Source organism: Rattus norvegicus, chromosome X (genome assembly GCF_036323735.1).
Source record: "Rattus norvegicus strain BN/NHsdMcwi chromosome X, GRCr8, whole genome shotgun sequence".
NCBI classification, from domain to species: Eukaryota; Metazoa; Chordata; class Mammalia; order Rodentia; family Muridae; genus Rattus; species Rattus norvegicus.
The window spans coordinates 31349307-31868316 of NC_086039.1; the positions used below are offsets into that span (position 1 = coordinate 31349307).

At 41.7% G+C, this 519010-nt stretch overlaps 7 protein-coding genes, 1 long non-coding RNA gene and 1 other non-coding gene across 29 annotated transcripts in view; 6 read left to right on the forward strand and 3 right to left on the reverse strand.

Moving 5' to 3' along the window:
• The window catches only part of LOC102551617 (uncharacterized), a 22116-nt gene extending 17896 nt beyond the window's left edge, over positions 1-4220 (reverse strand). The window contains exons 1-2 of the long non-coding RNA XR_362411.5: positions 3977-4220; positions 1-2104 (exon numbers count right to left, since the gene is read on the reverse strand). The exon at positions 1-2104 is cut by the window's left edge and continues 1897 nt beyond it. This is a non-coding gene — a long non-coding RNA (uncharacterized LOC102551617). The remainder of the gene's footprint in view (positions 2105-3976) is intronic.
• A 35353-nt stretch (positions 4221-39573) lies between these two features.
• Positions 39574-39705, forward strand: LOC120099496 (small nucleolar RNA SNORA17). The gene has a single exon (XR_005498665.1). It is a non-coding gene; the product is annotated as a small nucleolar RNA SNORA17 (small nucleolar RNA).
• Positions 39706-166445: 126740 nt separating this feature from the next.
• On the forward strand, positions 166446-224393 carry Egfl6 (EGF-like-domain, multiple 6). Of its 3 annotated transcripts, none has more exons than XM_039099835.2 (11): positions 166446-166756; positions 181276-181388; positions 187232-187324; positions 193657-193776; positions 198047-198166; positions 201562-201696; positions 203838-203960; positions 208819-209139; positions 212231-212311; positions 217069-217173; positions 223491-223621. In XM_039099835.2, exons 1-11 carry the CDS (start codon positions 166689-166691, stop codon positions 223499-223501), a joined length of 1290 nt encoding a protein of 429 aa, XP_038955763.1. In that variant the 5' UTR covers positions 166446-166688; the 3' UTR covers positions 223502-223621. The 3 variants fall into 3 exon arrangements, with proteins under 3 accessions (XP_038955763.1, XP_038955764.1, NP_001101724.1); XM_039099836.2 differs by having other exon boundaries at positions 217072-217173; NM_001108254.1 differs by lacking the exon at positions 217069-217173 and adding an exon at positions 221037-221302 and having other exon boundaries at positions 166483-166756; positions 223491-224393.
• A 13507-nt stretch (positions 224394-237900) lies between these two features.
• Positions 237901-243388, forward strand: Tceanc (transcription elongation factor A N-terminal and central domain containing). 2 transcript variants are annotated; one of them, XM_006256856.5, is made up of 2 exons: positions 237901-238019; positions 239999-243388. In XM_006256856.5, exon 2 carries the CDS (start codon positions 240007-240009, stop codon positions 241081-241083), a length of 1077 nt encoding a protein of 358 aa, XP_006256918.1. In that variant the 5' UTR covers positions 237901-238019; positions 239999-240006; the 3' UTR covers positions 241084-243388. The 2 variants fall into 2 exon arrangements, with proteins under 2 accessions (XP_006256918.1, NP_001102485.1); NM_001109015.1 differs by lacking the exon at positions 237901-238019 and having other exon boundaries at positions 240007-241083.
• Positions 243389-255789: 12401 nt separating this feature from the next.
• On the forward strand, positions 255790-257947 carry Saxol1 (stabilizer of axonemal microtubules like 1). Its single transcript, NM_001014112.2, has one exon. It carries the CDS (start codon positions 256146-256148, stop codon positions 257541-257543), a length of 1398 nt encoding a protein of 465 aa, NP_001014134.2. The 5' UTR covers positions 255790-256145; the 3' UTR covers positions 257544-257947.
• A 2835-nt stretch (positions 257948-260782) lies between these two features.
• On the forward strand, positions 260783-282822 carry Rab9a (RAB9A, member RAS oncogene family). Its single transcript, NM_053458.2, has 3 exons — positions 260783-260910; positions 278002-278029; positions 281706-282822. The coding sequence occupies exon 3, from the start codon at positions 281737-281739 to the stop codon at positions 282340-282342; it is 606 nt and encodes a 201-aa protein (NP_445910.2). The 5' UTR covers positions 260783-260910; positions 278002-278029; positions 281706-281736; the 3' UTR covers positions 282343-282822.
• On the reverse strand, positions 267801-297729 carry Trappc2 (trafficking protein particle complex subunit 2). 4 transcript variants are annotated; one of them, XR_010061223.1, is made up of 7 exons: positions 297594-297729; positions 293545-293615; positions 292023-292134; positions 289368-289516; positions 288774-288855; positions 287262-287419; positions 267801-276579 (listed from the first exon to the last, which is right to left on the reverse strand). XR_010061223.1 is itself a non-coding variant. In XM_063280240.1 (6 exons), the coding sequence occupies exons 3-6, from the start codon at positions 292113-292115 to the stop codon at positions 287321-287323; spliced, it is 423 nt and encodes a 140-aa protein (XP_063136310.1). In that variant the 5' UTR covers positions 292116-292134; positions 293545-293615; positions 297594-297729; the 3' UTR covers positions 286398-287320. The 4 variants fall into 4 exon arrangements, 3 of the variants coding, with proteins under 3 accessions (XP_063136310.1, XP_063136311.1, NP_001020136.1); XM_063280240.1 differs by lacking the exon at positions 267801-276579 and having other exon boundaries at positions 286398-287419; XM_063280241.1 differs by lacking the exon at positions 267801-276579 and having other exon boundaries at positions 286398-287419; positions 297561-297683.
• Ofd1 (Ofd1 centriole and centriolar satellite protein) lies at positions 297694-338462 on the forward strand. 4 transcript variants are annotated; one of them, NM_001106961.1, is made up of 23 exons: positions 297694-298099; positions 298268-298369; positions 304067-304267; positions 306637-306705; positions 306788-306818; positions 309543-309650; positions 312352-312488; positions 312667-312840; positions 314628-314734; positions 317273-317392; positions 318672-318745; positions 320032-320123; positions 321897-322086; positions 323121-323251; positions 323852-323963; positions 326928-327539; positions 327863-328034; positions 329919-330019; positions 332810-332923; positions 336288-336445; positions 337047-337199; positions 337434-337501; positions 338334-338462. In NM_001106961.1, exons 1-23 carry the CDS (start codon positions 298091-298093, stop codon positions 338374-338376), a joined length of 3078 nt encoding a protein of 1025 aa, NP_001100431.1. In that variant the 5' UTR covers positions 297694-298090; the 3' UTR covers positions 338377-338462. The 4 variants fall into 4 exon arrangements, 3 of the variants coding, with proteins under 3 accessions (NP_001100431.1, XP_063136004.1, XP_008771386.3); XM_008773164.4 differs by lacking the exon at positions 297694-298099 and adding an exon at positions 299402-299548 and having other exon boundaries at positions 298278-298369; XM_063279934.1 differs by lacking the exon at positions 304067-304267 and having other exon boundaries at positions 297965-298099.
• A 1716-nt stretch (positions 338463-340178) lies between these two features.
• Gpm6b (glycoprotein m6b) lies at positions 340179-486893 on the reverse strand. Of its 12 annotated transcripts, none has more exons than XM_017601904.3 (8): positions 486322-486893; positions 375128-375247; positions 356846-357032; positions 354050-354206; positions 349347-349518; positions 346604-346677; positions 345119-345184; positions 340179-342203 (listed from the first exon to the last, which is right to left on the reverse strand). In XM_017601904.3, exons 1-8 carry the CDS (start codon positions 486323-486325, stop codon positions 342054-342056), a joined length of 930 nt encoding a protein of 309 aa, XP_017457393.1. In that variant the 5' UTR covers positions 486326-486893; the 3' UTR covers positions 340179-342053. The 12 variants fall into 12 exon arrangements, with proteins under 12 accessions (XP_017457393.1, XP_063135841.1, XP_006256911.1 ...); XM_063279771.1 differs by having other exon boundaries at positions 340179-343732; positions 486322-486521; XM_006256849.4 differs by lacking the exon at positions 486322-486893 and adding an exon at positions 383629-390657.
• Between the last annotated feature and the right edge of the window lie 32117 nt (positions 486894-519010).

The window sequence follows — 519010 nt, forward strand, 5'->3', positions numbered from 1 at the left end:
ATGGTCCTGCGAAAGGTATAATACTGTGATGAGTTGCCCCTAAAGGGAATCTGGTTCTTTCTACAGCCAGTGAACTTGGGAAATAGGTATCCTTTGCTGACAGCGATACTGAAACTTCATATTGGGAGCCTTCCATTTACACGACAAATACCCTCTGCCTGCCTTGCAGGTCATAATGACCTGTAGTAAAAGAATTCCATCTATGATATGAACTATGCTTAAGAGGAAGTATTGAAAGCACGGGCAAAAAGCAAAATCATTCTTGCATTCCTTTTTAAAGTTATCGCAGAACATTATATATTCAACTCCCTGTAAGGGACAGCTGATGCTCACAGGGGCTAGGGGAGTAATGAGAAGGGTATTGTCCATTATCATACTACTTACTATTGTTCAGAGTCTTTCCAGAAAAACTAGCAGAAGACTGACTCGGGCAAAGAAAGATTTCTGGATGTACTATCTAGAAATTTCTCCTAAGCTCTTTATCCCTGTCACTGATATAAACTGTTTTACAACTCAGAGCATTATGTAAGACCAATAACAATCCAAGATATGCTTGTTCATGCAAATACAAATAAATGTGTTCAGGTGGTACTATTGATCTTCCTCTTTAATATCAACCTGCTGTGTATCTATTAATAAATTTGCATCAATATTCTTTGTTGTCTATATATGCCATCTATATGCTTGTGTTCTTTTCCTTCATGTTTGCACATTCTGTAACATCATGCTTATATCCTCCTTAATTAGTGTAATTATTTTATAATTGTTTGGAATTTATGATTTATGTAATACCTAATGCATAATGAAGTAGGATTCATGAGGTTTAGAATCACCGTGGAAACACAGCTCTGGGTAAATCTATGAAAGTGCATCTAGAACAATTTTTGAAAGAAGACCCAGCCTGAATGTGGGCAGAACTACTGGTCTCTTCTACAGCCAGTGCACTTGAGGAAATTAACTAATATTCTTTCTAAATTTAACCTTTAACTGACTCAAACATTTTGCTAAATTGGATATTAGTTTTCAGAAAACCGACAAGTTGTAAATGATTTCTATTGAGTAGAAATAACCCCAAAAGTTAACATATTTATTTCCCTGTAGGACATGAGTCAGGTTTGTTAATTATTTTTCAAAATTATTTTTAAATGTTATTCTAGGGTTTTATTTTGAATGAACATGTATATTCGTCCGCATGCTTGTTAACTTCCTTATCTCTGCACCCTTGAGCCTACTAGTTACTTATTAACTTAGACAATACCTACTAAATATATACATGATAGCATCTTTTGAAATCCAATGTGTGGGCTGATGAGCAATAAAAACATTATTGACCCTAGGATTTCAACCCAGAAACAGTATAATAGTGTTTAAACTTATTCTCAGATAAGTATAACAGACTTAATTAATCAAAGGTCTGAGAGCTGGCTGCACATCTTACGCTGGGAAAATAAGAAAAATTACTCAGGATATTTTAAGGTTGGATGTGGGAAAAGCCTACAAACTGGAGAGGAAAAAGAAAGCTCTCTAAAAGTCTTGAGAGAGATCCCAGAAACACAGCAAGATGCTGACTATGGATAAAGTAGCAGCTGGTGGAGATTCTTTGGTGCCAAGTAGAAAAGAGATGCCGAGGAGCTTTAAGCATGAAGTATATGAATATTTCACTTGAAGTTGTTTGCTATACTGATCTATGCTGTAACTAACATGCACGCGCGCGCGCGCGCGCGCACACACACACACACACACACACACACACACACACACAATCACTGTCCATAGCATTCACTAAAATCTATTAGAGCAAAGGCCTGGATCTGGGAATACTTGGTTGAAAAACCAAATAAGGCCATTCAATCTGGAAATAAGTAATCATGAAATAATGTGTAAGGGTGAAGAGCAAATAAAGGTTAAGGATTTAGCAGAACCATGGTACTTAAAACGGGGGCTACATGGGTGTCAAAGTTAATGTAAGAACTTTCCCTTCAGCCTACTACCAAGTAAACAGAAAGATTAGGGACTTCCCATTGCTGACAATTCTTCATGCAAATAGCACCCTTTCACAATCAGATGTCTCCATGCAAATGAAGAGTTTAATATTTCTGGCCTCCTGTAAGAAAGAAAGAAAAAAACAGTCTTTCCGTCCTTGGTGCTTTGAAAGCATTTTAAACATATTTAACTTTAACATTAATGTGTCCATGTTATAAATACATGTGTTACATATGTTCCCATATGTGTATATATATAATACATGTTTTTAAATAGGTGCTTGTGTGCGTGTACACACATTCCATACCTTTTCCTGGATGAGGATAGAAACTCATTGAGGTAGAAACCATTCTTCATTTATTTATCTTTATCAGTCAAAATATCCCACAGGGCCTGGATCCTCAAGAAATGTCTTTCTATTGACTTAGAAAGCGACCTTTGACTCAATTCATCTTCATTTCACTCTCCCTCATCTCTAAGGACCAGAAACTCTAGTTGCCAAAGGACTAAAGACCTTTCTAGTTAGTCATAGGCAAGAACACATAACTAAAACCTTGTTGGCTGCTCCCTGGCCTATAATGGGGATTCGGCCTCAACTGGTATCATAAGTTTCTGTAGGTTCTTGAGCTTCAGGGACCATCATCTGAAGTGGTCTCTTTGGTTCTCCTCATTCCCTCAGCCTGTCTCTTCCTGTTACCTCACTTTTACCCCTTCCTTCATTAAGTTTCTTTAACACTTTTCTGTTCTTTTTCCACATCACATCTCCTTACCCACTCATATAGCAAGGATTTCTTCAATACTTCTATGCATTATAACCTGACCCTTGTTCTCAGAGAATTTACAATCTCATGAAGGACTCAAACATTAATTATCCGAGTGCTCAAAGCAGTAAATGGTTATAAACCCAACAAGAAGATAGGATGATTAATTTTCATTGGCAGCTTGTTTGGATTAAGTGAGGCCTGAGTAATTAGTAAGGTACACCTTCAGGTGTGTCTGTGAGGGCATCTCCAAAGAGGATTAATTGTGGGAACAAGACTCACCCCGAATGTAGGTAGCACTATTCCATGGTATGGGGTCTCAGACTAAATAAAATGCAGGAGGCAGCTGAGTGCTAGGAATACCATCTCTCTGCTTCCTGGTCTGCCAAAATGTACACACGCAGCCTCATGTTCCTGTTGCCACAGCTGCAAGTCCATCTGGCCACTGCCAAGTCTTCTACACTACAGTAGACCTTCAAACCCTAAGCCAAAATAAATCTTTCGTTCCTTAAGACGTTTCTTACCAGGTATTCAGCCTCAGCAATGACAAAAACCACCAATATGACAAGATATTAAACTTTTTCAATGAAAGCATACAACAGAGTAAGGTAACTTAAGGCAAGGGATTCCAGACATTAGGAAGCCTTTGTACTGGGAGCCCTGTTATATGTAGAACAGCAAGATTAAGAAGCATGTGAACCAGGAGATCAGAGCAACAAGGAACAGGTCAGATGCCATCAGGTTGTCCCATCATGCAGAGGAATTCACGTAAACAAGGAAACACCAGTGTACCACAACTCCCACACTTACAAAGCAGCACTCTACGCTTCAGAAAGAAAAGTCACTAGAGAGTAGAAACTGGTTCTTTGCACCTTCTCTTGTAATTATGACAGAAGTGCTTTTCTTTTTTGTGCGATAGAAGATTCTAGAAAGCTGTTGTCTATTTTGCTGTAAAAATAATCTGTTTAGTGCTAGTGTTTGAGATGCTCAACAGAAAGAAGGGGTAAAACCCACTCCCCACCTCTTTGAGAGTCAAATTGGCCTGAATAGATGGCAGGAGTGATGGCTCTAACAAAACAGAGACTGCATAGTAATTATCAAGGAAGGGAAAGCAAAATAAATGAGTTGTTAACATCGTTGCTAAGACAATTTGTATCTCAGACTGCTTAGGCTGCTATAGCAAAATACCCTTAGACTGGGTCATTTATAAAGAATAGAAATTTACTACTTACAGTTCCAAATGTAGGAAACCCAAGATCAAGTTGCAAGCACCAACAGTATATAGTGACAGTCTGTTCTTCATACATAGACTCTTTCTAGTTGTGCCTTGACAAAACAGAAGAAATGGATAGACTACCTCAGTCATGTTGTATAAGGAATGCTAATCCCATTCATAATGATACAGAATGATGACACATGGAGAGGTGACAGCTATAATGATACAAAGACATGTCAGAGAGGAAAACCTGGCTGGAATATTTGATTGTGCTGAAGAAACTTTTAATTTCCAAACTTCTGCTAACTTGCTTTTGAGTCTGTTTGAGGTCAGAGCAATGCAAATTGCATTTGGAGACCACAAAGTGTCAAACCAATGGTTTCGTAACACTTTTCCACTACCAAGGGCAAGGAAATTCCCCTAAATTGTAGTAACTTCAGAAAATTCTTTTCAGAAAATTCCTAAAATGTATATGAAATATATCTTTAAAACAACTCATTTTGGAGAAGCCCTTTTGTAGTATTTTTTTCTGTTTCATGGAGGGTTTTTTGTTTGTGTTTTGTTTGTTTGTTTGTTTGTTTGTTTGTTTGTTTTGAGACAGGGTCTCATTTAACTCAGGCAAGCCTTGAAATGGCTGTGTAGTTGAGATTGTTCTTGAACTCTTGCTCTTCCCACCTCTTGTCTCCCAAGTGCCAAGACTAATAGCAAGCCCAAATACCTGGAAAAGAGAAGGTTTTGTTTAGGTGGCCAGAAGGAAGGCTATGGAGACATATTTACATTAGCTTAGCATAAGATCGGATGTGTGCCAAGGTCTACACAGCCTGGGCTGCTCCAGGAAGGTCTCATCTTCTGTGATGTTATTTAAACCAACAAAGTTGGACTTTGGGAAACAGTTATGGTTGAGTGTATTTTGCCTGTAGTTACCCATGTATGAAATGACCATACATCATATGATTAAACCAAGTCTACAGATTAGGGAAGAGATCATGTTAGAATAACAATAGTTGATATTCATCCAATAAATAAGTAAAGGAACCCTTCTAAGAATAGAAGGAAAAAGCAACTTCCAGGACTGATATCTTGGGCTGGGGACTGGGATGCCCTTGAGAACAACCTGTCAAGCAGATCTTGACATTCTGGGTCTCAGTGAATTCCAAGAGGGGACATTGCTGGCCATTTTTTTTAAAAATTCCACAAGTTGTTTTTAATGGTCTCATTGACTTTTCTTAGAAATTCATGAATCACACTACAACTTACTTCTAAAATAGAAGTACATGTGTTCTCCTCTGGGTATAGAAAAAAAAAACCCGTGCCTTTTGTAAAGTCATTTGAGCAGGAACAAAGAAATTGCATATGGTTTGTTCATTTTAAAGTGACCTTTCTGATAGTATCAAAGCATGAGGGACATTGCTATGGTGCCAGCATAGACTAGGCCCTGCTTTCTACAAATGTTTACTAGGCTCCATGTGATTGACTCCTGTCTTCTACCTATCATCAGCAAGTCTTCTGACCAAATCACAACTCGTCCCTTCCCATATTAGAGTAAAGATATTTTTCTTGCTCTACACCACACATTGAACTAAATAGTGAAGGATTTTTTTCTAAAGTCTGGTTCTGAATAACTCCAGAGACAATGTATACAATGAAGGACCAGCCCTCCAGCCTTATCGGTTCACACAATCACAATTCCACCCCTAAGTCCTTAGTATTTCTTTTCCTTTCCCTAGACTTCTGATAATTTTTTCCTTAACGTTTCATTCAGCTCTACCTGTGAAATATGTTTTATCTTTAGTATATGTTTTTTATAGGATACTGGTATTGGTGTTTTTTTTTCATTCTCCAAGAAACAAGAAAAAAGTTTGAATCCCTAAGGATAAACAAAAACTATACTGCTAGAATCATTTTATTTGAAGTTTTAAGCAAATTAGCCTCTAACTAGTAAAGCTATAAGTTCTTAGTTAGCAAGACGTTATTACTAAAATATAAATTATATATTTCAAATATAAGTAATTTTTCTGCCTCCAATGAAAACACACTTTGACTAGTCCCCATCTTCCCTGACATATTCATATACCTTACCCTTCTTAGCTAATAAGACTTGCTTGGGATTCACATTGATTTTTCTCTTGCTGCATAGCAAATTATCATCAATGTATCAACTTGAAACTTCATTAATTTGTCTTCTCGTGTCTGTGGGTAAGGAGCACAGCCACAGGTTATGTAGATACTCTCAAAACTGCAGGGAGGCTGCACTGCAGTCTCGCCTAAGAGCCTCAGTTCAATCACACACACACACATACCCACACACTGCAACCCATATAAAAATGGAAGAGAACCAGCTATGTAGAACCAGCTGTCCTCTGACCCTTAATACATACACCATTGCATATGTATGCTTATACACACACACACACACACACACAATTTAAAAATATTTAAATGTGTCATGCTGCATGACCCTTGCCAATTCTCAAATAATCTGCTTTTGTGCTGTGTGCTATCATATGGAGAGGGCTATACATAGAGGAGGTTGACAGGGCTACATGGCAAGTGCTTTTACCTGCTAAACTATGTCGCTGGCCTTCTCCACTCATATCTTACATCTTATGTGACACAGTAGGTTTATCTCTATATTACTTTTCTGTTGTAATGATAAAATACCATGCCCAAGGCAGTTTATCAAATAAAAAGTTTATTTGGACTATGATTCTGTCAAGAGAGTTCAAAGTGTTGGGTGCAGACTGACAGTATAGAGCCAGAGCAGGAAGCTGACAGATGACATCTTCAATGGCAAACATGAAGAGAATGAGCTGAAAGGGGATTGAGGCTATGAACTCTCAAAGCCTACCCTCAGTAATATACTTTATCCAGCAGATTGTGCTGCTTCAGCTCCCTGAACAGGGGATCAGGTGTTCAAATAGCTGAATGGGGTATAGTTTTCAAATAGCTTATGAGTGATGGTTGTGGGTGTGCAATACAAAAAGAGAATGGCTGTGCTTTTTGTTTAGATTAGGAAACAACATTTTCACTAACAGTTAACATACTTTCGTGTGTATACATGTGTGTATGTATGAGTGTGTGCGCACACGTTCTTTGATTTAAAAACTAAAATCTCTAGAAAAGAAGAGCCTTGGCATTACAAGATGAGGGAAAGAGAAGATGGAGAAAGGGTCCAGACTTGTTTGTAAAATGTGAAAAGAGGGGAGGAGGCAGGCCTCTCTTCAGACTAGCTCCTCCTCTCGGAAGATATGCATCCTGCCTTATCTCAGACGTTGCTTACTCCACGTCCAATTCACATTCTCTTCCCAGAAGCTCCTGACTTCCAAGACCTAATGGAATAGTTGATCATGGAGTGATGTAGAGTATGATTTCTCAAATAAGCTTTACTGCCGACTGTTTGGTTCTGCTGCCTGCTCCACCTCTTACCACTTTTGCGGGTTATTTCTACTTTGTGTCAATGCTTCTTGGCTATAACGTAGACTTGTTCAAAGGCCTGCTTTGAAGAGTTAATTGGATGAAATGAGTTGCAACTTACAGGAAGAGCTTATACCAGTTGTAGTTGGCTACATTAAGTGTGCCCTAGTGGGAACTAGACTGCAATTTTTTTTTGAACAAGTGTGGATTGAGTGCCTGTTACATTTCCCTTTAGACCACCTCTTGCACCAACAAAGTTTTTTTAGACTTAATCAAAAATGGTGTCATATATTTCCATATGTGACAATGTTGTAGTGATAACCTTAACACTACCTGGTTGTCTCACATTATTTTTATTAAAAAAAGAAAGCAAGGTGCTGAGGCAAATGTCTTTAATCCCAGCACTTGTGAAGTTGAGACAAGTGGATCTCTATGAGTTCAAAGCCAGCCTGGTCTACACTGGTTCCCCCCCCCCCTTTGATTATTATTATAATTGGTGGTGCCCGTGGTAATTGGTTGTGGGGTGATGGTTGTTGTTGTTGTTGTTGTTTGCCTGTTTGTTTTCTAAAGTGAGAGAGAGAAAAGGAGTGGAGTTTGATGGGATGGGAACTGGGAAGGATCTGGGAGGACTTAGGTCTGGAGCAATGGAATCAGAATATATTGTATGAAAAAATCCAATTAAAAGAATGAAAGGAGGAGGTTAAAAATATGCTTTTTTCATATACAAAGTAGTACACTTTTGCTCAAAGTATGAAGAAATCAAACTCTCTGTCTCACATGCATCATGGGTCAGCCTTCCTTCACCCTTCCCTCCCCTCTACTTCTTCAGGGACTTATTGCATAGGCTTCTTAGTGGGTGAGTGTCTCCCTGGAGACTCAATCCTCACTTGCCCTGGATTGCAGCTTAAAAGTAAACAACTGTATGTAGCAAGTCGTTTTCTCCTGCCTAATGCTATTAGCCAAGAACAGCCAGCAGGGAAGCTAGCAGAGGTCTGCTGTGTTTTAAACCAAATCCATAATACAAATGAGTGCCAATATGTTGGTAGCCAGGTTTGTTTGGCTACCATTCTGTCTGATTGCTTGTTACTTTAAAAAATGGCCATAAACTTGAAGAAGAGTGGAGGGGCATATGGGAGGGTTTGTAGGGAAGGAAGGGAAGGGAGGAATGTTCTAATTATAGTATAATCTCAACAATTAATAATAATAACTAAAACGAAATCACTCCTATTCACAGTGACAAGTAATCGTTGCTGCTTCCTGGCCATACAATTCAATCTCATGTTTACTTCATTGTCTTCTCTCTCTTAGAATTTGAAACTGGAGTCATGATAATGGTCCCAGTGTTTAAAAGCATTTAAACCTCATAACCCGTGGGGCCTAAAAGAAGCTATGAAATCTGATGACTGTTCCTCAGTTTAGGGCCATATATAACTCCTGATATAGCACCCCACTGCTCACTCTGCTTGCTCTCAAGCTCGGTTCACAGATATATTTTTGTCTTTGCACTACAAAATCCCCAGCTACTCCATCTCCAAAAAGATCAGTTCAAAGTTGTGCTTCTCACACTGCCCTACAGAAAACATCCCATTAAGAATCAGAATCCATATCAGGTCTACAGCAGGGCATGAGAATTTGCATTCCTAACCAGCTCTCAGATGCAGTGATATAGGAAAAAGATAAGAAGTGCTTTCTACTTTTTACTCTCAGACACTCTAAAATTTTATGATCCTCGGTGTGTGAGGAAAAGTTCCCCCCCCCCCCGGCATGTGATTCTATGAATGGGTCTCCAGTGGACACTCGGTCAATGCCATCTGCTTCAACTCTGGCATTCTCTACCTAGAGGTGCCATAAAATACTGATGGATAATTAGAAATTAACAGTCTTCCAGGTCATTGATGACGTACGCGCTCACCCATAATGAGCTTCAGGACCCACCCTCTATGAGCTGGTTAATATACTAAAATTAAGGAAGCAACAAGTTTCAGAATTGACCCTCCTAAAGATATAAAATGCCATCTGAAAGCCTAGACAGAAGTATGACAAAATGAAGAAAAATGAAGGAAGCAGCCCTTTGCTGAGACCCACAACAGAAACACTAGTAAGACATGGGGATTTTATAGATGTAGGTTTCCTTTCTGTAATTTACTTTAATCTGCTCTGGTACATGATATTTGCTCAAAAGAATGCCATCTGAGCCTCATCTCTGGCCTTGGGTAGAGATATAACTTTCTGAAGATGATTGTAAGATTATCACCTCGAGAGGGTGGCGCTTTTGAGTGAATAACTAAGATAACCAAGCCCTGCCTCCCTTAAGACTTAGTCCAAATGGACCACTCAATCACATGAACAGGAAAACAGTCTACAGGAAAGCTATCTGTTCTAAAGACTATAGGAAACAGTATAACAACTGCCTATGTAGGTTGCCATGATGATCTCTGTAAGGATGGCTCACTCTCATCCCATGAAAGTTGTTTCCTCTACGATGATCCCTTGGACAGGGAATACCTATTCTGATGTCAACTCTCCCTATTTTTCTGCACTATTCTCAGTGTCTTCACTGACTTCACTCAGCAGTCCCACAAGGATGAGGGGAACCAAGAAGAGGTCCCAGAGTGATTCTCTACTAATTCTGGGTTGGAGGCTCATCTTATAATTCTGCACCACTTTCTACCTGCTAAATACCAGTAAGGGTGGGTCCTGCTTGACAAACCCGTTATAAGTGAGGGCTTCTGAAGGCTTTCACAACCATCTATTCATTTGCTGAAGCAGCTCACAGAACTAAAGGAACCACAAAGATGGACCTTCTTAGGCGCTCCAAGCATCTGAGAGAAGGAAGGCAGTTGGGTTTGTGCAGGTCTGATGAGAAACAGTCCGTTGAATCTTTCTGTTGAATAGGCTGTCTTTTGGTTTTCTTGGTTTTCTTTTTTCATAAATCCTTATCAAAGTGAGAGCAGAAAGCAAGCTGAGCTGTAACTTGTGGACGTGAATCAGCAAGAAACCCCAGTTGCAAAATCCTCAGTTTCTTCTTACAGGAACTAAATTGAAAGTCAGTGTTATAGGCAGGAAGCAAATTATTTTCTTCGCAAGGAAGTGATAATTAATGATGACTTGATGTTCAGAAGTTCAAGCTGGGCTTGAGTAACTGCTCTAGATATAAAAACCATTTGCAAAACAGAAGTTAGAAGGAGGTCTGCAACTCTGCGGCAACAAGAAATCAAAGACATTGTGAAAGGAGAAGCAAACATTTGAATGAACAAACACTGGCAGCTAAGTAATGTGACCAACCTGTGTATCCAACAAGAGAGAAATAAATAGGGGAATGTGGTGTATATACTGACTGGTTTTGTGTGTCAATTTGACACAAACTGGCGTTATCACAGAGAAAGGAGCTTCACTTGAGGAAATGCCTCCACGAGATTCAGTTGTAAAGCTTTTTCTCAATTAGTGATCAACTAGAGAGGGCCCAGCTTGTTGTGAGTGATGCCATCCCTGGGCTGATAGTCCTGGGTTCTATAAGAAAGCAGGCTGAGCAAGCCATGAGGAGCAAGCTAGCAAGCAGCACTCCTCCATGGCCTCTGCATCAGCTCCTGCTTCCAGGTTCCAGCCCTGCTTGAATTCCTATCCTGATTTCCTCCAATGAAGAACTATGATCTGGAAGTGTAAGCCATAGAATAAACCCTTACCTCCTCAACTTGCCCTTTAGGCATGGTGTTTCGTCGTGGCAATAGAAACCCTGACTAAGACAGTGTACATACACAATGAAAACTGGTAACCATAAAGAAGAGTGAAACTGTCTTGTTTACAGAAGAATGGGTATGGCTAGAGATCATCATATTAAGCAAACTAGGTGAACCTCAGAGATAGATCACTCCTAGATTTTACACAGATACATAAAATTATGTATGTATATGTAGAGTGCCCTGATTGCCCTGAGAGCTCAGGAGAGTGCCAACCTTCTCCACCCCCCTCAACAGGGAAGTGATCCCAAGAACACAACTTGGGGAAGCAGAAAATGGGCATCATAGCCACAGAGATCCACTTCAGCTTCATTTCAGCTGAGGAATGACACGTCTTTCTGAGAGCTAATGTAGCCGTCCTGGCCAGAAGGAAGATAGTCTAAAGAGATGTGCATGCCCCTTCCTTTGGCTGTCAGACTACTGAAACAATGAACCCTAAGAAATTGGAATTTCCCCAGGAATCTCACACTGTGAGAAGGAAAAGACCAGGGGCCCTGGTGCCAGACAGACAGGAAGCCTGTCTGCAAGAAGAAAGTTCACACAGTTCTAACAGACTATTTATCAGTCCATCTTGCAGGAAAGGCTGGAGCCCAGACCATGGCATGTAAATGGTGAGTGGGACCACACCTTGACTGACAGCACTTAGTTATGCATACCTCTGGCCTTCTGTGTCAACCTAAGCTTCATGCAGGATTCCAAAGATGGACTTGTGTAGCGGTCACTGAACTGCTTTGTTCCTCCTCCCAATGTGTACACATTGAGTAAAGCTCCTGTGTCGTCTTTTTAACTGTTACTGAGTCTCTCTAATGTGCTTACTGAGAATGAGTGCATGAGTCTAGCTTGTTAGCACTGCCAAGACCCAGGCTCTGACTCCAACAAATCTGGTAACACTGGCAGCAGGGCCCATGTTAAATTTTAGTTTTAGAAGTCTCTGATAAGGGGGCCAGAATGCCTTGGGCTTTGAATGGCAACAGGCTAAACAAGAGCTGAAATATTTCTGTTACTGACAGATAACCAGTAACAGGGTTTGGGATCCACATAAAGGGGTAATATAGTATTAAAAAGAATTGACAAAATTACTTTTATAAGGAAGCTTGAAAAGCAAGAAACCCTACGGAAAAGACTATTAAACTAGGTTAGCCAGCACATGCAAAGCCCTAGGATTGATCCCCAGCACAAGCAAGGAAGGGAAGGAGAAGGTGGAGGAAGGAGAAGAATAGAGTAGAATTAAGGTGAAATGACAGAAGGCCATAGACTGTAGCCTTGTACGGTGAATACAAGAATTCAAGGACAGCAGCAGTAACATAGTAAGTTTTCTAATGACTCAAGATCCTGTCTCAAAACAAAGCAGGACTGGAAAGTGTTTAGTTGATAATATTAGGACTCTAGGAAGTTGCTAAGCTTGTTATATACATGTCAATTCCATGCATTCGTGTATCTTGGCTGAAGTTTATTGGTTGTATATTTTAATCTCCCTTGATTAGCAAAGGGAATGACTCCTAAAACAATTTATGGCCACAGTCTTCCCCCATTCCTCCCACTTCTACTCCTGGTTTCTTGCTCCAGGTTCAATGTACACTTTTGACCCATTCCCCCTCCACAGCAGCATTGACTTATTAGTTCCTTCTCTCACCACTATGATCAAATACCCCAAAATCAGCAGCTCAGGGGAAGAAGGTTTACAGATCATTGTATCAGGAAGACATGGTGGCAGGCATGTAAGGCAGATGGTCATATCAAGTTCACAGGCAGGAAGCAGAGAGATAGCTGCTGACCCTCATCTCAACTTCTCCTTTTCATTCAGTCAAGCACCCCAGCCCATGGAATGGAACCACCCATAGTTAGGGTGAGTCTTCTCACCTCAGGTAACCCAATCTAGACAATCCCTAAAAGCCTAAAAGGCATAATCAGAAAATGTTATCTCCTAGGTGATTCTAGAGGCTGTCAAGTTCACAGTCCATATTAATCACTATGAGCGTAGCAGTTTGTTTCTAAGTGAATGTGAAATGTTTAGAGCCAAGGAGTTCTCAAGTTGTCAACACATGGTGCCATCTTGACCAAAATTTGTATATTTCCTCTCTAAAGAATTGCCTTATCAGGGAAGAAGAAAGGTCCAGCATTGGAAATGGGGCAAAGATTTATTCGGCATAAATAATATGTACTAATAAAAAAGATAAAAGAACAAAACCATCCTAAGCATTGCAAGATATTTTCAAATATTGGCTCCTCAATGTTGCACCTGTGTCTTTTTTGATATTTTAGTGCCTACACATGTGCACAAGTATGTGTTTGTGTGTGTGTTTGTTTCATATTGATAAAAATCATTGTAAAATACAGTTGAACAACATTTTCATACATATAAGTAAAAGATAATTATGATTACAGCCAAGGTTGCCTAGGCCAACAAGATGCCTCAATGGATAAAGGTACTTGCTGCCAACCCTGAGTTTGATCCCTGGGTCCCATATGGTAGAAAAATTGCTGACAAGCTGTCCTCTGACCACCACATGCAATATGGTATATGTGTGCACACACCTAGGCATGAATTAAATGCTTGCAATTTTAATTTTAAGAAAAGTACTAAGACTATAACAAACCATGGGAAAGGGACTTTCCAAGTACGTTCTGTGAATTATGAACAGTTGTGCTAGCAGGATGATGATGAGGACATAGAGAAATCACTAAAAATATGTGACAGCTTTTGCTTCCCATTAGGAAAGGAAGGATAGAACCAGTGTAGTAGATTCTGGTAGAGGAGCCTCAAATGCCAATCAAGATCGCCACTGAATCTGTTCCCTCTGTCATCATTCAGCAATGGATTTTACTATGTGATTTTCATATACAGAAGAGATGTGGTCCCCTCTCTGGTGACAACTGCTGTCCCCAGGAGCACCATTGCCTCTAACTGTCTGGTTCCACAAGATGCCTGTGTGGGTGAGCCTAAATGGAGGAGAAAACTGGATAGGTTCTATCGTGGGTGTGCTTTTGCAAATGTGGTATTTCAGCAGCCTGGAGAATTACCAAGGCAAAGGAGATGACTCTGCAGGCAAGTTTAATTACTTTTAAGCAACAAGCAATCCCAAGTCTCAGATGAGGTTCTTTTTGACTTTCGCAGGGCTTTAATGGGTTACTTTCACTTGGAAATTCTAGCGTAGGGGAAAGAATCAGAACTGATTGGGAATCTCTCAAAGCTTTTGAAAAGAGAGAGGTATGACAGAGTTTTTAAAAAATTTATTTGTAGCAGTGGTTTTGAAATTACCAAGTACAAGCTTTGTGTTGGCTGAACTCACTTTCTGTCTGAATTTCCAGAGGAATTCTGTTCATGTACTGGGGATATATATATATATATATATATATATATATATATATATATATATATATATATGTGTGTGTGTGTGTGTGTGTGTGTGTGTGTGTGTACATATATATATATATATATATATATATATATATATATATATATATATACAGCTATTACAGTGGGTCTCAACTGGGGATGATTTTGCCCACACTGCACCAGGAGACAATTGGTGTTGAACAGAAAGCATGTCCGCTTGAAGAAATGGCTGCTGGTATGGAGTGGGTAGAGGATGTTAACTATCCGGCCATATACAGACAAAAAAGAATCTGCCGTGACACTCACGGCACTGCATGAGCATTCTTCACATAGGAGTACCTGAGCTAGGTATTTTAGCAAACAGTCTAAGGGGGAGAGAAGGTGGCTCATTTGATAAGGCCTTGTAAGGGTGAAGATCAGTTCTCTTATCTAGGTAAGAGATCCCGGATCTGGTGAACCCATGGAAACAGTCAGAAGCTGCAGAACATGCCTGTGTTCCTGCAATGGGTAAAGACAGATTGATCCTGGAAACTTGCTGGACAGCTATATCCTTGGCAACATCCCAGGCTAATGAGAAGCCCATCTCAAGCAAAAGGCGGAAGGCATCTGAGAAATGGCACCCAAGGTTGCCCTCTGAGCTCCACATATACCTGCATACATATGTATATAAGTACCTCCCCACATACAAGTGCGCACACACACACACACACACACACACACACACACACACACAGTCTCTCACTCAAATACCATTGCAAAGTCTAATCACAGATGCTCAAGGAAAATTATATTATTTCTGTTTTTAAGACTTTAAATACCGTTTCAAGCAAACATTTATTTGCAGTTCTCCTAACCCCCTTAGTCAAGGAAAGCCCTTTGGGGTCCAGCAGTATTGTGCCCAACTAGGGGAGATAAAAGAACAATAGATCAGGATCCTGTAGTTCTTTCCATGAGTGATCTCAGGGGTGAAGGCAGAGCTGAGAAACTGATCTCCTGGCTAGGACTAAACAAGACCATTCAGATCACTGTGAGTATATGGAATGCTTTGGAAAATTGAGTTGGCAATCTCAGCCTGTCCGCTAAGGGACATGGTAATTGATTTGTCTGCCCTTTTCCCCTTTTGTGCTTCTTTTTATCTGACATTTGAATAAATCATAGGAAAAGGAAGCTTTTTATATTCTGCATCGTAGGTAACTTACAAGAGTGGATACTTGGGAGCATATCCTACTGTAGAAACTCTAACCCCAATGCTGTCCTATAAGGAAAGATTGTTCCATTCCTTGTTCATGAAGACAAACAAGGTTTACTCTGCTGGTGCACACGTTATACCTGCTGACAATCAGGCAAATCTGCCACCCAACATACTATCACTGGAGGAAAGGTAAGGTTTGACCAGAACCATACATAGGAACTTTATTATCATACAGTTCATGTCACAGGAGCCCTGAGGCCCACATAAGCACCTTCTTCGAGTGACTCCATAAGGAAAGCACTACCCCAAACATAATCCTGCCATTGTTTTAACTTTGTTGGGGAGACTTGAACAAAGGCCCATTCACCCCAGATAAGGCACCAAATATAGACCAAAGCACGAATTCCATCCAAGCCCATTTGATGAACCTGTATGTCTGTTGGGATTACTTATAGGAAAGTATGTAAGGGGCTACTAGTAGAAAGGTTGGAGTCTCCAACAAGCTTGCATCATTGCAAAAGCCCTAACCCACCATGGATGTTGGACTCAGGGAAGCAGCATCATGGAGTTCTGTTTTCAATTACGCTCTGCTTCTTAGCTACTCTAGCAACTTTTAAGATTTCTTACAGCTGGGATGGCAGGAGAGATTGATAAGTACAGCCCCAGCTGGAATTCTGTGACCATTCCCCACCTTCTACTAGGGAGTATCAATAGTCCATCGCCATCACCATAGATCTAGCTGTCATTGTATTAGTCTACTCAGTGTCCATAGCTACTGACCAAGGTTATCTCATCTCCTATATAGTGACAGGAGGATCATATCATGCCCAGAGGAAAAAGATATCCTAAAATACCTGCAAACGTGTGCTGGATTACCAGCTGCATAGGATCCCCTGTAATCAGTAAAACTAGGTGATCTAGTAGTTGGAGATCCAGCTGGTGATAGGATACAGCGTTCTACTCTGGGTATTCTCATAGCATAACTGGTAGAGTTCTATGTGAGGTACTCAACTGCAAAGAATCATATAAATGTTGGATTGCTCAAGCCTATACTCAAAGATCTCGGGAAGCTGAGGTGGGAAGATTGCAACCAGTTCAAATACAGCATGTGTGACACATTGAATTCCAAGTCAGTGTGAGCTACAGTGTGAAACCCTGTCTCAAGAGAAGAAACAACAAATGACAAAAATCACATCAGCACCTAAGAAATTGATGAGAAGATTATATGCATGTGGTTAGGTTTTTGTTTATGTTATTTTGTATTTGTTCTGTCCCTCGCTCCCTAAGACCAACTTAGAAGACTTCAACCTTCTTAGGAAACTACTTGTAGAAAAGTACAGAAAGATAAAATTAAGAAAAGTCTCCCACATACTGTATTCTTGTATATTGTGTAGAATACTGTCAAAACTGTGGAAGAAAGAAGATAAGGTTCGGGCCATCTGTGGGTGTTATAAAATCTCATTATATAGATAACTTGTCTGCTACTGTTTCAAAATATATTAGATCATCAATTAGCATTTTGTTGCCAGTTGATATTTATTAGGAACTTAATGGGAGCCTAGCATTTGAGAACATGCCATGCATATTTATTCCCAGCAAGTAAATATGAAATGAAAATTGTTCCTGTGACCTTTTTCAAATGCCATGATTTGTCACCAGTCATGAAATCTAAATATTCTTTGTCCTGGTTTTAGATTGTCTTCATCACTGAAAGCAGGCATATGGTTGAAGAGAAAAAATTCAGAGCTATGAGGAAGGAAAACAAGCTTAGACTCCAAACCTCACCACCTTGAACTACATATGACAAGGTTACGTTTCCTGAGAGCAAAGACATCCAAATTTCACCTCAAGAGAATATCCTTTATGACTCCATTCTCCAAGCTCTTTTCTTTTTGTACTCAGCATCTAAGGAAATCCAAGGCAAAACAAATGCATCTAAAACACAGTTGGTTTGTGGGAGGATGTATGGCTCAGTTGGTAGACCACTTGCCTAGTGTGTCCAAAGCCCACAGAAATGGGACATAGTAACTCCAACTTGTAATCTCCAGGAGGATGAGACAAGAGGATATGGAGTCCAAGGGCATATAGAGAATTCTAGGCCATCCAGGGCTACCTGAGAAAAACAAAACAAAACCAAACACAATCATTCCCACTGAGCTACCCTGGTCCCAGCCAGTGTTCTTTCTCTGGTTCTATTCAAGTACGAGTCTTATCAGTCTCCCTGATTCTGGCCTGCTTCTCTCCCATGTCTTCTGTATGCAGCAGAGTGATTGTCTTTGGAAGAAAGAAAGACCATCTCACATCTTTGCTCAAAAACTTCCAGTGTCTTGAAATTTTACCCACAGCCAATGATATCTACCACTCACTTCTCAGGACCTTTATTCTGGCCATTCTTACCTGGTAAACTTCCTTCCCTAGATAGCCAAGGTTCACTTATTCATCAAAGAGGCCTAGATCCAGCTACCTTTCCCAAACAACCACTCCCCACTGCGACAACACATGGTATTTGCCTTTCTTTTTCTAAAAGGGTTTTCTTCATAGCATTTATAACCCACCAAAACCATTCCATTTATTGTGTATTGGCTCACTCTTTGCCCACACACAAATGAAAGTCTATGAGATGAGGGGAAAGAATTTGGGACCATTTTACACACTACTATATTGCCAATGCCTAGAACTATACCCAGTACAATACTAAATAAGAAGAAATGCCACCATTCTTCAAAAACTGCTTATTTCATTTCTAAACTAACAAAAGAACTACAAGATAGACCTAATGACAAGGAGTACTAAGTAGGTAAAAGTCTATCCATATTTCTTAATATCCCTTTTGGTTAAAAAAAAGTTGCAGTTCCTTGATTAAGTTAAGTTATGGTTAATCTTAATTGTCAACTTGATAGGATTTGAAATCATACCTCTGAGTGAGTCTCTGGGGGCCTTTTCCAGAGAATATAACCAAGATGGGACTAGCTACCTTGAACATGAGCAGTACCATAGTGGGTTAGGATACCAAATAGAATAAAAAGGGGAAAGCAAACTGAACCCTCACATTCAAATCTCTCTACCTCCTAAGTACAGACTCCATGCGAACAATTCCTCCACACTCGTGCCACCATCCCTTCTCTGGTCTGATAATACCCTTAAACGATGTGCTGCAATAAACACTTCCTCCCTTAAGTCACTTTTGTTGAGTCAGAGCAGGAAGAAAAGTAGTACAGTTGCTAAAGTAGAAAATACTGTTGGCAGTAAGTCCATCTATGCAGCATATACAAACACGTGGTCAGATGTGTCCAAAAAGTGAAGCAAGCTTCAGAGACATCACAATAAATTTCATATTTTCAGACTCAACTTTCCCACCCATCAGTCCATCTTCTCTAAAGCATGAGCCATATCGTGTTGACTTGCTAGAAGGAGGGCCAAGTCTTAGTTCAGAAACAGGTCCCTATTTCAAATGTGGCTACCTGTGTGCAGGATAAAGATAAGAACAGAGCCCAGCATGAAGAGCCACATAAGCTCTATTTTAAGGATTCTAGTAGACCAAGTTAAAAAGCAAAATGAAAGAGGTGAGATTCTCTAATACATGGTGTGTCTGTATGTGCATGTGTCTGTACACGTGTGCCTATGTGAATTCACGAGGCTATAAAGTATCCTTCTCCATTATTCTATCTTATTGCCTTGAAACAGGATGTTCTGGCTAGTTTTACGTGTTAACTTGATACAAGATAGAATCACTGGAGGGGAAGTAGCCTCAAATGAGAAAATTCCTCTATATCATCAGGCTGTAGGCAATCCCACAGGGACATTTTCTTAATTAGTGATTGATGTAGGAAGGTTCAGCTCATTTTGGGTGGGACCACCCCTTGGCTGGTAAGTCTGGATTCTTAAGAAAGCAGGCTGAGCAAGCCACAGGGAGCAAGCCAGTAAGCAGCATCCTTCTGTGGCCTCTATTAGCTCTGCCTCTGCCCTGCATGAGTTCCTGCCCTGACTTCCTTTGATGATAGACTGTGATGTACAAGTATAAGCCAAATAAACTTTTTTTCCTCCCCAAATTGCTTTAGTCATGGTTTTTCATCACAGTTATAATAACCCTAACTAATACATGGGGTATCATACCAAATTGGAAGCTCATCATTTTGGCTACATTGATTGACCAGTGAGCTCTCAGAATCCACCTGTTTCCAATACTCAATACAACCATGCCCAACTTTTTACATGTGTAATGGTGATTCAAATTCAGTTCCTCCCGCTTTCACAGAGGTCACCCTTACCCACTGAGACATCTATTACTTCTGAAATTACATAATTTTAATAATATATTTTATTTAACCTAGTGTAATCAAAGTATTGTCATTCAGATAAGCTAATCAATAGTAGAGTAATTAATGAGGCAATTGATGTCCTTTAAGTATCAAGTCTTCAAAAATTCCATTGTGTGTGTGTGTGTGTGTGTGTGTGTGTGTGTGTGTGTGTGTTTACAGCTCATCTCAATTCGAACACATTTCAAGTGTTCAGTGGCCACACGGGGTTAATATGAAGCTATGATACGGGACATGGACACAGACTTTCCCCTTCAATGTCTCAGTGGCCCACATTATCATGTTACTATTTATTCAGAAAAGCAAATTTTTGACTGTCTCCTATCTTAGAACCCCTTCTAAGAAGGGTCTAGCATATAATTAAATCAGACAAGTTTCCCTTCCTATCCAGAACTTATATCCTAGGCAAAGGATATAAGCCATGGGCAAAGGAAGGCAGGAAATGTCTGTGGCAGAAGACTGAAGGTTGTGCTGTGGAGGGGAGTGGTGAGAATGCCTAGGGTGGGGCCTCACAGAGACAGGGAAATCTAAGCATCAAGAGGAAAAAGAAAGCAGGCTAGAGGCTAACCCCTTGCAGACAGAGCAGTGAGTACAAAGCAATCCTCTGATACATCCAGAGTCTTTCAAGAGGACCATGGTAGCTGAGGTGGGGAGGGCAGCATAGAATAGTGAGAAAATAGAAGAGGTGAGATGAAGGGATTGGTATCAAGGCTTGGTGGGACTTTGGCTTCTCCCTGAATGAGAGCGAGATTTTACTTGGAAGCCTAAAGAGATCTACATTTTACTAGCACCTTCTGGTTGAGCCATATGGCTGTAAACCGCCCCCCCCCCACACACACACACACAGCCTTTCCTCTCTGTGCCCTGCATTCCCTCTGCAGGCTGCACTTAGCTGTGCAGCCCTAGAACACACAGCTAATACCTCTTCCAAGCAGCTAATACCTCTTCTAAGGTGGCCCTTGGCCATCCCCTACTCAACAATTCTTCAGCCACTCAGCTCCTTCAAGAAGGGACAATCCATTCAGCTGTCAGGAAAATCATCACACAAAAGGGAAACAGACATTTCTGAACAATGTCTTCCCCAAGGCAAAAGTCCTGCAGAAATCTCTCATGCCCCTCCCTCATCAGATAATTCATTTGCTTGGCATTTAAAAAGCCTGCTTTTAACCAGTGGAAGGGGAAGCCCTGGGTCCTGCTAAGACTGAACCCCCAGTGAACTAGTCTATGGGGGGAGGGGGGCAATGGGGGGAGGGTTGGGAGGGGAACACCCATAAGGAAGGGGAGGGGGGAGGGGGATGTTTGCCCGGAAACCGGGAAAGGGAATAACATTCGAAATGTATATAAGAAATACTCAAGTTAATAAAAAAAAAAAAGCCTGCTTTTAGGAAAATGAAGACATCATCCTTCGCAGGACTGCGTCTGGGACCCAGAGGACAGGGGACATGCCCTCTACATCCCTGTTGCTCTGAGTGACTGGGAAGCAGTAACCTTGGCAGCAGCACAGGCTGAGAGCATCTGCTTAATGCAGCACCTGGGCCCCAGCCTTCTCTTGCTGAGTGCAACTCAATTGCTTTCAACAAGCTCTCCTGGTAAATAGAGCACTGATTTGAGTTAGAAAGCTCACTCTAGACCTTTCAGCTCAGAAACCTCTCTGAATCGTTCAGATGACTCTCTGAAATGATTTTTTGATGACTTCAAATGGTAGAAAGCATTTCTCATTGTCCATGATTGTGGGAATTGACTGGATTGCACCAGGTGATTTAGCTGCTATCCTTGGGATCACCTTGAGACTGCAGTCTCTTGGAGGGGCAATTGGGCTGGAACTGACAATGTGTCTTATACATCTGTCTGAAAATGCATTGGGATAATTGCACCCCACATTTTTGTCCTTGGAAGGTAGAAGCATCGGGAAACTTGTAAGGTGGCCCTTGACAGAACTAAGAGTTAGCACTCCTGCAGGCTGTCAGCTAGAATAGTTGAGTTTTTCTGGGAATATCCAACCCTTTGGCATGGTGACACAACCTTGTCATGTGCAAAGTTGTATTCAAGAGCCACACCATCAATTTCCAGAATAAATTGCAGCATGTATGGTAGAGCACTTTCTTTGCCAACCAATAGACCAGGGGGCTCCATTCTCAGCACCAGAGATAAATAACAACAATGACAACAGAAACCCTCAAAAACAATCCCATAATCCCCTATAGCAATGTCTATTGCAGCAGTATTCACAATAGCTAAGCCATTGGAACAACTTAGTGTGAGAGTCAAAGTTATAGTTGAAGTCCTAATTACTGTGCCTAAGACATCCATGAAACAAAAATGCCTCTAACCTATAAGCCCCTTGCCCAAGGACAAGTACCTCCTGAAATGCTGGAGACCATTTATGGGAATAACAACCCACATGGTTTCACTCCCCTAAACAAGTTTGTTTGACTCAACTGCACCAATGTGCTTGACCACATGTAGGTGGAAGGTCCATGAGCACTAAATACATAAGGATGTACACTTGCTCCTGATTGGGTGTGAGGGAAGATGGGGGCAGGGTACATAGGCAGAAAGCTTGTCAGGACAAATGCTTGTCTCTGAGGGGAAATAAAGTGGCCATGTGGTTTTGTCTTTTTAAGTAAGTCTCTACAAAGTGCCTTGTGGCCACTTCCTGGGAAACCTGGAGACCTAGCCAATATTTAATGAATACTTGTCTCAACTTTGGCTCAAGGATTGTGGTAGTGGTCTTATTCTCAGCCGGTGGGAATAACATTAGGTGTCCAACAACAAAGCGATGCAAATAAATGGAAGAGTTGCTGTCTACACAATGGAATGTTTTAAAGAATGAGGTTGTATCACATGCAGGACCATGGATGCGCCTGGACATAAAATACATCTCAGAAGGACAAATAGCTGTGTGTTCTCTCATTTGTGATTCCTAGATTTTATATGGATATATCAAATCATGAGTGTGTGTGTGTGTGTGTGTGTGTACCAGAGAGGGGAAAGGAGAGAGAGAGAAAGAGAGAGAGAGAGAGAGAGAGAGAGAGAGAGAGAGAGAGAGAGAAAGAGAGAGAGAGAGAGAGAGAGAGAGAGGTATAAATGTCCATGTAGTGGGACCAAGGAGACTAAAAGAAAACAGGGAAGGTAAAGGTTATATAAGAATATGGTCAACATACATTATAATGAAACAATGAAAAATTATCAAATTGTATCCTTGAAGTATGTACAGTATATCAACTATGCCTTAACTAAGCTATTTTACTATAAAAGAAAACTTGCCCTACCCCCATCTCATGCTTTAATTAAATTTTGTGTTGTGACAGATTCATAGCTATCCTGCGGTATATGCAGGCCCGGTGCTGGTTGTGCATGCCTGATAAACTATGGGATCAGCCTCCTGACAGGATGATGCCCTTGTTCTAAGAGAGAGATTGTTTCTATATCCACCCATCACACAGAGGGGGCCTCTAAAATGAAGGGTCTTTTGGTATAAACAGATGCTAGCCAAAGTTAAAAACACTCAGGCCGGGAAGATGGCTCCATTGATAAAGCTCTTACACAAAATTATACATTGGCTCTAGAGCAATGGGAAGCAGGAAATGGCCCGAGGATAGGAGATTTGTCCACAAAGGAAAGTTCTTGTTGCTACTTCTAAAAGCAGAACATGATGTGGCGTGACCACTAATCTTCACTGTACAGGGGAGAGATGTGGGCTTTCCCTTTTCTTTTTCTTTATTGATTTGGCTTGAAGCTGTCAGTTAAAATAGACTTGTCCTATCTGTTTCCTCCCTCCACTTTCTGGTCTGTCACTTAATTTAGGGCAATGCAGAGTTCCTCTCTTATCATTTCTAAGGGATGAAGTGGCATCATTTTTAAACAAGGAAGGAAATACCCTTATTAAAACCACCTGACAAGGGAACAGGGGCCACAATAAAAGCAAGAGAAACAATACCCACCTGGCAGCTATGCAGCTCAGGCCCAGCCTGGGAATTTGCCCAACAACACTCGGCCACATTTTATTGGTTAAGACAAGTCAAAAAGCCAAACTCAACTCAAGGGGAGTGGACATAGGCTCCACTTCTTCTTGCATCCATCTTGAATCCATCCCAAAAGAAAACAGTGGGACCTACTAAACAATTGCCATGTCACTGCTAGTATCTAACTCCATCAGGTCTAAAATCTGCTATTTTACTGCTACTTATTATTTTTGAAGTAATCATAGTCACAAAACGTTATTGAGATGATACAGAGAGGTCACATACATACATCTCTCCATTTTCCTACAATGCTAGCCCTTACAGAATTTTGGTAAAACATCAAAACCAGGAAATTGACATTGGTTTGATTTGTATGTATAATTTTATATATTTTTTAAATGACCATGTATTTTATTCTCAGAGCTTGGGAGGCAGAGGCAGGAAGATCTCTGTGAGTTTGAGGTCAACCTGGTCTACAAAGTGAGCTCAAGGTCAGCCAGGACTACAGTGGTAAAATCCTTTCTTTTAAAAAAATGTCTCTATAATTAACTTGTTTAATTAATCCTTACAGATATTCTTAATTTCTCTGATAGAAGGCAGTATGCTACCATCAAGTATATCTAATAATTAGAATTATTTTTCTGTGTGATGCCTAAAATAATGGTGCCTCTTGTAATGTCTACAAATTTTAAATGTTTTAGTCAGGGATTGCACTTTGTAGGCAAATGCCCTATCACCGTGCTACAGCCCCAGACCCCTACTTCCTCTGTATTTTGTGTAAGAGTAAATGACATGTTGTATTAACACAATAATCAGATAAAGAGACTGGACTAGATCTAGGCAGAGTGGCATGCCTTTACTCCCAGCATTCAATAGACAGAGGCAGATGAATCTCTGCGAGTTTGAAGCCAGCTTGGCCTGCATAATGACTGCTAGGTCAGTCAAATCTATATGGCGAGACCCTAAAAGAAGGAAAGAAACAAGCAAACAGACAAGCAAACTGGGGTATAGAGTGTTTAAGAAGCCTACCTGAGGTTACACAACTACTGGGAGTTCCTAAAAAGAACTCAGGAAGAGAATACAAACCCACCCACTCTAATCCAAACCTGACTTGCTTAGCCTATACCTTCCCATAAAGTAATTGTAGCCTGCGCCACATTACTTACAAGCTAGGAACCTGCCATTTTTCTCCTGTTGCTATGGCAAAATAGAAAAGCTACTTAAGGAAAGGAGGGTTTGTTTTGGCTCATAGTTTGGGGGTATTGTCGGTATGCAGAGCAGACATAATGGCAGAGTCCGGGGTGGGAGTGTGGTGGGGTCGGCTGTTCACATTGCATTCACAGTCAGAAAATAGACGGAAATGAAGGAAAGTAGCCTGCTCACTTTCTCCTTTGCACCCTGCCAGAGACCCCATTTGAGGGAATGGTGCCACCACAGTGGAGTATATCTTCCTTCCTCAGTTAACGCAATTTAGAAATTCCTTCAGAGGCTTCCCCAGAGGTTTGTCTCCTACATGACTCTATATCCTATCAAGTTGACCACAGGGTCACTTTTCTAATTATAGGGTCCTATGAAATAGAGGGTTTGCTGGAGCAACAAGCTTGAAAACTAATTGCAAGCACTAAACAAGACACAGCCTGTCCTACTTCAGCAGCTGCTCACTGGCACCAGCCTTTCGACTTCTAATGCAAGAAAACTACATTCGGCTCTGCATTTAATCCGCCCTCTGCATAGATGGGAAAATAGAAAACAATGAAATGGCGAAGATGGGAAGGAGGTAACTCAATTGCTTTACATACACAACTAACACAAATTCTGGAGACGGGCTACCAACCAGCTGAAAAGGTACTTTACTTGAAAAGCCACTTCCATTGTTTCTTCTAAACGATCCTCCTTTGCTGCACTATTAAACTTCTTAGAATAAAAGGTAAAATCCAGGAAGAAAGACTAGGGCCGAAGGTGTAGAGCTTGTGTAACATAGGCAAAGACCTGCCTGCTTCTGCCTCCTGCACTGCACAAACAGGCATGATGATGTAAGTCTGTAATCTCAGCACTTGGGAGGTGGAGGCAGGGGAATCACAAGTTCAAAGTCATTTCCTGGTTTGCATGGTGAAGTCAAGGCCTGCCAAGGCTATATGATACCCTGTCTCAGAAAGAAAGAAAAAAGCAACAGTGATCAGAAAGAGAAGCAGGGATAGAAAGAAAGGATGGAAGAGACTGAAAGAGAAGGGAGGAAAGAAATAGTTTATTCATCGGTAGGTTAGAGCCAAATAGGACACTTAATACACAGATCATCATCAGGAATGAATGAATGTGTATAACGAGGGTTAGGGGAGATAAAAAAGGAATTAACCTGTAAATCTAAACTAAGATCCCTTTGGAATTCTGACCTCTAGCTGGGAGCTGACGATCAAAATGTACTTCACATTATTTAAGAGAGTGCTGTGGATGCCGGTTGGTGAGCATTCTAAATTCATGACAAAAGACAGACCTAAGTGGCTTAAAATGTGTGCCCTCTTCCTTTCACCACTCCTCATTTGATTGATGGGGCTGTTTTGTGCTTCAAGAAAAGTATGAAAATGCAGATCATTTTGGGTCTATTCATGAAGTAAAGGGGGTGAGCTAGAGTAAACAGCTGTTTATGGGTCCGGTTCCCACTAAGCCTTTGTACAATATTGCATCTTGTCTAGACTGGAAGGACCCATAAAGCAAGTATGACTTAAAGCAAGTATACTTAAAGCAAGAAGGAATTATATTAACTACTTAGTCAAATGCAAAGGGGCCAAACACACAAGAATTTGTTCAGAATCAAGGCCCAGGTTACAAAATTTAGAATCAACATGGTGGCTGGGGGCAATAGAATAGAAACAGTTAACTTCCACAACACCCACCATTTCATCTTATTGAATTCCTACCATAAGCTACATGGGCAAATAGCACCACATGACAGATGAGGAAGACAGAGGTTACATAATTTATACAGGGCCACTCACATCTAATCAAAGGAACAGGGCTTTCAAAATTTAAAGCGAGGGGCTGGGGATTTAGCTCAGTGGTAGAGCGCTTACCTAGAAAGCGCAAGGCCCTGGGTTCGGTCCCCAGGTCCGAAAAAAAGAACCCCCAAATTTAAAGCATGTGTGATGTCCTGAATATTTATTTCTTTCCCTGTGTATGTATGTTTGTGTACATGTGCAAGTGCACAGGTATCTGTGTATTGTGCACATGTACATGTGGAGGGAGAAAACAACCTCAAAGGTTATTTCTCAAATGCGTCTACCATTTTCTTTGTTTAAGACAGAATCTCTCACAGGCATGGAGTTTGTCAAGTAGGCTAGACCAGGGATCTGCCTGTCTGCCTCTCCAGCACTGACATTATTATAAGCATACATCACCATGCGTGGCCATTTTTACATGGGTTCTGGAGATCCAACTCAACAATTTATTAACTGCACCATCCCCAGAGCCCTATAAACTTCAAAACCTATCTAGCCCAAAGGATTTTGAGTAAGGAATTGGGTGACCTCTATTTTATTAAGATTCCTATCTTAATTTTTAAGGTTTTAGACCATGTAATAATAGAGGTTCATTTTCTGCTGTGGGGTCTGCCATTTTCGCAGAACTTGCCGAGTTGGCATTAACTGTACAAAAGAAGTTCCCACCCACACAAAGCCAAATAATTTTCTATTTTATGAAAGGCAATGCAGTGTCTGTAGTGTCTATTATTAAGTTCCCCAGCAGGCTCTGGCGTAGCATGCTATAATCAACTGCATTAGCTTCTGTGCAGTGAGATACATGGATATTTACTCTAAATGAGAACAGAGACTATAAGAAGCTCCGGGACATCTGAAGTCAAATTTTGCTAGCAAATCACTAATGAGAGAGACTTTGGGCTTTTCAAAATATTTAGGTCATGGAATTGTACATGAGGAATTATGAAAGCATATATTTCGTACTTCTGTGCTTTGCAAAAAATAGGATGCTGAATGATTTCAAACACTGGCAGACAAAGTCTCTTCCTTTTAAACAAGAATGTTTCTCTAACTAGAGTTAAGCTAGGGAAATAGTCCCCTCATAGATAGATAGATAGATAGATAGATAGATAGATAGATAGATAGATAGATAGACAGATAGACAGACAGATAATAGATAGGCAGATGAGTGAAAGGGGGTGTCATACAACTAGGATTCCCTTCTATAATACTCCCTTTCCCTCCCAGTGGATACAGCTTATTGTACTAACCTCTATGAGGTCAGAATAGCTCAAAGTGAATGGACTATAAGCAAGTTACTCTTTTCCTCTATTAAAGCCTAGTTTACCTTTAAACCCTCTGAGGCCAGAGTGGGGGTGTGAGTGTGTGTGTGTGTGTGTGTGTGTGTGTGTGTGTGTGTGTGTGTGTTTTGCCTCTGCACAAGGCCATGTTCAGGTTTCTAATACTATGATGAAAACACCAGGACAAAAAAGCAAGTTGGGAAGGATAGGGTTTATTTGGTTTACACTTCCAGACCATAGCCCATCATTGGAGGAAGTTAAGACATGAATTTCAAGCTAGTAACCTGAAAACAGGAGTTGAGACGGAGGCTCTGGCTTCTGCTTACCGGCTTTCTCTTCATGGCTTGCTCAGCTTGCTTTCTTATAAAACTAAGGACCACCATCCCAGGGATGGTACCACCCGCAATAGGCTGGGCTCTCTTCAATTGATCACTACTTGAAAAAAAGCCTTACAGTTGGCTCTCATGGAGGCATTTTCTCAACTGAGGCTCCTTCCTCTCTGATGACTCTAACTTGTATCAAATTGACAAGCAAACTGAGCCAGCATACCACAGAACCACTCAGGAAAGAAGGACCTATAAAATCCATTGAATCTTTCTGTGATGACAACACCCAAGTTGTCCCAGTGGTTCTTATTACCTGTTATTAACACCTTAGTAGAGTCCTAAGATAGTTCCCTCCACTATTATATCAGCATCAGTTCCCATGATGAAAAGACCACCAAAGAAACTGATATGACCCTTCCAAGAGAAATTGGCTTGTAAGAGATTCCTCCCCTTCAAGCAGCACTATCATAAGAATCCTCATGCCTTCAGGCAGCTCTCCAGATATCCCATATGATGAGGAACCAAGGAACCTGGCATACGAGCAGCCATCTTAGAATTTGACTGTCCAGGGTGAGGCTAGCTCTCAGATGACCGGAACCCCAGATGATATGTTGACTGTAACTTTAGGAGAGAGCCAGAACTATTCCGCTAAAGTGTTCTTCAATTTCCAGTCCACAGAAACTACTGAGCAGTAAATGTGTGTTGTACTAAGCCAGAGTCGGGAGAGTACTTTTGTTATACATTCGCAGATAAGGGATGTATTAGTGATCTTTCCTATTGTTCCAGTAAAAATGCCTGACAAGAGCAATTTAAGGGAGGAAGGGTTTATTTATAGGCTGAGAGTACAATTCATAGAAGCCATGGCAACCAGGAGTACTAGCTGGTCACATTTCGTCCACAGTCGGGAGGTGGGGGAAGCTGAATACTGCTAAGTTGTCTTTCTCCTTTTTCTTCAGTCCAGAACCTCACCCCATGGGACGATCTACCGGAGTTTAGAATGAATCTTCCCACCTTAGTTTCTCCAATCCAGAAACACCCTACCGTGTAAGCCTGGAAGTTTGTCTCATGGACGATTCTAGACCCTGTCAAGTGGACACTCAACAGTAACCATCGCAAGGTGACTGTGTCTTAGAAACATGAGGACCCCTGATGCCCCAGGACTTCAAAGGCGAGCCCAGTTCATTCTGTGTATGTGGAGTGGCAAGGGGTCTGTAAGAATCTTACCATATTGGCAGCAGTATTCTTTTGGTGTTTCCTCATGGAGATGCTTAGAAGGCCCTGGAAAATGTAACTTAGCATAGATACCCTGCTTATAGAAGGAGGGTGTCCATTTACTCACCTTCCCCAAATTACCCTTGTTGTGGATTTATCCAGAGAACTTTGCTGCTCCCAACAATAATGTGATTTTCTGCACCATGTTTATTAAAAAAGGAGATAGTGTGGGATCCCTTCCCTCCCCTGCTGTGGAACAGCATATTCCTAATGGCATCTGTATCTTCTCCGCAGTTTTGCTGCAGCGTTGACTCCAGCCTGGTCTGGGGGGGTTGCACAAGATTGCGTCAAACCCCAGAGCTGCCACTGATCCCCTGCCTCCTTTACATGATGAATGGTTCTGTTCCCTCCTAATGAGGAGTGTCTATTCTCACCAGCTGCAGTTTACACACAGGATGCGTTTCCTGTCTGAAGCCCCCATCTGACTCCTCATATCACCATATGCCACATGATTATGCATTTTAGGTACAGATGGAAACATTACTCATGTAATTCATCACATGGGAAGATCCACAGGCTAGCTGCGTTATTTCAGCTGAAGTATTAACTTCAGCTCCTGGTAGAAAAATCCAAAAATAGGGCCAGGAAAATGGCTCAGTAGGTAAAGCTTCACAAACCAGACAACATGAGTTCAGTTCCTGGATCCCAAACAACTGATTCTCAGAGATGTTCTATGACCTCTATATATGTAGTGTGACACATGGACTCCTATGCATACATATACAGAGAGAGAGAGAGAGAGAGAGAGAGAGAGAGAGAGAGAGAGAGAGAGAGAGAGAGATTGTACAAGGCTTTAATCCCAGCACTCAAGGCAGGTCGATCTCCATGAGTTTGAGGATATAAACTAGTCTACAAGTGAATTCCAGGCCAACCAAGCTATGAAGTAAGACCTTGTCTCAAAATAAAAAGTAAATAAATAAAAATAATAATTTTCAAAATCTTTGAAAAAAATCCAAAACTGTAGATGAGAACTATAGGCAAACTATCTGCATCCTCTTGATCTTTACTGGAGTCTTTGTTTTAATGATAGGATGAGATATAACATAGCTAATACTTAATAAAGTACGTAAACTTAGCATAGTAAATTAATGCAAGAAGGTCTCAATTTTTCACTTGTTGTTAATTGTGTGTGTGGGGGGGGATGTGCACATGAGTACAGTTCCAGTACCCACAGAGGTGAGAAGCAGATATCATATCCCCCAGAGCTGTAGTTTTAGATGGTTACGAGGGCTGGAGTGGTTAAGAGCACTGGCTGATCCCCCAGAGGACCTGAGTTCAATTCCCAGCACTCACATGGAGCTCACAACTGCCTATAACTCCAGTGTCAGGGGAATCTGACACCTTCACATAGATGGTTATGAGTTGCTTGACTTGAGTGCTGAGAATCAAACTGGCATCCTCTGCAAGAACAATGGCTCATAACCACTAAACTTTTTCTTCATCACCCCCTGAAACTTTTTTTAATTGTGCCCATTTCTTGTGCCTGGAATCTAGGATGACCTTTTAAAGTTGTTTGAATATGATGCATCAAAAATGATAATGTGTCAGTTCTAAATATTGACCTCAAAAGAACTTGGAGCTTCCAATCCTTCTGGAGCCTTGCAGCCACTGTGTGAATAAGTGAACAAAACAAACCAATAAGCAGCAGACCGGCAGCCCATCACCAGAGACAAGGATTTTACACAAATTTAATCACAAATGTGAGCCTAGCACAACAACAACCAGAGCTCTGTCTTCTTGTATACTCAAAGGTTATAATTAGTAGGCTTCTAATGCCATTGAGTTTGGGATTGATTCATTATACGGTGACACTGAGGTATTAAACAACTGGTGCACATGTCAGCATGGTTTTCTTCTCATATTATGTTGGTAGTCTCTGGTTCTGATGCAGATTATGGATGTTCAAAGGTTTGTGTAGAAGAGATCTGATCTCCTGAGTGGTGATATCGGAAAGTAGTAGAATCACTGGTAGAATTACGACCAGAATTAACTGGTAGAATCTTGTGGTGCACTATTAGGTCAAATACAGTCATGTCCATGGAATCGCTTATGAGATATCTGCTCGTGTCACATACCTCCCCTAGCTACCTTCCAAGAAGAAACGATGAAACCAGAAGGAAAGGGTGTCACCAGATACTGTATGATACAGTTTGGATTTTCAGCCTCCCAAATGTCTTTTTTTTTCCAATGCCATAGATTTGATATTTCTATCATTATAACTATATTATTTACTGTGCCTTTAACTACTTCTTATAGGGATATTTATCAGAAAAATAAATAGAGACAGACTATTTGCCTACAATCCTCATTGATACCAACAGAGGATCAAGTTTTCAAATACCGGAGTTTATGGAGTGAGGGTGATTTCATTCAAACCACCACAAGCAAGTTAGTGGGTTTCTTTTCTTCAACTTCAACAACATTTTCAATGAGTCACAGGAAAAAATAAGTGCTAAATTAAAGCCAAGGAGCAAGGACCTGCTTGGATGAAACCCCACAAGATTTACAGTTCAACCATTGTAATTATAGCAGAAAGACTCCAAAGTTCACTTATGCTCTAAAACGCTGCTTCTCAACCAGTACGTTGTAACCACTTTAAGGGTCACATATCAGATATTTACATTACGATTCATAACAGTAATGAAATTAATAAAAATATTAGCAACAAAAATCATTTTATGGTTAGGGATCACCACACCATGAGGAACTGTATTAAAGGGTCACAGCACATGGAAGATCACCACTCTAAAACTATCTGTGTGGATTTGAAGGAACTCTTAAATTTCTACAAATTCAGTTTTCATATTATTGTTGCATTGCATGTGGGAACTATTATATGCCTTGTCTTCTTTTCATGAAATATTATGTTTGTTCATGTTTTTCTGAGTTGTTCTTCAAAACTATCCTGGGTACCACACTTACAAACAACCACCCAACAGAAGACCATCAACAGTCATTGATGGTCATTGAAGGCCTGAACTCTTCCCTGACATTCTTCCTCTGTCATTCATGCCCTACATTATTTCTCTTCCCCTGAGTCCGCATCCTCCAATAATCATTTGAAAGTAAAGATAAGAAGAAAAACAATTGGTCCCAGACTGAAATGATCAGATCATTTCTTGAAAATATCTGGCAAGACAAACAATAATCATGTGGGATCCACCATAGAATATTACGATACTGTATATTCTCTGGTGCTCTCCCAGGGTTTTGTTTAGTTAAAGGGAGAGGCAAACCAGGAATTAAACCTGTGTCTTTAATCCTGGCCCTGGGGAGGCAGATGAAAATGGATCTCTGTAAATCAAAGCCATCTAGGTCTTTACATAACTAGTTCCAGGATGCCCGGGCCATCCAATGAGACCCTATCTAAAAAACAACAAAACAGAACCAGGCGACAGCAGCCTGAAGATCCATGTTATAAAGCCTCATGGACTTTGCCCCAACAACTCTATCTCCCATCTTGACTTCATTGCCCTTGACATTTGCAATGTTTTCTTAAGTCAAGAGAAATATTTCCCGGTTCTTTTTCCTCTTTTTCTCTTGGATATTTGTAAATGCTAGCTTCCCTTCTCCATGATTCCAGACTCTAGACTCTCTATTGATTTGTTAGCAGTGTTGACATTTTAATTGTCCCTATAAATCCTGACTCCCATTTCAGAATAGAGTCTACTGCATGATCTATTTAACATTTTTTAGCTTGGTTTCAGATGAATATGGAGCAGTTTGGTCTGGTCCAAAGGAAACTCCACTACCCCAAATTCCTGCAATTTCCAAGTAAGAAAATGAGTCTGAAAGTACAAATGGTTATCTCTAGTGCCTATTGGAATACCAAAGAGCATGTTGGCCTTCAGGCTCTCTCAGTATAGCAACCTGTTACAGAATCCATGCTGGCATCCTGATTCTTCCCCCAACCCCCACTCCACATACCCATACACCCTAAACTCCAGCTCACAGTCTTCCCTCCCCCACCCTCTCATTCCCATATAACCCTGACATTTTGGCCATGAACTCTTGCTTCTCTCTTTCTCTTGGTTCTCTCTCTCTCTCTCTCTCTCTCTCTCTCTCTCTCTCTCTCTCTCTCTCTCTCTCTCTCTCTCTCTCTCTCCATGCCCAGGTCCAATCTGCTGGCCATGGTTTGTCTACTACTTTCTCTGCCTTTGTTCTCCCTCACATCTACAATAAATAAAAACTCTTCCTCCAACCACACCTTGGAGTGATCACTAACTTTATTCAAGAACATTTTTCCAAGATTGAAAATTATTAAAATTTACTCGCTAATTTAACACATAAATTATTCTAGATCGGTATCTTCCAATTATTCTAGATCAACTATTCTAGATCGATATCATGACCTCTTTTGTGGCCACATATTAGATAAATATCCTACACATCAGATATTTACATTAAAATTCATAAAAGTAGCAACATTACAGTTATGAATTAGCTATGAAATAATTTTATGGTTGGGAATGACCATAACGTGAGCATTAAAGGATCACAGCATTAGGAAGGTTGAGAACCATGGTTCTACACAATACCTTAGATTCATTAAGGTGAGGTAGATATATAAAACTGAGAATCCAGGGATTGTAGAAATGTACATGAGCTAAGGCAAGTGGGGGAGGGGGAGATATCTAGGCTCCATTCCAAAGACAAGCCTAAAATATGGCTCAATACTTTCTAATGGCCCACTCAAAGGAGAAAAAACAGCCTGTTTGATTCATTGTCTAAGAAAAAACTTACCAGTAATCCTGGGGTGGCAAGTTTGACCCAGCAGAGAGAGCTAAAATCCCACTCCGGCACAGGTCTTCACACAGAGCACATCTATATTGTTGACAGAATACCCATGACTGCCATGCTGCTGGGTGTTATTACAAACTCTTTGTCGAAGGCTAACAAAGATGGTTATGGATGCACGTCCTACCAAAGGTAGCTTCTTAGAGGATCTTGCAACTATATGATCTAATGTTCACCTCTCCTGTGGTTAGTCAAAATTAAAATGATGAGTATCCAGAGATGATGGCTCATGCTTAAAATAAGTGTTCACTAGTATTTTCTCAGATGAGGACTGGTGGCTCACTTCTTTAGTTCCAGCATTTGGGAGGCTAAGGAAAGTAGAATCACAGTAGGTTTAAGGGCAGCCTAGGCTAGTGAGTTCCAGAACAGCTTGGGATACAGAATGAAACCATATCTTATAAACAAACAGATGAACAAACAAACAGAACAAAACAGCACAAACAAGAAAAACCACCCAATATGAGTCTACAGATAGAGATCAATTGGTAGAGTGTTTGCCTAGCCTGCAGAAGACCCTGAATTCTATTCCTAGAGCCATATAAATTAAGTGTGGTGCTCTATTCCTATGATGCCAGCAATAGGGAGGTTGGAGGCAGAAGGATCAGAAATTCAAAGCTATTCTTTGCTATACAGTAAGTTTGAGGCCAATATGGGATTCATGAAACACCAGCTCAAACATATGTGTGTCTGTGTGTGTGTGTTTATGTGTGTGTGCATGTGTGCATGATCAAGAGTGCATGGGCACATGCACATGTTTGTATCTTTTGGTATACGCATATGCGCCAAAGTATTGTCTTTTCTTTATAATGATTCATACTGGGAATACCAGGTAGATAATTCTAAAAGGAAATTACCTAATTTGCAATGTGAAACTTTCAGGTTTGTGGACAATAATGTTGAGACAGTGAGATATAGCATTTACAACACATTTCTTGTGTGGATTGGGTCTCATAAAACATAGTTGTGTTTTGTGATCTTGCTTTCCTTTTTTTTTTTCTGGAGCTGAGGACTGAACCCAGGGCCTTGTGCTTGCTAGGCAAGCACTCTACCTCTAAACTAAATCCCCAACGTGTTTTGTGATCTTAATTGGATGAAAAAAGCTACCAAAGAATCTTTCCCAACTGGCGGCTGACGATTCATTTCCATTGTGTTGGGTGGAGCCTATATTAGGATAGGTAGGAGAGAAAAAGGGAATATATTAGAAAAATAGCTCCTGGCTAACCCAGAGGTAAATTTTACCTAGGATCTGTCTCAAGTGCCATACATGCAAGGTTCTACTTGCTACTTGTGGATGAAGCTCTGTGGGAACCAGGAATTCCAGAGCTTAAGGGCATAGAACATTCTGAAACAGATTCATCATTGAATCTTGTTTCCATTCCAAGAAGAAGAACCACAAAAGGATCCCTTCCATATAATTTTAAGCCTGAGAGAAGAGCTTAGTCAGTTTCTTTGGAGTTTACACTTAGACATCTTGTGGCCCTTCCCTACAGAAGAGCTGACTCTTAAAACCAGATCTATAACATAACTATTGTGTATGTGACTCCAGAGACTGAAGGACCCAAGCAAATGCAAAAGATGGCTCTGATAAACACGATGAATCATCTGTTAGTGGTGGTGTTTTTTTTTCTAACTTCAACAAAATCAAACTGCAGAGTACACTAACACTTGGACTGGCTAAAACAGCGACCAGATGTCTTCCCATGTCTATTGCCTGGAATTGCTCTTGCCTAAAATCAATGTTCCTGAAAGTAGATATCATATAGTCATAGAAACCTTTCAAATTATTGATGGAATGTGAGAACTGTAGATGTAAGGGATCCAACAAGGTGGGAAACGAGCTATCCAAATCCAGGGAATGTCTCATTGAGAACTCTTGCTATGCACCCCCATGAAAGGGAGATCTTTGAAGTGCACTTAATAATTGTCCTGGGTGAGGCTCTCCAGAAGTAGAGCGGAAATTGGTGGTTTGGGGGCAAGTAATCTTTGTGTTGGACAGGGTAATGTTTGTAGAAGAAATCTGTAAAGGAGTTAGGAAAATGGGATTGGGAGAAAGCACAGAAAGATTTGTAGAGGAATCCCAATGGCTGGCTGGCTCACACTCACCAATTCCCTCTCCATCTTACCTCATTATTTCCCCATATCCCATGGAAACTGTAAAATGGAAACAGTATAGCAGAACCTTACCTGAGCCTTTGGTAAGCTGCACTCAAGAGTCTTTGGCCCCTAGCCACCATATGTGTACATGGGACAGAGGGCATTGAAACTTCTCAGCTAAGACAGCTATGATTGGTCAGGAGCATCCTATAGGAAGCAGGTTTCACAAATGGGCTCTTGGCAGCAAGGTGGGAAGCAGATTGAATGAAGGATCTCGGGTGACAAGACAACAAGGATCCACGAGACAAAACAACAGCCATTAAATGTGCATGTCTTGAATTTGAATGTATACCAAAGTCCTCAGGAATGTTTATTAAACAGATTGTTGCATCCCATCTCCAAAAATCTGATTCACTTAGTCTGGGATAAAACATTGCCATCTCCTAAGTGTTTTGATGATGGTGGGCCCAGGACCTCACTTGGAGAAATACTGCTCTGAAAAGCAACATCATCCTTGGAAAGTTAGGTCATGGGTAGCTCTAGGCTCTGTATACATCGATATACTTACTAAGGTTGAATAAGGTCATGGTTGGCTCTTTGAAAACATGGGTATACTGGTATTATTAGGCCAGTGGCTCCACTAAAGATCATCTTCTCATAGAGCTAGCCAACTCTGACTCCCAAAGATAAAAGCCAGTAAATGAAAGGACTATAACATTTTATTCAAGAGACAATCCCTCAGCAGTTCAGTGACTGGATGGAAAATGCTGAATATGGAGTTAGGAAGCCCAGATTCTCCCATGAATGACATTGTGGTCATTGGAAAGTAGTATCAAAGTGCCATGCTTCAGTCATCAGATATGATAGGAGACTTTAAAGGTCACTTGTAGTCCTGAGATGTTCTACAAGTAGTTCTACATGAGTTTAACCAATGCAAGGCCTATGTAGCAGACTCTAGTGGTCTCCCTCTGCTCCCCCTCCCCGTGTGTGTGTGTGTGTGTGTGTGTGTGTGTGTGTGTGTGTGTGTGTGTGTGTGTTCATCTCCTACTCTCCACCTTATTCCTTTGAGGAAGAAACTTTCAATGAATCTGAAGTTCACCAATTACCAGTGAGTTTTCAGGATGTGCCTCTCTCTACCCCCAAATACCAGGGTTACAGACACATGTGGTCACGACAACTTCCTTTATATGAAATTACTAGAAATTCAAACCCAGGTCATCAAGTTCAGATCACAAGCACTCTTACCCTTCTCCTCATCCTGAGGCTCTAGTTTCTTAATCTGCTGAATATGACATATTCAGGAAGTTCTTGAGTACCTCCATCTGGCCTTCTTTAGTGTTTAACCTGTAACATGCTGATTATCCTCAATTAATTATGTTTCTCCACCACTATTCTTTGATCATGTTTTCCTTTCTCCAATCACCTCCCTACCTACCCAATTTTGTGTCTCTCCCATTTCTGCCTCTCTTCTCTGTCTCTCTATGTCTTTCTCTCTTACACACACACACACACACACACACACACACACACACACACACACACACACACACACGAAGCAAACAAATTAAACCAATAAGACAAAAAAAGATAAACATGTTATAAACTCACATATAAGAGGGTATTAGCTATAAAATAAAAAGTAACCATGCTACAATCCACAGACCAAGAGAGGTTAACTAACCAGGAGGGAGAAAGCAGGGAGTACATGACTCTCTCTGGGAAGGGGAAATAGAATATATATTGCTGGTGGACTGGAAGCAGGTGAGGATGGGAAAGGAAGGGGTCGGGTGGAGAAGGAGGAATAAAGAGAGACAACTGGAATTGGGGGATATTTCCGGGGCAAGGTAAAAACCTAGTGCAACAAATCTGTAAGAATCTACAAGAGTGACCCTAGGGCAGACTCCTAGTAACGGAGGACATAGGGCCTGGGTCAGCTATCTCCTATAACCAGGCAAGACTTCCAGTGGAGAGACTGAGACACTGACCTAGCCACAAAACCTTTGACTTACAACTTGTCCTGCCTAAAAGATGTGCCAGGGTAAAAGTGGTCCAGAAACTATGAGAGTGGCCAACCAATGAATGGTCTAGGTTGAGACCCATGCCATGAGAGGGAGCCCATCCCTGACACTGCCTGGAGGGCCAGGACCCAGGTGCTGGATAGCCCAGAGACCAAGGACAGAACTAACTGGCAAAAAAAAGGTCTCAATGAAATGATCCCTAATGGCATTCTGCTATACTCAAAGACTGAAGCCTAGCCCAGTTGTCATCAGAGAAGCTTCATACAACAACTGAAGGAAACAGATGCAATGACCCACAGCCAGACATTAGGCAGATCTTGAGAATCCTGCAGAAGAGGGAGAAGAAGAGTCATAGGAAACAGAGGGGTCAAGGACACCACGAATAAAACCCCACAGAATCAACTAACCTGGGTTCATAGGAGCTCACATAGACAATCTGAGAGCCCCCATGGGTCTAACCTAGGCTTTCTACATCTATGTTATAGCTGTATAGTTTAGTCTTCTTGTGGGGCTCCTAACAGTGAGAGTAGGTGCTGTCTCTGACTCTTTTGCCTGCTTTTGGAACTCTTTTTATCCTAATGGTTTACCTCTTCCAGGTTGAATATGAGGGGAGTTACCTAGTCTTATTGTAGCTTGACATGCCATGTTTGGTTGATATCCCTGGGATGACTGCCCTTTTCTGAAAGAAAATGGAGGAGGAGTCATTTACTGGGGTGAAATTGGAGGTGGGGGAAAGAGACTGGGGTAAGGGGAAGGGAAACAAGTCAGGATATATGAGAGAATAATAAATAGATAGATAGATAGATAGATAGATAGATAGATAGATAGATAGATAGATAGATAATTTTAGTACCATCCAAAGAGATGACAAAATGCCTGTCCCTAGAGGCATTGTAAGTGTGGTTGCTGTGTCACTTGTGTGTCCATAGGTGGCAGAAAGGGGAGACCTTATGTCTACTCTGAGTGTTCTCACCTGTGAACATCTGAATGATTAGTAGCCTAATCCAGGGACATGTAGGCCTGAGTGGGGCGGACCATGCCTCAGATGACCCCTGCCTGGTACCATAATGCACAAGCAGGGCATAGTACTTCTGAGACCACTCCTGAGACAACCCCCAGATACTCAGAGACCCTGGGTAAGTGGTGGAGAAATGGAAGAGAGGGAGAAACAGAAGGATGTGGGCACAATAAAGAGAGGCAGAACTGGAGAGCTGAGGGCAATGAGCAATAGCTTGATATGAGTGGCCAGTGATGCCGCTCGGGACCACATGATGGGGTCCTGGCCTGTGCTGCCACTGGGGACCACATCTGATTCCATAGCCCTGCAATAGCAGGGAATCTGTTACCATCAAATCCAGGCGGACATCTCTGGTCTGGACTGCTGCTGGGAACATGCTGATGTCTTAGGGCTCTGCAGAACTGGCCTCACCCATTGCCTGGGCATTGAGAAACACTTGGTCCCAGGGGCAAGAGAGCAGGTGAGCTGATCCTGCTCATAGCCAGCTGCAATGCTCAGGAGATCAGGCCACACATTGGAGGAGTTGTGGGTGAGCCGGCTCCAAGGGTATGAGCATGGGAGAGCTGGCCCTGCTACTTGTCTCCTGTGCTGTGGCATAGACAAAATACCCTCCTTGTCCCCTCTCCCTTCACCCCTGGCCACCTGATTCAGGTGAGAGACCTGGCCTGCCCCTCACCAGCTACAGCACTCAGGAGAGGGACCCTGTACCTCTCCTGGGCAGCATAGCAGAGCTAACCCTGGTGGCAGGGGAGCAGACAAGTCGGTTTCAAGGATAGAGTGCAAGAAAGCCACTGCTGCACCTTGTCTACTGTGCAATGAGTGACATGGGCAAGGGAAAGATGCCCCCCTCAGCCCTTGCCACCTATAGCAAATGGGAGAGCTGGCCTTGGGGGTCATGAGAGCAGGAGAGAGACCTGGCCCCAATCCTCACCTCACATGGGAGAGCAGGGCTTGCACCTCTCCTGGGCAGCACAGTAAAACTGGCCCTGGACATAGGGGTTGCAGGTGAACCAGAACCGAGGGAGTGAACACAGGAGTCTGTTGTGCAGTAACACTGACAAAGGAGAAATCTCCTCCCGCCCCCCAGCCCCTCCCGAGCCACCTATAGCAGGTGGGAGAGCTGGCCCTAGGGTCATGAGAGCAGAGAACTGGCTATGTCCCTCACCTGCTGCAACACAGGGGGAGGGTTACTGGTGAGTAGCCCCCAGGGCATGAGAGTAGGGGAGCTGGTGGGCTGACCAGCTGGTGAGATATCTCTCAGGCTTTAAATTGGTCCACCTCAACAGCTACCACTTCGATAAACTGCTGGAATACGTGAAGGGACTGGTCCTGCAGATCCAAAACTACAGGATCTCCATGACACAGGGCACCAACAGGATATCCCAGAGGAATCCCAGTGAGGTTCCAGTACTGGTAGAGTAGAAGAAGTCAGAAACCTCATACCAGATCGAGACATTGCAGTGAACATTTGCAAGTAAAGACTGGTGGACAAAAGGGTGTACTGTGATACACTACAGTTTCCAGGACGAGATTTTTTCCTATGTCAGGAGGGCAAGTTGTAAGGGTGGAAGATGTGTATGAGGGGAAGGGGAGGTGAAAGGGATTCAGGTGCATGATATGAAATTCACAAAGATCCAATACAAAGTGTTTTTTAAAAAACTTGGGAAAATGACAAAATAAAACAAAACAGAAAGCACACACCAAAAAAACAAGTTTGTTTTGTATGGGCCAACTATTCCTGGACATAACACCGGCCCTAAAGTGTGGTTAATGTACCCAGTGCAACTTCACTGAAGAAAACTAATTTTTCTTTACCAAAGAGTATCATTTGCAGGTAGCTGCTTGATTAAGGCTGGGACCCTTTATGTATTGAACCTATGCAGGTCCTGTGTATGTTTCTATAGTCTTTATGATACCAATGTTCATCAGACCTGTTGCGTCAGGAAGACACTGTTTCCGTGGATTCATCCATCACCTGTTTTTTTAAAACCTTTCCACATTCTCTTCTACACAGCCCCCTAATCCCTGAGCAGCAAAGTTTACAGAGGAAATCCCATTTAGAGCAGAATGTTTCAAAGTCTCTCACTCTCAGCACGGGGTCCATTTGTGGGTCTCGGTGTTAACTATTAACTACTACAAGAAGACGTTTCTCTGATGTGAGTTGAGTGAGGCACAGATCTATGGGTATAGCATTATGTGATCAGGAATCATTTTATCGCTGTGTTCCTTTAGCAGAACAATAATGACTTTTCCCACAGGCCCATGACCTTATGTCTCATGTTCTTAGCCACATTAACAGTATCAGATGTGGGTTCCATCTCTCCAGTGGGCCTTAAATCTAATCAAAAAAGTGGTTGTTATTCTCGTAACATTTGTGCCACTATTCCACCAGTATATCCTGCAAGCAGGTCATTGTTGAAAGTTGCAGATTTGGAGCCAGGTGATATTGATGATTAGCTTCCTCCACTGATAGTTCGCAGAGCGCACACCAGCACCATGAACACTACTTACCAGGGTTAAAGCTTTTAGCTGGGTACCAGCTCAGCTTTTCCTATATTTGATGCTTTAAATGTTGTCTTCAGCGATAGGTCCTTAACATCAGGTTGTTGAGAGCAACCAATAGCCTTGACACCAGCCTGGGATGTGTTTGGGGAGGGTTCTTGGAACCACCTTGATCAGTGATTCAACAAGTAGTAACCCGTTCCTCGAACTGAGGCTGTACTTGAGGCCTGATTCTTTCTCTCCATCAAGAACCCCCAGTGACATTGATAAGTGGCTATTAGCCCAAATGCTTGAATTACCCTAGATCCCTAGAACAAACGAAACTCAAGACGGATGATCAAAATGTGAATGCTTCACTCCTTCTTTAAAAGGGGAACAAGAATACCCTTGGCAGGGAAGGGAGAGGCAAGGATTAAAACAGAGACTGAAGGAACACCCATTCAGAGCCTGCCCCACATGTGGCCCATACATATACAGCCACCCAATTAGACAAGATGGATGAAGCAAAGAAGTGCAGACCGACAGGAGCCGGATGTAGATCGCTCCTGAGAGACACAGCCAGAATACAGCAAATACAGAGGCGAATGCCAGCAGCAAACCACTGAACTGAGAATAGGACCCCCGTTGAAGGAATCAGAGAAAGAACTGGAAGAGCTTGAAGGGGCTCGAGACCCCATATGTACAACAATGCCAACCAACCAGAGCTTGCAGGGACTAAGCCACTACCTAAAGACTATACATGGACTGACTCTGGACTCTGACCTCATAGGTAGCAATGAATATCCTAGTAAGAGCACCAGTGGAAGGGGAAGCCCTGGGTCCTGCTAAGACTGAACCCCCAGTGAACTAGACTGTGGGGGGGAGGGCGGCAATGGGGGGAGGGTTGGGAGGGGAACACCCATAAGGAAGGGGAGGGGGGAGGGGGATGTTTGCCCAGAAACCGGGAAAGGGAATAACACTCGAAATGTATATAAGAAATACTCAAATACCAATATTATCCAAACTATTCCACAAAATTGAAACAGATGGAGCCCTACCGAATTCCTTCTATGAAGCCACAATTACTCTTATACCTAAACTACACAAAGACACAACAAAGAAAGAGAACTTCAGACCAATTTCCCTGATGAATATCGACGCAAAAATACTCAATAAAATTCTGGCAAACCGAATTCAAGAGCACATCAAAACAATCATCCACCATGATCAAGTAGGCTTCATCCCAGGCATGCAGGGATGGTTTAATATATGGAAAACCATCAACGTGATCCATTATATAAACAAACTGAAAGAACAGAACCACATGATCATTTCATTAGATGCTGAGAAAGCATTTGACAAAATTCAACACCCCTTCATGATAAAAGTCCTGGAAAGAATAGGAATTCAAGGCCCATACCTAAACATAGTAAAAGCCATATACAGCAAACCAGTTGCTAACATTAAACTAAATGGAGAGAAACTTGAAGCAATCCCACTAAAATCAGGGACTAGACAAGGCTGCCCACTCTCTCCCTACTTATTCAATATAGTTCTTGAAGTTCTAGCCAGAGCAATCAGACAACAAAAGGAGATCAAAGGGATACAGATCGGAAAAGAAGAGGTCAAAATATCACTATTTGCAGATGACATGATAGTATATTTAAGTGATCCCAAAAGTTCCACCAGAGAACTACTAAAGCTGATAAACAACTTCAGCAAAGTGGCTGGGTATAAAATTAACTCAAATAAATCAGTTGCCTTCCTCTATACAAAAGAGAAACAAGCCGAGAAAGAAATTAGGGAAACGACACCCTTCATAATAGACCCAAATAATATGAAGTACCTCGGTGTGACTTTAACCAAGCAAGTAAAAGATCTTACAATAAGAACTTCAAGACACTGAGGAAAGAAATTGAAGAAGACCTCAGAAGATGGAAAGATCTCCCATGCTCATGGATTGGCAGGATTAATATAGTAAAAATGGCCATTTTACCAAAAGCAATCTACAGATTCAATGCAATCCCCATCAAAATACCAATCCAATTCTTCAAAGAGTTAGACAGAACAATTTGCAAATTCATCTGGAATAACAAAAAACCCAGGATAGCTAAAGCTATCCTCAACAATAAAAGGACTTCATGGGGAATCACTATCCTTGAACTCAAGCAGTATTACAGAGCAATAGTGATAAAAACTGCATGGTATTGGTGCAGAGACAGACAGATAGACCAATGGAATAGAATTGAAGACCCAGAAATGAACCCACACACCTATGGTCACTTGATTTTTGACAAAGGAGCCAAAACCATCCAATGGAAAAAAGATAGCATTTTCAGCAAATGGTGCTGGTTCAACTGGAGGGCAACATGTAGAAGAATGCAGATCGATCCATGCTTATCACCCTGTACAAAGCTTAAGTCCAAGTGGATCAAGGACCTCCACATCAAACCAGACACACTCAAACTAATAGAAGAAAAACTAGGGAAGCATCTGGAACACATGGGCACTGGAAAAAATTTCCTGAACAAAACACCAATGGCTTATGCTCTAAGATCAAGAATCGACAAATGGGATCTCATAAAACTGCAAAGCTTCTGTAAGGCAAAGGACACTGTGGTTAGGACAAAACGGCAACCAACAGATTGGGAAAAGATCTTTACCAATCCTACAACAGATAGAGGCCTTATATCCAAAATATACAAAGAACTCAAGAAGTTAGAGCGCAGGGAAACAAATAACCCTATTAAAAAATGGGGCTCAGAGCTAAACAAAGAATTCACAGCTGAGGAATGCCGAATGGCTGAGAAACACCTAAAGAAATGTTCAACATCTTTAGTCATAAGGGAAATGCAAATCAAAACAACCCTGAGATTTCACCTCACACCAGTGAGAATGGCTAAGATCAAAAACTCAGGTGACAGCAGATGCTGGCGAGGATGTGGAGAAAGAGGAACACTCCTCCATTGTTGGTGGGATTGCAGACTGGTAAAACCATTCTGGAAATCAGTCTGGAGGTTCCTCAGAAAATTGGACATTGAACTGCCTGAGGATCCAGCTATACCTCTCTTGGGCATATACCCAAAAGATGCCCCAACATATAAAAAAGACACGTGCTCCACTATGTTCATTGCAGCCTTATTTATAATAGCCAGAAGCTGGAAAGAACCCAGATGCCCTTCAACAGAGGAATGGATACAGAAAATGTGGTACATCTACACAATGGAATATTACTCAGCTATCAAAAACAACGAGTTTATGAAATTCGTAGGCAAATGGTTGGAACTGGAAAATATCATCCTGAGTGAGCTAACCCAATCACAGAAAGACATACATGGTATGCACTCATTGATAAGTGGCTATTAGCCCAAATGCTTGAATTACCCTAGATCCCTAGAACAAACGAAACTCAAGACGGATGATCAAAATGTGAATGCTTCACTCCTTCTTTAAATGAGGAAAAAGAATACCCTTGGCAGGGAAGGGAGAGGCAAAGATTAAAACAGAGACTGAAGGAACACCCATTCAGAGCCTGCCCCACATGTGGCCCATACATATACAGCCACCCAATTAGACAAGATGGATGAAGCAAAGAAGTGCAGACCGACAGGAGCCGGATGTAGATCGCTCCTGAGAGACACAGCCAGAATACAGCAAATACAGAGGCGAATGCCAGCAGCAAACCACTGAACTGAGAATAGGTCCCCCGTTGAAGGAATCAGAGAAAGAACTGGAAGAGCTTGAAGGGGCTCGAGACCCCATATGTACAACAATGTCAAGCAACCAGAGCTTCCAGGGACTAAGCCACTACCTAAAGACTATACATGGACTGACCCTGGACTCTGACCCCATAGGTAGCAATGAATATCCTAGTAAGAGCACCAGTGGAAGGGGAAGCCCTGGGTCCTGCTAAGACTGAACCCCCAGTGAACTAGACTGGTGGGGGGAGGGCGGCAATGGGGGGAGGGTTGGGAAGGGAACACCCATAAGGAAGGGGAGGGGGGAGGGGGATGTTTGCCCGGAAACCGGGAAAGGGAATAACACTCGAAATGTATATAAGAAATACTCAAGTTAATAAAAAAAATTAAAAAAAAAAGAAATACTCAAGTTAATAAAAAAAGAACCCCCAGTGAACGTGATTGTTGGGGGGAGGGCGGCAATGGGGGGAGGATGGGGAGGGGAACACCCATAAAGAAGGGGAGGGGAGGGGTTAGGGGGATGTTGGCCCGTAAACCGGGAAAGGGAATAACTCTCGAAATGTAAATAAGAAATACTCAAGTTAATAAAAAAAAAAGAATAAGCAAGAGGAAAGCAGTGATATCTGAAAGCAGTCACTTGAATTTCCACAATGTTACACAAGGGAAGTAAAAAGAGCCATTGCTCTCTCACGGAACATTCCATCACTTGAATCGATCTCAGTTCCTGGAATCTTATGAATTGGAATCATTAATCACCAAACTGACTCTGAGGGCCTGAGAGATCGCAAAGCTAGGGAGCATTCCCTGTGAGCTTCAAGGTTTGATTTTAATCCTCTGGGATGCCACATGGAAATTTGAAAGAATTTCTTCTAAGGTCATTATGTGAATGCATACTGAGCAATCCCTAATGAGTTAGATTAAGAGCACAATGGACCACATCACATAAATGGAGGCACTTCTGCTAAAAAATTAATAAGCTGGTTAATTCAGAAAGATCACTCCAATGCAGACCTTGCAAGCCCCCAGGAAGCAGAAGTCCCCATGCATCTTGTCTCTTTCATTTTTGATGATGAAAAAAGACACAAGACATATGTGAAAGGCATAATTTATCTTCATTCAGCCACTCCGTTGAAACTCAATCTCCTAGAAAAGTAGGGAGTGCCAAGGACTTGGGCAGTAGCACTGAGGAGCATAGATGAGTTAAGGTGGGAAGGTATTCTCTCATAGATGAAAACATCAAGTAAGACTCTGGATGTGGTGGGCCTTAAGCAGAGTCCTAAGGTCAGTGAGGGGCGAGATTTGCAACTATAAGAATATGATAACACATTTATGAAAATATCTCTTACATGTTAAGAGACTAGAGCTTTTGCCAGACCTATCTAATAATACACCATGAAGTCACTTAAGACTTAAAACTTTTGTCCTACTCTGAACCAGGCCTGTTTTGTGTTTTGTTTACCTGCCTTTAAGAGAACAATGTAACAACCAATCTTCTTGCCTTGCATTTCCCATGCAACCCACTGTTACAACCTAAAGTAATGCACAATTTAATGTAATCTTAAATAAGGTCCTCTACTATGTGCCTGACCCAGAGTACGGAAGTGTGTGAGGTGTGAGCTTGTGTGTGTGTGTGTGTGTGTGTGTGTGTGTGTGTGTGTTTTATGACAGCAAATGTTGAATACAGCAAATACATTGAAAGCAACGTTATACGATAAGTATCCATATGCATTGTAAGTACTAGGGATATGGTGGTGTTTGCAATGAATATTTGCTTTCCTTAGTATTCCAGAACAAAGTGGACTAAATAACTTAATACCTTGTAAAAACTCTGTTAGAGATTTCTGTAAAATATCCCTGATTACTTCCTGATGTGATCCTTTCTGGGATACTCAATAAAAACAGAGCAAAATCCTTTCACTAGGGGCAGACATAGACAAGACAGACAGGATTCAGGCAGGCATAGGAGCACAGACTCAGACTCATACAACACATACATTACAGGGAATCCAGAAAACATAAGGTAAGGAGAGGCAAAAGACAAGGAAAGAGAAGTAGAGAAGTCAAATCTAGACTTGCTCTGGATCAAAGTAGCCCAAGAGAAAGTGCTTTGATTTCTTAATGCCACACTGACCTTATTGGTGACTCTTGAGTTTACCACTAATACATTTAAATCAATGCATTTTGGTGCCTTATGTGCTTAATCTACGTGGAGGTGGGACACTGTTCCAAGCAGAAGAAACAAATATATAGTCAACAGAGTCCTCAAGAAACAGCAGATGGGCTGCTGGGCAGGGGTGGTTCATGCCTTTAATCCCAGCCCTCAAAAGGCAGAGGCAGAGGCAGTGGCAGTAACTCTCTGAGCTGGAGGCTAGAGAGTTTCAGGATGGCCAGAGCTCCACAGAAAACCCCTATCTCAGAAAGGAAGGAAGGAAAGAAGGAAGGGAGGAAGGAAGGGAGGGAGGGAGGAAGGAAGGAAGGAAGGGTAGAGGGAAAGATGGAGGGAGAGAGAGAGGAGGGAGGAAGACAAAAAGAAAAGGGAGAAGAGAAGAGAGAAAAGAGAAACAACAAATGACCTTGGGCTGAAGCAGAGTGACAAGGGTATATCAGCACAGCAGGCAAGAAAGGAGGGTGAAACACAATGGGTCTTCACTCCAAGTAAGGTGAGAGTCCCTGAAACTGTTAAATACACACGTGGCATGGCCTGGGGTCCCCTCTGAAAGAATTCTCCTTGCTTTTTGTGACTAACACACTGTTGAGGGAAATAGGACATGATGATAAATTTGAGATGTCAACTTGACTGGACCTGGAATCAACTAAAAGATAAGCGTCTGAGCACACCTGAAATGGATTTTTGTGGCTCAGGCTATTTGAAATAGAATGTGATGCCTTCCTGTGGCAACCCAGATAAAAGGCAGGCTGATGGGGAAAGCTTTGCTTCACGACTCATTGCCTTCACATATTGCTGGCAAGTTCTTCTCTATTGGTGAGTTCATGTGTGCTGCTGCCACTGCCGCTGCTGCTTCTGATGCTGCTGCTTCTGATGCTGCTGCTTCTGATGCTGCTGCTGCTTCATTCCTTCCCTAACATCAGAGAATCCATTGGACTTCCGTGTTGTACTGGAAACCCATGGCTCTGTGGGAATAGTCCAGGCTTTCAGGACTAGGTTGGAATTGCTGAGGCATCCAGCCTGGTGGACCAAGAAGCTACTGAGTTCTCAGCCTCTCCAGTGTGGAGGGAGCCATTATCAAACTATCCAGCCTATGTCACGTAAACCACTGTAATAAATGCCCTTTGTAATAGATATTTGCTTGATCCATTCTAGTCCTCTAGAGAAGCGCGACCAGTGGGGTGGAGTAGGAGACAGGAGACCAATAAGGAGGTAAAAATGTGGGCTAATAAGATATGTGATGTGTTTTTTAACTGGCTGACGGTTATGAAAATCATGGATTTCAAGATATTCATATATTGCTGGTTACTGAGCAGACTGTGCTGATGATGTGGGTGCAGAATCAGAAGGAAAGAAAAGAATCAAGGATGAATTCTATAGGTTTGGTCTTAGGGACTGAAAGAGTGAGGCTGCCTAAGGCACACAGCAACACAAAGAGCCATTAGAAAGCAAAGTTTTAGTCAGAGTTCTAAATTTGGGAGGTCTCTTTACACTCCCCTAGAGAAATGTTATGTAGGCAGGTGGACATATGAGTCCAAAGTCATGAAGTCAGGTATAAGCTGCAGATGCAATAGTGGATGGCAGTAACTACACACCCCCTTCTTTCTAAACCACACACACTCTCAGCTCCATTGGCAAATGACATTATAAGACAAAAAGATGTAGATTTATAGCAACAGACGTTTCTCTTTTTTGTTAAAAGAATGCCATACAGTATGTTCTGATCATGATTTCCGTTCCTCCAACTCATTCCTGATCATCCCCACCCACCCAGCTCCACCCCACTTCTTTCTTACTCTAAAAATAAAAAAAAAACAAGCAAGCAAACAAATGTTTTTCTTTCCTTTCTTTTTTTTTATGACATATGTGTCATATGACACAGAGTCTTATGTATCCAAGACTAGCCTCAAACTCACTATGTGCTCCAAGATGACCTTGAACTTCTGGTCCTTTTTCCTCCATAGCCCCAGTGCCACCATGCCTGGCACACATGGTACTAAAAATGCAACCCAGGGCTTTGTACATGTTAGACAAGCACTCGGCCAGCTGAGTAACTTCATCCTCAGTAGTTAAAAGTTTTAACATCACAACAATTTGTAAGCAAGCCTAATATTAAAGTATGCTGGTTTGAAATAAATTGGTCTTCGAGTGAAACCTAAGGGTGCAACTTGACCACCAGGACCAAAGTAGCCTAATAATATTTGAAAGATGGAGTTGAAGTTTTAGTGAGCTTTACCCAGAAATAACTAGCCTTCCTCCCTCTCTACCTCCAAGTCTACATATCAGACAAGAGCTCTGTAACCAGATGTCATCAACATAAAAACATATTGATCAGCTGGACTTGGAGGTACAGCCCTGGAATCTAGGTACTCAGAGGTTAAAGCAGGAGCCTTTGAAGTTCAAGACATTGCTAAGAAGACATTTATTAAGACACTTAGGTAGCCAAGAGTTACAACATGAAATAACATGTTTGCAAAACATACATTTGACAAGGGTTTAGTACCCAGAATTTTTAGGAACCTTTACAACTCAATAACAAAGTGGTCAAGTGAATAGAATAGACTTCTATCTGGAACTAGCACTTCAGAAAAATGTTCAAAATCATTTGCCACAAGGGAAATGCTAATCACAATCATAATAAGACATACTCAAACACACAAGGATGGCTATAATCAAAGGATAAAAAGAATAAGAGCTGATGAGGATGAGGACACTTTATGTATCACTGCTAAGAACAAAATATGGGGTTAAGAGACTCAGTGGGTAGTAACACTCACTGCTGGGGCACCAGGCACACACAGACATACATGCATGCAGGTAAAAACACCCATACAATAAAATAATAAAATAAAAATTTTAATTAAAGAAAGTAAAATGGTGGCTGGATAGGTGGATCAAGGTTAAGAGCACTTGCTCTTCGGAGGAGACCACCAACACTGCCCACCCCTGCCCACATCCCTGGCCCAAGAGGCAACTGTATAAGGCCTCTGGGTTCCCGTAGGGGAGGGCCCGGGAGCGGCAGGACCCCTGCGCCTGAGACACTGCCGGAACCTGAAGGAAACAGACCGGATAAACAGTTCTCTGCACCCAAATCCCGTGGGAGGGAGAGCTGAACCTTCAGAGAGGCGGACACGCCTGGGAAACCAGAAGAGACTGCACTCTGTGCACATCCAGGCGCCAGAGGAAAACACCAAACGCCATCTGGAACCCTGGTGCACGGAGGCTCCCGGAAGGAGCGGCACAGATTTTCCCGGTCGCTGCCACAGCGGAGAGGACTTAGCCAGTACCCCACGAGCAAACTTGAGCCTTGGAACCACAGGTAGGACCAATTTTTCCCCTGCAAGAGACCTGCCTGGTGAACTCAAGACACAGGCCCACAGGAACAGCTGAAGACCTGTAGAGAGGAAAAACTACACGCCCGAAAGCAGAACACTCTGTCCCCATAACTGGCTGAAAGAAAACAGGAAAACAGGTCTACAGCACTCCTGACACACAGGCTTATAGGACAGTCTAGCCACTGTCAGAAATAGCAGAACAAAGTAACACTAGAGATAATCTGATGGCGAGAGGCAAGCACAGGAACCCAAGCAACAGAAACCAAGACTACATGGCATCATCGGAGCCCAATTCTCCCACCAAAGCACACACGAATATCCAAACACACCAGAAAAGCAAGACCTAGTTTCAAAATCATATTTGATCATGATGCTGGAGGACTTCAAGAAAGACATAAAGAACTCCCTTAGAGAACAAGTAGAAGCCTACAGAGAGGAATCGCAAAAATCCCTGAAAGAATTCCAGGAAAACACAATCAAACAGTTGAAGGAATTAAAAATGGAAATAGAAGCAATCAAGAAAGAACACATGGAAACAACCCTGGACATAGAAAATCAAAAGAAAAGACAAGGAGCTGTAGATACAAGCTTCACCAACAGAATTCAAGAGATGGAAGAGAGAATCTCGGGAGCAGAAGATTCCATAGAAATCATTGACTCAACTGTCAAAGATAATGTAAAGCGGAAAAAGCCACTGGTCCAAAACATACAGGAAATCCAGGACTCAATGAGAAGATCAAACCTAAGGATAATAGGTATAGAAGAGAGTGAAGACTCCCAGCTCAAAGGACCAGTAAATATCTTCAACAAAATCATAGAAGAAAACTTCCCTAACCTAAAAAAAGAGATACCCATAGGTATACAAGAAGCCTACAGAACTCCAAATAGATTGGACCAGAAAAGAAACACCTCCCATCACATAATTGTCAAAACACCAAACGCACAAAATAAAGAAAGAATATTAAAAGCAGTAAGGGAAAAAGGTCAAGTAACATATAAAGGCAGACCTATCAGAATCACACCAGACTTTTCGCCAGAAACTATGAAGGCCAGAAGATCCTGGACAGATGTCATACAGACCCTAAGAGAACACAAATGCCAGCCCAGGTTACTGTATCCTGCAAAACTCTCAATTAACATAGATGGAGAAACCAAGATATTCCATGACAAAACCAAATTTACACAATATCTTTCTACAAGTCCAGCACTACAAAGGATAATAAAGGGTAAAGCCCAACATAAGGAGGCAAGCTATACCCTAGAAGCAAGAAACTAATCATCTTGGCAAAAAAACAAAGAGAATGAAAGCACACAAACATAACCTCACTTCCAAATATGAATATAACGGGAAGCAATAATCACTATTCCTTAATATCTCTCAATATCAATGGCCTCAACTCCCCAATAAAAAGACATAGATTAACAAGCTGGATACGCAACGAGGACCCTGCATTCTGCTGCCTACAGGAAACACACCTCAGAGACAAAGACAGACATTACCTCAGAGTGAAAGGCTGGAAAACAATTTTCCAAGCAAATGGTCAGAAGAAGCAAGCTGGAGTAGCCATTCTAATATCAAATAAAATCAATTTTCAACTAAAAGTCATCAAAAAAGATAAGGAAGGACACTTCATATTCATCAAAGGAAAAATCCACCAAGATGAACTCTCAATCCTAAATATCTATGCCCCAAATACAAGGGCACCTACATATGTAAAAGAAACCTTACTAAAGCTCAAAACACACATTGCACCTCACACAATAATAGTGGGAGATTTCAACACCCCACTCTCATCAATGGACAGATCATGGAAACAGAAATTGAACAGAGATGTAGACAGACTAAGAGAAGTCATGAGCCAAATGGACTTAACGGATATTTATAGAACATTCTATCCTAAAGCAAAAGGATATACCTTCTTCTCAGCTCCTCATGGTACTTTCTCCAAAATTGACCATATAATTGGTCAAAAAACGGACCTCAACAGGTACAGAAAGATAGAAATAATCCCATGCGTGCTATCGGACCACCACGGCCTAAAACTGGTCTTCAATAACAATAAGGGAAGAATGCCCACATATACGTGGAAATTGAACAATGCTCTACTCAATGATAACCTGGTCAAGGAAGAAATAAAGAAAGAAATTAAAAACTTTTTAGAATTTAATGAAAATGAAGGTACAACATACCCAAACTTATGGGACACAATGAAAGCTGTGCTAAGAGGAAAACTCATAGCGCTGAGTGCCTGCAGAAAGAAACAGGAAAGAGCATATGTCAGCAGCTTGACAGCACACCTAAAAGCTCTAGAACAAAAAGAAGCAAATACACCCAGGAGGAGTAGAAGGCAGGAAATAATCAAACTCAGAGCTGAAATCAACCAAGTAGAAACAAAAAGGACCATAGAAAGAATCAACAGAACCAAAAGTTGGTTCTTTGAGAAAACAACAAGATAGATAAACCCTTAGCCAGACTAACGAGAGGACACAGAGAGTGCGTCCAAATTAACAAAATCAAAAATGAAAAGGGAGACATAACTACAGATTCAGAGGAAATTCAAAAAATCATCAGATCTTACTATAAAAACCTATATTCAACAAAACTTGAAAATCTTCAGGAAATGGACAATTTCCTAGACAGATACCAGGTATCGAAGTTAAATCAGGAACAGATAAACCAGTTAAACAACCCCATAACTCCTAAGGAAATAGAAGCAGTCATTAAAGGTCTCCCAACCAAAAAGAGCCCAGGTCCAGACGGGTTTAGTGCAGAATTCTATCAAACCTTCATAGAAGACCTTATACCAATATTATCCAAACTATTCCACAAAATTGAAACAGATGGAGCCCTACCGAATTCCTTCTATGAAGCCACAATTACTCTTATACCTAAACCACACAAAGACCCAACAAAGAAAGAGAACTTCAGACCAATTTCCCTTATGAATATCGACGCAAAAATACTCAATAAAATTCTGGCAAACCGAATTCAAGAGCACATCAAAACAATCATCCACCATGATCAAGTAGGCTTCATCCCAGGCATGCAGGGATGGTTTAATATACGGAAAACCGTCAACGTGATCTATTATATAAACAAACTGAAAGAACAAAACCACATGATCATTTCATTAGACGCTGAGAAAGCATTTGACAAAATTCAACACCCCTTCATGATAAAAGTCCTGGAAAGAATAGGTATTCAAGGCCCATACCTAAACATAGTAAAAGCCATATACAGCAAACCAGTTGCTAACATTAAACTAAATGGAGAGAAACTTGAAGCAATCCCACTAAAATCAGGGACTAGACAAGGCTGCCCACTCTCTCCCTACTTATTCAATATAGTTCTTGAAGTTCTAGCCAGAGCAATCAGACAACAAAAGGAGATCAAGGGGATACAGATCGGAAAAGAAGAGGTCAAAATATCACTATTTGCAGACGACATGATAGTATATTTAAGTGATCCCAAAAGTTCCACCAGAGAACTACTAAAGCTGATAAACAACTTCAGCAAAGTGGCTGGGTATAAAATTAACTCAAATAAATCAGTTGCCTTCCTCTATACAAAAGAGAAACAAGCCGAGAAAGAAATTAGGGAAACGACACCCTTCATAATAGACCCAAATAATATAAAGTACCTCGGTGTGACTTTAACAAAGCAAGTAAAAGATCTGTACAATAAGAACTTCAAGACACTGAGGAAAGAAATTGAAGAAGACCTCAGAAGATGGAAAGATCTCCCATGCTCATGGATTGGCAGGATTAATATAGTAAAAATGGCCATTTTACCAAAAGCAATCTACAGATTCAATGCAATCCCCATCAAAATACCAATCCAATTCTTCAAAGAGTTAGACAGAACAATTTGCAAATTCATCTGGAATAACAAAAAACCCAGGATAGCTAAAGCTATCCTCAACAATAAAAGGACTTCAGGGGGAATCACTATCCCTGAACTCAAGCAGTATTACAGAGCAATAGTGATAAAAACTGCATGGTATTGGTACAGAGACAGACAGATAGACCAATGGAATAGAATTGAAGACCCAGAAATGAACCCACACACCTATGGTCACTTGATTTTTGACAAAGGAGCCAAAACCATCCAATGGAAAAAAGATAGCATTTTCAGCAAATGGTGCTGGTTCAACTGGAGGGCAACATGTAGAAGAATGCAGATCGATCCATGCTTATCACCCTGTACAAAGCTTAAGTCCAAGTGGATCAAGGACCTCCACATCAAAGCAGACACACTCAAACTAATAGAAGAAAAACTAGGGAAGCATCTGGAACACATGGGCACTGGAAAAAATTTCCTGAACAAAACACCAATGGCTTATGCTCTAAGATCAAGAATCGACAAATGGGATCTCATAAAACTGCAAAGCTTCTGTAAGGCAAAGGACACTGTGGTTAGGACAAAACGGCAACCAACAGATTGGGAAAAGATCTTTACCAATCCTATAACAGATAGAGGCCTTATATCCAAAATATACAAAGAACTCAAGAAGTTAGACCGCAGGGAAACAAATAACCCTATTAAAAAATGGGGTTCAGAGCTAAACAAAGAATTCACAGCTGAGGAATGCCGAATGGCTGAGAAACACCTAAAGAAATGTTCAACATCTTTAGTCATAAGGGAAATGCAAATCAAAACAACCCTGAGATTTCACCTCACACCAGTGAGAATGGCTAAGATCAAAAACTCAGGTGACAGCAGATGCTGGCGAGGATGTGGAGAAAGAGGAACACTCCTCCATTGTTGGTGGGATTGCAGACTGGTAAAACCATTCTGGAAATCAGTCTGGAGGTTCCTCAGAAAATTGGACATTGAACTGCCTGAGGATCCAGCCATACCTCTCTTGGGCATATACCCAAAAGATGCCTCAACATATAAAAGAGACACGTGCTCCACTTTGTTCATCGCAGCCTTATTTATAATAGCCAGAAACTGGAAAGAACCCAGATGCCCTTCAACAGAGGAATGGATACAGAAAATGTGGTACATCTACACAATGGAATATTACTCAGCTATCAAAAACAACGAGTTTATGAAATTCGTAGGCAAATGGTTGGAACTGGAAAATATCATCCTGAGTGAGCTAACCCACTCACAGAAAGACATACATGGTATGCACTCATTGATAAGTGGCTATTAGCCCAAATGCTTGAATTACCCTAGATCCCTAGAACAAAGGAAACTCAAGACGGATGATCAAAATGTGAATGCTTCACTCCTTCTTTAAATGAGGAAAAAGAATACCCTTGGCAGGGAAGGGAGAGGCAAAGATTAAAACAGAGACTGAAGGAACACCCATTCAGAGCCTGCCCCACAGGTGGCCCATACATATACAGCCACCCAATTAGCAAGATGGATGAAGCAAAGAAGTGCAGACCGACAGGAGCCGGATGTAGATCGCTCCTGAGAGACACAGCCAGAATACAGCAAATACAGAGGCGAATGCCAGCAGCAAACCACTGAACTGAGAATAGGTCCCCCGTTGAAGGAATCAGAGAAAGAACTGGAAGAGCTTGAAGGTGCTCGAGACCCCAAAAGTACAACAATGTCAAGCAACCAGAGCTTCCAGGGACTAAGCCACTACCTAAAGACTATACATGGACTGACCCTGGACTCTGTCCCCATAGGTAGCAATGAATATCCTAGTAAGAGCACCAGTGGAAGGGGAAGCCCTGGGTCCTGCTAAGACTGAACCCCCAGTGAACTAGACTATGCGGGGAGGGTGGCAATGGGGGGAGGTTTGGGAGGGGAACACCCATAAGGAAGGGGAGGGGGGAGGGTGATGTTTGTCCGGAAACCGGGAAAGGGAATAACACTTGAAATGTATATAAGAAATACTCAAGTTAATAATAAAAAAAAAAAAAGAGCACTTGCTCTTAAACATGCGGACCAGAATTCAGACCCCAACACACACATATCAAGCCTTACACATCTCTGTAACCCAACCACTTAGAGACACAGGTAGGGGAATCTCTGGAGTTCACTAGGTACACACCTAGCCAAAGGAAAATGTGAACGACATGTTCACAGAGGGACACTGAATCTAATTACTAAGGCATAGAATGATTTTATTTTTAAAAAGACACCCAGATCCCAGCCCACAGCTCTCTGCTCCCAAACCTGTGGGAGAGACAGCTCATCGCCCAGACAGGTGGGCACTCCTGAGATTGCAGGGCAGGAGAGACCGGCAGTACTGCCCACCCTTGCTCACATCCGAGGACCAAGAGGAAACTGTAGAGGGCCTCTGGGAACAGGAAGATAGGGGCACTCGAGCTGCAGGAGTGCTCCAGTCCAGACCTCGCCCGGATCTGAAGGGACCCAGTCAAACAGCTCCCTGCACTCAAATCCCGTGGGAGGGAGAGCTAGACCTTCAGAGGGGCAGACACGCCTAGGAAGCCAAGGAGACTACTCTCTGCCCACATTTCTGACTCTAGAAGAAAATACCTAGCTCCATCTGGGCCTCTTGTGCACAAGGACCCCGGAGAAGGTGGCGCAGGACATTCTGGTTGCTGCCCTCACAGAGAACTGAAATGCAGCCCCCGAGGAGCGACTTCAGACCTGAGACCAGAGGTAAGACCAACTTTTCTGCTCCAAGTAACCTTCCTTGTGGACTCAGGACACACACCCACAGGAACAGCTGAAGACCAGTAGACAGGAACAACTACATGCCTGAAAGCAGAACACTCTGTCCCCATAACTGGCTGAAAGAAAACAGGAAAATAGGTCTACAGCACTCCTGACACACAGGCCTATAGGACGGTCTAGCCACTGTCAGAAACAAGGTAACACCAGAGACAACCTGATGGGGAGAGGCAAGCACAGGAACCCAAGCAACAAAAACCAAGACTACATGGCATCATCAGAGCCCAATTCTCCCACCAAAGCAAACGCTGAATATCCAAACACACCAGAAAAGCAATATCTAGACTTAAAAATCACAATTGATCATGATGTTGGAGGACTTCAAGAAAGACATAAAGAACTCCCTTAGAGAAATGCAGGAAAACACAAATAAACAAGCAGAAGCCTATAGAGAGGAAACACAAAAATCCCTGAAAGAATTGCAGGAAAACACAAACAGGTAAAGGAATTAAAAATGGAAATAGAAACAATAAAGAAAGCACAAAGGGAGAGAACCCTGGATATAGAAAACCAAAGGAAGAGACAAGGAGCTGGAGATACAAGCATCACCAACAGAATACAGGAGATAGAAGAGAGAATCTCAGGAGCAGAAGATTCCATAGAAATCATCGACACAACTGTCAAAGATAATGTAAAATGGAAAAAGCTACTGGTCCAAAACATACAGGAAATCCAGGACTCAATGAGAAGATCAAACGTAAGGATAATAGGTATAGAAGAGAGTGAAGACTCCCAGTTCAAAGGAACAGTAAATATCTTCAAGAAAATCATAGAAGAAAATTCTTTCCCTAACCTAAAGAAAGAGATGCCCATTAACATCCAAGAAGCCTACTGAACTCCAAATAGATTGGACCAGAAAAGAAACTCCTCCCGTCACATAGTAGTCAAAACACCAAATGCACAAAACAAAGAAAGAATGTTAAAAGCAGTAAGGGAAAAAGGTCAAGTAACATATAAAGGCAGACCTATCAAAATTACACCAGACTTCTCACCAGAGACTATGAAAGCAAGAAGATCCTGGACAGATGTCATACAGACCCTAAGAGAACACAAATGCCAGCCCACGTTACTGTATCCAGCAAAACTCTCAATTAACATAGATGGAGAAACCAAGATATTCCATGACAAAACCAAATTTACACATTATCTTTCTACAAATCCAGCGCTACAAAGGATAATAAATGGTAAAGCCCAACACAAGGAGGCAAGCTACACCCTAGAAAAAGGAAGAAACTAATCGTTTTGCAACAAAACAAATAGAAGACAAGCACACAAACATAATCTCACATCTAAAGACAAATATAACAGGAAGCAACAATCACTATTCCTTAATATCTCTCAATATCAATGGACTCAATTTCTCAATAAAAAGACACGGATTAACAAACTGGATATGCAATGAGGAAGCAGCATTTTGCTGCCTACAGGAAACATACTGCAGTGACACACGGACACTATTTCAGAGTAAAAGCCTGGAAAAAAATTTTCCAAGCAAATTGTCTGAAGAAGCAAGTTGGAGAGCCATTCTAATATCAAATAAAATCTATTTTCAACCAAAAGTCATCAAAAAAGGTAAGGAAGGACACTTCATATTCATCAAAGGAAAAATCCACCAAGATGAACTCTCAATCCTAAATATCTGTGCTCCAAATACAAGGGCAACTACATACATTAAAGAAACCTTACTAAAGCTCAAAGCACACATTGCACCTCACACAATAATAGTAGGGGATTTCAACACCTCACTCTCATCAATGGACAGATCATGGAAACAGAAATTAAACAGAGACATAGACAGACTAACAGAAGTTATGAACCAAATGGACTTAACATATTTATAGAACATTCTATCCTAAAACAAAAGGTTATACCTTCTTCTCACCACCTCATGGTACTTTCTCCAAAATTGACCATATAATTGGTCAAAAAACAGGCCTCAACAAATACAGAATGATAGAAATAATCCCATGCATCCTATCAGACCACCACAGGCTAAAGCTGGTCTTCAATAACAATAAGGGAAGAACGCCCTCATATACATGGAAGATGAACAATGCTCTACTCAATGATAAACTGGTCAAGGAAGAAATAAAGAAAGAAATTAAAGACTTCTTAGAATTTAATGAAAATGAAGGTACAACATACCCAAACTTATGGGACACAATGAAAGCTGTGCTAAGAGGAAAACTCAGACCTCAGAGTGCCTGCAGAAAGAAACAGGAGAGAGCATATATATCAGCAGCTTAACAGCACACCTAAAAGCTCTAGAAAAAAGAAGTAAATACACCCAGGAGGAGTAGAAGGCAGGAAATAACCAAACTCAGAGCTGAAATCAACCAAGTAGAAACAAAAAGGACTATACAAAGAATCAACAGAACCAAAAGCTGGTTCTTTGAGAAAATCAACAAGATAGATAAACCCTTAGCCAGACTAACAAGAGGACACAGAGAGTGTGTCCAAATTAACAAAATCAGAAGTGAAAAGGGAGACATAATTACAGAATCCGAGGAAATTCAAAAAAAATCATCAGATCCTACTACAAAAGCCTATATTCAACAAAATTTGAAAATCTGCAGGAAATGGACAATTTCCTAGACAGATACCAGGTACCAAAGTTAAATCAGGAACAGATAAACCATTTAATCAACCCCATAGCTCCTAATGAAATAGAAACAGTCATTAAAAGTCTCCCAACCAAAAAGAGCCCAGGTCCAGATGGGCTCAGTGCAGAATTCTATCAGACCTTCATAGAAGACCTCGTACCAATACTATCCAAACTATTCCACAAAATTGAAACAGACGGAGCACTACCGAATTCCTTCTATGAAGCCACGATTACTCTTATACCTAAACCACACAAACACCCAACAAAGAAAGAGAACTTCAGACCAATTTCCCTGATGAATATCGACGCAAAAATACTCAATAAAATTCTGGCAAACCGAATCCAAGAGCACATCAAAACACTCATCCATCATGATCAAGTAGGCTTCATTCCATGGATGCAGGGATGTTTTAATATCTGGAAAAACATCAATGTAATCCACTATATAAACAAACTGAAAGAACAAAACCACATGTTCATTTCATTAGATGCTGAGAAAGAATTTGACAAAATACAACACCCCTTCGTGATAAAAGTCCTGGAAAGAACAGGAATTCAAGGCCCATACCTAAACATAGTAAAAGCCATATACAGCAAACCAGTAGTTAACAATAAACTAAATAGAGAGAAAGTTGAAACAATCCCACTAAAATCAGGGACTAGACAAGGCTGCCCACTCTCTCCCTAATTATTCAATATAGTTCTCGAAGTCCTAGCCAGAGCAATCAGACAACAAAAAGAGATCAAAGGGATACAGATTGGAAAGGAAGAAGTGAAAATATCACTATTTGCAGATGATATGATTGTATATTTAAGTGATCCCAAAAGGTCCACCAGAGAACTACTAAACCTGATAAACACCTTCAGCAAAGTGACTTGGTATAAAATTAACTCAAATAAATCTTCCTCTACACAAAAAAGAAACAAGCCAAGAAAGAAATTAGGGAAACGACACCCTTCCTAATAGTCCCAAATAATATAAAATACCTCGGTGTGACTTTAACCAAGCAAGTGAAAGATCTGTATGATAAGAACTTCAAGCCTCTGAAGAAAGAAATTGAAGATCTCAGAAGATGGAAAGATCTCCCATGCTCATGGACTGGAAGGATTAATATAGTAAAAATGGCCATTTTACCAAAAGCAATCTACAGATTCAATGCAATTTCCATCAAAATTCCAATCCAATTCTTCATAGAGTTAGACAGAACAATTTGCAAATTAATCTGGAATAACAAAAAACTCAGGATAGCTAAAGCTATCCTCAAGAATAAAAGGTCTTCCGGGGGAATCACTATCCCTGAACTCAAGCAGTATTACAGAGCAACAGTGATAAAAACTGTATGGTACTGGTACAGAGACAGAAAGTTAGACCAGTGAAATAGAATTGAAGACCCAGAAGCGAACCCACACACCTATGGGCACTTGATTTTTGACAAAGGAGCCAAAACCATCCAATGGAAAAAAGATAGCATTTTCAGCAAATGGTACTGGTTCAACTGGAGGTCAGCATGTAGAAGAATGCAGATCGATCCATTCTAATCACCTTGTACAAAGCTTAAGTCCAAGTGAATCAAGGACCTCCACATCAAACCAGATACACTCAAACTAATAGAAGAAAAAGTGGGGAAGAATCTTGAACACATGGGCACTGGAAAAAATTTCCTGAACAAAACACCAATGGCTTATGCTCTAAGATCAAGAATCAACAAATGGGATCTCATAAAACTGCAAAGCTTCTGTAAGGCAAAGGACACTGTGGTTAGGACAAAATGGCAACCAACAGATTGGGAAAAGATCTTTACCAATCCTACAACTGATAGAGGGCTAACTCACGAAGTTAAGCTGCAGGGAGACAAATAACCCTATTAAAAGATGGGGTTCAGAGCTAAACAAATAATTCACAGCTGAGAAATGCTGAATGACTGAGAAACACCTAAAGAAATGTTCAACATCTTTAGTCATAAGGGAAATGCAAATCAAAACAACCCTGAGATTCTACCTCATACCAGTCAGAATGGTTAAGATCAAAAACTCCTGCGACAGCAGATGCTGGTTAGGATGTGGAGAAAGAGGAACACTCCACCATTGTTGGTGGGATTGCAGACTAGTACAACCATTCTGGAAATCAGTCTGGAGGTTCCTCAGAAAATTGGACATTGAACTACCTGAGGATCCAGCTATACTTCTCTTGGCCATATACCCAAAAGATGCCCCAACATATAACAAAGACACATGCTCCACTATGCTCATTATAGCCTTATATATAATAGCCAGAAGCTGGAAAGAACCCAGATGCCCTTCAACAGAGGCATGGATACAGAAAATGTGGTACATCTACACAATGGAATATTATTCAGCTATCAAAAACAATGACTTTATGAAATTCACAGACAAATGGATGGAACTGGAAAATATCCTGAGTGAGGTAACCCAATCACAGAAAAACACACGTGGGATGTATTCATTGATAAGTGGCTATTAGCCCAAATGTTAGAATTACCCTAAATGCACAGAACACATGAAACTCAAGGATGACCAAATGCGAATGCTTCACTCCTTCTTTAAAAGGGGAACAAGAATACCCTTGGCAGGGAATAGGGAGGCAAAGTTTAGAACAGAGACAGAATGAACACCCATTCAGAGCCTGCCCCACATGTGGCCCATACATATATAGCCACCAAACTAGATAAGATGGATGAAGCAAAGAAGTGCAGGCTGACAGGAAACGGATGTAGATCGCTCCTGAGAGACACAGCCAGAATACAGCAAATACAGAGGCGAATGCCAGCAGCAAACCACTGAACTGAGAACGGGACCCCCGTTGAAGGAATCAGAGAAAGGATTGGAAGAGCTTGAAGGGGCTCAAGACCCCATATGAACAACAATGCCAACCAACCAGAGCTTCCAGGGACTAAGCCACTACCCAAAGACTATACATGGACTGACCCTGGGCTCCAACCTCATAGGTAGCAATGAATAGCCTAGTAAGAGCACCAGTGGAAGGGGAAGCCCTTGGTCCTGCCAAGACTGAACCCCCAGTGAACTAGATTGTTGGGGGGAGGTCGGCAATGGGGGGAGGATGGGGAGGGGAACATCCATAAAGAAGGGGAGGGGGAGGGATTAGGGGGATGTTTGCCTGGAAACCGGGAAAGGGAATAACACTCGAAATGTAAATAAGAAATACTCAAGTTAATTAAAAAAAAAAGAAGGGGAGGGGGAGGGGTTAGGGGGATTTTGGCCTGGAAACCAGGAAAGGGAATAACAATTGTCATGTAAATAAGAAATAACCAATTTAATAAAGATGGAGGAAAAAAAGACACCCAGTAATCTCCTTTAGCCTCTGAGCATACACATGAGCATGTACATCCATATAACCACACTCAGACACATAAACAATGTTCCCCCATTGGATCACGTATTTGAATTCTTAGTCCCCAGTTTGTGGTGCTATTTGGGGAAGCTTAGGAAGTATGGCATTATTAGAGGAAGTATGTCACTGGGCAGGCTTTAAGAGTTTCAAAACACACCATCCCCAATTGCTTTCTCTGCTTTCTATTTACAGTTCAAGATATAAGCAATCTACAGCCATCATATCTGCTGCCTGTTTCTATGCCTCCTTACCATGATGTATTCTTATTCTCCAAGAAACACAAACCTAATAAAGCCTTCTATAAGTTACCTTGGTCATATTTTTATCACAGCAACAGAAGAATTAGATACAATACAACCAATCCTACGTATCTGTTGTGGTTTGAGTAGGAAATGTCCTCCAAGGCTCATGTGTTTAAACACTTGGTCCCCAGCTAGTGTTGCTGTTTGGGAAGGTGGAGCTTTGATAGATGAAGTGGGTCAGTGGGAATAGGTTTTGAAATTTCATAGCCTGGTCCCACTACCTGTTCTCTCCCTCTCTGCTTCTAATGTGTGTGGATGAAATGTGATTGCTGCAATTCCTGACTGCTGGGTCAGCCTCACCCTCCTGCCGTTATGCCTTCACCATCACAGTGGACTGTATCCTTCGGAACTATAAGCAATTTCTTTCCTAAGTTGCTTTTGTGAGGATATTTTATCACAGCCACAGAAAACAAATGAACACAGTATGTACCCAAGAGAAAGGAAAACAAAGCTCATTTTACACCATTGTTTATGTCAAAGGTCTTTACAATGTACACACTGAAAACAATCCAAATGCCCACTGACAGATGAATAGATGAACATGTGGTTTATACACACACACCAGAATAGCACTTAGCTATCTTAAAGAACAAAATAATAATACGAGCTACAGCATGATGAATCTTGAAATTTCTTATGCATAGTAAATGAAACCAGGCCAAAGGCATCACATGTGATTCTTTTATGCAAAATACCTAGGTAACAAGGGAAAATTTTCGGAGGCAAAAATGAGAATGATTGCTCAGGGAAGGAGATGGGAAGGGGAAATGGATTGACTTTTTAAATAAACATGGGAGTTGTGTTGGGGTAATGAACATGTTTTACAACTAGAGTTGTTAATTAGTGATTTTGTAACATTATGGTCACAATAAATGCCAGTCAATTGGTCACTTTTTTTTATTTTTAATTTTTTTTTATTATTAACTTGAGTATTTCTTATATACATTTCGAGTGTTATTCCCTTTCCCAGTTTCCGGGCAAACATCCCCCTCCCCCCTCCCCTTTCTTATCGGTGTTCCCCTTCCCACCCTCCCCCCATTGTCCCCCTCCCCCCAACAGTCTAGTTCACTGGGGGTTCAGTCTTAGCAGGACCCAGGGCTTCCCCTTCCACTGGTGCTCTTACTAGGATATTCATTGCTACCTATGAGGTCAGAGTCCAGGGTCAGTCCATGTATACTCTTTAGGTAGTGGCTTAGTCCCTGGAAGCTCTGGTTGCTTGGCATTGTTGTACATATGGGGTCTCGAGCCCCTTCAAGCTCTTCCAGTTCTTTCTCTGATTCCTTCAACGGGGGTCCTATTCTCAGTTCAGTGGTTTGCTGCTGGTATTCGCCTCTGTATTTGCTGTATTCTGGCTGTGTCTCTCAGGAGCGATCTACATCCGGCTCCTGTCGGTCTGCACTTATTTGCTTCATCCATCTTGCTAATTGGATGGCTGTATATGCATGGGCCACATGTGGGGCAGACTCTGAATGGGTGTTCCTTCAGTCTCTGTTTTAATCTTTGCCTCTGTCTTCCCTGCCAAGGGTATTCTTGTTCCCCTTTTAAAGAAGGAGTGAACCATTCACATTTTGATCATCTGTCTTGAGTTTCATTTGTTCTAGGCATTGGGTAATTCAAGCATTTGGGCTAATAGCCACTTATCAGTGAGTGCATACCATGTATGTCTTTCTGTGTTTGGGTTAGCTCACTCAGGATGATATTTTCCAGTTCCAGCCATTTGCCTACGAATTTCATAAAGTCGTTGTTTTTGATAGCTGAGTAATATTCCATTGTGTAGATGTACCACATTTTCTGTATCCATTCCTCTGTTGAAGGGCATCTGGGTTCTTTCCAGCTTCTGGCTATTATAAATAAGGCTGCAATGAACATAGTGGGGCACGTGTCTTTTTTATATGTTGGGGCATCTTTTGGGTATATGCCCAAGAGAGGTATAGCTGGATCCTCAGGCAGTTCAATGTCCAATTTTCTGAGGAACCTCCAGACTGATTTCCAGAATGGTTGTACCAGTTTGCAATCCCACCAACAATGGAGGAGTGTTCCTCTTTCTCCACATCCTCGCCAGCATCTGTTGTCCCCTGAGTTTTTGATCTTAGCCATTCTCACTGGTGTGAGGTGAAATCTCAGGGTTGTTTTGATTTGCATTTCCCTTATGACTAAAGATGTTGAACATTTCTTTAGGTGTTTCTCAGCCATTCGGCATTCCTCAGCTGTGCATTCTTTGTTTAGCTCTGAGCCCCATTTTTTAATAGGGTTATTTGTTTCCCTGTGGTCTAACTTCTTGAGTTCTTTGTATATTTTGGATATAAGGCCTCTATCTGTTGTAGGATTGGTAAAGATCTTTTCCCAATCTGTTGGTTGCCGTTTTGTCCTAACCACAGTGTCCTTTGCCTTACAGAAGCTTTGCAGTTTTATGAGATCCCATTTGTCAATTCTTGATCTTAGAGCGTAAGCCATTGGTGTTTTGTTCAGGAAATTTTTTCCAGTGCCCATGTGTTCCAGATGCTTCCCTAGTTTTTCTTCTATTAGTTTGAGTGTGTCTGCTTTGATGTGGAGGTCCTTGATCCACTTGGACTTAAGCTTTGTACAGGGTGATAAGCATGGATCGATCTGCATTCTTCTACATGTTGCCCTCCAGTTGAACCAGCACCATTTGCTGAAAATGCTATCTTTTTTCCATTGGATGGTTTTGGCTCCTTTGTCAAAAATCAAGTGACCATATGTGTGTGGGTTCATTTCTGGGTCTTCAATTCTGTTCCATTGGTCTACCTGTCTGTCTCTGTACCAATAACATGCAGTTTTTATCACTATTGCTCTGTAATACTGCTTGAGTTCAGGGATAGTGATTCCCCCTGAAGTCCTTTCATTGTTGAGGATAGCTTTAGCTATCCTGGGTTTTTTGTTATTCCAGATGAATTTGCAAATTGTTCTGTCTAACTCTTTGAAGAATTGGATTGGTATTTTGATGGGGATTGCATTGAATCTGTAGATTGCTTTTGGTAAAATGGCCATTTTTACTATATTAATCCTGCCAATCCATGAGCATGGGAGATCTTTCCACCTTCTGAGGTCTTCTTCAATTTCCTTCTTCAGTGTCTTGAAGTTCTTATTGTACAGATCTTTTACTTGCTTTGTTAAAGTCACTCCGAGGTACTTTATATTATTTGGGTCTATTATGAAGGGTGTCGTTTCCCTAATTTCTTTCTCGGCTTGTTTCTCTTTTGTATAGAGGAAGGCAACTGATTTATTTGAGTTAATTTTATACCCAGCCACTATGCTGAAGTTGTTTATCAGCTTTAGTAGTTCTCTGGTGGAACTTTTGGGATCACTTAAATATACTATCATATCATCTGCAAATAGTGATATTTTGACTTCTTCTTTTCCGATCTGTATCCCCTTGACATCCTTTTGTTGTCTGATTGCTCTGGCTAGAACTTCAAGAACTATATTGAATAAGTAGGGAGAGAGTGGGCAGCCTTGTCTAGTCCCTGATTTTAGTGGGATTGCTTCAAGTTTCTCTCCATTTAGTTTAATGTTAGCAACTGGTTTGCTGTATATGGCTTTTACCATATTCAGGTATGGGCCTTGAATTCCTATTCTTTCCAGGACTTTTATCATGAAGGGGTGTTGAATTTTGTCAAATGCTTTCTCAGCATCTAATGAAATGATCATGTGGTTCTGTTCTTTCAGTTTGTTTATATAATGGATCACGTTGATGGTTTTCCTTATATTAAACCATCCCTGCATGCCTGGGATGAAGCCTACTTGATCATGGTGGATGATTGTTTTGATGTGCTCTTGGATTCGGTTTGCCAGAATTTTGTTGAGTATTTTTGCGTCGATATTCATAAGGGAAATTGGTCTGAAGTTCTCTTTCTTTGTTGTGTCTTTGTGTGGTTTAGGTATAAGAGTAATTGTGGCTTCGTAGAAGGTATTCGGTAGTGATCCATCTGTTTCAATTTTGTGGAATAGTTTGGATAATATTGGTATGAGGTCTTCTATGAAGGTTTGATAGAATTCTGCACTAAACCCGTCTGGACCTGGGCTCTTTTTGGTTGGGAGACCTTTAATGACTGCTTCTATTTCCTTAGGAGTTATGGGGTTGTTTAACTGGTTTATCTGTTCCTGATTTAACTTCGGTATCTGGTATCTATCTAGGAAATTGTCCATTTCCTGAAGATTTTCAAGTTTTGTTGAATATAGGTTTTTGTAGTAAGATCTGATGATTTTTTGAATTTCCTCTGAATCTGTTGTTATGTCTCCCTTTTCATTTCTGATTTTGTTAATTTGGACGCACTCTCTGTGTCCTCTCGTTAGTCTGGCTAAGGGTTTATCTATCTTGTTGATTTTCTCAAAGAACCAACTTTTGGTTCTGTTGATTCTTTCTATGGTCCTTTTTGTTTCTACTTGGTTGATTTCAGCTCTGAGTTTGATTATTTCCTGCCTTCTACTCCTCCTGGGTGTATTTGCTTCTTTTTGTTCTAGAGCTTTTAGGTGTGCTGTCAAGCTGCTGACATATGCTCTTTCCTGTTTCTTTCTGCAGGCACTCAGCGCTATGAGTTTTCCTCTTAGCACAGCTTTCATTGTGTCCCATAAGTTTGGGTATGTTGTACCTTCATTTTCATTAAATTCTAAAAAGTTTTTAATTTCTTTCTTTATTTCTTCCTTGACCAGGTTATCATTGAGTAGAGCATTGTTCAATTTCCAAGTATATGTGGACATTCTTCCTTGATTGTTATTGAAGACCAGTTTTAGGCCGTGGTGGTCCGATAGCACGCATGGGAATATTTCTATCTTTCTGTACCTGTTGAGGCCCGTTTTTTGACCAATTATATGGTCAATTTTGGAGAAAGTACCATGAGGAGCTGAGAAGAAGGTATATCCTTTTGCTTTAGGATAGAATGTTCTATAAATATCCGTTAAGTCCATTTGGCTCATGACTTCTCTTAGTCTGTCTACATCTCTGTTTAATTTCTGTTTCCATGATCTGTCCATTGATGAGAGTGGGGTGTTGAAATCTCCCACTATTATTGTGTGAGGTCCAATGTGTGTTTTGAGCTTTAGTAAGGTTTCTTTTACATATGTAGGTGCCCTTGTATTTGGGGCATAGATATTTAGGATTGAGAGTTCATCTTGGTGGATTTTTCCTTTGATGAATATGAAGTGTCCTTCCTTATCTTTTTTGATGACTTTTAGTTGTAAATTGATTTTATTTGATATTAGAATGGCTACTCCAGCTTGCTTCTTCTGACCATTTGCTTGGAAAGTTGTTTTCCAGCCTTTCACTCTGAGGTAGTGTCTGTCTTTGTCTCTGAGGTGTGTTTCCTGTAGGCAGCAGAATGCAGGGTCCTCGTTGCGTATCCAGCTTGTTAATCTATTTCTTTTTATTGGGGAGTTGAGGCCATTGATGTTGAGAGATATTAAGGAATAGTGGTTATTGCTTCCCGTTATATTCATATTTGGATGTGAGGTTATGTTTGTGTGCTTTCATTCTCTTTGTTTTGTTGCCAAGACGATTAGTTTCTTGCTTCTTCTAGGGTATAGCTTGCCTCCTTATGTTGGGCTTTACCATTTATTATCCTTTGTAGTGCTGGATTTGTAGAAAGATATTGTGTAAATTTGGTTTTGTCATGGAATATCTTGGTTTCTCCATCTATGTTAATTGAGAGTTTTGCAGGATACAGTAACCTGGGCTGGCATTTGTGTTCTCTTAGGGTCTGTATGACATCAGTCCAGGATCTTCTGGCCTTCATAGTTTCTGGCGAGAAGTCTGGTGTGATTCTGATAGGTCTGCCTTTATATGTTACTTGACCTTTTTCCCTTACTGCTTTTAATATTCTTTCTTTATTTTGTGCATTTGGTGTTTTGACTATTATGTGACGGGAGGTGTTTCTTTTCTGGTCCAATCTATTTGGAGTTCTGTAGGCATCTTGTATGTCTATGGGTATCTCTTTTTTTAGGTTAGGGAAGTTTTCTTCTATGATTTTGTTGAAGATATTTACTGGTCCTTTGAGCTGGGAGTCTTCACTCTCTTCTATACCTATTATCCTTAGGTTTGATCTTCTCATTGAGTCCTGGATTTCCTGTATGTTTTGGACCAGTAGCTTTTTCCGCTTTACATTATCTTTGACAGTTGAGTCAATGATTTCTATGGAATCTTCTGCTCCTGAGATTCTCTCTTCCATCTCTTGAATTCTGTTGGTGAGGCTTGTATCTACAGCTACTTGTCTCTTCTTTTGGTTTTCTATATCCAGGGTTGTTTCCATGTGTTCTTTCTTGATTGCTTCTATTTCCATTTTTAATTCCTTCAACTGTTTGATTGTGTTTTACTGGAATTCTTTCAGGGATTTTTGCGATTCCTCTCTGTAGGCTTCTACTTGTTTATTAATGTTTTCCTGTGTTTCCCTAAGTGTGTTCATGTCTTTCTTGAAGTCCTCCAGCATCATGATCAAATATGATTTTGAAACTAGATCTTGCTTTTCTGGTGTGTTTGGATATTCCATGTTTGTTTTGGTGGGAGAATTGGGCTCCGATGATGCCATGTAGTCTTGGTTTCTGTTGCTTGGGTTCCTGTGCTTGCCTCTCGCCATCAGATTATCTCTAGTGTTACTTTGTTCCGCTATTTCTGACAGTGGCTAGACTGTCCTATAAGCCTGTGTGTCAGGAGTGCTGTAGACCTGTTTTCCTCTCTTTCAGTCAGTTATGGGGACAGAGTGTTCTGCTTTCGGGCGTGTAGTTTTTCCTCTCTACAGGTCTTCAGCTGTTCCTGTGGGCCTGTGTCTTGAGTTCACCAGGCATCTTTCTTGCAGCAGACAAGTTGGTCTTACCTGTGGCCCCGAGGCTCAAGTTTGCTCGCGGGGTGCTGCCCAAGGGCTCTGCGGCGGCAGCAACCAGGAAGACCTGTGCCGCCCCTTCCGGGAGCTTCAGTGCACCAGGGTTCCAGATGGCCCTTGGTGTTTTCCTCTGGCGTCCGAGATGTATGTACAGAGAGCAGTCTCTTCTGGTTTCCCAGGCTTGTCTGCCTCTCCGACGGTTCAGCTCTCCCTCCCACGGGATTTGGGTGCAGAGAGAGCAATTGGTCACTTTTAAATTGTTAGTTTTATATTATATACATTTTATTGCATTGTTTTAAAAAGCTAAAATGTAGAAAGAAGCTTAAAAAGCATAGTCTAAGAAAGAATCTGCCACAGCAAGCAGGAGCCATTTTGAGACTGGAACATCTCTGCTGCAGACACCACCAAATCAACAAAACCATTTCCTTCATGCTGGGAGAGTCTATGCTTTTGGAAAAAGCAATTGTTGATAAAGCTGCTCCTTTCCCTGATTTGCATCTATTGGAGAGGTATATAGTTATATTTTCCCCATTGTTTATCTTGGTAAGCTTTGAAAATAGCTTGTAAGCAAGAGAAAAACCAAACTGAAGGCAAATGAAAGGCGGAACTGAGCAAACTGTACCTTTGAAAGCACAGACTGTACAGGGAGGGATGGGGCTACTATTTACAGACTTGTGTGGGTGTGAGGATAACAGGCCTCTGGAAACAGCTGTTTAACAACAGAATGTGGGAAGTCTCTAGAGACACAGGCCCACCCTCCACAGTGAACCAAGGGCAAGTTCAGGAGTTAGAAAAAAATTCTCAAATGGGGATTCAACCTCAAGGCTTGAATGAGTTGCACTACTTAGCAAGAATATACTTATTCTGTTCTAAAGAACAACTCTAGAACTGGAATAGCCAAGTCGCAGGCAGACATAGTGTACTGTTTTGAGAATACCCTCCAAGCCCCTCTGCACCAACCACTTCCAGAAGAAAGTAAACCCAAGTGAGACGCTGTTGACCCTGAGTAGACTTTTACTTCAGGACATTAGCGTTAGATGCAAAGTCTTTATGATTCGGAAGGAAAGAAGGTTGTCCAAACATTGGAGTTGCTCTCCTTTTTGTTCCAAGGAACCATTGTGTCCTTTTTCCGCAAGCTTTTCCCGTCACGACTTTTGAAAAGCAAAACCAAGTGATTTCCATGCAGCCACAGAGAATGCACTAGAAATAGAGTGCAAATACTAGCCCATTAAAAACTAGCTGACAGGCGCCGCAGACACCGCCTATCAAAAACAATGACTTTATGAAATTCATAGGCAAATGGAGGGAACTGGAAAATATCATCCTGAGTGAGGTAACCCAATCACAGAAAAACACACATGGTATGCACTCACTGATAAGTGGCTATTAGCCCAAATGCTTGAATTACCCTAGATGCACAGAACACATGAAACTCAAGAAGGATGACCAAAATGTGAATGCTTCACTCCTTCTTTAAAAGGGGAACAAGAATACCCTTGGCAGGGAATAGGGAGGCAAAGTTTAGAACAGAGGCAGAAGGAACACCCATTCAGAGCCTGCCCCACATGTGGCCCACACATATACAGCCACCCAATTAGACAAGATGGATGAAGCAAAGAAGTGCAGGCTGACAGGAACCGGATGTAGATCTCTCCTGAGAGACACAGCCAGAATACGGCAAATACGTAGGCGAATGCCAGCAGCAAACCACTGAACTGAGAACAGGACCCCCGTTGAAGGAATCAGAGAAAGGACTAAAAGAGCTTGAATGGGCTCGAGACCCCATATGAACAACAATGCCAACCAACCAGAGCTCTAGGTACTAAGCCACTACCCAAAGACTATACATAAACTGACCCTGGACTCCAACCTCATAGGTAGCAATGAATAGCCTAGTAAGGGCACCAGTGGAAGGGGAAGCCCTTGGTCCTGCTAAGACTGAACCCCCAGTGAACATGATTGTTAAGGGGGGGGTGGTAATGGGGGGAGGATGGGGAGGGGAACTCCCATATAGAAGGGGAGGGAGAGGGGTTAGGGGGATGTTGGCCCAGAAACCGGGAAAGGGAATAACATTCGAAATGTAAATAAGAAATACTCAAGTAAAAAAGAAAAAAAAACTAGCTGACAAGCTCTACCATATCTTCTCTACAAAACTATGTATCTAAAGAATAATGAGAATGAGAGTGAGAAAGAAAGCTTCAAATTTGTACTGGCTAGTGTTTTGTCAACTTGACACAAGCCAGAGTCCTTTGGGAAGAGGAAACCTCAATTGAGTAAATGTCCCAGCTAGATTGGCTTGTGGGCAACCTGTGGGGCATATTTTTGACTAATGATTGACAGGGGTGGGTCCAGCTCACAGAGAGTTGTGCTACCCTTACCCTTATCCTGGGTGATAAGAAAACCTGTTAAGTAAGCCACTGGAAACAAAGCAGTAAACAGTACGTCTCTATAGCTTCTGCCTAAGGTCCCTGCTCTGCTTGTGTCCCTGACCTGATTTCCTTGGATGATGGACTGTGATGTGGAAATATAGGCTAAAATCAACCTTCTCCTCCCCAAGTTGCTTTTCTCTCATGACGTTTTATCACAACCGTGGGAACCCTAACTGAGACAGAAATCGAGGCTATTTATTTAACTATATTCTAGTCAACACTTTCAGGATCTATACATTCTAACAGTAACTCAACAAATCTATATTTACCACTTGGCACGTGACTGGCATAAGACCCCTTGGTGGAATGCCTCGTTGCTGAGCAAAGCAGACCACTCAACTTTGGAGAACAAATGACAAACAGAAGAATATAGACAACTATTGACCCAGCCAAGTCAATAGTCAATTAGAGAGGGACATTTTCCAACATTCACTCTCAAGGTCTCCTTTCCCAATCCTTATTTTCTGTTCTAAAGTCAAACTCTATTCATGATTACACACAGCAAAACTAATCTCCAGAAACATGAGCCTGATGTCATCACAAGTATTTTAAGTGTATGTTTTCTACACGCAATGTTATATAATGGTGATGGTTTGAACTGAAAAAGAATATCCCCAGGGTCTCCACTTTGCATCTTCTAGGAACAGCTTCTAAAATAGGATCTCACACACATCTAAATGAGAAACAACCTATAGTTAAACGAACTGAGAAAAGTAGCAGCTTGTCCCCCAGAAACCTGTGAAGTCTACAGAGACCTAACACAGCGGAAAGAAGTACCCAAATGATACAGCTAAAATACATACTTGGATAGTCAGATGGAGAAAATCCAGGGATTTCTCAGAAAGCCTAGTTTCCAAATCCTTCCTCAGTAACTATGTGACTTGTGTCCACAGAGCTAAAAGATGGTGAGAGCAGGCAAGTGTGTGTGTGTGTGTGTGTGTGTGTGTGTGTGTCTGTGGGGGGGCATGCACACATGCACACACTCTTATTTGCTTGCGATGCATGTAGGCATGCATGAAGGTATGCATGAGGAGGCCAAAGGAAATCCGCAAGTATCATCTACCTTTTTTGAGACAGGGTCTCTCTCAGGCTTGGAACTGACCATATAGGCTAGGTAGGCTGGGCTGGCCAGTGAATCCCAGGGAACAGCCTGTCTCTATCTCTCCAGTGCTGGGACAGCAAGCCAATGCCACTCTACTCTACTTCTTTTAAATGGGTTCTGGAAATCAAGCTCAGGTCCTTGAGCTTCCTAGGCAAGCACTCTACTGACTGAACTATCTCCCTGGCCCCCCACCCATTAACTTTTTTACAATGGGTCTCATGTAGCACAGGATGAGCCCAAATGACATTTAGCTGAAAATGGTCTTGAATGTCTGATGTTCCTTCATCTACCTCCTTGGTGCTTGGATTAGAGTTGTACACCACTAAACTGGGTTTTATGCAGAGCTGGACAGTTAACCCAGGGCTCCCTGCATTCTAGGCAAGTACTTTCCCAATGTAACTACATTTTCATCCCCAACCCCAACATTCAGCTTTGTATTTTCTCATCAAGGTTCCCAGTAGGAGCAATTGAGACATTGTCCTACCCAGGACAGTCTTGTTACATTGCTTTACGAACTGCATCAGTAAAAAGAGCTGACTTGGGGAACCAGCTTTGAAAAAGCAGGGACCACAAAAAATCCCGATAGGCAAAACCCAGGCATCAACCATATACAGAAACCATCTAACATCCAATTCCTGGTCCTCTGTGTCAGGTGGGACAAGTCAACCTCAAAGTGACTTGGGAAGCAGTCATTAAGCAACCACAGAATTTGAGGCCCAAATTGACAGTAAATTCCATATGAAATAATAATATAATGAAAAGACAGCATCTTTGGGGAAATAAAAAACAATATTTCCACTCTCACTTTACCATGTCTCCTATTCAATTCCTTTAAACATCATAGTGGTGCCTCTCCTACTGTGTTCTCCGATTTATCAATCTGAAGGCATATTCCATCTCTTCAACAGCTGAGAAATGTTCCCTTGTCGTAGCATTGAATTATTGAGTATTTGGGGTGGAAACACTGCAGATGCAGCCTTAAGGTTCCATGGTCTAAAGCCAATTGAGGAGCAATGGAGTAGTTAGTTGATCGTGGTAAGCAACTGACCTGAAATGTAGAGGATGGAATGATGGTGGGAGAAAAGGGCTCCAACTAAAAATATTCTGTATAGAAGAAAGTCAACAAGAGAGAATTTAAAAATAGTCTTAATTTGTGACTTTCACTCAATGTAGAGCATTTAGGCTTTAGAATTTAGCTACAGTAAAATGTGATTGCTGGTTGCTTTTGATGTTGGACACCAAACCACAAATGCACATATACCTTCTTTATAACGAATGTAGACTATGACTTTGTGTAGTGTCATCTTGCTGTCTTCATCAACTTCCTTCATATCCCCTTCATTCATTGTCCACTGATGCTACTTAGGCATAGGTCCTAAGAAAGACTTGAATTTGTTGCATTTGTACTTTGCAACAAGCACTCCATTTTCTGCTGTGGGGTACTTGTAGGGCCCTAAGGAGTCTCCTGAGTAGAAATCACTCCAAGGATACCAGGCAGTTTGCAATGCTGACGCTCATTATTGAAGATTTCTAGCAAGATAAGAATGACGACTGGCCTATATAAGCTTTAGGATTATATAGAAAAGGAATTAGAGTTGGAGGAGACTCGCACAATGCAGTCCTAATCAAGGTGGAGTCTGGTTGATCACTGTCTCAATTCAAGTTCTGCAATGCATGCTGGCTGGGTCAGCAGTGTAAATTTATTCACAGTTGTCAAGAACCCCAGAGAAGGTCATATCCATCCAGTTTATCCTAAGTAACTGTTCAGATCACCCAGACAAGACATCTTGACTTCTCCTTGTCTGGAAACATGGGGAAGATCAAACATGGAATGGCTATATGTGTGACCTTCATTTGGTATCCAATGGGATGATCCTGATGATCATGATCAGGTCTCAAAGAGACATGGACTGCCTTTGACAGATCCAAATTTGATACATGCACATCAAATATTTAGGGGTAAGTCTACTCCAACAACATTAAGGCTCATATTGTGAAACAAAAAAAATAAGTAAAATGTCAGATGTGTAGCAGCAGCATCCTGAAATTATCAGGAAGCATACCCTGTGTTTATAATTCTTCTTCAAGCCTGCTACTGGCAAGAGTCGTTCAGTAAGGCAATTAACAGTTTCATGTTCCTATTCCCTCACCAACACTAGAATCACACCACCTACTTATCCCAACGGACTCATATTAGCTTGAGCCCATAAACGAATCATTTTAAAACTATTCATTTATACTAATAGACTTCATAAGATCTGTACTGGGAAAATTCAGGGCTGTTTATATAACCAGAGTCCAGAGTTTTTAAGACAAAAGTCTGGGCTCTAGCAGCTCTCCAAAATGTAGGCTCGGCCACCTGTCCCCATCACACCAATTAAAGAGATGAGTAACTGTGGAGAGCAGAGAGAGGGGGAGATTCAATGTGACCACAGTAGGAAGAAAAATTAATAAAAGGTCTCTGTCATGCCCTGTCCATCTCCATGATATTGACATGAGCTTTAGGCTTATATATAAAGTAATTAGAGTTAAAGGAGACCTACATAATGCAGTTCTGATCAAGGTGGGATCTGGTTGATCATTGTTTCAATTCTAGTTCTGCAATATTGTCCAAAGGCCTCAGAACTGTCATTGCTTGAAGAGACCCATCTGGTTCTCACTTCTATTCCTGAGCCATGGATTATCATGCCCATCTGGGCAGATGTCTGTGCTATGAGCCTTTATACTTCCTGAAATCAAAGTTGACTCCAGGTATGAACAGTGACTTATTTTTGTACCTTCAATTAAAACGAAGGGAATAGATGGACTCAAAATGAAGGCCGAGATGTCAGGCCATCCTGCAGACCCAAATGAAGGATCAAAGCATTTTCGCAAAAGCAATTTCTAAGCACCTGAAGTATTTAATTGTTCAAATAGGAAACTTCATTCTCCTTTATGATTTCTCAGACCTTTAATAAACTTATGAAATTCCCTGACCTACTAACTGCTTTATTTTGACTTAAGTCCAGTATAATGTTCTTAACAAACCTGAGTCAAAGATCTTTTTTTCATAAATTAAAATAAATGCATTAAGGTTTACTGAGTCCAGCCAATTAATGTCAGGACTAGGATTCAAGACCCAAAGGCTACCACCACCACCATTTTAATAGAAAGGGGTCTACTATCCTTTCTTCCATGGACAAAGGCTCTTCACTACCTGTTTCTACTCATAAATGCAGGCAGGACAGGAAATAGTTGCATAAATTCTGCTCCACAGATACCAAACTTAGACTATTGTGCAAAACCTGATGGAATAATTACATTTCTTCAAGGTTGTTGTTGTGGCTCATGTATTTCGACACTCCGTCCTCAGCTGGTGCTGCTCTTTGGGGAGTTGTGGAACTTTGGAGAGTGGGAACTGTCTAGATCAAGTGGGTCCCTAGAGGATAGGTCCACTTCTGAATGAGCACTCTGCTTCCTGCTTTGTGAAATGTAAGCAAGGCTTGTTGCACTTTCCTGCTGCCCCTTCATTATCATGACCCAGCTCATCACCACACAGCATCGTGCCTGTTGTTCTGCATATCTTTTCTGTTGTCACTTCTTCAACATCCTGAGGGTAAACTGGAGCTGACCCAGTAAATCTAGTGTGGGCATGGCCCTGTGTGGGCCTCTATGCCCAGGGCTCTGGCAGCTTCTTGGGTCCATCTATGAGTAAAAATACTGCTTCCTGAGGGAAAATGGTGGAAAAGGAGGTAATTTTAGCTTTGGTAGGGAACAAGGGAGAACTCCTAGGCTATGGCAAGCAAGAACCAAGCCCCCAAAACTTTTTTCTTGCTCACCTTGTTGTCTCAAAAGAAGTCTCTTCTTTGGAAATTTTGCTAAGTGTAACTAACGATCTGAAAAGAGAATGGGAGAAAGTACAAGAAGTACCAGACTCTGTAACCTCCTTGGGTACCTGGTGTAGAATAAACGACCTGAGTAGGGGCTGGGGATTTAGCTCAGCGGTAGAGCGCTTGACTAGCAAGCGCAAGGCCCTGGGTTCGGTCCCCAGCTCTGAAAAAAAAAAAAAAAGAAAAAAAAAGACCTGAGTAATTGCTCAATTTAGTGATGTCCCAGACCCTAGGTGCCATGGAGTACACTTAAGCAGCACTTAAATAGTACCAGGGCAGAGCTTTCCCCGGGAGATACCATTTAAACATCTCCATGATTTATAAGGAGGATTCTACTCGGGCTGGGGATTTAGCTCAGTGGTAGAGCGCTTACCTAGGAAGCGCAAAGCCCTGGGTTCGATCCCCAGCTCAAAAAAAAAAAAAAAAAAAAAGAGGATTCTACTCGAAGGGCCAGTCAAAAGCTATGGGAACTGAGGCATAGAGATCTCACAGCTTATTAAGTGACAGGGTTTGGATTTGAACTACATCTGGTTCCCAGGTAGATGCTTTAATCACTGCATTCTGACTGCCATCCATTCTTCTACTTGCCACGGTTACTCTGATCTAACTATCATTACTTAAAATAGACACCAAGGGACAAAGCGTTCAAGAGACCTGCTCAAAGTCAGCAGTTAAGGCATGCTACAGACAGAACTGAACCCCAATTATCCATGCCTTTGGCACTCTGATACTTCTAGATCCTCTTGAGACAAACCACAGAAACCATCTGCTGTTTAAGGAGAAGCTGTCTGCAATGATGGGCACACTGAGACCTGGAGCTTGGGCTCGGATATCTCTTCAGCAGCCCATCCTGCTATCAAATACCTACTGCTGTTGGCTCCAACATTGCCTCTCTATAATAGACATTGTCCACAATGATCACAGAGAAACCAGGACATGGGCCTGGTGGATAAAACTCACATCATTCCTGGCTTGGCTGTAGAAACATGTTATGGTCCCAACGTCTTCAAAATTCCATGGTGTGGTGATACACATCTATAATTCCAGCACTCTGGGAGAGGGAGAGAGGGAGAGAGAGGGAGAGAGGGAGAGAGGGAGGGGAGGGAGAAAAGGAGAGGGAGAGAGGAGGAGAGGGGGAGAGGGAGAGAGCAAAAGAGATAGGGGGAGGGAGGGATAGGAAATTCAAGGTCATAATCAAATTACACAGTGAGTTTGAGGTGAGTCTGGGATATTTGATACCGCATCTCAAAGAAAAAAAGGAAAGAAAAGAAAAGAAAAAGAAAAATGGTTAACTGGAAACAGAATGTGGATCCTAATGCAGTTGGAGAGATAAAGAAAACATAAATGCACAAGCCATTGGTTCTGTTACAGACTGTTTGCATCAGGATCCTGTCAATTGCAGATGACAGCTTAAAAGGGAGTCACCAGAGACTTTGTGGCGTGGTGCTTATTAAAAACAGAAAGTCTTATTTCATGTGTTATAATAGAGGCACAGCATTGATAGCACTGTGCAAAGTCTCCAATGAACCATCATCGCCTGATGAAATAGTTCATATGCTGATGTTTAGGAAGTGACCCTCTAGTCAAGACATAAGAAAGGAATGCTGCCCACAGAAACTAAATCCAGTCCATCGTTGTAAATCAAGTTGAAATGGGAGCCTGCCATACTGCTTTCTTTCTGCACTGTCGTCTCTTGTTTTCTTTCTGTACTATCTGCCCCTGAGTTTGTGCTGCCATCCCCAGGTTCAGTACTTGGAACAGATTGCATGCCTGTGAAAGACTAAAAAACAATATATTTTTCTGGTCCTTAACGAAGAAAGTGTGCCACTGACCTCAATGAAAGAGCATTCTGGAACATATCAGAAAGCTCTTGGAGGCCCTAAAAAATGAAAACTATTCATCAAATAGTAGAACTGTGAAGCAAGAGTGAGAAGAAGTAGAGAAATGTGTGAGGAATACTATAGTTCTCCATTTTCTAGTCTGAGCTGATTGTCTCTGTCCCTGGAGTAAGCCAGCGTCTAACAGGTTTAGCTTATCAACGAGGCCCCTGCCAATGTGTTGCTGGGCTGCTATTTTTGAAACCGTCTCACAAGAGTGACTAAGAACTCCATTTCTATGAACAAGAATAAAGAGAGGAGCAGCTTTCCCAGGCAAGGACAGACTGTCTGGACTTCCGGAGACAGAGCTCACCGAGGCTGATTCAGGCATTCCTGTTGACATTCAATCTCCCCAAGTATGATCCATCAGAAGGGGGGCCTGAGATTGCAGAACTTTGCTTTGGCTCTGTTCCTTCTTATTATTAATTGCTTTCTGTTTATTTGACCTTGCTTTCCATGTACTTTTCATTCGTGTCCTATGAACTTCCATGGTCTTCAAGCTTGCTTCCTCAGAGTTGCAGAGAAGTTCTCTGAGATGTCTGCCCTCCTGCCAACACACACACACACACACACACACACACACACACACACACACACACACACACACACACAAAGAGCGAAATAAATAGAAGGCTTGGTTAGACTTGGTCTCTGGCACTTTGCAAGAAAGTGAGTTACTGTAACTGAAGCAAGGCGGCCTTTAAGAGAAGGGCTTGACTAGATGTGCTGAAGAGAGTAGTGGGGTTGATTACAACCTGCAACTGATGCTTCTCGGCAATTATACAAAGTACTGAAACTGCACGCTGGTTCAGATAAGGTACTGGAACTGCCTAATTCTCCTTGCCCTGTTAGGGAGCTTTAATGTCATGTTTCTCATACTCTATCCCTGCTTTCCAAGCTCAGAAACCATACTATTCTTATTTCCCCCAGAGGAGCATCATTCCCTTCTATGGTTTTCACAGCATTAAGGATTGGTTGGCTGGGATAATTACTTTTGCATATCTTTCTTTTGGGTCACTCCTCCTAGTACAGGGCACCATCACCCTCGCCTTGGCCTCACTGTTCAGAGTCACTAAGGACACAGAGATAGGAGTCTTCCTTCATCCGTGGGAATCATGGGAAGCTGGGCTCTTTCCCCACCTGATCTACCCTTTCCCACACTGACATGGATTATATGTGCACCCCTACCTCACTGAAGGATTAAAAATGGCAACTCTGAGTAGTTTCAACTGGGGGGGGGGGCTACAGCAGATTGTTCTAATACTGTGAGAAAGGCATTAAGACAAAGAAACTACTTTACTCATAGTGTCGTCAGATATGTGAAAAATGGTCAACTTAGTAGTTATGCGTAATTGCTCTGGCTCTAGGAATGGCCGAATCTGAACTGAAATGGTAGTACCAGTCCAGTACTCCGTTGAGCAAATTGACCTTCTGTGCCTTAATTTACCCATTTACAATCAGGGGCAATAACGGTACATTCTTAATAGGGTAATTGCCAAGTACAAATGAGGACAGAATATGGTATCCAGGCTTTAGCATATAGAACACCCTTCATAAATGTTACAACTGAGAGCCAAGATCTGTGTCCTGTCCCTTAAGATAGAGCCCAGAAGACAAAATATCCCATGTGTTCTCATTTCAGGATCTATATTTAAGTATATATACATATACTTCTGTGCATGAAGGAGGATGACTTGAGAGGAGGGACATTTCCATCAAGGAGAGGAGAGATTGGGAAAGACAATGTGTGTGGGCGCAGTGACTGCTGGGTAAGATCAAGGTACTAGCATATGCATTTACAAACAGGTCTACCAAACTTTTAAAATTAAGACGTTACAATCTAAGCTACCCTGAAAATCCTTATGAGCCCACTGCTGCAAATAAAAAGGCTTGGAAACATACATCTGCATATACTTGAATGCACACACACACACACACACACACACACACACACACACACACACATCTTAGAGGTAAACAAAGACTCCCAGAAAGAGAAGTCTCAGTTCACCAGGGGACAACTGCCTCTGCCTTGGTTCTCCCACCCACAGGGGAAAGGCACCACAGACTAGCTCTCTAGTCTCATCCATTTGCTGACAGTGGTAGAAGATGGCCAGAGCCACATCTCATAGAAACAAAAAATGCAAAGCCCTAACATAGCACTGCAATCAGATGCCTTTCTTACCTTGGACTAGAAAAGCCTTTTAGGCAAGACTCTCTAGTGTCTGTAAATGAAAGAAAAAAGTAAAGATAGATTGTTTTCTTCCTTTGTCTGGATCAAAAGGGAAGCGGTGGTTATTTCCATGCTATCCGTTCAGCACGTGATAGCTGGACACCTATAGTATGTAAATTCTGGTTACTAAGTAGAAATCAAAGAAATGTAAGTCTGCTCTTCTATTGACGATTGTGGATACAGACATGGAGGGAAGTGCTGAAAGGAACAAAGATTAAAATGCAGCTCTAGCTGGCAGTGGTGGGTGGAGGGCTGGCTCGGCAGTTAAGATAGAGCATCGGCTGCTCTTAATGGAGGACCCAAGTTAGATTCCCCGCAGCATGCACGATGATTCGCATTTGTATCTCAAGTCCTGGAGAACGCAATGCCTTCTTCTGGCCTCTGTGGGCATTGCATGAACATGTTGCAGGCAAAACACCCAGTCACGTAATAATATTTTTTTTAATTACAACCTTGAAGGGAGTTAAAAAAAGACGTGGGAGATGACTGCGTTGTTAAGGCACTTGCCTCACAAGCATAACAACCTGAATTCAGATCCCGAGACGTCTTGTAAGATGCTGGGCGTGGTGCACATAAGCACATGTGCACTTGCATCCTCATGGAAGAGGTGAAGACATTTGAGTTAAGCCTCACGCCTGTGAGCAATCTATTCGGGGTGCGATGTTCATCTTAGCGATGGTTTTCAAAGCCCACTTAGCATGTCGTGGCACAGCCTTTTCCTGACCTGCTTCTTCGGTGTGCAGGTAGCTGGTTAGATCTATACAGCACACACATATATCCTCAATACAGCAACCATTCTGCTGCACAACTGCTCCTAAGAGCTCCAGCTCACCAGCTACCAGCCAGAATCAGGACAAGTCTGTGGCAAGAGCTTTGAGGGAAGTACACTTTTTTAAGGTTAGAGACCAAAAAGGATGGTCCTTTCACAGGATGTGGCCACCACCCTGGCATATTGTGTCCTCACTAACAAATGACATCACTAAAAAAAAAAAAGTAGAGACTGGTAGGCAGTTCACGGGAAGAAAATGGTGACAGATGACAGTTCCCATATGCTGTCTCTCCAAATCAAAGGAAGAGTTTAAGATGATTGATGGTAAATGTATGCCCTGCTCTGGCTGACAGCCCTTACCACTAACCCTGTAGGCTGAAAGACATAAAAGCCGAAATTCACCCTCTGCTCACTTCCAGGGTGTGAGCCACCCACAGCCTTCCTCACGTTTCCCTGGGCAGAAAGCAGGAGACTTTCCAAACAAGGCTAGGGTTTTGCCGTTTCCTTGGCTCCCTTCACACATAGCCCAGCCATGACCACATGCAGTGACAGGCAGGAACCCGTTGCCTTATTTGGGAATGCTACAGCCTTCCTTGTAGGAGGAACAGAGAAGAATGAATAGTCCACATCCAAACCACAATAGCTGACAAAAATAAAGGGAACTCGATAAAGGAAAAGGACATTTTATCTAGAACAAATATAGAAAAATGACTGATCCTTGAATTAGATATTTCCAGCCCAATGCTTTTTATAGGCCTCTGATGGAAATATCCAGAATCTTCCATTTTCCTTCAATGATGTCTCCCCCCTTGCCTTCTAGCGGTACTGCTGGCTGTCTGCAGTTAGTACTGCTAGGACAGCTGTTTTTACAGAGGATATAATGTGGGTTTTATTGGCCCATAATCCTCTGGACTGATTCTTCTCAAGCATGGCTCATTCTGCCCCAGCATGGGCTGTGTGACATTCATTATGTACTGCTGACAGCAAAGACCCTGTCAGTCCCACACCTACCCCCAACAAAAAAGTAGTGGTGCAGTGAGAAAAGAGAGTAAGCTTGTCTGGGCAAGACAGTTTTCTGTTAGAAGGAGAGCAGAACTGAAGCAGAGCCCTGCTGATCTCCACCGTGCAGGTGAGGCCTCCACAAAGAGGTCGGGCTTCTAACCCTAGATAAAATGCCTAAAGCTGTAGAGAAACAACCCCAGGATCTTGTACCCAGGTGTCCCTACAGAGCTCAAGGTGGCTCCCAGCAACCCTTTATTTTTTACTCTGGTTTTTCTCTAAATCTAAGGTGGCCCAGTGCTAACAAAGAGAAGCAAAGTAAAGCCAGGAGGCTCTGGAAGTCTTGGGTGTGTCATCTCAGGCTGGAATGTGTGTCCATTGTCAGCTCCAGGATCCCGGAAAAACAAAACAAAACAAAATCTCTCCTCAGATTGACGAGCCTGGTAATTCACTGGTAGAGGAAAGAGCGCCCTCTGCTGTCGTTTGAGATTTTCTCGTTTTGATTTCAAAGATACCCGGCACACTTAGGAAATATTGTCTGCACTAAATAGGAAAGACACCCTGGGTATAGACTGTTTAAACCAGGTTGTGTTCTGTATCGCGTGAGAGAGTCCTGAGGGATGACTTGGCCATTTCATGTGGTTGCTCAGAGAACCATGGGAGAAGTCCTGCAAAGACCCTGTCAGTCCCACACCCACCCCATGTCCAACACAGTTCCTAGAGATTGAATCGTTGTTGAGAAAGGATGCTTTCTTTCAGTGGGACTGTGGTCTGGCCAGAATCTCCAATAAACTTTCCTGTATCTTCCTCAATAAGGCAATATGAGCTTATTATTAAATAACTCAATTTGTTTCTTCAGGAAAGAAAATATACTTTCAGCATTTGGGGACTGAAAAACCAAATGGCTTAGCTTAGAAATGTTTTGTGAAGATAATAATTAAAGATAAACACATGTGACCCACTCTTATGAAAGATTTGTTATGTAACTCAATTCGTTATGTCCCTCATGCTACCTTAGGGACATGTGTGAGTTTACTGCAGTATAAAACAACTGACCCGGACATTCATTTGCCTTAGGAGCTAATTCCAAATGTAATTTGCAAGGCAAACTTAAATCACAGTTATAATTAATGATTGGGTGATGGAAATGGCCACAAATGAAAGGCCATAAATGACATAGTTTTAATAGCTTGGTGTTGGGAGTTGGTCTGGTGCTGCTATATATTCAAATGCTCAATTCTCTACCCAAGGTTACCCCAAGACAAAGTTCAATGAACATCTTTTTTTGGTGTACAAACCTTGCTCCCCAATTTAAAACTATTGGTTAAAAAATGTCTTACAACTAATTACTGGGGAGAATAGAGAGACACGGTGGGCTGGGGATCACAGGTAGGGACCACGAAAAGAAGGAAAGAGAGCAGGGAAGGAGAGAGAGAGAGAGAGAGAGAGAGAGAGAGAGAGAGAGAGAGAGAGAGAGAGAGAGAGAGAAGGCTGCAGAGGAAAAGAAGACAGGAAGAACAGGAGGTTTTCATTAGTCATTCTGGAAGAGCAGCATGCGTCCAAGTGAAATGCACCCTCCACACACCAGACTGCTGAGGCAGAAATAACCCAAGAAGATTCAAACAGCAAGTATTTGGGGTACACAGCTGGGGAAGTGACCACTCCAATCATTAGAAAAGTAGATCAGGGATAACCCCTGGTAATTGTTGAAGCCAAATAAATAAGCCATGGTCTGAGTCTCATTCATTTGTTAGCTAGACAGGCATGAACAGAAAGCAATTATTTTAGACCTTGGTCATTGCTCTTTCCCTAACTTTTATATCCAAAGGTGAGTTCCCCTGGATTAGAAGTCATCCAAAAATCATATGCCACCATACAAGTTTCTTTCACTTGTCCGAGGATATGCAACTATTTGAGGTTTCACAAAAGGCCTTGAAGAGATGAGTAGAAAGATGCACCCAAGTAGGAGATACTCTCATCACCCTCATTGCCTGCCAATGTCACACGGTGCATGTTCTATGGTACTTGCCATGTAGTGGTCTCTTTTTAGCTAAACTCGTGTATCTAACCAAGTTGTGTAGCAGTAGAAGTGTCTGCAGCCTTCTGATCATAAGCATCTACATCACTTGAACCCTTTGAAGTCAACTTGACCAAAGGACTCAATCTGCTCAGGTTAATGAACCTTGAAGCTAGAGTTGCAACCCAGATCTTAGAGAAAACAGAAACCCATAGCCAAAGTTTTATCACAGCTAAGGCCATCTTAGCTAACTAGTTTCCCAGATTACCTTTGACCTTGCCAGTGCAGGTTCTCCTGGTTCTTCACAAATACAAACAGAAAAGGCAGTCATCTAGAGTTAAAACGGCTGTTCCACCATTCTTCCCGAAGGCTGCTTTGCAAGTGACTCCAGGAGTAGTGGGCTGCACTGGGATTTGATTTGCAATCAAATCAAAATAAATAGCTTTCATATAGCTCAAAGCTTCACCACCGGCACTCTACTGATATTTGGGGTCTGATTGAGGAGCCTGTCCTGTGCACTGTAAGATGTTTAATAATCTTGCTAGAATCCAGTCACAAGGTGCCAATAGCATCTCGGTCCCCTATTTGAGACAACCAGAATGTCTCTAGACAGTGTTAAGCGCCCTCAGGAGCAAAAGTTAATCTTAGTTGAGAACCACTAATATAGATTCACTCGGTGTTAATAAAACAAACTGAAGTTCTGAAATAGTCAAGAAGGATTTCCTCTGAAATTCCCCTCCAGCTGTCTGTTTCCCTCTCTTCCCTTTATGTTCCCATCATAACTAACGTGCACATGTATGTGACCATTGCTCTGGTGTAGTAGTTCAGAGCATGAGGCAATTTTGCTCTGCAGAGGACCATGTCTGTGGTGTCTAACATCTCTGAGGGAAATGGGCACAAGTATCTATTCATCTCAGAGCACCAGTGACAGACCAAGGGAACAGTTCCATCTCAGAATCTATCATGGCAAACCAACATGTTGATTAGGGCTCATTACAAGTACAGGGATGACTCAAAGACAAATGTGTCATCAAAAATCACATTCCAGTATAGACAATGAATCAAGAAAGCTACGTCCCTGGAGTCCCGTGCAGACAGCTGTATCAAACCCTACCCCAGAAACTGCCCCCAGCTTTTATAACTTTGGAGAATGGTCTTGTGAATTTTCTAACTTTCCAAGCTTGGTAAGTTTTATGAGCTTCCTGAGACTTGTAAATTTCCTTAGTTTCCCCAGTCTCGGGAGCCTCCTTCACCCACCTGGGAGTGAAGGTTTCAATTTGACTATATTGCTATCTGTAAACATTTTTGTGTTTGTGTCAGGACCCAAATGTCAAATAAGTACTGTGAATGAGAACCCTTGATCAAGCCAGCCATATCTACGAAGTGGAAAGGGAAGAACCATTTTTGGAGAACCTTTCATAAAACATATCGGGAATTCTCAATTGGAGGTGATTTTCGTCCTTCAAGCAATAAATGGAGATGATATCCCTTGTCCCAATTCACGAAACAAATTGCTGCTGGCATTTAATAGTTGCAGCCTAAGGATGATACTAAGCATCTGACAATATACTAGTAGGTCCTAAATAGTAACAGTCCCAAGATGGAGAAATCCTGTCCCAAGATCACTTGTATTGAAGCCATAGGAGTGCCCATTGGTGTTTTCACACTCTCCTTTAACTCTTTACTTTGGATCCTGTATTTCAGAACTGCCTTTGTGTTTCCAAGCTAGTTTTGAATGTCTAGACGTTACACAGCTTTGACACAGTGAGAAGGGTCTGAGAAGGAAGACTGACACAAAACCCAACCCTAAAGCAGAGCCACACTGGAGATCAGACCAGTTCACATGCAAGGTCGAGCCAGGATAGGGAGTAAGGACCAAGACAAATCATAGTCACAAATGAGAGTCAGCACAAATGGCCCTGCCAAAGACATTCTGTCTTGCCAAGCACAGGGACAAGGTGGCTGAGAATGTGGGGCAGTAAAGACTTTTACTGTAAAATCAGACTGTTTCTGTAAAGTCATATGATGGGATGGGCAGACTGAGTAAGCAAGCTGAGGTATAGAGAAAAAGCTAGTTCCTGGAGTGGGGCCCATGACAAGGGAAAGCTGGGACACTGGCTGGAACTCACCTCACCTTTAAAACCATATATTACATTGGCACTCAGTGAGATATGTGGAACCGTGGCATTTAGGCAAAGTCAAGAACTGTGAAGCATCTGAGAGCTGACCCTCCTCACAAACTCAAGGCTTTCTCTGAAACAGGGTCATGGGTAGGTGTGTGAGATCGCTAGACCAAAGGTTTCATTCTTCCTTTTGAAATTCTCTCACGTTCATTTATTGAGGAGGGAGTACAATGTTGGAACATGAGCATGGGAGTCAGGGGCCAGTTTTCAGGAGTCAGTTCTCTTCTTCTACCATGTCCGAGGGCTAAAACTCAGTTCACCAGGCTTGGCGGCAAGCGCCATTATTCCCTGAGCCATCTTCCCAGCCAGTTTCATTATTCTTGGGTCACAGCAGTGTGAGTTTCATGTTCACATCAGATGCCGTTTGCGTCTAAAAGTCCATAGATGCAACCCAAAATGGCCCAGATAGATGATGCATAAGTGATACAGTTGTAGCATGACTGAGAAATTTTCCATTTGGTAGAAACCTTGATCTTTTATAACTGAGCGAGCAGTAAGCAAATTTGCCTGCTCTCAGACTCAGTGGGAAATGTTGTCTTTATTATACGGGCCATCTGGTGATGAATGCTGTCTCAGTCTTTCAAAGAATACCATGAACATCTCCTATTTTTTAAAAAATAAGTCTGGAGCTGGAGAGATAGCAATTAAGAGCACTGGCTACTCTACCAAGGAACAGGGATAAAGTCCTAGCACACAGGCACACACACACACACACACACACACACACACACACACACACACACACACGGCAGTTCACAACCACATGAAACCCTAGTCCTAGGGGATCTGACACCTTCTTCTGGCCACTGAGAGCACCAGACATGTGCATGGTACACAGGTATACATGCAAGTGAAACACAAAGAAAAGACTAAAACTACTTTTTAAGTCTAGAAGAAAGGCCTCCAGCCCTTAAATTGACAAACACTAGGGTGATTCATGGTGAACCATCTTGTTTAACTTGCTCGAGCAGTAAAAAGTAAGTATGCCTCTCCAAAACCAGAAGAGAGTAAACACTAAATGACTGGCTATTTTACTTGATTTCAGCTTTGTATGTTCACCTTACAAAGATAAGTATTTTCTCTTAATTGATGAGCATGGCACTGAAGGTCCCTAAAGCTGATTGTTCTGAGTTCTGCATAGACTGAGGATTTCAGGTCACTCTAAACCTTCTGCTGGTTTTGACACTTCAGCTCTTCCGCCTTCCCATCCAGGGAGAGCAGAGCAGGTCAAATCTGTAAATGTGAAGCAGGAAGGTAATCAGTCTTGCTAGAGATGGAGGTGGGCATGGATTTAGAAACGGAAGCTGTGATGGGCCAGATGGGTGGGAACTAGGAAAGCAAATCTTTCAAATCCCCTCATCGGAGAGCTGAGGAGATAGGTCAGTAAATGAAGTGCTTACTGCACAAGCATGAGGAACAGAGTTCCAATCCCAACAACTCATGCAATAGCTGGGAGGGCATCATGGTGACCCTGGAATCCCACACCCTGGAGGTAGAGACACGGGATTGCTGGAGCAAATAGCTACTAGAACAACTACATCATTGAGCTCTGGGTTCAAAAGCAAGGCTCTACTTCAATATTTAAGGTGGAGAGCAACTAAGGAAGCCCAAACACCAATTTCTGAATTCCACTGGCACACACACACACACACACTCACACTCACACTCACATATGTGAACACAGGCACACACCCCACACATACACATGCACCAAAGACAGCCTTATCTGAGTGTTCGAGGAGTAGAAGCAGCACCAGAAAACAATGGAATATAGTGCCACATAACTATGACAATGCAGCAAGTCATTTCTGTCACCCAAAATGTTTGATGCCACCAGATGTCATGAGAACCAACTGACAGTAAAAGAGATCTTACAGGAAAACACACTCGATGCCTGACTGTAAACAAAGGAAAACAAACGAGGCCTCGATATTGACAACAGAAAGGCAGCAGCCTATCTTTCTTCAAAATAAACATTGCGCAAACGCACAGGCATTTACCATGCACAGTTGCTGATGAAAGTGCCAAGGACACATGGCGGGGGGTGGGGACTGAAGATGACAAGCAGAAATATGCATCTGTCAAGAAATCAGCTCTCACCTCTTTCCCCTGGGTAGCTCATTTCCAAATGGACCCGTCTTCCAGCTTCTACTGACACCAGGACCTACATCCAGGAAAGGATTTTGAGCTGTTACTAGAGTCCTAGGCCACAGAAAGACTGATTTCAGGAACAAACTAGGTCCAGACCACTTAAGCCCCATATTGGAAGGGAAGTAATGGTAAAAGGCAGATGTATTAGTTGTTTTCTGTTCTTAAGACCAAGAAGCAAGAAGGCAGGAATTTATTTTACTGGGTCATTTGAGGATACAGTCCACAGTGGCACAGAAACCGTGGTGGCAGGAGCACGAGATAGCTTGGCCACATCATTTACATGTTTAGGAAGGAGAGATAAAGCCTGGTGCTCAGCTGCCTTTCTCTGTTTCGTTCAAGCTGAGACACCAGCGCACAAAGTAGTACCACCCACAGTCCAGGGTGGATTTTCTCAAGCTTTTCTGGAAATATCCTCATAGACACAGCTGGAGGTATGTTTTGGTGGTAATTCTAAACCAAAGCAAATTGTCAGTAAAGATTAACCACCATGTTAGGAAAGGAACTTAATGAATACAACCAGGTTGGCAAGACAAAAAAGATGAAGCATTTCGGATGTCCTTGGCAATTCTGACATGAACTCCATGTCCATGGAGAAGGGAGGCAGTAGATAATGCACAGGCAGATAAAGTCTTGGTCAAACTGTAGTCTGGTTGACCATTGTTATTATTTAGATACAAAATGCCCCTCCTACAGGATCATGTGTTTTAAGTATTTTGGTCCCTTGTTAATGGTACTGTTTGAGCGAGGAGAGGGGTGGGGTGAGGAACCTTTGGGAGGTGGAGCCTACCTGAAAGAAGTGGGCCTTTGGACTGTAGGCCTTGAGATTTATCATCTGATCCTGTCCACTCTCATTTCCCTGCTTCCTGATCTATCCAAGTATGAACAAGCAGCCTCATGCCCAAGCCACCACAGTCAAAAGTCATTCACATTCATGCCTCCTGCACCATGATGGGCTATACCTTCAAACTGGAAGCCAAAACAAATCCTTCCTCCCTTAAGTTGTTTTGGTTGGGCATTTCATCACAACAATGAAAAAAAGGAACTGAAACACTGGCTCAGCTCTGGTAACACAAGGTCTTATCTGCATCAGAGAAGTTGTCCTTCTCAGTTGACCACAGATATTGCCACTGTTCCCAGAACAATCTCTGTAAGAGATCTGTATTGACCCAGGATCCCCAAAACCAAGTTCTCAGCACAAAGAAATTGTATTTGCCTCAGAGGGACAGAAGGCAGGAAATAAGACACAAGGACAAGACATAGAGGGCAAAGGAGAAGGGGAAGGGAACAAGGGGGAGAGGAAAAGGGTATTGGTCCCAGAGGACAAAGAACTGCCTCTGGATAGAGAGGAGATGTGGCCGATCAGAAAACGGTCCGTTATAAAGGTAAAAAGATAAAACTTGAGTTAGGACGAGGTGTTTAACTTTAATTGGGTATGTTAATTAGATGAGCCAAAGGGGACTTTTGATTGGTGGACTTCCATACTTTGATAGGTGGACCTTGGCAGTCAGCCTCAAGAGGAGGAAGTGGGCAAATAAGTAAACAGACCTTGGTGGCTAGCCTAATCTAATCTAGTGTAATCTAATGGGTTTTTTGTTTGTTTGTTTGTTTGTTTGTTTGTTTGTTTTTGCAAGGAAAAAAGAATGGGAGAGAAAGGCAAGGCCTGCCTGACCCATGCTTGTCACCTTGATATAGGTGGCTAGAGTCCCTTCAATCTCCATTTGATTCACAGGATACACATCAGACCCATGATCTTACAAGAAGTCGCATGTCACTATTGCTTCTAGTTGGAAGGAGAGAGTATCATTATAGGACAATGTGTCTCCAAGCCTCCACTGCTCCATTGTCCCTGGAAGTTAGAGAACAATGACTTAAGATTTTAGGTGTCACTCCAAGAGTTTGCAAGAAGATGCTGTTAGAACTGGCAGTTGGCAAGCTATGAAAATACCATACTGTTTTGATATCTTTAGCCTTGAATACGGAAGTGTACCCACTTTAGGTGTATATCCCTTAAATTATTAACATTGCCTCCAGGAAGTGTTGAACCGAGTTGTGAGCCTAAATGTAAGTATAAGAAGCCAGATACAAAAATGAAGGAAGAGATGTGAAACTTTGAAAGGACTATGAGCACAGACCCACATTCCAGAGCTGTGGACAGAAGTCCTTGAATTGAAACACATACTAAAAGCTTCATACTGAACTTGAGAGCTAGTGACTGGCATGGAGTAAGCACCGTTGGAGCTCACTCTGCCACCCCCCACTATGAGGAAAAGGATAGCTTCTTCCATATTGCTGCTTTCTCTTTCCTCATTCAATGGCCATGAAAAATCTGATGGTCCGATGAAGCTTATGGATGAGAAGAGACCAGGAATGTGATCAGATAGTGTCCTCCTCTAGGACATGATATCTAAAAGATCTTTGGGTAGCCTGTCTCCCCTAATTTCTACCCACCTCTGCCTCATCATCAAGACTTTACCAAGGAGGAGATGAGAAATATGAGAAGTACCTGGGTGATCCCTGAGGTGTAACTCAGAACCCCTCTAATTTGTAGTTCACATTTTTGAGACAGAGTCTGTTGTATCCCCTGGCTGGCCTGGAACTCCCTATACATACAAGGAGGACCCTGTATTTCTCATTCTCCCGTCTCCATTTCGCAGATGCTGGCATTCCACCTGTGTACCACCATGCCTGCTTTTGGTGGCACTGGGGTTCTACTCAGGGCTTCACACATGTTAGCCAGGCACTCTGCCAAGTCTACCACATATAGCCCAGAATCTATAGGTCGTTTTCCTCTCAGAGCCTCTCCCCTGAGAGTGAAGCATGACACTAGGGTCATTTGTAGGCCACAGAGTCATTACATTGTCCACTCCATACTCTCCCTTCAGAGACTGACTCTTTCTAAAGCCTTGTCTCCCAGAACCTCCGTTCCTGAATCGCAACCTTACAGTTTTATGAGGCCTCAAACTCAGATGTCCGTTGCACTCGGTTAGATGCCATGCACCTCCCTCTTGAAATTCTTCATTTGTGCCAAGCAGACTTCCATAGTTTCCCTTCAGCCCTCTCTTGCAAATGACGCCTCTGAAGAAACCAAATGATGGCCTGACACCCTTGCCCAAGCCTGCCTAGTGGCTCCACAAAAACAAGGAGAACACATTTTGAAGATCAATAGCAATAATAAAAACAAGGAGAACATAATCTTTAAAAGGGGAGGGAGTGTACTTTCTAGCGCTTTCCAAAATAAAGCAGTCTGCATTTGGTCCAGTAGATGTCACTCTCGCTGCATTGCAGAAGGGACATCTTAAGCAGGGCTGCACGGGATTTTGAGAAGGTTCGGAATGTAAGTATTTTTATTTATATAACGTATCTGTGCTCTAAGGCCATCACAATGAAACTACCACCAAGTAGATCTAGGTAAAAGAAGAGGAGACACCAGCTGTAACATGATATAAATTCAGATAAAAAAAAACCTACAACATCTAAGTAAGTGCCACTTATTAAAATAAATTGACACATCATTTTACATTTTTATGTTTATATTATTTACTCGGGTGGCCTTGCAGGTGCCATAGATGGCCTGTGAAGGCCAAAGAGACCTTGCAGGAATCAATTCTCACTTTCCACCTTATCTGAGGGATCAAACTCAGGTTGTTGAGCTTAGCAGCTCTACCCATTTGGCCATCCCACCCAGTTGCTACATCATTTTAATTCTGTCCTGAAGTAGTGGTTATCACAGGGTGGAGTAAAAGTTAATCTATTTCATAATGGAAGGAATTGAATTGTTGCTGAACGAAGTGGTTAAGTTCAGAAATCAAACGTAGTCTGTCTTTCATACCAAGACTTCTGGAAAAGGCAAAACAGGTCTGTGGCATCCTCAGATGTGTTTCATAATCTTCTGGAACTCCCTGATTGGACATATTGTCCCTGCCCTGTTCATATCACCCCTGTGAGAACAGTCTGTGATGAAGCAAAGATGAGTAGCTTGCTAAGAAGCCTGTCACTTGCTGAGATCAAACTCCATTCCCAGATAATAGGACCTGTCTTTCCAATATGAAAGCGTCACCAGTACTAAAGGAACAATTTAGGTTAGGAAGACATTCAAGTGGCCTTTGGGGTCTTTCCTTAGTGAGTTACTTTACATGGTGAAGGATGAGAAAGCATTCTTTCAACTTAGACGTGAATTGATTAGTCTGACAGTGTCAGATCAGCAAAATTGCAGGGCATTAAGTCAATCCATCAGAAAGCAGTAGTGCATTTAAAAACAATGCTAACACCTGGAGTTCATTACAGAAAGTGGTCTTGATGAATCCATCATGGTCCAACTATCCCAAGCCAAGAGTCTGAGACCTATCTAACATTAGACAAGATACACAAGCTATATGCGAAACGGGCACTTAATTTATCCTGTTGTTTTGTTAAGACCAAGCTCATTAATTATACTTCCAAGAGGATGCTGACTACATAACTGTCTTGCCTCAATTAAAGATGGATGCAAATGAAGGAAGAAAAAAACTTATAGACTGTAGGCATCCATTTGTATTCTCAAAGAGTTTGGGGAATCCTTTAAAAGCCTCACCAATGCCTTTCCCGTGGGATCTGGGCACCCAACCACACTCTAGATCTGGCCTACCTTATCATTGTATTACCCAGATGGTCATATCTCATGTTCACATCTCAGTGTATCCCAGCCCCTATCCTTGCCTTATTATTAGAGCACATCTACTGCGTGCTTATGGAGAACCTTTCGTTTTCCTGCAGCCTAGCAAGCCATGCTTGATTCCTCTACCAAGTATGATTTACATGGCTCAATATATTGCAACTCTCTTGCACCACTGCCCTACCAAATGTGTCCTATGAAGTCCCAAATCCAGATCCATGATCTGCCTGTGTACTTTGTACCCACTGAAGGTAATTCCACCAACTGCATTTGGAGTGAGTTGGCATGACAAACTGAAAAGTGATAGAATCAGACTTGCATCCCGGTCCTAGCATTAGACTCGGTTCTAATCCTAACTGCTTTCTTCTCTGGGGTCTTTCAGGTTTGTCTGTTTTCATCTGCTTTTTTTTCTTTTTCTTTTTTTTTCTCCCAACTGTCATGCCAGATGATCTATAAGCTGCAGCCCACCACCACCTCTTCCCAGCTCCCTTATAAGAATCCTTTATACTTCATCTTGCTCCCTCCTCATTCCCCCTTAATCATCCCACTAAAGCTGATCTTATGAAATCACCAGCCTATTATAGAATAGACAGAACAATTGTAGGTTCATTTCTTAGTGGCTTGTTATGTGAATATACACTACCATTGGCCTGTTCTCCTTATTAACACTCTAGATTCATCACACACACACACACACACACACACACACACACACACATGCTCACACATGCACGCAGGTGTGCACACACACACACATGTCTCTTGCTTGCCTTCTCCCTTACCCACTAGGTACCTTTTGTATACTGCCATATGTCTACTCTGAAGAGTTGGGGGAAAGCAATGTCATCCATGATTCATGATCCAGTCTTAGGACCTTGACTGCCCCATCTATGTGATGACTGTGTCCCCAGCTATAACACTTTTTTCAGATTGATATATTGCTTTCCTAGAAGGTTCTGGTTGAAATCCCCTGGCCTGCTCAAGCCCAGCATAGCTGAAATGGAGTTCCTTGACTTCCTCCTGCAATTGTTCTTCTAAGCCTCAATCAGGACATCATGATCCACTGATCCTGAATCTTGAGGATAATGTCTGACTTTCTTCTCCCTGTCAGGCAACACGGCCTACAGATTTTGTTTCCTTGCTGTTGTCTATCTCAGTAATAGCTTACTGATCATGCATTCTGGACATTGGTAGTCTTAGTGTCTAGGATCCCCATTTAAAGAGTGAGACTTAAAGCATCTGTGTGCTTTTCAAAATCTTATAGGGACTGAGTGATAAAGGTTGAGCCAGTATTAAATCTCCAGACTGTGTAACCTAAAACCTGTCCGCTTCTTTTTCATCAAATCGCTCTTTACAAATAAGAGTTTTATCCTGAGCTGAAGATATAGCGCAATTGGTAGTGTGCTTGCCTCATGCATGAAATCCTGAGTTCTACTCCTAACCTCCCTAGAACTGCATAAACCTGGGCATATTGGTGCATGTCTGTAATTTTGGAACTCTGGAGCTTTGGGCAAGAGAATCAGAAGTTCAAATTCATTCTTACGTACATATTAAGTGCAAGGCCAGCTTGGGTTACATGAAATTCTGTCTCAAACACCCTCACACACACTCTCTCTCTCTCTCTCTCTCTCTCTCTCTCTCTCTCTCTCTCTCTCTCTCTCTCTCTTCTTTAAAAACAATGGGTCTGGGAGATTGTGCAGTGGTTAAGAATCATGCACTAACTAAACCTCTACTTTTTATAAATTTCCCAGTCCATGGCACTTGGTTATAGCAAAAGAAAACAGACTAATACATACACCCATTCTACCCCTGCTCTATCCTTAAAGATTTCTGTCATCCCTTTCGGTGAGAAAAGCATGTTGTCCTTTTGTGAGCTTCTACAGCACAGGCATACCCACTGCTTTGTACATTACCTACCCTGCCTTTAAAATTAGCTTAGTGCAGGGGTACTAAGAGCTTGTTGGTAACAGAGAACCACACACAAATCTCATTCGATTCACAAGTATTTACTGAGCCCCTACTAAGTTGCAACTGCTGTAAAACACTGTGCTACCAAGAAAAAGAAAAAAGAAAAAGGAGTAAGGAAAGTCGTGTGTGCTCCTGCCTGCTTATGATCCCTCACTTAAGGGATGGGCAGAAGGATAAGGCAATGCTTAGCTATCTAGTAAGCTCAAGTTCCGCCTGAACCACATCCTGATCTACAACACATAAAAAGAACTTTGTTTTGTCTTTGTGTGTGTGCGGGTGTGTGTGTGTGTGTGTGTGTGTGTGTGTGTGTGTGTGTACAGAGATGAGAAAACAGCAGAACAAGATAAGCTGAAAAATATTATCTAAGGAAAAGACAGACAGAGGCAGAAAGTGGGCTGGAGAGATGGCTCAGTGGTGACAATCACTGGCTGCTCTTCCAGAGGTCCTGAGTTGAATTCCCAGCAACCACACAGTGGCTCATGATCATCTATGAAGGGATCTTCTGGCATAACTCCTACACTTAAAATATAAACATACACACACACACACACACACACATACACACACACACACACACACACATTTAAAAGAGAAAAGAAAACACAGAAGGCAGGTGACCCAAGGAAAGAGCAGAAATATGGATAGACACACAGGGAAGTCAGGGCAGAGAACTGAAAAGCAGCCACTGGGACTGGCAGTGAGGAAGACACTTGGCATGGTAGATTCTGTCAAGATGGAATTCTGGTCCTATTTCTAGCATGCGCAGACTACAATTCCCAACCTTCCCTGCAGCTAGTTGAATCATGTGATCAGTAGATGACTAATGGGATAGGGAAGAGAATGTTTGTCTAGTCATAAAACTTTCTATACCATCCTTTCCCGCCTCTCCAAGCTTGGTCGCTGACTGAATACAAAGGATCTAAGACAGAGCTTTAGAAGGAAACTGCACCATGTCACTCCAGTGCAATGCTGCAGAACACCACCCTCAACCTTCATTGGTCTGTAACAGATGCAAGAAATATTAGCCTATTAGATTAGACCAGTAAAACTGAGCAGCTCTTTGTTCCTGGTAGTGTTAGTTTCTCTAACACAGTGGTGTAACAGAAAAGATTTTTAAAGGAATGGAGGGAAGCAAACTATTCACACAGTCTTAGAAATAAAAGGAAGGATGGGGTGCTGGAAACAGTGGGATTGGGAATTGGTCTCTTGGGAGAAAAACCAAGAGTAGAGAGATACGATAATACCTTGAGAGGGAGGCATCAGTATCTTTTCCAGAAGAAAGAGACATAAATATCTGCATCTCTTTACCAAGTGTAGTATATTGAAGATTTTGTGACTGCTGAATCAATGAACCAATGTGTGAATGAATGAATGAATGAATGAATGAATGAATGAATGAGTTCTATGTTATACCTTGCCACTGCTGAGATAAATCTCAGGACTACTGCACAGAGGAGGAGGAAAAACTTCTCAGGACTACTACATAGGAGAGAGAGAGGAAAACTTTAAATTTTCATTTAAAGAATCCCTGAGCAGCTCTCCTCCTCCTCCTCCTCTTCTTCCTCCTCCTCCCCCTTCTCCTCCTCCTCCTCTTCTCCCTCCTCCTCCCCCTTCTCCTCCTCCTCCTCTTCTTCCTCCTCCTCCTCCTTCCCTCCCTGCCTCCCTTTCTCCCTCCCTGTTCCTCTCTCTTTTTCTCTGAATCTATCTGTATCTCTATTTCTCTTTTTTTGGGGGGGGGGGAGCATTGTGCATGCATGTGTGCTCAGGTGCACATGCACGTATGCACACGTGTGTAGAGACCATTGGGTGTCTCCTCATTTTATGAGACAGTTTTCTTTCACTGTACCTGAGGTTCACTAATCCGGCTAGACTGGCTGGCTACTCCACAAAGCCCAGAGATGCTCCTGTCCATCCCCATCCCCATCCCCATCCCCATCCCCATGCCCCAGCACTGGACTTGCAGGTGTATCTGACTCCATGCCTAATGTTTCACTTGGGTGCTAGAATCTGGACTCTAGCCCTCATGTTTGCACAGCACATGATTAATGAACAGAGGGTATCTCCCTAGGTTAGATGTAAGGAATGAAATTTGGTAGCCAAGTAGGAGGCACCTCTGGCCTGCAGGATTATTTCTTTCTCAGCAGAAGGGAATAAACACGAAATCTGGGAACTGATGAGTTTCCTCAAGGAGAGACGAGCAGTGGTTACATCAATCCTAATGCTGTGACCCTTTAATGCAGTACCTCATGTTGTGGTGACCCCTAACCAGAAAATTATTTTTGTTCCTACATCATAACTGTAATTTTGCTACTGTTATGAATTGTAATATAGATATCTGTATTTTCTAATGGTCTTAGGTGAGCCCTGTGTAAGGGTCTTTCAACAACCCTCAAAAGAGTCTCAACCCACAGATTGAGAACCACTGGACTACAGGCATGGCAGACTCCAACAAGAAACCTTCATCTGTCCTACAGCAGCTCTTTTTGGAATGAGTTACTTTGAGAGTCTTGTTTTTCTCATCTTTTCAGAATGGCAAGCTATTTTGCATCATCATCATCCATCATCATCATCCATCATCATCATGATCTTCCTCCTCCTCCTCCACCTCCTCCTCCACCTCTTTTTCTTTTTCTTCTTCTTCTGAGAGCTACTTTTCAAAGTAGAACGTTCCTTTCAAAAGAATAAGGGACTTACTAGACCCCCACCCCACCTCAGGTTCTACAGGCAGTTAATGGTTGCTAGGGGAAAGGGAGATATTCTCTCTAGTTGTGGAGCTACTGGTGATGCCCATGCTCCAGTAAATAATCCCTCACCCATGCAATCCTAATGAAACTCATTGGGTCACTAACAAAAAGGACATGAAACTAGAAAGGGAGGAGGGCTAATTGGAAAGAGGAAGGGAATCATAAAGAGTGGAAGGGGAAAAATCATAATGGAGGATGGATACGTTCAAAATACATTATGTACGTGCATAGAAATGTCACGCTGAATGAAACACATTATTATATTGATTAATTTATTCTATTTTTTTAAAGAATAAGGAAAGAATACTGGCATTTTGGTGTGCATGTGCGCTCCTTAGGGGCTATTAAAGCATGAAGGAAGGCAAGATTGTGACAGGTTCTCACCTCTTTAAGAACCAACATACATAGTGGTGTTGGCATCTAACCATCCCGCCAGGCTGCATCTGAGAGCACCATATTTGTATGCAGGGACTCCATTGGCAGGAACCCTAAAAACCACCATTTCTGGCAGGGCAAAGAAATGGAACCTAGGTGGAAAGAGTATTTGAGCACAGTGCAGTCACAACAAAAATTCACATGATCCCAGGAGCCTTCTGGACCCTTGTGAGCCCTGATGAGTTGTTCTATATGCAGTTAGAAGCCTGCATTGATAAGTCATTAGGAGAGGGCTGCTTCTGAAAGAAAGTGGTTTTACTCAGGTAAGAATAATTTCTACAGGAAAACTGAACTAGTAATTGCCAACATCTCCAACAGCTGAAAGAGTCAGTTCTTCAGTTCTGGGGAAGTGGGGGTAGGGCAATAACTTGAAATTCTTACCCTTTCAATTCCTCATAAAGGAGCATCCTCATTCTTTAGCTCAAGGCACGGCATAGCATTCTATAAAGTATAATGGGTTCATAATTGGTTAGTTATTATTCAATATTTTCATGTCTTAACTACCTATCTAAGGCTATAAAATAGAACTTGAATTTGCCAGTTTCACATGTATAGTCTGTAGATTTCCTAGAAGTGGCATTTCTGGGGCAAAGCACATACAGCAGTGAGGATCTTCGCAGCAAAACATAAGAGGGGGCGGTCAGGCAGAGACTTAAGTCCCTGTTGTCCACACCCTGTGTTTCAGATCTGGAGGGAATGGAGGGAAATATTCTCATTTATTTTTTCCCAGTGAGTACATTTAGTCAAATTGTATAATGCAAAGGAGCATACCTATAACTTTGAATATTTATTTTTGTGCTGAAAATAAAATTAGCGATTTTTAAGAATGCAATATTTGAACCTGGAAATGTATGCAGTAATTGAGTACCTGCCTGGCATTCAGGAAGCCCTGGGTTTTATCCCCAACACTGCATAAACTGGGAGTGGTAGGGCATATCTAAGAACCCAACACTTATGAGATAGAAGCAGAAAGATCATAAGTTCAAGATCATCCTCAGTGCTGCCTCAACACGGGGGGTGGGGTGGGGGTGGGGGGGTGTCAGTGAGAAAGACAAACAACAAAAATGGAAATAACTTAACTCTTACTGAGAAGTCTGACTAGCAATCTTTACACAGATAAAGACAACCTTTATCTTGAGCTTTTTTGAGCTTAATTGAGCTTTTTTTATAAAATAAAGCAATTTTCTTGAGACTATCTGAACTTCCAGAACGTTCATGTTCACCACTGCAAATTGTTTTGGATAGGCCCTGCCAAGAGGGACAAGCCCTAGCAGTGAGTACTTTTGTCTGACGTTTGCTTGCCACCGGTGGGCTGTTAGTAACTAAGGAACTCAGCCACCACGCAGACCCCCAGGTCATCCACGCCTGAATCTAGACTACTACTGTATCTGTCTACTACTCAGTCCTGAGTTCTCCATGTTCTCCGAGAAGTAGCCTAGTGGAGAGGTGACAGTAGTCTCTTACCAGTGATTTTTCTGGAATCCCAACAGATGTTTTTAAAACCCTAATTCCTAGCCCGGCATGGTACCACTGGCCTTTAATCCCAGCACTTCGAAGGCAAGGGTTTCCAGGCCAACCAGGCCAACCTGGTATAAAGAGCAAGTTCTAGAACAGCCAGGGCTACACAGAGAAACTGTCTCAAACAAACAAACAGCAACTTAATTTCCATCAGTGTGTCTCTTTGACTTGGAGCCTGCCTAATATTTAATTGAGACCCGAAGAGGAGAACCTGAAGAATTCTTTGCTGGGGGGAGGAGTAGGGCGCTGTGTAGGATGTGCTTTTTCATTTCTGTCTCCATTGCTTGGTTTTATTTTAGAAAACATATTTTTTTAAACCCCAGACACATCTGCTGGCCACACAAAAGCAAAACCCAAATCAACATGAATTAGAATAAATTTTCTGTATATCTTGAGGAATCATCATTGAAATACAGGCAAAGTGGAAAAATGCTTTCCCCTCCTTGGTCACTAGAAATAGATATTAATGGGGGGGCTCGTAAATAAGCATCAAGGCTGGTGCTGGGGGCTTGTGTGTGTGTGTGTGTGTGTGTGTGTGTGTGTGTGTGTGTGTGTGTGTGTGTGTGTGTTCATCCACTCTTCCCGGCATTCAACTTCCTGTGGTAAATGCAGGGTTCAAATCCCTCAAAGTGCAAAATAATCTCACATGTGTTAAGAAACTACGGCTTTGATTTTTTTTTTTAAGCGCTCTCGGGTGGAGGACCACCCAAGCCTTTGAGAACTAGTGAGATGCAGCTTTCAGGATGGAGCAAAGTTCGCATTCATTTGCTCCTAATTTCGTGTGATCTGATGGCTATGACTCTGTGCTGTCGTGGGCAGGCGAGGTCCAGGCCTGGTTCAGGTGATGCCATCATGTTTTAAAAGGCATATGATGTAGGGAATGGCGGGTTGACTAAGGACTATACCGATTCCTTTTTCAGGCTTTAGGTCTGCAAAAGGTAGAATTGACTTGCTTTCTCCAGTCACAGAGCTAACTGAAATGTCAGTAAACCTTTCTGAGGAAGGTGAATCTGCAACCAGCCAGTTGCTTCAAGATTTGCTTCAAATCTTTACAAGCCCAGAAGGCTAAGCAGGTAATAAATCAGCCACTTTGAAGATTTTGCAAACAAACAAACCAACAGCAACAAGAACAAAAACAAACAAACAAACAAAAAAACAAAAAAACATTGACTACTCACTCAGGACCTTGGGGTATATAAAACAAGAGAAAAGCCTTGTGTCTCTGACCTCATGTTGTCTCTGGACTTTGGCTGAAGGCAGAGAGATAAGTTATAATCCATTGCTTTTTCTCTTACATTTTCACCTTCAATTCAGGGAAGAACAAAAATTCAGGGAAGGACAAACTTCCTCTCCTGTGAAGACAGCTATCCATGAGGGTAAGACCACACCCTTAGGGATCCACAACCTAACTTACTGTGTACGCTGTACACTAGATCAGAGCTGACACAATGATGGGCTAATTACGCCCTGAATAGGACTGTTTTGCCATGCATACCTATTTTTTTGGTCTTCTATTTAAACCTGAACTTCCTGTCAGGATACCAAAGACAAACTTAAGACAAACACTAGACCTCTTCATTTGTTCCTCTTCCCAGTGCAGCCATACTGAAAATAATAGTAATGAAATCTCAATTCTTTGTGTCTCACTATTGCTCAACTCTAACTGGAATACTGAGGCACATGACTAAGCCTCGTCTATTGGGGCTGTCAGAGCCATTTTTGCCTTCAAAACTAGGAAAAGTAGGACCATGATAATGAGTGAGCCTTGAGATGCAAGGCCAATTCTCAGAGTTTCGAGCAATGGAAAATACCTTGACTTTTCTATCAACGAGGACTAGCAATTAGTGGGGTCCCAGGAGCTTAAGCGCCTCTGACACAATGGAGGAAAATTTTTTTTTTTAGGATTTAATATTCAGAAGAGAAGAGAAGGCAGCAAACATCGTTGAGGATAAGAAAATTAAATACTGAATTATGAATAACCGAAGTGTTCAGAATTCCAGAAGAACCTGAATATTTCCTTCTTAGAGTCTCTGTCTCTGGATATGAGTATGGTCAAGGAAACAGTGTGTCACCTGGAGGTTCTTTTTGCTATAAAATGGTGGCTCATTTGGCTCCAACCTCTGGCCTCACCCTTTGGTTTCAAGCCACCTTTGTTGAAACTTTGCTTCGCCTATGAAACCTCCTCTCCTACTGATACCCCACCCCAGTTGATTTCGCCCTTGGCTAAGCTCCTAGGCAGAACTGGGGTGAACCTTAAAGAAAGGATATAATTTTTAAAAAAGAAATGATTAAAAAGAAAGAAAGAAAGCAAATCACTAAATAAATTATTTAAGTGATGGAGCAGGAGGTCGAGTGGCTCACATTTGGTGCTGGCCTTCTTGCAAACAGACTCACAGAACGACACATGGTAAGAAACGTGGAATGTAGCTATGTGTCCGTGTGTCTCCATTGGTCTCTCCTTAATGTTCCCAGGATTGAACCGTGGGCCTCTACCTAGTGACTATGCAACCTCCTTAAAGGTCCCACCACTAAAGACCAGGATGAGATTAAAAGTGGCCCCATGTGCCCACTGTGATGGTGTATGCACCTGTAAACAGAGCAACTGAGAGGTGGAAGGAGGGGATCAGGAGTTGAAGACTACACAGTAAATTCAAGGCCAGTCTGGAAAACATGAGATTCTGTTTCATGAGGGAAAAAAATCAAAGGAGACTCATAGATTCCATCGCTTCACATTTCATTCAGGTAGTAAGATTCATATTTGGTTTCCTGGAGAAGGGAACTTGAAGTGGATAGAGGGGGAAAATGTCATTTTTTTTCTTTTTGAAATGGGGCCAAAGCTGGCCTCAAAGTCACTAGGTAGCCATGGATGACTTTGAATTCTGGTCCTCCAGATTCTACCTCCCAAGTGCTGAAATTACAGGCTTGTGTCATCATGCTCTGTTTATACAGCTTGGGATGCTCCAGACAAGCACTCTTCAAACATCTTCAGGCTGAGAACAGTCTTACTTGTATCCGTGTGCTGAAGCCAATCCTTTTCAGATGATGAGCAATAGAGAAAAATAAGGAAAAACGGGAGACTAAGAATGAATTGTAGCACGTACAATTTCCTAACAAAATGGAAGCCTGCTGGTGGACAGAAACAGGAAGCAGGGAGGAGACATACTATCAGACCTGTGGGACTGATCATTTATAACCCATCCTTAATTTCAGCTAGGAAGGGTGGGATTATTTAGATCAGCAATTCTCAGCCTGTGGGTTGCGACTCCTTCAGGGGTCTCATATCAGATATCCTGCATATCAAATACTTACATTATGATTCATAACAGTAGCAAAATTACAGTTGTGAAGTCCCAGTGAAGTAATTTTATGTTTGGAGATCACCACAACATAAAGAACTGTATTAAAGAGTCACAGTACTCGGCAGGCAAGTTGAGAATCACGGATTTAGACTATTGTGAATAATAAGGGACACATTTTTACACCAGACAAAAAGGGGAAGTTCATTATGACTCTAAATTTATTCTCAAAATTTATGAGTGTATTTGATCATGGAGTCTAAATATTTTTCTTATGGATAGATGATGTGAATGGCTGTTGATATGTTGAAATAAATTGTATTATAGTTCTCTTTGATTTTGTTCCTTTCTATTCACTCACTGTACCAATTTGGGGAAAGAATTAGATAAAAAGAGGCTATACTGGGTCTGAATTTTATGTGAGAGCAGGAATGTTGGAGGCCTAGTCAGTAAAACTCTTGGCATGCAAGCCCAGGACTGAGTCCAATCCCTACTATGCATGGAAATGGGTAGTTCAGTGTGGTTTACGTGTAATCTAAGCACTGTGGAACTATAGAAAGACAGATCACTGGGTCTTGGTGGTCCTATTTGGTAAGTCCCAGACCAGTGAGAGAGATTGAGTTTTTAAAAAAGTGGACAATGCCTGAGAAACAAACACAAGGTTGACCTCTACCCTCCAAACACATATGCACATACATGCACCTGCGCACACACAAACACACATACATACAAAAAAAAAGGATGGAAAAGTGGGTGCTATAAACCATTTGTCATAAAGCAAGGCAATTGAGCAATAGATATGCATGGGGGCATTGTGGAGTTTTGCTGAGCTCCAAGGTTGCAGAGCAGAGGTGGAAGCCACTCTGAACCTCTTGCCTTCCATTGCACAGATGAGGAAACTGAGGTCCAAGGAAGTTATGGGATGCAGCACAAAACCATCTAGGATGACGTGTGGTCACACCACACTCTTTGAATGAACAGAAAGTTCTAAAAGTAAATGTTGTACCATCATACTGTTTTTAAACAATTTACTATGTGGCTTCATGTTCACAAATCCCTGAAGAACGAAGAGAGTGATAATGTGTTAAACATGTTTCCCCAAGAATCCTGCATTCCCTTGACCTAAATTTATACTACCTCAAAACAGAAAGTTGCATTATCCCCTTTAGAGATCACATGCTATTTAAGCAAGAGTTGGCCAAAGAATCAGAAAACATATAATGAAAACAAACCAACCAGCCATGTCCTGAAGGAGATAGCACCTTCCACATAACCATAAACCTATTACTAACTTCACCGGCCAGACTTCACTGAAATGAACTCTAATTCTTTTGAACAATCAAGCCAATCCCTAAGAAATCAAGGATTGCCATTCCAGTGCCATTTCAAAAGACTCAGGGGCCTAGCCTGTCCCCTAACTAGTTAGGTGACATTACCGGGTCCCATTTCTGTTTTCTCCACCTGTGAAAGAGGCACGGAAAGGCAATTCCCCTTTTCTCTGAGTTGTTATGAAGGGGAAATAATGCATAGTGTATGTAAAGCTCTTGTATGGCTTTAAAAGCTTCACAGATGTGGGAGGCTGTGGCTATTACATGTGTACATAGGATTTCCAAGCTTAAAGGGATGGAACGATTTCAGGAGATGTCTGTCTGTGCTGGGGCCCACATGGACTTGCAGATTAGTGTAAAGTAGTCTGCTTCCTCCCTCTGGGTATAACCAGCAGGGAAGCCAGAGGTTTCTGGAACTTACGTACAGATGTTTTCAGAATGCTTTCCATTTTATACTGAACCACAGTGGAATTTCTCCATTTCCCCAAAGAGTCACAAAATAGAAATGCTTCTATGTAAAACAATGAAAACTCTTAGTCACAGAAAATATTCTCGATGACTTAGAGAAGTTTCTGGATTCTTGGGATGTTCCTTCCCAGAGAGATGGGGACTCTTAGTCCCTGCTTTCTTTTTCATTCTTTCATTTCCATTTCATCCTTTAAAAAAAAAAACTTGTTAAAGATTCTCCAACTCAGGGCTACCAGGAACACATCCATAGCCATATACGTTGGGTTGAGAATTTTTTTTTGCCACCTAGGAGACTGTACAACATGAGAAACACTTGAATATCTCATCCAAAAGGTTTCTAGAAAGGAATCATGGTCAGGCAAGATAGCTCAGTTGGTAAAATACTGGTCTTGAAAACATGAGAATCTGACTTTGATTCCCAAAACTCACATTAAAAGCTGGACACGGAGGTCTGGAGAGATGGCTCGGTGGTCAAGAGCACTAGCTGCTCTTGCAGAGGACCTAGGTTTCATTCCCAGCATCCAAATGGCAGCTCACAACCCCTTGAACCTCCACTTCCAGGAGATCCAATGCCCTCTTCTGGCCTCCATAGGCACTACACATTCAGGTAGAACACCCATAAACATAAAATTAAAATAAATATTTAAATTTTTAAAAAAGCTTGGCACAGAAGCATTTGCCTATGGGTTCAGCACTGAGGTGGTGGAAACAATGGAATCCCTGGTTCTTGTGGCCAGACTTTCTAACTTAATCAACAAGCTCCTGGCCAGTGAGAGGTCCTATGTGACTGATTCTCTATTGGCTAGCTCCTGAGGAACAATGCCTAAGGCTGACCTCTAGTTTCCCTGTGCAAATTCCACACACATATGCACACACACAAACAAACACACAGTCCCACACTCACACACAAGGAGGGGGAGGAATTGTTTTTAGAATGCAGGTTTATGATAAGTGATGATTTGGAGGAAGAATTAAAGAAAGTGGGGATTTGCTTTAGAAGAGATGCAGTTAAGAAATAAGGGTAATTCCATTACTGGGCATCTTCAGTAGTGTTTATAAGATTGCATTCAGATTGAAGCTATTATTGATAGGAGAACCAGTCACTCTCAGTAGCTATAACAAGTGTATTTGTTCATTTTGTTACCTTGTAATAGCCAAGTTTTCTTATACATGCCAACAGAGCAGATTTGTATCTGACTTTACCCATCCTGGTCACAGAAGGTTTTGTCTGGCATTTGGAAAATCTGTAAAATATTTATGTTCAGCAAAAGAACTCCAAGCTCAGCTGTAAGTCCCAGATAAGTTTCATGGAGCAACACTAAGAACAAGTCTCGCACCAGGTTGGCAGGGCTTCTCTTTACTCTTTTAGTTTTGATTCTGCAAAAAATTACAGATAACCAAGGTATTTCAGTAAATTGGCAGAAGATACACACTCCAGGAGCCCCCATATCAATCTAGAAGCAGAACATTACCAGTCATTCTGGAAGCTTCTGTCTCAGAATCAGCCCACAAAGCAGTCATGATGTTGACTTCTCTAGACATTGGATTCATGCTGATTTGTAAACACTTGGCAAGTCTTTTAAATGTCTTAAATCCATAGGATTTTTTGGTCCGGCCCTTTCTTTTCTTATAGTTGATCTGTTGAAAATCAAAGCTATTTGGATTTGTAAGTTTTCCCAGTGTTTGGATTCTATTTCCTGTTCATGTTCAGTTCAATCCTGACCTTTGTCCTTTTTCTCTTTCCCAGTGACATCTGGATCCAGGGACCTAAATGGACTCAAGTTCAATGGCTTTGAGTCTTTATAGGGGGATTTTTGTTCCTTTCTCAAGAGGCATATTATGCTTCATTGTTCCTTGAGCTATTTTTTGTAAGAAAAGAATACACATTGCCTATTTTCAGGTGAAATATGAACTTTAGCATCACATCCACAACCCCTGAGGAGAGCAGCTGTGATTAGGTAACCCTGTCCAAGGAAAGCCAGAAAACAGGGTTGAAGAAGCCCTCTTGGAGCACAAAAACTAGAATGTGAACTTGAGACTTTTCTAATGGTCTCTTTTTCTGAAAGTTCTGTAAATAGTTCCCCTTCTCTGATATATGAGGTAGGGAATGCCTATCCTCATAAAGAAAAAAAAAACTTTAGAGTGTTTCGACATCTGGTACAGATCAAATCTTTGTGATATGATGAAAAAACACATGGCCTATTATAATGTAAGAATTATACACTGGAACTACTCTGAATAGACCATAGGCTTCTGTGCTGACATCCCACTATCTGCACAGTCTTCAATAGCCAATGAAATAAGCAGGAAACATACAATTCTTGTGATTGAAATGACACTGCACTATTAATAATGGAGCCATTCCCTTCAAAACTAATATTTCATAGCATCTATCTTATAAGATAAAGAGGTCATCTAGCAAATGAGCATTAATGTTTTCCCCAAGGGAACAACTACTATGACTTTTTGTTCATATCTAACATCACATCCCTGAAATAGTTACTTTTCTTTTTCTTGTTGTTCAAATGTCTGACAGGAAGCATCCTAAAATGATAGGCATGGTGGTGTGTGTCTTTAAGCCCCAAACTCAAGACCAGATTGGTTTACATAGCAAGTTCCAAGACCAACTAGCGCTTCATAGTAAGCCCCCCCCCCAAAAAAAGCATCTTAAGGAAGGAAGAGTTTATTTTTGGCTCACCGTTTGAGGGGACACAATTCATTACAGTAGTGAAGGCATGGCCACAGGAACACGAGGTAGCTGGTCACATGGTCACAGAAAGCAGAAATGCTTGATAGCATTCCTCTCTTTTCTTGAGTTGAAGAAAAGGTTGTGAAATAGAGCCACCCATATTCAGGGTGGTCTTCCCTCCGCAGTCAAACCTTTCTGGAAACACACTCATAGACATCCAGGGATATGTTTCCATGGTGATTTAAAGTCCAGTCAAGTTGACAATGAAAATGAACCATCACCCTTCCTGTCTCAGCCGAATCCCATCCAAAAAAAACAGAAACCCTTACCAGTTATTTTAGGAGAGATGATTTAGTATGAAGAATATGTTGCATTTGCATCAGTAGACTGAACACATCAGTTAAAGTGAACCCTAAATCATATCAGAGATTGTAACTATAGGAAGCAGCCCCTCCACTTAGGGTTTGATCGGGACCCGAGGAAGAAGTTGCGGTTATCGGAGTCTAGGATACTGAAGAAGGATACCCATGGGGCTTCTACGCAGACCTCTGAGGGAGACAAATCACCAGAAGGGTGTGTATAGTTGAGTGGATGCATGAAGATGTTCTGACGACGTGAAGTAGAGGAAAGCAATCCCCCGAATTGTTTCTGCGTAGACACTAACAGAAATTTCAATTACTAGAAAGAAACCCATTCCCTTCTTTTCCCCAATCTCGTCACAATCCTGGAGTGCCTGTTTTTTTTATGGCAAAGATTACCGGGAAGCAATTGGCAAGGCAGGAAGGCAGAAGGGCAGCTGAGGGCTGAAAGGCAATAGTTTAACACTCAGCATCCTTTGTTCTTCTGAACAGACAACGCCAATCTCCCTTATTCTCAACGAATGTACCAATGCAATCTTTGGGAATTTGCTTATGAATTCAAATGGGAAGGTCTGATAGATTTATTGGGAAAACGAACTCTGTAATGTGATATCTGGATATGACAGGTGCTATGCAGGAAACAAAAGCAGAAGGAGTAGCAAGTGATGTGGGGAGAATTTTAGTGACTGGCCAGCTGAGCAAGTACACAGTGAACATGGTGGTTTGTCTAGTGTATGTCTGCAATCTTTAAGGCACTGAACATATTGCTAGCTTTTGGTCCAGATTTTCTTTCCAGCCACATTTGTTTATTTCTTGGAAGTTACAGATGTGTTTCTCTGGGGGCAGGCTCCTAATAAAATAACGTCTCCTCCCTTGGAGCAAAGGTTGAGCCATGTATTTATTATTTTTCTGGTTGCTATGACAAAAGAAGCTTAAGGAAGTTAACTTTTCCTCACGGTTTGAGAGTGCAGTCCATTGTGGTGTGAAAAGCATGGTAGCACAAGCTTGAGACAGTTTGTCACATTGCACCCATGATCAGGAAACACACAAAGAGATGAGTACTAGTGTTCAGCTCCCCTTCTTCTTTGTATTTATCACTATTCCACTTCAATTAACCCAATCAAAAAATGCCCTCATATACCAAAGGTTTGTCTTCTAGGTGATTCTAGACCCTGTCAAGTTGACAATAAGTACTATCACAGGCAGATTTACTTGAAGTTGTGTGAAATTCTAAGCTCTGCTTTCCTCAGATTTGACACAGTTTGACACAGTATGACAGAGGATGATGTCGCCTATGTATATAGCATCTACATAGGCCTACATCTATGTCATCCTATGGGATGTGGAAACAAAAAGAACTAATATCAACGGTCTTAATCCATGTTCTATTGCTGTGAAAAGACACCATGACCAAAGCAATTCTTATAAAGGAAAGTAGTTAATTGGGTCTGGCTTATTGTTTCAGAGATTTAGTTCATTGTCATCCTGACAGGAAGGATGGTGGTACATAGACACACATCCCACTTACTAAAGAAGTAGCTAAGGGTTCTACATCCAGATTCACAGGCATTAGGAAGAAAGAGTCACTGGGCCTGGCTGGAGCATTTGAAATCCAAAAGCCCACCCCAAGTGACACACTTCCTCCAACAAGGCCACACCTATTCCAACAAGGCCACACTACCTAATCTTTCTCATGGAGTAACACTCTGATGACTAACCATTCAAATATCAGAGACTATTGCGGTTATTCTTAATTAAAACACCACACTAACTAGCATTCCCCTTAGAAAAACTAACAGGCTTGTTGTGGGTATGTAAATGAGAGTCCCCCCAAACCATATACAGTTTCAAAAGTTGAGATGATCCCACTGAAATATATCTTTGATTATCAAAGATGAAGATTTTTAGCAAGTACTGGATACTTCTTTCTTAAGATGGAAATGTTTGAATTCTAGGACAACTCAGTAAAAGAAAAATCCTTGCATCTATTCTTAAATAAGCATTCCAGGTCACCAAGTAAAGTTCAGAATATTTCTGAAATACCTATTGGGTTAAATCAAAGTATGTTAAGATTTCCAAGTGCTGTCTTATCAACACTCTTGTTCAGATATGGCTTTCTGACACATCTTCTGCACTGCTGGGAAAGACATTCTAAGTTTTCATCTAAGTTTTCTTTCTATGTGTTGTAAAATTATGAGCGAAGGTAGAAAGATGGATTATCATTCAAATCCCTGGACAAATCTTGGCAGAGTGCAGATGAACAAACTGGTTTGTGGTGTGATTGTGCTTCATCTCCAAGTGACAGTGACACATGATTTTTTAACAACAGTTGGAGTTGTTATGTAGTGAGATTTTTACATCTAAATTTCTCACATGTCTTTCCAAATTCAAAATTAACTCAGTTGCACAAAAATGACAAACCTCCCTTCTAGTTGCTGCCCTCAAAGAGAGCTGAAACCCACCTCTGAGGAACGACTTCAGACCCAAAACCAGAGGTAAGACCAACTTTTCTGCTCTAAGTGAACTGCCTGGTGGACTCAGGATATACACCTACAGGAACACCTAGAGAGCAGTAGACAGGAAAGACTACACGCCCAAAAGCAGAACACTCTGTTCCCATAACTGGCTGAAAGAAAACAGGAAAATAGGTCTACAGCACTCCTGACACACAGGCCTATAGGACAGTCTAGCCACTGTCAGAAATAGCAGAACAAGGTAACACCAGAGACAACGTGATGATGAGAGGCAAGTGCAGGAACCCAAGCAACAGAAAGCAAGACTACATGGCATCATTGGAGTCCAATTCTCCCACCGAAGCAAACACTGAATATCCAAACACACCAGAAAAGCAAGATCCAGATTTAAAATCACATTTGATCATGATGATGGAGGACTTCAAGAAAGACATAAAGAACTCCCTTAGAGAAATGCAGGAAAACACAAATAAACAAGCAGAAGCCTATAGAGAGGAAACACAAAAGTCCCTGAAAGAATTCCAGGAAAACACAATCAAACAGGTGAAGGAATTAAAAATGCAAATAGAAGCAATAAAGAAAGCACAAAGGGAGACAACCATAGATATAGAAAACTAAAGGAAGAGACAAGGAGGCGTAGATACAAGCATCACCAACAGAATACAAAAGATAGAAGAAAGAATCTCAGGAGCAGAAGATTCCATAGAAATCATTGACACAACTGTCAAAGATAATGTAAAACTAAAATAACTACTGGCCCAAAACATACATGAAATCCAGGACATAATGAGAAGATCAAACCTAAAAATAATAGTTATAGAAGTGAGTGAAGACTCCCAACTCAAAGGACCAGTAAATATCTTCAACAAAATCATAGAAGAAAACTTCCCTAACCTAAAGAAAAAGATGCCCATAAACATACAAGAAGCCTACTGAACTCCAAATATATTGGAACAGAAGAGAAATTCCTCCCGTCACATAATAGTCAAAACACCAAATGCACAAAACAAAGAAAGAATATTAAAAGCAGTAAGGGATAAAGGTCAAGCAACATATAAAGGCAGAGCTATAAGAATTGCACCAGATTTCTCACCAGAGACTATGAAAGCCAGAAGATTCTGGACAGATGTCATACAGAACCTAAGAGAACACAAATGCCAGCCCAGGTTACTGTATCCAGCAAAACTCTCAACAGAGATGGAGAAACCAAGATATTCCATGACAAAACCAAATTTACACAATATCTTCCTACAAATCCAGCCCTACAAAGGATAATAAAGAGTAAAGCCCAACAAAAGGAGGCAAGCAACACCCAAGAAAAAGCAAGAAACTAATTGTTTTGCAAGAAAACAAAGAGAAGACAAGCACACAAACATACTCTCACATCCAAATACGAAGATAACAGGAAGCAACGATCACTGTTCCTTAATATCTCTCAATATCAATGGACTCAATTTCTCAATAAAAAGACACAGATTAACAAACTGGATATGCAATGAGGACCCACAATTTTGCTGCCTAGAGGAAACACACCTCATAGACAAAGACAGACACTACCTCAGAGTGAAAGGCTGTAAAACAACTTTCCAAGCAAATGGTCTGAAGAAGCAAGCTGGAGTAGCCATTCTAATATCGAATAAAATCGATTTTCAACCAAAAGTCATCAAAAAAAGATTAGCAAGGACACTTCATATTCATCAAAGGAAAAATCCAACAAGATGAACTCTCAATCCTAAATATCTATGCTCCAAATACAAGGGCACCTACATACATAAAAGAAACCTTACTACACCTCAAAGCACACATTGCAACTCACACAATAATAGTACGAGATTTCAACACCCCACTCTCATCAATGGACAGATTATGAAAACAGAAATTCAACAGAGACATAGACAGACCTAGAGAAGTCATGAACCAAATGGATTTAACAGATAATTATAGAACATTTTATCCTAAAACAAAAGGATATACCTTCTTCTCACCACCTCATGGTACTGTCTCCAAAATTGACCATATAATTGGTCATAAAACAGACCTCAACAGACACAGAAAGATAGAAATAATCCCATGCATCCTATCAGACGACCACAGGCTAAAGCTGGTCTTCAATAACAATAAAGAAAGAATGCCCACATATACATGGAAGTTGAACAATGCTCTACTCAATGATAACCTGGCCAAGGAAGAAATAAAGAAAGAAATTAAAGACTTCTTAGAATTTAATGAAAATGAAGATACAACATACCCTAACTTATGGGAAACAAGGAAAGCTGTGGTAAGAGGAAAACTCATACCTCAGAGTGCCTGCAGAAAGAAACAGGAGAGAGCATATATCAGCAGCTTGACAGCGCACCTAAAAGCTCTAGAACAAAAAGAAGCAAACACACACAGGAGGAGTAGAAGGCAGGAAATAATCAAACTCAGAGCTGAAATCAACCAAGTAGAAACGAAAAGGACTATACAAAGAATCAACAGAGCCAAAAGCTGGTTCATTGAGAAAATCAACAAGATAGATAATCCATTAGCCAGACTAACCAGAGGGCACAGAGAGTGTGTGCAAATTAACAAACCAAGAAATGAAATGGAAGACATAACAACAGAATCAGAGGAAATTCAAAAAATCATCAGATCCTACTACAAGAGCCTATATTAAACAAAACTTTGAAAATCTGCAGGAAATGAAAAATTTCCTAGACAGATACCAGGTACCAAAGTTAAATCAGCAACAGATAAACCATTTAAACAACCCCATAACTCTTTTTTTTTAGATTTATTTATTTATTTTATGTACATGAGTACACCGTAACTGTCTTCAGACACACCAGAAGACAGCATTGGATTTCATGACAAATGGTTTTGAGCCACCATGTGGTTGCTGGGAATCGAACTCAGGACCTCTGGAAGAGCAGTTAGTGCTCTTAACCGCTGAGCCATCTCTCCAGCCCCCGCATAACCCTTAAAGAAATAGAAAGAGTCATTAAAAGTCTCCCAACTAAAAAGAGCCCAGGTCCAGATGGGTTCAGTGCAGAATTCTTTCAGACCTTTATAGAAGACCTCATACCAATACTATCCAAACTATTCCACAAAATTGAAACAGATGGAGCACTACCGAATTCCTTCTATGAAGCCACAATTACTCTTATACCTAAACCACACAAACACCCAACAAAGAAAGAGAACTTCAGACCAATTTCCCTTATGAATATCGACGCAAAGATACTCAATAAAATTCTTGCAAACCGAATTCAAGAGCACATCAAAACAATCATCCATCATGATCAAGTAGGCTTCATTCCAGGGATGCAGGGATGGTTTAATATATGGAAAACCATCAACATAATCCACTATATAAACAAACTGAAAGAACAGAACCACATGATCATTTCATTAGATGCTGAGAAAGCATTTGACAAAATTCAAAACCCCTTCATGATAAAAGTCCTGGAAAGAACAGGAATTCAAGGTCCATACCTCAACAATAAAAGGACTTCTGGGGGAATCACTATTTCTGAACTCAAGCAGTAATACAGAGCAATTGCCATAAAAACTGTATAGTACTGGTACAGAGACAGAAAGTTAGACCAGTGGAATAGAATTGAAGACCCAGAAATGAACCCACACACCTATGGTCACTTGATTTTTGACAAAGGAGCCAAAACCATCCAATGGAAAAAAGATAGCATTTTCAGCAAATGGTGCTGGTTCAACTGGAGATCAGCATGTAGAGGAATGCAGATTGATCCATTCTCATCACCCTGTACAAAGCTTAAGTCCAAGTGAATCAAGGACCTCCACATTAAACCAGATACACTCAAACTAATAGAAGAAAAAGTGGGGAAGAATCTCAAACACATGGGCACTGGAGGCAATTCCCTGAACAAAACACCAATGGCTTATGCTCTAAGATCAAGAATTGATAAATGGGATCTCATAAAACTACAAAGCTTCTGTAAGGCAAAGGACACTGTTGTTAGGACAAAACGGCAACCAACAGATTGGGAAAAGATCTTTACCAATCCTACAACTGATAGAGGGCTCATATCCAAAATATACAAAGAATTCATGAAGTTAGACTGCAGGGAGACAAATAACCCTATTAAAAATGGGGTTCAGAGCTAAACAAAGAATTCACAGCTGAGGAATGCCGAATGGCTGAGAAACACCTAAAGAAATGTTCAACATCTTTAGTCATAAGGGAAATGCAAATCAAAACAACCCTGAAATTCCACCTCACACCAGTGAGAATGGCTAAGATCAAAAACTCAGGTGACAGCAGATGCTGGTGAGGATGTGGAGAAAGAGGAACACTCCTCCATTGTTGGTGGGCTTGCAGACTGGTACAACCATTCTGGAAATCAGTCTGGAGGTTCCTCAGAAAATTGGACATTGAACTGCCTGAGGATCCAGCTATACCTCTCTTTGGCATATACCCAAAAGATTCCCCAACATATAACAAAGACACATGCTCCACTATGTTCATAGCAGCCTTATTTATAATAGCCAGAAGCTGGAAAGAACCCAGATGCCCTTCAACAGAGGAATGGATACAGAAAATGTGGTACATCTACACAATGGAATACTACTCAACTATTAAAATCAATGGCTTTATGAAATTCATAGTCAAATGGAGGGAACTGGAAAATATCATCCTGAGTGAGGTAACCCAATCACAGAAACACACACATGGTATGCACTCATTGATAAGTGGATATTAGCCCAAATGCTCGAATTACCCAATGCACAAAACACATGAAACTCAAGAAGGATGACCAAAATGCAGATGCTTTACTCCTTCTTTAAAGGGGAAAAAGGATACCCTTGGGAGGGTATAGGGAGGCAAAGTTTAGAACAGAGACTGAAGGGGCACCCATTCAGAGCCTGCCCCACATGCGACCCTTACATATACAGCCACCAAACTACATAAGATGAAGTAAAGAAGTGCAGGCCGACAGGAACTGGATGTAGATCTCTCCTGAGTGACACAGCCAGAATACAGCAAATACATAGGCGAATGCCAGCAGCAAACCACTGAACTGAGAACGGGACCCCCATTGAAGGATTCAGAGAAAGGACTGAAAGAGCTTGAAGGGGCTTGAGACCCCATATGAACAACAATGCCAACCAACCAGAGCTTCCAGGGACTAAACCACTACCCAAAGACTATACATGGACTGACCCTGGACTCTGACCTCATAGGTAGCAATGGATAGCCTAGTAAGAGCACCAGTGGAAAGGGAAGCCCTTGCTCCTGAACCCCCAGTAAATGGGATTGTTGCGGGGAGGGCAGTAATGGGGGAGGATTGGGAGGGGAACACCAATATAGAAGGGGACAGGGAGGGGTTAGGGGATGTTGCCCTGGAAACCGGGAAAGGGAAAAACAATTGAAATGTAAATAAGAAATATCCAATTTAATAAAATGGAGGGAAAAAAATGTAAAAAGAAACTGACAAACCTCCAGAAGGAACTCGAAGAGTTAAAGAATACCCAGCCTCTTAACATTTTTTTTTTTAGGCAAGCAACCTGGTTTCTCTCTGAGGATACTTGCCATTTTACAACAGGATTTGGCTCACAATCCATCCTCACGTTGAGAAGGGATAAGTGTGTGTAGACAATAGTCTCATCAACTGAGAATTCAAGACTCAACAAGTATCAAACTGGTTCACATTGTACAGAAAAAAATGCTCTATTTTGGGTATCTTGGTCCATTTTGTGCTGTGATAAGGGAATACAGAAACTGGATTATTTGTAAAGAATAGAAGTTTGTTTCTCACAGTTACAGATACTGGAAAGTCCAAGAACAAATTGCCAGCATCTGGTGAGGGCCTTCTATAGTGTGTCATCACATGGAGGGGAGAAGAAGGGCACGAAAGAGGACCAATGTTGTGCCTTCTCATGAAAGAAGAGAAGAAAGCACCCCAATTTCTTTGAACCCCTTCTATAGTAACACTAATCCATTTACAAAACTGTGGCCTTCAGAATTTAAATATCTCCCATTGGGCTTCATTTCCCAGTGGTGCTCTTACATTGAGCATTAAGTTTCTAACATTCAAATTTAAGTAGATACATCCAGAAGCCCATAGCATCTCCCTTCTAGAAGGTCATGCTGTAAACTATATTAGCTGGTATAGAAGAAGTCTTCCACACACTCCTCTTCCTCAAAGGCCAAATCAGCCAGCATTCACTCTGTCTATTTTACTAATCAAAGGTAAAAGATGTGTAGCTAAAAGGCTGAGGTGAGCAGCTTCTATGGTAGCAAACATGAAAGTATCTGTCATGTTCCTGATGAAGCAGTGGGGTCTGGCTAAGCTTTACTGAAGCAAAATTTAATAAGAGTCTCCAATTCAAGTATATGTGTTAGGAGAAAGAGATGTATTTAGAGAAAGAATAAGACATATCCAAGTGTGGGTGTAAGCTTTTCAAGAGAGAGTTGATTGTCTTTACCATAGCCAATATGTGACTTTGGTGGGTTCTGAGGTTACATGTTCAAGTGGTTGCTAAGGATTGGGGAAGTTAGATGTTTGTACAGCGCTTTCTGTGCAAGCCCAGGACTTCTACTCCTAGACCCTATAGAAAGGAGAAAAAGCTGTGCCTCATGGCCCATGCTTTTAATTCCCAGCAGATGGTTCCCCCAGCCTCAATGGACAGTGCTTGCTAATCCACAAGACTCAGGAGATTGACAGACCCTGCCTTCCAAAAGAAAATGTAGGGTACCCAAGCAAGCATATTTGAAGTTAACTCTGGTTTTCACAATATTCTCTCTCTCTCTCTCTCTCTCTCTCTCTCTCATAAGGAATAGTAAACCAGTAATGAGATGACTGGGTAGTTCCTCGTGTGTGTTGGATAGAATTACAGCTGTTTAAAAGATTCCCAGAAAACTGCAGGTTTATAGCTGGGAAAAGAGTGAGGGAGGTCACACTCTAAGGTCATATAGGCTTCAACTTTAAGCAGGTTCTTTGCTACGTTCTCAGACTTATTCAGAAGATCGCTGTTTAAAAGGAATATTGTTTTCATGTGAGCAACCTTCCCATGCTGGAATCTTGACTCTCCCATGCAACAGGCTTCACCCATACTTCAGATAGAGGGGCTCATTTTCCTTTCCTGTTCTGCTCACTTCCCATTGATTTTTTTCCCTGTCTTTCTAGCCTCTGTCATCTGAGCTAAGGTTAAAGCCATACCCAGGCTTCTCAGAGGTAATAATACTTCTCTTTAAAGACCAGTGGTGTTTGATTTTACTCTAGGTCTCTGGGCTTTCTAGTCTGTGGTTCTTGGTTGCCCAAGCAGTGTCAGGTATGGGTTCCATCTCGTGAAGTGGGACTTAAGTCAAATCAGACATTGATTGGCATCACATACATGTCATAGAATTCCAGTGTGGAAGGTTCTAAAACACTAACAACCATTGGCCAAGAAAGTTCTATATCTGAGACCATGTGCCAACAAAAAAGACCTCAGATCAGCTGCCAAGGCTTGCTCCTTTGCTTTGTAGACATTGGGATGGGGGGGGGGTTATCCAGGAGAATAAGGGAGTGTCATCTGCTCTCTATGATCATTCTATACACAATGTATTCACACACAGGGAGTCAGTACTTATTAGAGCACATATTAGAGTTCTAACTACAAAGTACTACACGTTTTTGTTTATTTGTTGCCTGATTCTTTGGTTTGGTTTTTGAGACAGGGTCTTACTCTACAGCCTCAGCTGGCCTAGAACACACTGTACACCAGGCTGGCTGAGAACCTAAGGTAATCCTCCTGCCTCTGCTTCCTAAGTGCTGACATGCTAGAGCAAGTGCCACCATTCACCATTCCTGGCTCTCTCTCTCTCTCTCTCTCTCTCTCTCTCTCTCTCTCTCTCTCTCTCTCTCTCTCTCGGTACTGTGGGGCTGTGGGGCTCTGTACATCTGTGTGGCTGTGGCTCTATGCGTCTGTGTGTCTGAGTGAGTACAAGTACATATGGAGGTCAGAGGTCAACCTCAGGCACCATCCTTCAGGTTCCATCACTCTGTTCTTTGCTTATTTGTTTGCTTTTTGAGTTTTGTTGTCACTGTTGTTTTTGAGACAGCAGTCTTTGACTTAGAACCTAAGGCCCAATGATTCAGGTAGGCTGGCTGGTCAGTGAGGCACAGGAATCTACCTGTCTTTCCAGTGCTTGGACTCAAAAGCTGTGCCACCACAAGTGGCCTTTGTTATGTGGGTTCTAGGAGTCAAACTAAGGTCCTCGTGCTTGCACGGCAAGTACTTTGCTGGCTGAGCTGTTTTCTCAATCCTAGTACACTATCTTAAAGCGACATGTTCAACAGATAATGCTGGACAAACCTTTTAACAGTGGCCGTCTTTGCAGCAAGAAAATTGAGACCCATGGGCTCTTCTGGCTCTCTGTTTTCAGCATCTCTTTATGTCTCTGAGTCATTACAAGAAGCACATTTCACATACGGAGAGTTAGGCTATACCACATGGCTGATCTTTCATTTACCAAGCTCCTCCACTTCTATACCATTAGGCAAATCCCAAAGCACAAAGCTTCCTTGTTCACTTGATAAGTATCTCCTCTACTTTCAAGTCCAGTTTTCAGGCCACCTCCTCCAGGAAGCTTCTCTGGGAGAAGCCCAAGGCTAACTATGAACACTATAACTTCAATATCCTATGCACTCTCTGATGAGTTTTGCCACAATCTATTGTTGTATTTGAGTTTTCCCTATAATTTCTTTCATAGGACTTCCAGTGAGCAACTCTGAGGTCTAGCTCCAAAGTCAGGAAAGGAAGAAGTTCTCAGGAGGCCAAGAAGTTGAAGATGCATGGAACCACAGACAGATATGACATATGTTATTCAACCTGGGGAAAGCCTACTAGACAAGCAGCCATTGGCAGGCACCCAGACATATGCCAACACAAACAGGCTGCACACGGGTCAATACAGGCACACACAGACTGTTCATAGGATGCATGGAGGTAGACACACACACACACAAACACACACGCACACGCACACACACACACACACACACACACACACACACACACACACACAGAGGCTGGAAAAAATGAGAGCTCAAGGAAAGGTGAAGATCCCTAACCCCTAACCTCGGGGCCATATTTCGAGAGAATCACAAAAAAGCAGCCATCTGCCAAAAATAGATATATTGCAGATTACACCATTGCTTGCTTCGGAGTTCCTCAGACATCTAATGTCAGTCATTTTGAGCTAACTCACAGCCCTACATTCATTGTTGGCGATATTTTAAATGACTCCTATTGGATAGTCATACCAGTACAATGTTGTTTAGGCCTTCTGTTCACAACCATACTTAAAGCAGAATATTATTTTGTCCCTTCTTGAATCTGTGACTTCCAGCTTGGAATACATTACATAGTGAGTAACCTCTCAATTCATGCGTTCAGTGAATTTTTTTAACTTAATGTTTTATTGATATTTGGAAATTTCAAATAATGAAACCCGATCCCATTCACTTCCCAGTCCTTCCCGCTAATCACCCTCCCAACCTTTATGACTATCCCCAAAACCAGAAAAAAAAATAAGTTTAATTTATGTTGCCCATATATTCCCTGGAGCATCGTCAAACTCCCAGTGGCCAGCCTCTTAAAGAAAACGGAGTCCTTCTCATACCCAACACCAACACCTGCCAGAAGCCATCAACTCTGAAGAGCTACACTTCAGCATCCTTATCACAATTTTTAAGAGTTCTCTCCAGTGACTTCTCGACTAGTCTGTTTCCTTTCTGAGAGGCTCAGGGAGGGAGGCTGTCACAGAGACCTTTTATGTCTCTCATTCTCAACTGAGAGTCTGTGGTTATCCATACCACAGCAAAAGAAGCCTCCTTGCCCTTTTTTTATACTCAGCAGGAGCACAAACATGGACTTCCACATGGTTTCTGGCTATAGCGTGGACCACGGTGTTTTCATCTGTAGTTTCACCATTCTCTGCATATCGAGTTCTGTCCTGCCATCATTCTGCATGAGTTCACTTTTTAAAAGCATCTTCCCGTGGACCTGCCCTTCTCTAGTTTTTCTGGAAACACTGAGGGCTCAGCAGACTTCTCTCCTGTTGCCTTGTCTCCTCTCAGAGCCTCCATGGGTCTCTCAGGTTTCTTGGAGCTACTGCAAGGTGACAGAAGCTACAAACACATCCATCCTTCAGATTTCCATCCTCGATGGTGATGGCTTGTTTCTGGATCTGGTTCTACAACACTGGTTCCTCCATCTGCCCTAGAAGCTCAGAGATGAGTAGTGGGCCAGCTCAAGATATAGGATCTGGGCCTGGATGGCAACTGAGTTGCTCATTCTGTGTAGCTCAAAAAAAGTTGTTGAGGGTTCAAAGTCACTCTACAGCCATGAACCTTGAACACCCGATCTCCTGTATCACCTCCAAGTGCAAGGATTATAGTCATGTGTCATCAAGCCCAATTTATGGGGTGCTAGAGATGAAAACAGGCTCATCATACAATGCTAGACAAACACTCTACCAACCGAGCTACATCTCCATCCTTTATTGAATCCCTTTTACTGCATAGATAACATACATGTGCTTTCTCAAACATGATAGGTCTGGATTTCAGCTGCTACCATCTGATTTTGTGATGTGCAGGCCACAATGTAACCCAAATCAGGGCTGCAAAATGTGGTCACAATGGTTTACCACAGCTTCTATTCTAGGCCAAGTTCCTAATTGGACTTAAGAGCACTCAAGTTACTACTTGCAAGGCACTACAATGAATTACTGAACAAACCAAAGCTGAAGTTCCTGTTTCTGTATTTGATTTTCAATGGCCTCACATCCCTGGTCAGATCTAAGAGGAGCTGCCTTCAAGCTCACACTGAAGCCTAGACTTCCATTTCCTGCTGATCTAGATTCTCTGGCTGCCAGGTCATTGAAAATCACCTGGTGATTCAGAGAGCCTAGCTCAGTCCTTTTTTTTTTTTTTTTTTTTTTTTTTGGTTCTTTTTTTCGGAGCTGGGGACCGAACCCAGGGCCTTGAGCTTCCTAGGCAAGCGCTCTACCACTGAGCTAAATCCCCAACCCCCCTAGCTCAGTCTTGTTAATGCAGACAGCTCCCCATCCCCCACCAATAAGCCCGCCATCACCGTCTCTGCAGCAGAGCTCAAACGCAGCAATGCCTCCCTGGGGGGAAAGGATGGTGGGGAGCGCTGGCAGGCAGCCCTGTTGCCTGGTTCTCTGTGCAAGAAAGCTGGGATGAAAAAACACACTGCTCTGCTGAGGAAGGACAGACAGCAAAGTGGTGAGACGGACAGGTCAGAGCACAGGTACACTCAGTTTTCAAAGTCTACAGATCCCCAGAGACCATAGCCTAACTGTGTGGAAAATAGCTAAGAGTACACGTCCAAAAGCCTGCCTAGCTTCTCGGACCCAAAGCAGACTCTGTTAACCTCATAAAATCTCAAGGCACCAGCCACTATGCTCACGTGACAACGAAGTAAAATGACATATTCAGTTCTTCCATGACACTAGCTGTATGGAAAGGCTCCATAGTCACACATGATTAGTGGCTCCCACACTGGACAACACAGACAGAGAACTTTTTTTTTTTGCCCTGGCAGAAAATTCTGCTGGATAACACTAGTCTACAAGTCCAGGAACAAGTGGCATTCTGTGTTCTTTGTCCTTCACTCAGTATGTCCTGAGAACCTTCTTTGTTTTGTTTCTCAAACACCTCTAGCAGAAGTGGGGAGGGGAGGGGTTTGCCCACGAAGGCCAGGGCTCTGCATGGAGTGAAAGGAGATTCACATTAGCTAAATTCGGTGAATTCACCATCTTCCAGTGTTCTTTCCAGCAGAATGCCTTTTCTGCCTTGGCCTCCAATCCCTGGGGCTCGGCAGCCCCTAACCAGCTTCACATGGCCTGTTGCCATGGGGACATATTCCACACAAATGAAAGCAAGATTTCTGGGGTGAAAGAAAAGCATGCACTTCTGACATGAGTTTTTAACAGTCTTTCCATATGGGAGGCCTGGAACACTCCTCTGGATCTCCGATGCTGTGGTTTCTGACATTTTGAAAGCAGCTTTGGATGTATAAAGCAGAAGTATAAAATACTTCTAGATAGTTTATAGGCTGAAGAAATTGGGGCCTCATTTTATAGCATACCATAAAGAATCTCACCATAGTGCAGAAAAAATAAGGCCAGATCAAAGGCAGATATTCCTAGAATGGCTATTGCCTAATTCTTTTTTTGAAAGTATAACATAAAACTTTTAAAATAAAATACATACAGCACCTTCACCATAGTCAGGATCAAGGAAGGCCATAAAAGAATGTTTCTTAAATTACAGCTCATGTGCATGTGAGTGTGTGTGTGTGTGTGTGTGTGTGTGTGTGTGTGTGTGTAGCCATGAGTATACGAAAACTGGAAGTTTTTGTTTTCAGAATCTCCATTAATGTCAAGAAGATGACAGAAATAATCATAAGCCCATCCCCAAGAGCCCTGAATCTCAAAAAGGATCATCAATTTGGATACAGCTTAAATTTAAGAAGCACCAAGCTGCTCCTGTGGATAGCACAGAAGTATACAGACAGCAAAAACTGGTGTCCACAGACATATATGTGTGTGTGTGCATGTGTGTGTATATGTATATAATATATGTTTTAGTTCCCAGTAATCCTTTTTCAGTGACCCTAAATATAAACTGTGAAGAAATGCCATTGCCTCAAATAAACACATACTACATCCTACATACTATCAGCCATATTCTTTTTATTTTTTAATTTAATTAGTTTATGTATTTAATGTGTCTGTGTATTTCGTTTGCATATATGTCTGTGCACCACGATTGTGCCTGATGCCCCTGGAGGCTAGAAGCTGGTATTAGATCCTGTGAGACTGGAGTTAACTGTTTGTGAACTACCATGCAGGTCCTGGGAATTAAACCAGGATCCTCTGAAAGAGTAGCCAGTGCTTTTTAACCCACGAACCATCTCTCAAGCCCTATATTCTTTTAAACTTAACAATATTTCATCTGTCCTTTTAGAAAATAACAATGTCTATCATTTTGTTTATAGCAGATTATCTTTCACTAATGAATGTAAGACAAATGCAAATTGTATTTTTAAACTTATCAGTAGCTCTAAATATGTCATTACAAATAAAGCTATCAGGTACTTCTTCTTACATATTTTATGAAAGTGGATCAATCATTGCAAAGGGGATTTTTGTTTTGTTTGTTTGGTTTTGTTTGTTTGGTTTTGTTTTGGGTTTTTTTTTGAGACAGGGTTACTCTGTATAGCCCTGGCTATCCTGAAATTTGCTCTATAGATCAGACTGGCCTCAAACTCACAGAGATCCACCTGCCTCTGCCTCCAAAGTGCTTGAATTAAAAGCTTGTGTGCATCTCTACCACCAGGCTCAAAGATTCTTTTTAATATATTGCCTGGAAGAATATTTCAACATACAAAATTACAGTAAGAATAAGTTCTCTCTCTCTCTCTCTCTCTCTCTCTCTCTCTCTCTCTCTCTCTCTCTCCCCCACCCCATTCCCTTTCTATCCTGACCATGGACACAATGTGACCAGCTACCTCATACTTCTGATGCCACACCTAGAGCCATCTCTGCCATGGCAGACTGTGTTTCTTTAAACTGTGAGCCAAAACAAACCCTTCCTTTCTTAAAAAGAAGAGAAAGAAGGAAGGAAGAAGGAAGGAAGGAAAGAAAAAGAGGAACTGGGGGGAACTGGGCAAAGAAAACTAAAAGCAACCACTAGTGAACTGCTTGGTATTCATACTGTGTCCACAAATTTGGTTTTGGGCTTTCAAGCAGCCAATCCAAGACAGGAACACAAGTGATTAGATGAGTCAGTGTCCATAAGAAAAAAACCAATTCTTAAGAACTCCTATTCTCTCCAAGTCCTAGCAAAAAGCACAGTGCAAAAGTGGCAAAGGGCCTCACTGATAACGAGAATAATAGAGAAGTTTGCTGTTTGGTCTTCTAATAAGGTCAGTGGAAATGCCCAACTTCTGAAGGTTTCAAGTCACAATTCACAGCAAGGGGCTTGAGGATCTATTTATCTTTGTGCAGTTAGATGCTTTTTATGGACTGTTTAGTCTGAGGATAAATTGCCAAGCCGTGGTTCAGATGCAGGGAGGACTACGTGAGAGCCTATTTCAACCAACTGGAGAGATGTTTCAAATGAAAGAAGCACATTTCTTCTCCACTGCCACTCCTCCCCCTGAGATTGGACTTTTGTCCCCATATATTTAAACAGAAACCTGGAGTTGAAAAGATAGCTCAGGGTTGAGCGTTTTTACTGCTCTTGCAGGTGACCTCAATTTAGTCTCCAACACCCACACTGAACACTTTACAACAACCTACAACTCCAGCTCTGGAAGTTAGTGCCTTCGGTCTTCACAGACAACTGAAGTCATATGTGCATACCTGAGATAGACAGACAGACAGACAGAATTAAATAATAAATTTTTTTTAAAAAGTAAAGAAAATGTAGCTCTGGAGAGATGGCTAAATAGTTAAAATCACCATGTTTCTCTTCTAGAGTTCAGTTTCCAGCATGTCAGGTATTGCACATCTCCTTTAACTCCAACTCCAGAGGATCAGTGCCCTCTTTTGGCCTCTATAGGTACTCATACACACTCATCCAGACACATCCATGAAAATAAAAATACATCTCAACAGTAAGCCTGTAGTAGAGCCTCAACATGAGTTAGGGTCAAACCTCATGAAGAATAGATGCTTTGGTGAGAAGGTGCAGGCATAATGGAACATCTAGGCAGTTTCCTCCAAGGTCACCTCGATCTCACTGTCAACTAAATATGCAGTGAGTCTTGCCTAGGGTCATGGCATACAACTCTTACCTCCCTCACAGGAGTCTGAAGCAGAAGTCCTTTAGAAAACGCTACAGTCCTAGAGCAGTGAATGGGCCAAATGCTGTTTGGGCATGCTTTCCTAAATACTCTTCTCCAAAGAGTTGTTCAGAAAGAATACATTCCAATTATGCTTCCAGCCAGCGAGTACAGCTGGAGCACTACTCTGTCTTTCCACTTAGCCTCATGATATGACAAGTTAGTTGACTTCAACACGACCGAGAAGACTGCTGATCAAAGCAGGGACAACAACAAAAGGCCATTCATAATGTACAGCCTCCTCTCCTCTGCCTCCCCATGTGTCTTGGAACACAGCTTAAAATATGAGCTTGGTCAGAATCCAGGTCCCATCTGTTTCTTTAAGTACTAACCCTCAGAGACACCCTGTGGATGGAGAACTTGTGTCTATACCTCTAAGACACAAGGCTTGAAATGCCATTTGGTGGAAATATGATACAACTGCTGTTGTGGATTCAGTGCCTAAAAATCCTGCCTTGGTGCTTACTGGATTGATTTGGACAAAATTTGTATGTGATAATAATAATATGATAATAGGAATAATATATTATATGTGTTAATAATATATAATGTATACAAGTATATTATATAATAGATTTCTTATCCAACCACACATATAGAGAAAAAGTCATCTGCTGGTTAAAGCCTGTTCTAAGTTCTCATTGACTGAGGATATGGGATCAGTAGGGCAGAGTAGGGATACACTAAGAGGCATGAAGATAAATGTATGAAAGAAACCCACAGGACAGCTCTCTGCTCCCAAACCCCGTGGGAGAGAGACCTCACCGCCTGGTCAGGTGGGCACTCCTGAGGCTGCAGAGCGGAGGAGACCACCAACACTGCCCACCCCTGCCCACATCCCTGGCCCAAGAGGCAACTGTATAAGGCCTCTGGGTTCCCGTAGGGGAGGGCCTAGGAGCAGCAGGACCCCTGCGCCTGAGACACCGCCGGAACCTGAAGGAAACAGACCGGATAAACAGTTCTCTGCACCCAAATCCCGTGGGAGGGAGAGCTGAACCTTCAGAGAGGCGGGCGCGCCTGGGAGGCCAGAAGAGACTGCACTCTGTGCACATCCAGACGCCAGAGGAAAACACCAAACGCCATCTGGAACCCTGGTGCACGGAGGCTCCTGGAAAGAGCGGCGCAGATCTTCCCGGTTGCTGCCGCCGCGGAGAGGACTTAGGCAGTACCCCACGAGCAAACTTGAGCCTTGGAACCACAGGTAGGACCAACTTTTCCCCTGCAAGAAACCTGCCTGGTGAACTCAAGACACAGGCCCACAGGAACAGCTGAAGACCTGTAGAGAGGAAAAACTACACGCCCGAAAGCAGAACACTCTGTCCCCATAACTGGCTGAAAGAAAACAGGAAAACAGGTCTACAGCACTCCTGACACACAGGCTTATAGGACAGTCTAGCCACTGTCAGAAATAGCAGAACAAAGTAACACTAGAGATAATCTGATGGCGAGAGGCAAGCGCAGGAACCCAAGCAAGAGAAACCAAGACTACATGGCATCATCGGAGCCCAATTCTCCCACCAAAATAAACATGGAATATCCAAATACACCAGAAAAGCAAGATCTAGTTTCAAAATCGTATTTGATCATGATGCTGGAGGACTTCAAGAAAGACGTGGAGAACTCCCTTAGAGAACAAGTAGAAGCCTACAGAGAGGAATCGCAAAAATGCCTGAAAGAATTCCAGGAAAACATAAATAAACAAGTAGAAACCCATAGAGAGGAGACACAAAAATCCCTGAAAGAATTCCAGGAAAACATAATCAAACAGTTGAAGGAATTAAAAATGGAAATAGAAGCAATCAAGAAAGAACACATGGAAACAACCCTGGACATAGAAAATCAAAAGAAAAGACAAGGAGCTGTAGATACAAGCTTCACCAACAGAATACAAGAGATGGAAGAGAGAATCTCGGGAGCAGAAGATTCCATAGAAATCATTGACTCAACTGTCAAAGATAATGTAAAGCAGAAAAAGCTACTGGTCCAAAACATACAGGAAATCCAGGACTCAATGAGAAGATCAAACCTAAGGATAATAGGTATAGAAGAGAGTGAAGACTCCCAGCTCAAAGGACCAGTAAATATCTTCAACAAAATCATAGAAGAAAACTTCCCTAACCTAAAAAAAGAGATACCCATAGGCATACAAGAAGCCTACAGAACTCCAAATAGATTGGACCAGAAAAGAAACACCTCCCGTCACATAATAGTCAAAACACCAAACGCACAAAATAAAGAAAGAATATTAAAAGCAGTAAGGGAAAAAGGTCAAGTAACATATAAAGGCAGACCTATCAGAATCACACCAGACTTTTCGCCAGAAACTATGAAGGCCAGAAGATCCTGGACAGATGTCATACAGACCCTAAGAGAACACAAATGCCAGCCCAGGTTACTGTATCCTGCAAAACTCTCAATTAACATAGATGGAGAAACCAAGATATTCCATGACAAAACCAAATTTAAACAATATCTTTCTACAAATCCAGCACTACAAAGGATAATAAAGGGTAAAGCCCAACATAAGGAGGCAAGCCATACCATAGAAGAAGCAAGAAACTAATCGTCTTGGCAACAAAACAAAGAGAAGAAAAGCACACAAACATAACCTCACATCCAAATATGAATATAACAGGAAGCAATAATCACTATTCCTTAATATCTCTCAACATCAATGGCCTCAACTCCCCAATAAAAAGACATAGATTAACAAACTGGATACGCAACGAGGACCCTGCATTCTGCTGCCTAGAGGAAACACACCTCATAGACAAAGACAGACACTACCTCAGAGTGAAAGGCTGGAAAACAACTTTCCAAGCAAAGGGTCAGAAGAAGCAAGCTGGAGTAGCCATTCTAATATCAAACAAAATCAATTTTCAATTAAAAGTCATCAAAAAAGATAAGGAAGGACACTTCATATTCATCAAAGGAAAAATCCATCAAGATGAATTATCAATCCTCATCTTCGGTTGGTTTATATACAAGTGTGCAATTTCTAGGCTTGAAAGTAAAATAATGCTATCTGGTGCTGGATAAAGGAGCCTTATTTTTTATTATGGCAGCTTGCTATTTTTGTAACATGGTGATTTGGTTGAACACAATAAAGTACAGTAGTAACTGATCTCCCCTTCTTCCTGGATGAGTGAGGAGATGATTAAATGTTGATGTCAGCATCCTTGAGCATATTCAGATGAGCTTCTGCTTCTGTTGAAAAGGATGCTGTGTTTGATTGTGGTCCGAAGCTTTGAAGCACTACTTGGCATCTCCTTCCTTGGAGGTCTCACTGTTTAAACATAACAGATTTGATAGCTTGTTGGTAAGGTGAGGTCCAGCTTGTCTCCACTAGGTCATCTTCATGTGAATCTGGTTGTTATACGGTTTTGTTTTAGGGATATTTCATTTTTTTAATAACGGTTTTAGCTGACATTCATGGAGAGAATGAATCCTTAGAACTGTGCCACTAGTGAAAGGAAATCCTGTCTAGAGTATATTTCTTTACAAAGCTGTGTCACACCATCCTTTGGGCCCTCTGCTGGAAAAGTAGAATCAAGTCTCAAATAATGCCTTTTAAATTGTATCCTCTAGTATTATAGATGTAGGACAGTACTGTATCATACCTCTGTGGATGTAAAATAGCTTGTACCTGCTTTATGATACGTAGTAGTGACCGTGCTTTATCAGAGCTGTTTTTAATGATGTTGCTCAGAATGTTTTCCTTCCAGATGATGATTGAGAAGCTAATTTAAAAAAAAATGGTGCCAGGTACCACAAGAGTAACAGAACTGTGCTGTTTTCTCGGGTTTTGTTTTTTTACTTTTTTTTTTTAATGGAGTGTGCTGGATGTCTCTACAGTTTTGTTCAGATGACTGCAGAACCTGGAAAAGCTGTTGCTGCTGTTGATGCATAACACACTGCTATTATTGGTCTTTTTATATAAATATAAATATATATATATACAGATATATAATTTGAATTTTTGGAAACTTTAGCTGTGCTGTCAACTTTGGAAAAAAGTATCCCCGTTTACTGTGTTGAGTTGGCACTGTACAGAAATTAACAGCCATATTGGTCTAGAAATGTTGAACTTAAGTTTTTTCCATTTGTACAGGGGTAACGCACTGTATTAAATATGTAAGGTCTTATCTACGTGGGTTTGATTACAAAAACTAATAAAGTATTCTCTAAATTAAAAAAAAAAAGAAAAATAATGCCAACCAACCAGAGCTTCCAGGGACTAAACCACTACTGAAAGACTATACATGGACTGACCCATGGCTCCAACTGCATATGTAACAGAGAATAGCCTTGTTGGGGCACCAGTGTAAGGGGAAGCCCTTGGTCCTGCCAAAGGTGGACCCCCAGTGCAGGGAGATATGGGGGGGCAGTAAGGTATGGATGTATGGGGGAATAACCGTATGGGGGAGAGGGAGGGGAAGGGATGGGGAAGGGGAATAACATTTTAAATGTAAGTAAAGAAATATATCTAATAAAAAAAATTTTAAAAAGAAAAAAAAAAGAAACCCACAGGACACTGGAAACCCTCCAACTGTGAGCTTATCTCTGCCAAAACAGAGCGTTACAAAAACAAAGCATAGCACATAAACGACTCAACAGAAAAAGTCTCAGAGCTCAACCTCTTTCTATACCTGAGCCTGGCTGCAGCTCAATAAATGGTTTCTTTTCTGGTCACTACCCACGTGTCTCTTACCTACTTGTCTCTGTATTGTCATTGTTTGGAAACACAGCAGCCTGGGAATATCAGCTGAGCTAAACTTATTCTTACAACTTATATCAGGCAGAAGTCCCAGAACCTAGGAGGAGAAAAGTATTTGAGCCCAATTTGAACAATGGGTACAAAAAGAGTTGACTTCATTTTTGAGGCAAGCAATGGAGATTCAATGTGACTGGCACTGTCCCAGTCTTGTCAATGTCATGAGGAAAGGCAGCTCTTTGTAATAAGCTAGCACTGTCTCACAGAAGGGTGTGCCATTTCTGACCTCCGTATTGCACAAGCTGGAGTACAGTTCCACCTTGGCACTCTAGAGAGAAGGGAGGGGACTTTCTACTGCATACCCACTTGCATTTCTTATTGTTTTGTTCTTACCTAAACATAACTTTAAACACTAAACAGCCCCAAGTCTATTTGAAATGACTAAGCAGAGAATCACAAATTCCTGAAAGCTTTTCTCTAGTTGCAATTTTAAATTCTTCCACCAGTGGCTTTACACATAGAAAGATAACGGCTATGTGTGTTGAAGTTCTGAGGGCTAAGAAGCTGGTGGCATTTTGTAAGTGGTTCCTGAGTGTCACTGTTACAGACAGCAGGAAAGCTGTGTGGGGACAAGCCTGACAGTCCATGTGCGAGCAACAGTTCCATCTCTCCCGGGGTTCATTTCACAGGTGGACATTGCCATCCACTCCCTTGAATGCACTTGACTTTCCTAATCCACTTCTCATACAAATTAGAACAAAGCACGAAATAGTAGACAAGCTCTAGGCCAAACGTATGCAAATGTAGCAGTCTCATTCAGAAAAACTAGGCCAGATTTTGTGGGAGCAGCACAGCTCTGCCCCAGTTCTCAAGCCTTGAATAGGCTCCCAGAGACACTGAACAGAGTTGGGGGATTTCCCTCCCCGCTGGGTCTGCTATTTTCCCAATACACATTTGCAGCCTTGGACAGGAATACAGGCTCAGCGGTCCATCATTCAGTATCACCATGTTTGTTTGGTTGGTTGTTGGGTTTTTTGTTTGTTTGTTTTGTTTTGTTTTTTGTTTTGTTTTGTTTTGGCCCTGGCCTTTTGCCATACGTAAGCTGTATTTATACACCCAAATTTCAAAGGTGACTATGAAAGAGTGCTGGCTAAGAGTTCCAGGTTTTTGTATCTCAGAACAAGAATTTGGACCAGAGACAAGAAAAAGGGGAGTGGCCAGGTGGTAGTGGCACTCAGGAAGAAGAGACGGGTAGATCTCTAAGTTGGAGGCTAGCCTGGTCTACAGATCAAGTTCTAGGACAGCCACGGCTACACAGAAATCCTGTATCAATTTTTTTAAAGGAAAGAAAGGAGAAGAGAAGAAATGAAAAATGGGAGTTAATAGAGTCTGGAGAGACAGTTCCGTGGGTAAAGTGCTTGTGCAAGCATGAGCGTTGTTTGAACTCACTGAGAAACTGGCTCAAGAAATGAGATAGCTACTCACCTCCCCTTTCAGACACAAGCTCCTTTGTCCCCAAGTTCATCCAAGGTCTAGGGCTGGGTGTTCCTCCTAAGTCTGTGATAGGGAAAGAATGATACAGAAACAGTAAAGACCCGTTTAGGGAAAAACTAACTCCCTTTGCTCAAGAAAATGAAATCTCTAGCCTAAGTGGGAATCTAACATCTCAAGCTACCCAAATAGAAACAAGTTAATCCAGTGAGGCCAATACATCACCTGATTACGGAAACAATGCTCAGGAAGACAGGCTCCTTGAGCCATGGGGAAGAGGCAATAATTATGGCTTTAATGAGACAATGAACTTTTCCTTCCAAGAATTTCCACCCCCAACACAGTCCCTATGATCTATCTTGATGTTCTGCTGGATCTGTAACTCTCCCTCCCCTCCTCTCTTCCTTCCCCCTCCCTCCCTCCCTCTCTCTCTCTCTCTCCAGTCTGTCCAGAGCCTAAGTCTTCTTTTTCTCCAAAGCTTCCCTCCCTGCTGGTCCACCCTGAGGCTGACCTCCACACAGGCCTAACACAAAATGCCTGGTACTTTCCCTTCTCCTCTTTGTTCTCCTCCTCCAAGCAGCTGCTGAGATTTTACAGCTTCCCTGCCCTGGGTTTTTGTCGTTGTTGTTGTTGTTGTTGTTATTGTTGTGTTGTTTTGTTTTTTTAACTCTACTAGAATTGTCCTCTCTGAATTTGGGTTTGCTTCCCTTGCAAACTTTTGCTGCCTCTTAGTTCTTTAAGTATCAGAGAAGATGGACCTGCTCTGAATCCCTAAATGGTTTCTGGAAGAGAACAGCAGAACAGCCCGAGAGTAAAACATGGTGTCCTTGAGAACAGCTAAAAAGCAAATTGTGTCCAACGGCATTCCTGTTGCTTATCTCAGTACAAACATGCCTGCAGTGGAAAGTAAAACCTTGAAGTTCATCCATGGAGCAAAAGCTCCTTCAGGAACATCAGCTGACTGCCTCGAATTCTCCAGTTGAGTTCTGCTCCCTGCAGTGAGTGCCCCATTTGATGGCGTTATCTCAGTCTCTTGCCCTGGACTCTCTCAGCGGAAAACTCCAGCTGCCCATTTCCTGCATCCGTTTCTGCTGGATATTGTGAATACCCAATTGAATGATGTTTTGCACTCTGTGTCTTCATCCCTCTGTCTCTCTGTCTCTCTGTCTCTGCCTGTGTCTCTCTCCTTCCCTCTCTCCCTTCCTTTTTCTCTCCCCTGCAAAACTATGACTGTCATAGGTCATTCTCTGGGCCGTAAAATACATCCACCTTATTTTTTGAGACAGGACCTGTCCCTGAACCTGCAGTTCACCAATGCAGGGAGGCAGGCTGACCAGAAGATGCTAGGAAACATCATTCATTCTCCTGAGTGCTGGTATTACAGCCATGCCCAGCTTTTCATATGGGTGCTGGGGATCCAAAATCCAGTCCTCATGCTTGAGTAGCAACTATTTGACCTATGAAGCCATCTCCTCAGTCTTGACAAAGAATGGTTTGTACATCAATTCTGAGTTTGATCTCAAATGGAAATGGGTGAATCTTAAACAGAAAGGCATAAGAAAAATGTTGGTTCTAACCTATGACCCTCATCTAGATATATCTTAAGACACCTCTAACTATGAAAACATTGTAACCCAGGAGCCTGGTGGCTATCTCTGGAATCTATCACAGTGTGTGCACCCAAGTCACCTTTCCTGCTGCTGATTGAGTTGGGTCATGATTTAAGAGACCCATTGCTAAGAGAAATGACGTTTCTTCTGATGGTGGACTCTGGCACCAAGATACTCAGGCCACCCTGACATCCCTTCTTGGTGGTATTTTAGGATGCTTCAAGCGACCTTCCTCCCTTCTGTCCTTCACACACTCTGGCATTGCCTAGCATTGTCTACATTTTCTCTCACAGGCATTCTCCTTAATATAATCTTTGTTCCTTTTGTGACTTTGTAGCAGACCAAGCTTAACCCACACCCCCTCTTGATCTTGCTTCTGTTTGCTGGCCCAGTTGTAAATTTTCTCCCATGCTGTTTTGCATTTGCCAAGGACCAGCCTCGGCTTGGAGAAGGATTCTGAGAGATGGGGTAGTTGAGAGCAGAGTAAGAAATAATTCAAAGCCAAATCATGGGTTACTAGCTGGCGGCCTATGCTTTGTTTGAGCCAGCTTCCCTGATTTCTTTCTCTCTGTTCTGCTTTCTCGGAGACCTCCAGACAGCTCTCTCTCTCTCTATTTTCTTCTCAAGACATTTCTCCAAGTAGTTCGTTCTTGTTATTCTGAAATATTCTCTGGATAGCTCATCTAGTGTAGATCATAAACCCAATATTTTATTTTATATATAAATCTGGTCATTTACTGCAGGTTACCTTTTGATTATTCTATAAATAAGCACCCAATGACGTTAGCCCTTGATTCTTTTTTTAACAACAAAGTACTTTATTTGTGATCACAAATTCAACTTTACATAATCTGATACTCTCTTAAAACATCAACTTGGAGCTGCTATACTTCCCTACAACAAAGGGGCTGGTATAAATTATTTACAGGAATGAGGTACCATTTCACAGAACTGGTTTCTTTTATTTGTTTTCAAGTTTTAGAGAACTGAATTTGCATTTGTTAAAATCAAAAAGTAGGAAAGATGCTTCAGCCCTTGATTCTTAGAAGACAGCAAGCACACATTTTTTTAACATTGCAAAAGAATTCAGAGATCTGCCTGCCTCTGTTAAGCACAGATGATAAACTAGTTGGGTCGAACCCCACCCTGAAATTATCATTTCTACCATGCCTGGCACTTGGCCTAAATTCCCTCTGTCTCGGGCTGTCTTTGAACTCAGAAATCTGTCTGCCTTTGTAAGCATACACAAAAAACGTAGCTTGGTGGGAACTCCTGTAATCACTCACCATTCCCAAAGCAAATCTATTTCCTTCCTTAGAATCTTTCTGTCAAGTTCTTTCACAGTGCAGCTGCTTTTGTTCCTTTAGATTCATAAATCCCCTCATATATTTCATATTACATCCTTATAGTTTGCATAGTTGAGAAATTGTATACTTTTGGATTCATGAATTTAGAGCTCTTTTCCACTGCCTTTAGGGCTGTTCTGAAGGTCCCAGAGTTCACCATTTAGCTGAGACATTAGCCATACTCTCACCTCTCTCTCTCTCTGCTGTCTTTGATTATCATGGACTCATTAACATTATCAGGGAGGATGTTCCTTGAAGGAGGAATGAGAAAATATGCACATTATTATATAAGCAAACCTTACACCCAGAGCAGGCATCTACACTCTTGGAGGCCGTGCCCTGTTGGCCCTGTTCCAGGGGCTGGTACCATATCATTCTACCCTGACCAAGGCTATGCTGAACTCAGCAGCACTTCATGTCAGCCTTATGGGGACAATAAGTTTCTTTCATCCAAATTCTCTGTCCTGATTACTAACAAACTTTAGTCTTTTTCCTCAGTTATTTCTGTTTCTGGAATTTCCTGTGATGATTCTTTGTTGTTTTTTTTATTTTTTTTTATTTTTATTTTTTTTCGGAGCTGGGGATCGAACCCAGGGCCTTGCGCTTGCTAGGCAAGCGCTCTACCACTGAGCTAAATCCCCAACCCCACCTGTGATGATTCTTGTGCTGCCTAGTTTTGTATCAGTTTGCTACAAACTAGAGTTATGAGATAGGAAGGAACATCAGTTGAGAAAATGCCTCCATAAGATTGACGTGGAGGCAAGCCTATAGGACATTTTCTTAATTGTTGATCCACGGGGGAGATCTCAGCCCAATGTGGCTGGTGCCACCCTGGATTGGTGGTCCTGGGTTCTGTAAGAAAGCAGGCTGAGCAAGCCATGAGGAGCAAGCCAGTAAGCAGCGCCCCTCCATGGCCTCTGCATCTGTTTCATCTGCTTCATCACACGACAGTAACCCTAACTAGGATTTTGTTGTTTGGGTTTTTTTTTTTATGATTTAGATTCTGCCAGATATGGTGGTAGTACATACCTGTAATTCCAGAACTCCAGAGGCTGAGGTAGGAAGATAGCTGTGAATTTGAGGTCCTTCTCGGTTATATAGCAAGTACCAGTCAGTCAGAGCTAGACATTGAAAAGAATTGAAAAGATGGGAGACGAGTGTGAATCTGATCAAAAATCCTTGTAGGAAATTCTCAGTGAGACTAATAAAAGATTTTTTAAGATGTAGGTTCTAAATTCCCTAATTATTATAGCAGGTTTAATAAATTCTAGAAAATTCCATATTTCACTCTTTGGTACAGTCTAGAAAATGCTGATGACTTTCTCTATTCCCTATTAAGCATGTCTTTTTGACTTTCTTAACTAGGGGGCATTCTAGGACTTGCCTTTCTGAGATGGACTGGAGTCATCAGAGACAGTTGTACTTGCAGGATTTAGAAGAATTAAAGCCACGAGCATATTGGAAGTAAGTCATAACAGGTTTTCCCTTTGGCACAGGAGTCTCTGACTCACTGATTATTCAGATGTCTCCCACTGAACTATACTGACTGTCCATCTCACCACTGACCTTCTTTTGATGATTTATTTACTTATTTTATGCATATATGCGCATTGTGTATATATGTTTCGGTGTGTGCAGGTTTGTGTGTTCACACACATGTGGAGGACATAGAACAATCTTGGGTGTCATCCTCAAAAGGCTCTGTTCTTTCTTTGCGACAGGATCTTTCATTGGCTGGAAAGTCAGGAACTAGGCTAGTTTGGCTGGCCAGCAAGCCCCAGCGCTCCTCTTGTCTCCACTTCTCCAGCACAGGGATTGCAAGCATGAAACACTATCCCCAGCATTTCCTCAGCGGGTTTGGGGATCAAATACAGCTCGTCATACCTTCACTGCAAGCATTTTAATGGGCTAAGCAATTTCCTCAGGGCAGCACTCCACACATCTTTCCTCTTTATACCCACAAATGCAATAAGTCATGTATCACTTCCACTCGCTGAAGATTTATTTTGTAGGATAGACTTTTGTCCCACCACATATTGAGTCGGGTTAGTGAAAAATGATTTGAATGCAAGGTCCAGGTTTACTTTTGGAAATGAATCATCTGTAGATATGGAAGCAGTAACAAAATGTCTAACAGGGAACAGCGGGTGCCTAAGGAATATTAATAAAGGAAGACTGGCTTTAAAGGATTTGAACTTGATATTCAGGATATCTTTTCAAGTTTTTAAGCAGTAAAAATTGAATCAACTCAAGCAATCAATGAAAATATGATTGTTGGGGCCAAGGGAGATGACTCAGAGGTTAACAGCACTTGCTGCTCTTGCAGAGAACCCAGGGTCAGTTCCCAGCACCCACACATCATGCCTTAAAACCATCTAATGCCCACTTTTGATCTCCATGGGGACCATACGCACATCTGGTGCACAAGCTCACATGCAGGCAAAGCATTCATGCTCACAAAATAAATAAATAAATAAATAAATAAATAAATAAATAAATAAATAAATGCAAAAAATTAAAGAAAATACGATTATCCTTGGGATTATTTAGACATCTGGATTTAGCTAGTTGATCTAATTAGTGGCCTGCTGCGGTTAAAGCTGCTGGAGAATGCAACTCAGTGGTAGAGCTCTTGCCTGGTATGTGTGAGGCCCAGTACTGACAAAAACATCTGGACAGTAACAATCTTGATTCTGTCTGCCACTATCTTGACCCACTGTCTACTATTTCTTTCCAGCCAAGTAGACGCAAATAAAATCTAGTTCATACTTTTCTGCTTCCACTTAGCTGCTAGGAAACCTTTTTAAATGAACAATTTTTGTCTCCGATGATTGACAGCCCTCAGTTAAAGATGGTCTCTTTGAAGAACTCACATCTTCTATAGGCACAGAAATCCCTCGAAGAAAGCAACTATCATTTTGCAACACTACAACATTTTTTCATTTAACGAGTCAAAAAAAAGAAAAAAAGTCAAATATCCCCAAATGCCTTTCAGATCTGATGGCTTTTTAAGGAGAGAAAGGGGAGAGGTAGAATATTTCTAAGGCAACAGATGGAAAGTATTATGAACCACGGAGTGAAGTAGTACTGAATTACATCCAGGAGATCACCCTGGTTATAATTATGAAAACTTATGACATGAAGAACTACTAATGTATAAATGCAGCAACATGAAGCCTCCCGCTCTGGCCAGAGGCACGCAGTTCTGACACACCATTCTAAAGCCAATGATTTATACGGGTAATGTTTCCAAGATGAAACTACCATTTCCATCCCACTTTTTCCAGAAAATGATAAATGCTCCATTTCCTGATGGAGGAGAAGTCTTCTTGGCACTTTGTGTAAAACAAAGCACAAAAGAGGAAAAATGTCACTCAGTAAAATATATGGTTTTCTTTCTTTCTCTCTTTCCCTCTTTCTTTCTTTCTTCCTTTCTTTTTTTTTTTTTTTGATTGAGTGTCTCATGACTGAATGCCTAAGGTGGACCTCATTTCTAGGCCCCAGAGGAAAGGCTCAGAAGCTCTCAGGGAGGAGCCACTGAGCTACATTGTTTTACATGTGGCAGGGGAAGCTCTACGGTGGAAAGAATGGAGGTTGCCTGGAATGATAATTTTAGATCTTGGAGCAGCACAAGTTAGGGAGCGCCTATGCCATTACCAATAAATGGTTGTGCGGGACGGTCTGGCCCTGACTGCTGCTGTCCAGACCCAAGGATTAAGAAGAGTAGGCTAGAATTCCCTTGTTGTTCCAAACTGAAATTTTAATAGATCTTAGAAAAGGAGAGAGGTGTAGGGGGCCAGGGGAGGGGACTGGGAGGAAAGGACAAAACAGAAATTGCAGTTGAGAAGCAATATATGAAAGAAGAATTAATAAAAAAGAAAAATAATCATTTTCATCTTTTTTTAAAATCGTGGTCGTCCTTGTATGTATGATATTAGCCATAATTCTGTTTCTCTTTCAAATTGCCATTCTTTTCTATAATTCTCTAGTCTCCCTGAAAATTAGTAGACTATCCCATAATTCTCCTAATTTGTAGATCAGCTCTACATAATTTTCCACAATTCTTACAGTCCTCCATTGCCTGTCACAACCTCCTTTCATTCCCACAAGTCTCTATACCTCCCCAACTCCTCTTCTTTCCCAAGATTCCATCTTGCTTCCACAGTCTTCATTTCTCTCCCACAGTTCCATGCCCTTGCTGGAAATCTCTTTCAAACAATCATCACAGTTTCCTCTGTGTCCTACAATCTCCGATGTTCTCTATATTTCCCATTCTTTCCTAGGCTCCTCCATTGCTTCATGTAATTTTATGTTTTCCTTATATCTCTTATATCCTCACAGACATTACTAAATTCCTTTATTTTCCCACACTTCCATGTGTCTCTCACAATTATCTCTTTTCTTCCCATAATTCCCCTTCTCTCCCACAATTCTCTATTATATCCCAAATCCCTCTTTACTCACAGAATAATCCATGAGGGCCCCAATCCTCCATTCCCTCCCATAATTTTCACTCGTTCTCACAAATCCCCTTTCTTCACACATTTCTAAATGACCGAAACAATTTTGCACTATCTCCCATAATTCAATACCTTCCTATGTTCATTCTCAAAATTCTGTCTCCCATAATGCCCTACTTTCTCCTACAATCCCATCCTTTCCTTTTAATTCTCCCTTGACATTCTTTCCACCATGATGCTCCCAGAAACCATCTATTTTGTCCTGTAACCCTATCCTTTTCCCATAATTCTCATTCTCTACCACAAGTCCTTAACTATCCAGCAATGCTTTGCTCCCCCTACTGCATGGTTTCCTATTATAGCACTTGATGGAAAGTTTTAGAACTGTCTTTAAATGTGCATTTCTGTGACTCACTATGTATTTTTCAAGGTAAGAAAATCTCATTACACTATCTTCTTTTTGTTTATTTATTTGTTTGTTTATTTATTTTTGATTTTTCAAGACAGGGTCAGTCTGTGTATCCCTGGCTGTCCTGGAACTCTCTGTAGACCAGGCTTGGCTCAAACTCCCAGAGATCTGCCTGCTTCTGCCTCTCATGTGCTGGGATTTAAGATGTGCATCACCACTCCTGGCCTTTCTTTGTAAGTGTGTGTGTGTGTGTGTGTGTGTGTGTGTGTGTGTGTGTGTTTTAATTACGACAGTTCTCCCTTCTCTCCCCCCTCCACACCCTTTCTGTCTTCCATATTGCTATTATTCACAATACAATTTAGTTGCGAGTATTAGTTCGCACATCATTATCAGTGTCTGAAGAGATGAGGAGCCTGTGTCAGAAGGAAGTTGTTGGTCCCTTCAATCAAAAAAATCTTCCTATGAAAAGAGACTCATTCTAATTCAGTGTCATGTTTAGTGCCAAGATTTGCATGCTAGTCCAAGTTTCTTATCTCAGTTTGGAGAAATAAATAGCAATTCCTAGACCAGAACTTGAGTCATGCAACCCTGGTATTATACTGTAGTTCCTGTTGAATAAAGCAGCAATCACAAAAGCAGTCTGTAAGCAGGGACTGAAGGGAATGAATCAACAAATATTGAATAAGAACAATCACTAAAGAATATTTGTGAATCCAGATATTATAGCAAGTGCTGGAAATACAGAAGCGAGCAAACCGGTAGACCCTCTTCTTTTATGGAATTATATTCTCATAAGCCAGATCAACCAAGCGATGTTACAATATGATTTTCATGTCACTTAACAAATGAATTCTGTTCTGTGAAATGCTTCATTGGGCCATTCTGTCATTGTGTGACCATTACAAGAGTGCACTTGGACAAATCTAGATGGTATAAATCAATCACTTGGTGTGGTCTCTCGATGCAGTCCAGAGACAATTTAATCAAAAGATGCATGAGCCTGCAGCTAGAGTAACACAAGATGCTGTTTTACAGTATACACATTCTTATATAAGTAGAAATCAAATAATGATTTAAAAGTATAGGGTAAAAAAATAAAAGTATAGTGTAATAGTCATATTCATTTACTAGTACATCCTGTGCATAACTGTGTCCAGTATGCTTTTATATTTGGGGAAGTGCAGAAATTAGTACTTATTTACATCAGTATCCCTATGAACACACAAGTAATGTGTTGTTCTTTATGGTTACCATGGCTACAATATCATCAAGTGACACTAAAGGAATACGACCATATTATATATTCTAACACTGACCAAAGCATCATCATGTGGTACATATCTGTAATTTCAAGTTATGAGGAACATCATGAAGAAAATGAAAATAATATTATGACTGGGATTAAGAAAAGATGGTGCTATTTGGTGGTAAGTGTGGAACACTGAATCCATAACACCTGTGAGCCTATTAGAAATGCAATCTCAGAAAGCCAAGCATGGCAGTGTATGTTGTAATCCCAGCACTTGAGAGGGAGCCACAAGCAGATTCATGGGTCTCAGTGGCCAGTCAGCCTGGCCTGCTTTGCAAACTTCAGGCCAGTGGCAAAACCTGTCTCAAAAACCAAAAAAAAAATGTAGATAGTGCCTGTGGTGGTTTGAATGAGAATGGCTCCAATAGGCTCATATATTTAAGTATTTAGTACATAGTTGGTAGACTGCTTAGGAAAGATTAGGAGGTATGGCCCTATTGGAGAAGGAATGTCTTCAGGGGTGGGCTTTAACACTTCAAAAGTCAACACCAGGCCCAGTCTCTCTCATTCTCACTCTTCCTCTCTTCCTCTCTCCTCTCTCTCCTTTCCCTTCTCTGCTTCCTACTTCTGGATTTGCCTGCTGTTATGCTCTCTACTGTTAACAACTATGGACGAACCCTCTGAAACTCTAGGCAAGCCTCCAATTAAATGCTTTTCGCAACGATAGAACTGTAACTTGAAGAATTACCACAGGATGATCTCTGGACTCCACATGCATGTATGTGCACATGTGTATGGACACATATATGACCATGCACAAATACACACACACACACACACACACACACACACACACACATACAGGCAATCTCAGTGATTATATTAAGTAGATTCAAATCAATATCAGATATTTTCCTTGACTTGTGTTACCTAGATTTTTATGGAGACATAAAATCATATATGTGCATATCATATAAAGGTGTTAGTAGAATTGTCTAAAGAAACAAAAGAAACTAACAGGAGATGTGAGAACAATAAAAGGGAGAATTGTAAGTATGAGGAGAAGTGTATTCAGCATTTAATATAGAGTTGTGTGAAAATATCTCACATAATACAAATACCATGCATCATGAATATAGACCAAGGAAAAAATTTAAATGTGCAATCTCAGACTCCACCCCTAGGACCACTACTGAATTCGAGTCTGAAAAGTGACATAATCCCTCATGTAATGAGCATACACAGTACAATTTGAAAGACTGTATACAACACCAGATATGGTAGCGAGGAAACACATCTTTGGAAGTGACATTTCAGCAGAGATCTGAGTGATAAAAGGGCCTTAGCCATTTAAAGATTAGGGCAAAGAGTAAAGCAAACAAGGCAACAGCAAAGGAATCCTTCTGTGGGTTACATGGATGGCTCAGCAGGTAACAGCACTTGCTCTACAAGCACAAGGATCAGAGTTCAAATTGCTCATACAAAGTCAGGTATGACAGTAAACCCTCCTGCAACTCCAGTTTTGTGTGGGGTGAAAACAGAAGGCAGTCTGGCGCTTGATAGCTGCCAGTCCTGCTCCAAGTTCGGTGAGAGACCCCATCTTAAAGGAATAAAGCAAACAGCACTAGATCAGGACACTCAGTATCGTCCTCTGACCTCTGCATTCACATGTACACATGCACCCAGACATTTGTGTTTGCAACCACCTCATGCACAGACCCATAGGCACATGCACACACCTGCTCGCACACAAAAATACATTATGAGCTCAAAACAAAGGGGAAGGAATAGAGGGTCCGGAATGTGGAGAGGGAGGGCAAGTGACAGAAAGTGATATCAGGAAGGGATCGCATATAGATCATCAGAAGTTTGTGGTTTGTTTTTGTTATTTGTTTGCTTGTCTCTTAGTGAAATGTGAAGCTTTAGGCAAATTTGCACAGAGTTATTTTTTCCTGACAAGCAAGAGAACTCATTTTGCTGAACTCCATTCTCTCCACCCTCCATTAGGTTCAGAGACTCCTTGGTTCCTTGCCATCACTGCCCATGCAGTCACAGCCTGGAGGAGTGGAAAGTTATTCCTAAGACATAGCCTGGGAATCCCTTGAAAACCTGGTCATTGGGCTGGAAAGATGGCTCAGTGGTTAGGAGCATTGACTGGTCTTCCCAAGGTCCTGAGTTCAAATCCCAGCAACCACATGGCGGCTCACAACTATCTGTAATGAGATCTGATGCCCTCTTCTGGTGTGTCTGAACAGCTACAGTGTACTTATATATAATAAATAAATAAATCTTAAAAAATAAAAGAAAGAAAGAAAGTGGTCATGCATAAGTTCTGCCAATCTGCCCTGTCTTCTTTCACAGGCCTTTGTGTTTGCATCAGGAACTAAAGGTGCCCCTTTCTCTTCGAAATAAATGCCATTTTCTTCAATGTGATTTCGTCTTCAGTCACAGATAGCCAAAGTTTATCATTTTGTTTCATATTTCCAAAACCATTATGGCAACTTCAGACAATGTTAGGCTGACGCAGGCCTTGATCTTTCTACTTCTAAATCATAATCCTGAGTCTCTTCGCCTAGACTTCACTGTTAGAAACATCTGTGATTTTCGCTTGCTTGCTTATACAGTTGAACCCAGTAACTTGTGTATGCAAAGAGCTCCCTTTGAGCCCCAACTACTATGAATGCCCCTCTCACACAACAGCTGCCTCCTATGTGTCTGTCCCTGTTCCTCACCCAAACCCCAGCTCCATGCCTCCACACGCACACAGGGTGATGCTCTCCATTTCCCTAATGTCAAGGTGAACCTGTTTGTTTAAACTTATTCCATTTAACCAGCCCACATGCTGCTCTTTCAATCACTTGCTCTCTACCAGTGGGAGGCCACCAAATGAAACTTTAGAATTGCCTCTGACAGCTTCTGCTTGATCTTGGCATCAGTATCAATTTTATTGTCAAATCTCACAGTTGTTTTCTTTTCCCCCTTTGACTCTGCCTCCTCACTCTCTCCTGCCAGGACTTGAAGGTGCACAATGACCCCAGGCTCTTTATACCTAGGTAGTACAATCCCTCAACTCTAGTTCCAGGAAGGTAGAGCAAACCCCTTAAGTCTTCCTGGGATCCTTCTTGTCTCTTGTCTCTGTTCCTTAACTGCACAACACGAAATTCAAAATACCTTACAGCATATAAAATATGGGCTGCTGTCAAAAGCAATGCTTCATTCAAAACAGCAGCCCCGTCTCAGTCAGTGCCAAACTCCCCCAAAGACCTCTTAAACTCCCTGAAGTCTAGAAATACAATTTTGCCACTATATTTCTCTGCAGGCATATATTCTTTCAGGAAGCTTAAACCCTGGTAGCTCCACTGAGCTCCTTCCAACTGTTTAAACAATTGATTTTGAACATCAGCATTTGTAATAATGGAGAATATTGGGCTGTGTTGGTACATACTTGTTGTACTTCCCAGCACTTGGGAGGCTAAAGTAGGATTGTTAGGGGTTTGAGGTCAACCCATATAGGCTACATAGAGTTCAAGACCAACCTAAGCTACGTAGCAAGATCTGTCGATGATGATGATGGTGGTGGTGGTGGTGGTGGTGGTGGTGGTGGTGGTGGTGGAAGAGGAGGAGGAGAAACTAAGAAAACAAAATTGATAGTTGTTAAACCTGCATCTGTATTTTGACGTTTTATTTATAGTTAAAATGGCTTCCCTCTTCTACATGTGAAATGTATGACTGACATTTTTTTTAAAAAAAGATCCTGTATCTTTGCTACATAAGAAAAAGAAAACAAATTGTAAAATGACTCAGTGCTACAACACAGAATTGTATATGGCCCTGAAGTCCTAAAACCCAAAATGTTTAATATTCAACTAAATAAAATAATAGTCAATAAAATGTTCACTTCACCTATCTTCTATCACTTTCCACAGATAAATGCTAAATGGTTTTAATATTCTCTGAACTTTTTTTCCAAAATACATTCTGGCCATCCAAGTAGGATTCAATTTCTATGGTATTTTTCTCCAGTCAAGTTCAAAGTAAACATGGACATTTAAGACATCATTGTTATATAGTTTCAGAACTATGTTTCTTCTGCTTTCAATTTTTTAATTTAAAATTCTACCAGATAGTAGCCAGTTTGGTCTTTCAATCTAAGCTTCAAGGAGAGATTTGCTCTGTCTCATCTCGTCTCCAAGAAAGAGAGAAGCATCAAAATTGAGTATGAAATGGCCACTTAGGCAGCATATCAAGACTGGCCTGCTCAGATGTGGGAATGTGTATTACACAGAGCACAGATTTCAGGAATGGGTGAGAAAACACTGCTCTTCTTTGTAACAGGGATCAGCAAAATATGGTCCATGGACCAACTCCTACATGAATTCTATTTTCATTCCATCTGGAAGTTAGGAGTGGATTTTTTTAACACTTAAAACATTATTTATATGAACATTATATACATGAACATTTGTGATGGCTATTCTTGCTTGTTAACTGGACTATATCGGAAATTACTTAAAACCCAAACAACTGGGTGAGCCTGTAAGGAATTATTTTCTTAATGAAATCATTTGAAGTGGGAAGGTGCACTTTCATTCTGAATCTTTTGTGGTAGGAAGATCCACCTTTAGTCTGGGCCACCCCTTCTAAAGACAGCCTATATAAAGGACATGGAAAAAGGAAGCTTGCTCTCTCTGTCTGCTGGCCCTTGCTCTCACTGGCAAGTCCATTCCTTCAGTGTCATTAGAGCCTTCTGGGTCAGGATTCTAACATATACTCAAAGAGCAGCTGAGACATCTAGCCTCATGAACTGAATAACTACTAGATTGTTGAACCTTTTGTTGGTAGATAGCCATTGTTGAACTAGCTGTATCACAGCCTGTAAATCATTCTAATAAATCTCCTATAAATACTTACATATTTATTCTCTAAGTTTGGTTCCTCTAGAGAACCTTGACTAATACAGTTTGTCTGCATGTATGTACGTGCATCATGTGTGTACCTGGTACATCATCAGGATCCTCTGGAACTGTAGTTACACTTGATTGTGAACCACCATATGAATGCTGGGGATTGCACCAAGGTCTGCTGGAAAAACACCCAGTGCTCTTAACAGCTGAGCTATCACTACAACTCTATGACAATTAATCTTGATTTTTCAACTGGGTTGGGTTTAGAAACCACATAAGAGACCAACCTCTGTGTCTGTCTGTGAAAGTGTTTTCAGAGAGTTTTAACCAAGATTAGAAGACCCAGTTTGAATGTAAGTAGTATCATTCCATGGGCTGGGGTCCTGGACTAAAGAAAAGTAAAAGCAAGTTGAGTACCAACATTCCTTTCTGTTTCCTGACTAGAGATAGAATGTGACCAGCCGCTCCATGTCCCTGTTGTTATGATGTGCTCACCATGATACTACCCTCAAACTGATAGCCAAAACAACCTTTCTTCCCTTAAGTTGCCTTTTTTGATATTTTTAATCACAATAACAACCAAAAAAAGTATAGTTCTTAAGTCATGACTGGGTTAATGTTTGACTTTTCTCTGCAGCCATTTACAGATTCGTATTTCAGAGTTTTATGTGTTTTGGGGTTCAGGATCTTGGTTTTGATTGGCGAGATGGTCTGTCATTTAGGGGTTTTGTTGTTGTTTGTTTGTTTCTGAGGGTCTTGTGTAGCTCCTGATGCCCTGGAACTTGCTATGAAGCTGAGGATCACTTTGTTTGAATTTCTGGTCCTTCTATTTCCACCTCTTGGATTACAGGCATGCAAAACCACCTCAGATTGTTTTTATGGTCTACTTTTTTGCTGTGTGTGTATGTGTATAACAAAGTGTATGTAGTAGTGTTCACATCTATGTGTGTACTTTAGGCCTAAGGAGGAGGTCGGGAGTCCTGTTCTATTGCTGTGCTCCATTTGGTCTCTCACTGAATCTGGAGCTAAGCTATCGGCCAACAAGCATCAGAAATCCTCTTGTCTGTAACCATCCTTACTACTTCAGTTATATTCATGTGCTTATCCAAGCCCAGGATTTTTATGTAGGTGCTGGAGATTTGAATTCAAGTTCCCATGCTTACACAGGAAACACTGTTACCATTAACATTTTCCTAGCCCCATGTGTTCAAACTTCTTCAGGGGAAGCAAGACAACTTTATACATGCTGCAATATAAAACCAGCCCTTTATAAGCTGTAAGGTCCCTGTCTTTATCAGTGTCTTATTGAGGTGAAGAGACATCAGGACCATGGCAACTCTTATAAAGGAAAACATTTAACTGGTGCTGGCTTACAGTTTCAGAGGTTTAGTCCATTATCATGGTGGGGAGTGCAGTAGCATACAGGCAGACAGCGCTGGAGAAGCAACAGAATTCTATATCCAGATCTGTAGCTATTCTTTTGGTACTTTGTAGGTTGTTTTTTCTTCCACCCTTATTCCACCCTTTCAACCTCCTAACACTATGTAGGGGAGAAAGGGATCCCTGAATCTAATTTCTTTATCTTCTTTCTTCAACCATGACTACTATCAATCTGCAGCTAACCCTTCCAAATGACCAACAACGACCAACTCATCATGCCTCTTGGGGCCCTAGAATTTATGTACTCTCTGAAGAGTTCCCAGAAATCCAAATATCACACAACAGAAACTGCCTGCACCTAGCGAAATCACACCCAGCTAGAGCACGAGACAAATCATAGTCAGCTGCTTCAAACAATCTGAAGCAGCCCCAAGTCCCAAACCTGGGATTAAAATAAAAACATTCCCATAATTCTGTGAGTTTTAAGAAACAAAAATTCTCACTACACTGATCACTGATCAGCAGGCAGCAGAAAGGGACACCAGACCTGGCTTTAGCATTTAAAAGTCCACCCTCAGTGATATACTTCCTCCCAAAATGTCACACCTACTCCAACAAGGCCACACCTCCTATTCCCTGTCAAGTAGTGCCACTTCCTACTGACCAAGAAGTCAAATATATAAGCCTATAATGGCCATTCTTATTCAAACCACCATAATCCCCATCCATGAATTCAATGAACTGTGAATGAAAAATATTCAAAAATGTGTGTATGTCCTGAAGTTATTGTTGCTGGTACTATTATAATATAATATAATTATAATATAATAATATTATATATTATACAATCTGCAACTTATATAAAGTTTATACAACGTATTATACGAAGGCTAGAGATGGTTTAAAGAGGTAGTATGTAGGTTTTATGCTAATATACACCATTTTCTATAAGGAACTTGAGGACCTGAGGATTTTGATATCGATGGGCTATCTTAGAACTAATCCGACAAATGTCAAGGGACCAACGTACTTCCTGCTGCCTCGTAACAGGGAACATAAAGTTCTATTTGTCCCACATTCACTAGTATCCAGGTTGAGATGCAGGTTCCAGTGTTATCAGCCTTTTCCCTCCACCATGAAACCCTCATGGATTGCTCCACAGTAATCTCAGCATCTACTGATACCTACTGTCTAGATCCATTCCATCTCCAGATGTCACCAAAACACAGCCATGGAAATGCATGTATGAATTCTGCATTTCTCAGTTGCAGCCTGCCTATCTATGAACATGTTTGCAATGACCATTTGGCAATGCTGCAACACACTTTGTACAGGAAACACATGTATAGATTAAAAGAAACCTAAAACGCATAGCAGCTAAAAGAAATATGTGGATCTTACTGAGAGCCAACCACAAAAATAAGACAGTTTTGAAACAACCGGGGAAGACTAAATATAGATTGATAGATGATATTAAAAGTGTGTATTAATTTTGTTGGCTCTGTCACTTGATTTATTTATTACTTTAAAGCCTTTATCTGCTAGAAGATGCATGCTGGAGTATTCAGGGATAAAATCTGTGAGTCTTAGATTTGCTTTGAAATGCTGCAGCAAAGAATAACCATAATGCAGAGACTAAAATGACTTAATAGTTGATCCAGATAACAGTTACATACTAGATGTAAGCTGTAAGGATCCTGAGGCTTCAGTATCCATGCAAATGTTTTAAATTTTCAAAAATATCAATTAAATATGTATCTGTTCTTGTCTTGCACTATTATGCTTTCAGGAACACAGTGTTCCTCTTTCCAAGCACTCCAATATGTCCCTCATATCACATTGTCTATTTGTTGTGCCTTGGCACAAATGCAAACATATCAGAGACCTGGTACCAGCCAGCTATTGCAAGGCCTTCATGAAGGAGAACAATCTTGAAGTTTCCCCTGAGTCTGCCACAAGGGCTATATGATTTGGATAATATCACAAGGAGTGATCCAAAGCAATCAATCATTTTAGAAAAAGTTCACACTGCCATAAAACCTCCAGTCACTAACCTTTTGTTTTCATTGCATTGTTGTCTTGGTCAGAGTTTCTATTGCTGTGATGAAACACCATGGCCAAAAAGCAAGTTAGGGAGGAGAGGGTTTAATCCAGCTTACACTTCCACAGCACTGTTCATCATTGAAGAAAGTCAGGACAAGAACTCAAATAGGGCTAGAACATGAAGGTAGGAGCTGATTTACAGAGATGGAGGGGTGCTGTTGACTGGCTTGCTCAACCTAATTTCGTATAAAACCCAGGACCACCAGCCTAGAGATGGCACCACCAACAATGGGCTGGGCTGTCCCCCCTTGATCACTAATTGAGAAAATGCTCTTATAGGCTTGCCTGTAGACCAGTCTTATGAAGGCATTTTTTCAATTAATGTTCCCTCCTCTCTAATGACTTTAGCTTGTGCCAAGTTGATGTAAGACTAGTCAGCTCAGTTGGGATTTTTTGTTTTGTTTTGTTTTGTTAAGACAAGGTCTCATATATCTGAGACTGGCTTACATCTAGTATGTAACTGTATATATCCTTGAACTTCTGATCCAACTTTGTAGATGGATCACAGGCATGTGCCAAAATAGCTGGTTTACGTGGTGCTGGGATCAAAGCAAAGGTTTTCTGCACTTTTGGAAAGCACTGTACTAACTGAGCTACAGGCCTAACCCAGAAGCCATTTTCTTATGCCTCCTTAATCTCCTTGGTCATAATTGCTTTAACCTCCACTTTGAGGAGGACACAAACAAACATCTATTTATTTCAGAAAGGGAATCAATGACAGATCTGAAGAAACAATTATTTTGATTGGAGTTGCCAACAGAAGCATGAACAATTTACTAGAAGCAATACCATCAAAGAAGTTTCTCTTCTCTAGCAACCATTAACTGCTTATAAATGCTTAGAGATAGGTCAGCTCTTGTGAGTGCTAATTCCTGTGCCCTCCCTACATTCCATTAGTATTAACCAATTTAACAGACCCAATCTGTGAGGATCTTCTGTGGCTTATCACAGATGCTCAGAGTCCAAGGGGACAATGTTCATACAACAGCTGGAAGAGTGTATTTCATAGTAGCCATTTTCTTTTATTATTTTTTACATTCTCTCTTCCTTGTTCTTTCCAACTCAGTCTCTCTCACTTCTCTTTTCCCTTCTCGTCTTCCTTGAAGGGCTCTTTCTGTGAAAAGTATTCCTATGTTCTGAACTATGAACCATTTTTGGTTTTCTGAGACAGGGTTTCTCTGTGTATCCATGGCTGACTCTTCTTTTTCAGCAGGTCTTTGGAATATATTTCTAACTGCCTGATAAACCTTGAGAGATCAGTCCAATTTGACAGAGCTTCAGTCTCTAAAGCAGAACCCTGCTCTGATGTTCATTAGCAATGACATCCTAGGCTAGTCACTTCACTCCTCTGTAGAGTCTATAGAGTTAAGTAACAGTAGCTCACTTCTTAGAATGGCTATGAGCCCAGGAAAACCCTTGGACCAGTAGGCAAGCTACATTCCTCAGAGTGTGTGCTGTTGCTCTTGTTTGGTTGATAAGTGATTATTATCTATATTCTTGCTGCTAGGCAACCCACCAGACTCCAGCACGTCCAGCATGATTTGTTCAGCCAGTAGGAATGGAGAAAGGAAAATGTCTTTCTGAACCATTGTATAAAACATGAATATATCTGGAGCCCATGAAACAATTTCCAAAACTGCCTTGATAAAAAGCTTATAAGATGCAGGGCCCAGACAAAGATCTTTGGAAATTTAGCATATCATATTCAATGCCATTAGCCTTTTTGGTAACTCAAACCTGGGGGCAACCAACCATGGCAGTTTGCCTCAGATTGAGATGCAAATAAAAGGACAGGAGACTTTTGGGGATAAATCCAACGGCTCCAAAAACTTGGAGGAGATTTTCATCATATAGAATCAAAACCTACCCTTTCCTACCAACCTCCAGAAATAAATAACTTCAGTCTCAGTTATCTACAGAGTTGTCTTGATTTTCGTCACATAGACATCAAACAGCACTAGGACAATAGGCCATATAATGCTAGTCATATTTAACTTCTTTGAAGATAAATTGACCTACCCCTCTCATTGTCATTTGACTTTTAATAGCCTTCGCTTGTCAGCACTGGGTTGCCCTAGTATTTTCATTTTCATACAGGAATTCATTATTTCTATCTGAATAAAAAATAGGTGAAGGAGATATTTTGTTTTGACCAAACATTGAAACCCTAACACAAATAAGTAGAAATAAATTGTGGTGGTTAAAGTGGTTTGGCTATAATCCCAGCACTCGGGAGACTGAGGAGGGATGATCACTGTGAATTGGAGCTATTTCAGTCAGCTCAGAGGAGAAACTAAATAGACACATTAGGTTGATGAGGAATACGGAAATGAATGTACAAGTTAGAGATCTATCTGGCTTCTCCCACAGTGAGAGACAGGTCATTTGAACGTCCACAGGACAGAATATGCATTGCTACTAGTCTCCTATACTTTGCAAAGTTATAAAATCATTCAAAGATAACAAAAGAGTAGGAACAAAATGAACCCAAGATGGGAAGTATTTAAACAACACATTGCTTTTCATAAAAGTATAAATGTTTCCCTATGCAACTCGTGCTGTTCAACATTTGTTGGACTAACTTTTCCCACTAGCATCGCTTTGTTTCAGATCTTGCATAGCTGTGGAATGAAGCCTCAGAGGAATTATAGAAAACAGGAGGCTCAATCGAACATGCCATTTTTATATGCTTTTGTTTGGAATGTAAGAAAGCATTAACAGAATTCTTTCAATAAACACTTGTTTTATATGTATTACTGTGCAGAATATTGGGCTCTCCAAAATGCATACTTCATTAGTAACTTAAGCAACAGTTAACTGAAGGATTAACTACTAATTGGGAGCATGCTTCATTCTAAAACCAATATTAGCTTTGATGGCATGTCAAGGTGTAGTGTTGTAGAAATAGCACACTGACAAAGTTCTGATTGTCATTTTGATTCTTCCACTCACATAAAAGTACTTCCATACCTACTGACATCTAACATGGTGGATGTTACCTTATACCAGTTACCATATTAAGGGTCAGGAAGATATTGTCTCACTTCAGAGGACCTTAGCATCTCCCAATGTCTTGGTTGAAGGTGAGAAACTGAAAATTAACTCACCATACAGCTAATAAGAGACTAGGTTTGAATCTCAGTTACACCTTTATTAAAATGACCCAAATTATTACCTATAAGAAGGAGCGTGTTTCACTCACTTCTCCCCTTCCCAAAAAGAAGAATTGATCTGAGAGACAGACATTTTTAACAGAAATGTCTTTAGTACAATGAAACATGCACTCCAAAGGAAGAATGGAATTGGCTATCCTCAAATGGAGTAGCAGAATGTTGGGTTCTGTATTGTGAATTTTTAAAAGTTTTTAATGCATATTTATGAGCTTGATAGCATATTCACAGGGGTAAAATGATCCTTTCCCCCTTGCTAATCATAATGGACCAGATCTCTTTTTGGGGATATTGCTTTCCATGATCCAAACCACAATAAAAATGATAGGGTAGTAAATTTGGGTCTTTTGAGGATACAGGTCCTTCGTTGGTGTGCCCATGTAGGAGTTGGGAAGGGGCCTGCTTTTCTCGCATAGAGGAAAGCTTCAAAGGTGTTTACAGAGGGCATCCTGATTTATAGGAGACTAATTGACAGCTAACTGCTGCAATTTTCTTGGTTACCTTAGGCCTAACTTCTTTCTTACCTACTTTATCTCATAGTTACACGGTCTCATTTAGCTATGCAAGACCTTGTCAAAAAAAAAAAAGCCAAACAGAGGTGAAAATACCAGATAAAGTGGTGTCTTCTTTCTCTATGGTTTGTTTTCCAAAACTTATAGTGCAGCATCTCTCAATTCTGTAACCTCTGTGATTAAGGACAGGAAACAGAACTCACTTGACCTTGACTAACTGAATTGGACCAAATGGGAATTATTGTCTAATACTAAGAATGGCAGACTTTGATCCAACCTCCTTTAAAGGTGGTGTCGAGAATCTATACCTGCTTACACTCAAGTGAAAATAGACTCTAAATACTTTACACATGAAAAATGTTTTCACTGACTTTCGGAGACTCATGAAGAAAGGTATCATCAAATGATTAACCTCTACCAAGAATTCATAGCAGTTTTAGATAAATCACTTGGCTTTTGAGTCTTAAAAGGTCACCCATATTTGTTCTCATAAATGTGCGCTCAGGATTCTCATCTCAGAAAAATAGATTGTGGGAAATTTAAAGTGATTATGTGGACTGCACAACGATTGTGTTGCTGAAATCTTCATGACACTTACTAGCAGGGTTGGGCCACGTGTCTGGTTCAATTCATGAAGAATGATGGGGAATAGAAGTCTCTAACTGGCTCCTTAGTTTCATTAGAAATAACACTAATGACGCCGCTGTTATAAAAAAATCTTCCATGCCAGGTGTGGTGTCCCTTACCTTTAAGACCTGAGATAAAGGCAGGTGGATCTCTGGGAGGTCCAAGCCATCTACATAGCGAGTTCTAGGCCAGCTGGAGCTACATAATAAGACTCTGACTCCAAAGAAGAAATACTTTTCCTCCCTTCAAGAATAAGATATCTTGGGCTGGAGAGATGCTCAGAAGTTAAGAGCACTGACTGCTCTTCCAGAGGTCCTGAGTTCAAATCCCAGCAACCACATGGTGACTCACAACCACCTGTAATGAGATCTGATGCCCTCTTCTGGTGTGTACGACAGTGTACTTATACATAATAAATAAATAAATCTTTAAAAGAAAGATATCTTCTGCTGAAGGTTTATGCCTGTGTTTTTTCCCCACACTTTCTAACTTAGAAAAAGCCCTTCTCTTCCAGACTTGGTAACCTTAGACTTTAGACAGCTATTTTTGCACGAGCTCCCAAGTCATACTTGCAAGACACACATATGGTAATTAATACCTCTCCCTATGGAGCCAAAAGAGACCAAATGAATATTTCACTACTAAAATATTCTTTGTACAATGTTGCTTTGAAAGATGCTTTAGAAAGCAGATGTAGTTTAAATACATGATTTATGATGCCAGACATGGAACAACAACTTCACTAAAATTTCCATATTTTTTGTAACGACAAAGTCAAATTAGAGGAAAGATCTATGTCTATAACACTATCTCTGACTTACTTTCTAATGGTTATGTGTTATAGGAGTCTAGAGAGATTGCTAAGTGGTTAACAATATATAATACTCTTCCTGAAAACCTGAATTTGGTTTCCAATACCCCGATCATGTGGCTTACAACTCTCTATAACTCCAGCTCCAGAAGCATCTGACATCTCTGGTTTCTATGGGAACCTGCACACATCCACACACAGATACACATAGACACACAGACACACACATGTGTACACAGAGTTAAAATAATAAGAAGAAATCATCAAAAGAATGCAAGCTCTATTAAATATATATTAGCTTACTTGCTTACTGTCTGCTTTCTGTTGTGCCTTGCTCTCTCCTCAAGTGGCCACTATAAGAAATAAAAATGTATTAGTTCAAAGAGCAAACAAAATCAAACTTTAAATTTAAATCAAAGTCATATATTTCCATTAGGCCTATGTGGTGTTTAGTTATAGTATCGAAGCTGGCAAGTTCTCTCCCACTAAGTTACATCCAGTCTTCTTTTCCCTTTTTCCTTTTGATAGAATGAAATTATGCTCGGGCTCACCTCATTGAACTCAGTCTATACCCCAGACACAACTTGAACTTTTAAATCTCTTGCCTTTGTCTCCTGAATAGCTAGACCTGTAGCAAAAAGCCAAGATTTATGATGTTTTATGGATTTCCAAGAATAAGCAGCCATCTAAAATGTTTTCATGATGTTAATGGAACATATTATAAATATGGGGTATTTAATTTTCATAAGCCAACCAAAGACTTTAACATGAGCAAAATGCTCTTAATTTTTTTTCTGTTTGGAAAAGGTGGCATGATTATTATCACATTGTGTTTCTAACAGCAACTCCAAGTTACATAAATTCTTTCCAACACATTTGACAAAGGAAGCAATATTGGAATTTACATACATCATAAATCTGTCCTGTGGTGAATTTATGATGTACTTTGTTAAAGTAAGAACAGAACGTAAAAGATATATGTTTTTCTGCTCTCACATCATACCACCAACACCCCAGGTCTACAAGTTCAGTAAAATAAAAATGTGCACCCAGACAATGAGAGGTGAAAAGGGATGCATTCCTTTTCCATTCCCTTGGCTACTCAGTGTAGGATAGATAAATGGATGTGCCTGAATGAAATAGCTAATGATTCCTCTAAGAAAGAACAAGGTCTTCTTGCCTACAAGGAACTTAACTCACATAACCAGTAAGATTTATGCTAAATGGACTTTAAAAGGAATTCCCTTTCAGATCCTACTATAAGATGTAGCTCAGTGTTTGGATGGAAATGCTTTTACTAGTATACATAAGTGTCTTGGTTTTGTTTTTGTTTTTGTTTTTGTTTTTGTTTTTGTTTTTGTTTTTGCATGGCCAGGGTTTCCCAAAGGCAAGACAGTCTCTGGAGGGTGATCTTAGGAAAGAAGATCAGTATGAAGACTGGGTGAGTTCTCAGACTCTTTCAGGTGAAACCTGGGAGTCAGTCCCACTGAGGAACTCAGGTTATCAGGGCTTTCAATACTATAGTGCACTTGGTTTTGCTGATTAATATAAACTGGGATGATCAGGCATAGATGATGTTGTGATTACAGCAATAGCAATATGCACATCAAAATATGGATGGAGTAGTGGTGATAAAGGAATGTGGACATAATTGCAGAGCTACAAATAATTATGCATATAGTCATATAGATATATCTTGAAGGGTAGTTTTATAGAGCTATAGGTAGCAAAGGATCTTGTGGCAGATAAAGAAGTGACATGGGGACATGATTACACGTGTAGATATAATGGCATAGAAATATTGGCATTGATATAAACAGATGTGCTAGTTATGTAGATAGAAGTACAATCATAGATGTAGATTTTTCTTTATGTATAGCTATGGCTGGAGCTAGATTCATTCACATACATGTGGATGTGTAGGTAGAGAGGCAGATATTGATATATCCCCAGCCACACAGTCTCCACGCATTCACACCTTGCTTATACACTGGCTTTGCTCTTGCTGATTCCTCATCAAGTTCCCTGCCCTGACTGTTTATGCCTTGGACTTCTCCCATCACAGCTTCTTCCCACGACTGAATGACTATTGTCCTTAAGTGGGTCCATTCCACATTCCTGGAGATGAACAATGTGACCAGTATGTCCACTTTAGTCTAATCACTGGAGAGCAGCTACCGGTGTATACGGTGTATAGTGGTTTATGTACTTTGCTACAGTAAGAACAGAACGTAAAAGATATGTGTTTTTCTGCTCTCACATCATACCACCAACACCCCAGGTCTACAAGTTCAGTAAAATAAAAATGTGCACCCAGACAATGAGAGGTGAAAAGGGGTACATTCCTTTTCCAATAAACCACTATTTTGGTAGGGCAGTGCTGGGAGTTAGAGGGTCTCACTCTGTAACCCTGGCTGTTTAGAAGTTGCTGTATAGACCAGGCTGGCTTCCAACTTATGGCAATATGGAGAAGTGGGATTACAAGTATGTGCCACTATGCCTAGCTACAAACTACTATTGAAGACACTACTTCAGTGGGATTAGAGAGGCTAATGAACATGGAGGTTCATTTATTCATTCATTCATTCATTCATTCATTCACTAAATAAACATTACTACTTTGCTGAAACCAGCCTGGTTTTATAATTTAAAATACAATTGGGGGAACATAATTGATCTTTTCCTTCCATTTTTGGCTGAAGAAAAAGAGTTACAGAATTTTGGGAGGATCTGTTTATTGATCCAGAATTCTTAGGAAATATGCATATCGTGTGTGTGTGTGTGTGTGTGTGTGTGAGAGAGAGAGAGAGAGAGAGAGAGAGAGAGAGAGAGAGAGAGAGAGAGATGGGGGGAGACAGGGTGTAATGAACTGGCTTGTCCAAGTCAAGGAAGTTGGCAGAGTCTTTGACTAAATCCTGATTCCCCTAATTGTCTGTTGTGCACAAGAGCAGCACAAGTGCTATGTGTCAGGACATGTTTGCCACAAGTTACCTGAGAGAAGGCAATTTTCAGGTATTCCTATTTTTCTCCTTTTTAAATGAAGTCATGCTAGAAAACAATTTATGAAAGAGAAGGATAAAATGAGGACAAACACTTAAATGTATGAAACACAAAAGATTGAGCCTCTTCCTTCCTTGTTTCCAAGGCACCCTGAAGTACTTCTGTTAACACTTATGCCATGAATTCTAATAATGTGTTTGCATTTCTCTAACCCAGGGCAAGGGATTATATCTTATTCATCTTTATATCCCACCCAAACAGTGTCCAGCACAGGATTAGGGAGGAGGAAATTAATGTCAACTAAAGGAATGAGTATGCCTATGTGTTATGTATGAGAATTTTGGAAAATAGAAATATATTTTTAAAAATACTTTTATTTTTGGTAAATTTTGATATTTTCAATGTTTTCAAAAGGTCATGATGTCGATCCAATTTGCACAGTGCACAGAGCATTTCTCAAGTAAATGTTTCCAAACTGAGTTGAAGTGACTAGAGGTTAAGAGTCTTTACTAAGACTTGTTAGAACTGGGTTGCCTGACTCTAGCTGTCATCGATCATCATGTAGGATTTCCACAGGAAAACACAGACAGACAAGCCTTGCAGCAGGAGTCCAAGTTCCTATACTCAATTATGAGCAGGAAAATAGCAAGGTATACTTCTGCACAATAAGGATTGACATAATTATACAGAACAAACTAAGTCTGTAACCCACCAAATCACATCCCCCAGGACAAAGGCCAAGCATTACCCCTGGAGGGCCTTCAGTTGGGAACTTACATATTCAGTCCAAAAGCAAGAGAACTAACAGCCAGGCAGTAAGAGTTCATTCACAAACAAGAAAAAATGTCTATTTAATAGTGAAAAAAGAAAAGGTTGACACCAGGCAATGAGAGTCCATGCCTTTGATCTCAGTACTTGGGAGGCAAAGACAGGTGGATCTCTGAGTTCGAGGCCAGCCTAGTCTACACAGTAAGTTCTAGAACAAGCAGGGCTACACAGAGAAACCGTGTCTTGGGAAGGTGGCTCAGAGAAGAGCTTACCCATACTCACATTTAAAAAATGTGCACAGTAGCATACAAAAATCCCATCTCTGGAAAGGTAGAGACAGGGCATCCCTAGGGCTTGCTGGAGTCCTTAAGCTCTGTGTTCAGTGAGAGAACTTGTCAAAAAATATGCTTTGTCCAGTCTCAACACGAAGGCTTTTGCCTTGTCTTTTGGTTTCTTGTTTTGTCCTGTTTGGGTGTCTTCTCTTGGAGACCTGCCTTTGCTGAAGAGGAAATGGAGGGGGAGTGGATCTGGGGGAGCTGGGAGAAGAGAGGTAGGAGGAGTGGAGGGAGTGGAAACTGTAGTTGGGATTATATTGTATGTAAAAATTAAAATAAATACAAATATATAAAAATGAATAAAGAGTGGAGAGTAATTGAGAAAGAGACCCAGTGTTCACACACACACACACACACACACACAAATGTGTAGTTACACATGCATAATAGCCACATGCACACAACATTGCAAAATAATTTTAATGTTTTAAATAATTTCATGACTTTTTATTGGACTCCATTCTTAGCTCTCATCATCTGCTTGAAGCCTAAGGGCCATGGGTTGGATAAACCCAAAGAATCATGGACTCCCTAAAAGTACCATATTGTCTCTTACTAGAACATACTCTTCTCTACATAAAATATTATCCCGCTCTTTTTTTAACAGCCCATGAGAACAAATATCTATTGTTTCTGACAGAAACAGGAGCTTTTCTGTGAGTTTGAGTTCAGCCTGGGCTACAAAAGGAATTCAAGGTAGTACTTGGCTACACATTGAGATTCCATCTCCCAAAAAGAGTGAAATTAGGTTACAAGATTAAGCTTCAGTGAGGTCTGAGTTCAAAACTCAAACCTCTTTCGTTTTTTTAAATATTTATTTTATTTTAAGCATGTGAATATTTTGCCTGCATGTACATAAACACACCAAATATATGTCTCTTGCCCACAGAGGCCAGAAGAGAGTTCTATACCTATGGAAGCGGAGTTACTGATGGCTGTAAGCAGTCATGTGGGGGCTGGGACCTAAACCCAGGTGCTCTGCAAGAGCAGTCAGTGCTCTTAAGAACTGAGTTCCAAAACTCATGTCTTTATAATGTTCCATTGCTTGGTCATCTTAAGTAAAAATATTAAGATGCCTCAAACTTCATTTCTCACCTGTAAACTAGCATGGCAATACCTGCCTTCTGTAGATGTTGTCAACACTAAATCATTACTCTTAATAAAATATCCATCCTGTAGCAATCACTGCACAAGCATTAGTCACCTCTTCCTCAGGTACCAAGTGGAGCATTCTGAGAGCTAGCAGAATTTGATAGGAAAATTGATTCAAGTGTCATTCTTTTAGTTTTCTGTCTTGCTTTAGATTTTCTTCCGATCCAAAAGGTAATAATCATTGCTTTAAAAAAGTACAGGCTAAGTCGTCCAGTTCATTTCCATTGTGGACATGAAGAAACAGCGATTATCCAGTGGACATTTCCACTAAGTGTTCTTCTCTGCCTATCACACAGTCTAACACTTAATAGGAACCCAAAAAGACATTTGAACAAGCAAAGTATGAAAGATGAGAAAGAGGGGGAAAGAGAGAAGGGAAGAAAGGAAGGGGAAGAATGTGAAGTGATTGGTAGCCGTTTTCCACCACAGACACGAGAAGGAAACCTATCCAATGCATGAGCAGGCTCCCGTTGGCATAAACCTCTTCATTGACTCCTCTATTCAACAAGAAGAGATGAAAAGCTGGGCGGTGGTGGTGCATGCCTTTAATCCCAGCATTCCAGAGGCAGAGGGAGGCAGTTCTGAGTTGAAGTCTAGTCTAGACTACAGAGTGAGTTCTAGGACAGCCAGGGCTATACAAAGAAACCCTGTCTTGAAAAACCAAAGAGAAAGCTTTTAAGGTTTCTTCAAGGTGAAAAGTGATTTAAAAAGCATCATGAATAGTTCGGGAATGGTGACCTATCTCTAATTCCAGCACTTAGAAGGCAGAGGTAGGAGGTCTCTGCAAGTTCGAGGCCAACCTGGTTTACATAAGTGAGTTCCAGGGAAACACACACACACACACACACACACACACACACACACACACACACACTGAGACTGTGAAGATGTCTTAGTGAGTAAAACACTTGCTGCCCAAACAAGGGGACCTGGGTTCAAGTCCCCAGAATTCACATAAATCTAGGTACAATAATACACACCTATAATCTCAGGGCTCCTATAGTAAGATGAGAAGTAGAGATAAGAGATTATCTGCACGCTCCCAGGCCAGCTAGCATGGCATACACATCAGTAAACAAACAAAATGACTGTCCTCTAACTTCTACACTCATGCTATATCTGTAGATACAAATGTGAACACACACATCTCAGGCACACACAGAGAGAAGGTGGTTGAAGGAAAGAAAACATCATGATGTATGAGGGGAAAGACTATGTGCTAGAGAGACAAGAGCATTAACTTTGTTTCACCTATACAATGTGGCCACTAGTTCATATCAATGGCACTCAACGGTTGGTGATTCACTAGACTCATCCAGGGATTTTCTAAGTGGTTCTATACCCAATCCATAGTCCAGGCATTAGAATCTCTGGAGGTGTGCCTCAGGCATCTGTGGTGGCAAAGCAAATATGATCCTCTAGTAAATAACCTGAGTGTCTCTTAGAAGAGTTTTTATAAAAACTTTTGGACCGGGGGTTGGGGATTTTAGCTCAGTGGTAGAGCGCTTGCCTAGGAAGCGCAAGGCCCTGGGTTCGTCCCCAGCTCCGGGAAAAAAAAAAAAAAAAAAAAAAAAAAACTTTTGGACCATACCTGGTCCTCAAAGGGGAGATAAATGAGAACTTATTAAAAGATACATTCTTATACAAGGCACGTGTGATTTTATGGTACTCTGATCAAAGATCATTTTCCCTTTGTAGAATGGAGTCGAGCCTCCTAAAGATGAGTTGCCAACTTCCTCTTCAAAGTCAGCAGTGCCAGTGAGGTTATTCAGAATATTTGCCTCCAGGTGACAACTTCTATCTGGTTTCTCACCTACCAATAGTTTGTCCCCAAGTGCCTTCTCTTTTCTTCATATAGCCTCATAGCTCCTTTACCCAAGTTTCCCCAGGGAAAAAATAGTAATAGATGAATTGGCTGAAAAGTATTCTGTTTCCCTGGGAGCTATCTGCTCAAATGTAGACCTATACCCACCCCTGCCTGACCTGTGGAAGACAACTTCACTCTGAAAGAGAAAACAAAGGAAGGAAGGGAGGAAGGAAAGAATTGAAAGTAAGGAAGGATCGTCTAATTGCCAGTGACTAGAAACAGTTAAATATTAATGCAAGATGCTTCTTTAACCTTTATACTACACAGTGTAAAAGGACAGATGTGCCCTGCATATTAGGCTACTCGTGGAATTAGACTTTCAGAAGAGCTGTGTCTCTGAAGAAGTGGATGCTGAGTGGGGAATCAGTATCTGAGTATTTGGGAGCAAATACTCAGAAATTTCAGTTCAATTGAATTTCTAGGTTAGGTAACAGGTAATGTGGCATCTTATCTGTGCCCCCCACCCCAGACTTTCCTTTTCCAATCAGACCGTCAGTAGCTAATATCTACAGTCCTCTGACTAAGTCACCCCCTGGCATTCTGATCTCCGCACAGAAAGCAGAACTTCTCAGATCAGTCCACTGGTAGATACTGTCAGGCCATAGTTGAATGGAGATGGGGTGTAAGTACCCCAGCTCCTTCACTTTAGTATAAGACCCAGGAGAAAGCTCCAGGGATGTGCATGATGCATACCTCACAGTGTTTTCTTCAGTGCTACCAGAACAAACCATTTCCATTCAAATCCTTGTCCCAATGTCTACCTGTGGCAAAACCCACACCAAGATAAAATGCGTGCCCTATTTTCTTTAAGGTATTTTCATTCATAACCTGATATGTAGCTATATTTCCTCTCAGTTGAACCATTCACTCCTGAACAGAGGAAAGAAACTGGTGAAACAAAATTTATTGGCTTTGCAAGTTCAGAAGGTTATAAGATTGACAAATCCCCCAGGGTGAGAAGAGAAGAGAAGAGAAGAGAAGAGAAGGGAAGGGAAGGGAAGGGAAGGGAAGGGAAGGGAAGGGAAGGGAAGGGAAGGGAAGGGAAGGGAAGGGAAGGGAAGGGAAGGGCAGGGCAGGGAAGGGCAGGGCAGGGCAGGGCAGGGCAGGGCAGGGCAGGGCAGGGCAGAGCAGAGCAGAGCAGAGCAGAGCAGAGCAGAGCAGAGCAGAGCAGAGCAGAGCAGAGCAGAGAAGAGAAGAGAAGAGAAGAGAAGAGAAGAGAAGAGAAGAGAAGAGAAGAGAAGAGAAGAGAAGAGTCTGATGTAGTGGTGTTCACCTTTAATCTCTGTACTTAAGCATAGGCAGCTAAGATCTCTGAGCTTGGGGACAGTCTAGTCTACATAGTTCCAGGCCAACCAGGATTGCATAGTGAGAGCCTGTCTCAAAACCAAACAAAACAGGTAAACAGTTGCTAGGAAGAAGAGGCTCTCTTGGTGAAGCCTCCCACAAGTTGAACTGGAACCCTCAGAGCTGCAGCTTCTGCGAGTTGTCACCCACACTAGAGTGGACTTTTTAGTGATTGCTTGACTCCCCCATTCTTCCGTGAGTAAACTCAGTAAACTCAAAGGTTCACCAAGTTAGACTTAGGTGGAAGGCGGAATTCATTGTTCACTCTCCACTCATCCTCTGGAAGAGCAGCAACTGCTCTTAACCACTGAGCCATCTCTCCAGCCCCATCAATAAAATATTTTAAAACCAAGAAAAGAATATATTCGGCCAAGTCTTGGTAGCTTGTCGGCATGGCTGACCTTAGTTCAAAGTCTTCTTGGCTCCATTAGCAACTCTTCTTTGAGTTGGAAGTCTACTGTTGGGCCACATAGGTAGCTGTGTTTGGCCTGTTCCTCTTCCTCCTCAGGCCACCAAGTTAACTGGCATGGTCTTCTCACGTCCCAAATAAAGGCACAAGTGGGTGGTGTTAGAATGGGTTTGGAATTGGCACAGTGAGTTTCTGCCCAAACACCATCAGCCAAAGCAATCACTGGACCAAGTCCAATGTCAAGGTGTGGGTTCATGGGCTCTGCCTTCATGAAGTCAAAGGGTATGAATGTGGGGATGAGAAGAACCAGTATTCTTTCTGCTACAAGTCAGAATAGTTAACTCATCATTCACTACCTGGAGGAACTCTTGGAACATGTCTTTTGTTTGTGCTTTTCTGTCTTAGCTTGCTTTCTGTTGTTGTGATAAAACACCATGACCAAAAGCAACTGAGGGAGGAAAAAGTGTTTGGCTTACTTATCCTGACCCATCCAGAAAGAAAGTCAAGGGAAGAACTCGAGGCAGGAAGCTGGAGGTAGAGGCAATCCAGATACACTATTTAATGGTGTTCAGGTACCTTTCTCATACCTTCCAGGACCACCTGCATAAGTGTGGCACCATTCATAGTGGGCTGGACTTTCCCACATCAACTATTAATCAAGAAAATATCCCCCAAGACGTGCTTATTTGATGGAGGCATTTTCTCAATTAAGGTTTCTTCTTCCAGATGACTAGTTTGTGTCAAGTTGCCAGTGGCTACTGCACTACAATGTCATTTGGAGTCACATTTGAACTGTTGTGAATGACTAAAAGAACACACTTGCCAAATGATGGGATTTGTTCAAAACTTGAAATCCTATGATTTGCCTGTGTGGAAAAAAACTCTAGCCGAGCATGAAACTTCCATTGAAATGAGATTGCCCTGTGATTTCGGGCTTGCATCTGTGGTTCTGCTTTGACTTCTCAATTCTCAATTCCTGGAGTTCAGAGTGCACACCGTTTGTCCCAAGCCTGAAACACACACAATTGGAGGTGCTCCTGAACACCCTGTAGTGAATTGAAGCTGAGGGATTGGGGGGGGGGGTGGAGGAGTTAAGGGTGAGAGAAGAGCGTGGAGGCCTCGTGGGTCGTCCTGGAGGCGGGTCCCAGCCAGATGTGCTCAGCCGCCACGCCCTCGCTGGTGCACCCGAGCGATTCACCCAGCAGAGTACCTCGCCAGGGCGCCCCCAGCCACTCACAGCTCCAAACGTTCCCCAGCTCTCCAACCCCGCTGTCCCCTCTGCGCCCGCTGCCACAGAGCCTGCCAGCTGCGCGCAAAACCAAGGTCCTGACCAGCGAAGCAGAGACGAGGCGGTGGCTCCTCTGTGTCCCACGTCCTGAGGGGCTCAGGACAAGAAAGGAGCCCACCCCCAGCCAGTATGCAGCCGCCCTGGGGCCTGGCGCTCCCTCTGCTGCTCCCCTGGGTGGCAGGTGGAGTAGGGACCAGGTGAGTGTTTGCACTGACCCTGGTTTCCGGAGCCTGAACTCTCCTTTTGAAGTCCTTTGTCGTTGACCCGCATATGTAAGGGGTACCTAGGTGCGGGGGTTGAGGTATCTGTGCGCCTTGGGATGCATTTCACCAGGACACCGGACCCGAGTGCCCACCGGCTTTCTTCCCTGAGTCCCCTCGGAAAGGCTTGGTCTCCGGTGGTCGGTGAACCCGTTCCCCATTCGGAGGAGTTTGTCTGGCGGATGTGGGGAGGGGGGAGCTGGGCGCACCAACCGTGGGTGTATTTGGGATTTGGTGCTCTGCAGCCAACTGCTGTGGAGGCAGATGTGTGAGTACCTAGCATGGTGTGAGCTTAGTGTCTTCCCCTGTCCCTGAAGGACGCCCACTGATTACCAGTCATTGGCTTTGCTAGGGAGGGAATGAAGAAAAACAGGAGGATACAGAGCTCCGCATTTTCGAATTTCTTGTTGAGCACTGAAGCAACTCCTTGCTGGGCTCCTGTTCAAGCTGCCTTTGGATTCGGGGTGATGAACTGGAAAATTAGTGTTGGTAAAAAGATAGCTGAACCCATTCTTGTTTCTGCCCCTTCTTTCTATTCATGAGCTTTGCTGAGCCCTGAAACATTTCCCTGTGAGAGCTACGAAGCCACATAGTAAAAGGACATAGGCATAATGTGTCTTGTCAGTCAGTTAACCCACCAGAAGTCCCTAGTCCCTGTGTATTCAAGGTATTATCATCGTTGCTATTCCTGTATTGAATGGGTGAAAAATTAAGCCGAGTAACTTGCCCACAGAGACAAAGCCAGTTCAGTGAGAGAGCAGGAACAACCCTAGCCAGTGTGGTTCAGCATCCTCCACACTGCAGTAGGGCAACCTTTTCGGAAAGACTCCCTAGAAAACACACACGCGCGCGCGCACACACGCGCACACACATGCATGCACACACGCACACACGCTCTAGTGTGTGCCTTGCGTCTTCCTTGCATGTCTGCACAGGGTCTCTGCTGCAGAACTAAGGACCTTTGGGATGAGTTAATCATTTGTTGGCGTGGAAGGCTCTTCCGTGTTCTGTGGGACGTATAACAGCATCTCTGGCTGCTACAAGATGCCAGTATCAACATGGACACTGCCACCTACCCAAGTTGGGACAGCTTATGAAAAGAAAAATCTCCAGATATTTCTCAAACTTACCTGAGGAATAGGCTCCTTCTCAACTGAGTGAGGTTTTTCAGTGTTGACTCTAGGGAGAGGAGGAAGGGGCAGAGGAGAAATCCTTGGTTTGGCTCCAGCTCCTTAGAGGTGACTTTGTTTAACATACAGGAAAAAGACTTTCATCAGGGTCTGCCACAGTATTAAGGGATTTTGAAGTTCAAACAGAACAACCCTCAAACCAGGTTCTTAGAATGTATGGCTGCAAGTTTCAATTTCCTTTCCATGATAAAAATGTAAGCAGACGCAATTTGCTAAAATCGCATTTCCGCTCCAATCGCATTTCCCTTGAACACTGGAGAGAGTCACGTTTTTGTTAGAAAGCCCACTTAAGAAAGACCAAGTGTTATGTGGAGATGAGATTAACAGTTCTTTAGCAGCAGGCAAATGGACCTCCCGAAGATCCATTTTCAAAGTGCCACCAAATTCAATTAAAAGCTGAAGAGACCCCCCTTTAAAGCCCCCCAAAATTTAACCTGAAGAACCTGTGTGAAGATTTCTGCAGCACTGAGCTTTTCAAGATGTGAGGTGCGATTGCTTTACAGTGTCAGGCTCGTTGGCTGCTGTGGTGATGATCTGCACCACATGCTTGGAAATGCCAAGTGGTCCGCACTTTGGGAACTTCTGCGGGTCCGTGTTTAATTAGCTCCAGACTCCACCTTCACGGGGCTCCTTTACAGAAAAAGGAAGGCACACATTGAAAAAGGTGTGCCTACAGGCTAGTCATTTCGTAATGTTTCATAGGTGTGTGTGTGTGTGTGTGTGTGTGTGTGTGTGTGTGTGTGTGTGTGTGTGTGTGAATAAAACCTATAGTTGGTACACACAGATTTTTCTAAGAAAAAGCAAAGAAAAAAAAGGGCTAGGTGGTGGTGGTGCAGACCTTTAATCCCAGCACTTGGGAGACAGAGACTGGTGGGATCTCTGTGGCTTTGAGCCCAACCTGGTCAGGACTCTTACACAGAGAAAACTTGTCTCAAAAAAACCAACCAAACAAACAATAAACAAAAGAAGAGGAGGAGAAAGGGGGAGGTGGATGAGAGAGATGGGGGGAAGAGCACAAAGAGGGAGGTGAGGATTTAGGTAGGTCAGTCAGGGTAGTGCCTGCTAAGCCTGCATAAAGTTCTGGGTTCGATCCCCAGCATGGAATAAACCAGGCGTGATAGTGCATGACTACAATCCCAGTGCTGGAGCAGAGGGTAGATGCAGGAAAATCAAGCCTCAGTAGTCATTCTCAGCTATACAATGAGTTTTTGAGAACCTATCTCAAAAAAATAGTAAGAAAGTACCCATTCTTTTTCATTGGAACACTGTTATTATGATTGTGTGACCTGAAAAACTATATGCCTCTCAAATGATGCTTAACCTATAGGTGACAGTGACCACTGGCCTAATAAATAATTCATTGTCTGTTTATTAACCTTCTTCCGTGCATGAGAATTTGGCTTGCCTTGCACATTTTTATGCCCTTTGGGTATTGGAACTCTTTAGGTGCCCTGGACTCATCGTGCCCATAACAGCAGATGTGATGATGACTGTGGGCCTGAAATGTAGCCAGTCCAAGGTGAGAAGTGGTATAAATGAAAACGAGTTCTTGGAATCTGGTGGCTTAGTATGAAGGAAAAATAATAGAAACTAGCTTGCTAATAAATTTTAATTGACTACATGCTGAGATGATAACCCAGAGCACTGGATAAAATCTGCTACTGAAATTAGTTTCACTCATTTATTTCTTATTTTAAAAACTACCAGAAAATCAGACATACCCCCATTTGGCTATCATATTTCCAGTAGGCAATACTGGTCAAGAAGATTTGCTTAGAACTCTACTTCCAACACCCCAGTCCTGACACACAGATCTTGTCCTTTGGACATGGAAGAGAAAAATATTATTAACTTTGCTATTCTTGGAAGTAAATTTGAAGCAAATTTCTACTTGGAATATATTTCCGTTACACATCTTTTCTCTATTTAGTTCAAGTAAAAAAGTAATGCATGAGAGATGAAGGGACATCTGGGTTCACACCAAGGGGGCTGCTTCCTGCTAACCACAGGCTACATGAAGAGTTGAAACTACTCCACAAACTTCAGTATTTCAAACAGCCTAGATGTATTGTTTTACAGTTCTGGACGTCAGAGGTCCACAAGGCGTCTTATGGGGCTGCAATTGAGGTACTAGTAGTGCTTTTGGAACCTTTGGAGGCTTCGAAGTAGAATCTGCCCATGGTCTTTGAGCTTGTAGAGGTTACCAGCCAGTCTTGGCTGGTGGAAATAACTCCCATCTCTTCCCCCCATATCACTTTGCCTTCGCTCTTCTGTCTGTCCCCCCATTATGAAAAACTCTTGCGATTATAGGAAGCCCATGTGGATTATCCAGAAAAATCTCAAAATGCTTTATAAAGTGCCCTGCATCATGATCTGGGGACTTGTAGAGGACAGGTGTTTCATCCCTCTACTATTATCACCCTCATCTCTCAAAAATCGATCTCAGTGCAGAGAGATTATGAGATGTCCCTTGGATACGCTGGAAGGAAAAGTATAATAGAAAAGTATACAACAGGAAGGGGAAGGACAGTGACAAAAATATGTGACCATTATTACTTTATCCTGTGTAGGAACAAGTGTACATGGGCCTCAAAGCTGTACTTCCAAAGGCAAGTGAGCAATGGTTATACTCGAGTCAAACAAACGAGAGACTTGGAGTAGAAGATTCCTGTACTTTCATTATCCCATGTCCAAAGGAAAAACTGGCTCCTGCCAACAGAAAAAAGTTCTTTCATGTCAAGAAATGAAGCTAGAGACCACCGAGATAGCTCAGTGGGTAAAGGCACTTGCTGTGCAAGCCTGGAGACCTGAGTTCAATCCCCAAAGCCCATATAAATCTGTCAGACAAGAAAGAATTCCAGAGCTGTCTGATCTCCACACCTATACCACGGTACACACGCCCTGCCCCACCCATCAGACATACATACATGCAATAAAAATACATTTAAAATTCAGAAAAAGAGCTCACGGTATGCCAGTTTGTCCCTGGGCTGGTGAGACAGGAAAGCCCTCAAGATCATGTTCCTCTGATACCAAGTTCTAATACATAAACCCTTCTGGAGACAGCAGAAGCAGTGCAGACAGGTGTTCTAAGGTGATGTGGGTTTTATGGTAAACTGAATTTAAAAGGATCTGTAATTCACTTGTTCAGAATATCACAGTAAACATGTGGTAGCTTCCTAAATACATGGTGTCTCGCACGAATACTTAAATCTTTCTGTCTACCATATGCAGGACTTTTTCCCAAAAGATCACTAGTATTCTTTAGTTCTGTCAGATAACTTATCAAATCCCAGTGTACTAGTTTCAATAACTAAAATATTTTAGGGCTGGGGACGTGACTTTAGGGCTGGTGTGATGGTAAAGTGCTTACTGAACAAACATTAGGACCCAAGTTCCCTCCTCAGCCTCCATATAGAAGCTGGATACAGTTATGCATGTTTGCTCTCCCAGCTCTGGAAAAGCGGAGACAGAAGGATCTGTGGGACTTGCTATCCAGTCAGCCTTTCAGAATCAGTGAGTTCCGGATTTAGTGAGAGAGACTGTCTCTTTTAAAATTGTTATCAGTGGCGTGTGATTCAAGACTACATCCACCATTGATGTCTGGCCTCCACACATGTAAAACATGTGTACACATATATGCCACACAGAGAGAGTAACTTTTTAAATGCCTAGATTTTAATTATGAAGACAAATTCTAGAAGGAGTTAAAATTAATTCAGTCCAATTCAACAGCATTAACTGAACACTGGCATGCTCAAACATTCTCCGGAATGCCAGAGATACATATCTATCTACTGCCCCCACTAAAGCGCTTAGTAGAGCCAGAAAAAAAGTTTTTCTTTGTCAGCTGAGGAAACCAAAGAAATCTGAAAAGTAAAAAATAAGTAAATAAAAATTTAAAACATTTTTTAAAAGTCCATGGAATGGAAAAGAGATCAAAAGGCAAAAATTTTACATGTGCCTAAACAATAAATAGATGGTTTCAGGGGTTGGGGATTTGGCTCAGTGGTAGAGCACTTGCCTAGGAAGCACAAAGTCCTGGGTTCGATCCCCAGCCCTGGAAAAAAGGAAAAAAAAAAGAATCCATAGATGGTTTCAGAGGAACAGATATGGACATACCATACCACTTATTCATATTGTATATATGCAACACAAGACTTGGATGTGTATATATACATAAGTGTAAGAACAATTAATGAAAAGAGAAGGCATAAATTTGAAAGAGAGCAAATAGAGGAAAGAAGAGGAAAGGAGAAATGATGTAATTAGATCATAAACTCAAAAATTAAAAGGAATTAAAAAATAAATTCAGGGGTTGAGGATATAGCTTAATTGGCAGAGTGCTTACCTAGAATGCACAAAACCCTGGGTTGGAGCCCCAGCACATGAACTGGGTGTGGCATTGCAAGCCTGTACTCCTAGCACTCAGAAGATGAAGGCAGGATGATCAGAAGTTCACGGTCATCCTCGGTTGCATAGCAAGTTCAAAGCCAGCCTGCGAGACATGAGACCCTGTGTTTGAGAGGAGGAAGATGGAGGCAAGGGAGGGAGGAAGAAGAGGAGAGGAGAGGAGAGGACTAATAGAATGTAGGTGAGAGAAAATTGAAAGGGTCAAGGAAACCTGAAGACAGGGCATGACATTTGAAGTGTCCTTATGAAACAATGTGAGTCCGTCAGCTATAAAACGTGCTTCATTGATAGATGCTTTGCATAGGATTAAGGCAATAAATGGGTAGACATGTATCTCTAAAAAAGATAATGTAGAAGACAGCCCCAGGTACAGAGGGCAGACTGGTCATCAAGAACCCGAAGTACTTGCCCAGAAGCAAAAAAGAGGCTGGGATGCTAAGCTACAGAGATCAGACTTCATTCCAAGAGTTAACAGAGAGTAAAGCAGGCCATCACAGGCTCGGCCATCTTTAAATCCAGCCTGGTCATGACTAATTCATGTACAAGACCATGACAAAGTTGCTCAGGGTTGTATTATGGTAAGGAGCCATAGTTCAAATATTTTTCTTTTCCTAATTTATGCAACTACAGTGTACTCATATCCTTGGTATCTTGGGTTTGATGAATGCATGATTAGAACTCAATATACCAAAAGGAGCCAACTTCTGTGCAAATACTATCAACTTGCTCTTTAGTGTTCATTTTTGCTTGGTTGCCGGCCATATTTCCTTGCTATCTGTTCCTGAACTACAGAATGCTTCAAAACTTCTTATCAAAGCACTGTTTCTTGTCTCTCACAATTTCTGGAGATGGGGAAATCTAAGCAGCTTAGTTGCCTGGGGATTGGGGCTGTTGTGTTTTTATGGACTTTATTTTAAGAGAGCAATTTTCGGTTCACCATAGAAAAGCAGGCTTGTCACAAGTTTGTAGTCAAGTTTTAGCCAATGCCACTGTCATCTGCAAGCCTGTCACTGGCTAGAGAATCTGCTTCCAAGAGGCAAACTATCAAAGTTGTCAGCAGGAAGTCTCATATCTTTTTCTTATGAACATTCCTCCATTAAGATGGCTTGATTATCTGCACAGTGTGTCAGCTGACCCACACACCCCAGAGTTTCTGATACAATGGAAGGAAAGAAAGAAGCCATGGTGCCTTTGGATCCCTCACCTAGGGAGTTAGTGTCTATCCCTTCCACAGCACACTTCTCATTAGAAGCCAGCCATGGCAGCCTGGAAAGGCAAACTTCGTCTTTTTTGGCACTGAGGAGTATTAAAGACTTCAGACACTGTTAATAACCTCCTCCCAGCACATTCTGATCGGTCTTTCCCATCGGCCTTCTTTGCCAGCCTCCCTCCTATGAGAAGCAAAGTTCTGGATCTCCTGATCTATACTGTCCCTAGATGATTGTTCCATTTCTGGTGGTTTCAATTTATGTGTACCTGACTTCGAAGTGTGAACAAGGCCAGCAAGATAGTTCAAAGGTAACTGGCGCCAAGACTGACCACCAGAGTCCAATCTCCAAGACCTCCATGGTGGGCTCTTGCTCTTAAACCTCTATGTATCTGGGGAGTAGGATGGTTTGGGTTAACCTGGACTTTTACTCTGTCTGTTAAGGGTGGGTGGGAACTCAGGACGAGGGAGATGGCTGAGTGGGTAAACTGCTTGCCTTGCTGAAGGCATGAACACCTGTGATTAATCTCCAGAAGCCACATTTTAAAAGGTGGACTTACTGGTGCATCCTTGTAATCCAGCACAGGGAAGACAGACTCCAGGGCCTCACCAGCCAGCCCGTTAGTAATTGGAAAACTCCAGGCCAATGGGATACCCTGTCTCAAACAAATAAAGTAGAGAGATTCTAAAGAATGACACCTAAGATTTCCCTCTAGCCTCCACATGCACATACGCACATGTTCACTTGTGAATGTACACACATAAACACAAAAATGGTGAGAACATGAAATTAATTTAACTAATTAAATACAATAAATGACCTTGCTATACGAGATGAATAATTTTGTTTTAAAAAAAACTTACTAAAAAAAATACACTTGTGTGGACTAGGTAGATGACCCAGCAGTTAAGAACATGTACTGCTGTTACAGAAAACCCCAGTTCGAATCCTAGAACCCACATTGTATAGGTCACAACTGCCTGTAACTCCAGCTCCAGGGGATCCAATACCCTCTTCTGGCTTCTGCAGATACTACATTTATGCGTACATGTACATACAAACACATACACATCATTAACAATAAAATATATCTCAAACAAAATAATTGTTTGCCCTCTCCATGCCTCTTCAGAAAAACTTTTATTGATAGGACAATATTTAAATGTATTTAAACAACAACGAAAGAAATTTCGCTTCACAATTTGTCTTGGAAGGGTTTTGTGAAGTTTTCTGATCATGAGCAAGCATACTAAAGATTCTGGCACCTTCTATTTTTGTAGAAAATAAGGAATCCTGTGCAGAAATACTATACTACTTACACAAGCCTTGGAATGTTTCTAAATTGACTTCAGCTGTGGAGACAGCGATTTTCTGATTAATTTGATCAACGTAGACAGCAAGCTGTATAATGTATTAAAGGAATTCTGGGCAATTCAACATTTAGCTCAAAGCTCTCTCTGCTTGGGGTCTGTTATCCACCAAGACTTGGCATTCCACTGCCTCAAGACTGGATTCCCTGGGTCCCCTGGGTCTCCCATCTGCTAAACACTGTTTAGGAAAAGAGAGAAATAGAGAGGTACAGAAAGGGAGAAGGAGAGGGGTGGAGGGACAGAGGTTAGGGGGACAGCATGCCCATCCAGGTGTCCCATGGTAGAAACATCTGAAGTCACAGATAGTTGGGCATTTTAATTGCACAGAAGCAGCAATTTTCTGGGTAACATGTTTTATGTACAAGTACAAGGGACTGAATTCAGATCTCATGGGAGCAAGAGTTCAGACACCTGGCACCCACATACAAACAGCTGGTCATAGTGGCACACACCAACCCCAGTGTCGTGAACAAGGTGGGAAAAATAGGTGGATCCCTGGGGATCACTGGCCAGGCAGTTTGACCAAATTGGGGAACACTGGGTTCAGTAAAAGACCCTGTCTCAAAAACTAAGACAGAAAAACAAGTGAGGAAGACATCTCAGTGTCAAACTCTCCCTTCAACAGGTACCTGCACACAAAAGCACACACACACACACACACACACACACACACACAGAGAGAGAGAGAGAGAGAGAGAGAGAGAGAGAGAGAGAGAGAGAGAGAGATTTGGTTTTCAAATAGGAGAATTATTGAATCAGTGATGGATATGTTGGTTGGAGTGGTCATGGATTTAAAGCAAAGGGCAAGGAAGAGAGGATGCTGGGAAAATAGTTCAAGTCCCCCAGTAACATTAACTCGGAATATCACTGGACACCAGGAAGAAGTAAGTTAAATTTTTTTCTTCTGAGCACTCTGTATTTCATTTTCCTAAGCTATGCACTGCACTGTCATCAAGTATGCCTTGTTCATTTGTCCTGGATTCCTTCTTCCCCAGACCATATTGTTTCCACTTAAATATAAAGAGTTAAATAATGAATTTTCTTTTTTTCTGTACTTTTAAATAGCTTCACGTGCACATTTTCAAAACTGGCAACACAAAACTGGATTCTTGGTGTAATAAATCAATTTCCTCTGGCATCTCTAAATCAGCAAGTTAATTATTAGCAATTCTATCTACTAATGTTTTTCACTCTTAAGTGATTTTCTTCCCATTTTCATGGCCAAATGTAGACTCTAATGATTACACCAGTAAAATCCTGCTTGCAGCTGGCCCTTTGAAGCATAGTCTCCAAACTCAGTGACTGCCTGGACCTCACACTTACTAATTACAAGGCATGTTGCTTGTTTATTGACTCGAGTTCCTCAGATGGTTTTTCCTAGAGTCCTCATTCAAGACATCAGGTCTCCTTTAGGACACGAGCAGAGGACATATTGCTATTCATGGGGCAGCCACAGGCCAAAGTGTTGTGCTTTGATTTGTGTTATCATCTGAATATCAGGGTCTACTATGTAGTTCTCAATCCTGAATTAATTCCTAAACTGTCATTTGCAAAATTTGCATTTAGATGTATGTAATGTGCATGCATGTGTGTATACACGGTTGCATGTGGCAGGGGTGGGGCACATGGCTGGGTATGAGTGTGGGTTCATCTATTAAAGCAGGGTTTCTTACTGAACTTCCAAACTAGAGCCTGCCAAGTTTAACTAGTCTGGCTAGTGAGCTTGTCCTGGAAATGCCCTCTCTTTGTCTTAAGTGCTAGGATTCCAGGAAGTCATCATACCTGGCTTAAGCGCTACTTAATTTCTAGTTAAGCTCTAGGGATCCAAACTTCTGATTCTTAAATATCTACTGAGCCATATCCCCACCCCCTTGTCTTTTTTTTTTAATAAATGAAGGTAAAGCTAGATTCTTTTTAAGATTTTTTATGTTTTTGTCTGAATGTATGTGTGCATGTATGTATGCAGTTAACTGTACCTGCAGTTAATCAGAAAAGGGCATGAGATCCTCTGGAACCGCAATTACAGTTGGTGTGCTAGGCCATGTGGTGCCTGAGAACTGAACCTGGCTCCTCTGCAAAAGTAGCAAGTAATCTTAACCACTGAGTCATCTCTCCGGCTCTAAATTTCTTTTGTCTGTCTTTAAGACAATGTCTCCTTGCCTAGTCCAAGCCATCCTGGAACTCACTATATAGCCCAAGCTGTCTTCAAACTCATGCTTGTCCTGCTTTAGCTTCCAAAGGTTTTACTGTGCCTAAATCTATGGTTACAATCTTCCAACAGAGCTGGACTACTAAGCTGTGTTTGTGATGGAGAAGGTATCTTTTGTAGTGGGAAAGGAATCTTGATTTGTTCACATGACTTTGATGGCCCAAGTGTTACCCATTAGCACTTTGAAGCATCTCATGAGTGAGATTAATCATCAAAATAATGATATAGGACAAATTAATATACCTCAGATTTCTTGGGGTTCCCGCTGTACCTGAAGTCAGACATGTGAAAGCAATAAAGTTTAAGAAACTGTATTTTGTTTTTTGCTTTTGTTTTTGTTTTTCTTTTTAACTCTGGAGAGCTTTAAAAATGTGCAAACAGCATGCGAATTCCATCTTCTGGTAACTTTTTCTACTCATTAACCCCAGGCAGTATTATTTATAATCCAAACTAATTGACTTTGACATACAGATTGAAGATAGGCTTGGCCACTTGCACCAGAGACCCTGTACTGGTTTCTAATTAGGTGTTTAAAATATAAGATCCTTAAACAAAGTTCTATCTGCTTTTGTTTTACTTCATATCTAACCATTGCAGAAATGGCTGGGGATGACTGAAATGTAATAAGAGACAGAAAGGGAGCAGATCTGGAGGGGAGAGGAAGGGAGGGGAGAGGAAGGGAGGGGAGAGGAAGGGAGGGGAGAGGAAGGGAGGGGAGAGGAAGGGAGGGGAAGGAGGAGAAGCAGGGAGGAGTAGAGGGAGGGAAAACTATAATCAGGATATATTGTATGAGAAAAGATTCTATTTTCCAAAAAAGGAAAAGATGAGGGTGGGGAGAATTACCAAAAATTCAATTAGGCCAATTGAATTTAGCTTAATTTAGCCTAATCGTTTTGATTTATTGAACCAAGGCTCTATCAACATACAAAACCTAGAGATGTTCAAAGAATTATCTGCACACGTGGGAAGACTCTATTCATAGCTGTAGTGATTATCGGTCCAGGTTTTGCCTTAGTTGAGGCCTGCAGGAGGAAGCAGGTTTGGTCAAGGGTAGGTAGTCAGCTGCCTGAAGTTCTACTTCTCTGAATGGTTTGGACGCAACTAGCTGCGGGAATAAATGCAATGTGGGTAAAAGTTTGTTTTTCCACTGGTGGTACAGTTGTCTGTGTAAAACTTCAGGGACATGAACAGTTTTCTGTTTGTGACAGAGTTGGAGAAATGTGAGGAGAGAAAGCCTGGCTGGTGGGGAAATGCGAAAAGAGGTTTGCCTGGAATTTTGAATTGCTACACAAAAAAGTTGTTGGTGGCTACAGTTATTTACTCTTTCTTTCTTCTTTGGCTGTAGTCACAAGCTTCTATTCAGTTCTGATCCTTGGTTGACTTACAACAAATAGAATTCTTCTGCAGTCTTCCCATCCAGTTGTTGACTCCTGTCTTCTAAGTTCCAAAGTTTCTTTGGAAACAGGATGACCTGGGAGGTGTAACTTACCGGAGGAAGTGTACCACTGTGTGTCTGTGTGTGTGTGTGTGTGTGTGTGTGTGTGTGTGTGTGTGTGTGTGTGTGTGTGTTGGGGATGTGATCATTCACATTCCTGATCCATTGGGGTTATGGACTCACACATTACAACTGTAAGCCCAACTAAGCTTCCTTTCCTTACAGAGAAAAACAATCAAAGTTCTTTTTTAGGACTTGGGATGTAGTTCAGTAGTGGAGCAATAGCTTAGCACGCTCTAACTAGACATTTGTTCAATACCAAGCAATGAAAACATCCCTTTCTCAAAACATTTTAATGGTATTCTAGACTATAGTACATCTGCTTGTCATAGACTATGAACTAAAATGCAAAGGAAGGCTGTTTCTCATCTCTGCCTCATCCACATACCCAAGTAAGATCTTGGAACACAGAAAAAGCTCAAGAAATATTTTATTTTAAAGTAATCGTACTTAAAGTCAGTTTTGTCTTGTGGGGGATATTTGGCAAATGATGCTTTTGTTTTTAGGACAATGTCTTGCTACATAACCCTAGCCAGCTTGGAACTTGCTCTATATACCTATTGGCCTAAAACAATGATCCTCCTGTCTCTCACTCCAGAGTGCTAGGATTATAATTGTGCACTACCACATTCAGCAAACCTGAAAAGTTTTTTGATTATCACAAATTGAAGGATACATGCTATTGACAAACATGGGTGCTACTAAACATCTTAGATGCCCAAGATAACCCCCATTTACAAAAAGCAAAGAATCATACAGCCTAAAATATCAGTCATATAGGGGCTGAGAAACCTGTTCCAAGTAGTTGAATTAATAGTTTATGAAAGGATAGTGGAGAGATGGCTTAGCAGTTAAGAGCATTGGCTGCTCTTCCAGAGGACCCAGGTTCAGTTCCCAGCACCCACATGGCACAACTGTCCACAACTCCAGTTCTGGGAGATTTAACACCCTCACATACCTAGATATACATGCAGGCAAAACACCAATGCACATAAAATAGAAAATAACTTCTTTAAAACTGAAAAGTTTTCTCTTCCAGAAGTTTATATTTTCCTCTCATTCTATGTTCTTGGTGAATAAAATGTCCTAAACTCCACTCGTTTATCTGAGAAATTGTAGGAAAGGCAGATCATGAAAGAAACAAACAAGGTTTTTTAACTGTCTGGCTTGGACTAAGATACTAGCATATATTCATTCCTGTACCTGACAAAAATGTCTATGTCTTATCTATTAAAGAACTCAGGAAATCATCTAAGGCTATATTTCATGAGCATTAGGAATCAAATGCAGTCCTCCATAAAACCTGTCTTTTCTTTTGGTCTGGTAGCAGTTCTGTTTAACCCCAAAATATCAAGCAGGTAAACAGGCAGGGAGCTCTCCACTTGGAAGGCAGGGGCTCACTCTTCAGATCAGCAAGCTCCAACCCACAGACCAAGGTGGCCCCATTTTTTATACAACATATGAGCCAAAGCCAGTTTTAACATTTCAAATGCTTGATGACGGAATAAAAGAGTAATATCTTCAAGGGTGTGGGCGTGGTCCCATTGAAAGAGTGCTCACTTGACACCCAGGAAGTCCAGAGTTTGACCCTCAGCAACACATAAATCAGAAGTAGTAAGAAGAAAAAAAAGCAGGAAATTGAGAGGTCCCAGGCCATCCTGGGTGACCTGACAAGTTCAAGGGCAGCCTGGGATATATGAGACACTTTGCTGACTGAGCTGGCTTCCCAGATCCAGAAATAAAGTGCTATTGGAAGAATCACACCCATCTGTTTTCTATTCCCTACGGCTGCTTTCGCACATAGACAAAAACCTATGGCCTGCCTGCAAAGCCCGAAATATTTCCACCTTAGTCCCTTTGAGAACATGATTGTTGATCTAGTCAAGAGTTTAGCAAATTGTGTCTGTGTTTTGAAACACAGCAAGTTTAAATCCCCGACACCTGGCTCTGCTTGGGGACGTAGGCTTGGGGATGTACCTTCACTTGCATTGGAGTTTCCTCCTCTGTAACCTGAGATGACTTGGCAGAATAGTCTCCCACTCATAACTGGCCAGAGTGTATGGTGATTCTAGGCTTTCCAGTGACTCCCAGATGGCCATGAAATAAAAGTGCAGAACTCTTGTTGGAGCCAAAACCACTTAGCCAATGGGTCACAGACACAAAGCCAAAACTGGAAAGCCACTTTACCTACTCAGGACAGATTGGAGAAGTGGTGCTTGACCAGTCTCAAAAATACTCTTTTTTTGTCATTCTTCACTATCTAACTTTAGGTAAAAAGGAAATGGACAAAACTAGAGCAAATTTGGCAAAGGATGAAAGGCAGAGGCTGCCAACCCCCAACTTCAGGAGTTTGGGTTTGGGTTTGGTTTTTATTTGTTTTGTTCTGTCTCTTTTTTTTTTTTTTTTTTTTGGTTTGTTGTTGTGGTTGTAGTGCTATGGAATCTAGAACTTTCCTCGGGTCTGTGGAAATCACTCAGATACTTAACATCTTTCCTGTTGCTCCCATGCAAAGGAAAGTCTCCATGACCTTCTCTGTCTTCTCAATACTAATCCACAGTTCTTTATCCACAGCCCACGGGATTATTGGTTGCCAGCACTGGCACACCAGCCTGGGGTCTGTCACTACGGAACTAAGACGGCCTGCTGCTATGGCTGGAAAAGGAACAGCAAAGGAGTATGTGAAGGTAATTTTGTAAAAGTTTAGACCACCCTGCTGTTGGATCAGGATGGCTAGTTGTCAATCTATGATACCATTGTCAATGGATTTTCTCGACTGAGGACATGGATAACAACCAATATTCCACAGAGTTTTGGTCCTGGTGCAGTGTCCAGAGTGGTTGACACTGTCACATTAGATGGGAGTTATTTTCAGAGACTTTCTTGTTCATTCTTATTTCTGTTACTATTTGAAGAAGTATAACTGGAGTTGATCTGGTTTGAGTTTGATTTAATCTGTAGAAACCGAGGTGAACAAAACCAGGCCAAATAACTCCTGCTAATTATAGTTTTATCTGATGTCTACTGAAATACACATTTTAATTATTAGTCATAGTCTCTGTCTACAAAGTAGAATAGGTATCTTTATACCTCATAGATGTGCCACTTCCACTTTGAAATTCCTTAAGAGTAGTTTCTAATGGCAAGAAATACATACATGTAATTGAAAGGTGTTTTTCATTATTTTCTGCAGATTACAGACGAAGAAAACAGTTTTCCTTGGACACTTTCTCAGATTCTGTGTTAGGGGCTTACTGGGAGACCTCTTACAATTTCCAGAGGATTTGGGGGAGCTAAGATGTATTGTATTAATCCCTATGTGGTTTTCCAGTGACCCATATTCATGATAGAGAGCCATGAAACCTGGATTTCTCCAAGGCAGCTGGTGATTTTGTCCTGAATAGAGTTCATTACCTTGGAGTAGAAATCTGCTCTTACTGTCCCCAGCAGGTATCAAAGGCCTAATCCTGATCCTAAGTTCCTTGTCTGTTAAGCAGAGTAATGACATGCCCAAATGTTCCAGAAATTCATTAACATGCTATTTTAGAAGTTATTACCTCTTCATAGGCCTATCCCTGACCTAACCCTGCCCGTTCTAGCCAACCCCCAAATAGCTAGATTAATAGCTGCTTGTGTGGTGGAAGTCATTATTTTTCAGTAAGGTAGACATTGGTAATTTTCCCATGCCCCAGTTAGTATCCCCATAACTACCTACATCTAGGCAAACACCTTAGTTAAACTCACTGGGTCTGTCTTAGTCACTGTTCTATTCCTGTGAAGAGACACCATGACCCTGGCAACTCTTATTAAAAAGAAAGCATTTAATTGGGGCCGGCTTACGGTTTAAAAGGTTTAGTCCATTATCATCACAGTAGAGATCATGGCAACAAGCTCCACAGACAGATATAGTGCTGGAGAAGTAATTGAGAGATCTGCATCCAGGTCCGCAGGCAGTGGGAAGAGAGAGACACTGGACCAAGTTCGGGGTTTTGAAATCTCACAGCCTAACCTCAGTGACACACTTCCTCCAATATGGCCACACCTCCCAATTCTCAAGCAGTGCCACTCCTTAATTACTAAGAATCCTAATATATGAGCCTATGGGAGCCAGGCTTATTCAGATCACCACAGAATCTAAAAAGACAAACAATGTGAAAATAGAAGGAGGGCTTGTTGGGAAGAAAAGGGGTTTCAGATGGCCTGGGAGGGAGATAAGAGAAGGTATAGTGGGAGCTGAAAATGATCAAAATACATTGTACACATGCATAAATTTGTCAAAAAATACAAGCTTTTAAAAGATTTAGATTGACTGTATGCAGAGGAGGACAAAACTTGATGTCTGCAGTCCATGAAAAGACAGAAGACATGGATAGTGTTTCCACACATTCCCTGTTATCCAAAGCTTCCAACCATCAGAGTTTCCTCATAATAATATGACAAGAATGCTGAAAGATTTAAAAAATGACCATCATTGTCCATCCAGTTGCAGGAAGATAGAGCACCACTCTGAGACCTGTGCCAATTAAAAGGGCACCTACATGTACCTCAGTTGGTAGAATGCTTGCTAATCATGCAGCTGTCCTCCTAATTGGATGCCTTATGATCAAAGACATCAGATGCTAGAATGATGTGGGCGACCTTGGAGAAGGTGCGATGTTCACTAAGGCTCTTTTCTGGAATGTGGAAAGGGTGCTAACCCTCAGAAGGTACAGAGTGGAGGCACTCAAGCATTTCGTACTGCCTCGTGCGCGCGCGCGCACACACACACACACACACACACACACACACACACACACACACACACGCTTCATAAATTACCATTGATTCAGAAAGGACCAATGACTCTTGTCCCATTTCTGTCCTTCAAAGCTCCGGGTGATGAGAGCAATAAGTGTAGCTTTGTTCTTTACCTAGACACAGCATAAAACATTCTTCTTTGGAGGCAGTCAAGTGGAAAGGGGTAAAAGTCACTGGAGACACGTGACTTATAATTTCTTACAGTCTCACGAGCATCAACACTTGCCATAAAACTTGGTCAGACCTGACACGCCACTAGGGAGTAAATGGGGGTGAGCTTTGGCTTTTCTGCAACGGCTGTTCTTCAACTAGATGGGAGTGGTTTGGCCACAGTCTGTACATCCAATCGCAGTCTCAGGGATTTCTCAGAGTATATATCAGAGGCATGAAGGAATGTAAAGCAAAAGGTTAAAAGACCCAGTGGGAGACTGTAATAAAATGTTCAATATGCACATGCTGCGAGCTAAAGGTGTTTAGCAACCCTGTTGCTTTTGTTGAATATTTGGGTTTTAATTTGCAATATTTGCACATAGCTTTTAGATCTAAAAAATACATATCATAATTGATTGACGCTGTTTTTCCCCAGCGTTTCATGCAGCCCAGACTGGCCTTAACCTCTCTACATAACTGAAAACAATCCTGAACTCCTGATCCTTCTGCTGCTTAAATGCCACTGGCCACCATGCCCAGTTTATGTAGTCCTAGGGACCAAACCCAAGGCTTTGTGCATTCTAGGCAAGCACTCTCCTTACAAAGCTACATCCCTAGCCCTTGCATGTTCCTTCTTGTCAGTAAGGTCATAGGTTCCTAGAAGCACAAAATAACAAGAATAGCCAGTCCCCTCCTACTGGCTTTCTTCGTCCTAAACCAGAGTTCAGCCTGTACAGTAAGAAAAACACACCTCAACCTGCCCCAACAAGCAATACTAAACCCTGGCAGGGAGGTCCCAGTCCACACATGGCCTTCTCTTTCAACTACTATTCAGTTTTTGTTTCTCTCAGCGACCTGAACTCATGCCCACTGGACCCCTGCCCCCTAGCCTTTGCCCCTGCCCCTGTCTTAATCTTTTCTCAGCAGTGAAGTCTGATCAAGTCTGTATCATTAACCTCAAAATATATGCCACTCTGGTGACAAGGAATGAAGTGCTGTCTGGGGACAAATCCCTAATGAAAAACTGCACACAGTGGAAACTGGGGGCATGGGGGAGGGGGGAAATATGTGAGTTTAACTTGGAGCAAAGTATGCCTCAGCCTCTGGCTCTTTTAGACACAAACTAAATTTCCCTTTGCTGGATTGGCTGCTCTGGTCACAGATCCAAAGTCACTGTAAATTGAAAACATCTTTCTGAAGCTTCGACCTTAGAGCGAGGATATTACTCACTATTTCTCCCGTGTGCTATCTGGCATTCTTCTTGGCCTTTCCTATTTGGATCACACTGGAAATGAGCTTCCAGGGAGCAACCACAGGTCTCTAGGATTTAAAAAAAAATATCGAATATTTATTTTTCCAATGTCTGAACTTAAGGCTGCATCACCGGGCCCATGTTCATAAAAAAGGAGGCCGTGAACATTAAATTCCTTCTCTTTAGTTTTGAAAGTGGAAAATTTTTTTACTGGCAAAGCTTTTTTCCCCTCTCCTTACCTTCTTTGTTAGGACTTGTTCAGAACCAAAATGTTTCCCCCATTATAATTCCTATGTCTATTACTTTGCTTACTGTTGAAAAAAATATATATGTTCCAGACATGGTGGCACACACCTCTAATCCCAGCATTACAGAAGCAGGAGTAAGAAGACCATGAGCTCAAGATTAGCCGGGGCTACACAGAGAGAGCCTGTCCTAAAACTGAAACAAAACCAAGGGCTAGGAATGTGGCTCAGTACTAGACCATTTGACTAACATTCACAAGGTCCTGGGCTCCACACCTAGCACTGCAGTATATTTGCACACATAGCATGCATTTGTGTGTAGCACATACTTGCATGTGATGCATCTATTTTCTCATCGGTGGCATATTTATAACACTATACATAATGATTCAGGAGAAAAAATAAATTCTGAGGGATTGTCTGACGACACACACGTACACACACACACACACACACACACACACACACACACACACACACAAAACAAAACAAAACAAAACACTGTAATAGACAGGAGCTATCTCACTTGATTTGCTCATCTCCTTCCCATGAATCTGCATCAAACCTGCTATGATCTTCCAGCATTTTGTCCTTGCCCCCTATTCAGGTGCAACATGCTAGCTCCCTTGCTTTAGCCTACCATTTTGTTCACAGAAGAAAGATTTATTGAATGCCTACTTCATGCCATGCCTCAGGATACAAAAGTCAATAACAGAAGAACAAACCCCATATGGTATGCTTCTTTGATCACTGTCATCATGCTTCGAGTGCCCATCAGAGTGAGCTCTTCAAATTTAATGGAAGCAAACAACACTAACATGATCTTGATTTCAAAGAAATATAGTGCTTGGGGTGACAGCTCAGTTAGCAAAGTGCTTGCCACAAGGGCATGAAAAGCTAAATTTGATCCACAGAAACCATGTCAATAAATAAATAAATGAATAAATAAATAAATAAATAAATAAATAAATAAATAAATAAATAAATAAATAAATAAAAGTGAGCGAGCAAGCCAGGTATGCTTGTAACATGTAGTATGTTTGTAATCCTGGCCCCGAAGAGTCAGTCAGGTTGAATCCTTGAGACTCACTGACCAACCAGCCTAACTTTATCTATTATCTTTAAAGACCAGTGAGATATTCTGGGTCAGAAAACAAGATTGGGTGGGGGGCAGCAAGATAACTCATTGGGTAAAGGCCCTTGCAGTCAAGTCGGATGAACTGAGTTTGTTCCCCAGGACCCACAGAGTAGAAGAAGAGAACCAAATGCTGCAAGCTGTCTTCTGACCTCACATGTACGTCATGGCACATGCATTCCTTGACCCTGAATACAAATAAATACATTTTTTTAAACAAATTGGGGCTGGAGAGATGGCTCAGCGGTTAAGAGCACCGACTGTTCTTCCAGAGGTCCTGAGTTCAAATCCCAGCAACCACATGGTGGCTCACAACCATCTGTAATGAGATCTGATGCCCTCTTCTGGTGTGTCTGAAGGCAGCTACAGTGTACTCATATATAATAAATAAATTTAAAAAAAAAACAAATTGATGCCACCTGAAGAATGACACAAAAGGTTGTCCCCTGGCTTTCATATTAAAGTGCACACATGTAAATTCACACCCATACACATATAAACACTCACATATATACACCAAAAAGAAAGAAAAATAGAGAAATCCTTAAGAGATAAGAGAAGGCAAGTGACAGAAAGAAATGGAGGGACCTTGGAACTTGACAATGTTACACTGATAAGTCTTCCTCTTAAACGTTCTTCTTTAGTAATGCTTTGGGTTGACATGCAGAAGTAGTTGGCTGTGTAGTCCAAGGAGCTTTATGACACTGGAGGCATGATCATGCTAAGCAAATGAGTCCAATGCACTATCATTCATTGCTTTGTGGGTGAAAGAGCTGGTTTTGTTCACAAGGCAATCCATGCCCAGTTTTGGAAAAGATGAACACAGAGTAAAGAGGATATGTGGATTCTCGGTCCATTTCCAAAGAGTTCTCTGCCATATAGAAGGGCAATCAGCCTGTGCACCTTGTCAATATGTCAACTACACCATTAGGATCTCTTTTCCTTTTACAGCTGTGTGTGAGCCCAGATGCAAGTTTGGTGAGTGTGTGGGACCGAATAAATGTAGATGCTTTCCAGGATACACCGGGAAGACCTGCAGTCAAGGTCAGTACAACACCACCAGAACTCTGGGATTAACTCCATTTCAATGAGGTCAGGGAGAAAAGACAGTGCTGAGGGTTTCTTAGAAGTTGGTAGACAGATCTTGAACATGATTTCAGGATGAGAGTTTTCAGCCAATCCCTTCTTGTTAAATGGGAAACTTCTGCCATTTTTTTCAAATTACACAATCAAAGGACTTGCTTAAAATAACTATTGTTTTAGATTATCTAAATAATTTATACTATTTTTTGAAACGCAATGAATGAGAATATAAAAGTTAAAAAGGATGGACTAGTGATGTAAGTCACTTGGTAGAGTGTTTGTCCAGCATGCACAAAGCTGTGGCATGATAACACACACATGTAGCCCCAGCACTTGAGAGGTGGAGACAGGAGGATCAAAAAGTTCAAGGTCATCCTTGGCTACATGCTAATTTGTATACTAGCCTGGGATACAAGAAACCCAGTCTCAAATGGGGGAAGGGTCTCAAGGAGAGGCTCTGCCCTTAACTCTTATCAGAACCATAGTTAACAATTTGCTGTAGATCAGTGAGTGGTTCTCAACCTGTGAGCAGAGACCCCTTTGGGATGTTGAATAACCCTTTCATGGGTTACATAATGATTCACAACAATGGCAAAATTACAGTTATGAAGTAGAAACAAAATTTTATAATTGGACATCACCATAACATGAGGAACTAGATTAAGGGTTGCAGCATTAGGAAGGTTGAGAACCACTGATCTAGATTTCAGAGCCCGTTTCAATGAACCTACAAGCATCAGTATTTCTCATGGGTATCCTTACCTGTCAGTATGCACAGAGCTCATACTCCTTAAGGCCATATTGTGAAGATATTTATCTTTTGAAACTGATGTTATTCTACCATCACCATTCCTATTGTCTCCAATCCCTTGCCACTGCAAACAATGCTAAATCAAATATCCTTGTCATAACCACTCAACAACCATTTCTTCTGGAGAGATTTGGGCTGAGATAAATATCTAAAAATGGAATCATTGAATAATGCGCAGTCTTTTTACTTTCCATATACATTTCTGGAAGGATTTAACTTTGTTTTTGGTCTTACTGTGGGGTGTAGCTGTCCTAGATGTCACTCTGTAAAACAGGATGGCCTTGAACTCACAGATATCTGCCTGCTTCTGCCTCCTGGGTGCTGGTATTCAATGTTTGTGACACCACAGTGGTCTGTTTTGTTTTGAAACAATCTCATATGCCCTGGATTTGCTATGTAGTCCAAGATGAACCTTGGAATTCTAATCTTCCTGCCACCACCCTTTGATTATATGTATTGGCTACCACACCCAATGTGTATGGTGTTACAGGTGGAATCCAGGACTCTGAACATGCCAGGAAAGCACTTTACCAACTGAGCTACGTCTCCAGTCCAACAACAGATATACTTCAAAGGACAATTTACGGTGTTTGTCATTGGCTAGTTATCTGATGACAATTAAGGATTTAGTTAACATCTAGAACACTGGCTAGAGATGGTGGCACAAGAATATATTCCCAGCACATGGGAGGTAGAGGCAAAAAGATCAAGATTTGAGGCCAATCTTTATTATGTGCTAAAGTACAGCCTGGGTTATCTGAGACTCTTTCTCGAACAAAACTCTGTTCTCAGGGAGAGAGTTGTCAGCTAAACTCTAACATCCATTTATATTTACCTTTCAGTTAAGTGATAAATGTATAGCCTATTTATATAGTAATACTGTATGGGATGTGTACATGCTAAAACATACTAGTTACATTCCTAAAATTCAACCTGAACTAGGAATCTCTTACTTTTAGTTGCCAGACTTGGGAGCCATCCCCATGAGTCATCGGGCACTATAGAAAGACATTTGGAGGAAGTGATGATGACATCTACTGGCTAAATACCTGCCTTGGGCTTTCTACTGTAGTGAAGAAACACCAGAGAAACTCTTATAAAGGAAAATACTTTTTTGATGACTTTTAGTTGAAAATCGATTTTATTCGATATTAGAATGGCTACTCCAGCTTGCTTCTTCTGACCATTTGCTTGGAAAGTTGTTTTCCAGCCTTTCACTATGAGGTAGTGTCTGTCTTTGTCTCTGAGGTGTGTTTCCTGTAGGCAGCAGAAGGCAGGGTCCTCATTTTAAGTGATGCTGGCTTATAGTCCATTATCATCAAGGTGGGAAACATGCCGGCATGCAGGCAGACACAGTGCTGGTGAGGTAGCTGAGAGTTCTACATCCATCTCGGCAGGCAGCAGGGAGAGAGAGAGAGAGTCACTGGGCCTAGTTTGAGCATTTGAAACTCCAAAGCTCACCCCCAGGGACACACTTCCTCCAACAAGGCCACAACTTCTCCAACAAAGACACACCTCCTAATAGTGCCACTTCCTAATGACCAAGCATTCAAATATATGAGCCTATGGGGGCCATTCTTATTTAAACTACTATAACACCTTACAGTGCCCAGAAGTGCCCTGTACCAACAAAAATAGCTCAATCCAAGTGGCAATATATGTTGGTGCAGAGAGACTGTGGAAATTATAGTAAACAAAAAATACCTCAAATGCTGGAACTGGAGATCAGTTGAGTATTTGCCTAGCATGCACAACACCCTGGGTTTGATCCCTAATATGAAATAAACAGGACATGCTGTCAAATTCCTGCACTCCTAAGTCTTGGACAGTAGAAGGAGTATTGAGGATTCATCCTTGACTTCATAGCACATTCCTGGGACACAAGAAATCCTGTCTCAAAACTAACAAACACACAAACACTTTGGGAGGGAAAGGGCCACCTTTATCTTGACTAGATGTTTGAAGTAGGGTGATTTTGTCATTTGTGGGATGTCTGGCAGTGTCTAGACCCAGTTTGAGTTGTCACAGTTAAGGGAGAGGTGGCTACTGGCATCTATTAAACAAATCCCATCCCTTCTCCTAAACATTCCACAATCCAGACCAACCCTTACACGGAGGAATGATGTGGACTCAAATGTCAAGAGAGGTTGAGCAACCCTCTCATGAAGAAAGCCACACTAATTAAGAAAGTGCCCTTAGGAAGCCCTGGGTCCTGCTAAGACTGAACCCCCAGTGAACTAGACTGTTGGGGGGAGGGCGGCCATGGGGGGAGGGTTGGGAGGGGAACACCCATAAGGAAGGGGAGGGGGGAGGGGGATGTTTGCCCGGAAACCGGGAAAGGGAATAACACTCGAAATGTATATAAGAAATACTCAAGTTAATAAAAAAAAAAAAGAAAAAAAAGAAATTCAATTAAATATATTAAAATAAAAAAAAAAGAAAGAAAGTGCCCTTAGATCTACAATAAGGTTGAGCACTACCAACCAATCACGTTTAACTTCTCTCATGAGAAATTTCCAGGGACACAGAGTGATGACTCAGCAGTTAAAAGGTTTGATCCTAGCACCCATACACAAAACGATGTGGGCATGGTGATAAAGAACTGTGATGAGGAACTCACTGGCTACCAAGTCTAGCCTCATAACTGAGCCCTCTCTTCCTGTCTCCAAAAACCTAGGGAAGATACCTGGCCTCCTTATTCATACTCATGCGCACAGGCCCATACAAACATGCACTCCAAGCAAACACTGAGAACCACAGGTTCATCAGTGAGATTTCTCGTTAGAACTTTCAGGCCAGTGCTTCCTTTTCTGCAGATCCTTTCTGGGGCCCTTTGAACTAGGGGGCCTAGTTCTCAAATTCCAGGAAGACATTAATATTAAGAGAGTTGGCTCAAGTTTGGAGGTTGTCTCTCTTCCCCCTGCAGCCTGCCTGCCCCATGGCAGCCTGATCAAAGACGAATTATGGCAATGGGCCTGAGGTAATGTGTTTCCCAAAAATCCTCTTAAGACATGACTGAGTCACCTCTGGCTTAAAACCCTGGGTTTTCCATTATGTCCAGTCACCATATTTCAGTTCCCCCCTTTAAAAAAGCATGGGAGTCAGGGTCAGTGAGATGGTATATGTGAGGCGCACGAGCGCACACACACACACACACACACACACACACACACACACACACACGTTCCTGCAAAATAATAAATTAGTACATGTTTAAAAAAATAAGGTGGTTGAAGTGTGTGAGAGAGAGATGAGAGGGTTGAAGGAACAGACAACAGAGAAGGAAGCTTGAGGTATTAAAAACAATGTGCATATACACAGAACCTTTCAAACGCAGGAACAGCTACTGTTTTACTTTGGGGGGGCACACTCTGCTGCTGCTATTCAGAATGTCTTCTCTTCTGTGGAATTTGGTGCCTTCCTCCTTTCTATATCTTCCTTGGGAGAACTTAAACCATGAGTCCTCCTCCACAATCATATTTACAAACACAATTCAGTCTTTTTTTTTTTAAGATTTTATTTTATTGTATATGAGTACACTGTAGCTGCCTTCAGACACACCAGAAGAGGGCATCAGATCTTATTACAGATGGTTGTGAGCCACCATGTGGTTGCTGGGATTTGAACTCAGGACCTCAGGAAGAGCAGTCCGTGCTCTTAACCACTGAGCCACCTCTCCAGCCCCACAATTCAGTCTTTTTATCTCACTATCTTTTAACATTTTTTTCTCCTGTATCTCTTTTCTGTTTTGAAACAGGGTCTCATGTATCTCAGGCTAAGGATGACCTTAATTTCCTTATTTACCCCTGCATCCACCTCCTGAGTGCTAAGATTACAGCCTTGCACCATCATGCCTGGGTTTTGTGGCACGAGGTATTGATCTCAGGGCTTTATGCATACTAAGTAAGCACACGTCCAGTTGATCCATACCCTGCAGACCACAACCTTTATCATTTTCTAATTTAAAAAAAATTATTTATTCTTACTCTTTAATTTTTTACCGAAATATACTACGAAGCACAGAACGAAAGAAGAAAAACACCCTTGAACATGCCAATTAACCACAACCATGGCTAGCACTGAGAACTTTTCAGCCTAGGTTTTTATTCCTTACACATTTCTGTTCTGTTGCTTGTTGATTTAGGATTGATCAGTACACATAGCCTTGTAATCACCGCGTGAACACCTGCACATGGAATTAAATATGCTGCAACCAGCTGCCTGTTGAGCTTTTCTCTAGAGTGGTATGAGCTAGGATAATGGGCGTCGGCCTGGGGCCACCCCAAATCACAACAGTACTACTGCCATGAGCTGTTTGGGAAGTAGTAAAGGCAGGAATACCCAAACTGTATGTTTCTAACTCTTTATTAAAGTAGCATCACATATAAATGTATGCGTATTTAAAATGTGTAACTTGGGCCAGTGAGATGGCTCAGCAGACAAAAGTACTTACTGCACAAGCCTACCAGTCTGAGTTTGAGCCCTGGGATGCACATTGAAAAAATACTTGAAAGTTGTCCTCCACACAAACCATTGCACCTATACTCTTCCACATATCACACACACGCACACTACTCACTAAAAGTAGTAATGCAATATTTTAATAATTATACAACTGGATAAATTGCCACAAAGCTTTTCTAATCAGAGCCCAGATGAGAAAAGGAGAATCTCAACAGTCCCTGCCTCCCACCTATTTAAGCATTTCTTCCCTCAGCTAGGAAAGCATTGCCATGAATGGTGGGTGGCATATGCCTGTGCTCCTTAGAGAGAATAAAGCATAAGGGCTGCCTCAAGTTCAGAGCCACCATGGGCTGCCATGTGAGGATGGATGGATGGATGGATGGATGGATGGATGGATGGATGGATGGATGGATGGATAGGAGAGAAAAGCATATCTTGACTTCATCTATCACAGTATGTGTGCAATGGATATATTCATCTTATTCTACTCAGTACCTATTTGTGAGAATCATCCTTTGTTGCCTATAGTTGTCATTTTTTCTATTTAACTGCTGTACAATAATATACTCATCACTTACCTACCCATCCTGCTGTGGTGTGTTTGAATCACTCCAACTAATATATGTACTATTATGATCCCTTTAGTATACAGGGTGGTTGCGTGAGTGTGTGTGTGTGTGTGTGTGTGTGTGTGTGTGTGTGTGTGTGTGCCTGTGTGTGTGTGCCTCTTTGTGAGTGTGTGCCTGTGTGTGTGTGCCTCTTTGTGAGTGTGTGCCTGTGTGTGTGTGCCTCTTTGTGTGTGTATGTACGCACACACACACGAAAAGTACCTGTAGTAATACCAATGGTCCTATTTGCTCCACATCCTTGACAATCTTTCCAAGTGGAAAGATCAAAAGAAAGGAAGTGGTTCAACAAAGGTGACTCTGTGTCCTTCCCCACATTGGCATCTAGTCTCTCCCCCATGGGTATTTTTGGACTCAGTTAACATTTCTCTCTTTTCTTCCTGGATCTGCAGACGTGAATGAGTGTGCATTCAAACCCCGGCCATGCCAGCACAGATGTGTGAATACACACGGTAGCTACAAATGCTTTTGCCTCAGCGGCCACATGCTTCTACCAGACGCCACATGTTCAAGTAAGTTTCAGCAGTTACTCAATGCTGAAGGCTTGCCTTTTGGTATTTGATGCATGGGGAAAGACTTACTTGAGTAACTTTTAAAAACATAGCAAGCTGAGCAATGATGGTGCGTGCCTTTCATCCCAGTACTCAGGAAGCAGAGGCAGGACGGGCTCTGTGAGTTCAAAGCTAGTCTGGTCTACAAGGCTAGTTCCAGGACAAGTAGGGATACAAAAAGAAATTCTGTTTCAAAAAACAAACAAACAAACAATATAAAGAATAAAAATAAAAATTTAAAAACATATATTGTATTATCCTGTTGTGGTGATGCATGCCTTTAATCCTAGCATTCCGGTGGTAGAAGCAAGTGGAGCTCTGTGAGTTTGAGGCCAGTCTCATCTCCATATTGAGTTCTAGGCCAGACAGAACTACATAGTGAAATCATTTCTCAAACAAACAAATGAACAAAAAACCCATATCTAAGTATAACAGTGAATAGTCCGCTTTGAGTTCCCTCTCTGCTTCTAGGCACCTGCCAGAGTTCTCCGGACTCATGAAAGAAAGACACACACAGACATCAGCTTAATTTTTAATATGCCTAACTAGTTTAATGATAGGGCACTACTTAAGCTCCCTGCGCTAACACACACTCCCCTCTAGTATTTCTGAGTTAACATTTTCTTTTTTTTTATTTATTTTTTTTTATTTATTTATTATATATAAGTACACTGTAGCTGTCTTCAGACACACCAGAATAGGGCATCGGATCTCATTATAGATGGTTGTGAACCACCATATGGTTGCTGGGATTTGAACTCAGGACCTCTGGAAGAGCAGACAGTGCTCTTAACCACTGAGCCATCTCTCCAGCCCCTGAGTTAACATTTTCTAAATCTATTTTTTTAATCTTTGCTTCCCTAGACCCAAGCTGGGAAGTGACCCCTGAGGCCACTTCCTGGGATTCTTAATTCAGCGGGCAGCGGGCGGGCCTTTGATTCTGATCTCTCTGCTCTCCCCACCCTCACCCCACAGCCAGTCATGGTGATTCTCCTCTCTCTCTTCCCCTGGGTCCCTTGCCCACTCAACTCAAAATTCCTGCCTCTGTCTCCCTGCCCAGCCATTGGCTGTACATCAATTCTTTATTCCCAATCAAAGTCACCTGGGGTCAGGGACCCTCAGCGTTTGGAAGCTTGGCTTTTGGGAGTCAAATTAAGACAAAGCATTAGAACCAATTCCCCACATCTAGGGTTAAGGATTTGGCTCAGTTGGTAGACTGCTTGCCTAGCATAAAAAAATTTGCTGGGTTTGAGCTCCAGAACAACACATAAGCACGGCATGGTAATACATGCCGTAATGCCAGCATTCAGGGGGATAAGAAGTGATTTCAAAGTCAAACTGAGTTATAAATCAAGTTGGAATTCAACATGGGGATAAATGAGACTCTGCCTCAAAAAAAAATTAACATCACCATAAGTTAAAACATCTTTGGGCACTTTTTAAAATTATGGTAAGATGTACATAACATAAAATTTACCATTTTAGCCACTTTAAAGTGAGCAAACCTGTTACCTTCACAGCATTCAACAACCACCGCCATCAAACGTGATGGCCTGAGATTGATGCCTGGAACCCACAAGATTCCTGGCTCCCATTTGTAATTTCCAGCACTCTTACTTCAAGGTGGGAGGTAGAGCCAAGTGAAAGTTGTCCTCTGATCTCCACGTGTGTGCTGTGGCACCCATGTAACCATACATTCACACACATGTGTTCATATGCTCTCCTTCCCCTTCTCATTCACTACACACACACACACACACACACACACACACACACACAATTTAAAACATACTAAAAAGAAAAAACAACTTAAGCAGTAACAGCAACTCCCTGTTTCCCTCAATAGGTACAAATCTGCTTTTCTGCCTGCCTCTATGGATTTGTTTTTTCTAGACATTCACTTCATAAATGGGGAGACCGGAACTCCCTGGGGAGAATCCATTACATATCTCTACTTATATATGTGGAGACGAGTTGAATTTTCTCATGAAACTAGGCATGGCGATTAAAGGAGGTGATAAATTTCTACACCATCCCGGGGACATCAATCCTTCCTACTAGCTACCTTTCTCACGCCCCCTTGCCCCAGTCCCAGAGATTAGTGTGTCTTGTTGGAAATGCATTCTGACTCACATTCCTGAAAAGAAAAGCCCTTCTGTGATAATGAACCCCATGTCCTGAGGGAGAATGAGAATCTCCATCCATTCATTTCTTGAGAGAAGAGGCTTTTTAAGTTTTATATTTCAGCTTAAAGGCAAACCCACCTTCTCTGCCTGCCTTCCCCTCCCCTCCTCTCTTGCCATCTCATCTTCTGCCCCCCAGCCCCCAGAAAGCACTATTGTGCAGACCCCCAGCCCACCCCAGGTTTTGGAAAGTAATGTGTAGTATCCCCTACCCAGTTCCTCTTTGTCCTAGGCCTAAAGCACCATTTACTCAGATCTGCCCTTAGCAAAAAAAAAAAGGAAAAAAAACCACCCTAAGAGATAACACACACACATTTGCAGTGTCTTTCTTCAAATATCCTTTCATATAAATTAAGGAGAAGCCCACACAAAACAATCCGATGGCTTATTGAGTTCTTGTACAGCACCCTTGCGATTAGCAGCAACTAGCGCTTGGCCAGGACTTCCTTATCTTGTGCATCCCCAATGAGGTGTTTTCCAGTGATCTCTTCACACTTTTTAAAAACATAGATGCTGATGGATGATTCTGAAAACATTACAGGAGAGCTCATTCCATGCCAAAAGAGATAATGTTCCCCAAGTGGCAAGATACTTCATCTTCATGATTAAGTTTCCAAGAAGATGGCTACAGAGAAAAGAAGTGACTAGTATAACCATCAGTAGGTGTTTGTTTCCTTGCCTTAGGTCTCCATCCCTGCATGCTCCTCCTTTACCTCTGGGGATTATCTGTGCCTCCACATTTAAAGCTTTCCTGGGTACTGATCTGTTTTCCTCCTAGCCCATTTCATTGTCTTTGGTCCCTCTGGGTGACTAGCATTTTACTGAGGAGGGTAAATAGAGTTATTTACCAAAATCGTGCCTTTGATCACTCATCTTGGAATATAAGCGGTATTAAGAGGGCTAGGAGATGAATCAGTAGGTAAAAAAACATTTGTCCTGTCAGTATGAGGACCTGAGTTCCAATCTCCAGAACCCTTGTAAAAAACAAAACACATAGCACAAGGGTCTGGAATCCCAACAACGCTTTAGGAAGACGTGGAGCAGAAGTAGAAGAGTCCCTGTTTCCAGGCCAGCTAGGCTGAAGGACACCGTGGAAGTAGAGACCTGTAGTGTGGCACTAGGGGTTGAACCCTATGCCTCATGCATGCCAGGCAAGCTAGGCACTCGAACATGTGACCTCCATCCACAGTCCCTCTTGTAGACTTATCTTTATTTTTCCCTTTAGCCACACAGAGACATGTAGCCAGTCTTTGCTGCAAGGGAAGCCAGACAAATATCTGGATTGTCAGATACACATTTTCACAATGGTGAATATGGGGGCCAGAAGAGCTCTTGCAGAACCCAGGACCTACCTGTAGTGATGTGGTAAATACAGGTTGGTCCTGGATTCTGCAAGAGCTTTTCTGGCCCTCATTTTCACCAAGTTTTGTGACTTGAATGATGATCAATGAGTCTCCACAAGATCTCTAGAGTTCTTTTACGCTAACCGTTCACATTGATAATCTACATCAGCAGTTACTTTCCATCCTCTAGACACTGGCCAAGTGACATATTAATCCGAGTGCATATAAAAGGTGAGAGAAGGGCTGAGGATGGAGGTCAGTTGGTTTCATGCTCACCTAGCTTATACAGACCCTGGGTTCGAGCCTCGGTGTTGTGTAAACCAGGTGTGGTGTCACATGACTGTGCCTCTCAGAATTTTGGAAATGAAGAATCAGAAGTTTCAAGGCCATATAGTAAATTCAAGGCCAAGCTGAGATACATGAAACAATGTCTCAATTTAAAAGATTGGGTTGGGGGGATGGGGTTCAGTCAGAGCTGTATGTTTTGCCTAGAGATAGTCAAATGCAGTGTGTTGGCCAACAAAACAGACCATGCGTGAGTGAGGTGATTCCCAGAGGCCAGCAGGACAATGCTCCTGCCAGATTCCTTGTGGCTTTCCATTTGGGACTCAGACCATGAAGCCTGACCTGAGACGTATTGCATTTCACACCAGAGAATTGGGAGAATTTCTTAGTTAATCTTTGACTGTTTTTCTATTTTTGCAGACTCCAGGACATGTGCCAGAATAAACTGCCAGTACAGTTGTGAAGACACAGCAGAAGGGCCACGATGTGTGTGTCCATCCTCTGGCCTCCGCCTGGGTCCAAATGGAAGAGTGTGCCTAGGTAAAACAGACAGTGTCACCTCCATTCCTCTCCATCCCTCTCCCATTCACCCTTTGTTCCCCTCTCTCCTTTCTCCACTGAACTCCACGTTCATTCATCACTAGGCTTGTGTTGACTAGATACAGTGAACGCTTCAAAGTACTGGTCTCTGTCTGTGACGTATCTTCAGTCATTTGTGCTCTCTAAATACTTTGGGATATAAAGGAAAACCAGTCTTCTAGTAGTCTATACTGCTGAGTGCCAGAATGAATACAGCATAAAGGTTCTTTTTATTTACTGTATTGCCACTGCATATCTGACTTCAATTACCATTCTACTGACACTACACCATTTATTTAATCTTACGAGCCATTGGGATTTGTTTCAAGTCCTTGCTATCATTTTCCTGGAAAACATGTGTTTACTTTTTGTTCTCAGTATTAATTTAGTGAAAATAGTATATGCTTCCTGTGAAGTTTAGGCAGTGTTTAAAATGCTTTTTCGTATTCTCTTTAAAAACCTGCTCTAGAGGATGGGACTAGAGCTTAGTGAGAGAGTGTTTGCCTAGAATTCACAAACCCTTGAGCTCAATCCCCACCACTGAACAAACCAGGTATGGTAGAGTATACCTGTAACCATGGTATTCAGCAGATGAAAGCAGAGAGACCAGAGGTTATCAGGGAGGTCAGAGGTCATCCTCAGCAAGTTCAAGACTAGTCTGGATTACCTTAGACTCTGTCTCAAAAAAAAAAAGTCTTTATAAAAACTATCCAGCACACAGTAGGCAGGGTCAAGCAGACTTCTGTGAGTTCAAGGCCAGCTTGGTCTACATAGTGAGTTCCAAGTCAGCCAGAAATACACGACGACATAGTGTCTCAGAAAAGTAAAAAATATAATTTCATTGTTATTTCTGGCTAGACTAAATGGACAGATTAAATCAGTATCAATTAAATATATAAACCATTCATTTATAGCTGTAAATTTAGTAAAAGTTGTGGCCTAAAGCTTTAATTTCCTTGCTTTCCCTTGTTTTATTGGACATCTTACCTTGTGAGTTCACAGAAATGGAGCACATAGTTGGTTCAATAAATGATCCCAGGAAACACTGGTTGAGCACTTAGGAAATATCTCAGGGAAAGGCAAGTACCAGCACTGAGTGAATTCAGTGAGCAGATTCAGTGCGCTCAGTCCCTCTGGGAGACCAACTGTATTTGTTACTTTTCTCATTGTTTTGACCCAGATACTTGACAAGAAGGACATTAAGGGAGGAAGGTTATATTTTGACTTATAATTTGAGAGGATATGGAGAATACCGTAGTGGAAGATTCGTTGTAGCAGGAGTGGGAGGTGAGGCAGCACCCACATTTAGAAAGCAGAGAAATAGACTTCAAGTCCTGTCCCCAGTCACTCCCTTCTTTCCCTTAGGCCCCCTCTCCTAAAAGCCCCACGGTCTTTCCAAATGTCACCAGAGACCAAGTATTCCAATGCATGAGCCTACAGAGAACACTTCACATTCAAACCAGAACTCTGGGAAGAGCTGCCTCTTGGATTTCCCTCTCAGGCAAGGATTTTGGCTTACCTCTCCACCAAATCCTGCTGATCCCTTATGAGATGCTGTTCGAGGGTGAGTCCTCACAGTAGGACGCTGGAATGTGTCTAGCAGACAGCCATGGGCAGCTATGGAACCTTTGGGGGCCGAGCAGCACAGCTCCCTTGGTGGCTGACCCCCATTCCATCCATTTTTGCATTTTGGTTACTTTTATGAGTTTGAACTATGTTCAGTCATCTAACTGTATATATTCCTAACAAGCATATTGCACCAAATACATGTAACATTTAAATCAAGTGAATGCATAGTCTCAATAAGGGAGAGCCAATGAGACCGGAATCTTGAAAACAGCTCATTTTCTTTGATTTAAAAACATAAGCATGATGTAACAATACCTCTTCAATGTACTAGAAATATTTTTCCGTCAGGATGCTGCATGTTCATTTATCTTAAATGGATATAGCTTGATGAATTTTTTATGTAAAGTAAGCTCGGCTGTATAGGCCAAGGAAGTACTTTTTAAAAAATACACATGTATATTCAACTCTGTTTTCTTTTGTTGTTTTTTTGTTTGTTTTGTCTTGTTTTGCTTTGTTGTTGTTGTTGTTTGGTTTTCAAGACAGGGTTTCTCTGTGTAACAGCCCTGGCTGTCTGTCCTGGAACTCTCTCTATAAACCAGGCTGGCCTGGAACTCGCCTATATCTGCCTGGCTCTGCCTCCTGAATGCTGGATTAATTGTGCTCAATTCAATACTTACTTGGTATTTTAAGAGTGCAGCAGGAAAGTTCAGTCAGTGAAGTACTCACCATACATACATGTGTCCCCAATGTGTCCCCAGATTGATCCCTAGCATTCACTCGTGGGGTGGGGGAGGGGAGAGGAGGGGGTTGTGAAATGAAAATAATAAGCCAGCATCAACTTGCATGCTTAACCAAAGGTCCAACATACTTGATACCTGGAAGTTAGAGCAAATTGCTCAGCCTAGCTGTCAGCTGCCCCACCCCCACCCCGTGTGACATCACTCACTCGGGAGAAAAGTAACATGCCTATATAATTGGTTTAAGCTTCATTGTTACACAATTATACTTACCAGTCAATCTTACCGGAAGGAGCTGTTTAATGCTTTTACAAAATGCAAATCTTAAATGTTCGTGTCTTTGGGTTGCTCGGAATATGGCTGACCTCACTTTCAAAAATTGTATGTTATACAATATAATTAGTTACTTGGGAAAATAGTCACTATCACATACGTAAAGCATAGGTACCACATGCTAGACACACACTCGGCCCTTGAAGAGCTGGGGCCTGACACACGAGCAGATATAGACTAGAGATATAATTCAGTTGACAGAGCGCATACCTAGCAAACATGCAACCCTGTGTTCCATCCCCAGCACCACATAAACAAGGCACGGTGGTCTGTAATCCCAGCACTAGGAACATGGAGGCAGGAGGATGAGGAGTGAAAGGTCATCGTTGGCTACATAGTGAGTCTGAGGCCAACCTAGGATATGTGTGTGTGTGTGTGTGTGTGTGTGTGTGTGTGTGAGAGAGAGAGAGAGAGAGAGAGAGAGAGAGAGAGAGAGAGAGAACACAAATAATGTCATTATAGTAGCCAAGTAACATCTCCAAAAGCTGGACATAGTTTGTATGAACCTATAAGCTAAAGAGCTGGGCATGTGCCTGGTGAAGATCTAAAATACTTCTTGAAGTCTTGACTTTGACAGCAGACACTTGGTTTCCTAGGCAAAAAGACTGAGCATTGCTTGAGCATTGTGTGCTGGGGGTTGAGGTGGGTACCTGTGCATGTACATGTGTTGGAGTCCTCTTCCTGCAACCTCTGAGAGCTTCTACGCCTCTATTCCAGATATCGATGAATGTGCTTCTAGCAAAGCAGTCTGTCCTTCCAATAGAAGATGTGTGAACACATTTGGAAGCTACTACTGCAAATGTCACATTGGTTTTGAACTGAAATATATCAGTCGCCGATATGATTGTGTAGGTAAGATCCAGTGGTTTTTCCTCCCTTGCGTCCAAGCCTGCAGGCTTTCTCTACAGCCATTTTTATATTCATTCAATCTACTATACTGACCAGCTGGACAACACACACACACACACACACACACACACACATATACACACATAAAGAAAAACAAACAAAATACCCACTGATATGTGTCTGGCATTTAGGTATCTCCAGTGAGATTAATTTTGAAGCCAGGTCTATAGTAATGGAACAAATGAATATAATGCTATCATGGCGGCAAATATCTTGAGCAATTTCTATGAGGGTTTTTAACAATGTGTTAAGTTTTTATTTAGTTTATATGACTTGTTCTATCTCCAACTAAACACCTATGAATGGAAGCAATAAAGAAGTATTTACATTTGCTACAAGATTAAGAAGATCTCAGTGGTCTGTTCCTAACGTCTTTCATTGGATTGGCTTTATTAAAATGTGTGAAGGAGACTGGAGAGGTGGTTCAGTACTTACAATCACAAGGACCTAAATTTGGATCTAAGCACCCAAATACCAAGCAAAGTATCCCAGAAAACACCAGAAGCTCCAGCTCTAGAGAGGAGGAACAGGTGGATCACTGGGGATCTGCTAGCTTCTGGCATACCTAGGAACACAGGAGCCCCCGGGAGAGAGACTTTGCCTCAAAATGAATAGGCAGAGACTCATAAAAGAGGATACTTTTCTTGCCTCTGCTGTAGACATAGGCACACACATCTGTGTGCACGTGTATTCAAATGCACACACATGTGCAGGCATACAACAATTTTTTAAAGGAAAATTATATGAAGGGGCTCATGTTCTTTCTTCTTTTAGCCATTTTGTAGTTCAAGCATTAAATAACATCACTCTGTGCTAACACTGTTATTACTCAGCTATTAGTCTCATATTAAAACATTTTCATCTCTTAGTGAAGAGATTCCAGACCTCAAAGAGCTTGTGAAGTCAGATATACATGTCCATTGCCCTTGATATACTGCCCTACAGTGAAGAGAAATTTGGGCTGCCTCTAGCTCTCTATTCACTCATATAACTTTGGTGGTAAAGGAATTCACATGACACGGAAAGCTAACTGTTGGAGAAAATATCATTCTCTCAATTCTGTACTTGGGCTTCTTAGGACATGTCTTGTATCACCGTGCTGGTTTGTGAACCATCTTGGGAGACCACCACAGCTAGTCCCTCAAATCTTCTTAGAAATGAAAACTACCCTAAGCAGGCAAGTAAAATCCATGTTTGGCATAAGCTTAGAGCCCATCCTAGCCTGTCAATTCAGCCAGCTATGCAATCCATGACAGCAGTGCAATGTTGCCCAATTCCTTGACACTACAAGGATGCTACCCTCCACAACACATTGGGAATGCACACAGCTTCCCAAGAAGCAAATATCTGATGTACTAACAGCAGTTAATATTAGCATCAGAGCGCCTTTTGTGACTGAGTTCAAAACAATACACTGGTTTCTGTGCTTGTATCTACAAAAGCATAGACAGGGCAGAGGGTGGAGAGTAGAGCACTTGAAGCTCCCTCCTGAGTGGAATCTGGCCAATTTTCCACCTCTAAATCCAGCTAGACGAGCTCAAACCAGCCTGACCCTTTTCTCTGACAGGTTCTGAACAAAAATGCCCATGCCTATGAATTCAGACAATGGCAGAGGTTCCTGACTGATCCTGTCTTTTGTTTGTGAGGAATTTCAAGCCAAAATTAGAATTTATTTTCTAATATTGTTCCTTAGTTTCAGATGACATGGGTAAAAATCAAACCAAAACAAAATTTAGCATTTATTTTCTGATACTGTTACTTAGTTCCTGATTGTGTGGATGAGAGGAGAAGGGAGAAACGCCAGACATCTTGGCTGATTTCTCTCGCATTAATAATGAGCAAGCAGTGAAGTTGCTCTGGGGGAGGTGAGTTGCAGGCACCCTCCTTACATACCAGGCAGGCGCCAGGCAAAGCCAGGGCTCTTGGCCAAAAGGCCTCTGGTTCTGAACATCTCTCCGCTCTCAGGCAGCACTTAGTCTGCTGAAGTGTTGAGTGGTTGACCTTGAAGTTGCTCAGGTGAAAAGGCTACTCCTTCCGCAAGCTGTTTTATCAAAGCTGTTCACTGGAATGTTCCCCCTTTTCAGATATAAATGAGTGCACTCTGAATACCCGTACGTGCAGCCCCCATGCCAATTGCCTCAATACCCAAGGATCCTTCAAGTGCAAATGCAAGCAGGGATACAGGGGGAATGGACTGCAGTGTTCTGGTAAGTAGCATTGGGTCATTGACAGTTTTGCTATCTGCCCCTCCACAAAGCACTCTTTCCAGACAGCGTCCCTCTGTGTGTGTGTGTGTGTGTGTGTGTGTGTGTGTGTGTGTGTGTGTGTGTCAGCCTTATATCTTTTCCTAGTTGTGCTGTATTTCTGGCACTCACAAAAGTCCTAGGCAGGGACAAAACTGAAAGATCGAGGGCTAGGATGCTAATTCAGTTAATAGAGTGCCTAATATATTTAAAGCCTGCACTGCAGTACCAAATAAACTAGGTATGGTAATCCCAGAACTTGGAAGAGATGGAAACAGGAAGCTCAAACATTCAAGGTCATCCTCCAATACATAGTGACTTTGAGCCCAGCATGAGACCCTGTCTCAAAAACAAACAAGCAAAAAACACCTAGGGTGGGGAAAACAAACACACAAGGGCATATTTCTTATTTTTCTGGTCCCAACACTTTCATCAGGACTTTTTCCGGAACAGCAACCAAGACAAAGTAGGATGTGCTAGACATCACTTCTTATCATCCTAAAGTCCACATTCTCTCTGTGTGTCTCTGTCTCTGTGTGTCTCTGTCTCTCTCTGTGTCTCTGTCTCTCTTTCTCTGTGTCTGTCTGTCTGTCTGTCTGTCTGTGTGTTTATGTGTGTGTGTATGTGTGTGTGAGTGTGTGTGTGAGAGTGTGTGTGAGAGTGTGTGTCTGAGTGTGTGTGTGTGTGTGTGTGTGTGTGTGTGTGTGTGTGTATTGGACTCTTCCATCTTTAATGGTAGTGATTTTAGACAATGAATGCATAAGTCAGACCTACAACTAGAGAATCTACTTCTGTAAAACTAGAACAACAGGAAAAATGATTTCCCATGAGCACCATGTCTGAGGTAATGTTTTCTTACTTGGGAGGGGACTCAAGCTGACAGAGGCTCCACCATCTTATGGTACTAAGTTCTTCATCCAAGCCCTTGGGATTTTTCACACCCTGGAAAGAAACGTGTACAATTAGAACAATTAGATAGCAGCTCTTATCACTTCTGTTTGGGAGTGGCAGATTTCAAGGACCAAAATAATAATGATGGTGGTAGTAAGGTAGTAGAAGTAATGGTGGTGTTTGATGGTGGTGGTTGGTGGTGGTCGTGGTATAAATGAACACTGGAAAACTTAGAGAGTTCCTGGAATTCCTGCCAGGTCAAGCTATCTATGCTTACAGTGCTGGCCGTATCCTGGTAAACAGAGTCCTATAGTGTTTAAAGTCAAGCAGTCAACATAGTGAACTGTATTTGTGCGCCCAACACATTGAGAGTTAGGAGGATAAGGACTTCAAGGGCATCTTAGGCTACATAGTGAGTTCAACCCGCACTACTTGAGACACTGTCTCGTGTCTCAAAAGACCAAGAACAATAGTAATAATGCTAATGATAGCTAGGTTTATTCTTCTTTGAATCCTGGCTCCCCGTGATTAGACTTGTCTTTGTTGTGCTATGTTCTGTTTTCATTTGGTTTGTTTGTTTTGATTTTTATTATTATTATTTTGTGTGTAGTGGGTGTTGTGGATATGCATGACATTTATGGGAGCATGCATAACATACCACAGTGTGCATGTGGAGGTCAGAGAAAACTTTTTGGAGTCAGTACCAGGTTTATGTATCAAGCACTTCTAATGAGTTGAGTAACCTCCCAGTCCTATTTGTTTGTTTGTTTGTTTGTTTGTTTGTTTGTTTGTTTGTTTGCAATGTAGCTGTGGCTTCCTAATACTCACTCTGTAGCCCAGGATAGCCACGAGCTGACTACTATCCTGTCTCAGCTTTCTGAGTGCTGGGATCACAGGGATGTGCCGCCCTACCTGCTCTAGAATTGTTTACTGTCCCGTCTCAAATAGTCTCTATGCCCTTTGGCACAAGTCTCATAAGTATGACTGTAAATCATAGGCTGACTTGCCTCACATCCTATGACCTCATCCAGCCAAGGCTCCTGATGACACACAGACTATCTCCTAGCGTTTACAAAACTAAACAATATTGTTTATTATTAAGTGAAACAATCCTTGCAGAATAAACCGATATCCACATACAGGGTTTACTACTTGCCCAGAATATACTAAAAATATGTTTGCTCCTCATGATACTTTTGAAGGACTTTTGTTTATTTCATTTTGGAACAGGATCTCATGGATCCCCAGTTGGCCTTGAACTTCCTGTGTAGCTGAGGATCATAGTGAACTTCTGAACCTCCTGCTTATGTCCTAATTTCTTACATTACAGGCATGTGCCCCAATTTAGTCAGTGTTGGGGATCAAACACAAGGCTCTGTACACCCTCTGCAAGCATGTTACTAAGGGAGCTATGCTCCCAAGCCTGGTTTCCAAAATTAGTATTTTTAATTTTTAAATTTACATTTTTATTTTATTTAATTTATATTTGTTGCTTGTATGTACATGGAATGTGGTGGGCTGTGCCCATGCCATGGTGCAAGTGTAGCAGTCAGAAAATACTTTGTGGAGTCAGTTCTCTCCATTTGCCAAGCTTGTGAGGCAAGAGCCTTTATCCATTGAACCAACTCAATGGCACTGATATGCTTTTTTAAATCACTTATGGGCTCTTATGGGTAAAGTGCTTGCCATACAAGCATAAGGACCTAAATTTGAATCCCCAGAACTCTCACTAAAGCTGGAAATGGTAACACATACCAGTACAATGGTGAGATAGGAAATGGGGACAAGAGAATCCCCAGAAACTCTGAGGCCAGCTAGCTTTGCATGTGCAGTGGCAAACAGGAGACCCTGTCTCAAACAGGGTGGAAAGAGATGACCAATGCCTGAGATTCTACTTGGACCTCCACACACATTATGGCGTGCTTGTCCCAACACTCACCTGTGAACATGCACACACACAGAGAGAGAGAGAGAGAGAGAGAGAGAGAGAGAGAGAGAGAGAGAGAGAGAGAGAGAGAGGTGTTTTTAAAACCCCAAAAATAGTAAAACAGTAATAACTTATTTTTTTAACATCAGTTGGATTTCCTTGTAAAACAGTAACATGTGTCCTTGAATCACAGCTCTCAAGGAATTTGAGTCAGTCTGGAGAAAAGTACTGTTAACCTTAAAGCAGAAATAAGTCCATTGCAGAAATGGTAGAAAATAGAAGGTATTCCTGTAAGTGGCTTTCAAGTCCTCACTCTGCTACTAGCTAGCTAAGTGACCTTAAGCAAATTCTTTTACACTAGCATTTCCCTACAACCAAAATGTAACTTTGGCCTTCCCTTTGCTCTCTGGTCCTTATAATTTCCATTGAAATATTCAGGTAAGATATACAGAGTGCAGTAAAGAAGACAGCTGATGTTTATCTCAGAATAACAGGAAGCACTATCAGGGACTTAAGTGGGGCAGTGACCAAAAGGGTAGCGGAAGAGGGAAATGCTCTCACAGGGTCAGAGTGGATAATGTGCAAAAGGACCAAGTAGGTTGGCCAGTATGTCAAGGTCAGGGATATGCTTTTTACAAAAGTCTCTGGGACAGTATAAAAATGCCAAAATGAAAATCCACTATTGTGTATGTTCACCTAAAAAGGAATAACCAAGTCTCTGGAATAGACTGCTTTTTTGAGGTGTGGTCCCCCCATCCCCCACAACTGACTGAGAGGCCGGCTTTTTGAGATAAGGTTTATCTGTGTATCCCTGGCTATGGTGGAACTCTGTAGACTAGCCTCAAACTCAGTGAAATGCCCGCCTCTGCCTCCCAGAGTGCTCAGACGGAAGGCACTCAGACTAAAGGCGCCACCGGCGCCCAGCTGAATTAACTCTTGAAAAGGGACGGGAGTGTTTATCTTTGTTCTTTATCAGAAAGCCTCCTGGTAGGTGAGAAGCTTGGAATCTTTCTGACGAGTTAGAAAGTCGTGGCTCCGCCCAGAACCAGTCAGACCCCATTCTTGTAGCCAAAAATCAAGCAACAGACTAACAAGGGGAGTGACTTTAATATTCTCTCTCTTTCACATGATGTTCCAGATTTAAACACCAGCAATTCTGATACTTTCTCCCTTCTTTTATCCATCGCTGTTCTTCACTTGCAACAATATGTGGCCAGGGACACAGGAAGAAGAGCAAGAAGTGGCCCAGCCCATGAAGAGTATCCAGCCTGCCTGATAATTTTTACATTTATTTTCTTTATTATTTAACAATTTCATACACGTATCTAATTATTTTGGTCATTTTCACACACACACACACACACACACACACACACACACACACACACATATTAGCCTCTCATCCCACTCCTGCTGAATCCCTTTTTCTAAAGTCTTCCTGCTAGTTTCATGTCTTGGTGGTTGATTCTGTGTTTTTCTTAGGGGTGGGGAGGACAGTAACCTCCTGGATTTAATTAGAGTTGTTTACCTGAGCACGGGGCGGGGGTTCTCTAGTGAAGCTGGGCAGTTTCCTAATATCTACACCATTGAAGAAAATGACTCCCCCTCCCCCAGTAACCATCAACTGCCAACAGCTCCTCTGAGAGGTGGACCCTCATAAACCCTTCCTCCATAAAGAAATGTTGGTAGGCTCCATCTTGTGCAGGTTACCATAGCTACTGTCAGTTTGTATGTGTGATATGCCCAGGGCCCATCCAGAGAACAGTGCTCTAAAGCACAGTTCCTCATCCTCTCTGGCCCTCACATTTTTCCACACTGTCTTTGATGACATTGCCTGAGACTTGAAGGGAGTGTTCTAGAGGTCTTTCTTTGGGGCTGATTCTGGAAGCATTGACTTCCTGCACTTGAACACCTGCACTTGAACAAGAGAACAAAATGGTCTCTTGTTCATAAATGACCTCAACAAAATGAGAATGAATTCTCCTGTGTTGTTTTTTGGCTCAGTGATTCCTGAACATTCTGTGAAGGAAATACTCACAGCACCTGGGACCATCAAAGACCGAATCAAGAAGTTACTGGCTCACAAGCACACCATGAAGAAAAAGGTGAAGCTTAAAAACGTCACCCCAAGACCCACCAGTACACGAGCCCCTAAGGTCAACTTGCCTTACAGCTCTGAGGAGGGTGTTTCCAGAGGCAGAAACTCTGGTGGGGAACAGAAAAGGAAGGAAGAGAGAAAGAGAAAGAGGCTTGAAGAAGAGAAAAGTGAGAAAGCCCTGAGGAATGAGGTGGAACAGGAGCGACCCCTCCGAGGGGATGTGTTCTGTAAGTATTGCCTTTGTTACTCTTGCATTTTATAAAAAGGGAATGTGATTCCTCATGGCAAATCAACAAACAAGACTAGACAGTTCCTGCCCTAAGGAACATAGCTTAGGAACTGGAGAGATGGCTCAGTGGTTAAGAGCACTGACTGCTCCTCCAGAGGTCCTGAGTTCAAATCCCAGCAACCACATGGTGGTTCACAAACATCTGTAATGGGATCCGATGCCCTCTTCTGGTGTATCTAAAGATAGTGGCAATGTATTCACATACATGAAGGAAGGAAGGAAGGAAGGAAGGAAGGAAGGAAGGAAGGAAGGAAGGAAGGAAGGAAGGAAGGGAGGGAGGGAGGGAAGGTAGGAAGAAGGGAGGGAGGGAAGGAAGGAAGGAGGGAGGGAGGGAAGGAAGGAAGGAAGGAAGGAAGGAAGGAAGGAAGGAAGGAAGGAAGGAAGGAAGCTTAGCTCCCTTTCTGTATACCATGAGTCTGAAATGTACAGACTTTTTCACAAGGGAATAAAACATTTTAATACAACCACTTTTTAAATCACAAATAAAAACATCACACAGCAAATCTAAGGATGCCACTCAAAGAGTCATGCAGTCCCAAAGTCTATACATCTCAGAGAGCTTCCCTACAGTTATCCCAGCCATTCTGAATCTGTGGCGCTTCCCTTTGGGCTTCCCATTTTCATTACCCATTATATTTTTATGCGCCTATCCACTACGAAAAAAGAAAAAAAGAAAAAAAGTGACAGAACTGAAACTTGGAAAAATAGCATTATATCCTCTTTTGTGACTCATGTGTCCTCTTGCCTGTATCCTGTCCTTCCTTCCTCAGCACCTGTGTTCTGGTTTTTCTCATCACCTGTCCTTTGGCCTGTACTGTCCTTTCTTATCACCTAAGATCACTATCTCTCGCTCTTCCTTCTCAATGCTGTACTCTACTCACACTCAGACCTTTACCTATTAGGGGCTAGGGTTAGCATATGAAGCACATGAGGTAAAATTGGTTTTAAAGTGAGAAAAAAGAAACAGGGCTTGGCATTCAGGTCCTCAGAAATTAAGTTGCTTCTATAAGGTCTAGAGAATATCTTCCAGAGGTGCTAAATGGGATTTACCACTCTGGGAAGCCCAAGGGTAAATCCTGTCCTGTTCACTTACCTGGATGCTTCCTGGTTAGCACAGCCCCTCCCTATCAATACCCAGTATGCACAGTTGTGTGGCTACCAGATTTTCTGAGCAGCACACCTGCCAAATCAAAGACCCTCATCATCAGGTCTCCCAAGCACTCCCTTTTTTGTCCCTTTTTTAAAAGTTTTTTTTTTTTCTTTGAGACAGGGTAGTCCTGGCTGGCCTGGAATTCACTATGTAGCCTAGGTTGGACTTAAACTCAGAGATCTGCCTGCCTATGCTTTTCAAGTACTGGGATTAAAGAAGTGTACCACCACATCCAGCATTTTTAAAAGGCTTCATGATGCTGGGTGGTAGTGGCTATCCTGGAACTTACTCTGTAGACCAGAACTCAAAACTCTACCTGGCTCTTCCTCCCGAGTCCTGTGATTAAAGGCCTGTGCCCCCACCACTAGGCTACCATCAGTCTCCTTTCTACTTTCATGTGTTTTTATTCTTATAACCTGTTTTCATGGGCATTCCTTCCCTGGGGAGACATAATAAGCAATTCCCTTATAAGGCCCAAAAATAGCACTGAGGATGATTTTACCAGAGTTTAGCTTGGGTAACCATTGAATTTATTAAGCTTGCTTACTATGCATGAGTGATAGATTGTTTACAGAAGTGTGGGTGACCCCAAAGCAACCACACCATCATTAAGTCTCATCTCCACATGAATGACAACTTTCCCATAGTGCATAGGTAGAGTCCCTCTTCAGTTCACTAACCACACTTTATATACTCTATTACCTCCCAAGACCATGAGACATGCAGTTAGGGCAGAATTATATACAAATATCTGCGAGGTAGAGGAGGGAGGAGCCAGAAACTCAAGTGAGGGTCCAATACCCAGCCCACCTAATTCTTCTATGGGAGAACATCAGCAGTCCCCAGAGGAGTGGTTAGGGTATTATTTACCGTCTCCCTCTCTCAGTGACTATGGACTGCCACTCAGGAAATGGTGAGACCTTATGAGACTCTCGTCTCTCTTGTTCTTTATGGAAGGCACTTTTTCAGGACTCACTCTGTGAAATGAGAATATCATGGTTGTATGTTGATGATTATAATAAGCCAAAAATAGCTAGACCTCCTTGATCCCAGCATAGAGGTTAGCATATCTGTCTGCATTTGAAGCCACCCTGGTCTGCAAAGCAAATTCCAGGCCAGCAAGGGCTACGTAGTGAGACTCTGTATCAAAAGATTTTAAGTCCAAATAGAAGATGACAGAAGCAAAACACTACAGAAGAGCTTAAGTTTTCTGCATGAACCACGTGACTGCTATATCCTTCTTTACAAAGATTGGGGTACAGAACTCACCATAAATCTCAGCCCCAGGGTTGGGGATTTAGCTCAGTGGTTAGAGCGCTTGCCTAGGGAGCGCAAGGCCCTGGGTTCGGTCCCCAGCTCCGAAAAAAAAAAAAAAAGAACCAAAAAAAAAAAATCTCAGCCCCTCCAAGACAATTTGTATATTAACCCTGAGTCCTCATCTTGAGACCCCATTTCCTCCTTTCCAGGTACTCTGTTTTATATCTTACTCTTGCCTATATGACTTGGACAGTATGTTAATGAATACCAGGGGGAATTTACCAAGGGATAAGTAGACATAGGTTCATCCAGGTCAGAAACAGTACAGTAGTCACATAATCAACCTTCCTAATGAAAATGTCAAGGAAATGGTTTTCCAATACCTGGTGAGAAGGGGTGTGTCCAGAGTGTGGATACTCAGGTCACGTGAGGGAACCTTGAAAACACTTCTTCTGGGTGAGAGAACTGGGGAGAAAATGGGAGGAAGATGGTATTCTAATGTGGGCTGCCCTTAGACTGCATGGCAAACCTATGTTCTGACACTAAATGTATTCCTTGATGCACGTGGGGGGGTTTGTTTTGTTTTGTTTTTTTTCCCTAACTGTTCGAGGTTCTTTATCAGCCCCTAAGGTAAATGAAGCAGAGGATTTGGATCTGGTCTACATCCAAAGAAAAGAGCTAAATTCCAAACAGGAGCACAAAGGTAATGATATAAAAATTTAAGGGGGAAAACAAACAAACAAACAACACCTCTCATCCCAAAAAGAATAAATGGAGTGACCATGTCCTAGGAAGGCAGATTTTAGGTACCTCAAACATCATGTTTCAATGTGGAAGCAGTTTCCTAAATTTTATGGCAAAGAACAAAGAGGGTCATGAATGAAATCATTTTTCAAATGCAGTGATTGAAATACCAGGTTGATAGGTTCCAGCAAAGTGTGGGAACCTCTGCTTTAGCCCCCAGATGCTACCTGATGGCACTTGGAGCTTGTGGAAGCTGGGACTCTGTTAAGTTAAATACACCCCAGAAAGATTTACCCCATAGTCACGAAGATTTCAGGTCAGACATGGAGGTAGGCAATGAATGGCTATTAATAAAATTAGCTCAAAATAATTTGGCTCTTGATCCGCAACATCCCAACCCCTTTTGCAATCACTGAAGTTCAAGTAGCCTTTGTAGAATGTTCTGTGCAGGTCTGGCTCCTTTTCTGGAAACTCCACATTCCTGTAACTGCTGCTTTTTTTCTAAGGATTTTATAATTTAAAACAGTATTGAGCTCATGGGAAGGAGCTGAAGTGAGATCACCCTTCAGGAAGACCTTTTATAGGAGATGAGGCTCCCAAAGGTGAAAGAGATGGTTCAACTCAGGAGAGAAATCACATCATGGCCATCAGGAGCCCTAACAGGACCTTGAAGGAAGAAAGAGAGCCTTCTCTCGAAACCTGGAGAAGAAAAGGGATTTCTGACTTTTATAGGTTTGGGACATCAGGGAGTTAAGCTTCATACCATGTGAGTTAGCTTGGGCTGGTCTACATGCCAGCATTGAGACAGGCACTAGATAGTACTATATAAACTTACCTTGTAGCTGTGGGGAGGGACTTCAAGAAGCAGAGCAAACTGCCTTATCAATCCCTGGGAGAGAAAGGAAAACACCAGGAGAGTCTGTGCTCACTCACTCTCTCCTGCACTATCTTCCATTTGTTGAAAGAGAAAACCCACTATGTCGTGGCACACAGAACCAGTGCTGTGTTCCTTTACCCAGGGAGACATAAATAAACAAACATTTCTTCACTCTAGATGTGGTACTAATGACAGACAAGAGTATCCATTCTACACAAGTTGGTGGAACAATGGGTGTATTGGGCTTACTTTAAGGAAGTATGAGCAAATGAAAAATAACTGGATCACTGAGAGGTCCCATTTCATCAGTGATGATGCTTTTAAAAAGCCATATAATGAAGTCCTGCCTGTTTTTCAGGGCCTGTCTACTCTAATGTCTCCCAAGGGAAGGGCTCAAGAGGGAGCAGATGTCTAGAAGCCTAGATGAGAGTTCTGTGGCCTCCCACTACTAAGGACTATTAATGACTCTGGTACACTACTGTAGACCTGGCCATCACTGTCTTGTTTTATTTGTTTTGTTACCTTGACAACAGGACCAAATACTCTGTAGGTTACCTCAGCATCCTCTCCTCTGTGATAAAACACACATTAGTCCAGGATGCAATCCCTTTTACTCCTAACCGCCACTGTTTAAATAGTAGGTCATTTTAAAACATTTTACTAGCAGTTATTAATTGTACATAATAATGAGTGTCATGATGACATCTTTATACATGCACACACACCACACACACACACACACACACACACACACACACACACACACACACACACACACACACACACACACACATATATAGGTATAAAATTTTCATTCCTATTACCCTTCCTTGTGAACCTCCCATTTGCACTGGTCCCATTTCTCTTCCCAACTAGTTCCCATTCGACTTGTCACTGGTCAGGCACAGTAGGAGTCACAGTAGGAGGCCAGATTTATCAACCACACACCCCTGTAGTTCTTCTTCTGAGACAGTGAAAAGGCCTTGCTGTGCCTATTAGCCTCTAATGTGTAGTCTTACCCAGGACCTGACTCTTTCACTCTTCCATGTTTTGTTTTCTCTGTGTAGCCCTGTCCGTCCTGGAACATGCTCTGTAGACCAAACTGGCTTCAAACTTAAAAGATCTGCATGCTTCTGCCTCCTGAGTGCTAGATTAAAAGTTTGTGTCACCACTACCTGGCTGCCATGTTCTCTGTCACGTTCTACCCTTTAGGAGTTTTTCTAAAGTCCTTTTCTCTTCTGAACCTTCTACCCTCATGCTCCCACGTCAGCTGTGTCTCTTTCCCACTAGGCCAACTCTTAAAGCTACCTCTCTTAATGAAGCTCCTCTCCAAGTTTTAAACGAAAGCCTCTTTCCCTTTAAGATCGCCATCATATTGCCTCAGATATGATATTCTGTCCCCTTTTAGTGCTGTCTGATCTCAAAGCCAAACTCAACCTGTGCAAAATGAACAGTCATAGGTCTCAGTTTGATTTGGGATTCAGGTTCAGTTCTAGCACTCAGTATCTGGGGAGCCTGGATAAGTCACTTAGGAGTCTTAGATTCATTGAAGGTCCAATGACAGATATTTTTGATAATAAAATTAAATGACGTGACGTTTGTGGAGAAAAGAAATTTGGCAAATTGGGATGAGGCAAAACAAACAAACAAACAAACAAAAAAGGAATGTATGGCCCAGCAAGATGACTCAGAAGGTAAAATCTCCTGTCACCAAGCCAGATGACCTGATTTTGATGCCCAGGAAACACATGGGGAAGGACAGAGCTGACTTCCACAGACTGTCCTATGACCTCACCATGCATAGTTAAAATGTAATTTTAAAATTTTTTAAGAAGCTGGGCGGTGGTGGTACACACCTTTAATCTCAGCACTCGGGAGGCAGAGGCAAGCAGATATCTATGAGTTTGAGTTCAGCCTGGTCTACAGAGTGAGTTCCAGGACAGCCAAGGCTACACAGAATAACCTTGTCTCCAAAAACAAACAAACAAACAAACAAACAAAAACAAAACTAAACTAAGAAAAGGATGGCCTACCATGATAATACAAACCTTTAATCCCAGCATTCTGGAGGCAGTGGCAAGTGGAGTTCTGTAAGCTGGCAACTATGCTATCAATGTGGTGAGTTTCAGCCATTTGGGGATATACCTCTAAACCCCGGAGAGAAAGGGGGGCTGCTTATCCTCTTTCTGTTCATTGATCCTTTGGTGTGAACAGCTGAATCCCCCAAATCGAAGTAAGAGGCCAGCCTTAGTTTTAATTCACAAGCCCCTTGGCTTTTGTCCTCTTTCACAGTGCTTTCTTGCCCTTCTCTCACCTCATGAGTCAGCACACTCTTCTGTGGGAATGGCTAAAGAGCAAATACGTGAGGCTTTGGGAGCCATCTGGTCTCTGTAGCTCCAGGGTCCCTTTGTCCTTATAGCTTAAGGGAATAAGATAGCACAGAAGTAAATGGAAAGGTATGCTACCATACGACTTTACAAAACCACACAGTAGGCCAAGGTGCGAGCATGCAGACCTCTGCTGGCTCAAGTCCTGCACTGGCTGAGTCCACTCATATTCCTCGGATACATCTGAACTACACAGCCATCCTGCCATAATGAATAACAAGAACAACAAACTGAAGAATGTTGGAAACCATCAGTAGGTCAGCCTATTCGATCCAGTATTCCCTACGCACATTTCTAACAAGAGTGCTGCTTGGAATCATGAAATGTCCATCAGATTTTCACTAGTGGAGGTGCCTAGGTGACAACATGAGGTCAATGCCATTGAAACAGTGATTTATTATGTACACTCCCAAGAGAAGGGGGACACACTGAGCAAGAGGAGGACCTAGTGGAAAACTAGTCTTCAAGGCTTCTGTAGGAATAAAGTCAAGGGGGTGGGCCAGGAGAGAACGTATATGACTGGATCATTTTAATTGTTTCCGAAGGCCTTAAGGCAGTAGTTCTCAACCTTTCACAGGGTTACATGTTAGATATCTTGCATATCAGCTATGCACATTACCATTCATAACAGTAGCAAGTGTATAGTATGAAGTAGCAATAAAATGATTTTATGGTTTGGGGGGGGGGGGCATGTCCAGACACCCTAAGGAACTAACTGTATTAAAGGGTTGCAGCATTAGGAAGGTTGCTGCTTAAGGGCACAGGGGCTATCTATTTGGTTTGGAGGTGCTGTAGATCAAGGGAAATATTGGTTTGATGTGGGGGGGAGTCTGTTTTCTGTCACTTTTGTGGAATACCTGAGCCGTGTAGGGAGGTGTGACTTAGATGTCCTATGTATGGCCTTGTTTTCAGTGTCTGGCTTGAGTTTTGTCATCAGCTTGTTTCCTTCCCTGCTTTGCTTCACTACTGAGGGAAACTGTGCTCTTAACCACAGAGCCATCTTTCTAGCCCCTTCGGTTTTATTTTCAAAGATTACAACAGAATTTGTTGAGAATGCCTTTATAGATGTAACTAAAAAGAGAGGGTAGGAGGAAAGATGGCTCCGTGGGTTAAGTACAAGTATGCTGCTCTTGCAGAGGATCCAGCTTCTGTTCCCATCCACATGGTGACTCATCTGTGACTCCAGTGCCAGGAGATATAATGCCCTCTACTTACCTCCATGGCCACCAGGCACACACATGGTACACAAATTTACCTGCAGGCAAAACACGCATACATGTAAAATTTAAAATAGTGTGCCTAGTTTAATCTACCCCTACAAGCATGCCTGTTAACTCGATCTATATTCTACTCTCCTAAACCCATTCCTTAATCTTCCTGTGCTCCAAATTAGCTACTTTCGTAATGCTCTTAATGGTTCTGAATGTGTTTGTTTTGTTTTGTTTTTTAAAGCAGACTTAAACATTTCAGTTGACTGCAGCTTTGATCTTGGGGTCTGTGATTGGAAACAGGATAGAGAAGATGATTTTGACTGGAATCCTGCGGATCGAGACAATGGTATTTAAATTTCACTACGGATTGTTCTGGGAGTAGAAAAGGCTGTCACTACTGGATGCTAATTCCCATCCCGGCTTAGGTCACAGTTGTTTACCGTCTTTGGGGACCTTCGACCTTCCAGGGTGGCCTCCGATGGATAAGTAACTTGGTGTAACATTGACTTGCCCCTCATCCTTCTCTCTCACACACAACCCAGGAAATGTGTCCCAGCATGTGTCTTTCATATTTACCCTCTTCCTTCTGAAAAGGGGAGATGGGGAGGAGTAAAAAGGGGGTCTCCGAGATCTCCCTCTTTGCCAGCCACAGTTCTCTGTAAGTCTTCATTTTGCATTTTGATAGAAAATAAATCTTTTAAAGGTAATAGGACCTGTCTACACTTAGATCCGATGAAGATCCAAACCACTATGAGTATCAAGTTAATGACCTAAACTCAAACTTGGCTTTCCTTGCTGTTACCTAAGGAATTCATTCTGACCACCTGGCCTTGGATTGTTCTCAACATTACTTCTGAGCCATAAACTTCCTGGCTTTTGTGGTGTCTGCTTCAATTCTGTTGATAGACCTTCCCCCCAAACCCCTTGGGTGGAGTACATGGCTTGCAGAAACTATTTGGAACACATATTGAATTCTGCTCTCCTGAAGGCTGGCCATGTAACTGGAACAATTGCTAATATATCTCCAGACTCCAGTTCCTCACCAGTAGAATTGTATTTCTTTTGGGATGTACAGGCTCAGCTTTGAGTTAAAACATCCTTCCTTAGGACAGATTCCTTCCCACGATATTTCCTTGCACCTGCAGTCAGAAAGCTTTGATTTAAAGATTCAAGGGCAGTGGACATGTTTAACAAGTCGGAATACATCTTTGAAGAAACTGTCTTGAAAACTAAGACAAGTTTCTCCTTTTTTTCCATCATGAAATGTAGCTATTGATATTACCAGAGCTATAGCACTTGAAGTCCCTAGATTGGCATCTCACCTGGTCAGCATTGTCTTATATTGAATTGCCCACCAATGAGAATTCTTCTATTTGCAAACATCTGATTTGCAAATGACCCCTAGGTTCTCAGCTTCTGAGGCACTCACATCATAACTTCTCCTTTCCAACAGCTCCACCAGGTCTCAACATGGTCCCCTCTTCCCCTATAAAGCTAAATGTAGATGAAAAACATGGAATACATTTATATTGTTGGACGGATGAACACTCAAGGAAAGCTGAATAAAGTACAGGGTGCCTTCATTTGGGATAAAAAGACTTAGTATGAACTAAACATGTTGCTTATTTGACATTCAAACTTCACCAAGTATCCTGGAGCTTTGCATGATGAATGCTCATGTTCATCTCCCCCTCTCTTTTTTATCCAGTCCTGGACCCCAGCCCAAGGAATGGTGCTGCCCCCATTGTGAGTGGATTTTCCCACCCAGTTGAAACATAGATAATCCCACAGACATTCCAAAGGCTAATCTACCCTAGACAATCTCTTACAGGTACGCCCAGAGGCTTGTCTTATAGGTGATTCTAAACTGACAATCAATATTAACCATCACAGGTATGATGGTTTCAAACTTTGGTGGTGCTGTTATAGAATAATATACCACCCCACTGAGAAATTAACTCCTCACACTTAGAGATTAATAAGGGATAAGGCTCTTTAATAATAGCACATGTCTGACTCTGGCCAAGGAGTAGCTGGCCTTGAATCGAATATTTTGCTAATTTATACACCCCTTAGGTTTAGCATTCCACAAGTGCTGCCATCCTTAAATCTCCTTCAGGTCCCAGCCTCAGATTACACTTTAAACAATATAAACGGAGAAACGGAGACAAGTGAGTGCAAATCTGGACACTTAGGCACATGGCAGACTTACACAGCAAAGATATTGCATATGGCCAGAGTGATTTTAAGTATATCAGTGTTGTTCTTTTTCAAATGGTTATTACTGAGGATCATCTTGCCCAGCTAGCAGAATTATGTTTTTGCTGGGGGAAGAGGACCCAGCAGTGTCTGCATCCAGTGAAGACTAAGTTAGCGTCAGCCAGGCTCACACACCAATCTCTGGGAATTGTAGCAGGAGAACACTACACACTATCCCCAGTGTTTTTTTTTCCCCAGTGTTTTCCTCCCAGCTTCTATGGGGATACTTTGCTGTGAACTTCTTTAGACCATGTTGTGTAAGAATTGTTTAAGTTAGGGTTAGAAAAATAGATCAGTGGTTAACAGCAATGGGTGTTCTTCCAGAAGATGTGGGTTCAATTTCCAGCACCTACATGGCATCCAAAAACCATCTATAAGTCTAGTTCCAGGTGATCCAATGTCCTCTTCTTCTGGTCCCTAAGGGCACCAGGTATGCCTGTGTAATGTTATATATATATATATATATATATATATATATATATATATAGTGTTAGCATTTTGTCTAAGCTCCACCCCCACAGTTACCTGGCAACAGCCAAGTATGCCTGACACTATAAAAGTGGCTGCTTGCCCCCTCCTCACTCTTTTGCTCTCTTACCCTCTTCCCCCTTTGTCCCTTCTCTCCCCATTGCCCTCCCCCATCTCTCTCTACATGCTCATGGCCGGCCTCTTCTCTTCTCTTCTCTTCTCTTCTCTTCTCTTCTCTTCTCTTCTCTTCTCTTCTCTTCTCTTCTCTCTCTCTCTCTCTCTCTCTCTCTCTCTCTCTCTCTCTGCCTTTTTCTGCCCCTACTACCCTCTTAACTCCCCTCCCCTCTACCATCTGTGGCTGGTCCCTCAGGGGGAAGGGATGCATCAGCATGGGCATGCAGAGGCACCCCCTTCCCCCACACCTGCATAAAACATACCCCCTTTATCTTTTTGTAAACATCAGATAAAGCATCCATACATATAAAATAATAATTTGAAAGAGTTGCTTAAATTCACCAAAGCCACAATGAAAAGAATAGAGATAGACAAAAAGCCCACTTCCCCAGGTTATGAGATACTTAGGTTTGCAAGCATAGAAGGAAATATAACTCTAGTCATCCTACGTCAGAACTCAAGAATGATATGCTAACACATGATGGTTGAGCCTCAAGAAATCATTATGACAAGATGAGTAAAGGGTATTTCAATGAGACATTTCTATCTGGATCCACCAAAGTAGATGGCCATCATACCTGTGGTGGCTAATATTGTCAACTTACTAAGATCTGGAACCACCTGACATACCTGTGAAAGATTGTCTAGGGTGGATTAGCCTCAGGAATGTCAATGTCGAATTATTTAGCTTTACATTGACATGGAAAGATCCACTGAGAATGAGGTCAACACCATTCCTTGGGCCGGGGTCCAAGACTGGATACAAAGGAGAAAGGGAGCTGAGCAAGAGCATCCATCATTGCTTCCTAGTAAACGCAATGGAATTGGCAGCCTCAAGTGCCTGCTGCCACACCTTCCTCCATCACCATGGGCCATACAGATCCTTGAACCTGTGAGCCAAACTAAACCCTCCCTTAAGTGACTTTGACTAGGGCGTCTTGTCTCAGCAAGAGCGCAAGTCAATTATACAATCCATATATACATTCTAAGAGTCAACTAATCAAGGTGGAAATGTTCTAGAACTCATTAGCTGCAAATCACCTTCAGTGCTTAGTGACTGACTATTAAATTATATTCCTGTTTCTTATGGATGTGGAAAATTCCTCAGCTTTCTGACCCTTAGATCTCTATATAGGAAATGATTTCAACTCTCCAATCCTCCTGGCCCATGTTTGCACGACAGTTCTATTGAGATGTAAAAAGACCTCAGCACTTCCTATGGGAGACCGCTGTTCACTTTTCTAGCTAGTTGACGTAGTATAGTCAGCTCCTTTATCCCAGCTTTTTGTTGTTGATGTTCTCTTAAAGATGTGGGTTACTATATGGCAGTCCCTGCACTGGCAGGGCACAAGAAGAATATTGGCCGATTGAAACTTCTCCTTCCCAACTTGACACCCCAAAGCAACTTCTGTTTGCTCTTTGATTACCGGCTTGCTGGGGACAAAGTAGGAAAACTTCGAGTGTTCGTGAAAAATAGCAACAACGCCCTGGCATGGGAGGAGACTAAAACTGAGGATGGAAAGTGGAAGACAGGAAAAGTCCCTTTGTACCAAGGAATCGACACTACCAAAAGTGTAAGTGGGGAGAGGAATTCCATACTTACGCTTCGCTTTTTCAGTGACTTACTGATGCCTATAGGTCTCAGGAGTACAAAGACAGCAAGACTTGTCTAGTCAGCATGACTAACCAGGGTATTTGTCTGGTTCTACGGAAGTGGCCCGTTGGTGTATCTGGCTAACTTAGAGTTAGAGTTACTAACTTCCATGAAAACCTGGCTGTGCGTTCTTTAATATGTTGCAAAAACAAAGAAACCAGAGGAAAGTTTTCTCATCCATTCTGTATGGAACTTAGCTCAACAAATGGCAGCCAGAATGTGATTATTTTAAGGTCATGTGAACTGTTTTTGAGAATTCTCAAAACCACTTTGGGGAGCGTGTGTGTGTGTGTGTGTGTGTGTGTGTGTGTGTGTGTGTGTGGTGGGTGATCCTTTAGAAGGCCTCATAGAACTGATAAAAAATGTTACATTTACAGTTGTTATTTATATACATTTATATGTTAAATCAACAAAGAGAAAATGGGATATAAGCACAGAGACCAGGAAGGACCAGACAAAAGCTTATATAGTTTTCCTTGCCCAGTAGACCCCTGAGCAGATCTTAATTTTCCCAGCAACCACATATGACAAGACTCATAAAGTACACCAGGGAAGCTTACCCAGACCTTAGTATCCAAAGGTGTGTGTGTGTGTGTGTGTGTGTGTGTGTGTGTGTGTGTGTGTGTGTGTGATATGTATTATGTGTCTGTTTGTTAATGTGAAGGCCGTAATATAGCCACCTCAGGTACTGTTCTTCAGGCCTGTCCACTTTATTTCTTCAGACAGGCCTTGAGCTTGCCAAATATGGCAGACCAGCTGACAAGCAAGCCTGGGGGATCCATCTGCCTGTTTCCTCAGCACTGGCATTACAAGTGTGCATAACTATGCAGGGCTTTTTGACAGGCATCCTAGGGATTGAACTCAGGTTCATCTGCTTACAAAGTAAGCATTTTATCACTGAGCTATCTCTCCAAGCCCTCAAAGCTATTCATAGGGGTCCGTCTGCCCACATGATTACCAGCATAGCTGACCTTAGTTATTCAGCCTCCAGCATTCCCAGAGGCTATACTGAAATTTCGTAACTCAAGGACCCTACCATAAATAACATTCTGAAAAGAAACCATATGGCTTGACTAAAAGTTACAGGTAAACAAAAACATTCTTGATTAAGTACTTTTTTTTCTTTTTTCCCCCCATTTTTATTAAATTGGGTATTTCTTATTTACATTTCAAATGTTAGTCACTTTCCCGGGTTCCTGTCCATCAGCCCCCTAACCCCTCCACCTCCCCTTCTATATGGGTGTTCCCCTCCCCATCCCAAGGGCTTGGAGGCTGACTCTGAGTAAGCAGTCAAGGGTAAAATCTTCTTTCAAATGTTGAGATTTTGGACAACTCAGACCTGCCAAGTTAATCTTTCACTGTAGAAGTGAGTTTGAAAGGAAAGGAAACCCTTTTAAGAGGAAGTTTGTTAATGAACTTGATAAAGAACAAATAGGATACAATGATGAAGAGTTTGCTGAGTTTCGAGGGCCTTGACAAGAGCTGCTTCTTGAAAGAGAAAGATCAATAATCACACAATAGAAGAACAAAGAGGGGGGTCTGGTTTGCTCTGTTAGTAGAGTGATTGGCTCACGTGCACAAAACCCTGGGTTCAGTCCCCAGCACTACGTAAACCATGTGAGGCAGACCAGTAGTCACAGTATTCAGAGATGGACAGGCAGGTCAAGAACATACTTGGACACATAATGGACATGTGATCTCACATGCACACACTCGGGCACACACACAGACACACACACATGCACAAACAGACACACACACACATGCTTGCACTTAAAAATAAATTTTAAAGTAAACAATAAAAGATCTTTCATTGTTTTTACTTCATTTCTTTACATGTCAAGTCCAAAAGTTCCCTACTCAGAATTACAGAGCTTTTGAGAATCCTTCAGAGTTTGCTGCGAGCCTGTCTTCACCGAACAGAATCCTCGCTGTGAGCACTTGGCATGTAGGAAATACATTGTGTACAATCAAGACATTGCTGCGGGGTTGATATGAAAGGCAATTGCTATACGGTAGAGAGACAAGTTTAGTCCTTGCTAACAGCCATTCAATAGTTTGCTAACATTGTTTTGAAGTAACCTCCTATTCTCTCTCTGTGTTCTTAGGTCATTTTTGAAGCAGAGCGTGGCAAAGGCAAAACTGGAGAAATTGCAGTGGATGGTGTCTTACTGGTGTCAGGCTTGTGTCCAGATGACTTTTTATCTGAGGAGGGTTGAATGTCACTGTCCTTCTTTATAGCTTCATATGTGGCTTTTTAAATGTCATTTCTCTGTGGTATCTTTGTATATCATATCCTAGGACTCTTCCATTTTATAGATACAAGCTGACAATGTGTAATGTTCCAACAGAAATACTATCATAAGATGCCTTTTTTTTATCAAATGCACTAAGACTTGCCTTATATATAGTACCACTGTGCCTTCTCATTTGTTTCTGAATTTCCCACATTATATCACAAAATGGGGAAATGCCAGTCCATCTCCTCCTGCCCAGTATGTCTGCTCTTCCTACACGAGTTGGTGAACTTTTCTATATAACATTTGTAGAATAACAGCAACAGAAAAAGATAAGTACAGATAAATGGTTAATTGTTGGGGCTGGGGCAATGGCCTAGCGGTTAAGTGTTCATTTCTCCAGGATCAATTTCCAGCATCCACATGGTGGGTTGCAACCACCTGGAACTCCAATTCCAGAGAATTCAATGCCCTTCTGGCTTCTGTGGACATTTTCATATGTGTGATATACATGCATAAACTACATACACACACACACACCAATGAAGTAAATCATTTTTTTAGATTGCTTAACTTGTAAGGTGCTTCTTGGAAACAATGATATTAAACATAGATTTGCGCCTATGTGGCTCAGCCTGCTCCTTCACAGTCAAGCTTGCACATTTAATTTTTTATAATCATATCCAATAAACCACCTTGTGTCATAGTACAATAAAAGGGTATCTTTACTGACTCTGTTTACTTCTGTATATAATTCTGCATATTTTATTCTTCTCACTATTGAAATACTTTGTAATCTTAAAAATTCTTAAAAATTGACTAAATGGCCATGTGGTGTGACGCTTGCTTGGCATGCATGAAATCCTGGGTCATGAACTCATAAATTGGGAATGATGGTGCCAGCATGTAATCCCAGCAGATTTGAAGTTTAAGATCATCCTTGGGTACACAGTATGTTTGAGTCTAATCTGAGCTACATGAGACTTTGTCCAAGTAGAGAGGGAGAGGGGGGCCTCATATCTCTTCCAGAAGGAAGATAATATGTATATTCACCAAGACTGTTCACTATACACATGTTCCTGAAAAAATAATACAGGTGAATCTTGTCAATGCATTTGTGCAAAGAGCACAGGGCGCTCATCCAGATTCACCACCTACCATCAGACTCCTGGCTCTCTGAAATCTAATAGATGAGTATGATAGCCAGAAAGGCCAGCTAGGAACACTAGCTTCTTAACAGTCCACAGCGAACGATAATTTCACCCTTGATACAGGGCTCACGTTCTCTGAGTGAAGATGACTTGTCCTTCCTGGAATTCATTTTTTTCCAGGACTGCTGTTTAAATTCTGTTGCATTCAGACTGGAAGACAGGCACTACTTAGGTGACTAAATTCTTCAAAATAAGCACATGGAGTAAAGGCATCTCACGTTTTGAGGGAGAACTGTCAATTCGGGAACATGTTATAATTTGTTACTCTGCTTCAAAAGTGGGTTTTGTTTTGGTTGGTTGGTTTTGTCTGAGTAAAGCTGGCTCTGTTCTGTCAAAGATCACCATACAGATGACCATCGAGCTGACTTGAATCCTAACTATTTAGCATCATTTTATAATTCTGCCCCAACACAGATAGTGAATAGCGAGAACTATTTCTGTTTTTAAAAACTGGCTTTTATTGAACCTTCATAAATTCCTCTCAATTCATTGGTTGAAGGTTGAGGAGTATTATTTGTTTGTTTGTTGTCATTCTGGGGATTGAACCTAGGGCCTTGTATCTGCTAGACAAGCATTCTACCACTGGGCTGTGTCCTGAGCCCTGGTGTAAAGGTTTCACAAGAAATTAAGTCCTTCGACAAATCTGAGGCTCTCTCGAGCTTAGACTATATAATCTCTAAAAACTGCCAGCAGAGGCTGGAGATGGGGCTCAGTTGGTAGAGTTCTTCCTAGCATGCATTATGTTCTTGGTTCACCCACCAGCAGTGCTGCGCGGACCTATAATCCCAGTACTTGGGAAGTAGAGACAGGAAGATCAAGAAATTCAAGGGCATCATGTTTGAAGCGAGTAGTCAGGTGGCAAAGGCAGGTGAATCTCTGGGTACCAGGCCAGCCAGGTATAATACATAACTTGTTCTAGGCTAGCCAAGGCTACATAATAAGGCCCTGACTCAAAAAAAAAAGAGAAAAGAAAGAAAATATGCACTATGTGCTATGTGATGTCTAAGGGTCAAAATCAAAAAACTACGTCAATAGAAGAAGACTCAGGGTGTGTTTATCCTTGTGGGAAGGTGCTAGAAGGGAGCCCAAGGGGAAACATGTAGAAAATCAATAATTCTGATGTTTGAGAGGTGTGTGGGGTGTGTCAGTAGTCAGTATGTCTGGTAACAAACAACAGGAACAGACCTCAAGTCACTTACAGCAAGGACAATAGTATGCACGTAGACAGGAGCCTAAGAAGTGAGCTGCAGCATTAGAAGCAGAACAAGGAGCCATTGTAGGAATGGCCTACTAAGGATGTCGTCTCCCCTGCATGATCTCTCACAGTAGTGTAGCTTCAATAGTACTCTACTCCAAAGTCGAATGCCAGGGGCTAGGGAAGGCTGGCGCTCAATCATGGAATCCATACCAGCATACAAGAAGCTCTTTGTTCAAGCCCCAGCCCCAAATAAACTGGACATAGCAGTGCATGGGGCGTAGAGTAAAGAGAATAAGAAATTCAAGATCACCCTGGCTGTATATGGAGTCCAAGACCAGTCTGGCCTACATGAGTTCCTGTTTCAAAAGGAAAAAGAAAAGTCACAGAGGGAGCTTAAGTCAGGAACCTCTCCTTGCCTAGGGCAAACAGGCACCTAATTACCCATTTAGGAACTGAGTAAAGCTGGCTCTGTTCTGTCAAAGACCACCATACAGATGACCATCATGCAAAAGCTGGAATTGAGGGCTTATCCACTCCAGCCAGTACACCAGTCTCTTCACAACAAAAGATGACCCCTTCCATTCTCTTCAGCAACCAGAAACCAGGTGGCCTTTGAGTCTAGTTTCAAGTGAAGAGCAACTTCCACAAATACTATCTCAGAAGCCAAACGGTGTGGCTACTGTGTATTGGTTTACTGTGAGGAAAATGAGGGGAGATGAGAAGTGCCTTCCTTAGACACCACAAATCAGAACAGTAACCCTTCTGGCCCAATGTGTCCCTACAAAAGACTGTACAGGACACAACCATTCTTTAAAAATGTTTTCTGGCTCCAGGCATGCAAAGTAGGCTACGGATGAAGCATGCCCTATCATCTAGGAGAAAGTGCCATGAAGCTATGGGATTTTTTTTTTTAAGGAGAAAGATGACAGATAAGGAAGCACAGCCCCATGCCCTGTGGGTCAACGCTCATGACTCACTGTTCGAATGAACTGTTACAAAACAAGCTCCCTTTAAAAGGAGAGCCCAAAGACCAAAGTGGAGCGAGCATTTCATGAAGCAGACCACACGTCGGGATCGCTGGCCACCGCCTGTCTGTAGTCCTGGAAACCAGCCACAATGACTGAATCAAATCCCAGATGCTAGGCCTCAGCTCAGATTTCTAAACGGCAACAGGACAGACAACGGAACAGACAAGAGGAGGTATTTAAGTGAAATAGCATCCCCCTGCCTCGTTTCTTCTTGTATGTTTTCCTGTGTCTTTCTAATTAGGTCAAATTTTGATTAATTTTCTTGACAATTTCGGGGACTTTGAATAATGTCTACCAACAAAATCGTTATATATATATATATATATATATATATATATATATATATGTTTTTGAATTTTCATCTTGCGATTGTGATTGAAGCCAGACTTCTGGGTCTTTTGTTATTCAGTTCCCATCAATCTATGGAAGCTTGAGTATGCGGTTTTCCCAAATAAGGTCACACACACACAGGTTCCGTGTTAGGAAGGAGACACAGCTATGTTTGGGAGGCGGCACTCTCATTTCACCACACACACTAATCAAATAAGAACGTTCCCCCACCCCATACCCCTCCTCCTCTACGCCATTACTGCTACTGAAGAGAACAAAAGAAAAGTAGTAGAGGGCTGGGGTAAGATGAGGCAGTAAGAAACTAACTTACCCATCTTTCTCTTTACTGGTAGATGAAAGGTCTGATCTTTGAAGTAAATGAGTGATTTAAGTACTAATGTTAGATGGGACTGTACATGCTTTTAGAATGTATATATTATATGTGTGTGTGTGCTTATGTGTGAGTAGTGGTGGTACACATCTGTAATCCCAGTACTTAGGAGGTAGAGGAAGAAGGGTCAGAAATTCAAGGACACCCTCAGCTACGCATGAACTTCAAGGCTAGCCTGGGCTACATAAAATCTCATTTCAGAGAGAAAAATCACGAAGTATGCTGGGGTCAGGAAGTGGCCTTGCCTGGGGCTAAACAGCCATTTACAAGGTAAGCTGAAAGCTGGTTCTGATTTCATTGGCTTGAGGTTCAGCCTGACCTCCAGTAATTCTCCAAGTTTATCTGTTATTTTTCTGTTGCTGTGATAAAAAAAAACAAAAACAAACAAACAAACAAACAACTACAAGCCACCTCGACTACAATCATTCATTTGGGCTTTTGATTGCAGAGAGGTAGCTGTCCAGACTGACCTGGAAGGCATGGTGGCAGGAGCAGGAAGCTAGGGGATCACATCTAGACCACTTGGAGGAAGGACAAAGTGACAACAGGAAGTAGAATGGGGCTACAAAGTCTCAAAACCCTCTCCCCAGAGGAACACAGGAAGTGAGATACTTCCTCTGGCAAGGTTTACATTCTGTGAGTTCCGACCTCCCCAAACAGCATCCCCTAACTAGGGACGCAGTACTGAATTATAAGAGCCCATGACAGGCATTTCTCATGCAAAACCACAACATCAAGGAATCCCAAAGTGGGGTTAAGGACCACTCACCTAAGTAGATCATCCTAGAAATCTCTAAAATTACAAGAATTGATAATCTAAGTGTTGGCAAGGATATGAGAACTCCCACACCTTGCTGATAGAAGTGTCAATTATAACAAGTAATTTGGAAAAATATTTGGCAGTGTTGTCTAAAACAAATGCTTGCCCTATTTCCTAACAATTACACTGAGTATATTCTCAAGAATAGGGCATATATTCACCAAAAGAAATGGATGAAAATACACACAGTAGTTTATCTCATGATTGTCCAGAACCCAAAACAAGGCCCATGCCTTTAATACCAGTACTTGGGAGGCAGACAGATCTCTGTGAGCTTCAAGGCCAGTCACCAATACACAGTTCCAGGATGATCAGGGCTATGAAGAGAGACCCTGATTCAAAAGCAAAACGAAAACAACTCAAATGACCACCAATATAAAAATGCATATATTATGTTAGCTGTAAGCAAACCAAGACCACACAGAATGAAAGCCTGCCAGAGCCTGCCAGAGGCAAATTCTACAGACATAAAATTGAGTGAAACAAATCTACATAAACCAGCACTATGAGTTTGTCGTGTGTGTGTGTGTGTGTGTGTGTGTGTGTGTGTGTGTGTGTGTGTGTTGGAATTATAGACAGTTGGGAACCACCATGTGGGTGCTGAGAACTAAACTTTGGTTCTATGAAAATACAAGCATTCTTCGTCACTAAACCATCAATTCCCCAGCCCCTCCATCTTACTTTTCGAGACAAGTTCTCTCCTGGATCCTGGAGCTCACTGATTCAGCTAGGCTGTCTCGCTGCCTCCAGCATGGGGTTTACAGATGTAGACAACACTATGCCTAGCTTTTCTATAGGTGCTGGGGACTGGAAATAAGGTCTTCACACTTAAAGTCCTTCACATGAGAAGGACTTTATCTACTGACTCATCTTCCAGCCCAGTGAGTCTGCTTTTAATAAGACTCAGGCAGATAACACTAAGCTCTGGAGATGGAAGTCAGATAGAACTTACCCAGGGGTAGTAGGATGGACAAACAGGAAGCACTTGAGAGCAAATCTTCATTCAGAAGACATTTTTTTAACCAACATATAGCTTTAAGTGGTATTCACTTTAGTGTGCTCATTTGCCAATAAAAGACAACAAAAATCACAATTCTATGATAATTAAATGTCAAAGACTATTCCAAACCAGGACTGCTGGTGCACGCCTAAAACTACAGCACTCAGCAGCTTGAGATAGGGGTTTCTCTGTGTGTTCAAGGCCAGTCTGGGTTATACAGGAAGATCTTGTCTCCACAATAAGGGGCTTACAACAATGAAGTTAGCACTTAACACAATGTTTGAAAGTGAAAAGCTTTAGCCAGGTGTGTTGGCCTCTACCTTCAATCCAGCACTCAGGAGTCAGAAGCAGGCAGATCTCTGAATTCCAGGCCAGCCTGGTTTAGAGGGAGTTCCAGGACAGCCAGGGCTACACAGATAAATCCTGTCTCAAAAATCCTATCTCAAAAAAAGTGAAAAATCTTTAACCTGTGCTATATAAACACACATTCTCTCTGTCTGTCTGTCTGTCTGTCTGTCTCTGTCTCTGTCTCTCTGTGTGTCTCTGTCTCTGTCTCTCTGTCTCTCTGTCTGTGTGTGTGTGTGTGTGTGTGTGTGTGTGTGTGTGTGTGTGTGTTGACAGTAGTAGTAGTTGACAGTAGTTGAAGGTGTTTACCACCAACCCTGACAATCAGAGTTTGAGCCTGGAACCCACATGGTAGAAAAAAAAAGAACTGAATCTCACAATTTGTCCTCTGATTACCACCCCCACTTCTGAGCTTGGAGAGAGGCTCGACCTTCCCACTCCCAGGTCTTCCCACTCCCTCTTTTCTGTCCCTGGCCCACCAGCCAGCCATGGTCTGATCTGTGCAGATAGTAACTTTCCTGGTGAGGGTCCTTTCCCTGGAAGATTCACTGTTTCTGTCTCCTTTTACCTGTGCATGTCTGAGGTATCTGTTGCAGAAGCCAAACTTACCGTGCTTCTACAATCTTTGTGTTTTTATAATGTGTCCTGCCATTCTGTAACTCTTGAAACTTGAACTTTAAAAAAAAAATCTCATCCATTACGTTCTCTGAGCTTTTTGAACAACCCCTAGCTCAGCCCAAAGTCTGGTCCATGTGTTTAACAGGAAATGAATGTCAGTCAGCACCTTAGAACCCCAAAAGAGATATGATTGCTCCGACTTCATTCCATGGACAACATCTGCAGCTTTTTCCTAAGTAAGCCTCTGGAGAGGCCCTCAGAAGGATTTTTGCCTCCGTTCCTTGGGAATTTACAGGAAAGGACTGTCTATCTGAGCTCAGGAAATCCATGTTGCCACTCAGAGACAACTAATTAGGATTGAAATGTAGTTTCCACCGCACTGAATGAAATTGATCCAAGAGCGTCTCTGAGTACAGAAACAGCTGAAAGGTGCTTTTTAAAGCAAAGACCCCAGGGCCGGAGAGATAGCCCACTGCTTCAGATCACTTGCTGCTCTTACATGGGATCCACTTTCATTTCCCAGTCATCTGTAACTCCAGTTTCAGAGCATTTGATGCTCTCTGTGGGTACCAGGTACTCAAGTGATTTACAGATGAACAGTCGACTGATATTCAAATAAGAGCACCAAAGTCCCAAAGCCTATGTTTAACTGATCCTAGAACTGAGTAATGGACAGTCAACTTAAAATTGCCCCAAACAATAAAATTCTCAGCAGTTTTCTTGGTGTCTATTTCCAGCTCTATTATGGAGTCATTCCAGATGAGCTGAGCCAGAACCATTCCACAGAACTTTCTGCAGTGATGGACATGTAGTCTAACTGTGCCATATAATACACTGCCCATTATCCACAGTGGCTGAGAACTTGGCGTTGAGGCAGTGTAACTGAGGAACTGGCTTCTAAGTCTTATCTAAACATGAGCAGTGCATGCCGATTGCAGTGGTCAAGGCCACTACAGGATAACTATAGCTTGCCTCTCAGGTGATATATTGTGTTTTAGAGTTTTGGGATTTTTTTTCCTTCACACCTTCTGGTATCTGGGTCATATCTGGTTTTCTTTTTTTAGAATTTTGACTATTGTTTTTGGGTTTTTTTTTTTACTCCTCCATACAGCAGGGTCATTTAAAAAAAAAAAAAACTGGTTATAATGTCCCTGAAGGCTCTACTGGGAGCTTTTGAAATAACTTTTAGTATTTAGACTAACTCATTCACAGAAAGTTTTAGTAGTTTTGGTTGGACTTTTTGGCTTGGGGATTTAATGTGCTGCTGGGGATAGAACCTAGGGCTTATTTATTTCATGCTCGCACAACCACTCTAGAGCTCAGCTACACCTTCATTCTGGTACAGTTATTCGCCTGCATGTATGCAGGTATGTGTACCATGTACATGCCTAGTACCAACAGAGGACAGAAGGAGACAACAATCCCTGAGTTTCACACAGTTGTGAGCCGTCATGTGGGTGCTGACAATCAAGCCCAAATCCTCTGATTAACCACTGAGCAACCTCCCCAATCTCTTGCTACAATCCTTGCAAAAAATTATATATTTCAAGAACTATACATTACAAATTGCACCAGAGATTTAGTCCTGCTAGGTTACCGCTTAAGGACAATGATGTTCCAAAGCCCTTCATTTATCCCCCACCATGATGCCCCACACTCCCAGTGATCAGAACTGAACTCAAAGCCTAGCATACCCTAACTGAGCACTCTTCACCTAGCTGAGCGCATGTTCCTGAAGGTGGCCAGAGTAACTCAGAAAATGAACCTAAAAGTATCAGAAAGGACAGAAAGGAAGAAAGAAAGAAAGAAAGAAAGAAAGAAAGAAAGAAAGAAAGAAAGAAAGACAGACAGACCAATAAGGCATATGACATTTAAGTTGCACAGTGAACTGCAGCCTATTCTCAGATGTAAAGAAAGTACAACTTGGGCTGGAGAGATGGCTCAGTGGTTAAGAGCACTGACTGCTCGTCCAGAGGTCATGAGTTCAATTCCCAGCAACCACATAGTGGCTCACAACCATCTGTAATGAGATCTGGTGCCCTCTTCTGGCCTGCAGTCACATATGCAGGCAGAATGCTGTACATAAAATAAATAAATAAATCTTTAAATAAAAAAAGGAAAGAAAGTGCAACTCTACTGGGCAAGTATAATAGCTAAGCCTCAGCCAATTGCAGTATTCCACGTGAGCAGACTGTATATCCAGAGTCCCATCTGGAGCAGCATCAAGCTAAGCCATTTCTTCTTTTGTGCTTCTTTTCCACGTGACCAATATTACCCTGTGAATGCTCTGGATTTTGCTTCTCTAGTTCTGGGCAGCACTGCCTAATTCATGAATATCATTCTTCGCTCAAATAAATTCTACTCAAATTAAGCTATCAAAAATTGTTTTTTGTAACAAGCAAAAAAAAAAAAAAAAAAAAAAAGACAAAGATTCTTTGCAAGCCAAACACAAGCCAGGCTCTTGAAACATCTTTTAGGCCTTATGTGTGCACATTTTTATAGCCCAGCTTTAGCAGAGTCCTGATATTTTCTCAGAGCTTCTCATCCTCACTTTCCAATCACCCTCAGTATCTGCTCTAGTCCTTCATTCCACACCACCCCCCTTCTGCCTACAATCCCATCCTCTAAAATCTTCAGCAAAAATCCTATTGGGTTATATCCTAGTTTGGTTTCTGTTGCTGGGAAATACAATGGCCAAATACAACTTAGTGAGGAAAGGATTTATTTCATTTTACAGGTTACTGCCCATAATTGAAGGAAGTTAGGGCAGGAACTTGAAGCAGGAACCATGGAGGAATGCTGTTACTGGCTTGCTCCCAAGTACATATCAGCTACCTTTTGTATATAGGCTAGGCCTTAGGATAGTACTGCCTTCACACAAGGGCTGAGCCCTCCTACATCAATTAGAAATAGAGAAAATGCTGCTTAGATGTGTCCAATTCTTCAATTGAGGCTCCTTCTTCCCAGATGTGTCAAGTTGACAATCAAGACCTTGCGGTTTTGTAAAACGTAATTTCAGAGAACTTCAATATCAAATGGGGCTACTTTCTGTGAGTGATAAACCATGACAAAACAATACTCCTAGACAGGGCCTAGTGATACATACCCATAATATCAGCACTTGGAGAACAGGAAGATTATCCTGGTTTGAGGACAGGCTGGGCTACATAGTTGTAGGTCAGGCTGCAATGTGAGAATCTGTGTTTAAACCAAACCAAACCCAAACCAAGATTGCTTTGTAATCATACCCTGATACTAACTGTCCAAAACATAATCAGACATCCCTTATCCTGATCACTGTGAGCTCCTTGTCCTCCCTCTTCTGAGGTAAACTCTTACATTCATGACAGGATCACTCCGTTTTCTCCATGCTGTGATCATATCCAGTACACAACACTAGAGTTTGTTTCCTTAAATCTTTTCCTGAATTGTTTTGGCATTGGAGGTCAAAGGACACTGCCACATTTTCTAGTTCAATTATCACTGTGGTTTTAATCCTTGAAGGCAAACAATGTGTATAAGTGCGTTCAGACTAATTAATGAATGTTTACTACTTTCTTTCATTCTTGTGATGCATGTTACATGCTTGTTGGACTACTTACTATTAAGCATATGGATAATTATGGCTTGTCTTTTTGTTGCCTGGTTAGTTAGTTGAGATAGTCTTACTATGTAACCCTAGCTGGCCCGGAACTTATGGAGAGTCTCCCATCTCTGCCTCTGGAGCGCTAGTATTGCATGCCACCAAGTTCCACCATTTTTATATTGATCAAAAAAAAAAACAAAAACAAAAACAAAAACAAAAACCAACCATTACAGGCCACCAAGGTCAGCCATTCATATTTTATTTTATTGTTCTGATGGAGGTTTTTATTTATTTAGGAAGGCAAGGATCAGGTCCAGCCTTTTAAAAGGTTTGACCCAGCCTCGAATTCAAGATCCTCCTGTCTTGTTCTTTAGTCTTCAGCATTTGCCTACTTAGGTCCATCACCACGGCCGGCCTGTTTTTATTTTGTTAATCTATTTTACTGTTTGGACCGAAAATAAAAAGAGTAAGCAAATCAACAATCTAAACCGGGTTAGTTTCACTTCAGGCCCTAGCTCCTCCCTCAGGGGACTGCTACTACTAGGCGACCCCCGCCCCCACGCGCTACGGATCGCTCAGAGCAGGCGCCATTTCCAGAGCACGTCAGCGTCAAATCCCACGCCCACGTCGGCTCGCCGGAACGTTAGGACTGATACAGGCTATGTCATCCGGCCCTGAGAACCGGAAGTTCCCTCAGAAGGGGGTCGCGCTTCCGGGCGGGCGGTCGGTCCTGTGGCCGCTGGGGCGGTAACCGGGCGTCTTGGAAGGCGGCGTTCCGCCATTTCCGTTAGCTCGTCCCCCGCTGAAGGGCCAACTCCCGTTTCCAGTGGAAGTCCATCCTGGCTCGCAGGGGTGCCCTGACGCTCCCTGTACCCGGGCGGCTCTAAGGTTGAATTCCCCCCTCCCCTTTAGCTGAGGTTGTTTGGGCGGGCCGGAAGTCGCGCCGCCATTGCTTGTACTTCGGGCCGTTACACCCCCCCGCCCCCCAACCCTGGGTGGATTTCTTCAGGCTTTGTTTAGTATTCAACCCCACCCACCGGAATCTCTCTGGGCGGGCTACGTGGCGGCTCAAAAACAGCAACGCCCCTGCTGGCGTTTCGTTTCGTCTCCCCGCCTCCGCCCCCCACCCCCACCCCGTCCTTTCCCTTCTGAGCCAGGGCCTTGAAGCCCGACCGTTAAGTAAGGCCGGAGCTAGAAAATTCCTTTTTTCCCCTCGATGTTGAGAGATAGATAGTTAAAGACGTAAGCAGATGGGTTACTGCTGGTCTGTGCCCTAAGCTTCTGAAAAATTTCACAGAGAACATTTTTGTCCTTTCTCTAAACGTTTAGGCGATTTTAGTGCAGATGTGGGTATGCCCTTCCCATAATTCCATATTTCCAGGCATCTTCGTGCATTCAGGCAATACATTGTAAGGCTTACTCTTGCTATCACCGTAAAAGGTTTTATATGTCCACATACTGTGTATGTGTGTGTGTGTGTGTACACACGCACTGGTAATTGGTAAAACATATATGCATTATCTTAGTTATATGAAGTACAACTACCAAGAAATGTGTCTGATCTAAATTAGAGTGTGTTATAAATGTAAAGCACAGCAGACTTCTGAGAATTAACACAATAAGGAATTAACCTGTTTATCAGGTTTGCATAAGATCCTGGGTATGTTCTGTACCACCGCATTTTTAAAGGGGAAAAATATTGTGGCTGACTAAAATTAGAGTAAAATCCATCAACTTTCAACATACTATCACACATTTAAAAATATTTTTGTGGCTTGAAATCTTTATGTGAGATGGAATTGCTCTACAAAAGGCGCTTACAAACAATATCCTGTGGCCAAACACAGACTGCCCACTTTCTAGTTTGAAATAAGATCTCTAATAGTCCTGGCTGGCCTCTTATCTGACCACAGTGGCTTTATGAGGTCTTTGTGGAGGGGAGTGGGGAGGTAAAGTGATGCAAACTCAGTGCCCCATGCATGCTAGGTAAATATTCCACAAACTGAGCCTCATCATCAGACCCCCCCAACACAAACACACACACACACACACACACACACACACACACACACACACACACACTCACTTTAAAATAATAATTTGTGCGAATCAACGTAGATGTTTTCCTTAATTCCTATCCTTCCCTTTTGTTTTAGAGACAGGCTCTGTCACTGAACTTGAAGCTCAACGGTTCAGCTCGACTGCCTGGCCAGTGAACTCCAAAGATTGACCGTCTCTCCCTTCCTCGTTCCTGGAATTACAGGTGTGCAACATAAGCCTGGCATTTTATGTGGATACTGGGGATCCAGACCCAGGTCCTCACTGCACAGCAGGCAGTTTACCGACTGAGCCGTCTCCCCAGCCCCAGCCTGCCTTCTTATGTTTTACTGTATATAGATGTGTGGGCATTTGCGTGTGAATGCCAGTCCCATTGGAGGCTAAAGGCATCAGATTTTCCTAAACCTGGGTTATAAGCACTTGGGAGTCACTCAGTGGGAACTGAACCTGGCTGTCTGCAGTATTAGTACACAACGGCTTAACCATTGCTCCAGCCCATTCAGTTATGCTGTCTGTTGTCCCTGCTGCAAAAGTAGCAGAGTTGAATAGTCCCTGCACCAGAAGTCTAAAGTATTTCCTATCTGTCCTTTTACAGAAAGTATTTGCTGACCTCCTGTCCTGGAACAACAGCGGGTATGGTAGATGTTAAATCCTTTTCAATGTTTTTTCAAAGTGTCACTGTAAAGCTCATGTATGGAATTGACAACCAGCCTATCTTATCCTCCTAAGTGCTAGGATGTGTGTCAGTATACCTGGCAAAATTTACTCATTTTTAACTTACAGTTAATGTATGAATGCACATGTAGAAGTCAGAGGACAACTTGTCAGTTCTGTTCCTCTGTTATATTCTAGGAATTGAGCTCAGGGTGTCAGGCTTGATGGCAAGAACCTTTACCCACTGAGCCATTTTGCCAGCCCCTGGCAATTTCTTTTAACTTTCTATTGTAGATTTGTCAGTCACTTTATAAAGACTAAGTGATCCATTAGAACTATCTTATTTGTTTCATATATTAATCCAGGATGGCACAGTCAGCCATTTTGAAGATGAGGAAGTAGAGACACAAGATGATCAGTAAACGTAGCCAACTTGTCTAGTACCTCCGCCCTCCTAGGGACTATAGTTTCTTGAGTATCTATATTCCAAAGACTGCTCAGACCTACTTGATTAGCTCACAGTGGACACCACGGGGTTTTTTGATCTAGGATATTAAAATGTTTTTGTTAGCATACAGAGTACTAAGGGTTTCTGTTTGGTTGGTTTGGTTATTTTTGGGATTGGTTTTTTGAGACAAGGTTTTTTTTTTCTGTAGCCCTGGCTGTCATAGAACTCAATCTGTAGACCAGGCTCGAATTCACATAGATCCACCTATCTCTGCCTTCCAAGTGCAGTCCACTGCTTCACCTTGGGCTCATCCCTACCCAGCTCAGAATAGTAGATTTCGTTATTGCATTTTATTTGTAGATATCATTATGTTTTATTCTATTTTATCTCCCTTATCCACTGTCCTCTCCATGCTTCCCTACCCCTTTGACAGATTCCTGTCCCTGTCCCAGATAATGCTCCCGTCTGCTTTCACGTCACATGCATTCCGTTAGCCTCTTTCCCCACACTCTTCTCATCATCATTGTTCTATCTAATAGTAGAAGAGTTGTGAATGACTAAAAAAACTAGAATTGAGGTGGCCTTTGTTTTCCAGGACTTTCCAGGATACAATCAGTGACTACAAGCAAGAAAAGAAACTCACAAGCTGAAAGGAGAGAAAGCATCTTGGACATTTTGTAACAGAAGAGAATATCTCCTGAGGTGCTTGTCAGGTGTGTTCAAGGGAATAAAAGAAGTATTACTCTTTTGTGGGAAATGTAGACAAAGATGATTTTAAATATGGTAAACATGAAAACATTGTAGTGTTTTTGATGTTTTCCCCATATTTTCTCAGTTGTTAGATGAAATTTATATCCCAGGCTTATTATGCAACTTGAGGTAACCTTAGCATAAATAGTACCATATACTTGCTCAGTAAACGTTCATTGCCTCCCACTGTTAAGAGATAAGTATTACTGACTATAGAAATTGTATACATCACAACATTTACTACATTACAATCACAGTTGTAATGTAGAGGTTCTCATTTGAATTGTATACAGCAGTATTTTTAATAGTTTCTTATGTAATAGGATTTATCTATCAGAGTCTAAAGTTAGTGAGGTTCTGTGTATTTAGTCCAAGAGCAGGACTGTAGCTCTTTTTGGTACTAATGACAACCTATTGGTTGGGGGTTTGGCTTAAATCAGAATTGGCTGGAGAACTGAACAAATGTCCAAGACCTACCTTCAAAGACTCCAGTTCACTCTACCTGGGATGAGGCCCTAGCATTGCTTGATTTAGTTTTTGTTGACTTCCCTGGATGGTTCTGCTACACAGCCAGAAGTAAAAACTACCTGTGGTGATAACATGAAGCTATGTTTAGGGAGCTGTTGGAGCAAAGGCATACCTGTGAAATGGGGCCATGCCTGTGTGTGGTTGAGAGTGGTCAAGGCAGAGAGCCAGCCTGAGGTGTTATTCATCACTTCCACTCAGAGGCTCCATCCCATGGGTGGAGGGGATGGTCTCGGTCTGTCTGTCTCTTCTCTTCTCTTCTCTCTCTCTCTCTCTCTCTCTCTCTCTCTCTCTCTCTCTCTCTCTCTCTCACACACACACACACACACACACACAAGTTAATGAAGCCAAACTCTGCAAGGAAAACCATCTGTAACTCCAGTTCTAGGGGGCTCTGATACTTTCTTCTGGCTTCCACAGGTACTAGGTGGTACACATACATATAGACAGACAGGGAAAACATCCATACACATAAAATTACAAAAAAAAGAAAAGAATTTCCTTCAAAATTAATAAAGAAGACCCTATAATAGGAGAATTTCAAAAAAATACATATATATGGCATATGAATTTGTATAAAGGGAATGCTGGCATTATTTTTCACAACTTTTCTGTAAATCTAAAAGTATTTCCAAATAAAGAATAAGCAGGGCATCTGTATGTGACTCTGTTTTTCCAACAGCTCAAATGTCAGCACATTGAATCCTGTTGGATTTCAGGGTTCACTAGACCTGCTTCCCAACCTTTAATGCCCGTTTCTTTACATTGGTTCAGCCATTAACATCCCTCTTTTTTGTTTTGTTTCCTTTTTATACTAAAAAAGTACCACTACAAAGATTATAAAGCCATTAAGTATCTTAGTTCCTAGCTGATTATGAGAAGAAAATAGCTGAGTATTTGCTCAGCTTTGTCTTATGGAGGGATGCTCATGTGAACATGATTTTATACCCAAGATGATCATCACATTCTACCCAAGATTAGGCAGGGTCTCATGCATTCCAGACTAGCCTCAACTTTTCTGTGTGTGTCTAAAGATGGCAGTATATCCCTATTCCTGCTGACTCTACCCCACAAGTGCTAAGATTGCAAGCATATACCACCATGATAGCTTCCTGAATATTCTTAATCTAGATAGATACTGATTTGTACAGTTGGAGGTAGGAAAGTTATAGCTGATATTCTACAAAGTCTTTGAATGTTCTGCTTAAACTTTGCTGCGCCATTTTCCTTCTGTTGTTGAGAATAAAAGTCTTGAGAGTTGAGTAGTTCACATTACTGCGGTATCTACTTAGAGTACTCCTTCAGAAAACATCACATGAACAGCTGGCAGAAGTTCTAGTTTACTATTCAGCAGCTGCCGCTGGTAAAGGCAAGCTTAGAAAGATTGAACCATCTTTTTCTTTTTTTTTCTTTGCAGCTGTGAAAATGTCTGACAAGAACCAGATCATTGCCAGGGCTTCCTTGATTGAGCAACTGGTGTCTAAAAGGTATTTTGAGGATATTGGTAAACAGCTTACTGAGCTAGAAATGATTTATGTGTCTAAGGAGCATCTGCAGGAGACAGATGTGGTCAGAGCTGTTTACAGAGTCCTCAAAAACTGCCCATCAGTGACTTTAAAAAAGAAGGCCAAGTGTCTGCTGGCAAAGTGGAGAGGTTTCTATAAGAATACACACTTCAAAACAAGGGAAAGCCTTAAAGTACTCCATACAGATGTTAATAAGGAAGTAAGTGTTGCAGTTTCTCAGGATGAAAGCCAAGATGAGACACCAGGCTCTAGCCACAATGAGATATTGGGTCTCTGTAGTTCTCTCTCTAGGCTGTCACCCCAAGATGCTGCAAAGGCTGCTGCAGCATTTGGGTCTGAAAGTAGTGCTGCTCAAATGGAAATTAATGAAGGCTATTTGGAGGATGACTCTGAATCTCCGAGCAAGAGCTCAGGTGTGCTAGATAATCCCTTAGTGTCTGTGAGATCTAAGTGCATAGAACTTCTCTATAAAGCCTTAGCTAGTTCTTGCACAGATCACACAAAAGTTCACTTTTGGCAAAACTTAGCAAGACAAATTGAAGAGCACATTTTTACTCTTCATTCAAACGATATCAAAAAATATAAAAATAATATTCGAAGCAAAGTTGCCAATTTGAACAACCCCAGAAATTCTCATTTACAACAAAATTTGCTCTCTGGAACCATATCTGCAAGGGAATTTGCTGAAATGACTGTACTGGACATGGCAAACCAGGAGCTGAAGCAGTTGAGAGCTTCCTATATAGAATCCAGTATTCAGGAACATCACCTTCCCCAAATAGTTGATGGCACACACACAAATAAAATTAAGTGTAGGCGCTGTGATAAATACAACTGCACAGTCACTGTAATTGCCAGAGGAACACTTTTCCTTCCAAGTTGGGTGCAGAATTCAAACCCAGATGAACAAATGACCTATGTCATTTGTAATGAATGTGGGGAGCAGTGGTACCATAACGACTGGGTGTGCTTGTGATTTGTTAATAATCTTTTCAAGGACATATGTTTTAAATATAAAACATAACCTTCTGTGCTCGTTTTTCAACAAAATCTGAATCTTATTTTTGCCTTCGGGAGTTTGGTTTGTGAAAGACGTCAGTATATAGCCCAAGCTGGTCCATTCTCAGGAGTGCTTGCTTTACACCACACCTGCTTAATGCACTGTTCTTACTACAGTACTAAACCAAGGAGGGAGAGTTGTTTGCCAATGTGTAGGCCATAGAAGGCTATCACATTGTACTTTGTGGCCACTTAAGACTTGACTCAGAGTGGCACTGTGGCTCAACACAGCCTGAGAGCATGTTAGAGATGAAGACTCTTGCCTGGTGCTCCTTGAATCCTGATCTGTATTTTGGCAGAGTCTCCAAGTGATCCTCTGGGATACTTTGAGAATCACTGTGGTTCTCAGGAGTGACTATATATTAGAATTTTCTGAGAAGCATTGAAATGTACTGGTGCCAAGAGCCAAGCCCAGTGCAATTCAGTATGAACCTATGGCACCGGACCCAGTAGTCAGCATTGCTCTTTGGTCATTTCTTGGTTTAAGTTGCAGTTCGAGTTAGGAACTACCTGTAAATAGTCTCTCATTTGAGCCTTTCTATAGTTCTGAAGAAATTAATGTTATTTTGGAGACTTTACAGATGAGGAAAGAGGCCTACACTCCCAGGTTATACAACTATTTGGAGTCTGCCTCACACTGATCCCAGATTTTCCACTTTACTTCTGAAGCAGGTGTGATGGCACATGCCTGTAATCCAAATGCTAGGGAGAATGAGGCAGGAGGATTTATGTGAGTTCAGAGCCAGTTTGACTTGCAAAGTCTCTGTCTCAAAACTGTTAAAAGGGCTTTATGTTTCAAGCCTGTAATCCTAGCATTGGGAATTCTAAGGCATAATCCCATGGTTTATAGAGAAACACTGCCAAATCCAAAAAGATTTAATTAGAGAACGACTTAATATTGATTTTGTAAGAAGTATACTCTTGGAAGTTGGTGCTAAGCAAATAGTATTCAGGACCTCTAAGCTTATGTGAGTAGAGTTTTATTCTTTTGTCCTTAATTTTTTCATTTTTCAAGTCTCTTGACTGGTGAAAAGTTGCACTATAAGTCAGAATTTGGCTCATACCCTGATTCCTTAGTTGAATGACCTTTGTGGTTTTTTTAGCACTCCATAAACTATGATATATAGTTTCTTGATGCTAGAAATCTATATGTCTTCAAAGGCATGTGTGTCGGGTTTGAAATTCAAAATCTGCTCATGTGAAAATGACACTAGTTGTTAGAGGAAGTTCATTCCTTCAATCTAAATATATATATATATATATATATATATATATATATATATATATACTAACTGAAGAGGAAATCCCTTCTCAAGCCTTTGCAAACAATGTTTACTGATTTGTATGCTTATACACAAGCCTTTTTTTTATGTAAGTATGACTCATTTTTTCCTTTAAAGTGATACCTAGTTTGTCATTCAAGGTATTTGATATTTTTTAATATGTAAAACAATTTTATACGCAATCAACACAAAACCTTGCATATATGTACTCCTTTTCCAGTTTAATTCCGGGTGATTAGATAGACATTTTCTCTTTTGTTGTTTGACAGATACGTGAAGAGTTTCTATTTTTATGAAACTAGCTTCACTCTGTAGCTTAAGCTGGCCTCAGACTCACACCGGCTAGCCTTAGCCACCAAAGTGCTATGATTTTCAGTGTAAGCCACCATTCATTGATTTTATCATATCAAAGACTTCCTTTCTTAGTTCCATATAAACTCACATTTTCACTAGTTATTATCGCCTAACTCCCCAGTGTTCCTTCAATGGGATATGTAAGCTTTTCTTTATATATATATTTTACCTCAATATGACAGTTCCCCAATGGGTGCATAAAACTAGCAAACATTTCTGTTTTAGGGTTTTTTTTTTTTGAAGAAATCAGCTTGAAACTGTCAAGTCTGAATTATATTTTGTCGTATTTTCTCCATATGGCATTCCAGGGCTGTTCACCATGATGAAATGTTTTAGTCCTTTAAAGAGTAACTTACAAAGTCATCAAAAACTCAAAAGTTGCACAAAATGTGGTTTCATGTGACTTGGAATGATCATAAAATCTAGACAGTGATTGTGCAAGAGCACACACAGCATATACAAACCTTGTTTCATTTGTTCAAGTCAGTTTGGTGCTTCGATTTTTTATATATCTCTGTATGGTTCTTTGTACTGAGATTTTGTAAGCTACATTTATCAAAAATAAAAGCATTTAAAATGGAAAAATCTCTTACTCTCCAAGGTTCTTTTTTAAATGTATGAGGTCTTCCTCATTTCCCATAAGCTCTGTCAGTTAGTTTTGCAACAAGGAAATGGTGATGTGGGTTTTATTCTTTTGGTCAGTGAGACACTTACATTTTCTAAATATAGACAATTATTTTACACTGTGTCTTATCCCCTAAAAGGAGAGAGAAAGAGTTTCTTCCCCCTCTCTTTTTCTTTCTTTCTTTTATCCCCCAAAAGACAAAGGAGTTTCTTCTTTCTTTTCTTTTCTTTCTTTCGTTTTGGTTGTTGGTGGTGTTTCAGGGTTTCTCTATGAAGTCCTGGCTTCCTGGAACTCACTCTGTAAACCAGGCAGGCTAGCCTTAAACTACCTGCCTCTGCCTCCCAAGTGCTAGGATTAAAGGTGTGTGCCACCACTGCCAGCCAAAAGAGTTTCTTTGCAGTTGCTGGTGGGGTAGATTCTAATTTAAAATTGCCCTCATCGGAACAAAGAGCAGTTCTGAGGGCTCCAGGATGGGACGGTGCCTGCTTATCAGGAACAGCTGATGTGAGTGAGAGACAATGGAAAAGACTCCAGAGTTCCTAGGGTTCATTGTAGGTCATGATATCAATAAGGACTTGGGGGCTTTGGAGTGTGTAGTGTGATTTGTCTTTAAAAAAAATCATTGAAGCAAGGCAACTTGTAGTCATGGGATTTGAGTGCCTTTTAGGAAGGCCATTGTAGCTGCTTTGTTAAGTCATGAGAGAAACAAGGATGACTGTAGGAACACCAAATAAGTGACCATTAACAGTGGTCAAATGAAAGTATAGAAAGAATACAATTTCGCATCCTGATAGTTAATGAACCCCTTTGCAATTTTGACAATGATTGTTTCATAGAATATGCCCAATCCAAAATTTCCTCACTGTGGCCAGTAATCAAATAACAGTGTCAGCACTAAACACATAGCGCCTTTACCCAAGTCTCCATGGTGACTGCATAGGGTGGAAAATCCATTTTAATACCTGGATGTGGGAAGGTTTGCTCCTTTGTTCATATGGCTTTTTACAATGAAGGACTGAGTACAATCGTGGCTCTGTCTCTTCCCTGGTCATTTCCTGTGATGAGAGGCTTCTTTCATTCCCGACACCATTTCTAAGTGCCAGGCAGGAAGCTTGTGGCTGGCACTACTCCATTGCCTTTGCTGGAGCTGGCCCTTCCTCTTTTAGGTCAGATTGCTTTGTCGTTGTTGTTGTTTTATAACATTTTTTTCTCTTTTACATGTATATATTTTTCGCGTGTATTTATTTTGTGCATGGTAGGGTACAGATGTTAGACTTCAGATTCCATTACAGATGGTTGCGAGCCACCATGTGGTTGCTGGGAACTGAACTCAGGACCTCTGGAGGAGCAGTCTGTGCTCTTAACCACTGAGCCATCTCTCCAGCCCGAGTTGTTCTTTTTATAACACCCAATAAATGCCAAATATTTTGCCAAAGTATATTTATCTCAGAGGTAGTTATTGTAAGCACCTGGATTGTAAAAAGTCACTTCTTAGTTTCAGAAGAGTGTCACAATCAGATGTGCGAACCAGTGACAACCTCATGGAATCCTATTCATATTTAAAGTGAGGTTGACAAAAATGTTATTACATGCTGTCACAAATTTTCTATTGGGAGGATTACACATTTTGCTTTGCCAGGTGCTAACTTTTTGGATACACAGGAGCCTTCTTAGATCCTTTATAACGGATAGTCATCTGATATTTAGAAAAGAGGATGATTTTAAAATACATATAATTAAAAATTTACATGTGAACACATACATACCAAGGTAGCTGGGGCTGGCCTCGAAGTTCTGATATGAATTTTTTGTATGGATGTATATTCTTGCTTTCTTTAAAATTCAAAATGAGCTGAGCTAGGAAATGGTGGCACATGCCTTTAATCCCAGCACTTGGAACAGAAGCAGGCAGATCTCTTGAGTTGGAGGCTAGCTTGGTCAACAGAGCAGGTTTTAGGACAGCCAGGGCTACACAGAGCAACCCTATCTTGGGAAAAAATGAAACTAAAACATGAATATGAAAATCGGTTCCAGGTAGTTATCAGTCGTCATGATCATCATTATTTTGGATAGCATCTCATGTAGATCAGGCTGGGTTTGAGCTCACCACTCACTATGTAGCCATAACTCAAGATGTCCTTGAACTCCTAATCCTCCTGTTTCTACCTCCCCAGTGCCAGGGTTATAGGCATGCACCATCATGCTTGATTTTATGGGGTGCTAGAGATTGAACCCAGGGTTTTAATGCGTTCTGGGCAAATGCTCTACTGACTGAACCACATTCCTGGCCCTAGTCATTTATGACACATGTCCAAAGAAATGTTATAGAACAAGAAGCCAATTAAAATACTATCATTTAGAAACCAGTTTTTCGGAATATAATAACTTCTGAAATGACGTAAACACAGTTGCAGCTGCTTATAAAAGATGCCAAATACTATCATAATTCACCAAATTTACCCTTGTAGATTGAAAAAAAATTAGAAATTTACAAGAGTACCTATGAGGTCCTGAGTCATCTGACGACTCTACCGACTGTACCTCTCCTTAACCAGGTTTTCAAACTTCCTAATGCTGTGACCCTTTAATACAGTTCCTCATTTTCTGGTGCCCCCCACCATAAAATTATTTTCATTGCTACTTCATAACTGTAAATTTGTTACTGTTATGAATCATAAATGTGCTTTCTGGTGGTCTTAGGCCGCCCCTGTGAAAGGGTTGTTCTATCACAGGTTGAGAACCACTCCCTTAAATGCTAGAAGACCCAAAGCTACAAAAAGTTTCAATTTTCCTTCCTTGGCCACAATATGAGTACAACATGGCACTTAGTCAGTTTGCATTGTACATAACCTATCTGACAGCTGAACTCATGCATACAGAGTTCAGGGGAAGAAAGCTGGAGTGACCGTCATCCATGTCGAACAGCAAAGGGCCCCACAATTCAAGTGGACTCTGTCTTGGTATTTATGGGGCCAGTGGGCTGGTGTCTTCTCTTAGCTTTAGTGTCTTTTCTCGCAGGTTTCTATTTCTACAGTTTTATTTCCATGTCAGTAGATGGGCTTTCTCATCACAGCATTGTGAAATCTCACAAACAGTTGAGCAGAAAGTTTCTGTATAACTTTACTGAACAGGTTTTAAAATGAGGTAGTTAAAGGACACCAGGCTTTTCAGAAGTGATAAAACCGCTATGGCCTGGTGCTCATATGCCTTTAATCCCAGCACTCAGGCCAGCCTAGTTTATATAGTAAGTTGCAGGATAGCCAGGGCTACGTAGAGAAACAACAACAACAAAACCCCACAAAAACAGAATATATAAATGCCCTAAAATTGTTGGTCAGTGGGTAGTGAATTGTAGACAGTAGAAAGAAATCTGGTTTCATATATTGGCTGGTGGGTAACTACAGATAGCAACTGTGCACTGTGCATCTTAGATCACAGTAGGCAGTCACACATAGACATTTAATTCCAGCAGAGGCAAATGGATCTCTGTGAATTCAAGACCAGCCTGGTCTACAAAGCAAGTTCCAGGCAAGCCAGAGTTGTTGCACAGAGAAACCCCGCCTTGAAAAAAAATGAAAACAAACAAAGTCACAAGAAGGCTGGGGGTGTAGTTCTGTTGTTAGTATGTTTATTAGCATTCAGGAGACCTTGGGTTCAATCAATCCTCTGTGCCACATGAACCTGGTGTAGTGCCATCCACCTGTGATCCCATCATTTAGAAGGTGGAAAAATAGGGATTCAAGTAGTTCAAGGTGATTCTCAGCCACATAGCAAATTCAAGCCACAATTTCTTTCTCAAAAAAAAAATTATGTCTGAGGACGCATCTGAGTGATAGAGCTGTTATCATGAGTGACATCCTAGGTTCGATCCTCAATATCAGAAGAAAAAAAACGTTCAACAGCTATCAAGTTGCTGTGTTGGCAGTATGTTCAATGCCAGTGAAATGCCTCCGCAGGTAAAAGTGCTTGATGCCAAGCCCATTGACACGGGTTCGATCCCTGAAGCCCATAGACAAAGAACCAAAACAGCAAGCTATCCTGTGGATCCCATGCATGCACACAACAAATACATTAACAAACTTCTTCAAACTTCCAGTTACAAGACAGGACTCAGAATGCTTTTGCTTACAAAAAATAATGTTTAATACATACTTTTAAGCTGAGTGCATCATGTAATACACGTATGGAAACATCCCATGGTATACCATGAATTTATACAGTTTTGTGGTTTTAGGTATTAGTGATTTGCATGTACATGATTCAATCCTCAGTACTAAAGATGAATACATGTAATGGGCTCAAAAACTGAGCTGGAGAGATTTCTCAGAGGTTCTCTGCTCTTCAGAGGTCCTAAGTTCAAGTCCCAGCAACCACATGGTGGCTCACAGCCATCTGTAATGAGATCTGATGCCCTCTTCTGGTGTGTCTGAAGACAGCTACGATGTACTCATATAGAATAAAATAAATAAATTAATTAATTAATTAATCTTTAAAAAAATTAGCTCAAAACTGAAAAACCAAAATAGACTGTGGCTATGGAATCACTTGTATGAATGGGGTTAGTCACCATTGACTTGTAGACTTTAAATGAGTAAACTGTATTTCGGTAAAACTGTTAACAAAAAAATCTGGTTAACTGAGAGGAAACTGGAGGGAATTGGGAATTTGGTATCTGAGCCTTTAGTCCCGCAGTTATCCATACATACAGTGGAGAAATAATTGCAGTCCTCCTCCAAGGGGGCTTTGAGGAGCCACCATGGCTAGACCCCTGCCAGGTAAACAGCACATTTCCCAGCACCTCTGAAGCTACCAGAGCAGTTCCCTGGGTCCTGGCGTTTAGTTTCTGTACAGAAGACTTTTCTTGCTTGCATAGAGTTTCACAGGGGGTGAAATACATCCACCACATTGTTTGAGACAGGGTATCCCTATTACATAGCTCTAGCTGTCTTAGAACTCACTAGGCTGGCCTTGAACTCACAGAGATCCACTTGCCTCTGTCCCCTCTCCAAATGCTGGGATTAGAGGCATGCACCACCATGATCTTCACTTTCCCTGCTTTTCAAGCTGCAGATGAAGCACATCAGTGATAAACACCTGGAAGTTCCTTTAGAATCAACCAAATCCATTGGCATGCTATGTTCCTGGTTAGATCTATATTTTGCGAAGAACCTTGATACCTAACACTGAAGATATGTAGCCAGCCACAATGAGGCCCTCAGAGTGGGGACCCTGGAGTCACCTGGAAAGAATTACAGAGACCCAGGCTCCATCCCAGATCTACTGAGGGCTCAGCCGTGCCTGTATGTATTCACTTGCTGGGAGGCTGCCTGTTCACAGTAACAGACGAGGAAGTCTTCTACCCTCCTGCATGGGGTTCTTAGTTGAAAACATTCTTTCCACATGTCTAAGTCACCAACACCCTTCACCCTCCATAACCTTATATTCAAGGGATACTTCTTAGCCTTAAAACTAATCAGCAGCATTTGAGATTTTGCATGTGGGTATATGAGGGGTGTGTGGTGGTGTGTGTGTGTGTGTGTGTGTGTGTGTGTGTGTGTGTGTGTGTGTGTGTGTGTGTGTGTGTGAGAGAGAGAGAGAGAGAGAGAGAGAGAGAGAGAGAGGAGGGGGGGATGAATCAGATTCAGCAGCCCAGGCTGACCTGAAACTTCCTGTGTAGCCTCAAACTTACGTGAATGCCCCTGCCTCAGCCTCCTGAGTGGAGAGATGCAGGTATCCCCACTTTTCACTGGCTTTCGTGGAACAGGTTTTCTCATGGCTGGAGCAAGTTGCACTTGGCCTGTTCCTCCCTTTCAGGAGTCACTCTATCTCAGCCAATACTTCTTTGTTTGCCTGACTTTTTAAGAGTGAAATGGCCCACATTTCATGCCTCTGATTTCTCCTGTGTCTGTACATCCTTTGGTGATCTTATCTAATCCCATGGCTTCTAGCACTTAGGACTTTTCCCCGCTCCCTTTCCCTGCTCCCTTTCCCCGCTCTGAATCCCAGGCCCGTAACTTTAAAGGCCTACTTGATGTCTCTGCAGTGCTATGTACTAACCATCTTACCATGATTAAAATCCAGCTTCTAGGGGTTGGGGATCTAGCTCAGTGGTAGAGCGCTTGCCTAGGAAGCGCAAGGCCCTGGGTTCGGTCCCCAGCTCCGAAAAAAAGAACAACAACAACAAAAAAAAAAATCCAGCTTCTAGTCTTCTCTCAACACTGGATTCTCCCCTTGCTGCTTTATAGTACTTGAACTGAAAACCCCAGTAAGGAATCCAGATTGCCTCCTTGCTTTCTTTCAAGTTAGTTTGCTAATCAGTAAGCAAATTCTATTTATTGGTTATATTCCAATTATATATCACGAAGCCCAAGAGATGTGTTAGCCTGAAGCCAGGTGCAGTGGTGCATGCCTTTAATCTCAGCAGGTGGGTCTCTGTGAGTTTGAGGCCACCTTCACCCTTGGGGTACAGCATGAGTTCTAGGACAGCCAAAGCTACACAGAGAGCCTGTCTCAAATAAAACAACGACGACAACGATGATGACAACAACAACAAGAAACCCACTTCCTGCTCTTCTACAAGACCCAAGTTTGGTTGGCTTGCCACGATCTATACCTCTAGCTCGAGTGCACGCGCTCGTGTGCGTGCACATGCACACACACATACACACACACGCACGCACACACACACACACACACACACACACACACACACACACACATGGAGGCCACTATATAAAATTTAAAATAATACAAATAAGGGCTGGGGAAGTGCCTCAGAGGTTAAGAGCACTGACTGCCCTACCAGAGGTCCTGAGTTCAATTCCCAGTAACCACATGGTGGCTCACACCCATCTGTAATGAGATTTTATGCCCTCTTCTGGTGTGTCTGAAGACAGCTACAGTATATTTATGTGTAATAAATAAATAAATCTTTAAAAAATACAAATAAATCTTGGATTTGTTGTTTTGTTTTAAAGGAGCTTGATGTGGTGGCAGGTGCCCAGAATCTCAGCACTTTGGAGGGAGGGGCAAGAGGTCATCCTTGGTTACATAGTGAGTTTGAGGCTAGGCTAGGCTACATGAGATGCTGTTTCAAACTAACAAAGACACACACACACACACACACACACACACACAAACACACATATATATGTGTGTGTGATCCAGTACATGTTTAATATCCACCAGACCCTTGATTCCCAACACCAAAAATATCTAGACTCTGATTGTATATCTTCCCCACCACCATCCTGGTTCTAAGCCAGCACTATCCTTATATAGGTGATTAATTGTCACCTAGATGACTAGTCATCATATACAAGTGACCTGCTAAGAGACTGTCAGACTCATACTCTGTTGTCCCTTAAGTATGTTTCAAACACAACTGTTGTGGGGTATCTACCAGAGCAGACTGCTTGAACATGGGTTTAAGCCAATAGAATGTCTTTATTAGCAAACTGGCAGCTACACTGGATGTTCAGGATCACAGCTGTAGCCTGAGCCTTCCTCAAGGTAAGCTTTCAAGCACAAAGTCTATGTCCTGGGTTGACCTACTTGAGTTAGTAAGTGGAACTACAGAAGCCAGAAAGAAAACGGTGAGAGCATTTTGCGACTTTGCCAGAATCATGAGCTTTGATGGACTAGGTCTCTGTTCTCCTTGTTGGCAGGCGGTGCTGTGTATACACTGCTTTACAGCCTCAATGGCACCTCCATCACAGAGTCAGCTGTGCTCAGGTCTGGGACCCTGTTCTAACAACAGCCAAAATGGTCATGGGACATATGCAAATAAGATCATGTCTCTCCCCTGCTCAAATTTGATGTTGACGCCTGTCTCCAAGAGACAGTCAAAATTCTTACAGTGGCCTTCAAAGCTTCACTAATCTGTCCCTGACCCATTCATTACCTCCCTTAGCTCCTTGCTAATTCTATTAGCACTAGCACCCGCATATATATACCTTGCAGAGGACTAGAACCAGTCAAACTGGCTTCCTTGCTTTTCTTTGACTGTGCTAGGCACACTCCTACCTCTAGCTATGGCTTTGTCTAGGAATGCTCTTACCCCACCCCCGCCCACAAGCCCTAATGACTTGACTTATTCTCACAAGCCCTGATTCAACTGTCACCTTTTGCCTTTCCTGGCCATGTCCTATGTCACCTACTACCCTTTCTGATTTGTTTCAAAGAGCTTATTCGCCATTTAAATGTAACTAACACCTTCATCCATTTGTACTGATGATTCCCTGTCTTTTTCACTAAATTGGAATTTGTTTGTTTGGCTCCCCAATTTATTCCCAGATCTTAGGTGAGTTCCTCATATACAGAAAACCATGGAGAAGTAGGGTTTGAACATACCCAAGAGAACATGAAGTAACAGGAGCATATTGGTACATACATGAATTTATGTAAGGGATTAAAAGCACATTAGGGGGAGTAATTGTACTCTAGGCAGGTAAAACGATGTGAAAGAATGGAGAACTGGAAAACAGAGAACGCTTTGCTTTGCTTTTCCATATAGAAGCTTTGAGTAAGCACCCATATTATAGCCTTGGGCCACATATGTCTAGATAGCCTTGGGCCACATATGTCTAGAGCAATATCAAACTAAATTGCAATTGTTTTATAATCTTTCCCTTTGTAATACGGTTAGTAACCTTCTAAGTATTCAATAGCTCTGTTGCAGAAATAAATGCAAAACAGCAAAAACTAAAATTCCAGAGCCTGACGTGGTTGTGCAGACATGTGATACCAGCTTTTAGCAGGTGGAGGATCAGAAGTTAATGGCCGCCTCATTGACATAGCAAATTCAAGGCCTGCTTGGGATACTGTGAGTTTGAGGCCAGCCTGGCCTGCAAAGTGAGTTCTAGGGACAGTCAGGGTTGCACAGAGAAACCCTGTCTCAACAAACAAACAAGCAAACAAATGAACAAACAAAAACAAAACCCTGAAAAATCAAAACCAATCCAAAAAAAAATCCATTTGTTCATTTGTTTTGCTTGCCAAAAGCCCCTGCAAAATATTTAATGAGGAATGTTGTTGAAAGAAGTTATCAGACACAAATTGGTGATTTTTTTTTTAGTGTGTGGGAGAGCCTTGTGACTTAGTTATCAATTACTACTCATGACAGACTTTACTTGGCTCTAAGTTAACAAATTTAGAATGCACATGGAGCTTGGGTTCTATCCTCAACACCACACAAAGCAGGCGCAACATTACAAGCCTGCCATCCCAGCACTCAGATTAGAAATGGCAGGACGATCAGAAGTTCCAGGTCATCTTGGCTACCTAGTGGATTAAAGACTAACCTGGGCAACACAAGACAGTGGCTCAGAAAACTAAAAAGAAAAAGGACAACTAGTGTTTATAGATGTGATTTAGGAAGAAATATTTTTCAAAGAACTGCTTCTAAATTTGTTGACTCATAGTCAAATAAAGTCTGTCATGAAACGAGTCCCCAAAGCAGGCAGAATAGTCAGATGCATGCCCCCTCCAGCCCCATTTCACTGTAGTGGTCCCGCAAGAACACAACGCTACACCACCATAACAAATATGCAGAGGAGCTTGGTCAGATCCATACTGGCTCCCTGATTGTTAGTTCCGTCTCTGTGAGCCCCTATGAGCCCTAGTTAGTTGATTCTGTGGGCTCTTTTCTTGTGTCCTTGACCTCTCTGGCTCCTACGATCCTTCTTTCCCATCTTCAACAGGATTTCCTGGGTTCTGCCTAATGTTTGTCTGTGTGTCTCGCATCTGCCTTCATCAATTGCGGGATGAATCTTCTCTGACGATTATTACGCAGGCACCTGTCAGTGACTATAGCAGAGTATAATTAGGACTCTTGTTTGGTTCTTTCCAAGGTCTCTGGGCTATCCAGACCTTGTTTCCTGACCTCCAGGCATTAGGTCTTATGATTTTATAATCACATCATTGGAGCTGGAATCTTTCCAAATTTTTACATTTTTCTGGGTTTGTTATTTGTACATGTGAAATGAAGTTTTCCTAACTATTCTATACCTAGCCATCTTGTTAAACTATTTTTGAGTTTTTTATAGATTTGTTTATTTCATGTGTATGGGTGTTTTGCCCCCATGTGTGTCTGTGCATCACATGTGTGCATGGTACCCTTGGGGGGGGTGGTCAGAAGAGGATATCAGATTCCCTGGAATTGGAGTTAAGGATGGTTTTCAAGTACCGTAAGGGTGCTTCAAATTAAAGCCAGGTCTTTTGGAAGAGCAGTAAGCAAATGTTCTCAACTGCCACAGTATCTCTCCAGCCCCTTGAATGGGCATTGATTTTTTTTTATTGAATGCATATTTCTGTTAACTGGTATAGCATGTGTGTGAGTGTTGCTGGCGACTGAACCCAGAGCTTCAACCATGCTGCACACATGCTCTTCCTCTGAGCTCTACTGAAGACTCTTCTATTTCACTGTCTATTGACTTAGCTATAGATTGCCCTTTCCTTTCTCCTCTTCTTCCTCCTTTCTGTTTTATTTTTGAGGATGGGGGGGGGGTTGTTCTTTGTATAGCCTTGGTTGTTCTGAAACTTGCTTTGTAGCTCAAGCTGGCCTCAAACTCACAGAGATCCACCTGCCTCTACCTCCTGAGTGCGGGGATCAAGGGTGGAAGCTACCGCTGCCCGGCTCCAATATCCTTTTGTTGTAACTGTAACCACAAAATTTAGGCAGCAAGCTTCTTTTTATTTCCTAAGATTAAGTTCAGTTTATGACTAATGCTTTGAATAGATCAGCAATGGGATAAAGGTAGTAATTTCATTTATGAATTTCCATGCTTATTCCATTCTGCTAGTTGGGGAAAGTAGTAGTAGGTATTGGACTGAGAGCTTTGTGTTTGCTGGGCAATCATTCTCCTACCTGAACTATAACGCCAGCCTTTAAAAAAGACAGTTATTTCAAGTGTATGAGCGTGTTCACAGGGGCCCAAGGAAGCCAGAGAAGGTTTTGGATTCCCTTGAGCTAGAATTGCTGGCAGTTTTGAGTCACCAGACATTGCTGCTGGGAATTGAACTCAGTTCTTTTAGGAAAGCAGCAATTGCTCGTAACCTCTGAGCTGTCATCACTTCAGCCCAATTCTGCCATCATCATTTAATTCATTTAACCCTTAAGCTATGTTTAGAGTGTGGCAGGCAAAGTGCAGCCCTATTTAACACACACACACACACATACTCACACACACACTCACACACACACTCACACACACACCACACACACACTCACACACACCCACACACTCACACATTCACACACACACTCACACACACCCACACACTCACACATTCACACACACACTCACACACTCACATACACACTCACACACACTCACACACTCATACACACTCACACACACACACACACATACTCACACACGCCGGGTGGGGAATCACTGTGTACAGTTTTAGTCCTCCTGAAAGAAGGATGGTACTGGGCACACGTGCCACCTCCAGTTTCTTATGTGTCCCTTTATTGCGCTATTCTCAGCTAAGCACCTAGCATAATGGGTGCTTTATGGAATAAATGTTAATGTGTATTGACTCTTCACTTCCCGTGAATCTTAAAATCACCCATAGGAAGGAGAGTAAGAGTATGTCTATACTGTAGGTCCTAGAAGGATTTGTGCTGGCCTGGGGCTTACTCAAATATTTGGGAGGTGCAAGTTGTGTTATCCCCCTAGCTACAGGCTCCCTGTTTGACAGTGGGTAAGCTGACAGAGAATGCATGTAGGTGACTTTTGACTCCCTAGTTGCCAACCAATATCAACCATTGTATAGAATTGGGGGAAATCCATGCAAGAATGGTTGAGGATCCGAATTTTCATGTAATCATATCATTTCCTGAGTAGAAATTCTAAAATTTGCTCCTTGGTGAAATGTAGATTGGGAATAATACTTAGAAAGAATTGAAAGAATTGCAGCAGACACTTGAAGCCAAAGGGATTGCAATCTGTATTCAAAGCAAGGTTATGGAAATCAAGGAGTGAGTTCTCATAAGATGGTGGAACCATGGAGGGGGGAGGGAGAGGAGAGAGGGGGAGGGGAGGGGAGGGGGAGGGGAGGGGGAGGGGGGAGGGACAAGGGAAGGGAGGGAGGGAGGGGACGGAGAGAGGGAGGAGAGAGAGAGAGAGCCACCGGTGGGCTAGCAGCGTAATTTTTACATGTGACCATACATTCATTTATTTACTTGAGAATCCAGGAGCTCTCCGAATTCAGCCATCCAGTCTTTTCATCTTTCTTCCAAGGCCTAATGGGGAAACCCCTATCATGGGCCTGCCAGTGAGGCAGGGGAAATTTCCTGACCTCACAGAAGTCCTTGTGACAGCATTGCCACCCCCTTTAGGGCCTGGAGACGTCACAGAGGGCCCCCAGTCTGGGCCCCGTGGCTTCCGGAGGCTTTAGGGGAGCCGGCCAGCTGCTCTAGATACTTGGTCCCGGCTGCGCAGCCAGCCAAGGCTGCGCTGCTCCGGCTGGGAAGCAGAGGTGGGCCCGCCCCTAGGGTTCGGGTTGGGTGATTCTTGCTGGTGCAAGGCAAGTTTCTGGAAGGAAACAGGGCAAGCGAATTGTACAAGCAAGCCACTTAAGTTTTCTTTCACGAAGAGACCTGCATCTTGCCGAGCCTCTTGAGGCTTGGTGGTTCTCCCACCAGACAGGTGTGGGGGGTCCATGAAGAAGCTCATGCTCAGAAGTATTACCTGAGGTGATGTGAGGAGAATGGCTCTCATGAATAGGAAGTGCATTTGTGACCTTTGCTCTTGTGGCAAGCATCACTGCCCACATCTCCCTACCAAGATTTATGAGAAGACAGAGAAACCATGTTTCTTCTCCGAATACACCGAGAAGTATCCTACCTATCTTTCTTATGTGCCCCGAGAGTCCTTCAAACCCAAGTTGGAGTACCAGAAAGTAAATATACCAATGGAAGGCCTGTCCACAACGAAGAGAGACTTTGGAACCTTCAACATAGTACCAGTGAAACACCATCTTCCTGAGAAGGCCACTCCAATCCAAGACGAAATGGATTTCCTCACAACGTATAATCAACACTACAACTACTGCCCTGCCAATCGAGTGAACCCCATCAAACCTCGAGACAACAAACATCAATGTAATGACAAAATGGAGTGTGTGCCTACGTACAAAGCTGATTATTTGCCCTGGAACCAACAAAAGAGATCTTCGATTCGTCCACCACAATCATACCGTCCTGCGTCCTGTAGGTTTGATCATAGAACCACACACCAGGACGATTATCCCATAAAAAATCCTGTGGATACTGTGAGTTACAAACCTCCACATGGGCCCAAGCTGTGCAACATCCCCTTGGAGAGTATGACAAGTTACAAATCGAGCTATGTGGCCCATCCCATGGAGAAGCGGTGTGTGTATGAGGGAGAGAAGTATAAACCAAGTGAAGTCCCTTTTGATAGCCTTACCACCCACAAAGATTCCTACAGGGGTTTGATCGGGGAGCCTGCCAAGACCTGGAAACCTGCCCCAAATCACCCTGGGCTGGATATACCTTTTCCATCCAACACTGAATTCCGAGAAAAATTCCAACCTTGGCCAACACCCAAGATTGTCCCCAAAGAGTCCATTGCCTACATCCCTCCTGAAGGGAAGATGGATCTTCTAACAACTGTGCAAGCAGACTACAAGTGCCCCAATGGTGTTCCTGCTCAGTCCTGCCGGCCAGTCATCCATTTGAAGAAGAGTGACCGATTTGAAAGCTCTACGACCAACAGAGAGGATTTTAAACACTGGGCCAACATCCGAAGAGAGCCAGTCAAACCTAATCACCAGCTGAAATTCTCTGATGAACCTATGGAATACATGACCACCAATCGTGCCCACTATGTGCCTCATGCACCAGCCAATACCAAAAGCTGCAAGCCAACCTGGTCTGGCCCTCGTGTAAACATCCCTTTAGAAGGCCAGACCACCTACTCTACCAGTTTTACTCCTAAGGAAATTCAAAGGTGCCCAGCTTCATACCCTGAACCCCCTGGCTACATCTTTGATGAGGTGGATGCTGTAGGGCACAGGCTGTACAGGCCGGCTTCCGGAGCAACTTCTCAAGAGAGCAACCATCTTGGCTTTGGTGATGCATAAAGAATTGGCAGTTCCAGCTTGTCATAGAAAAATGGTTGCTATATAGAAATGAGATTGCACAACACATTAAAAGCAAACAATTGAAGATTATTAAATGAACAAAAAGGATTCCCCAAAATGAAAACAACATGAACCAAACAACAAACTTCATCATCAACTTCAGGACATTTGAATGGAATAAGAATCACCTAAAGAAAATGATGTGGAACCACCAGCAGATCGACTCCTTTTAACCCTTCCTCAACTGTACCTCCCCAACCCCATCAACATTCCTTGCTTTGTGCTCATGAAATCAAAGCTGGTTGCAAGAAAATATTTTTCTGATCTAGGTGCATTTTATTAACTTGATCATTTGCCAAGCTTGAAGTGTCAATAATAAAATTTATATTGGGGAAAACGTAAAATTGCGTGATCGTTTATTTTTGTTTTTTAATTTTCCTTTAAGAAGTTGTGTAGGTAGCTGGGCAATGGTGGTGCATGCCTTTAATCCCAGCACTTGGGAGGCAGAGAGAGGCAAGTGGATCTTTGAGTTCAGTGCCAGCCTGGTCTACAGAGAGAGTCCCAGGACAGCTAAGGCTACACAGGCAAATCCTGTCTTGCAAAACCAAACACTTTTTGGAGTGTTGTGGATTAAAACTCTTTTTTTAAAAGATTTATTTATTTATTATATATAAGTACACTGCAGCTGTCTTCAGACACATCAGAAGAGGGCATCGGATCCCATTACAGATGGTTGTGAGCCACCATGTGGTTGCTGGGAATTGAACTCAGGACCTCTGGAAGAGCAGTCAGTGCTCTTAACCGCTGAGCCATCTCTCCAGCCCCAGATTAAAACTCTTATACATGCTAAGCCAGTACTTGACTACTAAGCTACTACACCCCTAACCCCTTCAATTCCTTTTTATGCTAAACAGATTACTATTACTTATATATTGAAATTGTCCAATGTAAAATTTATTCTGGGTATCAAAACCTGTTTTACTGTAAGAAACACGCTCACCTTAGTTTCTAGGCAAACTGCACACTTACTACATTGGTTTGGAATACAGAAAAATGTATTCATATACTTGTACTGAAAAAAAGCCTAAACCATAAAATATGGACAAAAGTAACCCCAAGCCTATTAGCCCATTAGATTTAGTTTAAGTAATTTAGCAAAAATAGATAATTATATAGATATAATATGACGTGAAAAGATTACTAAGTTGTATGTGGCCAAATTTTTAAATTTAATTCATATTTTCTTTCTCTGTGTCTCTGTGTCTCTGTCTCTTTACTCTATAGGTTCTTGTGTGCATATTCTGGCTTCTAGCTTTGTGTTTTTATGGGATTCCTGAGTATGCAAACAAGTGGGTCTCTGCATCTATATCTCTTTCTTGTGCCTTTTCTTGGGCTATTTCCTTTAGTTTGTTTTACCCTATTCCAATGTATTGCTTTTTATTTTATCTTTTATTTTATTATCCATTAGAAGCCTATTTGTTTCCTATTGAGAAACAGAAAGGGGATGCATATGGATGGAGTAATGTAGGGTGTAGATGGAGGGGAACCATAATCAGTATACGCTATGCAAGAAAAAATGTTTTCAATAAAAGAAAAAAATCTGATTTCGGTGAGGATTGTTTTGGCTTTTTTTTTTCTGTATAATAGCCCCTGGCTGTCCTGGAACTCACTTTGAGATCGGGCTGACCTTGAACTCACAGAGATCTGCCTGCCTCTGCCTCCTGAGTGCTGGGATTAAAGGTTTGTATCACCATACCTGGCTTGAGGAATCATTTTTTAATACATAACTTTTCAACATATCATGAAATATTTAATAACATATTTACCAATAGATTACACACTTATAAAATATGTACAATATTGACATCTCACATTGATAATGGATTAGAGAAAATATCAACATCTTGATTACTTAAATGTTTATGGTTAAATTGTATACTATTGAATTCTGTTTTTCCTTCTATGTGAAAAGTAGTCATATTTTTCCTTAGAGATGGTCTCGTATATCCTATGTACCAATTCACTCCGTACCATGATGATCTTGAGCTCCTGTCTCCACTTCTAGAATGCTAGTAGGTTGATGTGGTGTTGGGTTGGAACCCATGGTTTCCTGTATGGTAGACGAGCACTGTAATTTGAGCTGCATTCCCAGCTCACTTCTCCATATTCAACAGATTTGTATATCATTAAATCTTTATTCAGATTTCCTCTGGGGAGATATTCTGCACATATAAAAATAGATTTCTTTTTATAAGAAAAAAACATTAAAATTCAAACTGGAACTCAATATTTATTATGTGCCTTATTTTCATAATTATTCTAAAATCATACTTGTGAGAAACTTTGCTAACTATAATCTTCTGGTGCTTGATGAAAGGTTATTACCTGAAAATGACTCTACAAAGAGGCAGACATTATGTAAATTGTTGTGGATCATAAAAATAAATGTCTTTTCTTAGAAAATAAACATAATCTATGTTTATGGAGGGCTAAGAATCTTTCTTCCAATGACTATTTTTTACCATTCTATATACTCAATTCCCCTTATAAAGCAAAGAAATGCAAACGCCTCTGAGGCTACGTTTTGCCATTATTGATTTACAATTAGAGCTGAGGAGGCAGTACTTTAACAAGGAAAAACACTTAAAAACTTAAAAAGGTCTTTATTAGTCTACAGTTCGCAAACATATTCCTTATTCCTTTGCCATTTGCCTGTTCTTTGCTCATTTGCACATTTGTTTTTTAAAGGTTCAATACTGTTGTTATAGTACTTTTATGATCTTTTTCTACTTTAAACTTCAAGAATAACTTATTACTTCGTGACCACAGTTAGAAGGAACACAGGTGGGAAGGCCAGAGCAGCAGCTAGCACAAAGGAAAACTGCAATTTTGCAAAGCAGTCTGTGGGGAGAGCAGATTCCAGACTTCCTGGCTCTGCCTTCCTTGGGCCTAATTCCTGCGATCCATACTAGGGTCTTTGCCTTAGGGTTTGGGATCGCTGCCGCAAGCCACGCCCACAGTCCAGACCCCGCCCTACAGCTCTTGGCCTGGTGCTACCACCGCAGGCCCCGCCCCGTAGCTCCTGGTCCCGCCCTATGAATTTAGGCCCCGCCCTCGACCTGGGCCCTGCTTTACCACTCTAGGCCCTGCCCCACTGACTCAGGCCCCGTCCCGTCGCCCCACTGTCAAGGCCCCGCCCCTCTGCCTTGGCCCCGCCCCGCCTGACCGCCATATTGGTCCTTCTGCCCAAGTCGCTCCCTGCTGGAAGTGCTCTCGACATTCCCGACTCTCTGGCCCTCTTTCTGCCCTGGTTGTACCCAGGTGTGTTGGCGAATAGCTCCCAGGACGTCCTGTGTGTGTCTGCAAGGTGAGTGGGGGTCATCATCCGATTTGAGATCCGGCCAGAGCTGGTTAAGAGCGCGTGCAGCCGGAGCTGAGCAGCCGGAGCTGAGGCCGCCAGGGCGAGGGTTGAGCCAAATTGGCGCGGGTCTATAGACGGCTGGGCAACGGGGGCAGCTTGTCCCCTACTCTCCAGATGACCCACATTCAATCACATGGGAAGAGGAGCACACACCCAATCACTCGGGACATATACGCGCGCGCGTACACACACACACACACACACACACACACACAGAGAGACAGAGAGACAGAGACAGAGAGACAGAGAGAGAGAGACAGAGAGACAGAGACAGAGAGACAGACAGATCAGATCCTTAAAACATCTCAGGAAAGAGATGTTTTCCAAACAGTTGGGAATAGGATGGTGGAACGATGCTCTCAGGGACAATGCAAATACCTGGGTATAAGCATATACACCAATCTTTCCCCTAACCACACGGGGACACTCACGCGCTCGAGACCAAACCTTGCCCCTGTGTGACTAATGCTGGGGAAGGCAAGCTTGTGTTATTTGAGTTTGGCGACCTCTGACATGTTACCCTTTGACCCACTCAGGTGAGGGAGCTAGGAAGTTAAAGCCAGGGCAAAGAACGTGTAGGCGGTTGGGTTGGGAACATTGTCAGATTCAGATCTTGCCTGAGGTTTCAGAATCGCGTTTCTTCCATCCCTCCGTCTTAGTGAAAAGACTAGACGAGACTTTTAAATGCTGACTAAATGATTGGTGAACGTATTATGGTTGTGTTTTGTTTCTTAAGTGATGACACATCCCATGATCATACTTCTTTTGAGGAATAACTTTTCTGCAAGTTTCCGAATTGGCACGTGACCAGGCTTTTCACAGCGTCCTCATAAAATCAACAGACTGAATTTGGTTTTTGTTTTGTTTTGTTGGTACAAGTTTTCCCTTTTTCCTCGCTAGCTCTACTGCAATGGAAAATCCCTGCACTGCCTGAAATCTCAACTAGAATTGAAGGAAACCCGGGACTATCTACGAACTATTTCCCTTTTCTTTTCTTTTTCTTCCATTGCTGGAGACCAAACCTAGGGCCTTGTGCTTGCTAAGAAAGAGCTGTACCCCTGTGCGAAATTCGCAACTCCTCCCTCAGCTAAGGGACTTAAGTGCCCTGCTTTTACTTTGTCTTTTATAATCTTAGTTAGAAGTTACCACTTCTTGTGTAGCGCTCCAAGTAACAACATATACCAGCTTTGTATTTAAGTGGCCGTGTCTTCTTGCTTTGGGGATTCTTCATGTGCATTGTAGTGTTTCGCTGTACTGAAAGATTTATGGTTTTGGAGGCTTACTTACTTAGAACATTGGAGGAATTGAAGGATATTTATGTTTTATTTTCTGGAAGGTTAAAGTAGACAAGCAAAAACCAGACCGTCCATTGTTGGAGAGCAGGAAAAGACATTGGCGGTCGTCTCTTTTCCAGCCTCATCCTTTTACATGTTCCCCATTCAACTACTTCCATTTTATATTCTAGTACTCTGGAGGCCTCAAGTTCTCTTAGTTCTAGCAATTTCTAACCTCCCTCATTCTTTTATTTTTTAACCATTTATTGGGAAGACCTACTCCGGCTCACATGAGCTGGTTCTGTTTGAGTCAGTACGCTCAGTGCATCCTTTGCATTTTCCTGGTGTTTCCAAAGCAATGCGTCTGTTACAGTTGAGAAATTTGCTGGTACCCGGGAAGGTTAGATTTCGTTGCCAAGGTCACCTAGGGAGTGAGGGAACAATGTTGAAATTCAAATATGTTTGTGGGTTTTTTGAAGTAGTAGTTCTGCACTGTGGGAGGCAATTTTATCCTCTCAGGGGATATTTGAAAAAAAAATGGAGAAAAGCATTTTTTTGGTTCATATTCCAGGCCATTCTATAGTTCTTTAAGCACAGTGTCTTACTGTTTAAGATAGCATTTTTATTATTTTAAAAGCTTGCTGGGGAATACAGCAAATACAGAGGCGAATGCCAGCAGCAAACCACTGAACTGAGAATAGGACCCCCGTTGAAGGAATCAGAGAAAGAACTGGAAGAGCTTGAAGGGGCTCGAGACCCCATATGTACAACAATGCCAAGCAACCAGAGCTTCCAGGGACTAAGCCACTACCTAAAGACTATACATGGACTGACCCTGGACTCTGACCTCATAGGTAGCAATGCATATCCTAGTAAGAGCACCAGTGGAAGGGGAAGCCCTGGGTCCTGCTAAGACTGAACCCCCAGTGAACTAGTCTATGGGGGGGAGGGCGGCAATGGGGGGAGGGTGTGGAGGGGAACACCCATAAAGAAGGGGAGGGGGAGGGATTAGGGGGATGTTGGCCCGGAAACCGGGAAAGGGAATAACATTCGAAATGTAAATAAGAAATACTCAAGTTAATAAAAAAAAAAAAGCGTGCTGGGGCTAAATTCTATAAGGTTTATGAATACCTGGTAATGGAATCTCTTTTTTAAAGCTGGCCTCAGTATTGCTGTTATGTACTGGCCCGCATTGAATTCCTGATTCTACTGCCTCAACTTCTTAAGTTCTGGGATTACAGGAATGTGCACCTACACACAGTTTCAGAATTTTTAGACAAAAATGACAAAACCTTTTGAGCTACTAGGCACCTCTGCAGTTGACTTAGGAAATGTGTTTTTCCCTTATTATCATCCACAGGTTTTATCCTGGGGGGCATGGTACAAAGGTGCTGCGCAGAAGGAAGCATAGCGGCAGAGCTTCTACCTTTCTGAAGCTGGACTCGAGTCACAATTATGAGCCCAGGTTCTTACATGGTCCTAGAACAGTTTATTGTTTGGACTACTTGGCAATAGAGGTCAGGTGTTCATTAAGGAAAGAACTCAGCACAGAAGTACATGTGTCATGGCATTTTTTCTGGACACACTTAGATGGAGTGAAGAACAGCTTCGTTAAAGCTTTGTATGTAGTATGGTTGAATTAGGCATGTGTGCCTTTTTATTAATCTGTATCTATTTCTTTATTTTGGTTTTTCTGAGACAGGGTTTTTCTGTGTGGCCCTGACAGTTCTGGAATTCACTCTGTAGACCAGGCTGACCTCAAACTCACTGAGCTCTTCCTGCTTCTGCCTCCTGAGTGCTGGGATTAAAGGCTTATGTCACCACTGTCTGGTCAAAAATTTTTAAATATACTATATTAATCAAATAGGATCTCACTGGTTTCAGCTGGCTGTAGACCAGGAGGCTGGCCTGCAACTCCGAATGCAACTCAGCCCTTTGTCAGTGCTCTTAACTGCTGAGCCATTTCTCCAGCCTACATTAAATTTCCTTTTGGTGTTTTTCAGCCTGTTTTTTACTATGCTTATCTGAGACCAGGTCTTTCAAAATACAAATTCCATTCTGTTGGTGTCAACCTTTGGCATGGGGGATGGGTGTGTTGAATCTCTTGAAGATTTCCTGGGAAAACATTCACATAATAGGTTTGTTTGAGGGTGTGAGTATATGTGTATGGTATATATGCACATGTGTATTTGGAGGCCAAAGGAGGGTGTGGAGTGTCCACTTTTATACTCCACCTATACTGCCTTACGACAGATTTTCACTGAACCTGGAGCCAGGCTGCTGGTCAATAAGCGGTAGCAGTCCTATCTCCATCCTCTACTAAATTGCTGGAGTGACCGGTGTCCATGGGACTATATCTGGCTTTTTCTGTCAGTTCTGGGGATTCAAACTTAGGGCCTTTGGCCTGTAAAGCCAGCTTTCTTATCCATGGAACCATCTCCCTGGCTCTGTTTCTTTGGATTTTTGACCCTGCCACTGCACTGTGTTTTTCTTTGCTAATGAATATAGATTTCTCTACCTCTTACCAGATGTTCTGTTTTATGGTGTGAGTGTGGTGGTGGGGACACTGGAATGCTGAATTTCATATTATACCAGATGCAGTCTAACAAAGGTATGTGGCTTTTTTTGTTTTTTTTGTGACCCCCCCCCTCCGAAGGTCAAGAGGACTTGGTGCCAGGGAGTCTCGCTCAGTCATCACTTGTGTTGCTGCTCTAGTATAGTTAGGTCACCACATTTCTTTCTTTGTAGAAAGATACACTACTTCTTAATGTCTGCAAGAATATATGTATCAGGTAGAGACAGCAAATCATTAACTGCCACGGAATTCTGCTCTGGGCAGTTTGTTGGATAAGCAGCAGGAGGAGGAAATAAGCCAATTGGAAGTGGTGCCCAATGAGGCTAAGTTGAAAGCTATGTAGATAATAAAAGCTAGTTAGTATAAGAAAATAAGGTTTGTGACTACCAGGCCATCCACAGAGGCCATTTATTAAAGGGTTGATGGGAGAGCAGGAACTGAAGTCAGAAAATGCCTCAGGAAGTTTGGTGGGAAAGCTGTAAGCAAATGAAAGGTCAGGATTCCTGAGGCAGGACACCTGGAGCCTACTAGGTATGTATGTGGGTGTGGTTGGGTGGCGGGCAGGCCTGTGGTAATCCTAAACCTGCTTTGCCTCAGGGTACCTGGGCCGGTTAGATAACTTAGAGGGAAAATCTGTTTCCCAATGTGACTCTTGGTACTGTGCATACTGTGATGTGCTCTGGGTATTTCCACATTCTGGATTTTTCCATTACATTTTGTTAATTTTTGACCCTGAATGATTTCAAGCCGTAGAAGTCAGTTGTGTTATAAACACAGACAGGACATGGAGATGTAGTCGGTGGTTGTTAAGTAAGGTCTTTTTTTTTTTTTCCACCACCCCCCTCCCCCGTTAAGTAAGGTCTTTATGAGGTAGAGGGGGTGAGTTTCAGAAAAAGTGTAGAAGTGAAGCAGGCAGGCCTGGCTTCGTACTCCATGGACACAGATTTCACTTTTGTCTGAGGCTAAAAGCATTATGTTTGCCATTGTATTGACAGGAACTGGGGACAGTATGGAAAGACTCCATCCTGGTACGCATTCATTCCATGACCAATTTTTTTTTTAAATCTAAGAGTGAAGGGTAGCAAAACAGTATATAAGGGCTCTGAGCTATTTTAATCCCAGGGTTTGGTGATTCGGATTAGGTGTCTAGTACGAGGTTAATTTAAGATAGCTTCTAGGAGGCTATCTCTCAGAAGCAGCTGTGTTAACAGAGTTAGCAAAATGTGCAAAGGCTTCACACTTATTTCAACATCTCACTGAGTAGAATTCTAAAGATAGGAGTGTTGAATGATTGTAACAGGTCCAAAAAGGCCAGGCATGGTAGTACATGCCTGTAACCCCTGCATTTAGGAGGCAGAGATGGGGACCTGACTTCAAGGGCATTGTTGGCAATATAGGAAGTTCCAGGCCAGCCTGGGCAACATGAGACCCTGTGTCCAAAATAACAACATACAAACAAGTAGAAGTCCCTGGGTTGCTGAAGGGCTTACTGGGTGGCTATAGTCGTGGTCATATGTTTGATCTGGTAAACTTAGCTGGAGTACATTCATGGTGGAGCAGGAAGTCAAAACTTCTGGAGGAGGGGGTCACACATTAGTGAAAGCAGGCCATTCTGAAATGAACTCTTAATAGTCTTAAATACAATTTGAAAAAAATAGTTGTTTTGGAGCTGCAGACAACTGTCATCCTTAAAATCTGCATTTAGTTTTTCCTCTGTGATCTTGGGCAAAGGCAACTTTACAAAGTTAAGTCACCAGAAGGAATGTGTGCAACAAAGTGTTGAAATTGTGAACTCCTTTGAGCATGGTACCATACAGATGCCAGCATCTCTGTTTTCCTTTAAACATTTTAAGTAGCCTGCCCTCCTCCTGTGAAGCTACATAGTTTCTGAACCATAGGATTGGAAGTTGGTGTTTTCCGTTAGAGTTTATAAGTGAAGGGTTTCGTGGTAAGGAAAGAAGGCATTAAAGTTGGTTTCCGCTCCCCACTACTCCCTTTCAGTAAATCTGTAATCTTTCCCCTGGGCTTGCAGTTTGGGTTTGCTGACTCTTAGTTGCTGAGCCTGGAGTAGGGGCTGCACAGATTGTCTCTTCCTTCCCTACTTTGCTACATCTTTTCTCCTCATTTCTTACTATTTGCACTTCAGGAAGTAAGTGTGTTGCTGTGGTAGGAGGGTAGCTGTTCTTTTCCAGAGTGGTTCAACTTTTAGCCTTTATCTGCTTGGTGGTTGGAAAAGTGCTGGAGAGCTAGGCGGGGCTTTTTCAGTTTGTGGCCAAGTTTCCTTGTTAGTCATTTCTTGAGTTTCACAGTGCCACAACTATAGCATTAGCTTTATATTTTCTAATTTGTTGTTGTTGTTTTTTTTAAAGATTTATTTATTTATTATATATAAGTACACCGTCCGTAGCTGTCTTCAGACACACCAGAAGAGGGCATCAGATCCCATTAGAGATGGTTGTGAGCCACCATGTGGTCGCTGGGATTTGAACTCAGGACCTCTGGCAGAGCAGTCAGTGCTCTTAACCACTGAGCCATCTTTCCAGCCCTGTTGTTTTTGAGACAGTGTTTCTCTGTGTAACAGAGCTCTGGCTGCCCTGGACTTTCTTTGTAGACCAGGATGTTTTTGAACTCACATCACAGAGATTGCTAGGAATGGAGGTGTGCCCGACCATTATTGGTAAGTTTTGGTGAAGATTTGCATCTAAAATAGTTTTTTCTTGGTGTCTTTTCTGGCTTTGTACTTTTTTTTTAAGTTTTTTTTTTTCTGTTACTTGGTGGGAGTGAGGATACCATGTTTGACCTACCGTGTTTAGTTAGGCCTGGGGATGGTATTTAATCTATGTTAGCTTTCATGTGTTGAGCTCTGCAGCATGGGGGATAGTGTCTGATCTGTGCGTGGGTTTAAGGGGCTCTGTGCCTTAGATATTGTAATGGTTAGTGTTGTCAAGTTGACAGAATGTAGACTCATTTAAGAAATGGGCCTTTGGGGGCTGGGGATTTAGCTCAGTGGTAGAGCGCTTGTCTAGGAAGCGCAAGGCCCTGGGTTCGGTCCCCAGCTCCAAAAAAAAAAAAAAAAAGAAATGGGCCTTTGAACTTTTCTGCTTAACTAAGGTGGGAGGAACAACCCCCCCTAGCTCTATTTTTTCTTTTTCTGGTTGGTCTCCTGAACTGAATAACTGGAGAAAGGGAATCTTTTGCTCCTGACTAAGATGCACTATGAGCAGCCTCTTCAGGTTTTTGTTGCCTTGACTCCCCCACTATGGTGGTGAACTGTATCCTTTGTATGTTCCTGTCAACTGTACGTTGGAAAGTCTTTTTCCCTTAAGTTCATTTGTCAGCGTGTTTATCACAGAAACAGGAAAAGAAATTCTGGCAGATACTTAGTAGATGTTAAGCAGCAGCTGTTAAGACAGACTTTAAGCACTTCATATTTGACTCAGTAAGGCAGTGGCAATGGGTTGGGAAGGAAATAATTCTTTGTACGATCAAATCAGGTATAAGAAGGGTACATATTCTTTGACATACTGAATTTGAATATCGTCATTTTAAAAGGGTTGAAAATTCTTGTGTGGTTCTGAAGTGTGAGAGGGTGAAGGTGGACTTTAAGGAATTGCTGGTATTTATAGTCAGTGAGAAGAGGTGTGGACTTCAACCTCAGGATATGACCTTTGAGGGATTGTTAGGAAAGGGAGCTACCTGGCTAAAGAAAGGTGAGAATGTGTGAGAGAAAGCAGAGCCTGCTGTCAGTCTTATGAACTATATTAGGGGGAATTTTCAAGAGGGAGAGTGGTTATTGTCCTGTAATATAGGCCTCATTGCTGTAATAATGGACAGTGGCCTGTCATGACTAAGATTTGAAGGACCTTGTCTCTTGGCAAATGTGTGGTACTATAGAGATACTTTGGTAAGAGGATCTCCATTTTCTTAGTTGTTTTAGATAATATATGATTCCCTTTTTGCAATTCTGTGGCATTACATCTTCAAGGAATTTACTATTATCATGGCCACATGTGGAGGGACTGGTCAGATTTTAAAAAGCTACAGAAAAGCAAACCCTTCATTCTTACTGTTCACTTTAGAGCCCTGTGTTCCTGAAGGCTCTCATGTGAGCAGTGAGAAGACATTGGTTTGGCTAGTGGTCATTTTGATGTTTCAGGGAATGGAGGTGTGCAACTCTATAGAGAGTAAACTCGTGTGGAGGCTGATGGGGAATTGGCAGTGAAGGGTAGAGTATGTTCAGGCATTCCTGTGAGAAGAATGCAATCCAGCATCTCAGTAGAACTAAACTGGGGTGCTGCTCATGGGCAGGTGTCACTTACATCCAGTACACAGAACTTTGGAAGAGCAACTTTCAGTGTCTGCCATTGTACTGGTGACAACCTCTCTGTATGTAGGATGGACTTTCCAAGCCTCTAATCTAGTTGAGTCTTAAAACAACTGCTGTCTGTCTGTCTGTCTGTAATTAGTCAGCAACCAAGAGTGGGCTCATGCCTCTAAGTCTCTTGGTATCAAGCTCAGAGGTACAGTGTTTTAAAAGGCAAAATCAAAGTCCATAACTCAAAGTTAAGTGAGGGTCAGAGTCCCCTTGAAACATTTGTTCCTAGCAGAGCATAGTGCTTATTTCACACACAACATGACAATTTTTTGACTTACACCTTCTTCAGTTAGTTTGGTTTACATTAATTCTTTTATTTAATTCCAACACTTGGGAGGCAGAGGTAGGCAAATCTCTTGAGTTTGAGGTCAGCTTGGTCTACACAGGCCAGGCCAACCAAGGCTACATAGTGACACCCTGCCTTAAAAAGAAAGTATTGCAAATTAAAAAAAAATATATTAAGTGCCCTTTAATAGGTAGATTTATGCTTGCACCTCACAAAGAACAAAACTTTATATCCTCACTTCTGGGTTTCCGCAGTTTCTCATGAGTGAAGGTGTTCACTGAACTATCACAGTTTATGGCCAAACTTTAATACACAAAAGACTCCCATGAGTGATGGGAGGAGGAAATAGTGGTACTGAATAAAGATGAAAAGTCTGAAAGGTTAGTTAGGAGACACATAAAGTGATCACATGTGATGTAGAAATGACACAGGCATTGATTTATTTTTAAATTTTTAAAAAATTAAAGCTGAGTCTCAGCTATGAAGCCTGGGCTGTCCTGGAATTCTCTGTGTAGACCAGGCTAGCCTCAAACTCAAGTCTGTCTCGCCTCTGCCTCCCGATATGTATATTACCATATCCAGCTTTGTTGATCATTTTTGAGGGACTTAGACTGATGACAAACCTTTAATCCCAGCACTCAGGAGGCACAGTCAGGCAGATCTCTGAGTTTAAGGCCCAGCTTGTTCACAGGTCAAGTTCCAGGACAACCAGGGCTACACAGGGAAACTGTGTCTTGAGAAAAAGCAAGCAAACAAAAAAAGACTGATGACAGCAGTTGGTCTTGCGCATGACAGGCGTAGGACCGAGTCCATCAACATTCCATCTTGGATGGGGAAGGAACTCAGAAGGACACCCCCCGACACAAGGCTGAAGAGTTTACGTAGTTAATGGTTGCTGGAGGAATGAGACTCATATTTTACTGGTAAGTTGCCTCTTCTTATCTGAGGTCATGCAGGCAACACTGATTAAAGTGTAGGCCTCAAAAAGAAAGAAAAGAAAGGAAGAGGAGGCAGAGAGGGCATCAGGTGTGTGTGGGGTATGATCAAAATGATATATGTGTGTGAAAATAAGGATTAAAAGGAACCTAATGCAACCCGAGCTTTGCTTACCTTACAAGCTTGAGGACTTGAGTTGGATTCTCAAACCTAGTCAGAAATGCCAGGCATTTGTAATCCCAGCACTAGCTAGGTAGGGGAAGGAGGATCCCTGGGGCTCTCTGGCTAGCCAGACTGGTTGTCTTGAGGCCAGGGAGAAGACCCTGTCTCACACGATGAGGTGCATGTCACCCAAGATTGTTCTGTGCCTTTCACATGCACTCCTTGCACACATGTGTGCATACATACATATGCACCAGACCACAAATATGGTGGAAGTGCTTCTAATCTTTCTAGTGTGAAGCTCACACATACAGATTCTTGTTAAACTATTCCACTCATCTGAGCCTACTTGGGATTCTAGGGGTTTACCAGCCTCGTATTCACTCACCGTGTTGTGGACCTCCATTGTCTGATACAGTAGTCCTTAGTGTTATGAAGTGCTCTAACTAAAATGAAGCTAAAATAAAAATTCAGTTAAGCAGACTAACCACATTTCAGATGTCCATTGGCCACATGTGGGTCACTGAGCATTTCTAGCTCTGAATTATCTACTGTTTAGTTGCTTAATTGATTCTTTTGTCTTTCTACCTTACCTAACTACAAAAATGTTCTTTTTCATTAAAAACTATTTTTTAAATCAAATTAGATGCTTCATTTTTCCAGAAAGAGTACTTGAAGTGGGTTCCTTAAATAGACTATGTGCTTTGTCAGTGATAGTTGTGGCTTGATTTCCACAGCTTTTTTTTTTTTTTTGTTCTTTTTTTCGGAGCTGGGGACCGAACCCAGGGCCTTCCGCTTCCTAGGTAAGCGCTCTACCACTGAGCTAAATCCCCAGCCGATTTCCACAGCTTTTTGTTGTTTTATTTTACCTATCCTATCTGTGAGGCAGTACTTAGTGCTAGATAATCTAATTCACCTGATCAAATCTTGAGTCTCCAAATTGGCCTGTTGTGGTGGTATTTTCCTTAGTTCTGGTTTTTGGTTGTTTTGTTACCTTTGTGCTATAGGGCTAGGACCCATTAGACTCCCATTCATTTCTTCCTCTCCCCTTCCCTCTCCCTTCCCTTCTCCCCTCTTCTCCCCTCTCCCCTCTCTTTCCCTTCTTTTATTCTTTCTCTACCCTCCCCACTCCTCCCTCCCCCTCCCCTCTCCTTTTTCTCCCGTCTCCTCCCATTTCTCTCCCCTCTCCCTCCCCTCCTCTCCTCCTGTCCCCTCCCTCTCCCCTCCCCTCCACCTCCTCTAACCTTCCCTGTTCCTCTTCCCTCCCTTCCCTTCCCACACCCCCTCCACTCTTCATTAGACCCGACTATTGTAGTCCATGCTGGCCCTGAACTTGTGATCTACCTGTCTTTACCCCCCTGAGTACAGGGTTCTATAGGCATGTGCCACCCCCTGTCCTGCGTAAAGCTCAGTTTCTTAAGCTATGAAATTAATTGAAATGGTAGCTATGCCTCTAATTAGGACATTCGGGGTGAATGAATGCAAAAGGAACTTGTGAATTTGGGGAGAGAAAAGAACCTTCATAAATTTAAATCAGGAGTGATAAGTTCAATTAAAAATTTCAGGAGTGCAAAGTTGCAAAAGAGACTGGAGTGTGTGTTGCTGAAGTTTTGAGGAAGTGGCTTACCAAAGGGAGCCTGCTCTCCCTCTAGTATCTATCTTACTAAAGGAATGTACTAGTTTTTCAGCATGTACATGTTCACTCCTTGTTAATTTCAGTCAATACTACTAATTCTCATTAGAATTACAATAATCATTTTTTCCAACATATTATAATGGATATCCAAAATAGGAGGAAGAATTTACATGCTGAGTATAGATAGAAATAGAATAATAGAATAACAAAAATAATGGAGAATGCTTTATTTTAGCATTTGTTTGCATTTCACCATGTGCAGAGTATTTTATTCAATGTGGCAGTCAAAAATAGGACATGAATTGTCATCTTGGGGTTTCTATTGCTGTGATAAAATACCATGACCATAACCAACTTGGGTTGAAAACTTCCTCTACCCATCACTGCCAGTTTCGCCATCTTCCTCCATCCCAGATTAACTCTCTGAGGAGTCACTTCAGTCTACAAGTCTCATGTTACACTCCATGGCTGAGGGGAGTCCGGGCAGGAACTGATGCACCTCAAGCTTGCACCTCATGTCTTGCTCAGTCTACTTTCTTACTTGGGACCAACAGCACAAGGGTGGCACAGCCCAAGGTGAGCTGTGTTTTGGCACATCAATCATCAATCAAGAAAATGCACCACATGCTTGCCCACAAGGCCAATCTTGAGGGGTCATTTTGTCAATTTTCCCTCCTTGAAAATGACTCTAGCTTATGTCAGGTTGACATAAAATTAGCCACCACGTGACTGGATGACATCGGTGTTGTGTTCCTCCCAGGGAGTTGACATTGTAATAGGGAAACAGGCACGTGCAACTTGGAGCATGTGAGCAGGTGGAAATGAGTGAAAGCCAGAATGATAGTACAAAGGAAAGAGAGGGAGCTGTGACACCTCCTGTAGAAGGTGGATCTGAGCTGGGGCTCTGATGGGTGCCTTGTACCATTGTGGTGGGGCCGAGCCTCCCGGACCAAGGTTACATTCCATGCAGAGATGGGGGATCCGCTGAGGACACAGATAGATAGCTTTGGGTGGGAGTGAGTTCTGCAGACATTGGGATAGCAGTATGTGCTCTTATCAGCTGAACTCTCTCTCCAGCCTTCCTAATTAGGTAAGTAATTTCCACTTGCTCAGCTAAACTTTCTCTTTTTAAATTTTGCAGGGCAGTGGTGGCACATGCCTTTAGCCCAGCACTCAGGAGGCAGAGGCAGGCAGATCTCTGTGAGTTTGAGGCCAGCCTGATCCACAGAGTTCAGGACAGCCAAGGCTACAGAAGGCTAAACCCTGTCTTTAAAGAATCATTTTTCTTCTTTTTGGGGGAGAAGTTGGTTTTAGATTTTTTTTTTGTCTCAAGTTGACAATCAAGAAGAAAATATGGGGTATTATAATAGTGTGTACTACAGGATTGGGAATAGTGGATGTTTTTCACTAGCATTTTTATTAGAAGGCATTGTAGACATGTTCACTACTGAGGCCTGGATTGCAAATGTTAGAGGAGTGTGGCTTAGGAGGGTTAGTTAGAATTGGAAGTATTGGAGAGGGGTGAGGTCTAGTGGGTTTAAGAGTTAGCCAGATACCAATCAAAGGGGTGGGGAAGGGATGGGGACGGAAGCAAGTGACAAAAAGCTGGAAGGCTAATGGTGAACATCTTATTGGAGAATCAAGCAAGACACAACCACCTCACTTTTGGTACCTAAGAGCAGCTGACACCATTGGCAGTGTGACAGAGATGGTAAGGTATTCGTTCTAGCTCTACCTGAATCTTCTTCAACGCATTGTTTCTGTGGCAGCCAGTTACTTTTCTGGGCTCTTATCTCATCGAGGCTTCTACTGCTGAAGGTATCTCAGTGGCTTTCTTCAATCCTACAGTGTAGGCAAAAATCCTTCCAGTGGCTTCTGAAGACCCTGACTGCATAGGATTCCCTACTTCAGTTCCTTCTTCCTACTAAACTTATTTCTGCACCTGCCTCAGGGTCTCCCAGTTTATGCTGGTATCGGGGTTCCTTGGCAGAGCCTTGGAATGTGTTAGTTCATTGCACCTTTCTTTTCTCTGTCCCCTGTCTTAACCTGCTTTCCTGAATTCAGGTAACCCCCTGCCTTGGAGCCAGATATTGGTTAAGGCTGCCTCCTAAGGACAGCATATCACTAAAATTGAGATGTGGTTGGAACAGACCACAACTGGAAATGGACACAGGGCAACACAACCTAGTTTCCCTCCGGTACTGGAAGGTACTTTTTACCTTACTTTACCTTAGCAGTTTAGTAGTTGGCTTGAGTTTGTGAAAACATGTATGTAAAGGCCTGATGGTGGCTGGTATCATACACTACTCTTAGATACTGGCGGGCAAGGCCTAGGCCCAACTAAGGGAACCTCACATTTGTACATTGTACCCCTGACTTACTAGGGGAATGGTGGATAGGGTGCTGTGTTAATATTTCAAGTGGTTTTTCAACTGAGTATGAGTGGTTGCACTCTGTTCTTGTGCCTCTCATTTTGTAGGACCTGAGAGTTGTGGCTTCATGTAGTATTACCCTCAGGAAAGAGCTTTGTAGTTTGCATTGTTAATGTGTGGCACATAGTAGGTGATATCTAAATATTAGTTGGAAAGCTGCTTTTGCCTATTTTGTGAAACTGGAGGCTTCTATGGAGATTCTGAGAGCTGTTGACATTTGACTCATGTTTCATTTAAAACCTACTTTTAAAATACAACACATTTGGTTGGGGATGTGGTAGAGCCTTTCCTAGCATGCAGGAAGCACTGGATTTGATTCCCAGCACCTTATAAAACTGGGCATGGGGGGGATGCATACCTATAATCTTGACATTCAGGAGGTAAAAGACAAGAGACTTAGTTTGAAGTTCATCTTTAGCTCAGTACTGAGTTTGATGCCACCTGTTCAGTATGAGACACTGTCTTACAAAAACCAACAGCAACAAAACCCAGAGCATCCTCACACATACTTTTGTTATGTATTGCCAGATTAGTCTATTTCTGTTGAATTAACTTGTTCTTTTGCAGATCTTGGAACAAAGGGAACAAACGAAAAGCTTACTGTTTCTACTAGCTTATTTCCTTTATAATTGCAGTAACAACAGCAAACTCAAAAAACAAAACCAAAAACAAACAAAAACCAGCAGTTGTATTTGAAGTAGCCCAGTAGTTGGTGTATTTTTCCATATTAATAGCTTAAATATTTTACTAGCTGTGAGATCTTGCTACATATGTAACCTCTTTCAATCCTCTTGGCCTTAATAGTAAAAGTTATGTCTTTTTTTTTTTTTGGTTCTTTTTTTCGGAGCTGGGGACCAAACCCAGGGCCTTGCGCTTGCTAGGCAAGCGCTCTACCACTGAGCTAAATCCCCAACCCCAAAAGTTATGTCTTAAATACTTTTTTAATGCTGTGAAGAGACACTGTGACTAAGACAACTTATAAAAGAAAGTACTAATTTGGGGGCTTGCTTACAGTTTCAGAAGGTGAGTCCATGACCATAACGGTGGGGAACACGATAGCAGGCAGGCAGGCAGGCAGGCAGGCAGGCAGGCAGGCAGGCAGGCAGGCATGGCATGGCACTGGAGCAGTAACTGAGAGCTTATATCTGAGTCATAAGCAGAGACAGAGAGTGAGACTAACTGAAGTGACTCAGCTTTTGAAACCTCAGAATCTGCCTTCAGTAATATACCTCCTCCCACAAGGCCACACTTCCCAGATTTAACAAACAGTTTTACCTACTAGAACTAAGCAATCAAACATGTGAGTCTGTGGGGACCACTCTCATTCAAATTACCACAAATAAGGACCATGAAGAGAGAATGTTGGTCACAGGACTCTCATTGTTAGCTGCTGCTGTTTATTCTTAATCCTAAGGGTAATATTAAAAAAAAAAACTTACGTTTTAATTGATTGAATGTGTAAATTAAGGACTTCTACATGTAAGTTTCACACAAATGCCCTTTTAAAAAAACAGGGTGATAGGGGGCTGTTGCTGGAGAGATGAGTCATTATATAAGAGCCCTGTTGCTCTTTTAGAGGAACTGAGTTCAATTCCTAGCCCCTGTGTCAGGTGCCTCATAACTGGCTATGAATCTGCCCTGGGCCTGGTAGAGTTGGTGGGATCTAGTTTCCCTTTCTGGCCTCTGCCATCACACCCCCCCCCAGCATGCACTCAAAACACACACACACACACACACACACACACACACAGAGTAAAACAATTTTTTTAAAGATTTATTTTATTCATATAAGTACAGTGTAGCTGTCTTCAGACACACCAGAAGAGGGCATCAGATCTCATTACAGATGGTTGTGAGCCACCATGTGGTTGCTGGGAATTGAACTCATGACCTCTGGAAGAGCAGGCAGTGCTCTTAACCGCTGAGCCATCTCTCCAGCCTGTAAAACAATTTTAAAAGAAGGAGGAGGTGGTGGTGGTGGTGGTGGTGGTGGTGGTGGTGGTGGTGGTGGTGGTGGTGGTGGTGGTGGTGGTGGTGGTGGTGGTGGTGTGTGTGTGTGTGTGAGTGTGTGTGTGTGTGTGTGTAGAGAGGAAGGGAGGGAGGGAGGGAGGAAGGGAGGGAGAGAGAGAGAGAGAGAGAGAGAGAGAGATATGAATTGTCTCTTTAATGAATGGGTGTGCATATAATTTGTTCTGTTTCTAGTAGTTTCTGAAATTTGAGTATTAAAAAAAATGGCTGTTAAGGAACCTGTCTGTAATATTGCCCCTTTCCGAGTTCATGTTCTCACACAGAAAGTTCCTGCACTCCTTTGAGCCTGGTACTGGTGAAGTACCTGTATGCAGTCATCGGAGTAAATGTTGTATGGGATAAATGTTGTAACAATCTCTTGGATGGAGATACTGCTGTCCGTCCTGTTCCCCATGTAGTTTCAGGATATTAAGTTCATCCACTCTTGGGCTGTGCCTCTGGCTTAGTTGGTACTAGGAACATACTTTTCCTGCTGACACTGTTTTCATTCACGCATAGAAGACTTTGCAGGGAGAGCCTTAGGCCTGAGCAACTGGGGAGCCAAGGCAGAAAGGCAAAGTCTTTATGCATGAATGAGAGCAGTGTCAGCAGGGAGCACATGTTCCTAGGATCATTAATGTCCCTGTCTCCTTTGGCTCCTCTGGTTTCCCTGTGTTATCCTTATTTTATTGTCTGGGGTATGGTTATTCTCAGCCACCCAAAATTTGGGCAAGTATAATTCCCAGTATAATTGTATAGCTGTGCCTGTATGTGAACATTAGAAAAGAGAATGGGCAGGTAAACAATTTGCCAAAGGAAAAACAATGATCAAAATACAGAACTTGATATAGGACTGTTTTTAGGCTGAGATAGATCATAGAAAGCACTTAGATTTTTTTTTCCCCCTTCGGAGCTGGGGACCGAACCAAGGGCCTTGTGCTTCCTAGGCAAGCGCTCTACCACTGAGCTAAATCCCCAACCCCTAGAGTTTTTAAAATTAAAAATAAAGATGTAGTTACATGCTTTTTCTTTTAACATTTAATTCTTTTTACACTTAAAATGATGAAAACAGGCACAGGCCTACAATCCTAGATACTCTGGAGATTGAGGTAGGAGAAATGAAAATTCAGAGCCTAGCCTGGACTTCAAAGCGGGTTCAAGGCCAGCTTGGGCAAATTAGTAAGTTCCCATCTCAAAATTAGAATTAATAAAAGGTCTGGGGTTACATAATTCATTGGTAGAGCTTAACTAGCATACACAAGGCATTAGGTTCAACTAGTAATATCACAGAAGGAAAAAAAATCATCAAAACAAATGCCTATCACTAACGTAAGCATTTTGATTTCCTTTGCAGATAATGATGTTTGAACTGAACTACTAAGGTAAGGTTCATGACCTGTGTATTATGCTTTTTAAAATTCAGATGTTTTTATTTGTAGAATTTAGCTGTATTGAATGTTAAAATTGATGAAGATTATTGGTTTTATACAATCACAACTGTGGAATGTCAAAGTTCATATATTTTTTAGCTGAATTTTAAAAGTTAACATGGTAGAATTTATTTCTTTAGCTTTTGCTAAAGATATCTCAAAGGTTGAACTGCCTTTAGAAAAGAATAGCGGGCTCAGTGGTTAAGAGTGTCCGTACTCTAGCAGTTTGGTTCCCAGCACACCCATGTTATTAGTAGCTCAGAACTGCCTATAACTCCAGCTCCAGGGACTATAAATGCTTTCTTCAGGCCTCTGTGGGCATACACACATATGTCACATACACACATCTACATAAAGAAAGAAATAGAATGGGAAACATTTTTATGTCTATAAGCATGCTGTGATTATGTTAATGAGTTGACTGAATGAAGCAGGCTTCTCTTAAATGTTGATTAGGAACCACGATGGTTTATATAATTATTTGTAACACCATGTGTGTTTGTATACAACTCTAAGGTTAGAATCAAAGAGGTGATCATGTTTAGTAATAATATTAGCAAAAGGCCATATGTTCCCAAGTAGGAATGTCTTTTTCTGAGAGGCCTCAGCCAGTAAATGTGCATGTCAGTAATATTACCTGGTGTGTGGAATTCACAAATGTCAGATTTCTTTTAAAATGTCATGAAGTAGAAAATCTCACATAATTAGGACCAAAAAAATCAAAATACCATGATAAGATGATGTATCTCACAGTTTCTAAAACAGTTTGGTAGATATGTGGGGCATGATTTAGTTTATAATCTGATTTAACATCTTTGAAATTCAGTGATATATAGTGAAGCTTTGTGTCTGTTCAGGTATATATTAGTTGACTTAAAATGATAAATCTGATAGGCTACAATTATGTACATCTGTTTTCCTCTCAGACAGATCATAGAACTTTGGTGTTTCTGTCAGTTAAAAACTGACAAGAACCACAATGATGGGGGTTAATAGGGGTTGATGGGAAAGGGTTCCCAGTAGAGGCTATGACCAAGCTGAAGAGGTCTTAAGGGCATAGCATTGACTTTGGTTTGGGAGTAAAGGCTGCACCAGCTGAGGGAGCAACATGTTAAATATATAGAAGAACATGTTTTCATACGCGCACGCGCACGCACACGCAGAAATGACTGAAAGACAGGTGTACTTCAAAGTGCCTCCATGACAGCTTGTGAAAGTTGGAAAGGCTGGAGCTCACTGCACAGCCTACAGGCAAATCTACAGGTTGGGGAGTGTCTATTTCTGGTGACTTTAAGCCTGGTGTACTTAAGCCTTTTCTAGGCAGCTCACCCACTCTTTGTTTCTTTTAAGCCAGTGGTTCTCAACCTTCCTAATGTTGCAACCCCTTAATACAGTTCCTCATATTGTGGTGACCCCCAAACATACAATTATTTAGTTGCTACTTTATTACTGTAATTTTGCTACTGTTCTGAATCATGATGTAAATATCTGATATGCAGGTGGACTCAGGTGACCCTTGTGAAAGAGTAGTTTCACTGCAGAAAGGATTATGACCCTCAACTTGAGAACCATTGGTCTCTTCTTCCAGGCAGCTGGGATAGTCTGAGAATCTTATTTGCCTCTTGGCTTGTAGGAGAGTAACTCTTAGCCATCTTTACTAATTATATACTCTTGAGGAGGGAGGGGCACAATGAATCTGGTCAGCTTCAGGGACTTCCTAAGCTAGTTTGAGTTGTTTAGTTCTTGTCTTGGAGTGTTTCACCTCCTTGTAAATACTCCACCTTAAGATTCCCTCCAAAATGGTAGGTTTAAATCTGAAAGGAAACTGTTACATAGCATTTGTGATGGGATGCAAAGTTGAGTTTTGTTCTTCAAGCTTGGAGAATAAACCATTGAATAATTTTATTAGTTTTGGGTGAGTTTCAGATGCTTTGCCTATGTTGAAATACAGCACATAGGGGACACATTCTGAGAAATGTATTATATGATTTCAGTATAGTGTGAACATCCTTGAGGGTGCTTACATAAACCTAGGTGGGGTTGGTCATGTACAACCACACCCAGTTTGATCATTTGTTTATCCTGTTTTCCTACTAACTTGATTTCTCATTATCTAAGCTGCTATGGGTTCTTACAAGAACATACAGGTAGAAATGCAGAATTCTTGTATGGTACAGAAATTTTCAATAATACTGGATACCTTCACATTATATAAGGAGACAAACAAATAATGTCAACTGCATTGGTTATAGAAGTTAGTCCTAATAGATAAAGCAGTTCTTCATTTCTTTACTGTATTTCCATTGTGGAAGTCAACAATATCCACTTTGATGATAAAGCTAATGAATATTTTTACTTAGAACTCTGTTGTCCAGTATAGTTAGTGGCTTTTTAAATATGGTCGTTTAAATTAGCTGAAATGAAATTAATGGGGCCGGAAATGTAGTTCAGTAGAGAATGGCTTAATGCTTCGTATACACAATGCCCACTCCCCAGCACCCAAATTCAATTTAGTTTCTCACTGAGTACTCAGCAGCCACATATACTAGTGAGTACCATGTTGGACATTTCCATCATTATGTAAAAATCTCTCAGACAGCTGCTGACATAACAAACTTTGTCTTTCATAAATTCTAATAAATGTAAAATCAAAGCGTGTTTTAAATATTGACATATTTTAGATAATTTAGAAACATAGAAAGGTGAATAGGAGTTATAGAGCAAACAAGATTTAGCTTAGATTGCTAATTGGTTAAAGATGAGGTTAGGTTTTCCACCTGGAAGTTTTGTGTATGTTTGGAAGTTTTTATAATGAAAATTAAAGTGTCAAGTAGGTACAGTGCTCACATTAGCACTCAGAAGTAACTAGCCATCAGTCATAGGTGTCAGAAGTATCACCTCTTCAGACTGGCTCCTATAGTGTAGAAGTTTTTAAATCCGGCCCCTGAACTTCTTTAAAGGGTATGCATAATATATTAGTATATTTTTACTTAAGATTCATTTCATTCTACTTCAAATATACAGGTGGGGGTGGGGGAGATTGCTGAAGTGCTTGCTCTGCAAGCATGAAAACCTAAGATGGGATTCCCAGTACCTGTGTGAAATGCTGGCTATGGAAATGTACCCATAATGCCAGCACTGGTGAGGAGGATGTCTGGTTTGCTATTCATCCAGTCTAGCAAAATCAGTGGAGCTTCAGGTGAGAGACCTTGTCTCAAACTCCTACCTCCCTGCCCAATAATAAAAAGGTGGAAGACATTTGACACAGGTACATATATGCGCCCACATACACAGAGGGTGTGTGGGGAGGACGAGGGAGAGGGAGGTGGGAGAGGGCGGGGAGAGGTGGGGAGAGGGAACACGCATGAGTACATATTTAGTTAAATCAGTGAGCTTCTGGATGCCTCTGACTTTCCCATCCATCAGTGCCAGTATCTGAAGTAAGAAAAGTGAGGTGGAGATTGAGAGGCTGTTTGAAGTTGTTAAATCTCATGATTTAGGTAGTCCCTTTGCAAAGTGGAATCAGAGCTCTATGTTTTCATTTTACTTAAATGCTGACTTTATTAGAATTGTGTGGATTGGACTGGTATAAAGGCATATAATGGTACCTTCTTATTTTTATTTACAGGATTCTGAAATCAAAACTTACACTATTAATCATGGCAGGAAAATCGTCTCTTTTTAAAATAATTCTCCTTGGAGATGGTGGAGTTGGCAAGAGTTCTCTTATGAACAGATATGTAACCAATAAATTTGATTCCCAGCTCTTCCACACAATAGGTGTGGAATTTTTAAATAAAGATTTGGAGGTGGATGGACATTTTGTTACCATGCAGATTTGGGACACAGCTGGTCAAGAACGATTCCGAAGCCTGAGGACACCATTTTACCGAGGTTCTGACTGTTGCCTGCTTACATTTAGTGTCGATGATTCACAAAGCTTCCAGAATCTGAGCAACTGGAAGAAAGAGTTCATATATTATGCAGATGTGAAAGAGCCTGAAAGCTTTCCTTTTGTGATTTTGGGCAACAAGACTGACATAAAAGAACGGCAGGTATCTACAGAAGAAGCCCAAGCCTGGTGCAAGGACAACGGCGACTATCCTTACTTCGAAACAAGTGCAAAAGATTCCACCAATGTTGCTGCTGCCTTTGAGGAGGCAGTTCGAAGAATTCTGGCTACAGAAGATAGGTCAGATCACCTGATTCAAACAGACACAGTCAATCTGCACCGAAAGCCCAAGCCAAACTCTTCTTGCTGTTGATGGCATTAAAGGGATAGCTGGTGCATTTTAACCAACCAACACACACACACACACACACACACACACACACACACACACACACAGACACACGAATGAGAGTGGAGAACAAAATTAGTATGCAGAAGAGTTCATCTACTAATAAAATTCAATTAACGCATATTGTTGCCTCATTAGTCCATGGGAGAAGGGACACACTCACTCTGAAGGAATCTATTTACTCAGTAATGGCACATTACATTTATAAACTGTAATGGTTGTCTATTGTTTCTTAAAATTAAAACATTAGTGCTAATAAGATGACCAAGAATTGACTTAATTGTAATTCAGACATAAATCTTGACTATTCTTAGATTGTTTTGCCCCACAAGAAAATGGAGAATTACTTTTATATGTGTATATTTTTATGTAATGAGCATTCTATTCTTGGTCCAGGAAAGTAAATTCCTACAGCAATACTATTAAAGATTAAAATCTAATGCATTTCTTTATGTTGCAATGCTTTTTGATTTGACTTTTGTTCTCTTTAAGATGATTTAACTTTTCTTACTCATCCTACATATTAGAATCTACCTCAGTTGTGTGGCACATATATTTCCCCTTTCCAACAAAGGAGCAAGCTAAATGGATTTTTATTTTCTTTCCTTAAAAAGAAAAGACTGAATCTCGTATATTCCAGGTTGACTTAGAGGTCTTCCTTCCCCATCTCCCAAGTAAGGGATTACAAGCATGAGCCTGTGCCGCCATGTCTAATGTATGGTGAGCGAGCTGCATCTTCAGCCCAGCATTGTACTTTCTGAAAGGGTAATAGACACCTGTATTCACACAGCTATTTCTATAGTATGTTCTCTATCACTAGTCAGTGATTTGTTCTCAAAATTTTTTATTCTAAAAAGCCAACTTTCAGAATGATTGTTGTTTTAGGGTTTCTGTTGCTGTGATGGAACACACGGTGATCAAAAAGCACCTTGGGGAGGAAATGGTTTATTTGGTTCATACTTCAACATCACTGTTTATCTTCAAAGGTAGTCAGGACAGGAACTCTTAAGGAAGCAACCCAAGACAAGAGCTGATGTAGAAGCCATGGAGGAGTGCTGTTTACTGGCTTGTCCAACCTGTTTTGGTATAGAACCCAGGACCACCAGCCTAGAGGTTACCACCTACAATGGGCTGAGCCCTACCACACCCTATAGGCCTGCCTGATCATAATGAGGCATTCTTTCATATTGTCTCATGAGTTGATTTGTATGTGGTGTAACAACAGATATGTCCTGTGGAAGAAAACTCAAAGCCAAGACTGACTGCCAGGACATACTGGAGTAGGAGAGTGAATTGCTAGGCTGGGAATTAGAGTGGATAGAATATGGAAAACTAGTGTCTCTCCTGACCATACCCATTGGAACTGGGAGGAAACATTATTGCAGTAAGCTAAAACTCAGATATATTGAGAATATCTCTCATCCAATCACGAGGAAATAAAACCATTTATACATTAAGAAAGACTTACTAGGGAAGAAGCCCCAGGGCTGCAGAAGTTGTAGAGTAGGGGGAAGAGTACAAAGGAGCCATAGGTATTGAGCCTAGAGGCAAGCATCCACTTTGATATGCTAATAGGAAGCATAGCCATTCTTTGGGACCTGACATTAGTGTTCAGCTTGCTTTTTCTACTCAACATAGAACAGAATCTCTTGCCTAGGGAATGGGTCTCACCTTAACATATTCCTTGAGAGTCCTCATGTGATTTTAGATTATGTCAAGTTGGTAACACAAGTTTTGGAGGTTAAGGTTTCAACAAGAATTTTAGGGGGACTTAGTTTATAGGTATAAGCCTTTACTACACATACATATATGTGTTACATATATGTGTGTATACTAGAGCAACTTGACCAGTAGCTTTCTCCATACTCCTAAGGAAAGAGATCCTCAGGGAGGGGTAGGGCCCTGTGAGCCCCTTTATAATGGAAAGTCAACAGATTTAGTCTTGTGCAGATAATAAGAGCAGCTGAGTACACCAGTGCAGTAACCATGCTGTAATTTTTATTTGTAGATTAAATGTCTTAGCATCTTCGCTTTTTTTTTTTTAAATAAGATAGGGTCTCTTGTAACTGAGGCTGGCATTAGAGTCCTGACCTTCCTAGGTGCAGGATTCCAAGTGTGCTCAACCCCACCTACCTTTAACATTTTAATCTTAACTTTTAGTTTACTATTGAAGGATTAGACTAGTTGGCTTTTTTAAAGTTGGTTTCCAAAGGTTAGAGCTAGGCAGTCAGAAGTGATTAAAAGGTTTTTTTTTGTCTGTGGGAAAGGAATACCTAGCTTCACAAGAGGTAAAAGGAGTACAGTGAATACTGACTAACCAATCACACATGCTACTAACTGAATCATGAGGAAGAAGAAGAACAAAACCTTAGGGATAGCCTTGGCCATTAAACTAGCTACTAGGACTTTCTTATATTTGAGGAAAGTCAGGGGTGCTGGTATTACCTAGACAAAGATGGACAATACAGAAAAACAAGAAATAGGAAGTTAAGCAGGTGGTGTGTCAATGCAACCAGTGGCATGCAGCTGTCTAGGAAGAAAGCGGATGGATGGGAGGAACTGTTTTATGCTTCACTGCTCCTAAGGAGGGAGCCTCTGTTGGTAGAGTCACCATATGGTGTCTTTTGTTACAGTAGTTATATCTAGCTAAGCTTAAACTGTGTACTAATACAGAGACTTCTGAGTTCCATTTTAAGAGGCACATTACTGAACTTGGAAACAGATATAGGTGCATTTGGCCACTCAATATAAATATTTCTGTTCTATCCTGATAAACTTCCTAGTTGAAATTAAAACATCCCACATGCTCCTTTTAAAAGTATTTTTATTACAATTGTATATTAACTTCATATTTATGTAATGATGCCATTATGGCAAGTTCTCTCCAATGGCAATAAAGCAGAAAAAAATGGACCAACAGAAGTTCCTAGTGAAATGGTGGTTTCTGGGATGCTATGGGCTGTCAACTAGGAAGTATGGGTGTCTTAAAATATTAAAATGGGCTGGAGAGATGGCTCAGCGGTTAAGAGCACTGTCTGCTTTTTCAGAGGTCCCAAGTTCAATTCCCAGCAACCACATGGTGGCTTACAACCATTTATAATGTGATCTATTGCCCTCTTCTGGCATGCAGGTGTACATGCAGATACAGCATGCATAGTATAAAATAAATCTTAAAAGAATCTTCTATCTGGATCACCTTTAGATTATAGGTGTATATTGTAAATTTAGTGCCAACATGAAATTGTACCTGTATAGGACATTACCTATGTGCTCCAAAACTTTGTCAGATGACCTTGCTTAATGCTTTTGCCCTCACCCAGCTTCTGGCCCCATGCCTTTATTCCTGGAATGCAGCTTTCCTGTTTGAACACTCTGAGGTCTCAGTCATTGCTGGACTTCCTGAAGGTCACACACGAAAATTAGTTCTTAATTGTTGCAATATGCTTACAAAGTGAATGCTCCTAGTTCCTATATTGCCCTCATAAGCCTGAAGGAAGGCTATTTGCAAGGTACCTCTTATTCTCCAGGGCTAGAACCCAAGTTTTACAGGACTTCATGCTGTAATGATGCTGCTACTGGTTGAGAATTACAGCATCTCCCTGGGTGTGAGTTACTTGCTCACTGAGGGGCAGACAAGTTGTATATGATAAAGATATATTTGGGTCTCACCTGTTAGCATTGTTCAAAGTATTAGATTTTTTAAAAAAGATTTATCGTTTTTAATAGTATGTGTGTTGGTATGTGCCTGTACGTGCAGGTGCTCAAGGAGGTCAGAGGCATTGGATCCCTTAGGTGCTGTGAAGCCAACTTGGGTCATCTGCAAGAACAAAAACATATTTGTAGGGTAACATCTCTCTAGCTTCAAGTCCTAAAATTTTACCTGAGTGCCTTAGTGAGCTAGTAAGAGGTGATCTGTGATCAAGATGTACATATTAGCTTTCAGACTTCAGTAGTGAATGGGATTAAAAAAGTATTGGTGTTGGTCTGCATTTAAAAGTAGGCATCAAATTACCACATTCTTGGATATAAATCTTTATTTAAGAAATAAAAAAAAGTGATAGTAACAATGTCACCAAAGAATACAAGAAAGTTTAGAAGTGCTTACTCAAATGTTAGAATGAAATTTTTCCAGTGTACACATGAAAATCTGGTTTGCTTTTTCATGCATATCTACTACTGTAACACCACCATATCTAAGACAAGAGGCCACATCTGCCACCTCGCATCCTGTATATAGATAGCAAAAAGGTTAGTTAAGTGCAAGTGTCAGTATAACCCAAGCTTTTATTAGCAATACCCAATCAGTATTATAACATTTTTTCAAATACAGATATTAACAAGTTTAAATAAAGTAAACCTTTAGTTTACTAAGAGAAAGGAAACACTAGAATATAAGGTGACAGAGGCAACATACTTTGCCATGGCCTGGAACTGGTCCAGCATATATAGGTCTAGGGGTTTAGAGTTACAGCCGGGTGATTATTCACAGCCTCTGGTGGAGGGAGGCAAGCGGGTAGCACTGGCATGGGCTTTCTGCTTCAGCTTCTTGGTACTGCAGTGTACTATGCATTTTAAAAGAACATCTCTAAATGTGTAAATAACTCAATTTCATTCATCTCCAGAACTTTTCAGTCTTAAATCATTCTAACAAATATTAACTATGACATAATATGCTTTTGAATTAATAAATTAATATCAAATTATCTTAGGAAAGGCAAGAGTCTTCTCAAGCTTTTAAATAAATAAAAGTGTTCAAAATTACTGGTACAGAACTGTTTGTAAATAACATTGTCCACAAGCAAATATCAATGCTAATGACAGTCAATATGAAAACAATGTACAATTTTAAGGGAACGTTTTCCAGGCAATTTCAAATTACTTACAGAACACACACTCCTGAGCACACCCCACGATGATACAGCTTATTGCAGAGTTTCTCCATTTAGCTTAAAAGGTGTTTCTTCCCAAGAAACTGAACTTTTCTGTCAAATGCACTTGATCGAATAGGAGAATTGGGTTCATAAAATGGATTCATTGCAAACTAGGAAAGAAAAAGGTTATTAGTGAGCCAATTAAAAGGAAAGTGGCTGATAAATCACAGGTTGCTAATGGAAATTTACATCTTAAAATTTAGCAAAGACAGGAGTCCCATTTTTAATTTTTATTGAAAGCGCTCCATTGCTCTTTTTTTTAAAATGAAGCAGAACTGGATTTTTAAAAGGAATTTATAGAGTGTAATCATGAGAGATAAAAAGAGACACCAAGAAAGTAAGGAATATCTAGGACATCTATGTGGGCTTCTCAAAGAAGGATGCCTATTGTTACACTGTAGTAACACCTTAGGTGTGGTTGTATACCCTTGAAGTTTCTGCACTTGGGACTGCAGGAGGATCAGGAATTCAAGCCTAGCTTTCCCTGCACAGTGAGTTCAAGACCAGGCTGGACTACATGAGACTAGCTCAGAAAATTAACAGGTCTAATGCCTAAAGCCAACTTGACAAGCAGACTTCCATCTCCAGGGCCCACATAGTAGGAGAGAACTGATTCCTACAGGCTGTCCTAACCTCGCTCCATTAAGTACACTATGACTATATTACCTCTCCCCAGCCTGCCACCTCCACAAAAAAAACAAAAAACAAAAAACAAACAAAAAAAACCAACAAGACAAATAGACAAATAAAAAACGAAACAAGAATCTTTAAAAAAAAATAAACAGAAACATCTTAATTTTTTTTTCTGGGGGCAGATTCTCATTCTATTGGCTAGCTTGGCCTTGAACTCTGTAATCTAACTAGCTTTAAACTCAGTGTAATCCATCCAGTCTCCCAAGTCTTAGAATTCAGGTATAAGCTACCACACCTGTTTATCTGTCTTGTGAAGTCCAAAGCAGCCTCAAACTCACCATTTATCTGAGACTGGCTTTGCACTCCTGAATTTCCTATTCTACCTCCCAAGTGCTGAGATCATAGGCATGCATCACCTTACCTGGCTCCTCTTCAGGAATTCTGTGGTCCAGTATTTTAGTTTTGAGAGGTACCTGCTGCTAACCTCACAATAGTCTGACTCATATGGCCTACATACATTAACATGGATCTTGAACTTACTTTGTATTCATTACAAGTGGATTAATCTATATGACCCTTTGGATTATGTAAACAAATGGTAAATGTTTCATATGTTTTTAAAAGAGTTATGCCACGCTGCTGCTGTCATTTCCACCCTCCAACCTCCCAAAATTCTTGTGTAGCTCATATAAGTGCTTCATAACATATGTGGGGAACACTAAAATGAAATTACTAATGATAAGAGAAACTGGTTTTTATACTTTAATTTGGGCTGTCTCTAGCCTTATCCTTTTTAAAAATCAAATATTTTAATTTTGGGGTATACCGTACCTTTATATACAAATCATAGACATCAGTAAAGAAGTTCTTTATTCCATCTTCTTGCCTCACATCATGAAGCATAATAAATCTCATATGTGAAAAAAATTAAGGCATAATTTTACTAGAAATGAAGCATTTAAAGCAGTCATCTGGTAAAATATTCTTCACATTTGTCGCATGAACTGTATTTTGTGATGGCAAAGCTGGATGCATAAACTGGCTTAAAGTCAACTTAGCTTTCTCTTAAGGAGAATGTAATAGTTTAAAGTTAGGAAACAGACTTAAAGTAAAATAGCGTTTGGTATGGTTCAGATACCCACCCATCCACCCCCACCAAAAAAAAAAAAAACCCATTGAAAAAACCATGAAAAAATGTTGTGTTAGCCTGACTTTTTGAAGTTGTAGGAGGGCCAAGTCCATAGGCAGGTGGGCCCAGTATACAAGACTCCTCTATGGTTTCTACTTCAGTTTAAGCTTGAGCTCCTGCCCCAACTTCCCTCAATAATGAACTTGGTAAGTGTAAGCTAACTCTTTCGTCCTGGAAGTTGGCTTTGGTCACAGTGTTTATAACAGCAACAGAAAGCTAGCTACCATAAAGTAAGGATATGCCCTGCAGTGACAAATGCTGACACAAACCACTCATTAAATTTGTCCACAGTTTTTAAGTACATGTTGTTAGAAAGCCACATATTTTCATCCACAAGGTCAAGAGCAGCATGAGCTATAAACTGGTTCAGATGACGGTGATCATCCTAAATAACGAAATGAAAAAAGATGAACATTTCCATATGGCATTAGGACCACCAACAATTCATTCTGAAATCCTGTCGATTTGTGTGTATTGTGTTTTCTCTTATTTTAGATATGGCCTTACTATGTATCCTAGAATGGTCTGGAGCTCCTGACCCTGCCTCAGCCTCCCAGGTACTAGGACTACAGGTGAGCACCAGCATGCCTGGTTTTCATTCTGTAAATCCCATACATGTTGTTCTTACGGGAGAACTCTCTGATTTTACTTCATGTATTATCATCATAAGACATAAAAGATTATGTTTTTTATAGTATTGATATCTATCACTCACAAATAGGAATACCAATTAATAAATGTCTTCAAGAAACTATTAAACATATTTTCAGTGCTGGGGAGAGGACAATTACTAACTTTCTACAAATATATCACCGTATGAAGAAAGACTACTGCTTTTAATGGAGGAAATAAGGCAGATCCTACTTTCCAGAAGCCCCTATCTTAGTAGAAGAGAAACACACAAAGTCTGTAAGCAGATGTGGATCAAAGAGAGCACTTTCCCTAGGTGGAGACCAAAGTAGAAATCAAGGACAGAAACAAAGGGATACTATGCATATAGGGTCTCAAAGGTTGGAGATTAAAGAAGAGCCAGGCTTCCTGAGCAGAAGCTGCAGAGACAGTAGAGATGACACTTGTAAGGCCTATGATAGGCCTCTTGCGAACAGAGCTTACATGGCTTTGGGACCTGGGATGGAGAGGGAGGTCATGCTCAACCCAGCTGTGAGTTGCCATCTCTATTAACAGCAGAAACAATCGGGTCAGAACCATGAGTGTTCTCTTCATGGGCAAGATGGCCTAACTGGAAAGAAGGCAGGAATGACTCACTACAATATAGAGAGCAAATTCATGACCCGGATGAAGTCTTACTCCTGTGGAATTCTCTTTTATAATGAATGTGTTTTTCAAAAACTACCTGTTATGGAAGAGATTCTAGATGGTATATAGTTCTCAAACTATGGATGGCAACCCCTATGGAGGCTGAAAAACCCTTTCACAGGGGGTCACCTAAGACCACCTGCATATCAAATATTTACATTACAATTCATAATAGCAAAGTTATAGTTACAAAGTAGCAATGAAATAAGTCTATGGTTGGGGGGGTTACTACAACATGAGGAACTATATTAAAGCGTTGCAGCATGAGGAAGGTTGAGAACCACTGGTATATAGAGTCCTTCTCAAAACTCGTGGTCCTCAGAATGTGGCCTTAGAAATAGGGTCACTGAAGTTCTGGTTAGTTAAGATGAGGTCATTCTGGAGTAGAGTGAGCCTCTAATCCAGTGTACTTGCTGTCTTTAGGAAAAAGGTTTGCTGTGGTGTGTGGTGGCTCATACCTGTAATCTTGGCACTAAGGAGTTTGAGGAAAGAGTATATCCATGAAGTAGAGGCCATCCTGGGCCACGTAGTGAATTCTAGGACAGTCAAGGCTACAAAGTGAAACTCTCACATTGCCTCCACAAGGAAAAAATTAAATGGGAATTTGAACACATGTACGCAAGGAGAATGCTACCAGAATACAGGCACTAAGTTGCTGGAAGCCAAAAGAACTACCTTCCATAGGAGTGTGGCCTTGCCAAGGCATCAATTTCAGATGTTTGTTCCTAAAACTGCTACAGTACATTTCTGTTCTAAGCCACTCAAGTTATGGTACTATGCTATGACAGCCACAGGAAACTAGCATATAGCATACCCTTCTTACTGGGGAGGTTGTTCTCAGAATAAGGCTGGTGGAAGGTCACCAGTTGCCCAGGAACCCTGAAAAAATATGTTTGCATCCTTAATGCTGCCATGCCAAAGAAACCCGAATCCTTAGAGAAATGGTTATTTGCTGTGTCTGTCTCAGCAGTGTTTTTCCTTCCTATACACTGACGATCACTCTTGAAGGATTGGGCACATACTGTGGAAATGCTTTAAGGTGAGAAGTAGCCAGAGAAAGAACTAAGACTAAGACAAGTTAGATAATAAGAAAGCATTACCTCTGCTGTTGCTTTTAGAATTTCCTGATGTGGCCTGGCTATCAGTAAGATGGAGACAATTTAAGCAGTGCTGGAAAAGCCTCAGAAATGAAGTGCTATAGTCCTGATGACAGCAGGACAACATGGGAGTAAGGCTCTGTTTAATCCTCAGGTGTAAACTGATCTATCTCTGTTCTGATGAAAAATGTGATTTGCTGAAGCACAATGGACTACTGTGGCATTTTGAGGCAACAAAAATTGTCCCAGGCCCATGACAGGCAGGCTACATTTCTGTATGCTTATGAAGCCTTTCATAGTGGGTGACATTCCTTCCCTGTTTTTTATCAGTCTATGAGACTCCAGAGAAAAATCTAATTTAACTGTTGCTATATCTCAGTTGTTTTATTTATCCTAATCTATTTCAGTTCTAAAACAGTATTATGACATACCATTACAAACCCAAAAAGTCTTATTAATTTAAGGTTGCATACATACTTTGGATTCTGCTTTCCCAGGTGGCAAAAATTCCATTTCAAAAACTGGATTATCATGGTGGCCAACAATTACAAAGTAGAAGCTTCCAGACATTGTCTTCAATATGTAGCTCCTAATCAAATTAAATGAAACACACACACACACACACACACACACACACACACACACACACACACACACACACACACACATATTTAGTCCTCAATACTGAGACCCAAAATGATTAACATTTTAGTTTTCCTATTTAAATGGTCTGCTTTCTGGTATACTATCATAGGCATGGGACTTTTGGACTATATACATTAAATATCTGCGATATGTCCCTTAGAACCCAATGTACTATATCTTCTGAAGGAAACTGGTAAACCTGTAGTATATCATAAAGACTTACTTTCATGATTGAAAATCTGAAACATTTAGCTCAAGGATTCCTGTACCTGATGGGAGTACTTGGGCTTAATTAAGTTGGACTATACTACTTATGTCCACTTTAACATCTGGAAAGACTATTAGAGGTTGTTGGTTAAAAAGCAGAAAAGGCAAAGGAAGTAATTAGCTTGTTTCAGAAATTTTCAGATGACAAGCACTTCCACTGAAAAGCTAAAAGCCAGCTATACTACCACAAACCATTTTTATACAAAAGAGACAATTTTGTAACATCTGTCCACAGATTATACAGTGTATCATTTTCTATCAGAAGGATGTTTGCTACAAATTTGTGTCTCTGAAAATACAAGGGCTTATGATATATCTCTTCATGTACTAATTTATTTAAAAAGAAAGTTTGCCAGGCATAATAGACAAGCCTTTAATCCCAGCTTTTGAAAAGCGGAGGCAGGTGGATTTCTATTACTTCCAGGCCAAGGCAGCTATAGCTACGTAATGGAGATTGTCTCAAAATAAAAACAACAAGAGAAATTGGGTAAGGTGGGCAGAAACCAAGTATTCCACGGATTTACATTAAAAGAAACATTTATTGTATGTATGGTGGGTGGGTGGGTATGTACACATGCACCATGAAGATCAGTTATCTCTTTCTCCACGTGAGTCCCAGGGATCAAACTGCAGTTGTCAGGCTTGGTGGCAAGTTCTCTGACTGCACCAGCCCTATTCTATGGGTTTCAACAGAAATTATAAGAAAGCTGATTAGTAGATAGGCTGGATTTTAGTATGCGTGTACAAGGGCTTTGGATTTAGACAAAGTCAGGTTGTGAGTCTTACTTGGAATGTGAGTATAGGTACCAGTTACTCACCTTGTGTGTTTCCTCATCTATACAACAATGGTAGGTAGCACTGAAGCGAATTTACTGGTGTGTAGGAGGGGTACTATGTAACCTAACATATGAAAGCATAGAAATCTAACAAAGAGTGTCTGCCTAACAGTGACTACTTGATAAGTGTTATCTAGAATAGCATGGAAGAATGCATGACACAACTAGTAACTCCTCAACACGGGGCGGGAATCTAGGCAACTGGAGTGTTAGCCTCCTGCACATCTGAGGTGTGAGAGACCGCAACTCACCAAGCCCCTCTAGGTCTTCTGCTGATTCACAGGAAAATCAATGACATCCAAAGAAATCTGGAATGTGTTTCCTAATGAAGAAAAGCAAGGCAAAGTTAGCACATTCAGTTGAAAATGGAAGTCTATAATTGTGGAAGACAAACATGAGAATCTTTTGGCACAATGAAGTATTTAGAACATTATATGGGGCTGGAGTCCACACCTACATATGGCAGGCCAAACTGCTTTCATCCTTCAATGTAAGAGCTGAGCATTGACTACCTAACATAGAGCCCCAAAACATTTACCATTTAGTCCTTTCCAGAAAAAGCTGTTAGTTTTAGGAGAAAGGAAGAAAAGGATCCAATACTAAAAGTAGATAACAGAGACGAGCAGGAATGACAGAAAACTATGCAATGTTTGGGAGCCTTCGAAGTAGTCCCAGAAAAAAGGAAAGGAAAGAGAACGTGAAGTTTGAAGCAACTAAACAATGATATCATGAATTCCTGCTAGAATAGGCTACAGGGCTGCAGTATGCCAAAGGAAGGATTTACTTTGTTCAGCACATATAGTTTTAAGCAACAACAGCATAGAAGGGAGCAAGCCCCCAGACAGCAGAAGGAAATGCATGCATAGAAAAATAACCCACATCATGCTCCACAGTTCCTTATTGGGATGTGCAAATGGTAAAGAAGTGTTATGTCTAGGATGGCATGGAATAGAATGGGAAGTGAAAGACAGACATAGAAGGGTTCTCTTACAAACTGTACAAACAATGGCTTTCCCAGGCCATCTTCATCCACACAGAATCCACTTCATACAGTCACTGAGACCCACTTTAGTCATCCCCATTTCCTTACCGCCCTCTTCTTCCTGCCCTCTTCTTCCTGCCTCCTTACAGATATCCTCTCTCAAACAGTCCCCACTTCTTTTATTTGCAAATGTTTTTCAACCTAGATCTCATATGTAAGAGAAAGTATGCAGCATTTAGACTTAGCTACTATTTTTAAGCTTATCTCCTGCTGGGCATTGGGCATTGGACATACACTTTTGTTGTCCACGCTAATGAACTTTCTGCCAAGATAGAAATACTCTATAACCATACTATCTAATATAGAAGCCATTAAGTACCTGAAATTGGCTAGGATAACTGCAGAACTGAAAATTTAATTTAGTAGTTTGAATAAAAGTATTTATGTGGGGCTAGCACTTCCAATACAGAACCACTCAACTTGAGATCTATTCTAAATTCTATATAAAACCTCTGCACCTTTTCTAGCCATAAAATAAGTGCTACTATTTAGAATTCCAACGTATAAAACAACACAAGCTGTCTTGTGTCTGCTTTACTAGCACTTGGGAGGCTGGGGCAGGAGGGTCACTATAGCTCTGAGGCCACTTTAGAATACATAGTGAGTTCCAGAACAGCCCGAACTAGAGTGAGACCCTGTCTCAAAATGAATACTCACAGACAAGTGAACACAAGTAATAAGTAACTGCTGTGGTCAAAAGTAAGTATTGGAGCTGGAGAGATGGCTCAGTGGTTAAGAGCACTGACTGCTCTTCCAGAGGTCCTGAGTTCAATTCCTAGCAACCACATGGTGGCTCACAACCATCTGTAAAGAGATCCGATGTCCTCTTCTGGTGTATCTGAAGACAGCTACAGTGTGCTTATATATATAATAAATGAATAAATCTTTAAAAAAAAAGTAAGTATTGACCAATGTATATGTCTGCTCGTTTCCTTTAAAGCATCTCTACAGGGCTAGTTTGATGAAGTGGACACACACAATTTGGGAGTAGATTATACTGGGCTGTGGGGGAAAAAGGATAATCCAGGATGGTTTCAAAATGCCTAGCTCAGATAAACCTGATTAACAGCCCTCCCTTTCTGGAGAAGTCCATATCTTAATCTCTACAACTTAATATGTTACAGTCCCTATGGATAGAATAGGTGTTTTTTAGCTGACCCCCAAATACAGAGATTAAAACAGACATGCAATTCTAGCACTGAGGAAGCTAAGGCAGGCAGATCCTAAGCTCAAAGCCAGCTAGGTTCCATGAAAAGAGCAAAATTAAATGAGAACTTAAGTGTACAAAATATGTAAGAAAAGCAAATGCCTCTGTAGGTTGTTACCATTGGGAACGAAGGGTTTCCAGCACTGGATATACACCAAAATAACAAAAGATGCAAATCTGCTTAATCCCCCCCCCCCATCACATACAAATCCTAACTTCTCAGCGCCGAGCCGGGCGGGGCAGGATGCAAATTAAAGACCGCATATTGGATATTAGAAAAATGCCTAGGCATTTCAATTCAAAAAAAGTCTTCAGGTCCTCAGAAATTATATAGCTTGGACCAACAACTCTACATCTATTGTTAAGTGACATTAAAGAAATCACAGTCACAGAAAGGTCCTACATGCTAAGAGGTAGGAGGTAATGGTACTCTTATTTTCAGAAACAGATAAAAGGATATCTTCTCGGGTATATTCATGAGACTAAACACCAACTTAAGTAGGTGTTACCTGGCTAGTTTTGGTCAGATACCATGTTGGGACCTTTTTCTGTACAGTAGCTTATTCAGTTTAAGTTAACAAAACCACTGTTACCACCACATCCAGGTTATTATTCACTTGTATTCTCTACTTACACTAAGAGCAGACCACATCAAATTTAACTTTTCTGCCCTGCAAAGGAAATGTAAACGGTATATTCTCGAGCACACTTGAGACCTATAGCCTGGGTGACAGAAAGAAGTCCTCAAAGAGAACAGACACACACTGTTCTTGTTCTTTATGGTATCCCCAGGGTCTAGCAGTGCTAGCGATCTAGGCAACACTCATTATTTGTTGAATTAAGGGGTGACCTATAGCTGACTTAAAATTAATACCCAGAAACATCTGAGTGTTCTATGCCAATTTATGGTCCAATGTTTGCACGGAGGTTTCCATCAGCTTGTGGATCAATACTTTTTTTTTTCTGGAGTGTTCTGTGGTGGATAAGTGTTCAGCATATTATTGAAGTACCATGTCTAGTAGAAAAGGGATTTATTTGACTGGGGATACCATAGTGTTTCTTGTGAGAAAAATCTACTTAGCTGGTATGGCTGCCAAAAAGAGATGGTGCTGAGAAACAGTGTAGTCAGCAATGAAAGGCTGTGATCTATTATTCATGTCCGGTATGGTTGCCAGGAGTTGGTGCTGAGAAACAGTGTGGTCAGCAGGGAATGGCTGTGATCAATTATTCATGTCTGGTTTGGGTTTGGGAAAGTGTAGTACATACACAAGGCCAAGTACTTTTTTAACTCCGAAACTTGATAGATTTACACTAAACTGCTCTAGAGGCCAAGCCCAGGGCTGTTATCTGAAGTTACCAGGAAGCTAAAATTCATATGGTGCGATGATGGTGGAAGACTACCAGTGCAAGAGTGGGAGGGCGAACTTAAAAATCCTTTGCAAGTTAAACATTTTAGGTTACAGGCAAACACAAGATAATACGCAAGCACCGCAGTTCAAAGCCATCCATTTTTATAGCAAATCTCTCTGCAGAAGAACCTTTAGAAACTGCCCTGTGCTCCTGACAGCTGTAATTCCATTTGTCACACAGATCAGCAAACACACAATGGGGGTTCTCTATAAAATTAAGTTCTGTGTTTCTCAACGAGATGAGCTTTTTGCATCTTTGAGAGAGCATCAGTCAAAGTCTGGAGACAAGTGAGTGCGGGGGTAGGATACTACTGACATTTAACGGAAACAGACCAAGGATGCGGTCAACCTATGATGCCCAGGACTGCTTTCTACAACAAACCTGTAAAGGGCAATGGCACTGCAGTGAAGATACACTGGGTTAACTGACTGACCCGGAGAACGCCAAGCCACCGAGCGCACTCTATCAACCAGGAGAACGGTGATTAGTCTGGCTCTGGTGTTCGGTCAGGGCGGGATAAGGGTCTAAGACCAATGTCCGCATCACGTGAGGCCTGCAATTCCCAGCGGACCCAGAGCCTCCGCCCCCTACTTCCCTCCAGATCTTACCTGTAGGGAGGAGCTGATAGTAGAATCACTCACCTCGCGAACCTGCGCTCCGGAGCTTCTGCTTGGAAACCCGGAGTCACTCCCCCGAGATCTGAGGCTCTGCTCTCGCGAGATGTGGATGGGACTTCCGGCCTAAGCTCGCGCATGCGTCGCAGCGCGCCAACCCTTGGCGTGTGCGGTTGGTCAGAGAGACGTTCGGCCAGCTGAGCGGGGCGGGGATCGGTGTAGGAACGAGCTGTGGAGCAGTGAAAACTGCTTACGGAGTGGCCGCTTCTGGTCCTTCGTTTCTCGTTTCCGTCTTTATTCCATCCAGAGTCCCTCCTGGGTCACGGCCCCACCCGCCCTTTCAAACTGGGAGGAAGTGCGCGTGTTTGACGAAATAATGGGCTGAATGATCAGCTCTCTTGTTCTTCCAGGTCCCTAGAGACAGAGGCTGGGCTCGGAGTTCAAGGGCTCCCTCTCCTCCTAAGACCTGTCCCGGGCAAGGAGTCCGACCGAGGAGGGGCGAGCTTGGGAGCAAGCAGATAACGATGGCTCAGGTAGTTTCACCTGCCTTTTGACAGGTGTTTTCAGAAAGGAACCGCTCTTTGTTTATGTTCGTTAAAGCTTCGTTAAGCATCTTAGTGCTTCCGGTGAGGTCACTGGTCTGATTTCTGAAAATCACGTCCCCCTTTGCCACTAGGTAACTCATCATTTTCTCTTTTCAGTCCACCATGCCCCACAAGTGTGATGATGTGTTGAGTCAAGATGAACTGCGCAAAAAGCTATACCAGACGTTTAAGGATCGGGGTATACTGGACACACTTAAGGTATCAAATTTAGGCATGATTGTGTGGTTACTTCCACAAGTGTAACCTTGAACAGCAGGCTTTTCCACATTTAAATTCATCCAGAGCTTAGCTTTCTTTTTCTTTTAATAAAAGATTTATTTTATTCATTATAAGTATATCGTGGCTGTCTTCAGAGGGCATCAGATCCCATTATGGTTGTGAGCCACCATGTGGTTGCTGGGAATTGAACTCAGGACCTCGGAAGAGCAGTTCAGTGCTCTTAACCACTGAGCCATCTCTCCAGCCCAGCTTTCTAAATACTGAACAATAGCTTAGTGAGTTACATTCTGAACATGTTGAGTTTCAGTTGTCCTTTTCAAAGAGCATATAATTGATTGATTGAACTGACATTAAGGTAGCACACAATGTGTTTATACATTATGAACACATTACCATAAAACTAAGCAGCTGTTAGAAAACTTGTTCAGTCTAGATTTGACCATGCTATGTATATGTAATGAGAGCAGGAGGGGGACTACTGTGGGGAAAGGACCGGACTGGAGAGGGTAATGGGAAGGTGCATGTGTGCAGAGTACAGCCACATACATGTCTGGAAACGTCAAAATGGTGCCCATTTGCTAACTAAACCATAACCCCATTAACATAGGTTTGCAGTTTTCAGAATTAATATGTGCTTTTAGAGTCTGTGTGATGACACTACATAGAAAATATGAAGGTACTCCTTAACCATGTAACAGTTTGAGAAGTGAAATTTGTTTTTAACCACAGTGGAATGTACCAGGTATATTGGCACAGGTCTTTAATCTCAGCACTTGAGAAACAGAGCCAGGCACATTTCTTGTGAGTTAGAAGGCAGCTGGGCCAAATAGCCAGTGCTAGGTCTGCTGAGACTTCGTAGTGATGCCCTGTCTCAGGAAAAGTAAATACAAATATTTTAGAGTGTGAATATTTAAAATGAATAGCAATTATGTATTAGCACATCTTAAGTTTGGGTAACAGCAAGAGATGGAGTTAGTTAATTCAATGTGTTTACTTACTTGTACCTTTTAGAATTGGAAATTAAGGAAAGGTGATCCTGATATCTCCCACTCTTAATTGTTTTATTAACTTCATAAAAATATTTATAAGACTTGTCTGGAAAATACAGAAAAGCAGAAGAAAGGAAATCATGTATTTTATAACTACAAACTGCTATAGGTGTGTATATCATTTTAAATTTTGTATGAGGAGCCTTTCCCTATTTCTTCAAGTTGCTTGCAATCCTTATTTTCAGTGGCCACAGATTCATCCTGGTCAGTCAGGTCATTTAGGTTGCTGTCTCCTAGTGAATGTGTAGCTTCTACTCAGGTCTCCATATCTTCTGTTTGTTGCACCTACCATTTCCTGCCTAGTCTAGAGAACTCCCCTTTCTGAATCCAAAGGCATGAGCATGCTTTGACCAGTTTGCAGTGTTCTTCTGCTTCCTTCCTGAGTACTGGGGTGTCAGGCCAGGGCCATTGTGCCTTTGGGTAAGAGCATTTTTAGCAGTGTGTCCATATGGCTATGGAGGGATTGTCCTTGTCTATTTCCCAAGCAGTTAGGGAATACTCGTTTCATTGTTGCCCTTTTAGCAGGGTAACACTGGAAAAGATATTACTGCTACATTTTCTGCGTCATTACTTTGATTATTGTACCTTTCTGTCTCTCTATACTTTTTCCATGAGAATGGTTACAGTGGTTGTGTTTTAAGTGTTCTTTCTATAAAATGATTGATCTTCTTTTCAATTTTTGTTGCAGCACTTCACCCTCTTTATTCTGCTTTAATCTGGCTGTACAAGTATTGATATCTAATATTAGATCAAGCCAAACTTTATAAATTCTCATGTCATTGAATGTACTCACTTTTGTGTGATTGTGCACATGTGTGTTCTGGCTCCTGTGTGTGCAGATGCATATGCATGTGTGTGTTGCTGTGTAGGGCAGAGGTCTACCTTAGGTATCTGTGAGCATCTATCTGCCTTGTGTTTTGAGACAGGGTTTCTGTCTCACTGTCCTAAGCTCACTGATTTGGCTAGGCTTGCTGGCTGTTGAGCTCCAGGTATCCTCCTGCCTCCACCGCCCGCCACCAGCCCCCACCTCAGCCCCAGTGCTGGAATTACAAGCACTATCATGCCTAGCTTTTTATGTGTATGGTAGGGATTGAACTCAGGATCTCATGTTTGCACAGAAAGTATTTTATCACCTGAGCCATCTCCTCAGCTTTCACATTTGAAATGTTAGAAAGGCTTGATCGTTTATGTTGGACTCTAACCCATTTATGATTCTGGATTTAACCACCTGGATTGACTATACTTTATTAATCTTTAATATCGACTATAGTTTATTAATCTTTAATATTGAACAATCTTTGCATTCTGGGCATGTCACACTCTAGATTAGACTTGATAGTCCTTCACATCTCAGTTTTATTTGGTCTTGACCAATGCATATCTTTATCTGTACCCTTTTGTGCAAGTCTTGTTCACAGCTTCAGCATGGCTGGTTATTCAGAACATTAGCCCAACGAATGAAAAGCAGAGCACAGTTTTATTTACTCAAATTTAGCTAATTTTACTTTCTTAGTTCAGTGACTGATATAGGTAATCAGTCTGATTTATGGATCTAGTGCTTAAATTTATATTCTTTATTATTTGAAATGAATTTGTATTTATAGTCAACTACAAAGACGTTTATGTATATAGTGCTTTTGTTTGCTTTGTGGTTTTTGCCATAATTTCTGTTGTTTTTGAAACAATGACTTACTATAGTGTCTTAAATTTAGGTGATCCTCCTGCCTCAACCTTCCTCGTGATAGGATTTTAGGCATCTTCTCCTACATTGAATTTAGGTATATATTAAATGAAACTTGTCAAATCATTTGTTTCTTTATTTTTGATCTACTTAAGACCATTTCTGAGATGTACTGGTTAAGATTGACAAATTTTTGTCTCCCACTAAGTTTGTGATAAATGTCCTTTTATGCTATATTTTTAAGGATTTTATTTATGTCTGCCCGAGTGTGTACACATGTGTAGTGTGTGTGCATATAGGTACATGGGGACCTGAACAAGCTGTCTGATCCCTCATGTTGGCAGCTGGCTTATTGCACAGGTACTAGGATGTAAACCCTAATCCTCACGATTATGTAGCATATACTCTTAACCACTTTTTTTGAGACAGGGTTTTTGTAGCCTGGACTGACGAACTGTGTATAGAGCCAAGGACTACCTTAGATTTCCCAGTTTATTTGAATCACTTGTTTAGTTGGTGCTGGAGATCACACCTGAGTCTTATTCATGAAAGGAAAAATACTCTACGAACTGAGATATATCTCTAGCCCTCAAGCTATTTAGGAACATCATATATCTGGGTAAGGGGCGCAGTTGCTCTAATATATGGTATGGGGCCAGATGTTGATGTCAGGTGTCTTCCTCAGTTGCATTTTACCTTACTGTTTTGAGACAGGGTTCCTCATTGAACCTGAAGCTCTCTAATTCAAGTGGACTAGCTGGACTGTCAGCCCCAGGGATCTTCTTGTCTTTACCTTCTCAGCCTGGGATAACAGTTGTTCTCCATTATGCCTGGCTTTTTATGTGGGTCTTGGGGATCAAATTCACATCTTTATGTTTGTAAGGCAAAGTACTTTACTGACTGAGCTATATCTTTAGCCTGCAAAATTTAATTTTGAACAGATTTCCCTGGTGCATTGGCTGCTGGGAAGCTCCAAGGTAATTTTATGACTCCTACTAGCAAGTACCTTTTGCTTTTTGTGGTTGCCAAGATGGCAATTCATTTATAATTGCCATTTCAGTTTGTCTTGCTCTTATTTCCCTTTCAGCACACAACACCACTCATTTTTTCTTTTAGAAGATATCCTAAATTCTTCTGTTAATTAAGCTGGGACCGAACAGCTCATTTTCTCAGTATATTATGAATGTAATTAAGGTACTTCTAAATTTGGTTGGTGAAAGATGCGGCATCCTCCCTTTTTCTTCTTTCCTTTTTGCTTTACCATGTTAGGCTGTGAATGATTGATAATGGCAAGTGTGTGTATTCTGTTCAGTGTAAATGCCTTTTTAAGTAGAGGATTTTAGATGTATCACATGTTCTGTCATGGTACTTATATATACACCATTATTGTGTAGGACTATTTTCTGAGCCAAACTCCTACCATCTTCAGGAACTGAGCTGGATCATCAAAGCTAGGCTGACATCCTTCCATGGGACCTTCTCTTGAATATCCAGTCACTTCTCTCTAGTAGTTGTTTGCAGTTCTACTCTGATTGTACATGGCCCCATTCTCAGGCAGGGGCTAGAGTATATAGATTGGGAAAAGAATCGTCATAATGGGTGGAGAATTCATTTGCTGTGACTGCTTATATACTCCTACATATAATACACCTCACTCATTTCTCTGTAAGCAGACCTAATAAACTCAGTTGCTCCCCAGAGTGAACTTTAATACATCATTTGTCCTTGGGACTGTAGAGAGAGGGGTAGATGCCATTTTTGTCTCCTAGGAACGTGATTTTAGCAGCAGTCATTCTACCATAGTCAAGGATAGAAGAAAGAGCTAAAGACCCCTTTTGAGGCTTCATTGTATTAAATAATGATATTTCGTTTCATACAGAACCTCAAGAATCTAGGCAGCTTGCTGCTAAGTTAAGCACAGCTGTACATTTGAAAGCTATGTGCAAAAAACTACTTGAAATTTAGTAGTCTCATTAATTTAGGAGATTTTCTTATAATTCAAATGAATAAGCAAGCCAGTGTTGTAACATGAAGAAAATTATCTACTGTGACCCTCTATTTTCTCATTTATCAGTGGTGAGAAATTTATTTTCCAGTGGCTTGACATATGAATGAATACCCTATATGATAGTGCATTTGTTTTCTTTTTGTAAAAGAATGCCTGTGTATATGCATGGCTGCACACATTTCCATATGTGACAGTCAGAGGCAACTTTTTCAGAGTCCGTTCTTTTCCTCCATCTCAGATACCAGTATCAGATGATTCAGATCATCTGGCTTACATGTCAAGTGCCTTTGTTCTTGGAGAAATCTTGCCAGTAGTTTTTTGTTTTTTGTTTTTGTTTGTTTTTTGTTTTGTTTTATTTTTTGATAAGCTTTCCTGGGGCTTACTAGATTTCTGCCTGTATGTTACTTCTTATGTTAGTTTAAGCTGAGTGTGGTGGCTCAGGCCTTTATTCCCAGCACTTGGGAGGTAGAAGCAGGTAGATCTCTGAGTTCGAAGCCAGACAGATCCATCTACAGAGTGAGTTTCAGCACAGCCAGGGAACCCTGTCCTGGGAAACAAACAAACAAAAAACAACTAAGTTTTATTTTGATTAATACTATACCAGTACTTTCATGGACTGCCACAGTCCACAGTTGGGATGAAGTGGCAGAACTTTCCCTTTGGCTGGATTTCCTGATAACAAACAGTTGAAATTGCTTTTAGAGAGGTCAAGTTATGATTGGTGGACAGTGATGGAGGAAGCTGAGGAAAGAAAGCTTTTGCCCAAGTCCACTGAGGGTAAGAGAAATTGTGAAAGAAGTGGTTCCTACCTTCTGCCTATAGATCCAGAGTCGTTTTGAAAATTAGAAAGAGTTCAGTGAATGGGACAGATCTGTGTATATGTTTATTCTGGTGAAATGTAATTTAATTTGCCGTTTTTTCCCCTGTTTTTACACTAGACACAACTCCGAAACCAGTTAGTTCATGAATTGATGCATCCTGTACTGAGTGGAGAAGTGAAGCCCCCTTCCATTTCAGTGGAAGGGAGTTCCCTACTAATAGGCGCTTCTAACTCGCTGGTGGCAGATCACTTACAAAGATGTGGCTATGAGTATTCACTTTCTGTTTTCTTTCCAGAAAGTGGTTTGGCAAAAGAAAAGGTAAAGTCTGGTGGTTTTGAATTTCCCTTTGACAGTTTTTCCCTCTAGTAACTGTGAAGTGCTGCATAATTACCCTGCTTGTCCCTTGACTGGCTGGCTTCATTTCTTGTTCATCGTTGATGCCATTCCTGCATAAAACATACTCTCTTAGATAACAAATGGGTACCAAATGTGGCTGTTGTTAATGCTTTGGTGTTTCAGTCTTTTGTAAAATAGTGATGTGTGGAATCACTAAATATTTTGGAGCTAAAAATAATGTTACGTTCCACGTGGCTTAATAAACTGGTAACTGCCATTTCTGTAATATTGACTGGGAAACTGATAGTGTACTAAGTGCACTGCTGGCAGCACGTGTGTTTCAGATGAAGATCCAGACTGTAGACGGGTAAAGCGATTTTGATTTACACACAGTGAGTAGCTTCTAAATAGCATTATAAGACAGAACATTTTGATTTCTAACGTGTTCCTTTTAGATTACTGCAGATATTCCTCTGCTTTGTAGTTACAGAAGAGACATACAAAATGAGTAATTTAAGAAAATCTATAAAGTTCCCAACTATAAAAGCACATGTCTTATGGTTTAGTCACTGATGATTTTAATTAGTTCTCACCGTCACTGAACATAATAATCCAATTTATTAATTACTTTAAAGTCACATTTAACAAACATTCTCAGTACTTGTATATTATCTAAAATAGAATTTTGTTTTTGGAATGATTTTAGGTTTGCAGTACAATTGATTGTGGTTTTCATAATACTCTCCTCACCCCACTGTCCCACACTGTCAATATCCCTCATCTACGGTTAGGTTGGCAGCAGTCACCTATCCCAAATTGACACTTATTTGTCTGTCAATCAAGTCTATCTTTTACAATAGGGTTCATTTCTGGTGGGGTTTTTTTTGTGTGTGTGTGTGTGGATGTGTTGTTTGTAATCATCCAAAAGTTTTAAGAAATATGAACAATCTTGATATTCTAAAGAATGATTGACTTTGAATATGCTGTACTTTATTAACAACTGTATTCACCTTGACAGCATAAATAATTTATGTTTTAAAGTAGGCATGGGGGCACACATGTGTAATCTCAAATTTTAGGTAATCTTGGTGAGACTTATGCCAACCTGATATACATAATATGACACTGGCTTAAAACAAGAATTCATTTTTAGCTCATTGTCTAGTAGTGTTTTATAGTTTACTGTGTAATAGTTATATAATTATAGTAATAGTTAAGCCAGTTCATATCATTAGTAGTTTCTAATACATAAATGCCAACCAGAACTTTTTCTTTAAAGGGAAACTACTTGAAAATACATTGTATCTGTGTTCTAGTACATGATACATACTGTACAGAAATATGTATGTTAAGAATAATTGTGTGATTAAAAATGTTTTAGGCACACAATAGTCATTATCATAAGAATAGTAAAACCTTGAGTTTATTTACATTTTTAAATACCTGTAAGGATCCTGAAATTTATTCATATAGCCACTGGTTAACTAGATAATTGAGTGTTATCTGTAAAGCATTAATCATTTCTTGCATTCCTGTTAGTATTGGGAGGTTATTTCATTTAAGATATTTTATCTGGGCAGGCAAGATCACTTAGTAGATATAGGTACTTGTTATAAAGGTTTGATGACCTGTGGTAGAGTCCCAGGACCCACATGGTAGAGGGATTAAACTAATTTCCTACAAATTGTTCTCTGATTTTCACATGTTTACCATAGGATGTTCATGTCCTCCTAATACACACATATACACTAAATAAATGTAATTTAAAAAGTAACAAACTATTTGATCTTTTGACCTTAATATATTTATTGTAACTTGTTAACATAAAAGCCTTCCTTTTATATTATTGGGTTAACTGTAATATTATTTTAAATCTGAAATTAGTCTTAAATTTATATTCGGTAACATCTTCATCATTTAAACTTGTCCACAAGGGCACCTGTCTTAGTTAGGGTTTCATTGCTGTGAAGAGACTCCATGACCAAGGCTACTCTTACAAAGGGCAGCATTTCATTGGGGCTGCTCACAGTTTCAGAGGTTCAGTCCATTATCATCATGGCCAGGAGCATGGCAGCATCCAGACAGGCATCGTTCAGGAGCAGGAGTTGAGTGAGAGTCCTATATCTTGATCTGAAGGCAGCCAGGAGGGGACTTTCTTCAGCAGGAAGCGCTTTTCTTGGGAAGAGCTTAAGCATAGGACCTGAAAGCCTACCCCCACAATAAGAAACTTCCTCCAGCAAGACCATGCCTACTCTAACAAGGCCACAACTCCTATTAGTGTCGCTTCCCATGGGCCAAGCATATTCAAACCACCATAGCTACTTAATCTTTTTTTCTTTTTTCTCTTTAAGATATTTACTATGCAGGATTTACTACAACTCATTCGGATTAACCCTTCATCCAGTCTCTATAAATCATTGGTAAGATTGTTTTTATGATCTACTTTGATTTGCTACTTTTATAAATGAGCAATTAATAAAGGTAAATATTTTCTTTTAACAGATTTCAGGATTTGATAAAGACAACCAAAAAGGTAGGAGCTGTCATCTTTGTGGGGAATAGCAAGATCTTTAAATGTGCTGCTGTTTATAAAAATGCGAAGCTTGTGGTTATCAGGGAGAAGAATAGGAAATTTAATTAGAATGAAAATAATAAGCAACCATTCACATACTATGCTGGTAAAAATGGGTTATTTCTCTCACATTTCTCTCTATTTAATAAGTCTTAGATATTCAAGGAAGGACACTGCAGACAGTAGTCGAGTGTAGCGTGAAGGTGCTGTTTACAGAATACCCGCTGTTTAGAATATTTAACAAAACAATAAACATGCAGTAACTCCCTCCCCTGAAAAAAACTAGTATGTGAGTTGACTATCTTCATATATTAGCTATCCCCCTCAAATGAAATTTATGAAGTCTTAAATGTATTAGTAGTTTCTTTCAGATATCTATGGGTTTTTTTTGTAAATTGTTTATACTTTCTTGATAAGTTGCCTCACCCCTGACCTTGATACTGGCCTTTCATATAGTATACTGTTACTATGGTTGCTGGCCTGTATTTCACACTTGGTGATGGGCTTTGTGTCTTAAACATAACCTGGCAACTTGACTGCCAGTGACAGTTCATCATTTGCTCTTTTTAAGTAGTCTGTGACATGTTGCTCTGGGCCTTTTGTGTTAGGACGTTTGCCTAGCCATCCCAGCTAGGATGTTCATAAGTTGGAACTTAAGAAGCAAACATTTGCATGTCTACTTTCAACCAGCTATTAGTCTTTGACTTAATTGCCAAGTTTCTTAGAAGTAATGTTCGCAACAGGTGAGTAAATTGGCTTACAAGATGTTCTAGGCTTCCTGCAACGGTGGTCATCCCTATTGAATTTCATTATGGCAACTGACCCTACGTCCCACAGTGAATTAGCTTCCAAAGGCTAAAGCTGGATTAGTTTGTACAAATGTGTTGGGCAGTCTAAATTCAAGTGAATTATTATTCAAAATAAAAAGATGACTATCTTTTATCCCATTCTGCTAAGTAAATGAATAGATAAGACCCTACATTCCGAACTTTAAGGCAGTATGCTATTTAGTATACCTCTGCTTTTAATGGGAATGCCTATCTCTGCTGTCTCATGTGGTGGCCACTAAGGTCATGTGATACTTGAAATAGGGCTACTTACTCTGACTGAACAGTGTACTTGATTTTAGCTGAATTTAAGTTCAGTTACATGGCTGCCATACTAGAAAGCACTCCTTAGACTATGTCACTAATAGCTGTTGACATAATATTGAGAAGGAAATTTCGAGCTTGAAACAATATTTAGGAATAATCCACTTTACTATAGATGTTTATATTATTTTTAAAAGATTATTGCCCATGTTTCCATAGTCTACTTAAGTGCTTCTGATTCTGCAAACATCTGACTAATATCTGCTACCAGCTTACTATGATAAAAATCTCTGGAACACAGAGAAACTGAGTAGCAATTCTGTTATGCATCCAAGTACCAAAGGGTAGAGCTCTCTTTGGCTAACCATTAACCTTTTGTTAATTTTGGCAAAAATCAGTACAAGGAGAACTTCAATTCAAATTTAGGAGATTAAGTGATCGCTGGATGGAATATAGACTGTGGCCAAACAGCGTTACTGTAATGTTCTCACTTGGACTCAGAGAATGCTGAGCTTCTTAACTTTGAAAATTAGTGGAGCCTAACAGTTGAATTAGACTGTATTGTGTGTGATAGTTATTTGCATAGGACTTAGTAATAATTGTGAAATTTCAGTCACGTCTACAGGTAGTAGAGAATAAGAGCCAACATTCTCATTGTTAAGAATGGGAATTTGGGCCATTGAGATGGGTCAGCACATAAAGGTACCTGTTGTCAATCCTGACTATGTGAGTTCGGTTTCCAGGATCCACATGGTGGAAGAAGAGAACTGACTCCCATTATGAATGAGAGTATAGGTAGTTAGTGTGTGATTTTTATATAATGGAGTATTGTGTTGGTAAATGGAAGTTAAAGGAAGCTACAGCTGTGGGAGTAGAGTTTTAAAATCTTTAGTAGAAAGGGATAAAAGATTGTATTTTGGCTGATGAAGGAGTTCTTTTAACTTTAGATCATTTTTAAAGAACATATTTAAATCTTTATTAAAGGAGACTCAGTTGTTGCTTGCTTTTTGCTGTAAGAAACAGTAAGTGTGTATCATATATACTTTGTGCCCTTACTTAAAGGCAGTGTCAATTGAAAATGCCTAGGTTAAAATATGGGGACACTAACAAATTGCTCTCCTAGATTCCCATGTCAGCATTGACATTATCAGTGATTTTATGCCAGGGCTACAATGTTATGCAGAAAATGTCTCTCTCTTATGTTATTAATTTGCATTTACTTATGGGTTTTGTGTATTTGTTTAACATTTAAAAGGTATTCATGTTTTTTCAATTTAAATTTTTTTCCTGTGAACTTTGTCCATGTCTTTTCTATTTTTTTGTTTTACTGATTTGTAAGAGTTCTTTGACATTACAATGAGACATCCGTCTTTCCCTATATATCATTTGTCTTTTGAGTTTATTTTATGCCATTTGTAAATTTATATTTTTTTTTGTGGTTATAGCGATCTCTATTTCTTTTAAGATTTATATCATGCTTGGAAAGACCTTTCCTTGGTAATCAAATGATAATGCTATAACTCGACTCATAAACAGCAATAAAGCAATAGTCGAATGATGTTCTGAAACAAAACTATATATGTTATACGTTTAGGTTTTCTTATGAGTTTCTTAAAGGAGTTGGCAGAATATCATCAAACTAAAGAGAGCTGTGATGTGGAAACTCAGACAAGCACCACATTTCCTAGCCAAGTGTCCCTAGGTAATTATACCTTCTTTCTTCAATTCTGCTAGCTATCTTGTTATTATTTTTGTTTTTGCTTGATTATTTTACAAACAGGATCTCACTATTTAGCCCTGGCTGGATTTGAATTCACTTTGTAAATGGATCTGGCCTCAAGCTGTTGATTGTCTTGCCTCTGCATCCTCTGAGTGCCAGTATTTACAGATGCATAACACCTTACTTAGCCTTGTTTTTTTTTTTTAAAATATCATAATATATGTTTTTTTCTTTGATCTGGAAAAATGCTGCCTATACGTAGGTGACAAAGAAATTCATTTTTCTGGAATTGTGATGCTGGAGGGAGTAGGAATTTCTTTCCACTCTCATAATCTGTTCTTCTGAATTCTAGGGCTACACTGACTGTCCACTCTTATAGGGATGCCAAGATCCAGGTTCTTCCTTACTTGTGGAGTTTAACCTGTCTTAACTGTGAAACTCAGGTGTTCTCTGACTCTATTTTTAGCCATTAAATTGGTATATGTTTTGGTCAGTGTTCTGCTGCTGTGAAGAAATGTGTTTTAGTTGGGGCCTGCTTGCAGTTTCAGAGGTTTAGTCCATTGTCATCATGGTGGGGAGCATGGCAGCACACAGGCAGATATGGAGCTGGAGAAGTAGTTGAGAGTTCTACATTAAGATCTGCAGGCTGTAGGAAGAAAGAGCTCCTGAGCCTGGCTTGGGTTTTTGAACCCTCAAAGTCCAGCCTCAGTGACAGTGACTTCCTCTAACAAGGCCATACCTTCTAATCCTTTCAAATAGTGTTACTCCTTGGTTACTAAGCATTCAAATATATGAACCCATGGTAGGGGGGTGGAGTATTTTTATTCAGACCACCACAATATGTTATAAACTGTTTGCAAAGAGTTAGAGAAGTCTTTGTCCCATCATTTCATTGTATAGTTGAAACTGAGGTCCTCAGTGAGGAGCTCGACTTGGAAACCTCCATTTGGATAGAGTCCAATATCTTTGGTCCAAGGCCTAGAGATTTTGTACTCAATACCTTTTTCTAGTGTCTTCTACCTGTGTTATCTAGTTTTTATTGTCAACTTGACACAAGCTAGAGTTGGCTTAGAAGAAGATCCTCCACTGAACAATTGCCTCCATCAGATTGGGCTATGGGTATGTCTGTGGGAAATTGTTTTGTACAATGTGGGAGGGCCTGGCCCACTGTGTGCAGCACCATTTCTAGGTTGGGGTCCTGTTCTCGCTAGAAAATTTAGTATAAGCCAAGGAACAAGGTAGTAAGCATTTCTCTGTGTTTCTGCTGGACTGTGACCTGGAGTATAAGCTGCAAATATAAGCCATTTTATTCCCTAGTTGCTTTTGGTCATGGTGCTTGTCACAGCAACCAAGCAAAGGAGAACTACCTTTTGGTTTTATGTCAAAAGAGATGGAAAGCAGTTATCTATACTGATGTGCTTAATCATCTTTTTGGCTCATCGTTAGTAGTGCCTTTTAACTTAGAGGAAGATAAGGTATCCATCATTTACAAAGCGATATTCTCCAGCTAGGCCCTTAAGTATAGTTTTAATACCATTAGCAAAATATGTTATCATTGTAAATGAGAGCTTTCCAGTAACACAAAACACTAGAAAAATTTAAATTTCCTAATGGCTACATTTAAAAAATGGAAACAGGTGAAATTTATCTTAATTATTTAACCCAAAGCATTCAAGATATTTCCTCAAGCAAATAGTATAAAAACATTAGTGAAATATTTCACATTCATTTTTTAAGGCAATTCTTGGAGATCTACTGTGTTATTTTTACTATACTCGGATTGATGTCATTTCAAATACTCAGTGATACCATGTGACTAGAAAGTCTTGTCTTATTCTGTGTGGTTAAGGCTTATTTGGAAAATAAGTGGCTGGAAAAACATGGCCACAATTGTGCCTGTCAAAAACACTCAGTATTGGGATTGGGGATTTAGCTCAGTGGTAGAGTGCTTGCCTAGCAAGCACAAGGCCCTGGGTTCGGTCCCCAGCTCCAGAAAAAGAAAAAAGAAAAAGAGCCCGGGACACTATACAGAAAAAACACTCAGTATTTTAATCTACTCTTGCTATCCTTTTCTTTCCATGTGTGCTCTGAAGGTGATTTTTGTGTGTGTGTGCATGGGATTGTACTCCATGTTCAGGTTTATTCTCTGCCTCATATTGGGTTTGGCTCTCTGGTTAGTTTAAGGGCCAAGGGCCTCCTAGAAAAAGATCCGGTGTGAGAAAGTCAGCAGGCCTCAACTTGAGCCTGGTTGTGCTATAGTTGCTTAACCCTCCTTATCTGTAAAAGACAAGAAGAATTAAAGTACATAGTTTTTATACTTCTAAAGTCCTTGTTTTGAATGTGTGTCAACCTTAATTCAACTCTAATTCAAGCTTTGTGCACTTAAAAACTGAGAAGAGATTGATTTATACTTGTCCCCCCAATTTATTATCAATCTTTCCAAACATGCAGAACAGTTGAAACAATGTTATGGTGTCTATTTGCCTACACAGTGCTACTGTGATACTTGCATTCTACTTGTTTATCACTTAGCTCTCTGCTTGGTTCGGTCTTTGAATCTATTTCAAAGTAGGTAGCAGACATCTCTGCACTCCCCTTTTAGTACAGTCTGCTTTGGGCCTCTTGTATAGCGTACTGAGTTGATTTTATATTTCCTAATTGGCTGTGTTATTTTTTTTAATAGCCGAGAAGTTTCAGCTTATCGATGATCAATTTGCAGAAGCTTTTCCACATCGTCCCAAGCTAGAATCTTTAGAGACCAAGTTAAATGAGTATAAGAAAGAAATACAGCAGCAGCTTCAGGTAGAAATGTGTCAGAAGGTAAGCTGTAGTCCTCGCTGCTGTTGATGAGAGCCAGGCCCACTTACCTTCTCTACTGCTTTAACGTTGGCTACGTGGGGGGAAATCTAGACCCTTTTTATTAAGGGATGGAGTGAATGAGGGGTGTATTTGTACTCTTTTTAAGGAACTATTTTTAGTCTTTCTGCTCGATTCATAGCTGAAGTATTTTAGAGAAGCTGAAATAACTAAAGTTAGGATGGAAGAGAAAAGAAAATATGAAAAGGAATTGGCTGAGTTCCGGAATGAATTTGAAAGAACTTGTCAAGCAAAAAATGAAGCCCTCATTTCTCAGGAAAAGAACACTCTGGAAAGAATCAAAAAGCACCAAGAGGTAATATGTAGTAATACTTTACTGGGTGTCTCTGTCCTGCTGTTAGTAGCTTTGTAGAATGATCTAGAAAGGGCTTCGGATGGAGCAAGGCTCTCGAGGGGCAGGTGGGACTCCTGTTAGGAATACAGAGAAGGCTGAGCACTGGCAAGCTCAGGGAAACTTTGCTCAGCAGTGGTCAAAAAGAAAGAACTGGGGTGAATGTTTACACTGATTAGGAGACACTCTCAGTCTTGCCAGGCAAATTGAAGAGGGCTTTAAGGAGAGGCTTGGAGGTAGTTTCTGTGGATGAGTGGGAGTAGTTCTTTAAAACACAGAGGATGTTACCATTGCAGCACCCAGCCAAGGCAGGAGCCAGAAAGTGGCAGAGCAAACCATATGCTTAGACAAGAGGCTTCTGTTCTGGCTCTGAGGAGGGTTTATCATGTATGAGCACCTGCTCGCCCCTTTCTGTGACGGTGGGAAGGTAGAAGTGATTGAGAAATGGTGTTTTGCTAAACTTAATTTGACCTGAGAAAGGCAGCCTCAAGACTTAAAAACCTTGGTGCTCTGCTAAGGGGATGAAGAGATCAAAGAGAAGCAGGTAAGAACGTGGGTGGCCCCATCCTGAAGGAAATGAAGGGATACTTGGCAGTCACAGGAGTAGGCTGTGTTCAGAGTTGCCTAGTCACATTTCAGGCAGATCTCCTTCAGGAAAACCCCTTTGTTTGCTAAGAGAATGTCTTCAGTCAAACAGGACCCGCACCACTGTTTTCAGTGTTTATCTAGAGCAGTTATTAGAAAATGTTCAAAATAGGAGTGCTTCCCCCTAGAGTTCACCCTTGCTGGCTCTTTTCAATAAGGCCTGTTATCCAGCATGATATAGGTAGGACCTCTGAAGTATGTATCTAGATTATCTAGGAAATGAACTATTTTCATCTATGAAAATAGGCATAGATGTTTAAGATACTGGGCTATGTTTAGACTAACAACTTTACTTTCAGCTTGGTGACTGCCTAGATCCTCATTTAGTTAGTAGTACCAGAAAGTATTAAAGATTATCATCCTCTTTGGCTACACCATGCCTTTCGATGCTTGTCCACCTCTCTCCCTATTAAGGCTGTATTGTTCTACTTCAAAGACCTACCTTGATGTCACCTCAGTGGCTTCTTCCCCAGCTCACTGAATGGCTCATACATGTGTTATTTCTGCATGTGGTCATTGTATACTTAAGTTATGAAATCATTACATCCTTGAGTGATTATTTTTCTCTCTCTCAACCAAATTGTGAGCTCTGTTAAGATGAGGAACTTTTCTGCTCCTGGTGGGGTTGGTTCACTGATGGGATGGCTCATTCACTTGGGAGTTCACCTGAGCCTATAACTGGAATCAGAATGATCTCTAAACAAACATTTAGGTACCATCATCAATCACCAAGGGGATTATCTTCTTTGGGAATTTCATTACTAAATATGCATATTTAAAGTTTTTCTGGCTGTACTTACTAAATTTTTGAGTAAGGGAATATGGGGGATGCTAAAGCGCTATACTAGGGTGTTAGGAATCTATATTCCTAACAATGGCAGTGTAGTTTACCATTCACTGAGGGGCTAATTGTTTTGTGTACAAGAATACATTTTTGTGCAACTACAAAATAACTTTAAAACCAAATGTTCATTGAAGTCTCTTTGAGGAGAAATTGTTACCCTAAGTATCTGTAGCTTTCATTGTGTTCTAGAATAAGGGTGTCTGAGTTGCAGTGTTTTATTTAACTTTGCTTGCTTGCTAAAAGTAAATGCTTTCCTATGCAGATGGAAACAAAAGAAATTTATGCTCAGAGACAGCTTCTACTAAATGATATAGATTTGCTTAGAGGTAGAGAAGCAGAGCTGAAGGAACGAATCGAAGCTTTTGAATTGTAAGTAATACGTGTTCTTTTTGGATATGAAAAGGTTATACTAAGTATTATGTCTAAATTTCCTAGCCTTTTCTAAAAGATCGTGTGTGTGTGTGTGTGTGTGTGTGTGTGTGTGTGTGTGTGTGTGTGTGTGTGTGTTGCCTGTAAGGGTACATGTAGGTGCACTTACCCATGTATGTCTCTGAAGGTCAGAGGTCAATGTGAGGTAGTTTCTATGATCTTTCATCATCATATTTTTTTCTGGGTCTTTCATTGGTTGGCCTGAAGCTCAGTGATTGACTACAGTAGCTGGACAGCAAGCTTTGGGCATCAGAGTGTCTCTGTCATTTCCCACACCATGCCTGTGGGTATTTGGGATCTGAATACAGGTCCTCATGCATTCACAGCACTCACTTTATTTACTGAGTTTTCTCCCCAGCTAAATAAAAGCCTAGTGTGGTAGTATATGTCTGTAATCCCAGTACTTTGGAAGGATGAGACAGAATGATTTCCATGAGTTTGAGACCAATTTCAGCTCCATGGTGAGTTCTAGACCAGCCTGCATATTTGAATCAGGTATTCAGACCTGCTACTGTACTGAAAAAAATGAAATAGAATAGTCCAACTTAACTTGTCAATGGATGGAGCTATTTCTCATGGTGTTAATACCCTGTCTAAAAACGAACAAAACAAAATTGCCTGGGAGAGTTCCTGGCTCTGAAGGTGATATCAACTGGTTTAGAAGATATAACTTGGGGTTTTTCTTCTAAAGTATTAGATTGTTAGTTGGAAACCATGGAGAAATATTTCTGTCAGACTCCCTTGAAGCTGGACAACCTGGATGCTCTCCTAATGTTTCTATAAATTCTGTGCTTTGCAGCTACCTTTAATTATCAGCTCTGATAGTCTCTTGTATGTAGCTAAGTTCCAGGCATCCTGGCCTGCTCCATTTACCTACTTTGTACTCCACTAAGGAACTCTGTTCTAACTTGGCTCATCTGGTATGGAACCATGTCCTATGATGGGGTAGGGGTGCCACTGAATGTTTTCTAAGTGCGCAGGTTGCTTCATCTTTCAGTTCTTCCTGGGACTGCTAGCAAGCTCACAACCTATAGTGTGCATGTAATTTTTCCCCAGTTAGACCTTGCTATTAGCATTCATATATGTTCTTCAGAAGTCTTAGTACATTAAAAAAATTGTCACTATCTGTATTGGTATTGTTTTCTCACTTTTGTAGGCTCAGTTCATTTGATTTCTTCTCTCCTTAACTTTTTATATCCACTTCTGTTCTCCCCTCCTTCTAAGCATTCAAGTACATTAAGTGTATTTTTCTGCTCCCTGACTTTCCGGGTTAGCCAGCAGAGGGTGCTGGTGCCTACACCTGCAGCTTTTGCTTAGTGCTTGAACCAGTGAGCTTTGGGTTGTGGTTCTTAGAACGGCTTGTTCTCTGCAGCACCTGGGAAGTAGAGAGCTGCTAGTACCACTCATTTAGTCTTACTAGGAGGACCTTGTGGGGTTAGTGTATAGTAAGAATATGACTTCTTCCTCCCCCCATCTCTTCTTCTCTTAATTCCCTTCTGTCATTCCCTTTTTTCAGTATTTAATCAATAGATTATGAAATATTGAAAGCAGGTCTTAAGCCTTTAGTATCTATGGGCTAGTGAATTAGATCCAGCAGTTGTAAACAGTATTACAGAACAGTTATATGTGTAAACTAACTTTTGCTTGTGCTTTTGTAATATTCTTCTAAATTGATTATGACCACTTACCATCTATAGCCAGGTTTTTGTTTTGTTTTAGTTTGTTGTTTTGGTTTTGGGGTTTTTTGAGCTATGTTTTCATTTTGTTTTTAACCCTGGCTTACCTGAAACTCACTATGTACACCAGGCTGGCCTTGGACTTGCAATGATCCTTCTGTTTCTGTCTGTCTGGTGTTAGAATTATGAGCATGGGCTCACGATGTAACCAGTATGTATGTGTGTGTAGGGGGCGGGTAGAGAGATGGCTCAGAGGTTAAAAAGAGCACTGACTGCTCCTCCAGAGGTCCTGAGTTCAATTCCCAGCAACCACATGGTAGTTCACAGCCATCTGTAATGATATCTGATGCCCTCTTCTGGTCTGTCTGAAGACAGCTACAGTACACTCATAAATAAATCTTTTAAAAAATTTAAAAAAAACAAACTAACTTATTGGTGTGTGACTAGATTCAGGCATGCCACAGCAGTGCACACGTGGAGGTTAAAGGACAACTTGGTGAGAGTCAGTTCTTTCCTTCTATCATGAGGATGTAGGTCTTGGGGATCAAACTCAGGCTTGGCAACAAGTGGCCCTCCTAGCCAGTTTCTAAATGTTAGTTATCTCCTTTAAGAAACTACTTTGGCATTGACTCCTTTCTACTTCTTTAAGCCAGCTACCCCTGTTCTATTCCCTCCCTAGTCTGATATACAGTAACTAGGTCAGTTTGTAAAATATAGGGAGACTTTTTTGTTTGTTTCCTGTTAGGACAGTCATATAAATTTCAGTCTGCTTTCCTACAAACTTTTTTGGGATTAATTTCAGGACCCAGAAGCTCCAAGAAGAAAAAAATAAAAATGAGGCTGAGGCACTTCGGAGACGGGAACAGAATCTAAAGAATATTGAAGAGGCCTATGAACAGAAACTCAAAACTGAACTTCTAAAGTAATTGTTGGGTTTTTTTTTTTAAAGAGTAACATGTTTGAATTAAGTTGGTGAAAAGTAACCAAAATTGATGGCCTAATAGGACTAATATTTACATGGTAAAATTCAGTGTTTGAACAAAACTATTTTCTTTAACAAATCAAACCTTTTCGATGAATATTTAAGATAGTTTTTAAAGCATACAGTGTAGAGAATTTCATCAGATACTCTTATTTATAACTCCTTTGGCTGTGAGGGCTTGTGATTTACTTTTTCATGCTGCCACTGAGATGAATGCCAATAACAATTACAAGGTTTTTAAGGTAGAATTTGATTATGAACTTGGGCTTTGTTCTCTCAAGACTCTGTAAAGCCAGAATCAAAAGAAAGGAGCTAAAGTAAACTTTATGAAGCAAATGGTGATAAAGGGAAATGAAAATGTGTCAGATACAGTTAATTTGGCCTACCTTCTCTCCTCTCTCCTGCTTCTTGCTATGTAGCCCAGGTTGACCCAAAGTTCTTGATTCCCTTGCTGTAGGCTCCCAAGTTCAGTGATAGCAAATGTGTGCTATCATACCCAGGTATTCTAGTCTGAATTTTATGGGCCAGTGAATAGAATCCAGGAGCAAGGATAATTGAATGGTAACTCTTCTCAGTGGCAGGTGTACGCGTCCCATCTAATAACCTTTAATATTTGTCTTTGGTTTCAGCAAAGGTAAGGGTGAGGGATGTTTATTACAGGAGGGTCTGTCTTTCTTTTGCCTGTCCCTGACTAGTGATAACTCAAGAAAAATAAGTAAAACTCTATGGTAACATCCCTTTTGCTATTGCTGATATAGATATAATACTAGTAGGCTTTTAATTGTACATAAACCCTAGGAACAAAAGTTCTTATCCTGGTTTGGATTTGGGAGATTACATAGGCAGATTACAAATGACTGAATGCCTTGCCAATCTCTGGGGACACAGAATCTGTTGTGTGCTAGGTAAGCTTTTCTTTGTTTCCTTTTATGCTCTCTGTACGAATTGAGGCCAGTGGGAAAGTAGTTGTTTTCAGTAACCCCATGATAACATCCTTCATTTTGTGTGATTGAATTTTGGAACTCTATTTATTGGATGGAGGTTTTATTGGACCTTTGATGTTTAAAATTTAGTTGCCTAGCCTTAGAACTGAGACTTTGAAGTTTCCCCTAAGCTGTGTTGGCACTTTAGGTATGCTGGGCTATAGATAAGCTCCTCAGGATTAGTGGACTCTCCAGGTAGATGGCAAGGACCTCATTTTAGTCATTCTCATTCTCAGGTACCAACTGGAACTAAAGGATGATTATATCACCAGAACAAATAAACTCCTGGAAGAGGAAAGGAAGAATAAAGGTGATGGCTGGCTTATTTCAGTTCTGATGTAGTTATTAGCCTCCTAAGTTGCATCTGTTTAGTCTTCTTGTTTGTTTCTTGTTTTGATTTTTCAAGACAGTGTTCCTCTGTGTAGCCGTGGCTGTCCTGGAACTCACTCTATAGACCAGGCTGGGCTCTAACTCAGAGATTACCTGCCTCTGCCTCCCATGTGCTGGGATTAAAGGTGTGTGTTACCAGTGTGTGGCATCTGTTGTATGTGTATTCTTAAATTTGTCTTTCCCTTTTTACAAAACATTTATTTGCATATTTATTTGTTAGGAGGAGGGGGTGTATGTGTTAAACAGGGTACATATACAGGTCACAGAATTTAATGGGACCTGGTTTTTGTCCTTCTACCACTGGGTCCCTAGCATTGACATTGGGTTGTCAGGCCGAGCAGCAGGTGCTTTTACTCACGACTCCATCTCACTGGTTCTTCATTTCTTATTTAAAGATGTGTGTATTTTGACTTTATGTGTGTGGGTGTTTTGCCTGCACCATGTGCACACAGTGCCCATGGAGGCCAGTAACGCATATTGGATGCCCTGGAGCTTGAGTTACAGATTGTGAGCTACCAAGTGGGGGCTGGGAATTAAGCCCAGGTCCTCTGAAAGAGCAGCCAGTGCCCTTAACCCCTGAGCCATCTCTGCAGCTCCATTATAGAAAATTTCACTTTTTCTGTCTTGTGACTAGGTTTCCTTGTCCCTTTTTCCTTACATATCTTTATACTTCCTAAGTTCTCAGGTTTACATTGACCTGAGTCTATGAAAGTTGAATACATTTTTAATATTCATGTTTTATTTTTCAGTATGTTTGTAGGAAAGTGCGAAAAGCACATGAACTTTGGAAATTTGAAACATTTTTGAAGTAAACTAGAGCTGCTTACTTACTGTTGACTAGATACCAGCTGTGTGGTCCCTTTTGCTCCTGTCGCATAGAAGCAGATACATCTTACAGTTTAGTGCTATTGTGTATTTAGAGTTAGTAAATTTTCTCTTGATAGAATCTGCATAGAGTTGTGTTGCAGGAAGGAAAAACTACAGAAGGAAAACAGATCTTTGCCTTTTAGGAAGGTAGGCACTCTTAACATTAAGGTCCCATGCCCTGCACAAAGGGTGTAACTGCTTAGTATGTCGTAGGAATTTTACCACATATATGGCAGTTGTAATTTGGCACCAGTCATTGGGTAATGGGACCTATTTCTTATAATGTCTTTTATGTTCAGTAGGAAATCACTATTTAATTGGTTCTTCTTTATTCCTCAGAAAAAACTTTTCATTTGCAAGAGGAGCTCACAGTTATTAATTCAAAAAAGGAAGAACTCAGTAAATCTGTACAGCGTATGAAAGAAGTTGAGGTACTCGTTGAACCTATTTCTTAACTTTCCTTAATGGCATGGTAGGGTTAATGCTTTATTATTATTTATAGAGAATATAGGGATGTTTTTAGATTTATTTATTTTTATTTTGTGTTCGGCAGTTTTGTCTGTATATATGTCTGTGCACCACATGTGTACAGTGCCTGTGGACAGCAGGAGATCCCCCTGGAATGGGAGTTATGCAGGATTCTTAGCTGTCATGTGGGAATCCCCATGGGGAATCTAAACCTGGTTCTTTGGAAGAACAGTAAATGCTCTTGACATTGAACTATGTCTGTACCCCCTATGCCATCTTTTACATCTTCTTGGACTGATTATTTTATGACTAAGAAGGTGATAGCTGAAGTTAATACAGTGGGTTCTAATTTCACGCAAAAGCATGTAGAAAAAGAGCTTGGAGCTAAGAATCCTGCTGCTCAAATTCTTTCTCCCTCCTTAACTGCTTATGTGTCTTCAGGCAAGTTCTGTGACTGTAATCTTAGAGATATTTCTTTTTTAAAAAATTGGATATTTTATTTATTTACATTTCAAATGTTATTCCCTTTCTCAGTTTCCCCTCTGCAAACCCCCTATCCTATCCCCTTTTACCCTTCTATGAGGGTGCTCCCCCACCCATCCACCCATTCCTAGCATTCCTCTACATTGGGGCATCAAGCCTTCACAGGACCAAGGGCCTCCCCTCCCATTGATGCCTTTTCAGCTCCTTCAAGTCCTTCCCCTAACTCCTCCAGTGGAGTCCCTGTGATCAGTCTGATGTTTGGCTTCAAGCATCTGTATCTGTATTGGTCAGGATCTGGCAGAGCCTCTCAGGAGACAGCTATATCAGTCTCCTGTCAGCAAGCACTTCTTGGCATCAGCATTAGTGTCTGGGTTTGGTGTCTGCATGTGGGATGGATTCCCAAGTGAGGCAGTCTCTGGGTGGCATTTCCTTCAGTCTCTGCTCCAATTTTTTGTCCCTGTATTTCCTTTAGACAGGAGCAATTCTGGGTTAAAATTTTGGAGATGGGTGAGTGACCCTATCCCTCAACTGGTGGGGGAAGGGCATGCCTAACCGCTGGATATGGTTTCTACAGGTTCTCCCTCCCCTTTATGGGGTATTTCAGCTAATGTAATCTCTGTAGGGGTCCTGGGAGGCTCTTGCTTTCTTGGCATCTGGAACTTTCTGGTTGCTATCCCCAGTTCCCCATCCCCCATTGCTACACAGCTTTCTTCAATTTCCTGACCCTCTGTACATAACAAAGCATGATCATTGGGGGAGTTAAGTACCCATAGCAGGTGGCCAGTAGATATTAGCTTCTCTCTTACCAGCCAGGGATAAATAAGTAAGACATTGTCTAAAACAAACTGAAGTGGATTCTGTAGGTGAGGTTTACTTTTGCATCCTTAGGACACAATAGACTAAGAAAATGAAAGTGCCTCACAGCGGAGAGACTGTATCTACCTTTCATCTGTTTATGTTTTTAAAATGTCTGGTTATCTTGTGTAGTTGTATTGGTGGCATTTGGGGAATTGACTCCAAATTGCATTCACCATACACCCTTCCCTCACTTCACAGATGTCTGTGAAGCTTCCAGGCTCTGAGCTTCTACTGGCCCTATCCGCAGTGCGGAAGGGATGTCGTTGCAGAGGGCCTGACCTCTGTCTCATAGTCACTGTCATTCGTTTGTGATGCTCAGATTCAGGCTTTCCAGCCTTTACTTTTGCAGTGCTGTGAAAGTTATTCAGGTATAAGTTTTCCTTTTTCAATTTTAGCTGGAGCTGGAGTCTGTCAAAGCTCAATTTTTTGCAATGTCAAAACAAAACCACTCGCTGAATGAAAAACTGAAAGAGATGAGTGATTACTCACAACTGAAAGAAGAGAAAGTGGAACTTCAGGCACAAAATAAATTACTTAAACAGCAACTGGAAGAGAATAGGAATGAAAACTTACGTCTCCTAGACCGTATGTCTTTTTTGTGTGTGTGATCTGCATGTTTCTGTAATTTCCATTAGGTCAGGATTATAGAACTACTTACTACCTGTCTGTAAGGGAGGCTTACATTGGAAGGATTTTTTAAGATCCTAACATTGAACTTGCTTACATTTTGTTTGCTATTGCACAATTAGGAGTTTCCTTTAAGTAATATTTGTTAAGTAACTGCCTCTGCAGGTGGCTTCGGGGTTCATGCCCTCTGACTGTTGCCTCAGGTGAGCCAGTAAGCACTTGGAGCAAGGCAGGGAGAAGAGGTTGTAATCATTCTGCCTGCCTACTATGATTCTCAACCAAGAGAGCTCATAGTCCCTTCTTGACACCTCCCACCAGTGCTCTGTGCCTTTTCTTACTCAGTGTACTTCTGGAAGTTTCTCTCTCTCCTAAGACCCCAGTTCTAAGAGAATCCTAACATCGTGGCCCAGTTTCTAGTACATTATCCTTTATTTTTTTTTCTTTTTTTTCGGAGCTGGGGACCGAACCCAGGGCCTTGTGCTTGTTAGGCAAGCGCTCTACCACTGAGCAAAATCCCCAACCCCTACATTATCCTTTATGACTACCCTACATAAGACACACTAAAGGGGCCTTTCTGTGACCCAAATGGAGGGTGCCATCAACCTTATTTCTGAAGCCTGACTGCCGTGGGCTACTTTTCATAATTCATGAAACCAAGGACAGGCACTGACAGAATACTTTCTGCATGTGGTAAGGGAAAGAGATAGGCTATCGGGTTAATTTAAGAATTTGAAAGAATTCTTTATCTTAGAGAGCTTCCAGAGGAATTCAATTATATTAACATGCATTAAATTATTTTATCGTGAAATTTGTGAATCAAGATTGTTCTTAGGCCACTTAATAGAATTAGTAGAATATTAATTGCATGAGTACAAAGAAAGGAAACTATTATAAACTTCTCTAGATGCTTTCTCTTTTTAGTGAAATAGGCAAATTTAAGATAATAATGATGAGGAATATTTTTCTCTCTTTTTTTTCTTAAACCTTTTTAGGTATAACTCAGCCACCCCCTGAGCTTTTAGTTTTTCAGAAAGAATTACAGAAAACAGAAAAGGCTATGGCACTGGAGCATAAAGGCTTTGAAACTCATAGGCAAGCTCTGCAGAAACAGCTGCAGAGTGAAGTGAGTATTGTTCTTTATTCTTAGAGAATTGTGCTAGTCTGCTTTGTAGTTATAGAAAGCTTACACATGTCAAACCATTGAAATCAGATTATTTGAGTACAAAGAATTCCTTCCCCTAACATTGCAAAAGAGCCTTCCTCATGTGAGAACATTTTCTGGTGACTCTGACTTCATATTCCTAATGATAATAGCAAGGAAGAGAAAGCAAACTCATGTAGACCAAAACTTCTCAGAGGCCCTGGTAATTCCCATTGTCTCTTGATACCTGCTTTGTGGCTTACACACATCTACTGTAACATCTGTCTGTGAGGAATAGAATAGCTGTTTTTAGACAGGTGGTGCACGCCTTTAATTCCAGCACTCAGGAGGCAGAGGTAGGTGGATCTCCATGAGCTCTATCATAGCCAAGGCTTCATAGAGAGACCCCTTCTAAAAAAGCAAAACTTGTTTGGTGAAACACTTGTTTGGGTGTTATTTTAATAGAGGCCATCCTATTGATTGCTGGAGTAAAAGATTCTTAGAATTTGCAAAATAAATAAATAAGCAGAATAAAAGATATTTTCTTTTTAGAATAAGCTGTAATTGTATTTTTTTTTTCAGATTGAAAATTCTACACAGCTAAGGACCCAGATATCAGAATATGATGCTTCTGTTAAAAGGTTAACTGTTCAGGTTGCTGATTTAAAGTCACAACTAAAGCAAACTCAGACAGGTTGGAGACTTTTTAAAAATAAATTGTTTATTAATTATGTGTAAAAGAGAGAAACAGATACATAGAGCACTGTGGCACTCTGGTGGAGGTTACAGGACTTTTCAAGAATGAGTTCTCTGCTTCTCCCTTAGTGAGACAGTGAGTCTCCTGTCTTAGTGTCTGTACTGCCTACTCCAGGCCAGCTAACCTGTGCACTACCTGCCCATTGTCCTCCTGGTTCTACTTTGCCATGGGAGTGCTGAGGTGTGCTCCTACATGGAGTTTTTTTCTTTAATTCTTGGACTGTTCCACTGATTTATAAAGTAATCTTGATCATATCCACACTTCCCTCTTTCTAGCTTCTGCCTCCCATCATTATAGCTTCCTTTCAGCTTCAATCCTTTTTATTCCCCATGTAACCCACTGTGCTTGGTTATGAGGTCATTCCCTGCGGTATAGGTAGCCTGTCAATGACACCACCCCAAAACAACTGCTAATCTCTCCTCACCTATGCTAATCTCTCTTCACCATTAAAGGCATGAACCAACATACCTCGCCCCACCCACAGCCCCCAGTGCTGAGAATTTTAACTGTCTTATACAGATAACCATAGTTACTCTGAGTTCACATGTGCAACAGCTATGTCATGTCCAGAAGACAGCATTTTGCAGCACTGGTTCTCATCTGCCAGGGCTTATATTTTTTTCATACCCTCTTCCCTGCTGTTCCCTGAGCTGGGAGGTGTTGATCGAGATGTCCCACCTATGGGTCAGCATTCGCAGTTGCTTATTCTTGGCACTTTGGACATTTATGAGTCACTGCATTAACCATTACCCACTGCAATAAGAAACTTCTCTAACCAAGGTTGTGCGAAGACCAACTTTATGATCATATTTAGATTGCAGTTTGACAGCATAACCATTTAGCCAAATCATAAGCAACATCAAATGATTTCCTCTTGGACCTAGGATTTCTCTACCCATCTTTTTTTTTAAATAGGGCTTTTCTACATAGCCCTGGCTATCCTGAAACTTACTGTGTAGACTAGGATGGCCTCAGACTCACAGAGATCCATGTGCCTCTGCCTCCCTAGTTCTGGCATTAAAGGCATGAACCTCGCTATGCATTTTTTTGATGTTTGGTTTTTTAAAGATTTATTACTTTTTAATTTTTTATAATTAATTTATGTATAGGGTCATTTTACCTATATATGTATGTACACTCTGTGCATACCTGGTGCTTATGTAGGCCATCCTAGAATTAGTTATAAATTAATTTTAGTGGGTGCTCAGAACTGAACTTGGGTCCTCTGAAAGAGCAGCCAGTGTTTGTAACTGCTGAGCTATTTCTCCAACTCTCTACCCATGGGTTTTAACCATGTTTATAGTAGCAGTAACAGTTACAGCTCTGTCCAGTGGAGAAGTCCTCAAATACAAATACCAGAACAGTTGGTTCCTCCCATTTATAACCTTGTCACTGCTGCAGCAGTAGACATCCAGGTCTTTTTTTATGTGGGTTTCAGGGATCCAACTCAGGTAGTCAGGCTTGTATAGCAATCACTTTTACCACTGAGCCATCTCCCTCCCTCCTGAATATCTCATTGCTTCCCTCCCCCATCTCAATGGTTTTCTTTCTTGTGTGTGTGTGTGTGTGTGTGTGTGTGTGTGTCTGTGTGTCTGTGTCTGTGTGTGTGTCTGTCTGTCTGTCTGTGTCTGTGCCTGTGTTTCTATGTCTATGTGTCTGTGTGATGTGTCTGTGTGTCTGTGTCCATGTGTCCATGTGTGACTCTGTTAAGGCTAACAGGCTTTTCCATATATCTATATATTCCTTAACCAGACCCGTGTATAAATACTCAAGAGAAGCAGGATTGCTTTCAGAGTTGAAGACCTGCTTTGTTTTGGCCTTCAGTTGAAGTTGTTTGATCTTGGGCATGACATGTTTAGAACTTCTTCAATCCCCCATTTATAATGGAGGTAATGATGGCTACTGGGCCACAGTGGGCAAAGATAGAATAGATATAAGGCATGACCTGGTATACGGAAGGCACTCAGGCACTAGTTATTGTCTTTGCTGTGAATGTCTCTTCCCCCCCGATTCATGGGAATACTTTCTCCTTCAGTTGCTTTTGGGCTAAGTGTGTACTTCCTACAGTTTAGCTTGTTTTTCATCCTTCCTTTTTTTGTTTTCCTCAGTTCCTGCTTGGACTCTTATCAGTCACTTGTTCCTTCCACCTTTACTAGTTTATTTCTAGGTCTTTACTCATTTTAACTCGTTTCCAATTCCTTATTTTTCTGCTAGCAGTTGTTTGCCAGACCGTCTGCCACTGAAGTTATAATAATAGTCTTGTAATGTGAAAATAGTTCAGTGAATCTGGGCCCTCCTGAAGCCCTCCACACACATGGCCTACGTCTAGCCCATTGTACACTTGGTTTTGTAGCGTCATAAGGAGCTCTTCCAGGGAAAGAGGCAGCATAGGTGTTAGATTTTTGCTAGGAAATCTCAGCAGCCCTAGGAATTGCTGACCATGTGGCCCCCATGTCAGGAAGACCCCATCCCCTCTCCCAGCAGAGAGCAGTGGAAGTTTCTGGCCAGGTTATCTGACACTTGTGCCTGGCGAGAGACTAATTATATTATAATTCAAATGTGTGATTATTCTCATGCTCGTTGGAATAAACAAAGATTTATTAAATATGTTTGCTATAGTTCAGATCTGTCTAGACTTTACCCAATAAATTATATATTTTTCATTTCTCAGACATACTTATTGCAGACTCATGTGTAACAGATTGTGAAATTTATCGTATTTATAAAGGCTTGGTACATGAAGTTAGCTTTCAGTAAATGTTAATGAGCATGACTATGGATTCAGAAACTGTTTAATATGTAGGCTTGTTTTTACTACTTTAAAAATATTCTTAAGTATAATTTAATTTTATTCTTAGCTTTTTCTCCTCATTTCTCAAATTTTCTTTTTGTGACCTGCAGCCCTAGAGAACGAAGTGTTCCGAAATCCAAAGCGTTCTCTGACCCTTCATTCCCTGACTGGCCTATTGAGTGGCAAGATGGCACCCCACAATGAAGATACAAGTGGGGATTTCTTGAATGTACCCCTTGAACAGAACAAGGTTATGGCAGGTGCAGTTGTGTCAAGGGTCACACCTTATGTAAATACAGCAACAGAGGCTAGTTCCCCAGACTCTGATCTCGAGTTTGTAGCCAGTAGTACAAAAGCCAAAGTAAAAGAACTAGAGCAAGAGGCTGAGCGCTTGGAAAAGGCCTTCAGAACTTACTATCAAAGAGTTACTCAGAATCCTTCTATGAGCCCTCAGCCGGCAAAGAGTCCTTCATCAGTATACTCTGTAGGAGCTCTCAGAAGCATAGCTTCCAGTTCCAGGGACAGACATGTTCCTGCAGAGGACAGAGTTGTCTCTGAACAGCCTCTTGCAGACATACTAAAGGAAGAAAAGAGTGATGTGTCCAAAGCGTTCGTGGGCAGCATGGTTTCACGGCCACGCAGGACCTCTTCCTCCACACGCCTCTCCTCTACACCGCATCCAAAATCGAGAAGAAGTCTTGATAATGAAATGTATCTGGAAGGTAAGCCACTGTCCAGAGGGTTGTGATGCAGATGTTTTAATGCTCAATAGGCAGCACAAAGGCTGTTAAGAGTATCCTTAGCACACAGAAGTGTCGAGGGAGCACATGGCCTTTGTCTTGCTGCTGATTAGTTCTATATGCTCCATGTTAATTCTATGGTTTGACTTTGGTGCTTGAACCTTTTTGGTTCTCACATGGCAAGCTTGGCTATTTGCAAGGATGGTGTAGGATTTATTTTCAAAATAACAGAGCTTTTAAAAATATTTTGATATCTTCTCCATGCAGTTTGTAATATTTTTGCCCTGATTCATTCTTCCTCACAGGTCTCAGGAGATTACACATTACTTCCTCCAGCCCTTGTCTTGACAGACCATCTGAGTCACCTGCTGCTTCCCCTACTCCTTGTCCTGAGAGAACACCCCAGCCATCATCGGTTCCATCTAGGCACAGCTTCTCTGGTCCATCTTTCTCCAGCCCTCCAGAGCAAAATGCCTCGTAAGTTATTTTCTCATCATCTTCTGTTGAACCATGCTACTTATCTGCTCTTTTGACCTTTACTCCTTTGACCTTTTTAAAGTAATATTAAAGATCATGTAGCAGTCTGAAATTTACAGTTAGATTGTAAAATCATTTGTGGTCTTTGAAAGTCATTTGAATTATGAGGGAGAGTGTGCGATAATTGTGTGAATAATCTTCCTGGGTCTGTGAATGGATTTGGTTCATAAAGATAGATAGTTGTTTATAAAGTTTGTCACAGCAAATCAATTGGGGTCATTTTGAGAGCTAGAGAAATTTCACACAGCAAAATGTTATTTAAAAATACGTTTTGAGGGGTTTGGGGATTTAGCTCAGTGGTAGAGCACTTGCCTAGCAAGCGCAAGGCCCTGGGTTCGGTCCTCAGCTCCGGAAAAAAAATATGTTTTAAGGGTCAGGAGTAGTGGCACACACCTTTAGTCCCATGAGGCAGAGGTAGATGGATCTCTGAGTTCAAGGTCAGCCTGGTCTACAGAGTGAATACCAGGACTGCCAGGACTATATAGACAAACCCTGTTTCAAAGACAAACATAAGCAAGGTTTCAGTTTGTGTATCATTGAAACAAATTCTGAAGTAATGGTGGACAGTAGGGTATGACTGTCAAGGTAGGAGGAAGGGGATTAGGCTAGCAGGTCACCTGAGCTGTAATTCACAGGCAGGAAGGACCACAACAGGAGATTCCGAATCCCTACTTGTGGCCTCCAGTTGGGTATCTGATGTTTATGAATGCTGCCTGTTTGTACTTGAAAACTGCTATGTGTGTCCACCATGGTCCTAGGCCATTTATATTCTTTAATATCTTTTAGATTGTAGTTGTTTTATTTTGTTTTGTTTTCAGACAGACTCATTTGCTATATTGCCCAGGCTGGCTTCAAACTTGTAGTGATCCTCCTGCCTACCTGCCTCTTGAACTCTGAGTCAACAGGCATGAGTCCCCATGCCCAGCTTGTACCGACTTTTCTTATTAGCAAGCCAAAAAGAGCATCGAGACCATAGTATGTAAAGTCAGCACACTTTGATACATGGTTTGGCTTGTGCACTTCAGCTGCTTTGTGCTGATGGCATATGGAATTTGTCTTTAGAGAAGAATGTTTTGTGGTTACTGGAAAACTATCCTAGGAATAGTATTGAGAGTAAGCTATTCTTTGTTAACTGGAGCCATGTCTACTTCAGGGATAGGGTGGTAACAAGGGACATTACTGAGTAAATAGACTAGTTGCCAAGAACAATGCCTAGTAGCAGGCTCTGTCCTCTGAAGCCGTTCTCTCTCCCACCACACATCACACACCCTTTTTTCTTTTCATTTTCTTCTCTTTTGAACTATATTGTAATAGAAACTAGGATCTCATACATGCTGGGCAAGCATTTTCTTTAATGTTGTATGGGTGATTTGCTTCCATGTATACCTAGGTAGCACATGCCTTCCTGGTGTCTACAGAGGCCAGAAGAAGGTGTCAGATCCCCTAGCACTGAAGTTACAGGCTGTTGAGAGAAGCCATGTGGGCATTTGGAATTGAACCAAGGTCTTCTAGCAGAGCGGCCAGTGCTCTTAACAATTGAGTAGAGCCATTCCTTATAAGCCAATGAAAAACTGAGTGTTAGAGCCAAGCATCCTTGCTCCTGCGTGTAGTCCCCATATTTGGGAGTCTGAGATAGAATTGCCAGGAGTTTGAGGTCAATTTGGCCTACATAGTTCTAGACCACCAAAGAGAACCTATCTTAAAAAAAGAGCAAAACATTCTGTAAGTTATTTTTAACAACCAGACAACTTGTGTACCCTATTCTCTTGGCCTTTTATGTTGTTACTAACACTTCATATTCCTGTATTTATTCTTCCAATCTAGTTTATATCAGAGACAAACTGAAATGCAAGATAAAAGTGAGTTTTCAAATGTGGACAAGCAATCTTTGAAAGATAAGGAGAAATTTGAACCATCTTTCAGATGTAAGTTTTGAATATTAGGTTTTGCATGTGTGTGTGTATATATATACATTTACATATGTACCATGGCACCTGTCTAGAGGTCAGAGGACAACTTCAGATGGCATATTTCATCTACCACCAGGGTCTCATCATTCCATTGTATACCAGTATTTATATATGTCCTGTGAGTTAACTAATGGAGATTCTCCTGTCTTAGCCTTCCATCATGTTTTAGTCATGGGATTATAGATAGCCACTGTCATGACCCTTTTTTATGTGGGTTCTGGGGAATCTTTTTTCCTTTTTTAAAAAATTTATTCATTTATTATGTATACAGCATTCTGCCTGCATGTATGTCTACTGGCCAGAAGAGGGCATCAGATCTCTTTACAGATGGTTGTGAGCCACCATGTGGTTGCTGGGAATTGAACTCAGGACCTCTGGAAGAGCAGTCAGTGCTTTTAACTTCTGAGCCATCTCTTCAACTCCTGGTTCTGGGGATTCTAACTGAGGCGCTTCCTCCCCTTGCAAAGCAAGCACTGTACTCATAGAGTCAATCTCCCAAGCATTTAAAAACATTTACTTTTATGTGTTAGAGGTGTTTTGCTTGCTTGTATGTCTGTGTCTTGTGCCCATAGGGGCCAGAAGAGGGTGTCAGATTCCCTGGGGCTGGAAGTACAGATGATTGTTAACTGTTAGGAGAGTGCTGGGTGCCAGGAATTAAACTTGGGTCCTCCTTAAAAGCATCATTTTACTGACCCAACCCTAACACATACCTTTCAGTTTTTCTAAGTAGAAATATAGGAAAACTTTCTTTTAGCAAAACAGTTGTATGTTGGGACATGTTTATTTTGTGATATGGTGCATTGCTTTATTTTTCTCGTTAAACACTTTTATTGCACTCTTATTGTGTGTATGCAACATGTATGTGTGTCTCTAGCACAGCACACATGTGGAGATGAGAGAACAACTTGCATGTGTCAGTTCTTTTGGTTCACTCTGTCTGTCCCAGGCCCTGAACTCAGTAGTCACACTTAGTGGGGAGCATCTTTACTGCTGAGCCATCTTGACAGCCTTGCTTCATCTTTCTGTGACAGAATTATAGGGTGCACTTGAATTTCCTTTGAAAATAATTGGTGTAACTCATAGATTCCAAGTAAAAACTAACACCATAAAGTGAATCTTTAATATTTCAAGGCTGGGGTTACCTCAATAAGTAAGTTTTTTATTGTTCACTCTTTTTCCTTTCTGTGAAATATGAAAGTATTTTCTTTAACTTATATTGATCCTGTTGATTCTTCAGACTTAAGCAAACCTTCTCTTCACTGATAAAATGGAGGTGAAGGAATATTCAAATGAGGGGCTGGGACAGTGGCTCAGTCTGTAAAGCACACCCACATAAAAAAGGCGGGGTGAGCGGCCCATTCTGAAAGTCGAGGCAGGAGGATGCCCTGGGGGTTCGCTAGCCAGCCAGTCTAGCCAAATCTGTGAACTTTTAGGTTCAGTGATAAACTCTGTCACAAAATATAAGGTGGAGAGTGACTGAGAAAGACACTGAACATGACCTGACCTCCACATAGATATACAAAAATTAAGATGAGAGTCAAGAAAATGGTGGCCTGGCTATATAGCCTTGCCTCCAACTCTGTTGTCCTACTTTATAAGTAGAATAAGGATATAGGGTCCATCACCTCCAAGACTCTTTCTAGCCTGAGAATTCTTTACATTTCTATATAATCTATCATTTGGGCTTATAAATCTCCTTGTCAGAGCTGAAAGAATCATTCTGCATACTTAAATGAAAAGACTGAATTTTGTCACTTTTTTAAACTCAACAGTCAATATGACTGTGTTAAATCATTAATTTTTCATTCTTTGAGAATCTTATACATGTATACAATGTATTTTGGTCATAGCCACTGCCTGTTCTCCCTGAACTCCTTCCTGACTCCCCATGCCCTGTCTCCCTCCAACCCACTGAGTCTAGTCAGAGCTGTCTGTATGTCTGTATGTCTGTATGTACAGGTGTAGGATCATATCTAGGAGAGCAAGGGTTACCCAGCAGGAGCCTCTTTCCTTAAACAAATAGAGAAACTGACTCTCCTTATAGCTTTCAGCTACCAAAGCTTTCCCATCTGTACTGGGGTGTTTACTGACTTTCCATCATTGATATTTAAATTGACTCAAAGGATTTTATCAGCAAACCAAATGAATTCTCTATTACTGCATTGGATTTTTGCAAACACATGTAATTCTTTTTTTTTTTTCACACTCTTTCAACATTTTTTTTTATTAACTTGAGTATTTCTTATATACATTTCGAATGTTATTCCCTTTCCCGGTTTCCGGGCAAACATCCCCCTCCCCCCTCCCCTTCCTTATGGGTGTTCCCCTCCCAACCCTCCCCCCATTGCCGCCCTCCCCCCATAGACTAGTTCACTGGGGGTTCAGTCTTAGCAGGACCCAGGGCTTCCCCTTCCACTGGTGCTCTTACTAGGATATTCATTGCTACATATGGGGTCAGAGTCCAGGGTCAGTCCATGTATAGTCTTTAGGTAGTGGCTTAGTCCCTGGAAGCTCTGGAACACATGTAATTCTTTAAAATGTAAAGAAACTTGAGAGTTGAGCACTTTGTAAGTGGTTAGATTTAGAACTCTGTAGGAAAGGGCAGTTTTGGTGTTCTGTGATCTATCCCCACCACTCCCTAAAAGTCCCAAGCACCTCCCACTCCTGCACTGCATAGTACTCTCTTCACTTGTTACTGTTACTAAGGACTTATGGCACAATTAACTGTATCTCATGTGGATGCAGGGAACAAGCCAGAACAGTTTGAAGCAGAAGGACTCCACCCTGCTGGTGACATGCCTGGCATAGATGTTGCTGCAGCTACTCTGTCTTCTAGACCCATTTCATACAACCACCCAAGTAAGTGGTTCTTTTCTTAAACTAACCTGTAAACAATAGCTACATATTGCATGCTGACTTATTTCCTACATCACTTCTCTTATTACATTTATTTATTAAATTAAGTATATTGGTGTATATGTGCATGAGTGTGCAGGTACCTGGGGAAGCCAGAAGACGACCTTGTATTCTTTGGAGTTAGAGCTATAAGCAGTTGTGAGCTGCCTGATGCTAGGTTCTGGGAATCAAATGCTGGTTCTCTAGAAGAGTAGCAAACACTTTTAACCCCTGAGCCATCTCTCTAGGCCCAACATTGTTTATTTGTTTTGTTTTGTTTGTTTGTATTTGTGCGTTTGTCTGTGGAGGTCAAAGGATAGCTTGGGGCAATCAGTTCTTATGGATCAAACTGGGGTTTGTAGCAAGTGTCTTTATCTGCTGAATCATCCCTAGTCTTGTAGGCCTTTCATAAATATAGATTGTTCAGAGGCTTGGGCTTGTGGCAATATCATTCTTCAGGGACTTTCGCTGTGTGAACATGTGCAAACTGCTAAGGAAAGCCTCTAAGAGAAGACTTCTTTATTCTTTTTAAATGTTTACTTGATTGGATTGGACGGAGCACTTACACTTTTTGCTTCTCTTCTGCAAAAACTGTTCCACAAGGAACCTTATTATCTTTAGAAATTGTGTTAAAAACCTGAAGTAATGGTCAAGCCCATTGTATAGCTTTACTATTGCAATGCTTTAGTATCTATTGTCTTATTTGCTTTATTTATTTCATAAATTAGGATAGAAAAACATTTCAGTCTTCAGAAAAGTTGATATTGTTACATTGTCACTGGAGGAAGGTGGTCATCAGACTTCTGCCTGGCCCATGCTTTTTTCTCTTCTTCAGTTTATTTATTTCTCCCTCAGGTGATAGAGGGAGCAGAGAGCAGAATTGAGAGGAAGTTTGTGCTTTGTTCGAGCCTAGTTCACAGCTAGGTCGTTTCTTCTTCTCAGCCTCAAACTTGAAAGGAAATGTCTTACTTAAAGTTGCGACTCAGTGCTGCCCAAACAGGAACACAATTAACACCCCCACACAACATATGCAAAGCCTCTCCATAGTACTTCCACAGTACTCTGAGGACTCTGGAAGCCATAGTACTCAGGAAGATGAGGAACTACTGAAAAGGAGCAAGAGATGAAGACAATTCATTTAACCAGACCCAAGCAAGCACCTTCTCTCCAGGCAGTTGCCTAGGGGCTAGGTATAATCAGTGAGCCAAATAAGCCCCTGCCATCATGGAGAGTCTGGGATAAAAGGGTGGGGCAATGAAGGAGTCCACCAGGCCATCATGGGCAGAATAACATGGCAGCCATGTTCACAGACTTGAAGGAAGTAGCGAAAATACTAGCTGAGGGAAATCAGTGAGTAGCTAGATGTTCTGCCTTGAGGTTGCATAGGAGACTACATTCATGACTCTTGAGATAATTACTAAATAGCATTGGTTATGTTTTGGCTATTTGAGAAATTCTCATATATTCATCTCTGCCTGTTGTCTAGGCACAACGAGGACAACAACAACAACAACAACAACAAAAAATGTAATAATGTGTCCTTGAGGTTCATAAACATATGCTTCTTGTCTTGGCTTTTATGTCCAAAAACATTTCTATCTAATTCTGCCACTTCCTCTCTCTTTCTTCTTGCTACTTTTTTCATCCTGCTCTGCTTCTTCTTTTTATCTTAACAACAGTCTCATTTTGTCATTGTTATTCCCTGTGTGAAAGTAGAACCATTTGAAGTAACCTCTCCTCCACTGGAAAGGAGGGACAGGGTAATTGTGTCTGTGGAAGTAAGTGTGAGCTTTTGATATTTTATTTTATGACAAACATATTACATAGCTAGCTGGCTGACTGGATGCATAGATAGATAGGTGGGTGGATGGATAGATAGATAGATGATAGATAGATCGATCGATCGATCGATCGATCGATCTGTGTGGCCATTCTCTTTCAGTAAAGCTAGCTCTTATTCCTGCTAAGCATCTGGGACAAGGCACAACACAAGGGTCTGAAATCCTTTGGTGAACCTGTGGCATTGTTGCTGATTAGCATTTTTTGAGTGAAAAAGTGTAGCTCATGGGATAGAGCCGAAAGGATGGCCAGCACCATCATCTGTAAAGCCGAGACTTATTTAAACCTTTGAAGGGCAGGGACCTGTGCCAAGAAAGGAAACAACAGACAAGTAATTAAAAATGAGCCTTGATTTTTTTCTCTATTTTTTTTAAAGACGGTATAACGGATTAGCAAGTAATGTGCTGCCCTATTTATTATATCACTTAGAGGGTAAGGAGGACCTCATAGAGGAACTGTCTCTAGCAGCAAGATGAGTTGGATAAGCACACAAGCACTGACGGCTCAGTGGATATGTGATAAACTTTGTTGCTGGGCTGCCCTTGAACTTGTGGGCTCAGCCTCTTGAGTTGCTAGTGCTATAGTTGTATATGTCCATGGCCTACCTAGACAGAGACGAAAGAACCACTGTAACTTTGGGAGGAGGCTAGCATTTTGGGATTTCTCCATTTTGTGACAGAAATCCCACTAAAAACATGGTTGTTAGGCTGGGGAAAATGGTCAGGAATGAAGAAAGACATGGAAGTGATTTGAGGTTAGAGATGGGTCAGTGGCTAAGAGCACTAACTGCTCTTCTAGAAGACTCAGGTGGCACCCATATGGCAGCTCATTACTGTCTGCAACTCTAGTCCTAGGTTATCTGATGCTCTCTTTTGGCCTTCTCAGGCATTGCATGCACACGGTGCACAGATACACATGAAAGCAAAACACCTGTACACATTGAATAAATATGGAGAAAAACAGCTTAATCCCTAGAAAGGACCAGGATCAGTACAGCTCGAACTGAGTAAAGATGGTAGTGCCGGAGGATAAAGGGGAGGACGGAGTTCTGTTTGGGGGGTAGGAATGACTTGAACATCTTTTTTTAGGAGTAGGGAGAAAGGGTTTTTAAATTGCTGTCGTTTTGAAACCCCTGTTGATGGGCTGATAGTTCTAAAGATGGGGGATGGATTATACTGAAACGTGAAGGCAGACTGTAGGATTTGCTACTGAGAGGCTGAAGTAGGGAGAGAAGAGATGAATGAAGAGAATATGGTGTGAATGGACGAGTGTTGGGATTATTCATTGCGTGTGGTGGCTTATATCCATCTCAGGAAAGTAAACGTCTAGAAGCATTGCTAGGGCTCAGTCTGAGGTTGACAACCATGGAAATAGACCAGCAGCTTAGAGCAGGTCATCAGAATTAGTAGAAAACCAAGCAGGCCTATAGAAGACTTGATTTGAAAAAGCTGATGCTGGGAGCTACCCACTTTGTTTTCTGTCTTTTTAGGTGGTGCTGTTCAGAGCCAAACTGGAGAACAAAAAGAACAGCAGATATGGGAACTCCACATGAAAGAACGCAGACAGAGAGAAGAACAAAGGCAGAATGAACGGCAAGAAGCTCTAGAGAGGGAAAGAAGAGAGCTAGAAAAACTAGAGCAGGAGCGGGTAATGTGTCACTCAAATCTCGGTATATGTTTCTTTAGTGGACACCTTCAGCAGGTACCTTGAGCTAAGGCTGTGAGCCAGTAACGGTGTGAGGTCAGAGAAGCAGCAGGTGACCTCAAAGCATTCTTTCCCCCTTCCTGTTGTGCTCCTTCTGAGCAACTTGGTTTTGAAAAGACAGTCACATGTATTGTCATCTGTTGTGTAACTTCCCTCTGTATATGCATTCCAGGAGAGCAGGCCAGCCAGCTGGAAGAGCTAGGGCAAGGAGGGCGCGTCTAGTCAGTCCACAGTGGTGTCTAGGCACACACATTTTGTCTGCCGCTCTCCTTGCCTTCTTGTTCTGATTTTAGTGCTAGGCAGAAGGATTACTCTTGGCTACTTAACATGCCTTAAAATTGTTTCTTGGCTTCCTGGTTAATCCCTTCCTTCCTTGAAATGACATGTTTGTTTGTCTGATGCAATAACTTCATTTTAAACACACATTTCTCTGGTATGCAAGTTGTGCTTCCAGGATAAGGATCTTCTTATTTTGATTTTTAAGACTGAGAAGCTTTTAAAATGTGTTCATGTATTTCCTCTCTTGGCACTGGTCTGTTTCTAGAGGATGATTGAAGAGTCACTGAAGAGTGAGATAGAAGAAGAATTAGAAAAGAGTGTTCAAGAACAGAAAGACAAATCAGCTCATGGAGAGAATCCGTTAGAAAAGTACATGAAAATCATCCAGCAGAGACAGGAACAATCAAGCGCAGATAAGGTGCCTGTGTTACGGATAGCAACCAGATGGCAGAGGGGGAGGGAGGCACTGGGGTGGCTTATTCCAACACCTTGGGGCATATGTTCTCTGCTGAAGACAGGGAGAGAGAGGCCTTCTATTAGACTCTCTTATAGGTTTTCAAAATAATTATTAGAGAAGTCAAAGTGTACTAATTCTTGGCCTTTTTCTGAAGTTAACTTGTTTCAAAATTCTTCTTTCTCCATCCTGTGTCAGAGCTCCAAAAAATCGGGCAAAGAATGCTCACTAGTGGACATGATGATACCTAGTGACAAGGATGACAGGTATGGCTTCCTTCAAACATTATGTCCCTCAGGCAAATCACTATTGCTCCTGTTGTCAGCAAAAATAATCAGATAGTTGGGTTTGCCTTAAAGAAATCATTGAATCAGTAAAAATTTACTGACTTTCGAAAGTTGGGTATCGTAGTATATTCTGGGAATTCCAGCACTTGGGAGCCTGAGGCAGGAAGAGCAAGATTTTGAAGCTAGCTTGGGCTGTATAGTAAGATTCTCGAAAGTTATGAATTTCAAAGGGATGGAGATTTACTTCAGTTAGTAGAGTGTTTAACTAGATGGTAGAAACCCCTGGGTTCAATCCCAGGCACCATGGTGCCACATGCCTATAACTCCATTACTCAGGTAGAAGCATGAGGATTACAATTTTAAGGTCAGTTTTGGTTACATAGTTTGGGGCCAGCCTGAGACACAGGAAATCTTGCATTAAGAAAACAAAACAGAACAAAAAGAAACCCCCACTGGCTTCAAAAAGTCAACTGTGATTTGGCTTGTGAAATTGACCCTGATAATAATTGTAAGTGAGGGCAAAAACACTACAAGAAAGGGTTAGGACCACTCTGAAGATCTAGAGCAGTGCTTCTCAGCCTTCTCAATGGTCCAACCCTTTAACACAGTGCCTCATGTTGTGCTTACCCCCAAGCAGAAAGTTCTTTCCATTGCTACTTCATAACTGTAATTTTGCTACTGTTATGAATTGTGAATATGTGCTTTCCCATGGTCTTAGGTGACTTCTGTGAAAGGGTTGTGACCTACAGGTTGAGAACCACTGATCTAGATGTTGGCATGAATTTTTTAAATATCTAATTTTTCTCTCTAGTTCTCCAGGCTTTTCCCATGAAGAGCCAGATGACATCTGGTAATCACAGTAGCTGTCTAGCTTCTCACATACAAGAAGTCACATAATATGTGTTCTTGTTTTTCTGTAATTAAAATTGTCAATGAAAAACTTTGTGTATAGTGTTTATTTAACGTTTTAATTTGGTACTATAATATATGAGACAACAGTAACAGAGTCAATTGAACCCTTCCTCCACCCCTTTTATTTTTTGAGACAGGATCTCTCTGAAGCCATGGCTGGCCTTGAACTCACAGAATCACCTGCCTCTGCCTTACTTTTAAGACATTCATTGCCACATTTGGCATATGTAATCCTCTCTTTAGCCATGGACTTTATTCATTATACTAAAATGATGTTCCCCTCCCTGGTTTTGTCTTAAGTTATACCTGTTTGGAAACTTATCTTGTCAGGTGCCGGGCTTACATTTGCTAAGTTTAAACTGTGTACCTCCTACTCCACACTTGGGCTGTAATGTGTAAACAGGAAGTCATCTTCCTAGCACAGTTTTCTCCCTGCACACGAACACAGATTTTTCCATTGTAATGTCTATAAACAATATTTTGCCATCTGCTGTGGTTAAGGGTGTAGCTCCCCCAGTATTCATATGTTGGAACCCTAGTGTGATGGTATTAGGAGGTGGCCTCTGGGGGTGATGATGTGAAAGCAGACCCTGCTAAATAGCATGAGTGAGAGAGCAGTCATCCCTTCCAGTACCAAGAACTTGACCCTGTACAAGCCAAGGCCTGACCCTCACCAGTCACTGAACTTGCGAGCACTTTGATACAAAGATTCTTAGTCTCTAGAACTGTAAAAATAAAACAAAAAAGCCCAAACTTCTATTCTTAATAAGACTACCTTGTCTAAGATTTTTTTTTTTTTTGTAGCAGGAGTAAGCCAGCATCTTTACTGGAGAGTCCTTGATCCTTGTTCATAATGAATGGACTTGTTGATTTTTAAGTATGTAGCTTTTCCTTATAACTTTGACTTCTTTATTTCGTTTGTTTGTTGTAATCTTCCACTTAAGGTTACTTGTGGTTTTCTTAAACAACTCTAGTGTTTATTTAGGAGGCTTATCCAATGACACAGAATGACAAAATGTAACCTAAGCAGATGGTGTTGAGACAAATTTTGTTACAGTGGGCTCCTGCTCATTCACCTGCAGTATGTGAGTGAAGGGGAGCAATCAGGAGGCAATGCCTCATTTAGAGTGGTGTGCCCATAATGCCAAAGGCAGGGCCTTACTAAGAAATGTCAGGTGGAGACCATTCAAATGCACAATTATCTCGGCAGTGCTATCAAGTTAGAGAAAGAAATCTCAAGACAAATTTAGTGCTGCTGCTTAGAGAATTAACAGTTAGATTTCATTATATCGCCAAATATACCTTTCCCCCTAGACCTCAACTTTTAAAATGAGTTTATAGATCCTTATTAAAGTTCTCTCTCTCTCTTGTTTTTTTTTTTTGTTTTGTTTTTTGTTTTTGTTTTTTTTAACTTTGGCCAAGATTAAGCTATATGTTAATCCTGTAGGTAGATGGCTTTTTATTGGAGAAACCAGTTGTGAAAATTCCAGTGCTTTTCACAGACTCTTAAGTGCTAGTAGCATTTTATACAAAATACAGCCCAGTGGGTTACAAAATTTTCTCAATTTGCTCTTGCTAAAAACATTTTGTGTGAATGCATGTGCAAAATGAAACTAGTAGCATTCTCCCATGACTATATTTCTCTACCTATGTAAAATCTTGATGATGTATATTATTAAAAAAAATGACACCATACCGCGAACAGAGAAAGATAGGATTTATGTATGGTAAAAAGGCAAGCGAATGAAGCTATAATTTTATTTCATTATTCTTTAGTACATCCACAACTATTTCCACCTAAATAGATCTTTAAAATAAGCATACACAAGTATCGACTATTATCTACAAATATTTATTGTAACACTTGAATAGAACTACAGGAAGCCCTTGGCACTGATAGAAAATATTGATTCACTGTTAGGTTACAAAAATTTATACATAGCAAAATTTAATGCTCTTTACATAAAAAATATTAGACTACTTCAACAAAACTTTCAAAAATTCCTGGCAATAGCTACCAGAATTAGAAAAGTAAAATTAGGCTTTAGACACTGGCTCTTCTAGAACACTGGACTCTAACAGCACCTCCACTGCTGGAAAAAATAGTGAATTCTGTCATGCAACAGGAAAACGAAACACTAAGCTATCTTGGAACAGCTGTTCTACACAGAAGAGAGCGCCTCCCAATTCAAAGGAACCCAAATAGGTGTTTTCCGCATTCACCAAAAGAAAAAAATCCAAATGAAATATTATAGTTGCTGTTCAATTTTAATAGCATCTTCATAAAGGTATGCTTCCTTTCATTTGAATACATTTCTGCACATGTATATGTTTTAAAATCCAGGAAACAGCCAAACCACAAGTTAACTCTTAACATGAATATACATAGTTAACCCTATAGTATGCAGCCCCTTTGAAAAGCACTGATGCACCCCACAGTTATATGGATCATTCCAGAAAGAACAACACAAAACTTACCATCACTAATACCCAGTACCTATTAGTCACTTAATGTTCTGGAACACAATGAGTTAGAAGGCAAGTTTCTTTTGAAAATGGCTTAAACTCAAGCAGTTTTCTTGCTGAATATCAAACATTATTATTCCAGGAAATTAAGATTTAGATAAGAAAACAATGAAATAAATATCAACCCTAATTTACTTATGTATTAAAGTCTATAAAAGTAGGAGGTCAGAGGTCTGTGGTCAATTTGCAGTTAGGTTTTAGATAGTTGATAGGAAACTGTAAACTCACTGTCCAGACCACTTAAAAATGGTTTAGAATGGTGGTCATTTTAACAAGGTAACACTTCTTAAGAAAAAGTATTCATGAAACAAAAATCTATGAAGGATTTTTGGGTTTCTGGTTACAATATAAATTATTAGAAATTGAAAGCAAATATTAAGGCAGAGCTGATATTTGTTTCCAAACAACAATGGTGATCACCAAATCCTCCCATTTTGTTACAATGTGATCGACTATAAAACTGATTTTGCAGAGCTCGAGTCAGAATCCAGCTTCTGCACTGATAAATTTAGCATAATTACAGCTCATTTTAGCATCACTAAAACATAGGTTTCTGAGTGGCTTGGGAAATGAATATGACACCGTGGGGGTGCTGATTTTTAAGTTTGGAAGAATCACATTATCTTTGATGAGCCAAAGGTTAATAAAGGTCAGCTATCAAAACGAACTTCACATTGATTCTATTTTGATAACACTGGAGGACACAGGTGGCAAATGTAAATCTACAGTCACGTCCTTTGATACTGGCATGCCATAGGTCCCCATTAAGGGACATGATGTGATTCCATGCCCTGTGTTAGAACTGCTCTAGCAGTTACCTGCACATGCCACGACCTTCTAAAGGATGAATGGTCATTCTGCCAAAGTGTTGCCTTTTAAAATGGTTAACATGAAACCTCCGATATTTGTCCTAAAGAAAATTATTTACCCACTGGAAGGTTTTCCTAGAGATCCACCCCAGCAGCTTGAGACAGACAGTGAAATGTTGGTACGTCTACATTAGTTTGGTGGGATACACATCTGTACTGCAGAGCAGCTGTCTGATGATGTCAGAGCTGTAAATCTGTTGGCTGACACACTCTGGCAAACACTTTTAAGTATAAGAATTGAGTTGTTCTTTTGACCGAGACTGGATATCTTGCAGTTCCTGTTCCTCCTTTGCTTTGATATCCTGGTAAGCCTGCATTTTGCTTGCATCCTTTAAGTAAGCCCAGTTAGAAGACAGTATCATGAGGAAGTGGATCTGGAAAAGAAGGGTGAGCATGATGGCTAGTGAGCATGTGAGAAGGCAAAGCGAGCTGCTAGTCAGATTAGACGGATCAGCTGGGGAGGGCGGGGTTATTCGCTATTAATACTCTTCTGCTAGCAGAGCTGTCGGACACAGAGCATGCTCTACTAGTTCGCTTCATATTACGAGGCTGAAGAAACGTTAGTATGCAAATATAGTGAACTTGGGAATAAAATGACCAAAGTTATTGTTAAGAAGAAATAAAAATGAAATATATGCCAGTGCTTTTTACCATTTTGAGAGTAATTTTGAAAGACAAATGCAGAAGTTCTGAAACACGTTGCTGTTTATCTTTAAAAATGTAGAGCAAAGACTTATCTGTTGGTAAAAAAAAATCCCCAAAAGGCCTACAAAGTGTGAAAAAATGTTTATTTTGCGTAAATGATTATAGAAGTATATATTTAACATGGAGAAATTAAATGAATGTCAAAACCAAAATTAAAAATATGCAGTCTGTAAACAATTTTTAGCAACTATTTTCTTCCTTTTATAACTGCCAATATTTCATTTCCTCTAAGTTCACTTCACATGAAAATCCTTATCATTCTTTACAGTTTCTGTGGCACATGCATCCTTCCCATGTATTTTCCCCTTGCCCAAAACAAATCTGCACAACTCAGTTTCCTTAAAGGCCAGACTCCTTTCTCATGCCATACTTCCTTCTCAACATAGATGAGACCCTCAGATCTGGGCCCAACTTCTCTTCATGAAAATCTTCCATGTAATTTAAGAACCTAGTTGTAAGGGAACAGTTGCTATGTAGCAAGGTGATTGAAAGTTATCAGGTTTGTGGGTTCTAAAGACCTTAATGGTGTTGTATCAAAAATATGTAATCATTTTTCAGAAAAATCAAATGGGTGATGGCCTTCAAATTTTTATCTTGTCTAACTTGGCATTTATTTGGTAGTGAGCCAACCATGTGATATAAAGACCTTTTCAACTTAATTTTAACTCTACTTGCAAAATCTTTTCTAGAAAGGAATGACAAAATGAAAGCTAGGTTCAACCTTTCCGCCTTCAGCACTTGTTCTCTTGGCCATCGCTAAGGCTGGTTATCAAGCAAGCAAACAAAATGGAAAAACAAACGGTGTGTCAAGGTGTTAATATTTCACTTAGAGATACTTATGCTCAGAGTTTAAGAAAATTATTTTTCAAAGGATGCTCACCAGTGTCAGTAAATAACAATCCCTTTCAAACTGGGAATAGTCAGACCCCATTCTTTTGTAATTCACGTACAGTAAGTCCTATTTAGTCTACCATGCAAAGTGAGTTAACTGAAGCTATTTACAAATTACTGTAGCGAACTGCAGAAACCTAGGCTCCGCTTTAGTCTGAAGTGTCAGTGAGGTTCACGCTACAGAGCTGAGCTCTCTAAATATAGCTCCTTATTGGCCTTATGCAATTTAGAACTTAGTGCAGCAGTCTTCCCGACTCTTAAACTTCAAAACCGCATAGTTATATGTAGTAGCCATCATGTAGATCAGCTGGTGGAAGAGAACAAAACAGGGCAGTAAGATACAGGCAGTGAGGGCTGATGGTGTGACCCCTCTAAACCAGGGCAGGGATAAATGCCAGCTCACAGTCGGAGGGGTTTCTCCCCACCTTCTAATCAGAGCAGATGATTTCTCTCATCTAGCACATGCCTCTTTTCTGATCACACATACATAATGGAAGCCCTTGGCTCTGCCCTCAGTAAGCTTATTAAAAAGCCTTGGATGTATTTCAAGAATAACAAGATAGGAGCTGGGTCAGCAGTATGAGAGATGAAGCTCAGTGCCCTACTTCTTCTCATCTTTCCCAGACTGCCTGCTCAGCAGCAATTAGTCTCCTTCCTGCCTGTTGCCCAGCCAAGAGAACAGGTCACGACCATGGTGATTTCATGGGAAGGAATGACTTCATGGTTAGGAAAACTGTGAATGGGTCATCCTCAACCAGCTGAAATCTCTTTGCTTTCCCAATCTCAAACTAGTTTACTCCAAATCATAAACCAAGCAAACCAAACCTGCATGCAAGCCTCTTTGATTGTAAGTTGATTCTCATTATGTGCAGATTCCAAGGTTGGCTGCTGGCTAAAATATGTAATCCCCGAAACAATATTTTCTCACCCATGACTAGGCATGTGCTGAACACTTAGGATTTGAGTCCCCTTAGGTGCACAGTCCCAGCTGAGATCTACAGTCTTGGCTGCATTTGTTTTGCACCCACGGTAAACAAGCATCCAGTGCCACATTTGCCCAAATAGTGCCCAAGAAAGGTGTGCGAGTGCCTTCCAGAGCTAATGTGCAAGAGAGACATTTTCTCTAAGTAGGCATGGGTGATAGTGATGTTGGCCAAGAACTTACTAGTAATGCAACAACAGTATATGTCTTACACTGAAATCTACATGGGATGACATGACCAAGAGGTTACTGTGTATTTCCTTCAGCAGGCTATGTTCAATTTATACAATTTAGCCTTTGAATTGACTTTATAGAAGATTATTTCTGCACATAAGGAGATCAACTATATATTATCTTTCTATTTGGAAGTCAAGATTTCTTTGCGAAGAAATAGGCAATGCCTCACATGAGTCTCTGTCCCTGAATGAAGTCATGGAACTAATTACTAAATGCAATAAGGCAGCATGCTATGCCTAGTCAGCAGGGGTCGGTACCCTCTCTTCTTTCCAGTGTCCAAATTGCATCAGTCGGTGACAAGGCAGCCACTAGTACTTCCTGCAAACTAGACATTCAGTAAGTTTACAGAGGGAACAGTTAACCACACCAGAATACGCAGATCCTTTGCTTCATCTGCTGGTAAAAGCTAAAAGGAAACCTAGGGTTCAGAGGCAGGGGAGGAATGCTACACTAGGGTGGTTCTGGGATACTCACCAGGGCAATGACGGTGGCACCAGCTCCAGCACAAGCCACAATGAACAGATGATAGGACATGTAGAACTAGGAAAGAATAGGGCACCATTAGCATCCTGTGGGGGTGCGAAGGGTCTTACATGCGTTCTGCAATGATGCTTCACTCCCCTTCACAGATGTTGGCTGCCAGCCTGAGCACAGGCTCACATGCCTTTGAGCCCTGCATGCATGTTACAATCACTGTGGGAACTTCAAGCCTTTTCTGATGCTTAATCTGTACCCCAGACCAATCACATCAGATTACTAAAAGTCTTGGCCTCAACCATGGTTATAGTGTAGTCCCTTTAGGACTGCAATGTGCAGCCAAGGTTCGGAGGCTCTGCTCTGAGCCAACAGTTCATGTTATGGCTATACAAACTGACAGGCAAGATAGGGTAGAGGCAGATTGTTTCTATAACTTGGTGCTTTCCAAAAACAAATCAATGTTGTCTTAAATATACACACTTCCACCAGTGCTTTGAAGACTTTTGTTTCATAAACAGTTGTAAGCCCACAGCTGATGAATACTTTAGCATTAAGAAAGTTTGACTTCAATGTCCTTGCCAAATAAGGATGAAAAAGAAAAAAAAAATCCCTTATCACAAATTGTTTTGAAAATATGAATTATTAGCTTTGGCCTCTTCCTAAAATTCTGACATATGCACAAATTTAGGATACCTTTTTACCCTATTATTGTTTTTAATTATATTTGTGAGTATGAATGTTTTATATGCATATAAAATATATGAGTACTACATATGTGCCTGGTGTCCTTGGGGGCAGAAGAACATTTTGTGTTTCCTAGAACTAGAGTTAACAGATGGTTGTGAGTTGCTCTATGCTGCTCTATGGGTGCTGTGAATTGAACCTGGGTCTTCCTGAACAGCACCAAGTGTTCTTAACTGCTAAGCCATCTCTCTTCTTTCCAGCCCCAGACCTTTGTTTTGTTTCTTTATTTTTCAAGACAGGGTTTCTCTGTGTAGCCACAGTTGTCCTGAACTTGCTTTGTAGACCATGCTGCCCTTGAACTCACACAGATCCACCTGCCTCTGTCCTGAGAGTGCTGGGATGAAAGGCAAACACCACCATAACTGGCCAGCCCCAGACTTAAGAAACAAACAAAGAAAACCCAAAACCAAAAACCATGGAATTAACATTCATTTGCCTGTGACACGTGTTCTTTGTGAAAACATTCCCAAAAATCATGTCTCGGATTTTTAGGTTTGAGAATCACAACCTATTGCAGAGAAGAACACATTGCCTTAAGGATGCTTCCTGAATGGGCAAGACCATCTGAAATGGATGTTGTTATTGTAGGCGGGAGATGAAGAGTGGTGGTTGCACAGTGTTCGACAGTTTACATGGAAGCCCTTCCCTTCAGAGCACTTTGGCCATGTAGAGCCCCATTTCTCAGTGTAGGTTATAAGTCACCAAGTGTGTGAGTCCTCAGCCCTGTGGCATGTTTACCTCATTGGTGTTGCAGATGTTCTCCAGGGCAGAGCCACAGATTTTGCCTGGGAAAGCGTTCCAAGGAATGATACCTGTAAAGTGAACCCCAACAGAATATGAGTTCAGGCCGGAGTGCCCAGGGGCTTGGCTTCAATTTAGGTTGTTTGTGTTTCATGGCACCGGTGCTGGTGGTCCTTCCCATCCCCAATACTAGGGCTTTGGCACATGCTAAATACACACTCAGCCATGTTGCTACAATCCCAGCCCATCCCATGCTCTTAGCAGACCTTTCCAATCTAGATTACAATTACAATTGTTAGCTCTGTTCTTTTTCAATCAAGATCCTGGTGTCTGCAGCTCAGGCAAGGCAGGACAAAGAATAAAAAAGAGCAAAGTCCCTCCAGTCCATGTGAGATTTCAACAGTTGGGCATCTCTTTTCTCCCCTGTAGACTGTACGTTGTTCAGTGGAGTTCGGTATTTGCGCATGTCAGATCTTATTTTATGTTTTTTTTTTTTTTTAGATAAGGTTTCACTATAGAGCTCCAGTTAGGGACTAGCTAGCTATTTAGCCAGTCTGAACTTGAAGAGATCTGCCTGCCTTTGTGCCTCCTGAATGCTGGGATTGAACGTGTGCATTGCAGTGCCTGGCTCACACTTTCAAGGCTAGTTGTTGTTGTTGTTGTTGTTGTTGTTGTTGTTGTTGTTGTTGTCCTGCAGCGAGTTTATTAACTTGCAGGGGAATATCCTCATGAAGCATGCCAGGGGTGCTTAGGTCACAGGACACTGGGACCTGTGTTGTCTGTGTCCTAGCCAGAGAAGCACAGCTTGTCTTTTCCTGGCTGTAACTCTTTTTTTTTTTCCTATTATTCTTTTTTTTCAACTTCATTAAATTGGGTATTTCTTATTTACATTTCAAATGTTATTCCCCTTCCCAGTTTCCATGCCAACATCCCCTCTAACCCCTACCCCTCCCATTCTATTTGGGTGTTCCCCTCCCCATCCTCCCCCCAAGAATCCCGTTCACTTGGCAGGACCAAGGGCTTCCCCTTCCACTGGTGCTCTTACTAGGCTATTCATTGCTACCTATGAGGTCAGAGTCCAGGGTCAGTCCATGTATAGTCTTTAGGTAGTGGCTTAGTCCCTGGAAGCTCTGGTTGCTTGGCATTGTTGTACTTTTGGGGTCTTGAGCCCCTTCAAGCTCTTCCAGTTCTTTCTCTGATTCCTTCAACGGGGGACCTATTCTCAGTTCAGTGGTTTGCTGCTGGCATTCGCCTATGTATTTGCTGTATTCTGGCTGTGTCTCTCATGAAATATCTACATCCGGTTCCTGTCAGCCTGCACTTCTTTGCTTCATCCATCTTACCTAGTTTGGTGGCTGTATACGTATGGGCCACATGTGGGGCAGGCTCTGACTCTTTAAGTTCTCTCTACAGTGACAACTGTCCACTGGGCCCCCAAGCTTTCTCCTCTGTAATGCATGGCAATGTGCTTAAATATAAAGGACAGCTCAATTTATGCTTCTCCCAGGAAGGGAGGGAGGGAGTGATGGAGGGCATTTTCAGTCCGTATTTCTTATCTCTAATGTCAACTCAAACACATAATCTCAAAAAAGAACCAGCTGGGCAGAGACAGGATTTTTAAAAAATTATTACCATGGCAACAATAATTATTTGTAAGGAACCCAGAGATTATTTGCACATATTCTTTCATGGAAACTTTTTGTTTTGAGGTCCAGTCTGACTCTGGGGCCCAGGCAGGCAGGGAAGTGGCAGTGCTGCTGTCTCAGGTTCTTGACTGCCATGACTACAGACAGATCCCACCACAGCCAGTTTTGTCAGAACTTTAAAAACTAACCCAGGGCACTTTCCATGTGCTTTAAGGTCAAGCCTTTGTGAGAAGACATGTACTATGGGCAGTTGTAGGCCGCCTTTATACCATGTTATAGGATAACACACAGGGAATAAGCCGCCTAAGAAAATCTATGCAGAAATGAAAGAGCTGTCTTTGCTCAGGAGAAGGGAAAAGAGCTGTTTTCTGGCATCCTTCTATGTTTTGAGCATGCCATTTGTGAGAAGAGAACATCTGAGCCAGTTTCCGACTGTGGGGACCGCTAGAGTCCATTGTGATGGTTTTTGAAATCCATCTGCTGTTTCTGTCGAGTTTTTCAGTACAGAGACGTTGAAGCAATTGGTCATTTTGAGCCGACCCCTTCAAAGGGGCAGGCATGCAGATGTATTAAGTGAAGAGTCCCTGTGGAACTGAGAGGAGCTGGGCGTGGGGTCGCATGGCAGAAGCTCAGCAGCACTCAAGAGGCTGAAGTGGGGCTAGGAGGTCACGGCCAGCCGGCCAGCCTGGACAGCATGGTGAGATAAAAATACAAATGAAGAGAAAGAGGGCAAAAGGGAAAACTGAAAAAAAGTTAAATATATGAATTCTTACCATAGCTATCTAGAAATTTTATTTTTTAAATTGAACTGCATTATAAAGTAGTTTTGCATTATAAAAGACTTATTTTTTTAACAATATGCCTAACTTGATAAACATTTTTACAAATCCCAAATAACATGGTCTAGCAAGTACCTTTTAAAGGCCCAGAGATGCTTACCTCCAGAAAATAAAGAGCATGAACTGTTCTTGAAGAAGGTAGGAAATGTGTTGACTAAATGTGATGACTAAAGAGAGGTCTATATGTTAATCTCAACTCAAACCCAGGCAGAAGACAATAAAAAAAGTAATAGGGACAGGATTGAAAGGAGGTACCGTATTGCCGGACATCCACACAGATCTGCTCCACACCCGAGGTCCCATTGCTTTGTGGGGACTTGATGACTTCACAGGTTGACCAGATATTGTAGAACATAAACACTGGCACTGCAGAAAAGCCGAACACACCCAGCCAGGCCACTCCCAGCACATAGGTGAGGAACACGAACTAGGCAGACAATGAGAGGAGGGGAAAAAGAAGCTCACTGAAATAGCAGGTTGATATCAGAGGAAGGGCTGCACTTCTCTGCCCAGTATGATGGACCTGTAGGATGCAGGATTCATTCCAGGAACCTGGTCTGCCTATACAAGTGAGGAGGAAACACCTGCTCAGAAACTTTCTCGGGCGGGCTGTCTGTCTGTCTGTCTGTCTGTCTGTCTGTCTGTCTGTCTATCTAATCTATCTATCTATCTATCTATCTATCTATCTATCTATCTATCTATTGTGTGTCTTTGTATGTGCAGGTGCGTGTGTGTGTGTGTATGTGTGTGTGTGTATGTGTGTGTGTGTGTGTGTGTGTGTGTGTGTGTGTGAATTGTGGAGGCCAGAAGACAACCTGACTGTTTCTATGTTTCTATGGTACTTTCCACTTCGTTGTGTTGTTGTTGTTGCTGCTGGTGGTGGTGTAGTATGTCTCCGTGTCCTGAAACAGACCAAGTAGGCTAGACTAGCTGGCTATTGAACCCAAGAGCTCCACTTTTCTCTGCCTCCCCCGTGGTGGAATTCTAAACTGGGTCATCATGCCTGTCTGTCTTTTTCATGTTGAGTTCTAAGGATCAAACTCAAGACCTCCCAGATGAGCCCTCTCTCCTACCCTTGGGGTTCCTCTTTTAGCCCCCCAACACCTCTAACTAATTAGTCACAGGGCCTGAATGGTGGTTCATTTTTGTTATTGTTGTTTATTTTGTTCTGTGGTTTGTACTGGGGATCAGATCTAGGGCCTTCCGCGTGCTAGGCAAATGTTCTGTCACTGAGCTAAACACCTGGTTCCCCCTTTCTGTTTTCATTTGGAAAAATGTTTCCACTAAGTTGCTTAAATTTCTGATTTTCCAACTCTGACCTTGCATAAAGCTGGGATCACAGGCCAGCACACTTGATGCAGCCTAAGAGTTCTTCCTTCTAAACATCTGTTCAGAAGACTCCTACGAAACGTGGGATGGGTCCCAGATGTCTCTACAGGTCACTGAATGATAACATCATGCTGACATTTCTCAGCACTTCCCTTTGTTTTACTTTTCATGTGGGCATGGAAAAATAGCAACCTCCACAGGAAGCCTTCTCTCAAAAGGAACCAACCTTGCCAGTTTCCTCATCCCGGGAACTCACTGGAAGCATTAAATGCTTGAACTTTGACCAAAACTTTCAGTCACGAGCACAAGGACTCTGTCAAGATTCTCATTCTCTTCTTATATGTCATCGTCACATAATGTTATGCTGTAGGAAATGTCTGTCTAGAGGGAGGCTGACCTGGACATCAGGTTCGTATAGCTGCTCCTTACTGGTCATCTTGGGTAACTGCAGATTCCAGATTACTGTCCTGTTCTTCCGAAGAACCTACACAATTCCTGAAGTACTTGCACTGATAAAATTATTCAAAGGAACACACTTCAGGAGTCTCACCTCTTCTTCCTCCCCAAGGCTTCCAAGATGGTTGTTCCAGAACAGGTTTTCTTATTCTTTCCCTATCCACAGAAAACTGATGCCCCTACTGGGCATTCTAATAACACCACAGGGACTTGAGAAGGGGCTGGTGATTCTTGGCCCTGGTGAGCCTTCACTTCTTATGGCCGATCTGGGTCACAGAGGTCAGGCCTGGGCTGGGTAGCATACACCGTCTGGAGGCTGATCCCTACAACACTACAAATCAGATGTTCGGGGACTTCCTCAGTAGGCTCTCCCCCGACCCCAGGCAAGTAGGTGTTTAGTTCCCATAGGGCCTCCCTGAACAAAGCTCTGTTCTCATCTCTTCCCCCACTCTTCTTCCCCCACTCTTCTTCCCCCACTCTTCTTCCCCCACTCTTCTTCCCCGACTCTAGCATGCTGCTGCAGTACTATAGACCCTGCGCTTTTGATTTTTTTTTCTTTTTCTTTTTTTTCTATTTTTCGGCGCTGGGGACTGAACCCAGGGCCTTGCGTTTGCTAGGCAAGCGCTCTACCACTGAGCTAAATCCCCAACCCACTGCACTTTTGATTTTTAACCTTGTCAATGAAACCTTTAAGAACTAAAGTGGGGGCCAGTGAGATGGCTCTTGCTACCAAGCCTGAGGAGGGCCTATTCAATCCCGAGAATGCATGAAATAGGGCAGAGCTGACTCCTGTAACTTGTCCTCTCACCTCTATCCGAACATCGTGTGGTGTGCTATTATGGTCCTTACCCCACTAAATAAATAAGAAGATTTAAAGTCAAAGCGGGGGCTGGAGACATGGTTCAGTTGGTAAAGTGCTACAAGTAAGAGGGTCCGGGATAGCCGCATGAAAAGCAGACAGTGCTGGTATGGTACATACCTGTAATCCAAGTGCTGAGCAGGCAGACACAGGCACATCCCTGGAGCTCACTACCTACCCAGTGTGGTCTAATTAGCAAGTCCCAAGCCCCAGACCTGCCAGAAGGGACTGGTGCTGTGAAGTGACAGGCATGTGGTCCCTAACAGGGATGGTGGCCACAGTGGGTATTTTCTTTTACTAAGATTGTTTATGGCATTGTCCTTATGCTGAGGGAAGTGAGGCCTGGCCAGTTCCTATGGGAGACAAGAGACAGCAGGAGCCTGAGGCACAGCCATTGAACTGTGGTGCCACTTGGACAGAACTAGCAGAGTGTGAGCAGGGGAGTAGCAGGGCAAGGTTATATAGGTTGCCCAGGCATCTTCAGGTACCATGGGTCATAGCCTTCAGGATGTGGGTTCCTATAATGGCAAGGAGGCCACTGATAGGAGGAATGACATACAGACTAGGCCTGATACATCAAATGACCTGGATCCTTTGCAGGAATTTGTCTCTTGGTGGCTTCTAAATTTACCAGATTCCTCCACAGACTTTGATGGAAACTTGCTCATAATTACCACTGTTAGCAGGTAACTGCCAGCCATCTCAGCCTAGAGCATTCTCAGGAAATCCAGCCCCAAGCGTGCATATGACACACTGGTTAACTGTGCATGGCCCTCCAAGGCTGGATCAAGCCCTTGTGGTTCAAACTGAATCCACCCGAATTCTCCACACCCTAATAGGACCAGCTCCTCAGCACAATACTGGAGCTGGCTTGTCACTCATTGCCTCCTCTCACTGTCCCACCCATGATCATCACTGCAGCCCCTCCTTGACCCCACTGTCTGGGCCAAGGTCACATCTCTAGTCTGCCTCACTTGAGTATTTAAGATGGCTTCTTACAGCCCTACTTTCCCAAATTCATTCTCGATATCACTAGGTGACTGGGCAAACTTTATGATTATGGAGTTACTCTGGTCACTGCCCCCTTTGTCCTTGCCTACCAATGGCATTCCTAGCCTTACATCCAGGCTCACCTTGATTGGGTCCCTACCCCTTCTCTAAGCACTCTTCTTTCCCACTACTTCCGTCCTTCCTGTTTATTCTAGCCACACAACTGGACTTTTCTGGGCCTCCCCTGCTCACACTAGTTCCTCTTTCCTGGTCTCATGTGAAGCGAGTTCCTCTCTTTCCATCTGGCATAAAGCCTTCCTTGATTCTGCACACTTCAGTACCCCTATCCCTTGGCCTGCTGGGCCTGCTGGCACTTGTGCCCATCACCATCACAACTCTCCCGCCCTCCGCGTTTGTCTGTTCAGCCAAGGACACAGAAACTCGGGGCCAGGCAGAACAGCAGCTGGTGCAGTCAAAGGCCCCATGATTTTCCCAGGCCTTTCCCAGGATCATCGCGCTTCTGCCCATGGCAGGATCATATTTATCTTAATCATTTTAAAGATTTCAATTACTGTGTAAGTATTGCATATATACAGGAGCATAGGGCCAAGTCACCACAGACACAAAGAATTCTATCCCAATCAGCATACCTCTTTCATGAAAACCGTTGTAAGCAGTGGTCTCTCCTGGTGCTGGATCCCAGACCCACACCCCTCATTTCTGGTATTATCATTCCCCTCTTTGACAGTGGGGGTGCAGTTACTGCTATACACTAGGAAGCCAGAGCTCTGGCCTGAGAATGCCTGCCTTCGGGGAGTGCCCATACCATGCCTTGCGTGTCTTCCTCAGCATTTCTACTTTTCTCAGACTTCCAAATATTTTTCTCTACACCTGACTGTTCTTGCAATGAACAGCAATCTGCCCAGCTGTCTGTACAACGTCTTGATAGGGATCTATCATGTACAAAGCCTGTACAAGGCCTGCGATGAAGCCTAGCATACTGAAGGCCCTGGGTTTGATTGCCAATGCTACGTGCACATGTACAACATGTCATGGTTTTCCTTTGTGATTGAGCAGATTTAACCCTGTCTCTTAAAAATTTATCTCCCTCCAGAACAGAACTGAGAAGGGAGGCATTCGATTTAATACTTACTATCAGTCACAAATTTTATCAGCAACACAATGATTTTCACATCCTTAAGGCTATGTTGGTTTAAGCAGTGTTTGGGCCAATGGACTCTCCATGATAGTTCCTAGCTTTGCCAGGTAGGAAGAAACACAGCCGTGCATGCCTTGGCTGCACGCCCTTGAGGACAGTACTCACCATTCCACTGATGCATCGTCCACAGGCAGTTGTTTTAAACTCACCGTGCAGCTCTTTCACTGCACTTGTGGTGTAGAAGCCTTCTGCCAGCAGAATGATACCGTACAGGAAGAAAAAGGACGCGATTCCATAGATGACATACTGCATCAGTTGGATCCTGTGAAAAGAAGACAGCTCTGCAAATGTGAGAGGCGCTGTGGACTGGGGGCGTGATTTAACCTTCCTGTGCCATCCATTTCTTGTGGCCTCGGCAGGTTCATCGGACAGCCTAAGGGGCTATCTCTGTCCATCCCAACAGCCCAAAGTAGGCCGAGGTAGACAACCTTCTCAAGCAACAGGAAAGAGCTTCCTTTAATCATGGGCAGGGCCCATTTGTGGTGCATTGCTACTTACCCAGATCTTGTGCAGTGAAGGTCTGTAATCTCCATTTTGCATGTAGCATGGCCATTGAGGAGTTAAGCTACCTATTCAAAGCTACGTAGTGTAAGAATAGGCGTTTGAACCCTGATTCAATAGACAGCATGCCTTTTCCAACACATCAAAATGCTTCCCAAACAGGCTTGCTGGTTGATGCTCTTCTGAGAAAACACCCAAGTCAGCCCTCAGGGTATCTTCAAGGAGAGATTTGTGCAGATCCTTATTATACAAGTGATGGGACATCAACTTTCATGTAAGTCATAGAAAGCTCGTTCACAACTAAGTTTGTCCTTTGGAAGCAGATCCTCAGGCTTTGGTTGCCCAGTGAAATCATCTAGGTTGTTTTAGAAAATACTGATACTTAGATAACACGTCCAAGAGATTGTTAACTGGCCTGCAGTAAGGCTTGGACATACTTTAATGTTTCTCAGAAGTCTGAGAACCATGGATTAAGATCATTAGCTAATTAAGTTAATACACTTTCTATGGTATTTCTTCCCTGCACATTTCTGTGTCTTTTTTTTTATAAGACAAGAGTGTCATGTATCCTAAATTGCCTTTGAACTTGCAAGGCCTATTAACTAGTTAGAACTTAATGACTTTGGACAGGTCCAGAGTCTAATTTCAGTTCACCTTGGACTATTTTTAACCCCCTAAATAGCTCTTCTTGCCCACCTCTGTGTCTAACAGAAAAAAAAAATCTTCAGAGTATATTAGTAGACCACTTGCATCCATCAACCAAATGCTTTGAGTGTTAGCAGAGCTCTGAGGCCATCAACAAAGGTTTCCTCCTTTGCCCTACCCTGTCTCTCGGACCTTTCCATCAATGTATTTGAAGAACATCATGATTTGTGGCTTTATTGTTACTATAAAAACATTAAACAGCTTCCATGGTGGGACATGGAATTTCAGGTGACCTAAATCTGTGTTCCTGGGCCATGATCACTCTCATCTGACTCCGACACATATTTTTGCATCAACACTGAGGTTGACTTCAAACTTCTGGTCCTCCAGTCTCTACCTGCTTGAGTTTGGGGGCTACAGGGTATGAGCCAATATACTCAATTTGTGCAGTGCTGTGCGTCCAGCCCAGAGCTTCATACAGATTAGGCGAGCACACTGCTGATCAGGCTGTGCACATACATTTCTTCTGCATATACATACTGACTGCATCCCCCACTAAAGCCTTCTCATCCTTACTCAATTCTTTAGATGTCATTTGTGAACACATTTTAAAATGTGATATTTTCCCCCCTCAGGCATACTAACTGACACCTGTAATTCTAAGCACTCGGGAGGCAGAAGCAGGAGAACCACTTAAAATTCCAGGGCAGCCAGGGCCACAGCAAGACCCTCATCAACTCAGCAAAAAACAAACTCATCATAATTCCACATTTATGTATACCTTTTCCACTCCAGTGGTGACATTTCTTCACAATTACAACCCACCAGCACTGAAGCTTCTAAACTAAACCCAAAATGCTCAAGGAATGGAGCAAGAGGAAGTTACTTAAAGGAAGTACATATGGCAGCAGGGCTTGCAGTTAGGAGATCAGCTTGAGGACTGTTGAGCTTCTGCTGAGAATCATTGCAGACTAGGAAGATGGAGAGCTGTGTTTCTAGAGCTTCCTCTTCAGGGCATCAGGATGCCCCGGGCTTATTAGTTCTTCTGCCAGAAGAATTAATGTGGGGATACCGTTCCTGTCAACTTACACTTGAGTGAGTTGTCCAGAGCGGATCCATTCCAGGGGGTAATCTAGAGGATCCTTGTTGCTTAGGAATAATGAGAGCTGTCTAGTGAGGCGCTCTACGGCATCAAGCTGTCGCCACAGATGTCTACCACCACTGCGAGGAGTGTGTACACCTCATCCCGCAGAAATGAGATTCCACCCTGGGCCTCAAGCGCCTTCCATTTTCTTAGCATTTCCTTTCGTGTTGTATCCTAGACTTCTCCTCACCCCCTTTTCCTTTCTTTCTCACGAAACGAAGTCTCATATCCCAGACTGGCCTCAAGCTTGTTATGATTTTGACCTTTTAATATTTCGTTTAAAAATTATTCTTTGAGAACTTCCTGTGTGTAGATAATTAAATATGGCCATGCCTATAAACATCTGACCCCTCTGATTTTATCTCCAGAGTGCTGAGAATACAAGCATACCCAGTTTATGCAGTGCTGAGGATAGACTCAGGATTTTGTACATGGGAGGCAAGCACTTTACCAACTCTGCTACCTTCTCATCCCTCATAGACCTTTTGTATCTGAATATAGCTTTAATCAAAGGACTTGATTTTCTGCCACAAAGGGACAAGACAATCAAAAAAAACCATTCTGAGGTAGTTGCATCTTCCATATATTTGTAAAAGGAAACAGATACTCACACTTCGCTCAGCAAGGCATGGTCACTGGTGTTGGTGGAGAAGTGTTGCTCAAGAATTGCCACGGTGCCTGCAAGAGCCACATGTCCACAGCCACAGAACAAGGCGACTCCCGAGAAACATAGGATGGTGGCCACTAGGGAGGCATAGGGAACTCCTCCCAGACACTTGATGCAGCATTCGAAGCAACCTAGATCAAAGGAGGAAAAGGCAGCCATGATGGGCAAGAATGCCTCTGGTTTTCATGAACACCACCATTAGCACATATATTTCTACTGTGTCACCCTTCTTAGCTCTATGGCTTATATGTCATGTGACTAAAATCCCCAAAACCACAGGGGTAGTTTCTAGGGTCTTAGATTCTGTGAGTGAGGACCCAGGCACTTCAAAGGGGAGTGTAGCTGACTTTGTTTAGATTCTCCAAAGGTAGTGAGAGACAGACATCAACTGTCACTTATAAGATGTAACATAATTTGAGAGCTTCCTGACTTTGAGGCAAAGGAGCAGCAACCCAAGTGGCAATGACTGATGAAGGCAAAGGAGAGGACCTCACAGCCATTGTAGCTCCATGAAGAAAGCTACAGTCAGGTTTCCTTCAAACCCAGCCTTATGAGGTTTTCAAATACGTCTACTGCTGTAGTACCCGTTGGCTCTCCCCAAGCCCTTGATGCTATGAGAGACTGGGAGAATCCAATGTGGTAATTAGACTGCTGTCAGGTTTGGAAAAATATCGATCGGATCATTTTGAAAAGGGCCTCTAAGGTACTGAAGTACCAAATCACCAAGATCTACCCAAGTGGGCCCACACAAGTTTGCTTCAAAATGATAACAGAAATTACCCCAGCTGTTTAATAAAAATTATCCCTCCCCAACATGGGCAGCAGCAGCAATTCATTCATAGTCCTCCTCCTCCTCCTCCTCCTCCTCCTCCTCCTCCTCCTCCTCCTCCTCCTCCTCCCCAGCTTCTGTCTTAAATCACATGCTACATGCTCAGAGTCAGAACCCAAACCCAGTAGGTGATATTTAAGTAGTTGAAGGGAAAAGAAACAAGGCGAGGAGAAAAGGGACAAAATGAGACTCCATGAAGTGAAATGAAGGGGACAGAGCCAGACTTCACACCTGCTCTTGAGAAGATGAGACATTTATCTACTTGTTAAAAACATTTATTTTTTTATTTTATGTGTGTGTGTTTTCCTTCATGGGCTCACATCTGTGACCACGTGCATGCTTCATGCCCGAGGAGGTGGTGAGCCTCTTTGTGGGTGCTGGGAATTGAACCCAGAGCACAAGAAGTGCTCTGAATCACTGAGACAACTATCCATCCCTTTATCTACTTTTAAAAGAAACTTTTCCTTGAAATGGCCATAGAGGTCTACCTGACCTCCACAGCCAAGTGACATTTCCAGCTTAGAGACATTTCTCTTCTACTTATCACAGTGCTGGCCCTGGGGATAATGTCTTTAGCTTTCCTGACCACCCAGCCATGCCTATATCATCCCGACCCTTCAGTAAATGGCCTGCAGGGAAAATCCAACTTTAAATGCATTAACATGTTTAATAGCTATCAAGGGCAATTCATTAGCTCAGGGTAAACACACTAAGCCAGTTAAAAGTCTTTCGCTCAAATGGTTTTCATAGGAGTTAGGAATTGGAAGCCTAGCAGAACAAACCGGTGATGAAATTTCCTCAAATGAGCATCCCACGTGAAGTCAAACATTCATTTTAGTCTACTGCAGAAAGTAACCGGATTCTCTGCTTCCTGCAATTGCTCTTTAGCTCACTGGAAAATGCAAAGTATCAGGGTTTCCCAAGGAGCCTGTGTATCTTTCTAATTCACAAAGATGACCAGCAGTATTTGGGTAAGTCTAAGTCATTGAAACAGATGTGCAAATCCTCGTAAAATAGACCCAGTGCATAATATGGTTCCAAGTTCATTAGCAAGTTAGTCCCTTAAAGAGCTCTGGACAGTTGAGATTTGTAAGCGTGGACGGTGGAGCTCAGCTTTATTTTTGCCACTTGGCTTTCTGTGGACTAAAGTCCACATTCTCTCCAGGCTCGCATTCTAAGGGAGAGCAACATCCTTGGTCTTCATCTGTCCCATCAGGTAAAGAAAAGACGTATGTGTGTACCATTTGTGACCTCCTCCTCCCAGTCTCAGTGTCTGTAATAATATGAGGACCAGGAAGGATGTTTGCTGTTGCATTTGATCTTTATGAAGCAGCTGTATGGCTCCAAGACTGTGCTATCTCATCCAGTAGTCACTAGCACACGTGGCTGTTGGAATTTAAGTTATTTAAGATGACGTAGAAAGCATAGTTCATTTCTTCAGTATCACTGTCCACATACCCTGGGTAACCACAGGAGCTCGTGGCTGCCATGATGGATGTTGTATACAAACAATACCCCATGATCACAAAACTCAGACTTACCATTTATTTGCTTGTCTGTAATGTGAACTGGGTTCCAAGTGAACCCAAGGAAATCACCTTGGTTATCATTCACGAGGGACTTTTGAGGACCTACTGGGTGACTGTCAAGCACTGTGCTTAGCACCAGGGACACATATCTGAAACAAGATACTTTCACCTTCAAGATCAGTCTGAGGCTACGTCAAAGATTAGGCTTCGCTCAGGCACAGCCACCCTTTTAACACTGCAACACAACACTGTCATTTACAAAGCTCGCACTCAAGAATGACACAATTGAATCATTGCAAACTAAATCACAAACTAAATGTAAAAAAAAACCCTCATGTTTTAAGAAACTTTATTATTTTGTGCTGAACCCACATTCATAGCTATGCATGTGGTCTGCAGACTACAGGTTAGGAATACCTAGTACCATGATGAAGGTCAGGATCCAGACCATCAGAGGACCAGTAGAGGACATCAGAGAACAAGGAGAGGGAGTGCCAGAAGGGAATGCAATTCAGGCTGAAGATGGGGCAGGAAGGCTTTGTGCAGAATGGCATAGCCTGCTGCGATGACCATGCTACCTAACCTGATAAAGTGCTCCTTCATTTCAGGATATTTTGGGTGCATATGTATTTTTAACAACCCATATCTTTTCTTGTCGTTTGGAGTTAGGGTTAAGTGTTACAGTATAGCACATTCATTCATCCTCTAACAATGGAACACATCCTTCCAAACCCACAGTGGCTGCTTTGAAAGGCTCTTTTATCCAGAGGGTTAGAGTACTCTGCTTCTTTTCAAAGGAACTATCACAGCTGCTCCCAGGCTCAAAAACACAAGTAGGGGTTAAAAGAACAATGGCACACAGTTCCAAGTTCAACAGTTGATCAAGGCTAATGTTTCTCTCCAATTTCTCGTTCTTACAGACACCGTATACTGAGTGCTGTGGATCTAGTGTGGAAACAGCAGGGGAAAAACAGGGATTCAGGAACTTGGGGAAATCACAACCACATCAGTGAATGTCAGTCTTGACCAACATACATTTTCAGCAGACGGCTTCATTTGTGGCTGGGAACCACAACCCCTCCAAAACTGAAACCACACAGTGGTCATCTTTGTTAAGTGTGCATGAATGCATACACACACACACACACACACACACACACACACACACACACACACAGTTCTTACAGACCCCACAACAATATGACTAGAAGCTTGTGATATGTAATATAGAAAAAAAAAACTGATTAGGAAATACTACTACAGGGTGGACCTAGAGCTTATTGTAGCTTTGTTAGCCAGTTATGTAAAGAGGTAAAATTCTATGTATGGTGACTATTCAGATACCTACAAATGGACAGCTCTCTTCCACATCTATGTCACTGTAGATACCCCTAACACTCATGTAAGCTCTACTTTGAGATCAACTGCCCTGATACAAGTTTCTTACTCATCCAGTTCCAACCACTTTCTTCTACGACAAGTCACATTCTGGTAGAATGAAATCTCTGCAAAATAGTTTTTACTTTCGCCTAGGATGGGGGAGGAGCAAAGACCAAATTTAACTTCCTGCCCTTAACAAAGAAACAAAAACTGGACAGCTTTCATGAAACAATATGCATATAAAGATAATACCAGTTATGAGGAACTATCCTTGGCTAATGATAAAATTACTAAATCATAGTGAAAAAGCGGTCATGAGAGCACACGTCTTCCCGAAGGTATGGCTTGGACTTTACTCAAGCTAAAAATGCCATTTCCCTTAACCATTGTTACATGTGTGGGGGTCTCTTGGAAGATAGTCTTATTTATTGGAGCTGCTGTGAGGCAGGATTATGGGCCAAGGCAAGGAGGGCCAGACATTCTATTCCTTTCAAAAAGTAGCCAGTGTGTACTGAGAGCCTTTTGTGTCCTGTGCTAGGTACCCGGGGCCCAATGGTGAGCTAAGATATGTATGATCTATAACACTGTTGATGTTTGCAGTTTATGGAGGGTGAGGGGAGATATTAAACTAGTTTAAACTCAAAAGTGGGGAGAGAATAAACAGCGGGGTTTCAAGAGGTGACTGGGGAAGACTCAGGTTTCAGGAGGTGACTGGGGAAGACATTCTAAGCTTAAATCCAAGACTGAAGGAGTTAGGCAAAGGGAGTAAAGGAAGGGGAAGAAGAGTGACCTAGGCAGTGAGAAAAACGTGACTAGAAACCCTGTGGTGGGAGAGAACAAGGTACATTCAGAGACCACCTGAAGCACGAAAGAAGCCAGGAACTGTTCAATATGAGGGTGGTGTGATGAACAGGTCTGTAGGTGTTTGATCATGTCATGTAGGGCTCATCGGGCCACTTTATCAATTCTGGACTATGTTACAGATTCTGGTTGGCTGTGGCGGTGCATGCCTTTGATTGGAAGGCAGAAGCAGGTGGATCTCGGTGAGTTCAAGGCCAGCCTTGTCTTTAAAGTGAGTTCTAGTCAGAGATTACACACTAAGATCTTGCCTCAGCCCCGCCCGCTCTCCACCCCAACAAGAAAAAGATTCTACTGATAGATTGACTGATTAGAATTTTCCTGATTGTGGAGGTAAGGAATGTTTCGGTCCTGAGTCAAATCTTGCTCTATCTTTTACTGTCTTAACATAAAGACAATCATTGCCTACCTGTGTGTTTGACAGAACACCCATCTTTATGACTTACTAGGTAGATCCTTTCAGAATATACAAGTCGACTCTAGCTTTTACCAGTCAAAAGGACTAAGAATGACACCAGATAGTTTCTCAGGTCTGCAGCATGGGTTTCCTTGCTTTCTGCAACCTATGCATCTGAGTTTCTCACCTACATATGCATTGAGAAGTAGGGAGTTGGGGAAATGTACAGCTGTGTAGACTCTTGGGCATAGTCTCTACCAGTCAGCTGGGTGTGTACCTGCATCATAGCAAGCACCATCTTCCCAGAGTGATGTGCACAGGTTGGGGAAGCCACTAGCTAGCAGTCCCATCGTCCCAGGCTCAGGTGTGGCATCCTGAGTCCATGGGCAATGCCTGCTTTCATACGGTACTTGGCATTTTTACCTCCCTTAAAAAATGGAGGTCCTCTAGGATTCAGCTACAACATTCTAGCTACTCGCAAACCAAACTGCTAGTTTTTGGGCTATAAGGAAGAAAATAGAAGAACCAAACCAAAAAATTCTAAATCGTTCTGCTGTCTCGAAAGGCTGCAACTATAGTGCTTTCTCCGAGACAAGGAAGCACTGAGACCTCAATACTTCTCACAGTTAAGCTACCATTTGCCCCCATAATGAATGGGGGCTGAGAAAACAGATATGGGGGTCACTGAAGAAAGTTGGTTTATATGCGCTCCTCATCTTCCCAAGGTGCTAGGAGTGTCTGAAATGGCAAAGGAAGTGAGTCTCACATTCAGGCTAGCTCTCGTGTAGGGAGTCCCAGGCAAGTGATGTTTTTAAGTATGGGCTGATGCTTCATATCAGCAGAGCATGGAGTTGCTAAAAGCCAATGCTTGTTAAGGGAACAGTAATGCTTTGCTTCAATGCACTTGCAAACTCACAGACTTGAGTTTTCCCAAGCTTCAAGCCAGCCATCATACTATTGGTTACTACAAACCAAAGGAACAAGGAAAGTACTTTCCCCCTGCCCTTCCCACCCCCTTGTTCTTATTACTGTGATCTTAAATCAAAATGGGGAAAAAAATCGATGCCAGGGTTTCAAACATATTTTTACTAGTCTTTCTCAGTCTCTCTCACCAAACTCCCAAACCTCTTTTGAGCTAATATCTTAAGCCTTCATTTAGCTCGTCTCTGTGTAAAGATGGCTTTAGGTTTGACTCACACAAAAGCTCCAGTGTGTATTAGCCTAAGACAGTTTAAATATAAACCACATAGTAGGGAGAAAAAAAGTACACATCAATGCCTAAAACTGTCAATGGCCATTTTGTCTCCAGCATCCCTAGAACCTTTTGTGCAGAACAACAGAATAAAACACCTTTTGTCCTCAGGCCTGGGGATGGCCGTTGCCATGGCTGTGAGTTCATAATGGCCAAGTGATTTGCCCAAGTCATCCATGATCTTGGCTGCAGATTTAGTGCTGGCTCAGAAGGAGGGCCAGCGGGAACAAGGGCTCAGATTCTTCCCCAGGGAATAAATGTCACACGAATGCATACACTATAGTCCCCTCTACCCAGGGCATGCCTTACCCCTTTACCAAGCTGCAAAATTGAAAAGGAAAGGAGTTTTTGCAATGTTCAGACTACTGACTACAGGGAAATGGGAGCAGCTAGACTCCTACTTAAGAGAGGCCAAAGTAAACAACAGTACACAGAAGCCTCCCGGAGATGCTAAGTAGCATTCTCAAGAAGGAATGATTGTGCCCCATGGTGACCTCTGGCAAAGTTTATTGGTATTTTTGGTTGTCACAGCTGGGGTAAGGGATGCAACTGGCATCTAGTGAGTACAGACCAGGGATGTTGTAAATATCCTACAGTGTTCATGACCGCTTCTTACAACAAAGATTTACTAGGCCCCAAATGTCAATGTAGTCCAAAAGTTGAATTTCTGAGATGCATAATCAAAAACTCATGTATTGTTTAGATTAGGTGCTCTCAATCAGGTGCCACATGGCTCCTCAGGAGACACTGGGCAATGTCTGGAGATAGTTTAGGGTCAATGATGTTTGGGGAATGGTGCTTACCTTTGATGCTAAGGAACCCTGCCGTGAGGTCACAGTGTTCAACCTTGGTCTTAGAATTTGGCTTTGTCACCAGGTAAATTTTTAAAAAAGGATTATATCTGTGTGTGTCTCTGTATGGATGTGTGCATGCGAGAGCAGGTAACCCTGGAGACTAGAGGCATCTGATTCACAGAGTTGACATTGTACGTGCTTATCGGTTGCCTGACGTTTGTGCTTAGGAACTAGACCAGGATCCTTGGTAAGATTAGTGTATGTTCTTAATTGTAGAGCTCTCTCTTGAGCCTCTTGATTCTAAATGTTCTAAAAGGAAATGCTTACGATAACACCTACTTTAAAAGTGTGCTAGAACAGGACTTTATCACATAAGAAATGTCTGAAAATTCTGATATCAAAGCTCCACTGACCCAGATCAATTTGATTGGAATATTCCATCGATAAGTGGTAGATTCAGAAACTAGAGTTTGTTGTTTACACCTGTAAACTTTCCTGGTGAATTCAACGGAGGCTCAAGTTGGAAAACCAAGGATACAGAATACAGATCAACACACTGGTCCCTGGAGGCAAATCTGGCTTGCTCTCCATATAGCTATGAACAGAGTGGTTTTTTTTTTTTTTACAAGTTCAATGCCAGCTTGGGCTCTTCCTTTATTCTGTGTTCATCCCACCCTGAAAGTGAAGCCAATCTTGTCTAAATGGGTCAGGTGGAGGGAGGCTTGAAGACTACTTTGTGACATATGGAAAGTATGTGAAATTCAAACTTGTGTATCTGTAAATAAAGCTTTATTAGCACATGGCCACCCACATTCATTTCCATATCACCTATGGCTATAGTCAGGTTCCTAAGGCAGAGCTGAGTAGGTGGCCACAGAAAATTACATCAGACCCTTTACAGGAAAAGCCTTCAGAGCTCCACTGGAGAAGACCAGCGTTTCATATACTTTACCACACAGAACTCTGTTTAGGGGCTAGAGAGCTCAGTCAGGAAAGTGCTTGCTGCTCACCCATGAGAACTAGAGCTCGAGTTTTAGAACCCATGTACAATTATGAGGTGGGATTTTTGTAATTTCAGTGCTATGGAGTTAGAGATAGATCCCTGGGGCTTGCTGGCCAGCCAGTATAGCCTACTAGGAGAGTTCCAGGCTGAATAAAGAACCTGTTTTCAAATAACAAGATAGATGGCACCTGAGGAATGATAGCTGAGATTATCCTCTGGCCTCTACAAGTGTGTGTATGTGTGTGTACATGTGTGTGTGTGTATGTATATGTGCACGTGTATGCATGCATACACACACGCACACCCCTCAGTCTGTTTAAGTTCATGAAGAGGAACAAGCCGCTGCTTTTCTTACCAGCTTCCCAGAAGATTGTATGGTACAAGTCTGCCAGGCCCACTCTAAGCCAGGGAGGTAGAATGGAGGGTTTTTGAAAGGATATTGGTTTAGCCCCAGGAGACTGCAAGGCCCCTTTAGGAGGCCTGTGAGGGCCAAACTGTCACTCTAACAGCACTAAGGCGTTATTTACTTTTGCTACTGAAGTGACATTTGCACAGTAAAAGTGCCGATGCTGTAGCACAAAGGAACCGGTGGCTCTAACGTGCAGTGAGCACATTCTTCAGCACTAAGCATTGCCGCAAGAGAAAGAAAGCTGCAGAGCTGGTCAAGACATCCTCAGTACAAAGGAGACATCCATCCATCTGCAATGCCACATGTATTAATATATGGGACTTCTATTAAATCACAACCCTGAGACTGTGTCTTTTAATGTTCCACGTAATGAGAGCAAAGGAAGCGCAGAACACGCGACTACTCATCAACAGATGGCCATAACCTTTAGGGAAGTTCTGCTTCAGTTGTGTGACAAGCCCACCTAGCACCTTTTCTCACAGAACACTACTTGTTTTTTTTTTTCTAGAAAGCATCTCTGACAGGCTGTAGTTACCCAGACATAGCCATTTAGAAGAAATGTTCTCAGGCATGAACTAAGTGAACAGCTTGTCATTTCAAAGAAAACAACTGATGCTATCTGTTGCCAGTGAACTTGGGGAAACTTGTACCTGCCACAGTGAGACTGACAGCTTCTTCAGCTCTCATGACTTCTTGCTGAAGTCCTAGTAGTGGTATAAAGACATGGGACTTTATGTGGGTTAATAAAATGTGTCAGTATTGGGAATTCAGACCCAGTGGGATACCACCCACTGCTAGTGTTTTCCAAATAATCCGTGTGTAACTTCACAAAAATATTTCTGAAACATAAGAGCCAATCAACATTCAGGTCACAGCAACAGATTTTCATAGCCCAGAGTACCAGAGGATCATCAGTTGGTTTCAGAGTCTCCATTCTTTAAGAGACCTCTACTTGGGGTAGCTTGCTTGGTAAAATGCCTGCTGCTAAGCTGGAAGACCTGAGGTCATCCCTGGTATCCACAGGGTGGAAGGACAGAAACGACTTCTGCAAGTTGTCCTGTGACTCCCACTCCCAAAGTATAATAGAATATCTTTTCAAAAATGAAACTACTACTTGCCGAATCTTGCCATTAGCAGAAAAGAAATTCTTATTCTACAATTATTTTTAAAGGCCACTAAAAATCTCCTCCAATCTCACTCATACCTTTGAGAGATGGAGTTTTCTTCATATATCTCAACTAAAGTAGGACAAGCCAAGATACCCCTGAGTGAATACAGAGGGAGAGGCAGAATCCACATGATAATAACCCCATTTTATAAAGATTTTAAAAAGTAGAAAATAGTATGTACTCTTCTCACTAACTGTATTATTTTGATTTGGAAAGTATTTATCTTTTTGAAGATGCTATTTAGGATAATATAGGATGGGTTTATCATTGTTTTAATATGCAAGTTGAACTGAGGATATAGTTAAGTGGTCGAGCAATGGCCTAACATATGCAAGGCAGTCTCTTGGGTTTCATTCTGCCCAAACCAAAAGTTTAGTATTAATTATAATTTCTTATAGGCAATATTTATATATAACCAATATTGTTGGAAGGGGCATCTAATTTTAAGAGTATAAAGAGGCCTAACATCCCGATGTCTGAAAATCACCAGTTCAGAGCACTATATGGCATTATGAAGTCAATTTATGGCAGGGTGGCTTCCCTTAAAGAGCTATGCACAGACACATGGTAACTCGTCCTCTAGTCCTTTTGACTCTCTTAGAGACCCAGAGATGAATGTTCACCCATGTAATGATAGGAATGCTGAGACTATTTTTAATATCATATAAGGAGTCATTTCTCAGTAGACCCTTTAAAAGCTTGTCCTAAAACCTGTTTAACACAGAGATTCCAGTCATGTGGCATACCACGAAAATCTTAAAATAGATTAACTGCCAACATTTGTCAAATAATATGTGAGCAATAAAAGCTAGGTGACCATATAAAAGTTAAGACACTTACACGGCCGGGAATAAACAAATTCAAATAGACATTTGTCAGCCCTGTAGGACTAACTGCCTTTGGATTTCCTAAAGATCATACTTAACACTTTGCCTAGTCAAATAGGGGAACAAGGGATTGCTGAAACTGACCCTGAGTGGGGAAAACTAGCTCTAAGTTCAAATAATACTGATTTTCAGAGCAGGGAGATGTTTGGGAAGTGTGTCTGGGGTCTACCAACATTTAGCATCCTTGACCATTTGGGGGTCAGTATCTTTGCTTTCCTGGATCTATTTATTGACTCTCTTGATTTGATGCTATGTGTGAGACATTGTGCTAGGGCTTTCAGGTGTTTCCTTCCCAACACTGACCCTTGTAGGTGGTGGTGAGGGAGCAGCACACAAGAAAAGAAACAATGTAGTGACATGGGAGTGAGGTAGGACAGATGCCCTTGGTTAGTGTGAGAAAGTGACAAAAAGGTCTATGGATGGACTGAGTGTAGATAGGCCTTGGATAGCACACATGTCCCCATGACAGGCATTGGAGAAAGAATGCTGAATCAGTGTGGTGTGGGGGCCAAGGTTTAGCTGAGTTTCTCAAGGACACCAGGGTAGAGTTAGAAGAAATTGGAAAAGAAAAGCAGGTGGGCCCTCCTCCAACCGTAGGAGGCAGTCAAGCCATCTTGAGCCTCTGTGCTTCATTTGCAAGCAGGAGAGGGGGCAGGTTTATGTGCAGGAGAGTGACATGATTGGGATGTGCTTGTGAGATTCATCTGGCACTGGTGTGTAGGCTGGACCCGAGTGGGTGCAAGCTACAGTCTTTAGCTGTGGGCGGAGGCAGAACCAGTGTTTCTGAATTTTATTCAAAGGGGACAGGGCGTCTTCAAGGGAAGCAGGAAGGATAAAAATCAGACAAAGCCACGGGGCTATTAATCAGTGTTACATGCCAGTTTTAAGAAATGGATAAATGAGAAAGGGCAAGAGAACTTATGTGAAGCCATCTTCATAAGGCCATTCTAGAAAAAGCATGGAAATGCAGAGAGAAGGCAAAGCCAAGGTTGTTTTGGGAAGGAAACAACAAAGAAAGGATTAAAGAGGGTGTGGTGATCCCTGAGCTTGACAAATACATCATCATACTTGGTACAGAATGAAGCCAAGACTTAAACCTTTGAAATCAATGCAGGATGAGGGCTAATCCTGACAGTCAACTTGAAAAAATCTAAAATATCCTAGGAGGCAAACCTCTGGGCATGTCTGTGAGGCAGTTTCTAGATTGGGCTCGGGTGTGGGTGGCATCATCCCATGTGCTAAGGTTCTGAATTGAATATAAAAGAGGAAGTGTGCAATATCTGTTTTAAACTATCTGATCCTCAACTGTGGATTCAATGTGACCAGCTGCTTCATAACTGTAATTTTGCTAGTTATGAGTCATAAATATCCATGTTTGCCAATGGTCTTAAGTAACCCTTATGCATGACCCTCCAAAGGATTGCAACACCCAGGTTGAGAACCAATGGTTACACCTGTAATGCTTATGGCACTATGACTTCTTCACCATGATGGTCTACACCAGTGGTTCTTAACCATCCTAATTCTGTGACACTTAATATATACAGTTCCTTATGTTGTGCTGATCCACCAACCATAAAATTATTTTCATTGTACCTCACAACTTTAATTTTGCTGCTGTTATGAGTCATGATGTAAATACTGGTGTTTTCCGATGGTCTTAAGTGACCACTGTGAAAGGGTCATTCTACCCCCAAAAGGTAGACCCACAGGTAGAGAATCACTGGTCCATACCTTCAAACCATGAGCCCAAATAAACCTTTCCTTTCTTAAGCTGCTTTTATCAGGTATTTTGTTGCCTCAATATTACTTCCACCTCAAAACAAGGTATTTATTTATTTATTTGGTTTACAGGAAAGTAACCATAGGTCATCTGTAGGTGAATGGGTGTGACTGGTTTGCATAAAATTGTGTTAAAACACAATGGGTGGTATCACAAACACTCATAGGAATTTCCACTAATTACCTGCAGGAAAGAACCACAATGCACAGAACACAAGAGAGTTTCAGTCCTTGTTTCTCCTTCTGGGAGACATTTCATCACTGGCTCTATTCTCCTTAGGGCAAAAGCACTGTCTGTGCAAGTTTATAGATAAAATCTAAGCATAACTTCAGAGAAAGGCTCAAGCTACCTAAGTGACTTTTTGTGACCAGAGCATTCCATTTAGTATCAGCTTGTCACAGACACAGAAATTGGCTATGTATATGGCTTGTTTGGAAGTGAACTGGGATGACCAAAAGGACACAACCTGAAGAGGTGGGACCATATAAGCTGCCAATATCTCTTCCATGCCATCCCAAGGTATGTCCACTTACCTCTAAGAGGGCCAAAAGATGCCAAGGCAAAATTAAATAGTCATCACTGAAAATAATGCAAAGAAGCGATCAGACATCACAATTAGATCTCACCAATTGCAAAAGACTGAGAATTACTCATTCTGGAATAATGCAAGCTTTGTTCCTAAAAGCTGTTATTACTAGCAAACAGCTCCTGATCAGCATTCAGGGCTGATAGATTCTCTCCTCCTCTCCTCCTGTCCTCTTTCTTTGCTTGCCTGCTATGAGCTAAGGAACATAGCCAAGAGTAAGAGGCCAGGTAAGCTGATACAGTGGGTAGTCAACTGGGCCACTTAGACACAAAGCTACACTACGCACTACCAGAAGAGTGGCTTCAAATTGGAATGCTTGTAAACAAACCAGGACTGTTTCCTGGATATATAAGATAGCTGACTATCATTTTTGCTAAGTAAGCTGTGAAATAGTTACTCTACAGTAGACTACATTTTATAAAAAATAAAAACGGAAAGAACCCAGGAATACTGAGACTTAACAGTATCAATCTGAACTATGGTATGTTCACCGTGTATTTAGCTCCAGGAAACCAGAAAATCCCAAGTGACTGGAAGCATATTGTAGACTAAGAGCTTCCCCAACTTGGGCTCTACATACTCCGAAAGCTGCTGCTGAATGTAGGCTCTAGGAATCAGAGTGGCAAGGGCCATCAGAACCTATACGACATGACTACCCCTCTAATGATGAAGGAAAGCCCACCACAGACAGGCACCATGTTCCTGGTACATGTTCAAATTGTAAGGAGGGGATTTCTCTCTTGAGATACATTTCAAGTGTTTGAAGATATGACCCTAAAACATAGTGGCCACACATCCTGAAAGAGCGACCCTAAGGAATAATAGCACTTGGGAAGCAGAAGAAGGTGGAGCTCTAAGAATTTCAGGTCAGTCTGGTCTCTATAGTAAGTTCTAGGACACCTAAGACTACATGGGAAGACCCTGTCTCAAAAGAATGTAAAACAAAACAAAAGAAAACTGCAACAGCTCTTGGAAGGAAGAAACAGGTGGATCAGGAGTTCACGTTCATCCTCATCTACATAGAAAGTTCAGGTTCAGCATGGGCTATGTGAGACCCTGGCTGGGGGCTGAGGGTGAGCAATGGGAATCAAGGAAAAAAGACAGTGGCTCGACCTTGACATTTCTGGTGGAGGACAGTGAAGTTGGGGTAAGGTGGTCTCTGATACATGGTGAGAGAGGCATTTTTCTTTGGCAAAGACTTCCTGGTCAGCCAGTATCAACACCTCCTGGGCCACCATAGAAAGAAACTGAGAATTATATCGGGAGAGAGGCGGGGAGACATACAAGCCATATGGAATTCTCTATTTTTTCCCACCACGCCATCTGGTTTAGAATCTAAGTACAGGATGGCAACTGTGTCGATTTTAGAGTGGGAAAAAAAAACCCCTGGGGAGACAATGACATGGTCTCCCTCTGGGACCGAATCCACCATCTTTTACACTGTCCGGTGGGCTGTGTAACATTGTTCCAGATACAAATGGGATTTCAGACATACATTTGGTGCCAGAGAGACCAAGGATTGAGGTGAATTCATACAAAAGTTCAAACAATATGTCCATATAAGCCCTTTCAGAATCTCAGAAGTTCATTCTTTAAAATTTGAAGTTCAAATCAAGATCAAGGACCTTCTTTCCCCAAGGCAAGAACCTGATAGCTCCCAGAATTCTTTCCTTGTAACATCACCAGCAACTCAGATACTGTAGACAGCCTGGACCTTTCATTATACCTAGAATTTCAAAACCTCTGAAAACATAAGTTTTAAATTGGGGCAGGGAGGGGAGAATGGAGTCACATTCTTTGGTGCTGAACCTTGAGCTGAATGGCCAATGGAATGAGGTTTCCCAGAACAGAGCTGGGCTCCTAAGGTGAGTGCATGTGATGTTGGCCAGACCTTACTGGTAGGATGGTACGCCCTGCACAAGCTGTATCCCTTTCAAAAACTTATGTTCCTCAGGGGTCCCAATCAAACTGATTTCAGGAAAATCTTTGAAGTATTACTGTTTTTGTTTGTATTTCTGTTTTCGTTTTCTTCTCAGCCACAAACGCAACTTCAATGTTCCCCATTCTGAGGTTTGACTGTCAGGTGAAAAGCACCCACATCTTTCTCCAATGCTTTTCCATGAAACTGATTAATGCCAGAACTCCCCTGGAGCCACAGACAGACTTCTTCGAGGAAGATGACAGTGTTAATACACGGTTTAGTGCCTGAGGACTCAAAGCTCTTTCTAGTTTTCTAACTGCACTGGTATCATTACACACACACACACACACACACACACACACACACACACACACACACACACACACACACCATGGTTGGAGGACAATCTCCTTCCACCATGTGGGTCCTAGGTATTGAACTTAGGTTATTATGTTTGGAAGTGAATGCATTTACCCACTGAGCAATCTTGCTAACCCCAACATTTATTAATACAAACAGTATCCTGTCTCAAAAGTGGTAGTTTCTGAGTCCTAGCCAGTAGCAATACTCCCTTCTTTCTGCCTTGGATTACATATATTTAATGGGACAGTGTATATGTGGTAAAACAGACAAACAACCAAAAATAGCTTTCAGATATAACTTATAAACCATCTTTTAAAGGTAGGTTCTTACTATGTTTCACTAGCTCAAGTCATCCTCCAATTTGTGGTAATCATCCTGCTTCTGTCTCCCAAATACTGGGGTAATGGGTGTGAATCTCACTGTGCCAGGCTCTCATCTATTCTAAATGTTACAATCCGACAGATTTGAATTAATCTAGAATTGTGTAATCATCCTCAGAATCCAATTTTGGAACGGTTTTACCTCCCCCCCAAGAGGTCCTTGGTTCTCATCTGTAGTCAATGTCTGCTCCGTGCTTCCTTTAGCCTCTGGTAACCAACTCTCTAAGGACTGTCTCCAAGGAGTCACCAGTTCTGGAAACTCAATACAAATGGGCTCTTACAGCACATGTGCTCCTATGTCTGGCTTCTTTGTGTATCTATGCCACAGTATGTAGTGGTACCTCATTCCGTTTCATTGATGAACAGGGATCCATTGTGTGGTTGTATCACAGTGAATGGCAACAGCAATTTTTAAACCAAGATCCCACCCTTCACCACCATATTCTTTGTAGGAACTTTGCTAAAGAACGCTCAATCCATTCTTGCTCACCTTATTGGCATAAGCAGAACAAAGCACCTATGGGCCAGGGAGGTAGCTGTGTTGGTAGGAGCTTGCCTAGCATACTTGAGGTTCTGGGTTATCCCCAGTACCACAGTAACTGGATATGGTGATATACACCTGCAATTTCAGCATAAGGTTATCTTTCAGATGTTCACAGATAACCTAGGATACATGACTTTGTCAGGAAGAGTTGAGAACCACCGCCACCACCACCTCCACCACCACCACCACCACCACCACCACCACCACCACCACCACCACCACCACCACCACCACCACCACCAAGTGAAAGGGCTCTAGCAGGTCCCAGCCTAGCAAACATGGTGCTAGCAAGCCTTGGCCTTTCCCTTATTCCTTCCATGTAAACCATAGATCATACCCCTAAAGCTAGCCATCAAGGTCCTTATTTGAACATTTTCTTATGCCAAACTTGTTTCTGAGGATGGCTACCAAAGTATAACAATCAAAAATCCCCATTTAGGTCACCTAACAATATGCCCAATCAAAATCCACCACCGCATCCTAGCCCATTCTAACACAGACCTCTCCTTTTTCTCTTCTTAAAAATTACACCTGCAAGGTCATTGGCTGCTGTTTTTCTGCCTGAGTCAGAAAGCAGCCACTTTAACATTTTTCCCGTTTAACAAAGGACTCCTCTGTGAAAACAGGTGTCTAGGCATGGTTCGTGCCTTATCTGGAGTCTAGGAGTTAGGCCAGAGCGTGAAGGGCTTTCTTCATTATCAGCCCCATGTGGAAGCATAAAATTATTATTATTATTATTATTATTATTATTATTATTATTATTATTATTTTGAGTACATGACTCAAGACAGAGAAATAATCCAAGACAGATTTCATGATAATTAACCTCATGGTTCAATTTTAGGTCTTAAAGGGAAAAGAACAGATCTGCTATTCAACAGGATATTTTGTACTGCCCCTCAAGACTTCTACATCTAGTGTCATTCACCATACTGATATTTCTTTATTCTTTTTAGGGGTTTGTGTGTGCATGCATGTATATATGGAGATTAAAGGTTAATGCTGGTTATCTTCCTCTATTGATTTTTCCCTTATTTTTTTTTTAAGACAGGGCCTTTCACTTAACCTAGACCTCATCAATTGGCTATGAGCTCCAGTGATCCACCTGTTTCTATGCCCCCTATGCTAGGACTACAGATAAACACTGCCATCTGTTTCTCCATGGCTGCTAAGGGTTTGAACGCTAGTCTTCACGCTCATGCAACAAGTACCTTTTCCACTGAGACACCGCCCCACCCTCTACTACTGCCATTTCTGGTTGATCCCTGAACAACTAACTATGCAACTCAGTTGGGAGAAATGGCATCTCAGATTGAGACAGTGATAGCAATCTTTTAAGCTTCCTGCTGAGTTTATCGGACCTATTGCTGGTTCTTTGGATCACATTCTATAGGACTTAAGCTACCACCTTACACTGAGCGAAGTGAGCAGAACGTTAAGACACATCCAGGATTTGGGGCTGAGGAATGGGAAGATACATACTGCTTAGCATCTTCTCTCTCACAAATCTGCTAAATGACTCACACATATAATTTGCTTGGACTTAGCCCCTTAATGGTCATGGAGATGAGTGTCCGTCGCAAGCCAGGAAAATGGAAACTGAACTCAAAGACCTACCTCCCCAATGCATAGCTATCTGATTTTAATTTCACAGGCTTTGCTTTCTCGAAGGTATAGGTTGATACAAGTGGAGGGTGGTACAAAGCTGTACCATTGAAGAGATATGTAGACACACTCAACACTTTCAGAGGCGAGGCTCCTTGAAATCTCTGACCCAGTTCTGGGCTTTGTGGTAGATATGCACGTACCCCCTCCCCCATTACTGTTTTAGACATCTGAAAGTCTGTGGTTAACCCAAGGGCATAGTTCACTGCACACTGTTCCCTTTGATACAAAGAAGTGGGTTGAGAAAAGAGAGGGAAGGTGGGAAGAAAGTGGAGAAAGATGGGGTGGAATGGAAAGGGAGAAGAAAAAATGAAAATGATTAAAAATTATTAAAGGGCCATTTCTGCCCACACCCATGTCAACAAATGAATGCATCAAGCAAAACATAAAATATGATGAAACTGAAAGAGTCATTATAAATCCCAGTCAAGATAACAGTCGAGTTGCTTGTGGAATTCACCCCAAGGCTGTATTTACCTGGACTGCTCAAGGGGCCAGCCCTGTCCCCCAGGGTTGGCACAGGACGGTACTGATGGTTCTTTGAGCCTGGGTACATCCAGTGGTACCTGCCAATTTCCATTTCAGCTCTGCTGTTCACTGCCAATTTCAGTGGCAAAGAGTCAGTGTCTATCTCAGCAAAGAGTCTATAATCAGCATTTCTATTTATTCTCTTACCGTGTAGTAAAGGAGAACGGGGAGTTAGACAATATGCTATCAAAATGCAACCTTTCAGTACCAATCTACCAATTCAACACGATAAATTTCAGAATCAGTCGGACTCTTGTCCTCCATTTTTAATTTAAGTTTATACAAATTACCAACATACTTCTTTGTTTCTATTTTCTGTATTTTCTTATACTCTAAAATGTTCATTTGGGGATGGTACTACTCATGGTTAAAATGTGGCCTCTCATAATGTATTTCTTTTGGTTTGTTTCCTTTTTCAGACAGACACCTGCACAAGCAAAGGTGAGCAGAGTGGCTTACTTTCTGTCATGGTGCCCGGTTTCCATTCTAGAACTCTGGCAAATCATTCTGTGACCTGTTGAGTTCAGAATGATATTCCCATCTTCCCATGGACACCTCAAATAGTCTTGGTCACTTCATCCTCAAATGAGGACATTAAATGGTGTTGAATATTCTGAATTGAATCCTATTTCAATAATCTTTCTGTGTGTCATAGAGAAGGAACTGATTACTCAAATGGCCTTCCAGGGACTCAGTTCACTATCTGGTAATACATTTCCCACTTCTTAGGGGATTGAAGAAGCAACAATACTTCTCAATTTGTCTGGCATAGAATATAGGTTTCCAGTCACACTTAATAGAATTCCAATCCTGAGGTTCTTAAGAAGTTAAAAAAATGTTACTATGGGCCATCCATGCCTATAAATTCCACAAAATGAAGGAAGCGGTGATGTACTATACTACAAAAACTTAAGCATTAAAAAAATCGTTGGCATTGATGTGGGTAATTATTCCATCAGAATATGAGGCTCTAATTTTCCATGTGGTACCTCAAGTCATTGAGGACCAGATAAATAGCCACACTGTGGAGCTGGTGAATGCCCATCCTCACCAGGTACACCAAGAACCTTAACCTGCCTTTAAAATACCCCCGTTCCACTTGCCAGTCTCTGAAAGCCCTCGTGAGATTTGAGACTGGGACACACTGGGTATTAGTGTTTTAGAGAAGACCCTTTCTGGCTTCAGGGTCAGATAAAATGTCTTAATTCAAAGGAAAAAGAAGAGCTGGGTCTCTGTGCTACAGGGATAGAGTAACTTTGAAGCATGTGTAAGACAAGGTTAAGTTTCTAACTCCCAAAAAATTAAGTAAATAAGGGTGAATAAAGGCTCTCAAGTGAAAACAGAAGTATACCATGAAGCGATTTTTGCTGCTTCTATTTGGGTTGTCAATAAGGATGATAACTATAATTTAGGGAGTGCTTACAGTGTGCTAGCCTTAGTGTTATGCACACGATGCCTGCTGTTTCCTCTAGTATAGCCACTCTAGAAAATTATTCAATCTTGACGACAGAAGAACAGAATTCAAGAAGAGAGCCATCACTCGCCCATCCTGGAGGTGAAGTATTGGCTATGCAGCTGGAAAATCAGCCTCCAGAGGGCACACTTTCAAAAGCCTAGCATCATCTTTACTGGGGCCTAGAGAAGTACCACCTTTTCTCTTTTCTCAAGTTGGTACAGTCAGTGAGAGCTGTTCTAAGGTGCCTGTGGAAGTGAGCAGTACTTCTGAGGTTCCCAAAGAAATGGTCCTGGTCCTCTGTTAATTCAGGCTTCATAACCCATAATTCTACCTCCCTTGGAATGAGACGTTTGCCTCCTGGTTTTCAGGGCAAAGGTTATATAGCTCAATACTACAGGACTTGCCTATCATGTGTGGGTCTCTGGATTTGATCCTTGGTACCACCCAAACCAAACCAAACCAAACCAAATAAACAAAATTTTCATTACATTAAAAAACCTCCACATTCTCTTAGACAAAGGTTACATTCTCTGACAGAAAGAAACCCAGGCAGACTGGTGCAAAGAACCAAACTGTCAAGTCACCTCACAGTCTCCTTTCGGCAAAACTGACTGTGACGCCTTCATGTTCATCTCTCAAGTAACAAGATTTTAAACAGTTTAATCTTTTCTGATATGATTTCTTTCTTTTCTTTCCTTTTTGAGAGTATAGGGGAGGGTGTTAGAGATGGAACCTCATGCATACTAGGTATGTGCTATACCACTGATGTACTGCCACAACCTTTATCTTGTTCTAATGTGTTTATTGCTACATGTTCAACACATAATAGGTGCTCAATAAATTTCCGGATCGAGTATTTTGTTGAAAGCAAAGGATCACAGGGCCTTATGGACCCCTACCACATTGCTTTTCCTTTTAGTAAAGTCTGACTGGAACACTGCCACTTCCACACATAATACACTTGTGCACATAATATGTATGGCTGCAGTTCAGAAGGTCCTCATCTCCTCACATGGATGGGAATGTCTGCAGATAGCTGAGTAGTCAGGCAGTGGCCACTGACTGAAGACAATGGGAATGCATAGATTATCCAAGTGTGATATTTTAAAAAAATATTCCTCTCAGTCTCTGTCTCTGTCTGTGTCTGTGTCTCTGTCTCTCTGTCTCTCTGTCTCTGTCTCTGTCTGTGTGTGTGTGTGTGTGTGTGTGTGTGTGTGTGTGTGTGTGTGTGCCTGAATGTATGTTTGTGCACCACATGCAAGTTAGAGCCCACAGATATCAGAAGCAGCTACCATGTGGGTGCTGGGAACCAAACCTTGGTCTTCTGCAAAACAGCAAGTGCTCATAAGCACTGTGCCACCTTTCTGGGCCTCCAACTGTGACACTGTCTCAGAGTAAAATATGGCATCTATGCCTTCTCATAATGCTTCCCAGAATATGAAAATCTGATGAAGGCAGCAGATCTGGAGATGAGATCAGACAACGACATATACCTTCTCCAGTCCTTTGGGATAATACTTCTGGAGAGGCTTTTTTCCAACAGTAAATCTTTAGGTATGAGAAAAAAAAGAAAAAAAGAGAATCCCTTCTATACTGTACTTTTGAGCCAAACTTAAACAGAGACATTAAACACAGACTTATCTACAGCATGTATGACATCAGACTACACACACTTTAATCCGAAGGACAGGATCCAGACACCTAAAAGGAATTAAACACCTTGCTGATTCTAGGCATGGATAAGAATGAGGAACTGGTCTATTTCCTACACAAGCCGACCACAACATGCTGTCCCTCTGAGATGACAGAAGAAAAGTGGCTGTGCTGGCTCGTGGAGACACATGCAACTGTGAGTGGTCATCACCCAAAAGGGGCATGACCTAAATAATGGGAAATTGGGAGGAAAAGGGAAACCAATGCCTTGGCTTTCTTCCACGCCCCCGTTTCCTTTGATAATATGATGTGGGGACAAGTGACAACTAGGCTAGAATGCTCTTCAGCATTTAATAATTATTACTCGGAACAACCAAGTAATAAATATGGCTGGCGAAAAGACCACATTCACGGAACAAAGTCTTTCAAAGCTGTGTTTGACATAGTCTGTCAGTATCCATTAGCTAAAATGTTAAGGGAAAAACTTAAGGTTCCAACAGAGTACAGGACAGGCCTGCAAACCTTCTTCATTTGGTAAATCAAATCTGACTAGAACATTGTCACATGCCCTTGTGCACATATGTCTGTGGCTGTTCTTCATGCTAGGATGGTAGATGTGTGTAGGAACAGCAGAGATCAGTGGCCTGGAAGGGTAAAATATGTGCCACCTGGCCTTTTATAGGAAAAGTGCACTGTGCCCTGGTATCAAATGGTAGGTAGGGCTTTGTATACAAAGTGGTTAATGAAATTAATAAAATCGGCCTGTAAAACAAGGCATTCTTTTATTTTCTCTCATCCACTCTCTGAAGAAAAGTATCATGGAGCTGGCTGAGACTCAAAAGTCTCTGTCCCTGCTATTGGTTATTTGCCACCCACCAGCACAATCATGTTAAAACCCATACGATCTTACTTCTAATGATGGCCGAATGGCATCCCTCCTCCAGCGGGAGGAAAGGGGAAGGGCGGCATTTCAAAGGAGCATATTATTAAATGAAGAAATGACTGACAAATGGCGAGTAACAAAGCACACTTGTAAAACTAGGAGTAAAGCCTCCCTATCTCAAAAGCCAGTGTGTGTCCCATTCTTCTGACATCCTGTGGCCACCCCCTTCTCTTAGCCAATTAGCTCATGTGTCTGTGTATTTGGTCTAAACGGGGCAAAAAAAGAAAGGGTGTCTTAGGAATCCCACCCGTCAGCAGTCCTGGTGAAAGGGAGTGGACATCATGCAGACACTGGATGGGTTGCATGTCTGTGGATGCAGCAGGACTAAGAAATGCTGTCACTAAGGAAGATCTCTCACCCTCAACTGACCTGCATTTCCAAGGACCAGAAAAACACAAGCTTCCAATTTACTGCCACAATGGAGGTTTACGCCCAATTTCAAGGAAAACAAATCTAATTTTTCAGAAAAGAGTTCCTCCTTTTTTTGTTTTTTGGTTTTTTGTTTTTGTTTTAATAACATGCCCAGGTTGTGAAAAGTGTGTTCATGGAACTGATAACAGAAAAGGAACGGCTAGACCAACTCGCTCGGATTGTTCTCCACATTTAAATTTTCTTAAAAAAAAAAAAACCAACAATCCCTTCCCCTCCCCCAAACCATCACAGGATGCCATGTCATACCTACCACATATGTCCCCCGCCATCTGGCCAGCCACTTTCTGCTACAGCCTATTCCCCAGGCACTGTCACTTCAGATGCTCACCTTGGCAAACTCTTCCAAAGAATAACTGCATCTAAAACTTTCCCTGTATCACCTTCATATAAACAAGTTAATAAATATCAGTAAGAATGCCAGGGATCCTTCAGAATAATGTAACATGTTAAATGTTTCAGAGAAGTGCTTTTGTTCCCCTCCTAAACAAGCACTGATTCAAATTCATCTTGCATTCCGACTCTGTCCTCCAATTTATTTTCAGTCAACATTATTTCCAATTTACCACATTTCTCTCTTCCAACGTGGCTAGAAACTTAATTTGATACTTGGATTCCGGAATGGATTTCAGCAATGATTTACAGGAAGTGAACTAGCCTGCTTATGATTATTCTAGTAATTCCAATTTCCTACATGTCATAAAAATAATTTTCATCACAGACTCTATTGCTCCCCCCCATGACAGAGCTTTCGAGTTATTGGGGGCTCGATTGTCATCTAACCCACGCTGACACGCTGCCAGCAATTCCAGACGCATCTGTTTTCACAAATGACACTAAGTGATACTCCACAGAAACAAACGGAGTCCCAGCTTTCCATCTTTTCATCAGCAGAGCCATCATCCACTTCCTTTAATTGCCTTATTCATTTTCTCTGTTAATTCCATCTTTACTGAATCTGTTTATTCAGTTCTGCCACTTTAATTCTATGCTCCCATTTAAAAAAAACTGTCACTTGTAATAATTTTGCATTTGCTATACTCATCGGAGAAAACCAACTGGCTTTAAAAAAACAAAAAACAAACAAACAAACAAACAAAAAAACAACCCACCACCACCACCACCACCTAAACACCCAAATCCTGTGTATCCCTGAACACTTGGTGTGAATTTGGTTGCTTAGCAGCGTGCTGGGATAACACTATGAGAGCACTGCAAAGCCACAACCCCTTTCCCTTTTGTTAAGATTTGGATCATTTTTGTCTGAAATAAGAACAAAGCAATTCTGATTGCATTTCTAAAGAAACAGACCTCTTGGTGGCAGTTAGTGAATTGCAATAGCTCACTTGTGCTGCCCTATGTAAACTCTCTCTGGGAACGAACACTACCCAGAAAAGCTGGGGTCAATTTATAAATCTCAGTTTAATTTACATTCTTCATAGACACTGTAATAACTATTCAAAGCTATTCACTCACAAGCTGTTGGGTGCTAGCCACTGAGCATCAATACCCCTAATTAACAGACAGGCATTGCCTCTGCCATCCACAACTGAAAACCAGTGGGAATATATGCAACGAACCTCTGTGAAGTAACAAAAATGTAGGGGATTACATTTAGGAATTAAGAAGTCTTGAAAGAAGAGGAGGAGAAGGGGGTGGAGGGGGAGGAGGAAGATGAAGAGGAGATTCTCTAAGTTCCAAAATCACACAATTCATTTTATAAATAATAATGCTAAATTTGTAAATGTTAATGTCGAGGAACTAAGCATAGGTTCTATACACTTAACATTAATTACATCTGAAGGAATACAGAAGTGATGGGTGGACAGGACCATTCATGGGTACTGTTTGGGGGCAATGGGTCAGGAAACTAGGGAATGACAATGATACTTGTGGAGTTTGGACTTGTACAGGTAGAATATGGACTTGGTCATCCAAATCAAGATACATACATACATTAAGTCGCCTTCCAGAATGCTTTGGGTGGATGGGTGGGTGGGTGTCCCCACAGCGATCCCAATCCTTGCTGCAGATTGAGAATAAATTTTCTGGCCCAGATTCTTATCAAAGCCTGTATTCTACATGTGACCTTAGCTTGGTAGCTTGTCATTTTTAATTCCTTAATAACTAGTGTTTATGAATCCTGGTCATCTTGAAAGTTTCTCTAAAAATTGTATTTGCTTCTAATTTTGCCTCTGTAATAATAGCTTACTACTTTTCATATACTGGAGACAGAGTCGTAACCTGTAGACCAGCCATTAAATGTGTAAAAACGCAAAATAAGAGTAAATGTGAATAAGCTACACGCTTCTGTAGTAAAAATTGTATGCCTTTGGTTTCTTGAGAGAAAACCAAAAGGTACATTTCTCCAGACCTAGATAGTCTGCAGAAGTCACAGTGGTCTTATCTGCCACAGGCAAACACAGCATTAATAAAAAGCATATATAAAGCAATAACCACCCATTTTAGAAGAAAAATGCTATGAACTGGGGTAAGTTTCTTCCAGAATACTACTATATTATCAGACATGCAGTCAACTTAGTATTAATTGTGACGGAAATGAAACTCGATAAATATTCCCAAGAGTTTCTCTTATTGCTGTTTGACCATTCACACAGATTCCGAAAAAAGAGATGAGAAAAAAAAAATCACATGCACGAAAAGACAGAGTGCCTTTTGTTAGGGGAGAGGTAGACTTTGTGTGAGGATTGAACTAAAGGACCAACTTTCGAATGAAATTGCTTTGTACTTGTTGCCCCTGAAGTGTCTGTTTAAAAGAGGTTAAACGGCAAATCTGTGGATAGTATCATGCTTCTATAAAAACAAATTTAAAAAATGAAATTGGTCTGTTTAGGATGGAATGTTAGTATAGGCAGAAAAAAATTCTATATGAAGATACACAGTCTTCACCCGAATGTGCTGTGAGGTTGAACTACATGTAGATGTATTTTTCATATTTAAAATGTTTGACGGCAGCAATTTCGTATGGCTCAACCCATATATTAATAAAGAAACTGTGGCTGGAGAATTACTATTATTTAGGGACTGCTGTTCTCTGTAAAAGTCATGAGAAAGAACCTAAGCATGACTTTTTTTTTTTTAAACTGAGCTAGTGCAGTTATAAAACATGTTGGTGCATTTTATGATGGTTTCTATCTTGGAGTGAAGAGATCAGTTACAGTGCAGCTAGATGCCGTTAACCTAACACTGGCTGAGCTGTTTCTATGGGGCATCCAACTTGACCTTAGAGGCATAGCGTCTCTTTTCTGCCATTTTCTTGGTGCAATAACGACAATTTCTCCAAAACCTAAATATCAAAATTGTGACATCGTCTAAGACTTCCTTTAAAGATGGAGCCCTTGGACAGTTTTTCCTTCCCCAAATCATTTAAGTTTAATTAGCAAAAGATCTCTTCCTTTCTATAGGTGCTGGGGGACAAAGCTGACGTCCCCTTTCAAGCCCCCACTATAAATGATTATTACATGTCATAGTCTGATACATGGAAAGAACAATCATGTTAGAATAAAAAATTAGAGCATGTCTAAGTCACTCGCGTATTATTGGAATCAAAGCATATTTAGCATGCATGTTCCTCTAGTTCTTTAGCATTAATACAGAATAACACATCTCCTATTCCGTGAGCATAGCATGCAGAACATAGGACTTAAATCATGATTAATTATTTTAGTAAAAAAAAGAGAGACTGTTTTTCCCATCCAGTAGCCCAAGGTGACAAACTACAAACACCCTTTATGAAATACCACGTTACATAGAAATCCTTGCGACAGAAATAGAAATAACACTATTTAACATTAGTCCCCAGGATAAAGAAAAAACCCACCCAATACAAGACCACACCACCAGGGATTGTTTTAGAGCCGTTTTTAGAAGAGACAAAACCTGGCTAACCCCTTTCAAGAACCCTCAGTCAAAATCTTTAAAACAGGCTATTGTCAGAGCGCTGGGTACCTTTTCTCTCTTGGCTTTGTTCAGTATTTTCCTCGGCTGCAGTTTCCATGGCTGGCTTCATACCATCCACCAAAAATGCTTTTCCCTGCTTCCCCACAACACACACTTTTCCCCCTCCTCTTCCTTTTCTTTTGGACTCCCCTCTGTCTCTCTTATTTCCACCCGCCTGATTGAGAGGCTCTGTTCTTCACTACAGTAGATTACAGTGCCTTCCAAGACGCGAAAGTCTTGTCAGCGTCAATTTCGCTCTGCCTACTGGTCCATAAAGACAGCTGCCAAGGAGCAGGCGACCATACGTCACCGAGGATCCCGGTTATAAAACAGCCACTCTGTGCCCCCACTCTCAGTGCACCCCAGGAAGCTCCTGCTCCCCCACCAAGCTCTTCCTCCCCCTCTCTCTGTCTCTGTCTCTCCCTCTCTCTGTCTCTCTGTCTGTCTCTCTGCCCTCCCTTTTTTCTTCTTGCCAACTGCAACCCAATGAATACTAATTAATTCTCCCAGGAAATAATAGACTTGTGACATCAGAGGAAGGGATGTGGAGGAGAAAGAAAAGAGCCCCCTCCCACCACGTGACTTGGTCAGACCACAGTATATGTTATCTCTCAGGAGAATGCCTATTTTCCTATGCGTCCCCTTTCTGGGGCATCAGTTTTGTTTATTCTATTTATTCCCAGCCCTGGAAAAGTCTCTTCAAAAGATGTACTCTTGCTCTATTAAAAAAAAATAAAAAAACAAAAACCAGAAAAACTTCTGTTTCACAAATCTCTGGACAAGTTTACTTAAAAAATACTAACAACAAAAGAGAAGAGATATTCAGGAGGGAAGAAACTTCCAATAGATTTAACAATGCTGACAGCAATTTAGCATTAGATTCTACTTCTTTGTATTAATATATGAGGAATTTTAGCTCAAACACAATTTGTAAAAGGGGCTCGTGCTTATTCTACAATCGGTATATTGAAAGTATATCTACTTGATATTTTGGTGGTTTCTAATACAAAAATCAAGGTTTTTTGATAGGATGGGATTCCATCTGCACAGAATATTATTAATTAGAAGTCCTCCGTTAAACCTCAAGAGGGTACTTTTTAACAGCACTCTAAACATCTGGCTTCAAGGCTATTGTGCCCACAGGGATTCCAATGATTCTGATGGCTGATCCTGATTCACAAGCCCTTTTGCACAATTAAGACCAATGTTCTTAACTCAAATTAAGCATTTAAATCTTTTCTTTGATTATGAGCCTGAGTTTTCAAGCATCACCAATTTCATATTCATTTAATAATTGCATCTGACTCACTCACCTTCATTGTCCTCACTGAAAAAATTCTGTAAACTGAAGTCACATACAACGATAACTATCAATAACCATGGGATATGGGATTCCAGGAGCCGGCATAGTCTACTTGACACCCATGTTGGGAGTAAACATTAAAGACATGTTGGAGGGCCAGTGACACGGCTCAGTAAAATTTCCTGCTGCCAAATCTAACCACTAGAGCGCCATTCCTGGGCTCCACATGGTAGAAGGAGACAATATATTACTGTGCGTGCACACACACACACACACACACACACACACACACACACACACACACATTTTTTTAAAAGTGGAAATCATCTCTCCTAAAAGCATTCTCCAAAGTTTTATGGGATTTTTATACAATACCTCAAAACAATGTGGGAAGATCCCAAATCAAAATCTTTTAGCAGCCTGATCTTTTAATGCTTTGGTTTTAGATAATCTCTCACGCCCATTTATATTCAACATTTCTGCTGTGTTAAACAAGAAAAGACGTTGAAAACCAGTTTGGCCTGCTTCGACACTTTCTTTTAATTTTCCGTCTCCCTTTCCACTTTCCTCATTGTCCCTGAAGACCACGCCCACAGCCAGCTTTGCCCTGAAATATGGTTTCAGCCTATTTTATTGTCTCTTGGTGAAGGGATTGGGAAGGCACCACCTAAAGCTTCAGCCTCTGGAGAGAGAGAGAGAGAGAGAGAGAGAGAGAGAGAGAGAGAGAGAGAGAGAGAGAGAGAGAGTGATATAACTATCTCCATGGGAAAACTCATAGTGTGCCTTAATTGAACAGTTTTTTAAAAGCTGCGTCAGAACAGTTTAGGTTCATTCAGGCACAAAGGTCTAAAATTTTACTTCCACATTGGTAAGATGGCTCTTGTTATCAAGTATGGTCTGAGCTTCATCCTTAGGGCTCACACGAAAGGAGAGAACCGACTTCCACTGCTAGTCTCTGACCTTTATATATGTAAACGTTATTTCACTGACAGTGAAAGAAATGAATGTAATGTAAATTATAAAAAATATAATTGTGATTAACTATGCTAGTGGGATTTTTTATAAAGTGTCTAACAAAGTCATTTAATTCTAGAAATATCAGAGGAGCCTAATTTTGTTGGATCTCCTATTTGACAAATTAGTTTGCTTACGTAAGAGATAGGGTCTGTATGGTGAGGTACTTACCACGGAACTTAGGAACATTATTTTAATACTAACAAAATGAAAGGCAAAATATGAAAGGCATTCTAAATTTTCTTAAACTGCTGTTGTCTATAACATAGTGGCAAATCAAAGCAACTGGACAAAATGCCCTTTTAGTTTTACTCGGAAAATCTACAGGTAAATGCGCTATTCATTATTTTTAACCTTATTCGTAGCTTTACTTCTGCTAGGACTATGATTTATGATACCACTTCTGGAAATTACCATTGTACCAGTTCATAAGCAGCTTCAAAATCCCACGGATGTTTATGATCAACCATATGATTAGGAAAGAGAAGAAAGAAGCAATAGAGAACCCGTCAAGAGGAAGAAAAAGCAAATACATGTTTAAAATACTTTTGGGCATGCCTCCATTTTTTGCGCATATATATGTATTTTGCATATATATGTATATATATATATACATATATCTCAAACAGGAAAAGAAATGAGTCTTTGAGCTGAAGCTGTTTCTTTGAGCTTCATGCTGTAAGACAGTAAAGACACATGTGAAAGCTGATGCAGGAGTAAGAGATGTTGACAGAAAATGGATGTATTACATTAAAACCTATGAAATGGCTGCTACTGCCTTAAAAGAGTACAGTGTCATCCACATGCAGCGGTTATTTTGTCCACCATGTTCATCTATCTGCTAGAGTGCCACAGTGAGCTCAGGAAGCATGCACATGCTTGGAAGAGTTTTCCAAGTGCTAATGTCTACCAGTGTGGCCATCGGTAAGCCATGGTGTTTTCTCTAGGTAGCCCCCAGGCTAATGGGTCATAGAAAACTTGCTTAACCAGAGTGCTCCTTCCTGCCAGCAATATCACAAGATGAACATAGGAAAACTCACCAAGTTGCAAAGTCACCTCCCTATACTTAGCCTAACGATATAGTCACAAAACAATTTTGCCCACTGCCTCCCCTCCACAGCTTTTCTGGAATTATATTTTAGGGGTTTTGCTTGTTTGAGGAGCAGGGCTCAAAATGACTGAAGTCAAAAGAAAAATGAAAATGCCAGGAATAGATTTTTTTTTAAAAGTCATTCTAACTGCAAATTTCTCCCAAGCCATCTTGGCTCATAGAACATTTATGTCACACGAATTACACTTGGCCATAATCCTTCCTCCATGTCTGATATGGAAAATGCTGTCTAATAAGAAATACAAACTAGAAAAACACAGGATAGTGCTAGGAATTCAGAATATGATTGTTAAGAATTGTTTTTTATCTATAACTAAACTGTATTAAAACTTTTTTTATCAGTTTGGGAAAGCCTTTTTCTTGCATGATAATTAAATTTCTAATTTTTGTCTTTTTTTCCCATAAGGATTTCTAAGAGCTTGGGCCAGCCTGTCCTATATAGTGAGCTCTTGGCCAGCCTCAGCTACCAGTATGACACTACACCCCGCCCATGCCCCACATAAACAAATAAGAAGAGGGCTGACACACTAGTCCAGTGGATAACAGTACTTGCTGCCAACCAGAACAATCTGAGTTAGATCCCTGGGACCCACATGATGAGAGAAAATTGTCCTCTGACCTCTACATGTGTGCTATGGAACATGCGAGCTTACAAACACAAAAGAAGTAACAATGTCATAAAAGATAAATAAAAATAATAGAATTTCTAACTTTTCATGAAATGTGAGCTTTGGGCTCATCACAGAGGCACTATGCCATGAAGTGGCATGTTAATTTTCCTAAGTAGGGTGGTCCACACGTATCTCAAAGTCAATGTGAGTATTGTGGCTTCCTTCCTCTCTCTCTCGTATCATGGTTGCACAATGTCAGCATACGCCACACTCGGCATGGGGTCATTCTTCACTGGTTGGACATGTGGGTGTTTGAGAATGTTCCTGGCCTCCACTCACTAGATGCATGAGGGAGGAAACTCATTCCCAGCTGAGAAACATTGCCTTCAATCTAGTTTTCTGTGGTTGCTAGAACATACTCTTTTAATGGCTCTAAAGCCTGGCTGTGCCGTGGACTCAGCTGGGATGATTTAACCGTACATCCAACCTCCTACATATTGTGACCAGTTAGTAGTCAGCTTGTGTGGTGTGAAATCTTTAAAATCTCCCTCCACCCCAGGTTGTTTGAACAAGTAGCAAGAATGTAGGCAGTTGGGACACAATACTTTTGGAAGGGTACAAAGAGAGAAATTTGGTGGACCTATAGAAGAGTCAGGGAAGTCATATCCTATGATGGAGGCTGTATACACAGCAGAAAGGGCCAACTGAGAATCAAGACAAGAGATGGGGGAGGTAGTGCTGATGTCCACAGGGAGCATACTAAGAACAGGGGATAGACTGATTTCCTAGGGCCAGTGTGACAAAGGAGCATAAACTTGATAGCTTTAAATAATACAAATTATTCTCTCACAGTTCTGGAAGCTGAAAGTCCAAAGCCACGGTGAGGAAAGGGATGCATTTTCTCTGAAGGAACCATGAGGCAGATTCAGTTTTGCCTCTGCCTGCTTCCAGCAGCCATCACTGGTCCTTAATGTTCAGTCCTTGTCTTGGCACTGTGCTCTAACCTCCACCCATGTCACCATATGGTGTTCTCTCTGGGTGTTTCCTAAGGACACCAATAGATCGAGTTGGACTTAGGCCTACCTTAATAAACCAAGGCCTCATCCCCACTTCTATATATCTACAGAGACTACTTCCAAGTAATGGAACTTTCACAGGTACTAGAAGTTAAGATTTTATAATATTGGCACCTTGCGGGGGCAATATATGACTCAACTCCCACCAGGTGAGGGAGACTGAGAAAGACGATCGTGTTTGGAAGCCATATGAGCTATGCTTATAAAATTCCTCAGTCTAGGCAGGATTTCTAAGTGAAGAATTGGGTGCTAGCAGCAAGGAGGAACAAATTTGAGTGGGGGTGGGTGTGATCCCAGAGCAGAAGGCACAGAGGAGAACACCATGCATGTACCACCTAAACTCTGGGGGCCTTTGTAGAAGTCCTCTCAAAGGAGGCCAAGAATATTGGAGAAGATCCAGGGGCCCGTCACAGTGGAGAGAATTTTGAGAAGCTGGGGAGGTGACATAGTGAAAGCAGTCAGATAGGGAGGATGTAGTAAAGACCACTGAAAGAGAAAATTTCAATTCCCTGGCCAGTGGCATCACAGAGACTAGAATGGAATCCCATTTTTAGAATGATCACAGGAGGACTGGTAAAGTGAGGAAGAGGAAGGAAGGATGGGTCACGTACTACAGAAGTGTATCGAGATAAGGCAAGGGAAATGCGTAGCAGATAAAGGAGAAAACCACAGCCAAGAGCAAGTCCACAAAATATTGGATCCTGCAAAGGCAACTGGGATTGAAAGAGATTGAGATGTACGTGGAGGTGGAGGAGTGGCATGGAGTCAAGAGGCCAGGAGAGTAGGCACCAGCTCCACAGGGCAGGCTGAGACAGCTCTGCTTTTATGGGAGTAAGGACAGAGGAACTAAAGGAAAACAGATGTCTATCCAACTCAAAGACTCAAAACACTCAAAAGACATGGTGGTGACTGGCAGGTTACTGGTACAGCCTGCCGTGCATGGAAAGGGTACACAATCTATTACCTGATGCATCCATGTTACAATCTTAGGAGGCATAACCACTCCCAGTAGGTGACAGAGTAGAAGGGTGATGGTCTTGACCTTATTAAGGCAGACAGCTTGCCCCAAGTCTGGGTTGCTTGAAGATATTAGTGGACCTTACATTTTTAGAGTATCAGAGGCCCCAGAGGGTGGAGGAGAGGAAGGGGGAGGCAGAAAGAAGGAGGGAGAGGGAGGTAGGGAGAGAGGGAGGGAGAGAGAGCTTTTATTACACACTGTTACACTGGGGAATGGATTCTGGCACAACAGTCACACCTAAAAGATAAAAAAAAAAATCAGGAGTCAGATGATTTGTCTTTTGTTATAGTTTTTTTTTTTTTTTGAGGTAGGATTTCTTATACCCAAAGCTGCCCTTAAACTTGCTGTACAGTCAAGGATAACCTTGAACTCCTGATACTACTTCCACCTCCTGAGTATCCGGATCTTAGGTGTACAGTCCCACACCCAGGTTCCTTAAAACATGGGGTTTTGTGTATAGCCAGGCCAACACTCTACCAACTGAGATACATTTCTTGTCCTCATTTTTTATTTCTTTAACTTTTTTATTTAAAAAAGGTATGCATATGAGTGTTTTGCATATAAGTGTTTTGCATATGAGATTTTTGCATATGAGTGTTCTGTCTATGTATATGTACATGTGCCACATGCTTGCCTATAGAAAGTCAAAAGCGGATCCAAGGCCCTGGAACTGGAGTTAGAAATGACTGTGAGCCACCATATGAGATCTGGGAACTGAATCCAGGTCCTCTACAAGAGCAGTAAGTGCTGTTAACTGCTGAGCCATCTCTCCAGCCCCTCTTTCTAATGATTTTGATAAAAGAAAATGTCTGGTTCTGTGTACACAAGGCATATATCAGGAGACAGACAGCTGATCTACTGAGACGATGCTTCTTAGTTCATTATCACGTTCCACAGGGATTTTGGATTCCCTCATTAAGAGTCACACACCATCAACAGGCTCTTCCGGACCACCCCCGCAAGGGGCAGACCTTCAGAGTCTCTTTGTTATGCCTTCACTGCAGCTCTTAGAATTCCAGTCATTACTTTGTTGTGGCTCCTTCTTATGTCACCAGAAATCCTAGGGCGTAGAGCCTAAGAGTGAGCCACTCAACATTATAGCTGGGAGAACCTGGGGTGCTCTGGTAAGAAAGTGCCTCAGGCCATTTGTCAAAACCCCACCCCAGCGCCAGCCTTCTCAGCTCTGGCTCTGTTCCAAGAGGGCACAGCCCCCAAGCCCCTTTCCTTTAGGTAGCTTCCTGGGTGATCTCCCTGTCTACATTTTCAGCAGTCATTTTAACCCTTCTTCAATCTCTCTCACTGATAAGCGCCCATTTTCTCCACTAGCAGACAGCCATGCACATTTACCGGCTTTCCATAGACTTGGCAATGATCACTTGGAGCAATCCCAACTTTCAGTAGGTTGTGCCCAAGGAGGGCAACCCAGAGCAGATATGTCTCTGTATCTTTGGCCAGTTTTGCCAAACACAGATAATTTGAAGTTAAATCACAAGACATTTGGATGGTAAAGTATCTCACAAGTTGAAGATGTGAGTCTTTTAATATTCCTTCTGAGAACTCAGGTGCACCAAGAAATCCATTTTTTTTTTTTTACCTAGCAGTTACTTCACCCCTCAAACACATATTTTCCCCAGAATCGAGTCAATGTAAGGATTAATGAGTTTCTGTCTAGGGAAAGGTGCTTTCTCAGACAGGCACATGGACTCCCCCCACATTCCTCTTGGATTGGCAGACCCACACAGGCCCACTCACAACACTGCTCATTTCATACTCATATGGGAGAAGAGAAAGCATCAAACAGTTATAGTTGGCTGACTTTATATATGCACCCGAGATACTTGGCCAGATGAGGGTTCTGTTTATATGTGGAGTGCAGTGACTGGGCTCAACCCTGTCTCTATTGAACCATAGCTTCCCACCTGTGAAAAGTGTGACACAGTCCCTCACTCAAGGACAAGGACTGCAGGCATCCTCTATACCAGCACTGACAAGGGAGTTGACCCATGTTCATTCTATTGGCTTCAGGACAATATTGAAATCAGGTCTTGCCATCTTTCTTGGACAGAGACACCAAGCAGAGGGAACCAAAGGGGCTTGAGGGACTTGGGCTATGGCCCAACTTTGAGCAGAGCCTTGGCTATCAGATGCGAATGCTGGGAGTTCAGGAATCAGGTAGTTAGAATGGAAAGGCACAAAGCTAAACAAGGGCTCCTGCAAAAAAGGCTTTTAACACCATCAACTACATAACTTCAAGAGTTCAGGTCAGCACCTGTGAGTTTTTTCAAAACAGCTCACTAGGACTGGAAATGTAGCTCACTTAATAGAGTACTTAGTACAGATGAAGCCCTAAATTCAACCCCTTGTACCTCATAAAGTAGCTATGGCATGCACCCCTGTAATCCTAGCACTGGGAAGGTGGAGGCAGAAAAAGCAGAAGTTCAAGGTAATCCCTAGCTACAGACTGGAATACTTGAGACTGTCTCGAAGAAAGAGAGACAAAGAAAAAGAGAAAGAGAGCTCTTAAATACTTTCTCTCCTAAACATAGTAATCCAGACAACTCTGCCTGCCCCTACTCTCTGTAGAACGCAAAGCTGTTCACCTCCCTGACAAAGATTCTCATAGCCACATCCTCGTCCACCATCTGTTCTAGCCATCTCTCCAGTGACCAGCATGCTGACGTCACCTGACCTCACATGAACCTTGACTTCATTAGCTAAGGGAAGAACTCATGCTGGAGCATCCTCCACTGGGCTATTGTTAACATATCAAGATGCTGCAAAGCCTCAACATGCCTCCTACTTTGTACTGACAAAATGCTATTTCTAGTTTGGAAGCTTGTCATGCTCCCACTACTGCCATACAGTCCCATGAAGAGTGAAGCCAAGAAAGGACTAGTGGGTGATTGCATATCCTATTAAGTTTTTCCCTGTCCTTGAGCGCCCCCACATACTTTCAATTTAGGTTTTTAATTCTGAGACAGACTATCACTCTATAGTCTGAGATGACCTGGAACTCATAGCAATCATCTTGCTTCTGCTTTTTGAGTGTTGAGGCTACAGGCAGGAGCCATTATGCCTGACTTCACTTCTATGTCCTTGTCTAGCTTGATTAGATTTTTAGGGCACTTCTGTCCTCAATCTCTATTTGCCCTAGACCTCTCTATGACCTTGTCCTAACTCCTCCACAACCATTTCCAAGGACATCCCCAAAGAGGATGCCCAAGAATATAACACCTTGTAAATAAACAGAGGTGATATGAATAAAGCCTCAAGATTACAAGAAGGTATGTCTCTAAGGATATTTACTCTTAAAGAGATGGATGGAATTATTTCTGGACGTTGATGGAGGATGGGGGTGATTGTTAACACATGAGTATCTGAGATAAAATTAGCTTTGCTTCTAGTTTCAATTTTTTTGAAACACAATTGAATTTCTTCACGTCAGAGACCACACAAACCTAGCTACCTTCATGGGCATGCAACAAGTATCCTTATCTCAAAAGAGCCTTTGATATAAAGGTCTTGAACTCCTTTCTTTAGAGACATGGTCTTATGTATCCCACCATGGTATGCTGTGATTATAGGTATACACCACCACACATAATTTATGCAATGCTAGGGATAGAACCTATGGCTTTGTACAATGCCAGGCAAGCAGTCTACCAACTGAGCTGCCATTTCCAGCACGTTGAGACAAACAGACCACATTTTCAGCTTGCATTGAGCTCTGAACATTCTATAGCTAGCCCTACCTGTGAGGTCTGACCTAGTAAATTATCAACCTTCAAATTTATAACTATGGGATTATGAGATCAGGAAGATGCTAACATCTGTGTTGACTTGAAAGCATTTGGCAAAATCCCATCACATGTTTGGGGGAGGGTTGCTTGATGCTGGCAGTATCACTCAGTTATACATTCTAGTGTAATTAGAATGGGCGACTGTGTATTCAAAGTGGCTAGTAGGTGGTAGCCGTCAACCCAGAGAGGAAGGTGTCTAGTTCTCCACCACATACCTCTGCACTTGGTCTATGCCATGGACATGGGAAAGCTACTCGAAGCCTCCAGAAGGCAGGCCATCTATAAGCCTTTATTTTACCACCTACTCATGTGAAAAAAAGATACAGGAATCAATCTAGAACTTCTTCATAGAAAGCTAGAAGAATTTTGTTCAAGTCTTCTGACCTTCTTTTAAACAAATATGATGTACAACGAATTCCAAAACAGGAAAGAAAAGTTAAGAGTGTTTAGTTGCTTCTCTCCTTTATCAGGCCGTATTCAGGACCAGACAGGACTGGAGCACTCAATTCTTTTGACCCCAGCCCAAATGCACTGGTTTTTATCTGATGCATAGTTTGCACATATTCTCTTATAATAAGGCATAAGTACCAAATCTAGAATGTTTGTGCCAGTAAAGATAATTCTTCCGATAATATACATCTTTGCACAAAACAGGTTTTGTGTATTTCTACAAAAAACTTCTCAAAAATAAGACCCTGTTGGGCTAAAGTAGAGCATAGTAGAAAAGACAACATATATCTTTGGAAATCAATACCCGATAATGTTAACTTTGTTTTGTTGTTTTCAAGACAGGGTCTCGCCTGGCTGTACTGGAACTCATTATGTTTACCAGGCTGGCTTCAGACTCACAGAGATCCACCTTCCTTTGCCTCCTGAGTGATGGGATTAAAGGCATGTGCCATTCTATCTGGCCAATTTATCTTTTCAATAAACTCCTCTGGTAAACCACGTCATAAGAGTGAGTGAACAAACGTGCACCACAGATTATCAAGTAGAACTAGGAAGCCGCTATGAGAAGCAGTTGCTGTGATGAATACGTGGGACCAGAGCTGGGTGTGAAATGCTTTTTAACAGCAATCCGCACTTGTCAACCTGCCTCCACCAAAGCATAATGGGTGGAGGATGGTTACCTGCTCCACCTACTCTCAGAGGACAACCTTGGATTATGGACAAATCTCAGTTCCCAAGCTGAGAGCCTGTTTCTTTCTGCCCACACAGGAAAACCAAAGCCAAGTGCAAGTGGAGTATGAACAGAAACAGTGGACTGTGAGCAGAATGAAAGCATAAGTTTGAGAAGAGGGTCAGAATGCACCTCTGCGTGCCCTTCTGTATAACAAATGATTAGAAAGTCTAATAGCTTTACTGACGCACACAGGGGTTAACATGCTCATAGCTGACAATGGCGGCTTTAGGAGAATATGAAGTACTCCTAAGCACTTAAAAATGATAAAGTGCTCGAAGATTCTAAGCTGCTGTAATTATACAGCCCAAGAAGAGGCACTCACTGATATTTGGGCTAATAGAACAGAAGGCAAATTCTTTTTTGTTTTTTTTTATTAACTTGAGTATTTCTTATTTACATTTCAAGTGTTATTCCCTTTCCCGGTTTCCGGGCAAACATCCCCCTCCCCCTCCCTTTCCTTATGGGTGTTCCCCTCCCAACCCTCCCCCCATTGCCGCCCTCCCCCCATAGACTAGTTCACTGGGGGTTCAGTCTTAGCAGGACCCAGGGCTTCCCCTTCCACTGGTGCTCTTACTAGGATATTCATTGCTACCTATGGGGTCAGAGTCCAGGGTCAGTCCATGTATAGTCCAGAAGGCAAATTCTTGATTTGGGCTATTCTTCAAATCCTCAAAGAAGAGTTTGAAGCCTTTTTGCCTTTTTTTTTTTTTTGGTTCTTGGTTTTAAGCACCTGATCCTAAGTATCAACAGACAAAGGAATAATTAAACACAACATTGTGCTGGAAAAGGAACCTCAACTGTATTTTGTGAATTTAAAGGGTTTTCTTTCTTCTTTGTTTTCGGTTTTATGAGACAGCCCACGCTGGTCTTCAGTTTTGCAACAATCCCCTCTCAGCTTCGTAAAACACCTTTAACAATTTTACCTCTAAGTAGACATATCAGGTACTCTGTGTTGAACAAGAATGGTAGTTAGAGGACTTGCTGTGTACCCTCTTGGCCAGTTTCACAGATGGAAACTCTGTATAATTCATATTCACATCTAAGGGCAGATCAGTCAACACGTTGAATTATATATTTATTATTAGTTATGAAAATGTAACTTCTTTTCCACTAATTTTTGCTAGTGCTAGTGAAAATATCAAAAAGTAATTAGATGACTTTCAAACATGTTATTCCCATAGTTAATATATCTCATAGGAGAAAAGTCAGAAAACTCCACAGAAATAAATGCTTGTAATTTCATTGCATTTATTTATTTATTTATTTTTAATTTTGTTGACAAAGGGTCTGCCTCCATACATAACCCTGGCTAAGCTGGAATGTGTCATATGTTAAGTTTGACCTTGTGTTTGAGGGGATCTCTCCTACCTCTGCCTTCTGAGCACAGGGATTTACACCCTTGTGCTATCACGCTTGGCTACTGAGATCTGAACAGAGCAGTGGCATGGGGTCATGCCAATGCTGACTCAGAAACAAATGCAAGATGCTACTTAGATTAATATGGCTCTTAAACTTGGCCCTCATGCCACCTCCCTCTCTCTCTCTCTCTCTCTCTCTCTCTCTCTCTCTCTCTCTCTACACACACACACACACACACACACACACACACACACACACACGTGGCTGGTGTGCTTTGTATCTATAACTTGCTTTTTTTCACCTTGCTTTTCTTGACCTTCTATGATTTCAATCATTTAAGAAAAATGATTGCTGTTCACAGGCTGTCATTCTAAATGCTAAAATACATTTACCATGCCAGTAAACAGACCACCAAACAGATGACTCCAGCCTTAATTTAAGGAAAAAACCCATAGTCTCAACCAATTAACACCTGCATGCAAGTGCTCGTTTGTACTGTGAAAGGGCGTGGAGTGAACAAACTCTGATCCTTATATGTACTTAGGAAATTTTGTGGACATAAATGCAGCTGTGTGCTGATCAAAGAAGGGCTATATTCTGAGAAACACATGGCTAAGCAATTCCTTTGTTGGGAGAACAAGTGTACTTATAAAAACTAAGATAACTAAACAGTATGCAATGTAATCTTGTGGAACCAATGTCATCCATGTGGCCCATTAACCAAAAATTGCAACTTTCCATTTCTACAGGGCACAAAGTTATCTTGCTTTTAGATCTTTAGAATGTATAACCCAAACAAAAGGTGCAGTCAAAAAGTAATTATGTTTAAGAATGTGTATATGTGTGCTGTGGGGTGCTGTGTCTGAGCGCAAGTACCCATGGAGCCCAGAAGAGGGCATCATATTCCCTGGAGTTACAATGTTTATGACCCACCCAACATGGATGCTAGGAACCAAACTTGGGACCTCCGGAAGAACAGTGCATCCTCTTAGTAGCTGAGCCATCTCTCCAGCATTCATTTTTAAAAGAACAATATTAACAGCTACTGCAATAAAGACTATAAGCCTCTATTTTCGTTTCATAAGCAAAGCATAGTGCCATCAATATTTACCAAAACAAACCTAGAATTCAGCTAACATTTGTGACCTACATTGAATATGCCACAAGTACACATAACAAATATACAAACTGCCTCCAATGAATCATGTGAAATTCCAATTTAGAAGCACTTTTGCCTATTTTAATGGCTGCTTGCCTAATGAATGCATTATTCTTCAGTTATATAAAAAAAATCCACACATTTAAAAAGCAGCCCAGCTAAAATGTGCCCAGAAGGAATTAAATTAATACACTTTCACGCGTAAAAATTGGCCACTCTGAGCAGGAAGGAAAACATGCCTGTTTTCTATTGAGGAGGATGGATCTCCACATCTAATCCTGTTGTCTTACTTTGCAGAATCCTGATAAAATCTACCTTATAAAAATCAAAGCCAGATGTGATGGGACATACCTGTAATTGTTACTACTGGTGAAGCCGAGGCAGGAGGATTGCCCAGGAATTTGAGGTTATCTTGATGTACATAGTGAGTCCCATGCCAGCTGGGGTGCATAGCCAGACTGTCTCAAAATAAATAAAAGAATAAAAGTGAAAGTGTAGACTATAAAATTTGATCTATGTGTGTATGCATACATCTGTCTGTCTCTCTGTCTACCTACCTTTCTATCTGCCTGCCTGCCTGCCTGCCTGCCTGCCTGTCTGTCTGTCTGTCTGTCTGTCTATCATCTCTCTATCTATCATCTACTATCTATCTATCTATCTATCTATCTATCTATCTATCTATCTATCTATTGTTATCTGGTGAGGAAACTGCATAAATTGACAATGGAACTAAATATAACTCACCCTATTCAATCATGACAAACTGAGGCTTTGAAGGTCTAAGTTGCCATAGTATCATTAGGTCTGTGGTGCCATTTTAAAACACTGATTCTTTCTTTCTTCCTTCCTTCCCTTTGGCGATGCCTTGTCTAAGACATGGAGGCTCAACACTGGTCTCTCTCCCATCCCCCACATCCTGGCTTGTTTATTCATCTGAAGCACACAGTCTGTCTTGAAGGAAGTTGGACAGTCCCCTAGAGGATGATGCCATGGAGCAAAGATAACAAGAGGCAGCCATCTGGGGAGGGAGAGCCAAACATAGTCATGAGAGCCCACCGGGTGCTGGGTAGCCTACAGACCTGAGGGGTTTCATGGGTGACTGGAGCTGCCACCCAATTCGATTCGTCTCCTTTCTCCGGGTACAATAAGGGGCATCCAAACCCTGGGAATGCTGCCCTCTCGTCTCTATCATCATTCATATCTCAGCTATGACAGGACTAAAAAAGACTCTGATGGGAAATGTGCTACCAATTAGCATATCTCCCCACCCCTACCCCCGCCCCCGCATACAAAAGAGGCTTTTAAGCTTCTGCTTTTTTAAAAACCAAGGGCTGGGGGGTTGGGGGGAGGGGAACCACCAGGCAGCTCTTAGCAACAGTATCTGAAATTCAATGATCTGTGCTCCCTCAAAGCTGTTTGTATGGTTTTCAATTTTGTTCAGGCGAGCCTCCTCTCAGATGGCTTAGGAACTTATTAGATAGTATGTATTCGGCTACTAGGTAATGAATGGCCTCCCTCTTGTTATTAAACCTCAATTCAATTCTTTGATTAAAAAATAGTAATTATAAACCTGCAGCCCTTCCTCCACAGAGCATGGTATCCTCTGCCCAGAAGAATCGACAGAAAGAAGGAATCTACTAATTGGAAATAAAGGGAACTGCTCTGAGGGGACACCCCTGTCACATTTATTTACTTTGTTCCCATCTTCATGAATAATGAGGGGAAAAGATAACAGAAAGCAACATGGCAGTGTTAGCCTGGGGTTCGCCTGAGGGATGCCAGCAATCATTTCATGCTTGCTGTGAGTCTCCCAAAACACAACAGGCCTAACCCATTTGAAAGGTCATAAAAATGTCAGTTGAGGAGCTGGAGAGGACCCGCAGTGAGCCAGAGTGCTTGCTGCTCAAGCATGAGGACCTGAGTTCAGAATATAGAACCCTTGCAAAAAAGCCAGGGAGGGCTGTCCCACCAGTGCCGTGGTGGGATTCAGGGTCAGTGAGAGGCCTTGATTCAAAGGAATATGACAAAGAGTGATAGACTTGATTTCTTCCTCTAGCTTCTGCACTTTGGTATGAACAACCCTCACAGGTATGCATTTAGACACCCCTCTCCCAACACATACACACAATCAAGTAAATTTCTAGGGTCTAGCAAAAGAAATGATTCATGGACCATGCCATGAAATATTAATTCTCTTAAATATGGATCCTCAATTTGAGAAGGGAAAATGGAGATGTATCTGGCTCAGAATGAATTCTTTCAAGGGCTTGAGCCTTTAATGGGAGCTCAAAACAACTAGGGAGTCATTAAAAGGGCAGCTTCCTTTACACAGGCTTCAGGTGCTCAAAGTTCAGTTCCACCATAGTTCAGCTTGGGGACCTAGGAGTGGGATGAATGAATAGCTGAGCCATATGGGAGCGCTATGTTTAGCCATTTGTGAATCTGCCAGGCTGTTTTTCAAAGTGGCTAGCCTACAGGTTTTCCATTCCCAGCAGCCGTGTGAGAGCTCTGAATTTCCCACACCCTTATCAACACTTCTTTTCTGTCTGTTTGATTCTGGCAGGTGTGATAGAGTATCTCTCTCCTTGTGGTTTTCCTTTGTGCGTCCCAAAAGACATGTTTTCGTGCATTTTTCTGGCTATTTTTTTATTTTTTATTTTATTTGTTAAATCTCTTACTTTCATTCTTCGTTGTACGTTGTGAGTGACCTCATTTTATATGTTCTGGATGTAAGTCTCTTCTATTCTAGTCTACTGAGATGAGGTCTCACAAAGTAGACCAGGGTTGCCTAGACCTCACAGCGACCTGCCTGCCTCTTCTTCCTGAGTGTTGGCATTAAACGTCAAGTCCTACACTCTTAAATATTTTCCTTCAGTCTGTTGGTTGCATTTTTGTTTTTCTGATGCTACCTTTTGCAATACAAACGTTTTAAATTCTGATTAAAAACATCAATTTAACCCATTTTCCTCTTTGTTCCTTATATTTCTGGCATTATACCTAAGAAACATGGTGTGTGTGTGTGTGTGTGTGTGTGTGTGTGTGTGTGTGTGTGTGTGTGTGCATAGATGCACTGGTACATGCGCAGGAGTCACTTCTCCCCCCCCCCATATGGACTCCAGGGGTGGAAATCAGATTGTTGGACATATAGATAAGTACCGTTACCCACTAAACCATCTCACCGTTCTATTTGTTTTTTTTTTTTTCCCATTGGTTTTTACATGAAGTGAAGCCAAGAAAGCTGGGGTTTAGCCTCCATTTGCTCAAGTGTCTCCTACTATTTGCCAGGATAGTTTCTTTTCTTTTCTTTCTCCTTCCTTCCTTCCTTCCTTCTTTCTTTCTTTCTTTCTTTCTTTCTTTCTTTCTTTCTTTCTTTCTTTCTTTCTTTCTTTTTTGTAGTAGAAATTTGAGCTTCCGGAAAGCTTCCAACTGGAACTATTTATTTAGGAAAAATTGCCAAGTTCCATCTCACAGAATTTTTGTTCATTGGAAAGAAATAGCCTTCCACTTCACCTCTTCCAACAGTCCAAACGCTTCCAATACATACAGAAGGTAGAGTTTATTTTTCCCTGCAAAGGTTGAGAGTGAAGATCTGATATTTTTTTTTTTGCATGAATGTTTAGATCACAGGTTCCTAATGGTTACAAACATTTTATTTAAGTCATTAGCATTCTACCACTTGTTTCGAGACAGTGTCTTAAGTGCTCCTTGCCCCATCAAAAGAAACTTTTATAAGGGCAGAGGATGGAGTTTGGTGGTTGAGTTTTTGCCTCTCTCGTGCATAAGGGCTTGGGTTCAATCTGCAATCATGCTAAAAATGAGGGGAAAAATAAAGAGAAGGTATTTTTTTCAAAACTTAATGATCACCAACAATACATTAAATTACTAGAATTAAAATTTAAGAACTCGGGGTTGGGGATTTAGCTCAGTGGTAGAGCGCTTGCCTAGCAAGCGCAAGGCCCTGGGTTCGGTCCCCAGCTCCAAAAAAAAAAAAAAAAAAAAAAAAAAAAAAAAAAAAAAGAAAAAGAAAAAGAAAAAAAATTAAAGAACTCACTTTGCAGTATTCACCATTGACTTTGTCCTCTCAAAATCTTCTTTTAATAAATAAGAATCACTGGTCCTTATGGATTCCAGCATATTATTCCTCAAAGAAATGTATAAGTACCCTGATCTAAATTCTGTTAGTACTAACCCCGTTTACATTGCATTTCACATAGACTGAATATAGGAATTACAGTTCTATTCGGCTCCCTCCTCAGCGTTACTCAGCCCTTCCCCACAGTCAGCACCTTTACAGGAAACATGTTTGCTAATCCATTGGCCACTCAGTTGCAAGGAGATTAATGGTTACTGCATTAGAAAATGGCCCCCATAGATCATGCGAAATGAGTAATTCGCAATATGGGACTTTGTAGTAAAGCCAAAATGATGGCTTTAACACTCATTGTTTATCAAAGTTCCTTTTCAAGTAACTGTACTAAAATAGTGTTTTAAGGATTGATTAAAATTCTCTATCACACTGTTTTTAAATGGTGCTGGGGATGGAACCCAGGGCCTTATACATGATATGCAAGCATACCACCCCTGAGCCACACCCCAGCCTTTGCTGTCACTCCTGAAGTGCCTTTGTTTCAAGATATCAAAGGTGAAATAGAAAAGAAACACCTACGTTTTCTTTCTATCTCCAAGTCTAGAACTACATGAATATTCAGTGGCCATTACAAAGATATTAAGGAAGCTGCCAAAAAAAATTTCAAGAACTTTAAACACATTTTCTGTACTCCCAACTTCTGTTACACATCACAAATATCCCTCATCCAGTTCCTGGACACCCCAAACACTGTCACATAATTTTACTTTGGGATCTCATCTTTCCAGGTGTGGAGGCTAACATGAACGGAGAGGGATTTAGAAAACACAGTCTTATGATTACTATTTAAACAGGCTTCGCAAAGGACACTCACTCGGTATGGAAGTGCTTTGTAAAAGAAGGTCAAGACTACAGAGCCCTTACATAAAGGTTCAAAGGTGCAAGGGAGCTGGCTTATTTGGTAAAGCTTATAATGGAATCATGAGGCCCCAAGGTCAGACTCCAGTACCTATGTAAAACGTTTGGCCTAGCAGGCATTGGCCTGCGATCTTAGTGCTGTGGATGCAGAATCAGGAGGCTCCCTGGGGGCTGGTTGCTGAGTGAATCTGGCCAAACTGAGAAGCTCCTTATTCAGTAAGAAACCCTGTCTCAAAAAATAATAATAAGGTTGGGGTCTAGTGGCATGGCTCAGTGGGTAAAAGGGTTTGCTGTGCAGTAACGGTACCTCAGTTCAACACTGGAGCCTTTATTTAAAAGCCAGATGTACCAACCAAAGAGTACACAGAGAGCGACCCTTGGCTCCAGCCGCATAGGTAGCAGAGGATGGCCTTGCTGGGCATCAGTGGGGGGAGAAGCCCTTAGTCCTGCCAAGGCTGGACCGCCCAGTGTAGGGGAATATCAGGGCGGGGAGTGGGTGGGTGTGTGGGGGAACACCCTCATGGAGGCAGGGGTGGGATGATGGGATAGGGGGCTTCTGGAGGGGGAACCGGGAAAGGAATAACATTTGAAATGCAAATAAAGAAACTATACGATAAAAGAAAAGAAAAAAGAAAAAGACGCCAGATATAGTGGCAGAAAGCTGTAATTCCAGCACTTCTAAGACTAGACCACAGGCACAGACAAGAGGGTCAGCTGGAAGCTCACAATCCTGATAGTCTAGAGTACATGACAAGGCAGAAACAAGAAAGAGCCTGCCTTGAAAACCAAAGCAAAGCAAGGTAGGAGGAGAGAATCCACTCCTCTAAGCTCCAATGGCCAAAACAATAAACAAGAATTTTAAAACATGGTGGAGGCTGATTGAAAAAGGTATCCATCATTGACTTCTGGAGCATCCACATGCATGTCCCGCCTCTCAAAATTAAAAAGTGACAAGAAAGGTTGAAAGTAAGAAGAATATAAACAGAAGGACTCTGGGCATGGTGGTTCATGCCTGGAGTCCTAGCATAAGGGAGGCAGAGGCAAACACACACACACACACACACACACACACACACACACACACACACACACAGAGAGAGAGAGAGAGAGAGAGAGAGAGACAGAGACAGAGAGAGACAGAGAGAGACAGAGAGAGACAGAGAGAGACAGAGAGAGATAGAGAGAGACAGAGAAAGACAGAGACAGAGAGACAGAGAGGCAGAGAGACAGAGAGACAGAGAGACAGAGAGACAGAGAGAGAGACACACAAGCATGGCAATGTACAGCTATAATTTCAGCAGGAAGCTTGCTAAGAGTTTGGGGTCAGTCTGGACTATGTAACAAGCATGAGGACATCCAGAGTTGTATAACCGCTCCCGATCTCAAATCCAAAGTAAGTAGACGTAGAAGAAACAGGTAAAGAGCTAGTGTAGTGATGAGGTGATCAACTCTTGAAACCTGTTGGATCACGCCTAGAGAAGAGAGGACTGATGACAAAGATGGTAAGGGACAAGCTTTCTGAATCTCCAGTCCTTCCCATAAAACATCAAGCACTCTGTGAACTCTTGTAGCACCACCTATCTCCTGTCCGTTGGATACGATCATGGACTGCTGTGCACGCTCGGTTGTTTGGGGCACACAATCATTGTCTGGAGCCCCATGTATACATAGGTGTGCTATAAATACAAACAAACGTATGATGAATCAATTGAGTATAATCAGCCTAAGGCCAAATTCAATCAATTAGTCTGGATTCTCCTAATAGTCATCCCAATACTAAGACAATAAAGCTAGCGATACCCCTTGTATAAAAACTGTAAAAGTCTGTCAGGCAGTGGTGGTACATACATGCCTTTAATCCTAGCACTTTAAAGATAGAAGCAGATCTTTGAGTTTGAAGCCAGCCAGGTCTACAGATGAGTTCTACGATAGCCAAGGCTACACAGAGAAACCCTGTCTTGAAAACAATAAAGCTGTAAAATTCATCAATACCATGATTCTTCTGGGTTGAATTTAAAATGCCTTTCCCTGCAGGTCCCTGGGATTGAACACTTGGTCCCCAGCTGGTAGGTGCTTTGGGAGGTTGTAGAACCTGTAGGAGGTGGAACCTAACTGAAGGAAGTAGTCCCAGAAGGGTGGCTCTTGAGGGTTTTAGTCCAGCTCCACTTCCCACTTAAATGCTCCCCAACACACACAGACACACACAGACACACAGACACACAGACACACACACACACACACGCGCGCGCGCGCGCGCGCGCGCACGACTGAAAAATAATGGGCCTATAAGATGGCTCAGTGGGTAAAGACAACCTGTTATCAATTGTGATGACCTGAATTCAATCCTCAGGGCTCACATGATAGGAAGAATGAACCAACTCTCACAAGCTGTCCTCTGGACTTCGTGTGCATGCAGTGCCTCATGTGTCTACACATATATAGAAATAATAAAAAGTGTAATGAAATGATCTTAAAATTAAAATAAGAAACCTTCAAAATATAATCTTATATCTAATAATGGATCACATAGATTTCTTATTTTTAAAAAAAAGGCAAAAAAAAAAACCCAGATAGTAAATATTTTAAATTTTGCTGTCCTGATGACTTTGGTTATAATTTCTCATTTCTACCATTAATTATAGTACAAAAAGTAGCCATGAACAATGTGTAAAGAGTGGTCATGGCTAAATTTCAGTGAGACTTTATAAAAACAGGTGACTGAGGGGTTGGGGATTTAGCTCAGTGGTAGAGCGCTTGCCTAGGAAGCGCAAGGCCCTGGGTTCGATCCCCAGCTCCGAAAAAAAGAACCAAAAAAAAAAAAAAACCCAAAAAACAGGTGACTGAATCATGGGCTGTAATTGGTACAAGCAAAGGTAACAACTGGGAGAATGTACACCTCTTTTTCTTTTTGAGACAGAGTCTATTATGTATCTCTGCTTGTCCTGAAACTCATTATGTAGACCAGACTGGCCTTGAACTCACAAAAAATAACTTGCCTCTAGCTCCCAAGTGCTGGTATTATACCCCCATGCCTGGTGAATGTACACTTCTTATCTCCAAGAATTATAGTTTGATGTCAATACAGTCATCCACATTTAAACCTTCTCATCTATTCTTTGGAATACACCTGTAATGGTAGCACTGTGACGTTGAGGCAGGAGGATAGCACAGCTATATAGTGAGACCCTGTCTCAGAAAGAATGAAAAGTTATTTGCATACACAAATTAGATACTAGATTAATTACTTGGGATCTTTATTCGATTTGGTTTTGCTTTTTTACTGCTTGCTTGGGTTTTCGTTTTGTTTTCTGAAATAAGTCTCACTATGTAGCCTCAAACTGGCAGGAAGCATCTTGCGTCAGTCTAGGCCTCCTTAGTCCAGGGATTCTGGGTGGGTACCACCATGCCTTGCTGCATATCTTGCTTTTTATTGTTTTGTCCCCTACCCCACTGCAGCTGTACTTCAAAATTCTAATGATATCAGAATACAGATAACAGGGCACACAGAATTCTGGTGTTTTTTTTATAGTTTGGGGATGAGGACTGCAAGTGCAACTTTTATGTGTATCACATGGTACAGGGATGGTTACAGAATAAATCTAGAAATGGTGTTCCTGGATCAAGATTCAAGATTCAATGGACTTATGACTTTGATCGAAAGGGATCTTCCATACCTTCTTGTAGACCCTTTTTTGTTGTTGTTTTTGTTTTGTTTTTGTTTTTGTTTTTGTTTGTTCTTGTTGGTTTTTTTTTTTTTTTGAAGCTGAGGACCGAACCCAGGGCCTTGCGCTTGCTAGGCAAGTGCTCTACCACTGAGCTAAATCCCCAACCCCTTGTTGTAGACCCTTTAGCAGTATACCTGAGTACCTTCTGACCACATTTGTACTAGGAGAAAGAAAGGCCAAAACCCCATATTCTTGTCCCCAAGAACACCCTACGTTCAAACATTCCATAGGAGGTCTCACAGGACTCAGCGTCTTGAATTTCCAGGCAGCTTTTATTACAGCAGAAGCATAAGGGCCTAAAACAGGTCCTAAGGGGGAATGATGGCGCAGAGCCTAGGAGAATCCACATGCAGACTTCCTTCTGCTCTTCCCCTCCCAGGAGAGGCTGACACCTGGCACACTCGGCCAAGCAATGAAAGCTTGTCTCCTGTGTAAACATTCTTCCCAGGAAAGCCCATTTAAGAGGCAAGCTGGACCCACAGGTATCCTCTGCCTGCCAGCAAAGTTCCAGAGTCTAGGAAGGAAAGCCGGTGCCCAGCATCAACCATGTCCACACAATCAGGCAACCTGAAGTAGCTTGATGAGGGGGTTGGGGGAGGATGTCATAGTCACTGGAGAATAGCTCATCACCTAAATTCTCTTATATAAGAGAATTTAGACAGGCAGTCTCTCTCTCTCTCTCTCTCTCTCTCTCTCTCTCTCTCTCTCTCTCTCTCTCAGCGATGGCTTCACCATGCCAATTCTTCTCTACACTGTCTAGCAAGATGAAGTCTTTTCAGATTAGTCAGACAGCTAGTTTGAATGCACACCACCAAAGGCAGGAAGTGGATGTGGTTTTGGGCAAACCGTAGCTCCATGGGATTGGCTTTGATTGGCCGGCTGCTTGCCTTGAATCACTTCACACCATTTGAACTGAACTGTAGCTCTCGCCAGGCTGCCGCAGGGAAATGTGCCTGGCATGACAAAACTGTCTCCTAACAAAATTACTATTTATCACGAGCTGCTGCTTTTGGAAAAAAAAATGACCCCATTCTTTCATTCTTCTGGACTACAAAGGGCCAAAAGGGAACAGGGCTGATACTGGCTTCACGGATTTTCATCAAAGACTGTACCAGTTCAGTGAGAAAGCAGGCTACAGAATAGATGGCATTTGGTTGGAAATAGGGGTTTAAATACACAAATTCCTTAACCGGCGTTTTCTTCTCTGGAGCAAGTATTTTTTCTAGCGATTCTGTATTGGTACAGCTATTTTGAATGCATAGTTCTTCCAAATCACCAAGGTCTAATAGACTACACAGAGAGAAAATGCTAGGGTTACAGGCAAAGAGAACAAATGCTTGGTAGATTATATTTGTGCTGCGGATTCAAACTCAGATCGCCATGCTTGCCCCGGATCTCTCCTCCATGAGCCATTTCCCTAGCTCCTCATCCCTGACTTGCAATGCCACTAATAAGCCTACTCAGTTTTGACTTTTCTAGAAATGGAGTCCTATGGAATACTCTCTTGAGATATTTTTCTGCCTTAATGCATGTTCTAGTAGTTTACTTGCTCTCGGGGCTGCATAGACATCTGTGACAGGAATAAACCATGGCTTATTTAGCCAGAGCACTTCAAAAGGCATTTAGATTGTTTTGTATTTGCTGTTAGAAGGAAGAGTTCAATGCACTCCTTTTCCAAAATGCTAGAAAGAAATTTCAAAATAGCTAAATGGCAGGCACACGATCAAGTACACCAATTCTTAGGATTCAACTTGATGAGTTTGGCATCCAACCCATCAGTATAAACCATGTGACCAAAGTCAAGAGGAGGCCACTTTTCAGGGGACAATTTCTATTTTAAATCACTTCAAAGTCAGGAGCAACCCCCAGGTCTTTGTACATAGAGCACAGCTTCCAACTGTGGTGGTGCACTGCCCAGGGTTAAGCCCCATTTCTAGGCCATCCTGTCGGTGTTTGGTGACCTCCTGGGGGTCAAAGACTTTGCTTTCAAAATCTATCAAATGAGAGGATGCGACAAGGTGGACAACAGGGCCCTTTACAGTTCTTGCCAGTCAAAGAAACCCACAGGCAGTGTTCACTTCCTAAACTGGAATCCTTCTTGTGCCAATCTCTAGTTGGCTCCAAATTAAAAAAAAAAAAGCAGTTAACGACCATTTTCCTACTTGCTACCTGTCCAGTTTCTTACATATCCCTATTATTCATCCTTCAGCCATCTCTACTTATGGTTGAATAATTGCAGCTTTTGTTCGTTTTCCCCAAACTGGCTCTCCTCCAAGTCTTTGTAACTTCTCTGGAAACGTCTTCTAATTCTCTACATGCTTCTAGAAAGGAGCCCCAAAGAGATCTAATATTTTAGTCAAGTTGATCAAAGGCGATTAAGGAGAGAGAAGCCAGCCAAAGATGAGTTCATCCATATCTTTCCTATTTAAAGTCTGACAGGGTCAGCAGAAGCCTGCCTGGGCAGCAGCATCAGGACCACTTTGCATCTTGCTCCTCCACTGTTCCCCATCCCTGGAATCCTACTCATCAACAACATTCTGAGGTGAAGTGTATGAATACAAGGATATTCATGTCTTGGGAAGACATACGTCGACAGATTCCTTCATCCTCTCCTCCTTCCTAAGGAATCACGTGACAATTCATCCAACTAGATGCTTAGTCACATTCCAGCAAACTCTAGAAAAAACTCTTGTCAGTTAGGAGAGTCACAGGTTCTGAGGAGTATGACCAGGGTATCTACAGGATTTGCATATTGAGACAAAATCAAGGTAATAATTAATAGCTAACATGTCTTTTGGTTATTTATTTTGAGAAAAGATCTCACTATATAGCCCCCAGTATCCTAAAATTCATTCTGTAAACCAGGCTGGCCTCAAACTCACGGATATCTGCCCGCTTTGACCTTCCAAGTCCTGAGACTAGAGGCATAAGCTACCATGTCCAGTCAAAAGTCTTAATTTATGATTTTCTTGATTTGTTACTATGAAAATTTCATGACATGTTACCACAGTGGAACATAGAAGTTGAATTGATGTCCCTGGGCCATGGTTGTTCATATGTGGCTCTAGAAAAAACTAGCTCTTACCTTGTTTAAGGTGAGAACTGTGTTTCAATGATGACACTATCAGCTAATATAGTGTCTTTTTCTAGCTTTTTAGGAAAGGCTTAACTTTATTTTATAAAGCGGATCTGATAAGGGCATGCCATCTACAAAGAAAATTGCCTAAACTCATTGTTTGAGTAAACATTTCTTGAGTACCTACCAGACAGTGGTAGGGTGTAAGAATCCCGGGAGATTCGTAATGCCAGGCTCTTCTGGAGTCTGTCCCTTAAAGAGACAGACAGCACACAGCTAAAGTGTTTTCTTCTCTTCTATGTGTGTGTATGTGCATGCATGTGCTGCAAGTGCACACAGTATGGGCAACATCCTAAGAAATAGTTTATGAATTGGGGCCGGGGACATAGCTTAGTTGGCACAATGTTTGCCTAATATGCAAGGGGCCCTATGTTCAATTCCCAGGACCACATAAGGCAATATCAGTGCTACATGTCTTTAATCCCAAGATGGTAAAGGCAAGAGTATCAGAAAGTTCTAGGTCATCTTCAGCCACATAGCTACTTTGAGGCCAGCCTTGGCTACGTAAGAGCCTATCTCACAGAACGATAATCCAAACAAGTGAACATTCAACTGAAACTAAGTAGGTACTATAAACAAAAACTTAAAAGCTGTGTCTGCAGAAACTGAGGGATTAGAACTATAGTACTGTGGAGAGACTGGGGCATTATGGGACCAGAGGCTATTACCTTATCTTGGGTTAGTTCCTATCCTCCAATGTAGTCATTCCTTGCCCACATCTGTGATGGAATTAATATCTTGAGACTAATAGACAGAAACCTATTAGCTTAGCAGAAAACTAGATTCCAGCAATAAGAATGGCATCAGTTAGCATCTTGGGCCTTAAAGAAAAGCTCCCCCTTTCTTGCTGTATGTGCCCTTCTGATGTGCCCACCACTGTATTTTAAATTTGCCTTGATTCATGACATTTTTGTTCTTTAAAACTACAAAAAAAAAAATTCATGAAACGACTCCCATATTGGAACACAGAATTTGGGGAAACCTGCATCTCTATTCTCAGGACATGGTCAGTTAAAATGGCTTCGGAATAAATCATCTCTTACTCCCTTTAAAATGGGAGCTGTGGTTTGTGTGTCAACATTATGAAAATGCCTTGAGGAAACCTGATAATTTATAAACTATTTTCTTAAAGTATATACTGAATGAATAAATAAATAAATAAACAAAGAAATGATTTTATTCATTCAGTGACCACGCTCATTCTAGAAGCTGGAAGAATATTAAAAGGTCTAAAGAAAGGATTTAGTTTGACCTGTGGGACACTGACAATTCAAAAGCTTCATATATCTCAAAAGAAGTCAGTAAGAGAGGGAGGACGGTTTACTGAAGGTCTGAAAACCTGTTTGTGTGAGATGCTCATCATAGACATTGCTTCGGTTCTTGGGAGCACTACACAAAACCACTCCACTCTTTCCTACTTTAGCCTGAGAACATTGTGCCTTTTCATTTTCCCATGAGTATCTCTGTGTAGTGTCCATGATCGTTCTGTTTCCTTTCTTCTCTGAAATTCAGAGCTACTTAGGATTACAATCCCCTTTCTAACTTTCCTTGTTGGACCTAATACATCTATCCCTACCCCTCACCCATACCCCTGGTGAGGAACAACACACCTTAAATTCTCACGGGATTTCATGATAGCTTTTGTGTAACTTCCCTGTAATCTCTGAAAGGATACAGATTATCCCAAGTCCCCTCCTTTGTACCTTTGACAGTACGCAGGTGCTTGGAGAGGTCTCAATAACATCTGTATCAATTCCCCCTTGAAATGATCCTAATAGAGTTGGAGAAATAGCTCAGCTGTCAAGTGTGCCTACTACTCTTATGAAGGACCCATGTTTGGTTCCTAGTACCCACATCAGGTATCTCCTAATGGCCTGTAACTCCAGCTTCAGGGGACTGAACACTCTCCTCTGGTCTCCAAAGGCACCAGAATTAAAATGCACAGACACGCATGCGCGCGCGTGCACACACACACACACATACACACACACGGACACACACACACACACACACGGACACACACACACACACGGACACACACACACACACATACTTAAAAACAAATCATTCTTTAAAAATGTAAACAGTCTAAAAAACCTGTTCTAAGAGTTTTCATTCACCTTTTCCAAAATGCATGAAAGTCTAATGCTGAGCAGTTTTATAATTTGCAGCAACTTCTAGCTTTGGGGTATAATTTCCATACATTAAATTTCACCTCTTTTTAAGTGTATAATTTTACGAAATTTAGTACTTATATGCAGTTGTATAATTACAATAATCAAGATACAAAACAGCTCCCTCCATTCATGGTACTTCAGGACCTTTCTGCAACTCATCTCCTTGCCCAGACCCCTGACTTTTTTCTTTTCGTTGATCAGTAACATTCCATAGTCTATGCACGCCGTGGTGACAGCTATACCTTTTGAGTCACATTTGAGTTGTTTCAGGTTTGGAGCAGTAAGAATTATGCCGCTGTGAGGATTAATGTATAAGTCTCAGTGTAGAGAGTGTTTTTATCTTCTGTGCCAGTCAGTGAGTTCTTTTATACAGTAAAGCCCAATTAGAAATGCTTTTTATTCCGTGTAACATCAAGCCTCAGGAAGTATTTCAGCTTACCTAAAACAGTGAAGCTGCACAACTTTATACAGTGACGAAGTGGAGGAGTCGGGATTTGAACTCTGCTAATCCATATGGTTGTCATGGGGATCAAATGAGTTAATACATAGAATGTGCTTAGAATAGCAGGCGCTCAATAAATGTCAGCTATTATAACTAAGTTCTTTCCCCACACACGATCCTACCACCCACAGGGTACTCAACAGTACTTGAAATAACACTGCACAGCTACTGGAATAAATGAATAATGCCTCGTCCTTCCCTTTTTCTCTCTTTTACCCCTGTCCTTCACTTGGGTCCCAGGTTAAAAAAGTAATCTGTGTCTCCTCACCACAACCGATACCACAACAATAGTGACAAAAGTCATCATTCCATGCTAACACATAAAACAAAACTATTTCACAGCGAGGTGGAAGAAGAGCCTACTAGTTGGGCTGGGTGGATTTGGAATCTTGAATTTGACAAGAAAAATGAGAGAATCTTTATTAGCATTTTCTCACCTCCATCAGGAACCATTTTTCATTGCTTGGATCATTTGAGTCCTGTGGATTAGAAGAATGCTTTTCAAAAATATTAGAGAACCCTTGCTGGGAAGAATAGATGACTTCTCTTTGAAAGAGAAAAGAATCTGGGGGTCCAGGCTTCATGTCTGTGTTTGGGTGCAAATAGACATATGTGTTGATAAGGACACACAGAGGACTTAGAGTAATCTCTGGGATGGCATATAGAAATCTGGTAACACAACACTCCTATAAATCCCCCAAGAAGACTTTGTTTAGTCAGAGGGTTGTTTTTGTTTTGTTTTGTTTCTGAGACAGAGTCTCAAATATACAGCCTTGGCTGGCTTGACATAAACTATATGGGCCAGGTCAACATTGAACTTGAAGAGATTGACCTGCTTCTGGCTTCTGCTGGGATTAAAGGCATGCACCACCACGTCTGCCTTAGTTTTTCATTTCTAAAGAGAGCCACTGAAGAGAAACCTCCATGAGAACCCTAGGGAAAGGATCTTAAGTATTTTTTCCTAGTGTGCTAATTAGTCACTTTTGCCCTTTTCATCTTAACAGGTAAGCAATGTTGGCAACTGTTACGTTTTTTCCTAACCGGATATGAAACCAATAAAATGGCCTGTACCTCAACATATTGATAAGTCTCTAAGTAAAGCGGAGCTTTTGTTTTATCAGGTCACAGTGAGTACCTTAGTCTCAGCTACTGGGGTGGCTAAGAGAAGAGCATGAAACTTCAACATTGACCTAAGCATCAGAGTGACTCCTTATCTTAAATAAACAAATATGTGTTTGTTTTATATTCTTATATTCTTGATTGTGAGCCTAGCCTTCAACAGCCGAGCCATCTCTCCAGCCCTTGTTTACATATATATATATATGTATATGTATATATATGTGTGTGTGTATACATATATATATACACATACATATATATATACAAACATACATATATATGTATGCATACAAACACTCATGCTCATAAAATAACAAATTTTAAATATTTAACTGATGAATATCTATTATTTTGGCTCCCAACACTGGCTTTGGCAACCATGCTGATAAATATTACAGTACTTTAAAGGTCAATTATAAATATTGTGCTTCTAAACTCACCCTCAGGACTCAATATTATATTTCACCAAGTAAGACAAATCTATTTTTAGCCTCATGACATTCTAATTATCTTGTTAATGAAAAATAACCTGAACAGATTTAATTAACTAAAGCAATATATGCAAATAGTGTCAAAGTCAAAACAGAAAAATGGGTATTAATGCAAAAAAAGTCCCTCTGGATAGGTTTCATGGCTACAAATCCCTAAAAAACAAAACAAAACAAAAAACAAAAACAAAAAACCCCAAAACAAAAAAAAACAAAAAAATCCCAAAAACAACAACAACAACAACAACAACAACAACAACAACAAAAACGTATAGCCAAACTCTGCTTACATTTGTGCTAATACTCTTCAAGAGAAGAGTAATTAATAGATCCTTGAGGAGTCAATGACTCAGACCTGGTGACAATCATCTGTCAAGTGGTAGATAATGATAGGGTTTTCAGGTTATGCTCACAAGTCAGTAGATGAAGCAAAATGATACATGGCCCACAACATAGTGTCTACTAGGATTTCGAAGTTAAAAAGCCACAGAAGGAGACTGGGGCTGTAGCTCAATTGGCACAGGACTCGCTTCGCCTGCATCAAGCCCTGGGTTCTATAATTCCAGTGCTTCTGATGTAGAGTCTTTAAAGCTTAAGACTATTTTCATAGCCTTAAATCATAAGAGTAGCCTGATAGGTAATATAAATATTGCGAAGCACTAGCAATAAATACAAATACAGCCAGTCCCCTGTATTCATGTATAGATCCCACAAGCAGTGATTGAGAATATTTTTTAAAAAATTCCACCTCTACTGAATGTGAACAAGATTTTTCTTCTAGAGCTTAGGGTATAGGTCAGTTGGTAGAGCGGTTTCCTAGCGTGCAAAGGATGATAGGTTTCTTCCCCATCACCACATCACATAAGTAAGTGTGAAAGCTTGTAGTCCTATGGGAAGGTATTAAATGTACATATCCTTTCTTTCATGCTATGATGTGAACCCAGGACTATGCATGGCATAGTACTGTGTTATAGAATAATATGCTTTCCCATGGGAGAAATCAGTCCTCACACTTAGAGATTAGTAGAAGAAAAAGTGAGTGGTCATCCATGGCTACCGTCCAAGGAGGAGCTGGCTTTGAATAGGAGATTTAAGATTTTCTTAAAATACACATTTATTTAAAAACAAAAACTTACGTGTAACCATCAAATAACTAGACATCTCTTGCCACCAAAGTAACCTCCGGTGCCAGAAATGAGCTACATGTGACTGAGTTGTTGACTAAAGGGGCTGGTAGAACCCCCCAAGGCAACTCCGGTTACTGCCAAGGCTATTGGCTATTCTCCACAGACTGATAAGTCCCTATTTCCAAAGACAACACTTACATACCTCATTGAACATGAAGATGTCTAACTAGAACCTCCACACCAACTTACTTCATGATCCTGAAAGGTATTCTGCATGAGAACTATGATGGTGTTTGTGGCCCATGATGTGGCAAAGAGCCATGTTGTTCATGAAGATTTTACTAACATATACATCTTAGGCATTCCGAATAAACTATTAGCCTTAAATCTGTTTTGGGTCCTGACCCCAGGCTACTTTGAACAATTTAATCAGAAAGGAGATAATTCAAGTCTGGGTGCATGGACAGATGAGAGATTCAAGAGGCGAAGAGAGTGCCAGAATTATGTCATTAGTCCACTGGTGTTGTCCTTTTCAGATACGTGCTACCTGGATTCATCTTGCCCACCTGGCAGAATTATGCTTTTCCTGCTAAAAGGGAACTGCATGACAGAGTAGGCAGGACTCGATGGCATTTGTAACCCTGCGCTGCCCCCTTGAGCTGACTGTCAAAGGGATGTTCTTTGGGGATTGGCCTAATGGCTGGTCAATCCTAGGGAATCATCATTGACATCCTAGCCCAGTAAAGTTCCCTTATCTCATTCCCTTAGCTAAGTTCTACTCAACACCAATTCTATTGCTTTGAGTTTTGTCTACATCACTTGAACTGAATCCCAACCTTTTATACTACAGATGTGAATGTGCTGTTAATATAAGGGGATATGGACATCCACGGCTTTTGGTATCGAGGAGGATACCGAGACCAATACCCTGCAGATCACCAAGGGCTGACTGAGCACTATAGAGCTGCTGGAAGCTATCCAAAGAAAAAATTATGAATATCTCTTTCAAGACCTATCTTACTTTTGATTTATTAGCAGAAACACACTTTAGGAATTGGCATAATCATGAAAAGCCACTGGGCCATAATGTAATCACTCTCCCCGACCCTTCACCTCCCCAGTACTGGATCTTGCTTTGGCAGACAGCAGCAATGGTCTCTGCTCTGACTAATGATCAAGGAGCATGCGCATTTCCCCCCATTACCTAATTAATTTCACCAAAACATCCTCTAGGGGTAATCATTGAAAAAGGAGCCACAAAAAGTAGATAGTTTCCCATCGACAAAGTTAATCTCACTTTTAGATTTAAGAGGAATGCTCTCTCCATGTGCTATAACCATTTGAAATCAAAATGTACCAAGCTCCATTTCAGTTGCTCAGCCCATGACAATCTCCATCTCTCATAAAAAAGAAAAAAAAAGTAGATCACGGTGCTAAAATGCAGAGTTTGCTCACAGACTACAAAGATTCAGTCCCAGAGTGGGGGGGGGGGGAACCGAGGAGCCCTGATGCCACATGCAAAAGCAAGCTATTTGTGTGTATTCTGATGCCAACCAAGCTGGCCATTGTGTGCCCTTTTTCCATGCTGGCTGCTGCCCAGTGCTCATTACGACAAAGGTTGTTCTTTCTCCTTTCTCAATGAATGCAGCTTTTGAGCACACTTTCTAGTTCTATTTGCTCCCAGCTCCGATAGGTTATTTTAACCATGATCTCCTAATGGGAAATCCACTCACTTTCTTCCCAGAGAATGAGCTGCCTTGTGACAATTATAGCAGTTTTCAAAACTCCAGGATATGTGGTGTTTTTGAAAGGAAAGGGATGGAGTCCTTGGCAAAACAACAAAGAGATAATTTCCCTTTGGTCTATCCTTGTCTGTTTTAGAGCTTGTGGTGAAATGGTAAAAGACACGGGAAGTGCTTGGGTTGCAGTTTGTAGGTGATACTCATATTTTTACTAAAATGGCATTTTCCCCCTTTGTGTGTGTGTGTGTGTGTGTGTGTGTGTGTGTGTGTGTGTAGGGGTTTGCATGTGTACACACACACATGGTACACAAGCGCCATGTTTTGTGTGTGTGTGTGTGTGTATGTGTGTGTGTGTAGATTAAAGGACAATACCTAGCGTCATTCTTTGCTATCTACCTTGTTTGAGTCAGGGTTTGTTGCTCAAAGCCACATACACCTGGCTAGCTACCCTAGGAGCCTCTGGGGATTTCCTGACTCCACCTCCCATCTCACAGCAGTGTGCTGGGATTACAGATCCTGGTTACTGTGTTCAGCTTTACCTAGGTTCTGGGTGTCTGAAATCAGGTCCTCACAGTGGTGCAGCAACTGCTTTAGCCATCAAGCTATCTCCCCAGCTCCCAAGGCAATTAGTTGTGGTAACTTGCTATTTTCCAGGAAACCTGTGGACTAGGGTCAATTCCTTTCTTGAAAGCAATGCAAGGTTAATAAAAGAGTAAAAACATTAAATGGAACCAGTGAGGTGGTACTAAAGAGGTTGTCTATCTCTTGGTTTCCCACTTTATGACACAAGGGACTGACCTTAGGAAATCAGTAAGAGACTTGACAAAAGCTAGAAAAATAGATGCTGACCCTTACCCTTCAGCCCATCTCCCCAAGGGCATGGATAGTAAAGTCAATAAACCAGTGAACTAGGTCTGTGGAGGGTCTCATTCAGCAAAAAGGCAGAGTGGCAGATATAGTCCTCACTCAGTTCCTTCTGCTAGAGGGCACACAAACGGGCTACTACTTTAGAACAAATATTGCCTTGGGTATTTGGGAAGAAACAGGCATTTCTCATGCTAGGTGATATTGGAAAAATTATTCTGATGGGAATAATTTTGACTTTACGATCTTCCAAAGGTTCTTTTAAAAAGCAAATTTGCTTCCTGGATGGAGGTCCCACCCCATATATGTTTATACCTATGAATAGAGGATGACAGTTGATGGATTTTTTTTTAAAAAAATCATTATATTCCCATCCTTATCATTTTTTCATTTATTTGAGACAGGGTCTCACTTTGTATCCCTGGCTAGCCTGGAACTTGCTCTATAGATCAGGCTGGCCTGGAACTCATAGAGATCCACCTGCCTCTGTCTGTTGAGTGCTGGTATTAAAGGCAGGCACCATAATACACAGCCACCCTAATTTTTGACATAAACTTTCTCACCAAACCTAGAGATCAGCAATTATGCTAAATTGGCTGGCTAGACCAAGGAATCTTCCTGTCTCTGCCCACCTCGGGCTTGGATTACAGGTATATGCTACCCTGAGTAACCTTTTACATGGGTGCTAGGGATCTAAAGTCAGGCTTCCATGCTTGCAAGGCAAGCAGCTGACCCACTTAGCCATCTTCCTGGTCCCCCTGGGATCAATCTCTTTAATTTTCTTTTAACCTTTCCCTTTTCTCCTGTTCTTTACTCAGGTCCCAGGTTAAAATAAATCCCCACGTCTCTTCCCCCTGATGACTGATATCCCAATAATAGTCAGTGTTTACACATACGACAAGGTGATTTCCTAGTAAGGTAGAAGAGGAGCCTGTTTTGTAACTGGAATTTGTACCTGAAATGTATTTCTTTATTTAGAGAAGAGAGACTGTGTGCTTGCGTATTGGTACACTTATGATGTACTTATGGAGCTCAGAGAACAAACCAGGGTAATTAGCTCTGTCCTTCTACCATGTGGGTCCCAGGGATGGATGGAACTGGGCTAGTCAAGCATGTCAGCAGGTGGCTTTACTTGCTGGGCCATCTGTCTGGCCCAGGATCAATTTCTTAAAGGACAGCTGCTTTAGAGAACTGGGATTATCTCAGAAGGGATGCTCTGGAGATCTTACCATCAAAGAGCCCTGCAGAAAAGGAAATGGGAAGGGTAGAGTTGGAGTGGCTTATGGGAATGACCCTTCCCACACTATGTTTCTGTGAGTGGCAGCGATGAAAGGTCAAACAAGAATTTTAGGGAATAAAGTCGAAAAAAGTGAGCTTCAGAAATCTTTGCCAGTAAAGTATAGTGGCAAAGGATATGTGGTAAAAATGTCAGCAGGCATTGGACTTTGTCACAAAAAGGCCTCCCGACTTAGAAGAGCCCCCTCAAGCCCCTATGTCATTAGGTAGTAGTTCAATTTTGCTTCCTTACTATTAACTTGCAGGCCACGAAAAACCAGTGAGTCCCAGGGTGATTATAATGGTCATAGGCATGTGAGAGATTCTTGGAAATTGTAAAGCAGCTCAGGACTTTATGAATTAAAAGAACAAACAGGCCAGTAATATAGTTTCGAGGCTGAAGATGTGTGCTGTGAAACCTGGTGTCCTGAGTTCAATCCCAGGGGCTTTAATAATGGAAAGAGGAAACCAATGCTTACAAATTGTCCTCTGACCTATATGTGCCATTGTGGCAATCCCCTAATAAACAAACAAACAAGTGTAAAGCAAGGACCAGGGATATAGCTCAATTGGTAGACTACTTGCCTAGCACGCTGAAACCCTGGGCTCTATCCCCAACACTGTGTAAACTGGATATCAGTGGTGGTAGATGCCTGTAAAACCAGTGCTTACTGGGATGAGTCAGGAGATTCAGAACTTCAAGGCGAAGCTTAAGGCTACCCTGGGTTCTATAAGGCCCATCTCACAAAATAAGATAAGACAAAACAAAGGAAGAAACAAACAACAAAAGCATTGTCTTCACTTGCTTTCAAGGTGAATTTTATGAATTGAGCTATCTCCTTACCCTTCCTGGGCACATCTTCAACCCTTCAAGATTAAGCATCACAAGGGATTTGCAAAGCTTCAAGCTCCCTTGCTCAAAAGGGAATGTAGAAGAAAAGTTCTTCAGTGGGACTGGTTCTTGAAAGAGCTCAAACCTTTGTCTAGCAAGTGGTAAAGTATGAAGTGGCTGAGTGGGATGTAGGCATTTTTCCATGCTTATTACCTCAGTTGTTGTCTTATATAAAGCCCTGACAAAAGCAACTTAAACATACAAAGAGTTTAGTCTAGCTCACAGTTCTAGTTGGTTACATACCATCACAGCAGGGAAGACACAGCAGTGGGTAGCAGAGTCATGGCGGCAGGACCAAGAGGCTAGCATTACATCTGTACTCAGGAGATGGAAAGTGAACAGGAGGTGGCGCTGGACTCAATGCTCATCAATGCTCATCTCCAGGGACAAACTTCCTCTAGCAAGGCTCCATCCTTCTAAAGGTTCAAGGACCTACCAAAAGCAGGGCCACTAGCTGGGGACCAGGTGCTCAAATATATGGACATTTCACCTCCAAACCACAACACTCATATCAATGTCTAAAATTACATTATTGATATTTTCTTAACTGTGTAAGTGATTTGAAGCCAAGAATGAAGGCCAACCCATCCCATGACAAAATTAATCATGTATCTAAAGGAACCGGGAAAGCCAAAAATAAAAAAAGAAATGGGGAGACTAGAAAGACTGAATATCATAAGGACAAATATTTGGGTCTTTGGAACTAAACGCATGATTTCAAGATGAGAGAAAAGAAGGTGTGGTGGTTTGAATGAGTTAGTCTCATTCAATACTTGATCCTCAGTTGGTTACATGATTTAGGGAGACTTAGGTGATGTAGCTTTCCTGGAGAAAGTATGTCGCCGATGGTGCTTTCAGAGTTTAAAGACTTGCAGCAATTCAAGTTTACTATCTCTGCTTTGTGTGCGTCCTGCTTGTGATTGAAGGCATGAGTGCTCGGCTTGCTGCATCAGCCACCATACTTGCTTGCTGCCCCCATCCCCACCAAGACAGATGCTTTCTCCCTTTGAAACCACAAGCCAAACGAAGCTTTCCTTCTGTGAGTTGCCTTGATCGTGGTGTTTTTATCACAGCGATAGAAAAGTAACTAATACAGAAGATTTGGGGCAGACTCAACAGCAACAGACAACAATTGAATGGGCTGACTTTGCGTAAACCTCCCTGTTAAGTTCAAATGGTGTAGTCAGTCAAAAAGACCAATCAAAGCTTACATTGAAACCCAAATAGGAACTCTGATTTCTGTGTGCCATTCTGGATGTGTATTGTCTGTAGCAAAGAGTCTAGTAATGATACAAGAAGAGCTGGTGGGAGGATTAGATGTAGCTAGCACACTTCACCTCCCAAACTCCACATTCTGTAAAAATGCCTCCATTTTGTTCGCAAGTGAAACATCAGCACTGAGGAAAATTCAAGCAGAATGACAGATTTTCCAGGAAGTGAGTTATTCATGGAAATTTAAATCACTTTCAAGTTTTATGTTTTAAAGTACTATTGGAACAAGTCATCAAGATGATGGGAAGTGCTTTGTGGTACAAATCACTTTTAGACAATAGCTGAAAATTCTTGATTTTTCAAATAAAAGCCCAATATTTAAATGGAGTTAAGTTTATAGGGTTTATTCTGGTTTTGACTTCAGAAGGTTGTCTTCACAACTGAACGGAACTATGGAACTTTTAACTCAGGTCTAAAGCAAGTCTAGGCTTTCCCCCCATCTATTTCATTTATTTCTGTTAACAGAACATGAATTAGATATGCAAATAAGCCTTGCTAAAGCTAAAATACAGGCTCTTAGTCATCTCTCCTCAGATAAAATTGTCTGGTGTTGATTATTAACCAGCCCACAAGTAAAAGATTAACTTTTAAAATATGATGGTTGCATAAGAGTTTTCCTTACCCCTTGGGTCAAACGAGGGGAAATTCCATGACCTAGAAAGCAATGTATGCTGTTTCCACAGAAAACATTCTGTTTCCACAAAGTTTGGCAATAAGCATTTTTGGACAACTAATATCTTTCCATTCTCACACTTATTCAATAAAGCAATTCACTGCATAATTCCCCAAAGTGATTATTAATTTACACATAAAATAAGACACCCAACCCCCCATTTCTGCAACCCCAGGGAAACATTTGTTACTTTAATTCTAAAGACATTCCAATGCGGTTAATCATGTGTATAAGTAAACAGTACTGGGTAGGATGCTTGGAAATGGGGAAAATGGAAAGATGCTTGATTTCCAACATTCCATCCTCAGAAGCAACAGATAAGTGTCCTCTCAAGGACAGCAGATGGCTCTCCAGAAGGAGTTGATCAAAAGTCATGGTGGTCATGGTTCCAAAGACATTAGGTATTCATCTCATGATCAGGGGATAAACTAAACATGGTACATACATACCCAACATGATGCAATACTACACCACAGAAAGGAATGAAACAGAGGCTACGATGTAGATAAATCTCAAAAAACATTGTGCCAAGTGAAGGAAGCCAGACACAAAAGATCACATATGATATCATTTAAAATAAACATTCAGAATAAGAAAACCTATAGAAACAGAAATAAAGGCGGTAGTTGCTTAGAGCTGTTTAGAAGCAGGGAGAAGACATGTTGCATGCCAGTGAATGTGGTTAGTTTTTCTTTTATGAGGCGCTGGGGATAAAACCCAGGGCCTCAAGAATACCAGGCAAGTGCTCTATCACTGAGCCATACTACCAATCCTTTCAGAGAAAAAAATGTTCTAAAATTAGCCTGTGGTGGGGCTAGATAGATGAGCTTAGTGGTTAAGAGTACATAGCACCTGAGTTTGATTCCCAGCACCCACATCAGTCAGCTCACAACGCTCCAGAACCTCAGCCCCAGGAGAATTTGACAGCTCTGAGCATCATGAGTACATCATTCATGTGTGCATACGCACACACACACACACACACACACACACATACACTCACACACACATACACACACATACACACACATATATACACACACAGACACACACCCCCACACACACATACACTCACACACAGAGAGACATACATACACACACATACACACACACATACACTCACACACAGAGAGACATACATACACACACATACACACACACACATACACTCACACACACAACTAAATGATAAATCTTAAGAAAGCAAAATTAAACCATGGTGAGAGTGACACAGCCTTGTGAAAATCATCAAACATGGGGAATTGTATGCCTTAAATGGGTGAATTATGTGGTATATACACTCTATTTTAATTGTTTAAAGAATGGAGTTGTGACAAAATATGGGACCTTCAGTTTGTAATTTCTAGTTATATGATTTAATTTTCATGTTGAAACAATTGTTCTTTTTTCCCCCCTCCCAGGACATAATAACCTTCCTTTTAAAAAAAAACTTTTGTTTTGAGGTAACTTTAGCCATTCAGAAGGGATGCCAACATGTGATAGAGTCAAGCATCTGGGAGGAAGAGGGATTACAAATTCAAGGCCAAACTGGGCTACAAAGTTAAGACCTTGTCTCAAGGAAGTGCTAAATGTCATTATAGTTCTGATAAATGCTTTAGCAATAGTCATTCTTACATTGTTGTTCAATAGTCCTCACAACTGGACAGTCAAACTTGGTACAGTGTTATTAACCCGCATGATGTGCATGTGTCAGTTGGCGGCTGAGGAAGATTATGATGATGCACTTGCTGGGATCTCAGGGGAGGACACAGGATGTCCTCCTGCTCTATCACCTCCTTAGGAGACAGAGAGATTGCACTACTACTTTCCATGTATTCCCTCAAGACAGGGCCTCTCACGGAATCTGAAGCTAGGCTGATGTCAGCAAGTCCCATCAATCCTCTTGTCTCTACCACCTCTTACCGCTGGGGCTATAGGCATGCAACATGACCTTGCTCAAACTTTTTCCATGGGCTTTGGGGTTTTGAACTCAGATCCTCATATTTGTACAGCAAATGCTTTCACCAACTAAGCTACCTGCCTAGTTCCATATGTCATTAAAAAATGAAACAAAGATTTATTTTCATTTTATGTGTACTGGTGCTTTGTCTGCATCTAGTGCCCAAGTAGGTCAGAAGAGGGCATCATAATCTGGGAACTGGGATTACAGACGGTTATGTACTACTGTGTGAGCACTGGCAGCTAAACCTAGGTCCTATGTAAGAACAGCGAGTGTTCTTAACTGCTGAGCCATTTCTCTAGCTTACTACATGTCAATTTTGAGAGTTACAGGGATATCTTCAATTATGATTCCAAAGAAATAGGAATAAATTTGGGTTTTCCAGGCTAACCAGAATACATGGCCACATAGGCTGAGGGTGAGAGAGAAAACAGTGCTAGAATTTTGGGTGTGGAAGCCATTAACACAAAAATGAGGGAATGCAGAATGTACGGGAAGATCCCAGGGTGGGAGGTAAGGACCTGTAGAGAAAGGAAACAGGAAGGTAAGCATAGATTGTCCACATTTAGGGTGCTAGTAGAGCCGGAGGGATGCCATAGAGGGCTGGAATAAGGGAGAAGCAGAACAAAGGCTCAGAAGTAAAAAAGGATGCTAAAATTCACAGAGATGTGACCTTGAGGAGAAGTTCAGGATAAAGCTAATACCGGGTAAGGCAAGAAAGTGCTCTCAACTTATTCAACTCAATGTACATACTCCTTTAGGACTCTCTTCCACACTGACTTGGCCCCAGCCAGGGTAAAGGTACTGAAACCTTCAGAAGTATGCATGGTGAAGTCATAATGGAGACAAACCATCCGAAACTGGAGAAACACCATCCCATATGACATTTGCAGAACGAGGATCTGGGGAAGCAGGGAGAAACAGGTTTGCCTCATTTCCCCCAGGAAATAGAATAAGAAATTTTGTGTTACCCTGAGGTGTTGGCAACCACACGATATGTTCCCAGCTTCTTATTGAAGCAAAGTACTTTTCTGTCCCTATCTGAGATGTAAAGGAGGAGCTTAGATTTGAGTGTGATGATTTTTAATTGTAAAAAATGTTATGTGATTATGGGCGTTTTGCCTACATGCAGGTGTGTGGACCACAAGCATGCCTGCTACCCTCGAAGGCCAGAAGAGGGCATCTGATGCCCTCGCACTAGAGTTACATACTTCTATGTGCCGGGTGGTGGGAATCAAAGCCTGGATCCTCTAGAAGAGCAGATAGTGAGTGCTCTTAACCACTGAGCCATGTCTCTAGGGCAAGCCTGATGTTTTTAAAGTGATACAGGGTGGCTCAGGTTCCCACATGGACTCCATCACTCAGGCATAGAAGTCAATTGACTGATCTACGCCATGTGTTTCCTCAGCCTTAAGACTCCTGATAGTGTTTCTTTTGTGGTGATGAAAATGTCTTGGAACTTAGGTAGTACAAGACTGACAAAGTGCTACTAAGCACAACTTAACTCTATACTTCAAAATGATCCACTTTCTGTTATATAATCTCGATTTTTCATTCTTTATATATTTATTTATTTATTTATTTATTTATTTATTTATTTATATCATGTTGCATGTTTTACGTGCATGTATGTCTGTTTACCACTTGTGTGCCTGGTCTCTGTGGAGGTCAGAATTAGGCATCAGATCCCCTGGAACATGAGTTACAGGAAGCTGTGAGCTACCATGTGGGTGCTAGGAATAGAACCCTGGTCCTCCTCAGAAGCATCCAGTGCTTTTAACTACTGAGCCACTCTACGGACCCCTCGTCTTTTTTCAAAAAGGTGTAATGGTATCCACTTCATAAGGCAATCTGAGGATTAAATGGACCAATTAGAATAATGCATGCCATGTGCTAAGACCACGACTGACATGGATTTAAAGGGGATGCTTCATTTCATGTAAGAGCCATGAAAATATGCTCAAGAGATCCATAAGCTTTCATGGCAGCAATTGTTGCCTAATAAATGCTTAAAGACCAAACATACTTTTAAAACGTAGTTCTTAAGCTAAGCACGGTGATGAGTGCTTGTAATCTTAGCAATTGGGAAGTAGAGGCAAGAAGGATGGAGAGGGAGTCTGAGGCCAGCCTGGGTAGTGAGATCCTGTTTCAGAAACACAAAATAAAATAATAGTAATAAATGCAGTTGTTGAAATAACATCTCTGCTGTATCCTATCCTTGACAGTTTCCCACGTTAAAATTGCAAGTTCTTCTTTCATTAAGCTGATCTTTGTCTTTAAAAATTAAACACAACATTTAAAAGACTGGGCTGCTTTAAATAACAAAGCCCACCATGTCATCTTTTCTTACCCTGAGCAACAACACAGGAAACTATTCAATAGCTCACATTGTGCAAGAAGACACATCTCAACTTAAGCTGTCAGCAACTTACAACAGATATATTAATGCTATTCTTATTCAAAAAGTGAGATTAAGAAAGATAATGTGAGAGAGTCAAAATCTTTGTTTTCATGGCTTGTAAACAGATATAAAGAATAAGGTTCCTGTCTAAGAATAAAATGAAACTTTTTCATAAAGAAAAGGCTTACACTTTTCCAGGGTATAAGGAGAACAACTTAAGAATCTATATTGGGGAAAATAAAGACTATGAATGCTATATTCCTTGGTTAATTAGATTCGACAAAGACTTACAGAACATTAACTATATGCTGAATATATGCAACGTGTTCTGAAGGTTCAAAGGGGCGGGTACAACTTTTGAATTTGGGAGCTTGAGCTACAACCCCAGCCCCCATAAACTATTTTTGCAATTTCCAGTTGTTACTAGAATAGCCCAACAATAGAAAGACAAAAATAGTAAGAAGCGCCTGGGAGTGCAGAGAACTGATATCCATTCCTGTCCTTGAGAAGCTGAATGCAGACAGGAAAGCAAACATCACCCAAACCCAAAGGCTGACTCAATGGAGATGTGAGAAGGCACGTGTGGACTCCATCGGGTAAGAGCGAGCTGAGCAAGTAGCCTTTACAGAACTACTAGAGAAAGCACCAAAAGATTCAAGAGACAGTCAAGCTCCAACAAGAGTTTCAAAGAGGACAGACCTGACATTGCAGAGGGCAACTGGCATGAGTGAAAGGCCTTGAGCAGTTAGTACTTCAGTATGTTTAACATACTATTATTGTATGGCACAACCGGTCCACTTCTAGTCAGACATCCCAAAGGACTGAAGACAGGTACCCCAAGAAGAACTGAGATGTGCATGCTCATGGCAGCATTCTTTACAGCAGTCAAAAGACAACAAGTGCCCTGATAGCTACCATCTGAGGAGTAAACAAACAGATCGAGGTCTATCATGCAATGGATTAGCAGGCAGCCATGAAAGCAAATTATGGACAGATCATAGATGGGCCTTGAAACACAATGCTGAGTGAAAGAGCCATATGGATTTGTTTATGAATCTATTCGTGTGAAATATCTAGAAAAGGCAAACTCATAGAAACAAAGAAATTTAATGATCACCAAGACTGGGAGGGAAGAGAGGAAGACAAGAATAAATGAGTATCAGTTTTCCTTTGGTTTAAAAAATGTCTAAGAACTAGATTAGATGGTAGTGATATTTACACAATAGTATTAATGCACTAAATGCTATTTCACATAGTTCCAATGGAACTATGTGAAATATATATATATATATATTTGTGAAAAAAATATATATTTACTGCTCTTGCAGAGGACCTGGGTTTAGTTCCCAGTAACCACATGGTAGCTTGTAAACATCTAAATCCAGTTCCAGGAGATCTGATTCTTCTTCTGGCCTCTATGGCCACCTATATGTACCTACGGTACACATATACACAATAAAATAAAAATAAAACATTTAAAAAGTTAAAAATAAATAAGCACAAAAGGGAAAATTCCACAAGAACAACATCATAGTAACTACACTAGTTGCTTTTCCCTTTGCTGTGACAGAAAACCTGACAAAAACAACTTAAAGGAGGGAGGATTACTTTGGCTCATGGTTTGAGGGTATATAGTCCGTCATGGCAGAGAAGATACAACAGTAGGCATCTCCATGGTAGTAGAAATGTGTAGCGAGGACTCCTCACCTCATTACGTCTTGAGATGGTTCAGTCAGTAAAATACTTGTAAGGCAAGCATGAGAACTCAGAACTCACGAAAAGAAAAAAAAAAAAAAGGCAAGTGCATGCTTGTAATCTCAGGACCGGAAAAGGGGAGACAGGAGGATCTATGGTGTTTACTAGCAAACCAACTTAGCTTACTCAGTGAGTACCAGGCCAGCGAGACTTCTTGTCTCAAAAAATTAGGTAGACAGCATCTGAGGAACACTACCCACAGTTGTCCTCTGTCTTCTTCATGCACGCATGTGAGTACAGGCAGGCATGCATACACACAGGCACACAGAGAAATAAAAAAAAACAGTTGACTAGAGATGCATCCAAAATGATGTTCTGGGGTAATCTGAAACAATCTATTGTTTGTCAGGGTGGCCTGTGGGCTGATTCTAAAGGCAGCAGGCATCTTCTGCCAGTTTCTGCAAGCTCAAGTCACAAAATATCCACCTAAAACTACAGGTGACAGTGGACAAGAGAAGAGTTGTTCCCAAGGCAATTAAGTGGCCATGATAGATATATAACACTGAGTGTGGCCATTGTCTTGCAGCATTGGAAGTGACATCATGTACATGCCACGATGTTGTTTCATCTCTTTGGAGTAATGGACAAGCCTCTGGGCTAATTTCAGAACACTATCTTTACTCCCAATTTGGAGAACTGGTTGGAGTTCATGTGTATGAATAGGCAAGACCATTCTTTGGATCTCAAAGTTCCAGCTGTGCATTTCAGGGTCATTGAAAGGTCTGGGCCACAGGGCAGGAGAGGACACTTCCTCCATCATATTTTTTCCTAAAGAACTCCACCCCCAAGTCTCCAGGAAGCTAAAGGAAACACCCACCAATCCAGAACTGCTTTTGACTAGCTTTCTGTTCTCTTGGCATGCTGTTGTCCTAGAAGGAAGCCCCCTTTTGCTCTGCAACAGTCTTTATTATTTTGTAGGTGCTTTTTCTTCCCACCCTTTATTCCCCCATAACTCTATTTTATCTCCTACACTAGAGAGGAGAAAGAGAGAGAGAGAGAGAGAGAGAGAGAGAGAGAGAGAGAGAGAGAGAGAGAGAGAGAGAGAGAGAGGGGAGAGGGAGGGGGAGAGAAAAAGGAGAGGGAGGGGGAGAGAGAGAGAGTGAGAGAGAAAGAGAGAGATCGCTGAATCTAATTTCTTTCCCTTTGTTTCTTGAGCGTGACTGCTAGCAAAACACAACCAACTGCTCTCCCACCCCAAACTACCAACAACCACCAACTAACCCACCTATTGGGGCTCTAGCATTTATATATCCTCTGAAAAGTTCCCAGAATTCCAAACATCACACAATTGCAGAAACTATCTGCAGCTGGCAAAACTCTAGAGCATGAGGCAAATCATAGTCAGCTGCTGTTGATAGCCCTAAGTAGCCCCATAGTTCCACATCTGGGATTAAAATCATATTCCCATAATATTTCTGTACTTCCAAAGAAACCACAACCCCAAAATTGTCACCACAGAGCTCAAGAGTGGCTGGAACGAAAGACGGGATTCTTTAGTATTCCTTAGCTACATAGTGAGTTCAAAGCCAGCCTGGAATACAAAAGACCTTGTCTCAAAACTAAAATTTAAAAAATCTTCTTTAGCACAATGATTTTTTTCCAGCCGTGCAAATTTTGTATTTCTGATCCTCATTTTTCCCAAATGCTGGGATTACAGGCACTTCCAACTATGCCCAGCTTATTATGCAAGTTCTTGGGATATGAACTCTGGTCCTTCATGCTTATATCACAAGCACTTTACTCCACATGCCATTTCTCTAGCCACAGATTCCTCTTGATGCTGAATGTCAAGTAAATTCACCATGCTTTCTTTAATTTGTCGAAAGTACAGAACTAAAAAAACCAAAAACTAATGTTCTATTTTTCATCCGTGTCAAGCATAGAATACCAAGTTGCCTAAATAGAATTCTGCACTGTTCTGAAATACAGGGAACTATTTTTAGGGGTCTACCAAGTGGCACTGAAAACTTCTAAAGCTAAAGAGTCTGTAGATTTTTATCTTGTCTTTATTCACTGCCATTAAAATATTTGGGAACTGGGGTTGAAGAGATAACTCAGTCACTAAAATGTCTGTCATGCAGGCACAAGGACCTACCTTTGATCCCTAGAACCAATATAAAAGGCTGGGTGCCTGTAATCTGAGCGCTGGGCAAGTGGAGACATGCTGGAAGCCAGTGTAGCAAGGTAGGTTCAGCGAGAGACACTGTCTCAGAAAATAAGGTGAAAATTGACTGAAAAAGATATTGGTTGTCAGTCTCTAGGTACATGGAGGTATATATATGTACATGTGGGGGGGGGAGAGAGAGAGACAGAGAGACAGAGAGAGAGAGACAGAGAGAGACAGAGAGAGACAGAGAGAGAGAGAGAGAGAGAGAGAGAGGAGAAAGGAGAAGGAGAAGGAGGAGGAGGAGAAGGAGGAGAAGGAGGAGAAAGGAGAAGGAGAAAGAGAAGGAGAAGGAGAAGGAGAGGAAGAGGCAGAGGAAGAAGAAGAAGAAGAAGAAGAAGAAGAAGAAGAAGAAGAAGAAGAAGAAGAAGAAGAAGAAGAAGAAGAAGAAGAAGAAGAAGAAAAATAATCTGGGAAAGGACTGAAAGAGCTTGAAGGGGCTCGAGACCCCATACAGACAACAATGCCAACCACCCAGAGCTTCCAGGGACCTTAGTCCCACTACCCAAAGACTATACATGGACTGACCCTGGACTCTAACCGCATAGGTAGCAATGAATAGCCTAGTAAGAGCACCAGTCGAAGGGGAAGCCCTTGGTCCTGCCTAGGCTGGACCCCCAGTGAACGGGATTCTTGGGGGGATCCGGCAATGGGGGGAGGATGGGGAGGGGAACACCCATATAGAAGGGGAGGGGTTAGGGAAAGTTGGCACGGAAACCAGTGCAGAGAATAACATTTGAAATGTAAATAAAAAATACCAATTTAATAAAGATGGAAAAAAAAAGAAATAGTATTTTTATATTATCACATTTTTTTCTCCTCAGAGCTATCAACTTTAATACACCATATCATGTATTAGTTTGCTCCATAGATGTTAGATAACTGAGGCTAAACTCTTAACCAAATCTCTAAACCAGAAAGAAAGATGTACAATCAGTGACAGAAGGAAATACACACTGTTAAACCTGCATATCGTTCAGAACGTGAAAGGATACAAGTTGGAGAAAGGCTTACTTGACATGATCCAGGAAAATATTTGGTCTGCCCTAAAATTTTATTAGAGAAGGAAATGGAGAAAAGCAGGGGGTTGTGGTGAGCAACATCTGAAGAAAATGTACACATATTTTGTATCATCTCACATAAGGAGACATTGAGTAATTTGTTTGCAAAGGAGTCTAGTTCGCCAGCTTTGAGTTCCCAGGAGAGGGTATTTACAAACCTATTTGTACCACTTAAAAAGACTTAAAAATGATGTGTGTATGTGCATGTGGGAGTGGGGGCTTTGTGCACATGAATGCAGTCAGTGCATATGAATGCAGTGCCTGGGGAGGCCAGAAGAGTGTATCAGATCCCCTGCAGCTTGAGATACAGACAGTTATAACCCACCTGGTCTGGATCATGAGAATCAAATAGGCCTCATTTTTTAAAAAAAAGCTTTATATATATATATTTATTTTATGTATATGTATAGGTGAATTATGTATGTATACCACATGTGTACAGGTACCCAAGGAATCCAGAAGAGAGTGTTGGACACTCCCTTCTGGGGCTAGAATTACAGATGGCTGTGAGTCATACACATAGGTGCTAGGGGACCAAACATAGGCCCTCTACAAAGCAGCAAGTATTCTTCTCCTGTACCATTTTCCTTATAAATTTTCAAAGCATGCATAACTAAACTATCACCATCATATACTGAAGATGACCTTATCAAAATATATGGCATCATTAAAATATGAAATTTCACTGAATTTCATTCCAAACTAACATATTAGTTATCTCAAGTGCCAAAGAGTCTCCTGTTTGCTACCTTAGGAAAAGGAATGCTTGGGAGAGAGGCATAGCTCAATGGCAGAGCACTTACTTAGAAATAAGAACTCTTTAATATTCAAATAGATGTCCAGGCCTACATTGCATGTAGAGAGGCCTTGAGTTCAGGCAACATCACTGGGAAGAAACAGGACAAAAAACAATCAAGCCGAAGAAAACACATAGATATCTAGAAGTTTGGGCCAGTTCTAGTTTGCTTTCTATTACTTTGACAAACACCATCAACAAAAGTAACTTGGTAGGAAAGGGGTTTGCACCATTTTACATTTTATAGTCCATAGTCAAGGGGAAGCCAGTGCAGGAGTGTGAGGTGGGGGCTTGAAGCAGGAACTGAAGCAGAATCATGGAAGAATACTGCTTACTGGTTTGCTCTTCATGGCTTGCTCAGCTAGTTTTCGTATACAGCCCAGGATTACTGGCCTGAGGAAGGTACCACTCATAGTAGGCACTCTCACATAATTATTAATCAAGAAAATGCCCCTAAAAGATATGTATATGGGTCAGTCTGATGGAAGCAATTCCTCCTTTGAGAGTCCCTCATTCCTGGGTGACTCTAGTTTGTATCAGAATGACAAAAACCTGTAGAAACCCCAGTAGAACAAATATACTTAATGCTTTCTTAGAAGTTTCAAAATAGCTAGATGGGAGAATTTTGAATGTTTGTAACACAAAAACATAAAACTGTCTGTGAGATGACAGAGATGCTAACCTTGATTAGATCACTATAAACTATGAATTTCTATCAAGATAGCACTCCAATCATAAATATATGTAACTATGAGTCCAAAAAAACCTTCTACAATACAATCTATCAGTATACAATAAATCAGTAGAGAAGAGGTTAACTTTAACACTGGAAAATTGAACATGATTTTTTTATTTGAGTTTTTGAGTTGGGAGTGGTTTTAATTCTCACCCCCACTTCTTTCAAATATGACAACTGAAGTTTGTGAGCTAAGCCACAAACTATTCCTATATACCCAGCACTCAGGAGGAAGAAGCAAGAGGATTAGGAATTCCAGACTAGCATGGGCTGTAAATCAAATTCTAAGCCAGCCTGGGCTTCAGGAGACCTTGTTCCAAAAGAAAAACAAACGCAAGACCCTAATCATACAAACATTTAAGTTCTCTGTAAACTAAAACTGATCAGAAAATGAGTACAAAACAAAAGAATTTAACGTATGTGTATCTGTACTATATTTGTAATGTCTTAAAGCAGCAATAGAAGTGAAATTTTAATCTTGCTTTCTACCCTGGTCTCCTGATTTTCTGACTCATAAGCATAAAATGCTTCTTGATTTCTGGGTTATGAGCTGCAAAGATGGATGAATTAGTATCCAACATATGCAAGGAGACAAATTTATTCAAATTTCAGTTAATGAATTAGCAAGGCAAAGCTCACCCTGAAGTTCCACATTTAATCAATGATTAATTTAACCCGATGCCTTTAGGAGCTCAATTGATCTCTTTGTAGGCCGCAACATTTTTCTCTAGAGAAATGTGCAAACATTGCCCATGACTAGCACATTCCTTCATCTTTATGTTTACAGTGGAGTATGTATCAAGATGTAGCTGCATTGCCAGGGCATGTGAAAAATGCTTGCAAACATAGGCACTATTTATAAGTTCCCAGCACTGTTGACATTACAGGGCCAGGAATGGATGGCTTTCCTATATAATCCTGTCATCCCAGGCCTCTGCCCTGGAATCTTACATTTCCTGTTTTGGCCTACATGAAAAGGCACCAGGCCAGTCTCAGCAGTTACTTTCTTGGTGATGTCACTGCCATCACCAAGCTCTCCACATGGATCCTGGCTCCCTCTCTCTCTACCTTTCAGGCACTACTCAAGCCATTATCATTGAAGAAAATGATATCAAAATAGAGATATTTTCACTCTCATTGTTTAAGGTGTGGAGTTGGGCTCTGACCTACTAGTGTCCTCAGAAATGGTGTGCTTTGTCTCTTAGATACATTAGTGTGGTTTCATCCATGCCTGTCACTGATGAATGCTTTTGCGTTCTCACAGAATCTAATGACATGTGCACAGGGGAAAGAGTTCAGTCCTTGGGGCTTCTCTTTCCAGGGGATTTCGGGGCTACCCTAAGGGAAGACAGAAGTGAAGCTGCTAGAAGGCACAGCACAGAATTTTCTCATTTTCTATATCACACCTTTCTCCCGGTGGTGGCTGTGAAGACAGCAGGGGTTGAGTGGAATATCAGAATGCTAGTAGGCACGCTCTATCACTAGCCTTCACTTCATAGCTTTATTTGCCCAGTTACTGAAGATGGAGGGAAAGAAGGGCAGTGTGGTTTAAGGGAGTCTCAATACTGGTTGTATTGGAATCACTTGGGGAGTAGTCTGCTGCTGCTGCTACTGCTGTTGTTGTTGCTGCTACTGCTGTTGCTGCTGCTGCTGCTGCTACTGCTACTGCTGTTGCTGCTGCTGCTGCTGCTGCTGCTGCTGCTGCTGCTGCTGCTGTAATATCCCTAGATCCAATCAATCAGAGCCCATAGAAGTAGAGCCAGAAAGGAGTTGGGGATTTAGCTCAGTGGTAGAGTGCTTCCCTAGCAAGTGCAAAGCCCTGGGTTCGGTCCCCAGCTCCAAAAAAAAAAAAAAAAAAAAAAAAAAAAAAAAAAAAAAAAAAAAGAAGTGGAGCCAGGAGCGGCAGGATCCCTGCGCCTGAGACACCGTCGGAACCTGAAGGAAACAGACCGGATAAACAGTTCTCTGCACCCAAATCCCGTGGGAGGGAGAGCTAAACCTTCAGAGAGGCGGACACGCCTGGGAAACCAGAAGAGACTGCACTCTGTGCACATCCAGACGCCAGAGGAAAACACCAGGTGCCATCTGGAGCCCTGGTGCGCGGAGGCTCCTGGGGGGGGCTGCGCGGATCTTCCCGGTTGCTGCCGCCGCGGAGAAGACTTGGGCAGTGCCCCGCGAGCAAACTTGAGCCTTGGAACCACAGGTAGGACCAACTTTTCCCCTGCAAGAAACCTGCCTGGTGAACTCAAGACACAGGCCCACAGGAACAGCTGAAGACCTGTAGAGAGGAAAAACTACACACCCGAAAGCAGAACATTCTGTCCCCATAACTGGCTGAAAGAAAACAGGAAAACAGGTCTACAGCACTCCTGACACACAGGCTTATAGGACAGTCTAGCCACGGTCAGAAATAGCAGAACAAAGTAACACTAGAGATAATCTGATGGCGAGAGGCAAGCGCAGGAACCCAAGCAACAGAAACCAAGACTACATGGCATCATCGGAGCCCAATTCTCCCACCAAAGCAAACACGGAATATCCAAACACACCAGAAAAGCAAGATCTAGTTTCAAAATCATATTTGATCATGATGCTGGAGGACTTCAAGAAAGACATAAAGAACTCCCTTAGAGAACAAGTAGAAGCCTACAGAGAGGAATCGCAAAAATCCCTGAAAGAATTCCAGGAAAACACAATCAAACAGTTGAAGGAATTAAAAATGGAAATAGAAGCGATCAAGAAAGAACACATGGAAACAACCCTGGACATAGAAAATCAAAAGAAAAGACAAGGAGCTGTAGATACAAGCTTCACCAACAGAATACAAGAGATGGAAGAGAGAATCTCGGGAGCAGAAGATTCCATAGAAATCATTGACACAACGGTCAAAGATAATGTAAAACAGAAAAAGCTACTGGTCCAAAACATACAGGAAATCCAGGACTCAATGAGAAGATCAAACCTAAGGATAATAGGTATAGAAGAGAGTGAAGACTCCCAGCTCAAAGGGCCAGTAAATATCTTCAACAAAATCATAGAAGAAAACTTCCCTAACCTAAAAAAAGAGATACCCATAGGCATACAAGAAGCCTACAGAACTCCAAATAGATTGGACCAGAAAAGAAACACCTCCCGTCACATAATTGTCAAAACACCAAACGCACAAAATAAAGAAAGAATATTAAAAGCAGTAAGGGAAAAAGGTCAAGTAACATATAAAGGCAGACCTATCAGAATCACACCAGACTTTTCACCAGAAACTATGAAGGCCAGAAGATCCTGGACAGATGTCATACAGACCCTAAGAGAACACAAATGCCAGCCCAGGTTACTGTATCCTGCAAAACTCTCAATTAACATAGATGGAGAAACCAAGATATTCCATGACAAAACCAAATTTGCACAATATCTTTCTACAAATCCAGCACTACAAAGGATAATAAAGGGTAAAGCCCAACATAAGGAGGCAAGCTATACCCTAGAAGAAGCAAGAAACTAATCGTCTTGGCAACAAAACAAAGAGAATGAAAGCACACAAACATAACCTCACATCCAAATATGAATATAACAGGAAGCAATAATCACTATTCCTTAATATCTCTCAACATCAATGGCCTCAACTCCCCAATAAAAAGACATAGATTAACAAACTGGATACGCAATGAGGACCCTGCATTCTGCTGCCTACAGGAAACACACCTCAGAGACAAAGACAGACACTACCTCAGAGTGAAAGGCTGGAAAACAACTTTCCAAGCAAATGGTCAGAAGAAGCAAGCTGGAGTAGCCATTCTAATATCAAATAAAATCAATTTTCATTAAAAGTCATCAAAAAAGATAAGGAAGGACACTTCATATTCATCAAAGGAAAAATCCACCAAGATGAACTCTCAATCCTCATCTTCGATTGGTTTATATACAAGTGTGTAATTTCTAGGCTTGAAAGTAAAATGATGCTATCTGGTGCTGGATAGAGGAGCCTTATTTTTTATTATGGCAGCTTGCTATTTTTGTAACATGGTGATTTGGTTGAACACAATAAAGTACAGTAGTAACTGATCTCCCTCTCTTCCTGGATGAGTGAGGAGATGATTAAATGTTGATGTCAGCATCCTTGAGCATATTCAGATGAGCTTCTGCTTCTGTTGAAAAGGATGCTGTGTTTGATTGTGGTCCGAAGCTTTGAAGCACTACTTGGCATCTCCTTCCTTGGAGGTCTCACTGTTTAAACATAACAGATTTGATAGCTTGTTGGTAAGGTGAGGTCCAGCTTGTCTCCACTAGGTCATCTTCATGTGAATCCGGTGGTTATATGGTTTTGTTCTAGGGATATTTCATTTTTTTAATAACGGTTTTAGCTGACATTCATGGAGAGAATGAATCCTTAGAACTGTGCCACTAGTGAAAGGAAATCCTGTCTAGAGTATGTTTCTTTACAAAGCTGTGTCACACCATCCTTTGGGCCCTCTGCTGGAAAAGTAGAATCAAGTCTCAAATAATGCCTTTTAAATTGTATCCTCTAGTATTATAGATGTAGGACAGTACTGTATCATACCTCTGTGGATGTAAAATAGCTTGTACCTGCTTTATGATACGTAGTAGTGACCGTGCTTTATCAGAGCTGTTTTTAATGATGTTGCTCAGAATGTTTTCTTTCCAGATGATGATTGAGAAGCTAATTTAAAAAAAAATTGGTGCCAGGTACCACAAGAGTAACAGAACTGTGCTGTTTTCTCAGGTTTTGTTTTTTTACTTTTTTTTTTTTAATGGAGTATGCTGGATGTCTCTACAGTTTTGTTCAGATGACTGCAGAACCTGGAAAAGCTGTTGCTGCTGTTGATGCATAACACTGCTATTATTGGTCTTTTTATATAAATATAAATATATATATACAGATATATAATTTGAATTTTTTGAAACTTTACCTGTGCTGTCAACTTTGGAAAAAAGTATCCCCGTTTACTGTGTTGAGTTGGCACTGTACAGAAATTAACAGCCATATTGGTCTAGAAATGTTGAACTTAAGTTTTTTCCATTTGTACAGGGGTAACACACTGTATTAAATATGTAAGGTCTTATATATGTGGGTTTGATTACAAAAACTAATAAAGTATTCTCTAAATTTAAAAAAAAAAAAAAAGAAGTGGAGGCAGAGGACAGGCAGCTGACCTCATTGATAGTATCGTTCAAGAGCCAGTAGTTGGACTACAGTGTTTCTGCTTCAAAGTTACCCCTTCTCGAGCCACCCTGTGATTCTCCAATGGCCCACCTAGCCTGAAGACCCAAATTTGGAAACTGATGTTAGTTGCAGACTTTCCATTTCACATGTATGATTGGGAGAGAAAAACAGATGAAGTGGTACTGAATTAGAGGACGCCTTTCAGCATTCAGGGCTCATTTTTCTTCTGTGGCTGTAATAACATCTCCTGATGGGAATCAACATTAAGGAGAAGTGGTGAATTATGCTCATATAATTCCCCCCTGCCCCTGTGGGTATAACCGTGGATGGTGTATGTGGAGACCTGGTGTCAACTTCAGTGTCATTTCGTAGGAGCAATTCGCCTTGTTTATTGAGATAGGGTCTTCTACTGGGACTCTGGGTTTGGCAATTAGCTCTACCGCCTAGCTAGCCAAGGGAAGCCCAGTGATCCATCTGTCTTCACCACACCAGCATTGAGACTACAAGCTCACAGCACTGTGCTCAGCTTTTTGTGTGGTTGCTAAGGATTGGTATTCAAGTCCTTATGCTTGTGCAGCAAGTACTTTTAACATCTGAGTCATCTCTCCAGCCCTGGAGTCTTCAAATATTTCCTTAAGCAGCCAGGGATTACTATAAAGCCGGCTTTCTGTAAGAAAGCCATTGATTACAAGGTTGGACAAGAAAAACATCCTCAGTCCTTCTTCTAACGTACAGGTAGAAACTCTTCGTGGATAAAATGAATTACCTTCCATTTTCTTTCATGGGAACCCACAAAGGATGGAAACATGGGCACATCTCCCTTTCACCCTGCTAAATGAAATCAAGATCTCCATTTGTCACATGGTCTCTAACTGAGCCAATATTTGGCAGTTCCAACTCAGGCCTCTGAGCTATTTCTTGACATTCTTTGTTCAGGAGCTGTGCACACACTGAAGCCTTATGTTTAGGCCTCTGGTAAAGGCAAACAGGAAATACATTCTATTCCCTAGGGAAAAAAGATGCAACTTTTTGCCTCTTTTTTTTTTATATAGGCTAAGGTTATTATGTTTCATCTATTTGAGTTCTTTTCTCTCCCTTCCCCTCCCCTCCCTTCCCTTCTCTTCTCCTGTTCTGCTTCATGGTGGTGTTATAGGCAGGCTGAGACTACAAATGATAATAAGGTAAAAAATATTTAAATTGTCTTCAAAGTCAATTAGTTAGAATAGATTCACGGCTGCTTCAAGATGGCAACGATACCTCTTTCTCTGCGGACTATTTTTAATTTTGCATTGCAGGCATCTGTGGCCTCCAGAAATACACACCATTTTCCTTCGTGGTACAGCCAACCACTCTCCAGCTCGCAGGACCAACTGAAACAGTGTCCACAGAGACACCAAAGGAAGCAGGAGGTCTCTCTGATGAAACAAGCAAACAAGTCACCTCAGGCTGTTTGTTGAGCAGTTTCTGACTGTTGGACTCAAGTGTTTCAAAGAAGCCCTGAGGTGTTCCTGATGCCCCGGTCTTGAGACCTCACTCTGGAGGAGGAACCTAGATGATAGGTCGAAACCCTGGTGTGTGTTGAGTTCCTTTATAAAGGCTGGAGAGTTGGCGGGCCTTCAGGTCAATGGAATGAGACTCTGGGGCCTGTGGCTTGGGCTTTCGTGGGCGTAAACTGCTCCAGGTGATTCTAATCTATGCTAATCTCCAGAGAATAACATCATCAAACCTGTACTGAACCACAAGTTGTCCATCTCACAACTCCTCCTGCAGCCAGAGGGCTAGACGACAGAAGATATTAAATATGAATGCATGGGTAAGTGAGTGACTCTCCCCAGGGAGGAGGCTAACAGATGTACTACTAGATTCAACCAGCCAGCAAATGTTTGTGAGGCAGTTGCTAAATCCCAGGAATGCTCCTGGGTACCAGGGATCCTGTGACAAACAAAGCAGTCTTGGAACTTAATGTCATAAAGTGAAAATCTGGTGAGGAACAGTACCACTCAGTAACACAAAGCCATGTGATTTCAAGTCATAAGTGCTAGGAAGCAAAGACACTGAGTGTAGTGAGAGGGTAGGACAACCTGATGCTTTCAAATTAGTACCAGGAAAACATATGGTTTATGGCCCAACCAGCGAAATCACAGAATCTCCCCACTCCTTCATTCCAAGGTATTGTAGTTAAACTGCCTTTAAAATTGCTATACAGCCAAGGATGACCTTGAACTTTTGGATTCCCACTACTTGGGTTGACAGATGCTCACCATCACATCCTGTTTCTGCTGGGAACTGAACATGGAGCAAGTTATCTAGCTCCACCCCTCGACCCAACCCAAAACACTTCTAAACCATCTTCTGCTCAGGGTATGCGCAAAAGCAAAGGTTCTCAACCTGTGGGTCGTGATCCCTTTGGGGTGGCATAGCAGATAGCCTGCGTAGCAGATGTTTACACCATGATTCATAACAATGGCAAAACTACAGTTATGAAGTATCACCGAAGCCCATTTCATGGTTGAGAGTCACCACAGCTTGAGGAACAGTATTAAAGAGTCACAGCATTAGGAATGTTGACAACCACTCTCTACAGATTTAGGTAATGCAGAATTCCTAAGGGTGGGGTTCTTCTTTATCCTTTAAAAAATTACGTGTGTGTGTGTGTGTGTGTGTGTGTGTGTGTGTGTGTGTGTGTGTGTGCATGTGTGTGCTTTTAGGCATATGTGTGGAGGTCAGAAGACAACTTTAAGAGAGCAGTTGGGTTCCTGGAATGAAACGCAGGCTTTTCAACAAGTACCTTTCCCTACAGTTCCTTCTGGGATAGCCAGCTTGTTGTCCCAGTAGTTCTTAGAGGTCCCCAGGTGATCCCACCTATTACCAAGGTCAAGACCCATTAAGACGGAGCCCAAGGTACACAAGTACACCGATCCTTCTAGAGCAGCCTCCCGTCAGACCTGGAAAGCAGTTAGAAACAGCAAAGTGCTCAGCACCAAACCCTAGCTGACTCAATTGCCTGTAACTATTGCAGAAATGACAGTTCTAGAATTCATGAGAAGAATATGACAGGCATGCTAATCTTGCTTTCCAGGTACAGAAAAACAACTCAGATCAAAACAACAGCAATTGGTAACCGTTGGAAGGGCAGCTTCTTAATTTCCTTGGGAGCGCAGGAGGCCACTCTTTGGCTGGTAGAAACTCCTGATGGTGAAACATGCTGTTTACCATTTGTCTGAGCTTGCGGCCCCCCATAGGGGGCCCAATACACTGCTATGAGATCCGTGGGTGCTTAATAAATATTTGCTGGCTGCCTAGCTCACGCAGATGTGAGAACAAAGTGTGTTTTCTTTGCAGCTGGAGAAAATATAGCTACCTAACCACTGCGTATGACCTCGTGAAGGCAGGTAGCAGTCAGCTTGTGGCCAGGTTTTAGAAAGCAGCAGGGTGGGAGGTGCTGGAGGGGAGAGGTAAGAGGCCATGCAGGAAGCTTCAGCTCTGTACCCATGGCATGAAATAAACAGAAGAAAACTATGCCAATCACTGCATAATGAATTTGCTTCTGGCTGCCAAAGTAGGGGGCCTCTGAACAATGAACAATTTGAACGGCTTCTGTTTCCACAATGCAGCCTTGTGAATGTCCACAGGCAAGAATTTCTGCCTACCAAGCAGTGTGCATTTTTCCTGTCAGGGGCTGTGCTCTAGACCTGGGCAGCAAATTGTGGAGCAAAGAAACATTTCCTGTCAGGGGCGGGAAAAAGGAACGGTTGAGCCTGCCGTCTGGTGTGGCTCTCAAGTATGATAGACACACTTTCTTTTTCTCGAAGCCATTTTCCTGAAGCAAAGGCAAATGTTCCAAATAGCTGCAGTGGCCTGGCTGCAGGCAGATCGCACACCAAAAGGGTTTCAAGAATGTCCTTGCTGTCACAACTATCCTCTCGCTTCAGCATCATTGGAGGATACGGTGAGTTATACATCAAGTCATGCCGGGATCCTTTGTAACTAAGCCCTCACAAGAACTAGAGACCACACTCAACACACTCTCCTGGCATGCCAGCTCTCCTACAAAGAGTGTCCCCAGTCCGAATGTTTTTTTTTTTGAAACAGTTGAAAATAATCACGGCTTCTGACTACATCTGAAGCCTAAGTGGATAATGTTTACCTAGCATGTATAAAATAAAGTTTCCCTTACGTCCTGTTCTCTGAAAGTCCTTCTGTGCAATAAAATCTATAGTCCCAGACTCACAGGCTTGTGTTACTGGTGCCTGTGCCCATAGTGAGGACAAGCTCAATACAAATATGGCTGTTTAAACAGAATGGTTTTTATCCTCCAATAGCAAAGGCACGTGACACTCTGGGTGCACCTTGCCCACTATGATCCAGAGGAATGAAAAATTACCAAGAAGAATGCCAAGGGTTGGCCAAGATACGTGTAGTATCCATCCCTGAAGACAGAGGGCATCAAGAAATGTTCCCCAAGCCAGACCCATGGTAGCACATGCCTTTAATCCTAACACTTGGGAAGGTGAAGCAGGAGAATTGAGAATTATGGACCACCCTGGGCTATATAAGGAGACCCTGTCTTAATAATAATTAATATTATTTTCTGGGAAAAGAGATACTTTTTTTTTAAAAAAAATCACATTTTGGGCTTTAATGTATGACAGAGACATCAGGATCTGTAAGGGACAACATTTACCTTCCAGAAGTTCTCAGGATGCCTAGAAGAATGGAATAATCATGTAATTCCTCAAGTTTAAGGCTGGACATATTAAATTCCCAAAGAGAAAAAGCAAAACAAACCCTTCTTGCCAAATACTAGTTCCTACCTTTTCTTTGATCTCAGAATTGGAGGGAAGAGGTGATAGTTCAACTTTGTGTGTGTGTGTGTGTGTGTGTGTGTGTGTGTGTGTGTGTGTGTGTATAACAAGAGGAGACAAATTTTAAACAAAGTTGTGGTAAGTGTATAGGTGAGAAGGGCCTGGGTATTTAGTATTAAGTGAATAATTAGAGGCTGGGGATAGAGCTCAGTCACTAAAGTGCTTGCCTTGCAAGCATGAGAAACCCGGGGCAATCTTAACTGAGTTCAATTCCCAGGAAAAGAAGCGGGGCATGGCCACCTATGGGTGCAACCCCAGTGTTGTGCTTGACAGGCACAAAGTGATCACTGGGACTTGCTGGCCACCAGGCTAACTTTATTTCAGTGACAGATACAGTCTCAAAGGAATAGGAGATAGAGCAGAACACCTGATGTCCTTGTACAGACTCTATACTCATGCAGGTACATGAGCCTACACACACCTACATACACACCATGCATTCATACACAAACATACACAGTACATAAGTTTATTTTCTTAATCTACGATGTACAGCTTCTGAGGAGCGGCACTGGAGGTAGACCTCTAGCTTTCTTAATGTGCACACATACATATGCATTTATACTTGCTAAGACACACTCCTGCACGCACATGGGTACACACAATGGAATAACTCAAGGGTGAAGTTGTAGTCATGTCTTTGTGTGGCTTTGTTCAGAGTGAGCTTTTATATTTCCTCACAGGGAACCATCAGTTGTCCACAAGAACTGTTAACTTGTGATTGCCTTTAGAGAAATCTAACAAAACACAAAGCAATAACAATCTGGATCAACTAACTCAAGGACCAAGAAACTGTTTCAGGAGAGGGCCACATAGTAATGATGCTTGGGTTGTGTGGTCACATGTGGTCTGTATTACAAAGAGTCAACTTTCTCATTTTGACAAAACCACAGCTAAAGATAGATAACTCAGATAAATGGACCTGGTCAGGTATGCTGAATGTGTGGCTCCAAGTACCTACAAGACTGAAGCAGTATGATCACTTCAGTTCATGAGTTCAAGGCGAGACCAGGCAATATAGGGTGATCCCAAAAATTCCATAAGAATAAAAAGGCCCGAATTGGTTTAAAAAAAAAAAAGACTTGCATTGTTGGAATAAAACTTTATTATGGGCACTAGGTTTTGAATTTTTTAAAACTCATGCTTCATAAATATTTTTTAGTTTTCTTTTGAAAATGTTTATTACTTCATTACTTTATTTATTTATTGTGTATTGTACAAGGGGTGAAGACATGTCACAGTGTGCTTATGGAGGCTGGAGTATGACTTTTAGGAGTTGTTTTTGTCCTTCTATGATGTGGGTCCTATGAATAGACTTGGTAGCAAGATCCTTTCCCTAAAGCCCCTTTATGTTTTTCAGTCATTTAAAAGGTAAAAGTCATTTTTAGTTTATGAGCCATTCAAAAATGATGATGGCCCAGATCATGTGTCCATAGGTTATAGCTTACCAAATTCTGATATGAGATGATCATTTTATAATAAGACTTTGCTCCTAAACTGTACACCTGGATTGGTGGGATGTTCATTAAAACTTACACAGACTTAAACGGTCCTCTGACTTTCACACTTTTGCTATGACGTGCACTCATCCAAACATACCATACACAGGAACATATATCATTAATAAATATATGTACTTATGTTTTCTTTTAAAAACAATACAGTAGATCCAGGAGGTAGCCGCAAAGAAGGCTGGGCCCGTAGCTACAGAAACACCCCCACTTTTATATTTGGCATCTAGAACAAAAGGGTCTGCTGCTTCGAATCCATCTGCAGGAGAAAACAGAAATTTGCTCAAATATTGAGGGGTTTGTATATGCAGAGAACCAAAGGGGGTATCCCTCCATCTCCCTTCTCCTCTCAGCCCTAAGAAATAGAGATGACAAATAATAAGTCACATTCACTATTTTCCTGGAACTGTCCCTTCCTTTTGCTGAGAATGAGCTTGTCATTTGTTGCCATGCAAGTATTTTCATTTGGGGTTTTCTTTTCACCATGGTCAAGATCTTCATTTGAGAGTGCCTATCAGGACCACTTGGCTGGTGCTTTGCCTTCTTTTGGGCTTCTGAATTTATCCACATAATCAAAACACCCAGGGGGCCACCATTAGCTCTTCAGCACCCCTGGCTATGATCCTGCCTCTCAGTGTCATACTGACAAAAGCCACCGGAAAAATGAATGAGTCCAATGTTTCCCCAGAGCAAAACGCTGTGGTACTTGTTTTTTTCTTCATTTAGAGTTGATTTAAGGAGTTCTGAGCTTGTGTTGAAACAGGCAGCTTCCATTTCCCCAGAGAGGGATAATATTCTTTTAGCAAAATTCCTGGGTCAACTCCATGTGTACTTTGGAATGGACCAAAAACTGAGGGGGAAAAACACAACCCAACAGATTATCATTCTGGGAGAAAAAAAATCATAGCCAATTACTAACAACTCCTTCTGGAAAGTGACTAGGAACAAAAAGGATTTTCCAGACCTCAAAAACCCCGTTTCTCCAAACGAAATAGCTGCTAATGTCATGCAATGTGTGGCTAATGGGACAGAAATACAATAAGGTTTTAAAAAATATGAAAATCAGAAATTAAAAAGTAACCTTAAACTGGGAATGCAGGCTTATGCCTATAATCAATACTTAGGAACCTGAGGCAGAGAGAGAACCATGAATTCAAGGAACCTGGGTACATAGTGAACTCCAGGCGACCTGGCTTAAAGAAGGACACCCTATTTCAAACAGAACAAAAAGAGACAAAAAACCATTTAAAATGTTGCTTATGGAAAAAAAATTAAATAGCCAGAAACTATAAATTAAATTAATTTATCTTAAAAATTGAAGAGAAGTGCCATCTCTGTATAGCTGGAAGACAATGGGAAAAGCCACCCTTCCTGAAATCTTGGAGTGAGAAAGGAGCCCTTTTCTATAAGGGAAAAGGACACAGTAACTCTGTACTGTAGGCATGAAGATGACAGTAGACCAAGGAAGCTGTTCAGAAAGCAGCCATTTCACCCCATTCTCATGAAGGCTCAGTGGCTCATAGGAAATCTTAACGTAGTCTCCTAGGTAGAGAATGGCTGTACACTGTTAGTTTGATATGGTTTACTCTAACAGAAATTAGGAATGGGTAAGTACAAGTTAGGGTGATGCAGAGTTTTTAATATTAAATAAGGACAACTGTGATAGTTCAGCTAATTGACTTTACTTGTGGGAACAAAAAAAGAAATAAGAAACATTTATTGCACATGATAAAATCAATGGTTAGGAGATTTTTAAAAAAAAATAATGGAACATAGCACACTTGGCCCAAATCTTAAGTGTTCTATTTTTTAAAAAATTAATAAAAAAATTACAACTCAATAGAATCTGTTCTCTCCTTCTTTTACCTGGATGCCAGGGACTGAGCTCAAGTTGTTAAGAGATATCTTGCCAGTCCAAGAGATGCATTCTTTATTTGTAGGAAAAGGTTAGATTTTCTTAAGGCTTCATACATTTTTGCCTTGTCTCTAAAATTGTACTGGCCTTAAGAGATGTTGGAATTGTGCATTGTAATTTATTTTTTAAAGTTTTATTTGCATTAGTTATTCTTCATGTTGGTGTATTTAAGGTGTGTGTGTGTGTGTGTGTGTGTGTGTGTGTGTGTGTGTGTGTGTGTGTGTGTGTGTACATTTTCCTATGGACGTCAGATGCTGACTTCAGGATGCCCTCGTCTCCACCTTATTTTTTTAGCAGGGTCTTTCACAGAACTGGAGCTGACGATTTTGGCGAGGCTGGCTGGCCAATGAACCTCCAGATTGGCTTGTCTATGCCCTTCCAGGGCTAAGATTACAGGTATGCACTGCTTATCTCAGCTTTTCTATGGTTACTGGAAAGAATTAGTCTTTTAAATTTAATTGTTTGAGATCCTCATACATGAGTACTGTATTTCCATTATTTCCATCACTCCTCCTCCCTACCATTCCTCTCCACTCAAATCCATGACCTCCTCTTTAACTATTACTATAGTTATTAGATATAAATTATTTAATTATTGTTTCATACACACACCTCCTGCTGTGTCCATTTACTGTTGCTCATATGTTTTTGCATTTTGTGCTGACCTCTTGGGATTAGATAACCTATTGGAATGGCCTGTCCCTGGAGAAAAATATGTCTCCCTCTTTATCAATATAAAAATTAAGCTTGTAGTTCTCTCTTTTGCTCTTCATCTAGGGGTGAAGCCTTGATCGCCTTGATCCACGTTGGTATGTCAACTGGCATCAGCATCTTATGGGTCTTATTTAGGTGACTATAGTTTTGAGATATCATAGGTGCAGCTTTCCTGCCATTATGTGAGAGACACTCTCTCACAACAGATTATCTCTGCCCTCTGCCTCTTACGATCTTTTTGCCCCCTCTTCTGTGATGGTCCCTGAGCCTTGAGTGTAAGGCTTGGGTCTAGATATATCCACTGGGGCTGGGCATCTCATGGTCACTTGTTTGCTGCATTTTGACCAACTGTGGATTTCGGTAATGATCTTCCTCTACTGTAAAAGGAAGATGAGGGATGAGAACTACACTCATCTGCAGTTATGAACAAGCACTGTCTGGCTGCTAGAAATTATACTGGTTTAGGAAAGTGGCAGAGGCAGGGTCTCTTCTAGGGCTCATGGCCTCATCAGCCATGGAGAATCACAGTCAACAAGTCTTAAAGACATCTTGAATGATCCAACAGTTCTTTTCTCCTTTCCACAAATGGATCTGCACTTTGTTATACCGTCCTCTAGTGTCTCTACTGTAGTTAGCTTTCCAAGGTATTTCAGGAGCAAGTTAGAGAATATTAAATTTCTTTTGTTGTTGTGGAATTTTGTTTTGGTCTGAGACATGGTCTTATGTAGTTTAGGCCACCCTTGAATTTGTTGTAAAGCTGAGGATAACTTTGAACTTCTGATACTCTATGCAGCTTCCTTCCAAGTACCAGGATTACAGGTGTGTGCCACAATGCCTAGCTTTTCACAATGCTGGGGTTTCGATCCCGGCTTTTGTGCATACTATGAAAACTGCACCCACTGAGCTACAACCGAAGGCCCTTATGTTTCTCCTAGCACCTACTAAAAATGACAGTTAACAGAAGAAATCTTCCAAGCAACTCATTCATAGATAAGCTACTCCAATATCTTGTTTGCTGCTGTTGTTTTAAATAATCCAGCTACAAACTAATTATATGACTGCATGGAGAAATCCAGATGCTGTCATATGTATGTCCTAGGGAACAAGAGTGGGTTTGTTAGCAAGCATATGAACTTCTGTATATCAGTCTGTATTTGTTGTCCCCTAGAAGGGAAAGCTCTTCTACGGAGGATTCTGGAGCACGTCTATCATTGCAGAGAATCTGAGGTCTGCAGATCATAATACTGCACGACTTTGTTACCCAGCTGCAAGTCATACTCAAGAAAGAGTCCAAGGAATGTCCTAAACTTGTTCCAAAACTGTCCAGCTGGACTCACTCACATACCACTCCAGTAACTGCACTGACAGACATGCAGAGTTCGGTCGGCTCACCACATGGAGAGTCTGTAAGGCAGATGCATCCACCTTTCCCAAAGACATCCAAAGGGTCCCTGCAGTATACATAGGTCTCTCTGTAGATCTCATGTTGCCCCAATTGGTTTCCTTTTAACTTAATTAGCTGTGTTTATTTAGATTGTAGTTAACAAATCCTCTCACTTTAAATCATTTGAAGATATCTATTCACAGCAACTGCCAAATTCCACCACTATAAACTTTGTGGCACCAACAGGCTAGGTCAAGATCACTCTGACCCAAGACAGGACATTTATGCTGAGTTACTGAGAATAAGTTTGTGAACTTTTCAAAAGAGAGTCTCCAACATCAGTATTGCTGACACTTGGGGCCAGATCATTCTATGGTGGAGGCTATTTTGGCACTGTGGTGTATTCCCAGGTTTCTTTCCACCACTAACTGCCAATATCACCAGATGGCACCAAATGGTCCTGGGCAAAAAACTGTGCTCAGCTGAGAACTACTGCTTTAGACTTTGTGGAATTCTAAAAAGAAGTTTTGAGGGCTGAAGACACCTCCGTTGGTAGGGTACTTGCCAAGCATGTAGGAGGTTTGGGGTTTAATCCCTCGTACCTCATAAACCAGGCATGAGAGTGTCTGCTTTTAATCCAGCACTTGGAAGGTAAATGAAGGAAGAAAAAAAGCTCACAGTCATCTTTGGCTACACAGTGAGTTCAAGGGCAGCCTGGGACACATGGAACCCTCTCTAATTTTTTTTTAAAAAAGAATCAATGATAATAAAATAATATTTGCCCTCATGCTTTCTTAAGGTAGTGCTACTTAAAGTGTAGTTACAAGGCTTGGAATGTGCCTTAGTACTGGAGCACTTGTTTAGCAAACATGATACCCTGGGTTTCATTTATAGCACCACAAAAGAAACAAAGATTGACATAAAAAGAAGTGACTTTAAAAAATACGATAAAAAGCCAGAAGGTTTATTATGCCTTTATTCCCAGCACTCTGGAGGCAGAGGCAGGTGGATCTCTGAGTTCAAGGCTAGCCAGGTCTATAGAGTGAGTTTCATAACAACCAGAGCTACACAGAGAGACAATGTCTCAAAAAACAAAAACAACAAGAAAGAAATCTGATGAAATGCAAAATTGTCTAAGATGCCAATTGAAAGTTAGCAAGATGGCTTCGAGCAGTAGTTGCCATTTTTTGTCAGGAGCTATGCCCTTTAAACCCTCCATTATTGATGTTAATATTATAGTTAGAGTTAAGTAAGATAAAATGGAAAAATGCTAAAATGAAAATATGATGACTGGGTTCATTAAGAGGTCAGGACGATGGAAAATCCCCAGCCAGCTACAGAAGGCTAATACAAATCTGGTGGTCAGGTTGCCTAATGATATGACAAACTTGTGACCTTTCTGAGAAACCAACTTCCTGTTGACGTCAGCCAATTGCCTGACCACAAGAGCACAGTGTCCTTGGCTTGCATAGATATTTCCTACTTTCCCCCCTCCCTTTGTTACCCCTGCTATGGTATAAATTCAGTCTTGGGAAAAAATAAAATTGTCGCCTTGGTCAGACTCCTGTCTTGGTGTCCTTCTTTGTGTCTCTTGTCCCCCATTTTCTCCTAGGTGATCCCCAACCTTCGCTGACTGACCTGCGGGTCAGAGAAATTTTTAACCTTTGAAATATTGAAACTTTTCAATACAGTTCCTCATGTGCTGACCCCCAATCATAAAATTATTTTATTGCTACTTCATAACCGTTATTTTGCTACTGTTATGAATTATGATGTAAATATGTGTTCTGATCCCTGTGAAAGGAGTGTTCAACCCATCCAAGGGCTTAAGACCCACAAGTTGAGAAATACTAGCTTAGAGGTTAAAGTTGCTATCTCCAAACCACAGGATCTGAGTTTGATACATAGGACCCCACAGGACAGAAGTAGAAAAGGAATTTACAGAAGTTGTCCTCTGACTTCCACAGGTACCTGAAGGTATGTGAGGTCCCCCAAATAAAATCATAAATGTAATTTAAAAATTTTAACATGCCTGTTAAGCCTTGCTGAATGAAAGCACTGTGATCAACAACATACAGAGAACACAAACACACACACACATACACACACACACACAAACACACGTATAGAATGGGAAAGTCAGTGAATGGTGGGACAGAGGACAGTCTGGGGATCACATTCCTCTGGGAGCCATGACTGGAGCAGATCACTTCTGAACTTCAGTTTCTCACCACCTGAGAGGGTTGCCATGAAGACATAGCATAGTAACTACATCCAAGGAGACCTGGCACCCAGTGAGTGTTCCTCTTTCTTCATTAGTCATCTTCAGCTACAGGCTTTAAACATCATTAAATTTTATTTCTTTGGCAAAAAAAGCTATTCTTTCTTGTGCACACTTTGGATAAATCACAAATAGAACTTTATCATATTATGAAGCATCTATAACGAGATGAGTCTCTTTTATCGTATCTAGAAAAATTACATTAAATTGCATAAAGCTACATGGAAAGTTTAAACAATCTGCAAAGTCACTTATGCTGTAAGATGTCCCACATAGACTGGTTTAAAAAAAAGATCATTCTTGGCTCCAATAGAAGGCTGGGAAAGGAAAGAAGATTGCTATACAAGCCGGGTGAGCTGGCCCAGAACCCATAGATCAGTGGAAGGTGAGAACTGACTTCAAAACATTGTCCTCTGACCTCCAAACCTTTGCTGTGTCAGGTGTGTGCAAACACACACACACACACACACACACACACACACACGCATGCACACACGCACACACACACAGAGCTAACTTTATTTTTAAATCGCTCGAGCTAGGGATGAAGCTAAGTTGGTAGAGTGCTTGCCTAGCATACACAGAATCCTGAGGTTCATTTCTAGCACACCATAAACTGAATGTGGCCGAGCCAACTGAATATGGTAGAGCTTGCTCGGAGTGTCAGCATGCAGGAAGGAGAGGCCAGAAGTTGAGTAGTTTCCAGGTCACCTGCACCTATTATTGAGTTGTAGGTCAACCTGGGATATACAAAACCTGATCAAGACCTCCCCCAAGTTAAGTTTAATTAAAGAATAATTGAAATTAAAAATAATTTTAAAAAATAAAAAAGTTAAGTGCTGTCAGTGCTCTGACTACCCAGGAACCAGCAATGAAGCACAAAAGGTTCACATATTAATAAGGGTAAGGGGGCCTCGGAACATTATATAATGTTCAAATCAAGCGAAACATATTCCTCTCCTCAAATTTGTATTCTTTGTGGCGAAAACACTAAAGTCTTCTAGGCATTTCTTTCTCCTCTCCCTCTCCTTCTCCCTCTCCCTCTCCCTCTCCCTCCTTTTCCTCCTCCTTCCTCTCTCTCTCTCTCTCTCTCTCTCTCTCTCTCTCTCTCTCTCTCTCTGTCTCCTGACATGGTTTCTCTGTATAGTCCTGACTGTCCTGGAACTCACTTTTTACAAAGGTTGCCCTTGAACTCAGAGATCTCCCTGCCTCTGCCTCCCATGTGATTAAAGGAGTATGCCACAGTATCTGGCTTAATTTCTTAATCTCAGATACAATATATGAAAAAAGATCCTTTTTTAAAAGGATATTTTACCTGACAATCAAATCCAACTATAGTCTGAAGCCCCAAACAGAGCTTTCTAGAAGCCTTTTCCCCCTTATGACAATTCCAATATATAACATTATATTCCACTCCTCAGTTTCCATAGGCTCAAAAATTCACCCATCATGAAATGAGCTCGATACCAAAGGCAATTGAAGAGAAAGTTCTAGACAGACACCTACATGACCTGCTCAGAACCCCATTATCTAATTCTCCAACATGGTTGTTTTGAGGATTGGATGAGATAATAACCAGGCTTAGAAATATAGGAATTGAATGTAAATGTGGATGTGATTCTTAATTCTAACCTGTCTCTTTACAGGAAATGTCCTGGACTGCCTCAGCATAAAATGCTCACTGAAACAGCTGTGAAAACACAGACAGAATAGAAAACAAACATGCCAGGAACTGAGGGAGACGAGAGACACAAGCAAGCACGAGGACCAGGGATGGCTTCTACAGAGCCCCAGAAAATTCTATTTCATCCTGGAGTTTTCCAACTTTTGTTCTCTCTCTCTCTCTCTCTCTCTCTCTCTCTCTCTCTCTCTCTCTCTCTCTCTTTCTCTCTCTCTCTCTCTCTCTCTCTCTCTCTCTCTCTCTCTCTGTGCATGTGCGTGTCCGTCTGAACTGTCTAAAAATCAGATTCACTCTCTGGAGTCTAAAATACAGTTCTTTCTCAACCTTTTCACTTTTTCCTTACATCTGACAGGAGCAAGGATCATTTGTTCTGAAGTCTAGACAGACACACCAGGAGGTCATGAGGCAACCTCCAGAGACATGTGCTTGTTTATTGTGGGGATTCTGGCAAGTCCCTTCTGAAGCAGATTTGGGGATCCTAACTGAAGCCCTTTGGTGGCTTCCACTTATTCTTTCTTCCTGCTCAACCAGATACCGAGTTAGATACCTCCCCGCACCCCCTCAATGCTATCCCTCTAGTACAGAGCATAAGCTGTACATTAGACCAGCCATGTTACCTAGAACCAGAAAACTTTCTTGGCTAGGAAAGGGATTAATTCACAAGCCTAAATCTATCTGCCTGTTTATTTTTATTTATCACAAATTCATTAAGATGATGTCTGACTTTAAGGGCTTTTTGATACACGAAAGTTTTAAAGAGTTGCCACATAGAAGTCAAAGGTGACAGTGCTCATACTATATGTATATGCTGCTCAGACAGAGACCCATTTGCCTCATTTGGTGATTTGAGTTCAGAATCGTGACAATCACCAGAGCAGAAAGGTGACTGACTATGTCACATGGGTGTGTATGGTTTTCCTGTTTGACTTAGGACTGCCATTGCTGAGGTCCTATTAATATAGATTGTCAACTTGACAGGATGCAGAATCACCAAGGAGATAAGCCTCTGAGCATGCCCATGAGACATTATTTAGATTACATTAATGGAGGGGGGAAGAGCTACCTTGCTGGAGTTCTGGGCTGAATCAAAAGGAGTGATCTGAGGATCAGCCTTCATTGCTCTCTCCTTCCTGACTGTGGATGCCATGGGAGCAGCTGCCTCACTTACATCCTTTCACCATGCCTTCCCCATCATGAAGGACGGCTCCTCAGCCTGTAGGCTCAAAGAAGCCCTTCCTTATGTCACTTAAAGAAGTTGCATGTCTTGTTGCAGCAATCAACAAAAACACATTAATACAAACAGGATCTTTAACTGAACCCTTCAGTGGAGAAGTATAAAAAGGGATCCTGTTGGACAAGATTGTTGTTTCTTTTTTGATAATGGGTGCCCTCAAAGACAAGTGGGAGATACTGCAGTCACACAACATGACTTTTTACTCTCACTTAATTTCTTCCTAAGGGTAATTCCATGAATGTAGCTTGGCTTTTTCCTTTCGTCTCAGCTTTCTGAGCTAGCCTCAGCTGATTTCCCTTTCCTGCCATTAACGGCAGTGGCTTGCTCATACAATGACTTCTCACTGCTGTCTCCCTTACTACTCTATTTTTGACAGTTACTTAAGCACATAGAGGGCTTCAGTGGATTGCTCAAAATGGGAGAGGTAGTAGAGGTCCCAGGTCTCCGATGCTTAGTCTATACTCCTTATCTTCTGCCACAGTAGCTGGGATTGCAAGGGCTGCCTAAAAGGCCAGCAACAAATTACTGAGAACCTCAGGCTCCTGTCAGGACCCATGACCCATGCACAGAGCTCCTGTTGAGCCATGACAATGAAACCCATCTATCTCTCCTTATTCCATTGGCCTTGACAACTCCTGTGAACCATTGCTGCCTGGATGCACAGGAAGTCCACAAGACCCAGTTCAGAGAACACCCTGAATATATAGTTTCGATTAAGATAAAAGGAGGTTTGTGTGACATATATTAGAGGAACCTGTGTGTATCTGTGAGAATTTGTGTATAGGTACATATAAAACCCAGAGGTCAACCTTAGGGGTCATTTCTCAAATATTAGCCACCTTATTACTGAGACAAGGTCTGTCAGTGGTCTGGAATTTGCTGAGCAGGCTAGGTTAGATGGCCAACAAGCCCAGTGATCTGCGTGTCTCAGACTTCCCAGTTCTGGTGGGTTACAGACATGCATCTCTATGCCTGACTCTTTTTTTTTTTTAAACAGGAATTCTGAGACTCCAACTCAGGTCCTCATGTTTTCAAGGCAACCAGTTTACCAATGGAGTCACCTCCCCAATCTGCTTTCTTCAACTGGGACCTTTCTAGGTTTGTTATGCCAGGCGATTACGGAGCCACCTAAGGACTCTATGGCTTAATATAAGGTTCAGGAACATACGAGTATTGGAAAGACTTATTTCATGCTTTGTCACACCATACCAGTCTGTCCCAGGGGATCCTCTCCTGGTCGTACCACTGTCTACTGTGACTCTGCCAGGTAAGTTCCCTGATACAGAAACCTCCACTAGTGTTTTTCTTCCATTGCGATCTCAGGGCATTCCTGGGTATACATGGTTCAGAACTTAGATTTGTATCAGGCCAACCTAACGATAACCAGACCGTCTAACTATTGACCAGTCCAGGCAATACTACCCCTCCAATACTGAATGTGTTCCATGTTCCAGGCCAACCACGTTTCCTTCGGTCAGACTCTTACTTAGTCTTGACTGCATCCTATCAAGTAAGTACAATCCCTAATTCGCAGACGAGGAAATTGAAGTTCAGAGAGAATAGAGAGAGGCCCTTCCCAAGCACATAGTTAGTGGAATGGACACATCAGCAATCTGCCCCTAAGCTCCTGCTCATTATGGTTTTGCTGTGCAGGCTCTTGGACCTTCTCCAATGTGAGGCCAGCCTCCAGAAAGAGATACCGGCATGGTCAGGGTGGTTCAAGGTCATCTTTATGGTCAAGGCTATTCAACACTAATGTGTCACTGAGCATGAGAAGGGGCTCTTTTCATTAAGAAATCACAGATCCCTTAGATTTCAGAGCTGATGTTCTCACTGGGGTCTCAATATTACATGTAATCAAATAATGGCATTTTAACTAGGTAGGGGTGGGGTGAGTGTTTGTGACTGGGGTAATAGAACCAGAGGAAGATCAGTGGAACCCACACAGTGCTTTCTTAAGGCTGAATGAGTCATAGATGAGGTGGGGTGGGGGGGGAGATAGGGGACAGTCAGTGAGTTGGAATTTTCTGAAGCCCAGGTACTAGGTGGGGGCTCCGACCCTCTTGGGGGTTAGGATATTGTAGAATGTAAGTTGATTGTTAAGGCTTGACTTACCAAGCACTTAGGACCTCAACCACCCTCCAGGTCTCCTGAACAATTCGGAACTTGAGGCAGCAGGCAACCACTGCTCAAGCAGTTTATCTCCCAACCCAAGTAAAAGGGAGGCACAGAGTAGGTATCTTGAACTTTAAACCTACTTATACCATCAAGAAAATCAGATTACTTGTGTGGCCTGGAAGTGTAGCCCAGTGGCAGAGCAGAAGCCCCAGCCTACAGGTAAAGCAAAGTTAAATTCTTTGCTATACAAAGCCATGTCATGTCCTTTACTAGATCGCCTGTGTGCAGATGTGATTCTAATAAGAATTCATTCTCTACAGTTTATTTAGCCCCAGTGGCAGCATGCCAGGAGACAATTTCCACTCTCTTATAAAACGAAGGACTCTGTAGTGCTAGGAAGCATGGTGACAGAAGTATTACATACAATCAAGCCATCTGTAACCTTGGAAGTGAGGACTTCCAAGAAGAGTCAGCTAATTCTAGCATCTTCCATGGTCCCCCAGTTATTCTGGAGTTATTTTACTACAGGGGCATATATGGCCCAGGCTGAACTCAAACTTCATATATAGATGAGGACAGCATTGGTCTTCTGACTATCCTGCCTCAACTTCCTGAGTGCTGGGACCACAGGCATTGACCCACCATGCCAGGTTTATGCCTGGAACTTCCTGAATGTTAGGTAAGCACTCTATTGAATCCAGTAATTTGAATTATTCCTTCTAATAGTTTCCCATACAATAAGAGTGTTACCATGCAGCCTGCCCTTCCAGTTTGCCCAACTTATACCATATTGTTCTTTGACTTAAATAACATTTTCGAAACCCTGTTTGGGGCTGAAGAGATGGCTCAGTGGTTAAGAGCACTTCCTGCTCTTGCAGAGGACCTAGATTTGATTGCCAGCACCTTTTTGAAGGCTTGAGTCACAATCTTCTGTGACTCTAGTTCCAGGGGACCTAAAACTCTCTTCTGGATTCTGCAGTCCTTAGGTGTACATAAATGCAGGCAAAACACTTAATCATACACATAAAATAAAAATAAAAATAAAACCCCTTTGGTCTCAGACTTGAGAGGGCTTGGTTATACCCTTTATTGAAGAAGTCATGAGATCCCATTTAAGAATCCTAACTGCCTTCAGAAGCCATCTTCATGTGTTACATAGCAAACACCAGCCCAGAGTTTTGAAACTAGGTAAAAGCTTTGTTGATCTGACAGCCACTGGTCTGTTAGACCGGTTTCATCTCTGGGTTAATTCACCCTACCCAGACTGCATTTCATCTCTCCCCTGATAAAGAACATCCTGAAAGTGTCAAAATCATCAGAATAATCCAGCACAAATCCATGGCGGCTTGCTTCTTTGAGAATCTGCACAGCTGCTGTGAGAGAATTGTTTTTCTTCTCCCCCTTGGCTGGGTTCTCTCCCCAGCAGCTGCTTTTGTCTTTTGTTTGACTGCCTCCTCCCACTTCCCCTCCCCTAACCACTTACAAAGTTGGGGGCCAGGGCATGCTGGATACAAAGCTGAGCTTGTTACAAATTTGAGTAAATCTGGGCTAATAGCCAAATTTAATTCTAAAGACCCTTTCTAGAGGCTTAGCTTCAACGGGAATCTAGTTATAGGTCCGGCTGTTTCAAGGACACCATGTCCCTATTGCAGAGGGGGAAGGGAGGCAAATTTGCTTTGATTGGCTACTGTGTTTCGAAGATTTGATCCATATTTTTAAAATCAACAGTTTCTCAGAGCTAGGCTATAAGGAGACTCCTGTGAAGTATCAACTTCTAACTGGAGAAAAATTTATAAGCAATGGATATATTTATCAATCACATAATCCTATCTTAAAAGCTATATACCGGGTTGGGGATTTAGCTCAGTGGTAGAGCGCTTGCCTAGCAAGCACAAGGCCCTGGGTTCGGTCCCCAGCTCCAAAAAAAGAAAAAAGAAAAAAAAAGCTATATACCTATCAATCACATAATCCTATCTTTAAAACTATAACCGAACGAGACAGAAGCAATCTAGCCCTTTCTATGGTATTGTTTTGCCACTAACGGGACTTGAACCTAGAACCGCACCTGTGTAAGTCAAGAGTTCTGCTATCAAGTGGTCTTTGTTTATGTTTGTTTTTAAGACTTTATTTTATAAGAAATACCCAAACCCATTGAACTTCATATTTTGGGAAACAATTCATCAGCAATATCTAGCACTCAAAAATCCAGAGTGTCTCTTGGGAAAGAAAACTTGCCCAAATTCATGTGCCTTTCCCCACAGGGATAAGAATATTCTCACATCAACACCGAAGACCATAAGCTTTTAAAATGTCATCCAGGGAGCTAGAGAGATGGCTCAGTGTTTAAGATCACTTGCTGCTCTTTCAGAAACCCCAGTTCACTTCTCAGAACCTTGGGTGGATCAAAAGTTGCTGTGACTCTAGCTCCAGTGGACCTGATGCTGTATACTGGCCTCTGACACAGAGAGAGAGAGAGAGAGAGAGAGAGAGAGAGAGAGAGAGAGAGAGAGAGAGAGAGAGAGAGAGAGAGAGGAGGGGGAGGGAGGGAATAAATTCACACAGATGAACACACATACATAAATATCAATTTAAAAGATCTTGAATACTTCAGACGTAACTCCTATGCTAAGTTATATCATAAGGGGATTTGAGGTGGAAGAGAGGAAATGTTTAAGACAATATTATTATGTTGCCTGGAACTCTCTATAAAGTCTATGCTGGTCTTGAACTCAAGTGATGATCCTTGGCTAGGATTATAGAGTTGAGTCCCCACAGTCATGTTCTGTGGTACTTATGGGATGATGGGTAAGGAGTACTCTTTTGTGTTCTGAAATTATCTCCAGAATTCTGGGATGGTGGCCACAAAGGCAAGACAACTAAGTGGAGCATGTGCCTGGCACAATGTTTTATAGCGAACTTCTTGCTAAGTAGAAGAGGTATTTTGTAAAATGATGTCCAAAACTATAGTTATTAGATAAAGCTAAGAGCCAGCAAACCCCAGTGAATCTCTTATCTCTCTGCCCTCATTCCCTTGCCCCTGTAGCTGAGGTAATAGGCATGCCCAGAAGACCCAGTCCAGTTTGTTCCACAGATGCTAGAATCGGAACTATGTTCTACCAAGTGCTCTTAACCAATAGTCCAATGACTCACAGTAGACTTGCTTATACCAGCTTCACCACAAACAGGAGCGATGCATTGCTGTATATAGTCAGTCACTGGGTGATAGGAATTTTTCATCTCCATCACTTTCTTTGTTGTTTGTATTGAGACAGAGTCTTAAGTAACCCAACCTAGCCTCCAACTTCCTCTGTACCCCAGGATAATCTTGACTGCCAAATCCTCCTGTCTTCTGAGTGTTGAGATTCCAAACACACCACTATACCCCACAGCAGCCCCATTACAATCTTGTGAAACCACTGAAGTATATGTGGACTTTCACTGATAAAAACACCACCATGTGCCATGAATCACATCACTTACATCCCAGGGAGCTTTTCCTGGAGACACTAAGGAACTTACTAGTAGGAGGTAAAGTCACAATTTTAATCTAGGTTGGTCTAGTTCAATTCACTTTGCTTGCTTGCTTTTGAGGTAGATCTCATGTAGCCCAGGATAGCCTTGAATCTCTGAACTCCTGATCCTCTTGCCTCTGTCTTCCAAGTCTGTAACTCTTTGCCATGTACCCTTAAAGTCAGATCCCAATTTAGGTCTACATAGTAAATTCCAGAAAAGCTACAGTGAGACCCTGTCTCAAAATAATTTACTACTACTACTACTACTACTACTACTACTACTACTACTACTACTACTACTACTATCTACTAGTATAGTAGTAGTAGATAAAATGGGCTATAAATAGTATACTCATTTTAAAAGCCAGCAAAACCAAAATGCTTCTAGGAATATGCTCAAAACTTAACATACATCTTCCCCTGAGCACTGTGTCAAGTCTAGCTTCCACGCCTGCTCCCTCTCCACAAAATTCCGACAGCTTGTTGAGCTGTTTTTCAGCCATTGCCAGCAGTAGAAAACTGCAAGCAATCATATTGAGAGCACACATGAGACCCAAGGAAGCAAATTACGAAAAGGACACACAGAAAGTCAGAAGCATGGGTTATTTGGAACCATTTTATATGTGGACATAATATTTTCCATATGATCTTTATATTGTAATGTGGCACACAAATGATGCCTTTTATTAAAGCTATTTGTGAAAATAGATCCCAGCCTGAATGTCTGTAGCTCTTCTCCATTTTGCTGTGAATCCCAAATGCTCTAAAGCATAAAGTCTTTAATAAAAACAAGCACTACTTTATAACTTTAGATGTCACCTTAAGTAAACTATCAGGATTACAAGTGCCAGTAATGAGATATACTGACATGACATATTCCCTGATAGTATAGTGTGACGTCTGTGCCCCAAAATCTATACCTCAAATCATGAGAAAACACTGGACAAATCCAACTTAAGGAACTTGCTCCAAAACATTTGATCTGTACCCTTCAAAACAGTTGGAGTCGAGGGCTGGGGATGTAGCCACATTTGGTAGCATGCTTGCCTACCATGGAGGAGACCCTGAGTTCTGTTCTCAGCATGACATAAAACTGATCAGACTATTTGCACACCTGTAATCCCAGCACCGAAGGAGTTAGAGGCAGGAGGAACAGAAGTTCAAAGTCAGTTTTGGCTACCTACTCAGTCTGAGGTTAGCCTGACTACGTGAGACCCTGCCTGTTTTTTTTTTCCTTTTTTCCAGTTTTTGTTTAGTTGTTTTATTGTTGTTGTATTTGAGTTGAAATTGAAAGCCATAGAAAGAGTGAGGAACTATGGCGGGATGGAGGCTAAGGGACTTCGACAAGTAAATGTCATGTGGGACACTGCACAACATGCTGCTACAGAAAGGCCATTGGAAGAAAAGCTAGTGAGGTTTAAACAAACAGCTTAGCCTAGTTAACAGCACTGTGCTGATGCCAATTTGCTGGTTTTAATCACTGAGCTATGGTTATATAAACGAATGTTAGGGGAAGCTTGGTGAAGAGTTGGCAGCAAGTTTGTGCTGTTTTTATAGCATTTCTCTATGTAAAAAGATATTACTTTGTTGTTATTGTTATTGTTTTATTATTATTATCATCATCATTATTATTATTGGCTTTATTTTTCTTTCGAGACCAGGGTCTCACATAGCTCACACTTGCCTTAAATTCCTGACCCTCCTGCTCCCCACTCCCAAGTGTTGGGATTCTAGGCATACACTATCACTCCTGACATTTTCTGCATAAAATTATTTTTTGGAGGAAACAGAAATTTTACATGAGTCAAGTCTGGTTAAGCACACATACAGAAATATATGTCTTAGAAATGGCTGCCCCAGGGTTGGGGATTTAGCTCAGTGGTAGAGCGCTTGCCTAGGAAGCGCAAAGCCCTGGGTTCAGTCCCCAGCTCCGAAAAAAAGAACCAAAAAAAAAAAAAGGTACAGAAATGGCTGCCCCGGGGCTAGAGAGATGGCTCAGCGGTTAAAAGCACTGACTGCTCTTCAGAGGACCTGAGTTCAATTCCCAGCAACCACATGGTGGCTCACAACCATCTGTAATGGAATCCGATCCCCTCTTCTGATGTGTCTGAAGACAGATACAGTGTACTCATATACATAAAATAAATAAATAAATCTTTGAAAAAAAGAATAAAAAAAAAAAGAAATGGCTGCCCCAGAAATAATACAAAATAAAAAGATTGGTTCTTTACCAGAAGGGTTAGCATCAGATTTACTATGCATATAGCTGGTATATAAATATTTTTGAGTAATAGATTCATGGCTTATTACCATTTACCAAGACAACATTTCCTTGGTAATAAGTTAAACATTTTATCTTTGAACTCTTAGGTTTACAGAATTCTTGTCAAGACGCTACACAGAGCTCTCATGGTTCACACTCAGCTTTCCCCTATAAACATGGGCACTGCTAGTTACTTCTATAATGACATACAGTGATGGCTATCTTAGTAAGATCTTTAGTCTGAAAAGGATGAAGACCAACTTGATGCTAATCATATCTTTGCTTTGTTTATTTTAAGCCAGGGTCTCATGTATCCCAGGCTGGTCTCAAACTCACCAAGTCAATGAAAATGATCATGAACATCTAATCCTCCTGCCTCTACCTACTGAGTGCTGAGACTACAATGATGCACCCCCATACCCAGTTTATGCAGGGCTGAAGATTAAATCTAGGGCTTTGTGCATGCTAGACAAGCACTGTACAACCGAGCTGCATCTGCAGCCCATGTTTTTATAGTTTATAATCACAGTGCTGAGAGTGAGCCAGGAGTTTTCGTTTACACAAATCATCTAATTAACACCATAATGGAATGAGATGGGTATCTTTTCTTATTACTGTTAAATGGAGGAGGAGAATGAAGCTCAGAGAGGTTACCAAATATGTCCCAGATCATCCCGGAGGAAATAGGGAAACCAGACTCAACCCTGCAACCAACTGTCAGTGAATCCGACCCTCAATGTGGTTGTTTGAATAAGCTGCCCATACCATAGGCTTGTTCAATTGGTTTTATTTCAAGTAATCAAACAGCTTTCTCCTTCTTCTTCTTGGATTTCCCTTTAGATCTGTGCATCTTTCCTCCTAACTTGTCGGGGTTGCTTCTAGCACCTGGTAGCCAATGTCTACTCCATCCAGCCTAAAGGCAGCATTCCTGGGTATGACTCATGAACTAGGCTTGATTCTTATCACTGACCAAAATGTAGACCTGGGCCAGGAGTTCTGGTGCATCTTTCTAATCTCAGCCCTGGGGAGGTGGAGGCAGAAAAGCAATCTGGGCTACAAAGAGAGAAACCTTGTCAGAAATAAAATAAGCAAATGAAAAAAGCAAGGTGAGACATCACACATCTTCAATCCCAGCATCTGAGAGGCACAATGGCAAGGGGATCTCTGAGTTCCAGGCCAGTCTGGACTACAGAGCAAGTACCGGGACAGTCAAGGCTATGTGGAAATACCTTGTCTCAAAAGGAAAATAAAAGGTTGGGTGTCACTGCTACTATAGTGCTGTAATTTAACTGGTAGACTGTTAGCATGCACACACTCTTGGATCAATCTCCAGCACTGGATAAATAGAAGACGAAGGAGAATGCTAGCACACACCTGCAGTCCCAGCACTCAGGAGGTAGAGGCAGAAGGATCAAGAGTGCCTGGTCATCCTCAGCTACATAAGGAAGTCAAGGCCAGCCTGGGCTACTCAAATCAATCAAACAAACAAAGGTCCTTCACAGAGTTCTATGGAAACCCATTCAGGCTGATATAATCTTTTAATAAACAATGGTTGGGCCTCCCTTCAAAGACAACTACTCCTCATCACTGGGTACCGTGTAGCCCAGTGCACCTAGCTGTATATTAGAATCATCTGTCAAGTATAAAATCTCCCAAAGCCCAGGGCAGCATCCCAGAGAATTATACTCAAATCTCTGTGGGTTGGACCGAGTATTAGGCACTAGCATTCTCAAAGCTCTCCAGGTGAGACTAGTGTATAGCTGGGACACACCTTTCTTTGGTATCATGCAAAATGACATCATCAGTCACTATGTCCAGCACAGAGTGAGCACTGTGTCCACAGGCTTAGCATTGACCTTCATTGTCAAGTCAAATCACTCCAGCGGAATAACACTGTTGGGCACCTAGAAGGGACGAGGAAGCTGCAGGCTGGACACACTGTCGAGCCAAAAAGGACCCAATTTTACCTGACCCATATACTGGCATCACTTACATTGCTCTATACAAGGGTGTGGATATGTTCTCTGAAGCTTAAAATGGTTTTAAGTTCTGGTCCAGAGCCTTTATGACCCCAAGCTAAACCTGAACCATCTCTACACCCATCACAAGCCTGCTGCTTAAGAGCAGTGCCACTGGGTGTCAGTTTTTGGTGATGGTGGAAATGTGCTATATTTGGTTGTCCAATCTGGTAGCCTTTAGCCATGTGCAGCCACTGGAGGGTTTAAATGTGTCCAGAGAGCCACACTTCACATCATTTTAAGTAGCTCAAATTAGAATGGCTAATGACAGTCATATTGCATAGAAAGCAACAGAAGCCTGTCATTTGCACCCTTTAAAATCACCGTTTCAAACAAATTGGAAACAGGCTCCATGAAGCTGCTTTTGCTAAAAAGCCTTGACTCAGTGCTCACATGGTAACTAAATGCAGGATGTAAACCTGGCACCTCTGCCTTCCTTTTGCACCTATCTCTGACACGTTGGGTCGGAACTCTTGCTTGATTCTGCAGAGCCATGTTCCTCAAAGAGAGTCTGTCTGGAGCCACGGACTTCACAAAGGACCCTGACAGGGAAGACGTGTTCCCAGAATGGCTGAGACTGCTTAGTGATGCAGATCTCTATCTACTATTCAATTCTCTAAGTCAAAACTTGTGTCACATCCCTGCAAGACACTTCATCTAGTCCACTTTCTAATGTGGTCACAGTGAATATCTCCCTCGTCTCTACTGTGGACCTTTCTTCGTTTCGTTCATTGGTATGTCAGGAGTATGTGACAGAGCCTAGACATTTACCCTAAAAATCTCCAGGCACAAATTCACTTCCCAAAGCAGGCTCTGTTTCTGGAACTGCTCATTGGCTCATTTCAAACTCTATTGAAAAAAAAAAAGCCTACTTCCATAGTTTTCCGGGTACTGACCTGGCAAGATCAGCAGAGCAGGCTTAAGTGAGAGTTGGAATATTTGACTTAACAAAATGGAGCGAAGTCAATGAAAATCTCTTGCAAAGAAAGGTCATTCCTGTTATCCTGTGCTCATTGAAAGGGGGAGTCAGTTTTCAAGGAGCTGGAAAATACGTTTGGGCTAAAGCAAATGTGATCATTATCCACAAGTGGCCAATCACTTGGCTGACCTAAAAGCCTGCCTTAAGTTTTGATGTTGAAGTTAGCCCAAAGCTCGCCCCAACCAACACACAGGTGGTCAGCATCTCCTTTGTCCTATTACCCTTTCCCTTTAACAACTGAGAAGACCAACACCAAGACAGGAAAGGTTGAATAATTTGATCATAGGTTTAGTTCACAGTAAATGTAAGAGCATTCCCTCTCCCCAAATATTGCCTTCCTGCTTCTAAAATTACATTCTGCAAAGTACTACTTAAAATGTGACAGTTTTTCTTAGCTTTCCCTATTGGTCTGCCACTGAAAAATATCTACAATTGAACCAACAAAAAGATGTTCCTGTGATCCTAGCACTGGTGAAGTGGAGGCAAGAGAATAGCTGGGAGTTTAAAGCTAGCCTGATTGACATAGTAAGACTGTGTCTCAAAAAAGGGAAAATTTTGTTCTATTAAAACTAATTACAAAGCTGGTAAGATGGCTCAGTGGGTAAAGGCACATGCTGCTGAGCCTGAGGGCCTGAGTCCCATCTCCCATACCCACAAGGTAGGAGAGAACTGAGTCTTTCAAGTTGTCACATGCACCTCCATGTGCAGGCAGTGCCTCACAGGAATCCTCTCCCCAAAATAAATAATGTAAAGACAATTTATAAGTAATTACAAAAGGATCCATATAAGGAAGTATTTTCTGGCTTTTCATTCAGTTGGTACAGTGATTGCCTAGCGTGCGTGAAGCCCTGAGCTCTGTCCTCAGCACTAGATAAACCGGGAATGGTGGTACAAATCTGTAATCCCAGCACTCAAGGGAGGAGACGGGACATTTTCTGATCTCATTCTTTCTCCCTCTCCCTCTCCCTCTCCCTCTCCCTCTCCCTCTCCCTCTCCTTGTCTCTTGGCAGATTTCCTGTGGTTTTGAGCAGCAGCCCGTACCAAACCAAACCAAACCAAACCAAACCAAACAAACCAAACCAAACCAAACAAACCAAACCAAACCAAACCAAATCAGTGGTGCCATTAAACGGTGTTAATGGCACTATCTCCTCTAAGAGGAGGTAAGGGCAATAGATATGGGGCCGGAGTGCTTAACTTCAGACACTGGTAATGATGTTTTCTAGCTATGTGGTTTTAGTTGCCAGTTGTGCAATGTGGTAAAAATTACAATGACTGATCAACGAAATCATTTAGAATAGTGCATACACATAGTAGGGGCTCAGTCTACCCCGCCCCCCGTGAGTGTGTGTGTGTGTGTGTGTGCACGCGCGCGTATGTGTACACACACATATGTCATATATGTATGTCATATATGTATGATATATGACTTATGTACACATAACATACATGTATATATAAATGATGGATGTTTGTCATGAGTGCAATGCATATTAGTACATGTATTATCTATGTATAATGGCGAACCTATGCTCCTTTCCTAGATGATGGGGGTGGGGGGCATGGTGATATATATCTTATGTGTATGTGTGTGCATATGTTCATTTTTAAAGGATATATGCACATATTCTTTCTGTGAGAATCAAATTGACTAATAACAGTAGCTTCTTTTTGTCCTGATTTCAATACTCTTGTCAAAGCTCATTCTCCTGCATTCATACATATCTACTAATTAAGTGCATTGGCCACTTACCTCCCCTCCCAAGGAACTGTTGAAAGGGCCAGCAGGAGCCTTAGCTGCTGGGGACCTACCCTCAGCAGGGGAAGGAGGCCTGTGGGTACAGACAAAGCAGGAAGAGCAGGCAGGCAGTAGGCTCTGAGCCTACCTTGGGAGAGTACAACTATAATTTCATTTTCTCAGTGACCAAGGGAGCTTGTGTGAGCCACTCAAAAGATGTAAACACAGAAATACAGACACTGCCAAGGTTTCCATAACAGCCCGAGTGGAGCAAAGAAAAGCTTGTAAAGGCGGTGAATCTCTCGCTTATGCTGCCCCCAAGGTTTTGGAATGGAAACCTAAACAGGGAAACAAACAAACAAAAGGCAGTTGCCATTGCTTATGTTCAAGGCAGGAAATATTTATCTCACCAATCAGAACCCATAGCACCACAAAGTGATTGTCCCTACTTTTCTAAGACGTGAACATCCAGACTCAAATACTTGTAAAACAGTCTTGTACGAAAGGCAGGTCAGTGACTGCCACATTAGCCGGTCTACTGTCCTGAGGTGGGAATCACTTCACTGCTGGCCACCTATTCCAGGCTACTGAATGGAAAAGAATCCAGGAAAAGGATACAGCACTCTTTATTGCTTATATTTTTTTTTTTCCGGAGCTGGGGACCGAACCCAGGGCCTTGCACATGCTAGGCAAGCGCTCTACCGCTGAGCTAAATCCCCAACCCCTTATATTTATTTGAAAAGAACGTGTCATTGTTCATAAATCTGTGCGTGTTGGAACAAAGCTCCAGCTTAAAGAAATATTTGATTTAAGGGAGCTACAGACTGATAGGCTCAAATGAGGCATTGCACAGACTTGTGAGAAGTCAAAGGCTTCAGTGAGGTCTTGTGAACTGAAGATTCCTGTGAATGAATGGTTGTGTTTACAAACTTTTAAGAACCACTCCAATAAGGTGGTTTCACTCTGTTAACACAGTAAGGACATATGGGCAGTAGTTTTATTTTGTTTGGTTTTGGTTTTGGTTTTAATATTAGACTTGTTTTCAGTGATGGCCATTTAAATCTCTTTAGAGCTTTAATAAATTATTTGTGATTTTGCCAAACTGTATATGATCAAGTGATATGTCTGTTAAATGAAGACTTGGTCACTGGACTAGAACAAATCACATACAGCGGTTTCTTCCTTTTGTCTCCCACTGATCAAGTTGTAGCTAGTCTTAAATCAACTACGTTCAATTTGCTATTTTAATTACAAAGTTACAATAGGAATAAGAACATATAGTCTGTCTCCATGAGCCCCAAAGATACTTATCATAGGGGATTATTTCATAAAAATAATTAAATGAATTACTGTTAGACAGTAACATTTGAGATTGGAATTCATAGAGCATATGAATAATGTTTTAATTGAGAGTCAGGTTTCTCCTACCATGATTTCTGGGAATCAACCTCAGATGGTTAAGCTCGAACAGCCAGCACTTTTATGGCCTGAGCCTCCTTGCCAACACCTTAATTCATTTTCATATAGCATGACAGTGTCGTAAGGCTTGTGAAGAAGGAGCACCAAGTAATGCAAATCTTTCATCAAGTCATCTAGAGCTGCTTACATTTATGGCTGATTCACCTACATGACTTGTTGTTTTGATCACTTTTATCCCCAACCTTCTCCATTTTTGTAATTGCACAAGACTATCAATGATAATCTGCTATATTCAGAAAATACCCTTTTGGAAAGGTTGGGTTCTTCCAAGCTTCATATTTCATTTCAGCAGATTGTTCACTTGCAAGAGCAGCATGTAGATACAAGAAGTAAAAATATGACACTTGTTAATACACTCACAAAAACAGTTAACTACAACATAAAAGAAGACAGAACTGTATATACTTGTAAATAGTATTCTATCATCGGAGAAAAATGCTTTCTTGAATACATTTTTATTGTTTTACATTTACCTTTACCATAATTTCTACTCTGGGACCAGCAAGATAATTCACAGGGCAAAGGAAGGCACTTGCCTCCAAGCTTGTCAACCTGAATTCGCTCCTAGGGACTTGCATAGTAGAAAGAGAACTGACTCCCAAAAGTTGCCCTCTGATTTCCAACATGTGTGCCATGGTATGCCCAACCCCCCAAATAAAAAATAAATTAAAAACATATAAACAAATTATCTACATACAAGTACCTGTGCCACCAAACTCTTGGAGTCCACTTCAAAGCCAAGGGTTGGCAATGTATAAGGTTTATGTGTATAGCCTGCAGTTAAAATTGCCATTGAGCAGTGAACGTGTGCCAGAAAAGCTGAGAGGCTGGCTATGAAAGAAAACTGTGCCTCAAAAATGCCTTGGATGACATCAACACAGGTAGAAACATTACCCCAAATGGCTACTGTGGATATTTGGAGCTTGGTCTTGGTTGAAGCCTTTCCCTTTAGGAAGTACTGTAGTTGCTAGGGTAAAGAGTGAACAGATGTGGAAAAAGATGAACACTCCTCCATTGTTGGTGGGATTGCAAGCTGGTACAACCACTTTGGAAATCAGTCTGGCAGTTCCTCAGAAAATTGGACATAGTACTAACTGAAGACCCAGCTATACCACTCCTGAGCATATAACCAAAAGATGTTCCAACATATAACAAGGACACACGCTCCACTATGTTCATAGCAGCCTTATTTATAATAGCTAGAAGGTGAAAAGAACCCAGATGCCCTTCAACAGAGGGATGGATATAGAAAATGTGGTACATTTACAAAATGGAGTACTACTCAGCTATCAAAAATGATGACATCATGAAATTCATAGGCAAATGGATGGAACTAGAAAATATCATCCTGAGTGAGGCAACCCAGTAACAAAAGAACACACATGGTATGTACTCACTGATAAGTGGATATTAACCGAAAGGCTTAGAATAACCAAGACACAAGTCACAGATCATATGAAGCTCAAGAAAAAGGAAGACCAAAGTGTGGATGCTTCAGTCCTTCTTAGAAGGGAGAACAAAATACTCATGGGAAAAAATACAGGGACAAAGAGTGGAGCAAGGACTGAACTCACAATACTCCTGCTTCAGTCTCTTGAATTCTGGGATTACAATCAAGCTTGGAGAGTATATTTTACTGGACAATATGGAGTTTAATGTTTTTTCCTTGATATTTTAAGGACAAATATCAACTTTCAAATGTAAGTAAGTTAGAGCGGGGGAGGCAGTACAGTGGAAAGTACTTGCCTAGCACATACATGTCCCTGGATTCTATCTCCAGCATACAAAAGGGGAAAAAGTGTACAAATATAAGTAAGTTATCTAATGAGCAAGGTTCTGATTCCTTTCTGTTTCATAGAAGGAAGAACTTTTACACTTTATTTAGTTAAATCTTCCCCTCCCATCCGGTAGGGGGCTGGTGTTTGCACTCAGACACAGTGGCAAGCACTGTGCCCACTGAACCATCTCAGCACCCCATGGATCAACTTTCCATGCTAGGAAATCAAGGCACAGGCTTCCTTGATCTTCTCCCTCAAAGAGGAATTTTATTTTTATTTATAATAATGTTCATGACTGGTTAATAATTGTGTAGAAGTAATTAAAAGTCAGACTTTCGAACTGTGCAGACATCTATGTGAAGACATACACTTCTTTGTGAGCCACTGACTTGACAAGAGGTATAAATACCACTAAGAATAATTCAACTGCATGGACATAAGCAGTTCCCATTTAATAATTATCTAGAAATTATATATATAATATATGTATTATATATATATATAATTTGTTTCAGTTAAATAGACAGGTAGGATACTTTCCTGTAAATATTACCTGACATTGGCTGTCTACAGCAACATCAAAGCACATAAAAGCATTCATTAACGATAAGCGCAAGAAGAGACTGAACCCAGCTACAGAACTTCCTAAGCTTGTCCATACCACGTATCCATTCGACAGGCACTGCTCATACCCGAGCAGACAGCACGCAGAAAGCAGTGTCTGTACAGACACTAGGGTATAATTTCTTTGTTTCTGCACAGGAGTTGCAGCAGGGGGTGTGGCCTCCGATACCTCTGCAGGAAGGTCTTTGTGAGAGCAACTCTAGGTCCATAGACAGAGGAGCCTAAAATGAGTATCTTTTGAAAATTTTCTCAGAATGAGACTATGACATAATGGGTAAAGTTTGAGAACAAGAATGGGTGATTGGAAGGAATCCTGGGGTCTGAGGTTGAGACCATGACTCCATGCCCTCCCTCTTTTAATTAGCATGTTGAACACTTAAGCCATATTTGAATGAACCATCTGAAAGAGCCATTCTTGCATATTGAAAAGAGAAAGGTTCAAACAGTGTATATTCATACGCCTCAACCTAGTAGCTGAAAAGTCAGGGCAACCTGATACTTAAACCACACATTAAACTGTTCATTAGAAGCTCTCAATATAAAAAGGTTAAACCTATTACTTCAAATTAAATGATGAATGAAACATAATTGGTTTGCTACAGCATTCTCCCTTATCTGTCTTGTTGTTGTTACATTAATTATATGAATGTTAGCTGGAGAAGTTAAATAATATATAAACAAAACACTTACGATACAAAAGGATTTTCTGAGGCTCATTCTGACACAGTTTTGCATATGCTGTTATGATTTGGAGTTCCCCTGAGTTTTTTAAATCATAAAGCATGTGTTGTTGCTGGGCATGGTGGGACATGCTTGTAAACCTAGGAGTTCAGGCCCAGCCTAGTCTACATGACCGCTACTAGGCTACTTAGGGATATATAAGCAGACTGCCTTAAAAACAGACAAGCCACAGTGCCATGTTCATAGTAAGAGTCCTGTGAGTATCAGGAGAATTATTCAAGTTGGTTGGCATGGTTACTAGTAAAGATACTTGGGACTAGATCTGTTTCTGGGTAGGGCTTATCCTGAAAGAGTCCCTCCGGAAAAAGCAAGGTTACTTTGGCATAAGCCCTTTGTTTTCTCTTTCCAAACCTTTCTCTCCTAAAGAGTTTTATAGCAGTCTATAGTGGTTTTTGAACGATGTTGAACTTCCAATCCTTTGCTGCCCAGATTACGGATGTGTTCTGCCAGGCCCATGTTTATAAGATACTGGGTTTGAACCCAAAGTTTCATGCATGCTAGGCAAGAACTCTACAGTCTGAGCTACATCCTCAGTCCCATTCTCTTTCTTTCTGCTTCTTTTTATTAATATCTTATGTGCTGTGTTAAGACTGGAGAGACTGCAATTCTATCACAAAAAAAGTAATACTTCTGTGTCTGCACAAATCCCTGATGGTTAAAATAAGATGGTAAAAAATAAAAAAAAAAGAAGCTAATTTTCACATTCAAATTTAGACTTCGGTTTATTTCCTTTTGCCCTTATACATTAGTGCTACGAACAAAAGGTCTTGTGCGGGCTGAACACATGCGTCACCACTGAGCCATACCCGGGTCTACACCTCCATTTTACTTCTTTATCCATTGTTTTTACAGCACTGGGAATTGAACCCAGAACCTTACACTGGGAAGTGCTTTCCAGGAAGCAATACCCTTAGGTCTGACTTCAATTTGATTTATTTCATTATTTATTTTGATTTTGCCACGTTGGAGATGGAGCCCAAGGCCACGAGGACCCCAGCAAGTGTTCTACCAGTGAGGCACAGCCACAGGCTTCGACTTCGATTTTAAATTGTAAAATAGTCACACTATTTTACATTATGAAGCTACCCAATGTGGACAAATTAAACACATTACAAAAGAAGGGAACCCTGAGAATAGATTCTCAAGGCTACCTTTTAAGTCACCTTCTAAGGTGCCTGAGAGCTAAACATGACTAGGCCTGAATGTGAAGGACCACAGATGGACACAGAAAGTATAAGTTTGGTTTGGGTCTTCACTACCTTTGAAACAGTAAAAGCTCCCTACTCCTCAAAATTACCTTCCTGCCGGGTGGTGGTGCACACCTTTAACCCCACCACTTGGGAGGCAGAAGCAGGTGGATCTTTGAGTTCGAGGCCAGTCTGATCTACAGAGCGAGTTCCAGGACAGCTAGGGAAACACAGAGAAACCCTGTCTCAAAAAAACAAAACAACAAAAATATATCACATTCCCAAGGTTATCTTTTAGGAAAATTACATTTGCGGTTTTCTGCTGCCCTTGAAAGAAATAAATAAAGTTTGAGGCCTTGTTGAAGAATACAAATATTTCTGTGAAGTGATAGGTACCAGCCACACACGTAATCTCATTTGACGGCTGAATAAGCTGCTTTCCGAAGTAAATCAAACCGGTGTTACAGGCCAACTGCTAGCCTCCTCTTTGCAGGGTACGCAGTTATGTAAAATATTCTGGGAGAAGTGTTCCATTAAATTACTTAGGGAAACTAGGCAATCTTGAATAGACCATGAAAATCTCATTTTTTTCACAAGTAACATCACTGGACTTGGAAGTAACATTTGGGCCTTGTTTCAATGTAGCGGAATTTTTTTTTCTTTTTCTTTTTCTTTCTCTTCTATCTGAGAACTACTGATTCTCTTTCCTCCTATCATGTGATCAGATCGAAGGCATGTGGCACTGTTCCCCACTTTTTGTTTATTTGGGGTGTGTGTGTGTGTGTGTGTGTGTGTGTGTGTGTGTGTGTGTGTGTGTTGGCTTCATACAGTGATCCTCCTGCCTCTATTTCCTGAGTTAAAAAAGTATTGATTATTATTAAAGACCACATATAGAGATCAGAAGATAACTTTGTGAAGTTAATTCTTTCCTTCTACCTTTAAGTGGTTTCTGGGGGACAAACTCAGGTTACCAGGCTTAGTGGCAAGCACTTTTCTTCATTGAGCCATCTTGCTAGCCCCCAAGTTACTACTATTATTTAGCTGATTCCTTTCATTGCCTTTTCTAATTAGTATTATTTCCACAAGGAACATAGATCTTCTGGTTATACTGATAGAGAATGAGAATCCAAATCAGCTTTTCTATTAAGAAAGAACTTTCATGGGCAGTAGAGAATATCCTGAAACTATAGTTGCTTGGTTTACAAGTTCTCCGGGAGCCCATGAGTTTTGGAGCCATGTGTTAAATGGTAAATTGTCAATTGCACACAGTGACAGAATTCACTATCTTTTCATGGAGGGATCTTTTTTAGGACCTTAAAGATCCTAAAGACAGGGCCTCATAATTTAGTCTGAATGCAGAATATAAGAAAGAAGGAAAGGATTTATCTTAGATATAGACAATTTCCTTCTATTGATGATTGTACACCAAGGGAGACTATGAAATTTTAACATGGACTCCATTAAAAATAATTTCTAAGGCTGGGAGTTGCTACACAAAACACAGCCCAATAAGATCCTAAGAGTCCACAGGGCAGCAGCTCCCATTCCCGAGATCCTAACCCAGCTCACTCCAGCAAACATTTCCCGAAGCCCTTTCTCACAGAAAATGAGTGGCAACCTTGGACCTTGCAGGGAGACAGAGGAGACAATATGTTCCTAAAGAAACAATTTCAGGAAGTGGAGAATGTAGTCCAAGACCGAATGATACAGGCAAGGTACCTTGGAGAACAAAAAGCCCTGTGTGGGCTTGAGGGAGCTGTGGGTGAGGTGCAGAGGAGAGGGTGGGACCTGATGGAGCTTGAGGTCCGGGTGGTAGGGATGTGTGCGAGTGAGCACTTTCTACTTCCCCCCATTCTTTATGGAGTGCTTGTGTTATATATGTGTGCAGATGCCTTTAAACTTAGCATTCTAGAGGTCAAGACAAGCGTATCTATATGAGTTTGACGTCAGCCTGGTCTACAAACTGAGTTCCTTGTCTCAAAACAGAAACTGAAACAAAACCAAAAACCAAAAGAAAGCAAGAACAACAAAAAATAACTTTCAAAGCTAGGTATGGAAATACATGTCATCCCAACCTTTGGGAGGCAAAAACAGAAGATCAAGTATTCAAGATCAGACTTTGCTATAGAGCCAGCTCTAGACAAGTCTGGGCTACTTGAGACTCTCAAAAAATAAAACCAAAACCAAAACAAACAAGCAAAAACAAAACCAACCAAGCCAATCACTGAAGCAGTGACAGTGTCACACAGGTATCATACATAGGTCTTCCCAACAGGCTAATAGGTGCTAACTCAGGACCAGCTTTCCTATGCTGATAATTTGTTCTTTATTCATCTAGTTGACCATGTTTTTTTTTTTTTTTTTTTTTTTTTTGGTTTACTTTTTAAGAGGCTACAAAGAGGGGGCTGGAGAGATGGCTCAGCGGTTAAGAGCACTTACTGCTCTTCCCGAGGTGCTCAGTTCAATTCCCAGCAACCACACGGTGGTTCACAACCATCTGTAATGGGATCTGATGCCCTCTTCTGGCATGTGTGAAGACAGCAACAATGTTCACATAGACATAAAATAAATAAATAAATCTTTAAAAAGAAAAAAATAAAAGGAGCTACAAAGACTATGTAGGACCTTAAACTAAGGTCAAGCGGAGGTAAAATAATTATTAGGAGGCATATCAAAGGTCAAATGTGTATAAATGGGAAGACTCAAGTCATGTCGCCCAGAATCATCATGTTGCTAAGGACATTCACAGCAGTCCCAATCAAAAGAACTACCAGGGATGCTGGTGGAGCATAGAAAGCACATTCTAAACGCAGAGACCAAGAATAGCTCAGTAAAGAAGAACTAAAAGAAGAAACTTCTGTGAGATTGCCAGGCTTATTTTAAATGGATAGTAATCAAGGCTGTTTATATTAGCACAGAGATACACTCATACATGTATGTAATATATGCATAATGTAAAACTAACACAAAAAGGTTCAGTTGCACACTATGGGAGGTTTCTATATAGAAAATATAAAGTAGCTAAGCTTCATTCTACACCAAAAAAAAAAAAATTCCCGAAGGAGAAAAAGGACTTGAGGGCTGGAGAGTGCTTGGTGTGCAAGCATGAGGACATGAGTTCAAATCTCCAGCAGACATATAACAAGCTGGTCATGAGGTAGTGGGCTGGAGAGATGGCTCAATTGTTAAGAATACTTGCTGTTCTTGCAGAGGATCTGGGATTGGTTCCCTGCATTCATATGGTGGCCCTTTGTGTAAGACCAGCTCCAGGAGATGCAACCTCCTCCCTCTTCTGACGTCTGAGTGCACCAGGATCCTATTTAGACACTCGCAGAGACAAATACAAGCAAATAAATCTTAACAACAACAGAAACAAAAAACTAGGTATGGTTTGGACATCTCAAACTCTCATGCTGAGTACGGAGGTGCAGGACAGGGATACGAAGAATGCCTGATTTTACTTGCTAGCAGCCTATCCCCGATAACCAAACCAAACCAAATCCAAAAACCAAGCTAAATTCCAGTGAGCTCTCAGTTCATGAAAGATCTTGCCTCATGGAATAAGTGGAGAGTAATGGAAGTCTCCTATGATCTCTATGTGCTCAATACACACATACACAACACAGATAAATAAGAAAGACTAAAAAAATCAAAGTATAAGTTGGTAAAAAAATCTTTAATTTAATTCCTTCTGCTGACCACATCTTTATTGTGGTCAAGAAGATAAAACTTCTCACTGAGGGAAGGCAGACAGCTTACAGCTGTCTATGTCCAAATAGCATGTGTATGTCCAACAGTACAGAAAGAAGTGATTTGTCAAAGATAAGTCTGTATCTATTTGTGTATTTTTAGATGAAAATCTAAAACCATTACCATCCTTTGAGCCTTTCCCCAACATCACACACTACTTATTGTCAGTTTCTGAAAAATTATGGTTAATCCAGACACATCCTAAGACTCCATCTTATCCAGGAAACTTTGGAGAAAGGTCCTGCCATCTATTGCAGCCTTATATCCTGAAGCCAGAAAGCATGCATATTGATCACTTCCTGAATGGTCTGACCTAATGGCAACAGCTTCCTCTCCATGTGTAGCTTCTCAGCATGCACTTTTCCTCTCTGAAGTACACTTGGGGATCTATTAATTTTCCTAATCTCTTCTGCTCTACCATGGTTTTCCTTACACACAGCTCATCTCTCTTCAAGTATTTTTCAAGTTCTCTCTCTCTCTCTCTCATGACTGCTATGATGTGGTTTTTTTTTTTCATCTAAAATAGGAGGTACGAACCCATACTTTATACACTTTCTACTAAATTTCTATAGCCAAAGGCTTTGCATAAATGGTTCTAACCATAATGATTTAGAAGCCTGCCTTTTTTCTGCACAGAAAACATCCCCAGTTTTTAAAATACTGTTGTTAATGTTGAGCAAAAGCAGTCAGCATTTATACTGTATGATTCAGTCAATATAAAATGGTCCCTTCTGAGTGGCTAATAATACTAATATATAATATACAATATAACGATAATAATAATAACAATTTCCTTCTTATACTCTCCTTCCTTCTTTCTTCTTTCCCTCTCCTCTCCTCTATCCTCCTTTTCACCTTTTCCATATTGAGATAGGGTCTCATTATGTAGCTCTAGTTCGTCTGGAACTCACGATGTAGATCAGGCTAACCTCTGACTCACAAGAGATCCTCTTGCCTCTTCCTCTAGCGAGCTGAGATTAAAAGACCATTTGCTTGACCTTTTTTCTTTTCAGCGGTGAGGACAGAACCCTTGGCCTCATACACACTGAGCAAGCACTCAATTACTGAGTATGCCCAGGCCCGTGTTCTGCATTTGTAAAAATGTATCAAACTTATATGTTAATGATCTGCTTACTTTTGTGACTATGTTATGTTAACAACTTTTAAATGAGTTTGTAATATCCATGCCTCCTATAAAATATCTAACAGTATTTGTGACAAGTCCTCATTACATGGTAGGGCTCTAAGGAGTTTTCAGTATCCACCATAGTAGCTTTGCAAAATGGTCATGATTCACACACAGTGGAGCTTTAGGCCTTTAATGCTCTGCATTCTGTTTTTCTTATCACAGGAACTGACAGAACATGCCAAGTGAGAAAATGATGAGGGCAATAGGAAATAAGGGACTGCATCAAATAAAGTGATCTGAAGTGCCTGCTTACTTTGCTAATTACCACTCTATTCTTTGCTCAGTGTATGATGAATTCAAGCTCCCATTTGAAAACCCACCACTAAGACAGCGTTTCAAGGGAGGACGTAAAAACCTACTTCTGCACCTAAAACAGTACATGAAAAGCAGGATTTCTAAGCTCCTCCCAACTTTTGCTTCTGTTGGACCTTCTGTATTTTTGAAAACATATTTTCAACTATGATCATACCTCTGGACAAGTTGGATCTCTTGGGTTTACAGTCTTCACTGGGATAGGTTAAGACTGGCAAGTAGGAAAGAAAATCCAGTGACCGCTGGAGAAAGGTCTCTGAGCAACAAGGGGGAAGTCAGTCTTGTATCTAACTCTTGAGCTTGGGAAACATAAGGAAGACACTGCCATGTACCTTAAGGACACCCTAAAGGAAGGCAGTCTTAAAGCCTTAATCTGGCTAGATTTGATTCTAGCTAAGAAGATGAAGTCTAAATTTGGAAAGGCCATCATGGTAATTAAGATTGTGATTAGCTTCTTCATGCCTTTCCACTCACCCAAAACAAGGAAGGATAATGTTAACAATCTTAGCAAGCAAAACAATCTTCAAAGATAGCGCTTCTTGAGTAAGAAAGCACTCTACACACCTGGCAAAGAAATAAAAGTACATCAGGCATCCTATTCCAAGAGAGAGGGAAGGACAGGTCGTTTCAATATCAAGATGGTTTATAATGCTATTTTACTTTAAGGAAAGCATGAAATCTTGTGGTCTGCCAAGCTCCCCATTGTAGTATAATTCTTGCTAGTGATGTTAGAAAAAGATAAAAGCAAAATACAACTTTCTTAAGCTAGAGGGCAGGGTTAAAGCAAGCATTCTTAGAAAGAAAGGCCCCTTTTTAACCAGACAGGCACCATTTTGTAGATGTGCTCAGAAAAATCCTCAATGAGACCATAACTCTGACTTTATGATACTGTGATGCACAAAGGTTTTCAGTAGCTCATCCCCCTTTTCTGAGACAAGATTTTATATAACCCAGACTGGTCTCAAATTTTCTATATAGGCAAGGGGAACTTTGAACTTCTGATTTTCCTACGTCTGCCTCCCGAGTGCTGAGATTGTATGCATGTGCCATCATTAGGAGGATTGAACCTAGGACTTCCTGCACACGAGAGATACACTCTACCAACTCAGTTATATCTACACACCTCTCTTACTCTTAAACAGCTCTCAGTATGGCCCGATACCTAGCCCTGAGTCTGTCAAGGTTATGAAACAACTTCTGGGGACACTTGGTTGTTGTAACTAGAGGAATGTCACAGCATAGAGTGAGTAGAGGTCAGGGATGCTGTTAAGAATTCTGCAATGCACCAGTGACAATGGAAGGGGCAGGAGAGGGCAATGACAGGTGTATATGATCAAATGACATGTACACATATGAAAATGCCATAATGAAGCCCATTATTATATACATAATTAATATATGCTGATTTTTAAAAATTTGAAAAGACAGAAAGCAAGAGAGAGGGGACAGGAAGCTACTAGGTAGTTAAGGTTAGTGTAGCAAGAAAGGGCACAGAAGGTCCTCACATCTTCTCCCATACCTTACCCTATGCACTTCTCCAGCTGTGTGCCCTATAGAATCCTTTATGACGAATCATCAGACACGTTTAAAAAAATAACAATAACCAAACAAATCGACCAGGGTGGTAGTCTCCTGCGATTCCAAATCATGAAGGAGTTACATTGAAGTTACTCATGTTTTTCCATCTCAGAACACTTACACTGTGTTCTGTGTTCATAAAAGGGAGGAGATAATAGATTTGTGCTCATTTCTGATAAAAGGAAATGGGTTACTCCTATATGGATCTCTGTCAGCCCACTAAATAGTCTTTTCCTTTTTAACATTTTTGGTTTTTTTATTACCCTTATTTATTGTGCTTGCATGCACATATACATGTTATGCTGAGTGTGCAGAGGTCAGATGAGACTCGAGGTAGTCAGTCTCAAACCTGCATCATGTGGGTTCTAGAAATCCAATTCAGATTGCTAGGCTTGGCTGCAAGCCCCTTCATGTGCTGAGCCATCTCACTGCTAGTCTCTGCCACACCTACTTCTTTCTATGTCCAGTGAGCTTCTTTAGCCTCTCACTGATAACCCTTACTGAGTCCTCCCTCTCCAGCAAGGGTAGCCCAGATCTTTTCCAGCCTTTCTCTCAGGACACCTTTAGTGCAAGCTTGCACTAGAAGCCTCACAGAAAGACAGAGTCTCTGTCGTTTCAGAACGCTGCCTAGGCCTTTATTTGGAATTTTACAACCAGATACTAAGGGTCTCTGTTAGTGGAGCCTTTTATAGTTTTGTTTTCTTATTTTAATAGCCTCTTTGCCCAGACTCCATTGTTACATAGAGAATTTAATATTACGGAACCCCTGAGGTATATAGAATTTCTTTTTATTTTTTCTATTAAAAAACTCTCTCTCTCTCTCTCTCTCTCTCTCTCTCTCTCTCTCTCTCTGTGTGTGTGTGTGTGTGTGTGTGTGTGTGTGTGTGTGTGTCTGTGTAGGAGCACATGTGAGCCAGTTCATGCGTGTACATGTATGTTGAGGCCAGAGGACACCTCAGTGTCATTCCTCAGGTACTGTCTACTGTTGGATTTTTTAAAAAGACAATCATTTGGCTAGATTGTTTGGCCAGTAAGGCTCAAGAATCCACCTGCTTTCACCTTTCTAGCCTTGGGCTCATGCCCAGCTCTTTCACATGGGTTCTGAGGAAATGGTTTTGCAGGGCAAACACTTTACTGATTGAGCTATTTCTCCATCCCCTTTCCTCATCAAAACAGCAGCAGCAGCAGCAACAACTTTATTTTGAGACAAAATCTCTCTTAAGTTGTCTGGACTGGCCTTAAACTGCCTTTGTAGCCCAAATGGTCCTTCAACTTGCAATCCTCCTGCCTCTGCCTCCACTTGCCAAGTAGCTAGGATTATAGGCATGCCTTGCCATGTTCAGCTTTCATGGTTATTGTTTTAGTCACTTGGGGAGACTGCCACGTTCCTTAAGCTGTCACTTACCTGCTTAAAATACCTTCATGATTCTCTACGGGTAACAGAGTAATGACTAATTTCCTTCCAGGCATGACACTGTACAGTAGGGCCTCATCTCTCCCGACTCCTACAAATCTGACCATTTTCATTTCCTTAAGATATTCACAAAACTGCCTTTGTTATGGCACCTGCTTTTCCTCATCTCATACAGACTCTGTCTCAGACACCCCCTTAAATATTCATTTTCTCTTTCCTACAAGACCTTGTCCATTGGGTTTTTATAAAATGGTTGGATATATGAGGATAGTCTATGCTTATCCAATTTTTGCTTCAAGACACATAACAAGTCTTCAGTGCATCTAGGCAGGTCTCCTCCATTCCTTTAATAGGTACTAATGGGAAGAAAGAGGCTTAGGGTTCATCCCGCACATGCTCATTGCACAGTACTGTGGTTCATGCTGATCTAACCTTAATGTTGAGAATGGAAAAGCAGAACTTTTGGTGGCTTTTAGTTCTCAATAAAATGAGAAATTTCAGTGAAACAAAGTATTTCACTAGTTTCTCTAAACTTCAAAACTTTGACAAGGAGAAGTTATTTTTTCCCCAGAGAGAGGAAAAGCTAACCTTATGAGAGGAAAAGCTAAAGGCAGAGGAAGAGGAGGAGGAGGAGGAGGAGGAGGAAGATGAGGAAGAGGTCAACGGCAACAACAGAGGAACAGAGGAACATTCAAACTATCGTATAAATGCTTCTTTGGGTCTATGCACACCTAAAGTGATGGAATTAGTTTGAAGGTGATTTCTAGTGCTAAAATTCTGTCACTCCATGAGGTGGTGTGATACACATATTAATTGTACTAAACTATGCTATTTGCACTATTTAGTCAACTATGGTTTATCATAGTTTGTAAAGATCTTGCATACCTTAAATCTAGGTATGTCTATTATAGGCACACCATAGGAAAAATACATCTTATACAGTTCATATTTTTTCTAACAAGTGGTTTCTGGAGCTCATAAAATACACTGCTCATTCAAATAGACACTGAGTAGCAACAATGTATAGGAGAATCTCTGCATTTGAAAGAATTGGTTCTTTGAACAGCACGGGAGGCATATTATTAACAAATACACCAATGTGTCAGACCACAATGACCATGTACAATCATGTTACCATTATCCAAAGAATGAATATGGCCCTTAAATATAATAGAAATGTTCTGACCAACATCATTCATGCAACATAACTCCCTCAATTCATTGCCTTGTATGATAGTCAATATTGTTAATTTGACAAGATCTTGACTCACCTACGACGCAAGCTCCTCACCTCCCCAGGCACTCCTGTGAGGGATTAACTGGTGTAGGTTAGCCTCTGTGCCTGTCTGTGAAGGAATAGCTAAATGAAGTTACTTGACGTCGGAAGACCCACCTTACTTGTGCGTGCGTTATTCATTGAAAAGGCAAGTGGGCTGAGTAGCTGCACTCATCATTCTGCCGCCCGTGGTCGGAGTTGATCAGCAGCCTCAGATGCTGTTGCATGGCTTCCTTGTTATATGCATTGTACCTTCAAACTGGGAGCCAAATAAATCCTTTCGCCCTCAAGTTGCTTTTGTCAGGGCATTTTATCATAGCAACTCAACAATGTAACTAAGACAACATGCATCCTCTATTCTTTTTCTAAACCATACTTACTATTGCCCATGATACTGCATTCTTCTCCAGAGCATAATTATTACTTCTCTTATCCATTTGTGGACTTAAGAAGAGTTCATTGTCTTTGTCCCAAAAGGCATTCATAGTTGGATTTGTTATCATAATTATGCAAATTGATTCAACATTGCATAAACGAGTGAAATATGAGCTCCCAAAGGAAGTTTGCTTTATTTTCAAACCAAGTCCATTGCTTTGCAAAGTCTTATCCAAAATGAGTCACTTAGAAAATAGTTGCCAAAATAATTAATGGCAATAAACTATTAAAGTTTTATGGGGTGAGTGATGTGAAAGGATTATGCAAAGACCAGTGTCGTGTGGCTTCATGTCTCATTTTACTTTAAAAATATCTCAAACTGGTCGTTCGAAGCCAGTCATTGGCTATGATTCATGTAGGGTAAACTTCAATGGACCCCAATCCCAATTGGGATTTCTTGGTCAAAGAAAGACCTCGACTATCCACCAGAAACTTAGCAGATCAACAAATGAAGATGGCGAATACATTTAGGACACGGAAATGGTACTTTATAGGATTTCACTTTGGCATTTCCAATAAAGCAACCAACTACTTGATACCGGATGTCACTGTCTTCTAAAATGCCCTAGGGAGGCCAAGTGGTTTGGCCAACAGCTACTGTTAGAACAAAAATATAGTAAAGAATCAATTACTTCTTGTTTGTCACGAACAGTCCTTGGTGGACTTGTTTTGAGGTTTACTCAGAATTTCAGTCTGTTTTGAAAAGAGCCTCTTTTAGGCTCCGGGTGGGCTCCGCACTAGACATTTAGTCTGAGAAGGAGGCTGCCTAGCACACGCTGGGACCATTTCCTGCCCAGTTGTGACAACTGTCACTGCCTTGGAGAACAGCCACCATCCTGTAGGCGGTCACGTGGAAGGTGCCAGCATTTTACCCAACTATAAATGAGGTCTGGCTGCTGCCTTGACAGAACCAAACAGTGCTTAAACAATTAGGGGGCTGTTTGCTCCTGTTTTTCAGGCATAACATTACTCTCTCATCTTTGTCCCCGAAATTACATACTTGTAGATCTGTACGGATTTAAGGAAGTCATTTTATAGATCTTTTTTCTCCTAATAAACTGAGGTTGAAGAGGCAAGAATGATCGTACAGTGATCACCCAGTCAGTATTGAGGGGAAACCGAGGCATGGACCAGGTCCCTGACGTCGCAGGCTTTCCTTTATTCTCTGACTTGGAACCATAAAAGCCAGAAGCAGCAGTGCTGGCGTGACTTTTGGAAATGCCACCAAGGCTGCGCCCAGGCTGCTTGAGTCAGGGCTCTTCCCTTTCATCAAGATCTCCAGATGATTTATGACACATCATTATTAAATTAAAAAAAAACACGTGTGTCTATGCGCATGTTCATACACCAAGATATGCATGCAAAAGCTAGAGGGTTTCCTCTTTCCATCTTGTTGAGGTGAGATCTTTCATGTTGTTTCTGCCTTGCTGGGCATAGTTTATCTGGCTCCATGAGCTTTGGGAAAATTCTCCTCTCTCTACCTCCCACCTCAAAGAAGAAGTTCTGGGATGACAAATGGACATCATCAAATTTATATTTTTTTAATGTGAATGGAATTAAATGCGGGTCATCAGGCTTGTATGGTGAGCTCTTTTACCAGCCAGCGGAGCCATCTCAGATGTTCCTGTAAATTTTATTTATTGTTATTATGTGAATGTATGTGTGTATGCACATGTGCTTGCCACAGTATGCTTGTACAGGTCAGAGGACACTCTTGGGAGTCAGTTCTTCCCTTCTACTTATATTGGCCATTTTTCCCCAACAAGCACTTTTACAAGCTGCATCATCTCACTGGCCCTTTTGATTTTTCTTTTCCTTTTCTTTCTCTCCCCTCACCCCTTTATTTTGAGACAGGGTGATATCGTCCAGGCTGACCTCCAAAGTAGGTATATAGCCAAAGATGGCTGTGAACCCCAAATCCTCCAGCCTCCATCTCCTAAGTGGTAAGATTGCAGGTATGAGCTACCACATGTAACTTAAATGAATATTTTTAAAGCAATAGTGAAATGATTTCATTTCACAATCATAAAAATTCTTATCAACTTGATGTGGTATTCTTTGGCCCCAACTATTCAGAAGCAGAGGCAGGAGGATGAGTTGAGCCCATAAGTTTGAAAACAGCCTAGGCCACATAGTAAGTACCTGTCTTAAACTGAAACACACTCCCTTACTGTAAAATGAGTTAAATAGTTATTTCCATCCATGTTTCATGACATTGGACTTCTTCACATACACAGCTAACAAAATGTCAGCATTTTCCCTCTGGATACATGAGCCATATTCCACAAAAGTCTTCTGAGAATTTATTGCATTGAGTCTGTTTAATTACTATGTCTTCAAGCCTATGAGCAGAAACAGAATCAAAATTGTGTTGGCCACAATGGGTTCCCATCAAATACAATAGAGTAACACTGTTATGGAGAAGCCATTGTTGTGCCATGTGGAACCTTTTAGCTGGAGAAATAATTAGTCTCAGTGCACTTACTTAGGTGGTGTATTCGATACAAACCATCCACCAACATCTTCTCATTGTGCCAAATAACCCAAGTTACTGAATAGTCCAATACAGTTCAAGCATTAATTGGCTCATTTCGTTTACATGAAACATTAGGAAGAGGCAAATCCATTGAGACAGGAAGGAGGTTAGTGGTTGCTAGGGTTGGAAGAAGGAGAGAATGAGAAAAGACTGCTAATGGGCACAGCTTTATTTGGGTGAGTAAAGAGAGGAGCAATAGATACACAAGTCTCTATCAAAACCCGCTGTCTTGTACACTTAACATGGATGGATTGGACACAAATGGTAGCTGAAACAGAGCGGAAAAGAAAATCAACTGACTGGGCAAGAAAAACTCATTTTCTCTGCAGATGCATGGAAATCTGGAATTGTATAAGCAGCCACTGTTTTAACTTTTTGTTTTCTTTAAAATTAAAAAAAATGGCTTCAAGTGCAAACGCAAAGGGGCTTTTATTTCTACAATTTTTATCTATTTTATCATCAGTGAAGTAACTGATGTCAGGGTTAAGAAGCGATGTGTGCATAAGAATCAAGAGAATGGGCCAATGGGCAGAAATTTCCCAGCATTAACTCCTTTGAATTAGTGCATTCACGAGGGTACATTGAATAATTAACAACATCTGGAAAAACAAAGCCAGTTCATGACCCTATAGTATATTTACTGGAAACATAAAGGAAGTCAGTGTGTCTCCTTTCTGGCATGAAGGGAACTTACTTTTTCACAGAAACTACAAAACTAAAACCAGGGCTGCTGCCAGAGCCAATGGAGTATGCACAAATTAACATAAATTGGCAATTGCTATGTAGAACCAGTAATTGTCCAAGACACAGAGTACTTCGTGAGAGCAGGCTTTTGGCTTGGATATTTGTTTCCACGCCCACTTAAAAACAAAGCCCACCTCCCAGTAAAGAGCAGAGCACCTCGGATACTACTGGGCAGAAGGTGTTAGTGTGTTGATTCTGTGCTCAAATTCAACATCAGAGTATCAGTGTCTGGAGTTCCAACACCAGAGATTATTTCATATCAGCAAAAACTGTGCTTTCCTTAAGCCTGCAGTCTGTGAAACTGCAATTATCTTCGACAGCCAGAGTTGCTAAAGCAGCTACAAGCTGCCCCACAACCCTCATCTGACTTTTGGGTATGAATCTCATTTGAAAGGAAGACTGAGTTGTAAAAACCAGAGTTACAATGCCACTCAGTTCTGCTCTTTCCAGAAGAATCTTACCCTAGCTTTCCTCTAACTTTTTGGGATGCATTTTTCTCTATTTTGATCACAGTAAAATTTTAAAATTGTTTAAATATAAAGTTATTCTCGGTTTTCTTAAATGGATGTCCTTACCCTCTTCCCCAAAATTTAATCAGAAAAATAAAAAGTCACACCCTACCCCCACTTAGAGGAGGGACTGTAGTGGCAAGTACTGAGGACTTGCTTGTGACACCCAAGCTCCCCTGGCTGTTAACCTTTAGTGGGTAAGCCCACTTCTTTTCACATTAGAAATGTTTCCGGGGGGATGGGGCGGGGGGCGGGAGGGAGACTTCTTAGTCCTCGTGGCGCTGTGGCTGGAGCTGTCACAAGAGAAAGATAATGAAACAGAGAGAAACCCCTTTCTCAGACACAGTTCTGAGAGCCGCCGCACAAGGCTCATTTCCAAGGCACTTTGAGTTTTCCTCCCCATGGTGTGTGTTTAGGAACATGTTGCTGATGGCAGCATGTTAGGGGGTGACAGACGGGATTCTCCCACCGCCTAACACCCACCTCCAGCCAGGTTAAAGATTTTCACTTCCCTGAGCATAGAAGTCTTTCACTGTTGACAGTTTCCCCAAATTCCCCAAGTGGAAACCCACTTCTCACCAGCTCCATCTGCTCAGGGGTCCCACTTAGGCAGTTGGAACAGGGGACAAAGAGAGACTCCTGTTGTGTCTCATCCTGTCTCCTCCCATCCCTCCCCACTTCACTGCTTTCCAAAGATCTGGGTTCCAAGAAAGGAGCATTCTTGAAAGATCCTGGCTTTAGCGGGTACGGATATGTTTCCTTGAATTTCAGGAGAACTAGAGGATCGCGGGGCGACATAGGACTGGACTCGAGGTTGGGAGGTCGGGTGACAGTGAGATCGTCCCAGGAAATGGGCAAGAAGCCACTCTCTACCAACCCCTTGAAATAAAGCAGGAGCCCACAGTCCGGGATGCGCTGCCCGACCCTGCTTGCTACCCTTCGTAGGGCCCCGCTCTCTAGCTCCCGCGCTTAGCCCGCGCCACGGTGCAGTGTAGGTGCAGCGGGAGTGGGGATGTCCCTGCGGATGGAGCAGAGAGGCGTACCTGGGCGTAGCGGACACCTGCGCGGTGTCCCTCCCACCTCCAACCTCCATTCCCCTCCCGCAATGGTCTGGACTGGGTCACCCAGGTGGCTCAGGTAGCGCCACCTGAGCTGGGGGTAGGGCGGGGCGCACCCTTGTGCGAGACCTGGGACGCGAGGCCGTGGCTGTGGTGGTGGCCGTGGCGGTGGCGTGGGGCCAGCACGATCGCTTACCCATGGTTGGAGACTGGCGGGAGGGGTGCGGGCTCCGGGCGATTGGGCTCCCCGGGGACGCAGGATAGCCGGTGGCACAAGTTTGCAGGTCTGGCGGGCACGTGCGTGGGGCCGGGCTCCGGGCTGGCTGCGCTGGGCAGAGCTGGGCTGGCCGCTTGGCTCTTCGCTCCTGGCCGGGGTGGGAGCGCCGCGCAGCTCCGCCTGCACTGGGGGCCGGCCGTGCCGAGAGGGGCCCTGACGTCAGCGCCGGGGGCTTTGTGCGCCCGGAGCGAGGGCCAGGCTGGGGCAGTGGCGGTGACCGAGCTGTTGTAAGCTTGTAGCTTTCACTGAGACCCTGGAGTGAGGGGCATGGAAACTGGAGACGCAGGGGGGGGGGGGGGTGGGGGTAGGTGCAGGAAGAGGAGGGAGGCGTTCTAGTATTTTGGGGGCGTGAATCTACATCCCAGATGAAAACTAGTATGGTCAGTGAAGGGGGTGCTTGAGGTCTTAGCCACCACCCATTGTGCAGATAAAGAAACTGAGGAAGGGGGGGTGTCACTGCTCCAAAGATTGGGCAGATCTGCCTCAACCTACATTCCAGAATTCTCTTTTACAGCTAACAAGTGTGACTTAAGCCATTGGACTTCAATGCTAGTGTTAATTTAGAATCGCCTATTTTCTCGGGGCGTCTGTGGGTGGGTTCTAGGATAAGGCTCCCACACCTCTCCAGGTGATTCATCCTGTTGATATGAGCCCTCAGAGACCACCAACTGGAGTTAGCTGCCGATAACAAGTGACATGGAGGAGCTCAGGTGCCCCCCTCCAGTCTTGGGTGGAATCAGATCTGGAGGTGTCTATAGTTAGTTAATCAGCTCTCTAGATTCTTGGAAGCCCACCCCGGTAAGCTCTTGGAGACCACAGATTTATGCCAGCCAGGCTCTTCAGGCCTTGCACTTGAGCCTTTAAGCGAATTAATGGTTTAACTGTGTCAGCCATTTAAATTCTTTCTGCTTCTTTAGAAAGAGAAGAATCTTCCTGTCAACAGAAGTATTAGAAAAGCCATAAGACCCTGGCAGTTCCTAAGGCTGATGTTCACCGGGAATATTTTATGTTGTGTTCCTTTATGGTTTTGGAAATACAGCATGATACTTGAACAGAGGGTTACATAAACAGTAACACTAGATAGTGCATTTAAGGGACATTTAAGCCACAAGAGAGAGGCTTTGGGATTGAGAAAGGGAGGAGGAAGCAAACATTTCATCTATTGAAATTTATTGGATTAGGAAAGATTGTATCAAGGCAGAGCTCTAGAAAGCCTAATAATATTTTACATAAAAGAACAGGGATTTGTGCTAGGCGGATCACTGGCTCATTTTCACAATCCCACGGGAACAGTCATTCCTCCCCAATCTTCATGCAGTTAATAAAGCAGCAGGGATCTCACAGGTTTCAGTTTTCCTATTACCAGAGAGTAATCCCTTTGAATGAGCCCTGAGTGCATCCTTATGCAGGAATCCAAGCACAGGTGCTTACCTCAGGCTGCCTGTGAAGAACACAGTGGTCTGGGCGAAGACAGAGGAATTCATACCAAGTCCTGGTTGGAGGAAGAGCCCTTTGGTTAGTTCTTACATCTCAGTCGACTCCTAGGAAGCAAAACACGCCACACCAGGATTTGGGCATTCACAGTCAGAATACTCTAGTATATGTAGGGCTTCTAGAAGCTACTTGAGGACCGAGAGCTGGAAAGTTTTGTACACAGAGATGATAGTCAACACTTTGGTCTGCTACCATGACATATTGGATTTTTTTTTAAACCACAGAAAAAGAAAGAACAGCTGTCCAAATATTGGAGGTAGTTACAATGGGATGCTATAATTAAAAAGGAAAGTCACCTTATCCTAGAAACATTCCTTCATTTTGCAAGTGTTGTGGATTGATTTCACGAAGCCACTGACGTCAAAAGTCTTAAGAAAAGCTGGGGAAGACAGAGTACAGAAGATGGACTAACCAGCGTGTTTGAATTCCCTTCCTTAAAATAAAACTAATGTTCTCATGTTAAATAACCACAGTCTTGACAAATTAAAGCAAGATACACTGCAGGTGGGTGAACAAATTGGGCAAGGCTTTCTGGAAAGCTGCTTGGCAGTGTGTATAAAGAAACTTAAAACTATCATTGCCCCTGACCTAGTAGTAAGTCCTCTCCTGAGACTCACGCCTCAGTAAATAATGATAGTTAAAGTCAAAATGAATGCAAAAGGATGTTTATCAGATTGTGAGATAAACTAGCAAATAAAACAACAAAACAGAAATGGGAAAGCAGCCATTGTTCAATTCTCAGGACGTGGCTGAAGAAAGGTTTTTGCTGAGTTAGCTCCCAGCTTCTCAACTAAAATAGGTTTTGTGACCCTGGCCCCCAGCAGTCTCTCCCCATCTCCCTCTCCTTCTCCCTCCCCTAGAAGCCCCAGAGACATAAATTTAGCCATCTCTGGGGAGTTTTTTGCATTACAAATAGGTAGGAGGGCGTGTCTCTGTCCTGCCCACCCTGCTACTGTTGGAGATGTCTCCAAGCTGTGGGACTACTGGTCTGGGGAACAGGGGATAAATGCAAGGCCTTCTTCAGGGGTTCATCCTGAGGTTCTCTTTTAGGTCTGGTATCCAGCTGGGCTGTGGCTTAGAGAATAGGGGAAAGGGTTACATCCTGTGGGCAGGTCTTAAAGAGTCTGAGGTTAGAACTGAGGACACAGACACACAGAATGAACAACAGCCTGGGGGCTCTGTATTTCAAAGCTGACTAAAAACACATTCTGCCTTTAAAACATAGGTCATTTCACGCTGCTCCTATGAGTCATAGAAATTGGCAAACAATTTTTAATGTGGTTTGTATTGAGCGTCTCAATCTGGCAGTTTAGGCCATGTCTGTCTCCAGGGCTAGGAGCTTTCAAGTGATAGTCTATGGTTTTGCACCATGGCCAAGTTTCCCACATGTGTGAGGTTAGATCACAGTTCACAGCAGTGCATCAGGAACTGATAACAAATGTCCAAGACCGTGACTAACTTGACAGAGACTATAGCTAATCTGACAGTGTCTCCTCACATTTGCAGATACAATTTTAAAACGAACCATTCATGCAGCTCCAAGCATATTTAACTAACCCGTCCTGGCTTCATTTGTGTTACTATGATAAACTATAATGACGAAAAAAGTAATTTAGGAGAGAAAAATGTATTTGGTTTACAATTTTGGGTTACAGGCCATCACTGCAGTGAAGTCCAGGCAGAACCTAAAGCATCTCATCCATAGTCAAGAGGAGAGAATGAACAAATGTAGGAGTTCTGGCTTGCTCACTCTTAGCTAGCTTTCTCCTCTTTTGTCCTGTTGAGGATTCTCTGTCTAAGGAATGGTGCTACTCACAACAGGCTAGGTCTCCACACATTATTTAATTATCAAGACAATCCTCCACGGCCATTCCCACAGGACAAGCTGATGTAGATAACTCCCCTTCCCCCTGGTATCCTAAGTTGTGTCTAGTTAACAGTTAAAATGAATGAGCACACAGGCTATTACTTGTAAGGACAGAAAATTATCTCTTCCTACATCTTCCCGTGGTCTCAAAACAATGAATTTGGTATGTTGATACAAAACAAAAACAAACCCAAAACACAGCTGTCACTTCAGAGGACATAAAACAGTTGATTCTGGACCAAGATATGAATGATCTTGGTCAGGGAACAGATTCCGGTTACCTCAAACCAGTTTTGTGAAGTTTTTAAAGTAAAAAAAAGGGGCTGGGGATTTAGCTCAGTGGTAGAGCGCTTGCCTAGCAAGTGCAAGGCCCTGGGTTTGGCCCCCAGCTCCCAAAAAAAAGAATACTTTAAAGTAAAAAAAAAAGTCTTAAGCCATTTTTAAAATGAGACTTAATTTTTATTATGTTTTGTGTGAGTGTGTGTATGTGTGTATGTCTGTGAGTGTGTGTGTATGTGTGTGTATGTGTGTGTGTATTTGCATGTGTGGGCACATGCATATCATGGTAGAGGACAACTCATAGAAGTTACTGTCTCCTTCCACCATGTGAATCTTGGGGATCAAACTCTGGTAGGTGATCTGGCTTGGCAGAAAGTGCCTTTCCCCAATGAACCACTTCACTGGCATCAAGACACTTTTTAAAATATATTCTAGGGAGCATTAGGTGGTCTGGTTACTATAGCAAAGAGGGGGAGCTCTCTCCTACAGGCCCCAGATGTTATCTGATGACATTCTGAGCTTTAAGGTTGATGAAAGCCAAGGGTATGTTTGTCCACTCCAAGAGGATCTCACCTAAAAGTCACGAGGATGTTAGATAAAGCACATGGATAGGCTATTAAGGGACCTAAGGAGACCCCAAGATAACTTAGCTCTTAACTCACCCACAATATTCGTGCTGCTCCATGCTCTTTTAAGCTCTAATCAATCAGCCTTTGTTGGAGGTTCAGAGTAAGGTTCTTCTTTGAGAGAACATCAGCTCACAATGTAGACTAACATTCCGGGAAAAAAAATATCTCAAGCTGGAAGAAGCTTCTTTGACTGTTATAAAAGTCAGTTATCATTTACAGAATTACAGGACTATTTTAAAAATATCTCAGCATCCTGGGTTGGACTATTGCAAGCCCTCTCTGCCTGCCTGCCCAAATTCTATCTTCAGGAAAGGAACTCTGAAGAGTATATCCATCCCTCGCTGGCGAAGATAGAATTTTCTCTTGTCTCAGGCTGGAAACATTCTACAAGTATGTTTTCCTGGTTCTTTTTAGCTGTTGGTTTCTCATGGTAAAACTCATAAAACATAGAATTGTACTTTTTTTGAGTCAGGGACTCTCTACATAGTCCTGGCTATTCAGCAACTCACTGTGTAGACCAGGATGGCTTCGAACTCACAGAGCTCTGCCTGCTTCTGTCTCCCACGTGCTGGGCTTAAAGGCATTTGCCACTATGCCTGGCTAGAATTAGACATTTCAAGGTAGAACTTTCTGATACTTAGCATATTTACACTACGGTAGAAATACCAACAGTAGCTCCAGTGAACTTTCACCAGTCTAAGGGCAACCACATACTAATTAAGCTGTTGTTACCCCATTACTCCCTTCCCTTATGCCTTAACCACTACTAACCTACTTTCTGTTGTATGGAAAGTCTGTTCTCATCTTCTAGATGTGTCATAGTGGTGAAATGGTACATATGGCCTCTGTGTTTGACTTCTTTTGCTTAATGTCACACTGTGGCATATGCCCACACACCATTCCACTCATAGGGCTTCATATTTCCCATTGTATAAGTGTCACACATTTTCTTGACCCATTCATCTTTCAGACATCAACCTTTCAGCTACTGTAAACAATAGTCCTCTCAACATTGGTCTACAAAGAGCTGTTAAAGTCTCTGGTTTCAATTCTTTTGAGCCTATTGGAACTGCTGGATCATTTGCTCAGTTCACAAAGCCTTAGACAACAGCAGTGCCTTGGATGTTATCATCAGTAGAGAAAGGCTCTAACGTCTTCACCTCCTTGCCCGTACTTGCTCTTTTCTGTCCTTTTCCTCACAGCCATCATGGTGGTGGACGCAGGTATTTTTGTAGGAAACTGTATTTTCAGTTCTCCTTGCTATGCCCAGGCTGACCCTTGTCTCTTACTGCCTGTCCCAATTCTCCCTGCTCTAGCATTACAGGCCTAATGTTTCCTTCCAGTGTAGGACTGAGCACTCTGTCTGGTTAGGTCTCCCTCTGCATCTGGCACTTACCTTGAGCATCACACCTTCTCCCTACAGTCCTGTCTGACCTGTAGGCTGGCACATTGGCATTTCACTGTCCTAACCCTGCCAGGGTTACAATTCCACTTTGGATTAAGTACCTATGTAATTAATATATGTTGTCCTCTGTCACACCATGATCTCTGGTACTGCATAAACCAGGCACAGTGGTATATACCTGTAACTCAAGCTCTGGGGTGGGGGGCGTGGGACAAGGAGGAGCAGAAGTTCAAAGTCATTCTTGGGTATATAGTAAGGTGGAGGCCAGTCTGGGCTACAGGAGACCCTGGCTCAAAAAAAAAGTAAAGAAAATATTCTCTAAATTCAAGTCTGATTTCTTCCTTCCCTAGGACTCTGCTCCTCTGATAATCAGTGGTTTTTGTTTGTTTGCTTGCTTGCTTGTTTTTCTCTATTATGAATCACGCCTTTTTTTCTTCCTTTTTTTCATCATTATTAACTTGAATATTTCTTATTTACATTTCGATTGCTATTCCCCTTCCCGGTTTCTGGGTCGACATCCCCCTAACCCCTCTCCCTCCCCTTCTCTATCGGTGTTCCCCTCCCCTTCTCTATCGGTGTTCCCCTCCCCTTCTCTATCGGTGTTCCCCTCCCCTTCTCTATCGGTGTTCCCCTCCCCTTCTCTATCGGTGTTCCCCTCCCCATCCTTCCCCCATTACCGCCCTCCTCCCAACAATCACGATGAATCACGACTTTTAATCAGGTCATTTGAGGTTTGTTGCCCCTGTACCATTCTCTTAGGAAACCCTCTTGGAAAAGTCACCCACATTTGCACACACTTTCCCCACCTCCTCCATCTCCGGAGTCCCCTCCAATTACCCTAATGCACATACGCTGCTGCTGAAATAGCCCATGTCAAGGACACATATGCCTGGCAGGAGCAAGAGAGGATGTTTGCACTGCATCCCTCCATTCTTCTGGAACAGCTTCTTATCTGAGCCTCCAAGAGCCAGGCATCCCTGTTTTCCTCCTATCTCACTGGACACAAGTTTTGCTTGTTCTTTGCTGATACTTAAACTTTGTTTCTCTCTTCTCTCCCCCACTTTCTTTCATCTTCCTGTGATGTGGATAGAACCTTGGTGTCCCATTCATACTAAACATGAACCTTACCCCTTTAACAACTAGTCAATTGTTAAAGTCATGGTGTGTGTGTGTGTGTGTGTGTGTGTGTGTGTGTGTGTGTGTGTGTGTGTGTGTGTTTGCACACATATGTGGAGGCTAGAGGATAACTTTTTTCTTTTTGTTTTTTGGAGATACAGTTTCACTATATAACTGTGGCTATCTTGGAACTCACTATGTAGACCAGACTGGCTTCGAACTCACAAAGACGTGCCTTTCAAGTTCTGGGATTAAAGGAATGTACCACCATGTGCAGCTTAGATGACAGTTTTTGAGAATTGGTTCCCTCTTACCATGTGAGTAAGCACCTTTATCCAGCCGAGGATTTCACTGATTACTATTTATTATTGTTGGTAGTTTGTGTGTGTGTGTGTGTGTGTGTGTGTGTGTGTGTGTGTGTGTGTGTACTCTCATATGTGCGCATGTGCCCCAGCATACAAATTGAGATTGGAGGGCAGATTTTTTTGGCATTCCAGGGATCAAACTTGAGTTATCAGACTTGAACCATCTTCCCGGAGCTTCCTTTTTTTTCTTTCCTGTCAGTTTCTCTCCGTAGACTGTATGCTTCCCATGACCACGAATCTTGTAAGTTTTGAACATACCCTCGAGTCTTTGTTCACTGAACGTTAATCTCCATTTGAGTTGATGCAATTTTGAAAGTGTTTAGTTTTGGTGCAAGGGATTGCACTCCAGGCCTCACACGTGCTAGGCCCATGTCTTACCAATGAGCTATACATCTAGACTTAAAAGACAGATTGTTAAAAATTCTTGTTCAGGTCAAAAATATCCTACAGTCTTGTCTACATAATCCTTTGTCATTTCAATCTTTCTATAGAGCATTCTTGCGATTCCTTCTATTACTCCCAGTGATGTTTCTCTACTGTTCCTGGCTATCTTTCTTCCTTTGCCTTGACCTCAAGTCATTGACCAGAATTCTTTTGGCATTGGTGTTTTCAGCCACCTGGGTAGTTCTTAGTGTGTGGCACACATCTCTCTGTATTGTCCACAGAGATAGAACAATTTCTGTTGTGGAAAAAGGCCATCCTCTGTTTAGCACACACAGAGCTCTAGGCTTGTGCAGCTGTTCAGCTGGGAAAGGCACCTGTTTGCAGGGTGATTTCCGAAATGCAAGTAAGCAAGGTCCACTTTCAAACCTCGGAAAGAGGAACAGATACAACAATGTTGAAGTTTATGGCATAACTCCATGTCTGGCCATAGTCTCCTGGCGAACACTGTGATTAAGGTCAAAGAGCTGGTCTAGCAAGGCTGTCTGATATAGCTTCTCCTTTCTGTAACTGCTCATGGCTCTGCTTCTCCACCTCCTGATGGCTGGGACGGGAAGTTGAGTGGCATCTTTATTCACTCTAGAAGCTTGATCCAGGAAAGCAATGATGTTGAGGGTGGGTGGCAAGCTGCCGTGATGATTTCACAAACCCTCATTCTATGGGACCATCCCTTTCTCTTAAAATACCCTCAGGTCTACTAAATATTCATATATGCACTGTACACATTGCTCAAGAGTGCCCCACGGGATTCAGCAAATGTGCAGCACATTATTGAGAGCTTTGTAGAAGAGCATGTTTCATCTCATGATGGAGTCGTGATTTAGCCATGGAGGGAACCCTCATTGATGACTGGTTGACTGGAGTCACGAGAGCTGCGCCATACTTTCCTTTTCCACATACCAGTATCAGCATATCAGTGGCAGAGTGCTTTCTTAGCATATATAAGGCCATGGGTTCAATACACAGCCTCTTCTCCCCACTAAGTTGGTAGCACTGACTAAGCCCCTTGTAGTTTTCTTTCCTGAGATTCTTACCTAATGCCTTTGAACTTATTTTGTTAACTTTTTTCCTTTTTAAAATTATTTATTGCAGGGGTGGGGAGGAGTAAGCAGTACATGCTTGCCTTTAACCCAGCACTCAGGAGGCAGAGACAGGTGGATCTCTGTCATTTCCAGGTTAGCCTAGTGTACAATAGAGTTCAAGGCCAGTTTGGACTATGTAGTGAGACACTGTCAAAAACAAATTTTATTCTCTCTCTCTCTCTCTCTCTCTCTCTCTCTCTCTCTCTCTCGGGGTGTGTGTGTGTGTGTGTGTGTGTGTGTGTGTGTGTGTGTGTGTGTGTGTGAGCATGCATGAACCTGTCCATGTATGTGTTACAGTGTGCTCATAGAGGTCAGTAGACAACTTGATGGAGTCAGTTCTCTCCTCAGACCTTTATGTAGATTCCGTGATGGAACTCATGTTGCCAGTCTTCTGCAGCAAGCACCTTCACCAGCTGAGCCATCTTGCGAGCCCTGTGTCCTCATTCTTGATTGGCAAAAGAGATACCATTAGCACATGCGTTCTGTTTACCCAGCGTTCGAAGATGCGGAGTCAAATGGAGCCTTGCATGAAGGTTTATTACTTTTGCAGTTGTCGACATGGTATTTTCAGCTAATATGTTTCCTTTATTGAATATGTTTGTTCTCTGTTGATGCTAGTATATATTGGAATGGGTTTTCAGAGATTTTTTTTCAGGAACAAAGAATCAGATAGAAACACATGGAGAGTGGCAAGCAAGATGAGAGAACTTATCAAGAAAGAGTATACCATTCTAGGGCTGGAATCAGAGTTTTCTGGTTAAGAGTTAAGAGCACTTGGTGCTCTTGCAGAGGACTTGAGTTTGCTTCCCAGAATTCACTTTGCTCATCTTCCAATTACCTATAACTCTAGTTCCAAGGGACCCAATGCCCTCTTCTGGCCTCTATGGACCAGTGGTATACACACAGACCAAGACGTGTGTGCATGCTAGTGCACATACACACATGCACACACAAATAAAAGCAAATAAGTTCTGAGGGCTGGAGAGATGGCTCAAAGGGATTGCTCTTCCAGGGCCCTGAGTTTGGTGTTCAGCACCCATGTCGGGCAGATCACAACTGCCTGCAACTCCAGTTCCAGGGAATTTGACTCCATGGGCCCCCTCAAGCTCTTATATACATAATTAAAATAAAATTCTGAGAGCTGAGGAGATGGCTCAGTGGCTAAGTGTACTTGTCGCTCTTCTGTAGGACTCACATGGTGGCTCTGTAAGTCCAATCCTAGGGGACCCAGTGAGAACAAGGTATGTCCATGCTTCACATACATATGTGTAGGCAAAAATTCACACATAAAAAATTTATTTCATTTCTACACTTTCAGTCATTTCATTACTATGTATGTAACAAAAATTAAAGTTTTATTTTAAGAAAAGAAAGAACATTATGTCAAGGGGGGAAGTTTTGAAGATCAATGCTGTAGGCAAATTTCATGTCACACAGTGTGGGCTTTTGGGGGTCACTTGCATAGCACAGGCTTTCTCCAGTGTGCTCCCATAAGTGTCCTTCTACATACAACTTCATGTGCCATATGTCTCCTTAGCAATTGAAGTCTCCACCCAAGGGGCCCATTTTAAGGTAATAAGGTGGAAGTCACCTTCAAACAGGCCCTCCAGAGTGCCTTGGTATCTGTGTCAGTGACGAGCCAATTGTCTCTGCTGGCGTGGGTATGTCCCAGCCATCCTGTTTGCCAGCAGGTTTTGTCCTATGTCCCTTTTGCAGCTTCATGTAAAGTCTTCTAGACCCCAGTCTCCAATCTGGTCTCCTACTTCACTTCGGCTCAAAGGGTTCATGGTGATGGTGACTGCAAAGTCTTCCAGGGATGGGCTAATGACGGACAGGCTTGCAATTCTGCACTCAGATGAAAGGAATAAGATGTGATCCTGACCAATTTGAGCTGTTTTACAAACTACCATAGTCTCGGGGGGATGGGAGGCTTATAAACAATAGAGATTTTGCTCTCAGAGTCCTGGGGGGCTGGTAAGTTCAGGATCAAGGCAGCAGTGGTTGCTTGGTAGAGGCTGTTCCTGGTTCACAGAGAGCCATCTCTGAATTTCCTGGGTCTTCATGTGGTAGAAATGACTAAGGATCTCTATGGAATTCCTGTTATAAGGATCCTAGTTAGCTTCCAATACCAGTGTTCTAAGGATCTCAACACTGGATTTGGAGTCACAAATGTCCAAGTCATAGCAAAGGGGCTTAGTTTCAGCTGACTGTAAAGATGGCCCAGTTTTCTCCATGGCCTCCTCTTGTTGTAAGGCTCTCATTGAATGGTTACTGAGTAAAAGGATGAGTGGATGGATGGACAGCTAAGGAGGCAGACCCAGTATCAGGCCTTATTATCGGGAGCCTGAGGCTCTTCGCCTTATCACCTTGGAAGGTTGGGCAGGCCATATGAAGAATAGCTCCTCTGTGTATTTTCTTTCCCACATTCTGTTTAACTCAGTCCCCTGTTTCAGAATGATAGCCACCTTCATTTTGTTCTTCCTTTGCATACATTTATTTATCTTTATTATGTGTTACTTTTTCATGGGAGAAGAAAGGAATCTGTCACTCAATCTGTTCCTTATGGCTTTCAAAATATCCTTTGTGTTTTGTGGCATAGCACACAGAAGGATAAAACATTAGCGGGCCAGTCAGCCAACATGAAGTCCTTTAAAAAAAAACCCAAGGTAATTGCAATTCATAATTCTAAGAACCCTCATACTTGTTTTGATTCCTTAAAATACAATTAAATTTGAGATAAAGACTCAAACTCCTTTATTCAAATTATATTGAAGTAGCTTTCTATTGCCAAACAGGTCATATTTGGGGAGCAATTTCCCAATATGTAAAATGAATAATAATGGCTTTAGAATAATCATAATTACATCCCCAAAAGGGAATTTTATCTCAGTTAATTTTTTCCCCTTTGTAGTGTTGGATGACTGATTCTGAAGTAATTATGAAGCACAGCGTTCTTTCTTGTCACTGAATGGCATGCCTATTATCCTGCCTGTGTCCTGTGTTTCCCTGCAGCCCCACATGCGTTTGAAAACAGTGGTTTTGTGATTTAAGCTTATCGTACAAAATGCCAATGCTAATCGACCTTTGAGCATGTACATCTCTGTACCATAGCAAAGGGCCATGAAAAAAAATATGTAGGCGTGCAGCTATGAGGCATTTGCTTTGCACAGTGCTAAGGGGCCCTGCGTGGGTAGCGTGAGCAGACTGAGGTCTTACAAAACCCTGCTCGTCTCTGAAAGAGCTGCCCCCTTGGCTGTGTCTTCTGAGTGTAGGCTTTCTGAACCTCTTTGCAGGTGGGAAGCTGGCTTCTGCCTTCCTGACATGTGTGTCCATTATCTTGCTGTTGGGGTAGCTGCTTAAGTATCAGATCCTACCAAGAAGGGTGGGTGATGGCACCCTGTTGGCACAATCCACTCATCTAGGAAGGTGCTCACAGGTTTAGTAGAGAGGCGAGCTTCGAGGGTAGGTGGCTACAAATCCCAACCTCGCCTACAGCTCACCAGGGGATGCAGTAGGCCTGTCCGTGTGTGGATGTGGGGGATGCTGAAGTGGAGCCAGGTGTCACACTATAGGCTTTAACAGAAGCCCCTTGCTAGCTATTCAGAACTCATTCTGGCACTGCCCTGATCATGGCACTGTGCATGACTTGAGCCTATCTGAGCTAGTGTTGTCTTTCATAGACTGGGAGAGGAACCACAACTCACTTAAAAAGTTAAGAATGCGAGTATATAATATACTCATATAGATATATTCGTGGTACAGGTTTCCTCATCCTTTACAGTATCTCCCCATTTTGAGCAGCTGGGGTCATCCTGGAGGGGCATGGTTTCTTCAAAAGGCTGTGTGTGTGTGTGTGTGTGTGTGTGTGTGTGTGTGTGTGTGTGTGTGTGTGTGTAGGTTAGAGGACAGCTTTTGGATGTCAGTTGTCAGCCTCTAGCATGTAGATCCCAAGGAAGCAACTCAGGGTGTCACGCTTGGCGACAACCTTCCTTACCTACCGAGCCTTTTCTCTTGCCTCGTTTATGTTTCCATGTTAATGGGTAGAAGTGTCAGTTAAACTTCATGTACATATGCACACACACACACACACACACACACACACACACACACACACACACACACATTGTCACCCATTCCTTTTAGTAGCATTGAATGGTGCTTTTCTTGCTTTTCTCGATTCATGAAAGTTAGATCATAAGACCAAGATTCTGATTGCTGGAATGAGTTCTAAGCCTGGCATTTATTGCTTGTGTCCAGAGCTTTGTCTCTGTGCATTTAGATTGTCTCTAGTGTTTCACCACTCCCCAGCTGCCAAGCGTGTATACACAGGGGATGCTGGGTTGGGGGATGAGGGTCATGGCATAGCCAGCTCTCTTTGGCAGGAGGCAGCAGCTACTCAGAAGCCATTCTCCACTCCCACAGTGTCCTTGGCTTGCACTCCCTGCAGTTGTCCCCCTTGCTGTTCTCCTGTCTTAATCATTGTCACTGGCTGTTCTCAAGCTGTCATTTTGATTTCCCTTTTCTTACTCCTCCTACTCCTCTTCTTCTCTTTATTTTTTTAGCTTCCTTGTCTAATCCCCACAAGTCACTACTAGAGTGTATGCATGAGTATCATGTGCTCTCTCTCTCTCTCTCTCTCTCTCTCTCTCTCTCTCTCTCTCTCTCTCTCTCACACACACACACACACACAAAACCTTTGTGTGTGCATGCATACTGATTATTTATATATTTAGAGACAAGATCCCATTAGCCCAGGCAGGCTCTCCATCAATGCTACTACTTCTGGCCTTGAGAGAAGTGAAACTCTACCAGTTTTTCAGTCAAATGGTGACTTTCACCACATCATAGGAGGGGCTTGAATGTCTTGGACTCCACTGGCAGGATTTCTTGTCTAATGGTGCTGGAAGTGTTAAGGGTGCTGGAGAAACAGAGTATCCTTTCCTCCCCAGGGACTGCCTCTCAGCTAAAGCTAGATCTTTAACTAGGCTGCAGACAAAGACTTACAGCATGAGCCAGAGGGAAGCATAGTGAGTTTATTAAGGTAAGGGAGAGGGGTAGCTCAGTTGGCTGTGTGGCTAGTTCCTAAGCAGGAAGCCCTGTATTTAATCCCTGCAATGCATCAGGTCGGTGTGGTGGCATAAGCCAGTTATCACAGCACCCTGGAAGTGGAACCAGAAGAATCAATATTTCAAGGTCGTCCTCAGCTACACAGGGAGTTAGTTCAAGGTGAAACTTGCTCACACAGTGTTTATGAAGGTATAGGTGTAAATAAGGAAATTGCTTTTCTTCCAAGCACAAAAACCTGACGTTTTTCATCTTGATTCCATGACACAGTAATAATGTGTTTCCCCTACCTCCTAGCCTACTCAACCCAGTTCCAGCCTACAAAAAATGACACTAGTTCCAAAGGGATGTTTCTTGATATTGCTGGGAGGGATGCCTGTCTTCTAGCATTGTGTATGCAGACATCAGCGTGGCCTTCTGACAAAGCAGGCGATGTGATCACTGATGACCTGTGATCATTGGACCAGCAAGACTGCTTCACAGAGCCAGGCCTGGTTCCTCACACCTGAAATCCTAGCACTTGGGAGGTGGAGGTGAGCTTCAGAAATTCAAGCCTATCCTTGGCTACAGAGAGAGTGTGAGGCCAACCTGGGCTACATAAGACTGAAAATGGAAAGAAAAACAACTGATTTCTAAATTGATTGCATCAATTATCACTATTTTGTTGCACTGTACATGGAAGGGACAGCAGGTGAGTCACTGTCATTAGATTTCTGACCCTTCATTTTTCATATGCCTCCAAAATGATACAAATATTTAAGAGTCTTGTTTTTGTTTGTTTGTTTGTTTAAGTGGTTTCCAGTACCAACCAGCACTATGATAAATTTTCAAATGACTGGCTCTGAAAGAACTGGTCGAGAGCAATTAATGGTTACTTCCAATTGCTCTCTAGCACAAATGAACGTTGGGAGGTGGTGCCCAGGAAGGGCAGGACATGAAATCTGGTTGGAGAATGTTCCAGTTTCTTCAGAGAGCCCCTTCCTGACAAGCAGTTCTCTGGCACTTTAAAGGGAAGCTGGCTGCACTGCTTCAGAATGAAGCGATCCCTCAGAAGATAGGGATACGTCCTCCTTCCCCTTGTCATCTGGGACTTCATCCAAGTGAGAAATTGCAGTTAGAGTGTATTGGGTCTTATTCAAAGTTCTGGGGTTCCAGGTACAAAGCAGCTGGCCTTAGCACGGTCAGGGAGACAGCAGCCCCAACCAGGAGCCACCATTTCATCTAAGATGAATTGTATGACTGATAGTCACCATCACACTAGACTTCAAGCCAGCTGACTAACTGGACTGCGAATTTGGCTCTACCAAAAGAGCCCCCAGTGGGAGCCAGAGGGTGGGAACTCTAGCTTCATCCCTGTGTGGAAACTGTTTCCCCGGTGTCCTCAAAGCTTGTCACTCCTACTAGGTATCTGTGGTGTCTAGACTTAAAACGACACACACACACAAAAACACACACACACATACACACACACATAAACACACACATACACACACATACACACACACATAAACACACATACACACACATACACACATACACATACACATACACACATACACACACACACACACACACACACACACAACTGTGAGGACAGAGACAGAGACAGCAAGACAGAAACACAGACAGACACAGAAAGACAGAGTGATATCTTTAGTGTTGATTAAAAAAATAAAGTTGGTCTATGTAAACATTTAAAGAAAACAAAGATTACAATAATCTTAATTTTTTTTCCTCCTGGCCACTGTACGGCATGATAGTCCAGGGTGGAAAATGGCTCTTTTTTTTTTCATTCATTTGATGCAAGGAAAGAATGAGGAGGGGTGTCCATTTTGAAAATTTTATTAGTTTTTGAGATTATAACATAATTATATCATTTACCCCTTCTGTTTCCTCCCTCAAAGCCCTCCTATGTACCTCTCCTGGTTCTCTTTCAAGTTCATGACCTCTTTTTATTACATATATATCCTGTTGGGCCTGAATATGTATACTTGTATGTATGTTTTCAGTTTGACCACAGTATTAAATAAACAGTTACTGTGGTATTCCCTGGAAAGTCTATTTCTCCCACTCTCAGGGTTCCTTAGTTGCCTGCAGTTCTTTTTGATGGGTTTAATTACTTTTCTTTCTTTTTTTTTTTTTTTGGAGCAAAACCAGGGCCTTGCGCTGCCTAGGCAAGCGCTCTACCACTGAGCTAAATCCCCAACCCCTACTTTCCTTTTTTTTTTTTTTTTTATTAACTTGAGTATTTCTTATATACATTTCAAGTGTTATTCCCTTTCCCGGTTTCCGGACAAACATCCCCCTCCCCCCTCCCCTTCCTTATGGGTGTTCCCCTCCCAACCCTCCCCCCATTGCCGCCCTCCCCCCATAGTCTAGTTCACTGGGGGTTCAGTCTTAGCAGGACCCAGGGCTTCCCCTTCCACTGGTGCTCTTACTAGGATATTCATTGCTACCTATGGGGTCAGAGTCCAGGGTCAGTCCATGTATAGTCTTTAGGTAGTGGCTTAGTCCCTGGAAGCTCTGGTTGCTTGGCATTGTTGTACTTTTGGGGTCTCGAGCCCCTTCAAGCTCTTCCAGTTCTTTCTCTGATTCCTTCAACGGGGGACCTATTCTCAGTTCAGTGGTTTGCTGCTGGCATTCGCCTCTGTATTTGCTGTATTCTGGCTGTGTCTCTCAGGAGCGATCTACATCCGGCTCCTGTCGGTCTGCACTTCTTTGCTTCATCCATCTTGTCTAATTGGGTGGCTGTATATGTATGGGCCACATGTGGGGCAGGCTCTGAATGGGTGTTCCTTCAGTCTCTGTTTTAATCTTTGCCTCTCCCTTCCCTGCCAAGGGTATTCTTTTTCCTCATTTAAAGAAGGAGTGAAGCATTCACATTTTGATCATCCGTCTTGAGTTTCGTTTGTTCTAGGGATCTAGGGTAATTCAAGCATTTGGGCTAATAGCCACTTATCAATGAGTGCATACCATGTATGTCTTTCTGTGATTGGGTTACCTCACTCCGGATGATATTTTCCAGTTCCAACCATTTGCCTATGAATTTCATAAACTCGTTGTTTTTGATAGCTGAGTAATATTCCATTGTGTAGATGTATCCATTTTCTGTATCCATTCCTTTGTTGAAGGGGATCTGGGTTCTTTCCAGCTTCTGGCTATTATAAATAAGGCTGCGATGAACATAGTGGAGCACGTGTCTCTATTATATGTTGAGGCATCTTTTGGGTATATGCCCAAGAGAGGTATAGCTGGATCCTCAGGCAGTTCAATGTCCAATTTTCTGAGGAACCTCCAGACTGATTTCACAGAATGGTTTTACCAGTCTGCAATCCCACCAACAATGGAGGAGTGTTCCTCTTTCTCCACATCCTCGCCAGCATCTGCTGTCACCTGAGTTTTTGATCTTAGCCCATTCTCACTGGTGTGAGGTGAAATCTCAGGGTTGTTTTGATTTGCATTTCCCTTATGACTAAAGATGTTGAACATTTCTTTAGGTGTTTCTCAGCCATTCGGCATTCCTCAGCTGTGAATTCTTTGTTTAGCTCTGAACCCCATTTTTTAATAGGGTTATTTGTTTCCCTGCGGTCTACCTTCTTGAGTTCTTTGTATATTTTGTTTATAAGGCCTCTGTCTGTTGTAGGATTGGTAAAGATCTTTTCCCAATCTGTTGGTTGCCGTTTTGTCCTAACCACAGTGTCCTTTGCCTTACAGAAGCTTTGCAGTTTTATGAGATCCCATTTGTCGATTCTTGATCTTAGAGCGTAAGCCATTGGTGTTTTGTTCAGGAAATTTTTTCCAGTGCCCATGTGTTCCAGATGCTTCCCTAGTTTTTCTTCTATTAGTTTGACTGTGTCTGGTTTGATGTGGAGGTCCTTGATCCACTTGGACTTAAGCTTTGTACAGGGTGATAAGCATGGATCGATCTGCATTCTTCTACATGTTGCCCTCCAGTGGAACCAGCACCATTTGCTGAAAATGCTCTTTTTTCCATTGGATGGTTTTGGCTCCTTTGTCAAAAATCAAGTGACCATAGGTGTGTGGGTTCATTTCTGGGTCTTCAATTCTATTCCATTGGTCTATCTGTCTGTCTCTGTACCAATACCATGCAGTTTTTTATCACTATTGCTCTGTAATACTGCTTGAGTTCAGGGATAGTGATTCCCCCTGAAGTCCTTTTATTGTTGAGGATAGCTTTAGCTATCCTGGGTTTTTTGTTATTCCAGATGAATTTGCAAATTGTTCTGTCTAACTCTTTGAAGAATTGGATTGGTATTTTGATGGGGATTGCATTGAATCTGTAGATTGCTTTTGGTAAAATGGCCATTTTTACTATATTAATCCTGCCAATCCATGAGCATGGGAGATCTTTCCATCTTCTGAGGTCTTCTTCAATTTCTTTCCTCAGTGTCTTGAAGTTCTTATTGTACAGATCTTTTACTTGCTTGGTTAAAGTCACACCGAGGTACTTTATATTATTTGGGTCTATTATGAAGGGTGTCGTTTCCCTAATTTCTTTCTCGGCTTGTTTCTCTTTTGTATAGAGGAAGGCAACTGATTTATTTGAGTTAATTTTATACCCAGCCACTTTGCTGAAGTTGTTTATCAGCTTTAGTAGTTCTCTGGTGGAACTTTTGGGATCACTTAAACATACTATCATGTCGTCTGCAAATAGTGATATTTTGACCTCTTCTTTTCCGATCTGTATCCCCTTGACCTCCTTTTGTTGTCTGATTGCTCTGGCTAGAACTTCAAGAACTATATTGAATAAGTAGGGAGAGAGTGGGCAGCCTTGTCTAGTCCCTGATTTTAGTGGGATTGCTTCAAGATTCTCTCCATTTAGTTTAATGTTAGCAACTGGTTTGCTGTATATGGCTTTTACTATGTTTAGGTATGGGCCTTGAATTCCTATTCTTTCCAGGACTTTTATCATGAAGGGGTGTTGAATTTTGTCAAATGCTTTCTCAGCATCTAATGAAATGATCATGTGGTTCTGTTCTTTCAGTTTGTTTATATGATGGATCACATTGAAGGTTTTCCGTATATTAAACCATCCCTGCATGCCTGGGATGAAGCCTACTTGATCATGGTGGATGATTGTTTTGATGTGCTCTTGAATTCGGTTTGCCAGAATTTTATTGAGTATTTTTGCGTCGATATTCATAAGGGAAATTGGTCTGAAGTTCTCTTTCTTTGTTGGGTCTTTGTGTGGTTTAGGTATAAGAGTAATTGTGGCTTCGTAGAAGGAATTCGGTAGGGCTCCATCTGTTTCAATTTTGTGGAATAGTTTGGATAATATTGGTATGAGGTCTTCTATGAAGGTTTGATAGAATTCTGCACTAAACCCGTCTGGACCTGGGCTCTTTTTGGTTGGGAGACCTTTAATGACTGCTTCTATTTCCTTAGGAGTTATGGGGTTGTTTAACTGGTTTATCTGTTCCTGATTTAACTTCGATACCTGGTATCTGTCTAGGAAATTGTCCATTTCCTGAAGATTTTCAAGTTTTGTTGAATATAGGTTTTTATAGTAAGATCTGATGATTTTTTGAATTTCCTCTGAATATGTAGTTATGTCTCCCTTTTCATTTCTGATTGTGTTAATTTGGACGCACTCTCTGTGTCCTCTCGTTAGTCTGGCTAAGGGTTTATCTATCTTGTTGATTTTCTCAAAGAACCAACTTTTGGTTCTGTTGATTCTTTCTATGGTCCTTTTTGTTTCTACTTGGTTGATTTCAGCTCTGAGTTTGATTATTTCCTGCCTTCTACTCCTCCTGGGTGTATTTGCTTCTTTTTGTTCTAGAGCTTTTAGGTGTGCTGTCAAGCTGCTGACATATGCTCTTTCCTGTTTCTTTCTGCAGGCACTCAGCGCTATGAGTTTTCCTCTTAGCACAGCTTTCATTGTGTCCCATAAGTTTGGGTATGTTGTACCTTCATTTTCATTAAATTATAAAAAGTTTTTAATTTCTTTCTTTATTTCTTCCTTGAACAGGTTATCATTGAGGAGAGCATTGTTCAATTTCCACGTATATGTGGGCATTCTTCCCTTATTGTTATTGAAGACCAGTTTTAGGCCGTGGTGGTCCGATAGCACGCATGGGATTATTTCTATCTTTCTGTACCTGTTGAGGCCCGTTTTTTGACCAATTATATGGTCAATTTTGGAGAAAGTACCATGAGGAGCTGAAAAGAAGGTATATCCTTTTGCTTTAGGATAGAATGTTCTATAAATATCCATTAAGTCCATTTGGCTCATGACTTCTCTTAGTCTGTCTACATCTCTGTTTAATTTCTGTTTCCATGATCTGTCCATTGATGAGAGTGGGGTGTTGAAATCTCCCACTATTATTGTGTGAGGTGCAATGTGTGTTTTGAGCTTTAGTAAGGTTTCTTTTACATATGTAGGTGCCCTTGTATTTGGGGCATAGATATTTAGGATTGAGAGTTCATCTTGGTGGATTTTTCCTTTGATGAATATGAAGTGTCCTTCCTTATCTTTTTTGATGACTTTTAGTTGGAAATTGATTTTATTTGATATTAGAATGGCTACTCCAGCTTGCTTCTTCTGACCATTTGCTTGGAAAGTTGTTTTCCAGCCTTTCACTCTGAGGTAATGTCTGTCTTTGTCTCTGAGGTGTGTTTCCTGTAGGCAGCAGAATGCAGGGTCCTCGTTGCATATCCAGTTTGTTAATCTATGTCTTTTTATTGGGGAGTTGAGGCCATTGATATTGAGAGATATTAAGGAATAGTGATTATTGCTTCCCGTTATATTCATATTTGGAAGTGAGGTTATGTTTGTGTGCTTTCATTCTCTTTGTTTTGTTGCCAAGACGATTAGTTTCTTGCTTCTTCTAGGGTATAGCTTGCCTCCTTATGTTGGGCTTTACCATTTATTATCCTTTGTAGTGCTGGATTTGTAGAAAGATATTGTATAAATTTGGTTTTGTCATGGAATATCTTGGTTTCTCCATCAATGTTGATTGAGAGTTTTGCTGGATACAGTAACCTGGGCTGGCATTTGTGTTCTCTTAGGGTCTGTATGACATCAGTCCAGGATCTTCTGGCCTTCATAGATTCTGGCGAGAAGTCTGGTGTGATTCTGATAGGTCTGCCTTTATATGTTACTTGACCTTTTTCCCTTACTGCTTTTAATATTCTTTCTTTATTTTGTGCATTTGATGTTTTGACAATTATGTGACGGGAGGTGTTTCTTTTCTGGTCCAATCTATTTGGAGTTCTGTAGGCTTCTTGTATGTCTATGGGTATCTCTTTTTTTAGGTTAGGGAAGTTTTCTTCTATGATTTTGTTGAAGATATTTACTGGTCCTTTGAGCTGGGAGTCTTCACTCTCTTCTATACCTATTATCCTTAGGTTTGATCTTCTCATTGAGTCCTGGATTTCCTGTATGTTTTGGACCAGTAGCTTTTTCCTCTTTACATTATCTTTGACAGTTGAGTCAATGATTTCTATGGAATCTTCTGCTCCTGAGATTCTCTCTTCCATCTCTTGTATTCTGTTGGTGAAGCTTGTATCTACAGCTCCTTGTCTCTTCTTTTGGTTTTCTATATCCAGGGTTGTTTCCATGTGTTCTTTCTTGATTGCTTCTATTTCCATTTTTAATTCCTTCAACTGTTTGATTGTGTTTTCCTGGAATTCTTTCAGGGGATTTTTGTGTCTCCTCTCTATGGGCTTCTACTTGTTTATTTATGTTTTCCTGGAATTCTTTCAGGGATTTTTGTGTCTCCTCTCTATGGGCTTCTACTTGTTTATTTATGTTTTCCTGGAATTCTTTCAGGCATTTTTGCGATTCCTCTCTGTAGGCTTCTACTTGTTCTCTAAGGGAGTTCTTCACGTCTTTCTTGAAGTCCTCCAGCATCATGATCAAAAATGATTTTGAAACTAGATCTTGCTTTTCTGGTGTGTTTGGACATTCCATGTTTGTTTTGATGGGAGAATTGGGCTCCGATGGTGCCATGTAGTCTTGGTTTCTGTTGCTTGGGTTCCTGCGCTTGCCTCTTGCCATCAGATTATCTCTAGTGTTACTTTGTTCTGCTATTTCTGACAGTGGCTAGACTGTCCTATAAGCCTGTGTGTCAGGAGTGCTGTAGACCTGTTTTCCTCTCTTTCAGTCAGTTATGGGGACAGAGTGTTCTGCTTTTGGGCGTGTAGTTTTTCCTCTCTACAGGTCTTCAGCTGTTCCTGTGGGCCTGTGTCTTGAGTTCACCAGGCAGCTTTCTTGCAGCAGAAAGTTTGGTCTTACCTGTGGTCCCGAGGCTCAAGTTCGCTCGTGGGGTGCTGCCCACGGGCTCTCTGCAGCGGCAGCAACCAGGAAGACCTGTGCTGCCCCTTCCGGGAGCTTATGCAGCCTCAGGAGTGCCCACCTGACCAGGCGGTTGGGTCTCTCTCTCTCACAGGGTCTGGGGGCAGAGAGCTGCTGCGGGCCGGGATCCGCGGGTGTGGGACTTCCGGTAAACACAGAACGTGCCCGGTCCTACAGGAATTCTGCTTCCGTGTGTCCCAAGCTCACCAGGCAGCTTTCTTGCAGCAGAAAAGTTGGTCTTACCTGTGGTCCCAGGGCTCAAGTTCGCTCGTGAGGTGCTGCCCACGGGCTCTCTGCAGCGGCAGCAACCAGGAAGACCTGGGCTGCCCCTTCCGGGAGCTTCAGTGCACCAGGGTTCCAGATGGTCTTTGGCTTTTTCCTCTGGCGTCCGAGATGTGTGTGCAGGGAGCAGTCTCTTCTGGTTTCCCAGGCTTGTCTGCCTCTCTGAAGGTTTAGCTCTCCCTCCCACGGGATTTGGGTGCAGAGAACTGTTTATCCGGTCTGTTTCCTTCAGGTTCCGGCGGTGTCTCTACTTTCCTTTTTAATACCATGTCACCACCATAGTTCTCCACTCAGGAGAAGTCAGTCCAGTGTCAGTGTTCGTTTGGAAGGAAAAAAAAAAGAAATTCGAATTTGAATGATAAGATAAGCTACTTAGCCTGGGGAGATGGCTCAGTGTTCTGGAGCACTTGTTGGAGCTGTAAAGATGGCTCCGGGGTTAAGAGCATTGACTGCTCTTTCCGAGGACCTGAGCTTAGTTCTCTGCACCCACATGGAGTCTCAGGACCATCTGTAACTCTAGTCCAGGGAATCTGATGCCCTGCTCTGATCTCTGCACCAGAAATGAATGTGTGGCACAGACATACATGCAGGTAGATGATTTATCTACACAAAATAAAATAATTTAAAAAGAGAGCTTGATCGTTGCTCTGCCAGAGGACTCAAGTTTGGATCCTAGCACCAACAGCGGGAAGTTCACAACTGTCTAACTCCAGCTCCCTTAATGCCTTCTTTTGCCCTCCTGGAATACCTATACCCACACATGTCATACATTTATGAACACACAAACACACACACACACACACACACATACACACACACACACACCCCAACACTCAAAATAATAAAAAATATATATATTTAAAAGAAACCTCACTATAATTTCAGCTTCTACAGATTTCTTTATACCAAATATTTTACTTAAATAGATTCGTTACAAATATGGGCCTCTCCTGTAAATAACCATATATCCATATTCCTATAAGCAGCACTAATGAAACCCATTCACACATACACATGTACACACCGAAAGGTACATGAAATTAGAAAGGGGAAGTGATCTGTGGGAGCTGGAGGGGAACAGATGAGGGGAAATGATCAAACCACATTATATCCATATAAAAGTACTGTGAAACCCATTATTATATAATTACATGTAATTAACACGTTAATAAAACTGTAAAAGTCTAGTCCTCTATGTCAGTCTCTCTCACTGAGCACCAAGTTCTCCAACTTTATCTATGCTGTAGCCTCGGTACCAGTCTTTTGCAAGCCATGCTCTATTTAACTGTGCAGCTAGATCATATTGTGTTCATCCATTTATTCATCTGGCTTGGATATTTGAGTTGCTTCCAGGTTGGGGCTACTATGACTAATGATGCCACAAAACGTTTCTACACGGATTCTTGTTGTTTTAAAGATAAGGTGTCATGTAGCTCAGGCTGGCCTCAAATTCTCTCCTTGAACTCTGGCCCTCCTGCTTTCAGCCAGTTTACATGACATTAGGGATCAGAACCCAGGGATTCCTGCAAGCATCGTGCCAATGGAGATACAAACCCCAATCTGCAGGGCTGTGTCTTTTTTTTTTTTCTTTAAGTTTCTCGAGACAGGGTGGTTCTGTGTATGTGGCCTTGGCTGTTCTGGAACTCTTGCTATAGATCAGGCTGTCCTGACACTCAGAGATCCAAGTGCTGGGATCAAGGGTGTGGCCACCACCATCTGGCACAGCCTTGCCTTTTTTTCTTTTAATCTTTATTAACTTGAGTATTTCTTATTTACATTTCGAGTGTTATTCCCTTTACCGGGTTCCGGGCCAACATCCCCCTAACCCCTCCCCCTCCCCTTCTATATGGGTGTTCCCTTCCCCACCCTCACCCCATTGCCTCCCTCCCCCCAACAATCATGTTCACTGGGGGTTCAGTCTTAGCAGGACCAAGGGCTTCCCCTTCCACTGGTGCTCTTACTAGGATATTCATTGCTACCTATGAGGTCAGAGTCCAGGGTCAGTCCATGTATAGACTTTGGGTAGTGGCTTAGTCCCTGGAAGCTCTAGTTGGCTGGCATTGTTATTCATATTGGGTCTCGAACCCCTTCAAGCTCTTCCAGTCCTTTCTCTGATTCCTTCAACGGGGGTCCCGTTCTCAGTTCAGTGGATTGCTGCTGGTATTCGCCTCTGTGTTTGCTGTATTCTGGCTGTGTCTCTCAAGAGAGATCTACATCCGGCTCCTGTCGGCCTGCACTTCTTTGCTTCATTCATCTTGTCTACTTTGGTGGCTGTATATGCATGGGCCACATGTGGGGCAGGCTCTGAATGGGTGTTCCTTCTGCCTCTGTTTTAAACTTTGCCTCTCTATTCCCTTCCAAGGGTATTCTTGTTCCCCTTTTAAAGAACGAGTGAAGCATTCACATTTTGGTCATCCCTCTTGAGTGTCATGTGTTCTGTGCATCTAGGGTAATTCAAGCATTTGGGCTAATAGCCACTTATCAATGAGTGCATACCATGTATGTCTTTCTGTGATTGGGTTACCTCACTCAGGATGATAGTTTCCAGTTCCATCATTTGCCTATGAATTTCATAAAGTCATTGTTTTTGATAGCTGAGTAATATTCCATTGTGTAGATGTACCACATTTTCTGTATCCATTCCTCTGTTGAAGGGCATCTGGGTTCTTTCCAGCTTCTGGCTATTATAAATAAGGCTGCGATGAACATAGTGGAGCACGTGTCTTTTTTATATGTTGGGGCATCTTTTGGGTATATGCCCAAGAGAGGTATAGCTGGATCCTCAGGCAGTTCAATGTCCAATTTTCTGAGGAACCTCCAGACTGATTTCCAGAATGGTTGTACCAGTCTGCAACCCCACCAACAATGGAGGAGTGTTCCTCTTTCTCCACATCCTCGCCAGCATCTGCTGTCACCTGAGTTTTTGATCTTAGCCATTCTCACTGGTGTGAGGTAAAATCTCAGGGTTGTTTTGATTTGCATTTCCCTTATGACTAAAGATGTTGAACATTTCTTTAGGTGTTTCTCAGCCATTCAGCAACAGCCTTGCCTTTTAATCTTTCCTCCATTCAGGCTTTTGTGGTGTGTGTACAAAATCCAGACCTGACCTTTTGTTTTTAAGGTGAGGTCTTGTAATGTAGCCCAGGCTACCTTCAAATCTGCAAAGCAGAAGAATCACTGTAAGAGTGAGCCACCATGCCAGGCTCTCTTGAACATCTTTTAAAACTCAGCCGTCAGTGTAGAAGCCAGACCATTTGTCTGCCTGCCTCAGAGAGTCTGTTCATTCATTCCACCAAGTGAAACTGAACTCTACCACATTAGAGCAGTCATTTCTCTCCTCAGCCCCCTGGCCTCCCACCCTAAACACAGAGATCCAGAGATGGAGGAATGAAAAGAGAGGAAGAGGAAGAAACAATAAATCATGTACCTGAGTAGATCATCTTGAAACTAACAATGGAAAACCCCCAGTGAGAGAACAAGTCTGCCAACTGATTGAGGTTGGAAAAAGAGAAAAAGAATAAACCATTTTCAGGAAACGAATCTGATATTAACAGGAAGTAGAATGCTCTTCAAATGTTGACAAAACAGTCCTTTAAAAAAAACCTGCTGGTTCTTTTAATAGCAATCTATATCTAATAAATATATATAGAGATGCACATTTGTTTAATATGACAGTTCAAGCATGCATGATGATGTATGCCTATAATCCCAGCACTAGTGGCAGGAGGATTCTTGTGAATATAGGCCAGCCTGGGCTGCAGTGTGAGACCCTGTCTCAAATAAACAACAAATGCTAGCTGAGCTTCTGAAGGAAAATGGGAGACTATCCTCTAAAGGTCTGCAACATGTTTCCTGCAGCCATGTTGGGAGAAAGAATGGATGCACACAGGAATGGTGAGCTGTCTCAGCAAGGAAAAGTGCTTGCTTTGCAAGCCTGATGATTTGATTGGGATGCGAGCAACCTATGGTGGACCCTTTTCCAAAAGTTGTCCTCTGAGCTCCACATGTGAGCATCTGCACACATACATAACACAACCACTCCATGAAGAATGGGGGGAAGTAGAAAGTGCTCACTCGCACACATCCCTACCACCCGGGCCTCAAGCTCCATCAGGTCCCACCCTCTCCTCTGCACCTCACCCACAGCTCCCTCAGCCCACACAGGGCTTTTTGTTCTCCAAGGTACCTTGCCTGTATCATTCGGTCTTGGACTACATTCTCCACTTCCTGACATTGTTTCTTTAGGAACATATTGTCTCCTCTGTCTCCCTGCAAGATCCAAGGTTGCCACTCATTTTCTGTGAGAAAGAGCTTCAGGAAATGTTTGCTGGAGTGAGCTGGGTTAGGATCTCGGGAATGGGAGCTGCTGCCCCGTGGGCTCTGAGGCTCTCCTTGGGCTGTGTTTTGTCACAGTTCTCGGGGCTACTGGCAGAAGCAGAGAACAGCAGGCTCGGGGGCTGCAGCGTCTGTCAGTATGCTATTTGGCTCTTCCTCTTCTCTTTTTTCCTTCCTGTGCCTCTGCTTTCTATTTCTGCCCATTTTTCCTTTTCAAGATTTCTATCCTTCCCAGTAAAAGAAGAGGAGAAGATGGTGGTCGTAGAGCTAAAACAAAGCTGTCCTGAATTGTGTGTGTGTGTGTGTGTGTGTGTGTGTGTGTGTGTGTGTGTGTGTGTGTCTGTGTGTCATTTCTTTATATTCTTGGGTGAGGGCAGGGGGAGTTAGGGCACTGCAGATCAAGCTAGGCTCTGTGACTGCCAAAGTCACATTCCCACTGACCTTTACCTCACTCCTTTATTTATGTCATTTAAAAATATTTGTTGTGATGACCTTCGGACATTTGGATTCAGCCTCCATTTTACACATTGGGAAGGTTTTGAAATAGCTTATACAGGAGCTAGGAGTGTAGCTGTTGGTAGAGGCTTGCCTGGCATGCTTATGAGGCTCTGATTCCAGCCCCACTACTCCATAAATAGGGTGTGGTGGTGCACACACACGATTTCAGAGCTTAGGAGGGGGTGCTCAAGGTCTTCCCCAGCCACATAGCAAGGCTGGATACATGAGTCCCTATCTCAGGGTAAAGTAAATAGATTTATGCAGACAAAAAAAAATCAGATTTAGCATGAAGGAACTGGTTTATTTTAAATGAAAGAGAGGGGGAGGATTGGGGAGAGGGGAAGGAGGGAGTGTGGAGGCAGGCTATTTGAGAGAAAGAAGTATTGAAGGTAGTCTAAGGGATCAAGGATCAAGGCTAGAGCCTGAGGGTCTTGACTTCCTGCCTCGAGAGGTGGGTGGGATTTTTGTACATAGGAAAGCTTGTGTCCTCAGGAGGAGTTGCTACTGCACTTAGCAATGTCTATAAATCTGTTTCATGTAGGATTCCATAGGCTATACACCTAGAATTAAATTCAGAGTCAGGCAGAAAGAAAACTCGGAACTGCTCAGCCTCAGAGGTTTTTCAAAGCTCACGGTAGAGCTTCTAAATCCCCACAGTCTCCTCCCCTGGAGAATGGCTTGCTTTATTTCTGGTAGATGATTATATCCAAACTCTGATGATATAACAAGAATCAGGAGCTAGCAAGCTGGTGAGATGTCAAACTCAGAAATAAGTGTGAGTGTTAAGAGGCCCCTCCTAGGGCTCTGGTGCGCCCCCATCCCCACCCCATCAGCTAGTTTGAATTTGGTTGTCCCGGAATTAGAATGAAAATACTTGTTATCTATAGGCCGAATGGCATGTTCCAGCATTAGTAAGAAATGTATCTAGTCTGTTAGATTTTCATTAAATGTGTCAGTGAGAATCAGCTGGTGTCGAGTAGGGCAGGAGGCAAACATCTGCCCCTGAGCAGTTTCCATGAACTTACTCGCAGAACCTTCTAGCATAAGTCTTAAGACTAGCTTTCTCTATTTTTATGGGCATTGGAGATAACACTCAACATTTTTAAAATGACATTTATTTCTTTTCTGTTGTGGGTAGGTGGTGTCTGGTGGCTACTGTGAGGGTTTGGAAATCAGAAAACAACTTGTGGGGGAGTCTGGGCTCGAACTCAGGTGGTAAAGATGGTCAGCGGGTGCCTTTACCCACTGACTCAGCCATGGGGTGGGCTGGCACTCTTTTTTTTTTTTTACCATAAAAATCAGTTACACGATACAGCAGCAACAACAAAAACATAGTAATGGGAGGAAGTGGAAGCAAAGTACTGAGATAAAAGACACATTACAGTTTTGCTGCTTTGTGAAAAGTGTCCATGTCTGCCTAGATTTTCTCTTCTTTCATCTTCATAAGGGTCAAAACCCTGCCGGAACGATCAAACTCAAGCAGAGTACAAGTTCAATCTGCTCCTGGGAGAACACAATTCTCTGAGAAATTGGTCCAGCTCAGCCCTGCCAGCAGTTATGTCCATCAGAATCCTGCATTGATACTGGTTGCCAAGGAGACGATTAGTTAGGGACCTTGGGAAAGAGCCCAGCTAGGTGGCTGCCAGGGAGCCTGCAGCCCAAAGTCTTTACGACCTCTTGGTCATAAAAGGCACTCTCCCTCTTTGGAGCAACATGGTAGGAGAGAAGTCCTCATGTCACTACAATTTTGTCTCTTATGCCTTTGTGGTTCACAATTCATACTGGTATGAGGGCCAATGGCCATAACCACATGGTCTTGAAGTTAACCATTTCTGAAGCTGGCAAAAAGCAGATCACAGGCTTCGGTGGTTAACTGAAGCATTGAGGCTCTCTAGAGCATTTTTCCTATGTATGCTGGATTTCCTCTCTGAGACCATCTTTCTGAAAGAGTATAGGATGAGGTCCATGGGAAAGATGAACTTAGCCTACTGAGAGCTCTCCTTCAGACTCAGCACCATTTCCCCCTTCCATGTAGGCTGAGGTTCTTTGAGGTAAAGGGACTTTGGTGTTACAGATACTGCGATACAATGTAGTATATCTTCTATCCAAGCATTGCAGTTCCTAAGGAACCTGAGACTTAGAAGAAAGGGAGGGAAAGTGCCTGGCTTAGAATCTTCCCCTAGTTCCTGGACACATGGCATCCACCGCGGGGGAGTCAGATGGAATCCCGCCCTGGCTATGCCTTATTCCAAGTGTGAAGTTTCATGAAGGTTTGTCAAAGTCCCATATGCCAATGTTTTCTCCAGGCTTCTCCCATGCCCTCTCTTCCATAAAGCCACCCACGTAACACAAGCCCAAGTAGAAGGCCAACTGCATTACCTCATCCTTTTTTTGTAGACCATAGTTTCTCTACTGCTATGGTCTGGGCTTTAAAGATTGCAACTTATTGCAATTTGAACCATAAGACAATGGGTTGTACTGCTTGGAAGAGGGGCAAAGTATAAAGTAAGTCTCGGAGCGATTTATTTGGTAAATAAGAAGTAAGCAAGAAAGTGGGGGCATTCAAGAGGGAGAGTGCATGAGCAAGTAAGATGTTTTATGTTCATGTCCCGGAAGCCCATTGTGGTTTAATTAGAAGATCTAGCATCACAAGCTCAGACACTTCGGAGCATTGGTTCTCAGTCCTGGCTGCATATACAGTCCCCTGGGGAACATTTCAAATGTACACACAGCCTACCCAAATCAATTACAGTGGAATCTCTGGGGGCGGTTCACAGGCATCGTATTTATTAGAGAGTATGCTGCTATCTAGAATCACCAGATGCCAGAGAACCATCAAATTAGGTTTCCAGTAGCAAATTTAGGAAGGCCACATTTAAAAACATTTTCTGCTTTTCTATTTAAATATAAGACCTCACCACAATTAGCATCTAGTGTTGGCCCTCAGTAGTCTAGTATTCTAGTCTTTGCATTTGCAGTTATTGAGGGAATACGAGATATCATAAAAGCAGTTAGTAGATAATAATGAATCTCTGTAGATAGACTGGTTTAAAATTGTTTGTTTCTGGAAGTGATGCACTGCATGGCTTCATTTTTACTTGATATTTGTTTGTTTCCTTCTGTGACCTGAGACTTAAAAAATGTAACACACACAGACACACACACACAGACACACACACAGACACACACACACACAGACACACACACGCACACACACGCACACACACACAGACACACACACAGACACACACACGGACAGACACACACACACACACGCACACACACAGACACACACACAGACACACACACACATACACAGACACACACACAGACACACACACACACAGACACACACACAGACACACACGGACAGACACACACACGGACAGACACACACACGCACACACACACACAGACACACACACATACACAGACACACACACAGACACACACACACACACACACACACATGCGCGCGCGCGCACGCACACACACGACACAGTCTTATGTCTCAAATTGTTCAGGGTGTCCTTGAAATTGGTAAGTAGCTAAGGGTGAGCTGAACTTCGGATTATTCTGCATTCATTTCCCGAGTGCTGTGCTTATAGGCATGTACCACCACTACTACCATTTTTTTGCAGTTGCGGGAATGGAACCCAGGGTTTTATATATGCTGGGCAAGCATTTTGGCATCCTATGAACCAAGATACACTCCCAGCCTTGTCATCTATTTCTTGACTCAGACACCACATTTGAAGCCTGTGATAGAAACCAACATTGGTCCAAGGGAGGAGACGTCACAATAAGGCTGGTAGAGTCTGGCTAGTCTGCTAGGAAAAAGAATATTGTAGCACCCATAGAATGAGTTGAAATGAGGGGTGATGGATACTGATGAGAGTCTTTGGGGTCAGAGAAAGTTTACAAGAGACGACTTGCTAAGACCAGAGACGCAGTGGTTGGCTTCACTGGCAAGCCAGGAAAGATGGCAACATAAGATGGAGGACAAGATTCTCAGAGGCAACAAAGAAATTCCTGTTAGACCCTTTCCCATCCTCTCATAACTGAGATACAGCACTAAGCAGGAGGGAACAAGCCTGTTTTGTCTTGCCAGAGGCTGTAGTGAGCAAATGAAATACAACCGTTGCTTCAGAGGGAATGCTAGCCTAATTACAGGCTCAGACCTTAATCAATACCACCCCCTGCACTGCCCCCCACACTGTGAGTAGATTCTCCCAGAAGTAGATTGTTGAATCTGCTATAACTGTATACAAGACCAAACCTTTGCAGAGGCATTCAACGTTCTCTTTATGTATGAGTATCCAAAGCTGAGGGCTGAGACTTCAAAGTAGTCATAGTATCTGAGGCCACTTTGTCACTTATTAGCATGTATGTGCTCTTCACAAAAGCTCTGTGAGGTAGATCAGGCCATATCAGGCCGGCAGTGATGTTCCTACTTTACTTGACTCAGAGGATCAAGTGACCAAGGGACATGGAGTTACAAAGCAACTCATTGTTTCAGAACTCACATCTTCCTCTTTCTTATCTCGTCCTCATTTTGGGCAATTCTTTTCCTTCTGGCCAAATACCATTTGTCCCAAATGTTTCCATGCTATGCCATTTAACAAGAAGAGACGGCTAGTCCTGAAATGACTCATCGGAGGAGAAGGTGTGAAAAGTTAATTCCTAGTCTCCAGCTTAGTATCTTAGCAACCACATATATTTAGTCATGACTGCTTCTATGCCTACTTTCATATGATCCGCAAGCTGCAGCACAATTTAACTGAAGCTTTGCTCTAAAGGCTCTAATGACTCTTTCAGACTCAGAATCTTAGTTTTCGCTCTCCGCTGTGCATCTGATGTGCGAAATTCTAGCACTTTCTTAGTATAAAAAGAACCCACCCTGTTTATAAAAGGAAGATGATGGTAATCAAGGGCCTTCTCCTCCTTTAAGGTGGTATGTGACTTTCAGAAGCCTGGGGAATTTATATAGGGCTAACCTTTTTGAGAGAGAGTTGATACTATCAAGAGCCTAAAGCATGTTCTCGATTTGACTTGCTAATTCCATCTCTGTATTCTGTCCTCAGGCCGATTAATCTGAAAAACAGACTAAAATGTATGCATAAAAATCTTCACCAACACATTATTTATGAACATCAAAGCATTATTTAAACAGCAACAAAGTGGAAAGAACTCACGAGAATAAGAATTTAATGGAATGGTTGAGTTGAAATCTCTGTAGTCCTAAAATAGACAGACTCAAAGAAATAGGGCAGGGAAGATGGCACAGTAGGTAAAGGGCTTGTTGTGCAAGCACGAGGACCTGAGTTCTAATCTCCAGAAGTAAAGTAGAAACCTCTCCGCAAAATATAGCACACATAACAACAACAAAAACAAAGCATCTCATTATAGAAACTGTAGAATGTCCCACTGTGTC

Bases quoted from the DNA above. Each gene is read 5' to 3' on its own strand.
- Egfl6 (NM_001108254.1), top strand. From the start codon at position 166,689: ATGCAGCCGCCCTGGGGCCTGGCGCTCCCTCTGCTGCTCCCCTGGGTG. The intron at 181,389-187,231 runs GTAATTTTGTAA...TTCCTTTTACAG, and splicing joins CAGCAAAGGAGTATGTGAAG to CTGTGTGTGAGCCCAGATGC. The intron at 201,697-203,837 runs GTAAGATCCAGT...CCCCCTTTTCAG, and splicing joins TCGCCGATATGATTGTGTAG to ATATAAATGAGTGCACTCTG.
- Tceanc (XM_006256856.5), top strand. From the start codon at position 240,007: ATGTCTGACAAGAACCAGATCATTGCCAGGGCTTCCTTGATTGAGCAA.
- Saxol1 (NM_001014112.2), top strand. From the start codon at position 256,146: ATGGCTCTCATGAATAGGAAGTGCATTTGTGACCTTTGCTCTTGTGGC.
- Rab9a (NM_053458.2), top strand. From the start codon at position 281,737: ATGGCAGGAAAATCGTCTCTTTTTAAAATAATTCTCCTTGGAGATGGT.
- Trappc2 (XM_063280240.1), bottom strand. From the start codon at position 292,115: ATGTCTGGAAGCTTCTACTTTGTAATTGTTGGCCACCATGATAATCCA. The intron at 289,517-292,022 runs GTATGTATGCAA...TTCGTTATTTAG, and splicing joins CTGGGAAAGCAGAATCCAAA to GATGATCACCGTCATCTGAA. The intron at 288,856-289,367 runs CCTTACTTTATG...TTTTTCACATAT, and splicing joins TTTGTCACTGCAGGGCATAT to GAGATTTATTATGCTTCATG.
- Ofd1 (NM_001106961.1), top strand. The intron at 306,706-306,787 runs GTAAGATTGTTT...TTCTTTTAACAG, and splicing joins CCAGTCTCTATAAATCATTG to ATTTCAGGATTTGATAAAGA. The intron at 318,746-320,031 runs GTGATGGCTGGC...TTTATTCCTCAG, and splicing joins AGAGGAAAGGAAGAATAAAG to AAAAAACTTTTCATTTGCAA.
- Gpm6b (XM_006256849.4), bottom strand. From the start codon at position 383,689: ATGAAGCCAGCCATGGAAACTGCAGCCGAGGAAAATACTGAACAAAGC. The intron at 375,248-383,628 runs GTACCCAGCGCT...TGAAATTGGCAG, and splicing joins ACAAAGCCAAGAGAGAAAAG to TGAACAGCAGAGCTGAAATG. The intron at 345,185-346,603 runs GTAAACATGCCA...ATTCTTTCCTAG, and splicing joins ACATCTGCAACACCAATGAG to TTCTACATGTCCTATCATCT.